Source organism: Mobula birostris, chromosome 31 (genome assembly GCF_030028105.1).
Source record: "Mobula birostris isolate sMobBir1 chromosome 31, sMobBir1.hap1, whole genome shotgun sequence".
NCBI classification, from domain to species: Eukaryota; Metazoa; Chordata; class Chondrichthyes; order Myliobatiformes; family Myliobatidae; genus Mobula; species Mobula birostris.
This window is the reverse complement of record NC_092400.1, coordinates 6,309,213-6,885,928: the sequence shown is the minus strand read 5'-3', so window position 1 is coordinate 6,885,928 and position 576,716 is coordinate 6,309,213. Positions and strand designations below refer to the sequence as shown.

The following is a 576,716-nucleotide window of genomic DNA, read 5'->3' as shown; positions in this document are numbered from 1 at the left end:
GTTTACTTGTCCATTTCCAGATTTGTCTTACAGGAACAAACAGAAAACAAGAGTACACCATCTTGTCCCTCAAGACCGCTCCACTAATTTCTCCTGCTGGTCTTTTTTTCTGCCCTTTTAACTATTTCCAATAAATTTTGGCTAACTTGGGCAGCTGCATGACTGGGCCAAAATATCCTGGTGCTGATGAGTCCCAATTAACCAGAATCCACTGTAGTTATAAAGGATTACTTCACTTCAAAGTAGAAAATTGGTTTCAGTAATTACATTCACAATGTCAGAAGGAGAAATAGAGTGCACGCGCAAGCGCGCATACACACACACACCCCTCCCTCAAGCTAAAAGGCATGTTTGACTGAGATCCAGACTCCTTTTTTTAGTGATATGGTTTGAGCAGCGAACAGAATCTCTCACGGGATGGTGCTTATTAAATATGCGGAGGCAGTTCTCCAGTGTCAGTCCTGAAGATTTGTAACAGCAGATGTGAAAAGAACCAGAGTCATCAATTCCAGTATCCACTTTTCTTCCCAAGGTCCTCACAACGTAAAACTACATCTTAAAGGCAGCATCTTTGGAAAGAGCACTGTTCTGAAGAATCATAATATTCTGCTAACAATCAGCAATTCATGCACAAAATGGAGTGATGCTAACAAGCAAAGGTGACATTCAGCCCCAAAGCTAAAACAGACAGCTCCCCAGATACCTCCTGTGTAAAATCTTCCTCCTTAAAATTAGATTAGCAGTATTTTTTTTAACTTTTGAAGTACAGTGCGGAACAGGCCCTTCTGTCCCAATGAGCCATGCTGATCCCCAATCCACTATGTAACCCAGCCAAATCACAGGACAATTTACATTGACCAATTGACCTACTAATCAGTACGGCTGTGGACTGCAGAAGGAAACCGGAGTACCTGGAGGATACTCCTGCTGTTTACGGGGAAACACGCAATCTCCTTATAGATGGTGCCAGAATTGAACTTTGAATCCAATTTAAAAGCACCGCACTAACCGCTAAGCTACCATGGCACCTGTTAGGGCACATTCCGGAGCTATACGCCAGAAAAGAAAACAATAATTTCAACAGCAGCCAGTCGTCAGACCTGAACATGGATTCTAGATTGAATTTAAAATGCAGCTCTGAACAATGATCTTCTATTTGACCACTGAAAACTGTGTATGCATGAATGCAGCCCGGAGTCAGTGGGAATTAGCATTCACTTAGTGTGTCTGGAATGTGGGTGTGAAAATTATATGCAATTCAAAAGAAGCATTGTAGATACATTGTAACTGTCGAATTGTCCTGCTGTTACCTTTGATCTTCAGCATAAAAAATGTCATGTAATATTGGGTTGAGCAAGCCTCTTTTTCCAAGTGTGTCTCGAATTATGATGCCTCCTGAACATTTTTGTTGAATAAACACTTTGATATCCACTTGCTTCAGTGTCTCTCCGGTGACCTTGTACATGTCACAGCAGCTCCCATGGATTTTTCAGAATAATTAGTGTTATTGCATTTTAGTCAATCCTATGATCATACAGTTGGAATAAGCTAGCAGTTAGTGGTGTGCAGAATGGGTGAGGCTGAGGGAAAATATTGGAATAAATTTTTCCCGTGCTCCTCAACCCGGATTCTGTCTCTTTGGCACTTGGAGTCTGTTCTTAGCTAATCCTTAATATTACACAAACTTTTCCTGCAGCATTTCTGAGTCATTGCTTCTGAATATTGGTATTACGCAGATTCAGTTCCTGTTGGCATTATTTCAATAGGTCAATTACATTTTGTGTATGTTTGAAACCAATTGTTTGAAGCTCAAGAAGATGAATGATGGAAACAATTTATTAAAGGAATATTAATGGGTGGATCTTAGAAAGTAAATAGTATTTGGCAATAGTGTCAGAAGCAGCTTACTTTTAATTTACTGCATGAAAGGAGGTAGTATACAAATTACAACTCAAATCTTGTCATTATGAAGGGTAATGTGAAGACGCTTTATCTTGGTGGTGAAACTATAATACCAGAGTGCAGGGCTCCTTATGAATTCTGCAGATTCCTGTGGAACAACTATCTTGCTAACTTAGTGGCTTCAGAACCTTAGTCAGCACTGTGTCCATATCTGAGTTCTGTATCACATTAGTTTCAGACTGAGACAAGAATATAGTGCAGACCAAAATGCTATCTGTAGCCAAATAGTGATACAAAAAGTTTTTATTCTTCATATAATATATGTTGAGAGTATTATCTGAACCTTCGTATTTGTGATGCTGATGGAGATAGATTTTTCATTGTATCTGTACCTCACTGTATTTGGGCACACAACAATAAACTTGACAAGACTTGACTTGACTGAAGGGGTATGGACAGTAAATCTTTTCATGAATGGAAAATATTGCCCTGACGTTCCATTTCAATGTTTTGGGTCAAGACTCTTCATCTTCCAGTCCAGGTGAAGAACCTCGACCCAAAAGGTCACCTGGTGATTTCCCTCCACGGATGCTGTCTGACCTGCTGAGTTCCTCCAGCTCTTCATGTGTGCGATTGAGGGATAGCACTTGAAACAGCTTCTTTCAAACATATACCAATATGTAACTCAGTTATTGAAATAATGCCGATGGGAAATGAATGTGCAGAAGACCAGCAGCCACACCTCACACAGGACTAGATGATGGGAGAATTGTTCACATAGAGGTAGCTGAATAGTGGGAAACTTCTCCAAAGGAACTTACTTAGCTGTACAACCAAGAGCATATTGTGATCCAATCCAATCATCACAACTGACAAGCTGATAATCAGGTTGGGGAGCCTACTGATGTATGAGATTCCCTTACAGCTTATTATGCAGGTCCAGCTCAACGAGCTCTGTTGCTTCCCTGGATTGCTACAACAGATCCGTACTTTCAGTTTAACACTTTGAGCCATACAGCTATAGAGTTATGCAGCATGGAGAAAACTCCTTTGGCCCATCCTATCCATACTGACCAAATTTCCTTCTCGTGTTCCTGCATTTGCCCATATCCCTTTAAACCTTTCCTATCCATGTACTTGTCTGAGAGCCTTTTAAACATTGCAAACGTCCCTGCCTCTACAACTTCCTTTGGTAGGTCATTCTACACACCCAACACCTTCTGTATGTTGAAGCTCATGATCAGGCCCTCTTTAAATCTTTCTCCTTTCATTTTACACCTATGAGGTGTAATTTTAGTCTCCCCTACCCTGTGACTATCCACCTTATCTATACCTATCATAACTATATAATCCTCCATAAGGTCACCTCCAGGCTCCTCTCTTTCAGAGGAAGCAGTTCCAACCTACCTCGTATCTCCTTATAAATCAACTCTTTCAGTTCTAGTAACATCCTTCTGAATCTTCTCTGCACCCGCTCTTGCTTAATCTCATCCTTTCTACAGTATGATGACCAGAATTGCACACAGTATTCCAGAGATGGTCTTACCAACGTCTTGTAGGGCTGTACAGAATGCCCATCCAATGAAGGTGAGCATGCCTTATGCATTCTTCATCACCTTGTCAACCTATGTCACCACTTTCAGGAAACTATGTACTTGCACCCCAAGCCCTCTTTGCTCCACAAAGTTCTCAAGTCCATGTAGAGTTTAGAAGGGCTTTTGACAAAGTCTCATAATACTGATTTAGAAAGTTAGGATACATGGAGTCCAAACTGAGGCAGCAAAGTGGAAGGAGGCAGAGGGTTGGTTTTCATATCGGAGGCTTGTGCTGCCCTCCATTTACAGTCAATCCTGCAGAGTTTTGCAAGGCAAGTATCTCTGCTTCCTCACAACTCCGGTGACCTGGGTTTGATCCTAATCTCTTCTGTATCCGTGTGGAGTTTGTGGGTTCTCCCTGTGAGTGTACAGATTCCTTTGTTTGCTCTGCTTTCCTCCCAGTTCCTAGCTGTGATAAACGGCTCTTTGTGTAGTTGGGTGACAGGGTGAGTGGGGTGGGGTAGTGTTGAGGGAGTGGAAATTGTTAGGAATGTGGGATGAGGTTACAGGGTAATAAAGGAGGAAGTGAGCAGATTAGATTGATCTAAGAGACTCAACAGGAGGAACAACTTCCTTCAATTGAAAAAAAATGAAAGAAAAAGATATAAAATTGTAAATAGCCTAGATTCTTATTAAAACAATGGGTTATTAAAATAGCCCACTTCTGATTCAAAAAATTATGTTGCTCTTGAAATGCTGTACTTTATGTACTTTATGTGACATATCAATGTGTATTCATTGATAAGTGATTGCAGAAGTATTAAGTAGCAGTTAGTGACTTTATCAAAACCTGCTAGCTTTATACCATTTTCTGATAACACTAACCATTTCATGTATTTATCTTCAGGGAGGAGAGGTTATTCAACTGACCCAGAAGAAAGTGGCTATTTGACTCAAGTAAGCTATTAATTGCATGGAGCCTAAAGCAAGCCACTGCAGTTGTAAGGTTCATTTAACAAGGCTGAGAGAGGCAAATTACCCCACTGAATGTCAGGGCAGGGGAAAAGGCACCTGTTTCCTGCAGGGAACTAAGGCCAGGTTTTAATAATCTTCCATGAGAATAGAGATTGTTTAAGTAGTCTGTAGTGCCTTCCCCTCCTCCTTTTCTGCACATTAGTTTGGCTGCAGTTACAAGGACACAAGTTGTTTGTGTACCTGAACACAGAGGAGGGCGTAGAAAAAGATGGATTAAAAATTAGCCACCCCTTCATTTGAATGGGTTAGCAGAATGGTCCTGGCATCTTGAAGCAATCAAAGATTAACCTTCTGGGGGCAGCAGTTTGAAATACTTGCAGAGCAGTGAAGAGACAGAAAAAAATAGTGGATTTGTCAATACATCTTTTTTTTAAACTGAATTTTGACTTGAAACTGGAGATGGTTTTTGATGGTTTAATTTCATGAGAGTGCACAAGGTTGCCAGGGCTTCCAGCCAATTAGTTCCCAAACTAATTTCACTGCTTAATCTTATCTCTACAACTAACAAAGTACCTTTGAAGAAACAGGAGACTACTGGTGCCAAATTCTGGAGCAATACACAAAGGCTGGAGGAGCCTTGCAAGCTGGGCAGCATCTATGGAGGGACATGGGCAGTTGATATCCAATTGACGAGTCTCATTCTGAATCATCAACTGCCCATTTCCCTCTGTTGATGCTGCCTGACCTCTGGAGTTCCTCCAGCTCTTTGGGTGTTGAAAGTACTTTCGGAATACAGTGTGGCTACTGTCAAAATGCAGGAATTGTACGCTTCACTAAATGAGCAGCAATGACTTGTGGTTCTCTTTCTGAATGTGAGTATATACATAATACAGCACAGTGATTGAGGTGGACGTGACTTTGGGTCAGGAGTGGAGGTGATGTAAGAGACTGCCAATGCTGGAATTTTGAGCAACAAGTGACATGGCAGGAGAATTTAATGGGTCAAGCAGCATTTGTGCAGGGAAAGGGACAGTCGATGTTTCACATGGGGGTGGGGTCTTGACCCAATATGTTGGGATGGAAGTTGGACAGTTTTCAATTTGTCCTGTGGATCATCTCCTTACTGGATGGAGTTTGTTGGCGAAGATGTGCAGTGACATAGCAAGAACAATTGAGAAAACCATTGGAGTACTTTGTCATGGAATGCATTGGGATTGGGGTCTGTGGTGGAGCCATTGGCTAGAATCATCACTTGCATGTTATCAGGCATAGACAGGAGATGAACTTCTGAGCCCAACCAAATTTGGGGAGGTTCCTTCACAATTGTTCTCAGGTGACCAAATCAAAGGCTGTTGTAAGGGTGAAAATGACCCTGTGTGTTGATTGGAAAGGTGCTTTGAATTTTCTGTGGATCATGTCCTGTATGCCTTTTGAAAGACAGAATCCATATTGTGATTCTGGTCGTCACTGGGAGGAGAAAATTGAGAAGAACCCAAGTGATGTATTTCCAAGGCAAGTTGCAGGGAGACCATTCAGTAGTTACAATGACCGCATCTGGCATGATTACTGTGCTTATGAAATGCTCTGATCTACCCTCCTCTTCCCATATATGAGAGAGAAGTTGATGAATTTGGTCTTCTGCCAAGGCCCAGATGTTCATGCATTTTTTTTTGCAAGGCAGCCAAAGGCAGATTCAGTGGAGTTCATTTCTAGATCCTACAGCATGATCTCCAGTGCACCTGCCTTTGGCTGTCTTACAAAAACATGCATGAACATCAGGGCCTCTATACCCAAAGATCCTGTTCTAAGAAGCAGAACTGATCCCTGCCCTCCTGTAGATTTCTGAAGTATGGGCTACCAATGGCAGAACAAACAAAACACCAGAGAGATGCCGCCAACATTAATGTTGCTGAATCCTCCGTCCATGAGCAAGATAACCTATAGTTTCTCATGTCAATATCCCCAGCAGTTTGCCCTCAGCCAGCACTGATTGGCAAGCCAAAAGCTAGACTCCTGAAACCAGTCCACTGCTCTAACATCATGCATGTCAAGAGTTGGTAATAGGACTGAGAAGACACTCCAAGATCGGTCACAAAGCCTCCTTGATAAAATGAAACACATCTAGTGATTTGTGTAACACACATCAAATTTGCTGGTGAATGCAGAAGACCAGGCAGCACAGCATCTCTAGGAAGAGGTACAGTCAATTGTACCTCTTCCTAGAGATGCTACCTGGCCTGCTGCGTTCACCAGCAATTTTAATGTGCGTTGCTTGAATTTCCAGCATCTGCAGAATTCTTTGTGTTTAGTGATTTGTGTAATACCTACTCAGCATTCTTAAAAAATAGAGAACATTTTTGTACTGAGAGCACTGAGTCTCTTTGTCAAGGCCTTGCAGAAACCCACACAAAATGTGAAAGGAGCCCATCACCTCACACACACTGCCCAGCATCTTCAGTATCACCCAAAGCAGTGACCATCTCTGAATCAACCAAATAAAAGTGGAGGCAGCTTCCTGATGAACTACAACAGGAAAAATACCAGAATGCTGTCATAATCTCTTATCATTTTATCATACAGCAAGCTACCCACTCACTAACCTCAACCCCGGACATCTTTCCAATACTCATCCTTCCCCAACGTACAGTTGTTTCCCCAAATGCTCCTCTCACTCCAACACCACTCACCAGATAATATACAGCAAGCCCCCGTCCAGACATTGGACTCCACCGGTCCCTTCTTTCCCCCAACACGAAAATGCAGCTGGTGAATCTAGGCCAGTCACTGACCCTTTCTCCTCTTCTTCCACCATCAACAGATCTCTCAGGTACTCAGCTTTCTGATACCATTGCTTGAGTGCTGTAGAGTCATGGGATTATGTCATATGGAAACAGGCCATTCAGCCCACTGAGTCAATACAGACCATCTAGCACCCAGAATTAGAATCGGGTTTAATATCTCCAGCATATATCCTGAAGTTTGTTAACTTAGCAGCAGCAGTACAAGGAAATACATATAGGAAAACAAATAAATAAATACAGTAAATCAGTTACAGTAAGTATAAATATGTATATAAAATAGCTAAATTAAAAAATAGTGCATAAAACAGAATTAATAAAATGAAGTGAGGTAGTGAAAAAGGATCTAGTGTTCATGAGTTCATTGTCCACTGAGGGGAAGAGGCTGTTCCTGGATCACAGAGTGCGTGCCTTCAGGCTTCTGCACCTCCTACCTGACAGTAACAATGAGAAGAGGGTATGTCCTCGGTGGTGGGGGTCCTTAATGATGGATGCCACCTTTCTGAGGCATGGCTCCTTGAAGATCTCTTGGATACTATGAAAGTTAGTACCCAAGATGGAAATGACTAATTTTATAACTTTCCATAGCTTCTTTTGAGCCTGTGCAGTAGCTGCCACCCCCATACCAGACAATGATGCAGCCTGTCAGAATTAGAATGGTGTCAGAAGCCATTTACATCTAATCCCATTTTACTTTCCCCTCATTTCCATCAACCCACCTTCCTCGATTCTACCACTCACCGACACACAAGAGGCAATTTACACCTCCAGTTAACCTACCAACCTGTATGTCCTGAAGAGGTGGGATGAATCCAGAGTATGTGGTCACAGAGAGAATGTACAAACTCTGCACAGAGACAGCACCGGAGATCAGGCTGAACTCAGCTCTCTGGTGCCGTGTGGCAGCGACTTTATTAGCTGCATCACTGTTCGCCTGAACCAATTGTCCACAAGTCCTGTAAAGCCCTTTACTGCAGCATGGAACTGCCATTTTAAATATACACAACATGCATGTTAAAACACTGCAGGGGCACAGGGCTGAGCGAGCTGCAGTAGTTAGGGAAGCCCTTCGCAAATAGTCCGAGAGAGGGCCTTGCATTAAGTGAGCTTTTGCAAAAGTTCTATTCAACTCATGGAAATCCATAGGTGCACTCCATGTCGTAGAGATGTGCAAAACAGGCCCTTCATCCCTCCATGTCCATGCTGGTTCTTTTGGCCATCTACACTAATCACACACCCTCATTAGGACATTCTTTTATATGTCTTGCCAACTTAAGTATCTGCTGAAATCAGCGGGAGGAGAAGATGGTGGCGCGACATAACGTGCGCAGCTCTCCGGTGAAATGATATCGTATTTGTAAGTAGGATGCCATGCTCAATTCTGATTTGATGGAGACAGACGTGAGAAGCACGGAGGAACATCTGGAGAAACTTCTGAAATGCCCGTTCGCTGCCGCTGCTACTGTGTGATCGAGAATCTCCGGAGCGAAGGACCCGAAATCCCCGGCTTTGCCTGCTGCTGGCAGCCGGGGCCGAGGTCGAAGCGTTTGGCAGAGGAGTTGCTCGTTACTCAGTGTCGGAGGGCTGGTCGGAGGCTCGAAGTTTTCGGACGACTCAGAGTCGGACTGTGGTCGGGCATGGCAGGGAGAGTTTTTTCCTTCTCCCGCCTACGTGAGATGTGGGACTTCCAAGAGACTTTGAACTTTTTTACTGTGCCCATGGCCTGTTCTTCATCAAGTTATGGTATTGTTGCACTGTTGTAACTATATGTTATAATTATGTGGTTTTTGTTAGTTTTTTCAGTCTTGGTCTGTCCTGTGTTTCTGTGCTATCACACCGGAGGAATATTGTATCATTTCTTAATGCATGCATTACTAAATGACAATAAAAGAGTCCTCATAATCTAATCTAAAAAAACTGCCTCTTAAATGCTGTAATTAATCTGATTCAACCACCTCCTCTGACAGCATGTTCCAGGTATCAATCGCATGTTGAGTTTCAAATACTTAGAGTCATAGAGCACTACACCATAAAAACTAGCCCTTTGGCCCATCTAGTCTGTCCTGGCCTGTTTTACAGCTTAGTTCCATCTACCCACACCCAACGAGTTGCTCCCCATACCATTCCCATTCAATTGCCTATCCAAACTTCTCTTAGATGTTGCAATCGAACCCACGCCCACTGTTTCCACCAGCAGTTCATTTCACACTTTCACTCTCAACCTATGACCTCTAGTTCTAGTCTCACCCAATACCCTTGTGAATGTATTGCAGTAAGAAGAAGACTGGAGTGAGTTATTTCAGAACGGAATTAATCGAATTCCTCTTCACTCCGGAGTATACTCATCATTCTATCTGTGATGTTGTAGAGTAACTTAGCGCACCAGGATGGGTCTATTTCTATACAATACTTCCTGATTTCAACATTAATAATCAGGAGACTGGTATAAGCGACCCAGAAGTGGTTGCACAGAAATCCCAATGAATTCTATGTTCAGGTGGGGGTCATACATTTTTGACTATCTTGAGGCTGGGTTTGGGGCGTTGCCCAGTTAAAGATAGAGGTCATAGAGCATAAGACCAGAAGACGTAGCAGCAGAATTAGGCCATTCAGCCCATCAAGACTGCTCAGCCATTCCATCATGGCTGATTAATTATCACTTGCAATCCCATTCTCCCCGTAACCTTTGATGCCCAGACTAATCAAGAACATAACAATCTCATCTTCAAATATATTAATTGACTTGGCCTCCACCGCCATCTGTGGCAATGAATTCCACAAATTCACTACTCTCTAGCTAAAGAAATTCCTCTTCATCTCTATTCTAAATGGACATTCCTTCATTCTGAGGCTGTGCCCTCTGGTCCTAGACTCACCCACTATAGGAAACATCCTCTCCACGTCCACTCTATCTGGGTCTTTCAATATTCGATACGTTTCAATGGGATACACCTCATTCTTTAAATTGTAGTGAGTAAAGGCCCAGAGCCATCAAACGCTCCTCATACATTAACACTTTCATTCCCGGAATCATTCATGTCAACATACGCTGTCCATTGCTAGCACATCTTTTCTTAGATAAGTAGCCCAAAACTACTCATAATACTCCAAGTGCAGTTTGACCAATGCCTGATAAGGCCTCAGCATGTCATTCTTGCTCACATTTTCTAGTCCTCTTGAAATGAATGGTGTCATTGCCTTTGCTTTCCTTACTGCTGACTCAACATGCAAGTTAACCATCAGGCAATCCTGCATGAAGACTCCCAAATTCCTTTGAATTTCTGATTTTTATATTATCTCCCCTTATAGTAAATAACCTATGCCTTTATTCCTTCTACCAAAGTGCTTGACCATACATTTCTCTGCACTCTATTCCATCTGCCACTTCTTTGCCCACTCTCCTAATCTGTCTAATTCCCTCTGCAAACTCTCTAATTCCTCAATATTACCTGCCCCTCCACCTACCTTTGTAAAGTTGCAAGCTTGGCCACAAAGCCATCAATTCCTTCATCCAAATGTTTGACATATAAAGTGAAAAGAAGTAGTCCCAACACTGACCCCTGTGGAACAGCACTAGTTACCTGCAGCCATCCAGAAAAGGCTCCCTTTATTCCCATACTTTGCTTCCTGCCAATCAGCCAATCTCCTATATCTGCTAGAATCTTTCCTGTAATACTATGGCTCTCATCTTATTAAGCAGCCTCATGTGCAACACGTTGTCAAAGGCCTTCTGAAAATCCAAGTGAACAACATCAACTGACTCTCCTTTGTCTATCATGCCTGTCATTTCCTTGAGGAATTCCAACAGATTTGTCAGGCAAGATTTCTCCTTAAGGAAACTATGCTGATTTTAGCCTATTTTATCATGTGCCTCTTGCCAACCACTGAAGCCAGGCTAATTGGCTTATAATATCCTTTCTGTTGTATCTCACCCTTTCTAAAGAGTGGAGTGGTATTTACAATTTTCCATTCCTCTGGAACCATTCAAGAATCTGGTCTTTCTTGAAAGATCATTACTACTGCCTCCACTATCTCTTCGGCTACCTCTTTTAGAACCCTGGTGTATAGTCCATCTGGTCCAGGTGACTTATCTACCTTCAGATCTTTCAGTTTCCTAAGCACTTTCTCCTTCAACTGCACCCTCTTCTTCCCCCTTCACACTCTTGCATTTCTGGCATTCTGTTTGCATCTTCCCTAGTGATGATTGACTCAAAATGCCTATTAAGTTTGACTGCCATGCCTTTGTCCCCCATTTCTACTTCTCCAGTGTCATTTTCTAGTGGTCCAGTATGCACTCTGGCCTCTCCTTTTCTCTTGATATATCTGATAAAACCTTTGGTATCCTCCTATATATTATTAGTTATCTTTCCATCATATTTAATCTTTTCTCTGCTTGTAGCTTTTGTAGTTGCCTTCTGTTGGTTTGTAAAGGTTTCCTTATCCTCGAACATCCCATTATTTTTTGCTATATTATATGCCCTCTCTTTTCCTTTTATGCTGTCTTTGACTTCTCTTGTCAGCCACATTTTTGTCTCATTCTCCCTTTAGAGTATTTCTATTGTTGGGATGTATCTATCACGTACCTTCTGAATTGCCCCACCGTAACTCCAATCTCTGCTGTCATCCCTTTTCGCGTCCTCTTCCAATCAGCTTTGACCAGCTCCTCTCTCATGCCTCTGTAATTCCCTTTACTCCACTCTTATACTGATACATCTGGCTTTGTCAAACTGCACGGTGAATTCTATCATGTTATGATCACTGCCTCCTAAGGAATCCTTTACCTTAAATTCCCTAATCAAATCTAGTTCATTACGCAACCCCCAATCCAGAGTTGTCTTCCTCTGAAATGAGTTCAACTATAAGCTGCTCTAAAAAGGCATCTTGCAGGCATTGTACAAATTCCCTCTCTTGGGATCCAGCACCAACCTGATTTTCTAAATCTACCCTTATATTGAAATCCCCTATACTATTGTGACCTTGTCCTTTTGACATGCCTTTTCTACCTCCCATTGTAATTTGTATCTCACATTCATCGAACTCAATACATAAGTTTGCTGATGACACAACAATTGTAGGCTGCATCTTGGGTAATGGTGAGTTTGAGTACAGAGAGGAAATTAAGAACCTGGTGGCCTGAAGACAATAACCTATCCCTTAATGTCAGCAAGACGAAGGAATTTGTTGTTGACTTCAGAAGGAGTAGCGGACCGCACGACCCCATTTACATCGGTGGTGAGCAAGTGGAACAGGTCAAAAGCTTTAAGTTCCTCGGGGTCAATATCACAAATGACCTGACTTGGTCCAACCAAGCAGAGTCCACTGACAAGAAGGCCCACCAGCGCCTTTACTTCCTGAGGAAGCTAAGGAAATTTGGCCTGTCCCTTAAAACCCTCACTAATTTTTATAGATGCACTGTAGAAAGCATTCTTCTGGGGTGCATCACAACCTGGTATGGAAGTTGTCCTGTCCAAGACCGGAAGAAGCTGCAGAAGATCGTGAGCACAGCCCAGCACATCACACAAACCAATCTTCCACCCTTGGACTCACTTTACACCGCACGCTGTCGGAGCAGTGCTGCCAGGATAATCAAGGACACCACCCACCCAGCCAACACACCGGGAGAAGGTTCAGGAGCTTGAAGACTCATACGGCCAGATTTGGGAACAGCTTCTTTCCAACTGTGATAAGACTGCTGAACGGATCCTGACCCAGATCTGGGCTGTACCCTCCAAATATCCGGACCTGTCTCTCGGTTTTTTTGCACTACCTTACTTTCCCTTTTCTATTTTTCTATTTATGATTTATAATTTAAATTTTTAATATTTACTATCGATTTGTACTCCAGGGAGCACGAAGAGCAGAATCAAATATCGCTGTGATGATTGTACGCTCTAGTATCAGTTGTTTGGTGACAATAAAGTATAAAATATAAAAGTACATCCTGGCATCACTGAGTCATACTAGGGAGCTTAACATTTGGAGGCCTGTATATAACTCCCATCAGGGTCTTTTCTCCTTACAGTTCTTAATTCTACCCACAAGGATCTTCTAATATCTGATCCTAAGTCTCCTCTTTCTAAGGATTTGATTTAATTTTTTACCAACAGAGCCACCCCATCTCCTCTGAATACCTGCCTGTCCTTTTGATACAGTGTGTCTCCTGGGATGGTAAGCCCCCAACTATGATCTTCTTTCAGTCATGATTCAGTGATGTCAATCTCTAACTGCACTACAAAAATCATTTATCTTATTCCATCAAATATAATATCTTTAATCCTGTATTCATCATCTTTTCTATTTTGGCCCCCACGTTACCCTTCAACTCTTACCAATGACTACAATTTTGCCCTATCATCTGCCTTTCCTTCTTAACAATCTCACTACACACAGCATCTGCTTGTATACCAACTGCCCCATCCTTAGCCAGATCCCTCCCCACTGCCAAATTAGTTTAAAGCCTCCCCAGCAGCTCTAGCAAACCTGCCTGCTAGGATATTGGCTCCCCCTTGGGTTCAGGCGTAATCCATCCTTTTTGTACAGGTCATTCCTTCCCCAGAGGAGATCCCAATAATCCAGAAATCTGAAACCCTGCCCTTTGCTCCAATTCCTCAGCCATGCACTCATCTGCCAAACATCCTATTCTTATCCTCGCTAGTATGTGGCACAGGCAGCATTCCAGAGATTACTACCCTGGCGGTCCTGCTTTTCAGCTTTCTACCTAATTCCCTATATTTTGTCTCCAGGACCTCTTCGCTTTTTCTACCTATGTCGTAGGTACCAATATGTACCAAGACTTCTGGCTGCTCATCCTCCCTTTTTAAGATGCCGTGGAACCGATCTGAGACATACCCCTTGATTAAATGGAATTAAATGGAACACGCCTAGCTGTTTGTGCAAGTGCCTAGTCCCCACTCTTAAAAAAAAGCAGCTGATGACCAGGTGAGCTCTATCCTTGTACTGTCTGTAGGGCTGATATGGTGAGAGTAGAAGTATGGGAAACAGAGGAAATAGTGGTCAGGACTCTGAGCAGTACATTCCTTTTGATTCATTCACCAGGCAAAAACACACGCAAACACAAGAGACTCTGCAGATGCTGGAAATCCAGAGTAACGCTCATGAAAAACTGGTGGAACCCAGCAGATTTGGCAGCGTCCCTGGAGACGAATAAACAGTCCATGCTTCCAGCTGAGACCCTGCATCAGGACCACAAACCCTCCATCACCGCCCATGGAAAACCATTCCCGCTAAGCAAAAAACATATTTTACCTACAGTAATGCGGCTTTAACAGGATCTCACTTAACATTTAGAAACTCAAGCACACAACCATTTCAGGGGCTCGCCCCCTGAGACTCAGATAACAGAATTCCAAAAATATTTTTATTCTAATCATGTTTTGGAAAATAGTCGTATACTCACGTGTATCCCAACGCGTTCCTAGGAGAGAGTGCTGCCCTTCTGAGTTAATACTCAGCACAGGCCCAGTGGAGATGCAGCTGTGGGCTTGAGCATTATCATCTCTGCTCTCGAGTGAATCAGATCCCAGCTGCCTCACCCCAGTTGTTTTCATCTTCTTCCCTTACAAGTGTACAAAAACAAAGTACCATGAGAGCTCAACTTAACCCAGTGTCTACTAAGAATAGAGAAGGTCCCAGTGGATCAGCGAACAGGGACTTACCCTACTCACTGTGCTCCCAGTGCCTGCAGGTCTGCTTGTAAACTAGACTTGCCAGTAGCATAAAGTCTCATCCGTCAATCCCTCTAGCCCAAGCTCTCAGAAAGATGGGGATCCTCTACACAGCTGACGTTTACCATTGCACAGCGCCATATTTTTGAGAGCAGCAACCTACGGGAGGAACTCAGTGGGCTGAGCAGCATCTGCGGGAGGAAAGGAATTAACAAGAGATTGCAGATACAGGATCCAAACCCAAACATCTACAGTTTGGTCGCCTGATTCCTTGCTACCTAAGGGTGAGCTTCTCATAGGAGTTCCCCCACCATGCCGACCTGCAAGACGGGACTCATTTCATGTGTTCTCTTTTATGTTAAAGATGACCTCTACTGGGGGCTTCCCTGAGAAGAATGACAAAGCGTCTCTTCACCAGAACTCTTCAATGAGCACCAAGACCTTGCTTGGCCAGTGGTATGAAGGGCTCTCCTTGTAGACTCCTTTCTACACAGCCAGAGTTTCAATTCTTCTTATATTTCAAAAATATGCTTTATTCATAAGAAAACATACACAACAATACAAAAATGGCTATCTTTATATTTATAGCGTCAATTATTTTATATATTCATAGTGTCATCGGGTCTAAACACCTGTAGTGTTAGGACCTTTTGTGTACCAAACTCCATTACCTTTCATGAGGCCCCCTTAGACATTTCAAACTTCAGGTTGGGGAGAGGGTTTAACAGTGTTCCGACCCTTCAGTTTCTCACTTTAGACTGTGGTCCTTCCCCACAGTGTTGACTGCCGGAATCTCAATCCTGTTATTTTAATTCAAAAATAAACGTTTTGTGCAAAAGGGGAAAACAGCAGAATGCATTTCTCTTTACCTTTGGAAAGTTGATCAGTCGGTATGTTCGCAGTGTTAATGGTTCAACACATGCCATAGCACCATTGTCACACGTGGCCCCCAAGAGTGATACGAGCTTCAATTGGCTGAAGGGTCCCTACAACAGATCCAATGCGCCCCTCTCCCCACCATTCAGTGGCAAAAGGATCCTAGACTGCAGTCCTTCCTCACAGAGCCTTTGTGTTGCCTGCGCCAAGCTTTAGTGTATTCCTGGAGCCTGGAATGTACCAGCCAGCAGCATTCCCATACAGACATTTCATTGTTGAAAGACCAACAAGTTTCTGGCAGACAAAGAGCATCGCTCATCACGTTCATAAAATTCCAGCAGAACCTGATGTCAATCTGTACATGTGTGTCACTGGGAGCAGTGCGTAGATCAGAATTCTTTACTGCATGGCTGCTCAGCATGAACCGTGACAAGGAACTTGCACCCTTCTCCACACCCTCTTAGCAAGCATCCAGTCCACAGAGAGGTAGGTGACCTCATGGATGCAATCCTGAAGACAGCACGTGGTGGAAGAGAGATTCCAACTGTACAGGAGGAATCTGAACTCAGCCAAATGATTGTTGGTGAGTTGGTATTCTGCCATATGATGTGGACATCCTGCTCAGGGCATCACCCCTTAGGATCCATAGTGTTTTTGTCCTACGTTGACATTCTATACATACCACTGCCTATTGGACTTGTACCTCAAATTCTTTTTCTGGAAGAACTTTCCATAGAACCATACAAGATTACAGCACAGAAACAGGCCTTTTGGCCCTTCTTGGTTGTGCCGAACCATTTTTTTCTGCCTGGTCCCACTGACCTGCACCCGGACCATATCCTTCCATACACCTCTCATCCATGTACCTGCCTGATTTTTTCTTAAATGTTAAAAGTGAGCCAGCATTTACCACTTCATCTGGCAGCTGATTCCACACTCCCACCACTCTCTGTGTGAAGAAGTCCCCCCCCCCCAATGTTCCCTTTAAACTTTTCCCCCTTCACCCTTTAACCCATGTCCTCTGGTTTTTTCTCCCCTATTCTCATGGGGAAAGGCCTGCTTGCATTCACTCTATCTATGCTCATCATAATTTTATATACCTCTATCAAATCTCCCCTCATTCTTCTACGCTCCAGGGAATAAAGTCCTAACCTATTCAACCTTTCTCTGTAACTGAGTTTCTCAAGTCCCGGCAACATCCCACTGAGAATAGGTAGGGCAGCAGTATCTAATTGACCGGGGCATTGCACAGCAACAGGGCCAGGCCTATCCTATGCAACAGCAGAACCTCAGCATGTAGCGGCCACCTCAAGAGCCACTGAGATGGGTCCTCAATGTCAGGCTCCATGGCCTGGGACCTGCTTTGGAGCCCACTTTGGGATAATGTTGAAGGAGATTTCGGTCACTCTTTGAGAATGTACATCGGCCAATGTCTGGAAAGGAATGTGTCGGTTTCTGTCGCGTTTCATCCTGGACAGCTGTGTATTGCAGGTGTCTGCCTCCCCGATCCCAGAGACACACAGAGACAAACAGCGACTGCTGCCGATGGGTGGTCAAGTCAGTAAGGGATATCCCTGTTCATCTCCCTGTGTGAGGAGCTGGCCACGACGAAATGCCATGTACTGCCACATTCCATGGTACAGCAGATGCCAGAGTTTGGTACAGTTGTCACAAGCTGCCCCATGGGGAAAATCTGAGTGTAAGGCCTTCGCACTACCACAAACTTGAGGTAAAAGAACTAATAGAAAAGTCCTTTAGACTAATTGCTCACAGAATATAGGGAAAAAATAAATTAATATCATGTAGGTGTTGTGTTAATCTTATATTTTCTTAGGGGTACAACAGAGCAACAGGCCCTTCTGGCCCTCTCAATTATACCCATATGACCAATTAACCTCCTAACCTGCAAGTTCAAAGTGCAAAGTTCAAAGTGAATTTATTATCAAAGTACATATATGTCACCATATACAACCCTGAGATTAATTTTCTTGCAGGCATACTTAATAAATCCATAATAGAATAATAACCGTTATAGAATCAATGAAAGACCGCACCACTGGGTGTTTCAGAGTACAAAAAACAACAAAATGAGCAGATACAAAAAGAAAGGCATAATAGTAATAAATAACTTCAGCAATAAATATCAAGAAAATGAGATGAAGTGCCCTTAAAAGTGAATTGATATGCTGTGAGAACATTTCAATGATGTGATGAGTGAGGTTGAGTGAAGTCTTTGGAATGTAGGAGGGAACCCCTTTGCACTCATAGGGAGAGCATGCAAACTCCTATCAGACGGTGGCCTGAATTGAACCAGGGCCACTACATAATCAAGCTGCCCCACTTAAGTGACATTATACCTCTTGTGCAGTGAATGGTGGCACACTGAGTTTTATATTTGCAAATTTAATGAATAGCGAGGCTTTTTTGATTAAAAAAAAACTTAACATTCCTAGTGGCTCTCCCTTGGAGTCCCCTCAAACCATAGATCTGGACCTCCTGACCCATCCCTCTGAAAGGCCACCAAATCCATTACACCCTACTGATCCTTAACCAAACTCCTCATGACTGATTCCCTCCCAAATCGTCCTCTTACATAATTCCTTACTTGACCCCCACAATCAATCCCAGCATTGCCATTTTCTCCACTAACAGGAGAGTCAATTGCAAACTACTCCAGGGATCCTGCCAGTTCAGAACCTTCCCTGACTGACACACCAAAGGTCTCTGCATCCTCTGGGCATCTCTCCTCCGAAGGTCCCCACCCATTGCCACCAGGACCCATGAATTGCCTGATTCCCTTGGCAGACTCTGGAACAGAAGAGTAATTTAGAGCCGGGGTGCACGACAAAGCTTGATAGTAGGTGGATCCTCCATTGAAACGGGTGGAGGCCCGCCATGAACCAGTTAACTATTCTGTACAGGCATCATTCAGAACCAGCAGCAGGGTCAGTGCAAACTTGACTGGCCAAAGGACTTGCTTCCTTGCTGCATTTCTCTAACCCACTTTGCCCAAATGATCCTCATAGGTATCTTCCAACTCTCTTCAATCCGATCTAACTCTCTCTACTTCAGGAATCCAGCTTTCCTTAAATGCTCTATGCTCATGGAGTCATGGAGTCATAGTGTTGCATAGCACAGAATCAGTCTCTTTGGCCCATTATATTGATGCTGACCCATTAAAAATCCATCTATACTAATTCTATTTACTAGACATGGCCCATATCCTTCTGTATCTTGGCTATTCAGGTGCTTACCAAATACAAAGGAACAATGCGTAAATGCCTGTCTCTACCACCCATGCTTGGTGAAAAATTTCTAAACCCTTTAACCTAACCTATGCTCTTTATGCAAACACGAGGAAATCTGCAGATGCTGGAATTTCAAGCAACACACATAAAAGTTGCTGGTGAACGCAGCAGGCCAGGCAGCATCTCTCGGAGGAGGTACAGTCAACATTTCGGGCCGAGACCCTTCGTCAGGACTAACTGAAAGAAGAGCTAGTAAGAGATTTTCATGATTCTCTCCTATCCCTTTTGCCAATCACCTGTCCAGCTCTTGGCTCCATCCCTCCCCCTCCTGTCTTTTCCTATCATTTTGGATCTCCCCCTCCCCCTCCCACTTTCAAATCTCTTACTAGCTCTTCCTTCAGTTAGTCCTGACGAAGGGTCTCGGCCTGAAACGTCAACTGTACCTCTTCCTAGGGATGCTGCCTGGCCTGCTGTGTTCACCAGCAACTTTGATGTGTGTTGCTTGAATTTCCAGCATCTGCAGAATTCCTCGTGTTTAAGTTATGTTGCAGCTTTGCAAAACTCTCATTAGGCCGCATCCGGAATTGTGCACACACCACTGCTTTATCACTCTAAGAGTTGAACTGCACGTGCATGTAATGAGAGCGTCTTGGACCTCCAGGTGGTCCACAGCAGCGGTGATTGATAAGTTCGAGGCCTTGGGTAGAGGGAGATGAGTTATACAGCTCTCGTTACATGCACGGCCAGTTCAACTCTTTGAGTGAAAATGCAGAAAGTTTGAAGTTAATAACTCATCTCCTTCTACCTTAGGCTACAAACTTATCAATCACCCCTGCTGTGGACCACTTCTGGAGGTCCAAGACGCCGACTTCTACAAAGAAGGGATCTGTATGCTCCACGACCGCTGGACTGAGTGTGTAAATGTAGGAAAAATAAATGTGCTAGGTTTTCTAAAATTGACTCCTTCTACCTTAGGCCATGAACTTATCAATCACCCCTCATATCATTGTTTCAGTTTCCTACCACATGGAGTATTTTTGCTTTTATTTTACAAGTAGATGCAGAGTGCTTTATGTATTTTATGAGAAGTTGTTTTCACATGTTATTAATAGATGGAGAAGATGCAAAAGGTTGCTCTGTGCAACGGACACAGCTGGTACTACCAGACCTATCAATACTTATGAGTTGCCTGTCCTTCTTTTGTGTGTTTGCATTCTTTTGTCTTATTTCCAAGCAAGATATTGAGCTCCCACGGAGCTGAAAAATGTGTGATCATTCACATCCATGTGTTTTCACATTCTCAGAGAGATTATTATTAAAGCACATTTTTCAACCCCATCTTCACTCACGACTATGTGGATAGGTGCAGCTCAAATGCCTTCTATAAATCTGGTGATGACACAACTGTTGTTGGGACAATCTCAGATGGTGATGAGGAGGCATACAGGGGTGAGATAGGTCAGCTGGTTGAGTTGTGTCCCAATAGTAACCTTGCACTCTGTGTCAGTAAAGATCAAGGAATTGATTGTGGATTTCAGGAAGAGATAGTCAAGGGAACACGCACCTGTCCTCATGCAGGGTCATCTTCAAATACCTGGTCATCATCATCTCTGAAGATCTATCCTAGGGTCAACATATTAATGCAATTATAAAGAAAGGCACACCGGTGACTATATTTCATTAGGAGCTTGAAATTTGGTATGTCACCAAAGACGCTAGCAAATTTCTACAGATGTATTGTGAAGAGACTTCTGACTGGTTACATCACCGTTTGGTATGGAAGCACCATCGCACGCTCTTCTCCGTGGGTTGTCACCTTGTCGTGGTGGAGAAGCTTGTGTGGTCCTGTGATCCCAAGAGCGATGCCGTCTGGAGCTATGCTCCTGGTAGGGTCACCCATGGCGGTAAGGTCGAGGGTGAGGTCCCTGACAAAGAACAATCTAACCAAGACCTCAACGGTTGAACAGGCGGAAAAAGTTACTTCGAACTCAACGGCTGTGAAGGCGGATGAAGGCTGCAACAAATCCATCAGCTCCAATCGTCATGGTTTCTGTGCCATTGGAATCAGTTGGTTGATTTGTGAGGTATCGTGTACTTCTTGGAGTGCAACACCAAGTACATGTTAAACAAATACAGGCAAAGGTGTCTTTGCTCTGTGGGCCACTTCTTCAGGACGAAGACCATCATCTTCGACCTCGAGGGATAGCCACGACGGCCATTGCACAGGATTGGAAGAGAGCTGTGGAGTGTCGTAAACGCAGCCAGCCACATCATGGCACTAGTCTTCCCGCCATCAAATATATTTCAAAAGGTGATGCCTCGGGAAGGTGGGATCCATTATTAGGCACCTCACCATCCAGGACACGCCCCCTTTTCATTGTTACCATCAGGGGGGAGGTACAGGAACCTGAAGGGACAACACACTCAGTGTTTCAGGAACACCCTCTTGCCCCCCACCATCAGGCTTCTGAACCAATGATCACTACTTCACTATCCTGCCCTTTTTTGTACCTTATTTATTTTGGATATTTCTTATTGTAGTAATTTTTAATCTATTGTACTGTGCTGCTGCCTCAGAATGGTAAATTTAACGATGTATGACAATGATAATGAACCTGATTCTGATTCTCCAAGCATTCTGGTCTGTTAGCTTTACTGAGCCTGTCTAGGTGCGAGGAACACAGTCCCTCAGCATTGAAACCACACCAAAGCAGCTCCAAGCCAGGTCTCACATGTCAGTTCACACTCCAGTTGTCACTGCTTCCCAAATGCCAGCATGTTGCCATGGCAATTTTCTTCCTCCTTCTTTGATGTAATTAATACACCGAGGCTTAGCAATCAACTCGTTATCACTGTGGCATCAGAGGCTGGGATTTTCAAAGTGGGGGCAGGCTGCCGCTACTCCAGGTTCAGGAGAGTGGAAAGCGCTAGGAACATGCTGAGCTGCACCATTTTACTTTGTAATGGGAAGATTAAAGCACTTTGCGTTGACCTGTGAATATATGCTGTTACGCCTGTGACAGCACTGTATTGTGCAAAAGCCTTAGGTACATACATATAGCTAGAGTGCCTAAAGCTTTTGCACAGTACTGTATTTGTCAGTGGAATGGAGAGAGATCTTGTAAATATGGCAGGAGCAGAGGATGTTGGGAATGGTGAGGGTGGAGTGTTAGAGTGAAATTTTTTGGGTAGATGATTTGTTTACACTTAAATGACTTTGGCCACCAGACTTCTATTTTAACTGCTTGACAAAGGACTATGGATTGAGTCCACCACAATGGGCTTCCTAAAAAGTGTGAATACCAGATGCTTCCGGTGCCTGATGCTGTAGTTTCGAAGACAGTATTATCTATACATTATAAATATTAATTGTCTTCTATGTTAGCACGGGAAATGTCAGATAAATGTATCGTAGACTTAACTTACACTCCTAAAGGCTGTGGATACCAACCCAGACATGTTGGCGTTGGAAGGAAAGGATGGTGTGATATTTTGTATGTAGCTTCAATGGGAAGCATTGTCTGTAACTTTTTAAGTAGCGATTGCCTTTGTGCTTAGCAGATAAATATCGAGCCCACATTGAGCTAGCAGACCTTTCTGTGGAAAGTGTCTCCGTCCATAAGATGCCTGCTGTACCTTGTTGTGTAGAATAAAGAAGCTGCTTTGTATCTACCAGTGACTCTGTCTCTCAGGAAATTTCATCCATGCTACGACATGAAGCACTACAGGAAGGGTCAGGTGGCAGAGAAGGATGCCTGGGGTGGGCTGGGGGTGGCACAAATGGAGACACAGCCCTGAGACACCAGGCAAGGTCATTTGATTCCAAACAATTGGTTTATTGATCATTACAAAATGTCTCCCTCATGCTCCCTTCTCCATCATCCCCTCTCCCTTCTCCCAACCATGATTTCCCTCTTCCTACCCACTTCCCACTCTCAGTTCACAATAGAGACCCAAATCAGAATCAGGTCTATCATCACTCACAGATGTCATGAATTTTGTTGCTTTTTTTGTGGCAGCAGTACATAAAATTACTGAAGTATTGTGCAAAACTCTTAGGCACCCTAGCTATATACAGTACATATGTGCTTACATATGTGTTGACGCGTGGCCAAGTGGTTAAGGCGTTCGTCTAGTGATTTGAAGGCAGCTAGTTCGAGCCTTGGCTGAACGTGTGTGTCCTTGAGCAAGGCACTTAACCACACATTGCTCTGTGATGACTCCAGTGCCAATCTGTATGGGTCCTAATGCCCTTCCCTTGGACAACATCAGTGGTGGAGAGGGGGGACTTGCAGCATGGGCAACTGCTGGTCTTCCATACAACCTTGCCCAGGCCTGTGCCCTGGAGACCTTCCAAGGCGCAAATCCATGGTCTCATGAGACTAACGGATGCCTATATAAATGTGCTTAAGACACAGTACTATACCTGTATGATTCTGGGACAAGAATATATAGATTCAGGTCTACTTCATGTTATTTATACTTACAAACAAGGCCCATGGGATGCTGGCTGAGTGCCAATGATCCCTCCCTCCCGCTCTGGGTACTTGCCGGAGCTTCACGTGTTGCCTGTGCAAAGAAATAGTTCTGAACGTCATAGCCAAACACGGCATTGTTCATTCTGCGCGTGGAATTTAATTCTCAATGCCTTGTATGCTTTGAATTTAGGTTTATATCGATCTGTTGTTACATGCAACACTCAACCTGCTGGAGGAATTCAGTGGATCGAGCAGCACCTCTGGGCGGAAAGGAATATTTGATGTTTCTGCAGTGGGGCAAGTTTTTGACCCAAAACATCTGCAGTTCCTTCCCTACCACCTTCAGATGGTGCTTGACCACCTGAGTTCCTCTGGCAGATTGTTTGTTGCTCCGGATTCCAAAGTCCACAGTCACTTCTGTCACAGCGTTGTTGGTACTGATGAGAATGTTAACAACATTTTAAATAACATACAAACGTTTGAACACATGAACTGAGAACAGGAGCGAGCCACTCAGTCCCATGAATGACTCTAGCATTTAGTAAGTTCATGGCCGATGTACTTGCAACCACAACGCAGCATTCGTATCAATCCAATAATAACCTTTCATCCACTTGCTTTTCAGGAATATACCATTTTCTGTGGTAAAAATATTCATGGTCTTTGTTTCCACTGCTTTGGATAAAGAGAGTTCCAAAGATTCATAGTCTTTTGACAGAAAAAGGTCTCCTTTAACCTGTGTTAAGTAGGCAAGGCTGACATTTTTAATCTGTTCTAGGTTCTCCCATGTGGGAAATCTGCCCTTTATCCATCTCAGATCATAAACTTGCTTTTATGCCACAATATGTAAGCTTACACTTTTGCAAGGAATAATCCACAATGGTCTGTTTTGCACATTGTACAAAATTCAAAGTACACTTAATATCAACGTACATGTACGTCATCACTTACAACCCTGAGATTCACTTTCTTGCAGTCATCCACAATAAATCCATAATAGAATAATAAGTATAACGGAATCATTGAAAGACTACATCAACTTGGACATTTGAAGTAGTGTGCAAAAGACAACATACTGTGCAAATACAAAAATAAATAAATAAATAAATAAATAAATAATAATAATAATAGACATCTGTTAGTCTCGTGAGACCATGGATTTGCACCTTGGAAGGTTTCCAGGGCGCAGGCCTGGGCAAGATTGTATGGAAGACCGGCAGTTGCCCATGCTGCAAGTCTCCGCTCTCCATGACACCGATGTTGTCCAAGGGAAGGGCACTAAGACCGATACAGCTTGGCACCGGTGTCGTCGCAGAGCAATGTATGGTTAAGTGCCTTGCTCAAGGACACAACACGCTGCCTCAGCTGAGGCTCGAACTAGCAACCTTCAGATCACTAGACTAATGCCTTAACCACTTGGCCACGCGCCAATACATAATAACAATAAATAAATAAGCGGTAGATATTGATAACATGAGATGAAGACTTGAAAGTGAGTCCATAGGTTCTGCAAACATTTCAATGATGGGGCAATTAAAGTTGAAGGAAGTTATCCATTTGTTCAAGAGTCTGATAGTTGAGGGGTAGTAACTTTTCCTGAATCTGGTGGTGTGACTCTTAAAGTTAATAATCAGCTTCTTGGTCTGGCTGATATTGAGTAAGAGGTTGCTCTGATTCCACCACTCAGCCAGTGGTGACATAACAACAACTTCTAAAACTAAGAAAAATACTAAGGCACTAATTTTGATTGCAGTCAGTAGGCACCTCAGAAGTTCAATTTGTGCCGTGCTGAATAAGTGTTTGTCCTGAAAGGTTTAAGTATTTTTGCCATTTTGTGTTTCATCAGCAGCACATTTTCACGTCTTCCCACTGCAGCTCACAGACCTTGCGCTGAAATTGATGCACTAAATCTGCATTATCCATTGGATCAAAACCCTGGCAAAAATTTACAAAACTAAAAAAAAGCATGAAATTGGGAAAAAAATGTTAAAGGTAGCAACATTTTGTTTTTCGGACAGAATCGTGCCTTAAAATAGGAACTTCATCCTTGCTCAGCCAACAACTGTCTCATCAATGCTGTCTGACCCTGTCAGATATGCTTAACTAATTGTCAGCCCATCTAATTCCCCATGGCAACCACAGCGTGAGGGCAGAGAAATAACTGCAGAGGAGAACCCCAAGGGGAGATGGAACACAGCACTCTCCATTGAACGTGGGCATGCTATTCAATTGTCAGATCCAGACAGCTCCCTTGGCTGAAGAGGCTACAGTCCACTGGGAGTTGTGGAACTGGTGAAGGGTGCAGTGATCAGAGAGTTGATTTACACAGCGAGGCTGTGATCAGTAAAGGGGGCCTTGGTGAAGTACACCTGGTGGCCCCTTTATTAGGGCATCTCCTGTACCTGATAAAGTGGCCACTGAGTGTGTGTCAATGGTTTTCCACTGCTGTAGCCCATCCACTTCATGGTTCAACGTGTTGTGCATTCAGAGATGCTATTCTGCACACCACTAAAAGGTGGTTATTTGATTTAGAAACATAGAAACGTAGAAACCCCACAGCACAATACAGGCCCTTCGGACCACAAAGTTGTGCCTACCTTAGGAATTACCAGACTTACCCATAGTCCTCTATCTTTCTAAGCTCCATGTACCTACCCAAAAGTCTCTTAAAAGACCCTATCGTGTCCGCCTCCTCCACCATTGCCGGCAGCCCATTCCATACATTCACCACTCTCTGAGTAAAAAACTTACCCCGACGTCTCCTCTGTACCTGCTCCCCAGCATCTTAAACCTATGTCCTCTTGTGGCAACTATTTCAGCCCTGGGAAAAAGCCTCTGACTATCCACACAATCGATACCTCTCATCATCTTATACACCTCTATCAGGTCACCTCTCATCCTCCATCGCTCCAAGGAGAAAAGGCCGAGTTCGCGCAACCTGTTTTCTTAAGGCATGCTCCCCAATCCAGGCAATATCCTTGTAAATCTCCTCTGCCCCCTTTCTATGGCTTCCACATCCTTCCTGCAGTGAGGCGACCAGAACTGAGCACAGTGGGGTCTGACCAGGTTCCCATATAGCTGCAACATTACCTCTCAGCTCCTAAATTCAATTCCACGATTGATGAAGGCCAATGCACCCTATGCCTTCTTAACCACAGGATGTAAGTTTACTGCCAAAACTCACATTTGAACATTTAGGTCACATTTCTTCCTTATTCTAATGTTTGGGCTGAACAACAACTGAACCTCTTGACCATGCCTGCATGCTTTTATGCATTGAGTTGCTGCCACATAATTGGCTGACTAGATATTCACATTAACAAGCAGGTGTGCACGTGTACCTGATAAAGTGCTTACGGAGTATATGTACTCTAATACTGACCTTTCAGTGCTGCGGCCGGCTGATACTGTCGACAAGATATTGCAGGCCAGAACAGATTCTCTAATTACCATTGCACTGCGAAGTCCTACAAAGTCAGCAAGGGGTGTGGGTGTCTGCTGGCAGTAGGGGGAACATGAGCTGGATGACATAGTCATCACTTGGTGCATGATTAATGACGGATAAATATCAGCCACAGCCAGCTGAATCATTCAAAGAAGTGTCAATCCACTTTCCCATATGGCCCAGTTTCACTCAGAAGTGACCACATGCATGATTTATATGAATTAGGGTAATCATTTCAGGAACAGCTTCTTCCCCTCCACCGTCAGATTTTTGAACTCACAGTATATTTTATAGTATTGCTGCAAAACAAGAAGTTTCACGACACATGTCGGTGATAACAAACCCTGATGAAGGCTGGATAAAGTATACATACTTTGAAGATAAATGTATGTGAACTTTGAACTTTGAACTTCGACTCTGATTCTAATTGCACATGCTAGTCTCCTGATTCACTCTCCCTGTTTCTCTCAGTCTGCAATTTCTCATAACATTGTGAAATTACAATTTCAAAATGTCAAATAATAGTTGAATAACCCCACAGAGCAAGAAGGACAGAAAAAATGTTACTGTGACATTAGTTTAAAAGTTCATGGAATTCTGAAACTACCACAACATAATGACATCAATATCTGAGATATCCGGCAGACTTGATAAGTGAGAACAGATTTGTCTCATTCAGTGATGATGCTGGCAACCACATGAAAGCATTTTTCTAGTTAATATTCTCTCTGGTTTGGCTATCTTGTTGTTTTATGCCATTAAGCCTTGTGACAGCATAGAAGTTGAGGTGTGACCTGAGTAAAGTTAAAATTAGCTTGTGTTATTAGACAGGAGCAAAGTTCAAATGTAATGCACACAAAATGCTGGAGGAATTCAGCAAGTCAGGTAGCATCTATGGAAATGAATAAACCGGCGGCGTTTTCAGCTGAGGCCCTTCCCCAGGACTGAAAAGGAAGGGGGAAGATGGCATAATAAGGAGGTGGTCGGAGGGGAAAGAAGAAAGCTAGAAATTGATAGGTGAAGCAAGGTGGGTGGGAGAGGGGGTGAGGAAATTGGGAGGTGATAGGTGGAAAAGGCAAAGGGATGGCGAAGACGGAATCCGATAAGAGAGGAGAGTGGACCACGGGAGAAAGGGAAGAACGGGGGGGAGGGGGACACCAGGAGGAGGTGATAGGCTGATGAGGAAAAGAGCTAAGAGGCCAGGAGAAGAAGGAAGAGTGGGGGGAAATTACAGTAAGTGGAAGAAATTGATGTTTATGCCAACAGGTTAAAGGATGTGAGCTGTTAATATGAGCTGCCAAACAGAATATGAACTGTTGCTCCTCCAGGTTGAGATAGGCCTCATCATGGCAGAAGAGGAGGCCATGGACTGACATGATGTTACGGAAATGGGAATAGGAATTAACATTTTTGACGGCCTAGAAATTCTATTTTTTGTGGACGGACAGCAGTCCTCCAATTTACATTGGGTCTCACCAATAGAGAAGGCCACCACGGGAGCTCTGGATACAATAGACAACCCCAACAGGCTTGCAGGTGAAATGTTGCCTCACCTGGAAGGACTGCTTGGGGCTCTGAATGGAGGTGAGGGAGGAGGTGAATGGGCAGGTTTAGCACTTCAGCTCCTTGCAGGGTTAAGTGCCAGGAGGGGAGATTTGCAGAGAGGGACAGATGGGCAAGGGATCACAGAGAGAGGGATCTCTGTAGAAAACAGAGAATTGAGGAGAAGTAAAGATGCGTTTGGTGGTAGGGTACTGGTGAAGATGGCAGCAGCTGCAGAGAATGATGTGTTTGATCCAGAGGCTCATGGGGTGGTAGGGGAGGACAAAAGGAACTCTATCCCTGCTGAGGCAAGGTGAAGATGGTGTGAGTGTAGATGTCCAGGAAATGGAGAGGTGTGGGTGGGGGCTGCATCAATGGTGCAGGAAAGGAAACCCCACTCCTTGAAGAAAGAGGACATCTCTGATGTCCTGGAAAGGAAAGCCCCATCCTGGGAACAGATGAGGTGAAGATGAAGGAACTGACTGAATGGAATGGCGTTTTTACAGAAGAGGTACCTGCATAGTCAAGATTGACATGGGAATCGGTAGGTTGATAAAAGATATCAGTAGACTATTTGTTTCCAGAGATGGAGACAGAAAGATTGAGAAAGGGAAGAGTGGTGTCAGAGATGCTCCAAGTGAATTTAAAGACAGGGTGGAAGTCAGAGGTAATGTTGATGAAGTTGACAAGCCCAGCATGGGTGTATGAAGCAGCACCAATGCAGTCGTCAATGAAGCGCAGAAAGAGCTGAGGTACACTACCAGGGAAGGCTGGGAACATAGACTGTTCCATGTAGCAGGCATAACGAGGGCTCGTGCAGGTGCCCTTGGCAACACACTGAGTTTGGAGAAAGTGGGAGGAGCCAAAAGAGAAATTGTTGAGAGTGAGGACCTGTTTGGCCAGATGGAGGAGGGAAATTGGTTGGGTTTGTTGTCTAGAAAGATGCAGAGAACAAGGGCCTTCTTGATGAGGGATGAAAGTGTATAGGGAATGGACATTCACAGAGAAACTGAGGTGATCAGAGCAGAGAATTGAAAGTTGTGAGGAGATTGGAGCATATCATGTGTTGCGGATGTAGGTGAGAAGGGACTGAACCAAGGGGCATCAAGTTCAAATACGCAGTGTGATGTAGTATTCCCCAATAATTTAACTTTAAAGATAGCAAGTTCCATTGCAGATGAGTAGCTAGAGATTTTTTGTGAACAGGACTAAGGCCCATCTGCACACCAAGTCTACATTGTGCTGACCAGCTAGTTTCAAAGGTTCATTTATTATCAAAGTATATATGCCGTATATATCTCCGAGATTTTTCTTCTCTAGATAGCCACAAAACCCAGAAAAACAATGAAAGCCAGTTCAGAGAGAAGCAGCAAACCTACCCCCCCATGAACAAAAAAGAACGACAACACAATCATCAATCCCACCCCCAACCCCCTCTCCCCTGCACGCAATACACAAAGTATATCGGCCCCCAAATCCCCCTTTCCTTGCACCAAGAAACTAGCAAAAAATGCAGCAAAAACAATGACCCCCCCCCCCAGTTGCCCCTCCTCCCACATGAATCGCAAACAAGAACATTGGGCCCCGGACACTCCTGTTTCCACACAAAACACCGCAGGAACATCGACACCCAAATCCCCTTCCCCCACACAAAAAATTGAGAAAGAACGGGTGAAAACACAAAATATAAAAAGTATAAGACTGAAAAAAGTCATAGTCCATAGTCCAAATCCATATCCATATGCACAAATGCAGAAAGCCTTGTGAATCTACTGATTTTTCAGAGAGCTTTACCAACTAGCACCACCCTAATAGGATTACTCAGCTCTGAATTGTATCTTAGGACAAGCATGACATCTTAGATAACATAAGATAAATGCTCTGTGTATTGAACTGAGGATGGGCTGTGTAACAGAGGAAGGGTGTTATAATGGCATCAACACATTATCACAAACTACTATGAAGATCCCCTTGCCTAATTATGACACTACAAAGTTAAATTATCTTGTCGTGTTAACTGCATTAAAAAGTGACACAGCGAATGGATTTATTTTCTGCAATATGGATTTTGGTTAATAAAATGGTCAAAGTTCTGTATTTTCCTTTGACAGTTACATCATGATTTTGGTGCATAACTTTTCAAAACTGTTTATTCCCTTCCATGGATGTCGCCTGACTTGCTGAGATTCTTCAGCATTCTGTGTGTGTTGCTCTGGATTTAGAGCCTCATCATAGTCTCTTGTACTTCAGGCCTCTGCTTCAGTATGACCCCTCTTACGGCTTCAAGCTGCACTGTTTCCGGTACAGTATTGCTCAGTGTATGGTCCATTGCCTTGAAGGTGCTATATAAAGGTAAGTTGCTATTATCCTTGTTGCCGTCACCATGTGTCTTGGTAGCAAAGGTACTGCTTGTATTATAATGGGTTTCACGGATGACTTGCTCTGTATTAAATAATTTGAAAGGCTCTGCTGATTTCAGGCACAGCTCATGATTTAGAATCTGATTGCTTTCATGGTGAGATTCTTTATACAGCTGTGAAAACTTAGAGCAGAGGTGATAACTGGCTTTTGCTGCATCCTTCAAACAGATGGGTACTTAGCTTTTCTCCTCCCACGGTGTCGAATCAGACGATTTTGTTAACACCAATGCTCTTGCCATAGGCTGTGGGAATTAGACCTGCTTCTGCACCACTTCGTTTCCCAGCACACTCTGACGTGGAGAGGTCATCGATCTAAAGGGCACTCTCGACTGAAAACTCCTGAATGAAAATGATGCTCAAACACGGCCAAGCTGATCACAGGGATCATTCACTGCATCCGGCATAACTGCTAAGCCAAGACTAGGCAAATTGGGGTTATTGTCATATGCACAGGCACAGTGAAGGCACAGTCCAGGGGGGACCAGGGGACAAGGAAAAGTCCAATGGTGAGCCATGGGACAAGGCAAGGTACAATGGGGACCATGGGACAAGGCAAGGTACAATGGGGACCATGGGACAAGGCAAGGTCCATTGGAGACCATGGGACAAGGCAAGGTACAATGGGGACCATGGGACAAGGCAAGGTCCATTGGAGACCATGGGACAAGGCAAGGTATAATGGTGGCCCATGGGAGAAGGTAAGGATCAATTTATTTATTTATTTTATTGATTGAGATGCATCATGAAATAGGCCCTTCCAGCCCTTTGAGCCGCGTTGCCCAGCAATCCCTCAATTTAATCTTAGCCTCGTCATGGGACAATTTACAATGACCAATTAACTTCTTAACCTGTACATCTTTGGACTGTGGGAGGAAACCAGAGCACCCGGAGGAAACCATGTGGACATGGGGAGAACTTACAAACTCCTTACAGGCAATAGCGGGAATTGAACCCAGGTCGCTGGTACTGTAAAGCATTGGGCTAAATTCTACGCTATCGTGATATGCCCATGGTGGGCCGTGGGACAAGGGATGGCCCAAAGTTGCGCCATGGGACATGGCAAGTCCCAAAGCTGAGCCATGGCACGAGGCAGGGCTCAAAGCTGGCCAAAGGGACAAGTACAGAGCACCAAGAACACTACCGTGACGCAGTGCGAGATGGAAGGATTGCGCAACAAGATCATAGTCTGGGTGACTGTAATCTAGTGCAAACAGGTGGTTACCTTTGGAAAAGGAGCTGGACTTTGCACAAAGCAGACTCTGTTGCACAACTTTGCTGTAAAAAAAAACCTGCTCAAATTAATCTCAAAGTGTTATTAAGTAACACAAGATCTATGTTACAGTGTTAAGGTTTTACGTTTCAGCGAGGACAGTGTAAGGGTACCGAAACTGGAACCTATTGTGCAGTGTTTACTGTATACTCTGTGGGAACACTGTTCTGTACATTTACTGGTCACCAGCAGCTTCATAACAGAAGGTTGCATTTTATGGAATCAGCGCTTTACTTTATTGTCGCCAAACAATTGATACTAGAGCGTACAATCATCACAGCGATATCTGATTCTGCACTTGGCGCTCCCTGGAGTACAAATCTATAGTAAATATTAAAAATTTAAATTACAAATCATAAATAGAAAATAGAAAAATGGGAAGTAAGGTAGTGCAAAAAAAACCAAGAGGCAGGTCCGGATATTTGGAGGGTATGGCCCAGATCCGGGTCAGGATCCGTTCAGCAGTCTTATTACAGTTGGAAAGAAGCTGTTCCCAAATCTGGCCGTACGAGTCTTCAAGCTCCTGAGCCTTCTCCCGGAGGGAAGAGGGACGAAAAGGGACGTGGTACTAACATCAGATACATCACTACATGTTACACCTACAAGGTACAGATGCACCAAGAAAACAAACTAATTGACCAATTGCCAACACTTAAGCCCCAACACGTTCCTGAGCTTTACCCAGCACAGGTCTATCAGTTACTAATAATATCACAGTGAAACCAAGGTTGCCAGTCCCTGCACCTCAGACTGATTCCCCTTGAGTAGGTCAACGTCAAGTGCAATGAGACCGTTCGCTCTCTCAAAGTAACTTCTGTTTCATTGTGTGAGACTCTGGCTGATATCTACCGAGATACACTGGTGTGGTCATTCAGTAACTTCATTGTGTTTTGAAATTTGCATTTGCCAAGAGACTGGCACTGCCAGGAAAGGTGAATTCAATGGGATTTTCTCATTGATGCCACCTAGTGTTACTGTACAGAAACAAACCAACCAGCCGATCAGTTCTGATGTGTTTTCAATAGAAGCAATCTGATACAGTGTTCTAATCACTTGACTTTAATAGCCCTTCAATTAAGGCTAAAGTTCCATTTATTTCTAATATTATTATCTTGTTCCTGAACCTACCTACATGACCCTAACCCTATCTCTGCAACGTTACATTACAGACCATCTCTGCACTAACATGCACTTGTCCTCAATTGTGTCTCTGTTTCTATTTTTGCACAAAGCTTTTGCTCTAGAGCAGTCTTTGTTTTTCACTGCATGGTATCATTTATGTAGTTTGTATTCCGCGCATTCCCCGCGCCTACGTGCCTGGTTTCCATTGTACCTGCATCTCATCGCACACGTGCATATGTCAATGAACATGACCTGATTTGAACAGAAGCTTGGGGCGATTCAGAATCAGGATCAGGTTTAATATCACTGACGTACGTCGTGAAATGTGTTGTTGTGAGGCAGCAGTAATGCGTAATAATAGAGACCAGAAAGAAAGAGACGGGGGTGGGGAGAGGGGGGTGACAGTGGGTAGGAAGCACAGGGTAAAAGGCACACACTGGCTGGGGGCAGCAACCTCAGAGTTGGGAGCGTCCAACCATTTTGAACATCCAGTGACGCTCGACGATGACAATGAAACCTCTGAGGTGGTAGGCAGGACAGAGGACCCCACAGGGCCCTCTCTAATCCTCAACCTGAATGGTGTAAAAAGGAAGTAGTGATAGCAGGGGACTCAATTATCAGGGGGGCTGAGAATCAGAACTGTACTGACAAGGAATCTCGTACGGCGCGTTACCTACTGTGAGTACAAGTAGGAGATCTCCCTGGACCAGTAGATAAGCTCCTGACTATAGCTGGGGTGGATCCGGTAGTCATTGTCCACATCGGAGCAAATGATGTAGGTAAGGGCAGGCTGTCAGCTCTGCAAGACAAAGTTAAAGAGTTAGGAGAGAAGCTGAGGAACAGAACTGACAAAGTGATCTTCTCAGAAGTCCTGTCCGTGCCATATGCCAGTCCAGGTAAGACGGAGGAGATAAAGAAGATTTAAGGCTCAAATCATCAGGGCCTGATGCCTTGCAAGGGTTCACCCTCAGGAAAGATGTTTTGGCCTTGGCCTTGGAGATGGAGATCAGAGTCGCCCGATCTCGCAGGGTTTTTTGCACAGGTAGAGTTTTGTTCTCCCTTTCAAAGCGTGCATAAAAGGTGTTGAACTCATCTGGATGTGAAGCATCACAGCCATTCATGATGTCAGTATTTGCCTGTAGAAAGTAATGGCCTGCAAAAAAAACTCTGCAGGAGCTGATGTGCATCCGATTCCATTTCTAACTTAACTGTTTCGGAATTGTTTTCTCGCTCTTAAAATAACCTTCTGTACATTGTACCTGGACTTCTTGTATAGTTCTGGATCACCTGTTTTGAATGCCACAGATCTAGCCCTCAGCAGACTACAAATCTCTGCTCTGTTTCAAATACCACAATTTGTTTCAATTGCACATGAACCAACATGAATAGCATCAATCCTCAATATTTTGCACTAATTCTACAATCTACAGACTCATTTTCAAGGATTCTTTACAACTCATGTTCTCAGTATTATTTTTTGTTTTCATAGATCGTCTTCTTTTGTACATTGGCTATTCGTCAGTCTTTGTCTGCTTATGCATAGTTTTTTGTAAATTCCATTGTATTTCTGTTTTCCCTGTAAATGCCTACGAGAAAACGAATCTCAAGATCATATATGGTAACACCTCTGTACTGCCCTTCCCAAAAGCTCCCTACTGGAATACACTATAGGGCTATTAAACAAAAGAACCACACCTTCTTAAAAGTTTCTTCTCCCAGGCAGTTAATCTGATCAACCAAACTAGTTCACCTCCCCTCTGTCGCTGCATTGCAAACACTTGAAGCCATTTTCTATAATAATGCTTGCATTGTAAATACATGCTGGATTTTAATGCATTTATGCACATTTTTACTTCACATCTGTACTTCTAAATTCATTTTTAATTACGAACACGAGACAACTACCTACCCGTTGAAGCGTAGCAAGACATTTAAGTTAAAAAAAGCTGTATGATTAAAAGAAAACAGCACAGCATACGCCTCTTTTGAAGGACAAACTCAGCTGAGTTTTAAAAAAAGGCAGAAAACGGGTAAGTTCAGAGGTTCATAAACAGTGAGTACCTGGTGATAATGATCATAATTTTTTTAAAAAGAAACAGAAATGGCTAGCTACATCAGAAAGGTTGATACATTCAATTGTACAAGAGATAACAAGGTATTGAATACTGACCAAATTGAGCAGTATTTCGAAGCAAATGAAATAGCCAATGAAAAGCGACTGCCAATTTTGCTAAGTGCATTGGATTCAAAGGCATTCAATTGCTTAGAAGTCTAACAGCTCCAACCAGACCAGCTAAAATGAGCTTTGTTGATATGAAAGAAATACAGGAACATTTAGAACCGAAACCTTTATTGACTGCAGAACACTTTAAGTTTCGTAAGTGGAATTAAAAGGAAGGGGGGTCCATTTCAGCTTTCGTGACTGAATTGAAGAAATTGTCCGAGCATTGCCAGTTCAGTGATGGGCTTAATGATGCACTGAGATCATTTAGTTTGTGGAATCTTACAAGAAAACATTCAAACACAGATCTTAACTGAAACACAACATACCTTTAAGAGAGCAGTTGAAATAGCTGTATCAGTGGAAACTGCAGACAGAGATGCAGTTGAGTTGCAGTGGAAATGAAAGAGAATGTGAACAAAATTGCAGCATCTAGATGGCGGTCTGCCTGACTGAACAAATTGTGTTACCATTGTAGCAGGGGCTCACATACATCTGCCCAGAGCAGGTTTAAATGCAAAACTTGCAGAAAGTATGACAAAGTCGGACACATTCAAAGAGCATGTTGGACAGACAAAAATAAATGCACTACACAGGGATGAGATAACGACAAAAAAAACCAATTTGGAGCTTCAAAAAGAGCACTAATCTTCATGCTGTTGATGAAAAATCTGATGACCATGAGAGGGACACAGGACTGAGTATCCTTGAGACGTATAATGTGAAAACCAACAATAGACAAGCAATACAGCTTCCACCAGAAGTGAACAGCAAATTAATTAAAATGGAATTGGACACTGGCTCGATATTTCAGTCATTCCACTAAATGAGTTTTGAGAGGAATTTTAAAGATATTGAATGGAAGCACTGAAGCCTGCAGAAGTCCAACTGTTTTTACCAGATACAAGTCTAATGCGGCTTGTTGGGTGTTATATCTATCTATCTATTTAACTTATAGTACCTTATATGTTGTGCACTGTACTGTTGCCACAAAACACCAAATTTCATACATATATCAGTGATAATAAATCTGATTCTGACTCTAAGGCTGGCTGGTTTGAGGAGTCCCAGGTGGAGAGGTCTCCGGCCATCACAAGAACACCTCGACATAAAGGACTGAAAAGGTGCTTGCACCTTGGTGTCTGATTCAGGGAGTCTAGTCCCACTCCTAGGATGTAACATGGGCTGTGGTAACCTCCAACTGGCAACAAAAAAACACTTTTATGCTGGGTTCTGCTAGAGTCTTGTGCTGGAGACTTTGGTCTGACTTTAACATAACTGCTGGATTTTCCGCCATCTGTTTTGAGGATGCAGAGAAGATTTACCAGACTGCTGACCGGATTTAAACATATTTCTTATTAGGATTGGTTGAGCGAGTTAGGGATTTTCTCTTTGAAGAGGAGGATGAAGAAGAGGTGACTTGATAGATGTGTGCAAGATGATAAGAAGCATCGAAGAAGTAGATAGCCAGAGATAATTTCCCACGACAGAAATGCTAATACAAGGGGGCATAACTTTAAGGTGTTGGGAGGAAAGTAGTTGTGGGGGGGGGGGCGGGATGTCAGAGGTAGGTATTTTGCACGAAGAGCGGTAGGTGTATGGAACAACCTGCCACGGTGGGGGTAGAGACAGATGCATTAGGGGCATTTAAGAAACATTTAGGTAGACCTATAGAGAGCTTCAGTATGTGGGAAGGAAGAGTTAGATTGATCCTGAGTAGGTTAAGGGGCTGGCACAACATCATGGGCTGGAGGACCTGTACTGATCTGTACTGTTCTATGTTCTGTGTTGCAACCAATATTTATTGCTCATTGAATATCAGTGAAAGAGGCAAATGTGCAATGTGTGAAAATGGAATTGATTCCAACATTTTGTTCTGCCAAGCCAACTGAACTAGACAGTAAAGGCATCCGTTAGTCTTGCGAGACCATGGATCTGCGCCTGGAAAGTCTTCACTCTCCAGGGCGCAGGCCTGGGCAAGGTTGTATGGAAGACCAGCAGTTGCCCATGCTGCAAGTCTCCCCTCTCCACGACACCAGTATTGTCGAAGGGAAGAGCATTAGGACCCATACAGCTTGGCACCGGTGTCGTCGCAGAGCAATGTATGATTAAGTGCCTTGCTCAAGGACACAACACGCTGCCTCGGCTGGGGCTCGAACTCACGGCCTTCAGGTCGCTAGTCCAATGCCTTAACCACTTGGCCACGTGCCCACACAGAATTAGACACCCCTGCAGTAATACACATAAACTACCGGGGGAACGCAGCAGGTCAGGTAGCACCTAGGAAGGGAAATACTGTAAACGGTTGACATTTCAGGCTAAGACTCTAACATCAGGACTGGAAAGGAAGAGGGCTTTCTTTCCTTTCCTGTCCTGATGAAGATTCTCAGTCCCAAACGTTCACTGAGCATTAACCACCCACTTCACACCAGGTCAACATGAATTCCATTTTTATTTCAGATGTAGGAGAGAACAGGATAACCATGGTCAGATGGAGAAGATGAGGTAAGGATTGAACCTCTGTCCCTGGTGCTGTGAGGTATTGATCATCCACTGTATTACCCTGAACTTCTTCTGTTTCTTTCCATGGACTGACCTGAGAAGAGGTGACTTGCTGGAAGGAGTTCACGGCTTTCCAGAATGATCTGGAGAACCAAAGTTGCTTGTTAACATCCTGAAATCTGCAGAACATGACCCTTGAACCTTCACCTGCTCCCAGGTCCTCAGGACTCTTCCATTGAAGCCCCGCCCAGTTGACCTAACAGCCTTTGGAACGTCATCCAACGCTGGGGCTGGGCCATGTTAATCCTTGAAGGTAACAGGTGAAAGGCTTGTGCTGGCCGATGAAAACGTTCTACCCTCAGCATGAAACTCCAACTTTTGTGGTTATGTTTCTCAGAAGCCTTCCACAGCTATTAAAATTAAATAGTATTAGTAGTTAAACAGTAAAATATAAAATCATTTGAAAAAAGATACTTCTGACTATTTAAAACAATACTGCAAGCTTACATAATGAAAAAAAGATTAACTGGCCTTTAATCAGGTAGCTCTGCTGCCTTGCAGCACCAAAGAACAGGGTTCGATCCCGACCTCCGGTGCTATTTATGAGGGATTTGCATGTTCTCCCTGTGACCACATGGGTTTATCCTGGGTGCTCTGCTTTCTAACCTCTTTTGAAAATGCGCAGACAAAAAGGTTAAGTGGTCACTGTGGTCACTTGGTAGTGTGGAGGAGCAGAGGGATCTCGGAGTACATGTTCACAGATCCCTGAAAGTTGCCTCACAGGTGGATAGGGTAGTTAAGAAAGTTTATGGGGTGTTAGCTTTCATAAGTCAAGGGATAGAGTTTAAGAGTCGCGATGTAATGATGCAGCTCTATAAAACTCTGGTTAGGCCACACTTGGAGTACTGTGTCCAGTTCTGGTCGCCTCACTATAGGAAGGATGTGGAAGCATTGGAAAGGGTACAGAGGAGATTTACCAGGATGCTGCCTGGTTTAGAAAGTATGCATTATGATCAGAGATTAAGGGAGCTAGGGCTTTACTCTTTGGAGAGAAGGAGGATGAGAGGAGACATGATAGAGGTGTACAAGATAATAAGAGGAATAGATAGAGTGGATAGCCAGCGCCTCTTCCCCAGGACACCACTGCTCAATACAAGAGGACATGGGTTTAAGGTAAGGGGTGGGAAGTTCAAGGGGGATATTAGAGGAAGGTTTTTTACTCAGAGAGTGGTTGGTGCGTGGAATGCACTGCCTGAGTCAGTGGTGGAGGCAGATACACTAGTGAAGTTTAAGAGACTACTAGACAGGTATATGGAGGAATTTAAGGTGGGGCTTATATGGGAGGCAGGGTTTGAGGGCCGGCACAACATTGTGGGCTGAAGGGCCTGTACTGTGCTGTACTATTCTATGTTCTATGTTCTAAATTCCCTCCAGTGTGGTGGTGGGTGGTAAAATCTGAGGGGGGCTGATGAGAAAGAGGGGATAATATCAAGAGGGTGGCTGATGGTCAGTGAGGACTTGCTGATCTGGTTCTGGGCTGCATTGTCTCCATGACACCACGACTCTTACCACACTGCTGTGGAGTCTCCATTGAAAAGCTTGAGCAGATAAAATCCCGAATGGGATTCTGATTAAAACTCATCTCGTTCTTCAATGCCCTTCAGAGAGGAGTCATGCCATCTTTATGTGCTCTGGTCTATAGATAACTCCAGAGCTATAGCAAAGTGACTGATCCTTAATTACTTTTGAAGCAATCCAGCAAGTCACTCTGAACAGGGACAATCATGGATGGGCATGTAGTAATGACTTTACCTGCAACACCCACATTCCAAAAGAAAGGAATTTTAAAACGTGATTTGAGGTTCACCTCTATGAAACCACTAATGCATCCCAGCCAGCATTTTCACATTCAGAGGCCTGGCACTGGTGAGAGTTAATGACAGATCAGCAACCACAAGCATTTTCTAGCAAGTTGAAGACTGAGCTACTACCATTCTTGGTGATGTACTGCCACCTGGTGGCAGACACTTGGGAAGTACACGTCTGTGTGGCTCACATGGTTTACATAACACAAAGTAGATGAGGGGAGTTATCTTCAAGAACCATTATCAATAATAATTACACAGTTTTATCATTTAATTGTATATTCATAAATTAATTAGAAATAGCCAATAAAGTAAAATCTTCATTTGAGTGGATACACATTATCACACTTCTGTGAGAACCTGCCATCTTTTGGATAGTGGAGAAAGTCTGGCATCATACTGGGTCTGTTTCTGCGCTATGCTTCTATAACTCTCCTTATCTGCCTCAGAGTAATTACATTTAAAAACAACTGTTGTGCTAATGAGTTATTTCCTATTTTTAATAGCAGTTTTAATGGACGGAATATCCACCACAGAAAAGAATGGACCATTCTGACCTGGTTCTTTCCATTACTCAGATACGTGGTCTCCAGGGAGCCGGCGATGTCGGTTTCATTGTAGAGTTAGCAATCATTGGTACCTCTTCATTATAACTTAAATTGCACTCAGCTGCTCTGCAGATTCTGTTTACAATGTAGCAGTCCCATATCAACACAGGAGGAATCCGTTCTCCTTCGGGGGCCCCAATTACCATAAACCCTCTCTCATTCTCTTTTTTCTCTCAAGTTGATGCCAATAACCAAACCCCCCATTTTTTTTTAACTCTCCCTCGTTCTCTCTTGTCTTTAGTTACCCTTTCTCTCCCCCTCTTTATCTCCCTATCTCTTTCTAACTCTCCCTACCCAGAAATGGAAAGGAAACATCAGCATCTTTGTAACATGTGTTTGAGATTGATGAGGGCCTGTGTTGTGGTGCACCCTGCAACTTAATGCACACAGCACAGCTTTTTTTAATGCCTTATCTACTTATTCAACAATTTGGTTTCGTTTAAAACAAGTATTAATTAAATCCTTTGTGATCTGGTTTGGGCACAAATGTAGAAAAGGAGGCCCAGGAGGGAAAGAATTCTCACAGCATCCATGGTAGTAATACTGAAGCAGCAGACACAGTTGTGTAGTGAGCTGTATAAAATCAGAGTTCTACTGTGTGCTGGCCTTGCTCCCTGGTGAACTCCACCAGCAGCCACCATCAATATTGTCCAGAGCAGCTCTCCAGGAGGGTTTAAGTCCAAGATCAGTCATGGGAAATGAATGGAGATGGCAGACAGAGAAGATGGTTCAAGACTATTTTGCATTCACTCCTTTTCGCGGGGTTGAGGAATTGGGAACTGGAGGGCGTAGGTTTGAGGTGAGAAGGGAAAGATTTAGCAGAAATCTGAATGGCAAAGAGGGCAGTCCATAATGGAATGAGCGGTCAGTGGAAGTAAATGAGCCATGTGCATTAACAAATTTTAAAAGGTACGTGGATTGGAAAGGTTTCGAAGGCAAATGATGGCAAATGGGACCAGCTTGGATCTTTCTCGCAACTTGCTAACCTAGGCAGCATGGACCAGGTGGGCAGAAGGGCCTATCCCATGCTGTGTGATTATATGCTCCGTGTGCTCAAAGCTTCTTTGAAGAAATGTGACATCCTACAAATTCCTGGGAATCTCCATCCCAGGGTTGCTCAAAGTAGGGAGAAGGAGCAGCCGGAGGGGTCCGGGAGCCATGACATGGAAGGCCAGTGTAAAGAGAAGACCTCCTCACCTCCAACCCATCTGCCCATCAGAGGGTGACGGTCAAGGGCACGCAACGTGCGGTGACACTTGCCCCCAGCACATCCACACATCTTGCCTGCACAAGGCCAACGTTCCTCACTTCTCTGAATGTTGAGAAATCTACCGGTTTAGATTATGAGAACACTCAGTCCTCTTTTTATTGTCATTTAGATTGTTTTCAGGGTTTGGAGTTAAGTAAAATGCGTCACAGGTTTCATTAAATATAAAACGCCTCACTTGGTCTTATTTGAGAAAGAACCTACGGAGGCAGTCACTCCCACAACCTTTAGGAATGATCTGGAAGAGCACTTGACATACTGTGTAGCAGGGCAGGAAGGTCTACAGGCTGAGTGCCGGAAGGTGGGACTGGAACAGATATGCACTTAATGGCTGGCATGGATACAGTGACCTCAGCACTGTGTCCACCACCAGCTATAAACAGGCACTTTTAACAATGGCCATAAGTACTAGGAGTGAAATTTAAACACAAGGAATTCTGCAGATGCTGGAAATTCAAGCCACACACATCAAAGTTGCTGGTGAACGCAGCAGGCCAGGCAGCATCTCTAGGAAGAGGTACAGTTGACGTTTCAGGCCGAGACCCTTCGTCAGGACTAACTGAAGGAAGAGTTAGTAAGAGATTTGAAAGTGGGAGGGGGAGGGGGAGATCCAAAATGATAGGAGAAGACAGGAAGAGGTGGGATGGAGCCAAGAGCTGGACAGGTGATTGGCAAAGGGGATATGAGAGGATCATGGGACAGGAGGTCCAGGGAGAAGGAAAAGGGGGAGGGGGGGGAAACCCAGAGGATGGGCAAGGGGTATAGTCAGAAGGACAGAGGAAGAAAAAGGAGAGAGAGAGAAAGAATGTGTGTATATAAATAAATAACGGATGGGGTACGAGGGGGAGGTGGGGCATTATGGGAAGTTAGAGAAGTCAATGTTCATGCCATCAGGTTGGAGGCTACCCAGACAGACTATAAAGTGAAATTATAGTGTTATCACAAGAGACAAACTGGGCTTTCGAAGGAATGAGCCCAACCCTAACCTCTCTCTACCTACATGGAGGGTTTATTTCGAGACACAGCATGGAGACAGGCTATTCCGGTCCAACAACTGCATGCCACCAATTACAGTCAAGTGACCAATTAACCTACTAATCGAGTCTGATGCTGGTGGAACCCAGAGCACTGGGAGGAACCCACGAGGTCACAGGGAGAGTGTACGAACCCCTTACAATCAGCAGCAGAAAATTAACCCAGGTCACTGGTGCTCTTACAGTGTTACGCTAACTGCTATGCTACCATCCCACCACTAGTGGGTGCACCTCTGGGCTGAATGTAGATTTGATTTTCTTTTCCAATAAATGGGAGTTTTATTTTATTCCTGACTGTTATGATGCTCATCCAGATGTGTGGTACTCTTTCTGTGGAGACACTGAGAAATGAGCACAAACTCTGCGCAAGCAGCATTTGCACTCTGTGCAAATAGCCATACAGTTTGCAACTGGAGGGGGAGTTTAGTGGCAAAGAATACTGTCAGGGGTTATTTATGTTGGGTTAGGGTTACTGGAAGATGATGAAAATACGAAATACAGCCAAGTACTTTAATCACTTTAAATTCCCCTGACCCTTCATGAAGTACAGTGCAATATCTGTTTACAATTACTGTATTAGTCAATCACAGAGAACTGGGCACAAGCTGTTAGCAACAGCTCAAGAATTGGCATCAAATTGCTTCTGGGGCATTTAGTTGAAGCTGGTCCAAAGGTGTAAGATTTATGGTTCAATTAGTTAATTTCCATATGATTAGATGTAAAAGCAGATACAGTTGTACCTCCACTCAATGGCCATTTTAGTCGTTACCTCCTGTGCCTAAAAAAGTGGCTACTGAGTGTCTGGTCATGGTCTTCTGCTGCCACAGCCCATCCACTTCAAGATTTGGCATGTTGTGCATTCAGAAATGCTCTTCAGCAGACCACTGTTGTAAAGGCATCCGATAGTCTTGCGAGGCCATGGATCTGCGCCTGGAAAGTCTTCACGCTCCAGGGCACAGGCTTGGGCAAGGTTGTATGGAAGACCAGCAGTTGCCCATGCTGCAAGTCTCCCCTCTCCACGACACCAATGTTGTCCAAGGGAAGGGCATTAGGACCCACACAGCTTGGCACCAGTGTTGTCGCAGAGCAATGTGTGATTAAGTGCCTTGCTCAAGGACAGAACACGTCCCCTCGGCTGGGGCTCGAACTCACGACCTTCAGATCGCTAGTCCAATGCCTTAACCACTTGGCCACGTGCCCACTGTTGTAATACATCGTAATTGTAATAATTCTTGGGAGGAGAAGGCAGCAGAGCACCACACGTGCGCAGCCCTCCGGTGAAAAATGATATCGTATCTGTTAAGTAGGGGCCGTGGACAATCCTGATTTGATGGAGAATGGACGTGAAAGCACAAAGGAACATCTGGAGAAATTTTTGAAACGTCCGTCCGCTGCTGTCGTTACTGCGCGGTCGGGAATCTTTCGGAGGGTAGGCCTCAAAATCCCCGGCCTTGCCTGCTTTTGGTGACCAAGAGAGAGGTCCAATCGCTCGGACAGAGATGGCTCTCAGTACTCGGTGTTGGAAAGCTGATCAGAGTTCGAAGTTTTCGGATGACTCAGAGTCGGATTGTGGTTGGCATGGCAGGGAGAGTTTTTCTTCCCTCTCCCTTTCCCATCTGCGTGAGATGTGGGACATTTGAGAAACTTTGAACTTTGCTGTGCTCACGGACTTTCTTCATCAAGTTATGGTATTGTGCACTGTTGTAACTATATGTATAATTATGTGGTTTTGTCAGTTTTTTCAGTCTTGGTTTGTCCTGTGTTTTTGTGATATCACACCAGAGGAAATAATGTATCATTTCTTAATGCATGCATTACTAAATGACAATAAAAGGGGACTACGCATCTTCATAATCTAAGTGAGTTATTGTCATCTTCCTGTCAGCACTGTCCTCTGACCTCTCTTAATAACAAGGAATTTTCACCCACAGAACTGCCACTCACAGTATTTTTTTTGTTTTTCATACCTTCTTCTATAACTCTAGACACCGTTGTGCATGAAAATCACAGGAGGTCAGCTGTTTCCGAGTTACTCAAACCACCCCATCTGGCACCGACAATCATTCCCCGGTCAAAGTCATTTAGATCACATTTCTTCCCCATTACAATGTTTGGCCTGAACAACAACTGAGCCTCTTGACCATGCCTGCATGCTTTTATGCATTGAATGGGTGTCACGTGTTTGGCTGATTAATTATTTTGCATCAACGAGTAGTTGTACAGGTGTACCTAATAAAGTGGCCACTGGGTGTATGCAACTCTTCAGGTTTTAACCCAGGATCTTTGCCCTCTCATCTGAACCTGGGTTGTGGGCAATGCAATAGTACTATTCATTTATTTATTGAGATACAGCACGGAGCTGCCCTTTGAACTGTACAAGCCAGCATCCCCCAGTTTAACCCTAGCCTAGTCATGGGGCAATTTACAATGACCGATTAACCTACCTACTGGTACATCTTTGGACTGTGGGAGGAAACTGGAGCACCTGGAGGAAACCCACACAGTCACGGAGAGAATGTACAAACTCCTCACAGACAGTGGTGGGAATTGAACCCAGGTCGCTGGTACTGTGAAACGTTGTGCTAACCACTACGCTGCCATGGTCCCAGTCATGGAAACCACTATGCTACCATGCTGCTCTAAAACTGAGCAGAAAAGTCAGTGATCTGGGTGGAGACCCTTTTCCTGGGATGATGAAGGGTCTCCACCCAAAACTTCGACTGTTCAGTTCCTGCCTTACTTGCCTCCTCAGTTGCTGACTTCCTCCAGCATTTAGTGTGTAGCTCCAAATCCCAGCATCGGTCGCCTCTTGTGTCTCCATTTTCCTTTTAATATAACTATAGGCCTTAGACCCAGTTGTTTATGTTTTTGCTAGTTATTTATTCTATTCTATCGTGCTTTTCTATATTAATATCTTCTTCATAGAGTCATACAGCACAGGAACAGGCCAATCAGCTCAACTGATCCATTCTGACCAAACTGTCCATCCAAGCAAGTCCCATTTTTAGATTATGAGGACACTCAGTCCTCTTTTATTGTCATTTAGAAATGCATACATGCATTAAGAAATGATGCAATGTTCCTCAGGAGTGATATCACAGAAAACAAGACAGACCAAAGACTAACACTGACAGAACCACATAATTATAACGTATAGTTACAGCAGTGCAAAGCAATACCATAATTTGATAAAGAACAGACCATAGGCACAGTAAATAAAACTCTCAAAGTCCGGAGTCGATCGACTCCCCAGTCCCCGATAGCAGGCGGCAAAGGGGAGAAACTCCCTGCCATAAACCTCCAGGTACCGTCAACTTGCCAATGCCTTGGAAGCAGCCGACCCTGAGTCCATCCGTCCGAAAACTCCGAGTTTCCGAGCAGCCTCTCCAATACAGCCTCCCGAGCACCTTCGACCTCTCCCCGGCCGCTGAAACACGCAAAGCCGAGGATTTTGGGGCCTTCAGCTCCGGAGATTCCGGTTACTACACAGTAGCAGCGGTAGCAAAGCAGCTAAGTTTGCCAGCTAAGTTCTAAAATGTCCTCAATCCTCAGACCTACTGATATTTCTGGCAACTTAGTAAGCCTCAGTAGAGTAGTGTGTACAGTTCTAGTCACTTGCCTCAGCGTCTAGTTGCACTTTTGACCTCAGTGCTCCAGTATATTACCATGACACAGGAAGGAAATGTGCTCCTATTCAGCAAGCAGTGGGAGATCCCATGCATCCACCTTGATCTGCAGTACTGTGCAAAATGCTTAGGCACGTGTAAAAACATTCTGTACAGCAAAGTTGCTGTCAAAAGTAATGAAATGAGAAGTTTCTAAATATCGAAAAAATTACTACGAAGGGCAGTAAACAGTAAAAATCTAAATCAATTCAATATTTAGTGTGACCACCCTTTGCATTTAAAGCTGCATCAATTCTCTCAGTTACATCACTGTGCATTTTAAAAGAAAATCAGCTGGTATGTTGTTCCGAGCATCCTGGGGAACTTGCCACAGTTCATCTGCAGACTTTGGCTGTCTCGCTTGCTCCTGTCTCTCCAGGTCATTCCACACAGCCTCGATGATGTTGAGTTCAGGGTACTGTGGAGGCCAGACCATCTCGAACCTTTGAAAAGGTCAAGGGGGCCCAAGGCATCTGCAGAGTTCTGTAGGCCGGTAGTGTTCAGGTCTGGCGACCCAGGAAAGTAGAAGAGGTCAAGGAATGATCTCCATAAAGCCATTTGACATGCAAAGAGGCCATTCTGGACACAGGAGGATGCTTGACAACGGTGGCAGGGCTTGAATGCTATCACCTCCTACAAAGCAAAGTCATGTGTGACGGCAAAGTTTCGCTCCCAGATGAGCTCAATGCCTTTTATGCTCACTTCGACCAACAAAACATGGAGGGACCTTCATGAACTCCCACGGCCCTTGACGGCCTTGTGGTTTCGGTCTCTGAGGCCAAAGTGAGAGCATCCTTCAGGAGGTTGAACCCATGGAAAGCATCCGGCCCAGACGCCGTACATGGCCAAGTGCTGAAGACCTATGCTAAACAACTGGTTGGAGTGTTTACTGACATCTTTAACCTCTTGTTTTGGCAGTCTGAGGCCTCAGTTTTAACGGTGTGCAAGTAGAACGTGGTAACCTGCCACAATGACTATCATCCAGTGGCACTTACATCCACTATGATGAAGCGCTTTGAGAGGTTGGCCATGAAGCATATCAACTCCAGCTCAGGAGTGACTTGGATCTGCTCCAGTTTGCCTACCATCACAACAGGTCCACAGCAGATGCCATTTCATTGGCCCTTCACTCAACCCTGGAACATCTGGACAGTGAAGGTGCACACATCAGGATACTCCTCATTGGCTACAGCTCGGCATTCAATACCATCACCCCCTCACAACTAATCAATAAGCTCCAAGACGTAGGCCATGGCACCTCCTTGAGTAACTGGACGCTCGATTTACTCACTTGCAGACCCCAGTCAGTTCAGATTGGCAACAACATCTCCTCCACAATCACCAACAGCACAGGTGCACCACAAGGCTGTGTGCTTAGTCCCTTGCTCTACTCACTTTATACTTATGACTGATGCTAAGTACAGCTCCAACGCCATATTTAAGTTTGCTGATAACACGGCTGTTGCTGGCCATTCAAACCTAGTGACCAATTGGCATATAGGAGGGAATTTGAAAACCTGGTTGACTGGTGCCACAACAACCACCTCTCACTCAATGTCAGCAAAACCAAAGAGCTGATTATTGACTTCAGGAGGGAAAAACTGAGGTGGGGGGATGGGGTGCATGAACCAGCATCTCTACTTCCTAAAGAAGTTTGTACAGATTCGGCATATCATCTAAACTTTGGCAGAGTTCTGTAGATGCGCAGTGGAGAGTACCCTGACTAGATTTCCTGGACTGGAAACAGCAGAGCTCAAGAACAGAAAGGAAACAAGAAGTGGTAGATACAGTCCGATCCATCAAAGGCAAAGCCTCCCCGCCATTAGGTACATCTACAAAGAGTGGTGTCACAAGAAAGCAACACCCCCACCAAGGACCCACACCATCCAGGAAGTTAGATTATGAGGACACGCAGTCCTCTTTTATTGTCATTCAGTAATGCATGCATTAAGAAATGATACAATATTCCTCCGGTGTGATATCACAAAACACAGGACAGACCAAGACTGAAAAACTAACAAAAACCACATAATTATAACACATAGTTACAACAGTGCAACAATACCATAACTTGATGAAGAACAGGCCATAGCACAGTAAAAAAGTTCAAAGTTTCTCCAAAGCCCCACATCTCACGCAGACGGGAGAAGGAAGGAAACTCTTCCTGCCGTACCCGACGGCAGTCCGACTCTGAGTCGTCCGAGAACTTCGAGCTCCAATCAGCCCTCCGACACCAAGTACGGAGCACCTTCTCTGCCGATCGATTCGTCCTCAATCTCAGTCGCCAGCAGCAGGCAAAGCCGGAGATTTTGGGGCCTTCCCTCCGGAAGATTCTCGATCGCCCAGTAACAGCGACAGCTGTTACCGGGCATTTCAGAAATTTCTCCAGATGTTCCTCTGTGCTTTCACGTCTGTCTCTGTCAAATCAGAATTGTCCACGGCCCCTACTTAACAGAGGCGATATCATTTTCACCAGAGAGCTGCGTGCGTGCGTCGCGCTGCTATCCTCTCCTCCTGAAATGCTCTCTTCTTGCTGCTATCACCTGGAAGGAGATCTAGGAGCCTTACGTCCCATACCACCAAGTTCAGAAGCAGCTATTACCCATTAACCAGCAAGCTCCTGACTCACCACAACACTGAACACAATCTACTGATCCACTGTCCAGGACTCTACAACTCATGTTCTCACTATTATTTGTTTGCTTGTTCGGCAGCTTATCTATTTATTATTACTATTATTTATCGATTTCTATTAATCTCATTTGTTTGGTTCTGTATTTGCAGAGTTTACCTTCTTTTGCACATTGGCTGCTTGTAGTCTTCGTGTCTAGTTTTCCATTGATTCCATTGTATTTGCTTGTCTACTGTGAATGCCTGCAAGAAAACAAATCTCAGGGTAGTCGTTGATGACAAATACAGTACATACTTTGATAATAAACTTACTTCAAACTTTGAACTTCGAACATCAGTAGTACAAAATCTTGCATGGATCCTAACTATGTAACCCATGTCTAAATCAATAAACATATGTTGTTGCATTTGTTGTGGTTGCCTCATGATGAAATCCTTCAATCAGCTTAAGGAATAAAGTGATGGACATACATAATGGATAATTGAGAATATGGAGACAGAAACTAACTGGCCCCCAGCAGCATCTCTCCTTCTTCCAGCCTGCTCCATCTTACCCATCTGCCCATTACTCACACACACTCCTCCCACTACTACCCTTTCCCCAGCTCCCTCCCTTTATACATGCTCTTCCTTTCACTCCTATCAGACTCCAGCATCTTCAGCCTTTTCTCACCTCCCATCCTCTGGCAATATTACCATTCGCTCCTCTCAATGGGCCAAATAGCCTAATCCTGCTCCCATGACTTATAGTCTTATCATCTACCTATCAGCCTCCCCACCACCCCCAAAACCCAAATCCACCTATCACCTGCCAGCTCTTGCTTCATCCCTTCCCTCAACCGTTTTGCTACTGGCTACCACCCCTCTATCCTTCAGTCCAGATGAAGGGCCTCAATCCGGAATATCAGCTGTCCATTTCCTTCCGCAAATGCTACCTGACCTGCTGAGTTCCTCCAGGGTTTTGTGTATAGCCAGTTAAGGAATAGTTCACTGGATTCCCATGTGAACAAATGCCCCTTGGGCAAAATATTTGTTGGTATCTTTCCCTTGCAACTGGATCTCCTCAGCAGCATGAGAACAATGGAGAGCACATAACTTTAAAATAGTGTATCAATGAATATAATGGTAGACAACATGCATGCCTTTCAATCCTCTTGAGGATACAGCAATGTCGAAAGCATTGGATTAGGTCTTGAATCGCCGGCCGACATTCTCATGCAGGTAATCTGCTCCTACTGCTTGAGATATAGACAACATCATCCACTGTTCCACCAGCAAAACGATCCTTATCTTCGGGTTGAGCCTTGTTTGATGGTGTTGTTTGATGGTGTCATCATTTCTCTGTTAGGTGTGCTGAACTCTGAATTCCGTCTCTCATTGCCTTAGGAACTTCGGAATAATAATGTACTGATTGTGTGGCCGCCTTTGTAACAAATAGACTGAAACTATTTTGAAACTTCAGAGCAGTATTACTCAAGATGCCTTTTATGCAACATTAAAATGAAGTCCCATCTGCCAAAATGGGTCAAAAATAAACTTGATTCATATGAATATAGACAAGGAACAAGAATCCATGCATGGCTTTATTACATTCAGTATCATTTAGTCTATACATTCACAGTGTTATTGGGTCTGATGGCATGAACATTGACTTCTCTAACTTCCGCTAATGCCCCACCTCCCCCTCGTACCTCATCCGTTATTTATTTATATACACACATTCTTTCTCTCTCTCTCTCCTTTTTCTCCCTCTGTCCCTCTGGCTATACCCCTTGCCCATCCTCTGGGTTTTTTCCCCCCCTCCCCCTTTTCCTTCTCCCTGGGCCTCCTGTCCCATGGTCCTCTCATATCCCTTTTGCCAATCGCCTGTCCAGCTCTTGGCTCCATCCCTCCCCCTCCTGTCTTCACCTATCATTTTGGATCTCCCCCTCCCCCTCCCACTTTCAAATCTCTTATTAGCTCTTCTTTCAGTTAGTCCTGACGAAGGGTCTCGGCCTGAAACGTCGACTGTACTTCTTCCTAGAGATGCTGCCTGGCCTGCTGCGTTTACCAGCAAATTTGATGTGCGTTGCTTGAATTTCCAGCATCTGCAGAATTCCTCGAGCTTTGGTTCTATACATTCTGTTTGGTTCCTTTAGATTAGGTTATGAGGACACGCAGTCCTCTTTTATTGTCATTTAGTAATGCATGCATTAAGAAATGATATAATATTCCTCCAGTGTGATATCACAGAAACACAGGACAGACCAAGACTGAAAAACTAACAAAAACCACATAATTATAACATATAGTTACAACAGTGCAGGCAATACTGTAACTTGATGAAGAACAGGCCGTGAGCACGGTAAAAAAAAATTCAAAGTTTCTCGAAAGTCCCACATCTCATGCAGACGGGAGAAGGAAGAAAACTCTCCCTGTCATGCCTGACCACAGTCCAACTCTGAGTCGTCTGAAAACTTCGAGCTCTAATCAGCCCTCTGACACCAAGCACCGAGCACCATCTCTATCTGAATGCTTCGACCCCAGCCTCGGTCGCCAGCAGCAGGCAAAGCCGGGGATTTTGGGACCTTCCCTCCGGAGATTTTCGATCGCACAGTAGCAGCGGCAGCAAAACAGGCATTCCAGAAATTTCTCCAGATGTTCCTCTGCTTCTCACGTCTGACTTCATCAAATCAGAATTGTGCACAGCATCCTACTTACAAATACGATATCATTTCACCAGAGAGGCTACGCGTGCTGCGTCGCGCTGCAATCTTCTCCTCAAGCCTGTTATAGTCGGGGATGGTAATGGGGACAAGCTCCCACTACCAATTAAATGCTCCCAATAGCGTAAGCCTCAAATAGCCTCTGACAACCAAGTCCAGACCCTGGCCCTCATGTGTGGCTTAGCTACTAAGCCCAGCGGAACCATTTCTACTGACAGGAGAAGGGGCAAAGGCAGGTTACTGGCGCCTTAAAACCGGTCGCTTTGGGCAGAAGGGGCTCATCAGCCGTGGTTGGCAGCTCACCTAGGAGAAGGAAAATTCTGATCTCCAACCTCCGCTGCCTTGCGGCTGTACCCACTCATGGGGAAAGCTTTGGGAGTGAACCCCGAGGGAAAAATCCAGAGCTCGAGTCCTACATCAAGTCCAACATTGACTGCGAAACTGCATTGGTCTCTGCCATTCCTTTGGGTTTGTCAGATGTGTGGACGGGCGAGCTGGATACATGGGCAACAGCTTGCTCTCTGTTTCGTACTGCCCTAGCTTGCGTACCTAGACATCTAGGATGTAACATCCATAGTGGACCTGGCCAACGGAAACCTCAGCAGTAGCAGCACATTCTGTACACCATACAACACAGCAACCCATGTGGCTCCTTCAGAGTGATACAAAAATTCTAGTGTTGGAGAGGGTTTTACCCAAGTCCAGTTTGCCAAAGTTTTAATATAGAGGATCTTAGTGTTTCCTCTCAATGAGACTGTAAGGCATAGGAGCAGAATTACACATTCAGTCCGTCAAGACTTCTTTGTCATTCTATCATGGCTGATTTATTGTCCCTTAATTAAGTTTGCTGATGATGCCTTTCTCATCAGCTGAATCAAAGGTAGCGATGGATCGGCATGGAGAAGGGAGCTTGAAAATCTGGTTATGTGGTGCCACAACAACTTCTCACTTAATGTCAGCAAAGAGCTGATTATTGACTACAGGAGGAAGGAATTTGGGGTCCAAGAGCCCGTGTGTAGGTGCCACTTCGAAGAAGTCAAGGCAGCACCTCTACTTTCAGAGAAGTTTGCACAGATTTGACATGCCACCTAAACTTTGACAAACTCCTATTAACGCGCAGTGGATGCATCATGGCCTGGTATGGAAACAGCAGTGCCCAAGAACGGAAAAGCCAACAAAAGGAAAAGTCTTCTTCACCATTGAGCACCTCTACAAAGAGCACTGCCACAAGAAAGCAGCATCCATCATCAAGAATTCCTACCATGCAGGGCAGGCTCTCGTCCCGGTGCTACCATTGAGAAACAGGGTCAGGAACCTTCAGCCCCATATCACCCAGTTCAGGAACAGCTATTACCCTGCAACCATCAGACTCCCGAACTAGCAAGGATAACTTCACTCACCTCAACACTGAACTAATCACCAAACACAATCTATGGGCTCACTTTCCCCAACCCCAAAGGCTCAAAGGTTCAATTTAATGTCGGAGAAATGTATACAATGTACATCCTGAAATGCTTTTTCTTCGCAAAACATCCACGAAAACAGAGAAGTGTCCCAAAGAATGAAGGTCTGTTCTAGTGGGATGCCCTTCTATTCTGAGGCTGTGCCTTCTGGTTCTCGATTGCCCCACTATGGGAAACATCAGGAATATGGGAGCCGTGAAGAGATGGAGTCCAAGTTTCAGTTTAGATATATTGGCTCTGGCACACTAAGTTCAGGCACCCTTTAGCACCATTACAACATATTCTATACCCCTTCCCTCTGGGATGTCACTGTGAACGTTGCAGCAAGACAAGGGTTAAGATAGTATCCAGGCAATTATAGTTTACAGATAGTGAGAGTGCAGTCAGCCCAGGTAAGAAAGGTCTTTGAGGAGCTTAGCTTCGTTTGTACAACAGGGGACCGGAGTCATTTGGTATACTGAGACAAAATAAGGACGTAATGGAAGGATGCAAGGCACACACACCTACTAAAGATCAATTACTTTACTACCTTCAAAGTTGCCAGTGTGAGATCATCAATATGATGGGCTTATGATAGATCCTCTGAGATATTGATGCCTGGGAGCTTGAAAATGTTCACCCTTTCCATTGTTGACCAGTCAACGAGGATTGATGAATCTTCATCTTCTTGAAGTCCACAATGAACTCCTTGATCCCGCTAGCTATGATTGCAATGTCTTTGCCACTCAACCACCTGATCTATTTTGCTCCTCTATGCCTCCTCGTTGCCATTTGAAATTCTGCCAACAACAGTGGTGTCATCAGTGAATTATAGATGGTATTTTAGCTCTGCCATGAGTGTAAACAGAGTAGAGCAGTGGGCTTAGCACACGTCCTTGAGGAACACCTGTGTTGACTGTCAGCAAGGAGGAGATATTTTCACCAGTCCATGCTGAATGTGGTCTCTTAGTGAGGAAGTCAAGAATCAAGATGCAAGGCGCACACCAACTAGGAGGCAATTACTTCACTAACTTTAAAGTATCATCAGTTGTCAGCTTATAGCTTCCACTGACTTTTAGCACCTGTAATGTGAATGGTGATTGATCATGCAAATAAGGAATTTAAGCATACACAGTTGACCAATAGTTGGTCAATACCTGTATCTGCTAGTCAATTCTTGAAGTATTTCTCTGTTCAAACTTCAGAAAAGTTTTGTGATATTCTCCTTGAGCACAAGTCATTAAAGTGTGATTGAGAAATGAGTGTGAACTTTTAGAATCCAGTTAATGTCGATGAGGCCAATAACATTGCAACGCTCTTCCTGTCTTCTGACTGTCCCAGAGATTTAGAGGCTTGATTGACATTATGGAACATTTGAACAATTGTAGTCTTCAGCCTCCAGGTCATTCTGTCAACTGTCTTTCTTGTACACAACTCAGTGGCCATAAAACTCAGCTGACTGGTTCCATTATCGGTGCCGTGGCTGCTGAGTTGGTCGCAGTGTGTTGCCTGGTACAGGTGCATCTACATTCTGAAGAAGTTCCGCTCTCAGTCATGTTGGGAGTCTGTGAGGATATGTGAAGATGTTGTCTGCTGGGAGAATGCAGCATAACAAGATGAAGATGTCAGTCAATGCACCATAAGACCATAAGACATAGGAGCAGAATTCAGCCATTCAGCCCATCAAGTCTGCTCCATCATTCTACCTTGGTTGATTTATTATCCCCCCAACCCCATTCTCCCACCTTTTTAATATATGACATCAAACAACTCCTAAACTCCTGTATTTACTCTGTTTTTTTTATTATCCTGTTCTTTATCTTATTGTGTTTTTAATCAGATCCACAGTAACAATTATTTCATTCTCCTTTGCACTGTGTACTGTAAATGACATTAAACAATCTTGAATCTTGAATCTTGAAATTAGACTGGAAGAAATTATAGCAGCAGCGTGGCAGCAGAGTGGTAGGTGAAATGCTATTACAGTATCACCGACTGAGTTCAATTCCGCCGCTGTTTGAAAGGAGTTTATACATTCTTCCCAAGACCATATGGCTTTCCTCCGGGTGCTCTGGTTTCCTCCTACATTCTAAAGACTTACTGGTTAATAGGCTATTTGGTCACATGATTTAAGATGAAATCTTCTTGTTTAAGATGAACCATGCGGCTACTTACTGGCAGCAAACAAAACAAGGGGAGGGAGGGAACGTCGACTCAGATTCATGAGAGGCCTGCGTTGGGCATTTTCATGCTTTACAAGGTGCAGATTGAAAGTCTGTGTGGGGCGCCACTCCTCGCACAGACTAGAGCAATGTGTGGTTAAGTGCCTTGCTCAAGGACACAAACATGTTGCCACAGCTGAGGCTCGAACTAGCGACCTTCAGATCACTAGATGAGCGCCTTAACCACTTGGCCACTTTATTAATTATCAAATCAAGTCAAGTCAAATCACTTTTTATTGTCATTTTAACCATAACTGCTGGTACAGAACATAGTAAAAATGAGACAACGTTTTCCAGGACCATGGTGCTACATGAAACAATACAAAAACTACACTGAACTACGTAAGAAAAAGCGCAAAAACTACACTAGACTACAGAACTATCCAGGACTGTATAAAGTGCACAGAACAGTGCAGGCACTACAATAAATAATAATAAATAATAAACAAGACAGTAGGCACAGTAGAGGGTATAGTAAGTTAGTGTCAAGCCAGGCTCTGGGTATTGAGGAGTCTGATGGCTTGGGGGAAGAAACTGTTACATAGTCTGGTCGTGAGATCAGATTATACTTTTTTCTTGTAAAATTTATGGTAAGTGATTACTGCAACCAAGGGAGAGGCGAGTCAAGGCGAGGCTGAGTCAAGGATCAATTGGATCACGTGGGTGCGAGGCGAAGTCGAGGCATGTTCAAGACAAAGTCAGGGTGAGGTTGAGGCATATTCGAGGAAAGTTAGGGCAAGCGGAACAGAGCAAAGTCAGAGCGGAGGCGAGGCAGATTCGAGGCCTCTAAAGCAAGAGTGAGTTTTGATCAATCTAAGCACCAGGCCGATTTGGAAAGGTCAGGTATGGGCTGGAACAAGGCGACGGGTTCCAGGCCCAGCGCTTGTCGACGTGTCAGGGTCTGGATCCTAATGTGAGAAATGACCTGATGTTTGGAAGATTTAAATGCTGGGCAAGATGGATCAAAAAGGCTGGGTGTCGAGACCGGAGGGTTGGGTCAGTTCTGCTCTCTGCTCCTTGATAGTTAATTGGCTCCGCACTGAACTGGGGCTGTGGCAGTGACCCCTGCTATGGGATTCGTGTCTACGGACTCACTTTTGTTCCGAATGCTATTTGCTTACTTCTGTTGTTTGTACAGTTAGCTTTTTCTTTCTCTCTGCACATTGAGTGCTTCACAGCCTTTTTTTTATGGGATCCTTTGTGTTTTTTGTTTTGTGACTGCCTGTAAAGAGACAAATCTCAAAGTCGCATAATGCATACATACTTCGATAATAAACGGATTTTGAACTAAGCGGCATGGGTTCGTTGAGCTCGAAGGCCTGTTACCATGTTGTATCCCTAAAATAAAAATATAGCTAATCCCAAGCACAAATCAGTAAAGGACCTCCACTACACTACTAGAAGGATCATTGTAGGTTTGCTTCTTGTGGGAAAGTATAAAACTTCATTTAGGGATGGTCAGCATGAATTTGTTATGGAAGGCCAATGTTTACACGAAATCCTGTTGCTCCAAATCACCGAATGTTATTGACCTGGATTGGGAGCAGAAGGAGAATGTGGATCAGGTCAATCCACAGGAGCCCATGGTCCACCATAATAGTAATTTTAAAAATGCTCCCTCCACCATTGGCATACCAAAGTGTCAATGTGTGCTAAGTGTATAAAACTCTCTGCAGTTCTTCAGCCAGGCTACCGTGACACCTCCTCGCTAACCTGAAACATCTGTCATTGTGTGTAGAGAGGTTGTGATCTGGTTGCCCACACTGATTGGCATCATCACCCATGCATTAGGGTTAGGTTGTGATTATGCAGGCAGTGGGAAAATCATCCCTTGTGCTTTTTGATCTCATCACTCAAGATTCAGTATCACACAGCCCTGCTCCTTTGCTCTGACCCACTTCTTCATGAACCAGGTCCAACACTTGCCTTTATTGGGATCTTTCTCTCCCTTCCCCAAATTTTAAGGTTTATTGTTATGAATATGCTAAGGTGATGGTATTACTACTCATGGTTGTGGGGGTGACATCGTATTGTAGGGAATGTGTGCTGAGATGTGGGTTACGGTTTCTGGGGATGCATAGGAGGAGTGTAGACGTTAGGCTTAGGGGTCGGGTTGGGAGATGGAGGTGCAGGCTTCCCCATGGGGAGAGAGAGGGGAGAACGGAGCCTGGTGTTAAGTAAGCTCGTTTGTGGGAGTGAGGCTAGGGCCAGGGTCCAGAGGAGGTTTACAAGGATGATTCCAGGAATGAAAGGGTTATCAGACGAGGAACGTTTGATGGATCTCGGCCTGTACTCGCTAGAATTCAGAAGAATAAGGGGGGTTCTCATTGAAATCTTTCGAATGTTGAAAGGCCTAGACAGAGTAGATGTGGAAAGGATGTTTCCCATGGTGGGAGAGTCTAGGACAAGAGGGTACAGCCTCAAGATAAAGGGGCACCCTTTCAAAACAGAGATGCGGAGAAATTTCTTTAGCCAAAGGGTGGTGAATTTGTGAAATTTGCAGCTGTAGAGGCCAGGTCGTTGTGTGTATTCGAGGCAGAGATTGATAGGTTCTTGATTGGACATGGCATCAATGGTTATGGGGAGAAGGCCGGGAACTGGGGTTGAGGAAGAGATATAAAAAAAAAGGATCAGCCATGATTGAATGGTGGAACAGATTCGTTGGGCCAAATGGCCTAATTCTGCTCCTATGTCTTATGGTCTTAGTCGGGGTGCAGTCCAGGTTAGCTGGGGTGTGTGGACCCTTGGAAATTAGGATTAGGATTAAGGGAAGGGTTGGGGATGTTTCTGTAGGGCTGGTGGAAATAGGTTTGTGGAATTTAGTGTCAGAAGATATGGGGCCTGTGGCAGATAGTGTTGTGGAGCCACTTAAATCTGGCTCACACCTTTCATTAACCTGGTTCAGCACCACTTGGCTTAATTAACCGGGGATACACTGGGACACATTATCAGTAGTGTACACGAGGAATTCTGCAGATGCTGGAAATTTGAGCAACACACATCAAAGTTGCTGGTGAACGCCGCAGGTCATGCAACATCTCTAGGAAGAGGTACAGTCGACGTTTTGGGCCCAGACCCTTCGTCAGGACTAACTGAAGGAAGAGCTAGTAAGAGATTTGAAAGATTTGAGTAGTGTACCATGGGGTCTTCGGGTGTTTCGGGTTAGGGTTAGTGTTAGGCTTGGAATGGAGGCATACAATGCACAGGGCTCATTTTCCTGTCAGTCTGGACTGCGTACAGTGCGCTGGTGCTGCAATGACAATGTGCGAACCCATTGAAATATAAATGGCTTTTAAACCTCTATGGTATCTGTCACATTAACAAATATACATCTGTACTCATGACTGTCTCACTTAAGTAATTGATTGCCAAGACATTCAAGTGCTGCTTTCTCCCCACCTCTCCTTCTCTCCAGTAGCATTTGTTATCTGGCTATTTGCCATTAAACACATGCATCATATTTGCCAGACGATATCAAAGACCATCTGATGTGCAAATATGACATTAGTACAGCTGCCAACATCACTGTTTCTGTTTACCCCAGAGGGGAGAAATGTGCTCTTCTCAGAATCTACCAGCAAGAAGCCTTGCAAACTGAGGCAGATCAGTGGAGTTCCTGGCATTTGGGCTGTTAGTTGATTTGTACTTGGTACTCGGCTACCCCGCAGAGTGTTTTACAGCCAGCTACATCATGGTCAACGCTCAGCTGGAGGGCCGAAGAAGACTGAAGAAGGATCAGAGGAAGAATGCTTTAAGGAAGTGCAAGATCAGACCCGAGGACCTGGAGGAGGTTGCTGCTGACCGTACCACTTGGCAACAGCTGTGTAGGGACAGGGTTTGTATTCTGGAGATGGAAAGAACAACCAGAAGACAGCAGAAGGGAGCCAGGAGAAATGCAGCCATGATTGCCACCACTACTACATATACATGTCCCACCTGCAATAGAGCTTGTGGGTCCAGGATAGGACTGTATAGTCATCAAAGATCTCACCGTTAAAGGAGTGGACGTTGTCATCGGATTTCGAAGGAAAACCGAAGAAGAAAGAAGAAGAAAACTTAGTACTGTGCCATTGTTTTGCTCAGAGTCCACTGTCACAGCATGGAATGCCAATGGGCAAATGTATAAAGAAGTAGCTAGTTTGTGTCGGTTCAGTAAAGTTTATCTGAAAGGAAGAATGGAGAAAAGTCAAGAGGGCGCTAAACGGCAACTCCTTTGCTTGCGTCTTCGTGAACGAGTAGTCTTTGGGATATTGCAAGTCTCTGTCTTTATCGATGCTTTGCTGCACACTTGAGTGCTCGGTGGAGGGCGCCGATGCTTTTGTTTTGCTGGTGGGGGAGGGGGGTCTTGCCTTGCTGCTGCTTACATGTGGGGAAGGGGAGCTGGGGGGGGTGGTCTTTGGGGATCTAACGTTTATCTGTCATTCGTTCTTTGGGGCACTCCTGTTTTCGTGCATGTTTGCGAAGAAGAAGAATTTCAGGATGTATATTGTATACATTTCTCTGACATTAAATGCACCTTTGAACCTATTGAACTAGTGAATGGAGAAAAATCTTAAGTGGAAAGGAATCGATTTTTTAAATATTTAGATACAACACAGTAACAGGCCCCCTGGTCCAATAGGCCAGTGCTGCCCAATTACACCTATGTGACCGATTAACCTACAAACCCGTATGTCTTTGGACTGTGGGAGGAAACTGGAGCACCTGAAGAAAACGCATGTTAACACAGGGAGAACTCACAAATTCCTTACAGTCAGTGTGGGGAATTGAACCCGGGTAAAGCATTATACTAACTGCAGCACAATGGGGTTACATGATTGGATTAACTATCCGCTGCCTTAGATCAATGATTGTATTTAAATCAGTTCATTTTAAAATTGAAAATTTAAAAATAAATGAATTTAAAAATCTATTTACTGAAGAATTGATTGCTAAGATGAGAAAGAAAATCTTAACCTTACCTGTTTGCTTTGATAATAAATTTACTTTGAACTTGAGTTTGGCTTGTAGGACTTCCTACTGCTCCTCTCTTGTATCACTGGTACCTACATGCACCACGACAACTGGCTGTTCATCCTCCCCTTCCAGGATGCCCTGCAGCCGCTCGGGGACATCCCTGACTCTTGCATCTGGGAGGCAACACACACCAGGGAGTCCCATTTAGATTTAGATTATGAGAACACTCAGTCCTCGTTTATTGTCATTTAGAAATGCATACATGCATTAAGAAATGATACAATGTTCCTCCAGAGTGATATCACAGAAAAACAGGACAAACCAAAGACTAACACTGACAGAACCACATAATTATAACATATAGTTACAGCAGTGCAAAACAATACCATGATTTGATAAAGAATAGACCATGGGCACGGTAAAAAAAAGTCTCAAAGTCCCAAGTCGATCAACTCCGTGTCGCCGATAGCAGGCGGCAAAGGGAGAAAATCCCTGCCATAAGCCTCCAGGCATCAACAACTGCCGATGCATTGGAAGCACCCGACCACAGCCAACACTGAGTCCGTCCGTCCGAAAACTTCGAGGCTCCGACCAGCCCCTCCGATACAGCCTCCTGAGCGCCATCCTCTGCTGAGCGCCCTCGACCTTGCCCGGTCGCCGAAATAAGCAAAGCCGAGGATTCAGGGCCTTCCCCTTCGGAGATTCTGGACCACACAGTAACAGCGGCAGCAAAGCGAGCATTTCAGAAGTTTCTCCAGATGTTCCTCCGTACCCTCACATCTGTCTCCATCAAATCAGAATTGTGCACGGTCCCCTACTTGACAGATAACAGACATCATCACCGAAGTGGCCGCAAACGCTGCCATCTTCTCCTCTTCCTCCTTTCTATTTGCAGCCACAGAAGCTCCTGTCTATTCCCTTTACCACTACCCTGACTGCTCTGTCATTCTTTTTCCTGCCCTCCTGTGCAGCAGAGCCACCTACAGTGTCATGATCCTGGCTGCTGCTGCTTACTCCTGATGCGCCATCTCCCCCACCAGTATCCAAAGTGGTATATCTGTTTGGGAGGGAGATGGCTGTCGGTGTCTCCTGCCCTACTTTACTGCCTCTTGGTCAGCCACTAGATTGTGATGTGAACAACTCACTAAATACGCTATCTGCAACATTCTCAGCATCAGGATGCTCCAAAGTGAAACCATGTGCAGCTTCAGGGCTGTCATACTGTTTGTTAGGAGCTGCAGCCGGACACAATTCCTGTGTGTATAGTCATCAGGTCCTCTGGCAGCCACCCTGGGTTCCCACGTTCTGCAGAAGGAACATCACATCGGGCTGAGCTTACCAACCGTGACTGAATCTTTGAGGGGGAGAAAAGAGAACCAACATTAGAGCCTCTCACCTTACCTTTGCATTGCACATCCTCACCAAAGCCCACACCTTAGACGACCACCTTTGACAATACAAAAAGAAATTGGTGAACAGGGAGAATGGATAGAAAAAAATGCAATTAATTATGTAGAGATTTGAAAAATTCACCTCAGTATGAAGTGTAAAAATAGTGCAGAAGAAATTTACATTTAGAAAACAATTTGAAGTAAATTATCTTCTGAGAGGTGGCGATTTGTTTTGGAAATTGAACCTGGTAGGTAATAACTTAGCAAATCAATACTCTGACTAACACCAGAAGGCTAAATGCTACATTAGTTAAAGATTAACTTTATTTGTCATTTATACATCAAAATATTGAAATGTACAGTGAAATGCTTCATTTGCAATAACTACCATCACATCAGATTAACAGCAGATTCAACTTCATTGGTTCTTCATTTTGCCCTGGAACATCTGGGCAATGAAGATGCAAACACATCAGGATGCTCTTCACTTACTACACCTCAATATTCAATACTATTATTCACTCAAATCTAATGAATAAGCTGCAAGCTTTAAAGCCTCCTTATGCAACTGGGTCCTTGGTTTGCTCACCTGCAGACCCCAATCAGTTCAGATTGGCAACAACACCTCTTTCACAATCTCCATCAGCCCAGGTGCACCACAAGGCTGTGTCCTTAGCCCCTAACTCACTTTATACTTCTGACTGTGAGGCTTAGTACAGCTCCAGTGCAATATTTAAGTTTGCTGATGACACCACTGTTGTTGGCCAAATCAAAGCTGGTGACATATCGGTGTATAGAAGGGAGATGGTTGACTGGTGCCTCAACAACAACCTCTCACTCAATGTCAGCAAAACCAGAGAGCCAATTATTGATACAGGAGGAAGAAAGTGGAGATGCATAAGCGTGTCCTCATAAGGGGATTATTATGTTTGTTCTAAGTAAAGACAAATTTGGCGTGGGTTTACTTTCGAACATTTTATTACTGAACTGCTGCTCAACCTCATCGGCATGCAACCTGCTCACAGTCATAGCTTCTGGTTCCGGTTGAACCCCTCACTTTGCCCACTGAGAGCTGATGTTCGTTATTATGCACACATCCTCCCCCTTGAAAGAAAAATGAACACAATAATATGTGCTCATAATCCAACAAAGAACAATTATCCTTTCCAACAAAGATATCTGCATTCTGTAGCCGCTTTCTTCTCCTTTTTTTTGAATTTTCAACTGTTGAACATTTCGACTTTATTTGTGATGAGCAACTACAGTCCCTTATGCAACTCAGCAACTTTCAATCAGTCTCTGAGGTGGTTGAATTGCCCCTTTTTGGTCTGCAATTTATTGTTCTGCTATGTATTGCTTGCATTTGCTGCCTTAATATTTATGTCTTTCTGAGAACTCTGGTCAACATGTTGATTTTTTTTACATCTGCTGGCCCCTTTGGTGTACTGACAGGTGACACACAACAGCTATAGATTGGAGCTTATAGACATAGATCCACATTTTTCCTTCTCGGAGGTGTCCCTTACTCCATCTGGATCTGGTAGGAACGTGGAGCTACTTTCTCTTGCACATACCCTTGCATGGACCATGTGCCAAAATTTTGACCTCAGATTCGCACTTGATCTCCCGGCTTCAGGATTGGTAGATTTTTCAGTCTTGTCGTGCTACCGTTTCTGTTTTTTTTTCCATTTCACTTTAGCCAATTTGACCTTGTGTGCTCATTTAATTGTCAACAGGTTCTCATGCAGTGGAAGGTTACTGCATTAATGGCGGGAGGAGAGAAAGCAGCGTGCCATGTGTGCGCAGCCCTTCAGTGAAAAATGATATCGTATCTGTTAAATAGAGGCCGTGGACAATTCTGATTTGATGGAGAGAGACGTGAAAGCACAGAGGAACATCTGGAAAAATTTCTGAAATGCTCGTTCGCTGCTGTCGTTACTGCGCGGTCGGGAATCTTTTGGCGGGAAGGCCTCAAAATCCCTTGCTTTGCCTGCTGTTGGCAACCGAGAAGGAGGTTGAGTCGTTCGGATAGAGATGGCGCTCAGTACTCGGTGTCGGAGAGCTGATCAGAGCTTGAAGTTTTCAGATGACTCAGAGTCAGACCGTGGTCGGGTATGGCAGGGAGAGTTTTTCTTCCTTCTCCCGTCCGTGTGAGATGTGGGACATTTGAGAGACTTTGAACTTTTACTGTGCTCATGGACTTCTTCATCAAGTTATGGTATTGTTGCACTGTTGTAACGATATGTTATAATTATGTGGTTTTGTTAGTTTTTTCAGTCTTGGTCTGTCCTGTGTTTTGTGATATCACACTGGAGGAAATATTGTATCATTTCTTAATGCATTCATTACTAAATGACAATAAAAGAGGAATGTGTGTCTTCATAATCTAAATATGTCTCGCCTCGTCAGCATTTGAGCTGGTGAAAGGCCATTCTGCAGTGGCGGACTTCTGTAAATCATCAGACTTTTCTGGAAATCCTCTCCTCCATCCTGCGCTTTCTTCATGAGATGTTCCACTACATTAACTCAACTATCTGCTTGGCCATGAGATTTTGGGTGATGTGGGCTTGAAGTTATACATTCAAAACCCCAAACATTGGCAAAGGACTCAAATTCGCAGCTCAAAAATTATGAACCATTGTCTGATGCTACTTTACACAGAACTCGATGCCTCACAAATGCAGGGAGGTAATGACTGCTTTGCTAGATGTTGATTGCAGTGTTGCAGCCTCTGCGTAATTAGAAAAGAAGTCTCTTACAACAATATGACTTTTCCGATTACAATCAATCAAATCCACTCCATCTTTGAAGTGTGGCCTGTTTGGTACAGGGTGTGGTGTAAGCGATTCTGCCTGTTGCTTTGGTCTGTAGGTAAGGTATTTTTCACATGAAACAATGGTCTGGCTGATGTCTTGGTTCATTCTTGACCAGTACATCACTTCACGAGCTCTATGTTTATATTTTACTTCATCACGATGCCCTTTGTGTACCTTCTGGAGCATGTCTTTGCCGAGCAATACTGGAATCACAAATCTGTTCCCAGTAAAGACCATAGCTTTCACTACCGACAGTTTAGCTCTGCATGCGCAATAATCCCGAATACACATTTGACAGTCACTCTTAGTTGTTGGCATCCTTTCCGTATTGCAGTTTTGAGTTCCTTCATTGTTTCATCTGACCCTGCTACTTTCCTAATCTGCTCTGATCTATCGGGAGATACTGGAAGGGAGGTGACAATCATGTCAACATAGGCCTATATATCTGCATTAACCTCTTGGTCACTCTTTTCTTCCTTGTCAACTGCTCAAGAGAGTGCACCAGTAGCAAACATATGTTTTCCCGGTGTGTAGATCATCTTCACGTCATATTTCTTCTGCCTTATCAACATGCGCTATATCCTCATGGGACAGTCATTAAGTGGTTTGGACATACGTAATCGAGACCAATAGTTTATAGTCTGACTCCACTTCAAAAGCTTGTCCATAGATGTACTGATGGAACATTTTGCATGCATATGTGCTGGCGAGAAGCTCTTTCTCTATCTGTGCATAGTTGACTTCCACACTTGTTAAAGCCCTTGATGTACAGGCCAGAGGTCGCCATGTGTCATCATGCTGCTGCAGTAGTACTGTTCCAAGGCCATGCTGGGATGCATCAGCTGAGATCCTAGTACATCTTTCTAGATCATAAAAATTCAGCCTGGGAACTTTAGTTATGATTCATTTCAGTTTCTGGAAACACTCTGTTTGCTTGTGAGACCAAATCCACTCATTTTGTTGCTCAAGGAGTGACTTAAGTGTGGCCAACACAGTTGACCATCAAGGGATGAACTTAACCAGGTAAGTCACCATCCACAAGAAACTTCTCACTTCCTCTTTGTCTTGGGGCCTCTCCATGTTTTCAATGACTGACATCTATCTTGGCTCCGGCTTCACTCCCTCTTCAGATATGATATCCCCAAAGAAGATCTGTGTCCTAGCACCAAACTCTCATTTCTCTTTATTTAGTATCAAATTGACATTCTGCGTCACATCAGGCAGTTGTCTCAGTCACGTATCATGTTCATCCTTGGTGGACCCTCAGACAATGATGTCATCCATTATCATCTGGACACCAGGTATGCTCTCAAAGATCATGTGGATGGTTTTATGGAGACTGCTGGTGCAGACAGAATCCCATATGGTAGCTAAAGAAAGTGTTATCTTCCCTGTAGTGTGTTAAAAATACACTATCTTGAACTTAACTCATCAAGCTTCATCTGCCAAAACCCAGATGACCTATCAAGCTAGCTAAATCACTTGACCACCTGCAAACTGGGACATGATCTCCTCCCATATTCGCAAGTTAAAATGCTTTCTCCTGATGGCTTTATTGAGATCCCTTGGTTCTAGACATATCTGCAATGCTCCACTTTTCTTTTGCACAATACCAGTGAGCTCATCCAGTCTATTGGTTCTTACAATGTTCTGTATGACATTCATCCAATCCCTGTGTTTTAGTTCTTGATTAAGTTTGTCTCTAAGTGGAAATGGAACTTTCCTGCATGCATGGACAACAGGAGTCACTCTCTCATCTATATGAATTTTGTTACACCAGGTAAAGATCCGAGCCCCTCTGTGTACTTTTTCATGAATGTTGTAGACAGATAAATAGATAGATAGACATACTTTATTGATCCCGAGGGAAATTGGGTTTCGATACAGTTGCACCAACCAAGAATAGAGTATAAATATAGCAATATAAAACCATAAATAATTAAATAATAATATGTAAATTATGCCAGATGGAAATAAGTCCAGGACCAGCCTATTGGCTCAGGGTATCTGACCCTCCAAGGGAGGAGTTGTAAAGTTTGACGGCCACAGGCAGGAATGACTTCCTATGACGCTCTGTGCTGCATCTCGGTGGAATGAGTCTCTGGCTGAATGTACTCCTGTGCCCACCCAGTACATTATGTAGTGGATGGGAGACATTGTCCAAGATGGCATGCAACTCGGACAGCATCCTCTTTTCAGACACCACCGTGAGAGAGTCCAGTTCCATCCCCACAACATCACTGGCCTTACGAATGAGTTTGTTGATTCTGTTGGTGTCTGCTACCTTGATGTGGACATCTTTGGTCTGTGAAGCCACTATGAGAACCGACTTCACCAGACTGAGTTTTTCATATGCACTCAGACCTAATATTGACTGTACTCCCTTTTCTACAACCTTTACCTGTGATTTATTTCCTGCCCTTGTGCCTGAAGGTCACCTTTTACTAGAATGTTCTCTCCAGTGTAACCTGTCACGTTTAATTTCACTGGGTAAATGTTGTTCTTTACTGTGAGAGTCTAGTAATTATCCATGGATAACAGATTCACCTGGGCTCTGATGTCAAAGTTGAATGGAATTACTGTCTCGTTCACAATCACTGGGACAAGCCATTCTGTTTTACCGGCCCCAATAATCTGTAAAGAATCCACAAAGAGTTCCTTCATTTCCTCATCAACCATGTGCACCTTTCTCTTGGTAGCTCCAGCTTTGCAGCACTTTGCAAAATGATTCTTCTTCCCACAATTATTGCAGGACTTTCTATAAGCAGGGCATGTCTTTGGAATGTGACAATCTCCATATTTGCTACATGTGCTGTTTGAGCCTCCGCTTTGCTTTGCAGTTGCTTTGGGAAATTCCTTGTGCATTGATCCTCTGCTTTCACAGCATGCGCTGTTGTGTCTGCCCTAAGCAGCGCCTTAGCTCATGCTTGTGTGGTCTCTACTGCCCTACCCATATTCATAGCCTTTTTCAGCATCAAATCCTTTTCATGCAGCAGTCTCGCTCTGTCGTGCACAGTATTCAATTACTCTCCATGTTTAGACCTCATGACGTCTTGTTATGTTTGTTCTTGATAAAGACAAACTTGGCATGGGCTTACTTGAGAACATTTATTACCGAACTGCTTCTCAACCCTATGTGCGCGCAACCAGGTCACCATCATAGCTTCCGGTTCCAGGTGAACCTCTTGCATTGCCCTCTGGGATCTGAAGTTCTTTATTATGCACACATAACCATACAGGGATCAGTGGTGGAGAGGATCAGTAACTTCAATTTCCTCAGTGTTATCATTTCGGAGGATCTGTACTAACACCAGCATCTAAGTACCATTACAGTGAGGGCATGGCAGTGCCTCTACTTTCTTAGAAATTTGTGCAGATTTGGCACGTCATTTAAAAACCTGTAGATGCACAGTGGAGAGCATCCTGACTGGTTGCATCATGGCCTGGTATGGAAACACCAAAGTCCAGGAACAGAAGAGCCTACAGAAGTAGTGAATACAGCCCAATGCATCTCAAGCAAATCCCTCCCCACCACAGAGCATATCTACAAGAAACTCTCCCACAACAAAGCAGCATCCATCATAAGGGACCCCCATCATCCTGGCCATGCTCTCTTCTCGTTGCTGCAATTGGGAAGGAGGTGCAGGACGCCTTAGGTACCAGACTACCAGGTTCAGGAGCAGCTATTACCTTCAACTATCAGTTCTGGAACCAGTGTTGATCACTTCACTCACCTCAACACTGAAATGATTCTGTAACATATGGACTCACTCACTGTTATGGACTCTACAACTCATGTTCTCAGTATTATTTATTTACTTATTTGTTAATTATTATTATTATTATTATTATTATTTGTATGTTTTGTATTTGCACAGTTCGTCTCCTTTTGCACATTGGTCATTTGTCAGTCTTTAATTATCTGTAGTTTTTGTTGGATCTATTGTCTTTCTTTGTTTCTGCGAGGAAATGAATGTCAGAGTAGTATATGGTGACATACAGTACGCATACTTTGATAATAAATTTACCTTGAACATTGAACTTTGCACAGTTTGAGCAAGTGCTGGGGGCAGCCTACAGTTGTTGCCATCTCACAACACGCTGGAGGAACTCAGCAGGTCGGGCAGCATCCGTGGAAATGATCAGTCAGCGTTTCCTTTCCTGCCTATCCCCTCCCCCACCCCTTTATCTTTCCCCTTACTGGTTTTTCACCTGGAACCTACCAGCCTTCTCCTTCCCACCCTCCCCCCACCTTCTTTATAGGGCCTCTGCCCCTTCACTCTTCAGTCCTGACGAAGGGTTCCGGCCCGAAACGTCGACTGATCATTTCCACGGATGCTGCCCGACCTGCTGAGTTCCTCCAGCATGTTGTGCGTGTTGCTTTGACCCCAGCATCTGCAGAATATTTTGTGTTAGTTGTGGCCATGCTTCCAGCACCAACATAGCATGCCCACAACGCACTAACCCTAACCACTACGACTTTGGAATTTTGGAGGAAACTTCAGAACCCGGAGGAAATCCATGCAGTTGAGAGGAAAACATGCAAACTCTTTACAGACGGGTGGGAATTGAACCCGGATGGTTGGTACTGTAGAGCATTACACTTGCCACTGTGTGACAATGCCAATATAAATATCAAAGTTCTTCTTAGAATTTTAATCATAATGATTAGCAAATACCTATTTTTGATTTTGTTACGTGTAGCACACAGAGTGAAATCAGTCCTGATTAATTAGGTCAGTAAAGAAGAAATGCAAGTAACAGGAAAGCCAGGTCAATGAAGTGACTTCTTGCACAGGGCAAAACGTCAGCATGGCCAGCAATTTTTAGCACTTGATCCTGTAAAAAGTAATCACTTGGTCCTTGCCAAAATTTGTATCTAATTTTATTGGCTGTGTCATGTTAATAACTTCTAACCAGTTGTTAGAAATCATATCTTGAAGGCACATTCCATGATTGAATTTAATAAATTGTAACATTTATGAATAATCAGATAGTAGAAAACTCAGGTTACATGGTACAATTAATGCTTGCGTCTCGGGGTAGATACTCATGTCATTTGGATACAAATCTGGCATTCTGCATATTAAAAACATTTAGGCTGGATTCTCACTGAAGTCTATGGAATTTAAAATTATTTCTCTTTTTCAATTCCCCTTTCTAGTCCCTGTCTTACCCCTTCCCTTCTCTTCACCAGCCCATTTTGCCTTTTCCCCATAATCCTTAATTCCTTGGCTACACAAAAGTCTGTGTACTGTAAATTTGTATTTAGTACATTTAATGAGGTGTCTCTCCTTCTTCTCTTTTTCCTGTGGTCCACTCTCCTCTCCTATCAGATTCCTTCTTCTTCATCTTCCACTTCTCACTTCCCAGTTTCGCACCATCACCCCTCCCACACCCCCCTACCTTCCTCCTCACGTGTCTTCACCCATTACCTACCAGCTTGTACTCCTTCTCCTCCCCCACTTACATATCCTGTCTTCCTCCCCATTCATTTCCAGCCCTGATTAATGATCTTGGCCTGAAACATTGACTGTTCATTTGCCTCCATAGATACTGACTGACCTCTAGCATTTGGTGTGTTGCTCTGAAGTTAAAATTGATTAGTTTATAGACAATAGACAATAGATGCAGGAGTAGGCCATTCAGCCCTTTGAGCCAGCACCACCATTCACTGTGATCATGGCTGATCATCCACACTTCGTACCCTTTTCCTGCCTTCTCCCCATATCCCTTGACTCCACTACCCTGAAGAGCTCTATCTAACTCTTTCTTGAAAGAATCCAGAGAACTGGCCTCCACTGCCTTCTGAGGCAAAGCATTCCACAGATCCACAACCCTCTGTGTGAAAAAGTTTTTCCTCAACTCCGTTCTAAATGGTCTACCCCTTATTCTTAAACTGTGGTCTCTGGTTCTGGAGTTTATCTTAAGAGTAATAGAGATGATTGGGCAAATGTCTGTTTCTGGAATGTAAAATGTTATCATTCCGTGATCTCCACAAGGCAAAAATTTGGTCTCTCAAAGAGATACAAACTCATCTGCTGGGAAATAGACCTATCAACCAAACAACACCCACTTACACTCATCCCATTTTATTCTTCCCACACAATGGGACTAGGCAGTTTAAAGAGTCGACACGGAATAGATGGGCTGAAGGGCCTGTTTCTGTTCTGTAGTTTTCTATGACTCTAGGGCTCTACTCCCATCAACTCACCCAGATTCTACCACACTGGTTACAGTGGACAATTAACCTACCGATACCTCTGTATCTTTGAGATGAGGAAGGAAATCGGAGCTGCCAGGAGGAGCCCTTGTGGTCCCAGCAAGAACACACAAACTACACCCGGCGCTGGAGATCAGGGTTGAACCTGGGTCACTGGAGCTGAGAAGCAACAGCTCTACTAACTGTGCTGTTGTGCTGCCCAAAATATTCCCTTGAAATTAAATAAAACATTAGTTATCTGACAAGTGCCAGATTGTCACATCTGCTTAATCAACGATGATGGCTAGCCCAATGACTTATACATTTCATTCCAAACAGTCAATTCCAGTGGTGCGCTGCTGGGAAAAATCCACAGCATCATGCCATTTAATTCCCAGGCACATGGGACAACACATACAAAACACTAGAGGAACTCACCAGGCCATGCAGCATCTATGGAAAAGAACAAATAGTCAACGTTTCAGGCCGAGACCATTCATCAGGACTTGAAAAAATGATGACAAGTCAGAGTGAGAAGGTGTGGGGAAGGGAGGAAGAAGTACAAAGTGTAGGTGACAGGTGAAACTGGGAGAGGGTGAAATAAAGAGCTGGGAGGTTGATTGGTGAAAGAAATAAAGGGCTGAAGGGGGGGGAATCTGATTGGAGAGGGTAGAAGGCCATGGAAGAAAGGGAAGGGGAGGAGCACCAGAGGGAAGTGATGGGCAGGTAAGGAGATAGGATGAGCGAGGGAAAGGGGAATGGGGAATGGTGAAGGAGAGACAGGGAGCAATTACTGGAAGTTCAAGAAATCGAAGCTCATGCCATCAAATTGGAGGCTGCCCAGACAGAATATAAGCAGTTGCTCCTCCAGCCTGAGTGTGGCCTCAATGTGGCAGTAGAGGAGGCCATGGACTGACATGTCGGAATAGGAACGGGAAGTAGAGTTGAAATGGATGGCTACCGGGAGATCTCACTTTCTCTGGTGACAGACTGCAGGTGCTTGGTGAAGCAGTCTCCCAGTCTACGTTGATATACTGGAGGCTACACCGGGAGCACCAGATACAGCAGATGACCGCAACAGACTCACAGGTGAAGTATCGCCTCACCTGGAAGGACAGTTTAGGGTCCTGAATGGTATTGGGGGGGGGGGGGGGGTGGTGAAGGGGCAGGTGTGGCACTGGTGGCACTGGTTCCGTTTACAATGATAGGTACCAGGAGGGATATCATTGGGGATGGACGAGTGGGCAAGGGAGTCGCGTAGGGAGTAATCCTTGCAGAAAGCAGGAGGTGGGGAAAAGGGAAAGATGAGCTTAGGGATGGGTTTCCATTGGAGATGTTGGAAGTTATGGAGGAGTAACTGCTCGACGTGGAGGCTAGTAGGGTGGTAGATGAGGACAAGAGGAACCCTATCCCTGGTGTGGTGGCAGGAGGATGGAGATACAGCACATGTGTGCGAAGTGGAGAGATGCAGATGAGGGCAACTATTTGTTTTCTCTCCTCTCCCATTCTGTTGATGGGCCTCAGATCTGTATCATAAACTGTTTCTCATACAAAGATGTGTTGTATTCCTTTATTTTCCACAAACGCCTGGAAGAAAATGAATCTCTGGGTACCTAATGAAGTGACTACTGAGTGTATGTTTGTAGTCTTCTGCTATTGTAGCCCATCCATTTCAAGTTTGATTGTGTCATGCTTTCAGAGATGCTCTTCTGCACACCCCTGTTGTAACATGTAGTTATTTGAGTTGCTGTCGCCTTCCTGTCAGCTTGAACTAGCCTGGCCATTCTCCTCTCACCTCTCTTATTAACAAGGCGTTTTCACCCATGTACTGCCACTCACTGGATGTTTTTTTTTGCACCATTCTCTGTAAACTCTAGAGACTTTTGTGCATGAAAATCCCGAGATCAGCAGTTTCTGAGATACTCAAATCACCCCATCTGTCACCAACAAACATTTCATGATATAAGTCACTGAGATCACATTTCTTCCACCATTCTGGTGTTTGGTCTGAATACCAACTGAACCTCTTGACCTTGTCGGCATGCTTTTTTTTTTGCATTGAGTTGTTGGCACATGATTAGCTGATTTGATGCTTGCCTTAACGAGCAGGTATACTGCTGTAATTCGATAATAAGTTTACATTGACTTTAACTTCTACATCTACTGCCTGATCTGCTGCATGTTTGCAGCATTTGTTTATTTATTGTTGTACCTCTAATGCGGCAAAATGTTGCAAAGAGTGACAGCAAGCACTCATTTGATGCTGTTCCCCTTGTAGATTCATCTGGTGACTACAAGCTTAGTGAATGACTTAAGCTTAAGGAAAGGTTTAAAGGGAAATATTCACAATGAGGGGTGAAAGATGGAGTTTGTAGAGCTTTGGCCTCAGGTAGACAAAGCCAAGGTTACCAATAATAAGATTACAGTAACAGGGAAAAAACAGAAGTGTGGAGATCTGAGAAACACTGTCAAAATAGAGGAGGATACAATGATACAAGGAAGTGAGCCCATGAAGGGATTTGAAGCAACACATATAAAAGTTGCTGGTGAACGCAGCAGGCCAGGCAGCATCTCTAGGAAGAGGTACAGTCGACGTTTCGGGCCGAGACCCTTCGTCAGGACTAACTGAAAGAAGAGCTAGTAAGAGAAGCTGCCTTTTGTTGATTGTCATTGTAATAAGATGCAGGAAGGATCTATATTTGTCTCAAAGCCTGTGAGTCATAAAGGGACTCCTACATGATAACTTGACCATCTGCTTAAATCTTCCCTGTGGTAGAGAACTGGGATAGACACAGCAGGTTAAGTGGCCGCCTTCTTGCCTGTAGCCATTCTCTGATTTTATAATCAGGGAGACTAAGGATCAAGAATGATACAGCTAGGAGAAAACAAAAAAGTTCAGTTGAAAATGAAGGCAATGGCGATGGAGGTAAATGTGTGATTGGGCAGATCGATTACAGCAGTTCACCATTGTATGGTGAGGGCTGTAGGGAGTTTTGGGATGCAGTAACAAGAAAGCTGGGAGGGAATCTTTCCTTCTAATATTCCCATCTAGTTTCATGCTCCAGCAGATGCGCAGCAAGTGGGGATTTGGGAAATCTGGCAGCATATTGTAGTGTTACAAAAAGCGGTTTCAACAGCTGTCAGAACAAGTCAGCATTTTGACACACAGGCGAGGGAGTTCAAATGACTTCTTTGTGCATTTGTGAGTGATCCTGGCAAATTCCACAGACTCACCACCCACTGTTTAAAGAAATACCTCCTCATTTCTGTTCTAAAGGGATGTCCCTCTATTCTGAGGCTGTGTCTACTGGTCCTAGACCCCCACTAGAGGAAGCATCCTCCCTACATCCACTCTGTCTAGGCCTTTCAATATCCAATAGGCTTCAATAAGATCCCCCCTCATTCTTCTAAAATCCAGCGAGTACAGGCCCAGAACCATCAATGCTCCTCACACAGTAACTCTTTCATTCTGGCATCATTACTTTAATAGCTCTGTTGCCACTCATGTAGCGTCCTGGGAGTGGTACAGTACTCCAATAATTCTGAGGAGCTTCCTCACCCAGCCTGGCCCCTCCTTTCCAGCAGTGGAAGAGCCCTGTATTGTGGTCCTTCCCACTTGTGGTGGCTGCACCAGGCTTCAGTTCTCCACCCAGCACGCACTTCTGCAGCCTGGAGTGTGCCAGCTGGTTACATTCCTCTTCTGAGGAGTTAGGAGATGAGCCACCTACTGCAAAATGCACATGTCTCTTGTTCTCATTTGCAGCAGTGATGCTGTCCTAGTCTACAGTAGTCCACAGCTTGTTGCTGGTGAGCATCTTTTAAGGATGTTTAGCCTGCGTGGCTGGAGACTCCGAAGTGAAGGGAGGGCAAGTCGGCCCATTGTATCAGACAGTGCCTGATTAACTGGAGCTGCTTTAGTTTGCTTCAAACCCAGGCTCGAGTTGACTGCCAGTGCCCAGTCCAAACATAGCTGGCAGCCGTCCAATAGGCAGCCTTAACAAATCTCCACACAGCGCAAAGCATGAGGCCCATATGTCAGGAGCTGGCGCCTCCACCACATATCCTGGCCCAGAATCAGAGTAGCTGAAAGTTAAGTACAAAGTGTGAAGGAACTGAATGTTAATACAACCGTCACGATGTTTCTTTGAACCACTGACACCTCAGGGATCAGCAACAACTGGGTGAGAACTGATATCAACACCATTGTTTGAACTCCACGTCTTTCAAAGACAGAACTCTAAATGTCATTTAAGTTCTTCCTTCCCCGTTTATAACTCTATCCTTTATGATTCTTACTTCAAAGGATTCCATTACAAGACTTTCTTTACAATTGCATCCTGAAGTGATTTATTCTGGCCTTTTTCCAAACTGTATTAAGTGGCAAGGTCTCCATTCAGTAACCCAGATGCTAATACAGAGACATTAAGATGCACCTTTGCCTGGAGTAAAATGTTACAAGGAAGCACGGAAGGCAGGTTTAAGTTTATTGATTTTATACATGTTTCTTACAGTAAGTTCTGGAATTGATAAGTGAGCAATTGGAATACATGTAGACTTTGTCTCGCACTTAACCTTATCCACACCCTTTCCTTCCTCTCCGTATTATTAGTCTAACAATGCAAGGTATTGTATTTCTCTTTGTGTGCTTTGTTGGGTAGATCAAAATGACTGATGGTTTAAGATGTTAAGGGATCTCTCTTGGACTTGCTGAAGTCTCGATGAATTACATAGTATTCTACTGAATTTTACAGTACAGAAACAGATCATTTTGCTCAATGCTTCTATGCCATTTTGCTTTGTTCCACCAAAGAGCCCTCCCATTTTCCAGTGCCTTAGTCTATCAGGATTAACTTCTGGTCCTCTTGCCCTCAAGTGCATACCCAGCTTTCCCCAATGTTGTCACGTGAATAATGACAGAAGTACTGGTAGATCTGCAGGAGCTTCTTTATTCAACAAAATGAGACACAGCACACTTCACAGTGAGACCCCTTTCGGAGGGAAAAACGCCTGCTTGACCCAACACTACATGACATTTTATATGCTAAAGATCAAAGAAAAATTCCGGACAATTCGATATTTGCAATGCTTTTTTTGAACTACACACCATCCTCACACATACTACAAACACACAAGTACACACAAATAACAAATTTAAATCAGCATTGTCTGGTCTTCTAATTAACTGCGGTACCTTCCTACTAAAACAACAGGAAATCTGGAGATGCTGGAAATTCAAGCAACACACATCAAAGTTGCTGGTGAACACAGCAGGCCAGGCAGCATCTCTAGGAAGAGGTACAGTCAACGTTTCAGGCAGAGACCCTTCGTCAGGACTAACTGAAGGAAGAGTGAGTAAGAAATTTGAAAGTTGGTTTACAGTCTTAGTAACCCATTGTTCAGAGATATATTTTGGATTTAATCTACAGTTCATATTTGAATCTGAAGAATGGTGGATGAAATTAGTTGCTGAAGTTATTTGTGAAATGTGCTAACCCGAAAAAACACTCTAATACCCAATATAACTCAGCACCTCGGCTGCATAATGTGATACAAAGAGCGCGAACATTACGCACCACAACAGCTTACAAATTCCTGGTAGGTTTTGGTTAATACTGAGTTATGTGAAGGGTTTATACTTTTGTCAGAAGAATGACAAGGTAAGGTAGAACTAGGGCTCATGGTCTTAGAAGGAGTAACAGAATGGGGAGACTTAGGGATACTTGAACACAGTTTAATGCAAGTTTGTAAATAGAGTACGAGAACAAGGAAGGCATAATGAACCTTTATAAAACAATGTTTCATCCACAACATGTGGCTGATATACATTCACTCGTATGCATTATAGGGGTCAAAACTGTTCTTCATTGATCCAGCTTCCTGAACACAAAATCTAGGCACACTAGACCAATTCCAGTTGACAATGTCCCATCAAATGGGCATCGATGGCTTTGTAGCTATTCTAGATGTCAATCTAAGTGGATGTTAGCCTGTGACCTATGGACATTAGCGACCTATTGGCTGTAAAATGAGTGAGCAGAGCGAAACAAAGATTCCATTCGGAATTCTGAAGCTGCCAACAACAGGGTCATGTTATAATTTTGAATTGAAATTCAGTGTAGTCTACCCCAATCACCTTCCTGGGAATTAGCAAAAAAACATCAAAGCATAGCAGGAGTAAGCACTATCAATCAATACCATCATGGCTAATCATCCAAATTCAGTTCCATGTTCCAGCTTTTTCCCCATATCCTATGATCCCCAAGAGTAATATCTAACTGTTTCAATTAATGATTTGGCTTCAATTACTTTCTGTGGTAGAAAATTCCACAGCTTCCCTGCTATGTTTTGTAATTCCAGAGTTAAAAAATACACGTGGACTAAGATGTTAACTGTCCTGTGCTATCACCAGTGGGATCATCAGTTGATCTGCCACCTGTCTTCAGGAGTTTCAGCCCGTTTATGATCAAGACTCCCTTAAGGTGGTGGGCCAGCAGTGCTAAGGCACCACCTCCCACTGGTGAGCTTAAAAACTCGGCATCTGCATCTATCAGAGTTGTTGGTCACTTCCATCCAACAGATAGTCTGCTCTTCAGGTGTCTATGCAACTACTGAAGGGTTTGCAAGATATGTATACACTGTCTGACTATTTGCCCCTCTGGACGTACTTGGTCCACACCCATGCTGATCCTTTCTCTGCTGCCTCAGCTACAGCCCTGCTGGTTGACTTGATCTCTCTTCTAGTGAAGCCAAGGTCACACAGCCACTTCTGGAAAGTGAACGCAATAAACCCACGGCAGCCTACTTCGAATGGATAGCATGAGACCTTCCACCCTCTGTCTCTGCACTCTGATCTTAATTCTGCATACTTGGTTAACTTGTGCTCATGGGCTTCATCACTGTTGTCTTCCCAAGGGACTGTGAGTTCACCAATAACCACTTCTCTACTGGCGTCAGACCATACGATTACATCTGGACTCAATGTGGTGAAGGCTATTTGCTCTGGGAAACTGCCTTTCCCATCCAGGTCAGCCTTGACACACCAATCATTGGCTGAAGAAAGTATGCTTGATCGTGAGCCTGCGCTGTACACCCTTGACTTGGAGCCTTCTTTCACAAATGATATGCGATGTTCTGTGCAGCATGGGGCATGAGATAAGTTGTGCTGCAGTACTCTGTGCTCAGCCGCTTCTGTTACAACTTTGAGAATGTTGTTATGTCTCCAAGTGTACATGCCACTAGGAAGATTGACGCTGTATGCACTCAAAATGTGTTGAAGTATTCCCTTCTCGCCACAAGCTGCACACCTGTCTCTCTTATCTTCATACCAGGTGCTGAGGTTGGCAGGTGTTGGGAGCAGGTCGTACGCTGCTCTGCATAGAAAAGAAATGCGGAGCTGTTCCATCTGCCACAGAACATTCCAAGATAGATGTCATTGATCAGCACTTTCCTACCAGGTCCAAGCCCCTTCTCCTCTTCTCTTCTTCTACCTCTCGTATTCCTTACAAGCTCAGGGCACTCCTTACCTGTAGAAGATGACCACCACTTGTGGGATGTCCATCCAAGTCCCTGGCGGCCTAGCTGGATAGCCCCAACCATCTCCTTGTGCTTCAACCTAGACTCTGCCTCATCAACTGCTACACGGGCTGACCACTCCCTGCCTGATCTCACATCCGGCTGGGTGTTCTTGACGACAGGGTCTTTTGAGTCTCGAAGCATCAAGAATGATCTTACCTTGGCTACCTTGACCTCCTCAACAACTGGGATGGTAAGCTTTGTCTGGCTACTGTGGATTGCAACATTGGTGAGGCTGCTCGGTACTCCAAGCCACTTCTTCACATACTTGTAGATCTTCCGTTCCATTGCCTCAACATGGGACATTGCCATTTCATAGACAGTTAGTGGCCACATTATCTGTGGCATCAGTCTGTACTGCAAGCACCACAACAACTTGCCAGCAAGCCACACTTGTCGACAGACATCAGACCTCTGCTGATCTGTTCTCCTGTCTCTTGAACCCTCTTGGTGTCTCTCAGCTCCTCTGTGTACCATCGCCCGAGGCTCTTAACTGGTTGGTCCTGAATGGATGGAATCTCCTCTCCACAAAGGGTGGAATGAAAGTAAACCAGCTTTCCTCTCCGAAGAACAAGGTTCCTTGACTTCTTGACCTTGAACTTCATTCTTCCCCAATCCATTAGCTCCTCGAGTCCAGATAGTACATTTTCCACTGCCTCCATGCTGGGACCCAAAACAGTGAGATTGTCCATGAACGCTCATATTGGTGGTAACTCCCCTCCACCATCATGTGCGACACCTGGTCCCACTGGTTATTCAGTCCTCACAATGACCTCCATGGCTAACACAAAAAGGATGGGTGAAATTGCACATCCCATTGGGATTCCAACATCCAAGCTCTGCCACCTAGTTGTAAACTGCTGAGTGGAAAACCTCATCCGGAAATCATTGTAGTACTGCATAACAAGGTTCCTCACCTTAGCAGGAATCTATAGGAATTCCATCGCAAACTCAGTCAGGACATGGGGAACAGAACCATACACATTTGCCAGATCAAGCCAAACTACAACCAGATTTTTTCTCAACTTTTTTAACTCCTGGATGGTATGCCATTTCATACTAGAATGTTCGAGGCATCCTGGGAAGCCTGATATTCCTGCCTTCTGCACAGTTGTATTTACTAGTCCATTCTCTATCACAAATGAAGATATTCTTTCTGCCAGAATGCCAAACATAATCTTCCCCTCTACATTCAGGAGCGAAATTGGTTGGAACGGATTCAATGTAGAAGAATTCTATTCCGTCGGGATGTATACTCCTTCAGCCTCACTCCATGACAAAGGAACAACACCTTGTCTCCACACCACCTTTAACAATCTCAAGTGTTTCCTCAGCTGTTCACACTTCTTGAACACCTTATACGGCACTCCATTAGGTCTTGGCACTGAGCCTGACCTTGCCTTTCTGATGAACCATTCAACTTCTGCCAGTTTGGGTTCTGACAGATCGAACTTCACTCCTGGCTTGGTAGACTTCACAAGCCCTGAAATGTCAAGCAAAGGAGCCTCCCACTGTTCGTTAGAGTAAGTGCTTGACAGGTGATCCTCAAGTTCTTGTTGGAAGATGTAAGCTGCCCACTCTTACTTTGTTCAAGTAGTTTCTTTGTGATCTCATGTGGGTTCTCAAAGAATGACTTTCTTGCCTTCTCTCTCTTCTTTCTCTTTTTACTTTGTGACTCTGCACGACGGAGTGATGCTAACTTTATTCAAAAATGCTCTCGGAGATCAGCAAGCCCTGACTTGTCACCCTCACTTGCTACCTTCCACCTCTGTCTCAACAATCTAAGCTTTCACCTCAACCTACTAACCTCCTTCTGACGCCTGCTTGGTTGCTGTGTAGGCTTTGCTTTCTTCAACTCAACCAAACCAAACCTGTATTTTCCAACATCGTAAATCATATCGCCCATCACTTCCAACTTTCTCTTTGATGTTCCCCTGAGAGTGTTCTCCAACATCATACTGATATCCTCATCAAACACACGTCAAGCCTTCTCATCTGCCATTGCTGGCCACTTGACCTTCCTCTTCTTCTCTACCTCCTCACCACCGCCATCATATGAAGGATCTACCTGGATTCTGTGGTCTGAAACCTGACCTGGGTTATCTCTCGTCTGACCTGGAGTATGATGACTCTCTCCAGAGCAAATCGCTGTGGCTTGTGAATCAGTGGTTGAAAAGACCACATCATCTGTGCTTGGTGAAGTAATTTCATCTTCATCCACTGGGATGGAATAGCACTTCAACTTTGCTTGGTGGACTCGTAAACATTTAATACTGGAAAACACTCTCCCACACCAACACACTGGACACTCAGAGCCTCTTATCCTAGCTCTTTGTCGTAGTCGTTCCCTGTAATTAACTGTATCCGTCCGATTGGGTCCATCATTCTCCCTCCCTCTCGGAGGACGCCAAGGTTATGTTTCTCCGTGTAAACTAGAAGCTTCAGGAGGTGGGTGCTCTTCTGAGCTGGTAGCCGGACTGCCAAACCCTGACAACCCCGGTGCCAGTCTTTCCTGGCTGTCGGCTGTCTCTCCACGCTGTCACCGGACTATTCCCGGTTACCAGCCAGACTATTCCTGGTAGTCACTGGTAGACAGAACATTATTGAAAGAAAAATGTGGAAGCTGGGAGATGTGTGTTTATTTACTTCTTTTTTTGTGAGGTTCTCTCATATGATATGGTGGCGTATTGACGTATGCCATTCACATACTTGTTAATATAAACAGTAATGAATTACATAAGAATAAAGAATGCCTAATCAAACAAAAGATTAGCAATATTACTGAAATATTAAATACGCAGCATTCACCACTTTCCGGGAGAAGAAATTTCTTCTTAACTCAGTCTTGAGTGACTTGCTACATCTCCTTGAACTGCACAACTAGTCCTGCATTCCCTTGCCAGTGAGGAGATCTTTCTTGCATCCAATCTGTTAGATATTGCGGATCTCTTTTTATTCTTTGAAACTCAAATGAATATAATTGTCTCAATTTCTCTTTGTACAGCAGTCCTGCCATCCAGGAACTTTTGCAGAACTTCCAAAGCAAGAACATTCTTCCTCAGTTGAGTAGCCGATTTTTTAAGGAGACCAACACTGCGTGTGATATTTCACGTGTGGCCTCACAAAGGCTCTGTACATTTGCAGCAAGACACCCCTGCCACTGTACTTAAATTGACTTCAAAAATATCAAGAACGTACAGACATTATAGTCAGCTTGTGTATTAGGTTTTAGACCATGAATCTCTCAATTAATGTCTGCCCATTACTAAATTCAGACCTGAAAATGAGTCCTGAATACTTTTTTTATATACGCAAAATTGTTTGAAGAACCAATGACAGCACTCACTGAAGGAACTGAGTCTGGTTGATAAACCTACAATCTGCCACGGTATTTAATGGGTTACATTTATGAAGCAATTGAGGAAAAGGATCTCAGACAGTAAATCGTTATATGCAGTTTTCATGACAAAAATGGTGGCCAATCAAGTTCAAAGATTAACTGGGGCTCAGAACAGTTCAGTTAAATAACTGGAGCGTTTGCAGCAAACTGCTTTTGGCACCAGGTTGTCTCTTGAAACGACCACACCCTCACAAACCCAACCCTTTCTCTTCATCCTTTTCCATGATGACAGACTTTGGAATTATTGGAATCAGACTTCTACTGAAGTTTAACTTCATGTTCTCTCTCCTGTACTTCTCAAATGGAAGAAAGCTGTTTTTATCATCTGCTGGGAGACTTGGTGATCTGACAGAAATTTTTACACAGGTCACTAGCCAAGGACTTGTCTTATTTACATGGCTACCTGTTAACAATGTGTACACTATACGTATGTAAAAATATACTTATGAGCAAATATGAGTTTAGGACTTATGTTGCTTTATGTAACCAGAACTAAAGGCTTTGCATTGTGCATTTTATCGCTTCATTTCAGTCCACTGCTTGGCAGTGGATAATTAGGTATTTCTCTATAGTTACAATATACAGTTCTGTTTATGCCAAGAGCTTTCCTAACATTATAGTAAAGGAAGAAATGGTTAATCTGAGTACAGTGCACAAGCAAAACTCTGCTGTGGATACTAAAAGAGAGCACTTTCACCCTTAGTTAGACAGCACTACAATGTTGTATAAAAAAGCCAGTTAAATGGAATTCATTGTACGGCTTGCTCAACTGCAACCTACAGGATTGCCAGGACAGACCACTCAGATATCGTGCAGACTATAACTCCAGATCATCCGGTCTTCTATAAATATCAAGTGACGAGTCATATAAATCAAGTAATGCAAAGCGTTATAGCTGGTGGCGTGTTCATCCTTCCAGAGATTCTCCTAGGATTTGTAATCAGTAATGCCTAGCAATTCAAATGTAGAAGTAGTGATTGAATTAGATAACTTTACTGTTCAAATAAAGGTCACATCCTAATTGATTAACAAGTGCTTGATTAGTCTTCCTAGACAAAATCTTTGGGGAAAATATATTTCTATACCATAGATTAAGGATATTATCAAATTAATCCTTTGAAAATGAAATTATCTTGCTTCCTTTTGACGTTTGCATTAAATATTGATTTTACATAAGGCAGTGCTTGTACTTACAATTGCCTTTTTGATCCATTAGGGAATGTGCTGATTTCTCTTCTGAAGAAGGACTCTATGCTGCTGTCTTTGGATGAATAGATGAGCTTTCCATTTCCTAGCTAACACTAGTTACACAATAAACATCACGAAAAATTGACCAACTGGCTACCTAATTCATTTTATGTTTATAGAATCTGCACAAATGCTTTTACATTTAAAAATAATTGGCTACAAACAAAATTACAACAGCCTGAGGTTGCGATCAACCTTATATAAATACAAGTCTGTCTTTTTATTAATACTAACATTGCTGGCGATGAATATATCCCTTGAGATAATTCTATAAACATTCTTTTATTTTTCTGCCCCATTGGTGAAGTCAATGTTTGGCTGTGACATTGAGCTGAGGACTGAAAAGTCACCTTTGATTCCAGTTGAAGGTCCTATACCTGCAGGAATAGCACGACCCTCCGATCGTTCTCCAGCTAACTATATTGAAATAAAATAATCAGTTTCCATTCATGCCACCGGCTCTTGCGGAACAGTGTGGACATAAAATGAGGGATTTAATCACCTGCAGAGCAATCATCACTACATGCAAACAAAGGTGTATTAGTAGGCATCCAAAACGTGATATGACTGCAGTGCAATGAATTTTATTTAAGTGGAAATTCCAACAGAAGGCCAATATACAGTGAGCTGAACTTCGGTCAGAAACTTTGGAAGAAAAAACAAAGCAATTGACAAAGAAGTTATAATTAATTCAGACCAGACATGGAATGTTGCAGGAGCTGTGAAATCAGAATGTGCCTATCCTGTAATGAGTGGACGATTATGTGGAGTAATACTGTAAATATTAACCCCATTGGCTGGACAGCACATTCTATCTTCAGCGTGATCTACTTCCTGCAAAATCATTTTGTCATATTTTTTATAACTGTCCTGCAAAATATATATTTTACTGCAGTGTACCACATAATACCATAAGACCATAAACAATAGGAGCAGAATTAGGCCATTCTGCCCATTGGGTCGGCTTCACCATTCCATCACGGATGATTTATTACCCCTCTCAACCCATTTTCCTGCCTTCTACCTGTAACCCTTGATGCCCTGACTAATCAAGAACCTGTCAACCTCCATTTTAAATATACTCAATGACTTGGTCTCAATGGTTGTCTGTGACAATCAGTTCCACAGATTCACACTGTCTGGTTTAAGAAATCTCTCCTCTCCCCTACTCCAATTCCCAAGCAGAGCTGATGGCATGCCTTATTTATGACTGCATCAATGTGTTGGGTCCAGGATAGAGCCCCCAAGATGTTGGCACCCAGGAATTTGAAGTGGCTGCTCCTATCCAGGACTGACCCCTCAGTGAGGAGATTTGATATGTCACAGAAGCCTTTTGCAGATTTCTACAGACGTACGTTGGAGAGCATTCTGACTGGTTGTTCACAGTATGATATGGAGTCTCCAATGCACAAGATTGAAAGAGGCTACATAGGGTTGTAGATACAGCCAGCTGCATCACGGCTATGACAGCCCCCATCATTGAAGACATCTTCAAGATGCGGTGTATTAAGAAGGAGGCATCCGTCACGAAGTATCCTCACCATCTAGAATATGGTCTCTTCTCGTTAATATCACCAGGAAGGAGCCTAAACAACCACTCTCAATAACTCAGAAAATTTCTTTCCCTCTGCCATCAGATTCCAGCACCCAGGAACATGAGCTCATTAGTTCCAATTTTTTTTTGCTTTTCTTTTTGTTTAAAATTCACAGTAATTTTGTCTTTGCACCGTACTGCTCCTGCATAAATAACAAATTTCAATTCATATACTGTAAGTCAGTAATAATAAACCTGAATCTGATTTTGTTTGGAACAGTGTCTCACTGTCGGAGGTTCTGTTCGGACATAAATTATCTTATGGCACTACTTTGAAGAAAGAAGAAGTTCTTTTCAGTGTCCAGATAGTGATTAGAGGACCTGTTTTCAACTGGGGCAATAATTGCTGGTCAGGAGATGAGAGGTAAGGCTTCCGCTGTTCATTCAGTATGTTCACCATGGAGATATGTCGCCTGACTGTACGTCACTCTTCAGCACCACATTAAGGTGTTTTGTCACATTACAATTTTACAGCTCTCCAGGGGAAGGCTGAAGCACACAGTTTTCTGATTTAGAAGTGACAGTGCTGTATATGGAAGAAGAATCTTTCTGTTCTGGCTGTCCTCCGCTCCACAGCCATCTACAGTCTTCTCTTTGGAAGTACTGAAGCCATTCCAGCACTGGACAGCCATCTTGTCAGACATTTTAGATCTTTGTGACAAATTCCTTGCAGAATTCCAAGGGCCATTATACTTTGTACTTCTAGTCTCCCCAGTGCACTTAACAGTTAGCCTTTCATTCTTTGTAAAGGAATACCGGTGACTCAGTATCCACTGGGATTTTCCTTCAACGCACACACTACAAAGCAAATCTAATCTGGTCGGATCAGATTATACATGTTTTCTGGGTACTCACTTTATGCTGATCACTATCACATCCTGTATATCTCTGAATTCTATACATTACATCATTGGCTTGGCACACACTGCCCCAGCCTCTCTGAATCACGTTGGAACAATTAGTAGCTGTGCCTGCAAAACAAAATGATAGTCCCCAGTTAACCACACACCCAAGTATTAAATGACACATGTCTTAGTCACACAGATCATTCACCTCCTTTTCCATTCACACATTGATAGATCACATTTAAGCCTGAGTATACGTCAGTGCACAGAGAAGATAATTACCTTGAGGTGAATCTGCTTCAAAATACTTCACAGAAACTCATTCATAAAACCAGGGTCATTTTGGAACACCTCTTCCAAATGAGCAGTTGAATAATGCCGACTTTGTCAAAGAGATTATACCTTCTCTGCACAGAGATCAGGAAGAGGAACTCAAGAAAGTAAGTTGACCAGGTTAGTAAACTCTGTCACCCAAGATGGAGAGAGCATTGACAAACAGGAGATGCAGACTTACTGTGGCCTATAATTACCATTGATATTACATAACCTAAATCCCTCCTTATCTCTGTAGCCCTTTGTAGTCCTCATCTCTGATACCTCACTCCTCCTTTTTTGAATTCTTGAGCACTTTGATTTCAACTGTCCCATCAGCAACCTTCCAACTCCTCCATCTTCAGCTGGAGGAACTTCGGTTCTCTTATTTTACCTCACATCTCCTTCCCTACTAAAGATTCCACATCCCCACCCCAGTACTCCAGCTTCCCTCCTTTGCCACTGCTCTGGTAGTGCCCACAATGGGTATTTCAACTTTGAAACTTAGTGATTCAGAAGAACCACACAAAATGCTGGAGGAATTCAACGAGTCAGGCAGCAACCATGGAGTAAAATGGCCAGCCGATTTTACTCCTTCAGACACTCATTTGGACTGGCAAGAAAGATGAGAGATAGCCAGCATAAAAGAATAGGGAGAGGAGCTGGGGATGAGCTGGTGGGTGATATTTGGATCCAGGTGAAGATGATAGGCAGATGGGGGAGGTCTTTGTGGGAATGATGTAAGAAGCTGGGAGGCAATTGGTGGAAGAGATAAAGTGCTCACAAAGATGATTTCTGATAGGAGAGGCGGGTGGACCATGGAATAAAGGGAATGAGACTGGGAGCAGAACCACAGGGAGTAGTGTGTAGTGGATGGAGAGTGTGGGGAAGGGGAAAGAGATAGAGTGATAAGCTGGTTGGAAAAGGGAAAATGAATGGGGGGGTGGGGGTTGGAAACAGAAAGGAGTAGTTACCAGAAATTGATGTTAGATCCATGTCAGGTCAGACTATCAAGGCAGAACATGAGGTGCTGCTCCTTCTAATCTTCATCTAGCTTCCATTAGGAGAAAGGAGAACCAGTTTCTGATTACACCTTCTCTTTTCCCTCTCCCACCACTCCATCTACCATCACGCACAGGTTTCGCCCTCCCCACCTCTAATCCTTTATTCCATGTCCATTCTTCTCTCCTTTCACATTTCATCTTACTCAGCTCGTTGTCACTTCCATCTATCACCTCTCAGCTTTTTACATCACTCTCACTCTCTCCCTTCCCCCTCACTTGGATCCAATCATCATCCACCAATTCATGTTCCACTCCCACCTTCTACCCACTCATACTGGCTTCTCCGCTCATTCTTTCCATTCCTGATGAAGGATCTTGACCCAGAATGTTCACTATCCATAGTGATGAAGAGCTTTGAGAACTTGGTGATGAAACCAAGCTAAGGAGTCACTTGGATACGCTCCAATTTGACTACAGTGCAACAGGCCCACAGCACAACAGGCCCACAGCCTTCCCCACCATTAAGCATATCTACACAAGACATTGTTGCAGGAAAGCATCATCCGGGTCACCCACCAGCCAGTACATGCACTCTCCGCACTGCTGCTATCAGAAAGAAAGTACGGGAGCCTCAGGACTCACACCACCAGATTCAGGATATTTATTACCACTTGATCATCAGGCTCTTGAACCAAAGAGGATAACTTCACTTGACTTCACTTGCCCCATCATAGAAATGTTCCCACAACCTAAGGACTCACTTTCAATGACCCTTCAACTCATTTTCTCAATATTTATTGCTTATGTATTTATTACTATTTATTTCTACTTGTATTTACACAGTTTATTGTCTTTTGCACACTGGTTGAGTACCCAAGTTAGTGTGGTCTTCCACTGATGCTATTTGGTTATTGTTCTATCATGGATTTATTCAGTATACCCCCCCAAGAAAATGAATCTCAGGGTTGTATATCGTGACATTTATGTACTTTGATAATAAATTTACTTTGATCTTTGAACTTTGAAGAATACAAACAGAAATCACCCCAGTTCTTTAAAAGTGAATCCATTGAAATATTGCAGAGGAACTTTTGGGGAATGTACAATGACATAAAGAATTCTGACAGCAGATTCCTATTAGGACATCCCATCATTTGCTGGCATCTTGTAAACCCAATAAAATTTAATGCTTCACTGTGTTTGGCATAATTATGTGTCAGATTAGATTTTTCATGAATTAACAAATTAGCCAGCTCTTCCCTCAGAGAGTCTAGATCTTCTACTCTTCAAGGAATTTAGCTCGTAAAAATGAACACACCAGTGCTTTGGTGTGTTGCTTTCAATAACCACACATATAATTCATGTGTCCAATGGGCTTACATCTTCTCTGGTTTAATTTCAAGAACACATTCGTTTGTAAACCTTTTCAGATTTTGAAGAGATTAATCTCATGTGTTCTGTTAGTTAATTGTGCAGAGGAGGTTTTGTTTTTTTGGAGTTGATGTTCTGTTGCATTCTGTTAGTTATTTGTGTGGGGGAAGGGTTGCCTGGGGGTCAATGTTCTGATGAATTCTGTTAGTTTTTTTGTGGAAGGGAGGGGTTGATGTTGGGGGGGGGGTCAATGTTTTTGTTCCTTTTTGTGTGGGGGAGGTGAGTTTTGGAGATTAATGATTGGGATGCCATTAATTTTTGTGAGGAGGGTGGGCTTAATGTTTCCCTCTCAGCATCTTTCACATTCTTTCTTCGCTTCGTGGCTATCTGGAGAAGACAAATTTCAGAGTTGTATATGGATGCATGCTTTGTTAATAAATGAACCTTTGAACCTTAACCTTCAATATTTAGAAACATACTTTATTACTTTAAATCTCTATAATCCACTTACTATTTTAAAAACAAGATGAGGATTCATATAAGAGAGAGGAAAGGTGTGAAGTCCTGGGAACAGGAGTAAAAGTAATTCACATTTCTTCCCATTGCAGTTGCATCAGTAACAATTCTGATTTAACCCATTTGTACTGACAGTTCCAGTTGCTTTCTTACCGGTACAAGACAGTGGTCCTTACCAGCTTACATTCAGCCTTATTTTGGAAGATTGATCATGAAACTAGATGTTAAAAATGGAAAGTGTGCAGGTGGAAAGTGAGACCATGACAGTCCTATACAATCACTGTTGCTAGTAGAGAAGATATCAGAGCTGAGGTAAAGCAAAGCCACAGAAAAATTGGAAGGTGAAGACTAGAGCTTTGAACTTAATACAATGAAGGCCAGGCAGCCTATGGAGATCAGTTGTCAGAAATCAGTTCAGGAGCCCAAAGAGGTGGCTTGCTCACCTTTCATCTCTATAATTGTAACTTAAATTCAGACCTCATTGTCAATCAATTTCCATTCAAACTGAATTCACTGCAGACTTGAGAGAGAAATGATTTATGTTTACGCTTTTGCAGCTAAGCAAAGATCAATTAGTATTTGCTATTTGACATGAGTTACAACCTTCAGTAGCTTCGCACCAAAACTTGATGAAATTCTAAATTAGGTCACACAGGATGCTCACTTTGTGGAATTTGGCCAACACTCCTCCCAACGAGGCTCCTGGAATAAATGAATCAGGAGGTCTTCTCAATGGTGTGACTTCTCCTTGTCCTACCTGCAGTAGAGGACAAAGTAGAACAGGCAGCATCTCCTTGCCCAGAGAGTACATCGCAGCCTTTAAACGTTTGTAATTATGTTTATACTTTAATTACACCTGGATACAATTTCTATTTGAAACAAAATTGAATGCCTGAAAAAAAGGTCAAAATTAGGGAGAGTTTTAATTTGACATGGAGCATTGGTCTTTCATTAGTGTTAATGTTATATTCCTATGGGCACTTCTCTGAATCTAATGCGTATTAGACATCAATACTATGCCAATTAACATTCATGACAGGTCAAGCAGGACAAGTGATTGGAGTAATGTATTGGGTGCCAAACTGCTCTCGACCATGGATTGAGCATCCTGATTGGTTGCATCAAAGCTTGGTTCAGAATTCCAATGCACAAGATTCCAGGGGGGTACAGAGAGTAGTGGACATAGTCTAGTCCATCTGGGCCAGCGCAGCCCTTCATTGAAAGCATGTACACGACATATATTATCAAGGACCCCACTATTTATGTAATGTCCTCTTCTCACTGTCAGGTAGGAGATACAAACCTGAAGTCCCAACCACCAGGTTCAGGATAAACTACTTTCTTACAACTGCTTGAACTGTCTGGCATAAATGTGGCAATGGGCACTATGGATCATATCTTGTACCATCATAGACTTGCTCCTAGTTGCATTGTGGCCGTAATATCTGGCTTTATACAGTCTTTTTCTTCAGTACCTTGTATAATTAATATTTAATTTATGTTTCAAAGGTTTCAAAGGTACATTTAAAGTCAGAGAAATGATACAATATACATCCTGAAATTCTTTTTCTTCGCAACTATCCATGAAAACAGAGGAGCGCCTCAAAGAATGAATGACAGTTAAATGTTAGAACCCCAAAGCCCCCACCAGCTCCCCCCCCACACATAAGCAGCAGCAAAGCAACGATTCCCCCCTCCGCACGAGCAAAAAAAGCATCAGCGCCCCCCACTGAACACTCAAGCATGCAGCAAAACATCGATAAAGACACAGACTTGCAGTACCCCAAAGACTACTCGTTCACCCAGTAATTCAACATGCCACAGGCTCTCCCTCTCCCTGATAATGGAAAAAGGTGTTTCCCCGTTTCACAGCGAGAGGGGAGACATAACAAGCAACTCACTGATTTTCATTGTTAAGAGTCCGTTGTGTCGCTTTTTCTAAGCTCTGTGCCCAAAGAACTCGGGTCTCTGGGCACACAGCCAGCAGCCAGCTTTCTGCTTTTGATCTTCCATGTCCTCCCACGACATACCAGACGGCAGCACCCACCTCGAGTCCACTCACCTCCAGAGCCACGAAATCCCAAAACTCCGAAGGCACACTAGTCTTCTAGGCCGTGTCCTTGGCATATCAAATAGCAGCCAGTCGTGAGACCCCAATAGTGGGTTCCACTCCCGCAAAGAACTGAAGTCAGCGTGTAACTTCAGGTCAGGGTCTTCAAAAGAACCCTGAAGGGGAAAAATAGAGATATTAAAGATAGAAATAGAGCTGGTTCCAAAGATGCAAGTAAAGGAGTCACTGTTAGGCGCCATTGTCTCCTAAGCTCCACCCCTTGTGTTCTATGTACTCTTGAATTGGTGTACCTGTGATGCTGCTGCAGGCAAGTTTTGCATTGTACCTGTACTTGTATGCACTTGACAACAAACCAGGCCTGGCTTAAATTGGTTGTGTATTGTGTGCATGGAACTTCTCTGTTAAATTAATGAGTTCCTGGAATCACTGTTTTCCATTTCCAGTGGCCGTTCCCAAAACCTCCTACAATCTCATGAACGAAAGGTGATGTTAACACTTTGAACCATCCGCACAACTGCACAGTAGGAAAAGATAACATGGAACAGACAACGTAAGATAAACATTCAAGCTTGTCAAAAATTGTTCCCTTCACCTGAACCGCAATGTAGCATAAAATCTGGCCCATTGTCTCTCTCCTTAGCCTTGCCTGTTCTGACAATATTAATGAGTTAGGCAGTTAGGATCCGTGACTCACTAGGCACTTCTATAACTTTGCAGCTTGCCTTGATGAATGGCAGCAATCTGGGGGAAATCACAAAATTTTGACTCAGGCATCCATATAAACAAGCCAAGGTACCCCAAGTATAGTTTGTACAGTACTTCAAAGTTCAAACTAAATTTATTATCAAAGTATATATATGTCACCATATACAACTCTGAGATTAATTTTCTGGTAGGCATAATCAATAAATCCATGATAGAATAATAGCCAGAATAGAATCAATGAAAGACCGCGCCCACTAGAGCATTCAAACAGTGTGCAAAAGAAAACAAATTGTGCAAATACAAACAGAAATACACACACACACACACACACACACACAAATAAATAAATAAATAGATAGATGGATAGTTAGATAGATAAGCAGACAATTTTGAGAACATGAGATGAAGAGTTTTTGAAAGTGAATCCATAGGAATATTTCAATCACAAGGCAAGTGACGTTGAGTGAAATTATCCACTCTGGTTCAAAAGCCTGATGGTTGAAGGGAAATAACTGTTCCTGAACATGGTGGTGTGAGTCCTGATGCTCCTGTATCTTCTTCCTCATGGCTGTAGCAAGAAGAAAGCGTGACCTAGATGGTAGAAGTCCCGAATGATGGATGCTACCTTCCTACGATAACACTCCATGTAGATGTGCTCTATAGTGGGGCTACACCATATCTATTACATTTTGTTGAATTTTCCTTTCAAGGGCATTGGTGTTTCCATACCAGGCTGTGATACAGCCAGTCAATAACCTCTGCACCATACATGTATTGAAGTTTGTCAAAGTTTTTAAATGTCACACAGACTCTTTGCAAACTCCTAAGGAAGTAAAGGAACTGTCAAGCCTTCTTCATAATTTACATTCTGAGCATAGGGCAGGTCATTCGAGTGGATAACACTGAGGAATTTAAAGCGGCTGATCCCCTCAACCTCTGATCCTCTGTTAAGAACTGTCTCATGGACCTCTGGTTTCCTTCTCCTGAATTTAATAATTATCTCCTTGGTCCTGCAGACATTGAGTAAGAGTTGGCTTCATGCAGATGGGGCACAGAAGAAAGTACCAAATGCTCATTGGGAATGAAAATGCAACTCTATTACATTTATTACATTCCAACCATCAAGCCCCTGAACCAGCGGAGATCACTGTTCTCACCTCAACACTGAACTGATCACTGAACACTATCTATGGACTCACTTTCAAGGGCTCTACAACTCATGCTGCAGCATTATTTATTTATCTATCTATCTATTTATTATTATTATTATTTACTTTACTGCATTTGCACAGTTTGTCTTCTTTTGCACATCAGTTGCTTGTACATAGTTTTTCATTGTATTCCTTTGCTCTATTGTGAAAGCTTGCAAGAAAATAAATTTCATTGTAGTATATGATGGCGTGTACATACTGTACTTTGATAATGAATTTACCTTCAACTTTGAACGTAACTGATAAAGATTCCCTTCAATTGTCTTCTTTCTGCCATTAACAGAACAGCAGACCCCAATACTGACCAAACCTAACCAAACCACTTTAATCCTTGCCACGTTGACTCTCAGCGAAACCTCAACAATAGGACCAACGCTCAGTGTGGTGCAGGAGAGAACGCTGCATTGTTGGGCTTGTTGTTCTTTTGATCAGCCACTAAAATGGAAATCTGGTTGGTGATTTAGATCACTTCTGGCTGCACTCTGAGGAAGAAGGACGCAGATTCAAGGACTAATCCAGGGAATCAGCACAAAATTCAGGCTTTAGGACTGCAGAAGTGACCTGCCTCCCCTCTTGAATAGGTGTGAATGATCCCACGGTGGTATGTCATTAAAAATTTAGGAAGTCCTTCATTAAAGATAAAAATTAATCTTCAGCCAACATCAATTCAAATGATAAATTTCACTGAGTTCCAGGATGTCCTAAGTCCATGAAGGCTGCAAAACAAATGCAAATCAGTTATTTTCTTCAATGCTAAGAATCCTATGACCCAATGCAGTGAATAGCCATATGCTTCTCTCAATAACACCACCAAAATCATTTCAGTCCTTCATTTTAACTCTGCTTAAAGGATGCATTGTCACCAAACCCAGGGTTAATGTAATCTGATTATTTTTAAAGTATGAAGTTAATCTTAAGAATATCTCCAAAAAGGTAGTTGATGCTTTAGGGCTTAGTTGAAATCACAGCCACAATTTTTTCTGGTTTTCTAATCTTCCAGTGGCAATAGTACCTAAACCCTCCATTCAGGCATCCGGTAATCAAAGTGAAATGATATTTAAAGGGCTGATAAAGTTTGGAACATTAAGCACCAAGAGAATCTCTGGATATGCTTCATGTAATTTATGAAAGTTACCAACACACCGTGACATCAAAAACCCTGACAAACTTCCATAGATGTGTAGTGGAAAGTGTACTGACTGGCTGTATTATGCCCTGGTATGGGAATGCTTATGCCTTTGAATGGAAAATCCTATGAAAGGTAATGGATTTGGCCCGGTACATCGTGAGTAAAGGCCTCCCAACCATTGGGTACACCTACATGAAACGCGGTTGTAGGAAAGCAGCATCCATCATGATCCTCACCCAGGCCATGTTCTTTTCTTGCTGCTGCCATCAGATAGAAGGTACAAGTGCCTCAGGTCTCATACCACCAGGTTCAAGAACAGTTACTACCACTCAGCCATCAGGTAAAAGAGGGTAACTATGCTCATCTATTGAGATGCTCCCACAACCAATGATCTCACTTTAAGGATTCTTCAGCCTGTTGTTTCATGCTCTCGTTTTTATTGTCTTTTTTATATTTGCATCCGTACAGTTTGCTATCTTCAATGCTCTTGCTCTTCCATTGATCCTGTTTACAGTCACTCTTCTATAGATTTGCTGAGTATACCTGCAGGAAAAAAGAATCTCAGGGTTATATGTAGTGACATGTATGTAATTTGATAACAAATTTTCCTTTGAACTTTGAACTCTTGAACCTTGATTTGGGTGTGAACTCAAGGGCATTTCAACATGTCATGTATTACCAAGGTGCTTCAGTTAGAGACAAAATTGGCTCAAATGAATATTGTGCTCAGTTCTGTGGGTGGCGGGGTGGAGATACATCTGTACTAATGGAGGTGTAAGGCACTCCTTCCCTCCACTAACCTGCAGATCACCCTTGGGCAAGGTGTAGCATTTGCTCTGCACCCCGATTAGGGTCATGTGAAGCCATGGGAGCAGGTGGTGGATGGTCATATCTCAAGAAACTGGTCATGCAATGACTGATGCCAGGCAGGCAATCTCTGAAGAGTATTGATAATGGCTACAATCACCCATCTTGTCAAGACACTGCCCAGAAGAAGGCAACGGCCAAATGCTTCTGCAGAGAAATTTGCCAAGAACAATGATGGTCATAATCGCCCACGTCAATACACCATGGCACATAATGATGATGATGTTCAGTTCCGGTCACCTCATTATAGGAAAGACATGGAAGATTTAGAGAAGGTACGGAAGAGGTTTACCAGAATGCTCTCTGAATTACGGAGCATATCTTATGAGGACAGATTGATCAAGCCAGGGCTTTGATCTTTGAAGCACATGAGGATGAAAGGTACTTGATAGAGATGAATAAGATGATGCCAGGCGAAGACAAAGTGGTCAGTCAGCACCATTCTCCCATGGTGACAATGACCAAAGACTGAGGACATCCACTTAAGATGAGACGAGGAATTTTGGGGAGATGTCACAGGTAGGTTTTTTCACACAGGGTAAGTATTTGGAATGCACTGTGGTAGGGGGAGGGATGGTAGAGACCGGAATGTTAGGGAATTTAAGAGACTTTTAGATAGGCACATGTATGAAAGAAAAATGGGGGGTTATGGACTATGTTAAGGGAAGGGTTAGGGTGATGATGGAGTAGGTTAAATGGTTAACACAACAAGGGGCTGTGCTGGACTGTACTTTTCTGTGTTCCATATCCTAAAAGTTGCAGCAGGTTGACTTTGCTGAGGGGACAAGGCTGAGTGCAAAATCACAAAGCCAGCAGTGATTGTCGAAGCAATACAGTGGGTTTGGCAGGAGTCTATGTTCATCATGTGGTTACCTGTGGAATGGAAAACAAAACCAAACTTAGTCTAAAGCAAAGTGCTGGCTTGTTATTCCTGCACTGCCACAACAGTTCCATTCCACAAGCATCCCGTACGTGAGTGTCATACTTTAGTAATGTCATGTTATATACAAGAGTTTGTACCTGTGGTTACGATCACATGTGTAATAATGTCTTAAGCACACTTTAGGTGTTGAGCCTTATTAAGTTCCATGATTCATGGCACTTGATTCAAATGGTGATTTTAATGATAAAACATTATGTTTGGCCAGAGTTAACTGCAACCAAGTTTCTAATGCAAAGACACTGGGGCTAATTCTCTTGGTTTATCTGTTTCAAGGCCTATACTTACCATACTTGTCCTTAAAGTGAGGCCTTGACTTTCAGCTGGTGACTGAATCAATAAACCTTTCTGTTTATCTAAAACTCTGCTGTAATATTATTTCAAGTAAAGCTCTGCCCATTCATAGACTGTGTACTTGGGACCTACATTGTTTTTGCTCTGAGCAAGTCTTAAGGAAGTTCTCACCGTACTTTCAAATCTCACTTTGTCCTTGGCTCATAATCTATTGAGTTCTAAGACTCTCAGAGCTCTGTACTCTTCTAATTCTATCCTCGTGTGCATACCCAAATTACATTCCTCTATTGTCGGCACAGGTTCAAGGCCATATTCAAGTTTGCTGATGATGCCACTGTCATTGGTCAAATCAAATGTGGTGTTGAATCAGCATAATTGATTGAGATTGAAAATCTGGCTGAGTGGTGCCACAACAACAACCTCTCCCTCAAAGGCAGCAAAACCAAAGGGCTGATTATTGACTTCGGGATGATGAAACCGGAAATCCATGAGCCAGTCCTCATCGGGGGATCAGAGGTGGAGAGGGTCAGCAACTTTAAATTCTTCAGTGTTATCATTCAGAGGATCTGTCCTGCGTCCAGCATGTAAGTGTCATTACAAAGAAAGCATGGCAGCACCTCCATTTTCTTAGAATTTTACGAAGATTCGGCATGACATCTAAAACTTTGACAAACCTCTATAGGCATGGGGTGAAGAATATATTGACTGGTTGTATCAAGGCCTGGTACGGAAACACCAATATCCTTGAACAGAAAATTCTACAAAAAGTAGTAGATACGGCCCAGTTCGTCACGGGTAAAACCTTCCCCACCATTGAGCACATCTACATGGAGCACTGTCACAGGAAAGCAGCATCCATTATCAACAGCCCTCACCACCCAGGCTATTCTCTCTTCTTGCTGCTGCCATCAGGAAGAAGGTATAGGAGCCTCAGGGCCCACACCAGCAGCTTCAGGAACAGTTATTATCCCTCAACCATCAGGCTTTTGAACCAGAGGGGATAACTTCACTCAACCCATCACTGAACTGTTCCCACAACCTATGGATTCACTTTCAGGGACTCTTCATCTCATATCCTCGACATTTATTGCTTGTTTTTTTTTCACATTTGTATTTGCACAGTTTGTCACGTTTTGAACATTGGTTGTTTCTCCGTCCTGTTGGGTGTGGTCTTCCCTTGATTCTATTGTGTTTCTTGGATTTACTGTGTATGCCTGCAAGAAAATTAATCTCAAGGTTGAATATGGTGACGTATATGTACATTGATAATAAATTTACATTGAACTTTGAAGTTAAATTCAGGTGCCTAAGCTTGGGAAATTGAAGTGTACAGAGAGAGAAATGGAAGAGTACAGAGCTCTGAGAATCTTGGAACTTGGGAAATTTCTTCCTAAGTATTGCAGTCATTAATTTCATAACAACTTTGAACAAGCAGTTGATTATTTCTCCTGGTGATTCTGGCATGGAGGCTCTAGTGCACAGGATCACAAGAGAGTGCAGGGGCTTGAAGGCTCAGCTAGCTTCAACATGGGCCATGTCATTCCTTACCATCAAAAAGGCAGGCACAGCTAGGGTCCATGTGCTTGTCCAAAGCTACAGCTTGAATTTGGATTAAGTCAGAAGAGCCGAAAGAGAAATTGTTGAGAGTGAGGACCAGTTTTGCTAAACAGAGGAGGCTGGTGGTGGACGGGATATGGTTGGCTCTGTTCTTTCTTGACAAACAGTTCCCCTCCACCGCCACCCTCCTCTATTTGGCAGAACTGGTCCTCGTCCTCAATGATTTCTCTTTTGACTCCTCACACTTTGTGCAAACTCAGTGTGTAGCCTTGGACACCTGGTTGAGCCCCAGCTATGCCTGCCTTTTCGTTGGCTATGTGGAGCAGTCCATGTTCCAAGCCTTCCATTCCAATGCTCCCCAACTTTTCCTGCACTACATTGACGACTGCATTGGTGCTGCTTCATGCACCCATGCTGAGCTCATCAAGTTCATCAACAACCCTGTCCTTAAGTTTACTTGGTCCATCTATGAAACCTATCTCCCCTTTGTCAATCTCTCTATCTCCATCTCCGGAGACAAGTTGTTTGCTAAAATCCTTTATAAACCTACCAATTCCCATGGCTTGACTGTACCTGTTCCCACCCTGTCTCCTGTAAAAATGCCATTCCTTTTTCTTAGTTCCTTTGTCTGGGCTGCATCTGTTCCCAGGATGAGGCTTTCCTTTACAGGACATCAGTGATGTCCTCCATCTTTAAAGAATGGGATTTCCCTTCTTCCACTATTGATGCTGACCTCCTGCATCATCTCCATTTCCCGGACATCTGCACTCATCTGATCTTCCTGCAGGCGTAACAGCTATAGAGCTTCATTTATCCTCAGCTATCAACTCTATCCAACACACCATTCTCTGCCAGTTTTACCACCTTATGACCCTACCACCAAACACATCTTTACCTCCCCTCCCAGTGTCTGCTTTCCACAAGGATCACTCTCCTCCATGATTCCCTTGTCCGTTCGTCCCTTTCGGCACTTAACCCTGCAAGGGGCCAAAGTATACACCTGCCCATTCACCTCCTCCCTCACTTCCATTCAATTCTTCCAGGTGAGGCAGCACTTTGCCGGTGAATCTTTTGGGGTCACCAACTGCATCCGGTGCACCCGATGCGGCCTCCCCTACGTTGGTGAGACCCAACGTAGCTTGGAGGACCTCTTCATCAAGCACCTCCGCTCCATCCACATAAAATGGAATTTCCTGGTAGCAACCCATTTTAATTCCTATCCCCATTTCCATTCTGACATGTCAGTCCATGGCCTCCTCTTCTGCCATGATGAGGCCTTTCTCAGGGTGGAGGAGCAACATCTCACAGTCCATGTAGGTAGCTTCCAACCTGAAGGCATGATCATCAATTTCTTTAACTAGTCATTAAAAAAAAAACTCCCCTTCCCCTTCCCTCTTCAATTCCTCTTACTCTTCTCCTTAATGGCCTATCGCCTTCCCCTGGTGCCCCTTCTCCTTCCCTTTCTACCATAGTCCATTCTCTTGTCCTATCAGATTCTTTCTTTTACAGCCCTATACCTTTTCCACCTATCACCTCCCAGCTTCTTACTTCATCTCCCCTCCCCCACCCACCTGCCTTCACCCATCTCCTTCTAGCTTGTCCTCCTTCCCCTCCCCCAACCTCCTTATTCTGGCATCTTCCTCTCTTCCTTCCCAGTCCTGATGAAGGGCCGTGGCCTGATACGTCGACTGTTTCGTTTTATTTCCACAGGTGCTCAACACAGGTTGAGTTCCTCTTGCATTTTGCGTGTGGTGCTCTGTATTTCCAGCACCTGCAGAATCACTTGTATTTGTAAGTTTATGACTAACTTACTCAAACTTGTTAAACTGTCTATATATCCCACAAGTACATATATTTTTACCGATTTGATTAGGGTTGACCATTTCTGTCTTTTAAAGGGGGGAGTAATGTCATACGTTTTGGGGTGGCCCAATAGCATAGCGGTAAGCATGTTTTGCAGGACTGGCAACCCAGGTTCAATTCCCACCGCTGACCGTAAAGAGTTTGTACCATGTCACAGTGACTGTGTGGGTTTCCTCCGGGTGCTCCAGTTCCCTCCCACATCCCAAAGACGTACATGTTAGTATGTTAATTGGGCACTTGGGTGTACTTAGGCAGAGTAGCCTTCATTTGTCCGGAGGGGCCCTGTTACTGCACTGTATCTCCAAACAAAATAAATTAATGATGTCCTTCGGCTGTTATTGAAAATGCCACTTTAAGGTTGATGGATTATCTCTTGTGCTTATCTCCTGTTATTTTGACAGATCCTGCTTGTGATTCAGTTGAGGACCAACTGCCGCAGTTGTGTTTTATTAGGGTTGTGTGTCAAAGTAGGTAAATGAGTAAAGTTGATACTCAAGCAACACACCTAAAAGTTGTTGGTGAACGCAGCAGGCCAGGCAGCATCTTTAGGAAGAGTTACAGTCTCCCTAGGCCTCCCGTCCCATGATCCTCTCATATCCCTTTTGCCAATCACCTGTCCAGCTCCTGGCTCCATCCCTCCCCCTCCTGTCTTCTCCTATCATTTTGGATCTCCCCCTCCCCCTCCCACTTTCAACTCTCCTACTAGCTCTTCTTTCAGTTAGTCCTGACGAAGGGTCTCGGCCCGAAACATCAACTGTACCTCTTCCTAGAGATGCTGCCTGGCCTGCTGCGTTCACCAGCAACTTTGATGTGTGTTGCTTGAAAATCCAGCATCTCCAGATTTCCTCATGTTAACGTTGATACTCAGCTCAATACCAGTCTAATAGAACCCACTATGCACTCACATCAGGTTAACCAGCCAAGGAGTTAGAGGTGATCTACCTTGTACATCGCACATACTGCAGCCTCGGTGTGATAGCTGTGGTGAGAGTGAATGCCTAGGGTTAAGGAAGTGATGTTAATCAAGCTGGCTGCTTTGTCTAAATGATGTTGATGTCAATCAAGGGTTCAAAGGTTCATTTATTATCAAAGTATACAATTTGAAATTCTTCTTCAGGTAGCCATGAAACTAAGAAAAGAAAGGTAGCATGGTCATCAACCCTAAAAATCCCCCCTCCCTGCACAAAAAAACAAAATCTGAACAGGCATATCGACCCCCAAATCCCTCCTCCCATACTAAAGAAATGAACAAAACAAAACAGGCATATCGATCACCGAATCCCCCTCTCCACACAAAAAAACAAGAAAGATCGGACAAAAACCATAAGACTGGAAAAAGTCTACAGTCCAAGACCATATCCAAACATAGAAAACCTGGGGAACACTCTCCAGGTCCAGTATCAGTCCTTTAAAGCCGCATTCATCCAGACCAGTGGAAAGTATGCTGACACCTTCCAGTCTGTGCCTTGTAGAAGGTGGAAAGGCTTTGACGGAAGATTTGTCACCTGTCTTTCAACACCTTATTCTCTTTTTATTCTCTTCTGTTTATATTCAATATTTAAAATTGTTTTGTTGCCATTCTTTACCACACAAATGCAAAGGAAACAAAATGATTATTACTCCAGATCCAATGCAACATAAAAAAAAAACACAATAAGCATAAAGAACATTTTTTTTTAAAAAACACAATAAGTATAAAATATAAGCTTTGGTTGACTAAAAACTTTGAAGCGCTGTCTAAGAATTTAAAACTAGCACCATTATTGGGAGATGGGAAAGCCATTGCTCTTCTCTGCATCGCCATTCATGAATTAGTTTGGTCTACTGTGAAGCTCAGGATGTCGCTGGTGACAAATTCATCGACAGCACCCCAGCACTCCCCTGGAACATCAAGGGAAATGGCTGACCTCTCTTACATTCAAGGTGGTTAATATTTTGTGGTTGTGTGGCACTTGTAGTGCTCGCCACTTACCGTCCAACCCTTGAATATTGTCCAGCTCTGGCTTCAATGACTGCGTCAGGGTCTGAAGAGCTACAAAGTGGAACATCAACCTTTCAATAGGCTGCTATATAAAATCTTTTAACACCTAATGAGCAGGAAGCAAATCAGTGAATTACATAATAAATTTAGGTAACTTATAGCCAATACATATTAATTTTGATTTCTAATGCATTTTTATTCAAAGTACATTTATTATCACATTGCATATTCATCCTCCTGCAGACAACCATGAAACAAAAAAAAACCATGGATTGAGCCTGATGAAGGGTCTCAGCCCGAAACATCAACTGTTCACTCTTTTCCAGAGATGTTGCCTAGCCTGCTGAGTTCCTCCAGCACTTTGTGCGTGTTGCTTGGATTTCCAGCGTCTGCAAATTTTCTCATCTTATTCCAAGTGCAGTCAAACCATCCACATACTCATTCTGTTTTATTTTAATCTTTAAGTACTTTGTTGATTCATATTGCTTATTTTTCTATATATATTTGCAGAGTTTGTTGCCTGTTGCACATTAGTGTTAGTCTGTCTTGTTGGGTGCAGTCTTTCATGGATCCTATTGTGTTTCTTGTATTTACAGTAAATGGTGAATGTCCACAGGAAAATGAATCTCAAGCTTAACGTATATGTATTTTGAACTTTTTGAACTTTGAACTTCTGCCATCTCATTTTATTTATTTTATTTAGAGATACAGTGCCGAACAGGCCCTTCCGTTCCAACGAGGCGCACTCCCCAGTAACCCACTGTCCTAATCACAGGGCAATTTGCAGTAAACAATTACCATACTAACTGATGCAGTCTTTGGACTGTGGGAGGAAACCGGATCCCCAGGAGGAAACCCACGCAGTCCACAGGGAGAATACTCAAACACCTGACAGGCAGTGATGGAATTGGACTCTGAACCCTGGAATGTCCTGAACTGTAATAGCATGCTAACCACCACACTTCTGTGACACACTTTTAGACAGTTTACTGTGGAATTTAGTTCGCCAACATCTCTCCTACCAATGCCCCTCATCATTTTGTTTATCCCAATTATGCTCCTCCACTCCAAAACAAAACAAAGGCTGCCTATCCAGTCTCTCCTCTTAACTAAAAGGTTCCATTCCAGGCGACATCCTGGTGAACACTGCATCCTCTCCAATCCGATTACATCCTTCCTATATTGCGGTGACCAGGCGGTAAACTCTTATCCTTGCCAATTTGGAACAGATTAACGGTGGAGCCCTTTTGTACCCTGCTGACTTGTTCCCCTATCAGTAACTGAAACTAGAGCAAGTATGCTTCATCCCTGCTTTAATCCATTGTGAGTTTGTAAAGTGTCACTCTACCCTTCATCGTAGAGGTAATTTCCGAGATCAAATTGCACGCAGGACGGCTGCGGTTTGCACATCGGTGATGTGGCCTTTTTGTTTTTGCCAAGCAGATTAACCAGTTTGATCATGTTGAACAAAGAAGTGTTGTAATAATACAGACAAACTGGCATTTGTCAGCCATCTTAAAGTATTAAAGCACAAGACAAAACCTGCCTAGGCTGCTAATTTATTCCAAGAATCTAAAATAGGGACAAGACCCATTTAACTACATACAAGTTACACAGCCATATGACTACTGAGCCCATCACACAGCGATTACTATTCTCAGTTTTATATTTACAAAGTGGAGTTGTTTCCACAACATTCAAAGTAAGCCCCAATACCATCTTAATTCAAATTGTGTCATTTTACCATGAGGGTCAGCTACTTGAACCTTTGTAGCAATTGGATTAAAACTGGAAATTAATGCTTCCAGAAATCCCATTGGCATGTTATCCATCTGCTGTCAAGCCTAGTTGTACCTTCTCCAAGGCCTGAAAGTCTAAAACATAGCAGAATGCCCCCACTGTAACCTTACCATCATATTGCTTTAGATCATTATTAGTTCTTGGCTTGTGACAAATAAAGCTATGTTTGCTGGAATCAGGAACAAAAACAGAATTGCCAGATGAACTCAGAATCAGACAGCATCTGTGGAGGGAGAAGCCAGTCAATATATCAGATCAGAGGCTCTTGCCCAGAAACAGAAGAGATTCTGCAGATGCAGGAAATCCAGAGCAAAACAGGTTAAATAGTGGAAGTAGTCAGCATCTGTGGAGGGGAATCAATGTAATGCTACTGTGACACTTAATCTCCTTTGGGATCAATAAAGTATCTATCTATGTTTCGGGCTGAGACTCTTCCTCTGAACTTGAGGGAGAGCAGAGACCTTACAGTTTTCAATCAGACCTTGGGGAAGGAGTAAAATGCTAGACCAATGAACACATGGAGAGTGATTAAGACTGATCTAGTTTTGAGAACCATGACTAATAACCATTAGGAAGTCATTTTATAGGAACAGTGTGAGAAAAGGACAGGATGATATGATAATGGATAATTATGAGAAAGCAGTTCATCCAAAGCTGGAAAACAGGCTCATTCCAAAAGGTTGCAAAGCACCCAGACAGAAGATGAGATATGATCTTCTAGCTTTCTAGTTTGGTAAGGGGAGGGAATCTCATTGAAACCTACCAGATACTGAAAGACCTGGAGAGGGTGGACGAGGAAAGGTTGTTTCCATGAGGAGGAGAGTCTCGGATGTGAGGGCACAGCCTCAGAATAAAGAGAAGTCCCTTTATAGCTGAAGACCCACATTCAGCATTTCAGGAACAGCTTCTTCCCTCTGCCTCAGATATCTGAGCTGTCCATGAACACTACCTCACTATTCCTCTATTTATTTTTCTAACTTATAGTAATTTGTTTAATGTCTTGCATGGCAAGACACTGCTGCCACAAAATAATGAATTTCATGACACATACCCATCTGTGATACTAAACCAGATTCTGATACTGATTGGCCTCCATGACCTTTTGTCATGAAAATTTCTACAAGTTCACCACTTAGAGTGAAGAAATTTCTCCTCACCTCAACTGTAACTGGTTTGTTGCATATCATTTGACTGGAAACTCCACCTAGCTTACGGAATTACCCTCCCTACATCAACCTTTCAAGTCTCATCAAATTTTTTATCATTGCCAATGAGATGCTCTCCCATCAAAATTCAAGCCTTGTTCCTTTGGCATATTTCTTCAAGAAACACTGCAGGAAATAACCAAGCAACACACACAAAATGCTAGAAGAACTCTGCAGGCCAGGCAGCATCTGTGGAAAAAAATACAGTTTTTGGCCTGTGAAACTAGAAACAGTGGTAGAAAAATTATTGGAAAAAATTCAGAGACACAATAATAATCGACATTTGGAAAGACAGGGAATAGAGATAATCAGCATACCCTTCTTGGTAGGAGATCTCAAAGAGATTATAAAACCGATTAATAAGGGCAGTTGATGTAGTCTACATGAACTTCAGTGAAGCCCTTGATAAGTTTCCACGTGGGAAACTGCTTCCAATGGTTAAAAATGATCGTACCCAAAGCAAATTGGCAAAGAGGATCCAAGATTCGTTAAGTGCATTGGGGCTGATGGTTGTTTTTAGGATTTTAAGCCCATCACGAGCAGTGTAGAGCAGGATTGGTGCTGGAACATTTACTGTTTGATTGTATGCATCAATGATTTGGATATGAATGTAGGAAATGTGATTAGTAAATTCAAAAGAGAAAAAATTTGATGGTGTTGTTGATAGATAGAGACTTAGACTACTGGAATACCAGCTATAACTGCAAATCTTGCAGTAATATCCCTAACAGTTTATTTTTATTTCAGATCTCCAAAATCTGCAGTTCATTTTTTGTTTTCGGATCTTGCATGTGTATTTTCCAGATGGTCCAGTTAGCTCCAACAGAAAGAATATCTTCATGGTGAATGATATGTTTCAAGAAAGTATACATAGCTCCTTCATTGAGAAAAACCATACTTTTCATCCAATCTAGTACCATAAGACCATAAGCCATTGGAACAGAATTATGCCACCTGGTCTGCTGTCATCTGAACAAAGTTAGTAGAGAGAAGTAGCTCTGAGAAATAGCAGATATCATATTGAGACTCTTTCGGAAGAAGCAGCCTGTTGGAGCCAATGCTACATGATATTTTATATGCTAAAGATCAAAGGATTGTTCGATCGTTACAATGTATCTACAATGCTTTTTTTGAACCACCCATAACTCATATACACCCCTCTTCATGCCCACCTAACGTTCTCTGGTCCTTCAATCAACTGCTGTTCTCACAGTTGAAGAATCCCATTGTCCAGAGCTGCACTTTAAAATTAATCTACAGTCCATATTTAGATCTGAAGATTGGAGGCTGAGGTTATTTGTTGTATGTCCTAACCCTAAAAACAACTAACATAGCCCATGGAGAACACTCCACCATGTGATTGTGGCTGATATTTTATCCCACTCAACCCCATTCTCCTGCCTTCTTCCCGTAATATTTGACAGCCTTACCAATCAAGAATGTATTGACCTTTGTTTTAGTCCAGTACCTATCAACATCCATCATATCGTCCTTATAGTGTGGTGACCAGAACTGCACACAGTAATTCATCTATGACCTGACCAATGGTCTATAATACTGTAACTTAACCTCCTGATTCATATATTCTATATCCCAGTTAATGAAGGTCAACATCCCATTTGCCATCCTCATCACCTTAACTACTTGTGCCACCACCTTCAGGAAACACCTAGGGCCCTACAATTCACTATGTAGTCCAACCCTTGTCAGTTATCCCAAACTTCATGGCCTTATACTGACCAGAATTAAATACCATATGCCATCAATCAGACCACTTTAACAACTGATTAATACCATCCTGAACTTAAGATTAAGAGTGGCCTAACCACTGTTGGGTATCTTCAACAGTAGGACTTCATAAACACAAGGGATTCTGCAGATGCTGGAAATCCAAAGCAACACACAAAAAATGGTGGAGAAACTCTGCAGGTCATGTGGAAAGGAGTAAACAGACAACATTTCCGGCTGAGACCCTTCACCAGGACTGGAAAGGAAGGTGGAAGAAACCAGAATAAGAAGGTGGGGAGAAGGGGTAGGAGAACAAGCTGGCAGGTAATAGGTGAAACCAGGTGAAGGGGAAGATAGGCTGGTGGGGGAGTGGAATTGAGTGAGAAGACGGGGGAGATTTATAGAAAAGGTAAAGGGTTGGAGAAGAAGGAATCTGATAGGAGAGGAGAGTGGACCATGGGAGAAAAGGAAGGAGGAGGGCCACCAAGATGAGCTGATGAGCAGGTGAGAGGAAGAGAAAGAGTAAGAGAGGAGCCAGAATTGGGGAATGGAAAAAGAGAGAAAGAGGAGGGCAGAGAAATTACCCTGCATTAGAGAAACCAATTTTCACACCATCAGGTTGGAGGATACCCAGGTGTAATATGAGATTTTGCTAAGAGTGGCCTTGGCAGTAAAGGAGGCTATAGACTGACATGTCTCTCAAAGTTTGTTTAATGTAACTAAAGCCCTTTACTTATCTACTCTATCCCTCATTCCTGATGTCTGTGAGGAGCAGTCTGTTGGTTCACATGCTGGTCCTATCATCGCTCTCTTGTGACACAAAGGTAAACCTGACAGATCAGATCTCAGAAATTTAGATCAATCATATGAACGTCAAAAGCTGACAATGTAAATTCATTACAAGCGTTGCAAATATATTCTCTCACGGAATCAGGCATGAAGATTGTGTTGGATTCTGATGTTTTCGTGATCCAAAGGTTCTCAAAGTTAAGAATGGGCATTAAACTTGTTGCTACCAATTTTATTCAGTGTTACAAGAGTGGAAAATGTACAAGAGGGGGCAAGAGAACAAAGGAAATACAAAGGATAAGAGTAGTCATGGTGTTCTCATACACAAACAGAGATGACACAAACATTCTAGTGATAACTATTAAAATATAAAATAGCCAGATGTTATTTTATGATGCAACTTGACTTTCTCTTCAGAATTACAGAAGAGTGAACACTGTGATCAGCATTAACTGGTAGGATTAAAGGGCCTATATCCATCGTATTGTTTGATGAGTCTATATCTACCGATTTCCATGGCAACTTGCCACCCAGTCTTTTCTAACTAACCCTCATGACCTTATTATGCACCATGCAAGTGCAATTGCTTAACTCCTTGAAATGTCTCCATGTGGTTCAAGTAACCATCTAGTTTTAAACGGCCGAATAGCAATGATTTCTTCTTGACTCGCAGTCTCAGACTTTTGTTCAAAAGCTGCCAAACCAGGCCAGACAATTTGTTTCACCTGAGCTAAAGACATTGGAGAAAAACAGTGTATTCTGAGGAGGGAACTGTGTCCCAGTAGTGTTGAGATGTTGAAATTAAACTCACTGGTCCACCTGACAAGTGTGGTACCTTTCCAAAAGAGAATCTGGAAAGTCAAACAACTTTTTGCATTTGAAAATATTCCCAGTTCTCAGGATCAGGTTCAATTACCTTCTACCTGAATTTTTTACCCTTTGACTAACTCCACCTTCAACCAAGCTGTAGCTACCCTCTATAAAACTTGTCATTAAACATAGCTAATTTAATCAATGGGCAACCTGGCTTCCAGTGCCGCTCCCTTTCAATAGTTAATTTCCTTTAATACTTGACTAAACATTTCCTAATGTGTGCCTAATTGTCAATGTGACTTCCACACTACACCTCCTCCACTTTTTGTAAAACATTAATCCAACAGCCCTGGCAAATATTTGATAAAATTAATATTTTTGGGAAGTTTATAATAATAAAAAATGTCCAGTTTCTTGTTTTCTGAAGATCTTTATAGCAATATTGCCCTGACATGGATGAACTGTGTCATCATACACACAGACAAGATTTCAAGGCAGATGCCTTTAATTTCTTTCTCTTGTTTTCTTTGCCTGGAGCAGCAAGTTTGCAATTGTTTATGATAAAGAACTGGAACCCAAACTTGAGCATACTCATTAGTTGCTATACATGAATAGACTCAAGGTGGATCTTGCCAATGAACCCTGGGAGGCTGCTCTATTTGAACAGCAATTGCTTTTTCTGTATAAATAAAACAGGGAATTATATCACTACAAAGTAAGAAGGGAGATTGGCAAATTTTGTATCTGGGTTAAAAAGCATAATGAAAATTGTGGTACATTCAGAAACCAGTGAATAATGTTTGTGGTCTCCTCTTGAATTCCCCTTTTATTTCAGATTCTGATTGATTTATCACATGAACATTGAAAGATACAGTGAAATGAATCTTTTGCATTAAACAACCAAAATAACCTAAGGATATACTGGGAGCAGTACATAACTGTCGCCACAGATTCTGGCGCCAACATAGCATTCCAATGATGCTCGGCAGAACAACACTGAACACATAAAACAGAATATGACAAACAACAAAACAACAACAGAAAAGTAATCAATCCCCATTCCTCCCTCCCACCTCAGAACTGGGCATCTCCAGCAGACTTGCAGAATTGCTTCATTCTCACATTAAATTGTACCACCAAGGCATATACATTTTTTTCTTTTAACCATGAAGTTATTTTCAAAACTTACAGAATAGAATTTGCAATCATTTGCAACTCCTTTTGCATTATTCAACAGTTGAGAGGCAGGAAAGTCACTAAGTGTGAACATGAGCCACCTAGGATCAAATAGATCATGCCCCCTTGTATTCAATGGCACCTGGAGAATATAATTTGATTAATTAATTAATTAATCCAGAATTAAGAAAACCCTGGGTATCTGTAATGGTAATTGTGAGCTGTTACCAAATTCTGCTTTGTTCACTATTAGCCTGGAGAATAAAATCCATTGTGCTTACCTGACCTAGTTTTTTGCACAACCCCCCAGGCACACAGCAGAACAGCTGACACTAAAGCAACCAAAAAGGGCTGTGCAGTTAGATCAAACCCCTAATCAATTTGTCATAATAGTTGAGATGGCCAATACATGCTGAAGTCTGGCAGCACAGTAACAGGAACTTCTGGCTCACTGAGCACCCACTGGTATTTATCTTCATTCTACACTACTCTCATGTTATTTTCCCCACATTGCTATCAACAACCATATCTGATGGATGGATTTTTAGAAAACACAATTTATCCATATCCTACCAAAATATTTCTGTTGGCTCAGTATCTGTGTGAATCCACGCTTTATGACAACAGAGTCATGTTATGTGAAAACCGAAGCATCAGCTCAGCTCCTGCTAAACAAATACACACGGAAACGTAAAGACTGTATTCACTGGGGGACGAAAGTCACCAGTGAAGGATGTGAATGTTGCCTATTGGCTCAGGTAATTAAAAATGAGGTGGGGATTAAAACCAAGCAGTGAAGAGATAGAGTATACCTCTAATTACATTGTGCAACCATTTTCTAGACTTTTTATGAAGAGCAAGAAAGTGTTGGAATCATTTTGTGTTTACATAGCTTGCCCAGATTTGCTTCAGGTTTGGACTGGAGCCAAGGTAACTCTCATTAAAAAAAAGGTCAGACTCTGTCCAGGCAAGATTTATCCTATGCAGGATAATATACCAAATTTCTAGATTTTGATAATTGTGCAAGAAATTAAATCAGAACAACCTTTTCATTGTCTCTCGTTTTATTTTAAATCTGGCTGGGATCAGAAGGATTAGGTTTCCCTCTCCTTGCCAGTTGAAATGATCCCAATCACAACGCGTATAAGAAAGGTCTTTTGTGGCTGGAGAATCACATTGTTGAGTTTCCCAGAAGGTGGCACTAGGTGGCACTAAGTTGTTAGTCTCACCCGATGTGACCAGAAGTATGGCTGGTGTGGCAAACTATAATGCCAACTGAAACACTGTTTGCATGCAATATGACATTAACAAGTCACAGGAACAGCAGATAAGTGGACAAGACAAACGTATGCCCTGTCCTGTTTACTCATCCAGCTCACGTTGATTCCTGATCTACCAACGATGCAGAGTTGAAATTCGATTTTTGTTGTCAGGTCACTCCAGTGCTTTCCCCACCATCTCCATCTGCAACTATTCAATATTTTTTTTAGTTTTCTGTAGGCTGTAACTTCCAAGAAACCAAATATATTTAAGAGGTATTTAGGTAGACACTAATCTAGACATGGCATTGAAGGATATAGAGTAACAAACACATAATGGTGGAGGTCTTGAGTCCCTCCAGCATTTTTTGCATGTTGCCTTGGATTTCCAGCTTCTGCAGAGTCTCTTGTGTTGACTATAGAAGGATATGTTCCTATTTTCAGGAAAATGGGATTAGAGTGGGTGGGAAAAAGGTCAGCATAGATATAGTCGGCTAAAGAACCTTTTTCAGTATTGTACAACCACATAACTCTACGACTTTAATATTCAAGATTCAAGATTGTCTAATGTCATTTCCAGTATAGAAGTGTAAAGGAGAATGAAATAATTGTTACTCCTGATCTGAAGAAGCGAGAAAAAACACAATCAGATAAAGACACAATAACAATAAAATACACAATGAATATAAATATATAAGGTAGCTTATATACAAATATTGATTTTATGTCTATAAAGTGATGCTAGGCACAGGAGTCTCTGTACATAAGCTGACTGACAGAAAATGATAAGGTAGTGGTGCTTGGGGGCGCGGGGAGGGCAGGTTAGCGGTGGAGTTGTTGATCAGCATTACTGCTCGGGAAAAGTAACTGGATTTAGAGCCTGGTGGTCCTGATGTGGATGCTACGTTGCCTCCTTCCTGAGGAGAATGTGACAAATAGTTGACATGATGTTACTGGCCCTTTTCCGGCACTTCTCTGTCTGTCCTTGATGGCGTGTAGGCTGTTGCTGGTGATGAGTTGGGCAGCTTTGACTACCCATCATAGAGTTTTCCTGGCTGCCACAGTACAGTTTCTATACTGTGCGGTGATGCACCTTCTGCGGGTGCTCTCTACTGCGCCTCTGTCGTATAGGTGAGCATGGCCCAGCTCTCTTCAGCCTCCTCAGAAAGTAGAGGTGTTGATCAGTTTCTTGATTGTGTAAAATGTGTTCTGGGAGGTTGTGTGAGACTTGCACTCCCAGGAGCTTGAAACCGCTTGCAGTTTCCACTGCTGTGCTGCCAATGTAGAGAGGCGTGTGAGTCATGCGAGTTCTCCTGAAGTCGATAACTTTTTACTTTGTCCTGTTGAGGAAGATGTTGTTTGCTTGAACTCGTCTATAACTCTTCAGAAATCTTTACTCCTGCACTTAAAAAAAATATGGCCTTTTCTGCATCCTTGCCTCTTTTTAGCTGGCCGTTGGCATCACTGCCTTCAGTCATTTATAAACTCAACTACGGAATTCTTCCCCTACAACACTCTGATAGTTTATCTCTCCCTCCTCTCATAAGGTCCAAGTTTTTTTTTGATCAAGCTTTTGTTTATTTTCCCTGATTTCTCCATTTTTAGCTAGGTGTCATTCCAGAGTAGCACAATGGAAACATTTAGAATCCCTTTGGAAATATTCTTATTATTGCTGCTGCTGGCACTGTTTGTTATTGAGAACATGTTGGCCACTTCGTGGCAGCAATGTCTCAGTGCTTTCTCAAGTGCAACCTGGACAACTTCAAAGCGCAGTAGTCTTTATTGCAGGATCTTCAACAATGCAGTGCTGAGATGTACAAAGTTCAAAGTAAATTTAATTATCAAAGTACACTTCCGTCATCATATACGACCCCGAGATTGATTTTCTTGTGGGCATGCTCAGCAAATCTACAGAAGAGTAGCTGTAACCAGATCAACCAGAGTGCAGAAGACAACAAACTGGGCAAATACAAATATAAGGGCCCTACATTTTAGTTGTGCCGGGAGATTTTTGTGATCATTTTGGTAGCAGTTTACATTCCACCTCAGGCCAATGTCAAACAGGCTCTAGATGATCTGAGCAATGGGATCAACATGCACGAAACAGCGCATCCTAACGCCTTCACCATCATTTTGGGGGATTTTAACCAGGCCAGTCTGAAAGAATCACTAAGCAATTACCATCAACAGATCACTTGTACTAACAGAGGAAGCAACACACTGAACCACTGTTACACCACCATCAAGAATGCCTGTGGTGCTATTCCACACCCTCACTTCAGAAAGTCTGATCACCTGGCTAGACTTCTACTCCCTGAGTATAGGCAGAGACTGAAGACTGCAGCACCAGCAGTGAGGACCAAGAAGGTATGGACAAGGGAAGCACAGGAGCACCTACAGGACTGCTTTGAATTGGTAGACTGGACTGTATTCAGGGATTCATTTTTGAACCTGATGGGTATGCTGCAATTGTTACCGACTTCATTAAAACCTATGTGGATGAGTGTGTGCCTACTTGCTGTACAAAAAGCCATGGATGAACCAGGAGGTATATCATCTGCTGGGGGCTAGATCTGTAGCACTCAAATCTGATTACTCAGGTCTGTACAAGAAAACCAGGTATGACTTGCAGAGGGCTATTTCAAGGGTGAAGACACAATTTCAAGTGAGGTTGAATGCAACATCGGATGCACATCAACTTTGGCAGGGTTTGCAAAACATTACTTCCTACAAAGCAAAACCCAAAGGCATGAAGGACAACGATGCTTCACTACCAGATGAGCTCGACACCTTCTATGCCTGCTTTGAAAGGGTGAATATAACTACAGCTGTGAAGATTCCTACTGCACCCAGTGACCCTGTAATCTCTGAATCGGAGACCAATGTTAGGCTGTCTTTAAGGAGAGTGAACTCTTACAAGGCAGAAGACCATGACTGAGTACCTGGTGAGGCTCTGAAAACTTGTGCCAACCAACCAGTGGGAGTATTCAAGGACATTTTCAACTTCTCACTGCTACAGTTGGAAGCATCAACTTGTTTCAAAAAGACAGCAGTTATACCAGTGCTAAAAAGAGTAGTGTGAGCTGTCTTAATGACTTTCACCCAACAGCACTCACATCTATGGTGAGGAAATGCTTTGAGAGGTTGGTCATGGCTGGAATGAACTCCTGCCTCAGCAAGAATCTGGACCCACTGCAATTTGCCTGTCGCTGCAATAGGTCTACGGCAGATGCAATCTCAATGGCTCTTCACACGGCCTTAGACCACCTGGACAATACAAACACCTATGTCAGGATGCCGGCTGGTGGCGTAGTGGCATCAGCGCCGGACTTCGGAGCGAAGGCTCCAGAGTTTGAATCCAGCTGGCTCCCTTGCACGCTTTCCATCCGTGCTGGGTTGAACGTCGAGCTAGCAACTCGTCCTCGTAAAAATAAGAAAGCCTGCTAAAAAACAACGTCACAATGGCATCCCGATGACTCCACTCGGAGTTAAGGGCTTTCTTCTTCTTCATGTCAGGATGCTGTTCGTAGACTATAGCTCAGCGTCAAACACTATCATTCCCACAGTCCTGATTGATATGTTACAGAACTTGGGCCTCTATACTTCTCTCTGCAATTGGATCCTCGACTTCCTAACCAGAAGACTACAATCTGTGTGGATTTGTGATAATATCTCCTCCTTGCTGACGATCAACACTGGTGCATCTCAGAGTGGTTTTTGGCCCACTACCTACTCCCTCTATACCCTTGATTCTGTGGCTAGGTATCGCTGAAATACCATCTATAAATTTGCCGATGATACAACCACTGTTGGTAGAATCTCAGATGGAGATGAGAGGGCATACAGGAGCGAGGTACACCAGCTAGTTATGTGGTGTTGCAGCAACAACATGGCACTCAATGTCAGTAAGACGAAAGAGCTGATTGTGGACTTCAGGAAAGGCAGGACAGAGGAACATATTCCAATCCTCGTGGAGGGATCAGAAATGGAGAGAGTGAGCAGCTTCAAGTTCCTGAGTGTCAAGATCTCTGAGGACCTAACCTGGTCCCAGCATATCGATGCAGCTATAAAGAAGGCAAGACAGTGGCTATATTTCATTTGGAGTTTGAAGAGATTTGGTTTATCACCTAAAACACTCAAAAACTTCTGTAGATGTACTGTGGAAAGCATTCTGACAGGCTCCATCACTGTTTGGTATGGGGTTGAGGGGGGTAGGGTTTGCTACTGCACAGGACTGAAGAAAGCTACAGAAGGTCATAAAATTAGTCATCTTCAACTTGGGTACTAGTCTCCATAGTACCAGAGACACTTTCAAGGAGCAGTACCTCAGAAAGGCAACATCCATTATTAAGGACCCCATCACCAAGGACATGCCCTCCCCTCATTGTTGTCTTCAGGAAGCCGGTACAGGAGCCTGAAGGCACACACTCAGTGATTCAGGAACAGCTTCCTCCCCTCTGCCATCCGATTCCTAAATGGACATTGAACCCTTGGCCACTACCACACTACCTCACTTTTTTAAAAATATTTATTATTTCTGTTTTTACACTATTTTTAATCTATTCAATATAAATATATATATACTTACTGTAATTGATTTACTTAATTATTTTTTTCTTTTTATATTGTCATGAATTGCATGGTACTACTGCTGATAAGTTAACAAATTTCACAACACATGCTAGGAATAATAAACCTGATTGTGATTCTGATATAAATAAATAGCAAGAACATGAGATAATGAGATAACGAGTCATTAAAGTGAGATCATTGGTTGTAGGAACATTTCAATGACAGGCAAGTGAATGTAGTTCTCCTCTTTTATTCAAGAGCCTGATGGTTGAGGGGTAGTAACTGTTTCTAAACCTGGAGGTGTGAGTCCTGGGGCTCTATATGTCAACACTGACATATCGGCTTGCATCAAATATTGAAGTTCAAAGTCAAAGTTCAAAGTAAGTTTATTTTCAAAGTACATTTATGTCACCATATGTTATCTTGAGATGCATTGCCTTGCAGACATTTATGGAAAGACAAAAAAATGCAATAGAGTTTATGAAAAAAGCTATGCATAAGCAAAGACTAACCAACACCCAAAGTGCAAAAGAAGACAAGATATGCAAATTAAAATAAAATAAAATAAACAAATCATACTGAGAACATGAATTTGTAGAGTCTTCAAAAGTCAGTGTGTAGGTAGTGGAATTTATTAAGAGTTCAGGTGAGTGAAGTTATCCACGCTGGTTCAGGAGCCTGATGGATGAAGGGTAATAACTGTTCTGAACCTAGTGATATGGGACGTAAGGCTCCTGTATTTTCTACCTGATGGTAGTAGTTGGGGTGTATGGGGTGTCAGGGAGGGGTAGCGCCTCTGGTGGGGGAACATGTCACGTCCTTTTCAAGGTGGTTAGTCCACCTTTGGTCCCCATCTGGTACTCAGCTCTCACCTGTGGCTCCCCTTAGCTGTTTGCATGCGACAGCGGCCACATCCCGGGCAACGGCTTTGACAAGCCGGCTAAACCAGGTGAGGGTAGCCGACGGGTCTCAAACCCTTGGTGAGGTAGGGAGTTGGTCTATCCCAGCATGTGAAGACAGACTCCGGTGGATTGAGTGGACGAGACCAATGGAAGGTCCAATGGTCAAGAAGGCGGTCTCTGCAAACGTCGTGGAACATGTAGAGCAGGACAAGACACAGAAGACGTCTTGGTCATCCACTGCGCCTAGTCCCATCTCCAGCCGTCTCGACTTTGTCTTGCCATTGGATCCGGATGGGAATTGGGAAGAGAGAGTGAGGCTGACGCTGCGCAACTCTCCCTCACTTAAATCCAAATCACGCGCTAGTCTCGACACCATCATAATGGTGTTGAGGTTCTCATTGACGTCGATGATGTATGAACGCACACAAGTAGTGAGAAGAGAGCATGGTCTGGATGGTGGGTGGTCCTTGATGATGGATGTTGCTTTTCTGTGGCAACACCCTTTGTAAATGTGTTCAATGGTGGGGAGAGTTTTTCTGTGATAGACTGGGCTGTATTCACCACCTTTCCATCCCTGGGCATTGATGTTTCCATACCAGGCTGTGATATCAGGATACGCTCCACTGTGCACCGACGGAAGTTAGTCAACATTTTAGATCATGTGCTGAATTAATTCAAACTTCTAAGGAAATAGTGACTCTGTAATGCCTCCCTTGTGATGGCTGTTACTTGCTGGTCCCAGGACAGATCCTTTGATATGATAACACTAAGGAATTTAAAGTTCCAAAGTGTGCCTTAAATCCACATTCAATTCACACAAAGAGAGCCTTAGTTTGGAACATAATTTCACCAATCAACATCAATAATTTTAACTTAATGTAATACAAACTGCATACATTGATCTTTTCTCAGCATTATGCAATCATACTACTATTATCACAAGAGATTCCAGAGTACCACAGACAAAATGCTGGAGGAACTCAGCAGGCCTGTCAGCAATTAATGTTTTTATGTTTATTTTTGTTGTTCTTTTTGCACACATGTAAGTTATGTAAAAATTGCAGTAATTTAAGTTTATGTTAACTTATGATTGTCCTTATCTTCTAATGCACCGTGGTGCTGCTACTGCATGAAGCTAATATTCCTGGCATTTTTGCCCTGTGTGCAGTGTTTATGCATATGACAACAATAAACTTGAACATTTTTTCCCAGAGGAACCATTTCTCAGACATTTTGAGTCACTCCAGTAATTTGACGGAGCACATTCAAGCCTGAGGTACCCTGACACAGCCGTGCGATTTCCACATCAGACATCGATGGAACGATGTCATTCATCATGTAGTGCTCAGAAACTTTGCCGGATAACTTGGATTATATTATCCTGGGAAAGCCAGCTACTGGATAGTCCCAGGGCAAGCCGGCCTTTCTAAAATAGTTTCAGACTGGGATTCCTGTCTGGGAAGCGAATTACAAGCATTGATCATGTTTCAGGCTTGCCCATCTCGGTACCGCACTGACGAACTCAACCAACCATCTCCCAACCTCACTGCCAGAGAGCCTCACCACTGATCCTCTGCCCATCCACAGTCGTCCAAGGCTCATGTAGAATCTGCTGCCCTCTCCAACTCCACCCATCTAACAGTCCCCCCAGTCCATCACCCCCACCTCCTCACCAACTCTCCAAACCTGATCTCTCTGTCACAAGCTCCAGCACTATAAGGATTCAACATCAACTTCCTCCTGCAGCACAGGCCCAAACGAGACTCCAAATCAGTACAGTGTGGCACAGGTTGGGCACTGAAAACGCCACTTTCTTGTCAGTTCAAGACTTTTGTTCTTGCTTCAGATTTGACTGTGGTTTTCAACAGAAGGTCACATTATAAAGAACTTATTGGTTCTCCATGGTTTGTTCACCTATCTACCCATTGCTAAATGCTACACCTTTACAGCATTAAATGGAGCAGCAGATTTTTTCAATCCCTACGTATCAGTTTGGTTTTCTCACCCAAGCAGTCACACTGCATGCCTTATTTAGATAGTGACGGCACTTGGGTTAGCTTAACCAATGGTGTGGTGGCATGAATGGTTAAGCTAACCCAAGCATGGAGTACTTAGAGAAAGTAGGTTCGAGATACAATGGGCATAACTTGCAATTATTGAGTGCGAAAGGGAACAGTGAGCCCCCTTCCACTTATTGTAATTCTGAGATAGCATTTTGGTCACTTTGATCTACAGAGCCAAGGCTTCTATTTGAAGCGGTCATACATTATCGATAAATTCCACCCTTGGTGAAATAGCTTAGCCTGTCTAAAGATCTTCCATCTTCCAATCTTCCATCCCTGGACTCACTTTACACCGCACGCTGTCAGAGCAGTGCTGTCAGGATAATCAAGGACACGACCCACCCAGCCAACACACTTTTCGTCCCTCTTCCCTCCGGGAGAAGGCTCAGGAGCTTGAAGACTCGTACGGCCAGATTTGGGAACAGCTTCCTTCCAACTGTGATAAGACTGCTGAACGGATCCTGACCCGGATCTGGGCTGTACCCTCCAAATATCCAGTCTTGCCTCTCGGTTTTTTTTGCACTACCTTACTTTCCCTTTTCTATTTTCTATTTATGATTTATAATTTAAATTTTTAATATTTACTATCGATTTGTACTCCAGGGAGCACGAAGAGCAGAATCAAATATCGCTGTGATGATTGTATGCTCTAGTATCAATTGTTTGGCGACAATAAAGTATAAAGAATAAAGACAAGAGCCCCTGAGTGGGACACAAATAAAAGTCCTCTAGACTTTCAAGATACAAGACTGTTTAATGTAATTTCCAACACACAAGTATAAAGGAGAACAAAATAATTGTTACTCTGGATCCAATGCAGCACATAAAAACACCAGGAGATAAAGAACACAATAATACAAAACAATAAGCACACTGTAAATAAATAAGATAGCTTATATACATAGATAGTATGCCCATAAAGTGACTCTAGGCACAGGTGCGTCTGTACTGTTCCTAAGATGACTGACAGAAACAGATAAGGCCGTGGGGGCTGGGGCTGTGGGTTAGTGGGTAGAGGTGTTGTTTAGCCTTACTGCTTGGGGAAAGTAGCTCTTTTTGAGTCTGATGTTCCTGATGAGACTGGGACAAACAGTCCATGATCAGGATGGGTGGCATCCTTCATGATATTACTGGAATTTTTCAGCCTCGTCAGAAAGTAGAGGTGTTGGTGAGCTTTCCTGATCCCATGGAATACGTTCTGCAGCTATTAGAGGATGTGTGAGATGTCTCCATTGGCAACTTGCATTGCATCTGACCAGGAATATTTGAGTGACAGGACAGTCTATAAAAAAGAAAGCAAATGTATAGGACTGTCGTGGTCGAGGCATTTACGTCCACATATTTAGACACCAGAAACTAAGGCAGATGCTTAGTCCTGCATTACATCAGCCTAGATAGTGTCATGTTTTCTGGAACATTAATCTTACCCTGAAACACCCTATACCTCACTTGCAGACCCCAGCCAGGTCTGATTGACAAGAATATCTCCTCCACAATCACCATCACCTTGAACCTCTGAACTTTAAAGCTGGGTTGTAATACTGATGGTTAATGACTAACATCCCCTGTATCAACTTAATTACACTCCCAATTTATTATTCTAGCTGCGTATCAACTGAAGTCAGCTTCAAAAGTTTCATTTGTGTCTTATTATTCATCACCACCCTGTCAGATCAGCATACTGATCTAACGCATTGAGTTAATTGAAAGTGACCATTTATATAATTACTGTGAACGTCGCTGGCTTTAGTAACATGCTTTATCTTTTAGAGGACTTTGCTTAGATCCATCACAATGCCACTCCAGCCTTGAAACATGGTCATTGCCAACACACATGCTAATATAGTGAACTTGCCCTGTAGTGACTGTCTCATTGTATAACATCAAAGTCAAATCTACTTACTTAGGAGCAGAGAAGCAGATATAGTTATATGTCATAAATCCTTAGCATAAGTATTTGACATAATTGTTTAATTTGATCGAGGCATTTCAATTTCAGATTTCCTCGTTCCTTTCTCTTAAAAGAACCTTACCACAGAGGATGGCAGACACTGCCTGAAACTGTCCTCTCCATACTCAAAGTTCAAATTCAAACTTCAAGGTAGAATTTATTATCAGAGTACATACACGTCATCACATATAACCCTGAGATTCTTTCAGCTGCGGGCATATGCGGCAAATCTACAGAACAGTAACTGTAAAAAGGATCAATGAAAGAGCGAGAGCTTAGAAGACAACAAACTGTGCAAATGCAAATATAAATAAATAACAAGAGCAAGAAATAACAAGATAAAGGGTCCTTACAGTGAGACCATTGGTTGTGGGAATATCTCAATAGATAGTGTAGTTATCCTCTTTGGTACAAGAGCCTGATGGTTGAGTGGTAGTAACTGTTCTTGAACCTGGTGGTGAGAGTCCTGAGGCTCCTGTACCTTCTTCCTGATGGCAGCAGTGAGAAAAGAGCATGGCCTGGGTGGTGAGGATCTTTGATGATGGATGCTGCTTTTCTACGACAGCATTTCATGTAGATGTGCTCAATGGTTAGGAAGGTTTTATCCATGATGTACCGGGCCAAATCCACTACCATCTGTAGGAGTTTCCACTCAAAGGCATTGGTGTTCCCATACCAGGCTGTAACTGCAGCCAGTGACACTCTCCGTTACACATCTATAGAAGTTTGTCAAGGTTTTTGGTGACATGCCAAATCTTCGCAGACGGCTGAGGAAGTGGAGGCACCATCATGCTTTCACTTTCAGTAGTCTAGTTGTTCTGATCTACCAGTAGCAGAGCCTTTCGTAGTCTCTTCCATCTCTCTCAAACAATTGCTTTAAACCCCTCTGCCTCTTATACTTTTAAAATCACTAACTCAGACGAGAAATTTCATATGTTTCAGAAGTGTGACTCCCACAGTCGGTGTAGAAACTGTTTCCTTCATCTTCTTTACTGGCTGCTCAGTTCTAGTCAGAGGGAAAGTGGTAAAGGCCTGGATGCCTGTTCCCATCCCCACGTTCAGAGAGCAGCCCCTTGGCATGGCTGGTGGATTCAGATTGATTGATTGATTAATTCATTCAAATACAGTGCGGAATAAGTCATTCCAGCCCTTCGAGCTACGCTGCACAGAAACCCACAATTTAACCCTAGCCTCATCTTCCAATGACCAAACGGTAGGTCTTTGGTATGTGGGAGGAAACTAAAGCCTTCTGTCAATACAGGACCAGGTGGCTAACACAAAAAATTATCACAAATAGATAATAAAAGATCAACAAATTCAAGATGATAAATACAGAAAATGCCAAGGGAAACTAGAAACACATTACAGGATCCTATAGCAGTTTAACTCAATCTGATTACTCGTACAGGCACAATCAAGTCACAAACATCATTCACCAAAATCTTGTTTCAAAATACCATCTCATAAAAGACACCATACCTGACTATAAATACAAACCTGATCCAGCTTTAGAGTCAGAGTCCCACAAATTATATTACAGCTGATCTGTTATTACAGATAGGACAATTCCTAATAACTGTCAGGATATAACAATACAGGATAAACAAACAAGAACAACTTACTTAATAGATATAAGCATTCCAAACACACATAACATACAGAAATCAATAAGTGGAAAACACCAGAAATATGCTGAATTGAAGAGGAAATTGAAAGACTGTGGAGCATGAACAGGGTATAAATTGTCCCAAAATAATATTTACATCTGGTATCAATCCAAAGTCACTACACAATAGCATTAAACAGTTAGGCCTACGCAGCAATATTTATGTGAATCTTCAGAAAGCCTGGAATGGGATCACTTGGTGAAGGAAGCCATTGAAACAAGATTAGAGAATAAGAATTTCAACAAAGATGAAGGTATTGCTCTAAGTAAGAACTGGAATATAATTTTAAACAAGGTGGGACAGAGGAAACCTGACTGGTTTAAGTCAAACCAATCAGGAGGGAGAGGATGGGAGACAGACCACACATGCCTAGGCATCGTCCCTAATGAAGATGGTAAAGTTTGACATCAAAGCATCGGTTAAGATCAACACTTGGACCCAGCTGAAAGCTGGAGAAGAGCTCATGCACCAGTAGAATAGTCCAAGAGTTCCTAGCAATTGAGAAATGAATGTGCTTGGCTATCCCTGTTCCTTAGGTTTTACCTGAGCTTGAGCTGAAAAAAATAACAATATTAATGATAATAGAACAGTAAATACTGAGAACATAAAATGAGGAGTCCTTGGAAGTGAGTCTATAGGTTGTGGGAACAGTTCAGTGAGGGACCATTGAAGTTTAGTGCAGTTATCCCCTCTGGCTCAAGAGCCTGATGGTTAAGGGTAATAACTATTCTTGAACCTGGTCATGTGGGTCCTGAGGCTCCTGTACCTCCTTCCTGATGGCAGCAGTGAGAAGAGAACATGGCCTGGATGGTGGGGGTCATTGATGACCAAAAACAAAAACAGACCTGTGGACAGGGGCAGTTTCTGAGAGGTGAGTGGTTTAGTCCATATGCATAAACATTAATGGACACAATGGAGGTAAAAGTGCTTCACTTGGGTATTTACTGAGCAAACTTCTACCACTATTCAGTAAGCAGGGAAATAGAGCACTCACAACAAGAGGCATTATACTAGCCTCAGCATTTTTTAACAGAACTTGAAAGGTTCTGGAAGATAATGTTAAGATTTGCAGCCTTATATCTTTATAGCAGGCAGAAGAATCTATTGAATTCTGAGGGGGAGGGGGAAGGGTTTGCACTATTCATTTGCTCCGCTTTCACTGGGGGAGAACCTCCCAAACCATTGAAAATAGTCCCATAAATCTTGGCAGGCAAGGAATGTGGTTGACAATAGCCATTGTGGCTGTGTCTGATATGTGAAGTGTTTTCATTTCAGTATTAAATCATTAACACATTTCCTTCTTTGAGCCTTCTCCTATATATAGCATCTTATAACAGACCCTATAAAACTGTCCCAATCAAATCTTTGGATTGGTAAATGTTTTCTGTCCTGCTTTAAGAAGCCCTTTCAGGGCTTTTGTGCATGATTTTGTGCTGAGAAGCTGTGGGTGCCCCTGCAGCATTGACGGCAGTCTGCTGAGATTTATTGCGAGAACCTTTCTCGTGTTGTGTTCCAAAAAGGTGATTGATCCATGACAGGATAGCCGGGTGGTGAATCTCTGCCTAATTTCTTCATGGTTTTCCTTGAGTTACACAAAATGGGCAAGTGGGGGCTTAGTATGTCTCCCACTTTGTTATTGGAAATAGTTTATCATTATCACATGGATTAAGGTACGGTGAAAAGCTCATATTGCACACTGTATGTACAGATCAAATCATTACAAAGTGTTTTGAGTAAGTTAATTGGTCCTTGTAAATTGTACTGTGATTAGGCTGGAGTTAAATCAGGGATTGCTGGGCAGCACAGCTCAAAAGCCTGGAAAGGCCTATTCCGTCCTGTATTTCAATAACTTCCATATTTTTGCCATTTCTTAGATCTTTGTGTTTTTCACATTTTTTTCCTGGAAGCTCATCCCTTGGACTGGATGCACAAGATACTGGTATTACAACAGGACATGCTGAAATTTGGCATTGTTTCTAAAGAGCTGTGGTATGGCCGTTTAGAGCAAAGCAATACCAGAGAATTCTTCCCTATTTGCCAAGTACTATATATGTTAATTATAACTTATTTACAGTGTCTGCCTCATGAATTTTGATACAGTTTTGGAGACTATTGTCCAGAATTTTCATTCAATAAGTGCATCCACATGCTGTGTGAAACTGGGATGTTCAAATAAGTCTTCATAAGTGCGTCAATTATATTCGGCAGCCTTGAGCAATAATAGTTTAGATTGTATGTTGAATCTGAGCACATTTAGTGACCTATTTGCTTTCATTAGTGGTACAACCAATTTTAAAATGGCTAGCAGTTGTATCCATTTCTATTAACCTAGATTACTGGGTTATAACCAACTGTCAAATTCCTCGTTATTGGTATTGGTTTATTAATCTCACATATACTGAGATGCAGTGAAAAGCTTGTTTATACAGATTAAATCATCACCCAGTGCATTGAAGAAGATAAAATAATAACAATGCAGAATAAAGTGAAAGAAGTGCATCACAGGTAGATAATGAAGTACAAGATCACAAGGTAGATTGTGAGGCCAAGGACTCATGTTTCCATACAAGAGATCCATTTATAGATCTGATAACAATGGAATAGAAGCTGTCCTTGTGTCTGGTGCTATGTGCTTTCAGGCTTTTGTATTTTCTGCCTGAAGAACAAAGGCATGCTTCCCTCCATCCTGGCCATTAAATCTCCCCAGCCAGCGTCACTCGGTATCAGATTGCTAGATTGTCTAGCTCCCTCCAACAGAGGCAGGAAAGCCCTTGTGGGGTGGTTTGAGGGTGTAATGCTGTCACTAACGGATAATCAAGACTTGCGAATGAGTATTATAAGGTGTTGTCCTTCATAATTGTCATGTGTGTTTTAAAGATCACATATCTAGACAAGTTCCAAAACTTAAACAATCGGTGTTCTACATTTTGGCACGTTTACATACCTTCCTTCTTTGAAGTTAAAGCCAGAAATATCCAAAATGAAAAGGTGCTGGCAAATTTAGTCTGGTTAGGAACACAGAACAACAGGGGTCCTTGTTTGATGGATGGTTTGTGTTGCATAGTTGTAAGGATGATACTCTGAAGTAAAAGGTTGATCAGAGGTAGAAGCTTTTTATGAAGTACAAACTATGTGATTATCTGCTTTGAAAATCTATTTCTACATCAGCATATCCCTTCCTTATTGCTGTAACAATAATCTCCATGGCTTGTTAACAACAATGGGAAAACCACATTGTGTAACCAACTTCACATTGTGACAGTCACTTTATATTGTGTTGAATTTTTTTTAGATAATGTAATTTTCTGTATTTACATCCCAGAGTTACTTCACATTATACAATGGTTTTCAGTAGACAAATGAGGAGGGAGGGGACTTTAATGTTGATCATATCTACTGGATAGAGAGATTTACTTCATTAAACTGTGCTTAACAGGGCTGCACTGGGTTACTGAGGTGACCCAACTTTATGTCGCAGCCCAGCAGGAGAAGCAATTGTGGAAACTTCATCTGAGTCGTCAGGACAGAGCACAATGTGCCTCATTAGCAGACAGTAGGAGGACAGAGTTTAGTTAGGGATATAAGAGACATATAAGAGATGGTGGATGTCTGGAGCAACATAGAAAGGAGATGAAGGAGCTTTCTGTCAGAAGGCATCTTTGGCGGGAAATGGGCAGTTGATGTTTCAGGTTGAAATGTCATCCGTCTGCTTCCCTTCATAGGTGCTGCCTGACCTGCTGAGCTCCAGAATTTAGTTGTGGCTTTCAAGAGCCGGCCGCTACATGGGCTTGCTGGAGGAAACGTAACGTCCAATTTGCTCATCAGTTTCGGCCATGAAAAGAGTTCAAGACTTCATTATCTGTATGAGCGGAGTTAAGGAGGTGGGAGTTGTTCCAGGTCTGTGAGATTCATTGGTTTCAAATGGATGGTGTCAGTGTCCATCATATTCAAACATGGGTTTGAAGTCCAATTCTCCCAAGCAAGCAAGAGACTGGGATCTGCACATTTCAAATCCAAAACAATAGGATAAAAAAAGCAACAAAATAGTTATTGTTTGGAATATTTAATCGCAAGCATTTCAGATTAAATACTTCTACGATTATTTTGCTTTGACTAGAGATAGGAGGAATGTTGTACAGTGATCATGACCTTTTGAATCCAGCAAAATAAACTGCAAGGCAACTGCTAGACAGACATGCCACCTTGTTAATAGATAACTGAGTGAAGTACTATTATCACTGTAAGTTGGTCAACTACAAATGAACTGATTTTCAACCTTATCACTGCGTACAAAATGTAATGACTTCCTTGTTAACATAAATCTAAGAACGTTATCAGCTGCCGAGGAAGACGTGATTTCGATCTTTCCCAGTATAATATATTTAATGGAGAAAAAATGAGAACTGGGCACGTATTTGCCAGTCCAAGTCAGTCTGAGCAAATGGAGTGAAAATGGTTAATGTCTGTAATGTGGGTGGATTTTCCCACTGGACACTTCACAGGCAACAAGAAAGGACTTATTAGATTCCAGCATTTACCCACATCACTTGATGTGCTGTAAAGACTTTGACCAAATAATTCTGGAATTACAATTTATGAGATAGAAACAAGTTCCAAAAGCTAGAAATAAAAACAGCAAAAGCTGGGAACACTTAGCAGGTCAAGGAAGTTCCGTGGAAAGCTAGCATTTTAGGTCAAAGATCCTTCTTCAGAACTAGAAAAGAAGGAAAATTGTTATTTTTATGTTGCAGAGAGAATGGGGGGTGGGGGAGAGAAAAGTGGCTAGATCAAGGGGAGGTACTGTGCTGATAAACTGTAAATGAGGATAGGTAGTGAGAAAACACATGAAAGCAGAGAAACACAGGACAGGTCACAGGAAATGCCCAGCAACTCAGGCAGTATCTGTGGAGAGAGATAAACTGTGACAACAGAACTGAGGAGACCTTATCTAAACAAAGTAAGTTAGCTATATGATGTAACACACATAAAAATTGCTGGTGAATGCAGCAGGCCAGGTAGCATCTCTAGGAAGAGGTACAGACGACGTTTCGGGCCAAGACTCTTCGTCAGGACTAACTGAAAGAAGAGATAGTAAGAGATTTGAAAGTGGGAGGGGGAGGGGGAGATCTGAAATGATAGGAGAAGACAGGAGGGGGAGGGATGGAGCCAAGAGCTGGACAGTTGATTATATGACGCTGTTGAATTTCTTACTGTGTACAAAAAGCTGTGACATATCCAGAGAGAATATAGGCCACATTATGTCAGCGCAGGGTGCCACAGATGACACGGCAGTAGGTCACAGGTAGCAGTGGATGAAGAATTGAAGTAGCAGGTAACTGAAACATTAGGATCATCACTTCAGACTGAACACAGAATCTCCACGAAGCAGTCACCCAATCTGCACTTGACTTCCCCATTACAGCGGAGAGCACTGAATGCAGCGCATTAGACTGGAAGAAGCACAAGGGAATCGCTGTCTGGCTTGGATGTTGGGAAGGGATGAAGTAACAGGACAAGTGTTACAACACTTACAGTTGAACGGGGAAGTGGCATGAGAAGTTTGGTGGAGGAAGACTGGACCAGCAAGATAAGAGGGGAATGTTTCCTTCAAAATGCTGAAAGAAGGATGAAAGGGAGATGTGTGTGGTGAGGGAATCTCTCCAAAAGTAGCAGAAACTGCAGAAGTTCACATTTATCAAATGTACATGATGGAAGATGGAAATTGAGGATTGAGTTCTATTCTTGTTCTGTTTGGGTGGAATGGTGAGGAGGGGACCTAAGAGAGATGTGAACATGGGCCCTGTTAAACTTGGGGGAGAGGAAGCACTGAGAGGAATCTTTGTGTAAAGTCACATCAATAGAGTGTGTATGAAAGAGACAGAAGACCTGGGAGAAAGAAATGGAGGCATTATAAGATTCTCCATGGAAGGAGGTTCTGTCAGGGTAGCTGTGGGCTTGAAATGGACACATGTAGTTAAGCTACCTTCTGAAATAGAGACAAGTCAAAGATAAGCAATGTGAAGATGAGAGTTTTGTGGTAATTGGCAGCAGAGCTGTAGAGTTATCAAGTTCTCAGCTAATGCAAAAGGGCATCATTTTATGGTGATTGGAGGAAAGTATGGAGGCGGGGGGAACACGGAGAGTAAAGGGTGTGTGGAACATGTTGCCGGGTGTGACAGTAGGGACGGATACATTCGAAGGTTTAAGAGACTCCTAGGTAGGCACAAGAATGAAAGAAAATAGAGTGCTAAGTGGGAGGGAATTGTTAGATTGATCTTGGAGTAGGTTAAAAGCCTACTGTGCTGGCCTGTTCTATGATCTTTGTTTAAGTGCAACTCTCCTACTTTCAATGTACTAAAGCAGAGTTGCAAGGCGGAACCTGAGTAAGAATGAAGTAAGGACGGTTCTCCATACTTCAGTGCTCTTACCACTGATGAGGAATTGGGCACTCTCCTCGAGCTTGCTGAGGAACAGGGCCTCCCTTTCCCCTCCATATGCATGTGTGTGTGTTGTTGTGTGTATGCTCAGGTGTATGTCTGTACGTGAGCAGGTGTCAGGTTTGAAAAGAAGCATTTATGTGCTGTGGGGTTACCTCTGACTTCTCCAATGACATGATGCCAGCAACGTTGTAATATCCATTGGCCCTCCTGCCATGTTCTTCAATGTGAAGAACCTTGGTTCACTTTTTATGTCCTCTCCAGCTTCTCTCTTCCACAGCAGTCATTATGCATGCTGCTGTCTGATTGCCATGGGGAGTGTGTCTTATAGGAGTAATACTGAGGAAATCCAATTAGAAATCCTTCTTGACTCAAACGGCGGGACCTGCCATAAAATTGGATAGGGCAGTTCCAATTAGGATCTATGCTACAGAGTTAAAAAATACACGTGGACTAAGATGTTAACTGTCCTGTGCTATCACCAGTGGGATCATCAGTTGATCCGCCACCTGTCTTCAGGAGTTTCGGCCCGCTTATGATCAAGACTCCCTCGAGGTGGTGGGCCAGCAGTGCTAAAGCACCACCTCCCACTGGTGAGCTTAAAAACTTGGCATCTGCCTCTATCAGAGTTGTTGGTCACTTCCATCCAACAGATAGTCTGCTCTTCAGGTGTCTATGCAACTACTGAAGGGTTTGCAAGATGTGTATTTGGCTTTGCTTTCTTCAACTCAACCAAACCAAACCTGTACTTTCCAACATCGTAAGTCATATCGCCCATCACTTCCAACTTTCTCTTTGATGTTCCCCTGAGAGTGTTCTCCAACATCATACTGATATCCTCATCAAACACACGCCAAGCCTTCTCATCTGCCATTGCTGGCCACTTGACCTTCCTCTTCTTCTCTACCTCCTCACCACCGCCATCATGCGAAGGATCTACCTGGGTACTGTGGTCTGAGACCTGACCTGGGTTATCTCTCGTCTGACCTGGAGTATGATGACTCTCTCCAGAGCGAATCGCTACTCAAGGGTTAAGTTAACTCACCATATACATTTATATATATTAGCAATTTGCTGTTGTGTGTTGGTGTGACGTGCAACCAAAAAACGACGTTCAACAATTATAAAAAACAATTATAAAAAGTATGGATATGGAATAAAATGTACATAAATGTCATTGTATACTTACGATGTAAACAACATTATAAAAAGTGGTTCAAAGTGTCTGAGTTCAGATTTAAGTTCAAATTTAATTTCAAGTTTATTGTTATTTCAACTGCATACATGTAGAGTGCCAAACGAAACAACGTTCCTCTGGACCAATGTGCATAACATGGTGTGTAAAACTCACACACACACACACACACGCACACACACACACACACACACACACACAAAGTAATACTAGTCTAAATAAATTAACAAATAATAAGGCGCATTTATATAATAAGCTAAAACAAAAACGGTCTAGCACTATTGGGATTTCATATTTAGTAAGACTAGGTGGTGGCAGGGAATTCAGAAGACCCATGGCCTTGGGGGAAGAAGCTGTTTCCCATCCTAACAATCCTTGTCCTAATACTACGGTGCCATCTGCCTGATGGTAGGGGATCAAAGAGTTTGTTGGACAGCAACACACACAAAAAATGCTGGTGGAACCCAGGGTCCCAGCCCGAAACATCAACTGTACTTCTTCCTATAGATGCTGCCTGGCCTGCTGCATTCCACAAGCATTTTTAGTGTGTGTTGCTTGAATTTCCAGCATCTGCAGATTTCCTTGTGTCTGAGATTGTTGGACAGATGGAAGAGATCATTGAAAACGATAAAGGTCCTGTGTATATAGTGCTCCTGGTAAATATCTCCAATGGGTGGAAGAGAGACCCTAATGATCTTTCAGCCACCCTCATAATCCTTTGTATGGTCTTGCAGTCAGATACCTTGCAATTCCCATACCAGACAGCGATATAGCTGGTCAGTACTCCCTCAATGGATCACCTGTAAAGTCGGTTAGAATGGGGATGGGTTGCATCACTCTCCTCAAACTCCTCATGAGAGTTGGGGAGCTAACTAGTAATCAGAATCAGAATACCACCAGCATGTGTTGTGAAATTTGTTAACTTTACGGCAGCAGTACAATGCAATACATGATAATATAGAAAAAATTGTCAATTACAGTAAATATATATTTATATTAAATAGTTAAATTAAATAGGTAGTGCAAAAAAAGAAATAAAAAGTAGTGAGGTAATGTTCATGGGTTCAATGTCCATTCAGAAATCGGATGGCAGAAGGGAAGAATCTGTTCAGAATCATTGAGTATGCACCTTCAGGCTTCCATCCCTCCTTCCTGATGGTAGCAATGAGAAGAAGCACGTCCTGGGTGGTGGAGGTCCCTATTTGATGGAGACTGCCTTTTTGAGGCACTGCTCCTTGAAGATATCTTCACCTATATTGAAGTGTTGATCAGATTATCTTCCTGAGGAAGAAGCTTTTAAGATGGTGCGTGAAGTTATTGTTTTAATAGCTCTACAGATCTCTCCGGAAAGGAGCTATTGGTAGAGGCAGTTTGCACGGTGGGTAGTGCCGTAACGATTTATTCTGCCTGCTTCTTTTTCTTGGACTCCTACAAGTTCTGCCATGACGTTTTCCCATCATCACAGCGGCACCTAAAGATGTTCATCCCTTGTAGCTTCCTCTCCAGCATTTAGTATTCACAAGAAAACAAGGAGCACAGCCTGTTGGTTCTACTATTTGATCCTTTTTAAATGATCCAGCTAGCTGCAAACAATTCACATAATGATGTTTCAACACACCAAGGAATTCAAGTACAAGACAAATATCTTGGCTTTGCTATCATTGGATCCCCTGCATTACAATAATGCCAGTGTTTCAAAATGTAATTCATTGACTTAAAACTCTCCGTAAAAGCAGCCTCCTTAATTTTTATTGTCAAGCTTATTAATAATTAGAATACTGTATTGGTTACAAATTAGCAGCTCTGAGAAGCATTGTGCAATCTTATCATTTAAACCATCAGAGACAGATGTTGTATTTAATAATAAATAGTTGTTCTTTTGCAGTTCTTAAACAAAAACTTAGCTAGCAGGGTTTATAAAGGATGCACTGCACAGTCACTGTGCTATTGGCTTTCATTGACCATCTGTGCACCTCTGCAATGTATTCATTTTGCAAGTGTACTTGCATTGTCAAATTGGCACAACTGTGTGTCTAATAACTATTATCTATCTAAATGTAACAAGGAAGCTTTCAGCGTTAATAACAAGATGCAAGGTAATGCTGGCGACACACAGGGACGTTTTGCGGTAGCATGCAAAACTTCCAGATATACGAACGGTGATTGATAAGTTTGTGGCCTAAGGTAGAAGGAGTCAATTTCAGAAAACCTAGCACATTTAGCTCCTTCTACATTTACACACTTAGTCCAGCGGTCGTGGAGTATACGGATCCCTTCTTTGTAGAAGTCGGTGTCTTGGACCTCCAGAAGTGGTCCACAGCAGGGGTGATTGATCAGATCGTGGCCTAAGGCAGAAGGAGATGAGTTATTAACTTCAAACTTTCTGCATAATCACTCGAAGAGCTGAACTGCACGTGCATGCAACGAGAGCTGTATAACTCATCTCCTTCTACCTTAGGCCACAAACTTATCATTCACTCCTGCTGTGGACCACCTGGAGGTCCAAGACGCTCTCATTACATGCATCTGCAGTTCAACTCTTTGAATGATTACGCAGAAAGTTTGAAGTTAATAACTCATCCCTGGCTACCTCAGGCCACAAACTTATCAATCACCCCTGCTATGGACCACTTCTACAAAGAAGGGATCCGTATGCTCCACGACCGTTGGACTAAGTGTGTACATGTAGGAGGGGAATATGTTGAAAAATAAATGTGCTAGGTTTTCTAAAGTTGACTCCTTCTACCTTCTCTGGCTATCCATCCCATAGGACGATGATGGTTCCTTTCAGTCAGTTAGTGGGGTTTAGGATACCCTACTCCTCAGAAAGGAACAGTGTGTGTATGAATGGATGTTAGGTGGGTAGGGGGTTGCACAGGCCCAGACCCACCCTCTCGACATCTTCTCCTGGATCCAGAGGCATGGTGGGGTCCAAGACGGCTGGGGGAAGTTCTGTTGCAGTGAATAGCCAGACCAAGCTTCGATGCAAAGGATGCCCTTTCTGCGCTTCAGGGCACGTGTTTGCTAGATGGCCATTGACCCTACGAGAGGGCTCATCCGCCCTTTGACAGGTCTTGTTTTTCATCCTGCAGGGTGTCTAGCCACCCTCCTCACCAGGCAAGCCTGGTGGGGAAGCCGGTTTAGTTGCCGACCACCCAACCATGCAACAGGTAGTACTGGGTTACATGGTACCAGCAGCACTCAGGCCACGAACCTATCAATCACCCCTTGTACAGTAGCTCTTCTGAACTACAATTGCTGCAATCTGCAGCCTGTACTTTCCCTTTATGTAATGTACTTCTTGTTACTTAAAGTTTTGTCACTTTTGCTAACCACCTTGATGAACTAGTGATCAGAATCAGGTTTAATATCACCAGTATATGTTGTGAAATTTGTTATCTTTGCAGCAGCATTACAATGCAATACATGATAATACAGAGGGAAAATAACAAAGAATTGCAGTAAGGAGGTAACACCCGGAAATATACGCGCTCCACTTTGCCACCCTCTGTAGTGCAGGTGTCCACGGTTTGGGTTCCAGTGTTGATGGTCCAGTAGGGGTCTTGGGCTTAATCCCTTATGCTCACGTTTCAACTGCCCACAAAAACCTCCAGATAAGAGTGACAAGAACAAGAGGAGTCAAGCTGGCTCGGACGCCGCCTGAATTAACAAGGTTCGTGCCAATGGTTGGGAACTGGGACCATCTGGCGATAAGTTGGCTGCCAGAACGAGCCATAAATGGACGAGATTGGACAACATGGAATTAATGGAATGCTACTTTAACAGTAACCCATATGGAAGAGGATATGTCAAGCTCATGTGATGACTCTGGCAACAATGAAGACCATTAACTTCATCCACGGAAAAACAACTGGTTACCCAGTCATCAACATTGTTAACAGAGGATTGCAATCATATCTTGAATTGGAAGACATACAATCACAATGCACCACAGCAACATCACCGCAGAACCAAGCCAATCAGGAAACCTAAGTTCACATCCCACCTCCGCAACTCACAGATGGTGCAAAGGTAATATCATTGCTTTGTACACAGGAAATGCAAGTTCGAACCTCACCACAGGGCATATTGACGCTGGCTGCTGCAATCAGAGAGAAGATCGCAGCTAAACTTGCGCTGACAGTCAACGAACTAGGCTCCCCAGACTCAGTGATAAAATTCCATCAGACAGCATGCTAGAAGCAGCCAATGAAGCACCACTCACAATTGCAACTTCCAAAATAACTGAGACCAATAACCTGATACATGCGTCGGCAGCGACAGACCTAGAAATGCTGGACTACAAAATGAGATACAGCGGAGAGTACTGTCATAACCCCTGGAGACGACGATTGGAAGCCAAGATGAAAACCTCAAGGGCGAAGTTCAGCAGACTCACTGAGCTGCAGAAAGGTGCGAAGATCAAAGACTCATCTCGGCTACTAAGGTATGTCCATGGCTGAAACCCTGGAAACTGACAAGCAATGGTTAATGGCTCTGGCTACCAGACTACAGAGGTACACTAAGGATGCAGAGGCCAAGCGAATAAATGCACTCTTCTCTGAAGAACTAGGAAAAATATTGGCACTGTTCCAGAGCAACAACACGCCAATACCTGAACCAAACAAAACAGCAACTGAGGAGTACTGGAGGAATATATGGGGGAAAGAATCATCACATAACACCAGACCCCATTGGCTGAAAGACTTGCAGGCAAGCCTCTGTAACCTACCTCCCAGAGGAGAAACTGGCTGCCATCACAGCAGTAGATGTCCAGCAATGGGTAGCAAGTATGAAGAACTGGACATCACCAGGGCTTGACATGATCCATGCCTACACGGCTGGCAGCTCAAATGAACCAGCTGCTTGAAGCAGGCTCCCACCCTGACTAGGTAACTCAAGGAAGGACAGTACTTATACTAAAGGATCCTCACAAAGGAGCAACGCCATCAAACTACCGGCCCATAACCTGCCTGTTAACAACATGGAAACTCCTATCAGGCATCATAGTCTCCAAGCTGAAGGAACATGTGTGCAAAGGGGTCCCTAATGATGGACACCACCTTTTTGAGACATCACTCCTTGAAGATTTTATGATCTTCAGAAGGACTCAATGGACTTAACTCTCAAGAATGCATGTCTGGCACTGTTAAGTGGACAACGGTACATCATTATGACCAGAAGACGGTAAGGAGGGGAGGACCTTAAGTCCGACTAAAATGTCGAGGTGAAAAGCTTCCTCTACCAAGTATCTTGTTAGCAAACGCACAATCTCTGGAGAACAAGATTGAGGATCTAAGGGGAAGATTGCTGTATCAGAGGGAGATGAGGGATTGCTGCGCTCTGCATTTCATAGAGACATGGCTCACTCCAGACAAGCTGGATATGTCAGTAAGACCACAAGGCTTTTCGATTCTCCAGATGGAATGGACTACTGATTAGAAGAAGGCAAAAGGTGGGGGTCTGTGTTTCATGATAAAGTGAAAATAGTAGAATAATTGAGAGAGGTAGAGAATGATGTCCACATGTGTGCAATGCACCCCAAGCTCAGCCCGTCCTCAACACGCAAAGAGTCGAAAGATTTGTTTTATCATGAAACAGGTCATCTTGGGCAGGACAGCAAAAACAAAGGGAGTTGTAAAGGAGGCTTCAGTGGAATACAGACAGGCTGAATGAGTGGACAAGAACACAGCAGATCCAATATATTGTGGAAAATTGTGAAGTTGTCCATGTTGGTACACAAAACCCAAAATGAGAATACTTGGTAAATGGTAAAAGATTGGACAATGTTCAAAAGCACCTGAATGTTCTTCTATGTAAGTAACTGAAATCTGACGTTTAAGTGTTGAAAATGGTTGCAGAAATGATACATTGGCATTTGTCCTGAGAGGATCTGAGTACGACTGTAAAGATACTGCAATTATACAGTGCCTTACTGAGACCTCACATTGTAGACAGATTTGGGCTCTTTATTGTAAAATGATGATTTACTTGCATTAGGGGGAGTGCAATGAAGATTCTCTAGAAAGGTTCCAAGATGGTGGGTTTGTCATATGAATTGACCAAGACTGTATTCTCTACAGGTGAGAAGGAAGAGAGGAGATCTCGCTGAAATTTACAAAATCCATCCAAGATCAACAGGCTGTATACAGGAAGGATTTGTCCCCTGGCTGAGGATCCCAGAATAACTGCTGGCTGTTTAGGACTAAGATGAGGGAAGAATTCCTCATTCAGACACCGGTGAATCTTTGGTATTGTCTTCACTGGAGGTCCCTAGAAGTCCAGTCATTCAATTCCCTCGAAACAGAGATAGGTTTCCAGATTTTAAGGAAATCAAAGGAAATAGGAACAGTGCAGGAAAATGGCACAGAACCAAGATCTTGATAAGTACTGGAGCAGGCTTGAGGAGCCAAATGGGCTACACTTGTTCATTTTACTGAAGTTCACATTTTTAGCTTATAGGACCAAGAAACACTGTCCTTATAAAGGGAGAGAAATGACACAATTTCCTATGTGCATAACAAGAACAAAATTTCCAAGAGCAAAGGGGAGGTAGTTCAAGTTCAATTTCAATTTTATTGGCAAAGGCATACATACGTCAACAAGGTACAAATACCATGAACATTTGCTTTTTGCAGCACCAGCTCAGCACATTACAAGAACAATAAACTTGAGTTAAGATAAACTTAAAATAACATAAATTATGCAAAATTTACACAACAAAACCAGTAACAATAGTGCAACTTGTAATTATGACACCTGTTGGCATTGCTCTTTCTTATGATACATCTTCCCTCTGACTCTACAAAGTCTATCAGGAAATTTCAACATTCTGTAATTGGTAATTCACTTTGACTCTGACCTCTCTAATAATGACCTGATAACAAATACCATGGGAGTTAACCCATTGGTTCCCAAATCCAGAGATCTACAGTACTAGGTAGAGTCAAGTGAAAATGTGAAGAGGGGTTGACTGAGCCTCCTTGTCACAAAGGGGCTGAAGGATCAGCTGTCATCCCAACATTCAGATCAAGAGTTTCCAGGCAGAATCTGATCGATGACAGTGTGAAGAGAAATCAAGATGGAGGATCTTTAAATTCCTTGGTGTTATCATTTCAGAAGATCTGTCCTGAGACCAGCATTATAAGGTGCCTTTACAAAGAAGGCACAGCAGCACATCGACTTTCTTAGAAGTTTATGCAGATTTGGCACATCACCTAAAACCTGCAAAACTTTTGTAGATGCAACACACACAAAATGCTTGATGAACTCAACAGGGCCAGACAGCATTTATGGAAAAGAGTAAACAGTCAACGTTTTGCGTCGAGGCCCTTTATCAGGACTGGGAGGAAAAGATGAGAAGTTAGAGTAAGAAGGAGGGAAGAAGAGAGGAAGAAGTACAAAGTGGTAGGTGACAGGTGAAACCAGGAGAAGGGAAGGGTTGAAGCGAAGGGCTGGGAGGCTGATAGGTGGAAGAGAGAAAGAGCTGGAGCAGGGGGAATCAGCGAGGAGAGGGTAGAAGACCGTGGAAGAAAGGGAAGGAGGAGGAGCACCAGAGGGAGATGATGGCCCGGTAAGGGGATGAGGTGAGAGAGGGACAGGAATAGGAATGGTGAAGGGAGGGGGCAATTACCAGAAGTTCGAGAATCGATGTTCATGCCGTCAACTTGGAGACTACCCAGACGGAATATAAGGTGTTATACCTCCAACCAGAGTGTAGCTTCATAGCAGCAGTAGAGGAGACCACGGACTGACATGCCGGAATAAGAATGGGAACTAGAACTGAAGTGGGTGGCCACCAGGAGGTCCTGCTTTTTCTGGCGGATGGAGCATAGGTGCTCGGCGAAGCGGTCTCCCGATTTACGTCAAGTATCACCGATCTACAGTAGGACATTCCAGGAACACCGGATACAGTAGATGACCCCAACAGACTCACAGGCAAAGTGTTGCCTCACCTGGTGGGCCATGAATGGTAGTGAGGGAGGAGGTGTAGGAGCAGGTATGGCACTTGTTCCACTCGCAAGGAGAAGTACCACGAGAGAGATCAGAGGGGAGGGATGAATAAACAAGGGAATTGTGTAGGGAGAAATCCCTGCAAAAATGGGGGGTGGGGGAGAGAAAGATTTGCTTGGTGTTGGGATCCCGCTGAAGGTGGCAAACAATTATGTGCTGGACACAGAGGCTACTGGGGTGGTAGGTGAGGACAAGAGGAACCCTATCCCTGGTGGGTGGTGGGTGGTGGGAGAATGGGTTGACAGCAGATATGTGTGAAATGAAAGAGATGCAGGTGAGGGCAGCATTGATGGTGGAGGAAATAACACCCCTTTCTCTGAAGAAGGAGGACATCTTATTAGTTCTGGAATCAAAAGCCTCATCCTGAGAGAAGATGCAGCAAAGATGAAGAACTGAGAGAAGGGGGATGGCATTTTTATAAGTGACAGGGTGCGGAGAGGTATAGGCTGGGTAGCAGTGAGAATCCATGGGTTTGTAAAAGATACCAGGAGATAAACTGTCTGCAGTGATGGAGGTAGAGAGATCGAGAAAGGGGAGGGAGGAATGGAAATGGACCAGATCAATTTGAGGGCAGGGTGGAAGTTGGAGGCAAAGTTGTTGAAGTCAACAAGCTCAGCATGGGTGCAGAAAGCAATCCCGATGCAATTGTCGATGTAGCGCAGGAAAAGTTAGGGAGTGATACCACTGTGGGCTTGGAACATAGACTGCTCCACGTAGCCATGTAACCAAACCTTTATAGATGCACAGTGGAGAGCATTGTAACTGGTTGTATCATGTCCTGGCATGGAAACATCAAATGCTGAAGAATGGAAAAGCCTACAAAAAGTGATGGATAGTGTTAAATCCATTACAGGAGAAACAACCTTCTCCACTATCTGCAAGGAGCGCTGCCACAAGAAGGTAGCACCCATCATCAATGGCCCTCAGCATCCAGACTATGCTCTCTTCCCACTGCTGCCATTGTCAAGGAAGTACACGATCCTTAAGCACAGGTTCAGGGAGAGTTATTATTTTTCCATCTTTAGGCTCCTGAACCACCGTGAGTAACTTCACACAACTCAACACTGAACTGATTCCACAACCTACAGACTCATTTTCATGGACTATACAACTCATGTTCTCAATATTATCTATTTTCTTACCTATTAATTATCATTATTAATAGTAGTGGTTTTTTTCTTATTTACACAGATTGTCTTCTTTTGCACATTGGTTGTTTTTCTGTACAGTATTTGCTTATGTGTAGTTTTTCATTGATTGCATTGTATTTTTTATTCTACTGTGAATGCCCACAAGATAATTAATCTCAGAGTAGTTTAAAGTGACATATACATACTTTGAACATAGAACTTTGAAATCTACTGAGGAACTATTGGTAGCATTCACTCCGAGGAACATGAAGCTCTCAACCTCAGCACTATTGATACAACAGGAGCATGTGCACAGAAACCCCCCTGCTCCCCCCCCCCCCCACACACACACACACACACACACACACACACTTTCTGAACTCAATCATGGGGAAATCAGCAGATGCTGGAATTTCAAGCAACAAACATAAAAGTTGCTGGTGAACGCAGCAGGCTAGGCAGCATCTCTAGGAAGAGGTACAGTCGACATTTCCGGCTGAGACCCTTCGTCAGGACTTCGGGCCAAGACCCTTCGTCAGGACGAAGAGTCTCGGCCCGAAGCATCGACTGTACCTCTTCCTAGAGATGCTGCCTGGCCTGCTGCGCTCACCAGCAACTTTCATGTGTGTTCTGAACTCAATGACCAGCTCTTCTGTTTTGCTGACATTTGAGAGTCAGGACATCACTTTCAACACAATTTTCCAACAAAGGTGTTAGAATGTATTCTGGAGTTAGGTTATACAGCAAAATATTAACTTCAGCAACCAAACTTTAGCCCTGAATGTGGATTGTAGGTTAAATTTTAAATGAAGCCTTGTACAATGGTTTCCTGGGCTGTGGACACCAGTTAATTGAAAATGAGGCAATGCTGATTAATGTCCATTTTGGGTGTCTGGAGCGTGGGTGCAAAAATTATATATAATTCAAAGGAAGCATTGTAGATATATTGTAAATATAGAATTGTCCTGCAGCTACTTTTGATCTTTAACATATAAAATGTCATGTAATATTCGGTCAGACAGGTCTCTTCCTCCAACAGCGTCTCATTTTGTTGAATAAAACACTTCTGTAACCATTAGTTTCAGTGTCTGTCCGGTGACTTTATTCACATTATAACAACAGGGACAAAATCTGCTTATGGACAAAAATGGAACCCAGTCATTACCCAAGGATAGCCAGTAGAGGTTTTTTTTATAGAAATAATGTTTTTAATTGTTCTTAAGTCCGTATACTCTAGTGTGCTAGATGTGCAGAAGTCTGAGATTATATTGAGAATATTTCTATTTTTATCAGGTTTTCACATGCTATGCTCAGTCAAATCAAACCACTGGGATATAAGCTCCAGTGGAGGGGTGTGGACAGAGACACACTGTAACAAAGAATTAAGTCCGGTAACATGCCTTTCACATTTGCCACTTCAGGGTCGAGGAAGTTTTGTGGGTCTATCATAGCAAGATATAGTTGTGACTCTGGGCCATTTGCTTGCTGTGCAGAAAGCATGAATGCACCATTTGATGTGGTGAACCACATAAATTAACAGCGTAACAAAGCCCAAATATTAATTATTAATCTTGCAACAAAACAAAACCAACACAAAGACTTACGCCCATCAGAACTTACATTTCTCTTGTGTTACAGCCTCAATGTGTGTTACAAAATTCTTGACATGTGTTCGATTTGGGTGTCAAATTGTTACTTTCCTTGTAGCTTAACTTTCTAATGCCCGTTTGTATTTTTATATAATCACCTATATATAAGTGATTGCTCAGTGAGTTTTGCAGCAGTTACAGTTGTTTCTCTGTTTTTCTGGAAACTGTGGTGGGTGTCATGTTCTTTGAATCTGGCTATCTCATCAGTTCATTGTTGTCAATAGAATTTCTGGTATCAGTAGTCAGGTGTGAGAAGACCACACTGTTACTTTTAGTCTTTCTCTTTTCTTTGTCCTTCACCATGCATCTTCTTTGCTCTTGTAACACCTGATAATATGACCGTCAGCAACAAGTTTGATGCATCATTCTTGACTTCCGAAGAACGTTTGGATCACAGAAACATCAGGATCTAACACATGTTTGTCTTCAGGGGATGCAGTGAAGGGTCACAAGAATAATTCCTGGAGTGGCAGTTCCATCACGTGAAGAGGGATTAACCAGAGCAGGCCTCTGGCGTTTTGAACAATGAGAGGTAACCTCATTGAAACATTCAGAATTCACCTGGCTAGGATGTCAAGAACAAAGGGTAACGGTCTCTAAGGTTATTGGACTGGCCATTCAGGGCATACCTTTAAGAAATTTCTTAGAGAATCTTTGGAGCTTTCTACCCAACTGTAGAGACTCAGGTGCTGTGTCTGTGCAAGAAGAGTATGATAAAGGTTTGGAGTCTAAGGAATGAAAGGATACAAGGCTTGTGCAGGAGAAATGTTCTGAATGAGAGTGTGCAAATGGGTCCAAAACTGATTGACCACTGATTCAACAATTAGTATTGGAAGTGGTTTCAAGTTTATTGTCATTCATATACATGTATACAGCTCTATGAAACATTGTTCCTCTGGGACCAAAGTGCAAAACACAGTGCACAAGATCACACACACCACATAATATAGCACACAGACTGTGGTTACGATGGAATCAATTTCTTATGTCATGTTCAGGAAGATCATGACATACATGGTGGTAATAAAAAGAAGACAGAATGTAGAATATAATCCAACAGCTACAGATAAATGCAGTGTAAAATAAAGAGCAAGGCCCACAATGTGGTTGATTGGTAGATTTTGTTCCTTATCATAAGCCAGAGAAGCATACTATATATTCTAACACAGGGAAACTAACCAGTCACTTGGATATAGTCATTAAATTATACAAGATTACGTAATGAAGTTTCTTAAGAAATAGAAAATGCTGGCAATACATAACAGGTCAGAGAGTATCTGTGGAGAAGGAAGCAGGGTTATCTCATCAGGTCAAAGGCAATTCATACTGAGAAAATGTAAAAGAGGGAATGCTGTACCACCCAACCCAGAAGCACAGGAGGTTCTGCAGATGCTGGAATTCTTGAGCAACACACACAAAATGCTGGAGGAATTCAGCAGGTTAGGCTGCCTGGCCAAGTGAGTTCCTCCAGCGTTTTGTGTGCATTGTACCACCCAGACAAGGGCCTCACTAAGATAACCTGATGGTTGAGTTTCCACAGCATCCTTTTGTTGAGTTAAGGTGTTACAGCAGTATTCAGAAAAACTCATTGATCAGGAAATACTAGGAAATCCGGACCCATGCTTTTAGTTGGAACTTGAAAGGTGTGAACAGGAATGGAAATGGTCAGACAGTTCATTTAGAATTGAATTGAATTGACTTTATTATGTACATCCTTCATATACATGAGGAGTAAAAATCTTTACGTTACGTCTCTGTCTAAATTGAAATGAGCAATTTATAGTGATTTATGATAAATAATATGTACAACAGGATGGTCAATACAACAGAGAAATACAGTTGTGTCAGCATTAGTTAATCAGTCTGATGGCCTGGGGGAAGAAGTTGTCCTGGAACCTGTTGGTCCTGGTTTTGATGCTGCAGTACCATTTCCCAGATGGTTGCAGCTGGAACAAACTTCTTCAACCTTCTTCAAACTTCTTCAAATGTAGAATGGATCTATTTTTATTACCATCTTTTGAGGACCACTGGTTAATTCACCCTCCTACAAGACTGCGTTGTCAGGCCGGATTACACATACAAATTTCTGAAGTTGGACTAGAACCTATAACCTTGAACTTTGAGGGGAGAATATTACCACTGACGGGTATCTGCATATAATGGTGGGAATCTGTCCAAGAGTCAATACAGCATTTCAAGTATTTAATTACATACTTATTCTGTAATTTGCTTCATCTGTCTTCTGTGTGATGCATTCCTGGAAACATATTTGTCCTTTGAGTAACTTCTCCTTTGAAAGATGCTCTGGTTGTTCAGAATAATGAACAAATAGTTGCCTTACATCAAAACTTGTAAAGCTGCTGGCAACATTAAGAAGATTCTTCTTCTCCACAAGTGCTATACTAATGAAATTGTTCAGAAAACAGCTAAGCTGATTTTGTGTGCAAGAAAGAAATAAACTAGCGGGCCCTTTCAAAGGGAGTTTTCCTATTGTTATCGAGTCATAGAGGAAAGGAAGGTCAAATATATGGTTGCTGCAAAACTTTCGTCCAATCAATCAAGTATGTCGAAGCTGCACCCTCTCTAACATGCTGGTAGAGGGAATTTTATTTGGGTTTTCTTTAGCGCTGAAAATGGTTACATCCCAACACGCGGGACAGAGGCAAGGTCGCGTTGTGTATTCCACGGACCAGCAAATGCCAGCCGGTTTATTGAGCAGAGCGGCAGACACCCCTGCTGAAATCAGGAGGAAACCACACGGAGGATGCAGAGGGGGATCACAAAGCTGAGGAAGGAGGACCGGGTCAAGACAACAGAGACTTTTGGAGAAGAGGAGTTTGGTGGGTAATACCGTTCCGGCTGACCGGAAGTGCACTGAAAGCGGTAAGCGTAAAGGAGTTGGGTGCTTACTGATCTGGCTAACAACGGATGGTGCAATCCGGGGCATATTACGATCGAGGAACGTGTTTGCAGACTGGATATTGAACTTTTTACTGCTGGACTTCGGCCACATTCCACCGTGATACAACACTTGGCGGCACGGGAGGTCGTTCCTGCCTGTGGCCATCGAACGTGCAGCTCCTCCCGTGGAGGGTCAGACACCCTGAGCCAATAGACTGGTCCTGGACTTATTTTCCATCTGGCATAGTTTGCATTTTGTTTGATTGTTTGTGGTTTTTTGTATTACTATATTTACGCTCTAATCTTGGTTGGTGCAGCTGTAACGAAACCAAATTTCCCTCGAGATTAATAAAGTATATCTATCTACCTATCTATCTATCTAAAGAAGGAAATAGAACAGTACAGCACTGGACAGGGCTTTTGGCCCACAATGTTGACCTAATCATGATGCCAAATTATATTTAATGTTCTCCAGCATTCCACATCCCAGTATCAATCCTATCAAGCCTCCTCAGGATCTTATACAAGGTCACTCCTCATTCTTCTAAACTGTAAGGAATACAGAACCAAGCTGTATAGTCTCCACTGTTTAGGCAACCCTCTCATGCCAGCTATTAGATCAGTAGATCTCCTCTGGAGGACCTGCAATGGCCTAGATCCTTTTTCTAGGAAGTGGACCAAAACCGTTCACAGTATTTCAGGTGAGGCTTCTCCCAACACTCTGTACAATTGTGACAAAACCTCTCTGTTCTTAAACCCCCAACCCCTTTGCAATAAAGGCGTAAGGCTGTTTGTCTTCTTAACTACTTGCTGGATCTGCCCGCTAGCCTTTTTGTGATACAGTCACTGGGACACTTAAATCCTTCTGCAGTCTCTCCCTATTTAGGAAATATTCCACCTTTTGATTCCATTTACTGAAGTGCATTGCCTCACAATAATTCTAAAAGATTTTCACCCTATCTCCCTTTGCAGAATCGTAATGCTTCGATTACAACATCCCCTCTGCCTATTTTTATATCATTAGCTGTCTTAAATTTTGTTTCCTTCTCCTGGTTATTAATATAAATAATAAACTATTGATGGCCAATAAACAACCTTTGGGGCCCTCCCTTAGCTCCATTCAACCAGTCCGAAAAAGGCCTATTTCTTCCAATGCTTGGTTTTCTATATGCCAGCTGGTTTTCAACCCATACTAATACACTTCTCGAAAACCTTGTACTCATAATTTATACAGTGTGCCAGTCTCTTGTCAAGTCCTTTTGGAAATCCAAATACACTACATCTACAGGTCCCCCTCTATCACCTCTCCCTGTCATATCCTCAAGGAGTTCTATCAAAGTTTTCGAACATGGCTAACCTTTCATAAAACATATTGACTAGGTTTGATTTGTTTTGCTAAATGATTAATTGCTTCCTCTTTGATTATTCGCTCTAGCATCTTGCCAAAAACAGATGTTGAACTAATTATACTTGCAGTTCTTCACCTTCTGTTTCCATTTAATTTAAACAAAGAAGTCACATAGTCTGTTTTCCAATCTTTTTTCACCCTCCAGGATATTAATGAGTTTTGAAAATGTTCAACCAATGTGTTAACTATCTGCATTCCTTTAAAACCCTTGGGTGCTGATAATTGAGCTCTGGCTATTTGCTGGTGTATAGTCCTGCAAATTTCTCTACTACTTCATCTCTTGTGATTGGATTTTTACAAGTTCCTGTCTGTTATTTGAATGTTAGCCAATCTTAGCGATATTTGCAGTATATTCCAAAAATCTGAGCATAAATATATGATTGAATATATTTTCCGTGTCTTTGATTCCTGTTATTATTTCACTAGCCTCTATCTCTAGAAATCTTAGAGATCTTCCTCCTATGTACAGATCGATGAAAAGTCTTGCTGTTTGTCTCGACATTACATGCAGTTTAATCTCAAAATTAGTTTCCTCTCTTCTTGTACGCTTTTTAGACTTTCAATGCTGGATTCTAAGAACTCGCCCTTGTCCCTTTGTGTGCCCAAATGTTCAATTTAACGTTATCCTTGACCTCCTTTGTTAAACACAAGTTATGGCTTTTTCTCCTGGAATACCTCTTTCAAAATGAGATAAATTCGTGCTGAGTGTTTTGGATCAGCTGTTTGAATATCTACCACTGTTCTTCTACTAACCTGTCTCTTGTGTCAAATGGCCTAATTCTGCTCCTACATCTTATGGTCCTATTTTCCCTGCTCACCTAAAACACGTGTTGGGCACGTGGCCAATTGGTTAAGGCGTTCCTCTAGTTACCTCAGGGTGGCTAGTTGGAGCCTCAGCTGTGGCAGCGTGTTTGTGTCCTTGAGCAAGGCACTTAATCACACATTGCTCTAGTCTGTGCGAGGAGTGGCGCCCCACACAGACTTCCAATCTGCGCCTTGTAAGGCAAGAAAATGCCTGACGCAGGCCTCTCATGGTCTGAGTCGACGTTCCCCTCCCCTCCCACCTTCATACCTCAGTAATTGACCTCAGTTCAGCTGAAGACTCTGGTTTTGTTCCAGTGCTATTCATCCTTAAACTGCATCTGGAATTCATGAGGCAGAATAAGTTGCAGTTGTTTGGACAAAGAAGGAGTATAGAAGAGAGGCCAATGGGATTGTTCCCCTGAGTGCTAAAAAAGAAACCTCATTAGTACTGCAGAACAAGGGACAAAGACATATCTACATCATTCACATCTGGGTGCTTGACATAGTCAATTTTCAATCTCTCATTGCTGCAGTCTGAGGTTCCATCTGCTTCAAAAGGGCAACAATTATTCCAATAATTGTCCAAGAAGAGCAGGGTGAGCTGGCTTAATGACTATAGTCCAGTAGCGCTCACATCTATGATGATGAAGTGCTTTAAGTGGCTGGTTATGGCTAGAATCAACTCCCACCTCAGCAAGCACCTGGACCCACTGCAATTTGCCTATCACCTCCATAGATCTATGGCGGACAAAATGTCACCAGCTTTTCATGTGGCGGATCACCTGGACAGTACAAATGCCTATGTCAAGATGTTGTTTCTTGACTACAGTTCAGAACTTAACACCTTCATTCCTACAGTTCTGATCAAAAAGCTCCTGAACCTGGGCCTCTGTACCTCCCTCTGCAACTGTAACCGGAAAATCACAATCTGTGCATATTAGAAGCAAGATCTGCACTTGCTGACAATCAACACTGGCACGCCTCAGGAATGCGTGCAAAGCTCACTACCCAACTCTTTACACCTGTGACTGTGTGGCTAGGCACAGCTCACATGCCATCTATAAATTTGCAGACAATATAATCATTGTTGGCAGAATCTCAGATGGTGACAACAGGGCGTACAGGAACAAGATATACCAGCTAGTTGAGTGGTATCACAACAATAACCTTGCGCTCAACTTCAGTAAGAACAAAGAGCCGATTGTGTGGACCTCAGAAAGGGTAAGACGAGGGAACATACACACACACATCAAAAGTGGAGAGAGTGAGCAATTTCATGTTCCTGGGTGTCAATATCTCTGAGGATCTAACCCGGACCCAATGTATCGATGCAGTTATAAAGAAGGCGTGACAGTGGCTACCTTTCATTAGGAGTTTGAGGAGATTTGGTCACCAAAGACACTCGCAAATTTCTACAGATATACCATGGAGGGCATCCTAACTACTGCATCATTGTCTGGTACGGTGGGGACTTCTGCACAGGATTGAAATATGCTGCAGAGAGTTGTACCCTCAGTCAGCTCCATCATGGGCACTAGCCTCTGCAGTATCCAGGACATCTTCAAGAGCGGTGCCTCAGAAGGGCTGTGTCCATCATTAAGGACCCCATCACCCAGGACATGTCGTCTTCTCATTGCTACCATCAGGAAGGAGGTACAGAAGCCTGAAGGCACACACTCACCAACTCAGGAACAGTTTCTTCCTCTCTGCTATCTGATTTCTGGGTGTTCATTGAACCCATGAACACTATGTCACCGCTTTTATTATTTTTGCATTGCTTATTTAATTTAACTATTTTATATATATACTTACTGTAACTCACAGCTTTTCTCTCTCTATTATCATGTATTGCATCGTATTGTTGCCGCAAAGTTAACAAATATCACAACCTGCTATATGCCAATGATATTAATCCTGATTCTGATAATACAGAAAATGCTTAGAGTAGAACAGAGAGAGGAACAGAAAAGCCAATTCCCTCCCTATGGAAACAGCTCAATATTTCTAGCTTTTCCTCTTTTCCATTTCAGATTCCCAGCTTCCACGATATGTTTTATCATGGTCATTGGAATTCGACGATGCAAGTTCATGGAGTACTAAGGGGGCAAATTCAGAATTTGCACAATGGGCAGAAAAATAATATTTTCAAGTGCTCTCCACCCACCCAACAGCCCAGGCCCTCCCTGTTGGTGATTTTCTTTGACTCCTATGAAGTCAAGTTGCAAAGTGCCTGTCAAGGAGTGGAACACATTAAGTTTCAAAATGTTGTTCACCACACCTTATATAAATTGTAATTGTCAGGATGAGAGAAGTCTGATGACTCCCTTGAAGTTATTCAAAGGTTCATTTTAGTGTCAGAGAAATGTATACAATATACATCCAGAAATGATTTTTCTTCGCAAAACATTCACGAAAACAGAGAAGTGCCCTAAAGAATGAACGACAGTTAAACATGAAAACCCCAAAGTACCCCCCCATGCTCCAACGTTTTGTCCGTTTCATCGCTATTTACGAGCTCTGTGCCCAAAGATCGCAAAGATCTCAGCAAAAGATTTTCCGGCCTCCCCGGCGGCACATGAGTCTCCTGCCGTGACACCGACGCTCGATCCGCCCGTCTCCAGGGCCCTGAGATCTTAGGCTTCTGAACACTAGGCCGCCTCTTAGGCCTACCCCTTGGCATGCCGAACATCAATCGCTCCTGAAACCCCGAGAGCTGGTCCCATTCCCACAAAGAACTGAAGTCAGCGTGTAACTCCAGGTCAGGGTCTTCAAAAGAACCCTGAAAGGGAAAAATAAAGATATTAAAGATGGAAATAGAGCTGTTTCTGAAGATGCAAGCAAAGGAGTCCCATTTAGCATCATCTGGACTAACCTCCACCCTCATTATTATTGTTATTATAAATAGAACAGTTCTATAAATCAAAGTTTCCAAAGATGCAAAGCAGTCGCCATTTAGCCCCATCTGGACTAAGCTCCGCCCTCATTATTTTGTGCTCTTTATCTTATTGTGTTTTTAATTGTGCTGCATCGGATCCAGAGTGACAATTATTTTGTTCTCCTTTACACTTTTATACTGGAAATGACATTCAACAATCTTGATGTCTTGAAATGTGGTTAGGGTCTGGAATTCACTGTCACTGAAAGCAAATGAGGCAGGTTCAATTGGCCCTTCAAAAAGAATCTGGATAAGAACTTGAAATTATCTGCTGGACTTTAGGGACATAACTATCAGGGGAGTGGGGCTAATAGGATCCCTCTTACATTGAGTTGGTATGCCCCTGATGGGCTGATTGGCCTTCTTTCATGCTGTAAGCTTTCTGTGCATCTGTATGTATTGGATAGGTAAGGTAGACAGTCCTCTGATTATGGGCTGTGATCCCACATGGCTCCAAAGTTTACCATTCCAATTAAAATAAACTTCTTGCCACCTTTTCAATCGTTGCCTTTTAAAAATGATGTACACAGGACTTTATTTTCCGCATCAGATTTTAAATAGTTTTGTTGCTGAAAATGTCAGGTTTCTGCTGACTTTGAATTCAACTGCTGAAGCAGTCGGAAGATGTGCACACTCTCTAATTCTTGTTCTAAGGGTGCTTTTTTTGCCATTTTAATGTAAAGCACAAATATCTCTGGAATTCCCCCTTATAACTAAAGCTAATAATTACTTGTTGTGTTTACACACCTGCACCACTTCAAAAGTGTCTATCACCTCCCGGATCTCTTCACTCACTCTTTTCCCCTTACAAAGTCAAGGAACAGTGTTATGCTAAACCTTCCGTGAGAACCTTTCTCTCCCCTTTCCACGGTGTCACATTGTTATTTTTCACATTCAGATTATTCTTTATGTTCTATGTAAATCATACCAGTAGTAATTTGACTCAGTAAACAAGAGCAGTAAACATTTGGCAAGCCTGACCAGAACTTTATAAAGAGTCCTTGCAAATGTGCTGATGGTAATCATATTAGCACAAGTGACTATACCTGAGCCTTTGAAGTTGCTTTTATAGAAAGTGTTGATTGCTGATTAAGAAAGTCAAGAGTAGAGATTTGCAACCGCAGAAGGCGGGTAATATATTAATAAAGTGACAGGATTTATCTCATTGGTAGTATTTACCCGAACAAAGTCTTTGAAACTTACTCATTAATTAGACCTTATGTAGTTCTCTCTCATGACCTCTTAGCAGGCTAGCTGGACTTTGACTGAATAAAAAGCTAACCATTCACATGCTGGTTTAGTTTTCTCAATGGGAAGGAGTTTGCCCATTGCTGCTATCTAACTGATTGAAGTTCAATTGTCTGTTTTCATTCTTAACACTATTGTCTACAAGTGATTTTATAGAGTCATGGAGTCACACAGCACAGGAGCAATCTCTTTGTCTATCATGGCCATGCCAACTGTGAGAACACCCACGGTACAGCACAGCAGTGTAGTGGTTAGCCCAATGATTTACAGCACAGGTGACCTGGGTTCAATTCCCACCACCGCCTGTAAGGAGTCTGTACTTCTCCCCAAGACAGCGTGGGTTTCCTCCCGGTGCTCCTGTTTTCTCCCACAGTCCAAAGATGTACTGGTTGGTAGGGTAATTGGTCATTGTAAGTTGTCCCGCTATAGGCTAGGATTAAGTTGGAAGATTACTCTGCAGCATGGCTCAAAGGGCTGGAATGGCCTATTCCATGCAGAATCCAAATAAATAAATAGAGATTTGTACAAATCCTATTTACCAACCCTTGGTCTAACATGCATTGGGGATTCAAGGGATCATTTAGCTCCTTTTAAATACTCCATCACAAATTCAGGCAGTATGTTTCAGATCCTAAACACTTTCTGGGTAAAAATGTTCTTCACCTTCACCCTCAAGATTTTTAATTTTTTTTACTCCTAAACATATGCACTCTAGATTTAGACACCTGGCCCATCCACCCTATCCACGTCCCTCATGACTCTATATACCCTTGTCAGGTCCGCACACGGCCTCCTCCATTCCAGATAAAAACAGCCCAGTCCATCCAATCTGTATTCGTAATTGAAATCTTTTATCCCAGGCATGCTGACGAATCTTCTCGGCACCCTCCCCAGAGCATCATATCCTTATTGTTTGCTGACGAAGTACTTCAATTCTGGCCTAAGTAATGTTTTGTACACATATTCAACAACCTCCCTGCTCTTATATTTCATACCCAGCTCAATTAGTACAAGTATTCTGTAAGTCTTCTACGTGTCCTGCCACCTTCAGGATCTCTGGATTTGTACACTGAGGTCCCTGTTCCCCAGCACTCCCCAGAGCCCTACAATTCAATCTGCAGGTCCATCATTTATTGGGCCTCCCAAAGACCATCACCTGACACTGGACAGAATTTTCAATTCCATCGATTATTGATCTTCCTATCTTGCTGAACCGTCTTCAGATCAATGAGCAACATCTGGGGATCAACTAAGTACAGCGTCCACACCAAGGTGATTACCCACGTACAGCCTGTCTTCTACACAAAAAGGGCTAATCATAATTACCAGTCACTCTCTCCTCTTTCTGCATCAACAATGTGATGGAAGTTGTTTCTGGCAGAGCTAATAAGCAGCATTTATGAATTATCGATATCCATTTTGGTTTGAGCAGGAACAGTTATCTCCAGACCTCATCACAGCATTGGTCTGAAATAAAAACCAAAGAGCTGTATTCCAGAAGTGGGAACAACTGCCTGCCCACTGCTCTGCTCTGTCTACACCCATGACTGTGTGGCTAGGCATAGCTCAAATGCCCTCGATAAACTTGCTGATGATACAACCATTGTTAGTAGAATCTCAGGTGGAAACGAGAGGGCGTACAGGAGCGTGTGGAGCTGCAGCAGCAACCTGGTACACAACGTCAGTAAGACGAAAGAGCTGATTGTGGACGTCAGGAAGGATAAGACGAAGGAACATACACCAATCCTCATAGAGGGATCAGATGTGGAGAGAGTGAGCAGCTTCAAGTTCCTGGGTGTCAAGACCTCTGAGAATCTAACCTGGTCCCAGCATATCGATGTAGTTATATAGAAGGCAAGACAGCGACTATATATCATTAGGAGTTTGAAGAGATTTGGTATGTCAACAAATACACTCAAAAACTTCTATAGATGTACTGTGGAGAGCATTCTGACAGGCTCCATCACTGTCTGGTATGGGGGTGGGGGGTGGCTACTGCACAGGACTGAAAGAAGCTTCAGTGGGTTATAAATTTAGTCAGCTCCATCTTGGGTACTAGCCTATAAAGTACCCAGGACATCTTCAGGGAGCGGTGTCTCAGAAAGGCAGCGTCCATTATTAAGGACCTCCAGCACCCAGGGCATGCCCCTTTCTCACTGTTACCATCAGGAAGGAGGTACAGAAGCCTGAAGGCACACACTCAGCGATTCAGGAACAGCTTCTTCCCCTCTGCAATCTGATTCCTAAATGGACATTGAACCCATGAACACTACCTCACTTTTACATTCTTTCTTCCTTTTTCAATCTTCTTATTAGTTTCATAATAATAAACATAGCACAGTATTGATACAAAGTTATTGGGAATACATTGTTATAATTGGCATAGTTAAATATAAACCCAGTTGACACTTAAATGTTCAAACTCCCAATCATACAGGATACAGACGAACAATATAAAACAAAGAAAAATATCTCTAAAAAATCATGGAAAAGGATTTAATAGTATTTTTAATATATATTATTTCTGTTTTTTGCATGATTTTTAATCTATTCAATGTACATATACTGCAATCGATTTATTTATTTATTTATTTCTCTTCTATATTATGTATTGCATTGAAGTGCTGCTGCTAAGTTAACAAATTTCACGACACATGCTGGTGATAATAAGCCTGATTCTGATTTTGTGATGTCAAGATAACATTAGACAAAGCATGAGGTCATTAAGCTCAAAGATATAATCTTCCAATGGTTATCATCATCCTCGAGACAAAGGAAGATGCTGTCTTTTTGGGGAGTCAGTCAACCATTCCAGTACATCATTACAGGGGCTGCTCAGTCTGTGTCCTGGACACTACCATCTTTGATTGCTTCAGCAGGGACCTTCCTTCTGTATTAAGATCAGAGAAAGATGTTTACTGATGGTTGTATAATGTTTAATTCTACTCACAATTTCTAAGAAGATGAAGATGTGTATGGTAGAGTCTTGCCCTCATAGCTTCAGTGACCCAGGATCAATGCTAACATCAGGTACCCTGCATGTGAAGTTTGCACATTCTCCTAGTGAGCATGTGCGTGTTCTGATTTTCTCCCACATGCCAAAGATGTATGTGATGGTTGGCGAGTTACTGGGCCACTGTAAAACAACTCTAGTGCAGATGACTGGTAAAATCTGCAAGTGGTGAGTCAATTAGAATTTGGGGAGAATAGTCTATGGGGAAAATTAATCAGAATGAGTTTGTGTTGTGAGTTAGCTAGACCCAAAGGGGCAAGCTAGCCTCCTATGATGGTCATAGTGTGAAAAGAAAGATAAAAATAAACTGAAATGAGTGCAAGTAAAATATTATTTAAACTGCCTGCAGAGCAATGTGCATAGCGTCATAAAACAGGCAGTTGGAGAGAGAATGCAATGAGAGGAACCAGATATAGTAGGAATTAGTGCAACAGCTTTAGAAAACCTGGTACTTTAAAGCAAACCATATAGGGTATAATGGAGACACAAGAAAAACAATGACACAAGAAAAATTTGGCATCAAGTTAGCTGAGATGATGGGTTGCTGACCACAAAGATCTAAACCCAAACCAAACTCTTAACCCCTATCTTACATAGATGGCTAAGGGTTCTGTCACTAAAGGGAGGTTATAATGTACCTAGATACTCTTCAAAATCTAGCTCCCTTCCCTGTTTCTCCTTTGTGGTTAATTTAGCTGCCAATACCCACTATTTGACTGGTGGGTCCCTTTTCCCTCCAAGGAGGAGATACTTCCAGCAACAAAGTAGCTTAAACACATTTCACATTTAGTGATACACGTTAAAATCCAAATAAAATTCTTAAAACACACTTAAAATTCAGAGGAATTCCAAAACACAGATGCAATTCCTGTAAGCTAAAAAGACATACCAACGAGCTGATGAAAGATTCATCCGTCACAGAAATTGAAGGCGGAGGAATGGATTCTAGTCACCGTACCTTTCTGTCATTTATCTTGCTGTTCCTTGATCATTCCTAACAAGCCTGACAGTTCTCTGCGTTTATTTTTCTTTTGCCACCTGTGTGACTTCACACACATGATATATCTTCAGATAACATTTTACACAAATGGTCTAAAAGCTTGTGGAGACAGAGTTTCCAGATTCCCACAGTTAATGAGAGCGATTCCATGAGTACCTAAAACTTCCAACTATTAACCGGTCAGCTATTTGATGGGCTAAGTGATAGTATCAATCTGGTCTGCAAGCTTCCGTGAAATAATTAACTTACCCAGTGTTGTCTTAACATAACTCAATTGTCTTACAAGCCATCTCCTGAGAAGTCAGCTCTGCACTGTGGGCCAGCAGTCTGGGTTCCATAGATACTGCTGTCGGTTTACAAAGCTGTCCTTTTAACTTCAGACTGATTATTGCCTGCAATTTGCATTAAGAACCAAGGACGGGATCCCAATTATGACAAGAAGCTGAACAAAGAATATTGGGTGGAAGATTATGTTACTCAAAACAACTTTTTGATCTCTAGAAGCTTAAGTTACTCAAAAGCAACTCTGATCTCTACAAGTGTCAACTGCTATGTTAAAAAGCTTAGTTTGGCAAAAAAGAGTTTGTGGCCCTGGACAGCGAATATCCATCTAGAGTACAAAGTTCAAAATTCAAATTAAATTTATGATCAAAGTGCATATACTCTTTGTCACCATATACAATCTTGAGATTCATTTTCTTGCAGGAATACTCAATAAATCCATAATCATAATAGAATCAATGAAAGACCACACCAAGTTGGGCTTTTAACCAGTGAGCAAAAGACAACAAAATGTGCAAATACAAAAAGAAGGAAATAGTAATAATAAATAAGTAAGCAATAAATATCATGAACTTAAGTGAATTCTGGGAACATTTCAAACATGGAGCAAGTGAAGTTGAGTGAAGTTGAACCTTTTTGGTTCAAGAGTCTGATGGTTGAGGGGTAATAACTGGTCCTGAACCTGGTGGTGTGAGTTTTGAGGCTCCTGTACCTTCTTCTTGACAGCAGCTGCATGAAGAAAGTGTGTCTTAGTGATGGGAGTCCTTGATGATAGATGATGCTTTCCTGCAACAACTTTTTGTGTAAATATGCTCAATGGTGGAGAGGGCTTTGCCTGGGATGGACTGGACCGTATCCATAACTTCTTGTAGAATTTTCCATTCAAGGGTGTAGGATTGGTGTTTCCATATCAAGCTGTGATGCAGCCTGTCACTATACACTCCACTACATATCCAGAGAAGTTCACCTGAGTTTTAGATGTCATACTGAATCTTCGCAAACTCCTAAGGAAGCAGAGGCACTGCCATGCTTTCTTCATAATTGCACTTATGTGCTGGACCCAGGACTGGTCGTCCAAAATGATAACACGGAGGAATTGAAAGTTGCTCACCCTCTGATCCTCTAATGAGGACTGCCTCATAGATCTCTGCTTTCCTCCTCCTGAAGTCAATAATCAGCTCCTTGGTCTTACTGTCAACACATGAACTTCAAGGTGGCATCTTCAAATAGCAACGTCTTCTTACTTTATATGTATAATGCACTTGGACAGGTCCATGGATAGGAAAGGTGTAGAGGGAAATGGACCAAATGTAGGCGAATGGGACCAGCTTAGATGGCTATACTGGTCAGCAGGCAAAGAACCTGCTTCTGTGCTGTATGACTAGCAAACTTATTATCAAAGTACATTTATATATTTTACCATATACAACCCTGAGATTCATTTCCCTGCGGGCACACGCAGTAAATCCAAGAAACATAATAGAGTCAATTTAAGACCGCACCCAACAGAATGGACAAAAAAAACAATGTGCAAAAGACAACAACCAAAATAAATAATAGTAAATAAATAATCGATACATATCGAGAACATGAGATTAAAGAGTTAGTCCATGCAACAAGTTATGGATACCCTTCAGTGATTTGACAAGTGAAGTTTTCCCCAGTCATTCAAGAGCCTGATGGTTGAGGGGTAATAACTATTTCTCATCCTGGTGGTGTGATCCCTGAGGCTCCTAGATAGATAGATAGACATACTTCCTGTACCTACTTCCTAATGGCAGCAGCCAGAAGAGAGCATGATCTGGGTGGTTGGTCTCCCTGAAGGTGGATGCTGATTTCCTGCAACGTTTCACGTAGATGTGCTCAATGGTGGGGAAGGCTTTACCCATGATGGGCTGGGCTGTATCCACTAATTCTGTAGGATTTTCCTTTCCATAGCATTGGTATTTCCATACCAGGCCATGATACAGCCAATCAATATACTTTCCACCACATATCTGCAGAAGTTTGCCAAAGTTTAAGACGTCATGCTGACCCACTCCACCTCTGATCCTCCATTGAGGACTGGCTCTTGGACCTCCAGTTTCCTCCTCCTGAAGTCACTAATCAGCTCATTGGTCTTGCTGACATTGAGTGAGAGAGTGTTGTTGTAGCATCACTCAGCCAGATTTTCAATCTCCCGTTTATATGCCGATTTCTCCTCCTCTCCTATATCAATCTTCCCCCTATAGGTTGTGAATGCAGATACTGGAACATGGAGCAGCAAACAAACTGCTGGAAGATCACTGCAGCTCGAGCAGCATCCGTTGGCATCCTGAAGCAGGGTTTTGAGTAAAAACATCAACAATTCCATTCCTCCTTAAATGCTGCTCCACTCAATGAGTTCTTCCAACAGACTGTTTGAATCAGAGTCAGAATCAGGTTTATTATCACCAGCATATGTCGTGAAAGTTGTTAATGCAGCAACAGCAGTTCAATACAGTACATGATAATATAGAAAGAAAAAATAAATAAGTAAATCAATTACAGTAAATATATATATGTATATTAAATAGTTAGATTAAAAATAGTGTAAAACAGAAATAATATATAAAAAAACAAGTGAGGTAGTGTTGATGGATTTAATGTCCATTTAGACATCAGATGGCAGAGGGGAAGAAGCTGTTCCTGAATTGTTGAGTGTGTGCCTTCAGGCTTCTGTACCTCCCTCCTGATGGTAACAACGTTCTGGGTCATGAGGGTCCTTAATAATGGATGCTTCCTTTCTGAGGCACCACTCCTTGAAGATCTCTTGGTACTGCAGAGGCTAGTACCCAAGATAGAGTTGACTAATTTTACAACTTTCTGTAGCTTCTTTTGGTTCTGTGTGGTAACACCCACCCCCATACCAGAGAGTGATACAGCCTGTCAGAATGCTCTCCATGGTACATCTATAAAAGTTTTTGAGTGCTTTAGGTGACAAACCAAACCTCTTCAAATTCTGAATGAAATATAACTGCTGTCTTGCATTATATTTTTTATGCATTTTATAAATATTTTTTATATTTTTATAGATGCCTCGATATGTTGGGATCAGGTTAGATTCTCAGAGATCTTGACACCCAGGAACTTGAATTGATTACAGGGTATAGCCTATTTGGCAAAGTTAGATACATGAAGTGGTTGTATGTCATGGGGAGAATAGCAAGCAGCTAGTAATTCTCAAATAGACTCACTATGGAGAGTGATTGTGGTCTACAGAACACTCACCTGTGGAAGGGGAGAGGAAAACAAATTTAAGGAAACATGGAATAACAATCAGTGAGCTTTCAAGTACCTTGAACTTAATTGGTTAGAAGAGGAAGCCAAGAGAGACAAGGAATGGAGCTCCTCAAATGAACTCCTTTCTATGAAGTGAAAGAGAAGATTGGTAGCTTGGGATGGCAGCTTGTTTGTAGGGTTGTTTGCCAAATCTGGGCTGAGAAGTGGCAGATGGGGTTCAACCCAGATAAGTGTGAAGTGGTTCATTTTGGTAGGTCAAATATGATGGCAGAATATAGTATTAATGGTAAGACTCTAGGCAGTGTGGAAGATCAGAGGGATCTTGGGGTCCGAGACCATAGGACGCTCAAAGCAGCTGCGCAGGTTGACTCTGTGGTTAAGAAGGCATACGGAGCATTGGCCTTCATCAACCATGGCATTGAATTTAGGAGCCGAGAGGTAATGTTGCAGCTATATAGGACCCTGGTCAGACCCCACTTAGAGTACTGTGCTCAGTTCTGGTTGCCTCATTACAGGAAGGATGCGGAATCCATAGAAGGGGTGCAGAGGAGATTTATAAAAATGTTGCCTAGAATGGGGAGCATGCCTTATGAGAATAGGTTGAGTGAACTCGACCTTTTCTCCTTGGAGCGACAGAGGATGAGTGGTGACCTGATAGAGGTGTATAAGATGATGAGAGGCATTGATCGTGTGGATAGTCAGAGGCTTTTTCCCAGGGCTGAAATGGTTGCCACAAGAGGACACAGGTTTAAGGTGCTGGGGAGTAAGTACAGAGGAGATGTCAGGGGTAAGTTTTTTACTCAGAGAATGGTGAGTGCGTGGAATGAGCTGCCGGCAACGGTGGTGGAGGCGTATATGATAGGATCTTTTAAGAGACTTTTGGATAAGTACATGGAGCTTAGAAAAATAGAGGGCTATAGGTAAGCCTAGTAATTTCTAAGGTAGGGACAAGTTTGGCACAACTTTGTGGACCGAAGGCCTGTATTGTGCTGTAGGTTTTCTATGTCCTATGTTCTAAATCTGGTGGATATGTTGCAAACATTTCATCACCTGTTGAGGTGACACCATCAGTGTGAAATTAAGTGCTGTTTCTACTGAGTGCTCGTGTTTATATTGGCCCAACGCATTGGTCTGATTGTTTGGCTGTCACGCCGGCTGCTAGTCTCCGCTGGGTCCTGACCAACTATCCAGTTGGCCAGTATTCTCCGCTGGCACGTAGCCCTGGTTATCGGTCCTTGTGACGGTTGGTTCCTTGTATGTCCCCTCAGCCCCGATCCCACATTCACAAACTGTCTCAAACACTATGTAGGACGGACAAGGAGAAAACTATCCACAAGACTACATGAACGTCAGCTAGCCGTAAGAAGACACAATCGTCTGTCGTGCATCTCAGTACATGAACCCAAAGAAGGACACAAGTTTGTCTGGGAAACTACAAAAATCCTGGCAGAAGCACAAAACATGAATTCTTTGAAGCTTGGTTCTCAATTGAAAACTCTATTAACAAGTATGTAGAACTGAACACAATTTATGAACCTAAGTGTTTGCGACCTAACCTCCAGGCTCAGCGAGCAAACCTACAAAGAAAGTTCTTTCTATTCCAGTAATTAAACTATGCAATGGAAATGATGTGTTGCCGGATTGAGCAACTGAGAATGAACCCGAGCAGATAAAAGAAGAAAAAGTAGAACGTAATTTAATACGCCTGGATAAATGAGTGGAATGTATGATGAAGATCATGGAGAAAATCTGATTTTAAAGGTCAAATGTTGGAGTTATGGAAGTGAAATAAACAACAAATTTAGCAACAATAATGCTCAATAGCAATGGGAAACATTTTGGTTACTTTCATCAGAGTCCAAGGAAAATGTATTCTGCTGCAAAACAAACAATTATGAGACACTGGATGGATAAAGACATGAAGGAAAAAGAGAGGGTTGGGTCAGATGCACACACTAAATATATGTACAGCATGGGAGAGCATCATAAGGGGGGATGTAGGGAGATTGGGACGGTACTAATCAAACCACTTGGCAAGCAAAGAGTAATTATGAATGCAATTATATAACTTGTGTGGGACAAAGGCCAATGATAAGGGAAAATATAATATAACAAGGAGATAAATGGCAAAATAATAAATAATCACTTCACTTCCGTATTTATTAAGGACTCACATCAAGAGGACAACACATCAGAAGATTGTAGAAAGAATGATAATATAATTAAAATACAAAGTGGAGAAATATTGACCTGATGTGCTAGAAGAATTTCTTCCATAACTGCAGATGCTCAGGACAACTGCATCAATGTACGTCAACATGGATGCTCTAAGCTGCCACATAGCTGTTTGCTATTCGGCAGTCCAGCTGTCTGGTCTTGTTGCTCCCGAGGTGAAGTCCCTGCGTTCAGATGGACTCTCTTTCCCACGATGCTGTCGGAGGATGATACCAAACTTCTGGATCTGCCTTTTATGAATTGGACTGTAGCTCATTTGGACTCTTTCAGTTTTGTGCCTGATATTCTGTGTTTCTGACCATTCTTTCTTGGTGCAACTTGTGTGGTTTGTTTGTTTTCTTCTTGCACAGTGGGGGAGATCTGGGGCTTGGGGGTTTGACGTTCCTGTTGCTGATTGTGCAACCTGTTTGTTTTTTCTTTTGTGCGAGGAGATTTTGGGGTTTGATTTGTTTTTTTTATGCATGTGGGGGTCGAGGTTCATGTTGCTGTTTGCATGATTTGTGTTTTTTTTGTGGGGGGGTGGGGTTGATGTTTTTCTTTGAAAAGGCTCCCTGGTTTTCTTTGTGGTTGTCTGGAGAAGACGAATCTTAGTGTTACACATTACATACCTACATTGACAACAAATATACCTTGAACCTTGAACCTTAGAGAATGAACTTCAGCAGTACTTCCCATGATTCCTGCCCATTGAATGTATGCCAGGTTAGATCTGGCAAAAAGTCAGTGTCTGCGTTCCTTTCAATGGAGAGGAAGAGCTACCAGGCAAAGGACAAGTTCAGGTAATTGCAATTTTTGTTTTAAAAGTTTAAATGCATTTATTTCCACATGTTGCTTTTGATCTTAATAATGCTAATATCATTCAATCATTCTTTCTGTTCTTAACACTATGAATGTTTTAAATGTCTGTAGATGGCAGAGATATTCACAACATTCAGCTTTCTTCGCTTTTGGCTCTGCGTGTCTTCACGGTTTGTCACTGATCAGAGAGGCTCACACTCTACTGGGTCTATGTTGTGGCACCATCTTGCTATAATAGCAGTGGTATCTAGGCTGCATTGTACTGGGGTTACTATGGCAAAGTTCCATACTCATGGACTACCAGGAGAGGCTTAGACCAGGGGGACCCAAGTGCAGAAGAGACCAGAGACAAGAAGAGCTTTGAATAAAGAATATTTACTTGAGAACTGGTCTATAGCAAACACTGGTTAGGACTCGTAAATCACTATACACACGATAGGTAAGCTCAAGGCTAAGCAAATACAAGCCACACAGATGGAATTTAAGTAGAGAAAAAAAAAGAGGCAAATTTGCACTGATAACTAGACCAAGACATGGACAAAAATAATCAACTAATAATCAGGGGGAAGAAGAGCATTGTAGCCTGGAGGACATTGGCACCCCCTGTTGCTCAGACCAAAGCATGACAACATGGGGAAAGAATCATTGGTGAACTGTGAACAGTCAGACAGATTTTGAGGACTTTTAGGCAAATATTGGCATTGTTATTTTTTAATTTGTCACATGTACGACAATGGAATGAGAAGCTTGTCTCGCAAACTAGTCATACAAACCAAATCATTATAAAGTGCATTTAGCTAGAATTAGGTAAAACCATAACAATGAGAATGAAGTATAAAAGCTATCGATAAAGTTCACTGGAGATACATATCATAACGAGGCAGATTGTGAGGTCAAAATTCCATCTTGACATCACAGGGATTGGGAAAGCAACTGGGGACAGTCAATGAGTGGGAAGATTTTCCCATTTCCCTCCCAGATGGCCAATGGCATCAAGTATATATCATTGAGAGAGACAAGGTTGCAGGGAGAGAAGTGAAGGGATGGAATGGGTGGGATTGCTCAAAGAGCTGACAATGACTCAATCACTTGAGTGACCTCGTTCTGTGGCTTCTGCAAAATTGAAGAAAGTGGCGGGGGAAGAATGGACAAAAGAACTCAAAGAAGGTACAGTACTTGCAGGAGAAAAATTCCAGCCTTTTTCCTTGCCAATGGGTGAGCAGAGTGACTCCCTTAAACCAAGGCTTATCAAGGCCACACCCATATGCTTATCTAACAGAGTCTTAAATGTTCCTGTTGTATCAGCCTGTACTGCCACTCTCATATGCATGACAGAATTCTGCAGATTATAAACACTCTGCAGATGCTGGGGTCAAAGCAACACTCACAAAACGCTGGAGGAACTCAGCAGGTCGGGCAGCATCTGTGGAAACGATCAGTCAACGTTTCGGGCTGGAACCCTTCGTCAAGACTGAAGAGGGAAGAGGCAGAGGCCCTACAAAGAAGGTGGGGGGAGGGTGGGAAGGAGAAGGCTGGTAGGTTCCAGGTGAAAAACCAGTAAGGGGAAAGATCAAGGGGTGGGGGACGGGGAAGCAGGGAGGTGATAGGCAGGAAAGGTGAAGAAGGGATAGGGGAAAACACAATGGATAGTAGAAGGAGGCGGAACCATGAGGGAGGAGATAGGCAGCTGGGGGAGGGGACAGAGTGAAACTGGGATAGGGGAAGGGAGGGGGAGGGAATTACCGGAAGTTGGAGAATTCAGTGTTCATACCAAAGGGCTGGAGACTGCCCAAACGGTATATGAGGTGTTGCTCCTTCAACCTGAGTTTAGCCTCATCATGGCAGTAGAGGAGGCCATGTATGGACATATCCAAATGGGAATGGGAAGCAGAGTTGAAGTGGGTGGCTACAGGGAGATCCTGTCTGTTGTGGCGGACAGAGTGGAGGTGCTTGACGAAGCAGTCCCCCAATCTGCGTCGGGTCTCACCGATGTAGAGGAGGCTGAAACGTTGCAGCCCAAAACGATGACTGATTGTTTCCATGGATGCTGCCCGACCTGCTGAGTTCCTCCAGCGTGTTGTGAGTGTTCTGCAGATTGTGCTGTTTGATGCTGCCCATTGTCAGCACATGGAGCTGGGGTCACAGTGCTTGCAGTAATTCCAGTCACCTGACCGGGCTAACGCTAGCCCTCCATGCCTCAGCGCTTGGCCTTTGTAACAAGACACACTGGAGAGGGGCTAATAAAGATCTATGTGGATAATGCCGGAAATTTTACTTCAGACCTCTCAGAAATGCATGAGTAGGCTTGATGAGAGTGGATTTTGCAGTGGCCCAAAAATTGTTTACATTGTGCAAGTTTTAACACATCAGCACAAAGGGAAGTTATTTTCAGTGGAAGAAATTAGAGATCATCACAGTAAATAGGCACAGTGACACAAGGTACACCAGGATGCTGTTGCCTCACAGCACCAGGGACCTGTGTCTGACCCTCACCCTGGGTCATCTCTGTTTACACATTCTTACTGACAGTGTGTTGGCTTCCTCTTCAAGATGTGCTGATAGGTTAATTGCCTACTATAAATTGCTACTCAGTGTAGGTAATGACAATGAGATCAAAGGTGAGCTAATGGGTAGGTGTGAATGTCGAAGTATTGTAGGAAATAGGGTGGCTGGAATGGAAATAATGGGATGGTGCACCTGAGAGCTAGCATGAAGAATATATCAGAGAAGATCTGCAGATGATGGAAATCTGAGCAACACACACAAGATGCTGGAGGAACTCAGCAGGCCAGGCAGAATATAGAAAAACATTAAGATAAGACCATAAGACCATAAGATATTGGAGCAGAAGTAGGCCATTCGGCCCATCGAGTCTGTTCCATCATTCAATCATGGGCTGATCCAATTCTTCCAGTCATCCCCGCTCCCCTGCCTTCATCCCAAACCCTTGATGCTCTGGCTAATCAAGAACCTATCTATCTCTGCCTTAAATACATCCAGTGACTTGGCCTCCACAGCCGCTCATGGCCATAAATTCCACAGATTTACCACCCTCTGACTAGAGTAATTTCTCCGCATCTCAGTTCTAAATGGACGTCCTTCAATCCTGAAGTCGTGCCCTCTTGTCCTAGAATCCCCTACCATGGGAAATAACTTTGCCATATCTAATCTGTTCAGGTCTTTTAACATTTGGAACGTTTCTATGAGATCCCCCCTTATTCTCCTGAACTCCAGGGAATACAACCCAAGAGCTGCCAGACGTTCTTCATACGGTAACCTTCTCATTCCTGGAATCATTCTCGTGAATCTTCTCTGAACCCTCTCCAATGTCAGTATATCCTTTCCAAAATAAGGAGCTCAAAACTACACACAACATTCCAAGTGTGGTCTCACAAGTGCCTTATAGAGCCTCAACATCACATCCCTGCTCTTATATTCTATACCTCTAGAAATGAACGCCAATATTGCATCTGCCTTCTTCACAACTGTCTCAACCTGGAGGTTAACCTTTAGGGTATCCTGCACAAGGGCTCCCAAGTCCCTTTGCATCTCTGCATTTTGAATTCTCTCCCCATCTAAATAATCGTCTGCCCATTTATTTCTTCCACCAAAGTGCATGACCATACACTTTCCAACATTGTATTTCATTTGCCACTTCTTTGCCCATTCTCCTAAACAATCTAAGTCTCTCAGCAGGCTCTCTGTTTCCTCAATGCTACCTGCTCCTCCACTTATGTTTGTATCATCAGCAAATTTAGCCACAAATCCTTTAATACCGTAGTCCAAATCATTGACATGCATTGTAAAAAGCAGCGGTCCCAACACTGACCTCTGTGGAACTCCACTGGTAACCGGCAGCCAGCCAGAATAGGATCCCTTTATTCCCACTCTCTGTTTTCTGCCAACCAGCCAATACTCCACCCATGCTAGTAACTTCCCTGTAATTCCATGGGCTCTTATCTTGCTATGCAGCCTCATGTGCGGCACCTTGTCAAAGGCCTTCTGAAAATCCAAGTACACCACGACTGCTGCATCTCCTTTGTCTACCCTGCTTGTAATTTCCTCAAAGAATTGCAGTAGATTTGTCAGGCAGGATTTTCCTTTCAGGAAACCGTGCTGGCTTTGGCCTATTTTGTCATGTGCCTCCAGGTACTCTGTAATTTCATCTCTAACAATCAATTCCAACAACTTCCAACTACTGATGTCAGGCTAACAGGTATATAGTTTCCTTTCTGCTGCTTCCCACCCGTCTTAAATAGAGGAGTAACAGTTGCAATTTTCCAGTCATTCGGTAGAATGCCAGGATCTATCGATTCTTGAAAGATCATCATTAATGCCTCTGCAATCTCTCCAGCTACTTCCTTCAGAACCCAAGTGTGCGTTCTATCAGGTCCAGGAGATTTATCCACCCTCAGACCATTAAGCTTCCTGAGCACCTTCTCAGTCGTAATCTTCATTGCACAAACTTCACTTCCCTGACACTATTAAATGTCCAATATACTGCAGACGTCTTCCACTGTGAAGACTGGTGCAAAATACACATTCACTTCCTCTGACATCTCTGCTTCTCTCATTACAATATCTCCAGCATCATTTTGTATTGGTCCTATATCTACCCTTAACTCTCTTTTACCCTTTATATACTTAAGAATGCTTTTAGTATCTTCTTTGATATTAGTCGCCAGCTTCCTTTCATAATTCATCTTTTCCTTCCTAATGACCTTCTTAGTTTCCTTCTGCAAGTTTTTAAAAGCTTCCCAATCCTCTATCTTCCCACTAGCTTTGGCTTCCTTGTATGTCCCCTCTTTTGCTTTTACTTTGGCTCTGACTTCACTTGTCAGCCGCGGTAGTGTCCTTCTTCCCTTTGAAAATTTCTTCTTATTTGGGATATATCTGTCTTGTACTTCCCTCATTTTTCGTAGAAACTCCAGTCGTTGCAGCTCTGCTGTCCTTCCTGCAAAAGTCCCTTTCCATTCAACTTCGGCCAGTTCCCCTCTCATGCCGTTGTAATTTCCTTTATTTTACTGAAATACCGACACATTGGGTTTTATTATTTCCCTCTCAAATTTCAAAGTGAACTCGATCATATAGTGATCACTGTTCAGCCAACACTTCTGGCTGAAACCCTTTGGCAGGACTGGACACAAAAAGGCTGAGGAGTAGATTTAAAAGGTGGGGGAGGGGAGAAAAAAACACAAGGTGACAGGTGAAACTTGACGGGGGAGGGATGAAGTAAAGAGCTGGGAAGTAAATTGGTAAAAGAGATGGAAGGCCAGGGAAGAAAGAAACGGGGGGAAAAGCACCAGTGGGAGGTGATGGGCGGGTAAGCAGATAAGGTGAGAGAGGGAAGGGGGGGGAAGTAAAGGTGGGGGGGGGGGGCTTTGCTAAAAGTTCGAGAAATTGATGCCATCAGGTTGGAGGTTACCCAAACAGAACATGAAGTGTTTTTCCTCCAACCTAAGCGTGGCCTCATCACAACAGCGGAGGAATTGAATTGAATTGGCTTTATTACTTGTAGCCTTCATATACATGAACAGTAAAAATCTTTACATTACATCTCCGTCTAAATGTGCAGTGTGCAATTCATAGTAATTTATTATAAGTAGTATGAAAAAATAATACAGTCAATTTAACATAGAAATACAGTTGTGTCAGCATGAATTAAGCAGTCTGATGGCCTGGTGGAAGCAGCTGTCCCGGAGCCTCTTGGTCCTGGCTTTTATGCTGGGGTACCATTTCCCAGATGGTAGCAGCTGGAACAGTTTGTGGTTGGGGTGACTCGGGTCCCCAGTGATCCTTCGGGCCCTTTTTACACACCTGTCTTTGTAAATGACCTGAATAGTGGGAAGTTCACATCTACAGATGCACTGGGCTGTCCGCACCACTCTCTGCGGGGTCCTGCAATTGAGGGAAGTACAGTTCCCGTACCAGGCAGTGATGCAGCCAGTCAGGATGCTCTCAACTGTGCCCCTGTAGAAAGGCCATGGATAAACATATTGGAATGGGAATGGGAAGTGGAATTAAAATGGGCGGCCACTGGGAGATCCTGCTTGCTCTGGCAGACGGGTCGTATGCAGGGTCTCACCAATATACAGGAGGCCACACTGGGAGCACCAGACACAGTATATGAATCAGAATCAGGTTTAATATCAACGGTATGTGACATGAAATTTGTTAATTTAGCAGCAGCAGTTCAATGCAATACATAATATAGAAAAGGGAAAAAATTTTTAAAAAAAATAATAAATAAGTAAATCAATTACAGTATATGTATATTGAATAGATTTAAAAATGTTCAAAAAACAGAAATACTGTATATTAAAAAAGTGAGGTAGTGTCCAAGAATTCAATGTCCATTTAGGAATCAGATGGCAGAGGGGAAGAAGCTGTTCCTGAATCACTGAGTGTGTGCCTTCAGGCTTCTGTACCTCCTGCCTGATGGTAACAGTGAGAAAAGGGCATGCCCTGGGTGCTGGAGGAGCTTAATAATAGATGCTGCCTTTCTGAGACACCGCTCCCTGAAGATGTCCTGGGTACTTTGTAGGCTAGTGCCCAAGATGGAGCCAACTAGATTTACAACCCTCTGCAGCTTCTTTCGGTCCTGTGCAGTAGCAACCCCCACCCCCACCCCCCACACCAGACAGTGACGCAGCCTCTCAGAATGCTCTGTATGGTACATTTATAGAAGTTTTTGAGTGTATTTGTTGACATACCAAATCTCTTTAAACTCCTAATGAAGTATAGCCACTGTCTTGCCTTCCTTTAACTACATCAATCTGTTGGGACCAGGTTAGATCCTCAGAGATCTTGACACCCAGGAACTTGAAACTGCTCGCTCTCTTCACTTCTGATCGCTCTATGAGGATTGGCAGGTGTTCCTTCGTCTTACCCTCCCTGAAGTCCACAATCAGCTCTTTCGTCTTGCTGACGTTGAGTGCCAGGTTGTTGCTGCGGCACCACTCCACTAGTTGGCATGTCTCACTCCTGTATGCCCTCTTGTCACCACCTGAGATTAAACCAATGGAAATCACTTGGTTTCCATTACATCAATGTGCGAAGTGGTCAGAAACGTACGCAATATGCACTTGATAGAAACCATCACGTATTGCTCAAACGCAGAGCTTTACAGATGTGGCCCAGTTCTCATTAGCTGCTTAAGAGCATTTCCCAGAGACATTATGTGAGTCTTATAGATTTCATAACTATCCTATATAGGGTTCACCATTCACCAGTTAATTGTAAATTTACTTTTATTGCCTGAAGCTTGGAAACAAGCCTACATGACCCACACTGATTTCCTTTCATTAATTAGTTCAGAATATGATGGAAATTCTCTCCTAGGTGAAATCGCGTTTGATTCTAAACTTATGCAGATGAGAGATATTTAAACAGTAAATTATTAATTTTTGCAGAGACTACCATCTTTCAAACCTGACCACAGTGAAGCACGGTAGATGTGACAAATGAAATCGCTATTTCTCTCCACATAAAATCAATAGCTTTTTTATGGTGTCATGTAGAATTAGCGTCTGAACCAACAGGTAATGAATCAAAGATCATACGACCAGTGAGAGTACCATGTGTCCCAGGAAGAGGCTGTGTATATTTACACATTATTTAATATCCTGAGGTAGGGTGCCAAACTAGTCAGGTAAGAATTAGCAAACAGAAAAAAAACTGTTCTTGTGGGAAACTTGAAATAAAAACAGAAAATGCTAGAAACACTCAGCAGGTCAGGCAGCATCTGTGGAGAGAGAATCAGAGTTAACGTTTCAGTTCTAAGTCCCTTTAGCATAGCTGACATGTCCACAGGTGCTGTTTAATATACTGAGTATTTCCAGCAATTTTTGTTTATATTTTATATAACCCTCAGGTTCGGCAGCTTGCGTTTGTCTAGGGAAGACAGACTCCAGCCCAGCCAAGCTTGAGAAATCTTGTTTGGGTGGATGCTGCATGATGTGTTGCCCAGTTACAGAGCTGTACCACAAAATATCAAACAGTACACCATGTGCAATTAAATGATTTAGCTTTATTACTCTCAATCTGACTATAGGGTTAGTAAAGTAAACAAAAAGAAAAAAGGGCCCATTTTAATGAAACAGTCTAAAGTGCATGTTGGAGCCTACGATTGGCTCTCCATTCGTTCCCCATTGACCTCCCCGGGCATCCTCAACTCCTGGACCCTCAGTCCAAGTCCACTCCATCCTGCAGTCTACCAACTCTCTCCACTCGCATCCTCTCTCTTCATCCCTCGCCGACAAAAGACCGCGAAACCCTTCTCTCAGACCCACAAGAAAGAAACAACATACCTCTCATTGGATGGCGCGCATTCCAAAACCCCTGTTATCTCTAGTCATAACCCAAGCACTGCTGCTACAGAGAAACCATTGCATTAGCAGTGAAACCTTACAGAGCATTACATTTAGAATCAGAAAATGATTAAGGACATTACCTTTCTTTAAAACCTTCGTTAATACAGTTTAATACATTAATGCCAAAGGCGAGCACTGATTTTAAGTAGATTTTTGATTATCAATCATTGGTCATAAATGCTTAGTGGTGTTTTTCTTAATTACCAGCCCTTCAATATAATCTCTTAATCTTGTAAGTTTATTTTGTTATTTATTATACACACACACACACACACAACACACACATATATATATACATTCTTTTTCTCTCTCCCCTTTTTCTCCCTCTGTCCCTCTCACTATATCCCTTGCCCATCCCCTGGGTTTTCTCCCCTCCTCCTTTCTTTCTCCCGAGGCCTCCTGTCCCATGATCCTCTCATATCCCTTTTGCCAATCAACTGTCCAGCTCTTGGCTCCATCCCTCTCCCTCCTGTCTTCTCCTATCATTTCGGATCTCCCCCTCCCCCTCCCACTTTCAAATCTCTTACTAGCTCTTCCTTCAGTTAGTCCTGATGAAGGGTCTCGGCCTGAAACACCAACTGTACCTCTTCCTAGAGATGCTGCCTGGCCTGCTGCGTTCACCAGCAACTTCGATGTGTGTTGCTTGAACTTCCAGCATCTGCAGAATTCCTGTTGTTTGCGTCCTCATGTTGAAGTTTATTTTGCCGGTTATTTCACTTCCTTTCTTTGTCAAAAATATTGGTTTCAGTCTGGCGTTTCAGTATCCCCATGTGACCATTATTTATTGAACACCAAAGGCTCCTCCTATCCCAAGGACCCTTCCAGTAAGGATTGGCTGACGAAACCAGGGAGCTGCAATGCAGGCTGACCCTAATACTTTTCTTCACAGTCCTGGGACTAACTATAGTGACCCTCACCAAAACTGGATAATGAGGGAGGAAGCAGGATAGAATCCAAAATCAATATACTGATAAACGTAGAACCATTCAAGAGAGCAACATTACTCCCATTCATTTCTCAGTTTACTATACTATACTCAGCCATGTATGAAATAGTAAGATGAATTCCCACCTATACTTTGGTTTTAGAGTGAGATCATTGGTTTATACTGACATCTGGCCTTTGCTGGGTTCCCAAGTCGCTTGCAGTATAATTGCTATTGAACTAGTCAAAGCCATTGAAGCAGTAGACAAAAGGGTCAAAGCAGGACAATCCTATTTGGTATCATGCTGCTCTTTGAACGATAGGGAACGAAGATCATTCATGTGAACAACTGTTCTGGGCAGAGAGCTAGAGCTGCCCATTGATTTTATAAATGCTTTCCTAATTCGTGTCTTCTGTGCTGCTGCCAAGGCAAACTGGCGGTGATCCCAGATGAAGGGCTTTTGGAATGAGCAGTAGAGCATTCTGTTCACTTTGTCAAGCAGTGAACCACATCTAAGGGCTTCCAAATGTCAGCCATAAAGTTATATCCTTTCATCAATACAGTTTGATCCAGGTGATCTTAACTTACAACCAAGATTCAGTGTTCTCATGATCCATGACTTTGGTCATCAGTCTTAGATTAATGCTGGAAAATGCAATCAGCTGGAAATGACTGCTTTACCAATGCAGTGGGTAAGTAAAATTATGTCACCTCCACGTAGTTCAGATGGAAATTTTTTTCCCAACCTTTGATCTATGTTTCTCCAAATTACGTTGCACTTTACATCAGGCCCACTTCCCTCATGCCGTTGTCCAAATTTTTTTTTAAACTCATGCAGAAGTGAATGGTGCATAGGGTGACTCATTAGCATAGCTGTTAGCATAATGCTATTACAGTGCCAGTTTGGGGTTCAATTCCCTCTGCTGTTTGGAAGAAAATTGCATGTTCTGCGTGTGTCTACAAGGGTTCCTCCCAGGTGCTCTGCTTTCCTCCCACGTTCCAAAGATACACAGTTATGGTTAGTCACATAGAACATAGAACAGTACAGGCCCTTCGGCCCACAATGTTGTGCCGACCCTCAAACCCTACCTCCCATATCACCCCCCACCTTAAATTCCTCCATATACCTGTCTAGTAGTCTCTTAAACTTCACTAGTGTATCTGCCTCCACCACTGACTCAGGCAGTGCATTCCACGCACCAACCACTCTCTGAGTGAAAAACCTTCCTCTAATATCTCCCTTGAACTTCCCACCCCTTACCTTAAAGCCATGTCCTCTTGTATTGAGCAGTGGTGCCCTGGGGAAGAGGTGCCGTCTGTCTACTCTATCTATTCCTCTTAATATCTTGTACACCTCTATCATTTCTCCTCTCATCCTCCTACTCTCCAAAGAGTAAAGCCCTAGCTCCCTTAATCTCTGATCATAATGCATACTCTCTAAACCAGGCAGCATCCTGGTAAATCTCCTCTGTACCCTTTCCAATGCTTCCACATCCTTCCTATAGTGAAGCAACCAGAACTGGACGCAGTACTCCAAGTGTGGCCTGAGTGGTAGGAATGCAACATTGGCACAGGAAGCATGGCGACACTTGCCCAGCACTATCCCCACTGACTTCATTCGACACCAATGATACACTTTTATATGTTTTGATAATATCATCATGTGCCATGTTGTATGACGTGGACAAGCATAATCTTGAACAATGATTTTTCTTGGCAAATGTTTCTACAGAAGTGCTTTCCCATGGCCTTCTTCTGGGCAGCGTCTTTACAAGATGGGTGATCTCAGCTATTACCAATACTCTTCAGAGACCGAAGACAAGAAAATCCACAGACACTGGAAATCCAAAGCAACACACTCAGAGTGCTGGAGGAACTCAGCAGGCCAGGTAGCTTCTATGGAAAAGAGTAAACAGTCGATGTTTCAGGCTGAGGTCCTTCGTCAGGACTGGAGGAAAAAGATGAGAAGGTGGAGCAAGAAGGTGGGGGAGAGGAGGAAGAAGTACAAGGTGGCAGGAGATAGGTGAAACTGGGAGGGGTAAAGTAAAGAGCTGGGAAGCTGACAGGTGAGAGAGATAAAGGGCTGGAGAAGGGGGAATCTGATAGGAGAGGGTAGAAAGGGAAGGGGGAGCAGCACCAGAGGAAGGTGATGGGCGGGGAAGGAGATAAGGTGAGAGAGGGAAATGGGAATGCTGAAGGGTGTGGCAATTACCAGAGGTTCAAGAAATCGATGCTCATGCCATCAGGGTGGAAGCTACCCATACAGAATGCAAGGTGTTGCTCCTCCAACCTGAGTGTGGCTTCATCGTGGCAGTAGAGGAGGCCATGGACTGACATGACGGAGTGGGAATGGGAAGTAGAATTAAAATGGGTGGCCACCAGGAGATTCCGCTTTTTCTGGTGGACAGGACGGGGGTGCCTTGCGAACCGATCTCCCAATCTACATCGGGTCTCACCGATATACAGGCTGCACCAGATACGATAGATGACCCCGACAGACTCACAGGTGAAGTGTCGCCACACCTGGAAGGACAGTTTGGGAGTCTGAATGGTAGTGAGGGAGGAGGTGTAGGGCCAAGTATTGCAAGGGTAAGTACCAGGAGGGAGAGCAGTGGGGAGGGATGAATGGACAAGGGAGTCGTGTAGGGAGGGATCCCTAAGGAAAGAGGAAAGTGGGGTGGGAGGAGGGAAAGATGTGCTTAGTCATGTGACCCCTTTGGAGAAATTGGAATTTACAGAGACTGTTTGCAAGAACCTGGACTTGTGATATGCACCAGCTGCTCATACGACTATCCACCATCTGCTCCCAATGCTTCAACGTGACCCTGCAGGTGCTACAACTTGCCAGCGGAGGGAAGGAGGATCTTAGACTCCACCACACAAATACATGTGACAAATAAAACTAATCTAATTTAGTGATAATCAGGTTACTCACAGCAAAATCAATTGATCGGCCAAAAAAAAAATATTGTTCAGGGAGAGTGTCAGAAATTAACCCTTGGTAAAAGCTATAACAATTTAACCTACATTCCCTCAAGTTTCCCTGTGTCAGTTATGATCACTGAATAAATGACTAGATACTCAAGACATTATAGAATGGACCTTCAACAAAGATGGTGTGCACCAATTTCAATCAGCCTGGGAAACTGGACCAAAATGTTTGTTCTCCCAACACTCAGACACAAGTAATAAAAACTGGCACATCGGAAGTACTTTCCAGAACAGGATCAAAGAACACTACCATTGCAGAATGTTCTGACCCATTTTGACTACACGTTACAGTGATATAAATGCAATTGCAAAAATATACCGAAGGCAAGGCAATGTTCTCTCTGAAATGTTTAGCGAGGTAACCTTTCAGATGTTCTGCTTATAATATTTCTACTTGGCAGTGCTACTAAAAGAAAGACTTTGGCATAGATATGCCTACAGATCTAGTCTCTGAAGTTGTTTTTACTTGTGTGTCTAAGTCAACTGAAAACTTCAAACATTAGCAGCAGATATGGGAAGATTGGCTCTTGTACAAATAAGAACTGACGTAGTGTCGATGAAGAGGGTGTCTGCAGAAGGACTTAGACAGATTGGGGGAATGGGCAAAGAAGTGGCAGATGGAATATAGTGTCGAGAAGTGTATGGTCATGCACTTGAGGAGAAGGATTAAAGCCATGGGCAATTTTCTAAATGGGAAGAAAATTCAAAGATCAGAGGTGTAAAGGGAATTGGGAGTCTTCATGCAGGATTTCCTGAAGGTCAAGTTGCAAGATGAGTCAGTGGTAATGAAGGCAAAGGCAATGTTAGCATTCATTTCGAGAGAACTAGAATATAAAAGCAATGACGTAATGCCAAGTCTTTATAAGGCATTGGTCAGACCACACTTGGAGTACTGTCAACAGTTTTGGACCCCTTATCTAAGAAATGATATGCTGGCACTAGAGAGAGTCCAGAGGAGGTTCACATTAATGATTTGCGTAACGAAAAGGTTGACATATGAGGCGTGTTTGATGGCTCTGGGTCTGTACTCACTGGAGCTTAGAAGAATGAGGGGGGAATCTCACGGAAACCTATCGAATATTGAAAGGCCCAGACAGAGTGGATGTGGGGAAGATGTTTCTTATTGTGGGAGAGTCCAGGACCAGAGGGCACAGCCTCAGAAAAGAGGGATATCCATTTAGAGCGGTGATGAGGAGGGATTTCTTTAGCCACAGGGTAGTGAATCTGTGGAATTCATTGCCATAGATGGTTGTAGAGGCCAAGTCATGTGTATATTTAAAGGTGAGGTTGATAGATTCCTGATTAGTCAGGGCGTCAGTTGATATGGGGAGGAGAATAGTGCTTAGAAGGATAATAAATCAGCCATAATGGAATAGCAGAGAAGACTCAATGGGACGAGTAGCCTAATTCTGCTCCTATGTCTTACAGCCTTATAGAAACATAGAAAACCTACAGCACAATACAGGCCCTTCGACCCACAAAGTTGTGCCAAACATGTCCTTACCTTAGAAATTACTAGATTTCCTCATAGCCCTCTATTTTTCTAAGCTCCATGTACCTATCTAAAAGTCTCTTAAAAGACCCTATCGTATCCACCTTCACCACCGTCACCGGCAGGCCATTCCACGCACTCACCACTCTCTGCATAAAAAACCTACCCCTGACATCACCTCTGTACCTACTCCCCAGCACCTTAAACCTGTGTCGTCTTGTGGCAACCATTTCAGCCCTGGGAAAAAGCCTCTGACTATCCACATGATCCATGCCTCTCATCTCTCTCCTATGTTCCACTTCCAAACCCTTCACTTTCGGGAAGTTTTAGAGTCACAGAGTGATTTCTTAAAATGAAATGAACTTTATATTCATAATAATGTATTTGCAAGAATAAACTGTGCAATGCATTTTCATTCTTACATTCATAGACAATGTGTTAAATAGTGTTATATTATAGTTGTTAAAAAAACAATAGCACTATTGCCACTCATATGTTCCCCTGAGGTGGTACACTGCCACAGTAATTGAGGGGCTCCTCTGTCAACCCGGCTGTTCGCTCTCCAGTAGCAGAAGAACCCTATTCTGTCGTCCTTCCACACTGAGTCCCTACAGTGGTGCACCAAGCCTCGGTTTACCCCTCAGCACATACACCTGCAGCCTGAAGTGTGCCAGTCAGCAGCATTCCTCTACCGACATCTTGGTCTGTTTCGAGCAGACCAAAGGGTGTTTTTCATCAAGCTGATGATCATCCAACAGTCCTCAGCCTGAGCACACACCCCTCAGTATCAGCGGCTCCACAGTGGAGAGAGTGGAAAACATCAAGTTCCTTGGGGTTCAGATCTCGGACAATCTCACCTGGTCCAGGAACACCACTGGGATTGTGAAACAGGCCCAGCAGAGATTGCACTTTCTGAGGAAGCTTAAACAAGCATCACTCCCCACTAACATCTTAACTACATTCTACAGAGGCGTAGTTGAGAGTGTGCTGACCTTTTGCATCACAACCTAGTGCTGCAGTGCTGTCGACAAAAAAGCCTTGCAGAGGGTGTTTAGGGGAGCAGAGAAGGTTATTGGGGTCTCCCTACCTTCTGTCCAAGACCTCTTTCAGAGTCGATGCCTCCAGAAGACACGATACATCATTAAAGACCCCTCACACCCTCTCCATGAACTGTTTGTTTTTCTGCCATCAGGCAAACGTTACAGGAGCATCAAAACTAAAACCACAAGGCTACTAAACAGCTTCCTCCCACAGGCAGTCAGACTGCTAAATAGCTGCTCCACCTGACTCTGCTTTGGACACTTTTAACTTGCACTGGACACTTATAACTGATTTTAACTGACATGTGGCTGTTGTGTTTTACTATTTATTGTTATGTTTATTATTTAGTGTTGCGTTTGTTATGTTATGATTTCACTGCTCCTGGGAAATGCTGTCTCATTCCGCCCTGCAGAGCTGATGTATGGTTAGAATGACAATAAAGTTTTTTGAATTTTGAATCTTGAATCTTGAATCTTGATGTTTGTCTGTGTGTGTGTGTGTGTGTGTGTGTGTGTGTGTGTGTGTGTCTCTCTCTCTCTCCCTGGGAGCAGTCCGTAGATCAGAGAGTCCTCTGTCACGCAGCAGCTTAGGATCAACCATTGGCAGAGACCCTTGAATCTTTCTTCACACCCTCGTCACAAACCCACAGCCCGCAAGGAGGTAACCAACTCTTATACATTACTAAGAAATCCCACGGGCAGTGCACAGTGGGAGTGATATTCCAGGCATGCTGGAAGGATCTGACTGGGAGGGGCTTCTCACTATCAACCAGGCACAGCGAGCATAAATATAGATTGTTCAGTCCTAATCCCATTTTACTCTCCCAACATTCTTTCCACCTCTTCACAGAATCTCCAACACATCACACCTCTGGGCAAGTTACACTACCCAAGTGATTTCCTGACCCTTGCACCTTTAGCTTATGGGAGGAAATCAAAGCAAAATTAGGAAACCCAGGTGGATTTAGCTGAACCTCCAGCCTATCGGAAAATCAGAGAACATGTAGAGTGGGCAGCAAATTAGAGCTAATGTTCTATATGTGGACAATTACGGCATAAACACATAAGCAGCAAAACAATGAAAGGAATAACTGTGATAAGAAAGTGGATGAATGTCTAAGAAAATGTGAAGTGGCAAAGAAAAAATAGTGAGAAGGACATTTGGTTGCTTGTTCTCCCAGGGAATTGGCTGAATTGGTTTCTGCTGTGCTGAAAGACTCTGTGAGTGCTAACACCTCCTCCTATCAGATGTCAACTGTCAAACAACAGAAGATAAGAAAGGTTTAGCCAGGATCTTATTGAGTGGCAGAACAGTGCATTGCTGCCTCTGTTTCTCATTTTCTATAAATAAACAACATGAAATGAATTACTCTGGATAATTTTCTTCAGGTGAGTACTATGGAACGTTGAATTTCTTTCACATTCCAGCTTTTATGAATAAATCTATTGAAAATTTGGTAGCTATTTTCTAACTATCAATGGCTTTCATTTATCCAATTATCTCTGTGTTCACTGACCTAGATTGGCTCCCATTCTAGCTCCAGCACAGTTTTAAAAGTTTAATTTTTGCTTTGAAATCTTTCCATGGTATCTTCTCAATACTTCTCTGACCTACACCTGACCTGCAACCCTTTGAGTTTCCTGCATTTTTCCAATTCCTGTGCTTCTCCAGTTTAATCACTCAAGTCAAATTCAAATAAATTTTATCATTAAAGTATGCATATGTCACCATGTTCTACCCTGAGATTCATTTTCTTTGCAGGCTTTCACAAAAAAAATGATTTGAATCAATGAAAAGTGCAGACAAGTAAGGTTGACAAGTGACCAATGTGCAAAGAAGCCAATCTGTTCAAGTACAGTACTTCGAGAAAGTGTTAGCTGCATCGGTCTAGCTAGGGTACCTACGACTTTTGCCCAGTACTGTATTTGTCAATGTGGAGCAGAGAGCAAATTTGTCAATCTGGTGGGAGCAAAGTATGTTGGGAATGGTGAGGGAGGGGTGTGGGACAGGTGGCAGAGGAGTGCCAGGGGCAGGGGGTGGAGCGGGTACAGATTCACCCAGCCCTGAGACACCAGGTAAGGGAATTTGATTCCAAGCAATTGGTTTATTGATCATTACAGAATGCCTCTGTGGTACTTCCCACTCCCTTTCCCAACATTGATTCACCTCTCCCTGCCCCATTCCCACTCTTGGTCCACAATAGGGACCAATATCAGAACCAGGTTTATCAGCACTCACATACGTCATGAAATTTGTCCTTTTTTTTCGCGACAGCAATACAACTCAACACAGAAGTATCTTTGGCTCCCGAGCTATATATCCGTGCCTAAGACTTTTGCAGAGTGCTATACATAAAGAAACAATAATAAATAAATATATAGACAAACAAATAAATAGATCGCTCTATCGACAAATCAACCAATTAATAAGTAAATAATACTGAGAACATGAGCTGTAGAGTCCATAGGCTGTGGAATCAGTTCAGTGTTGAGGTGAGTGAAGTTATCCATACTGGTTCAGGTGGTTGACGGCAATGTACAAAATGCTGTAGGAACTCAGCAGTTCAGGCACCATCCATTGGAAGGAATAAGCAGCAGATGTTTTGGACCGAGACCTTCCATTGGGATGAGAAAGGAAGGGGGAAGAAGCTAGAATAGGAAGCTTGTGGGAAGGGAAGGACTACAAGCTAGAATGTGATGGGTGAAGCCAGGTGAGTGGGAAGCTAGGTAGATGGGGGAGAGGGGGATGAAGTGAGAAAGTGGGAGGTGATAGGTGGAAAAGGTGAAGGGCTGAAGAGGGATTCTGATAGCAGAGGAGAGTGGACCCTGGGAGGAAAGGAAGATGGAGTGGGGCATCAGAAGGAGGTGCTAGTCCAGTGAGAAGAAACAAACAGCTAAGAGGGGAGCCAGACTGTGGAACGGAAAAAAGGAGAGGGGCAAGAGAACAATCACCGGAAGTTAAAGAACTCGATGAGCGTGATGTCAGATTGGAGGCTATCCAGACAGAATATGAGGAATACACCAAGTGAATAAGGAAAGTCAAATGGAAAACAAATCATTACTTACTCAACTTCTGATGAGACTGGACAAAATGAGAACTTACCTCAATTTTAAGAACCCACTATGAACGACAGAGTTAGAGAATCATAGAGTTGTACTGCACAAAAACAAATACATTCACAGTCAATTAATTACTTTTTAAGATGTTATTATCCCACCCTATCTATGCCAAACTTTTTACCTGTCTCCACTAATTTCTCTTGCCCATATTAGTAGTCTGTACTTCCAAGCCCTGGGGACAGCAAAGGTTGCAAATACTGGGATCTGGAGCCAAAATTCAAGGTGCTGGAGGAACTCAGCAGATCAAGACGCATCCTTGGAGGCAAATCTGTCGATGTAAATTGAGAGAGGTGAATAGGATGACAAGAAGCCAGCAACTTTTTTCCGGGGCAACAATGGCTAATACAAGGGGGCATAATTTTAAGGTGTATGGAGGAAAGTATAGGGAGGATGTCAGAGGCAGATGTTTTTTTAAAACAGAATGGTAGGTGCATGGAACAAGCTGCCAGGAGTGGAGGCAGGGGCATACACATTTGGGATATTTAAGAGACCCTTGGATAGCCACAATGGATGAAAGAAAAATGGAGGGCTATGTGGGAGGTAGGGTTAGATTGATCTTGGAGTGAGTTAAAAAGCTGGCTTAACATCATGGTCAAAGGGCCTGTATTGTGCTCTACTATAAGACCATAAAACATAGGAGCAAAAGTAGGCCATTCAGCTCATCGAGTCTGCTCTGCATTCCATCAGGGCTAATTTACTATCTTTCTCAAAACCACTCTTCCGACACATTCTCTAGCAAACCTGCTCCAAAGAATTTCATCCCCCGCAAGTTCAGGTATAAACCATCCATTTTATACAGACAAACTTTCCCCAGTGGTTTCAGAGTGGTAGTTGGTAGTGCTGATTGCTCTTACTTTCAGCTTCCACCGCAGGCTAGCAGTCTTGCGAAAAGGAGGGCTGAATGTGTGAATCTTTCCTTGCTAGTACATAGCCTCTCCAACAGCTAGCCTCATGTAGTGCCTCCTCGCTAGCGACACAGGGAAAATGAACTCCTTTCAGACTCAAGCTGAACTACAGAGAACAGGGAGGAAGTCCGGCCCCTGCACACATAGCACACAGGCCCACCAGTGTGAGAACACGTCCTGGCATTCGTGAGCCAGATCATCAGCTATGGGTAAATAACCCCACTGCCTTGTGGGCAGCCTCAGGAGGGACGAATGCTACAGGAGTAAACCCAGACAGCGTACCCAGAGTTGCTGGATGTCATTGAACATCCTTCCGGCAGCTCCTGCAGCTCCTGCAGCCAAGCTGGTGTCAAGTGTATTGCTTCATAAGGTTTCTTTCGGACTACACTGATGAGGCCGAGAGGGGGATCTTGACGACTGGGCATCTCAGGATCTCCGTACCTTCCGCCCAGGCTTGTGTTAATGATGATCACCATCACCCATTGTCCTTCGAGACAGACGGATGCCAACCACCACCAACCACTTTCTCCAGAAGAGTTCCCAATCATCCAGAAATCTGAAACCCTGCACCCTGCACCAATTCCTCAGCCATGCATTCATTTGCCAAAACATCTTATTCTTACCCTCACTAGGATGCGGCACAGACAGCATTCCAGAGATTACTACACTTTAAAATTAGAACATAGGTCTGCCTTATGTTCTATATACTAAATGGCTAGTCCTCATTTCAGTTTGTTTTTGATGCAGAGCTTTGTCCTAAAATGTCAACTATCACTTTACCTCTGTAGATGCTGTCTGACCCACCAACCTCATCCAGCAGCTAGTTTTGCTCTTTCTATGCCTTGTGTCTGTCTAAGCTTCTAAAGTGTTGTAATGGTATCTGATTCCACCACCACCTCCAGCAGGTACAAATATGGGGATTATTATCAACAGCAACATACATCAAGATTGCACCTTTAGAACTGTAAACACATCCTAAAGGTACTTCACAGACAAAATCTGGCACCATGCCATATCAGGGGGTATTACAACAGGACAACAATAGAGAGCTTTAGGGACAGACATACAGGAGAAATTAAAGATGAGAAGTTTGGAGTTCTAGACAGCTGAAGTTGCAGTCACCAATAACGACTTGACTGATGACTAAACATTCAAGAGTCAAGAAATGGAAGAGTGTGGAGTTGTCAAAGGTCTATGGGGTTAGTGGGTAATGCAGAGAAAGCGAGCAGGGAGACCACGGAAGGGTTTTAATGTAACAACAAGAAATCTGAAAAATGAGACATTGCTGGAGCTGGAGCCAAGCTAGATCACTCAGCATAGGGGTAAGGTTTTATTTCTAGGACAAATCCATGTACAAGTTCTCAGGACCTCACTCATTTAGAGATTTTACAAGGCTCTTAGAGGAACATTGGATTACTAGTGGCTTTAATTCATGCACAGCATTCAGCAAAAGGGTACCAATTTACATATTGCCAATGTGTTTCGGATCAGAATGGTTGCAAGACAACAAACTCTACAACATATGTTTCTGATGGTAAACCAGATTCTGATTCTGAAAAGATTGAATTTCTTATTTTTTCTCAAAAATTTCCTCAGTATTGCTAATTGTTAAGATGACATGGAAAGTCCCAACTCTTTGTGCACAGTTCTGGTTCTGAATAGTTATACTTTATACTTTATTGTCGCCAAACAATTGGTACTAGAACGTACAATCATCACAGCAATATTTGATTCTGTGCTTCACACTCCCTGGATTACAAATATTAAATATTAAAAATATTAAACATAGTTAAAATCAGTAAATATTAAAAATTTAAATGATAAATCATAAATAGAAAATAGAAAAATGGGAAGTAAGGTAGTGCAAAAAAAACCGAGAGGCAGGTCCAGATATTTGGAGGGTACGGCCCAGATCCGGTTCAGGATCCATTCAGCAGTCTTATCACAGTTGGAAAGAAGCTGTTCCCAAATCTGGCCATATGAATCTTCAAGCTCCTGAACCTTCTCCCAGAGGGAAGAGGGATGAAAAGTGTGTTGGCTGGGTGGGTTTTGTCCTTGATTATCCTGGCAGCACTGCTCCGACAGCGTGCAGTGTAAAGTGAGTCCACGGACGGAAGATTGGTTTGTGTGATGTGCAGGGCTGTGTTCACAATCTTCTGCAGCTTCCTCCGGTCTTGGACAGGACAACTTCCATACCAGGTTGTGATGCACCCTAGAAGAATGCTTTCTATGGTGCATCTATAAAAATTAGTGAGGGTTTTAGGAGACAGGCCAAATTTCTTTAGTTTTCTCAGGAAGTAAAGGCACTGGTGGGCCTTCTTGGCAGTGAACTCTGCTTGGTTAGACCAAGTCAGGTCAGTTGTGATATTGACCCCAAGGAACTTAAAGCTTTCGACCTGTTCCACTTGCCCACCACCGATGTAAATTGGGTCGTGCGGTCCGCTACTCTTTCTGAAGTCAACAACCAATTCCTTCGTCTTGCTGACGTTGAGGGATAGGTTATTGTCTTCCCACCATGCCACCAGTTTCTTAATTTCCTCTCTGTACTCAAACTCATCATTACCCGAGACACAGCCTACAATTGTTGCGTCATCAGCAAACTTATATATTGAGTTTGATGGAAACTTCGCTTGGTTGGTATGTGGTAGATAGCTTGGCGGATCATGATGGAAACACAAGAGATTGAGAAATCCAGAATCTGGAGCTGCATTGAGACACCATTCCAGATCACAATCAAACCTGGGACTCAGGAACTGTGAGGGAGAAACATTAACTGCCGTATCACTTTGTCACCTATACCTTCTTGTGTAGTACTTACATTTTGGGGAGACAGTCTTTTAATAACTTATAGCAACTCGCTCATTTACTTGGTTACAATGGTTTTTATTGCAGGTCATTGTACTCAACAGTAGCTGGTAACTTCAGAATTTAAAACAAAGTTCAAAGTAAATTTATTATCAGACTACATATATATCTCCATTAACCACTCTGAGATCCATTTTCTTGCAGATACACTCAACAAATCCATAGAATAATGACTATAGCAGGATCAGTGGAAGACCACACCAACTTGGGCATTCAACCAGTGTGCAACCGACAACAAACTGTGCAAATACAAAAAGAAGGAAATAATAATAATAAATAAATAAGAATAAATATCGAAAACATGAGATGAAGAGTTGTTGAAAGTGAGTCCTTTGATTGTGGGAACATTTCAATAATGGGGTGAATGAAGTTGAGGGAAGTTATTACCTTTGGTTCAAGAACCTGATGGCAATAGCTGTCATTGAATAAAATGAGCTATCTGAATATAATATAGTAATTTAGATTAGATTAGATTAGATTAGATTAGATTAGATTAGATTCAACTTTATTGTCATTGTGCCGAGTACAGATACGAAGCCAATGAAATGCAGTTAGCATTTAACCAGAAGTGCAAAAGAATACAACCAACACACATCAAAGTTGCTGCCTGGCCTGCTGCGTTCACCAACAACTTTGGTGTGTGTTGCTTGAATTTCCAGCATCTGCAGAATTCCTCTTGTGTGCAAAAGAATACTATTATTTACAAAATAACTGCGAGTAAAAAGTAAGTGCTACAGCATACAAATATAGAAGTACTGAGACAGTACAATATGGGTGCAATACTGCTTAGCGCTGTGATGAGAGGTTCAGCAGGGTCACAGCCTCAGGGAAGAAGCTCTTCCTGTGCCTGCTGGTACAGGAGCGGAGGCTCCTGTAGCGCCTACCGGATGGGAGGAGAGTAAAAAGTCCATGGTTAGGGTGAGATGCATCCCTGATGATGCTTTTCGCCCTGCCTGCAAAATCTGATGGAAACAAATAAAAAATTCTTTTAATCTTGATTTTGATAGGGTGCACTCTTAAAAACATACAAAACTGAAAAGCTTAAGTTGTGCCAGTGGATTTTGGAGGAAAGAAGTGAGCAGATCTCAATCATGAAGCACAGCTGTTAAAGCCACTGCCTCACAACTCCAGCTACCTGGATTCAATCACGAACTAGGTGCTGACCGTGTGGAATTTGTATCTCCTCCCTGTGACCTCATTGGATTCCTCAAGCTTGTCTAGTTTCCTCCCCTTGTCATGGTGAGCTCTCGGAGAACTAGACCCAGGTGCAGAGGTGCCATGGAGGTTGCTGGCACTGTCTCAACACAGGAGAGGACTGCAGCCTCACAACTCAACCAAGAAGTGGGGGAATTGCAGGATTCCCAGAAGGAGACAGAAACAAGAGGTTAGATATAGGATTATTAAGAATCAGAATCAGGTTTATTATCACCAGCATGTGTCATGAATTTTATTAAGACAAACTGATCAGCACTGTAAGACAATTCAGTCTCTCCAACATGATGACTCCACTAAGACACTGAATGAGAGTCCTCTTTAAATAATCTTAGAAAGCGGGAAACATGCACCAGTCACAATTAACTTGACAAGATTAAACTGAAAGCACAAGTGCTTAACGGCTCTAAATAAGATAACAATTTGTAAATACAGGAACTCGTGTACCCTCTACAGCAAGCCTCAGAGGCCATGGGGCTCATGACGCCATATCCCAAAAACATGTAGAATTGGTAGAATTGGACAAAGTTGATTGGGATATGGCGAGAATAAAATAGGATTAATATTGGATTCATGTAAGTAGGTGGTTGATGGTCAACAGATTAATGAACTGCCTAGCACAATCCTCGCTGATTTGATTTGACTTGATGTATTTCAATGTACGTTTCAATGTACACGTGAGAAATAAATACAGACAATATTCAGCATGGTCTCTGTTGTTGTGCGAATGAAATCACCAGAGAGAGAGTTACTGGTAGATACAAAGCAGCTTCTTTATTCAACAAAACAAGGTACAGCAGGCATCATACCGAGACGCTTTTGGTGGAAAGGTCTGTTGGCGCAACGTGGGGCTCAATATTTATTTGCTAAACACAAAAGACAATTCCATATTTACAAAGTATAGACAATGCTTTCTTTTGAAGCTACATGCAAACTTCACACCTTCTGGTTCACATCCATCCCACAGATGCCAGCATGGTCTGTGGACTGGTATTCACAGCTTTTAGGAAATGCATTGTTCCAAATTAAATCCACAATACATTGTCAAGGAACAGAAGACTGGCAGCAAAAGCCAAGTGACCTAAACCTAAAAATCCCTCTGACAGATTCTGTGGGTTGAATGGCCTGTTTCCATGATGTATTTCTTTATCACTCTGATCATGCCTTTCAAGTTTTTTGTTTTAGAGGCATGTTCTTTGGGGAAAACTTTGCAAATTATTCAAAATAGGTTGAAATAAGTGATCGGGATTGAGAATTATAAAGAAGAATATACGCAGCTGAGCATGTTGGGTCCTTGGAGATGATGAGGCAGATTTTGCCTTTGTGCAGTAACACACCATAAATGACATGAATTGACAGTCTCTTTTACACCTCTTCAGACATTTAACTGCATAATCAAATCAAATTCAAGTTTAATTATCATTCAGCCATACAGCTGAACCAATCAGCTTTCTTCTGGGGCCAAGGTACAAAACATACACACCACATTTAAAATTGCAAGCAAAAAAAACATAGTCATGCAAAAAAGAAGACACATATACATATAGTCCAAAACCCTGAGCAACATGTTCCTCAAATTGATTGCAATTCACTGCAATCAAATTGACTGCAATCCAGCCTGTTATTCCACTGATGAAACACTGGAGAGCAGCACTGATGGGAGAGGCAAGCCCATGCTTGAGGTTTAGTCCTTGCTACAACCAAGGCCACATAGCTGCCATGCCACCTGTCACACCACTAGACCAGGGAAAAAGGCCTGCAGCATCTTACATTTTCAATGTCCAACAGGGTCTTGCAATCGCAGGAGGAACGTCCAAGGCAATCACCAACTCTGATGCCTTTGAGTAGTAGGCAGCAACATTACCTAGCTCCTCTGATCAATAAGCAGCTCACTGATGGGGTAGATTTCTTGCTCAGACTGTGAGGATGTCTTCCATGGAGAGTCATGCCCTTCCATTGATTAACTTTTCCTTCTGCGGTGATAATTTCTTCATTTTTCTGGGTTGTGCTTTATTTTAAGATTAGTGGTGTGTACTTCTTATCAGAATTGCACATGCTTGTGTGGAGTGTTGAATCCTGTTTTCATCTTTCCTTAGAAGTTTTATCTGATGATTGTGTAAATGTTTTATGTCTGATATTCCACTTCCTCCATCTGTTGTAAGTAGTGTTAATCTGTGTTATAGTGTACATAGTGTTTTCTAAAATTTGTTCTTACTCTGTAAATTTTCCAGATTGGTTTTGGACCAAGTTATCATGACAAAAAAATACATTAATATAGGTGTTTACTGCCTTTGTTATATTTTTACTATTGAGCTCTGTTTGGATGATTTTCTTAAGCCTTGAAGTAAATTCTGTCAAAAGTTTTCCCTTTATGGCAGTATGATCTATTTTCTTTGCTTGCTGATATCCCAGATACTTACGTTTTTCATTTTCATCCACTGGTTATATTGGAATCCAGCTGCTCTGTTTTGTATTCTATTAGCTCCATTGCTCTTTTCTTACTGTTTAATGTCCTGCACTTATCTAGTCTAAAGATCATGTTTTAATCTTTAGGAAATAGTTTACTATTTGAATGAATTGATTTAGCTTTACTGATGAAGGAGCATATAATTTCAAATTGGCCATGTGTCACAGGTGTGTCAAGATATAATTTGGGGGTCTCTGATTAGATACCCTATTTAACACGGTTTTGTCTAGCTTTAGACCTGCTCTCTAATTTACTGAATTTTTGTCTGATTCAGTAAATTAGAGAGCAGGTCTAAAGCGAGACAAAACCATAGTGCTCTTAAAGAGACACCCTGGAAAATTAATATTTACTATTATTTGATTTTTTTTGTATTGCACGGTTTGGTTTCTTTTACACATTGGTTGTTTGACCATCTTTGTGTGTAGTTTTTCATCATATGCATTGTATCTACTGTGAATGCTTATAAGAAAATGAGCTCAGGGTATATGGTGATGTATAAACTCCTTGATAATAAATTTATTTTCAGCTTTGAGTTCTATCTATGCCCTTCAATATATTGTAGGTTTCTCTGAGATACCCCACCATTCTTCTAAGCTCCAGTGAGTACAGACCCAGAGCCATCAAGCACTTTTCATATGTTAACCCCATCATTTGCAGTATTCTTCTCATGAACCTCCTTTAGACCCTCTCCAATGCCTGAACATCCCTTCTTAGATATGGGGCTCAGAACTGCTAATAATACTCCGAATGTGGCTTGACAAATGCCTGAGACATCTATGACATATTTTCCAGTCAAGATGGTGCCAGCAAACAACGCCACCTTAGATGACACCTTCCAGACACATCAGGATAGTAGTAACAGCATTGGTCCAAGTCAGCATGGATTTACAAAGGGAGAGTCATGCTTGACTAATCTTCTGGGATTTTTTGAGGCTGTAACTATGAAAATGGACAAGGGAGAGCCAGTGGTTGTAGTGTACCTGGACTTTCAGAAAGCCTTTGATAAAGTCCCACATAGAAGATTAGTGGGCAAAATTAGGGCACATGGTATTGGGGGCAGAGTACTGACATGGATTGAAAATTGGCTGGCTGACAGAAAACAAAGAGTAGCGATTAACGGGTCCCTTTCGGAATGGTAGGCGGTGACCAGTGGGGTACCGCAGGGTTCAGTGCTGGGACCGCAGCTGTTTACAATATATATTAATGATTTAGATGAGGGAATTAAAAGTAACATTAGCAAATTTGCCGATGACACAAAGCTGGGTGGCAGTGTGAAATGTGAGGAGGATGTTATGAGATTGCAGGGTGACTTGGACAGGCTGGGTGAGTGGGGCAGCTGCATGGCAGATGCAGTTTAATGTGGATAAACGTGAGGTTATCCACTTTGGTGATAAGAATGGGAAGGCAGGTTATTATCTAAATGGAGTCAAGTTAGGAAAAGGGGAAGCACAACGAGATCTAGGTGAGATCTAGGTGTTCTTGCACATCAGTTACTGAAAGCAAGCATGCAAGTACAGCAGGCAGTGAAGAAAGCTAATGGCATGCTGGCCTTCATAACAAGGGGAATTGAGTATAAGAGCAAAGAGATCCTTCTGCAGCTGTACAGGGCCCTGGTGAGACAACACCTGGAGTACTGTGTGTAGTTTTGGTCTCCAAATTTGAGGAAGGACATACTTGCTATTGAAGGAGTGCAGCGTAGGTTCACAAGGTTAATTCCTGGGATGGTGGGACTGTCATATGTTGAAAGATTGGAGTGACTGGGCTTGTATACTCTGGAATTTAGAAGGCTGAGAGGGGATCTTATCGAAACATATAAGATTATTAAGGGATTGGACATGCTGCAGGCAGGAAGCATGTTCCCGCTGATGGGTGAGTCCAGAACCAAAGGCCACAGTTTAAGAATTGGGGGTAGGCCATTTAGAACGGAGTTCAGGAAAAACTTTTTCACCCAGAGAGTGGTGGATATATGGAATGCTCTGCCCCAGAAGGCTGTGGAGGCCAAGTCTCTGGATGCTTTCAAAAAAGAGATGGATAGAGCTCTTAAAGATAGTGGAATCAAAGGTTATGGGGATAAGGCAGGAACTGGATACTGATTGTGGATGATCAGCCATGATCATAGTGAATGGTGGTGCTGGCTCGAAGGGCCAAATGGCCTACTCCTGCACCTATTGTCCATTGTCTATGGTCAGACAGTCCACAAACCTGTTTCTTTCACTGTTTATTTTAAATGTGCCTCTGGTACTGTCAGAAGATCTGCAGTTTGAAGATTGATTGTGCCATCTGGCACTTTGCTGTGTCCAAGAAGGAGGCGAGTAGCCTCGAGCCCAAGAAGCTTAGAGATGGGGCTGAGCCAATGATTGACTCTGGATCTGCAGTTTGTGGATTGGACAGTAGTTCACTTGGACTCTTTCACTTTTATGTTTTCATAGTCTGTGTTTTTGCCTGTTCTTTCTTGCTGCCATTTGCGTGATTTGTTTGTTCTTTTGTGCGAGGGGGGCTTGGAGTTTGGTGTTTGATGTTGATGTTGCCGGTCATGCGATTAGTTTTCTGTGCACGGGGTGGTTTGATGTTCTACTTACCATTTGCATGATTTGCTTTCTGTGCATGGAGCTGTTGGTGTTCTTGTTGCCCTTTGAACAATTTGTTTTTCTGTGTGGGGGGGGTGGGTTGAGTTGTATATTGCATACGTTCTTTGATAATTTAATGTACCTTGAACCTTGACAACCATAACTTTGACTACCTTCTATAGATGTGTGGTGGAGATTATATTGATTGGCTGCATCACAGCCTGGTATGTCCTGTAACAGAAAGTCCCACAAAAATTGGCCCAGTCCATCACGGGTAAAACCCTCCCCAGCATTGAGCACACCTACATGAAGTATCGTCGCAACAAAGCAGCATCCATCATCAGGACCCCTACCATCCAGGTCATGCTCTCTTCTCACTGCTGCCATCAGTAGGAAGGCAGAGGAGCCCTCAGGACTCACACCACCAGGTCCAGGAACAGTTATCACCCCTCAACCAACAGACTCTCGAACCAGAGGGGATAATATCACTTGCCCCATCACTGAACTGTTCCCACAATATATGGACTCTCTTTCAAAGACTCTTCGTCTCACATTTTTAATATTTATTGCTTATTTATTTTATTTATTTTTAAACTTATGCACTTACTCTGTTAGTGGTATTTTACACACTGGTTGTCTGCCCTGCCAGTGCAGTCTTTCATTGATTCTATTACAGTTATTGGATTTATTGAATATGCCCACACGAAAATGAATCTCAGAGTCATATATGGTGATATATATGTACCTAAACAATAAATTTACTGTGAACTTTGAATTTCGAGCATACATCCTTTCCTTTATGTTTCAATCCTCTTGAAATGAATGCTAATATTGCATTCACCTCCCTTACTAATGACTCAACCTGCAAGTTAAGCTTTAGTGAATTCAGCACCAGAACTCACAAGTGCCTTTTATGCCTTGATTTCTGAATTTTCCATCCAATTAGAAAATAGCTTACACTTTTATTCCTTCGATAACTTCATTGCCCATTCTTCTAATCTATTCAAGTCCTTCTGCAGGTTCCCATCCACCTATCTTTGTATCATCCATATACTTGGACACAAGGCACACAATTCTGACATCAGGATCATTAACATATAACTGAAAAGTAGCGGACCCAATATCAATCCCTGTGGAACACCACTAGTCACCAGCAGCCTACCAGAAAAGGCACTCTTCATTTCCCATTCTTTGCCTTCTGACAGTCAGCCAATATTCTGTTCATGCTATTATCTTGTCTGTGACACCATAGCTCTTGTCTTGTTTAGCAGTCTCATGTGTGGGACGTTGGCAATGACCTTCTGAAAATCCAAGTACACAACATCCACTGAATCTCTTTTGCCTATCCTGCTTATGATTTTGAACAGGTTTATCAGGCAAGATTTCTGGTATTGCTCTGAAGCTAGTCTTAGCATTCGAATTGAACCTGAGACTTGCCTGTCTCCTTAAGCCAGTGGATGGTGCATTTACCAATTAATCCTTAGACAAAATTAGTTGGCTAGCATAAGGAAAAGCTAAAACTAAAACAGATTTTAATTTCCTCTTTTTAAACAATGTTTTTCCTTATCCTGCATTTCTCATCCTTTGTTCTGCATTATAGTATTATGTTTCTTTAGTGTTTTTAATTTGCCAGCAGGCTTTTGTTGTAAAGTAACTTTTACAATGCAAATCAAGCTGTACATAGTTCATAACAAGCTGTACTTGAAAGTCCTTTTAATGTTACATTATTGCAATGAGTCACAATTCTGTCATTTTCTTTAAGCGTATTGAACTAGTGAATAACAATTATATCATTAGGGTAATTTCAAAAGATCAATTAACAATTTAAATAGCAACATTATCCTGAGGTCTATCATGGATTGACTTTGATTATGTATCTCAGTTCCACAGAGTGCACTAACACAACACAGACAGGTCCACCCGTGTTGTAATCAGTGCTTGAGGCCAAATCTAAAATTGCAGAAGAACAGAAATGGTTTTAATTCCAAAGATGGCTTGTTAATTATGCAGCTGTAAATGTATGTTAATTGTAATGCTCACTGTAATGATTTGAAATTATGCTGGGCAAAATTTATAAATTTTCATTTAATGCACTTATGAGCAGGCACAGTTTTCATCAAAGATGCTAACAAGTGACTCTAATGATTTGAAAGGATGATGGATGCTGCTTTTCTTGTTTGTGGTGGAACTCCATGTGAAAGTACTCAATTCAATAGTGGGGTTGGCTTTGTCTGTGATGGAGATCTGGGCTGTATCCAGTAATCTCTGTTGTCTTTTTTTGGTCCTTGGTGTAGCTGCTTCCATACTGGGGTGTGAGGTAACCAGTCAGGATACTCTCCACTCTGCAACAATGGAAGTTTGTCAAAGTTTTTGGCGCCACATTGAATCTATGCAAACAACAGATAAAGTACAGATGTTGTCGTGCATTCTTTGGTGCTAACTTGTGGGTCGCAGGACAGATCTTCTAATATGATAATGCCAAGCAATTTAAAGCTACTGATCCAATTCACTAGTGCGAAAGGAGACTGAAGTTGGCCTTAAATACCAGCAATTGTTGGTAGGGAGAGAGGAATATGCAGTTGCATTCACTACGGTTTTATTCAATACAGAGAGCACCGTCGGGGGCTGTATGGCGTGGCATCCAAACTGGAATTGGCATTGCTCCCCCAGTGTTCGCTTGCAGAAGACAAGCCTTATTGCTGCTGACTGCTAAAACATTCATGGAGTCAGGGTCCTGGACTACATATTTTTTGTGTGACTGGATTTTACTGATGTCTTATACTGTATATATGTATGATCTTATATGTGCTATAAGTGCCCTGTGCTGTGTATGACTGTGTTTTACACCACAATTAAACCTGAACTTGAACATTCATGAATAGCAGTCACTTGTTTAGGGTTCCAGAGGTTGCTCAGTTAGGGAAGGACCTAAAGGGAGAATCTGCTGCTGGAAGTGAATAAGAAAGATAGACTGGTGATGTTAACAGCTAAATCCCACAGTGAATGCAAAGACCAGTTTGTATCAGACATTTTAATGGGGGCATATATTGCTTGTGTGTCTCTGAGTCTGTCAAAGGGTGGACTCAGCAAGTTTAAATTACCTGCGATAAATTAGCAATCTCATTTATGGCTGGGTTTGGAAATCACAGTAAACCAAGGTTCTCATTCTTCCTGGAAACTGCATGCAATTCTCACTGTGGTAAGTACATGGATACATGGAAACAAAGGAATCAGGTTAAAGGCCACCAGCATATGTCATGAAATTTAACTTTGTGGCAGCAGCAAAATGCAATGCATGATAAATATAGGGGGAAAAAACAGAATTACGGTAACTATATATTTATATTAAATAGTTAAATTAAGATAAGTAGTGCAAAAATTAAATAAAGAAGTGAGGCAGTGCTCATGGGTTCAATATCCATTTGGAAATTGGATGGCAGAGGGGAAGAAGCTGTTCCTGAACACTGAGTGTGTGCCTTCAGGCTTCTGTATCTCGTTCCTAATGGTCACAATGAGAAGAGGGCACGTGCTGAGTGCTGGGGGTCCTTGACAATGGAAGCTGCTTTTCTGAAGCACCGTTCCTTGAAGATGTCTTGGTTACTACGGAGGCTAGTACCCATGATGGAGTTGACTAATTTTATAACTCTAATTTTATACTATGGGAACAGTAGCAAGCTATTTAGAACCTTAATTCTCTTCTACGATTTCAAAATAACATGGTTGACCTGTGACCAGACTCTATAATCCTTCAATACCCTTTGTTATCAAAAACATAGGAATCTTTAATTAAAAATTAACAAACTTAACTAACATCATTCTTTAGAGTCCAGATATCCTTCTTGTAAATTATATTTACCAATACTTCCTCCTTAAGACATTGCAGCTGGCTCTGAATTAAAAACAGAAGAAAGCTGGAAAACTATACATTAAGGGCAGCTTCTTTGGAAAGAGAGGGAGAGTTAACTTTTCAGATTAAAGAGAGAAAACCAGGCTTTCAGTATATTTTCTGCATTCTGTCATGACAAGAGATTGTGAAGCTGACAAAGGAAAAGATTCAGGGATGTGCTTGAAGTCTTTGTGAAGAAATGAAGCATCTCCACTGGTGGCCATGACTGATCAAAGTGGAGAAGAAGCAATTGAGATTGTTTTGGGAATCTTAATAGTTTTGGGATTGGAGGGTGTACATTGTGAAAATAGGTTGAGTGTACTTGGCCTTTTCTCCTTGGAGTGATGGAGGATGAGAGGTGACCTGATAGAGGTGTATAGGATGATGAGGGGCATTGACCGTGTGGATAGCCAGAGGCTTTCTTCCCGGGGCTGAAATGGCTAACACGAGAAGGCATAGTTTTAAGGTGCTTGGAAGTAGGTACTGGGGATGTCAGCGGTAAGTTTTTCATACAGAGAGTGGAAGGTTCATAGAATGCACTGCCAGTGGCAGTGGTGGAAGCGGATACAATAGGGTCTTTTAAGAGCTTCTTAGATAAATACATGAGCTTGGAAAAATAGAGGGCTATGTGCTAGGGAAATTCTAGGCATGGTCACACAACATCATGGACCGAAGCGCCTGTAGATTTCTATGTTAATAAGAGGCTCTGGGAACCATCTCACAAATAAATCATCTCCACCTTCCTACTGCCTTGTTAGACACCAACTGAAAAAGAGTCTGCAACTACAATATTGCCTCATCAGTCACCTCAGAACCCAGAGATGAAATAAGTTCATCCTTGATCATGGGTGACTACCATCGATGAACTGCTACATCTTTAGAATTGGATCTGATTTACTTTGTTTGCCACACAGGTATACACTTCACTATACTTGGGTTCAGAGTATGTATTAAACGAGCTCTGAGTTTCTCTTCCGCAAGAATAGTCATTATAGTTAAAAGTAATAAAATAATTTCATTTCATCTTGAGACATTTGTTGGAAATGTGACTGGGAACTATGTAACTGTAAGTTTCCCAGTCTTCTTTCTCAATTCAATAAAAAAACGGAAAATGTTGGAAACTGTTATCAGGTCAAGAGGTATCCACGGAAAGAGAAACAGAATGAATGTTTCCAATGAAGGACAATGTAGCTTCAACATTATCTCTGTTTCTTTCCTCCACAGATGCTGCCTGACCTGCTGTGTACTTCCACCATTTTCTGCTTTTACTTCAGATTTCCAGCATCTGCGGTTTCTTGGTCTTCAGGACTAATTTTATACTGGCTGCATCACTGGCATCCTGACACCCACAACACCTCTGTACCTCCTTCCTGGTGGTAACAATGAGAAGAGGGCATGTGCTGAGTGCTGGGGGATTCTTGACGAAGGAAGCCGCTTTTCTGAAGCACCGCTCCTTGAAGATGTCTTGGTTACTACGTAGACTAGTACCCATGACTGAGATGACTAATTTTCCTTGAGTCGGTGGAGCTAAACATAAAATGTAATAATTTTACAAAGCATGCGATAAGTACCCACTTTTACTACCTGATCATACAATTCAGACATTCAGCTCACATAAACATACAACACAATAGAATTCTGGGCCTTATCTCTTATAAATCTATTCGTTTCCTAACCATGTTCTGTTGTTTAGCGTCAGGGAACAGTATCAGGACACAACAGAATAAAGCAATCCCATTTTTATTACCTTTCCAACCATGATTCAAGGCCAGATTGCAATGTTTTAGTATTGATAAAGTTAAGTACAAAGCCCAGAGCTATCAATTTTATCGTTGGTTTACATTCATAACCTGAGTTAAGTTGTTTTATATATTTTTCTACATTTATGTGTTATCAATGTAACAGTCTCATTAATCTTTGAGGATATGTACTTTATATAGAGTTTTGAACATCTTAATTAAACTATATTAAAGTTTTAGTTGATAAATAATGAGTTTATGCTAATTGAAGAGCCAGATTCTGTGAGAGGTTGGGGACAGGGAACATGTAGGAGATACAGAAGCCTGAAGGCACACACTCAGCGATTCAGGAACAGCTTCTTCCCCTCTGCCATCTGATTCCTAAATGGACATTGAATCTTTGGACACTACCTCACTTTTTTTTAATATACACTAATTCTGCTTTTGCACATTTTTAAAAATCTATTCAACATATGTAATTGATTTACTTTTTTATTTATTATTATTTTTTCTCTCTCTGCTAGATTATGTATTGTATTGAACTGCTGCTAAGTTAACAAATTTCACGTCACATGCCAGTGATAGTAAACCTGATTCTGACTCTGATTCTGTACAGAAAGAGAAGATAGGAAAAACAGAGCTTGAGTTACTTACATAAATCAGATACTGGTTTGTTGTATTAGCTTTTCCCGAGTAGCCTTGGACCAGCAGTGTTACCTACTTACTAGGCCTCACCTGCTGATGGGCTGACACAGTAAGAAACCAGTGGTCATAACACAATCTCAACCAAAGGGGAAGATGGGAAAATGTTACACGTACACCGAGTCTTTCATTCACTCTAGACTACTAAAAGAGCATTACAATCAATTAAATTGCTACGGGAATGAAGGGGAACAGAAGTCAATTTAGTCACAGCAAGCTCTCGTGTACAGCAGTTAGCTGAATGACACAATAATCAGTTTTATTGATGTTGGCTGAGGGCTCTTGAGGGAAATCCCTTCCTCTTCTTTGAAACAATGCCCAGCGATCTGTTACGTCTATGGAAGAAGGAAGACATGGCCTGGGTCAGATGTCTCATTGAAAAGGTGGTCCTTTAACAATGAGATTGACCATATTTATTTGAACAGCCAGGCTCACATCCTGCCAGCAGGGGTCACCACACAATGATCTGGAATTTTGAAATCTCGTCATTCCCCAGACCTGCATTGAACTCGTAGGCAGTGCACCCATCTCCACATCTTACTTCTCAAACTCAACAATGTTAGCAGGGTACAGAATCAAACCACAGGAAATAACACAGTGTTTTAAACAGAGGCTTCAATTTCTTCTTTAAACAGCTAGTTCTTTCAAAGAAGCTTAGAAAGATGAACACGTGTACAGAAAGGTGCCGGAAAAAGGCCAGCAATATCATGAAGGATCCCACCCCTCCTGGTCATAGACTGTTTGTCCCACCCTCATCAGGGAAGAGGCTACACAACCAGCAGACTCAAAAAAGAGTTACTTCACCCAAGCCATCAGATTGATCAATACCTTCACCCATTTACCCACCCCTCCATCACTAAAATATCATTTCCCGTCAACCTTAATTAAGATACTCCTTACCTATGATCACTTTATGTACATCCAGTCAGGCTATGTATAAAAGCAAATCTTATGTATTTATATTTATTGTATATTTATTGGGTTCTTCTGTGTTTTTTATGCTGCAACAGATCCGGAGTAACAATTATTTCATTCTCCTTTGCACTTGTGTACTGACAAATGACAATAACCAATTTTGAACCTTGAATCTTGAATTTCTTTTTTAAGTTGCTAATTCTTTCAAAGAGGCAAATTACCACATTTTCAGAACAGATTGGAAATGCCAAATTTGAGAAACAGATAAAACAGATCAATTACAATGGCTTCAACATCAAGACATAAAGTGACACAGGACAAAATGAGTCCACACTGGGGCAGCAGCCCTGTGGCCTCACATCACCAGCCAGCCTGGGTTCAATGCTGACCTGTGGTACTGTGTGGAGTTTGTACATTGCTCGAGAAAAAGATGGTGCCAGTGAACAATGACCTGGTTGGTCAAATATGATGGCAGAATATAGCATTAATGGTTAGACTCTTGGCAGTGTGGACATCAGAGGGATCTTGGGGACTGAGTCCATAGGACACCCAGAGCCGCTACGCGGGTTGACTCTGTGGTTAAGAAGGCATATGGAGCATTGTCCGTCATCAATCGTGGGATTGAGTTTAAGAACCGAGAGGTACTGTTGCAGCTATATAGGACACTGGTCAGACCCCACTTGGAGTACTGTGCTCAGTTCTGGTCAACTCACTACAGGAAAGACGTGGAAACCATAGAAAGGGTGCAGAGGAGATTTACAAGGATGTTGCCTGGATTGGGGAGCATGCTTTATGGAAACAGGTTGAGTGAATTTGGCCTTTTCTCCTTGGAGCGACAGAGGATGAGAGGTGACCTGATAGAGGTATACAAGATAATGAGAGGCATTGATTGTGTGGATAGTCAGAGGCTTTTTCCCAGGGCTGAAATGGCTGGCATGAGAGGGCATAGCTTTAAGGTGCTTGGAAGTAGGTACAGAGGAGATGTCAGGGGTAAGTTTTTTACGCAGAGAGTGGTGAGTGTGTGGAATGGGCTGCCGGCGGCAGTGGTGGAGGTGGAAATGATAGGGTCCTTTAAGAGACTCCAGAATGGACACATGGAGCTTAGAAAAATAGAGGGCTATGGGTAAGCCTAGGTAGTTCTAAGGTAAGGACATGTTCGGCACAGCTTTGTGGGCCGAAGGGCCTGTGTTGTGCTGTATGTTTTCTATGTTTCTGTGTTATGTTTCTAATCGAGGGCGACATCCTCCAAACAGTTCACGAAACTACTTTCACAGACCAGAGAAAATCTGCAGAAGCTGGAAATCCAAGCAACACACACAAACTGCTGGAGGAACTCAGCAGGTTAGGCAGCATCTGTGGAAAAGAGTAAACAGCCGATATTTTGGGCCGAGACCCTTCATCAGGTCTCTTTTACTTCTTTTACGTCTTTTTCTTTCAAACTTGGATCTGCTACTGTTGGAACCTGTGATCTACATTTTGGTTGTGTATTTTCGGGCTGATTGAGCAATCTGGCAATCTGCTGGCTCCGAGGGGGGTCAGTGAGGTTTCGAGCGAAGCGTGCTGCCTCAAGGCCAAGAAACCTGGAGATGGGACGCGAGCCTGTGGTCGACTCCATTTCTCATTAACGTCGCCGATAAGTGTCAAGGAAGATTGAAATCTTCGAGAAAAGAGCAGAAGGCGAGCAGGATGAACTTCGGGGTTGTATACTGCATAGGTACTTAGATAATTAATGTACTTCGAATCTTTAAATCTTTCTTCACCTGTGTAGGTCTCCCCTGGGTGCTCTGGTTTCTTCCTATATCCCAAACATATGTGAGGTAAGCAGGTTAATTTTCCACTGTAAACTTATCTCAAATACGTGGGTGAGTGGTAGAATTTGGTGGTGCAGAGGAGAATGAAGATTAGTGTACAAATGTGTAAATGGACGCTTTAAGTTCAATGTGGAGTGATGGGGTGAAGAATCTGTTTCTCTTTGGATGAATCTTTGACAATTAGTGCACTGTCCCTACTATCATCAACCTGTAACCAGTGGGGCACTCCAGGGATATCTTCTCGGGCCTCAACATATAATTTGATAATAATGTGAATGAGGTCTACATGGTCAAATTTATTGAAAATATAAAGATAATTATTATTATTGCCTGTTATGCGGCTGGCACTTACGGCTGCAAAGAAGGTCCTCCATCTCCATGTGTCCTTGGCTACATGGAAGGAATCTTCATTGCTGTTTCCATAACAATTTTGTTTAACCAGTCAGGGTTGTTAACCCTGAGCTGAACCCCCCCAAACCTGGAGAACCGGTGGACCACTCTTAGTCTGGCCTCTACCCTTTGACCTGTTTGGCATGGGTGATGCTATCAACAGCCAAGGCATAAAGCTCTGGCTCCAGCCAGCATAGCTCTCTCTGTCATTGCAGCATGCAAGCCTCCAAACCCTACAACAAAGTGGAGGTCCTCTTTGGAAGACTATAAAGATAAGTGCATGAGCAAACAGTGAGGAGAACATAATGTAAATGAAAATAGATAGGGTAAGAAGCTGCCAGTGGTATAAAATGGAGGCAATTTGGGATTACTCTGGAAGAAAGAAGCAACTTATTAAGTGAAATGAAATGACAAAATGTAACAGTACAAGAATATCAGAGGAAGGGTTGGTGGGAGAACCCAGTGCATGAAAGACACAGTAATAGCATGCACGTCATTAGGAATGACTATGAAATGTTAGCCTTTATTGCAAGGGACATAGAATTTTAAAAATGGGAATATTTTGATGTAGCTTTACAGGACACAGTCTAGGCCACACCTGGAGCATAGCATAGTCTTCTAGTCTCGATAATTAAAAAAAATCCTTTCCCATCAGAGGCCACACAGAGAATGCTAATTAAGTTAATTCTGGATGTTGGAGTTGGCACATAAAGGAAGATGAGGAATTTGGGCCTATACTCATGGAAGTATGGAAGATTGAGCTTAAAAGAGTGAGGTGATTTGTAAGGGTGGTTATTGAGAGAATGTTTTCTGGAGTGGGATTATTTAGAAACAGCAGGTGTAGTTTCAGGGTAAAGAGTCAACACTTAAGACGGAAATGAGGAAGAATTTCTTTTCTAGGGGATGGGGAGGGTAGAGGCGTGAGTGTTTGGAATACTCAACAGCAGAGAGCGTAGTAGTGGAGTGAATGGTGAATGGCAAATCACGGGGTATGGGGAGTAGGCAGGAAAGTGACTTTGAAGATAAGACTCAATGATGGTCTTATTAAATGGCTCTCAGCTCTGATTGGTTCTCTTGTATTGATTCTTATAATCTTATTTTACATAAAAAACGTGTCAGAGGCCACTTGATTTACATCTTCAGAATAGTGCCATTTTGTCCCCGGCTATTGCAGTTGGCCTGACAAAACAATGACGTGTACTTAGGGGCAAATGGTGGGTCCAATTTCACAGAAACAGAGGGCAGATCAAAGGGAGTCACAGCATCAATTACAAGCCCCCTCTGTAATCAGCAGAGGATACCAAATTGCCTGTTTACAACCTCAATAAAGTTAGCAGGGTGGGAATGCAGGTCTGCTTTGAAGATCACAGGTTTACATGTCACTTTACTAAGCCCATAAAATGCATTTTTTAAAAAAGTTTTAACAAGTGGATTTGTAGATGATTTGTGTGTGTGTGTGTGTGTGTGTGTGTGTGTTTATTCTGTAACATTATATTTCATGTTTTATGTATGGCCTGAGATGGAAAATAGAAAGTTAAGTTAAGGAAATACAAGAACAATATTTAAAGCATTAATTCATAATTAATAGTAGGAGCAAAGAGTAAGACAAAGGAACACAAAACAATCCTCGTAGAGGAATCAGAAGTGGATAGAGCGAGCAAATTCAAGTTCTTGGGTGTTAATATCTCTGGGGAACTAACCTGGTCACTACATATTGATGCAGCTATAAAGAAGGCATGACAGTGGCTACACTTCATTAAGAGTTTGAGAAGATTTGGTTTGTCACCTAAAACACTGAAAAACTTCTACAGATGTGCGGTGTAGAGCATTCTGTCTGATATGAGGGGAGGCGGAGGCAGAGTGCTACTGCACAGGATTGACGTAAATTGCAGAAAATTGTAAAATTAGGCAGCTCCATCATGGCTACTAGCTTCCGTAGTAACCAAGACATCTTCGAGCAGCGACACCGCAGGAACGCGGCGTCCATCATTAAGGACCTCCACCACCCAGGACATGCCCTTTTCTCGTTGTTACCATCAGGAAGGAGGCACAGGAGCCTGAAGGCACACGCTCAGCGATTCAAGAACAGCTTCTTCCCCTCTGCGGTCCGATTTCCAAATAGAAATTAAACCCATCAACACTACCTCAATACTTTATTTCTGTTTTTGCACTATATATTTTAACTTAACTATTTAATATACATACATATGTATATATAATTACTATAAGTCAGTTCTTTCTATATTATGTATTGCATTGTACTGCTACCACAAAGTTAACAAATTTCACAACATATTCCGGCGATGTTATTCCTGGTTCTGAAACATGGTTCAGTCTCAGTTTGCTTGATCCTGGTTGCCAGCGGTAATATTCACTCCTTGCTTAATATTTTACTGGTGACCTTGGTGGCTTTTGTAGAAACTTCTTTCTTAGTCACTGACTTGATCACACCGATGAAAACGTATGATCAAAATGACTTCTGAAGTTGAGTTACTTCAATGGGGTTTTGTGGCAGAGAGATGAATCACCGATTCCCACCCTGAGGAACCTTATACACATGGCTTATTCTTTTTATTCTGTATTCCTTAGAACAAAGAACATTATATTATTATTTTGAGCCCACAATGTTGACCCAACCCTTTAACCTTCTACAAGACTAACCCTTCCCTTCAACATAGACCTCCATTTTTCTTTCATTCCCATGCCTCTCTTAAATATCTAATATATCAGCCTCTAACATCACACCTGATGACATATTCCATGCACCTACCACGCTGTGAAGAAAACCTGCCCCCTAACATCCTCTTCCAAAACACATTAAAATTATGCCCTGGGCATATTAGCCATCTTCACCTTGGGATAAAATTTTCAGGCAGTCCACTCAAACAATGTCTTTTATTTTGTACACCGGTACCAAGTCACCTCTTATCCTCCTTCACTCCAAAGAAAAAAGCCCTAACTCACTCAACCTATCCTCATAAGGCATGCTCTCTAAACAGGCAGCATCCTGATAGATCTCCTCTGCACCCTTCCAAAGCTTTCACATCCTTCCTTTAATGAGGTGAACAGTACTGAACACAATATTCATCTGTGGTCTCACCAGAGTTTTATGCAGCGGAAATATTACCTCACAGCTCCTGTGTGACTAGGCACAGCTTAAATACCATATATAAATTTGCCGATGACACAACTATTGTTGGCAGAATTTTGAACGGTGGTGAGGAGGTGTGCCAGAGCGAGATACCTGTAGATCAGCTGGTCGAGTTGTGTCTCAACAATATCCTTGCACTCAGCATCAGTAAGACCAAGAAATTGATTGTGGATTTCAGGAAGGGGACGTTGAGGGAACTCACACCAGTCCTTGTCAGGGGACCAACAGTGGAAAAGGTGAACAGTTACAAGTTCCCTGGTGTCAACGTCTCTGAAAACCTATCCTGGGCAAAACATATTGATGCAATTACAAAGAAGATATGACAGCAGTTGTATTTCATTCAGAGTTTGAGGAGATTTGGTATGTCACCAAAGGCTCTCGCAAATTTCCACAGATGTACCCTGGAGAGCATTCTAACCAGTTACGTCTCCATCTGATATGGAGAGGCCAATGCACAGGATCAGAAAAGCTGCAGAAAGTTGTAAACTCAGCCAGCTCCATCACTAGCCTTGCCAGCATCGTGGACATCTTCAAAGGTGATGCCTCGAGAAGTCAGCATCCATCATTAAGGACCTTCTCTTTTCATTGCTACCATCAAGATGGAGGTATGGGAGCCTGAAGACACACATTCAATGTTTCAGGAACAGTTTTTTCCCCTCTGCCATCAGAATTCTGAATGATAATACTAATTTAATTCATAAGGATGTATAACTTAAAAACTATAAACTACAAGAAGTATTATTATAATTGTAATTTATAGTTCTTGTTTTAATTCATATTTTTATTATTATATACTGTTGCCACAAAGCAACAAATTTCATGACACATGCCAATGATATCAAACCTGACTCTGGTTCCGATTCTGAGCTCAGTTCCCTGATTAATGAAGGCCAACACAACATATGCCTTCTTAACCACCCTATTAATCTGCACTGCAACTTTACAAAATCTATAGATGTGAACTGCCAAGATCCCGCTGTTCCTCCACAATTATTTTTAAATCATATTCTTTTCCCAATAAATGTTCAACCAAATCAAAGGAAGCTTGGAGGATGGAAAGAAACCATCAAATATGTTCCAATCCAACCATCCCCCCCCCCCAATTCTCTGCATACAAACCCGGTTATCTTTTAATTGTCATGACTTAACCTTCCTCCTTTACCCAGGCACCCCTGGTTACACCACTCCATGGTGTTTTGGTGATATCGACCATTGGCAGTGTAAGAAAAATGTCCTCACATTGGAAATGATTACTTTGCCAGTCCACTCCTCTTCATTCAGTATTATCATTCCACTAATGGAAATAATTTCTCTTCATCTGCTCTGACCATAATCTGTCTCAACCACCTCTGTTCTGAGGGCAAACAAACCCCAAGCCAAATCTCTCATCTCTGCAACCAATCTAATAAATTCTAATCTCCACTCTCACCAAAGTCTCCACAACTTTGTAGGACCAAGGAATGGACATGATTATCCATCCATATTTAAGAAAATTCATTGCAGCTTCCTTGCTCTTACTGTCTTATATCTCTATTTATGAAACCACTTCCTATCCCCTCTGTCAATTTACTCTGCCACACACATCTTGCATTCATAACTCCGTTTCAAATTGTGCACCCACCGGTCTCACCTTGTCCTCGCTTCCGATAACCAAAACCTTGCATTCTTCTGTGATAAACTTGCTGCCACAAAGCATCACCCTGCCGATATCCTCACACTGTCCTCCTTGCTGTTCAGTCCCTTTCTAAATTTGGTGTTATCTGCAGAGTTGACAATTAGGCGTACAACATGACAAGGGGCATGGATTGGCTCGATCGTAGGAAACCTTTCCCCATAGTTGAGACATCTACAAAGAGGGCTGGTGGAAGCTGGTGGATGGGTGTCAGCGAATCTGAGAGATCTGAGAAGGATGCCACGATATGGAAATACAGAAGCCCCATGTCCCACTCCACCAGGTTCAGGAACAGCTGCTTTCCTACAACCATTAGGTTCTTAAACAGACCTGCACAACCTAATCTTTTCTAGGTGATGGAACCCATAGGCACAACCTGCACTACTATGGGCTTCTCTCATGGTGTCTTCGTTGCACTAATGTTTCATTTTGCATGGTCCTTTTTTATTCCTTCCTTCACTATCTTGTATAATGTATATATAATTAATATATCATTTATAGTCAAACGAGAGAAAATCTGCAGATGCTGAAATCCAGGCCAACACACACAAAATGCTGCAGGGGCTCAGCAGGCCAGGCAGCATCTGTGGAAAAAAAAGTGCAGTCGACATTTCGGGCCGAGACCCTTCGGCAGGAGACTAAGACTTGCATACATTGTGTTGGCCGAACCTTTTTCATGCTGCTGCAACGAGATCTTCGTTGTAGCCAATGTCTCACTGCACTTGGGCACATGACAATAAACTCGATTTGACTTGAACATGCTACCTGAGAAAGTGGTGGAGACAGGTACGTTTAAGTTATCTCGGCTAACGCTGGAGTCGCCAGGGCATACAGATCTACGGACCAAATTGCTGGCAAATGCGTACTTGATGGTCAGCATGGACACGATGGCCCGAAGGGCTTGTTTCTGTGATGATATGATTAGGTACAAGTAGTTAGAATATGAGAGAGAAAAAAAGGTTTCATTACACTTCCATTATACGCCAATTGATGCTAAGACTGCCACACGTTTACCACTTTGGAATTAAATCAGAGGATGTCTTCAGTCCCCTGTATCAATGCCAACTCAGTGAGAGATTGCCCTTCACGCTACTCTTTACTCACGGTTGTGCGGCGGGATGGGGAGGAGTGTTCCCTTTCACCGGTGGCAGACCCTTTGAGAGTTACTGCCGAATTTGATTTACCGCTTTTCAAAACTGATTTTTATTAAGAAATCGTAAAAACCTGCGATCGGGAGGTCTGTTTTACAGGTGTGCTAACTTTCAACACATTCGCAAAGCTCAGGAGAGCGTGCAGCGGAATTTCTATCCTTGTATGTAAAAATCTACCCTCGCATTTCAGCAGCGGCGGTTCTTGGAAAGCCGGATGGAGGGTTGCAAATAGGGGTCGGCCATCCTGGTGGAGTGGATGTGAAGAGCGCCTGGATTCGGGAAAAACGAAACTCCGCTTTTTATAATTTTAAACAAAAAAAAACGCCCAGGTCGTTGTTTTTTTTTCGCCGTGTAGAAAAGTAAAGAGGTCAGAGAGATTGGTGGGTGGGGATAACCCTACATGGATCACGTGCTGGATCAAAGCCGGGTGCCGCCTTGTGGAGCCCTGGAAGGAGAGAAGCGAGCGAGCGAGCGAGCGGAGCAGAGGCGAGCAGAATCATGTAATTGACAAGGCTGCGCCAGTGAAATCGACACAGTGTCCAGACAAGGATCGCGCCAGTCACCAAGTGGTCTTTGCTTTATTTTTGGGGGGTTTACTTCCACTTCAGAAGAAACAGATCAAAGTTTGCTTCTTCTAGACATTTGTCAACGAAAGAGAGAAACATCAAGCCTCGCGCAAGCCAGGATTAATCAGAAATTATGTCCCGATCAGCGCCAGTACAACCGGCAAGATGATGTTAAGGGAAGCTAAATTGGTGTTTGTGCTCTTGGTAGTGGCGGTAGCAAGTTTGGTGTCCGTTTGTGCCAAGGAGACTGCCTTTGTGGAAGTAGTGCTTTTCGAGTCCAGTCCCAATGGTGAATATACAACTTTTACAACGGACTTGCAAGGCCGATTCTCTCGGGCAGGAGCCACGATCAGCGCGGAGGGAGAGATTGTGCAGGTAAAATATAAAGCATCGACATCCTGGCTCGGTAGCGCTGCGGGCACACTATAAAAATGTTTTAGAAGTTTTGCAGAGTGGTTATTCACTCAACAAGATGGCTCCGGTTTTGGCCTCTGGTGGAGCAGCGTGAACGTGGGTTCAAATGCATAACCACATCGCTTATCGCTGGTGGTGTACGGCCAGCTATTGATCCCGCTGTCAATAGTCCTTGTCCATGTCTTGTCTAAACTGACTTGATGTTTAAACTTCTGTGGGTTCGAGCTGCAAAGTTTGTTCGGAAATTTTCTTTAAGCATCTGGGCAAAAAAAAATGCTTTGGAGTTGTTTCGTCCCGGACTGTGTTGTGAGTGCAGATGAAATGCCTTGTGATTTACTGATATTTAATTGCTGCCGATTACATTTGCAACTGTGTGCGTGCGTGTCGTTATATGCAATGCCGTGTGCGGAGGCCCTTTACTGAACGGGTCCGTGGCTTCAAATACACGTGGGGAGAGAGCGCGCGTTGAGTGATACCAATATATGCTCCCGAGACCCCTGTGAGTAATCTATTCCCATTTTCTGTTTTCCGGTGTTTAGATTTTAATTTTTTTTTAAAAGCTGATCGTTCGACGGAAATAAACGCCCAGTCACACACCAGCATTCGCCACCCTGTAGGGTGTCAGTGCATCTGGGTCTTGTGAAAAAAAAATCCTCTTAAAAGAGTTGCACTGATTGGGAACGTGACCTTGTTTTTATTAATTCACCGCACCAGATTACCATGGCAACTACTAACAGAGCCACTTAACCATTATACTGGGTTTATTTGTTATAGAAAAAAAAAGCATTAGTTCGGTCTTTAATAGTATTCTGTTTCGCTCCGTGCCTCTTTCTGAGCCGGGGTTTAGTTTTAATTCAGCGATGGATAATAACTCCCTGTGCAATCCAGGGTATGAGAGCGGTCCGAGGGGTTGTTATAAGTTGCCTCTCACGCAGCGGTCTAGGAAATGTTTTGATAGCCCGATGTCTCCAGAACAGCTAGGTGTTGTGCTTCGAGGTTCCTCGCTTGATCAAAGCAACCTGTGTGTGTGTGTGTGACAATGCACTCCCCTAGTGGAGGTGCCTCCTGTTAGTTTCTTTGTAACTCAATCCTCTCTGAGATTGGGGGGAAAGACAACTATTGTTTATGTATTGTTACAGCTGCAGAGAGTGGGAGAGAAAGAGTGAGAGAGAGAGAGAGAGAGAGACCCTCCAACTGATCAGACAGAAACTTGCCCCGATTTAGTGTTACTTCAAATTGCATCAAATTCCGTCAATATCGCTTTTCATTAAATGGCGAGAAATACTGGGGAACTGAAGAGTTTGGGACTGAAGTTACCCTCAAACCATTCCAATGTTGTGGAGGTTAGAATATTTTCAAGCAGTCTCTAATGTATCATAGTTATATTAATGTCGCTTCCCATTACCTCGTCTTTTAAAAGTTAGTCAAATCTCCGTGCAGCAAGCGATCTGTTTATTTCCGGACAATATATAAAGTGGAGGAGAGGGGCGCTGAAGGTTGGTGAGTTCAGAGGGCGAGATGACAGATTTGGGGGAGACTGATCCCACCAAATCAGGGAAATTGGCCTGAAATCCAGAAGTACTCCGCAGCTGAAGACCAGGGTTCGATTTTGTTTAGAACGTGTGACACGAGTTGGGACGTTTCCCCCCTTCTGGCTACGATTTAATAACTGTCTTAGCGACGTTCAAACTGCCTTTCCCTTCAAAGCCAGCAGTTAAATCCGGTTTGTCTAGTCTAGACGAACATCAAAGCAATCCTAATTCAAACATCAAAGGAAGATTTACACACACACACACACACACACACACACACACACACACAAAGCCTGCGCTGAGTCGCTCTCCGCTTCGGTAGCTGGTGATTGTACAGGAGGATTAATAAACAACAATCTTTGATTCTTAGCAATCGACGAAGGGTTGTAATAGAAAATTGTAAAGAAATGTAGCTTCCCGGAAGTTCGGCTGGGTGAAATGGCAGTGTCGGGAGAGAGTGGGCGTCTATTTCAAAAGCCTGTTAGATAAAACTTGAATTGTTAACTGCAAATCGTGCGCTACGTGAAGTACAGGGACTAAGAGGCTAAGGTATTTTCAAGATCAGTGTGCTGTCTGTGTCCTAAACATTATGGATTTCATCTAGGCGAATAATACTCCTGCCAAGCTTGTTCTGCTCATAAGGTGAATTTGTCGTTTATATCTGAATTTGGCGACCCTGAATTTCCTTGGGTTGACCTGTTGTGATTTCCATCTAGGTTCCCGATGGTCGAATTCACTGTGATTTCTCTCTTCCTCCCAAAACTGAGCACAGGGAGTTCTGTCAGCCTAAGTTGCTTATTCGTTGTTCCATGTGGACCCTCTTGTCTATATTTTTGATTACTTAAAGAATGTTATTGTCATCAATGCGCAGTCCAATGAAATATTTTAACGAGAACCGCATCAATTGCTTTCATAGAGAGAGGGAACAAACACTCAGCCCGATGAGGCACAGAGAGTTGGTATGTATGGGGAGAGCGGAATTGAGAAGTGGAGAATTAATTCATTTGTTCCTACGGATGCTGATCCATCAGCTGAGAACATCAGGCACACTGTTGCTTCGGAGTCCACGTTCTGCAGTTACTCTTGCCTCTATCTATGACTTTAGATTCATAGCTGACCCAAAGTGCATCAAATAGGATTGCATCACAGGTGAAGAATAAATCCCGCTTACTTTCGAAAACCGGTATCTTTCTGCCAAACCAACCTGCCTCCTAAATCAAAACGCGCCAGGCACGCAGTTGTTTCGGTTCAAGGTCTCAGCTGGAAAAGTCGACTATTCTTTCACATTCCTAAATGCCGCCGGACCCGTTGAGTTCCTGCGGGTCTTTGAGCGTCTGTTCTGCCTCCAAAGCCGGCCCTCACCCATAAAATCCTCAAGTCTCCAAGTCCTACAGTGGCACGTTCAATTTGTTTGAAAGTTAAAATAGAACTAGCAACACTGGAGAGCTCAAGTAGAATAAATCAGACTGTTGAAATACCCAGCAGGCCGGGCAGCATCTGTGGAGAGAGGAACGGAGACAGGTTTCAGGTTGGAGACTCTAATTTAAACACAGCTTGACCTTAAGAGGGTTTCAGACTTCAGTTTTGAATCGATAGATCTGTGTATTTAAGTAAAGGGACATTTTTCAATGTCAAGAACCATCCAATATGGTGGTGTCTCAGCATAATATGTACCGTCCTAATTTATTCAATCACGCAGGGGGTTTAGGGTCTAACTTGTGAAAGCTGATCCTTCAGAATAACTTCTGATGGGGAAAGATGGGGTGACTCTGCAACACTGTGCCGCGGGCTTCCCCCTGTGAGGGAATTCAATGGGATCGACGCAACCTGTTGTGCGGAGACATGCGGGAAATGTGATCTTGTAAACGGCGGCGCAGTGCTGATGAAGCTGGGTGCTCACCGATTATACTCTTACAATGGCTACGTTTATGCGCAGACCAAACTCTTTCGACTTGCTCGTTATTTTTCTTTGAAACTCCGAAAAAAACTCTTTTGGTTATCTCAACCTTCAGCTGCCTTTATTGGTTAGTGAATTGCATCTCTGTCCAAAACATTTGCTTCCTTTAGACAACAAAAGACGCAGTAATTTGTGTGTGTGTGGGAGGGGGGTGAAAGCGCGTGTGGTTTTATTACTAGTAATCGGGAAATTGCGATAAGGTGGTATTGGGAAGGTGGGTTGGGATGGTGGAGGGGCAGCGGGAGTTGGGACAGGGCTGCTGTTGTGGCGCGCAATCTCCTACTTTTCATTGCGCACCTTTCAAAGTTTTTTTTTCTCTCTCAATCTACTGTTATGCTTTCAGTAGAAGCCTCCCCGCAGCCAAAGATATTGCATTCATGGTTGCCCAGAGAGAAGTGTCAGGTTACAACGAGCTCATGAATTTCAGGAGGGTTTTGTTAATATTATGTTGGAAATTGTTGCAGAATTAAAGGTGCCATCCGGTAGAAATCCCATTGAACTCCAAGTGGATTAAAGCTGCAGATAATTCCCCTTATATTAATTGCAGTCAACTTTTTTTTTGATATTATTGCTATGCTCTGGTTGTTTTATTTTTGCCTCTGAAGGAGGTATTCTTTAGTTTCAATTGACAAGAAGTGTAAAAAAAAGTCTGTCATTATAACTGGCTGTCTCTGTCTCTTCAAATTTCAGCTCAATCTCCCCCATGATTTGTCATTCCTTACCTCTGTACACTTCTCCAACCCAAACCTCATTGAGTTCCTTTCATTCTTGCCAACAGTCTTGTAACCTCTTCTTCACCCCACCATTGGGACAGTGTCTACATCCGTATAAACCTATCATTCTCCTTTAAGGCAAGTCTCAAAATATACTAACTAAATTTGTAGTACTACATCTTTTTGTTTTATGCCAAGAGCTTTGGGGCTTTTTAACTATGATAACATTGTAATAAAACAAGTTGTATTTTGAAATTCAATAGCTTTGGTTATTTCAGTGTAACATATGTTTACATAAGGGGAGTTATATGTTACAAGTCCATTGGGACTCTTTGCATTCAATATCATCCCCCTTCTGAAGACACTACCTTGTGATATAATGCAGATCCCCTGAAGCTCTTGGTTCCTCAACCAGGTGGTCCTTTCAAATGCCCCAGTCATGAGCAACAACCTAGCAAACTGTTTCACCCCTCCCATTCCCATTCAGATGATATAGTGAAGTGTATAGTTCAATGTTTCACTTATGGTGAGTTGATCACCTGAGCTAGCAGAGAGACTGGTCTCAGGAACAATAAGTAAATGGTCAAACTTACCCCTATAAATTCCCATTTGGTGTTAGTTGTATAGCCTTTGTATATGTGCTTGGGTAAGAATTTGAAGTTCCTAAGATACCTTTCAACTCCGTTCCAGCAAAATGGGGTAGTGAAAATGATGAATTAAAAAGCTTATGGTCACTTTAGGAGTTTGAACTGAACATAAAGAGTAGTGGTACCACTTAGTGAGTAATGGTCATTAAATGAGGAGATGGATGATATTCTACCTCAACCCTGTCTTTTTGCATGAAGCACATTTTCTTTGGTTCTTTTGCTAAAGGCGAGGAGAATATTCTCCACATCTGCCTGTTTCAGTGCTGTACATTTCTATGACTCCAATTTCCCCTGTGAAACTTCTCTGTCATTGTTTTCAATGAATTAACCTCCTCTTTGTTTAAGCAGTTGGTTGAGTCTACGAGCTCTTCACCACAATGCAATCAGTAGGGAAATACAGTCTTGCTATGATCCACAGACATTCCAGTTGGCAGGTTAATTGGTCATGTAAATTGTCCTGTGATTAGGCTAGGCTTTAATAGTTGGGTTGCTGGGCAGTACAGGCCAGAAGGGCCTGTTCTGTGCTGTATCTCTAAACAAAATAAGAAACCGTCCTTGTATGATAAGGACCTGTGCTTATTTGGATTATCTGCATTACTTTATTGCTGCATCTTTGCAATAAGAATTGCACACGGTTCAGAACAAGTTCATCGAAGTGTGAGCCATGCAGTGAAAACCTATTAACTAAAGGAACTATTCAATGACTACTGCAACATATGTATTTCTGGACTTTTGACAAGAAAGGGTCTTCAGGTTGGACGTGATACTCTTTGTATGTGGATATTGTTGGGCAACACATCTGTATCCCCAAATCTTGCCTTAACTGCATGTTATATCATTATACCGTCCTGCTGACAGTGCAAAATCAATAAAGACTCTACATAAATGCAAGTAGGAAAGGAAATGTGCTGTCCAGTTTCCATGCGTATGCTAAGGTAATTACTTGGGCATGAGGGATGGGACCGTACAGGGTAGCTGTTCATATGTTGGGAATTGCAGCTCCTTTGTTTGTTAATACTGTATACTGCCTTACCTTCACATGCGGTCTGCTTCAAGTAGCGGTTTTAATCAGTAGTCCATATTACCACTGTTGACTTTGCCATGGTGTGACACTGTCTGCACAGATAAGTTTGTTCCCTTGTTATGTGCTTACACGATCACTACCAGCGCATACTGGGCATTGAACCACACAATCTTCAACACTTACCTTTGCTGGAGAAAAGTCTGCTGCTTTTTTTAAGTGACACTTCCAATAAATAGGGTGCAGTTTGACGTTTTACTGTTTTGATTGTAATTCATGCTGCTAAGGTTTGCGTGTGGGAACTCGTACTGCTGGAGGCGAGCTGTGCCAGTGTGACAACATTTTAACTTAACCGGGGCCGCTTTGATGCACTTCTAAATATTTATAGACAGCTCCAAATCATTCTTTTTTGTCTGTGTTTCTTTACCAGAAGTGCTGAAGTGAAAAGAACTATGGTTGTATGTCTCTAATTCTTATGAACTTATTCTGTTAACATCCTGGTGGCTTCTCATCCCGACAAAAGAAGTCAGTTTGTATGATCTTTCTCACATTTCAGTGGCTGGAGCATGTAGAAAAAACAGTGAGGGAATATCCTGGAAGCCCCAAGAGAGATTTGCATTTGAGCTAGTTGGCCAGGATCTGGAGATTACAGTGCTGTCCATTAAGGAGGGATGTATTCCAGAAGGTTTTGAGGAATATGCCATGTCATTTTTGCCAACTGCTCAGTCGTTCCTAACTTTTCCATTACTAATAAAAGTTTTCAATGATAATTAAAAGCTTTTTTATGTATCACTGAAGTTTAAATGTATGATATTTTTTGGAGATTGGAAAAAAATTGTAAGAAGGGGGTTGTAGCCGGACGATTGGTCGTGTGTAATGATGAGGAGTGAATAGTGAATTTCTGTAGAGTGTGTGTGTGAAAGAGAGAGAGAGAAGTGCGCAGTCATGCACATTTGAGCATTCAGCAAATGCACCCTAGTATAATTTCTGTTGGTTGGCACCATTGCACTAACAAGGGGACTTTTAATTTCAGAAGGAGGAGAGGCAAAAGCAGAAGGTTGCTTCTGATTGAGATAAGGTCCTTCTCCAGATCTCTGGCTACAGCGCGATCGACTCCGCGCGCTGCTCTCTGCACCTATTGGTTAAGCATTTTGTCACTTTAAAGAAAGACTATTTATATTGCCTCTGTGGAGGCGCCCCTTTCATTTCACCATACTAGGAGTCTCCAGTGTGATAAGGTTTTCTTTTAAATTACTCCCTTTCTTGATAGCACAGCTGTTAATGTGCTGTCCCATTGGGGTATGGATGGTAAATGTATTGGCTATGTGTTTCTTTCTATTGTTCTAAGTACTGGTGATGATGCAGAAAGTACAAAGAGAAGATACTTGAAGCCAGTAACTTGCCTTAATGGCAGAGTCTGTCTGGCACAGCTACCTACGTGTCAGATCATATACTGTATTGTGCAATCTGTCCGAGAAATACCTTTACACTTACCAATTCTACTTCCCTTTTAGAAAGACAGTAACCCCATGCAAACCATTTGCAGTGTACATATATAAAGTTAATGCATTTGCCCAAGTATTTACATATGCAATTATAAATTCAACTAAACTATTTCAATCCTTTCACTGATCTTGGGTGATACTGATTGATCCACGTGAACCTTTTGACTTCCAACTCCTCTCTTCACAGCTTCATTTCTGACTCCCAGTTTTTCCAACATCTCCCTCGGCTGAACTTTCACAATCTGCCATGACTGGGCAGTGGAAGCATTTCCACTCTGTTACCCACTTGTAAACATTTCTGCTGAACGCATGATTCACACCATTCCTTAAGAGACTGCTTCTTCCACTGTTCTTCCAAACTCGCGTGCCTGCAATGTTCCAAGGGTAGGTAATGCCCAGAGGTGGAGTGAGGACGTACCCTCGTACTTCCCAGGAACCAATGCAAGATGGTGAGTCATGGACAACCATCCTGGACTGGCGAGTGTTGCTTCATTGTTCCCTTCACCATGCGGATGGATCACTCATCTTCCTCATTATTGGATCTGAAGATGATACTGTCCAGAGGATTCTTTGGAAGTCAAGAATGAGGTTTAAATCTAGTGGTCATAGCAATTTTATTGGATATTCTTAAAGTTTTATCAGTAATTATCTCACTCTACCGTAAGAATAAAGAAAGAAACGAAGAGAGAAGACAATGAATGACAAAACTCGTGGTCGTGCTTTTACAGGTTGAGCCCCCCCATCCAAAATCTGAAAACCTCCGAAATCTGAAATTTTTTTTGAGTGCTGAAATGACGTCACAAATGGAAAGTTCCACAAGATGCTGGGATCGTTCTCAGGCGATGCGCAGGTTTCTGCGCATCACAGACAGTTCTGAGAGGTGACCTCACATACCGTGAATGGGGCCCTGTTGGCTCCAGTTTGTTTCGCCCAGTTATCATAGCCAGACCTTCGTGCATCATTCACAGTGATTACTCTGTTTTGCTCTGTTCAGTGTAAATGTCAAAAAGGGCTGCAGTTACCCCTGTGGGTAATAGTGAAAAGAAAAAAAGGAGGCACTTATGTTTATCTATAACACAGAAAGTTAAGTTATTGGAAAAACTTGACAGCTGTGTAACTGTGAAGCATCTGACACAGGAGTATGACGATGGAGTGACCATCATTTATGACCTGAAGAAACAGAGGGGAAACTGTTAAAAGTTCTATGCTGAATGTAATGAACAGAACTAAATAAAAAAAAATTGGAAAACATTGCATCGAGCAAAAAATGAAGATCTGGATTGTGTATTGAAAGAGTGGATTCGCCAGTGTCGGATTGAAAATATGCTACTAAATGGTCTGCTGATCATGAAATAAGCAAAGAGCTATCACGATGAACTGAAAATTGAAGGTAATTGTGAATATTCAGCAGGCTGGTTGCAGAAGTTTAAGCAAAGGCACAGCATTAAATTTGTGGTGTTAAAGCACCTGCTGGTTACGAAACAGCAGAGAAATTCATTGATGGGTTGACAAGATCATTGCTGATGAAAAACTAATACCAGAACATGTCTACAATGCTGACGAGACATCAATGTTTTGCTGTTATTGCCCCAGGAAGACATTGACTACAGCTGATGAGAAAGCTTTTACAGGAATTAAGGATGCCAAGGACAGAATAAATCTGCATCCTCACTGTTTTAAAGGAGTGAATACCTTACCAGTCCAGTATTATGTTAAAAAAAGGGCATAGATTACCGGGGATATCTTTTCTGATAGGTTTCACAAACATTTTGTACCAGCGGATTGTGCTCACTGCGGAGAAGCTGGACAGGATGACAGCTGTGGCTGAGGTAGTGATAGCTTACCCTTCTGATAGTTTAAGTACACATTATTGTTTCATGCTGAAAATCATTAAAATATTATATAAAACTACCATCAGGGTATATGTATAAGCTGTATAGATTTTGTGTTTAGACTTGAGTCCCATCCCCAAGCTATCTCACTATATAGGCGGCAAATATTCCAAAATCCGAAAAAAATCGTAATCCAAAACACTTCTGGCCCCAAGCATTTTGGATACGGGATGCACAGCCTCTGTTGAAAACCACCCCAAATTAAACATATAAGAAAATTTGGTAAGACTTTATGACATAGGAGCAGAATTAGGCCATTTAGCCCACTGAGTTTGCTCTGCCATTTGATCGTGGATGATTTATTATCCCTTTCAACCACATTCTCATGCTTTCTCCCCATAATTTTTGACACCCTTACTAATCAAGAACTTATTGAATCAAAGTTCTTTTGTTGAGAACAGCTTATAAAGCAGTTCAATTTGTGGTGTGAGACAGGCTGGAGAAAGACAAGCCACAAAAATACAGAACCTGCTATACCACAAATTACTGAAAATCCACCGAACATTTACAGACAAGCAGATGATAAAACATGTAAACAAGCATTGAAAAAGTTAAACTGCAGGAATGACAATTTAGATTCAAATCCAACAACATTAAGTACCGGACAGTGTGGGACATCAAGTGATGCATGACGTATTGAGCAGGGGAGTGTAACGGATTCTTTTTATGGAGTACTGGAGGAAACGTTCTCCTCACAGACCATAGATTGCAAATCAGTCCTCTGGAGATGACCATTTGTTGTGACCACAACCACAGTGCTGTTGGATTTGTGTCCATGGTAGTGAATGGACCACTAATTGCTGGCATTGCTCAGTTCACTTGCAGGACTTCGATCTGGGTTGTGCTTCACTGGAGGTCCTGAAAGGGACCTCACCAGAGCTTTGAAGGTCTTCCTCATCTTTCAGGCCCTTGGGACTTAAGAATTTCTGGCAAAGCTGCTGTCTCTGACAATGTCAGATGGAAAAAAGGAGCCATCTCATATACATCTTTGGGTGTTTAAAGTGTGCACTTTGGAATTGTACCCTAAGTAAAACAGTTTCATATCTTCTTACCTTATTTTCGTAGTGATGGCCATCCCTCATGCTCCTTCTGACATTAGATACTACCAAATAATATTGCCTGTATTCTCACATAATGAGTCTTCAGTCAATGCAATTCTGCAGAGCCTCATTCAATAAAGGCCTTGAACCTGCACTTCCTTGGCAATGACTTCAGCCCGAACAATACCATAAACAATGCCGGCAATGACTTCCGGAGTAAGGAAGGTAGGAGATCCAGCTGCTTGAATGGCTGAACTGTCAAGAGGTTGGGAAGTGCCTGTGAGAAATCTCTTGCCTCTCACAGGAGGGATAAAGTGCTTGATATAAATTCACAACTTACAGGGATAGTTCAGGCAATGAGGTAGACGGTGTGGAGATGTCTGCTCTGCTGTAATTGTTTTTCCACCGTCACCTCTGGTCCTGATAAACCACTGGGGTAAAGTATTGGCCAATATACTGAGCTCATTTCACTGTGAAAGCCTTCATTACTGGGTTTCATATCAACTGCAGATGAAGTCCATATACACACCCTTGTGGCAGGGTTTGTGATGTGATGTGAGTGGTCTGAGGTCAGGGAGAGAATCGTTTATTTAATTTCTTTATTTATTTAGAGAGCTAGCACAGAGTAGGCCCTTCGAGCCATACCACCCCAGCAGCACCCAATTAACCCCAACCTAGTCACGGGATGATTTACAATGACCACATAGCCTACCTGATACATCTTTGGACTGTGGGAGGAAACTGGAGCACCCAAAGAAAACCCACACATTCCCTGGGGGGGGGGGTGGAAGACACAGGCTCCTTACCGACGGTGCCAAAATTGAACTGCAATGTCCGAAACGCCCTGGGCTGCTATAGCAACACGCTAACCTCTACGCTACTGTGACGCCCACGCCCACTGTCTCATCAAGTAGCTGCAGGACCTGGTGAGTAAGAGCAGAAATTAAGGTCTAGGCAGTGAATCTCAGGGGATCCTCATAGCTTTGGTAGCTTATAGTCACTGGAGAGACTTCTTAAAAGCACATCAGAGAAGCTTTACAGTAATTACAAGTGTTAATCTAATTTATCTACAGTGAAGTTGGTTTATACATTTGCCAGTGGAGGGGAATTTATGTTCAGCTGCTTGTAATTAAAATATTTCACTAAGCAAAAGTTAGTAAGTTTATATCTTTGCAGTTCTGACTTAATGCAAAATGCTTTTTAAAACTGATGTTGTTTTGAGTTTTAAAGCTCAGATCATGGGTTTGCTCTCTGAGCTAATTCATGCTATGCCACAGAATCCCATTTTTCTCTGACCTCCTCATAGATCCGGTCTGTCAGATTCAACAGCTCCACTGGTGGGAACCTGTTTCTGGCCAATGTCTCACAGCACCTACGTCAAATAAACTATCCAGTTAAAAAATTCCTTAAAAACTATGAAGCTGCTGAGGAGGGTGGCATGGTGGAGGGGCTGCACTGTCTGTGTGGAGTTGGCAAGTTCTCTGTATAGTTTTCCCTGGGACCGCCGGTTTCCTCCCACACCCCAAAGACGTTCAGGTTAATAGGTTAATTAGCCATCATGTTAGTTCGTGATCGGAGAATTGGGGTGGGTGTTAATGTGTGAGGAAGGGAGTTCCTGCTCAAGGTGGAGATGGCAGATGTAGGATGGTGTTGAGAACGTCCAGTTCCTTCTTCGGAAGCACCCAGGCCCTTGCAAAAGCGGTGGAAGAGGTAGAGCACTTCACAGATTTTCCACCACCCATAGTGTCCTGGACTACCGAGAGAAGTGTCTGCGATTATAGTTAAGGCAGGCTAATAGTTTGGCATGGACTAGATGGGCCGAAGAGCCTGTTCCTGTTCTGGGGAGCTCTACAACTGTGATTTCCATGTTGGCCTCATCATCTACCTAGGAACCAAATGGAAGTGAGTTATCCTCAATCCCAAGGCACAAAGGATTGCTAAAGCAAGACAGTAGTCCCAGCCACCCAACCCAAGAGTAAGTCATCTATACCCAGTCCCTTTCTCTCTCTGCATCCCTGTTACCTATCCTTCACCCCGTTTTCTCACTAGAACACTCTACTTGAAGCTAAGGTTAGCAGCTCAGTTTTAGGTGCATGAGTTGAATACTTTTTAACCTGAGGCAACAAAATATTGCTGAAGTTTATGGTTCGAGGTAGCAGGTTACAGCTGGAGGCATGGTCATGCATTTTTAAGTGTCTGTCAAGGGAAGCACTTACGGAAAGTGGGCACAGGTCCCAATTAAACTTGTGTACAGAAACTACATGTTTGCTGTAACTTGTCCAGTAATTGATCTCACTGACCACAGTTTGTTCAATAGAACTTTCTTTTCGAAGAAAAAGTAATGCCACACACCAAATGATTCATTTCCCTGCCACCTACTATGTATTTTGCACCTGTGTGTTTATTAAATGCCCAACTTACTTATGGACTTCCAGAGGTACATTATCTGGTATTGATATTCTGCTTCAGGTGTGTTCACTGTCATCGTGCTCTCCAGGGTAACTGATGTAGGAAACCACAGTTCCCATAGGAACGCTGCCAGAGTATGCTCGGCTGTTCAGTGCTGGCAGGGTACTGACTTCCACCCGCCACCAGCATTACTGTGGAAATGTTAGCAATCTGTCAGTAGAATAGCCCTAGTAACACACAGAAGGTACTGGAGGAACTCAGCAGGTTAGGCAGCATGTGTGCAGTGGTCTGGGTCGAGACCCTTGATCGGGGCTGGAAAGGAAGGGTGAAGAAGCTAGGATAAGAAGGTTGATGGGAAGGGAAGGGGTACCAGCTGGCGGGTGGTAAGCCATGGGAGGAGGAAGGTGGGTGGGTGGGGGAGGGGACGAAGTGAGAAGCTGGGAGGTAGGTGATCGGTGGAAAAGGGCTGACGAAGGAGGAATCTGATAGGAGAGGAGAGTGGACTATGGGAGAAAGGGAAGGAGGAGGGGCACCAGAGGGAGCTAGAATGGGGGAGGGAAAAGGGCGGAGCGGGGAGAAATTAATGGAAGTTAAAGGAATTCCGATGCTCAGGTCATGATGGAATATTAGGTGTTGCCTCTCCAACCTCAGACTGCTCCCGGTGCATATTTCAGGAGAATAGGGATGTAGATCTTTTTAGTCCTGACGCAAGGCCTCGGCCTGAAACGTCGACTATACCTCTTCCTAGAGATGCTGCCTGGCCTGCTGCGTTCACCAGAAACTTTGATGTATGTTGCATGTAGATCTTTTACCCACCACATCCCTCTCTGCAACAATCCCCTGACCTACTTCGTCTTCAAGGAGAGGGAAGGGGTGCAAAGGAAGCAAAATCTCTGTTCCTTCTGCAAAAGTACTCCCCTGTTTTTACTGAAATCGAGTGCTCTTTCTGGAGACCCCCCCCCCCCGCCCCCCCAGCAGTAGGTTCTAGGATTTCCTTCTCAACCATTTTAAGACTATTCTGAAATCTTCCTCCTTAGAGGAAGTTTCTGATCACCTGTCCTGCTGTCTATTGTCAGTGTTTGTTTGGTGGCTGCTCCTGCAAAGGGGGGCCTGGGGCTATTTTATTACATTAGGGCAGCTTTTGTTGTCTGCCTGTTGCTCCAGTTGGCCATGCTTGCATGCAGCCTGTTCAGCAGTTAGCGTTATCTCCTGCTGTTGGACTGTGTTTGTAGTGTAAATGGAATGGCTTTGATCCTTATCTTGGCCGTACCTGGAGAGTAAATGATACCAGCTTTACCTTGGTGCAAAGTCTTAAGTGTGCAGTGACTACGTGTTCTGCACCAGACGAAGCTGGTGCCTCTGTAAGGTGATCACTTTGGAAAGTGAAGTGAAGGTGGACTCTCTCTAGCAGGTTATTTCTTTTTGCTGAGAAGCTTTCAGCTGAGTTAAGATTTCTGTTTCGGCGAGCAAAATGCAACCCATCCCTTTGCTGAAGAACTCTTCGCTGCAAAGAGTTAAGAGGGCCAGGAGCTTCCTTTCGAAGTGAATGGTGTTTCTGGTAGGACATCTCCAGTAACAGGGGAAAGACTGTCTCTTGCAGACCAGAATTTTTTTTGTTTGTTGGCGGAGAGAAGGAAAGAAAGTTGTAAACCTCATGCAGCGCTTCTCCTCTTATAGTTTTCAGTCTGACTGTGCACAGTTGGACTGAGTAGAACTGAAAGTTTGAGAAATTCCTTGATCCTGACTTTTTTGCTTCTGGGCATAATCCAAGTGAGTGATGGAGAGGATTTGGCAGGCTCCTTTCCTTTATGACACGGCCCTGTCTCTTCACTCCAAGTGCCCAGTCAGACTGAAGACATTTTGTAATCTCCCGAATCCCCAGAAATGTAGAAATACTCAGGAACCCACTCTACACCCGATTCCACCACTGGCCAAGAAGCTTGTCACTCTGCTTTTGTTACTTCATTGTGACTTTATCAGAAATACATTTGTATGTGTGGGACTGACCATAAAATCAGAAGACATAGAAGCAGAATTAGGCCATTCAGCCCATCAAGTCTGCCCTGCCATTCCACCATGGCTGACTTATTATCTCTCTCAACCTAGTCCTCCTGCCTTCTCCCAGAAACTTTTGACATTCTTGCTAATCAGGAGCTGATCAACCTCTGCTTGAAATATGCCTGATGACTTGACTTCCACAACCATCTGCGGCAAGGAATTCCACAGATTCACCACCTAAAGGAATTTCTCTTCATCTCTGTTCTGAAGGAACGTCCTTCTGTTCTGAGACTGTGCTCTCTGGTCCTAGACTTCCCCATTGTTGGAAACGTCCTCTCCATGTCCACTCTGCCTAGGCCAGTGATGACGGTGAAAGTAGGTGCTGCTTGGTGATGCATCGGAGATGTGGATTTTCCATCCAGATTCTGTGCATGGGCTTTGTTTTAAAAGCTGGATGAAGCCGGCTGCCCTGTGGTGTGATCGGAGACTCTGCATTGGTACAATCTCAGTCTTGTTCTCAGTTGGCCAGCTTTAAGACAGTGAGCACCGAATTTCGCTCGTCGCAGTGTGTAAATGGCGGGGTGGGGGGTGGGGGTCAGTGTATTTGGTTCACCAAGCATTATGGAGGCAGCTTGCTTTTGAAAAAACCCTGCCCAGCAAGTGACCGATTTGTCCGGAAGCTAATGTCCCTCAAACATGATGAGAAGTCGCCATTCTACTTGATTCTTATTTATACCTTCTGCAAAAATTGTTGGATATATTTTTGTTTAAGAAAGCATATTTTTAGAAGCAGCTAAGCTTGTGACTTAGCATCGTTTGTTTATGGAGTCCACCTGGACTGGATGTTATCATTGCGTCCCTCCTTTCTGCAGATTAAGGTCGTGGAAACTGCATTAATAGAAAACATTGTGGTTATCACGTCAGGATGAACGTCTGGTTTCAGCGACCTTGCATTTCAGGGGTCAAGACTTGATTTAAACCCTGAACATTATAATGCCAGGGAGAACAGGGTTTTGACTGGGACCATAGCTTTGGTGTCACACTGCACTGTATCGAGGTTAATACCAGTCCGGGGCAGATAACCAGTTTAAACAAGACATATGGCATTAGAAGTAGAAACAGCATTAGCGCATTCAGTCCCTCTTGCCTGAACCACTTTCCTGCTTTAATCCTACCGTGTATATTCTCAGTGACTGAGCCTCTACAGTCCACTGCAGTGGAGTTTCCCAAAGACTTAACATCCAGCCAGAGAATAATTTTTTCTCATCTCTTTTTTTTGTTTAAGTTTATATTACTTTATTTTCTTAAAAATTTCCCCTACCCACCCACCTTCCCACTCACCTGGACTCTCCAGTCACCTGCCAACTTGTACTCCTTCCCCTCGTTCCACCATCTTATTCTGCATTCTTCACCCTTCCCTTGCTGTCCTGATGAAGAGTCTCGGCCTGAAACATCGACTGTTCATTCCTTTCCATAGATGCTGCCAGACCAGATTGAGTTCCTCCAGCATTTTGTGTGTTGCTCCTGTTGATCTCTGCCTTGATTATACTGAAACACTCGAGCCTCCGGGTCCCTCACATTGTTCTGTCTCTCAAATTCTTCCATAGACATTAATTTCTGAGTCTGCCAATTATGCACTCCAGTGAAATGAGGTGCTGGGGTAGTAATGCATTTGGTGTTTTCTGCATGTTCAGTGTAACGATAATGCTAAATGGCTCATTTTAGTGGGGAGAGTGCGAATTTTAATTTGCTGTCACCTCTGGTTCTTCTCAGATGACAGCAGATGCTATTTGCACATTGTAGCTGCTAGTTTTAGATTAGGTTAGATTCAACTTTATTGTCATTCTTCAACAAAGCCAATGAAATGCAATTAGCATCTAACCAGATACAAAGCCAATGAAATGCAATTAGCATCTAACCAGAAGTGCAAAAGAATAGTATTATTTACAAAATAACTGCGAATAAAAAGTAAGCGCTACAGCACACAAATATAAAAGTACTGAGACAGTACAATACGGATGCAAGGCACTGTGGTGAGAAGTTCAGCAGTGTCACAGCCTCAGGGAAGAAGCTCTTCCTGTGCCTGCTGGTGCGGGAGCGGAGGCTCCTGTAGCGCCTACCGGATGGGAGGAGAGTAAAAAGTCCATGGTTAGGGTGAGATGCATCCCTGATAATGCTTTTCGCCCTGCCCAGGCAGCACTTATGGTAGATGTTCTCAATTGTGGGCATTGAGATAGGTGTAGTAACTTCCGCTTGGGTTAGATACATGACATGGTCTATCAGATTGAATAAAGGGACTTTTCCATTAAGAAATTATGAGACAATTATGAGAAACACTCAAGAAGTCAGGCAGCATCAGTGGACACAGAAACAGGGTTAATGTAACCCTCGTCAGAGCTGGAAGATGTTAGGTATTGAATAGCTGAGGACTGCATGACTGTCAAAAGCTGATGCTGACTTACAGTATGTAATGACAGCTTTACCTTATAATGAAAATAATTGCAAGGTTATAGATGAGTGTTAAATCATTTTTTTGTATAATTTAATAAATGGTTTCCAAAAGGCCCATTCAAAAAGTGCATCACCAGTTTAATTGCACCCTGTTGAAGCTTACTCAGAAAATGCTTCAGTTCAAAGGTCAAAGTAAATTTATAGTCAATGTATGCACACGTCACTTTATACTAGTGATTAATTTTCTTGCGGGTATTCACAGTGAAACAAAGAAATACAATAGAATTAATGACACACGACCAATGTGCAGATAAAAATGTAGTAAATAGATAATACTGAGAACATGAGTTGTAGGGTTCTTCAAAGTGGGTATAGATTGTGGAGCCATTTCAGTGTTGTGCTCAGTGAAGTTATCACGATGGTTCAGGAGCCTGTTCCTCCACCTGGTGGTGTGGGAGTTCGTCTCCTTTCCAATGGCAGACAGAATGGCCTGGATGCTGCTTTCTTGTGGCAGTGCTCCCTGTAGGTGTGCTCAATGGTGGGGAAGGCTTTGCCTGTGATGGACTGGGCTGTGTCCACCTCTTTTTTGCAGGCTTTTCCATTCATGGGCATTGGGGTTTCCATACCAGTCAGAATACTGTCCACAGTGCATCCGTAGAAATTTGTCAAACACATAGATGACATGCCAAACTTGTATAAACTTCTAAGATGCTTTGTTGTGCCTTTTTTGCGATGGCACTTACGTGGTGACCCAAGGCAGAGACCCTCTGATATGTTAATGCAAAGGAATTTAAAGGACTGTTGTCAGTAACAGCAATTTGAATGCATTTTAATGGCTAACTAATTCACAGTTCTGAAATGTCATTGGTATTGCAATCATGCAGTGTTCGTGAGAGTGTGTGCGTGAGACTTACTTTAAACCTTACTTTAAGCACAGCTGCCTCGACTTTTGCATTCTTATACCTATGAGAATGGTTTCACAAAATGTATGGCATCTTTGAAGTGAGTGCTCGGACATTTTAGGCAGAAGTTGTTATGGTGCCCACGTCACCTAATCACAAACCTGCTGTCTGTCAGGCAGCGATGCCAGTTTAATATTTGCAACACACATCAAAGTTGCTGGTGAACGCAGCAGGCCAGGCAGCATCTATAGGAGGAGGTACAGTTGACATTTCGGGCCGAGACCCTTCGTGCTGCCTGGCCTGCTGCGTTCACCAGCAACTTTGATGTGTGTTGCTTGAATTTCCAGCATCTGCAGAATTCCTTGTGTTTCCAGTTTAATGTTTGTATGTTTTCTCGGCAATAGGCTTGGCTGCAGTTAGAAATGTTACATTGGTGGTAAGCATTTTGGAGGGTGTGATTTGAGTCTTTAATTTCTGTTTCCCATCAGTGGCGCAGATGATACTTGCTCTGCCATTTGCCTAGCAGAGACACGGGAGGTTCTGCATTTGCTGGGGATCTCGAGCAGCACAGGATTCTGAAGAAAGGCCACAGGCCAAATCTTCGACTGTTCATTTCCCTGTCTGACCTGCTGAGCTCCTCCAGCATTTTGTGTGTGTTGGCACCTTGCGTGACACCACTGGAACTGATCAGTAGCTCTGTGAATCCTTGACAAGCGTCCTTTAGCTCTCAGAGGGTTAAAGCTGCAGTTTGCTCAGTGAGATGGGCCAACAATTAATTTCTAAATTGAGAAACATTGCTGAAGGAAACCGAAAGGCTGACAGTCTGGGCATGTAATAGGCAGCATCTGTATGATCAACCTGATTAATCATTTATCTTTCCCTTGGCTATGTGAGTGAGATGGCAATTAAAATAATTGTGGACCTGCCTAACCATGATGGCTTTGGTTGATTCACTGTATGTTGTTCACAGATGGTTTTAAATGGTGGAAACATAGAAACATAGAAAATAGGTGCAGGAGTAGGCCATTTGGCCCTTCGAGCCTGCACCGCCATTCAGTATGATAATGGCTGATCATCCAACTCAGAACCCTGTACCTGCCTTCTCTCCACACTCCCTGATCCCTTTAGGCACAAGGGCCACATCTAACTTCCTCTTAAATATAGCCAATGAACTGGCCTCAACTGTTTCCTGTGGCAGAGAATTCCACAGATTCACCACTCTCTGTGTGTAGCTGTTACAATAAGTCATTTTGGTGATAATCTCCTGTAATGCTTGATCTGGGATTTGCTATGTAATAAACCTTTGCAAAGACATTTAACTATGCCCAATGCTGGACCTCAAGATGGACTTTGTATGTATCCTGGTAATCCTCTATGGGTTGTCCCTGTCACATTTCACTTTCTGACCACACCCATGTTCATGATGTCTTAGTTGGCGTTTCCTGGGCTTGGATGTCCTTGTGAGCAGGAGGCATGAGGGTCAATCAGTTAGCATGCCTGGAGTTTGATCCAGGAGTTTGGGATCCCATCATCAGCTAGTCTTGGGGGGGTGGGGGGGTCAGTACCAAAGATGGGTGACCAAAAGCCAACAGAAGCTTGTCCTGGAGCTGGAGATCTGTCCGTGTGTGTGGGAAGGAGGGAGGGCAGAAAAGGGCTTGCTTTGCCGATGTTGCTCATCGTCTTCTGCTTTGTTGTGTTCGGTGTTCTTCTGAAGATGGTGGGCAGGCTGTGATGGCGCTGGAATGCGAGGCGACACTCGCGGGCTGTCCCTGGAATAATTGTCAGCTTGTGTTGGTTGCTTACACCAGTGCGGCGCACGTCCCTGTCCCTTTTGGTGTTTCAGTGTACCGCTGACAAATAAAGCTGATTGTTATTTGCACACTCCACAATTTGGCTTTAATAGGCTTTTAATGTAATCTTCACAAAATAGATAAATAGGAAATTGAGCAGTTGCAGCTGAGTAACGCGGAGCAGTCGAAGTCCTGGGTTATTACTCCAAGCGCTGGGAGAGGTGTATCAACTCATTGAGGACTTCTTGCACTAGATTGTGATGTCTACAGTGAGATTTATCAAATGGGCTCTCCTCTTATGCCATTATCATGACCTGCTGCTTGCTTTAAGGATTGACAGAAAAGATAAAGGCAGGAAACTTCTACAGCAAGTAGTAACCCAGAGTTTAGGATTTGGCCAGTTGAGGTTCCAGAAACCAGGAAATCAGATGAAAGTAAACAGGGATCTAGGAGGTTACAGAACTGTAGACCATTACAGAGTCAGTTTGTGAAAACCATGTGCGCCTGCATCTGCAAATTTAGATAGCACTGTGCCATATTGAAATTTCTTAGCCTCACTCAGGTTACAGTAAGTTCCTCTTCACGCAGAAGGTTTCCTTTTGTCCGGGGAGTGTTGTACCAGAATGAATGGCTGCTGCAGAGAAGAGAGGAGGGTGAGAGCAGTGGGAGTGTCCTGTGTTCAGGGAGACCTGCACAGTCCGGTGAACAGTGTTTACAGTAGACATGTTCACTGAGAAAAGAGACCATGGAGGTACTGTGGTGCTACATCCATGAGCTTCTCACAAGAGATTGTCCGGGATGTTTACATAAGGGCAGTTGATGCAATTTTGTCAAAGTTCATATATATTATCACGAGATTCATTTTCTCGTAAGCATTTACAGGAAAACAAAGAAGTACAAAAAACTTATTAAAACATAAAGACTGACAAACAATGTGCAAAAGAAGACAAATAATGCAAATGAAAAATAAATAATACTGAGAAATTGAGTTGTAGACGCATGGAGTTGCAGGGTCTTTAAAAATTAGTCTTAGGTTGTGGGATCAGTTCAGAGAGAAGTTATTCACGCAGCTTCGAGAGCCTGATGGTTGTAGGGAAATAGTTCTTCCTGAATTTGGTGGTGTGGAACCTGAGGCTCCTGTACCTCCTGCCTGATAGTGGCAGTGAGAAGAAAGCATGGCCTGGATGATTGGGGTCCTTGATCATGGATGCTGTTGTGTACTTGGATTTTCAGAAGGTCTTTGACAAGGTGCCTCACAAGAGGTTGCTTAACAAGCTACAAGTCCATGGTATCACAGGAAGGATTCTAGCGTGGATAAGGCTATGGCTGATTGGCAGGGGGCAAAGAGTGGGAATAAAGGGAGCCTTTTGTGGTTGGCTGCTGGTGACTGGTGGTGTTCTGCAGTGGTCTGTGTTGGGACCGATTCTTTTTATGTTATGTGTCAATGATTTGGGTGCTGGCATTGATGACTTTGTTGCAAAGTTTGCAGACGATACAAAGTTAGGTGGAGAGTCTGGTAGTTTTGAGGAAGTAGAGAGGCTGCAGAAGGGCTTAGATTAGGAGAATAGATAATACAGTGTCAGGAAGTGCATGGACATGAACTTTGGTAGAAGAAATGAAAAGGTTGACTACTTTCTAAGTGGAGAGAAAATACAAAAAACTGAGATGCAGAGGGACTCAGGAGTCTTTGTGCAAGATTCCCTCAAGGTTCATTTGCAGGTTGAGTCGGTGGAAGGCAAGTGCAATGTTGGCATTCGTTTCACGAGGACTAGGATATCAAAGCAAGGATGTAAAGTTGAGACTTTATAAAGCACTGCTGAGGCCTCGCTTGGAGTATTGTGAGCAGTTTTGGCCCCTTATCTTAGAAAAGATGTGCTGAAATTGGAGAGGGTTCAAAGGAACTTCACGAAAATGATTCCAGATTGAATGGCTTGTCATTTTGATGGCTCTGGGGCTGTATTAACTAGAATTCAGAAGAATGAGAACTGACCTCTTTGACCTCTTTGAAACCTATCAAATGGTGAAAGGCCTTGACAGAGTGGATGTACAGAGGATGTTTCCTATGGTGGGAGAGTCTAAGACCAGAGGACACATCCTCAGAAAAGAGGGGTGTCCTTTTAGAATGGAGGTGGTGAGGAATTTCTTTAGCTAGAGAGTGGTGAATCTGTGGCATTCCTTGCCACAGGCAGCTGTGGAGCCCAAGTCTTTATGTATACTTAAAGCAGAGGTTGATAGATCCTTTGTGGTCAGGGCATGAAGGGACATGGGGGAAAGGCAGGAGATTGGGGCTGAGAGGAAAATTGGATCAGCCATGATGAAATGGCAGAGGAGACCTGATGCGCCACATGGCCTAATTTTGCTCCTACAGTATATCTTATGGTCTTATGTTGCTTTCTTGTGACAAGCACTCCATGTAAATATCCTCAGTGGTGATGGACTGGGCTGTATCTGCCATTTTTCAGAGTATTTTCCACTCCTGGGCATTGCTTTTTCCATACCAGGCCATGATGCAGCCAGTCAGGATACTCTCCACAGTGCATCTATAGAAGCTTGTCAAAGATTCAGGTTACATAGCACAAACCATTGCCCTCAGTGTTCCTACTTGTGTGGCCTGAAGGAAAAAAAAAGTAGAAAATGTCTTCGTTTGGATGGATTTTTTGGTCAGCTTTTGAGAGCCGCATCTGGCAGCAAAGTGGCGCAGGGATCAGAAACGGCCTGGACTGATCGTGAGGCTGGGAAGCTGAGACTGGGGGTGAACTTGACAGCAGTCCAGCCACTTGAGGTTGTGTTTGAGATCACACGCAGGATAAATAAAAACACTGAAGTATATGTAATTAGTGAGGTTTCAAAGGGAATTGCGTTAGTAGAAGTTGGTTTTTCTGTGAATTAATAAAAGCTGCTATTGCTTAGGCCACTGGGGTTCAATGACTTGCGTGTTGCACAGCTGCTCACAATGTCTGAAGGAGTTTTACACTGGGGAATAGTGAAGAAGGAAAACAAAAATGTTGCTATGAAATGAGGAAGTGCCTATATGGTACCTGGAAATGTGTGCAAATGATCCTTTTTCCTGGGTTAAACCAATTTTCTACAGAATAATGCTGCTTTTCCAGGGCTTGTTCAAATGAAATTCTGCACTGAGGTCCCTAAAAAGTTCAAAGTAAATTCATTTTCAAAGTACCTCACTATTTTTGTTCTACTTATTTAATTTTACATGTTTTTCTTTATTGTAACTTAAGAGTGTTTTCTCCAATTTGCACAACTGCTGCCGCAAAACAGCAATTTTTACAACATATGTCAGTGACATTAAACCTGGTTCTGATCGTGGCCTGATGTGCCAATGAGTTGGGTTGATGGTGCATAGGCTGCGTGTAAAAGCACCAGGCAGAGTGGCTGACAAAATTTGAACCCGTTCCTTCACAGAGGGAGAGACTTTTGAAAAGCAGCATAAGGCAATAGCAGTATGAAGCTTCAGAGAAAAAAAACATGCAACATCTGCTCATCTTTTTTCATTATATGAAAGAGTGTATTTTCCATCTCAACGGGAGATCTCCACATCAATGCAAAGTTTTTCTGTATTCACGGCACAGAAGACCTTCATGTGAACTGCACTACTGACCTTCAAGGGAGCGAAATCCTTTTTAACATGAATGCTTATCATTCTCCAACATCTTTCCCTCTTTATCAGATGTTGTACAGATTTAAAATGTTCCAGTTGCCAAGAACACCATTTATTTGGTAATATGGTCCATCTCTCGTAAAGATTCCTTTTTTTTCTTTCCTCATTCCCATTAAGCCCTTGTCGTGTAACTGCCTAAAATGCCAGCTTTGATGACAGTGTTTGGCCTCTAAATCTGCCCAAAATGCCACCTGAGGCATGGGGCTCTAAACTTTGTTGCTCTCAGATTGGTTTTTATTATGGGGACAAATATTTCTGGAAGGACAAAAAGAGCATATCCATCATTTCCCAAGCTTCCCGCTAATTGGTGTACCATACCAACAAGGATATGCACTATCATTCCGTTTCTTGGCCTTTGCAGGGCCAAAATTTGAGAATTTGTTACCTGGTAGACTTTGTTAATGCCTGCACCGAACCACCACCACCTTATAATTTTCAACTAGAGATTGGCAACAAATACTAGCATGTGAAAGGTGACCACATCTCCAGAATGAATTTATAAGAAAGTGTAACTGATAGAATAACCAACTTTTACCTTCTGGGTGTTAACGTGTTGAGTGGCCTGTCCTAGGCCCAATCACTCATGAGAAAAGCATGCCACCATTTTTGCTTTCTTTGGAGGTTAAGGAGACGGAGCTTGTCACCAAACACTTGAATATTTTTTCTGCAGATATCTTGTTGAAAGTATCCTGACTGCATCAGGGTAAGCTAAAGCAATTTGAACATAAGCTGCAGAGATTGGTGAACTCAGCCCAATACATCATGGACACATCCCTTCCTGCTGTCAGTGTTAGTAGAGGAGCTCAGAAAGGCAACTCTGTCATTAAGGATTCCTATCATGCAGGCCGTGCCATCTTCTCATAGCTACCATCGGATGGGAGCCTTGACACCACCAGGTTTAAGATCAGAATTGGATTTAATATCACTGGCATATGTCATGAAATTTGTTTTGCGGCAGCAGTACAGTGAAATACATAGTAATAAAAATAAACTATGAATTACAATATGTAGAACATTTTAAATTAAAAAGAGAGGAGAAAACATAGTGAGTTAGTGCTCATGGATTCAAAGTTCATTCAGAAATCTAAGAGTGGAAGGGAAGAAGCTGTTGAATGTGCGTCTTCAGGCTCCTGTACCAGCTCCTTGATCGTAGCGATGAGAAGAGGGCATGGCCTGAGTACTGGGGGTCATTAAGGATGGATGCTGCCTTTCTGAGGCATTGCTTCTTGAAGGTGCCCATGATGGAGGGGTGTGCTCATAACTTTCTGCAAATTTTTCTGACCTTGTGCAATGACCCCTCCGCACCGAATGGTGGAGCAACCAGTTCGAAGCTCCCCACATTACACCAGTAGACCTTTGCAAGTGTCTCCCCATGTTACACCGGTAGAACTTTGCAAGTGCCTTTGGCGACATACCAAGTCTCCTCAAACTCCTAATGAAATATAGCTGCTGTCGTGCCTTCTTTGTAACTGCATCAATATGCTGGGCCCAGGATAGATCCTCAGAGATCTTGACACCAAGAAACTGGAAACTGCTCACCCTTTCCACTGCTGGTCCCTTACTGAGGACTGGTGTGTGTTCCCCAACTTCCCCTTCCAGAAGTTTACAATCAATTCCTTGGTCTTACCGAGTGAAGGTTGTTGTTGCAACTCCACTCAACCAGCTGATCTTTCTCGCTCCTGTGCACCTCCTTGTTGGTGTCTGAAGTTTTGCCAACAGTAGCTGTGTCATCGGCAAATTTATAGTCGGTGTTTGAGTTGTGCCTAGGCACGCAGTGACGAGTGTGGAGAGAGAAGAGCGGTAGGATAAGCACACATCCTTCAGGTGCGTCAGTGTTCATTGTCAGCCAGGAGGAGATGTTATTTCAGATCTGCACCTGACTGTAGTCTCCTGGTGAAGAAGTCAAGGGTCCTGTTGCAGAGGTCCAGGTTTTGGAGCTTGTTGATTAAAACTGAGGGGGTGATTGATGTTGAACACCCAGCTATAATCAATAACCAGCAGCCTGACGTAGGTATTGCTGTTTTCCAGGTGATCCTAGGGTGAATGGAGAGCCAGTGAGTTTTCATCCACTGTAGACTTATTGTGGCGATCTGCAAATTGCAGCGGGTGCAAGTCCTTGCTTAGGCAGGGTTGATTCAAGCCATGAACCTCCTCTCAAAGCACTTCATCACAGTAGATGTGAGTGCCATTGGACGAATGTCATTGAGGCAGCTTAACCTGCTCTTCTTGGGTGCTGGTATAATCGTCGCCCTTTTGGAGAAGTTGGGAACCTCCGACTGCAGCAGTGAGCGATTGAAGATGTCATTGAACACTCCCACCTGCTGGGTCACACCGGTTTTCAGAGCCATCAGGGCCTGCCGTCTCTTCCTCTCAACCATTTGATTCTTGAACAAACCTGCACAACCCGAATCAACATAGTTTAGCAACCCCATGAGTACTTTAGAAACTTCAAGCTAAAGTGGGCTTTGTTCTTTTTTTGTTCCTTCTTGTAAAAAATGTTTAATTTATGTTTTTCTTGTGAATGTTACTTTATATGATGCTGTGTGCCTATGATACTCTGTAAGCAAATTTTCAATTGCACCTATGCATACGTGTATGTGTGCTTATGACAGTAAACTTGACTTTGACTTTGACATTGACTTTGATTCTGAAACACAGGCTGTGCCAGCTGCCCAGATGATGTAGTTAATGAAAGTAACCAGGCTTGTTTCCCTTATACAATTGTAGATCCTTGTTGTGAGACCTGGAGTCTCTAACCTCTCTAAAGACAGTATTAGAACTATGAATGTTGCTGTATTATCTCACAGGCAGTGCAGATGCATCACTAACTCCTTAACAATGATGAATGCAGTCATTTCAGGGACCATAAAACCACTTATTCATTGAAAGACTCAATATCTATGGACTCACTTTCAAAGGCTCATGTGCTCATTATTATTTATTTTGTATTTGCATTTTGTCTTCTTTTGCACATTGGTTGTTTGTCATTGATTCTATTGTATTACTTTCCTCTGCTGTGAACGCCTGCAAGAAAATGAATCACAAGGTAGTACATGGTGACACATACATACATTGATAATAAAATTACTTCAAACTTTTGAGCTTTGAAAAGATATTTTACAGGATAACCTGTTAGTTTAGAGAGCTCCTCGATAGGTTCCCCTCTTGGACAAATGATTAAAAATGCATATGTATGCAGAGGCGGGATCCTGCTTAAAACACTAATTATAAGACTTAATCAAGAATTATATTTTCTTGGTGAGTTTTGGACATTCCAAATGTTTTAATCATCTGATTCATTTTCTATTGGTTTTCTCTCTGACAAATTGATGTTTAAGTGAGTTATTTTCCTGGGGACAGGATGTGCCACATTCACTCGCTGTCCAGCTCCTGCACCCCGTTTGAAATGGAGGTCACTAAACCTGCACCTCGTGCACTAAACCCTAATCGTGGCGGGTGCTTGTTGACGTTCAGTTGTTCTCAGTGCAGTAACAACTTGTCTGCACTATTAAGAGAGAGCACCAAGAGGAACACCGAGCACATTGGTTGGTCGGTTGGGGTAAGAATTCTGTGTTATGTCGAAAAAGAAGCAAGGTTCCAACTACCTTTCCTCTCTCCTGCACAATGGCCAAAAACAATGTTACAGAGTCTTAGAGCCATTCAACATAGAACCAGGCCCTTCAGCCCACTGAGTCTGTACTAGCCATCCACCACTCCATTATACATAACCTACTTGAATCCTATTATTGTCCCCATATTCGGGAGCATGGCAGCGCAACGCTTTACGGTAGCCAGCTGGTTCAATTCCTGACACTGTCTGTAAGGAGTTTGCACGTGATTGTGTGGATTTCCTCCAGGTGCTTCTGTTTCCTCCCACATTCCAACGATGTACGGTTAGGATGAGCGAGCTGTGGCTATGCTGTGTTGGCGCTGGTTCCATGATGGTACTTGCAGGCTGCCCAGCACACGCCTCGCTGACTTGATTTGATGCAAATGACGCTTTGCATTGGACATTTCAGGTGGCAACCGCCTTCACACTGGGGGCAATTTACTGTGACTACTTAATGTACAGACCCACATGCTGGGGATGCAGGCGGACACCCGAGCCCACAGTCATGGTGAACATGCAAACTCCAAGTAGACAGTACCCAATTGAACCTGGGTCTCTGGCTTTGAGTCATCAGATCCAAAACCTGCACCACCATGCCATTAAAATGATATCTGTGGGTTTTTCTCTAAAACTCTACTTGTGCCTATGAATTAATAACTGCTTGTGAAGCGATTCTTTATAAACTGGAGACTTCTCTATAATGAAGATAAGGTGGAAATTGTCCTTACTCTGAAATATTGAAGTTACATGTAAATATTAACACTTTCTATAAATATGCCTTTAGCCATATATATATATATAAAAAAATATATGCCTATCATCTAATCTCTGTTCAGATTAAACATGCTGAGTTTTACACTCTGTCTATGACATCAGCACAACCCCTTGATTAGATTACTGCCTTGTAATCTGTTATTCTCTATTTAGAAAGCACATGCAGTTAACATCACAATAACTCTACTGAACAATTCTGTGACCTCGCTTGACCCTTCAGATGGCTTATGCAAACCGTTTGCCTACTGCAGAATTCCTCGGGGAGGATGTGGTTGGGGATCTGAATACTGAGCTCCTTTCAACCTTGGAAAGAATGGCACTGAATTAGTGTGTACTGGCTGCTGAGAAGCAAGCTCTATTTTAAACGAATTGTACTGAATACAGAATGGCACAGAGACTTTCCCGCCCCCTCCCCTCGCTCCTTTGGTGGCCGTGCCATCAGCCACCTATCTCCCACTCTGTGGTGACCCGTCCCCAAATCCCTCTGCCTCTCTACCGTCCTTTTCTTCTTTAAGCCCCCTCCCATTTAAAAGCCTATTTTATTTTAACCAATTATTCAGCATCCCTTGTGGTAGATCTTTTTTTCTACCTTGGTGTCCATTATATATTCTGCACAGCTCCTTAAATCTTTATCTGAAACACCGTGGAATCGCTGCTTAAAAATAAATATAATTTAACATTGAACCTCCTAGACCATCAATTCTATTTCTCAGACCCCAATGGGTTAGTAGCTGGTTTGGCTACAGTGCAGGTGTGTTGGGTAAGCAAAGGGCCTTGGGTAAAAGGGTACCAGACACATGATACCCTGAGGTAATCCGTGGAACTTCATCAATTTGTGCTGTTCCTAGGGTGGAGCTCGAAGCTCTGAAAGTCTCCCGCTTGTTACTGAGATCTGTGCCTCTTCACAGACTTACATTTGACTTGGCAGAGTGAAGTTTGTAAGTGAGAATGGGACAGCATGGCCTGAGCAGTTCAGAATGAGCTACCTGGTGTTTGGTAGAAGAGTAAAGCATTACAAAATCAAAAGAATGCTACCAGACTGAATACAAAGAGAAGTACAAAAAGCGATCTGACATTAAAGCGTTGTGACTTAACTGTTTGAATTTGGCAGTTTTCATGCCGCCTGCCTTACAATCCGTGCCAGTGGAATGTATAGTATACTGAAAGCGTGCAGTGCCTCAGAGTGAATCCAAGGGGCTGGCTGCAGCGTTATTGAGGGGAATCACAATCAGGTGGGTTATCAGGTGTTTGTGAGAGTTGTTTTCCGGCAGCAGTACTGTGCAAAACAGAGAACGTTATGAAACGTTAACCATAAGAAATACATTAAAAATAAATAAGTAACGCAGGAAGAGAGCAGAATAGTGAGGCCGTATTCGTGGGTCATCGAACGGAGAGAAATCTGATGGTGGAGGGAAGAAACTGTTCCTAAATCTTCGAGTGTGTGTCTTCAGGCCCCTGTCTGCTCGCAGGAGATGAGAGCATGTCTTGTGTGACAGGGGGTCCTTAATGATGGATGGCACATATTTGAGGCATTGGCTTCTGTTGGTGTCCTCCATGGTGGGGAGGAGGATAAACTGGCTGTGTTAACAACCCTCTGTAGACATTTCCAATCCTGTCCATATCTGATGCGGATGGTGACCAGTTGGAATGTTCTCCATGGTGGATAGGGTAGTTAAGAAAGCTTATGGGGTGTTAGCTAACCCTCTGTAGACATTTCCAATCCTGTCTATATCTGATGCGGATGGTGACCAGTTAGAATGTTCTCCATGGTGGATAGGGTAGTTAAGAAAGCTTATGGGGTGTTAGCTTTCATAAGTCGAGGGATAGAGTTTAAGAGTCGCGATGTAATGATGCAGCTCTATAAAACTCTGGTTAGGCCACACTTGGAGTATTGTGTCCAGTTCTGGTCACCTCACTATAGGAAGGCTGTGGAAGCATTGGAAGGGGTACAGAGGAGATTTACCAGGATGCTGTCTGATTTAAAGAGTATGGATTATGATCAAAGATTAAGGGAGCTAGGGCTTTACTCTTTGGAGAGAAGGAGGATGAGAGGAGACATGATAGAGGTGTACAAGATAATAAGAGGAATAGATAGAGTGGATAGCCAGCGCCTCTTCCCCAGGGCACCACTGCTCAATACAAGAGGACATGGGTTTAAGGTAAGGGGTGGGAAGTTCAAGGAGGATATTAGAGGAAGGTTTTTCACTCAGAGAGTGGTTGGTGCGTGGAATGCACTGCCTGAGTCAGTGGTGGAGGCTGATACACTAGTGAAGTTTAAGAGACTACTAGACAGGTATATGGAGGAATTTAAGGTGGGGGCTTATATGGGAGGCAGGGTTTGAGGGTCGGCACAACATTGTGGGCCGAAGGACCTGTACTGTGCTGTACTATTCTATGTTCTATGTTCATCTGTAGAAGTTGCTAGGATATGGAAGTAGATCCAATGCTCGACCAGGGACTGCTGTCGGCAGGAAAGCAGCATCTGTCATCAAGGACTCCCACCATCCAGGCCGTGCTCTCTTCTCGCTGCTGCCATCAAGGAGGAGGTACAACAGCCTCAGGACCCACACCACCAGTTTCAGGAACAGTTATTACCCCTCAACCATCAGGCTTTTGAACCAGAGGGGAAAACTTCACTTAGCTTCACCCATCCAAACTCTGAACTGTTCCCACAACCTATAGACTCACTTTCGAGGATGTTCTTGATATTATTGACTGGCTTATTTTTGTTTTTGCACATTAGTTGTTTATCCATTGTGTTGTATGTGGTCTTTCATTACGTTTCTTTGTATTTACAGTGAATGCCCACAAGAAAATGAATCTCAGGGTTGCGTGTGGTGAAATATGTAGACTTTGATAATAAATTTATTTGGAATTTTGAATGCAGAGCTCCCAGAGCGTCAAGGATGAGAGTGCAGTAGCTCTGTAAAACACACAGATGCTCTATCTCTTTAGGTGTTGAGAGTGTCAAAGCACTGCTAGGATGAATTAATATGAAGGCCTTGTAGGCATTTTTGGGTTTTCGTTTTCCCCAAAATGCATGTTTTACAGACGTCGACATGCCATAGATTGCAATCTAGGCCAGTGGGAATGCACGCCCTTTGCAATCGTGCGCGAATCTGGAATTGGAAATGTTTGCATGTAACCGTGGACAGGCTTTGTACTTCTGGTCAGTTGCCTCATTAGCAGTTCCGGTTGTCTCATTATAGGAAGGATGTGGAAGCTTTAGAGAGGGTGCAAAGGAGATTTACCAGGATGGAATAGAGAGCAAGCCTTATGAGGATTGGTAGGGTGAGATGGGGCTTTTGCCTTTGGAGCAAAGGAGGATGAGAGGTGACTTGATCAGAATCAGGTTTAATATCTCTGACATGTGTTGTGAAATTTGTCATTTTACGGTAGCACTACTGTGCAATACATAATAAACGTTCTGTAAGTCAAGTAAGAAATAAGCAGTATAAAAAGAGCAAAAATAATGTGTTAGTGTTGTAGGGTTCAATGTCAGTTGAGAAATCTGATGGTGCAGAGGGATCCTAAAATAATGATAGACGTGTACAAGATAATAAGAGGCTGAGATCATGTGGATAACCAGAGACTTTTTGCCAGGGTAGAAATGGCTAATACGACAGGACATAATTTTATGATGTAGGGAGGATATCAGACACAAGTTATTTAGACAGAGAATGGAGGGGGTGTGTGTTGACTGGGTGGTGGTGCAGGCAGGTACATTAGGAGCATTTAGAAACTTACATAGGAACATGGATGATAGAAGAATGGAGGGCTGTGTACGAGGAGAGGGTTGGACCAATCTTCGAGCTGGTTAAAAAGTCAGCACAGCATCATGGGCTGAAGGGCCTCTATGTTAAAAGTATCCTTTGAAACACTAAAACAAAAACTTCTGCCAGCTGAGAACAGGGATTACTAAAGTTAGGAGTCAGCCAGTTAATCACAGGCTTTTTATGGAAGCTAATTTGTCTCATACAACAGAATTTTATTCAAAACAATTCGTCACATTCAGTGTTCTTGAACAATGGTCTTATTAATTTTGTCTGGGTTATACGCATATAATCCTGTTGCAAATATTTCAAGGACTGTGTTCTATACAAGGTGTTGGAAATACGAAATTTATACAGGCTTTGCCATGTATCAAATGTAGAATTCATCCCTTGTGAATGAGAGTGGTGCAGTTGTACAGCATCCTTCCTGAACTCTGGATGTGTTAAGACTCTTCGCAGTCAATGAAATAGTTGTAGAGTGCAGTCACTGCTGCATTGTAGGAAATGCGCGCAGGAGGCTAAACACCGAGTGCTCTGCGTAGATTCGGTCCCATGTGACGGAATGAAAGGCTCCACTGTCTCTTGGCTGTCGGGTTTCAACACGAAATGAGTCTGGAATTCCCGACGTAGATCCTCGTGGCGCAGCCCTGCGGAGCAGCGTTGCATACTTGGCAACTCCATGCTGACTCTGGTCCCCGGATGGGGGCTGCCACATCGCTGAGATGGAGTGATTTACAATGGCAGCTGGTCACTGAACGGCTGCAGCACCAGGGCCAATTGGAAACTGCGTTTGTGCCGGCCTTTCTGGGCATTCCGAGAGAACAATACGTGGGAGCCAGTGACCTGTTCTTGTTTTCCGTGCCTTCATCTTCCCATGGGAGTAAGGGAGTTGGACTTATCCCATCGCCGAGGTCAGGTGGACACTCTCTCCCCTCCAAGTGTTGTCATGAGTCTAATTTTTTTTTTGTAAGAGTTGTGTGACTAACATGCTGTGGCTGTGATCTCAGTTAAAGTAACGTAACGTGTTACCAATATGTTTCTTGTGTGCCTTGTGTAATGCACCACATCAAATCACTCCCAGTTCCTCCAACCATGAGTAATTGGAGGCAGTTGCGGCTTGGTAGTTAGCGGTCTTGCCTCTGAGTCAGCAGCAAGTTGAATATCACTGGTGTGTTGTGAAATTTGTTGTTTTGCAGCATTCGTACAGTGCAATACATAAAATATGCCGTAAATTACAATAAGAAGTATTTGCAGAACTGTGCCTAATACTTTTGCACAGCACTGTATGTATTTCTTATTTTAACTAAGTAGTGCAGAAAGAGAGTAAGAATAGTGAAGTAGCATTCGTGGGTTCAGTGTCTGTTCAGAAATCTGATGATGGAGGGGAAAGAGCTATCCCTAAAAACGAATTAGGAGCAGGAGTCAATCTGTTAGTTCCTGAGCCGACTCGACCATTTTGTAAGATTATGGCTGCTCCGCTGTAACATCAATTCTCCATTCCTGTCTACGCTTCATCCCTATGCATATTTCAAAATCGAGTTACTTCCATTTTAAAATATGCAAAATCTGTGCAGAGCTAACGCACAGGAAATGCTGGAGGAACTCAGCAGGTCAGGCAGCATCTGTGGAACAGTCATTGTTTCAGGCTGAGGGCCTCCTGTTTCCACCTTTGTGAAAGAGCTCCAAAGACTCTCAAAACTTGAGAGGGGAAAAAATTCAGCTAATCTCTGCCGTGATGGATCAACTAATTACTTTTGATAAATGGCGCCCTAGTCTTAGACTCTCCCATGAAATAAAACCTCTCATCTTTGATGGAAATCTTGGCGGACGGGAGCCATTTGAAAACTGCAAGTCTAGTCGCAGTTTTCAAGTGGCTGTTTGAGCCAATAAAAAGAAAGGAGGTGTAAGCGGAGCAGCCCTTGTTGGAGTGGCGCAGTGCTAGAGTGGTCTGGCTTTGGCTCAGCAGGCTTGGTCAAGAACAGGCGGAGGTTCTAAGCTTCTAGTATTTTTTTCCTGTTAATACATAGTTAGTGTGCTGAGAATGGGTCCAGGGTTAGTGGTACGTGTTTTGTGTGAGATGTGGGGACTCTGTCTCCCTGATAACTACATATGTCTGTGGTGCACTGAGCTGCATCTCCTTGGAGAATGGGAGTTGCAGCGAGATGAACTTTGGCTGAGATGAGAGAATGAAGAGGTAATAGATAGGAGCTACAAGGAGGTAGTCTAAGTTGCAGGAGGCAGGTATCTGGGTGAGAGGTGAGTGGTATCCCTGTGGTCAATAGTAAGTATACTGCTTTGGATGCTGTTGTAATGGACAACCTACTAGGAGGAAGCCGCAGAGACTGGATCTCTGGCACTGAGTCTGGCTCCGTGGCTCAGAAGTGAAGGGGGAAGAAGATGTGAGCTGTAGTGATAGGGGATTCGATGGTTAGGGGAACAGAAAGGAAGTTCTGTGGACAAGAACGTGATTTCCAGATGGTTTTTTGCCTCCCAGGTGCTGAGGTCAGGGACATCTCAGATCGAGTCCACAGCACTCTTAAGTGGGAGGGTGAACAGTCAGAGGTGATGGTCCATGACATGTGTAGGATGGGGGACACTGTCATACAAAGTGAGTTCAGGGAGTTGGGTGCTTAGTTAAAGGACAGGACCTCCAGGGTTGTGATCTTGGGATTTCTACCCATGCCGCGTGATAGTGAGGCAAGAAATAGGAAGATCATACAGTTTAACATGTGGCTAAGGAGTTGGTGCAGGAGGGAGCACTTCAGATTTTTGGATCCTTGGGCTCTCTTGCAGGGAAGGTGGGATCTGTACAGAATTGACGGTTGGCAGCTGAACTGGAGGGAGACTAATATCCTTGCAGGAAGGTTTGCTGGTGCTGTACTAGAGTTGCAGGGCAATGGGAACTAGAGCACTAGAACAGATAGTGGAGTGGTTGTGGAGAAAGATATTGTTATGCCTACATACAGGGACAGGAATCAACAGGTTGAGCATGGCAGGACTAGTGTTCTGAATTTATGCAAGGAGTATTGTAGGATAGGCAGATGAGCTTAAGGCATGGATTAGTACATGGAGTTATGATATTGCAGCCATTATTAAGACTTGGTTGCAGGAGGGGCAGGACTGGCAGCTGAATGTCCTGAGATTCCATTGATGTAGGTGTGATAGAGTGGGAGGGATTAAAGTGGGAGGAGTGGCGTTACTAGTCATGGAAAGAATCATCGCAGTGCTCAATCTGGATAGACTGGGGAGCTCATCTACTGTGGCTGTATGGTGGAACTGGAGAATAAGAAAGGGGTGACTGTGTTAATGGGATTGTATTATTGACCACACAATAGTTAGCAGGATTTAGAGGAACAAACTTGTAAGGTGATCACAGACTGTTGCAAGAAACCTAAGGTTGTGATAGTAGGCGATTTTAACTTTCCACATATTGACGAGGATTCCCATACTGGAAAGCGGCTTGATGGGAAACTGAGTGAAATATGTTCAGAAAAATTTCCTTAATCAGTGCATAGAAGTCCCAACTAGGGAGATGTCTAATTAGGGAATAAGACAGGGTAGGTGTCAGAAGTTTGTGAAGGGGATCACTTTGCATTTAGTGATCATAATGTCGTAACTTTCACGGTAATTATGCGGGAAGATAATTCTGGCCCTCGGGTTGAGATTCTTAATTGGAGAAAGGCCAAATTTTGATGGTATCAGAAAGGATCTGGCAAGTGTGGATTGGGACAGGCTGCTTTCTGGCAAGGGTGAAGTGGGAGGCCGTCAGAAGTGAAATTTTGAGAGTATAGTGTTTGTATGTTACTGTCAGAATAAAAGACAATTATAACAGGTTTATGGAACCTTGGTTTTTGAGAGATAGTGAGGCCCTGATTAAGAAAAAGAAGGTGGTACATAGCAGGTACAGGCAGGAACAAATAAGGTACTTGAGTATAAGAAATGCAAGAGAACACAAGGAAAGCAGGGGGGTGAAAAGAAGGCATGAAGTTGCTCTAGTATACAAGGTGAAGAAGAATCCTAAAGGATAGCAAAGACAAATTTGGTCCACTGGAAGCTAAGAATGGTAAATTATGCGTGGAGCTAAAAGAGATGGGTGAGGTCTTAAATGGATTTTTTGCATCTCGGGAGACAGGGACACAGTCTATAGATGTGAGAAGATGCAGCAGCATTAAATTGAAGGACCCTGTACAGATTACAGAGGAGGGAGAGTTTGCTGTCTTGAGTCAAGTTAGGGTGGATAAATCCCCAGGGCCTGACAAGGTGTTCTCTCAGACCCTATGGGAGGCTAATGAAGAAATTGCAGCAGCGCTAGCAAAGATATTTAAAACATTACTAGCCGTGAGTGAGGTCCAGAGGGTTGGAGGACATCTAACGTTGTTCCATGTTTTAAGAAAGGCTGTACGATTAAGCCAGGAAATTATAGGCCTGTGAGCCTGACAACAGTTCTGGAGAAGTTATTGGAATGTATTCTAAGGGACTGGATATGTAAGTATTTGAATAGACAGGGAACTGATTAGGGATAGTCAATGTGGCTTTGTGTGTTGTAAGATGTGTTTAATCAGAGTTTAAAAGTCTTACAGAGTTTTTCGAGGAAGTTACCAGGAAAGATGATGAAGGTAAGGCAGTAGATGTTATCTACATGGACTCTAGCAAAACCGTTGACAAGATTCCACATGGGAGGTTGAACAAGAAGATTCAGTTGCTTGGAATTCAAGATGAGGTAGTATGTCGGATTAGATACTGGCTTTGCAGAAGAAGTTGGAGAATAGTTTTGGATGGTTGTCTCTCTGACTGGAGGTCTATGACGAGTGGAGTGCTGCAGGGATCAGTGCTGGTTCCATTGTTGCTTGTCATCTATATTAATGATCTGGATGATAATGTGGTAAGATAGATCAGCAAATTAGTAGATGACACCAAGATTAGGGGTGTAATGGATAGCAGGGAAGACTAATAGTGCTTTTGGCACATTGGCCTTCATAAATCAATGTATTGAGTACAGGAGATGGGGTGTTATATTGAAATTGCATAAGACATTGCTGAGGCCTTATTTGTGTGCAGTTTTGGTCACCTAACTATGGGAAAAATGAAAATAAGATTGAAAGAGTGCAGGGAAAATTTACAAGGATGTTGTCGGGACTTGGAGGACCTGAGAATAGGGGAAAGGTTGAATAGGTTACTATATTCCCTAGAACACAGAAAACTGAAGGGAGATTTGATAGAGGTGTACGAAATTATGAGGGGTATAGATAGGTAAATGCAAGCAGGCTTTTTCCACTGAGGTTGGCTGAGACTACAACTAGAGGTCATGGGCTAAGGGTGAAAGGGGAAAGGGGAAACGAGCAGGAGCATCTTCACTTGAGGGTGATGAGAGTGTGGAACAAGCTGCCAGTGCAAATGGTGGGCGCAGCGTCAATTTCAATATTTAAGAGAAATTTGGATAGATACATGGATGGGAAGAGTGCAGAGGGCAATGATCTGGGTGCAGGTTGATGGGACTACGCAGACTAATGGTTTGGCACAGCCTAGGGCCTGTTCCTGACTATAATTCCTGTTCACATTCTACCTCAAGGCTTTGCAGAATTTGGATGTTTCCATCTTACCCTCATAAATTCCATGGATACAAGCCTGTGATAAACTGTCGACGAGTTCTGTGTTCAAGACACCCAAGTTCTGAAGAACCGCTTGTACAATTTTAAACGTGCTGCTCGCCAAGTTTCACACCGTGAGCTGGGCCTAAAGTGAAATTTAATCTTCTTTACAGTTGCATTGCACTGAAATCTTACTGTGGTGGAAAGATTTCTATTTGTGTAGTAGGCATGGTCTTCTGATGTCCCACGATGCTGCCCCGGTAATTGACGCATGAAATATCGCAGCGAATTTGCAGCCAGCAAGGTTCCATAAATAGAAAGGATAAACAGTTTTTCTTTGGCAATGAGGGCTGAAGGATGATCATAGGTTAAAGTAAATGGTCTTGCTCTTTGAGCTGTTGACACAGGGTCTGTTGTCTTTTCTTGGGCAGAAAAGGTCATAGTTTAATAATTTGACAAAATGGCAGTGTTCGGACCAGTGTAGCGTCTCCTCAGGTGGAGTGTGGTCTGAGTCTACCGACTTCCAGTCTTTCAGAGTCCCAGCTGTTATCCGATCCACGGTGCTAATGGCTGGAGCTTGCGCACGTAATTGGTAGCAGCTCTGTGTGATGTGACAGGTGATTGCTGTATTGTCATTCTCTTCCTGAGTGGGTGTGTGACGGGGAGAGCACTGAACCTATTCTGTGTGCTAACTGCCACTCCGTCTAAAATATTCCCCTTCAGGTAGAGCTGTTCATTGTAACCAGAGATACACACACCAGCCCCTGTGTAATCTCAATTTACTGCTATAGTTTAGACACAAAGGAGTAACCCTGGGTGTGTTGCTCTTCTGCAAAATCCAAACGCCACATCTGAAGGTGTTTGGGGATTAGATCATTGTTTGTCAGGAAGTCTGCTAACAGAAGTGTTTTTCTTTTAAGTGGATGCATTAATTGTCCCATTACTGTAATCTGCTGAAAGGAACCTCATACCAAATCTCTTCAAAAGCCTCTTGCATAACTTGAGCTATCTGATTTATAATGAGCTGCATGAATTAGAGGAAGGGTTGACCCAGTCCATCTTTGAACAGAAATAATGAGAGCATGGATGTGATTTATGTTGATTCTCAGTGCGATTATATTTATATTCCTTCAGCAAGCACCTTCCCTGATTGTATTATGCGCAAGTATATATTACACCCTTCTTTAAAGGTGTGGAGTACCTGAAGAAGGAGTTGCTTCTTTGTTCCCTCCTTCCATTCAGTCATGGCACGTAGGAATGTCAAAAACAGAACGGTATATATTCACGCCACAGCTGTGGATCTGCCCAGTCAATTTAGCAAGGTGGCTTCCTGCATCTGCTGTGTATTGACTGTACACCAATGCATGTGCTGTATTGCTGCTGGAGTTGGACTCAGTATTTGACGTAAATTGATTGTTAATGACTGCATGTATTATGCACTAGGCCCCTGTTAATTTATCAAGGAAAGGGGTGTCAAATGATAATAGAACACAAAATTGAGGTTGCTGGTGATGACATTAAGCCTGCAGTGACTGTCAGGTCAGCAGAAAATGTCATTGTCTACAATCTACAATCACTGCAGGGCTTGTATGTGTCCAGGGCAAAGAAGTGGGGCAGGAAAAATCATTGCGTACACTGACCATCCTGCAAATTGCCCAAAGGCATACACTCAGCGATTCAGGAACAACTTCTTTCCCTCTGCCATCCAATGATCTGAATGGACGTTGAACCGACGAATACTTTGGATCTCCCCCATCCCCCTCCCACTTTCAAATCTCTTACTAGCTCTTCTTTCAGTTAGTCCTGCCGAAGGGTCTCGGCCCGAAACGTCGAATGTACCTCTTCCTAGAGATGCTGCCTGGCCTGCTGCGTTCACCAGCAACTTTTGTGTGTGTTGCTTGAAATTCCAGCATCTGCAGATTTCCTCGTGTTACCATACTTCATTATTTCTGTTTTTTTGCACTACTTATTTAATTAAACTGTTTTATATACATATATACTGTAATTCAGTTTTTTTCCTATATTGTCATGTATTGCATTGTACTGCTGCCGCAGAGTTAACAAATGTCATGACGTATGCTGGTGATAATAAACCTGATTCTGATTCCATCTAGTGGAAGTTTTTTTTTTGGTGTTAAATCTGCCATTTCAACCCAAGCTATTGTTTCTTGTCAAACCTAGCAACCACCACCAACAGCCAATTGGGTTTTTATGCAGCAAACTGCCCTGAGACGCTCTTCAAAATGAGCAGCAGACATTCGGGGAGGTCAACAGGAGAAGATGAGATGGAATCACAAGCAAACTTGTTGGTACATCTTTTGTAGAGAAGCGAGGGCAAAAGATCTGGGAGATGGAGCTGGAAGAACACGCCTGGAGCATACTGGACTCGTGTTTGAAGGAACAGGGGCTATGAGGAGCCATTTTGGAAAAAAAATGAAGGTTGTTCCATTGTCTTTGCTGCCCTCCAGATTGTAAGTCAGTATTACACTCTTTGGTCTTCAGGGGATACTAAGCACAGATCAATCAAAGTACATTTATTATCAAAGTATGTATACAGTATACAACCCTGAGATTTGTCTTCCCGCAAACAGCCACAAAACTAAGAATACCATGGAACCTAAAGAAAAACATCAAAACCCCCAACACACAAAAAAGAGAACAAATCATGCAAGCAGTAAAAAAAAATAAGGGAGAAACATAGAATATAAAACACCCAACCACAAAGTCTTCGAAAGAGTCCAGGCATATTCAGTTTAGCTCAGTTCAGTTCAATTGAATGCTGCAGGCTTGCAATTGTTCATTATCTTCAGGCTGCAGAGCAAGTCTGTCCCAATCAAGCCTAGTTGGTACTATGGATATTGTCCAGCCAACCCTTGGCAGCTTGTGTTGCTAATAAGAGCATGTGCTCTCTTTTATGAATCAGAGCTGTGCTGGTGATTGCAGGTACTCAAAGCTTAATACTATATGTAATGATTCAAAGGGAAGGTTAGCATTGTTTGACCTAAAGACATCCTTGCCATAGAGGGAGTACAAAGAAGGTTCACCAGATTGATTCCTGGGATGGCAGGACTTTCATATGATGAAAGACTGGATCGACTAGGCTTATATTCGTTGGAATTTAGAAGATTGAGGGGGGGATCTTATTGAAATGTATAAAATCCTAAAGGGATTGGACAGACTAGATGCAGGAAGATTGTTCCCGATGTTGAGGAAGTCCAGAACAAGAGGTCACAGTTTGAGGATAAAGGGGAAGCCTTTTAGGACCGAGATGAGGAAAAACTTCTTCACACGGAGAGTGGTGAATCTGTGGAACTCTCTGCCACAGGAAACAGTTGAGGCCAGTTCATTGGCTATATTTAAGAGGGAGTTAGATATGGCCCTTGTGGCTAAAGGGATCGGGGGTATGGAGGGAAGGCTGTTACAGGGTTCTGAGTTGGATGATCAGCCATGATCATACTGAATGGCGGTGCAGGCTCGAAAGGCCGTATGGCCTACTCCTGCACCTATTTTCCATGTTTCTATGTTTAAGCTGGCTATTCAGAAATCCTGACTCCCCATTAAGTGACAGTTGCCAGTTTGCACTTAGAGTGTGCATTTGTGCCTTTACTGGAAAATGGAAGCTCTGGTCTAAAAATGCTGAGACTGAACAACCTATGTTCCTCTTAATTTTACAAACTTAATTCAAAGGAATTTAAAGTAACACATATAAAAAGATGGAGGAACTCAGCAAATCAGGCAGCATCTACGGAGAGAAATAAAGAACTGACCATTTGAGCCAAGACCTATCGTCAGGGCTCTTGTGTTTAAATTAGCTCACATATCTTTCCTGGCCCCAGATAGAGCAAGAAATCATTAAGAGCCAGGAGAACTGCCATGGGAATCCCATTGATTCTGTTACAGTTATTATTGTATAAATTTGTTGAGTATGCCCACAAGAAAATGAGTCTGAGGGTTGTATATGGTGACATATGTACTTTGATAATAAAATTTACTTTGAGCTTTATTCATTGGAAGCCAATTCTCAACTACCTGTGGCAGTGAACAATCAACTTCCCCTTCAGGCTTACGGGGAGTGATATGAAGGCCAATATTAAAATACAGGGATTAATGGCCATTAAGTAATTATTGAGGATACGTGTACAGAAAACATTCAGATTCAGATTTAAATTGAGTTATTGCCGTACACCAAGGTGCAATGAAATTCCTTGCTTGTGCAAAGCTCTCAGAGTAAACGATAATAAATACAGCAATAAATAGAGCAACGAGCACAAAAACAACAGACTGGGCCAAAGTACAATGGAGTGATGCAAAGATACAGTGCAATTGGAAAAAGTGCTCAATAAATTGACAGCAGCAGAATAACTGAGAGAGTTAGAATTGAGAGAATCAGAATCAGGTTGAATATCATCAGCATAGGTTGTGAAATTTATTAACTTAGCAGCAGCACATAATAATAAACTTGTGTATTACAGTAAGAAATATATATATGTTAAAATATGTAAATAGTGCAGGAAAAAGTATTGAGGTAGTGTTCATGGATTCAATATCTATTCAGAACTCTGGCAGAGGGGTAGAAGGTGTTCCTGAATATGTGTGTGTGTGCGCGCGCGCTCACCTTCAAGCTCCTTTACCTCCTCCCCAAATACAGCGATGGGAAGAGAACATGCCCTGGGTGGTGGGGGTCCTTAATGATGGATGCTGCCATTTTGAGGCATCACTCCTTGAGGATGTCCTGGATGTTACAGAGCTAGTGCACATGATGGAGCTGACAGAGTTTACAACTCTCTGCAGCTTGTATCAATCCAGTGCAGTGCCCCCATACCAGACGGTTAGAGTGCTCTCTATGGTACCATGGTACATCTCTGGAAATTTGTGTGTCTTTGGTGAAATACCAAATCTCCTCAAACTCCTAATGAAGTATACCCGCCGTCATGCCTTTGTTGTGATTGCATCGATATGTTAGACCCAGGATAGATCCTCAGAGATGTTGACACCCAGGAACCTGAAGCTGGTCAGTCCAAGAATGTGGCACCGTCGCTGGGAAAGGGATGTGAAAGAGGTGATGGGTTCAGAGGTCTGGCACTGGGGAAGAAGTTGTTCTGATTTCGGCTCTCCTGGCTTTCAGGCTCCTATTTCCAAGCGAGGTTCTTGTAAACATCTCTTCCTATTAAAAGGTCATGTCAAAATGGCTGACAAGTCATTATTTACCAAAATGAAGAGTTCAATTAAAGAGTTAAGTATGTGAATTTTTGGCAGGTTGTATGAAAGTAAGGTGAGACTGGGATTGTTCTCTGAGGGTCATTCTGAACTGAATGGGCTGAATGGCCTTCCTCCACATCATAAAGAGACAGATATTAAATTGTATTGCTCCCAAAAAGATGCTCCAGGCAGATTCCCCTTCCTGTTGAAGAGTCTCGGCCTGAAATGTCAACTGTTTATTCCTCTTTATAGATACTGCCTGACCTCCTGAGTTCCTCCAGCATGGTGTATGTGTTCTTCGGGCAAACTGTGTTTCCCTTCATCTGTCCTGCTGAGTGGCTAGTGCTCCTTCTCCAAAGCCGTTGTGCTCTGGGGAGAAGATCAAAGCATTCTGCTTGCACAGGTGACAGCTGCAGCCGGGAGAGTTCACCTGTGATAAAGACTGTTTTCCAACAGATCTCTGGTGCACAGCACACACCTGTTATCACATTTTAAAAGGCCCTATTGTGCCCAGATTGTACAAGGTACTTATCAGCATTTGGGCAGGAGCAGAGGCACCCAAATATTCAGCATTTTTCACTTCAGCTTGCTTTTAAAATGCTGCAGTAGCTGCTTCCCCTAGATTATCACACACAGATTTAACTCACTTAGTTTTTTTAATATATTGGGCAATTGCTACCGTGAACAAGAGTTGATCCTCCCATGAAGCACAGTTCAGCTCCCTTCCCCCAAAGCAAAGTGTCTTGCAAACACTCTTTCATGAATAGAGGATGTCTTTAAATTAAACCTTCCATTAAACCCTCCATGACCCCAGAGGAACAAAACTCCAGTGTCCGTATACACACACACACACACACACACACACACACACACACACACACACACACACACCCCCACCCCAGGGTGGGAAAGTTAGTAAATACAACTTGTGCTTGATCAAATGTATGGTTGCAGGACTGATCGTCACAAGTCAATGGAAATCATTTGAAATTTACAAAAATGATGGCCTCCTAAGAATGACTATTCAATAATTTCTCCTGCCTGTACCTTTTCTTTGCAAAGTATTACATTGTGGGAAAGACAACCTGAACTGTAATCACACTTATGTGGGTAAGTGGGCAAGGGTCAGTTAAAGGTCAGTACTAATGATTAAAAAGTTCAACCACTACAAAAATCAGTCTGCATTCCGGCATGGATTTGCGTTGGAAAGGCAATACAATGTGGGGAATTGCTCTTTGAAGACTGTCGCCCAGGTTAGTGTTAAGCACATGTTGCACTGATATTTCGAACCGCTACGTGAACAGAAAGTTGGTTGACTGTGTGAATCCTTCCTAAAACGCTGCCAAGAGCAGGGCTGCATGAAGCCGGAGAAGTGGCCATACTGAGTGCTTCCCTGGTTGCCAGTGCAGTCACAGAGTCAGTCAGTGCCAAAGCAGGCCTTTCGGCCCATCAGCTGCATGCTGACCATCAACTACTAAGTTATACTAATTCCACCTACAGGGAGCGTGCAGTGATCTATTGACACGTGGTGGCCTATTTCTGTGAGTTTCAACTCTGGGCCATACTGAGCTCTTTTGTGTTATGAAAAATTTCAGACTAACCTTATTCAAGAACAGTAAGGAGAGGGAAGCTTGCCCAGTTCAGTCAGATAATCTACCCGTGTCTGGCATGAAATCACCCAGTAACACAGGGCTAGGGGGTCGGGAATTTGGAGTGCTTCACGTGGCTGTGAAGGGTTTGGGGGAATCCTGGGCTGTGTGTCACCCACCTTTTGTTGAGTGATGTACATTCAAGTCCAACTTGAACTCAGTATTATTTATTTACTTTTTTAAATTTGCACATTGGTTGCTTGTTAATATTTGTTTTTCATCAATTCTACTGTATTTTTCTATTCTACTGTGAATGCCTGCAAGAAAACAAATCATAAGGTAGCATATGGTGACGTACACTGTGCGTACATAGTTAGTAAATTTACTTTGCACTTTGAACTTCTGAGACTTGATTTCAAAGATTCAGGCTGACAGATCACTGCAGGACAGAAGGAACTCCATACTGACGGGGAAGTTCTTTGAACGGAGCATGAAACTGAAGCTCCTTTATGTCAAATGGGTATAAGAGATCTGAGATCCCAATTCACAGTTTTGAAGAAGATTAGATACACCCAATACTCTGCTCAATATTTATCCTCCAATCAAAATCACAAAGCAAAATATTTGGTCATTATTGAAAATGACACAGGTGTTTGTAGGAACCTGCACTGCCAGCATTTCTGGCATTACACCAGTACTTGCACCAGTGTAAGTGCCTGCTGACGCTTCATTATCTCTTGGGTTACTTGGGTAGCTACAGAGCAACTAAATTAACCAATGACTGAAGGTATCCACCATCACATTTCACATAATCTAATTATATATCTTTTACAGATGTAATATGTAATTTCACAGATGTGCTATGTAATTTGTCTTTATTTCAAGCACAACCTTATCAAAAGATAACGGACCGTTTTTGAACTATTTTCAAAACCTTTGATTTACTGTTAAAGTACAGATGTTGGCTAATAACATGTTTCACTATATGATAAAGTTTTTTCCCCCCTTTTTTCTTTCTTTACCACAAACAGCTTCAATCTTGGTAGTGGGCTTAGATTTTTTTTTGTATAATAAGTGATCATATTTCAATATTACGATTTAATTTAATTTATATGAATATAGGGTAATGAGATCGCAAGTGTGATTCAAATATAATGTATTTGGTATTTTTTTTTGACATAATATATATCTTGTACTCTGTATTCTATGTAGAAATTAATAAAAATACTGGAAAAGAAAAGAAAAAGAAAAGATAACAACTTAATTGATGTTAAAACCCCAATGTTTGTTATCCATCATGGTTGCTTTAATGAGAACTTGGTATAGCCGCACCTCAAAATTCCATAATAAATTAACATGGAAGGTTCAGTGTTCAGTTATTTTAGCTTGAAATGGAACCCTCAGTGCCAATGTACATTCCTGATTCCTGACAAAACTGTTTCTGAAGCAGTGTTTTCATCCAGAGCAGAATGAATGTTTGGCTGTAAGCTTGACATCTCTTTAACTGCAACCTCAAACTCATTTCAGTGGGCAGGAGTTGCCACAATTAGTTTGCATGCTTTCAGGAAACAATGTAGGGCAGTATGTTGCGGAGAAAAATGGCAGTATGGAAGAATGCCCTCTATAATGCAACAAGAATTCACAAGTGACCGTCGTTAAGAAAAAGAGGAAAGACTAGCCCTGGTGGAAGCATCATTTATAGATTGAAAATGGTGAATCACTGGCTATCTAGGGACCAGTGTTAGATTTTAATACCTAATGGATATTGGGTCACTCATTCTAGTGCCTCCTACTCATCCAGCCCGAAGTGTGGAAGCTCTTTTTTTGAGAATGGAAATTGGACATTGTCCTAATTTTAGATGTGGGTCTAAAAGTTCAATATCTCAACGCACAAGAGTGAAAACAAAAATAAACTGAATTGAAGCTTTCTTCAGTAGAGGTTGACGTTAATGTGGCACAAGCAAACATCTTCATCCTTGAAAAATTCTGGCACAAAATTTGGAAAGTGTGTGAAGAGGGTTTGCACTTGGCAAGGAAATGATGAAGTCATGGATGGAGTGTGTTTTTCTTCCCACCCCTCTGCCGTAGTTAACTACATCATGCTGAACAACCCTTCAAAAGCCATCCTCATCAATCTACTTCATGACCATTCTGCTCCTGATGGGTGTGAAGCTGAAGCAACCCTGGATGATTCAACTTCCTGTTGTTTGTCCTTCAGAGTTTCTGGTTTAATTATTTGTTCTTCCTGAGCTCTGTTGCTGTGTGCTCCAGGCTGTAGAGTTACGGCTCATATCCTTTGTAGTTCTCTCAAGGTTCTCAGATCAAGTACGAAACTGAGCTGGATTTTAAGGACCAGAAGATAGCCACGGCCAGGCACACCATGGTTACTGTCAAGGACATTTCACCCACTCAGTGCTGTGTCTCTGAGAAGATTGTTAGAGGAATTACATAAAGGCTCTTAGAACAAAATATTTCAGATGTTGGAAATATAGGATAGATGAAACAAAAAAAATCTCAAAATGCTCAGCAGGTAAGACAGTGTCTGAGAAGAGTGAAACAGAGTTAATTCTTCTTTAATCGGAGCATCAGGTTTGCTTTCATTGTACACAGGCATAATTTTTCAGCTGAAATCCAAGACGCAGTTGAAAATCAAGAAGGACAATGTTTTGCAAGGTTTTTTATTGCAAGGAGTAATTTCTCTCTCCCTGCTCCTGCTTCCTTGCCCAATCTGTCCTAAACAAAAATAGTGTTTAGACATTCAGTCAAACATGTTTGATTTCAGCTGTAAGCACACGCAGAGTGGCTGGCTTTCTTTTACATTGTACTCCACGTCCTTTCTGAAGATGTGTAATGACCCTTGACAAGAATGCACGAGTCTTCACAGGTCTCTTACACCAAACACACATGAATGGAAACCCACACAAGAGGCAGCTTCCTCCTATCAGATTGCACACATTCAGGCAGCAATATGGCAACTGTGTTCCAAACACCAAGCACGCAGATTTGATCTGACAAACTCAGCAATAACATAGCCTTCATACCGAAAGCATCCTGTGAATGCCTGCATCAGGGAATCTGCACAAAGATCTACATTGTATCATGAAAGACTGACTACTGTATGAATGCCAATGGACTTTGTTCGAGGTGTAGTTCCAATGGGGTCTGATTCAATCTCCTTAGCATAAAAGCTTCACCCACTATTGAAAGGTTATTTCTGAACTTTTGGCCTCCCGCGTGCTTTTTGATCTAAAATTTCCTCAACGGAGGGCAGAAAATGATCAACTGATACAGAGGGCCAAAAGCTACTTATTAGAAAGCCAGTACAATAGAAAATAATCGCTTGTACCATTAATTCCCTGCCCCGTCTTTAATATTGCCATCTACTCAATTCTACAAGGCACAAACTTGCGTCGGGTGCCAGAAGTCAACCTGATACCTCAAATTAAATAAGCAGAAGACATGGCACAGGGAATGTGGACAGACTGTTTGACCACAGGTTAAAAAGATCCTTTCTGAGCCCTTACCACAATCCACCTGTCTGCTTGCATCCAGAGGGTAAATAGACAGTCATTATGAAAGTAAGGACCCTCATTACTTTCCACAAACATCTCGCAACTTCTGGGTGAGGATGTTTCCTTTACCTCATCTAATTGGGCATGTCACTTCAAGAGAAATCTAGCAGTGCTAACAATACCTGTACTTCATGTCAATTGAAATTATTCCCATTGATTCCATTGGCAAAGACTACAAACTGCATAGGCTTTCAAGTGTGTTCAAGCAATCAAAACCATTTTGTGATTTCTGTGTTAAACTGTGCATAAATCCCAGAGCTGTTGTCAATTTCACAGTGCAAGGCTGTAAAATGCCTTGAGTGTTTACCAAAATGGTTTAAGAGTGCGTGTACCAAATCAGGCTATGCCTTTGGTATTGGGGTCATTTGCAACATTTACTTTAACCAAAACTGGCAGTGAAGAAAATGATTGGACTGAGTTGTGGACACAAGATATATTCTGCAGATGCTGGAGATCCAGAGCAACCCGTGCGAAATGTTGGAGGAACTCAGCAGGTTAGGCTGTATCTCAGGAGAGCAATAAAGAGTCACCATTTAATTCCAAGACCCTTCATCAGGACTGAGTTATGGACCAGTCACTAACTGATTATCAGCAGTGTTTGCTCACACGCAGTGGAAGATATTCTTCTTCTAAGTTATCAAGAAGAAAATTCAATCAATGGTCGTGCAGGAAACTCCTTTACCCTCCCCATTATCCACCCTCAGATTCCTCCAATCACCATTTGGCACCATTTATAGTGGCCAAATAACCTACCAACCTGCAAGTTGTTGGGATGTGAGAAAGAAACAGAAATACTGGAGGAAAACTGTGCAGTCACAGGAAGAACTCCCCGCTCATTAAAAATTGCTTTTGAACCAAATGCCCTTTTCTCCTTCACAAATCTATTAAATGAATAAATTGAGCTGGAATGGAAAGGGTGAATAACTGAAGCAATGTTGGTAACTCGGCCAGCATTATATACACCCATAAATCAACTGCTTTGTATATCATAATCCTTAATTCCTCACAGACACTTTCTTAACAGTAACTGAATGTTTCCTGTTCGCCTGTCAATTCAGCACCACTGCTCCAACCCTTTTCCTATAACTCCCTCTGGGAGTGATAAGGACAATACATCCCAGACCTTGCTTGATGTCTCTACTACTTTGGAGGAGTTTTGCTAATTTGCCTTTAGTTAGGTGGAACTTCTCATCTACTGCTTCATATTTTGACTGTTGCAAAAAGTTTTTCAGGTGCACTTTGATAGTATTTTTGAAGATTTCAGAAATAACCTAAAGCAATTTACAACAAATCGTGTGGTTAGTTTTATAATAAGGGAAAGCTGATTTGTATGCTGCGTACTCTCGTAAAAATCAATGCGGTAATGGCTGGATAATCTGATTTATCTATATATATATATATGTGTGTGTATGTGTGTGTGTGTGTGTGTGTATATGTGTGTGTGTGTATATATATGTGTGTGTGTATGTATTAAGTGTTGGCCAGGGCACTGCAATAAACCTCTTCTCCCTTTCCTTCATAGCATTGCAAAAGTGTCTCTTTTTCTGTGTAGGAAAGTGCATCATATCTTTAGTATTTCATGCAGAAGACAGTATCTGCAAGCGTGCAGCATTCCCTCTACACTGCACAGCCGTACGTTTTTGTCCTCAACTCTCGGAAATGGAGTTGTGAGTAGCACAGCAGTGCAGCTAATAGAACTGCCTCAGAGCACCAGAAAATTGAACCCTGACCTTTAGCTGCTCTTTCTGGAGTTGTCTCATTCTCCCTTTAACCATGTCTGTTTCCACTGGGTGTTCAGGTTTCTTCCACATCCCTGGCAAGTGTTAGATTGTCAGTTGAACAACAACGCACTCCCTGCTCACTGCTTTTGCCTGTGTTGAGGCCCAGTCAGTACCCCCCCATTGCTGCTCCATATTCCCAAATGCCAGAAGTAGCCAGTAGTATCTTATTGGCTATAAAACACTGTCCGTTGAGAGGTCACGCTATGAAAATGCAAGGCTGTTCTTTCTCTATTCTCTAAAGAAGCAGCAGTATCATGAAATCTTCAGTAACAAGGCCTTTTTCAGATAAATAGCACTTCACTTGTTTTTAATCTCTCAGCATAATTTATGTTAGTCCAAATTGTTGAGCAGCTACTTAAAAATTTTCCTTCAAGCTGACTCTGAATTATTAGTGGATAATGGATAGAAGATTTGTTACTTCCAGTGTCCTTCACTGCAGTGGTTTAAATTTCATTTATTCGTTGCAAACTTGTTTCTGATAAATTGGTCCTGGCAAATTGCAGAAAGATGAACTGCCAAGTAAAATGCTACAGAAACTGCAGGAAGTTGTAAGATTAGTCGGCTCCATCTTGGGTACGAGCCTCTGTAGTATCCAAGACATCTTCAAGGAGCGGTATCTCGGAAAGGCGGTGTCGATCGCTAAGGACCTGCACCACCCAGGGCATCCGCACTTCTCATTGTTACATCAGGGAGGAGGCCAGGAGCCTGCAGGGACACACTCAGTGATTCAGGAGCAGCTTCTCCCTCTCAGCCATCCGATTCCTAAATGGACATTGAACCCATTAACACCATCTCACTTCTATTATTTCTGTTTTTGCACTATTTTTAATTTAATTATTTAATATACATATATTTACTTACTGAGTGTGAGCTCATGGCCAAGTGGTTAAGGCATTGGAGTAGCTACCTGAAGATCATGAGTTCGAGCCCCAGCTGAGGCAACATGTTGTTCCTTGAGCAAAGCACTTAATCACACAGTGCTCTGCGACGACACTGGTGCCAAGCTGTATGGGTCCTAATGCCCTTCCCTTGGACAACATTGGTGTCGTGGAGAGGGGAGACTTGCAGCATGGTCAACTGCTGGTCTTCCATACAACCTTGCCCAGGCCTGCGCCCTGGAGAGTGAAGACTTTCCAGGTGCAGATCCATGGTCTCGCAAGACTAACTGATGCCTTTAATTTATTTACTGTTTGCTTGTTTCTTTTTTCCTATATTATCATGTATTGCATTGCTGCTGCTAAGTTAACAAATTTCACAACATATGCCTGTGATATTAAACCTGATTCTGATTTTGGAAGGTGCTTTGCTGTGAACTGCCTTTGGATGAGGCCTTCTGAATGAGGCTTCAGTTTGTAAGCAGCTAGCACTACAGCTGAGAACATAATTCACACATTTCTATGAACTATATTTTTGTCACATCCCCTTCAACCACCCCCAAACTCTGCCACAGTCCTAGAGCAAGTAAGCTACTGTGAGGATGTAGGAGGAATCCAGATCTCCTGGAGGTCATGTTGAGAATATGCAGACTCCGTACAGACAACACTAAGGTTAAGATGGAACCTGTATTGCTGGAGCTGAGCGGAAGCTGTATTGACTGCCATGTCACTCTTCCGTCGCAGGTTGGGCGGGGGGCGGGTGTTGGGCGTAGGCAAACTGATTTACCTGACTTCATCAGGGCAACATTTTATGAGACAGTGACATTTTAGGATTTGTTATGGCAGTAACCCTGATACAGCAGGAGAGGCAGAGTGATGGGTGATCTTGTCAGTTATTTCATTGCTGTTTGTGTATGCCTGCTGGGAGCTCAGTGTACTGAAGTTCCCCGTGTGCTTCTCTGACGCTGGAGTGCTGTGGGTCATAAGCAGCATGAAAAGGCAAGATCATTTTGGAAACACAATGTTAGTTGTTCCTAGTGTGACAATGAGATCAAATGAAATGCTGCTCCTCTTGGTAATTTTCTTAGTGAGAGGCAATGGTCACCCCTTTATGAATATTGTATAGCTTTTCAAAATAATACACACATACTTATAAAAGATCATAAGAACAGAACTAGGCTATCCAGCCCATTGTGTCTGCTCCACCATTCAATCATATTGATTTATTTTCCCTTTAAACCCTATTATCCTGTTTTCTCCATGTATGCATAAAATATGGCATGCACAGGTGACTATTATATATGTGTACATATAATGTGGACACTTATGTGGTTGGATGTTGAGTGGAAGCTGTTAGTGGTTGAATTTGGGACCAAGGAAGGTGGTAAGGACAGAGTTTCTAAGCTTACCCCTTTGGAATTAAGCATGGAAATGACCTTGGTGGCTACACTGGGTGTGTAGATGACAAAACCTGGTTGAATAATGCACTGTCTGTCACTCACAGTGCCCTGGTTGAGGGAGGGAGACCCCTCCCACTCCCCTCTCACTGACCCAAGTAATTGTCAACAACTACAGCCAGTGCCCAGGTCACGTACCTGAGAACTGTCTACAAGCTGAGTTCTCTGTAAACCAGGAAGGTGTGTTTTCTACAGCTGCCTGTATTATATTGCACTTCATATATTTAATCTAATTCTTTTCATTTCATCAAACAGTGCCCATGAATAAGTTAGAGGACTATGTACTGTATTGACTTTAAAGAATACTGTAACCATATTATTATTTCTAGCTTGAAAAATATGAGGAAATATGCATAGCTGGATTTGCGTCAGTCAATTCTTCCAGGGAGCCTCTGTACTTGCTTTTAACCTCAGTGAAAAACCTACATTTTGTTCACATCTGTGGTTTCAACTGGTTAAAAGCAACCCAAATTGAGAATCTAATGAGAGCACTTTGTTCTACAGACTGTTCATACTTCAAACTGTTAAAAACGAACCGTGTGCAATGAGGAGAGTTGTTTGCCAACACGTTACTATAGTGACTGGTAGATAAATGCATTCCTCTGACATTCTTCTGTTCTCTGTTTTAGATGAGGCATTACCCTATTGTTAGATGGGTTAAATCGTCCATTAAAATAGAAGACAGGTGAACTACATATACACATTCAGCTGTGACAACGGGTTGTCGCTTCCTTTGATGGTGAATGGGAGGAGTGGCTTTGTATACCTCTTCCAGATGCATGTGTGGAAAGACTTCAGAGATGGTGTGTGGTAGAGAAAATCAGTGGGATTCATTCAGTAATTATTATACAAGAATTGAATTACAAATTATTTATTGAAGCCACATTGGCTTGTTTGGTAATCTTGTGTTGACTTTGGAACAGTGGGAAGTGACAAAAAAGATTAAAATAGGCAAACCTTACACATATCAATTTTTGGCAATTTCTAAACTAAACTGGTGACTTTATAAGGAAAGGCCACAAACTTTTTAATAAGTTTTTACCCAGATTTTGTGATTCCGATTTTGTACCTATATTCTGTGCCCTTGTATACATGGAGTTGACGCGTGGCCAAGTGGTTAAGGCATTCGTCTAGTGATTTGAAGGTCGCTAGTTCGAGCCTTGGCTGAGGTAGCACGTGTGTCCTTGAGCAAGGCACTTAACCACAAATTGCTCCGCGATGAAACTGGTGCCAAGCTGTATGGGTCCTAATGCCCTTCCCTTGGACAACATCGGTGGCGTGGAGAGGGGAGACTTGCAGCATAGGCAACTGCTGGTCTTCCATACAACCTTGCCCAGGCCTGCGCCCTGGAAACCTTCCAAGGCGCAAACCCATGGTCTCATGAGACTAACGGATGCCTATATATAATGTATACATGGATTTGCTTTGAGCTGATTTCCTTTATTTCAGTTTATTATAGAGAAGTCCTGTAAAGATGTCTCCTGTTATTGTGCATTTCAAAATCACGGTTCTTGCAATGTTGTCAACAGGGCAGCAATTAGAGGGAAAAGTTGCAAAGCATTGTTCATCAAGATGTAATCTTCCCTCTCAAGTAGTAATACTGAGTGTACACATACAATGCAAACTTCAGGATAATTGAAGGCAAACTAACAGGTATAATCACTTCACCTTCATCTGAGAGAACACAAAGAAGTTTCATATTCTTCAACATGAATCTGTGATTTAATCTTCCATGCTCTGCTTTTAATATTTGAATTTTAAGTCCATATATGGGTTGTTTGTATTAGTGACACTTTCCCTCCATACTGTATTTCTGAGACCAGTGAAATATAACCTGTACTTTTTTAAAATGTGTTCCTCTCTAGTTGAACTCCCTTATAGTCCAAACATCATGGGAGACCTGACTGGTTTTATAAAATGACCCAGCCTAAACTTTCATCAGATGCAGTTGTAATCTTGCACTGCACTATCACGTTGCTGTACACGTGAGACTGATACTATCGGAAGAGGAGAACTTGCTGATGAGCACGCAGTATTCTAGAAGATCAAAGTGCCTCCTGAGCACTGCTGGTCTACCATGAAACCCCCACCCCACCCCATCCCCCCAAGTGTAGGGGCACAGAAAGTAGCCAAGCCCTGTGCTGTCTGTTATGCCTGATTAGAGCCTCAGGGACAGATACTACCTAGGATAGAAAACAAAAGGGGTTTTGAGTCAAAGAATACAGTTTTCAAAATGTAGGGGATTGATAATACAAGATAAACCAAATGAATGAATGCAGGGTCACAAGAAACAGAGGGTCATATCTGCTGAGGAAATCAGCTTGGTTAAATGCCTTGGATACCCTGGATAATTCTATCCTCCCCCACCCCTTTGAAAATATCACAGCTAATTAATATAAGAGAAGCAGAAGAAAATGAGGGGATTTCACATACGGAAAGTCTGTTTGCACTTGACTTTCAAAATGATTTTATATATTGCTCCTTGAAGTAACAGTCAGCTGCATTTCTGATATTTAGCACTACAAGGAAAAGCAGGAATTCTCTGACTCGCTCGCCTGCCATTCACTGTTAAGCAGATCAGTGCCACAAAAGCACTGGCTGCCCTGTCTTGGTGTAAAGTAGATGTGCCCTGCTTCAATACAAGAAAGGTCCCGGTGTAGCCTTGTTGAACTGTCCAAGTCCCGCTCTGTCCCAACACTGAGCAGTGAGTCCACTTTTAGTGAAACTGCATACGTATGTGTGCCAGTTTGATCTGATCTGATTTTATATACAGTTTGTCTGGAATGCCCCACCTGGAAGTGTGGTGAAAGCACACTTAACCAAAGGTCTAAATAGAAGAAAATTTGGTCATTGAAAGGATATGGTTTTGGTGAAAGGGCAGGAGAGCTGCCTAATTTAATGTTCTTCCATGAAATAGTAAAGACAAGTTGACTTATTTACTGTGCAGTTCTGTATAAGTCTGTGATTGGAGAAAGGATGAAAATAGCCATGAGTTACCCATCAGCTGACTGTTTCTGGGCTTCATGTTGCATTGATTTCACCAAAGCGGACACCCCACCAACCCTTCAGAACTCTCTAGGATGGGCTCTGAATTGAGAAACATTACCGAGAAGGAGGGTCTCGGCCTGAAGTGTTGACTCGTTGTTCATTTCCATCAATCCTGCCTGACCTGCTGAGTTCCTCCAGCATTTTGTGTCTGTTGCTCAGTAATCTAAAATACCTTTTATTCCATGGACAAGCCAATTTGTAAGAACTGAATTTGCTGTCAGTCAAGTCAATATCTGGGCACGTGTGGTGATGATTAGAATATAATGGGAAGTTTTACAAAACTTATTCGAAAAGCATAAGAAGACTACATTTGTCTTTCCTTAGCCTGGGAGAGTGATGTTACTTTTCTGAGAACCTCTGCGGATTTTGTTGCAACGTTCCAGCTGGAAGTTCTTGCAGTTTGACCCACTGCTAATAAAGGAATGGAGGTACGTTTCAGGGTCAGGGTGGTGTGTGATATGGAGGAGAATTTTATCGGGTGCTCTGAATTAACTTCTGTTTTTATTCTTTGTGATCTTGGGGAATATGGGGCATTGGAGATGCTAACACATTTTGTACACGATGAATGGTTGCAGTGCAGAACACAGCTAATTCTTGCTATTTATCCTCATTCTGCGCAATGAAGTTCTAAGAATCCACATTCTAGTTGCATCTGGACGCCTATTACAGTCACTTCTGCAAAGAGTGTAAAGTAGTGACATTTGTGTCTCCCTGACCAGCAGGAGACAGTCATCCAGAGGGATCTACAGAATGAAGTCCAAAAGGACGAAAAATGCCCTAAGGTAAAGTCTGATCATAGGTCTAAAACAAAACCATGTTGAAAAACACAAGGAAGCCAAAAATGCAGAGAATATCCAGTGGAGTTCAAAAGATAAAAGTATCCAGGTATACAGTGAGTCCTTTTTAGTTACTTTTTTCAAGATGTAGGCATTGGTGGTAGCGCCAACATCTACTGCCCAGCCCCTGTGCCTTTGAACGTAGCGTCTTTCATTGGTCAGTCTGGTCAGATATACACCAGACCAGCTAAGGGCAGGGAATCGATTCTACTGAGGGGCATTAGTGAATCAAGTGTGTCTCTACAACAATCTGGCTGTTCTGAGGCCATCACTGCTAACGACTAGATTGTGAATCTGAATTTAAAATGCTTGCTGACATAGTGTGACTTGAATTTAAAGTTCAGTAAATTTATTATCAAAGTACATGCAAGTTACATATACCACCCTGAAATTCATTTTCTCGCAGGCACTCGCCACGCATACAAACGCAATAGAATCAATGAAAAAAACTGCACACATCAAAGACAGACAAACAGCCAAGGTGCAAAAGACAAGAAACTTTGCTTCAGTAACTAAATCTCGACACTAGCAACATACCAGAGATCTGGTAGTCAGAACATTGGTTTTGTCCAATTCTGATTGCTAATACAGTATACAAGGGAGGTAGATGAATACTGGAAGTAGTTCATGGTAAATGATTTCTGTATTGAAGAAAGCATAGGGGGTGGAGGGGAAACTTAGGGGGAATGAAGTAATTTTGCTGAAATTTATGACAGGTAAGAGAACAAAATGAAATATTTCTGTAAACGGGAGTAGATCTTATAGGCAAGGGCTAAATAATGAGAATGGTAGAAGCATTCAGTGGATTTTAAAAGACAAATTTGTTATCTGTTAGTACAATATTGTCTTCCAGTGGGACAGTGCTGGCAAGATGAGTAATGGAGTCATTCTGGCTGCTGCGATTTTAGCAACTTCTTCAGTTGAGGAACCAAGTGTTTGCGAACTCGAGGTCAAGATGCAACCTGTTGGAATTAGGCCGATTGATTGATACAAAACATTGATCTTAGCAAACACAGTTGGAATTCAGCAAATCAAAGCTATTTGCAGAGAATCAGCAATCACCCCCGTAAGGCATTGTTTCCTTTAAAATATTTCTTGCAAAAGATCAAGGTAAATTAAACAAAGACAAGTCAAACAACGTAGTGGAAAGACTACAAATACGTAACATCACCTTCTTGGGTTTTTACAACTGGTTTGATTTATAATCTAGTGAGACCCCAAAGCAGATGTCATCTCTTTAAACAATAAAACAAAGTACTGAAATATACTTAAGTGCTCTGCTAACCAACTCCTCTCCACAAATTATTTGCACGACTATCATTGGGTGAGACTGCTGGCCTGCTGAAACGGAATAAAATTATATGGTGTGATTTGACCTGAGCTACCTTTTCACTTAATTGCTGGTCTTTACGTATGCATTTCTTGTGGGAAAACTCTTAAGGATTCAGAACTTTTAAAAAGGCAGCACCTTTGACTGTGTGGCTAGGCATGGCTCAAATGTCATCTATAAATTTGCTGACGGTACCACCATTGTTGGTAGAATCTCAGGTGGTGACGAGAGGGTGCACAGGAGTGAGACATGCCAACTAGTGGAAAGGTGCCACAGCAACAACCTGGCACTCAACGTCAGTAAGACGAAAGAGCTGATTGTGGACTTCAGGAAGGGTAAGACGAAGAAACACATACCAATCCTCATAGAGGGATCAGAAGTGGAGAGAGTGAGCAGCTTCAAGTTCCTGGGTGTCAAGATCTCTGAGGATCTAACCTGGTCCCAACATATCAATGTAGTTATAAAGAAAGCAAGGCAGCAGCTATACTTCATGAGGAGTTTGAAGAGATTTGGCATGTCAACAAATGCACTCGAAAACTTCTGTAGATGTACTGTGGAGAGCATTCTGAGAGGCTGCAGCACTGTCTGGTATGGGTGGGGGGGGGGTGTTGCTACTGCACAGGACCGAAAGAAGCTGCAGAGGGTTGTAAATCTAGTCAGCTCCATCTTGGGTACTACTGGCCTACAGAGAACTCAGGACATCTTCAGGGAGCAATGTCTCAGAAGGGCAGCGTCCATTATTAAGGACCTCCAGCATCCAGGGCATGCCCTTTTCTCACCGTTACCATCAGGTAGGAGGTACAGAAGCCTGAGGGCACACACACAGCTTCTTCCCCTCTGCCATCTGTTTCCTAAATGGACATTGAACCCTTGGACACTGCCTCACTTTTTTTTCATATACAGTATTTCTGGTTTTTGCACGTTTTTTAAATTATTCAATATACATTATATTGTAATCAATTTTATTATTTTATTATATCTTTTCCTCTTCTGTTTTATGTATTGCATTGAGCTGCTGCTGCTAAGTTAACAAATTTCACGTCACATGCTGGTGATAATAAACCAGATTCTGATTCAGATTCCTTTGGAATTTCACTGATCTTACATCAAGGCACCTCACAGTATGATTTACCCACAAGTTGATTAACAACAGTCTTAGAAATCAAACGTGAAGAGTTCTAATTCAGGGTCTCAAACTGAAACGCCAGCCATCCCTCTACCTCCAGAGATGCTGCCTGGCTCACCGAGTTCCTCTAGCATTTCGGTTTTTGCTCCAGATTACGAGTCTTTGAAATACAAAGGGCTAGGATTGAAAGAGGAAGGATTCAGCAATGTGATGACACTGAGATGTGCAAGGTTTCACCTCGATCAGTATGAACCGTTTGCAAGATAAGCATGTGATATAATAAACCAATACCACTGAATTTGTAACTCTGAAGCAGGCCATTCAGCCCATTTGGCATCTACTGTCCAGCTGTTCTGCATGGGTTGTCTCCCACTCAACCTCATCTTGATGGATCAACACGTTCTGTTGTGCCACCCCAAGCTTCAGCTTTATTCACCAAATACATTTATGTGTATTGGGAATTTGCTGTGGTGTGTTAGTGTGTGATATCCAACAATAAAGAAATTTCAAAAATTAGATCATATAAAAGAATAAAGTTAGAGTATGAATATGGAATAAAATGTGCATACATAAATGCAGGCATGTACTTACAATGTAAACAGCATTATAAAAAGTGTTTTAAGATAGTTTCAGGGAGGGAGGGGCTAATTGGAATGATTGATCAGATTTACTGCCTGGAGGAAGAAACTTGTAAGAGAGCGTGAAGTTTTTATTTTAATACCCATATAATGCTTGTTCCCTCTGAACTTTGTTCATTCCTTACATTTCTAGCAACATCCTCAGCACTCGTGTTATCGTTTCTCTGGTCCTGCACTGCGATGACACAGTCTTTGCACAGTGACAGGCCTTGCACATTGCCCACATACACACCCCTGGCAGAATGATTACTCCTTTACTTGAGATTGGAACAGCAACACCATCTTTGCTCCCTGTCACCTGGTCCCAGTCCTCAGATTCTGAGTAACATTATCACGTGGCGCTGGCATTTTCTGACGTACAGGATTGAGAAATATATTCTTTTCTTTCTTTTTAAATCTTTTTATTGAATAAGTATACAAAAAGGTAAGCCATATAGGCACTAATACACTGTTAGAATATAATAAAATTACAGAAGATATTAATACAGATAAAAAAATGATACAAACAATGTAATTTAAACATAACATAATAAGGTAACATAATAGTATACTAATTTTTATATATTTATATCAATAGAGAAAAGGAAAAAAAAAACTCCCCCCAAACCCCCCCCCCCAAAAACCCACCGTGCAACTAAACTAAAAGCAAAGCAAAGCAATGGGCTAACTTGGAACCAAGTAGAGTTAAAGAACTTAAAAACACGTCCTCAAACCCGACCTCCATTAAAAACAGTAAAAAAAAACAAGAAGGGAATATAAACATGGAGCAAAAAAGAGAAATATATTCTTAAGCTACCTGATTTCCTCCCGTTGAAACCTGTGCATTGTGTATTCCATGAGTAGGGCAATGTTCTACAATTGGCATTAGGGCTATCCCGGATAGAGATCATTGGGGAAAATATTTGTCCTTCGTCAATATTTGGAACCATTTTCAGTCCATTAAATAGACAAGACACCTGTCTGTCTGTGTTTTTGTGACAGTGATCAACTGAGTGTGAAACCCCTTTGGTATGGAATCTCTTTTGTATTGCTACCAGAACCGGTAAGAGAACAGCCATAGAACCATAAAACACCACTGCACAGAAACGTCCTTTCAGCCCATCTAGTCCATGCCAGACTATTATTCTGTCTAGTCCTTTCGAGCTGCACCTGAACCATAGCTCTTCCATCTATCTATCCATCCAAATTTTTCTTAAATGCTGAAATCAAACCCACATGCACCACTCATGTATTTCATGATGAATTAAAGCTGTATGTTAAAATTGAATAGGCAGCTGATGGCATCCAAGCTGAATGACTGGGTTGCTTCTAGCAGGTCTGTGGTGGAAGCTTCCAACGCGATCACTGTCTACACCTCATTGCAAACAGTAAGTGGAGACGAGACTGCAGATGCTGGAATCTGGAGCAACAAGCCATCAGCTGGGAGACCTCAGTGGATCAAGTACCATCTATGGGAGGAAAGGAGTTGTCGATGTGTCCGGTCAAAAACCCGCATTAGTCGTGCTTCTACAGTTTATACAATCCGTGGTGCTCAGCTTCTATATCTTGTGAATGGTTTCATTGTACCAACTAGTACATGTAGCACACTGTCCAGAATATGGTGGAACAGTTTGGGAGAGGATGGTGAATCTAGGGTTTTGAATTGTCCTATGGAATGGCAATTGTTGAAAGCAAAGTACAAAGAGAACATTGTGGACTCCTAAAAGAATTAAGAAAATAGAGACTTACGTCCATGCATATCAACTCAATATAAGTGTTCGATGTAGGTAATGTTGGCCTATAGCTGGATCTGGAGCACAGACGCTGTTGGTAAGTGGAGTGCTGATTAACTTGGTGAACCGTCTTCATAAACCAGCATTCTTCTCCAGGGCATTTTGGTGGAGGGGAATGAAAGAATGTAATTCCTCGCACAGTGGCAGGATCACACCTCCGTTCTGCCGAAGCATTTGTTTTGTGGTTGCTTACAGACAACCTCCTCGGTTCTGGGGCCTGCGTTCCCAGGAAATTGTCCAGATTAGGATTTTCTGTAATGCGAAGCTGCATTATCTGCACATGCGTCACAAAACCCGAGCTGAGCAAGAAATGAATTTCTTTACTATTTCTTCCATATAAATTCTGTAAGAGCAAATTTTATTCGGTACCTCAGACTTTTAGTAACCTGGTGGCATTGCTCTGAAAACTTTTCATTGTGTGATTTTTCTGAGACTTAAAAACAGTTCTGGCCGCAGGCAGGATTTTCAGTGTACATATACTTGCACACGACAATAAGCTCTACTTTCTTGGGTAACACAGAGATATTTTAGCACCATTAAAGAGCCAGAAAGGGATATATTGAAGTGGTATTACTGCCATTTGAGGGACATGTCGTTTTCTCCCCACCCACAGAGCTTATAAGAAATGGGTTCTAGGACTTGGCCTTTGCCAGAACTCCATGCAGTATGCACCTCATTGGCTCATCTGGACATTGACCGGCAAAGCTGAATCCCATCGTAAAAGCTGGCTGAGTTTTGGTGCTCCAAGGTGTAGGAATTTGAAGATTCTGTTTGTTCCCAGTGAATGGATGTTTTAGATAATTTGGTGTAGAACATCCTCTCCTACGATAAAGATCATATTGACCTATGCATTCCAGATGTGAAATCTTCTGTTGGGGGAGGGAAGGCATGGTAGGGTATGTGTGTGGTAGAAAGTGCAGTGAGTAAAGGCCATGATCACACGTCAGAGCAGATTTGTTATGTGCATGGAATTAATAGAAGTTTTCCTTCAGTTTCTTAGTGACTGTGCTATAGTCATTGAATCATGCAGGTTGGTGAGGGAGGGGGATGTGGAATGAGGCCTGGGTCAAGGTTAATCCTACATGAAGTCGCCTTACTTGCTGGGGATGCAAAGAGTTCTACTCCCTCATGTTGTGGGATGGATGTAAGATTTAAGTAAATAAATCCAAATTCAAAAACTTGTTGAATATTCTAACAAGGCTGGTAGCTCACTGCTGAACTTGCCAGAGAAGTTCTTCACATGGAAAGAAGGCTTATGGACATCAATGCTCAAGGGAATCCTTTTCGAATCACTAAGAAATAGAATCCCAGTGTTTCAAGAAAGTGCAATGGATTGTAGCAGTCAAGCAAGCTTCATGTTATTAAGAAGAATTTTTACAGCACTAAAGCCCCGGTGATTTAAAGCAGTAGGGGACCTTGTATTAATACCTTTTGATATATTTTTACTTCATTGGCAATAAAATTTGAACTTCTTTTATTGCTGTCTTTAAGAACATGACGGCTGAATGAGACCCTAGAGGTGGAGATTTAATATACTAGTTTGTTCCAAGTTCACTCTGGTCACTAAATAAACCTGTCATTCTGACAAATATATGTGGGGAGGGAAAAATATTATGCACATCTGAAGTTTAACTACTAGATTAAAGATTAACTACTCCAGTGGCAGGGGGTGGTGGTGGTTGTGGGGGGAGTTAAGTGTTGGCTGGGGAAAGATTGGTGCTGTAACTCCCTCTCTCTGTGAGTCATTGTGCTCACTCTAAACTAAAGGGCTGATTTGCAGAATTATAGTGCCCATTATCTTCATATATCCTTACCATTACTGTTTTATAACAACTCTTGTAAAAGCTAGGAGTGGAAGCAAGCTGCGGACAGGAGTGGATGTGTTTGATACTCATTTACATGATCAGACACAACAGGATAATGATGGTGTTTTCTCTTCGAAAGATGTGGCTTTTGTTTGCCCAACAAACACCGTGTGTATTTATATAGCCCCTTTAAACTTATAAATGAGCCAAGGCTAGTCCATTATTGAACGATTGTCGCTGTACCTCGGAAAAGATATATTGGCTTTGGAGGTGGAGCAGACGACGTTCATCAAGTTGATTCCGGAGATGGGATGGGATTTAGCCTATGCGAAGAGATTGAGTTGTCTGGGACTAAGAAAGGTTGAGCGAGCTAGGGCTTTTCACTTTGAGGAAAAGGAGGATGAGTGGAGTCTTGATAGAGGCGCATAAGATGATAAGAGTCACTGATAGAGTGGGCAGCTATCATAATTTTTCCCCAGGGCAGAATGGCCAATATAAGCGGGTGATTGGAGGAAAGTATCGTTTTTTTGCCCCCACAGAGAGTGGTGGGTGTGTGGAGTCTGCTGCCATGAGTGATGCTAGAGGTAGGCACATTAGAGACATTCAAAAGATGCTTAGGATGAAAGGAAGATGGGAGGTTATATAGGAGGGAAGTGTCAGATTGTTCTTGAAGTAGGTTAAAAGGTCAACACAACACTGTGGGCCAAAGGGCCTGTATCCTTCTAGGTTCTTAAACTTAAGCACAGAACCATATGTGTGAACCAAAGCATAATCAAAATAGCTGGTTTTAAGCAGCAGCATAAAAGGGGAGAGGGAGAGAGACATGTGGTGCTTCCAATGCTTCAGGTGAGGCTCCTGTGCTTAGAGGGTTATCACATTGCATTGACTAAACCACAGGTACCATCTGCCTCCAGCACCGGCCCCCCCACCAACCCACAGATATCATTGTGGTTCTGAGCTCAGTTCAGTTCCACAAAACCGATCAAACTCAGAGACGAACCTGGAAACCAGCCAGTTGCATGGCATCTGTGAAACAAAAGGCCGGATACTTGATAACTGAATCTCCACTGTGTCGAAGGAATTTTCATTGACAGATAATGTTGAAAGTTTGTTCTTAAAAACACTTTCAGATAAATCCAAGGATAAATTTAGAAGGCAGACCAATGCATCAATTAATATGCTTTCAGGCCTGTGTTTGGCCTTCTGTAGGTAACTGGCGTTAGGTGTAACCCTTGGAGATCATCACCTTGCTCGCATTTATCTGGGGCTGACAGGGTACAATGGCGCATGCTTTGTGACATTCTGCCGTGTGATATGCGAGGGAACAAAAGCAGAGCACGGCTGGTCTCCAGGCCGGAGGTCCTTGCCTAGGCCACTGCCTCAGTTGCAGTTAGCTCACTCTCTGGAGCCCAGCTGCTCGCTGGTGCTTTTTGTCCACATCTTTGACCCCACTGTGACGATCAACACCTCGGCAGTGTGCTGTCAGCTGCCTGGTTTGATGTTCGAATGCTTAACGCCCATGTTCTCTCACTGTGGTAACAAGGAGCTTTGATGGTGACCCCTTGCTGTTCCTCCCGTTGTCTCCTCTTTTAATATTATGGATGAGCTCCAGTGTTTGTTTGTTGGCTTCTGCCTGGCTCCACTTTCCCAGCTTTCCACTGTGCTTTGGGCTCAGCCTGCCCTTCTTTGATCATGCTGAGGCAATCTTTCAGGTCTGAGCTGGCAGTGAGAAGCCATGGGTTTGGATCTGAGCTGGGGTTTGATTATGGGGTAGTGGGGGTAGTGAGTGCAGAATCTGTGAATTTGTAATGGAGCTGCTGCTCAGAGGCAAGGGAAATGTGCAGTAAGTACTGGCAAATGCTCTGAATGTTATTGGTCTTGCTCATCAATAGAGCCATTGGTTGTCACTGAAACATTCATAACTTTCAGGGTGGTAGTCTTTTAAATACCAATGACCTGAATGAAAACTTGGTCTCCATTTTGTACTGGTGCAACTGATTAGACATAGTAATAACTTTCATACTACCATGAATTGAGTTAAGCCATCTTGGGTAATTACAGTGTAACTTCATTGTAAAAACAAATTATTTCTGAATGTTCTTGTTTTAAATGGTAAAATTACACTCAGTTTTCTTGTACCTTTATACTTCATTTCAAGTTGTATTTTTATAAAACACCGTTATTAAGATACCCAAATATAATAAATTCCAAATGTTCTCTGAAGTTTAAAACTAAACTTTTCCGAGTTTACAGCAAACTGTTACAACTCCAATGGCAATGTGGAGTGTTTGTATTATCAGTGGAGGCTGTGGTATGTCATTAATGCCAGATGGGTAAAGAGGGCCTGGAAGAGCATCGGGGACACCAGTCACCCCAACCGTAAACTCTTTCGGCTGCTTGCGTCTGGCAAACGCTACTGCGATGTGAAAGCCAGGACCAGCAGGCTACGGACAAGCCATTAGACTTCTAAATTCACATATCTGTACATTGCGATGGTGTCATAATGCAAAGATTTTACTCACTCACATTGTGGGGTGGGTGTAAGATTTAAATAAATTCCAATTCATGTATTAATAGGCTGTATTATAGACTAAGGAGAAAGATGCTCTGCTTCATTGATTGCGAACTAACTGGGTTCCTGATCTCAGTCAGTTTGTGTAAGGGACAGGGGGTGGTGTGATCAATAAAAGGGGAATTAAGGGTTATTGAGAGAAGCCAGGTAGGTGGAGATGAGTCCATGGCCAGATCAGCCATGATCTTATTGAATGGCAGAGCAGGCTCAACAGAACGGATGGCCGACTCCTGCTCCTATTTCTTATGTTAAACAGCAATTTAACATCAGCTTTAGAAATTTAATCAAACGGGTTGGATTTGAAGGCAGATTCTAAAACTTTAAAAGCATTATATAGACCCCCCCCCAATATATTTTCATTATGTTAATTATTCCTGCCATTCCAAACAGCTAAATTGTTGATACATCATCAAGAATCTGGGAAAACATATGTAAGTATTAATTCTAATACAGATAGCAGATGTGCTGGCAAGGGGGGGGGTGGGTGTGTGTGTGTGTTCATGTCTGCGCGTGGGTGTGTGTGCATGTATGTGCATGCTTGTGACTGCATGCGTGTGTGTTTCACTCATTGTGGACTAATAGTTAATTGGACTAAATTGAAATCCTAACAGAGAGAATCACAGCGCTATTGCATTCTGCCAAATGCAAAGTTGTTCCTTTGTAGTGTCTGCTTTATCAGTAAAGCACAGTATGTATAGAGTTTGAAGAACAACATGTTAAAATAAAATTAGTTTTGATTATTGGTGAAGATATTTCTTAGTTGTACGTACTTTAGACCATAAGATATAGGAGCAGAATTAGGCCATTTGGCCCATCGAGTCTGCTGCGCCGTTTCATTATGGCTGATCCAATTTTCCTCTCAGTTCCAATCTCCTGCCTTCTCCCCTTTATGTCCTGTCCAAGCAAAAATCTATCAACTTCTGCCTTAAATATATATACATAAAGACTTGGCCTCCACAGCTGTCTGTAGCAAAGAATTCACAGGCAGCTGTGTACTTTCTTAAATGTACACCCTTTGGAGAAAATTCTCTCCAATAAATCAGGCTCTCCTTCCATTTATGCTCCTTAATGCTGCCAGGCATGAGATGAAATGTGTTTGCTTCCCTTATTCGTACTTGGATTGAGGTAGTTTCAGACTTTGTATATAATTTAGCCCCAGGTGTCTCAAAATGTCACATCACACTGTGCAACGTGAGAGTTTTCCCTTGGTGGATGGATGTAAAGGTATTTCTTGCAGAAGCAGCTGTTGACCAAAAACGACGATAACAATTTTGCCTTTCACCAAGGTCATTTAATGAAAAGCAGAGAGGAGCAGGAAGTGTGCAAATCACTTTACTCCCTCATTAACAACAGTCCATCTCCATCATTAGCAATGACTTACAGTTGTACATTAAGCAACTTTACTGCAAATAAAACATCCGGGAGTTCTTCACAGAAAACTCAGCAAGCCACATGAGATGATCGGGTTTGCATTTTAAAGTGATTCTTAAAGAGGAAGGAGAGCGAACATGGAGTTTAGGATCAGGTTTTGGAGCTTACTGCACAGATATCTTAAATCACAGCCACTTGTAGTCAAGGGATTTAAAGTCCAGGATGTGCAAGAGACCAGAATTTGGTAGGTTATAGAAATGTCAGAGGGTTATAAATCAGAAGTCAATTGCAGCAATAGAGAGAACTGAGGTCATTGGCTCAGGGAGAGATTTGAAAACTGGTGTAAATTTTAAAATCTGAGAATTCCTTATGCACACAACTTGTGGTATCCAAATGAATTATACAAGTAACTTTGCAAAGAATTCAATTCTGTGTTGTTGGCTGATCTATGAAAGCAGAGGAAGTGTTAGTTGAGTTAAGGTTTGATGTGGGAGCTGAAAAATGTTCAGTGATAGGAAAAGAGAATGAAATCTTCCATTGGCAGCCTTTTCTGGATTATTGGCCTGAATGATATCATTCAGCAAATTGATGCAATTTAAACAAACAAAGGTCATTTTAACTAGCTCCTAATAATAGCTCCAGAAGACTCTAGTGACATTGACCTTCTAGCAATTGACTTGGAATCCATTGAGAGATGACTTGTGCTGCAGGAGTAAGCCTGTGTGTTTTTTGTCATCTGGTCATTAGTCCTTTGTTTTGTGTTTACATGGAATTTCAACCCACCCTACAACAACTTCCTCCCTGTGTCCAGTCTTCTAACCTTACCGCTCAAACCACCACCCCCCACCTACTGCTGCGCTATACTTTCACAAAAGCCTTGAAGCTCAGAAAACATATTGATTTTTTAAAAGTATCTCTGCCTCTTTCACTGGATCATCAATCGAAGAGACTTCTCCATTTAAAGACGCAAACACGAGGAAATCTGCAGATGCTGGAATTTCAAGCAGCACACATACAAGTTGCTGGTGAACGCAGCAGGCCAGGCAGCATCTCTGGGAAAAGGTACAGTCGATATTTCGGGCCGAGACCCTTCATCAGGACTAACTGAAAGAAGAGCTAGTAAGAGATTTGAAAGTGGGAGGGGGAGGGGGAGATCCGAAATGATAGAAGACAAGAGGGGGAGGGATGGAGCCAAGATCTGGACAGTTGATTGGCAAAAGGGATATGAGAGGATCATGGGATAGGAGGCCTAGGGAGAAAGAAAAGGGCGAGGGAGGGGGAAAACTGGAGGATGGGCAAGGGGTATAATCAGAGGGACAGAGGGAGAAAAAGGAGAGAGAGAGAAAAAGAATGTGTGTATATAAATAATGAATGGGGTACGAGGGGGAGGTGGGGCATTAGCAGAAGTTGGAGAAGTCAATGTTCATGCCATCAGGTTGGAGGCTACCCAGACGGAATATAAGGTGTTGTTCCTCCAACCTGAGTATGGCTTCATCTTGACAGTAGAGGAGGCCATGGATAGACATATCAGAATGGGAATGGGATGTGGAATTAAAATGTGTAGCCACTGGGAGATCCTGCTTTCTCTGGTGGACAGAGCGTAGGTGTTCAAAGGCATGTTTACAAGAAGGAATCCTGCATTTACTTAATCCAGATACAACCCGTCCATTCTGGTACAATTGCTCCATTCCAAAACGCAGAGACACTTTGCAGCAACTTTGATCAAAATGACCTGCCTGTAACAGGTGTTGTCTCCATCTGGACCGTGAACATTTTGGCAGGTGTGAGCCCTGTTCCAGAACCAACTCCATTATGGCTGTGGTGGTCTCAAAGGACCAAGAAGAACTGATTTTAGTTGTGTGTGTTGCTGAGCTAAAAAAACAGGATTTAATAGTGCAGGTTAGGATAGGAAGATTATCACCAGTGACATCTCTTCAGGGCAGGAAGCAATGTGGTGTGGTGTGAATGGAGAAGAAGCCTTGGTCGCAGAGAACATTGAGAACTCCTGAAATGAACAGTGAGTGCATTCTCCAGTAGACCGCCGCCAACGTGTCCGTTTTACTAACTCGGCACTGAAGGTGACTTGCTTCCACTGTGGTTTTGTGGGCCTGAGGTAGCCGATGAAGCAAATGTGTGAACCACAGATTTTTGGCACAGGTGGGGCAGAAGAGGAGGTAGCCGATGGATAGAGAGTGGGCATATGGTCTGCTCTTTCTACTTCTGCTTGCTCCAGAATCATGAACTTGAGGTTCTCGCACCGTCACAAATGCTCATCTCCACTTTGAGATACGGATCAGATTCTCACAGTACTGAGTTTCTTCAAGGAAGTCTTGAGTACAGCCTTGAATCACGTCCTATGTCTACCTACTAAACTCTTCACTTGACAGAACTTAGAATACTGTGTCTGTTTTGGGATTCCAGTGTCAAGCATGAGAGTAAAGCCCTGCTCAATCTACCTCCTGCTTGTATGTAACAAGGGCTTCGATGCTTAAGATACTGACCTGTGAGGAAAGTTGCAGATGCATTCTTTCAATGGCAAAACCACCAGTAATTCTCCATTATCAAACCTTTGAGGGGAGACATTACAAGGTTGGCAACAATGCTAGCAGCTGCCACACCAGTGTCAATTCTCTCTACAAATTTAAAGATATGATTTCTCCTAAATTAGGACAAAGTTCAAAGTACATTTATTATCGAAGTATGTGGACATTATACAACCTTGATATTCATCCCCTTAGAGGCAGCCACAAAACAAGAAACCCAAAAGAAGCCATTGAAAGAATTCTAACAAATGCCCAATGTGCAGAGAGAGAGAAACAAATGGTGCAAAAAATAAATGTAAACAAATAGCATTTAGATCAAAAGTGAGTCCTCAGACATGAAGCCTGGAACAGCCCGAGCAGGCCACAGGCTCAGCCCCAGCCTCAGTTCAGCACCTCGCAGAGTAAACACCGTGGGGCCCGCGGACACTGAGCCTGGAACGGCACGAGCAGGCCACAGGCTCGGTCCCAGCCTCAGTTCAGCACCTCGCAGAGTAAACACGGTGGAGCCTGCGGACACGGAGCCTGGAGCAGCCCCAGAAGGCCACAGGCGCAGCCTCAGCAAAGCAAACGTCACAGAGCAGCGAGCGAAACCCTGCCTGCCCCTCACCTCTTCTCCTGACACCCTGCCTGTTTAATCCATCTGGCCTGGCGTGTGTGCATGTTTGTGTGTTTGTGAAAGTTTGCGCAGCCATCGGCAGGAATTACCTTTTTGCATTACTCCGGATCTCATTGTGTCAAATCAGATTAGCTCATGAAACTTCCTGTGACGTTACTCCATCTTCTCGCCATACTTGAACCATCTCTTGCCTGACCTTTGTGATGTCAATCAATCCTTCCCATTTTCCTAGGTCCCGCTACAGTCTCAGCACGCAAGTCACCCTTTCAGGTACCTCTGTCACGTTGTGTTAATCTGGGAACTCGCTCCCTTCTCCATGACAGCCCAAATACTGGGATATTTTTACATCTGTAGTTTATTCGTAAAAGATACTATTATGCTTTCTGGGACACTGTATTGTCTACTTTCCTTTGTACTGGGCATTTCATTACTTTTGCTTGCGGTTTTTACCATAAGTCATCTTGTCTCCTAATTTTCAGACAAGAGCTTCCTGTTAGCAACGAGTCTGCAGTAAATTGTCATCAGCTGCAGTCAATTGTGTGTGGCCCCATCGGGATCTGTGCTGGTCCCATTTTGCTGTTTGTCTCTGGTGTAAACCACTCTCACAGTAATTCAGTTGCCTTTGAGCGCAATTTAATATCTGTTTTAAAATCAGTTGGAGTACTCCAGGACAAATTGACCCCAAGTTTTCTTGCAACGATGCAAAAGGATGTCACTCTGCACGGCTGTGGCATGGAGGTCATGCTGGGATGGCGGGGGTGGGGGTTGGAGGGGGAGTGATCAGACGCCATGGAGACCAACACCTTGGAAGTAGGCCCTTCTACCCATCCTGTCTGTCATGACCACCAAGTACATCCCTATACTAAATGAAAAATCGCAAATATCGGAAATCTGAAATATACAAGTGTTGGAAAACATTGCCAAGTCCGGCAACATCAGTGGAAAGAGAAACACCGCCATTATTTCAGGTCCAGCACCTTCAAATAATACCTCAAGAGTCAAGAGCAGAGAGACAAGCATCTTGGCCCACTTGTCCATACCTGACAAGGCACGCATAGAACCTAATCCCATTTCTCTGCATTTGACCGTATCCCTCTAAACTAGGGCTTGCCAGCCTGGAACCCATCGGGCCCTCGGTTAATGGCAGGGGTCTATGGCATAAAAAATGCCCTCAACGTGACCTATTCGTACACTTATCCAAATGTCTTCTGAATGTTGTTATTGTACCCGTCTCAACTACTTCAACTGGCAGCTTGTTCCAAACATGCACCACCCTCTTCAGGAATAATTAGGATCCCTGGTCCCTTTAAAAATTTTTCCTCTCTCACTTTACAACCTTGCCCTCTAGATTTTTGGTTCTTTTTCCCTCCCTCTTGGTTGATTACAAGCATGATTTCACCTGGAACCTGCCGGCATTCTCCTTCCCACCCTCCCCCCACCTTCTTTATGGGGCCTCTGCCCTTCCCTCTTCAGTCCTGACAAAGGGTTCCGGCCCGAAACGTTGACCGATCTTTTCCACGGACGCTGCCCGACCTGCTGATTTCCTCCGGCGTGTTGTGAGTGTTGCTTTGACCCCTGCATCTGCAGAGTATTTTGTGTTTATGATTTAACTGAAATGTTTGGCACTTTTTATGGAAGTTATATATTTAGGACTATTAAAACTTATTGATGTGCAACCTGAACTTCCATTGCATTTTTCCCTCCTCCCGTCTTTGAGCTAGGTAATTATCCATTTCTGAAAATGTCTACGCATTCCCTGGATGTATAGATTGAAGAATTTGGGACAGTGATTGTAATCCTTAAGTTTCAAAACAGTTGTGGAAAAGGAAAAAGTCAAAGTTCAGCTTATTGTCACATACACAAGTGCGCCTATGTACAGGTGCAATGAAAAACTTATTTGCAGCCACATCAAAGGTGTATGGCAGCATTCTCATGAAGTACATAAATTAAATACAATTTTTGCAAGAAAACACGAGAAGAAAAAAATCTCTTACTGCAAAGTAAATACAAATTAACAAAAAGTAACAAGCAACATAATAAAATAATATCTATTGATCAGATATAAATATAGATCAGATGGGAATTTGGACGGAGTGTTGGTAGATGGAATTTAATCCCAACAAGTGTGAGATAATGCATTTTGGGATGTCAATGTATTATTTAAATAGAATGGCACTGAGGCATGTAGCTGAGCAGAGAGACCCAGGAATCGAAGTCCACAGAGTTGGAATGCTATGTTGAAACTTACAAAACCCCGGTTAGACCGCACTTCAGAATTAAAATCAATATCAGATTTATTATTTCTTAAGTGTTGTGCAATTTGCTGTTTTGTGGCAGCAATACAGTGCGATGAGATAAGGTGGTGTTCATAGGTTCATAGGATATTGTTTGCAGCTCTGGTTGCCGCACTGTAGGAAGGATATGATTGCACTGGAAAAAGGGTGCAGAGGAAGTTCACCAATATGTTGCACCAAGATTGGAGGACTGTAGTTACGGGGAGAGGGGATAGGTTGCCCTTGTTTCCCCTGGAACGATGGAGACTGAGAGGTGCCCTTACAGTGGCATTGAAAGGGCAGACAGTTAAAAATACAACCATATAACAATTACAGCATGGAAACAGGCCATCTCGGCCCTTCTAGTCTGTGCCGAATGCTTACTCTCACCTAGTCCCATCTACCTGCACTCAACCCATAACCCTCCATTCTTTTCCTGTCCATATACCAATCCAATTTTTCTTCAAATGACAAAATCGAACTTGCCTGTACCACTTCTACTGGAAGCTCTTCATGCTGTTCTGTCAAAAACAAGAGGGCGTGGGTTTAAGGTGAGAAGGAATTTTAAAGGGGATTTGAGGCTGGCACTTAAATTTAGTAAGCGCAGACCTCGTGGGCAAATGGCATTTTGAAGATGGGCAAGAGTGTTGGCATAGATGTGATGGGCAGAAAGGCCCATTCCTGTGCTATATTGCTCTTTGATCCTGAATTACAGATAATTACTGAAATCTCTGTGACAGGGGAAATCCCACAATGAGATAGAAGAATAAATTAATCCTGACAACAATGGCACATCTCCATTGGAAAAATATCAAATGATCTCATGTACTTTAAAATGTTTTTAACAATCCATATTGTTGCCTGGATTTTCCCGTGTTTGTGGACACTTAAGCATTTAATTGAATTCACTGCCTTTCTCTGACACAGCAGATCTGTTAAAAGGGAAGTTTTCCCATAACTCACCTCTCTCCAGGAGTTAGAACCGTCAAACAGCATTATTAAACAATAAGAATAGTACCCTTGGGGCTTTCTTGTTACCATATCAAAGGACTGGCGTCAATATAAATACTTCTTTGATGATATAATGTATCTGAGCATCCATGCAGGAGACCTGGGGGACAGCAGGATGAATAGGGGTAGCTGTACATCAGACAATTGAAGCTAAGTTTACAGTAGATAAGATGGTTGACTTCCGAAGCAGCCTTGTTGTAGTAGCTGCTTCCCCTGTTTCTGTGGGAATCTCGCCTTGTTTGCATTGTGCTTTGAAGCAAACTGGAGCACACAAGTTTGTGCGACCTGCAGCCTTAAAGTTACAGTGCATCACTGGCGACTGCTTGGGCTCGTGCGCCTTAAGGGGTGGTGGAGGGGGGAGGACGCGCGATGGCGGTGAGCTGGGTCAGCATGCTTCCATTTACAGAAGGAGCCATCTTCCGCTTGGAGGAAGGAGCCCAAACATTGTCTGTTTTCTCACTTCCATAGATGCTGCCTGACCTCCTGAGTTCCTCCAGCATTTTCTGTGTGTGTGTGTGTTGCTCTGGATTTCCAGCATCTGCAGAATTTCTCATGTTTATAATCTGATGATGTTCATTGTCTTCATTTAGTGGCCCTTCCCTCCTCACTTGCCATGTTAGTTTGTTAAGTCCGGTCAAGCTTATTGTCACGTGCACAGACGCATGTATGTCCAGGTTCAATGAAAATCTTACTGTAGCAGCATCAAAAGCTCATAGTATTAGAAACATCAACATTCCAAAGTAAAACAAAAATTGTACATGAAAGGTGAAAGATTGGCTTTATTTGTCAGGTGTACATTGAAACATAAAATAAAATCAAGGACACGGCCCACCCAGCCAACACACTTTTCGTCCCTCTTCCCTCCGGGAGAAGGCTCAGGAGCTTGAAGACTCGTACGGCCAGATTTGGGAACAGCTTCTTTCCAACTGTGATAAGACTGCTGAAGGGATCCTGACCCGGACCTGGGCCGTACCCTCCAAATATCCGGACCTGCCTCTCGGTTTTTTTGCACTACCTTACCTTCCATTTTTCTATTTTCTATTTATGATTTATAATTTAAATTTTTAATATTTACTATTGATTTGTAATCCAGGGAGCGGGAAGCGCAGAATCAAATATCGCTATGGTCATTGTACGTTCTAGTATCAATTGTTTGGCGACAATAAAGTATAAAGTAAAATGTGTCATTTGCATCAAATTAAATCAGTGAGGATTGTGGTTTTATTACTATTTATTAATGGTGCGACTGTAACGAAAACCAATTTCCGTCGGGATCAATAAAGTATGACTATGACTGTGACTATTGTACTGGTGTAGCCCCAAAGTATCGCCGTGCTTCCAATGCCAACATAACATGCCCACAACTTACTAACCATAGTTTGGAATGTGGGAAGAAACTGGAACGCCTGGAGGAAACCCACACTGTCACAGGGAGAACATGCAGATTCCTTACAGACAGAGGCAAGAATCGAACCCTGACCGTTGAAAACTGGCACTGTAAGGTGATTGTGCTAACCACTACGCTACAGTTATACAATAACTATAGAAAGAGAACCCAATTAGAACAAAGAATAAACAATGTTCACAATAGAGTGCTAAGTGGTCAAAATGGTCGTAGTGTTGCTATACTGACCCAGTGATTAGGATTGTGCTCTTTGTTTCAATGACTGAATGGTTGAAGTTGTTCCTGAACCTGGTGGGGTGGGCTGGGGTTCGCACCAACCCCAACAGTGTTATTCAGTGGTAATTGAATGCATTGTTACGACAGAATACTGCTCCACAACATCTCACTCAGATACTCAGATTTGTTTTGAGCGTAGGTAAGTTGCACAGAAGAACATACTAGATAACCTGTTTAATAATCTGGTTGCTGTTTATTGGACCCTACTATGCAAAATATTTAACTATTATGAAATTCCGACTAGAGTACACTTAACAAGCACTTTGTTCTCTTCAAAGCTCCAGGATATCCATGGAATGATATGGGGGGAAAAAATGTGTTCCTCCCCATCACATTTTATTCGGCATCTCTGCACTGCCAGCTCCACAAATAATCCTGCCTTTCTTGATATAAATCACTAGTTACTCTGTAATGGCTGAGAAATCCTTCAGCAGGTTACATTGAAAACCACAGAAAGTGGATTTGCCAGTCCTCCATAACAACCTCTGGCAAAATGCGCACAGTTCTCCAAAAGCAAATGAATGTGCCTGTCTACGCGGGCGCTGCAGGACAGCTGGAGTTTTGGGGGCATAGTTGTACCTCATCAATCTCACAACCCTGACATGCTAAAGACTGGCCCAGAGCAAGACACACGGCCTGCACTAACTAATAATCTGACACCGTTGTTAACTCGATCATTCATATTGATTAAACTGCCTGGGTTCCTGAGGAATGTATCGTTTTATACTTGTCACAGTTCAACTTCTGGAGAAGTGGGTATTGAAATAAATCCGGCTGCTTGTGGAATGCTATGCCACATGCTGGGGTTTGCATGTGATGACAGCAGACACGGCGTTTATAAGTAGATAATTGCCTTCATAAATAGATGAGTTGGTGAAAATATTCTTATTTGCAAATAAAGAGTGGTCTTGGGTTGCAAGTGAACTATTCCTGAATGGTATTTGGCCTCTTTGGAGGAGGCTCACCAGTTGCAGTGACCCAGCTTTGATCCTGACGTCTAACTTGTACACTCAGTTTTCCTCCAGTTTGGTGGTTTAATTATCTACCAATTTGCTCTTGTGCAGGTGGGTGCCAGATGGAGTTTGATCTCTGCAAGTGTGAGGTAATGCATTTAGGGAGATCAAAGGTAAAGGGAATATGTACAGTTAATGACAGGACCCTTGATGGCAGGGATGTGCAAAGGGATCTGGGTCCAAGTCCATCAGTTCCTGAAAATGCAGGTGGATAAAGTGGTCAGGAAGCTGTACAGCAGGCTCAAACCTTTATTCGTTGAGGCATTGAGATCAAGAGCCAGGAAGCAATGTTCCAACTTTATAAAACAATGGTTAGGCTGCATCTAGATATTGTATGCAGCTCTACCCAGGATGTGGTGACTTTGAAGAGGGACGCTACCTTCGTTAGCGGGCAGATGCTAAAAGAAGAGGTTGGACAAACTAGGTGGTGGAGGCTGAGGGGAGATCTTTTAGATGTTTATGAAATTAAGAGAGGCGCAGATAGACAGTCAGCATGTCCCCCCCATTGTCCATATATCTAATCTAGAGGGCATGCATTAAAGGGGAAAATTCCCATAGAGAGGTGTGAGGCAAGTTATTTTATACACAGAGTATTGAGTGCCTGGAATATGCTGCCAGGTGGGATGGTGGAGGAAAGGTGATAGAGGTGTTAAGCTTGATTTATACTTCTGCGTCAACCCGACGCCGTAAGTACTGCGTCACTGCAAACCCTACGCAGAGCCGACACAGATCCCTACGCCAGAGCCTGATGCGCACCTCTCCCAAAATGTAACCACACGTCGCGGCAACGCAGAACGCAGCAGCTGTGATTGGTCTGCTTGGTAGCATTGCATTTCCTCCTACGCTGCAATAGCTTCCCATTGAGCGACTGAAGGACAGGGAAGGAACTCTGGCTGCAATGCTTTCCATAAAGCTTTACAGACCTCCGAAATTATGGAAGGGACATTTCTCTTTTACGAAAAAAGACGCTCGCTTTAAACTTGCTTACCCTGAGAAAGACTACCATGACCATGAAGCCTTGCGTGGGCACGTGTGTGCGCATGCATGACGTGCCCGAATTGCAGAGCGATGCAAACACACCAACGCACAAATATAAATGCTCACAACGCACGTAGGCCACTTGCGTAGGTTATGGTGTTGAGTTGACCCACTTGCATAGGTTACGGCGTTGAGTTGCCGCAGAAGTATAAATCAGCCTTTAGTGCAGGCACATACAAGTGCAGAGAATAGAGGGATATGGATATCATGTAGGCAGAAGGGATTAGTATAATTAAGCATCATTAATTTAATTAGTTGGCTGGAGTACCTGTCCTGTGCTGTACTGTTCTGTATTCGAAGAATCAGGGTGGGGATAGTGGGCATGTGACAGGATAGGTTACAGGAGTGGAGACTGATGGGATTGCTCGGACAATAGGTGTAAACTTAATGGACTAAATGGCCTGCTCTGTCCTAAGAGGAAAAAATATCAAAAAAATGTGTCAGGTAGGCAAGTTTTTAAAAAATATAGCTAATATAACAGTTGTCGACCTCACTGTAAATAGGACCAGTTTATGAGATTCCTATTAGAACTGATAAAAGTTGAATTCAGGACTAAAACAGTAAAGTTCTTCCTCTTACAAAGAGAAGCCGAGGAAGTGCTGTGAAAGGGCATTGTGTTTTTCAGGCCTTGTTTCCCCTCTCTGCAATCCATCACCACTAATGAAAGGTATATAGAGGTCCTGCTCTACCCTCTCCCAAATGAAATCCAAATTTCTAAGAACATAATTGACAGCTGTGTCAATGGAACAATAGACATACTGTATCTGTGAAATTTTAATTCTGTTTTGTTCTTGACCATAAGATGCATTCTCTACAGGTGTGAAATGAAACAGCATTTTCTCTGACCCTAATCAAACAGTACCTTTAGAACTGTCTTGTATTTCAGTACACTTCAGTAAAACCGTTGTAATAGGAAATAAGGAGAAGAGACACACCTGAAATACACAAAGGGAAAGCTTATTTACAGGTGTAGTGTCCTGACTTAAAACTGCTGGCGTGTAATGTCCAGCCTCACTCAGGTACAATGTGGACCAGAGTGAAGAGCCATATGCTACTTGTAGCTGTGAAACCTGTGATTTTTGGGATGCATGCAGAAAGGGGAAATGATTAGAGGATTGAATGAAGAGGTCCCTCTGAAAGAAAATAGACACACATTTATTTCAATGGAAACCTGAAACTTCATAGATATGAGTTCAAATCCTTACCGGTCACCATCTATATCACATGGGGGAGGGATCTTGCCTTCCGTGATACCTGTTCTTGATTGTTGACCTTTTGACGCACTGCGCCTGTTTCTTACCGGGATTGAGAATGATCTGATTCCACATTGGTTTTGTGGGTTTTGAGATGGCTGGGCTGATGAGTCTGATGTGGGAAAGCAGGATCTTTCACTGTTTTGGGGAGCTGGTGGTTAAAGCAGTGAGCAAGTAGCTAATAGGTAGGAAGTGGGGGTTGGGGAGGTGTTCTGCCACATACACGCAGTCTTTGTGAGCTTCTAATGAACGGATCTTCCTGAATGCCCCTTCTCTACCTGGTCATGGGCCAGAGATTCACGGGAGTCAGTGGGGGATCTTGCGATTCTTCGAGGAATCACCGGCAAATCCTTGAAATCTTTTCCCCTGTTCGCCTGGTAGTCTTCTCCCGTGACTGAGCTCACAATTGAAGCATCCAGTGTTCTTGAGCACAGACAGAAAATGCTGGAGGAGATCAGCAAGTCTGGCAGCATCTAAGGAGGGGATATTTTGGCCCGAGACCTCCAGCATTTTGTGACTGTTGCTCAAGACTTCCTGCATCTGTAGTGTCTCTTGTCCAGCATTCTTGTGTTGTGCATATTGACAATATGACCTCGCCGATAGAGTTGATTGGGCGTGACAATCAAACTATTACGAGGGATAATGATCAGGAAGAGGACACTGAGGCTGTTTTGCTTGTCCTTTCAATTAAATTGGAGGATTTTGCAAATTTGACCTAGAAGATATTTTTTCATTGCAGTGCGCAAAGCTTTGTCCAAGTGCACTGGGAAGTTTGGATGTAGCAGCGTTACTCTACACAGCCTCACGTTCAATTGCTCTAAAATCTTTCCTCTGTACTGATATAACGTCCTTCGCATCCTGTGATGAAGTTTTTTTTTAATGCCAATGTAATACTTCTGACTTTGGACTCAATGTTCAGGTGATTGGCCACCAATTTGTACACACCAGGGCTCACCAATCTGCAGTGTGGTAATGGTCTAATAACAATTATTTCAGTAATGTCTGCTGAGGGATAATTAGTGGGTGGTGACCTGGGAATGAACTCCCCTTATTCTTCATTGCGGATTTGACACAAGATCTTTCAGGGCCATTTGAGAGGGTAGACATGACCTCAGTTTGATATCTCATCTGATAAAACGCTGTTCTGGGGAATGAGCCTTTCCCTCCGTGTGGAGGTGAGCCAGACTTCTGAAACATAAACCCTGTATCGAGACTCAGGAAGTGATACTGCCAGCCATATCCAGCATCACAGATTCAAGCAGTCAAGCATTAAGAAAACAAGTAAGTCAAGCATGTTAGGAAATGCATTGTATTTTAGAAACAGTGTGAGTTGTGAGTTTTAAAAAAGAGGTGGTTATCAGTGCCCTCTAATTTCTAGCCCTGGTGGTTTCATGGTTAGCTGTCTAAGCCATTCCTGGTTGAATGTGTTTGCCTGGAATTCCTTTTAACTTTGAGTGGCCAGCGAAGTTGCCACCCAGATGCCTGGTTCTCCATATGGCAGCAGAAGTAAACATCATTTCTGGGTCACTTTTGAAGTGGCGTGGTTAGTTTAACAAGGGTGGAAGGGCGGGGTGTGGAGGTTTAAAAAGCAAAAAAGTTGATGCATTAGCACGATTCGTCCTAACAAGACTACTTTTGTTGCACCTTCTTTATTTAATTCACAGATGCTTTTGCCAGACAAATGCTTTCATCTCGATTCAGAATAAAATCTGCTGTTGGCAAAATTACAGAAAGTGGACAATCAATCTTTTTTTTTTGTGTGTGCTTGCTGCGACTGCCGGCGTGGGGGACTTCAGCGGAAAGGACAGGAGTCGCTCTCATTGTCGCGGCTCCTTTCAAAATAATCTCCACTTTGGCACGCGTGCTGAGTGTTAAAACATGTATACAGGGCTCTTTACTGTGGGTACAGAAGAAACATTTAATGCCTACGGCCTCTTTTCCAGTCAAGTATCAAAGGCACGCTTTGCAGGAGACGGCTGGATAAGATAGGGGCCAGTGGGCTGCAGTCCGGGGGCAAAACTTGACTTGTGCTCTAAGTTCTGCAGCTGCCGTTAACTCTGACCAGCCACACTAGATAGAAGTGCTAACTCGCAAGATGGCAGCCATTTTGGAATCTGCCTGCGACACGTGGCTCCCAAATCTCTATTCCCTCTGGGGGTATGTAGGATATCTGAAATGTGAGAAAGGGAGGGAAGAGCAATTTTCAGAGTCCAGTGTTTCTGTTGTTCATGGATATAGTAAATTTAAATGCAATGGAGTGCAAGCATTCACTAAGAAGCAACCTGATATTTGGGCCAGAGTGCCTGGGATGCGTCATTTTTATTCCCACTATTCTCATTGTTTATACTGCAGGCTCTTGGCTCAATGAACCATGGGGGCCTCATATTCATATCATGCCAGCAATGGAGACAGATACATGCAGGCCTAATCTGACTTCGGGTTGGGTCTTTGATCTTCCCACATGTTTCCTGGTTGTGAAAGAGTGGTGAACGTGCAAATCCTCAGGGAGCATCAGCATTTCTGTCCTCCTGCACCCAAAGCACCAAATGGCCTGAGGTCTGTGTATGGAGGAATTGCTCTTCAGGGAGAACGGCGTGTTGTTAAATATAATCCAAATCCGACAGAGTAACATGGGGACACAGATCCTTCATTCAAACAAGGTCAACAAGAGCCCCCCCACCCCTTATTTTTCCCATTGCATGTAAGCCATCAAGTTCCTTAGGAAGAGTAGATGCAAAATTTGTCCTGCATTTGTAATGGAGAGCAGCTCTTCATTCACAGGTGCCCATCTCTTTCTGTGGCAGTGGCCTTGTCTGTACCGCGGGACAGTCTACTTTAAAGCCTCACTGAAGTTTGTAACAAACTTTACAAATCTGTGTGGGTAACTTCACTTGCCTCAACGCTGAACTGATTCCTCAGCCTGTGGACTCACTTTGAAGGATAATGTAACTCATGTTCTCAGTATTATTAATTAATAATGATTAATTTTGCACAGATTATCTTCATTTGCGCATTGGTTGTGTTATTTGCCAGTCTTTATTTGCATGTGGTTTTTCATTCATTCCATTGTATCCCTTTGTTCTACTGTGAATGCCTGCAAGAAAATGAATCTCACTAGTATATGGTGATATATATTTACTTTGATCATAAATTACTTTGAACTTCAAATGTTTGAACTTTGTTTTGCCTTTCCCAATGGATAGAGCAAAGCAACAGCCAAGTTGTGCCTTTCAGGCATGCATTGTCGATTCAAGATTCAAATTCTGGTTTATTTATCGACATTGAAGCATACCGTGAAATAGTCTCCAACATAGACAGAAGCCTCTGTAAGATCACTGTTCTTATTGAGATGTTTTCTTTAAAGTAGAAGTGAGCATTAAATAGGCATTCACTTCCATGGCATTACTATGAGTGCCATGTTATGCATCATTATAGGCATCAGTTAGTCTCGTGAGACCATGGATTTGCACCTTGGAAGGTTTCCAGGGAGCAGGCCTGGGCAAGGTTGTATGGAAGACCGGCAGTTGCCCATGCCGCAAGTCTCCCCTCTCCACGCCACCGATGTTGTCCAAGGGAAGGGTACTAGGGCCGATACAGCTTGGCACCGGTGTCGTCGCAGAGCACTGTGTGGTTAAGTGCCTTGCTCAAGGACACAACACGCTGCCTCAGCCAAGGCTCGAACTAGCGACCTTCAGATCACCAGACCGACGCCTTAACCACTTGGCCACGCGCCAACTATTTAGATAACTCATTGAAATGCTATTTATTGTACGGGTTTTACAAGATGCACAATTTTTTGTTGACCTCTCTTTGATGGGCCCCATCAAATTTTGAAAGCATAATTTGAAGCTTTTTAAAATGTGCTACTCATATGGAACGGGAACGTGGATTAAACTCGGTTAACAACTGCCGAATTTGATTAACATCTTTTACCCTGAAAGATGTCTGAGTTCATGGCCACTGTCCCTTCAGCTGCAATGGCTCTGAGCTGTAGAATTCCCTCCCTACTTCTGCTCAATACTCAAAGGCACATCTGACAACTCACATTGTCGAGCAGACTTGAGTCAGTTGCCCTTATGCCACTTCGTGTGGCTGTATCAGATTTTTGCTTGATTATGCCCACATAAATCACATGGAGATGACTAATGACAGAAAAGGTATTCTCATGAATAGATCTTGTTGAAACATTGTTTCATAAATATGCGATTTGGCTCCATTTATTTTGGAGCAACTCATTGAAGACAGTTAACCAGATTGATTTCCCACTGTCTGCACTGCTGTTGCAGAGAAATTCCTTTCCATGTCCGTGTTTGAAATAAGTTATAGGATGTGGGTGTCACCGAGCAAGACCAGCATTAATTGAACATCACTCTTTGCCGTTCGGAAAGTGTTAGTCCAAATGAGACACCTTTTTTTGCCGAACTTGGCTGCCAAGGAGTAAAGGTTAGGAGTCAAATCCGAGAGCTTCTAAATCTGTGTGTGGTACTGTTGCCAGACTTTGTATGTAGATCTACAAGGCTGAGGTGGACAAGTTTGTACGGAAGACATTTGAAAGGAGAGTCACCAGTTTGCATTCTGAATTAAATCACTGAATCGTTAATGTTTTTAACTGATAATTGTTATTCTGGGGGCACAAGGTGGTTCAGGCAGTGTCTGTAACATCTGCTCAGCCAGCAAAGCTACACAAAGCTAAGCGCATTATCTGTTGGCGGCTGTATCATACTAATGTCCTGAGCTCGTGGCACAGTGGTTCATATTTCCATTGTTTGTACATCATAGGCAGCCATTTAGCTCACTAAGTCACCCCTTAAAGCCTTCTCACCAATCCCAATTTTCCCAGTTAGTTTCTTGCAACTTTCTTCTTTTACATACCCCTCAACACCACCCTAATTCTTTAGAAACAGCAAGTTATCTTGCCCAGTTAACTACCATCCCATGCATCTTTTGGATGTGGGAAGAAACTGGAGCATCCAGGTGACTGGGTCACCAGGAGAACTTGCAAACTGCACACCGACAGGACCTGGGCTCAGGATCCAACCTTGGCCACTGGTGCTTTTGGGTAACTATTCTACTGTGCTGAATATGTTGGACCGCCAGGAAAGGCCCCTGTTAGTTCTCCTTCAATCACAGCCGAAATAGCGATGGGGGTGTTTAAATTAGCCTTGGGTATTACCAGACCTACAGTTTCATAGAAACAGGCCCTTCGACTCCATTCTTCTTTGCTGAGAGATGTGGTGAAATTAATTATTATGTGACCTGTAGCAGAACCAGATGTGCCAGTTAAGGACAGGGTAGAAATCGCAATTGGTAGAACATTCAGTGCTGCCAATTCGAAAGATAGTGACAAAGGAGAATAATGTCTTTGTAAAAGGGGACCATGGAATGGGAATAAAGAGGTAACTATAATTGGTGCACTAAAACCCATCATATATGTGACTTACATTGGTAAAATCCTGTGAGCAGGAAACATCCCACATTGTTCATAGCTACTGTTATAACTGCCCAAAGTTACATTCGGGTTTGAAAATCTGGAGAGGCTACGGCATGCTGAAAGTCCTGAGGAAGTTCAGGTCCAACTTTTCCCTGGGATTGGAATTGGTTCCCGACTGTGACAAGCTCAGTTTTGCAAGCCATCCATACGGATCATTTTGAAACATTAGCACATTGAGGCAGTACAAGAGAAGGTCAATAACAGGATGGGGAAGATTGTGTTACAGTTTCAGAGGAAGTGTAGTGCAGGCAGATAATAAGGTGTGAGGGCCTCAGTGAGGGAGATTGTCCGGTCAAGAGTTCATTAGAGGTCTGTTCAAAGATCTTATAACAGCAGTAAAAAAGCTGCCCTTGAGCCTGGTCCTGTTCTCAAGCTTAATATCTTCTGCTTAATGGAAGGGGGGGAGGTGGCAAGAGAATGTCTGGGGTGGGAGGGGTTGTTGATTATGTTAGCTGCTTTTGTGAGACAGCGAGGAGTGTGTGGACAGAGTCCATTGGAAGGAGGTTGGCTATCATTGTGTCTAAGCTTTGTCCACAGCTCAGTTTTGGGCTCTTTGTTTTTTTAAACCAAAGTGTTACTGATTGTTGTCTGTGGATTTAACATTCCTGGGAAAAATATGTCCTAACCTAAAAGAAAAGCAGGTGTACAAAATTATAAGGGGTATAGATGGATAGATATAGATAAGCAAGCATTTTCCATTGAGGTTGGGTGAGACGACAACTAGAGGCCGGAGGTTAAGTGTGAAAGGTGATGCGTTTAAGGGGAATTTCTTCACTCAATGTATGGTGCGAGTGTGGAATGAGCTGCCAGCGGTTGTGAATGCGGGTTCAATTTCAACATTTAAGAGAAGTTTTGAAAAGGAAGTGGAAGGGAGGGATACGGAGGGCTATGAACCAGGTGCAGGTTGGGGAACGAGGCAGAATAACAGATTAAATGGGCCAAAGGGCCTGTTTCTGTAGTGCACTGGTTCTGTGACTTGGTATCTATAGTTATCAGAATCTTGCTCATGCCACTAATCTGTGGCTGCAGATCCGGTGGGACAGAGGCTGATGAAGGGCTTTTTGATCAGCTTGCCAAAGACTGCTCTACTTTCCAAAACCCCCTTCCCAATGGTGGCCGGCCTTCTGTCTTTGAAGAATATCATTGTCAGCTGCAGTTGATATCCCGTTTTCAATATTTAATACCTGGAAACATCTAATCCCAGTTTATGTGACTTTATATTGCAATCAAATATCATTAATGAAATTAAGTGTTTTGGTGACTGCTCTTTGAATAGATAACTCTTACTTGCTTACAGTGTTCACTACACTTGAGAAAATACTGAAACATTGTGTAGAGATTTCTGAGTCCTCAGTGCAAAAGTAAATTCAAGTACAGGTAGTAAATTGTGTTTTATTGTATTAGGCATATCAGCTGTAAACAGTTAAACTGATAGTACATATCATTGAAATGAAATAGCATAGATCAATCTTTTTAATTGCTGATTTATTGTTTTTGAGCTAGTAATAATTTGTGAATTTCCTGGCCATAAGGTGAATCGGTCCTACAGATTGAAATGGAGATTTCTGTTAAGTATTAGCAGTCGGGACTCCTTGACATGTGGGGTTAATTAAACTAATCAAGATATATGCATATGTGATGTGAACTGATTCAAATGCGGCACATCACTGGCAGTCTAGTTAAGCCTACCTAGTTAGCATTGATTCGTTCAGTTCTTGCCTATATGAATGATATAATTAGTGAAAATATTAATAAGTTTGTGTTCGTAATTATATTATGTCTAATGGTATCTGGTTTAGTGGTTAGGATGTATTGCCAGGAACTGGATCACTAATGGAATCAGCTTTAAAGCGGAAAGTTACTGCATTATGTAGCATTGTGTCATATGCAGCACAGCTGTACTTCATGATCCCAAGTAACTGACCGAGAAGGCCATTAACTCAAGCATTTACCTGCACAAAAAAAATAGTGACTGCACTTGAAAAGTCATGCCTCACTGACAAATAAATCTTCAGTGCTTACAGTGGCCAAAAATATTATCTTTTGATATCTGCAGTACATGCTTATCAGACATGGTTAGTTTTACCAGCTCAACTATCTATGATAAAGTCACCTGTACTCTGCCCTTTCCGAGACCAGCTCGCTGGGCATAGATTTTAAATGACTATGGTCCAGTGAAGCTCAATATGGACTCAGAGTGGGATCTTATCCTGTGTAATGGTCTGGCATCTTCTTGTCACCCATTTTCCTTTGATGTGGGCAACAAACATCCCTGTTGCTGCTGAGTAGCCCTTGGCCAGATGGATGCACTTGGCTGCCCGCCCCCCCCCCCCCTTCATTCTTTGCGTCTTGCTGAAGGCAAAATGAAGAATCGATGATCATTGTCCACATGGGCACACTTCCTTACTGGGTTCCTAAACACCTCAAAACACTCTGCAACAAATGTGCTTTTGAGTATTTTTTAAATTAAAAACTGGATTTGCCTTGCTTATATATCAAATCAAGTATCTCCAAAAATAATTGTGACATCGAGGACAAACCAGCTGTATAATGGTAGCCTCCTTTCAGCAAGAGGTAGCCAATAGTCAGCAAGGTTAAGGAGGTAGCTGCCGTGTTACTCAGGGGATGGTAGTCATGGAGATAACAGAAGGATTGGTGGGGGTGAAGTGCAGGTAGAGTAACGGCTGTGGGTCTTCGGGTGACGATTTGCCCCAAAGCAGAGAGCCACCAAACTGGTCCTCACACTAGGTAGTCAACTAAAGGCCTCAATGCTGTCAGACTTCAATTTGTACACAGGGATGTGATATTTATTATACTGAAATGAATGGAGTTTTTTTAATGAAATATTACTATGATTTCCAAGCGGGAACACTTTAAGTCAGGCGTGACTCATTACTTCGAGAGTCTTTAGCTCCTGGTTTTATCGGAGGTTATAAACCGAGTCATGACAGGTCGTGACTTCTGATCAGTTTTCTGTCTGGTAAAAATAAGTGAGCATTGATGCGTGTGGGAAGTGTGGTGGGTAACTGACCTCTGCCTTCGTGAATAGCAAGTGACCAGTCTCATTTCCCCATGAACGGATTTCGGTGGGGAGTAGGCACACCTCAAAATGTCCCTGCACTTTACACACAAATGGCCCATATTTTTTTTGGTATACACATCTGCATGGGAGTACCTCAGCGGTGTTCTTTCCCAAAAGCCAGCTCTGCTAAAGATGACGTGTTCTTGCCATTTGGATGTGTACCTTCAGCGTAGATCGTATGTTGTGGAGTGAGACCTGAAAACTGAGGTGCTTAGGCTGTGGCCAAGGATGTGACTGGCCAGTGTCATTTTCCATTGATTCTTTTGTATTTCATTGTTCACCTGCGAATGCCTGCAAGAAAGTGAATCCCAAGGCGGTATATGATGACATATATGTACTTTGAACATTGAATGAGATTCGAGTGGACAAGTTGGAATAAGGAACGGGCCTCCCACAAGGCACGAAAGCAAAACCCAAACGTCTACAGGCGTGAATGAAGAATTGTGCTGAAGTCTTAACACACCAAAAGGTGGGAATTTCATACCTAGAAGTCAAAGTTTCCACTCGTGTGCAAGGGATGTTCTCAACATGATGTTACTCAGGATCTGGCACCTCTGTCAGTCACCTGATGGGTACAAAGAGTCAATATAAACTGCTCTCCGGTGCTGAGTGTTTCTGGCGTGCATTCACATGACATAAAAATATGATTTGATATGACATAAATTGGCTTGGTATCATATGTTTCCATTCCTCTACATTTTCCACTTCAACAGCTTTTTATTTTAGGACTGCAGCACTTTCTGTATAGTGTGGCAGTTGTTCAAGAATAAAATTAAAACCCCTAGTTATCAAAACCTTGCGAGAGTGGTGGTAAGATTGTCTCTTCAGCTCTTGCAGAGAGGCAGCTTTTTGAGCCTAGCAACAAGTACCTTATTGTGTCCTTCAGAAGTGCCCCAAGTGACACCTCACACAATGAATTCCATTGAAGGACAGCCGAGGTTGCCAACTGGGCAGAAGTCCAAAGGATCTGAAGTCCTGGGTATCATCCCACCAGCAGCAGAAAGGGGAGCAAATCGAGATGGAGAAGTAAATGAGCACAGCAAGCTCCCGCAGGAATTTTTAGCGAGGCTGATTGTGAACATAGCTTCGGAGCTTTGTCGTTGCAATAAAAAATTTGGGGCTGATTCTGTCGCGTAGTGGTTAGCGTAATGCTGATATGGCAGCCAGTGCTGCCTGTAAGGAGTTGTACATTCTTCCATAACTGCTTGGGTTTCCTTCACGTGCTCCAGTTTCTTCACACATTCCAAAAACATTCGGGTTACCAGGTTAGTTAATCCCAATAGTATAATTGGCAATAAGGGCTCATTGGGTTGGAAGGGCCTGTTACTATGCTGTTCAATGAATCAATCAATACATAAATAAACAAACAAACAAACGAACTGAAAAGCCATCAGTGTTTGGCATCTTCGGCCCGTGCGGCAGTGTGGGATTTCAATCCAATGGAGCTCACGCTGTCCATAATGCTCTTGCAGTGTGTGTTGACTCACAGTCTTCTCCACACAGTCGAGGGGAACTAGTGATTCCACGAAAGTGTGACGTGTTCTAAAACTAAGTTTGCTATAAGCTGTCCTGAAGGTTGGTCGGTGTGGTAGCGTAGCAGTTAACGCAAGGGTTTACTCGAAGAGCAGGGTTCAGTTACCGCCCCTGGATGTAAGGAGTTCACGCATTATCCCCATGACTGTGTGAGTTTCCTCTGGGTGCTCCAATTTCTTTCCACGTTCCAGAGGCGTACAGGTTAGGTCTAGTGAGTTGCAGGCATGCTATGTTGGCCCCAGAAGTCTGACGACAATTGTGGGCTGCCCAGCACAACCCTCACGGATTTGATTTAGTGTAAATGACGCATACCACTATTTTTATTACACGCGTGACAAATAATGCAAATCTTACTTTTAAAAAAAATCAAGCCTTGTCACATGAGATTTAGAATAATTTTTGCTGATGTAGCAACCCATAGCTGCTGCCAAATAAGCTACATTTGTACGTGATTTTATTTTTCTCAAGAAACACTACAAAACAATGTAAGTTGTGAAATAATTATTTCAAATTTAAATTAAATAATTACTTTGCATGTTTCATTATTTTTATTAGGTTTGTAAGCAACATTTATTCCCACATTTACTGTCAGGTCTGTGTTCCAGAGTTTATTTGGCATTCTGTAAAACATTTAAAATATTGGCTAAATATTGTTCTCTTCCTCCTCGTCTGCAATGATTCTTTAATGTGGTTGGCGGCTCAGCAAGTTTTAATGACGTCACAGCTCCTTTTGAGTCAGTGACTGTTGAATACAAAATCCAGTGACCTCAGATCTCTGTTTTGCCTCCAATGAAATGTATGCAAGCAACCAGGTACAATGAGTGAAGGAGTCAGTATTCTACGTTGTGCGCAGCTCGAAAGAATGTACTGTGGATGGCAGGGTTATGCAGCACCCTCTTGATTGGAATTCCAGTGGCCATGAGCAAGAATGAATGAGCTTTGTTCTTATTGAGCTGGTATAGCCCAGCAGGGCATGTCTCCCACACTGAGGTTAGGGTAGTTCTTGAGAAACAAATGGGGAAAGATTACTTCCCTCAGTCCCGATGAAGGGTCTCAGCCCAAAATATCAACTCTATTCCATAGATGCTGCCTGACCTGCTGATTTCCTCCAGCACTTTGTATGTGTTACTTGGGATTTCCAGTTTTGGCAGAATCTCTTGTGTTTATGACTTCCCTCTAGACCAGGGGTTCCAAACCTTTTTTTATAGTATGGACCAGTACCATTTAGCAAGGGTCCCATGAACCCCAGGTTGGGATCTCCTGCTCCAGACTGAAGTTGGCTATCTGAGCCAAGCCTGACGGCACCTGATTCTAGGTGTTGGGTTTGGGTTGGGTCAGCGCGAATTACCAATGAAACATTCAGGGACAGCTTAGACCATTCTCTGCCGTTCCAACTCAGTATTTTATCCTGGTCAGGATAGCTTGCTGAGGATTGTTGCACAGGTCCTCTATTCTTAATCTGTGTTTATTGTTTCATCTGCAGAGAGATTGGCAAGTCAGGTCAAGTATGGGAAAAATGTGGAAGTGGTCAAGTTGGTTGTGTTCTCGTCGGGCTTGGGTCAGGTTCAGACTGGCTGTGCTGTGTGCTGCCTGGGTACTAATCAGGTTTCAGTTTGCAATGCTCTGATCATATTCGGGATTGAGTTGGACGCAGCCTGGCCAAGTTTAGATTGGAGATGGGGACAGTTTGGGCTGGTTGTTCCTGGACCGAGCACCTCTCTCCTTGTTAAAGGTGCATTTCTTCACAACAGTATAGCTGGAGTGTCTAATGCACAGTCTTTGATAAAAGCAGTACTTGCTTTCAATCTGAAGTCTTCCCTCGTTATATTGTTGAGGACAATTTCATGGAAGCTGCTGCTCAGACTGAACACCGTCACAGTCTGTGCCATCCTGCTTGGCCCGTCCATTCTTCTACCGTTGCCGTTAAGCAATTAACTTAAAGCGAGGAGCTCAGAACGACACACAGGAAAAACACTTGGCAAACCCAAAAATGGCTGTCAGTCAGATGAAGCAATAGCACGGGGTTGCTGCGCAATTGAGGCAGCAAGTTAGAGACAGGAGCTAAACAAATTCACAACGAACCGAGTAATCAAAGCAGGAAGATCAAAGGGCAATCCGAGAACATCCCCAATGGCAATGTTGCTGAGCATCAAACACCTGGAACTCTCCCTGGACGCACTCTCATAATCCAGGCTTTCAAGAATGTAACTCGCCACCATAAACTGCCTGTCTGTATAATCTCCTGTGACACTGCAGCCCCCTGACATATCGGAACTCTTGTAATGCCTGTTTTACTCCCCGTCCACAGATTTACTTGCTTCCCCACTGCCCACCATGCTTTTAGCTACTAAGATCTAGCAATATATTCCCCACACATCTCTTCATCCCTTCATCTCTTTCTCCTTTAACGTTGGGACTACTTACACAATCTACTTTGAAGCTTACGGCTGCAGAACCTCAGCTTTCCCAGCTCTGCATCTTCTGTTTGGTCGCCAGCCCCACTGAGATGTTGCAGCGGCGTTAAAACTGGGAGTTAGGGCTCTCGTTCGGACCGCAATTAGAGCTGTTTGCTAAATACTTGCCTTTCCGATGATACATATTAAGGATCAACTTTATTTGCTACATGTATTTACATGTATTAGGAGTTTGGTGTGACGTGCAACAAAAACCAACAACATTCAACAATTAATAAAGGATTATATATTAAAACAAGTTAGGGCAGTGGTTTCCAACCTGAGGTTCACAGACCTCTTGCTTAATGGTATTGGTACATAGCATAAAAAATGTTGGGAATCCCCGAGTTAGAGGTTAAAGTATGGGTATGGAATAAAATATGCATAAAGACATAAATAGCAGCAAATCAGCCATGAATGGATATGTTTTCGAAGCAAGAGGAGGGGAAAAGGAGGGAGGAACACAGGAGGACAAGTTGAAAAGGGGACAGGATATGCCATTGGAGTTAGCTATCACTGACGTGTTGTGAAATTTGTTTTGCTGCAGCAGTAGAAAGCAAGACATAAAAATTACTGTAAATTACAGAAATAGTCCAGAGCATGTATAACGAGGCAGTGTTCATTGGTTCAAACACAGTTGCAACATACTTGCTTCAAGATGAAAGCATGGCAATTGAAATTAATTTTTAAAAAACAGATATTTGATAATAGACTGAAACATTTAGAAAAATATCACTTTGGAAAGGTTAAAGAAGATGGTGTTTAACAATGCAATCATTTAGTTTACTTAATGAGAACTAAATGAATAAATCTGATTTGAAAAGGTACGTTTAAGATCTTTGTGTATCCTATACTCCATAAGTAACTAAAGCTTTCTTCTCCCGACCCCTCCCTTGCGATGGCTGTGTGTGTGCTGTGTGTTTTTATTGTGGGGGTTGCTGGCTGGCAGGTTATGACCCTGAGTGCAGAGCTCGAAGTCAACGGCAGGTGGATGTTTCTTTCCGAAACGACACCAGTGCCAGTTAATGTTTCCTAAAGAAAACAAACTTGGGATTGCTGAAACCTGAGCAGCACAATAATTAAACCAGCAGCTTGCTCCAGACTAAATGCGCAGCCTGCCAGGGATGTACAGTTTCCTTTTTAAAATTCCCCAGAGAAAATATCCATGCCAGAATTTTTTATTCATATTGGATCATGACACATCCCTTTAAAGTTGGTCTTTAGAATCCTCTTTGCCTTGTCTTCCCAAGAATTACAAACAGTAGTGTTTTAAAATTCCTCAGGGGTAAGAAGGTTAAATTAACTTTGGACAAGAAGGTGGAACGTAGAGGAAGTCACCAATCTAAATTTTGCACCCTATTCTTGCTGAGGTATTCATTTAAGTCCTGTGAAGTTTAAGGATTTGTTTTGGTTTTCCAGACTTCAAGTTCATCCAACACAGTTTAGTGGTCAGTGGGAAGAATCCTGGCTTTTGGGCAAAGGTCAAACACCATTCTTGTTACTTTTTGCCATCCATTGTTTCCGAGTATTCAGGAATATTGACGCCTACCTACCTGTTTAACCCTCTCTATCTCTGTCCTCATCACTAGTCCAGTCTGACTGGGTTCTGGCATTTTCACCCTGCTGGTGATGGGTGGGAGGGCTGGTATCCTGCCATGTTCTCGTGGATGCTGAATGCCCCCTTTCCAGACGTGATGTCTGACCCTGTTGCCCTGGATCACTTTTCATGGTCAGGACTGGAAGCCCGGGACCATCCCTTCCCAAAATCCTTCCCGTAACCGGTACTTCCCGTAACTGGGGAGTGATGAGGCATTCTTACGTACCTGGAAGAAGCTCCCAGGAATGGTGGAGAACTGGCCAGTTAACTCTGCACTGTTTAAAAAGGGTTCCAGAATGTTTGACTCCCACCCAACTAAAAGGAATCTCAAAGCTTTAATCTGAATGATACCCATCAGCCTCTGTGTACAGTCAAAAGCGGGATGGCGGGTGGCAATGTGACAATGCACAGTGCTCATAATGAAAACAAGCTGGAGAAAGGTGATTGTGTTTACCACCTCCACGCCTCTCCTGCTCCCTCCCTCCCTCCATTCTCATAAATTCTCCCCCCATCCCACCCCACCCAGCTTTCCTCCCTTCAGTGGCGGTGAGTTGCAGTGTGCATGGCTCATACCTGTGGATCGCATTGTCCGAAGCTCACCCCCACCAAGCACAGAGCCTGACTGCGGCACTGTGGGTAGTGTCGGCATCCTCAACGGTGCCTTCCCTGAAGCCTGCCTCCCTGATTTCCCAGAGGAGGGCATCGCTGCCAAACCTTGCACCTCGTTGATCCTCAAAACAATTGCATCCATCATCATACAGCATAGAAACATGCCTTTCCTCCAGCTGGTCAATGCTGACCAAGATTCCCATCTAAGCTAGTCCCATTACTCTGTGTCAACCACATCTCTCTAACCCTTCCCTATCCATATACGTCCATATGTCTTTCAAATGCTCATATGCTGCCACCTCTACCTTTTCTTATAGCAGCGCGTTCACCCTCTGCGTGAGTAAGTTGTTCCATCTCCCCCCGGTTCCTGGGAAGTCTTTTCCTTTTTACTTTAAAACTATAGTATGTCTTGTTGTTCTTGATTTCCCACCTCTGGGACAACCACTTGTGTGCGTCATGATTTCATAATCCTCTTAATAGGTCACCCCTCAGTCTCTTGCTCCCCAAGGAGTAAAGACCTGACCTGCCATATCTCGCCCTATAACCCAGTCCCTTAAGCCCTGGCAACAACCTCAAAAATCTTTCCTGTGATCTATGCGGTTTAATGACATCTTTCCTGTAGCAGTGTGATTTAACTCCCATCCGTATCTTTGAGACACACTCTCTTGTGGCCATGGTCATGCTTTGCCGGAGGGTGACTGAAGCCATTGTCCATTAAGTGAGACCATTTTCTGATAGGAATTGTACGCGGCAGCAGAGAAGGGACAGAGAGTGCTGTTTCTTTGAACTCAGTTACTCCATACTGACCCTCAGTTGCATTGTTCACCTTGATCATCATTTCACTCTTTAAACTGAGGCAATGTCTTATTTTACCTTCAAGGCCATACACGTTGTGCTACTTCAACCAAATGTAATATTTTGAAGTAAAAATCTAATTTAATTCACAGCTTTGTGTAGTGAGTCCATTGTTAATCAGGAAGGAATGTTCTGAACCTGACTTTTGTTCCTCTTTGATGTCAACAAGTATACTATTATTTTTGTAAATGAATAATGTTTGTCATGTGCAGTACCTGTAACTTAGTTCTCTTTCAAGCTTATCAGTGTTAAATTGGCTTGATGGCAGACTACAGGCAAGACTGCCTGGTGTCTCTTCAGCAGACAGTTTCTAGTGTGCTGGGATAATCACATTCCTCAGATGAAACCGAGGCTTATGCCACATTCCTTCACTTTTGGAAACTTTCCAAATGTCCTTGTAGCAGAGCTTGCTTGATCTTGGATTGAGTTTGTGTTTGGGAGTGGGGGGGGGAAGGGGGGGCGTGGGTGGTTCGAGTAGAGGGAAGGAAATGTATGTGTAAGGGAGATGGAGAGAGAGTGGAAAATGTACTTCAAAGCGAGAGTGAGAGAGGGAAAGGCCCTTCAAAGACTTTTTTGATGAGTTATTTGTGCTGCTCGCTCTTGGAGGCACTGTATAAGTTATTCTGAACTCAGTGACCAGATGTTAACCTAACGACATCACTGGAGATCTGAACAAATGCTTCTAACTAACTCTTTCCTGTCTGGAATGAATTATTGGTGAAAACATGATTCCAAGTCAGAAACAAGTTTTCTTGCTGTCAACCCCTTTATGAGAGTGGGGTAGGCTTTATAACCAAGTTGTCTGTTAGAGAAGGGGTGCAGCTATTCATAGAGTGGTTCTTTATTAATATAGTTGGGTCTTCAGACTTTATTTCATTTTGATTTGGAAAGGACATCAGGTATGATTGTGTGGCTAGGCACAGCTCAAATGCCATCTTTAAATTTGCTGACAACACAACTATTGTTGGCAGAATTTAAGGTGGTGACGGGTGGGCATACCGGAGCGAAATGGATCAGCTGGTTGAGTGATGTTGCAGCAACAACCTCGTACTCAGTGTCAGTAAGACCAAAGAACTGATTGTGGACTTCTGAAAGGGTAAGGTGATGGAACACAGACCAGTCCGCACAGAGAAATCAGAAGTGGAAAGAGTAAGCAATTTCAATTTCCTTGGTATCAACATCCCTGAAGATCTGTCCTGGGCCTAACTTATCGATGCAGTTGCGAATAACGCAGGACAGTGGCTACATTTCTTTAGGACTCGAGGTGTGGCCATGGGCCCCAGCCATGCCTGCCTTTTTGTTGGCTATTTGGAATAGTCCATGTTCCAAGCCTTCCCTGGTAATGCTACAAACTCAATCCGCGCAACATTGACGACTGCATTGGTGCTGCTTCATGCTCATCAATTTCATCAACTTTCCCTCCCAATTCCTCGCCCTTAAATTCACTTGGTCCATTTCTGACACCCTTCTCCCCTTTCTTGATCTTTCTGTTTCCATCTCTGGAGACAAACCATCTACCAATATCTGTTATGGCCTACCAACTCCCACAGCTACCTTGACAGTGCCTCTTCCCACCCGTCTCCTGTAAAAATGCCATTTCCTTCTCTCAGTTCCTTCATCTCTGTCGCATCTGTTCCTGGGATGACGCTATCGTTTACAGAGCAACAAAGATGTACTCCTTCTTCTTCCATTATTGGTGCTGCCTCACTCACTTCTCCTCCATTTTTTGGACATCTGCCCTCAGCCCATCTTCACACCTCCTTAACAGGGATAATGTTCCTTTTGTACTCACCCCCCCCCCACCCCAGTACATCATTCCCTGCAACTTCCCCCATCTTCAATGGGATCACACCCCCAAATGTATCTCCCCACCCCCTCCCCTACTCTCTACCTCCCACAGGGATGGCTCCCCTTCCTTTTCGGTCCTGATGCAGGGCCTCGGCCTGAAAAACCGGCTGTTTGTTCCCATCCGTAGGTGCTGCCTGACTGACTGAACTCTTCCAGCACATTGTGTGCATTGCAGTGGAATTTGTTTTGTGGCAGCTGCACAGTGCAAGACATAAAAGTTGCTATAAGTTAGAAAGGGGAATAAAGTGCTATACTGCAGGGGTCCCCAACCTTTTTTGCACCGCGGACCGGCCGACCGGAGGTGGGGGGGGGGGGTGGCGCGGGTGTTCAAGTAGGGTTAAACTCACCTCAACATGTCTTTTACAGTTAGGGTTGCCAATTTTCTCACTCCCAAATAAGGGACAAAAGTAGCAGTCAAATCCCGGGACACTTTACCCCAGGAAAGACTACCATGACCATGAAGCCTTGCGCGGGCATCTACAATGCTATGAGACAGTGAGCAGTCAGTCAGAATGCTCTTCACCGTCCATCTGTAGAGGTTTGCTGGAGTCTTTGGTGACATACCAAATCTCCTCAAACACATGATGAAGTAAAGCAGCTGGCAAGCCTTCTTTATGACAGCAGCAATGTGTTCATGTGTAGATTACAGGATAGACCCTCCGAGATGCTGACACCCAGGAACTTGAAAGCTGCTCACCCCCTTTCCACTGCTGATTGCTCAGTGAATACGTGTGTGTGTGTGTGTGTGTGTGTGTGTGTGTGTGTGTGTGTGTGTGTGTGTGTGTGTGTGTGTGTGTGTGTGTGTCTGTCTGTCCCAACTTCTCCTTCCCAAAGTCCACACCCATTTCCTTAGTCTTGCTGACATTGAATGCAACGTTCTTGTTGCGACATTGGTCAACCTGCCGATCTGTCTCACTCTGTTACATCTCCTCTTCATCGTGTGAGATTCTGTCGACAACACTGCAGTCGTCGGTGAATTTATAGAATCCGTTTGTGCTGTACGTAGTTCATGAGTACAGAGAGAGCAGAGCAGTGAGCTCAGCTCACACCCCTGAGGTTCACCTGTGTTGACTGTCATTGAGGAAGGGATGTTATGATCAATCTGCTGCTGAGGATAAGTCAAAAGAAAATGTCAGTACCTGAGATTTGTTGAGGTTTACTGGTTGATGCTATCAAAAGTCAGAATGAAGCAGGAGGGCGGATAGGATTAAGATACAGATTAACCATAGTTTAAGTGAATGGCAGAAGGACTTCTCTGTGTAACAAATATTTTCTACAAAAGCATTCCGTCTTCAGAAATACTGTGGAATTTTCACTTCATTACAGGTGCAAAATATTGTTTGGAATAGACAGAGAGAGAAGCCAGTCACTTAGAGTGGAAAATTTGCAGCTTGCAGACAAAGTGGCCCCAACACTTTTACCAGTTTGGATGGGTTCCCTGTGGCAAATCCATGCACACTGGCTCTGAAGGAGGGTTGCCAGTGAACAGCTGAACAGCAACAAGATTGTTGTGGTTACATTACTGCCTTTACTGCTTAGCTTTTTATTATTGTGGAACACACGGATTCAAAAATCTTATAGAAAGGCATCGATTTCTTCACTATTACTCGATGTTACCAAGGCAACAACATCCAAGCTGACCTGTGCCACTAGCAAACCAATTGAAGCGAGGTGTGAAAAGAAGACGTATTTGCTGCTTTTGAACCTCAGGATGTTCACAGAATCTGCACTGGCAGAGAGGTGCTTTCTGAAGTGTCGATATATTTTGTTGTAATAAATTGGTGACAGCTAGTTTGTGCAATATGATAACAACAAGTCCGTCTGTGTTCAGTGCTAGCCGTTGAGAGATAAGTATCACCAAGGCTCTAGCTGGAAGACACCTGCTCTGCTTTGAAATAATATAGTGGGATATTTTCAATCTGCCTGCGTCTTCGTCAAGAGGCATTGCCTCTCAGAGCCCTGAACTCTTGTCAGAATTATCCTGACTATCTGTGTGGATTATCCCTTGAATTTCCAGCAGGGCAATCACAGTGCTTTTAACCCTCTGAGCAGCTTTCTACAATAATTTTTTTTGTTGTTTTTATCTCTCCGCACACCTGCCAACGCAGATGTACATGATAGAACGGTGCTGGTCAGCAAGTTGCTTAACCCTACCAGGACGACCCGATCCTTTCAATGACAAAGACCTCGAACAAATGTGAATCTGGCTGTTTCCTTCTGTCTTTTCTCGCCAGGAGTACGAGGCAATTTGTAATATCCATTATTCCCAGATAAGCTGGGGTGCATTGCCTGAGATTTTTTAATTGAATTATACAACGTGGAAACAGGCCACCAAGTCAATCTTACTAGTCCTGCACTGGTCCCATTTTGTTCCCCAAGCATTCCAGATGTTCCCTTGGGTTCTACCCCACATCTGCATATTAGCGGTATTCTGAAGGGACCGTTTGACCCTACCAGCTCTTGGGGGTGTGAGAGGAAACCGGAGTACCCAGAGAAAACCTACATTGTTACAGAGCACATACACAGCCAGCATGGACAACAGCAAGGTCAACATTGCAATCTGCTGCATAAGCATAAGTCAGCAGCTCCTCATCCTGTTAAGGGGAATTGAGTATAAGAGCAAAGAGGTCCTCCTGCAGCTGTACAGGGCCCTGGTGAGACCACACCTGGAGTACTGTGTGCAGTTTTGATCTCCAAATTTGAGGAAGGACATTCTTGCTATTGAGGGAGTGCAGTGTAGGTTCACAAGGTTATTTCCCGGGATGGCAGGACTGTCATATGTTGAAAGATCGGAGCGACTGGGCTTGTATACTCTGGAATTTAGAAGGCTGAGAGGGGATCTTATTGAAACATATAAGATTATTAAGGGATTGGGCACGCTGCAGGCAGGAAGCATGTTCCCGCTGATGGGTGAGTCCAGAACCAAAGGCCACAGTTTAACAATTAGGGGTAGGCCATTTAGAATGGAGTTGAGGAAAAACTTTTTCACCCAGAGAGTGGTGGATATATGGAATGCTCTGCCCCAGAAGGCTGTGGAGGCCAAGTCTCTGGATGCTTTCAAAAAAGAGATGGATAGAGCTCTTAAAGATAGCGGAATCAAAGGTTATGGGGATAAGGCAGAAACCGGATACTGATGGTGGATGATCAGCCATGATCACAGTGAATGGCAGTGCTGGCTTGAAGGGCCGAATGGCCTACTCCTGCACCTATTGTCTGTTGTCTATTGTTTTATGTTAACCTAACTACACATTAATCAGAGATGTACATAAATCTCCTTAGTACAACCTTTGGCAATTAATTCATCATTAGGTCTGTACAAATAGCTATTCATCAGGGCTGGAACACTATCTTGAACATGTTTTTGATCAGCTTCTTCCACACACACCGTCCTGTTATTTTTTTTAGTGTGCCATACTCCGCCAGAGCCTCGGCAACTACTTTCCAAGTGGTTGTCTTGGAGAAAAGATTCTGTGAGTGGTCCCCCACGTCCTTCTCACAGCGCAGACTTTTTTTTTACGAGGCCGAGTTGCGAGCTCGACACTCAACCCGGCGCGGATGGAAAGCGTGCCCGGGAGCGGTCCGACTGGGTTTGAACTCGGGAACCTTCGCTCTGGAGTCCGGCGCTGATGTCACTGCGTCACCAGCCGGCCTGTTATTTGCCTTCCAAATGGGGGTGGGATATCTCAGAAAGCTTGGGAGTTTGTGGCAGCATGGAACCAGTTGGATGGGCCATCTGCTAGCCATTGTATGTTTGAACTGAAGACGAGCTCCCTTATTATAACTGGAAACAGGGATGTTACAAACATTAGAGGAACCATCAACTGTAATTACAAGAAATACTGCAGATGCTGGAAACACAATGCACAGAAAATGCTGGAGGAACTCAGCAGGTCAGACGTCAATGGAGGCAATTAAACAGTCAACAGAACATCCCAACAAAAGGTTTCAGCCTGAAACATGGACACATTTTTGTCATTCATCAACTCTTGTGTGTGTGAAAATGTGCCAACTCTAGCTTTTGTATTCTTAGTGACATTGATAACTTTCCTAAGCTCAGCATCCTTCTTTTTAAATGGAAAATAAAATTGCCCTTGATGATTGCTTTCCATGTTGTTAGCAATAGTTAAACTCTTAGTAACCCTGGGTCTCATTTGCTCCATTTGAAGCCTGTCTTGGACGTGGATGTAATGAAAAACTTCACGCTCCAGTTCTGCAGAATGTATTTAATCCTGCTGTCTCTTATAACACTTTTCAACGTGTCTGTTCATGACTTTGGAATGGCTTGAAGTGTACAATAATTTTATATTAAAACAAATTGCTTGAGTTTTGGAAGATTATGTACTTAGCTCTATACAATACAACAAGGGCAATTTTCTTTTCATTGGAGGCTTAATTAATTCACTGAAAGGAGCAAGAATTACCCTTTGAATTAATAAAGTAGACAAATTAGGATATTGATGGGCATTCAGGTTTTTCTCAGTCAAAGAAGCAAGCATGGTGGCCTTCACTGTATACGGGGTTGGTGGATCATATTGTCTTGCAGTTTGCTCAGTTTGGAAAGTGGAGGGAGGCATCCCATTACAATATTATCAAGCCACGTCTCCCTAATGCTGGCCCAGCCTGACCCGACATGAGGCTACTGTGCCGTGACTACGATTAACGTTCGTAACAAGGACGGTGTTCTAACATGATCCAGTCTAGTGGTGCACCTATTCACTTGCACTAGAACTTCTGTATAAATGTTTCAATTACACATTTGAGTTTAAAAACAGAAGCTCCAGTCTTGAATGATAAAATGATCGGAAGGTCAGAGGAAGTGAATAAATCATCTGTTTAATGGCCACGTGGTAGGTGTTGTGCAGGGAATCATTCTTCCCACCCTTCTGCTGTACAGCTCCTGGAACCTTTCCTGAGCACGTTCTGTTCTGCTTTGAAGCACACTCCCAGTCCTTCTGTCCTCCCTGCTGTGAATGCGGTGGAGCCGAGCTATCAGGTGTGGGATAATTCAGCCTCCATTTATTATGGTGCTGCTTGTTTAAACAAGGGAGATAAAGCATCGATGTCCAAGACTTGTCCAGTTTCACTGCCCCGTCATCTGATTGCACAGCGGCCTCACAGACCGGGGCCTCAACGCAGTGTACAGCTAAATATTGAGAGTGTTTCCATCATATCTTCTGCTGCCTGATCTGCCCTTTCTTCAAAGACATCGAGTCCCCCAGTGGGTCTGGTGTTGGTGAATTGACGGAAAGAAAAAGGTACCGGCCTTTAGCTGTGGATGCTCCTGACAGCAGGGTGGTCACAATGGCTCGGTGTCTGAGACCAGCTGAAGCAGAGATAGAAGGCTAGGATTCTGTCATTTCTGCTCTCAAGGGTCCTGTGATTATATCCTTCCCTTTCTTTCTTATTGGCTGCCAAGGATTTGTACTGTTTATTTGCCTCACTCTTTTGAACTGTGATTTTAAACTGAGTTCAGTCATTTGTTGGCTGTGGGTTCAGGTCAGCATTTGCAGTTTCAACTGCTTTCAGCCCTGAACTTGAAGGAATTTTATTTTTGCAATGTAACTATTTGATGTTGACTTGTGTTGTATCGAGAACTAGACTAGATGGCCCTTTGAGTCTGCTCCACCATTTCATCATGGCTGATCCTATTTTCCTCTCAGCTCCAATCTCCTACCTTCTCCCTGTATCCCTTCATGCCCTGATGAATCAAGAATCTATCAACCTCTGCCATAAATATACATAAAGACTAGATATCCACAGCTGCCTATGACAAAGAATTCCACCGATTCACTACTTTCTGGCTAAAGAAATTCCTCCTCATCTCTGTTCTAAAAGGATGCCTGTCTATTCTGAGACTGTGTCCTCTGGTCTTAGACTCTCCCACCATAGGAAATATCCTCTCCACATCCACTCTACCAAGGCATTTCACCAGTCGATTGGTTTCACTGAGGTCACCTCTCATTCTTCTGAATTCCAGTGATTACAGGCCCAGAGCCATCAAACGCTCTTCATAAGACAAGCCATTCAATCCTGGAATCATTTTTGTGAACCTCCTTTGAACCCTCTTCAGTTTCAGCGCATCCTTTCTAAAATAAGGGGCCTAAACCTGCTCACAATACTCCAAGTGAGGCCTCACCAGTGTGTTATAAAGTCTCAATGCTATATCCTTGCATTCTAGTCCTCTTGAAATAAATGCTAATATTGCATTTGCCTTCTTTACCACAGACTCCACCCGCAAATTAACCCTTAGGAATCCTGCACAAGCACTCCCAAGTCCACTTGTGCCGCAGTTTCCTGTATTTTCTCTTTAGTCCAATGGTGGAGTTGATTGCCGCAGACGGCTGTGGAGGCTAAGCCATTCAGTATACTTAAAGTAGAAGTCGATAGGTTCTTCATTAGTAAGGTCATCAAAGATTACATGGAGAAGGCGGGAGAATGGAGTTGGAAAGGGAAATAAACCAGCCATGATCAAAGGGCAAAGTAGAAATGATGTCCAAATAGCTGGATCTTCTCAGCATCTGAACCATTGGATTATTGTATCGGGCATGAGTTGTTAAAGAAACTGTTCAGAACGCAGTGAGCTATTGTTTTTCTCTCCACCTTTCCTGCAAGGACTGATCCCTTTTTGACTCTGGCTGAGTACCTGCACCTTACCCATATGATTGTTATTTATCCTTCTTTATGAGTGCTGACAAGTTACTCTTGCAATTGACCAACCTCGGCTGAAACCCGGTGATGCACAATTGCCTGCATCCTGGCTGAGACCTATTAACAGAGCACAGATAACAATCATATCTAAGTGCTCCTGTATCTGTACAGCCTAGCCAATCACTACTCGTTCACTGAGCTATTAAACTAATGAGTCATTTGGAGGGCAGCAGTTAATTTTTGTAATAAATGGAAGCTCAATCATGAGAAACAAATAGCAGGGATATAATAATTGTGGCTAATATTAATATAATATAATATTTATATAATTGGTCACCAGGGTTATTTCAAGTACTCAATTATTATCAATAGTGTTTTTATGGTGCTAGGAATTAATAATGTAATGTAGGCCAGAGAATGGATCTCTGGAGCTCCTGTACACCAATATGGTATCAAAGAAAATTGTGTCAGTTGCTGTGAAATGCTCTCGCTATGAGACCTAATTCATGTTATACCCAGCTAATTCTCGACTGTTCGATTTGGGTTTAGGTTAAATGTAGACCAAGTTAAAGGTTAAAGATGAGCTTTATTTTTCATGTGTGCATTGGAACATGTAGTGAGCCGAATTGTTTGTGTCAGATCAAATCAGCGAGGACTGTGCCGGCCAGCACCAACGTCGTATGCCCGTAACTCACTAAGCTAAACGTATGGCTTTGGAATGCAGGAGGGAAACCGAAGCGCCTGGAGGAAAGTGGGGAGAAGTTAGAAACTCCGGACAGGCAGCAAGTGGGAATTGAACCCCGATCGTTCATTGCTGGCTGTTGCTATAAAGCAATACACTAACCTCTATGCTACCATGCTGCCACTTTCTTAAATAGAGAAAAAAAGCATCTTTTCTCCATCAGCTGTAAGAATCCTATACAAAATGACCAGTGCAGTACATCTCAGTGAAAACATAATAAATAATGGCTCCGTCTGTCTAAGTAGACAATGGATGCGCCTGATTTTCCGGGGTGCAGACCTGGGCGATGGATATGGAGATCCTGGGCTGCCCAGACATCAAGATCCCCCTCTCGGCCTCGCGGATGTGGTCCAAAGGAATGCGAAGTTAGTACATTTGGCATCAGCTTGGCTGCAGCAGCTGCCAGGAGGTGACGCGATACGTACGTCATCCAATCGCCTTAGGGGCCCCACTCCAGATTTGTGTGGGGTTTACTCCTTAGCCTTCTCTTCTCTCGAAGATACCCACAAGGCAGTGGGATCCGTAACCCTGGATAGGGGCCCAGACTGGGTACTGTCAGCCGGAGCCAGCTGAGCGCGGGACTCGTGTAAGGCAGGGTCGTCACGCCCTGTAGTAGTGACATATGGAGCCACTACCCACTACCCACAGTGTATTAAAGAGTTTAGGTTAATGTTTACTTCCAATTAAAACTCCCCAAAACATTTCACAATCACCAATTTTGTGCTTGAGATATAGTTGCTCTTCCTTAGCCGTTGATTGTCAATGAGTAAGTGAAATAAAGTAGTCAAAGGAAAGCGTACAGATTAATTTTGATCAAAATGCAAAAAGTAACTGCAGATACTGGAAGTCTGAGATAAAAAATTAAGAAAATGTTTGAAAGACTGTCTGGCAGCACATGTAGAGAGAGAAACACAAAATATTAGCAGTCAATTTATCCTTCTGATTTGATTACATATGAAAGTCAGGCAAGGCACAAAAAGAAGTTCCAGCTCTACAGATGTTGCCATTTTTTTTGTAACTTATTTATTGGCAGGTCGTGGAGAACCACGTTTGTGTATCTTTGATACACATTGGTTTGGCAGCGTTAGGATGCAGATTTCTTTCCTTTAAGGGAATTATTTTAATGACACTGTCTCCATTCCTCAGACTTCCTTTTTAGTCCAGAGCTGCGATCTTAAATGCATCAGCTGGCCTGCTGAGAATCAAGCTCACGAGTCCAGTTCTGTGGCCCAGAGTTCAGGCTACACGAGGCACTCGACTATTGTACATTGTTCTGAAGAATCAGTGGTGAATCAGCTCATCATCTCATCTGAAAATACGACACAGAATCAAAATCAGATTTAATATCACTGACATATATCGTGGAATTTGTTGTTTCACAGCAGTACAGTGCACTACATAAATTGCTATAAATTACAATAACATATAATTGAATGTTTAAATAAGCAAAACGAGGCCAAAAATCGTGAGGTAGTGTTCATGGATTGGCTCATTGTCTGCTCAGAAATCTGATCACTGCAGAGTCCTGTTAACCTTTCGACCCAAGAAGTTGACCGTTTATTCCTCTCCATAGATGCTGGCTGGCCTGCTGAGTTCCTCCAGCATTTAGAGTGTTTTACTCTGGATTTCCAACATCTGCAGAATCTCTTGTGCTAATTTTTGAAATGCGTTCATTACTACACTTTGATGCCGTGTAAAGCTAACAGAATGGCGGCCTAAGATTGGGAAGCTCTCATCTCTTGGAAGCATTGGCTCACAGACAGGATCTTCCCGTTGCATCTAAAGCTTTGGGAACAAAAAAAATCTCATAATGTAAATATAGTACACTAGGATACCCATCACCTGGAATAAGCTGAAAGAAGTCACCTCATGTTCCACCCAAATAAAACAACAAAGTCTCATGTCTGTGTGCAGAACAAGTCACATTCCACGCTATGAATGGAAAGATTAGTGAGGAGCATCACATACAGTCAACACAGCACTTCAGAAGACTGATTCCTTCTCCCCAGTACTCCACCACTGCCCCCAGGCAGTACATCCCATAGCTACACACAATCAAAGTTGTCATAAAGAATTTAAGGAGCAGCTCCTGGATATGTCGAGCCTTGTTTTATAATTCTGCACTAAGTGTTTAATATATTATTGGTAATTATTTCTGTTTAAGCCCAGGCATGACTTGAATGAGATGATGCATAAAGTACCCAGCTGGAGGCAGCTCTTTGCGTCCCCTCAACAAACTTCCTTGCCTGCATGATTAAGGTTCTGGCACCCTTTACTGCTTCTATTGAACAAGTTCTTGACTTTGTGAGTCGACTTTTGGGGCTCTTTGTGAGGCTGTGTGTACTAATTCAACAGCCATCCACTCTGACTGAACCCAGGGTGATTCTGGTCACATCCCTTTACCAATAGGGATTAAAAAAAAGAGAAACAATTGCATTTTCTTTGCACCCTTGGCCAAGCCAAGATGTCCCGAAGTACTTTATAACCAATGAAGGGAAATATAGAAAATGCTGTTGTTCAAGAAGATATGAAGATTAGGTGGCTGGGCTGGGCTGGGCTGTACATGAATATTTGGTCTAGTTTATATCTTCTTGTTCCCACGTGGATGGGATCCAGGGGTGCATCCATTTGCAAAGGTTAGTAAAAATGAAGTTGTGGGTGGCTAGTGAGGGGGTTGATTTAAACATGCATATTAGCACCTGACAATGGGATTGACGCCTGGCAGTACCAATATTGATTGATCTGGTAATCAGCTGTTATCAATATCAATGGAGCTTTGACCAGAGGGCAATCCGGACATTGGCAGTTTTGAGAGGAGAGCATTTCATTCAGGTCTGCTGCCCAGGACAAGAGCCAGCAGCGGGTCGCTACAGCGATAAGGACCTTTGACCGGCAACCAATCGGCATTTGGGATTGATTAGCAAGAGCAATTTAAAAGGAGCCGGGGGCAAGCGCAGCGGTTGTCCTCTGAGTGGACACAGTCAGAGTGGTGATCCTGAGGCTTCAGGGAGACCTCTGGTGTCCCTGACACCTACAGCCGCGAGAAGTGCATCCAGCTGCAGCTTCTAACAAACTGTGTTAAGGAGCTGGATCTGGAACTGGATGAACACTGGATCATTCAGATGGCTGAAGGGGTAATAAGACGGGACAGATAGAGAGGTAGTTACTGCCAAAGTGCAGGGCACAGGAGACTGGGTGACAGTCAGGGAAGGGAAAGGGGTTAAGGAGCCAGTGCAGAGTAGACCTGTGGCCACCCCCCTTCAACAACAGGTATATCACTTTGGATACTGTTGGGGGGGAGGGGTGTGACCTCACAGAGGAATGTCGCAGTGTTCGGGTCTCTGGCACTGAGTCTGCCTCTGTGACTCAGAGCAGTAGTGGGGAGAAGAGGCACACTGTGGTGAAAGGGGATTTGTAAGTTAGGGGAATGGAAAGAGGTTCTGTGTGCAAGAACGAGATTCCTGGATGGTATGTTGCCTCCTGGCTACCAGGGTCCACGATATTTCGGATCAAGTCCTCTGCATTTTTAAGTGGGAGGGTGAACAGCCAGAAGTCATGGTCCATGCAGGTGCCAATGACATGGGTAGGATGAGTGACAAGGTTCTGCATAGGGAGTTCAGGGAGTTAGGTGCTAAGTTAAAGGGCAGGACCTCCAGGGTTGTGATCTCAGGATTGCTACCCGTGCCATTGTGCTAGTGAGGCCAGAACTAGGAAGATTATACAGTTTAATAAGTGGCTAAGGAATTGGTGTAGGAGAGAGGGCATTAGGGGTTTGTATCACTGGGCTCTCTTCCAGGGAAGGTCAGACCTTTGCGGAAGGGACAGTTTGCACCTAAACTGGAGATGGACTAATACCCTAGCTGGGAGTTTGTTAATGCTGCACAGTGGGGCATAAACTAGAATTTCAGGGGGATGGGAACCAGAGTGCCAGAACAGTTAGTGGAGAGGTTGTGGAGGCAGATGTTGTTGAGACCTCAGACACAGTCAGGAATCAAAAGGTTGAGGGTGGTGCAACTAACGGCCTGAGCTGCATATATTTCAATTCCAGAAGTATTGTAGGAAAGGAGGATAAAGGAAGATGAAATAGCTGGTTTACAAACAGAGGCAGTATGTAGTGAGGAGGGGCTGTCAACAGGGTGAGTTGCAACATTAACGGCGGTCAAAATCAAGAAGGGTGTATCCAGGACTGAAGGTGTTGTATTTGAAGGCGCACGGTATTCAAATAAGGTAGATGAACTTGGAGATTGGCAGGTATGATGCTGTTGGCATCACTGAACCGTGGCTGAAAGAGGATTATAGCTGGGAGTTTAATGTCCCAAGGATACATGCTGTATCAAAAGGACAGGTAGGAAGGCAGAGGGGACAGCCCTGCTGCATTCGTAAAAAAATGAAATCAAATCGTTAGAGGGAGGTGACATAGGGTTGGAAGGTGTTGAATGATTGTGGATAAAGCTATGGCAGATGGAATACAGTGTAGAGAACGTATATTTAAGGCAGAGGTTGATAGATTCTTGATTTTGTCAGGGCAGGAAGGGATAGGGGAGAAGGCAGGAGATTAGGGCTGAGTGGAAAAATGGATCAGCCATGACGAAATGGTGGAACAGTCTCGATGGGCCAAATGGCCCAATTCAGTTCCTATATCTTTATGGCCTTAATAACCTGTTCCCATTAACCTACTCCCCCACCTCCACCTTGGGTCTGATTCACCGTGGTCATGTCAAAGCTAGTTTCAGTTCTGCCTCTACTTCCATGCAATATTTCTGTACTCTGTGCTTCATTTTAAAGAGCAGATCACAACCTTGTACAAATCAGCTTGTGATATTTTTGGAGTGTGAACTGAATACCAGTTTCTACACCGCTGGCAGGTAAAATAGTGCAATTGTGCGGATGATTTATGCAGTAGCATTAAAAGTTTAAACGAACAAAATCTTGTGCACACTTGTTTTCTTCGCTGACTGCTTTTGATTTTGTGTATTCTGTTGACAAGGACTAAAAATATCCAATTTAAACGCAAGGTGTATTATACTTCCATTTCACCAGGTGAATAATCTTACAAAGCTGTTGTACGTAACAGGGAGAATTGGTTGCTGGGGAACGGGATTGATGGGATTGTTCTGAAAGCTAGGGTGGCCTTGATGGACCAAATGGCTTTTTTGGCGTGAGAAATTTTGAGAAATAAGCAACTGGAAAGGAAGTTTTTTTGGGACAAGAAAGCCTTTGTAAGTTCATAAACACTGAGTACCAGTAAACAAAACCCTATTCAAAGCTTCAGGTTAAACTAGGTCATTAGGAAAATGTAGGGCTGATGAAAGAAAACGTACAAGACATGTGCATTGTTAAAACCTTTTTTAGCTAACAGAATGACACACTAGTTCATGTTTAGTGTATCCTTGCTGTTATTTCATTTTTTTAAAAATCACCTGCAGTATTTGTCATCCCTGCACACGGAGCTCCCTGGGTTGTCAGGGGACGTTGTGCATTCACCTGGGGGACCGGATGAGAATGTGATTTAGTATCCAACCTGAATGGAGACGCCTCTGACAAGGAGCACTCAGCTGAACAGTGCAGGAGATTGCCCACCTCAATCTTGTTCTGCCTTCTTTGCTGTGGTAACTGAGCCCAGCAAACCTCTGACTGAGGTCAACTGGTTCGGAAGTGAAAGTTGTGGCATCAATGTGGTGAGACTTAATTTGTCAGGGTATTGTGCCTAAAAGCCTGTGACCTGGTGATACCCAGAGACGTTGGATGAGTGGAGATGAAATGAATTAAATTCCATTAAGACCGTTCAGCCCATCAGGCCTGCTCTGCCATTCCATCATGGCTGATGTACTATCCCTCTCAACACCGTGCTCCCACCTTCTCCCTAAAACCCTTGACACCCCAACTAAACAAGAATCTATCAACCTCCGCTTTATAAATATACCCAAACGACCTGACCTCCACACAATGATCTGTGGCAATGAATTCCACAGATTCACGAACCTCTGGCAAACAAACATCCTCCTCATTTCTGTTCAGAAGGGGTGTCTTTCTATTCTGAGGCTGTACCCTCTGGTCCCAGAGATCCCCGCTATAGGAAACATCTGCTCTACATTTATTCTGTGTAGGCTTTTTCAATATTCGATAGGTTTCAATGAGATTCCCCCGCCCCACTTCTTTCTAAACTCCAGCAAATACAGAGCTAGCTTGTGAGGTAAATCTGCCAGCACAGCCACAGAACACTTATTTATGTGGACCCCTACGTACAGTATGCTTTACCATTCCTGCATGTCTATTTTAAGGGAAGTATTCTGGCATGAGCTCAGTAAGCCAAATAATCGATGAGACCACTGTAATGTCCGTGAAATGGTGATTGTTGGAGGGGTGGAGAGGAGTTTGAGGGGATTATTTGCAAATGGCACACATACCCAGATGTAATGATGTTGCTGCCTGTCACCCCGACAAGTTTTGCATGGATGCTGCCTTTCATGCCCTTGAATTCAGCATCAAGATGTCATGTAGTGGGAAGAATGAACTGATCTTATTATAGTCACTCTTAGGCCCCTGGTTATGTATTTTTGATATGCAATTTGGCTCAAATTAAACTTTAATTGAACTTCAGGAAATAACATAAGAGTTGCTAAATTTGGACAAACTACAAATTAAAAGCTTCCACAATAACTGTAATTCCACTCCAAATTGGAGATATGTAATCCACCATTCCATAAAAGGAAGCAGTTAAGCCCTAGCAGATAAATTCCCAGCGTAATCGGTACTTGCAAGTGGTTCGAGCAAAATGTGAAAATGTTTTTTTTAAAGGCTATAAGTAAATAATCAAGTTTTGTGGGGCCACAAACCACCAAGGTTGGTAGGAATACAATGTGAGGGAAGCGAAAAGATAGATTGTAGGAATCTATGTTTCCACTTGGCAACAGTTAACTCAACAAAAGGGCCCAAGCTTTCAGATTGCCTCTCTGGCCCCATATCTCTTGTTCCTCCGTTAAGAAGCTCCTTAGAACCTACCCCTGTGGCCAAGTTTTTGATCATCTCCTCTGATATCCTCACTGTCAAGAATTGTTTTGGTCGATAAATAGATAAACCCCATACTCTTAAATGTGTGTGCTTTGTACACTGTGATAATGGTCTGGCTGAGTTTGCTGCTTTGGAGCTTTCAGTCTAATCAGTATTTCAGTATCAGCTGTGGAATGAAGTCAACAGAATAAAATAAATTGAGGAAATGCAGTTATGTTTGAGGCTATTTACACTTCCTCCTTGCAGCTCCCTTTATTCCTGGACAGGATGTGGCATCCGTGTCAGAAGCACCATTTATTGACTACCCTGATTACATGAAGTACATAGTCCATTGTTCAGCTGTAGGGTCTTTGGCCCTCAATGTCTGCAGGAAACACAGTACCAAATTAAACTGAACCTAGTTTGCCTCTCTGTGATCCATAGCTTTCCATTCCCTGCAAAATTATGTGTCTAAACAGCCTGTTAACCATCACTCTCGCGTCTGCTTCCACCAATCGTCAAACAGCAGAGCAGTTTCGATGGGTAATTCTGCTGCTTGTGTCTGGTCCACACTCCTAGCAGCATATTCTGGGCATCTACCATTCCTTGTGTGCTTAAAAAAAACTGTCCCCTGGACTTCTCCTTTATACTCTCCCTCCCACCACCCACCACCTCCCCACCAGCCTTACCTTAAATGCATGCCCTCTAGTACTAGACCTCTCTACACTGAGATAAAGGTTCAAACTGTCTGCCCTATCTATGCCTCTCATAATTTTACAGGTCCATACATGGCCTCCTGTACTGCCATGATGAGGCTAAACTCAGGTTGGAGGAGCAACACCTCCTATACCGTCTAGGTAGTCTCCAGCCCCTTGGTATGAACATAGAATTCTCCAATTTATGGTAATTCCTTCCCCCTCCCTTCCCCTAACCCAGTTTCACTCTGCCCCCTCCCCCAGCTGCCTATCACCTCCCTCATGGTTCTGCCTCCTTCTACTACCCATTGTGTTTTCCCCTATTCCTTCTTCACCTTTCCTGCCTATCACCTCCCTGCTTCCCCTCCCCCACCCCTTTATCTTTCCCCTTACTGGTTTTTCACCTGGAACCTACCAGCCTTTTCCTTCCCACCCTCCCCCCACCTTCTTTATAGGGCCTCTGCCCCTTCCCCCTACAGTCCTGACGAAGGGTTCCAGCCCAAAACGTTGACTGATCGTTTCCAAGGATGCTGCCCGACCTGCTGAGTTCCCCCAGCGTGTTGTGTGTGGAGCATCAACTTACTCTGGAGTACAGGAGCTTACGCCAGTCTCACTCTAGATATTCTACGAATAGTGTAATTTTTCAATCAGTGTACTGATGTTAGGAACAGATGTAATGTTGGGTACAGTATTGAAACTAAGGTGTGATGTTGGAAGACTGTTTAACGACTTATGAGTTCATTGCAAATTAAATGTGAATTTCTCGTAAATGCTGCCTCCAAGATCCAATGCCTAGTTAGTGCTTACTAGATAGCAGCAACAACCTCTTAACCACAGGTAGTCAGTAAGTTCCTCTAAACAATTGCTTTCACAGATGAGTGAACACACTGACCTAGATGCAAAAAAAATTAACCCTGCTCTGTTTTTATTTTTCCAGATGAAAGAGAGCAATAAAAAAAAGCCCAGGAAACAAGATATCACATTAGATGAATTAAGGTCACGTAGGGGGTGTATTAAGCACCTTTTTGAATTGAACATTTTAAAATAATCTGTACAGTTGGGTAATGGGGTGGGGGTGGTGGTGGAGAGAACTGGTTTTTTTTTTGTAGAGCTTCTCATATAATCACCTCGTGGCTCTAAGCCAGCAGCCATTCTTCTCTGACGTGGGAAGGGATAAGAGCCAGACTTTGTCTAGTGTAACACCAGATCTGATATCAATATCACAGGCCCCTGTATCAAACCTTTTCAGTCCTGCCCATTGTCTGAGTCTTCATATCATCCAGCTGGAACCCTGCGAACAATGGACAGAAACAACCGGCGCTGCAGAGCCTGTCGCCGAATTATGTATCCGAGCTGGAGCTGGGAGAGCCTCAGCCCTTCCGATCGGTATTGTACCCTTACAGGCCATCAACGCCCATTATCGTTTTACTACATCTTTTCACTCATCCTCTGTGGAGTATTTTCCGTTTAAAGCGACACTGCCCCTTTTCTCCCCCGTGTTTTCCCTCTGCAGGTGACAGCTGGGTGTCCTTTACAATAATGCCATGTGCACTTTCCCCTCCATTCCTGGTCGTGCTGCTGTGATCCAGTGGACAAGTGGAAAATAATCTTCTCCCCATCCCCTCCACCATGTACCCATTTCCAGTCCTTGTGGTAATAAGCCACATGGGCTGTTGGAAGACCAGATCTGGATTTAACTCAGAGTTACATGAACTTTGACACCACCAAGTTTCCACCAACTATGAAGCACCTATTTACACTAATCCCATTTTAATCTCCACACATTCCCATCAACTCCCCATAGATTTTCCTATTCACCCACAGGCTGTAGTATCCACTGATTGATTAACCTACCAAGCCTACACACCTTTAGAATGTGAGAGGAAACCAGAAGACCCAGAGGAAACAAGGAGAACGTGCAAACTCCACACGGTCGAGGTTGAACCATGAACCGTGAGACACAGCGCTCCCCATTGGTTTTGAGCTTAAGCTGAGTCAGTAAAAGCATGGACACTGACTTCAGAAAGGAAGAAAAAGCGGCTTGCATTTAAATAGTGCCCATTATGACCTCAAATCCAAAAACACTTGACAATGGATGTAGCAACAGAAGGAATCAGCACCCAGAATCCCTGCTCCCAGTGGCTAACCTGGAATTCATAACGAGGCCCACCTGGATCTTAAGTAAAAGTAGGATTGTGAGGTGGCTATCACGTTTGATTATCTCTTCAAATGGATTTATCCAAATGGAGCTACATTGACTGTGTTACGCAGCTCTCTGGCTGTTTTTAAATGTTACCAGTCCTGATAGCTAATCTTTACAGCCCCATCAAAGGTGACAGGTTATGCTAAGCCACCATGGAGCCAAACTCCAATGTTATTCATACAACACACAAAATGCTGGAGGAGCTCAGCAGGTCAGGCAGCATCTATGGACGGGAATAAACAGTCAACATTTTGGGCCAAGACCCAGATGAAGGGCCCCAATTAACTGCCACAATTAGCTGAAATTTCATGGAAATAGTTAAAAGGTGTAAAAAAAAGATGAACTTCTGTTTAACTTGAGTAAGAATTTAAGTATCTAAATGAAATACAGAATTGAAATGCTACCAACACCTCTACAGTATTATAAAGCTGTGTAATACTGATTAGTTACTGATGGAGGAATTCACCTGCTGTGATCTTTGGATTGACTGTAAATGAACAAAGTCAGAACAGGCGCATGGTGCAGATAATGCTGCCTTCAAACAGTGCTTTAGAGGACTGCACTCTCCAAATCTTCACTTTTGCTGTAACTTGTTGAAGTAGTGAAATTATTTCATTTCCCCAGCCGCTTCTGGCACCTTCAAGCCTGAATGCTTAAAACCGCGGTGAGCAAAATGGTTTCCACGTGGTCTTTCTGCTTGTTTCTCACCAACTGTCAGTGACAAGAATCACTGATTTTTGAACACAAACATGCCCATCTAACGCTATTTAAAAACGGATTGCTGCAAGCACGATGTCGTGCCTAATGGGTAAGTGGTCACGGCTGACACTGGTTAGAAACTGTTCAGCAACAGTCTCCTGTCCCAATTAAGTGTCATAGTGTCCCAAATAAACAAAGGGAATCCTGGCTATTTTCTCAATTTAATTTTTGTTCTTTAACAGTTGTCCCAAATAAACGGCTGCCTTAATTAACCCATAGCCCAATTAACTGGACTCCATTGTAATTGCATGTTGTGGGCAGAGAGCCGCCAGTCACTTCTACCTCACTCAGTAAGTGAGTTTGTCATGTGGTCGAGTGTCTTTTTTCTGCATTGTGCAGGCAGGGTAGGGAAAAATTGGTTTGTGAAACACTTTTTGATGAAAGGATCTGTGACAATGTTAATCAAAACTCTGTTGCTGCTCTTTTTAAAGTGGATTAGTACCACAAGTTGTGAGGCCATCCTAGAGAGGAAAACATCCATTTTGAAGCAAATTAAAAGCTTACATTGTTACTTGGTAACTGGGTGTCTACACACTTTGTTCCAGCTAATATTTTGTATTAGCTGTTCTACTTTCTAAATGTCCCATTGCTGTAATGTTGCGGCAATGTTTTATTTTGATTATTTATGCCATGCTTGGGCAGAATTCCATCCCCCCCCCCCCCCCGAATTTGGAATATGTTTCTCTCTCCTAACGGAAGAATTCTTTGCCTTGAGGTAAAAAAAAGCATCTGTTCAGAACCCATGTGGATTAACTCCTGAAATGGTCTGGCCTGGTTTCTAAAGAGAGGATTCTGCATTTCTTTGTAAGGTTTTAATGCTGAAACCCTTTCACAAAAGGAGGGGGATAAGCACCTATTAGAAACCATTGCATCAGTTTTCCTTTAAGGACCCTTTGGGTCCAGTTAAAGCTGACCCCTTTTTGTTCTAAACTGCGAGCCTTCATTGAAAGCAGAGGTGGGGTTTAGGGCTGCTATGGGTCACCAGAGGGACCTTTTAAGGGTCAGCCTCTGCCCCAAGGGTATATGGCTGTGTTGGCGCCAAACACAGCAAAACTGGTTTATACGCATTGTTTGGTCATTGGGTTAATAGGATAAAGGAGGCTGGACAACCTCCTGACCTATGCTCAAATGCGGTAACTTTTGTGTCCTTAAACCAGATCGGGAGACTGAGGACAGGGGGGCTGCTTATCTATTAATCTGCCTTTTTAAATAACTGAGCATTTAATCCGATTTGTTCCATGGGATGACAGAGTTTCCTTACTTTGTCCAAGTTTTTTACCTCATGGATTCAGGTTCCGTGGGCGGGGGGTGGGGGGGGGTGCGCGCAATAAGCTGGGATCCAACGCGTTTTTAACAAAAGTGCTGCACAGGCTCTGAATTTTTCTGCTGGGTCCCTTCACACACAAATAAAAACGCGAATGTTGAGTGCTGATGTGTTGTTAATTTTAAATTTGTGTGTGCAGCTGTGTGCCGCTCTGGGATAAGCCACAGTTGCCCTTAGGCTCTGCTAAGGTGTTGTAGAGTTTGAGACAGCTTTGCATTTGTTGCAAAGGATGATAAGACCATTAAATTTAGGAACTGAATTAGGCCATTCGGCCCATCAAGTGTAATCTGCCATTTGATCATGGCTAATTTATTATCACTCACAACCCCATTCTCCTGCCTTCATCCTGTAAGCTTTGGTGCTGTTTCTAATCTAGAACAGATCAACCTCCGCTTTAAATATGCCCGGTGTCTTTCCTCCTCAGCAGTCTCTGGGAATGAATTCCACAGTTTCATTACACTGGCTAAAGAAATCCCTCCTCATCTCTGTTCTAAAAGGATGTCCCTCTATTCTGAGGCTGGTCCTAGACTCCCCACTATAGGAAACGTCCTTTCCTCATACACTCTATCTAGGCCTTTCGTATTTGATAGTTTCTTTGATATCCCCCCTCCCCTCCTCTAGAGCCATCAAACACTACAGGACTGTGATCAAGTTGTTCTGGAGGCCGGGCTAAGTGGACCCTGCTTGCTTTTAGCTGTGTAGTAATGCGAGAACTTGAAGGATTTGTCTTGGTTCCCTCCACCAGTATCCCCCAGGTGTGTGTTTTTGTGGCTGAAGCAATTGCAACAACAAAACCAAAGTAGGGCTTTTCCGGGCCCAAGGTGGCCATGGTGGTTGCAGGATATTCCTTCCGAGATGAAGAAATGTAAATGTGCACAGAATCCAGTGTTATAGAGGGGCTGCATTGATGCAGTTTATGTGGAAGTTTGAGGAAAGTGAGTTAATTCCCCATAACAAAACAAGATTGTGCAATACTCTGCGGATAAAATCTATCAAAAATGTATTATAATTCCTGTCATTCATTCAAAGTTCAAAGTAAATTTAATATCAAAGTACATATATGTCACCATATTATTTTTTTTGCACGCATTCACAATAGAACAGAGAAATACAATTGAATCAATAAAACACTGTACACAACCCATGTGCAAATAATAAAAAATTATGTAAATAAATAATACTATGAGATGTAGAGTCTGTAAAAGTGAGCTCATAGGTGGTAGAATCAATTCAGGGCTGAGGTGAGTGAAGTTGCCCACATTGGTTCAGGAGCCTGATGGTTGACAGGTGATAACTGTCCCTGAACCTGGAGGTGTGGAACCTGTACCACCTTCCTGATGGAAGCAATGAGAAGGGAGTGTAGCCTGGATGGTGAAGTTCTCGGGTGAGGCTTTTCTGTTCATGGGCTTTGGCGTATCCATACCAGGCCGCACTGCAATCGGTCAGGGCATTCTCCACTGTGCATCTGTGGAAGCTTATCGGTGTTTTACATGGCGTGCTGAATCTGCACAAACCTCTGAGATTGTAGACGCATTGTGATGGCACCTAAGTGCTGGTCCCAGTTAATAGTTCAAAGTTCAAGGTAAATCTATTATCGAAGTACTTATACCAGATACAACCTTGAGATTCATCTTCTTGCAGGCAACCACAAACCAAAGAAATACAGTGGAATCCTTGAAAATCCCCGCACAGCGAACACCGACAAACATTCAACGTGTGGGGAAAAAGAAGAACAAATCATGTAACCAGTAAAAAAGTAAATGATAAACCGCAGAGTTCCCCTCCCCAAAAGTCAGCCCGCGGCCATGAAGCCAAGTCAGCGTTGAGGCCAGTGAAGGGGCAGGCCACAGCTGCCGAGTCCTTTCAGGGCTGAGGTGAGTAAAGCCGGTCGAGGTGCCCACTGGTTGTCCTCCACCCTTGGCTTTGGCACCTTAATCTTTTAATCTAGCCCGGCATTTAAAATTGGCTAAACATCAGTTCATTTCTCACTCTTAGGCTAGGCCCCGACACTTCAGTCTGGCTGAAATCACCGCCAGCAATGGTAGCTGCATTCTTGAAAGTCCAGTTTGCTGGATCCTTCAGGTGACCGCAAAAACACCAGGTCAATCAGAGGGTTCAGAAACACACCTCCCAAAGGAAAATTAGAGGCTACAGATTGTAGTCATCGCAGTCTCGAAGAAGTATGTTTAGCAGAATAGCTAGTAGTTCTGTGAGCTGCACACCGAATGGCGCCATGTATCGCCAGTGCCATATTGTAGCCTCTTGCAACTGAGTTGCTAACTGCACCACCAATCTCCTAAAGAGATAACCCCGATCCCTTCAACCAGAACATAGTAATTGCGAGATTCTGCACCACTCAATGGATGTTACACACTCATAGGTCTAGATGGTGAATTCCTGCAGGCTATTCAATCTTTAGATGCATTGTGTCCAGCCCCAAAACTGCTCTGGAAATGGAATGGCCTGGTAGAATCAAAGCCTGAATTCTGTTCCCTATTGCTGTCCGTAGGTCATGATACTGGAAACCTTTGTCCTTTGGTTCTGAAGCATGGCTGTGATATTTTAGTCGTAAGGCTGGAATTGTATTTAACCTGCCATGACCTTGGTCAAGAATGATCTGTGGTTAAGTAATCCAAATGGACAAATTCAGATACGTGCCTTCTAAACTCCAATGGCCAGCTCTAATTATGCACTTTATATTGAAGATGTTTAGCATCTCAAATCTTCCTGACATTATCTCAATCAGCCTTGAATGGCTTATTTCAGTAACAGAGTAATTTATTGAGTGATCTCTGAAATGTACACATTGTATATTAGATAAAAGGCAGAAACATTGTCTCAAATTGATTTTTTTCCTTTTAAGCACACTTAATCACTTTTATCACGGTGAATTAATTTGCTTTAATTATGATAAATTGGAACCAGCGAAAGTACTCAATAAAAATGAAGAAACTGAAAAACTATAGTTAGAAAAGGTACATTGAAATAACAAATTCAAAGTAACAATGCAGTGTTTTAAAATGAAATAATGAAAATATTTGAATAAATTGTCACAAGCTATTCTTTCTCAATATTTCAATGCTGTTAAAAATAAAATCTGCTGCCAGGATTAGAGGGCATGTCCCACAAGGAGAAGGTGGGCAAACTTGTGTTCTTTTCTGTGGAGTGGCAGAGGCCGAGGAGAGATCAAATGGAAGTTTATAAAACGATGAAAGGCAAAGACAGAGTAGACAGCGGGTATCTTTTTCCCAGGATTGAAATATTTAACAATAGGTGGTATCGTTAGGAGCCACAGTGGACTGTCCAGCTCTCTGAGTCTGTTCTGCTTTTCATCATTGTAATGGGAAGTCTTCAACCTGAGTTCCATTTTCCTGACCCAGGCTCATCAACCTCGATTCCCATATTCTCACATTTCTCACAACAGAGATGGAGGCATTTGGTCCTTTGAGTTTCTGCTAGCTGTCAGAACTATGCCATCAGCCTTGATTCCACACTTATTACCCTATTCCCTGTCACATGCCTACCCTGACTCTCCCACCACCAGACCACACTAGCGGTGAGTAACAGTGGAGAATTAACCTACCAACACTACATCTTTGGACCATGGGAGGAAAGTGGAGTCACCTGGGGAAAACACATGTAGTCACAGGGACAACTCCACGTAGACAGCAGCAGAAGGTAGAATCAGACCTGGATCACTACATCTGTGAGGCCATGGTGCTATCAGCCACCTGTTTTGATCACAGAACATAGAACAGTATAGCACAGTACAGGCCTTTCGGCCCACAATGTTGTGCCGACCCTTAAATCCTGCCTCCCATATCATCCCCCACCTTAAATTCCTCCATTTACCTGTCTAGTAGTCTCTTAAACTTCACTAGTGTATCTGCCTCCACCACTGACTAAGGCAGTGCATTCCACGCACCAACCACTCCCTGAGTAAAAAATCTTCCTCTAATATTCCCCCTTGAACTTCCCACCCTTTACCTTAAAGCCATGTCCTCTTGTATTGAGCAGTGGTGCCCTGGGGAGGAGGCGCTGGCTATCCACTCTATCTGTTTTGAATATACTCAATCAGTGAATTTCCAGAGTTCTCCAGGTCTGTGAATTCTTAAGCTTCACCACTTTCTCAGTGAAGAAATTTCTTCTCTATTCATTTCTGAAAGGCCCCAAGATATTATAGCTGACTTTATCCATGGAAATGCCATAAATATTCATTTAATATCATTGTTAGCTCTGTTGTTGATATCTGTAGTAGAGTAGATGGCTGTGGATACTTGGTGGAAAAATAGTACAAGAGATACTCTACCTTTATTACTGGATTACTGTGCTTCCACAGAAGTTAGAGAAATTTGCCTCCAACTTTCTAGCTCAGAACTGTACTTCTTTAGTGTGGGCAAATCAGGATGTCCAAGATTCCGCAGTGATAGGAACATTGAATTTCCCAGTTTCAGGTAACCCTCACCTTTTGCATTCCCTCATACTCCAACTACTCACCCACCCACTCTCCTCTTGACCCACCTCTGGTCCTCTCATTTTGTCCCATTTTGCACCCGACCCCCCCCCTCGCCCTTTAGCCGTTCATTTTTACCCTCTCCGCCACTCCTTCATGCCACTCCCCTCTATCTGTCAATCATCTGCAGACTTCTTTCGTACCACTCCTCCTCTCCTCTCAGTATTGGCCACCTTCCCTCTCCACCTTCTGTCCTGATGCAGGGCTTCAGCCCAAAATGCTAACGGTTCCCTGCCTTTGCCCAGATCAGAATCGGGTTTGCTTCCATCAATGATCGAAAGGCGGAACAGACTCGATTCTGCCCCTATTACTCGTGGCCTTATTATCACTGACGTATATTGTGAGAGTGCAGGACGTTAAAATTGCAATGTTACAAAATGAATTAATAGATGCTACTTGATGCACTAAGTTCTCACAGCAGATTGTTTGTATCTTTCACACCATGTTGAGTGCTCACACAGTCTCCGTCTAGGGCTGACTACTTCATCCAATTGCTGCAAATTCCTACATAGTCTCCATGTCAGCAAAATTACTAATGCTTTTATCTGCCTCATTTCCGTCAAACCCATTTCCTCCTTTAATCCTGTTTTACAAACTACACCTGGAACGTGATGTTCATGCACACAAGATACTTTTAATATAGCATTAAAAATGCCCGCATATTTATAGCTAACTTTAGAGAATCTGCCGATGCTGGAAATGCAGAGTAACACGCACTAAATGCTGGAGGAACTCAGCAGGTCAGGTAGAACCTATGGAGAGGAATAAACAGGTGATATTTTAGATCAAAGTCCTTCATCAAGATTGATGAAGCCATTAGATAGACTATATTTACAGTTGTTTGCATAAATCCAATCACAAACAAGAGAAAATCTCAGATGCTGGAAATCCAAACAACACACACACACACACACACACACACACACACACACACACACACACACACACACACACACACAATGCTAGAGGAGCTCAGCAGGCCAGGCAGCATCTATGGAAAAGTCGACATTTCGGGCTGAGACCCTTTTCCAGCATTTTGTGTGTCTGTTTCCTTATAATGTAACCATTTTAATTGCCAACTCTAGGACAGGGTCTTGCCTGCTGTAATTGTAACACTGGAATGTATTTCCACACTTTTGCATGGGTTTGAATTTCTGTGCTTTTGTTTCTTCAATTGAGAGCTGAAGACCGAGTGGACAGTTTTGTTATGCTGTATACCGATTTATTGTGAAGAAGTGGGACAGATAAATATTACTAGGCATTATTTTGTCCCAGCTGCGTACTTGGGACATAGGACTGGGGATTGTAAGTTGTTTCCAGTGGGGAGTAATGGCATGATTAGTGTCGCTGCCCCTTTAAGTGCTGATAATTCTCTCTGTACCTAAAAATTATAACCACCAGAGAGCTGAATAATTGCAGCTTTTAAAGGGACATATCATTTTTTTGTAGACAATTATACTGCAGGATCAAAGCTTGGTGTACGATGTTCCTAAATCTACTTTGTTAGTTTTGGAGTGAAGCGACAACACACTGGCATGTAGATTCTTGTGACAAACTAGCATGTCAGCAAGAAGTTCATCTGATTCAGACTGTACCAATTACATAAAAGGTTTTTCAACTGCAAATAAACCAACAAGGGCCATAAAAGCACATTTTAAAAAGCTTTTACCATTACTTAGAAAGGAAGAAATTAAGAGAAATAAGCATATCCTGTCTCTGCCTCGCAGTTAGCTAAATTATAATGGACAATAAGGAATTGGCAGTAACATTAAACATGTCTTTTATGTCTTTATGGTAGAACATGCAAAAATACATTCCAGGAATAGTGCAGAAGCTGAGTTGCAGTGTAACTGAAGATATTAACAGGAGAGATGTTGGAAAATGGCCTATCGCTGGGGCATTTAAAGCTAGCAATTCCCAGCATCCAATGGCATTCTTCCCAGGATTTCAAGAAAAGATAATGGATTAGGTTCGATTGTCTAGTATTTAGTACATGTTGTAATTTTCAAGAGACAGACAGAAATGATAGGTAAGTTAGAAATGATAGCATGATATGATTAATAGAGAAAATATTAGAAAATATTATTAAGGGTGCGGTTACAGAACATTTAATAAATTATAATGTGAATGTAAGTATATGAAGGTGAATTTTGTTTGATGAATCTGCGTTTTTGTAAAGATTGTAATTCATGTTAGTTGAGAGGTAACTAATGATAGAAAGTATTTGGAATTATGAAATATAGTTGGGAGACGCCAAGATAGAATTGGGATCATGTGATTTGGGAGCGTGATTAATAGACAGAAGACATAGAGTAAATAGGTCATTTTAGTTTAGAAATCTACCTAGTGGCGTGCTAGAGAGTCATTGCTTGGATCGCCTACGCCTTGATTGTGACAAGAGCTCCCTGCGCGATGTATCCAGACTAAACTAAAAATTAACTAAAAAGGAACAAAACAATATAGACAGGGGAAAGTGGCAGATGTAATATGACATGGAGAACTGAGAAGTTAACCACTTTAGTAAGAAAAAATTTAAAAACACATCCTAGATTAGAAAAGGGAAGCAATCAGCCAATTAGTAGGGAGGAAGAGCAGAGCATCCATGGGGATGTTAATTAAGATTTACCTTTCAACTCAAGCAAGCAAGTTGGAAAGCAGAGGGTTAATGGTTACAGTGAATGGGCAGGCAGATGGAACTGAGACCAGGATCAAAACAGCTCCGATCGTACTGATGAGTGGAGCAGGCTAAAAGGGCCATATTGCAGGGTAGGGTAGGAGGAGAGAGGATTAGATTTGACATGAGGACACCACACCTGGGATGATGTGTACAATTTTAGTCACTCTACCAACAGAAATGTGACATTGCCAGAGGGCATGCATTAAAAGTTTACTGGTGTAATTTTTGATATGAGAGTATCATACTGTAAAGATGGTGAATAAAAAGATTTAAAAAGAAAGAAAGAAAGATGGTGAAAGTAGAGTAGGTCCACTGTAACCAGAGTTTAGAAGAATGAGGAGGGATCTACCAGAAACTTAAAACACATTTATGGGAAAAATCTAAAAAATGTTGCAAATACCTGACAGATCAGACAGTATATGAGGAGCGAGAAGCAGATTTGAACATTTTAGGTCAGTCATGTCTGTGATGAAACATCCTTGACTTGTCGGCAGTGTTTCTCCCTCTACTTTGCTGCCTGATCTGCTGAGTAATTCAAACATTTCCTCTTCTAGTTAGGCTTGCAGCCTCTTCAGTATTTTGCTTTTGAAATTTTTTTAGGGGGCTCAATAGGTGAGGTTTCCTTGGCTGGGAATTGTGGAAGAAGTGATCAGTAATTTGGGAATGAGATGTGAAGAATGTTCTTTAGTTGGCTTGCGTTTTCTTTCGGACTCACTGCTTCTGAGGACTATGGATGCTACATCATTGAATGCACTCAAGCAAGAGCCTTGGAGGTATAGAGCGAAGCAGCACAAAATCAGCTCGTTCAATCCACCGAGTCCAGTCCACACTGACTACTAGCCACCCAGTTACACCAATCCCACACTAATCCCTTTTCCTTTTCACATTTCAAACAACCCGACCCCTCCTCCGAGATTCCACCACACACTTTTCACAGTAGGGGCAACTCACACTGGAAAACTACCCTACCAGCTGGCATGGCCTTTAGACGGGGGAGGAAACCCACACTGCCGCAGAGAGAATACGCAAACTCCCTGTTGGCGGTACCCAAGGATGGAACGTGGGTCTGCGGAGCTGCAAGGCATTGACTCGTCCAGCTGCCCAACTTTGCTGCTTATAAAAGGGTTTTTTTTATATATTTAATATTTTTATTAGTTTCTAATTTCTACAATGAAGGAAAAAACCCAGTAAAGAAGAGATTTGTACAGTGCAGAACAAAGGTATCGATGTACAGTTCATAACAGTTTAAAAAAAAGCACCCATGGTAGAATCATATATAGTTAGTTACCACCCCACCCTCCCATTACCCGACTCCAAGCCAACCTTACAATATATAGAAAAGTTAATCAGAACTTTTATCTCCACAGAGCTGTATTTAATAAAAGGTTTATGGACTTGATCAATGCTATGTGATAGATTTGTGCTTGCTAAGGCATCCAGAGATTCTGGAGGAGGTATACAATTAGCCTTCAATGGCAAAGCAGATTTGAAGGACCAGATAACCAACACCTGCATATGCTTCTTAGGCTCTGTGATAACATGAGCTTACTGTGGCATCATTTAGATCCCCATCCATTTTACAGGTGAAATAGTTTGGATATTAAATTGCAAAGCGTGGGGAGCCTATTTTCTGGTTATCATTTCCGCTAGCTTTCTGCTCTTCTCCTAGGAGTCCTGCTGATGAGGATGCCCTGGTGTTGGCTGACAGCATCTTTGGCACTGCTGGGCAGCATACTGACTCTGCTGGCATTCTGTATTTACCAGCCAACCTCTCGTCATTGCATGAGAAAGAACCATCACCGTCACTTTAAATTCCGGTTTGAGATTCGTTTCTGTCATTAATGATTGTAAATGCCTCCAACTGAATAATTGACGGGTTTACCACAGTATTCTCGTGTTCAGAGTTAACTTTAAATCCAACACTATCAGTTTACCTTTTCATAAACAGGGTGAAATCTGTCCCATATGCTGTGCTGTGGAGCAGGTGCAGCCTCCAGTTAAATTATATTCTATTACCCTGGTAACCTCTCCTTGTTTCTAGATGACCTGTTTTATCTCCTCCCTTGAGTCTTCCTAAGCTAATACTATAATAGCACTGAGAACCACAGGAGGTCTCATTCAACATTAGTCTATTATTAGGTTAAATCAGTGCATAGTATCCAGTAATGGTTCTTGCTGGGATAGTTGCTAAATTGTGGAATTGAATATTCAAGCAACAGACCTACATTGTTCTAGAATCTACACTCCCCCCCCCCCACCCACTATAGAGGACTTCAAAGCCTCAGCTCCTGAATTAAAGCATATCTTTTAATTTCATACTAAATCACCAACCCTTAATTCTTACATTCTGGTCCCTTGTTTTAGATGTTCCAACGTCTTTCTTACGAAGGGCTTTATCTTGAAGGGAATCTAGACATTGTCTCCTCACCTCTCTCCAGCCCTTCTCCCCCCCCCCCCGCAACCTGTCTGTCTAATGGACCCATTGGTAGCATAGTGGTTAGCGCAATCGTTTTACAGTGCCTGTGGTCACCAGTCGGCAGTTCGATTCCCACCACAGCCTATAAGAAATGTGTACATTCTTCCTGTGACCATGCAGATTTCCTGCAGGTGCTCTGGTTTCCTCGCACATTCCAAAGGCGCACTGTTAGGGTTAGAGTTAGTAAGTTGTGGGCATGCTATGTTGATGCCAAAACCATGGCAAAACTTGCAGACTGCCCCCAGTGCAACCTTGGCACATTTCACTGAATGCTGTGATGTTTTAATGTAAATGTGACAAATAAAACAAATCTTTCTTCTTTAACATTTATCCCAGAGCAGTTTTGATGGGCCAAATGGCCTACTTCTCCTATATTTTATGATCTAAATTAATCCAGTATCACAGCTAATTAAGTGCTTTTGAACTGTAAGCATTGTTATATCATCGGGAATCCATCAACCAGTTTGCACCCAACAATAACAATATCTCATTAGCTTCAATTTAATCCTGGCTGGACCCTCATCCAGTATCTGTCTGACCACGAAGCAGAGCTTATCCAAGGCGGTTGCATCAACCCCAAGATGGTCAGTTCAGATCCTTCGTGGCTGTTGGCCAATTTTAATTCAGTTGAATTGAATTAGCTTGGAATATAAAGCTCAAATCACCAGTAGTAACCGCAAAGTTATAGGATTGCTCTGTGAAAAACAGTTTGGTTCAGTGATGTCCTGTAAGAAGGGAAACCTACAATTTGCAATACCATATGTAACTCCAGACACTCAGTGATGTGGTTGGGATCTAAATTGGCCATGGTCAGGTTAGTAACTGCTGGCTTTGACAGTGGTGCTAACTGCTGTGGATAAATAAAAATGCTGGGTTCAGACCTCCAGTATATGTTAATTCTGCTGATTTTAGTCTGAAACAGATATTTTATGTCAAAAACTATTCATCAGAATCAGGAAATGGTAGAAATTAAAGTAAGGTTTCAGTTGCAGACTGAAGGGGAAGGGTAAAAAAGAGCAAAAGAAAAGGTCAGTGATAATGGGAAGGGTCAGAAAAGTGGTGAGACGCAGGCTTAAGGAGTGTGGCGAATATTTAATGTTTGGGAAGAGATGAACGGGGCAGAGGAACAAAATATAAACTTACAGGAAAAAGAAAGAGAAAGTAAACTGCATGCGAGATGCAAAGGCAGAATGATTATCTGAATTTCTTACATTGTGTATTGAATAGGGAAAACTGTAAATCTATTCAGAAAGTGAGGTATTGTTCCCCACACTTCACTGGACATTGTAGGAGTTTAAAATCAGAGTGGACATTGGGCGGTCAAATCAAATTATCAAAGTATGTATGTGTCACCATATGCTATCTTGAGATTCATTTTCTTGCAGGTATTTGCAGGGAAGTAAAAAAACTCAATAGAATTTATTAAAACCTATACACAAATAAAGACTGACAAACAGCCAATGTGTAAAAGAAGATAAATTGTGCAAATAAAATAATAAATAATACTGAGAACCCAAGTTGTAGAGTCCTTGAAAGTGCGAGGTGAGTGAAGTTATCAACAGTGTTTTAGGAGCCTGATTGTTAAAGGGTAATAACTTTCTGAAACTGGTGGTGTGGGACCTAAGGCTGCTGTCCCTTCTGAGAATGGGTCACCACTCTTGCGGACTGAATGTAAGTGCAAAGTGCTTACTCATTCTCTATTTCCCACTGCTAAGGCGGCAGCATTTCCCAAATGGAAGAGCTACAGGTGAATTGCCGTTTCACTTTGCAGGGGTGTTTGGAGTCCTGGATGGCTGGATGGGAAGGACAAAGCAGATCCACCCTATCCCTCCTCTTTCAATATTCTGATGGAGTATATTCATTCCAGATAGTTTGGTTTGCACTTCCATCGCCACCAACTCCTGCTCAGCAGCCTTTTCATGCAATCACAGAAGAGAGCAACATCTGGCTTTTTACCTTCTCACTTCCAGTGTTCGGTTAATTCCTGATCCTCAGTCCATCTACTTAGTCCAGGTATATGTTGTCCATTTAAGGCACTCCTTGAAGGGTAATAGCTGTTTGTTTTATATACATACAGCTCTACATCGAAGAATCTTTCAGGGTTCCACCACAGAATGGCTCATTTGTGTAAAGTGGAGAGCAGAAGTTGATGGCAGTTATGCGACTAATAACTGGGTTTGCCTAGAGATTTATCTCTGATGGGTAGCATGATGGGATGCTAAATGGTAAAACCAGTGAGTGCATCTGTCTCCCAGATTTCCATTAACAGTGGAGCTGTGTTTCCAAGGCAGCGTAGTCCTACTGACAGAAGTTGTACGTACAACCACCTAAGCATTAACATCCGACTGTGGACCGCTGCATTATCTGAGGCTCTGGGGCAGGACTGACATGCTTTTTCGACATGAGACTGAACTAAGTTCGACTTAGGTTTCAACTAGATGCGATCATGGTGTTGTGCCTGCAGTCAACACCGTTGAAAACATTCTCTCTTGCTGTTTGTGCAAGGCGGCTGTGATTCCCCAAAAGAGCAATTAACTATAATTAAAAGAAAACCATTGCATTGAAAGTGGTTTGGAACTGCTTGAAGTTGGGAGAATATATTATAAAAGTATAACCTTCTCAAAAGTAGTTGCTACATGCACATGATCCTGGGTGTGTTTTGAGGACTTTAGTCCGCATGATAAATGCATGTCCTCATGAGATCTGAAGTTAAGTTGGCCTGGTTAGTCTGTTTTCCAGTTGAGGATGACTCAGTTTATGCTATGAGTTGTAAAATAGTTTAATTGGCTTTGATCAAAGGAAATCTATATTTAATCACAGGCATTTGAATACCAATGCAAGTTGAGAATTCTCCCAATCTCTAATTAAAGGGGTTTTCCCTTTGAGCTGAGGTGTTTCTGTATCTAGTAAGAACCTGATCCATACATTAGGAGCTTGGGATGTTGAATAAAGTGCCCAGTTCACCATGAGATATATTACCAATCTGACCTCCTGATGTAGACTTTTTCAGCAGCAGATACTATGAATTTTCCCAGCTGCGGAAATAATGGAACCATTATTATGGGGGAGAAAAATCATAATAGCTGTAAAGTCCATATTAGGAGGTCAGATTGGTAACAAGTACTGAGCACCGTACGCCGACACTCACTTCAGATAAATGGACTTGTCAAAGCCAATATGACTTTACTGGACAGAAGTAGGCATTTCGCTTGGTTTTGTAAGTAAAACTTTGAAAAAAACACCAACAAGAGAAAATCTGCAGGTGCTGGAAATCAGAGCACCACACATAAAATGCTGGAGGAACTCAGCAGGCCAGGCAGCATCAATGGAATCTTTGCTATATCCCCCCTCCTCCAAGTTTCACCTATCACGTGATATTTCTCTCCCCCCCCACCTTTCAAATCTACTCAGCTTTTTTTCTCCAGTCCTACTGAAGGATTTCAGCCCGAAACACCGACTGTACTTTTTTTTTCCATAGATGCTGCCTAGCCTGATGAATTCCTCCAGCACTTTGTGTATGTTGCTTTGAAAAACACACTTTGTCAAAAGTTTGTATTGTTGCTTCTTCAAGGTATAAAATTTTTAAAATTCACCGATGTACAGAGGCCACACCGAACACTGTATATGACCCCAAAAGACTCACCTGGAAGGACTGCTTGGAGCCTTGAGTGGTAGTGAGGAAGGAGGTGTAGGGGCAGGTGTAGCACTTGTTCCATTTTAAAATTTAAAACATTCAGAGATATACAAGAGGCCGCACTTTTAAAATTAAAATTAAAAAAATAAGAACTGTTGCTTCTTGTGTTAATTGATTGTTTCCAAATATGTTTTGGCAGACTTAATTTTTTAATTAAACCTGAAAAGCATTAACAGAAATGGTGTTGACATAATGAGGTTAATGACAACCTTAGGTACTCCTAGTTTATAAATGTAACAGGAGAAATGCTCCCATTAACAAAAGCTGAGCAAAGTATTGATTGATCTCTGTATTTAATCGGAAGCCACATTTTTATTGCAGGCTACATGGAATTGGTAATGTTCTTGTTAAGGTCATTGTGCTGTTTTCTTTGCATTTGGTTTTTATATCAGATCTTCTTACTGAGGGAATTCTCCAGATACATAATGCAGCATCTCATTTCTCCAGTACGTTTATCATGAGCATGTACTTCATATGGTGAGCACTTACTTAAGAAAGACATTATTTTTTCAGTGGAGGTAAAGAGACTAACAAATAAACATTATAAGACCATAAGACGTTAGAGTAGAATTAGGCCATTTGGTCCATCAAGCCTTCTCTGCCATTTCAGCATGACTGATCCATTTTCCCTCTCAACCCCATTCTCCTACCTTCTCCCCTTATCCCCTCATGCCCTAACCAATCAAGAATCTATCAACTTCTGCCTTCAATACACCCAATGACTTGGCTTCCACAGCCACCTGTGGCAACAAATCCCACAGATTCACCGTTCTCTGGCTGAAGAAATTTCTTCTCATCTCCGTTCTAAGAGGACATCCCTCAGTTCTGAGGCTGTGTCCTCTGGTCTTAGACTCCCACACCATACGAAACATCCTCTCCACATCCACTCGAATAATACAGTGCAACAAATACAGATGTCAGACACACATAGACTTTGAGCTTCAGTTGCAATTACCATGCAATTAGTAGTGTGATCACCTGAGCTGAGTACGATATTCTCCTAAAGGGTTGTCGATTGGTGAGTCCTCAGATGGATGTAGACGCCACGTAACCAGGATGTTAGTGTAGATTCCCTTATTGGAGAACACCTGTTGCATGGCTTTGTCTAACATGGGGAGGCAGACGGATTGGAATTTGGGTTTAGTGACATGGAGTGCAAGGTGGGTGAAGACCCTTCACTGCTACGGCCTTTCTTTTCATCGACTGCCATTGTGATGTGTCATCTTCCTTTGAGGTCTTGGTTGGGTCGCTCTTTATCTGGAACCTTACCACCATGGGTGATCCTACCAGGCACTAAGTCCAAGATGGAGAAACTCTGCACACCATTGCTCTTGAGATCTCAGGAACTCACAGGCCTCTCCAGCACCATAAGGTGACGATCCTCGGAGAAGATGCAGATATAAGTAAAGAGGACACATGCCCAAAGACAGCCACTGCAAAACAGGGCAGACACTGAAGCTTAGAATTTAAAAACGAAGTGTGCAGGGAAGTACTCAGCAGATCACTCTTCCAACAGGGTTGCATTTCTATAGAGCTCCTTGTTACTGCCACATCAGGTGAAGCTTGATGTTACAATGTAGTAGAGTCATCACTTTATGTGTGTATTGGTAACTCGAACCAAACACATTCTATTTTACGAGTGTTAATGGAAATATTGCCCAGAGCATTCGTATCCAAAATAATGGCATGGATATTTTACCACAGGGCATTCTTGAGAAATCCAGCATTGCAGCAGCCCGTGAAAAATATCCAGTCCCTTGGCGCAACCAGAGCAAATCTGAATCATTGCCTAAACATTCCTGAGGAAAGCCATTTTGGTCAAGTTTAATAAGTGAGGTCGATCACCGTTGCTGTAATCTTAACCAGCTCGTGCAAGCCCCTGCTTTGTAACCAAGGCCAAGCATTATTAGAGGTGGCATAAGTATTGTATATTCTGCTGTCAAATAGATAGTTTCCCCCTTGTTTGGCTTTCTAAACCAAATTTAATAACCATCAGAAAGCCATTCATCCTTTCTTGCACTGTAATGCAGGTCTGTTAGCAACAAGTTGACCAGAATAATAGGCAATCAATAAAAGATGCAGCATTTTGTTCATAAATTGAGTCCTTATCTGCTTCCATGTGTTTTTTTTTGACAATTTACCACGTCACCACCAGGGCTGCAAATATAGGGGCACAGTGGCGTGGCTGTAGAGCTGTTGCTGCACAGCGCCAGTGGTGTTGGGTGCTGTCTGTGTGGCACTTGCATGTTCTCCCTGTGAACTGCCTGGGTTCGTTCCTCCGTGCACTCTCGTATAATCGCATAGCCCAAAGACATGATAGTTGCTAGGCTATTTCCCACTGTAAATTGCCCCCATTGTCATGGTGGGCAAAAGAATCCAGTGGAAGTTAAGAAAGTGACGAGAACTAACAACAAATAGGTAGTTGATGGTTAGTGTGGTGCTGATTACGTGCTGTATGTCTCTGTGATTCTAAGTGTAGTAATGAACATTGGTGGAAGGGGTCTTCCCCACTCTTCTTGCGAAACACAGTGAAAAAAGAAGGAGGTAAAGGGCTTGCTCATTCTGAACATGAGATTTTGGGTATGGAGTGACATGTTTAATGTGAAGTTTACCCTTGATGTATATCAGTGCTGATGTGGTTGATGAAGTCATCAAGATCTATTCATTGAGTTCCAATGGGAATTTACTTCTCCCAGTAGTAGATATTGTTAAACTTACAGTATCCAATGTCAACATAGTATTGTGCAAAAGTGTTAGGTACATATATATCGCTGGGTATTTGCACAGTACTGTATTTGTTAACATGGAACAGAGAGCAAGTTTGTAAATCTGGCAGGAGCAAAGGGTGTTGGGAATGACAAGGGTGGATTTCCACTTGAGGGGTGTGGGAGAGGTGGCAGAGAGGGAGTGCCAGGGTCAGGGAATGGTGCGGGTTCAGACACACCAAGCCCTGAGAAGCCAGGCAAGGTCATTTTGATCCCAAACGATTGTTTTATTGATCATTACGGAATGTCTCTCTGGTGCTTCCCTCCCTCTCCACTCCCTTTCCCTTTACCCAACCATGATTCCTCTCTCCCTGCTCTCTTCCCGCTCTTAGTCCACAATACTGACCCCTGTCAGAATCAGGTTTATCATCACTCATATATGTCCCATGAAATTTGATTTTTTTTTGCGGCAACAGTACAGTACGATACATAAAATTACGGTACTGTGTAAGTCTTGGGCACGTTAGCTAAATGTATGAGCCAAAGATATTTGCACAGGACTGCATGAAAGAAAGAGAAAAGTGCATTTATATAGCAACATTCACAACGTGCTTTACTGCCAGAGGGGTTTGTTTTTGGAAGTGTGGTCATTGCTGTAAGGTAGGAAATGAGGCAGTCAAAATTTCCCCAGCAATATCTGCAAACAGGAATGTGACTTGTAATCTGTAATCGATAATTTGCTGGGCTGCTGCTAACTAGCCGGGACACTGAAGTGAATTCCTATGTTCTTAGTGTTAACAATGCAGGAATTTTTATATCCACTGATCTGAGGAGCCCTTGCAACAAGAACGTAACCACAGGCAACCTTGGGAGAGAGGAGTGAATGGGGAGGTGGGGTTAAGAGGAATGGTATATACTCTGATATGTGTTTCTGAATAAGTACATTCTTTTGAGATGGGGAGGCGGAATTAGATATCGTGAACATGAATAATAATTACATAACCACCCACTGACCAATCCATCGTATGTTTGAAATTTGATCTCGACAGTTCAGGGAGCTACACTGATGGAGATGGTTGCTTCAAACCCAGTCCAAGCTAAAATTTCATACTGTCTGAACTGAATAATTCATCAAAGGAAGCATCTAACACAATAGGCATTTGTAGTTGTTTTATTTATCTCCCTATTCTATTCTCCCTTCTGAAAGTTCCCCTCCCCCCATGCATCAACATAGAAGCTTATATTTTTACAGTGTATGACTGATCTGTCTATGACCTTTGAGAGAAATACAGGACAGCTGTAGCTCCAGGATGAAGAGACAGTCCTTACGGGTATTGTCCTCTCTGCTTTGGATAGCCTGCCTTTACTGGACTGTTTTCATATAATAGGATAGGGCAGCAGTCACTACCCAGGACAAAGATGTGTCTACCGTTCTCCCTGTGCTGAGCTGTGGTACAGTACACTGACTAACAGTGTATTCAATCGCATCAGTGTAATAAATCCTAGGAATAATAACAACGTGCTTCCCTTGCTCTTTGGTGTTAAGTGAAATAGATGTCCATGTACAAAATGGATAAGAGATCTGCTCTGAGAAGGAATTGAGGAAACATGTTGAATCAGCTGAGAGTGACCATATCATATAGCCTTGAACCTATTAACTTGCTATTGTTGTTCCTCCCCAGATGCACCCATTGGGACTATGCAACAACAATGATGAGGAGGACCTGTACGAGTATGGATGGGTGGGAGTGGTGAAGCTGGAACAACCGGAACTGGATCCCAAACCCTGCCTCACTGTGCTGGGCAAGGTAAGACAGAGACCTCATCTACACAAGCTCACAGGGCTGGGTGTCAGCGTTTATCTCTTTACCTTAACACTAAACCTGATGATTTAGCATGTTGGTTATAGTTAGAGATTGCCAAACATTCACTTTCTTTGGCATTGTGAGCAAACCAAGGAAAAGAAAATACTATGACAATTACAGAAAAGCATCAGGTTTTAGCACCTCCCATCTACTGTATATGAAATAGTGGAGGTGCAGAAAATTGGATATCAAGTGATGAATATTAATATTCAGTTTTTGTAGCTAAGAGATGCTTCTGGACATGTATATCTGTTGTAAAATTAGCATGATATTTGTGCTCTTTTTGTAGTAGTTTATGAATACCAAAAGATGATGATAATAGTGTGTCAAAGGATGCACGAAGTCCATGGATTACTTATGAATTCTCTGCTCCATCACCTGTTTGATCTTCCCGTTTGTTGTCGCTTCCTTCTGTTTTTGGTATCTCATCTTCTCTGCATTATGACAGAACCTCAGTTAGTACATTTCACTAGTGTCTGCTATCTCGTATCAAGTTTCCTTGAGCATGCTGTTCACTTCTAGAGAGTTAGTCTCTGGTGTTACTAGGTAACATTTTTCTCTATTTCAATCTCTACTGCATTAATATTACCCTCAGGCTCTGGTGAGGTATCAATTTTGTTATCACTTTCGGTAAATATTAATACAAAATCATTAAGTAATATGATAGATATTCACTGTCAAGGGGCAGGCTATTTCTTCTTTGCCAAGCTCGTCTTTCTAACACAGCAGCTGAAACTTTTAGAGATCAAAGGGTTGATTTTGAATAAGTTAAGCTAACAGCTAATATTATTTGTTCAGCTTCCTGGCATAAACAGGAACCAGTCTACAGTTCTTAATGTAAATGGCAAACAATAATCAGCCTGAAATTGAAACAACAGCTTTGCAAACAAACAGCATTCTTTATGGAATACAAGATGCAGGCCTACAGCACCCTAGGCTGACTGCTCAGGAGTTGCTGTGCAAGACAGTGGAGTTATGCTAATTATCTGTTACAAACCAGACAACACTGGCTAAGTTATTTAGTTCAAGGAAGCTTTCAGACCAGATAGATACTATCTTTTAGCACATCAAATAGCTAATCTGTTAATAGTTGGAAGGTTTGTGTGTTCAAGGAGTCAACTTCACAGTGTTAATTGTGAGAATCTAGGAATTATATCTCCAGAAGCTTTTATACCATTTGTGTAAAAAGATAGCTTGAAAAAACATCAAGTGTGTGAAGTCAACCAAGTGGTAAAAAATGGTAAATATAGAGAGCTGTCAGACTTGTTAGGAATGGTAAAGAACAGCAAGAAGATTCACAGAAAGATGGGGTAACTAGCATCCATTCCTCTGCCTTCAATTTCCACAATGGATGATATATTCATTTGGAACTCATTGCTATGTCTTTTAGCTTATAGGAATTGTACCTATTTTTTGGAAATCCTTTGTTTTAGAAATCATTTGTAATTTGGAAATCTCATACAATAGACACCTATGAATTTTAGGTATGTTTTAAGAATTTTCTCTGGATTTAAACATGTATCACGAACGATAAACGAACTGTGTTTTTGAACTACAGTGTTAGGTGGAAGTATCTCAACTTTGGCAGGGAGGGGGGATGCCATCGCTCAAATCATGGGTATTAGCAGCTAAACTCTCTATGGAGGATAAACAGGGGAAGGAACTAGTTTTTGAAGTGCAGTGTAACCTTTAGTAAGATCTTCGCTTGAGGTCAGAACTTTGCAGTCAGCAAGCCCAATACCATCACGATAGTTATGCAATTTCTCTGTCATTACTTAAGAATATAGCTTTCTCACCCTTTATCGGCTTGATTTCTCAATCATCTTGTTTCCACTTCTGGGAGTCATATGGGAACACAACAGCGGTAATTCTACAAGTCCCTCACTCTCTGCCTTGCCCATATCCCATGAATAAATAGCGAAGTAAAAAAATCCAATTCCTCAACTATATTTTTTCTATAATAATGTGCAACTCCTAATCTCTACCATAGTCTCTCACTGCCTCTTGTAGTTTGCTTGACTCTTTCCTCCCTTCCATACCTACCTCACCCTGGAATTCTGAACATCAGTTATCTCCCAGAACTTTCTTTGACTGTGGACTCATACCACCAGCAGTGCGATCTGAAGACTAGACTGAATATGTCTGTTGATGTATGGATGAACTGATTCTAAGGCTGGGGCAGATGACAAGGACGGTCCCCCCTGATCTGTGAGGCCCTCTTAACAACAGGGCTGACTGGCATTCATGGCTTGTCAACTTCTTAAGGTGGCCACTATTTTTTATTATTATTTCCAGGACTGTCGATTTAAATACTTAAAAGGTTACCTAAAGCCCATCTTGTACACATTTAATCCAATGAATTTGCAATCTTCTGAATATGAAATGGCTTTTAATAAAATTGATTTTTTTTCTTTTAAGGTCTATTGATCATGGTGAAAGTAGAGAGAAGCTAATTTTTCATATAACGACAAAGTAAAGTTTCCTAAATATCTTTTTACAGTTTTAACAATGTGAAAATGATGTGCGTGTTTGCAGTGTTACTAACTGCTGATTGATGCCTGAAAGGCCAGTCAGAAGGAATTTGTATGCAGATCATGTACAGAGGGGAGAATGGGGCTGAATTAAAACCATGTTGATTGTCTATTACCCAGAGCTTGGCAACATTCAGATTCAATTAAAGTGCTGCCCCAATTCAATTCCACTCTGTAAACTGACGGACTTCAAAGAGCCTTAATCCCTCCATTCCAGTTTGTTTGAACTTGAGGAAAATAAATTCAAGGAGTCAGTATTCTTTTCCGCCTTCTGTTCAGAGTTTCTCCTTCCACAAAATGTGCTCAGGCTCCCTCGAAACGCTCCCAGTGTTAACCTTCAAGGTACGAAGATACAGGCTAATCCGTATAAATCTGCAGTGCTGCCGTGCAAATTTCTGAAGCGCTCCACCCTCATTGAAGTCTTGTCAGCCAAGTATGTGGGTGTTACGACAAGGGTGTGCCCCTGTAATGCCTTGTGGAAAAACGCTAAAACACCTGAAGTGGGAGCTGGTGACCCCGGATGCAGACATTTATTTGTTGGCGCATCTGATGAAAACTTGCTGTGTTACCATTTACAGTGACCATGGTTGGTGGTAGCACTCTCTCCTGTGACTAGTAACTTGGGAAAGATGTCAGAGGGTGGTTTTTCACCAATGGAACTGCGATGCAAAAAGAGCCTGTGCCTTCAGGAAAGGAGGAAAGAATATAGAACAATGGAAATCACTTTTACTTTTTTTTAATTTCACTGCACCACAAAGCTCACTACTTTGCTGCAGAAGCCTTACCCAACATCTGATTGAGCACAAGTCTCACCATGTTCCCCAAAGCACATGCACATCCTGACCGTTTTGTTTCCCTGCCTTTCAGTAATGTAGGACCACCAAAGCCTGATGCAGAACTTGAATTGAGATTAACCCAGTCACAGCAAAGGTCAAACGTGGGCATGTTGTAGACTTCTGTGTTTCTGTTCTACATAAGTTTCCGGTATCATGTCTTAGTGACGTTGCGATTGTTGTTTAGTGGGAAGTAACTTTGGTGACAGATATTAGATCAATGAGAATGGGAGTGTTTTTCAACACCAGAGAAAGAGCTGGTATGCACCACAAGCAAATACTGTGGTGTAAATCAAAAGACGTGCACTTGCAAATACTGCTTGGATACCTCACCGAGATTAATGCAAAGAATGTCAGACGTATAGTGTGCGGTGTTTATACCACCAACTGTTTCTGCTCACATTAGGGCTATGATTTGTCAGTCATCGAACATAGTAATGAAGAGGTGATGAGTAGACATTTATTACATTGCTGTAATTCAGGCACATCAAACACCTGCCTCCTTTGTATATTTGTCATTCATAGGGTTTAAATTATTACTGCGTCTTTCAATGGGAAACAATGAATGGCTGGGAACCTCTGACTCCCTGGCTATTTTAACTTGTTGCAGGCTGGACCATAACCTACCCAAGGGCCAGATAATCAGACTGGCACTGTGCCTGCAGATGCCACTTAAACACTATTGTGTTCAGCATTCAGGCTCTCCGGGACTCCGGGAGAGAAAATCTGTCAAGTCTCATCAAGCCATCACAAATAGCTGCTAAACACTATTGACACATCACTGGCGAGATTAGGGAATGGGGAAGGAAAATTCTGGAGGTTTTACTTCCTGGGGTAGGCACTCCTACAACAGTAACGAGACATGTACTCGAATCATCGAGGCATAAAAGGTCCACAGGCTTAATTTTTCCAATAAGACAGGTAAGTACAATAGTTGGCATAGACATGGTGGGTTAGAGGGCATGTTTCTGTGCTGTAACACCAACAGACTCTTCAAATCCCCCTTGCCTGTTGGCTTCACTTGAGCTACCATGGCCACTGCTGACTCTGGTCACTAGCTGGGGTGGTCCTCACTTTTAGCTGATGATGCAGACCATACCTCATTAACTAGAGCTGTCCAATATGCATCTTTCCCAACTGACTTCAATTAAAATAAAAGTTGGGAACAATAAATCAGGAGTGTCTTATTAGAGAGTTACAATATTGATATTGGTCATGTTGCAATATTGCCTCAGAATAAAACCACCCCTCATTATGTCATATTAAGTAGGGAAAAAAAGTGTCTTTATAATTGGATCAGGTTTACTATCTCTGAGACATGTGAAATTTGTTATTTGTGACAGCAGTGCAGTGCATTACACAGAAAAATTACTATATGTTACAAAGAAAAAAATAATAGATGGCGGGACTGTCAAATGTCGAAAGATTGGAGCGACTGGGCTTGTATACTCTGGAATTTAGAAGGCTGAGAGGGGATCTTATCGAAACATATAAGATTATTAAGGGATTGGACACGCTGGAGGCAGGAAGCATGTTCCCGCTGATGGGTGAGTCCAGAACCAGAGGCCACAGTTTAAGAATAAGGGGTAGGCCATTTAGAACGGAGTTGAGGAAAAACATTTTCATCCTGGTGGATATATGGAATGCTCTGCCCCAGGAGGCTGTGGAGGCCAAGTCTCAGGATGCTTTCAAGAAAGAGATGGATAGAGCTCTTAAAGATAGCAGAATCAAAGGTCATGGGGATAAGGCAGGAACTGGATACTAATTGTGGATGATCAGCCATGATCACAGTGAATGGCGGTGCTAGCTCAAAGGGCCAAATTGCCTGCTCTTGCACCTGTTGTCTATAATGCAAAAGAGGAATGGTGTGGTGGTCTTCATGGACCATTCAGAAATCTGATACCTGAGGGGTAGAAACTGTTTCTGATACATTGAGTGTAGGTCTTCCTGTTCCTGTACCTGCTTCTGGATGTTAACAACAAGAAGAGGCCATGTTCTGATGCTGAGGTTACTTAATGATGGATGCCACTTTCTTGAGCCACTGCCTTTTGAAGATATCTTCAATGGTGGGGGGACCTTGCACTGGTGATGGAGCTGGTTGAGTCTACACCCTCTGCAGCTTCTTGTGATCCAATGCATTGGAGCAAACAGTGATGCAACCAGTCAGAACGCTGTCCACTGAGACAAAATGGTGGCAGAGAAAGTTAGAAACTGTTCGCAGATTATAGCGCACACCACAATCCCGCAGTTAAAGGCCAGTTGCTTTGTTTTAAGAGCTTTGTAGGCGGAAGAGGAGGAATGGCTATTGGTTCCTGGAAAGCTCCCTGTGTCTTTCTAGTGGTACCCTGAGATCTTTAGCCTGATTATCAGAACAGGGCAAGAGAGCACGATGCAGGTGATTTTCTGAGCTATTATATGCAAAAGAGAATGCGTTCTTACAGACCACAGCACAGAACTGTGAAACCCTACAACACAGGCATGACATTGTGCATTTTAACCAGCTGGGTATTCAAGAATCCGTGAACCTGAATTGATTTTGATGAGGACATGGATGCAAAGACAAATTTGCATATTATCAGAATATTGTGTACAAAGTAAGGGGAAAAATGGAACTGAAGAGCCAATCAGCCATAGAGAAGACACAAGGGGCTTTTGGTCCTACATTCTAGGCTGCTGAGCTTTACCCAGTCACTTGATCCAGTAGAACCCTACTTTGTTGGCACATGCCCATGATCCTTCTCAGTGCAGTGTTAGAAAGGAAGCTAATCACGGGATTTCATGAATTTCAGCAAAGCCACACCTTTTTTCAAGTTAGAGGCAACCTTGAATGAAACCAGACATCTCAAAGTGTCATCCTTGTTAGTTGGAATGCTGAGGCAAATTTATACTTCTGCTATCTTATTTCAGGAAGGTGTGGTTAGCTTTCTATAAACAACACACAAAGCTCTAGGTGTTTGGTGTTTAAGAGTAATGCATTCTGCTGAACAGCTCTTCCCAGGACCAAGGCTTAGTCAGGCAGGAGAACAATTGAATATATTGACTTACATCATCACGACCTGCAATAAAAGGCACCAGTTTTCAGTTTCAAGCATCCTATTGGGCCAGCATTTTATTCAACACATTGTACATTTAGTGGCCACTTTATTAGGTATACTTAATGCAAATATCTAATTAGTGAATTATTTGGTAGCAACTCACTATGTAAAAACATGTAGTTGTTGTTCAGACCAAATATCAGATTGAGGAAGAAATGGGACTTTGACCATGGTGTAAGACGTGGTAGTTTGAGTATTCCAAAAAACTGCAAATCTCTTGGGATTTTCATGCACAACAGTGTCTACACTGTAGATGTGAGAGACAAATAATACCCAGTGTGTCGCAGTTGTGTGGGCAAAAACTTCATGCTAATGAGAGGTCAGAGAGAATGGCCAGACTTTCAAGCTGACAAGAAGGCAACGATAACTCAGATAACCACGCATTACAACGGTGGTGTGCAGAAGAGCATCAGGTTGAACTTTGATGTGGATGGGCTACAGCAGCAGAAGACCACGAACATACATTCAGAAGGTCCCTAAAAAAAGTGGCCATTGAGTGTATTGTGCATGTAGGGGTAGAGTTTCCACAAAATAATCTCCACCTCCACAGTAAAACCCGTGGAGAAATTGCCAGAATGACTGAGCTCATTTTTGCTATGTGACCTGCAGATCCTGTTTCAAAATTATGATATCAGAATGGGAAAACCCTTGGGATAGTTTCTGACAGATTAATTTTATGTGGGCATGCGTTTTGTCCTGTTCACTCATTTTTTTCCCCTCTATATATTTCTCGGGATATTGGATGAGATTGTCGGTGGTGAGGGTGTGGGGGGTCTCCACTGCTTTTCCCACATCAATTTATATTGTCCAGGATTACATTAGGGTTGGTCATTTGAAGCTCTGGAGGATTTATAAGTTTCAGTGAGCAGGCTGAGCATCAGAGAACCACATCAATCACTGATAATTGCTAGATCACGTCTTACACCGTGGACAAAAAATTCTGGCTGGTGAATTCTTACTTGGAGCTTTGTGTGTTTAGGCTGATTAAGGGGATATCTGTGTGCTTAACTCTCCCTCGACCCCTCTTGCATCCTGAACCCTGAACGTACTTGCATTAGTAGCAGTTACAGCTCACAATGCAATATGACTGAGTGACCGTGATCGATTGACTACAGTGTTGGTTCAGAACCTGTTTAGTGCAAGTTTCCAAATTATAGACCAAAAGGTACATACTTTCACAATTGACCATAACAATAAGGAAACAGCAATGTGCATTAATATAGCACTGTCCCCATGGGAAAGTGCGATATAGACACCAATCGAGGAGACACTAATGTTAGGTGTAAGAGCTTTGCTCAAGCAAGAAGGCTTTAAAGAGGGAAGGGTGGAGTGATAGAAACATTTGGGAATTCATTGCAGAGTTTAGGGTCCAGGCTGACATGAAGAATAGGTTCAAAGGTACAATTTAATGTCAGAGAAATGTATACAGTATACATCCTGAAATGCTTTTTCTTCACAACCATCCACGAAAACAGAGGAGTGTGCCCCAAGAATGAATGACAGTTAAATGTTAGAACCCCAAAGTCCTCCCCCCCAGCTCCCCTTCCTCCTGTGTGTAAGCAGCAGCAAGCAACAATCTCCCTCCCCCCACCGGCAAAAATAAAGTGCACCCACTACCAGCACTCAAGCGTGAGCAAAGCAATAGCAAAGACACAGATTTGCAGTTACCCCAAAGACTACATTGCTCACCGGATAATTCGACATGCTGCAGGCTCTCCTATTAGAGAAAGGAGTGACTCCATTTTCCAGCGAGCGGGAAGACATAACGAACAACTTGCTGGTTTACGACGTCAAAATCTAATCACACCATTTGCAGGTTTCGTTTGATCAGAGGTCTCTAGCTGTTCTCGAGCCAAATGCAGACTATGTTTTATTAATAACTTGTTACTCTTCAAGCATTGAGATGTAATAAGAGGTGATGCTTTAAGTTGTGTGGCACCTTAAAAACCTTTATGAAGGAGAGAAACAGTCCCTTTGAGCATAAAGGGAAAGGACTGGAGGATTGGCTCAGTACTCTACCCTGGGTAGCACAGTGCTGTCCTACCCCATCTGCAGTGCCCCTGTCCTTAAGTGTTGGCAAGCATAACAGCGCCAGGGTTACCCATAATTTTCCCAGGAACACCATTTGCTAATGCCTGTGGGAGTGTTGTCATGAAGTGGTGGGAGGAGAGGGTAAGAATAGCAGGGCACTGAGGACTATGAAAGAACAGAGGGGTCTGGGAATACAGATGTATAAATCCTGAAAGTGGTGTCACAGGTAGATAGGGTTGTAAAGAGAGTTTTTAGCACACTGGCCTTCATAAATCAATGTATTGAGTACAGGAGTTGGGATGTGTTGTTTAAATTGAATAAGACAGTGGTGAGGCCTAATTTTGGAGTAATGTGTGCAGTTTTGGTCACTGACTATAGGAAAGATATTAAGATTGAAGGAGTGCAGAGAAAGTTTACAAGGATTTGGCAAGACTTCAGGACTTGAGTTATAGGGAAGTGTTGAATAGGATAGGATTTTATTTCCTGGAGCATAGGAGAATGAGAGGAGACTTGATAGGAGTATACAATATTATGAGGGGTATAGATTGGGTAACTGCAAGGAGGCTTTTTTCCACTGAGGTTGGATGAGACTGAAATTAGAGTTTATAGGTTAAGTGTGAATGGTGAAATATTTGAGGGGAACATGAGGGGGACCCTCTTCATTCGGAGGGTGGAATGAGTCGCTAGTGACAGTGGTGGATGTGGATTCGATGTCAGAGGTTTGGGTAAGTACATGGATAGGAGGGTGATGGAGAGCTAGGCTCAAGGTGCAGGTTGATGGGACTAGGCAAACTATTATTTTGGCATGGACTCGATGGACCGAAGAGGGTGTTCCATGACTCTAGGAGAGAAGTTGGATGGCCCATGTGGTGCCCCTTGAATGGGAAGGTTGAATGGTTTTCTGCATCACTGTGTGGTGAGGTTACATGATCTTATTTGCAATTCAGTGAACCTGTATCATCAAGGGATGTATTGAACACCTTTACCAACTAGAGAATCGAATTGTTGGCTTCGGGAAGGGGACAGAGGGTAAACATACACCAGTCTACATTCGGGGGGAGGGGGCGGAATTGGCGGTGGAGAGGGTCAGCAGCTTTAAATTCCTGGGCATTAACACATCTGATGTCCTGTTCTGGCGCAATACATTGGTGTAATTACAAGGAAGGCACTACCATCTTCCCTTTCTTAGAAGATTAAGGAGATAAAACATGTCACTGAAAACTCAAACAATCTTTTACTGATACACTGTTCAAAGTATCCTGTCTGGTTTCAGCGTGGTCTGGTACAGCAATCCAAATCCACAGCAATGGAAGAAGCTGCGGAGAGTAGCGTACTCAACCCAGTAGATCACCGGCACAGGCCTCCCCAGCATCAGTAGTATCTACGTGGTGCACTGCCTCAAAAAGGCAACATCTACCATCAAAGATTCCCGGCATTCCGGCCACACCATCTTCTTGCAGCCACCACCGGGCAGGTTGAACAGAAAATTTGGAAGTTGCACACCAGCAGGTTCAAGAACGTTCAACCATTGGATTATTGAACCAACCTGCACAACCCCAATCCCTGTTTCTGTATAGCAACACCATGACCACTTTACGCTACTGTGGACTTTTTTTTGTTCTAATTGTGTTCGTTCTTGCGTAATTTATAGTTAATTTATGTTTCCTTGTGAATGCTGTGTGCCTGTGGTGGTGCTGTTAGTAAGCTTTTCATTGTACCTGTGTACACATGTCCTCGAGCAGGTGATGGCCAAATCAGCTTTGATTTGACACCTTTTTGGGTTCATTGTTCCTTTGGATGATGACGGGGATACACTATGCACAACAAGGCAACTCTGCGACTCTGCGTGTACGTTTTATTGTCCTATGCGGATAGCCTGTGGAATTGCTGTCTGGATTTTCCTAGCAGGACACCTTCGACTTTTGCTGACTGGGTGCAGCTTTTCCCGGCTGTTCCTCCTTCTGTGTGCCAGTGTCCCCGAACCGACCAGCTCCCAGGATGGGAACCCACTGAGCCGGTCGCCATGGTCACTGGGAAGCTCTTAATGCCATGTGGTTCCATGTGAGCTGTTCCCTCGCAGAATGACTTGGCTTTGAGACTGGAGTACAATGAGTATTATTAAACCTCGCTTCTTGTGCATCAAAGCAGGGCCTTTTTCTAAGCTTTACCACTAAGGAGCAGACCATTTTAAGAGGCCAAAAATAAAAAAAAACGCCTCCCAACCTGCCAGTGAGGGAGCTTTGAGCACACTGATCCTTTTGATAAAAAATCATCAACAGTTAACATAAGATGAGCAGTTAACACCTACACAAAGGACGGGTTCTTGAGGGGCAGCAGGGGTGGTGGGGGGGGGGATGAAATTCCCCTTTTTCAGCTTGATTGTCTCTGAAATGAAAACCTGAAGTCCAAGATGCACTCTGTGGGGATGAAGCATAAGATATTTAAAATCCTCCAGTGCTCAAAGTCTGTGTGTGAACCAGCAGCCAGAAGAGAAGGGATCCATTCCGTGGCCTCTAGCTGGGAGCTGGACAGCAGTAAATGATATCAGAGAGTTGGTGCCACTTTGATGTGGAAACCAGGAGGTTTTCCTCATTCTTCCACTGTGCCCCAAGCTTTGTCCTGCTCTAGGCTCTCTTGCTGTGACATCCTGTGGTGATTGGGCTTGCTTATTCATCCCGAGCCTTGGTGGTTACAGGCCTTTTTCTTTTTGTCCCAGGAACGGATTCCCTTAAAGGGGAGAGGGGAGGGGATGGGGATACTTTTATTGGGGGGGGGAGGGGGATGGAGGAGGATAGCTGCGTTTGTTTGGTGTGTCATTGTGATGCAGAGAGCGGCGTGCTGCTCAGCTGTGACCTGTGAGGCCTGAGTTAATGTGTGAAGAGACCATTTTGAAGTTGGTTCCACACACCTGGCTCAGTGGGAAATTGGGGGGTGGGGGGACTACTTGCCATGACTCCAACTGGATTTTTAAAATTCTGCAGGGCCTCTTTGATAACAGACTGTGTCTGCATTAAAAATAAGAGCGACATCTTAAAATGTTTTGATTCTACTCTGTGTGCATTTGCTCAGAGCTGTTGCCAGTTGTTTAAGTGTTCTTAATAATTAACATGCATTTGGCTTGACCACGTAGAAGACATCGATCCTTTTAACTGTCTCCACCGCATTTCCTGCCAAAGCATCTGAGAAAACAACCACTTAACCATATAGTTACTGCACCAAGATGGCCTTTCAGCCGAGGAAGCCTATGCTGACCATCAGTTCATATCGGCTGTTTAATGCAGTGATCAGATTCCAGCTCCTTCTCAAACCTCATCCACCTCATTTTCCCTTTAGACACTCCAGAGGTGAAAACTGTGACGTTTCTGGAATCTTTACCTGCCAGTCTGTCAGGGTCATCTGCTGTATCCGATGCTCCTGGTGTGGTCTCCTCTACATTGGTGAGGCCCAGTGTAGACCAGGGGACCACTTTGTCGAACACCTTCACTCCGTCTGTCAGCAAGCAGGATTTTTCGGTGGCCATCCATTTTTAATTTCATTGCCCATTCCCATCCGGGTATGTTGGTCCACATCCTCCTCTGCTGGCATGATGAGGTCACTCACAGCTTGGAGGAGCAGCAGCTCATATTCTGTCTGGGTAGTCTCCAACCTGATGGCATGAACATCCAATAATCACCTGCCTATCACCTCCATCTGGTGCCTCTCCTCCTTTTTCTTCTCCCTTGGTCCACTCTCCTCTCCTATCAGATTCCTTCTTCTTCAGCCTTTTCCACCTGTCACCTCCCAGCTCCTCACTTCATACCCCCCTCTCCCACCCACCTGGCTTCACCTATCACCTTCTATTCCTTTCCCTCCCCCCCCCCCCCCCCCATCTTTGCATTCTAGCTTCTTTCCCTTGTCCTGACAAAGGGCTCGGCTCAAACTGTCAGCTCGTCATTCCCCTCCATAGATGCTGCCTGACCTGCTGAGTTCCTCCAGCACTTTGTGTGCGCTACGCTGAGTTTCGAGCATTTGCAGAATCTCTTGTGTTTATCATTTCTGGGCCATGCTAACACAGCAGTGTTGCTGATTTGACCCTCATTCATTCAGTGGAAACACATTTCAACAGCAGTGTCTTTTTTTTCAGTTGAATGTGTACTTGCTGAGTCTGATGTCTACTCACACTTCCTGTTTGCACAACCTGACATCCTGGTGTCAGACATTTTGCTTGTGTGCCATTAGCGTCTTGTAAAAATTTTTTTGCAACTGCTTCTTTTCGCGATCTTACCTTTTGAAATGCTTCAGACGCTGGAAGTGTTGCCTCAGCACAAACTTCAAGATTGATGTGCAGCTGTTGATGGAAGGCACCTGACCTGGAACTGATAACGTTGCCAGATATTCTGTCTCTCCACAGGATGAGACTTTAACACATATCAATCCACCCACTCAAACCTATTGTGAAGCAGTCATTGGCCGTATGTGGTCCTTGAACAGCCTGTGGACCAGAGGGAAAATTCCCTCAATGTGCTGGGAGGGATTGGAACTATTTGTGGAGCTGTTAGTCCAGAGCTCCAGTGATCCAGGTTCAGTATTAACTTCCAGTGCTGCAGATCATAAATTTGAGAGAGTCTGCAGATGCTCTAAATCCAGAGTAATATATACAAAATGGTAGAGGAACTCAGCAGGTCAGACAGCATCTATGGAGAGGAATGAACAGTCAATGTTTCAGGCAGAGACCCTGTATCGGGAATCTTCACCAGGACCTTCATCCTAATGAAGTGTCACAGCCTGAAATAACAATTGTTTATTCCTCTTCATAGGCACTGTCTGACCTGTTGAGTTCCTCCACCATTTTGTACATGTTACTCCCATGATGTGAGTTTTTATTGTAAGCCGCATGGTTTCCTCTTGAAGCTGCGTTTCCTTCCACGTCCCCAAAACACGCAGATTAGTCTGTTTGTTGCCCACCATTGGGAAAATGGGAAGAGGAAAGTAGGTCTGGTTGAATTTGTACTGATTGTTCACACAGACATGCCACGCTGGAAGGCCGTCTTGGTGTTGCAACTATATGAATAAGCAGTTGTTTGGTCAGGAGCTTTGGCAGGCACTAGAGAATAAGATGGAGGACCAGGAATTGCTCATTTGATACTCTGAGCCTTCTCCGTTATATACTGTCTGATCTCTACTCCAGCTCAGCAGTCACTCCTGATCCATAAATACCAGAGTTACCCTGCTATCCAAAACTCTGTTACTATCTGTCTTGAATGTATTAATGACATCCTCTAGACACCAAGGGTTCCCGGTTAGGAACCCCTTCTCGAGAGGAGTGCCTCAAAAATTCCCAACTATGCAGAGTGCTGAAATTTCTCCCTACATCATCCTCAAATCATTGGGCACTTTCTCCTTGTCCCTGGTGCCTGGTGCTGGTCTTTCCAGCCAATAGGAACATATTGCCAGTACTTATTTTTATCAGGGATATTGAGATTGTTTTTTTTAATACAGTCTTCCAAAATGCCTGGGAATATGGACCTTGATTACTGATCTTCCCTCACTGGACAATCCTGTAATCTGAAATCTATTCTGATGATATTCCTTGAAAAAGGTCTCCACCCTATAAATCTGTATACACAACACTCTTTTCTCATGTGCCCAACAGACACTGGCTAGTGGTTTGAAGTTTTGTGGGTTTCTGGGTTGCACAGGAAATTTGTTACAGCATTTGTTTATTTAGAGATGCAGCGTGATAACAAGTTCATCTGGCTCAACAAAGCCGCACCACCCAATTACACCCATGTGCCAGGTAACCCATTAACTGGTACGCCTTTGGAATCTGTTGAGTCAGTCCGCACGGTCATGGGGACTGCAGACAAACCCAGGTTGCTGATCCAGTTTCAGCATTAGCCTAACCAACACAATACCCTTTCCAGGCAGTGGATTGGATTTGCAATTTCTGCAGCAGTATTCCCTGTGTAGGGCTTCTGTAGAGCACTTTCCAGGAAAGTGAGTAACTTGGAAACGTAGAAAGTTAGGAACAGGTTTAGGCCATCTGATTCTTTCACATGATCACAACTGATCCTTTATCTCAGTACCATGTGTCTGCACTCTTCCCGTACCTAATACCCTTTAAAGCCTTTTTGTAGTCAGAAATGGCATCTTCCTCCTTCATAGATGTTGTGTCATTCAGTCTTGCTGTCTCCTATGGTCATCAAATGATCTGAGGGATGTCTATCATTGGGCACTCTCAGAACAGTCATCTTTTCATAGTGTTACTTCAGGAGCTAGTCATAGCCCTCTGTCTTGCCAATCTCTGCTTTTAGTTTACCCAATAGAATTTTTTACAATTTACTTTTATTTTTCTCACCGTATACCTCTCCTGTTTCTGTTCATGTTGATCTATTCTTGGTCACCCATTGCCGAACTCAAAGATCCACTCTTCATCAACGTTATTGGGGACATCATGCATTCTTTAATCTAATATTACCTGTAATTTTTCTAATTAGCCATGGCTTAATGATTTTCCCAGGCCGGGTTGGTTCCATAGGTAATATACTGCATATTCTTTGCAAGTTATGAATTATTTAACCAGTATCAAGAGTTCTGTAATTTAAACTAGTTTTCTAATCTACATTAATGATGCACTTTTCTTCCAGCTGGTTTGGACTTATACTAAATCACTAATAATATCAATCTATAGTTCTATCGTATGCTTCCTCTGAGCAACTTTCCTGGTTAATCCTCTTCCATAAGCACAGTGATGCAGAAAGCTATTCTGAGCAATTGCTGACTTTGCTGAGTGGATATCTATAACCCATTGAGCTTTGCAGCAAAAATTTCCTACGTTGTGTTTTACCCGAACCATTGATATTTCTTTTCACCTGTATTTTATATACTAAACGAATTGAACACCTCTGGTTCTGAATTCTAGAGCAGTTTCACAATTATATGTTACTGGATTACAAGTACAGTGACTTTAATGAAGGACAAGTTATTTCAGTTAGGGTACTCCCCAAAACTTTCTGTCCTTTGTTGTTGCTTAAGCCTGATTTATACTTGTGCATACAGGCTACGCCGTAGGCCTGTTATATACTTCTGCTTAGCCCTACGCCGTAGGGAGCATGCGTTGTAGTGTCTGCGTCGCTGTGCAGTTCACCGCCAAAACGCTAGTTGGCGGTGGGGTTTCTATGCCATTGTGTTGAGTTTCTTCGTGAGAGACATGGACGAGGAAATGCATTTCAAATATTTTCGGATGTCGGCAGGTAGAGTTGATGACTTGGCTTATCATCTCCAACCATTTATTTCGCATCAGTGTACAGACATGGTGGAGTGAAGCAACCGGAAATGCATAGGAGGAAATGCGATGCTACCAAGCAGACCAATCACAGTTGTTGCGGTCTGTGTTGCTGCGATGCATGAGTTACTTTTTTGGGGAGGTGCATGTCACCATACGGTGTAGGGTACGCGGTACCTACGGTGTACACTTGATGCACAAGTATAAATCAGGCTTTAGCCTACACCTTATCTTTACATTATCCTTTACTACCCCAGCCATCTATTATTTTTCTCATCTACAAATCATTTATTCCAGAAAACATTGTTCCAAATTAGTCACTACGACACATCTCTTTAGATATTATTAAGAGAAAGATGTTTTTTTTCCTCTCTGTAGTGTTTATTCAACTGGAATGACCATTGTCAATACCTGAGTGGTTCTCTTACAGTGGAGATGAGAGTCAGAAACTTAAGGCTGGGAAGGCCCAGGTTTTCCATGACTGGTTACCAGAACACTGTGGGCAGCTTCTTGCCAATAAGAAAACAAAAACACTTTTAAAATGAATTCACCTTCTTTGGCCTCTATTACAACAGCATTCTTTGCCAGCAGTTTGGGTCTGTTGATGAAACTGCACCACAGCTTCCCAGCACGGCCTTGGGCTAAAATTGCAGGCAAACTCCAATGATGTTATCATTATCCGTTCACTATGTTTAAGGAAAGACCCTGCTGTCCTTCTGCTGAATCTCTCCTCTCTCTCCCCCCCTCTTTGCCCCCTCTCTCCCCTCTCTCCTCCTCCCCCTCCCCTCTTCCCTCCCCTCTTCCCTCCCCTCTTCCCTCCCCTCTTCCCTCCCCCTCTTCCCTCCCCCTCTTCCCTCCCCCTCTTCCCTCCCCCTCTTCCCTCCCCCTCTTCCCTCCCCCTCTTCCCTCCCCCTCTTCCCTCCCCTCTTCCCTCCCCTCTTCCCTCCCCCTCTTCCCTCCCCCTCTTCCCTCCCCCTCTTCCCTCCCCCTCTTCCCTCCCCCTCTTCCCTCCCCCTCTTCCCTCCCCCTCTTCCTCTTCCCTCCCCCTCTCTCCTCCCTCTCTCTCTCCCCCTCTCCCTCTCTCTCTCCCCCTCTCCCTCTCTCTCTCCCCCTCTCCCTCTCTCTCTCCCCCTCTCCCCCTCACCTCTCCCCCTCTCCCCCCTCTCCCCCTCTCCCCCTCTCCCCCTCTCCCCACTCTCCCCCTCCCCTACCCCTCTCCCCCCTCCCTCCCCCCCTCACTCCCTCTATACCATTCTCTCCTCTTTCCCTCCCTCTTTCCCTTTCACAAGCCCAGACTGATGTCACAGCTCACAGGAAAGGTGTGGTAATTTGGTAACAGCTGAGTCAATTTCTTGCTTTATGCTTGGCTTTTTCCAGCAAGAAGAGCCTATTACCCAACCCATTTTTCCCTCCAGGAGTTAACTGTGGCGACCCTGGTATTGTCCCCACTGATCGATGCGTACTGACATATTTTGGCCATTGCCAAGGCAGTAGATTTTAGCTGGGACTATCCTTGGTCATCTCATTTCCTCTTTTAAAGGACTTGAAGACTGTTCTGCTGATAATCATGTTGCATTGATGCCCAAAGGCAGCTATTAGTCAAACCTCCCCTCGGACCGGTCCACTGTGGCAAACTGTTAAACAGTTACTAACATCTATTAGCAGCCCTCTGTGATGTTCCATGTGCGAAGCTATCACATGATCCATCAAAGAGCAGAGAAGCACTGCAGACCATCCAGAAGTGATCGAAAAATCCAGGCTAATCGTGCGATGTTTGGGCTGGAATGGAGCCAGCTTTCTGCTGGCTGTGTCGTTTGATGTGCACAGTACAAGGCTCTATTTCTGTTGTTTGGGAAGGACCTTTAGGATTCCAGCCAACTGTTCACTTTGGCATTAATAATGAAATGGTTCTCCAGAGCAGCCTGCATCTTGCAAAAGAAAACCCGCAAGTCTGGGTTCGATTCCTGCTCATGCTCAGCAACAGAGCAAAGGGAACAGAGGTACAATTTGCACTGTTGACTAATAAAGTTCCCTTCCTTCCCTGCTTTCCCTCATACAAATTGAATCAAATAGTATGTTTTGAAAATTTCTATCCTGAACGGTTAATGTGGGCTGAACAGCATCAGGTGCACTGTAAGGCTGCTGGTGGAATTCATTGATGGCCAGGGCTATAAAATTGATCAACCTGAAACCAATAAAAGCTCAGAAATTCCCAAAATATTCCTGTGTGACTCCACAGAGGTAAGTTTTTTTTGTCACCTCCACTTGTACACTGGCCCCCACAACCCCATTTGGTCCCAATTCTCTATTCTGCTTGTAAACACAATGAATAAAAACTATTTTTAGACATTCTTTTCAATGTCCTCATTCATCCCCCAGCCCCCTTCACTTCCAACCTTATAAACCCAAGCCCCAGTTTGGGTGTAAGCTATTTTTTATCTTTTTTTTTCTGATTTTGTCTGTTTGATTCACAATCACAAACTACTCAATGATTTCTTCTCTGAAATAGAAGTGCCCAACTATAAGATCGGGATGGGTTCAGTTTTGGGAGCCAGGTTGTCAAATAGCCTCCAAGCTATAAAATGCTGCAGGTGCAGAAAATCAGAAATAAAGGCAGACAATGCTGGAAACACTCCAAAGCATTCTCCGTCTCTCCCCCCCCCCCTCTCCCCCCCATCTGTCTCTCTCTCTCTCTCTCTCTCTCTCCCTCCCTCCCCCCCTCTCTCTCTCACACCCTCTCTCAATCTCTCTCTCTCTCTCACCAGACATTGAGTAATTTCTAACATTTTGACTTTGCTCAGGTAATCTCTTGTATTAGCTCCTATTTCCAGGATTGGCCTGGAAACTCCAGGAATTAAAGCTCACAAACTGGAGAAAAAGTTTGGGAGGAATGTATTTTTGTTACATTTTCTGGTTTAATCCTGACCTCCAGTGCTCTGGGTGTGGAGTTTGAATGTTTTTGTTATGACTGCTTGGGTTTCTTCTGGATGCTGGTGTTTCCTCCCACTTTCTCAAGACACGTGGGTTGCTAGGTGAATTGGCCATAGTAAATTCCTCCAGTGTGTTGGCAGGTGGTTGAATCCGGGGAAATTTTTTGGGAATGTGGGGAAAACAAAATGGGAATAGTGCAGGATTAGTGTCAATGGTAGTTAGATGGTTGGTGCAGAGGGCCCAAATCCATGCTGCAGGTAAGAGACGAACAACTCAAGAATGCTAGAAAGGACAACCTAACCCAACAGAAATTCACATACAAAGGCTATTTTATGCACATTTTAATGCCATAGTGATCGTTTCATGCTGTTGAGACTATGGTTTGAATTGCTTCTTTCAGTGAGAGTGGGGGTAAGAAACGACGCAAAAAAAAAAACAGTTCAGAGGTCCTGAAAATTTATTTTGGTCCTATAGAGAAGGATTACAAGCATAAGATATACAGTAGGAGCAGAATTAGGCCATTTGGCCCATCAAGTCTGCTCCACCATTTCATCATGGCTGATCCATTTTTCCTCTCAGTCCCAATCTCCTGCCTTCCCCCCCATATCCCTCCATGCCCTGACCGATCAAGAACCTGTCAGCCTCCGCCTTAAATGTACATAAAGACTTCGCCTCCACAGCTGCCTGTAGCAAAAAATTAGAGATTCACCACTCTCTGGCTATAGAAATCCTCCTCATCTCCGTTCTAAAAGGACACCACTTTATTCTGAGACTGTGTTCTCTGGTCTTAGGCTGTCCCACCATAGGAAACATCCTGTCCACATCCACTCTATCAAGGCCTTTCACCATTTGATAGGTTTCAATGAGGTCAAACCTCATTCTTCTGAATTCTACTGAATACAGCTCTTCATATGATTAGCCATTCAATACTGTGAACCTCCTTTGAACGCTGTCCAGTTTCAGCACATTCTTCCTAAGATAAGGGGCCTAAAATTGCTCACAACATTCCAAGTGAGGCCTCATCAGTGCTTTATAAAATCACATTACATCCTGCTTTTATATTCTAGTCCTCTTGAAATGAATGTTAACATTGCATTTGCCTTCCTCACCACTGACTCAACCTGCAAGTTAACCTTTAGGGAATCCTGCACAAGGGCTCCCAAGTCCCTTTGCATCTCAGTTTTTTGTATTTTCCTCTCCATTTAAAAATAGTCAACCCATTCATTTCTTCTACAAAAGTGCATGACCATTCACTTCCCGACACTGTATACCATCTGTCACTTCTTTGCCCATTCTCCTAATCTGTCTAAGTCCTTCTGTACCATCTCTACTTCCTCAAAACTACCTACCTATCTTTATATCGTCTGCAATATTTGAACAAAGCAATCAATTCCATTGTCCAAATCATTGACGTATAATGCAAAAAGAATCGGTCCCAACACAGACCCTTGTGGAACACCACTTGTCATCGGCAGTCATCCAGACCAGCCCGAAAAGGCTTCCTTTATTCCCAGTATTTGCCTCCAGCCAATCAGCCACTGCTTTACCCATGCTAGAATCTTTCCTGTAATATCATAGGCTTGTAGTTTGTTAAGCCACCTTATGTGTGGCACCTTGTCAAAGGCCTTCTGAAAATCCAAGTATTCAATATCAAGTGATTCTCCTTTGTCTATCCTGCTGGTTATTTTTTCCAAGGAACTCCATCAGATGTGTCAGGCAAGATTTTCCCCTGAGCAACTCCTTAACACAGTTTGTTAGAAGCTCCAGCTGGATATGCACTTCTCGAAGTTGTATTTGTCGGGTTCAGTGGCGGTCTCCCTGCCTTCCCACATCCCACAAGAGGAGCATTGCACTATCATGCCTGGCAGCTCTGCTCTTCTAGCTGAGCAGATATAAAGAAGAGAAGGAGGGGGGAAAAAAGCTTGAGCCTTTCTTTCCTTTGTTTTGTCTGACTGAAGCCTCGAAGAGCTAAAGCCTTAAGCTCACCACTCTGACTCTGGCCAAGCAGAAGACTGCTGCAATGATGGCTGCTTTGCTTGCCCCTGCCTTCCTTTAATTTTCTCCTACTTATCAATCCCAAACACTGATTGGTCACTGGTCAAAGCTGTTTTTCACTACTGCTGCCTTTTATCATTGGGCAGGGACCCTGACCAAAGTCCCCTCCTCTCCAAACTTCCAATGTCCGGATTGGCCGCTGGATAAAGCTCTTTTTCAGATTAAGTAGCAAGAACGTTTGCGTTGAACTACGAACTACTTCCAGCACCAAATCTTTTGCAGTTGAGATAGCCACAAGTCAGAAGTGAAGGAGGGAGGAGGAAGTGGGGAAGGCAGGACTATTCCACTATTCCCAGCAACAGTGTGTGCAATATTCCATGAGTCTGCGACTGTAGTTTTCATCCCCATGACCAAGGCAAATGTATTTAGTCTCTTTGTTCTTCAGCTGACCACGTTCTGGTGGTCTGTGTATATTAATGTGGTACCTTACATGTCTCAGGAACTGACAGGGATATTTTTCTGTGAATCAGAGAACTCATTTCATTATTCCATGTATCAAAGCAGCGCAAGATTGAGTGGAATGCTTTGCACATAAATAAAACAGTGGACTCAGCCACTCGGATGTAAATTATTCAAGAAAGTGTTTATTTCAGGAACCAAGTCATGCATAAGGAATAGGGCTGAACTTTTAACATTGTGTTAAGTGGAAGATGCACATTGGGTATTTCAAAAGCTGGAAAACTCAAATCATTAACTCTTTACTAACCTGATACAGTATTATGTAAATATGCACCAGTTTACTGGCACCTCTTGCGTATGCTGAAGGAGCAATGAATTGGTCAAAGTTGACTTTTGTGTAAAAGTTTTTAGAGTAATTCCTATAAATATATGACTAGAGAATAATATTTTTTTTAGTGCCAACCACCAGATATGTAGGGTAGAGGTGACACATCTGTCAAAGTGCAGTAGTGTTTGTAAGCCAGCCTCTGCCCACTCAAAGACAGGGTGAATAATGTTCTCAGTTAAAGGCTTCCTGGGATAGTTCAAATTTTGGAATTTGACCATAAACAACATGAATTCTGCCGGAGACAATGACCAGAACTGGGACTGATTTTCCATGCTCTTTCCTAAGTTCCCCCATCACTGATGCACAATTCCCAGGGAGAAGCAGCTCCATATTTTCTGTTCTCTCTTGCTCCACTGTATCCCCCCCCCCCACCCCACCCCAGCCCAGTGATCTTCTCTGGTGAGCAATTTTGCTTAAAACACCAGGTTCATTCCAATTTTGAGCGACTGTCTGTAATGTGAGAGAAGTATTATAACTGACTGAACTAACACCCTTCCAACTTGGACAAATAACAGAGTGCATAGTTTAAAACAGTAGATGGCATTGTATAAAAGTACTGCGCCTATAAAAAGTATTCCCCCGCCCCCCCCCCCCCCCCCCCCCCTGGAAGTCTTCATGTTTTATTGTTTTACAACATTGAATCACAGTGGATTTTATTGACACTGATCAACAGCAAAAGACTCTTTGGTGTCAAAGTGAAAGCACACCTCTACAAAATGATCTAAATTAATTACAAATATAAAACACAAAATAATTGATTGTGTAAGTATTCATGCCCTTCAAGTCAGTATTTAGTAGATGTACCTTTGGCAGCAATCATAGCCTGAGTCTGTGTGGATAGGTCTCTATCAGCTTTCAACATCTGGACACTGCAATTTTCCCCTATTCTTCTTTACAAAACTGCTCAAGCTCTATCAGATTGAATGGGGATCGTGAGTGAACAGCCCTTTTCAAGTCCAGCCACAAATTCTCGATTGGATTGAGGTCTGGATGCTGACTTGGCCTTGCCAGGGCATTAACTTTGGTGTTTTAAAGCCATTCCTGTGTAGCTTTGGCTTTATGTTTGGGGGCATTGTCTTGCTGGAAAACAAATCTTCTCCCAAGTTGCAGTTCTCTTTCAGACTGCATCAGGTTTTCCTCCAGGATTTCCCTGTATTTTGCTGCATTCATTTTATCCTCTATCTTCATAAGCCTTTCAGGGCCTGCTGTGGTGAAACATCTCTACAGCATGATGCAGCCACCACCATGCTTCATGGTAGGGATGGGGTGTTGTTGAGTTTGGGTTATCCCAAGCAAAACATTTGTCCTGATGACCAAAAAGCTCAATTTTGGTTTCATCCGACCATAGAACCTTCTTCCAGCTGACTTCAGAGTCTCCCACATGTTGTAAGACCATCTGGCGAACTCTACCCGAGATTTCATGTAAGTTTTTTTCAACAGTGGCTTTCACTTTGCTACTCTCCTATAAAGCTGTGACTGGTGAAGCACCGGGGCAACAGATATTGTCTGCACAGTTCTCTCCCATTTCAGCCACTGAAGCTTGTAATTCCTCCAGAGTTGTCATAGGTGATAGGTGTTTTGGTGTCCTCCCTCACTAGTTCTCTTCTTGCGCGGTCACTCATGTTTTGAGGATGGCCTGATCTAGGCCGATTTACAGCTGTACCATATTCTTTCCATTTTTTGATGATTGGATACTCAGTGACTTGGAAGTTTTCTTGTATCCATCTCCTGACTTGTGATTTTCAATAACCTTTTCACAGAGTTGCATGCAATGTTCTTTTGTCCTCATGGTGTAGTTTTTGCCGGGATACTGACCCAGCAGGTGTATTTTTACTACAATCAATTGAATCACCTTGACTACACACAGGTCTCCAAGAACAGATCTCCATTTAACTAACTCCTAAAACTATTTGGCTGCACCAGTGATGATTTGGTGTGTCATATTAAAGGGGGGGGGGGTGAATACCTATGCAATAAATTTTTTGTGTTTTATATTTGTAATTGATTTAGATTGCTTTGTAGAGATCTGATTTCACTTTGACACGTAAGAGTCTTTTTCTGTTGATCAGTGTCAAACAAAGCCAAATTAAATCCACTGTGATTCAATGTTGTAAAACAATAAAACATGAAAACTTCCAAGGGGGTTCATATTTTTTATAGGCACTGTACATTTTGAAGACACATTTTTAAACTTTTTATTTCTCTTTGATCAACCCATGATATCCTTCAATATCTAGGGTTCATTCTACTTGTTGCCCAACTTTTACAGGAACACCTTGGTTTTGAACTCTTGCAATTTCTCCTTTTCAGTATTTCTCACTGTCCTGAGGTAGACTTACCTGCACATAATACTCCCATGGGTATTACCAGCACCCATGCTTGGCCTGACCTTATTTATAATTAAATTGGCCTCACCTAAGTCTAAGCCCTTTATTGCAAGCTCATCCCTTCCATAACCACTTTAAAATATGCATGGTTATGGCCACACTCTCCCTCACTGAGACTTTCTTCACTTGAACAGTTACATTCTCCAAGATGAGGGGTCTTCTCTCATTAATCCGTCTGCACACTGCATCAAGAAGCTCTCTTGGATGTACCTCAAAACCTCTGCCCCTCTGAAACTGTAGTGTTGACTGTGGCATCTCTAGGTTCTATTACATCTCTCTGACATCTGCCTCGAACTCCAACCTGGTTGTCTGAGTGCTGCCCTCCAGTGTTTGCTCAGTGAAAGGCAAACTGGATTGCATACATTTGGGCTTTCGTCTGCAGACTGCTATGGGCTTGTTCTTACCAATGGAACCCACGCACCATCAATTTACAGGACATGTCACTCAGGGACTTGGGCTATATTATATTTTTTAATGTGACTGCATCTTTACTGCTGTCACATGTGCTATATGTGCCTTGTGCTTGCATGACTTGGTGTTATGTTTTGCCTCTTTGCCCTGGATTAATGCTGTCTGTTTGGCTGTATTCATGGGCAGCCGTGAATCGGTGAATGATAATTAAACTTGAGCTTGCACTTGCATACTCTACTTCATGGGTGTGAAATCTGAGTTGTGGACTGCAAATAGGAGTGGAATGAAGACCTGCCATCGTCACCATCTCAACAAAATGCTTGGAATCACTGGGACCAGTAATGGAAGAATCGACGTGCATTAAGTTTATGGGCTGGCACAAATGAATAAAAACTAGAAGGTTGATAATGAAAACTGGCCTCTGTGGCCCATGAAAGAGCAACAAATCCAAGCAAGGTCTCAAGAAATTCCTTTGATGTCTGGGAGAACCTTAACTGTAACAGGAGTAGTCTGGCCAAGGCTGACATCAGGGGGAGCATAGCTCACGGCCCACAGGCAAGGCAAGGGACAGAGAATGCTCTAACTTCTGTCTGCCCAGTGACCTTCAGCCTCCATAGGAAAATCGCCAAACACAACTGAAAAATCAGCAGAGCTTTAGAAGATTAGTGCGCTATCTCAATTTCGTTGTTTGCAAAATGAAGGAAGCTTGTTTAAGTGGGTACATGTTTGGAGATAGGAGGCCAGTTGATAATGGTGCTTCAAGGAATTTGTTCGACAGCAACTGTTAACCCTAGCTGAGTTATTTTAAAGATGATTAGGTCCGTGTACTTCTCTTGCCATCTATCAAGACGGCTCACTTCAGAGAACCAGTGGGGCAATATTACTGTGTAGGAAATGTAGCTGAAAAAGTGCAACAAATCTAATTTTAATGGTATTGGTTGAAGTTAAGTACAGTGGATTCCATTTAATTGGGCCATCGGTTAATCAGGGCAGCCCCATATTTGGGACAACTCTTAAAGAAATCACAAAAATAGCATGTATTCCCTTCATATATTTGGAACACTGTGCGGCTTAATTGAGGCAGGAGACTGTTGCTGAATATTTTCGAACTCGTGTCAGTCGTGCACATCGCATGGCTTTTAGATAACACATTGTGCTTACAGCAAACAGTTCTTAATTAGCGCCAGTTGTGTGTCTGTGTTAAAAAACAGTGATTTTTGTCACTGATAGTTGGCAAGTAATTAACAATAAGACAATTCAGAACTGTTTTGTTCACTGCGGTTTTAAGCCTTCAGGCTTGGAGATGCCAGAAATGGTCAGGAGTGAAAATGAAATGATTTCACCACTTCAACAAGTTAGGGACTGCAAAGAATTTGGAAGTATCAACAATTAACTTGAATGTTACAATGAAAATGAAGATTTGGAGGCTGAAATAATCAAAAGCTCTATTTGAAGGCAGTCCACTATCTACACTAGGTGTCTATGCGTATTTTGTTTCACAGTCAATCAAAAGAACATGTCAGTGTATACTGGAAGAATTTCTCCATTGATAACTATGAGGAACTAATACACAGTTTTATAGTACTGTAGTAGTATTGGTAGTGTTCTAATTTGTTCTGTGTTTCATTTAAATACATAATTTGTTACCGTTTAATGGTAGTCCTTTTTATATCTTTTATCTATTTCCATGGAACCAACTAAATGGGGCAGCTGCTTTAATTGGGCCAAAATGTACTGTTACAATTGACTGTGGAATCTACTGTATATGCAATGACTTGGTCTCCTTAGCTCTCAGATGGCCTGAGGCATCAGCTCAGTTCTGCATTGTTAGAGGTAGTGCCCTCGTTTGGAATGACAACTTAAACGAAACCCACCTTACTCTCAAAAGACCCCGTGGAACTTGGAAGAGGAGCAGAGCTGTCCCCTGTGCTGTAACAATAGAGAAGTGCCTGATGAACTGACAGCCCAGTTAACCAGAATCAAGTGTATTTAAAGTGAAGGTGGATATGGTCTTGATTAGGAAGGGCATCGAAGTTTACAGGGAGAAGGCAGGAGAATGGGATTAAGAGGGCTAATAAATCAATCTTGATAGGCTGAATAGCCTAATTCTGCTCTTAGGTCTTCTGGTCTTCCGGACTTACTAGGGTTAGGTCTCTGGAACGCGTTGAGAACACAGAGGTGTAGATGTTATCACTGAACAAAGGCCAATGCCTGTGAAGGTACAGGACATGATTGCCTTGTGGAAATCCATAAATCCATAAAACAAATCCTCGGCTCTCCTGATAATGTTAATGCTCGCAGACTTGGCCACTGTACAGCTGCTAGTAAAGTTTTAACAGGATGTTCCTGAGAACCAAGTCAAACATTGAGGTAGCATAACCTCATTCATATTTTTGCCAGTTTATTTGTACTTTAGCTAGGGGCCAAGGGCACTCAGAGTCCAAATCTTTCAGTCCTTCCATTATACTTTAATCAGTATTGCATCACTTTTATGAATACCATTAAAAAAGGAAGGCTATTCTGTTTGGATATTCCTTAAGGTGTGAACACAATTAGAAGATTAATGTGTTTTCTACAACTAAGAGTGCTCCTTTAATCCTTGAATAAATTTTTTAAAATTTATTGAAGGTTATTAAGTCATGGGATGTCCCCAAGGATTAAAGACTGATCCCTTCAGTGTTACTGTATGGAACACAAGTGAAAAATCATTTGGGGTTTAAAACAATTGTGCATCATTTCATTTTCAATGAACACTTCTTATGGATCAATTATAAAAAAATATTGTAAATGATAAAGAAAGCTTGTTGGATTGGTTAGATGGCCAGAGACAGGAGATCAAGTTATTTTACCTTGAGGTGTATGTCTAACCGGAGCATGGTAACTCTAGTTGAGTAATTGAAAATACAATTAGCTCTATGCATTTTATTGCACTGCCTCATTAGGCCTAGAGTTTCTGATTACAAATGGTTGATGTCTGGGTTTCAAGGACACTGCTACCACTCTGCAGTCTCACTTGTTTTGGTAGATTCTAACTATAAACAGACTGAATATAAAAGCTGTTTTAGTTTTATACAATGCGGCCCACTGAATGCAGAGTGAAAAATAACAAAGCCAAGGTTCACATGGGAGCCATAACTGATGGAATGGCATAAATTGGATATTGGGATTTCTCATATTGCAGCATTGACCTGACTTCTAAGGTTTTCATTGGCTGAGACCTTGGGAAATTTCTTCAGGTCAGCAAAACCGCTACCTTGGTGGAGCTTTTGTCTACCTTGTTAGATAGCACAATTGAAGTTTTTAAATGCGCAATGCTTTTTTTCTTTCATTGGGTCAATTAAATAATTTAATTAGAATATAGAACACTACAGCACAGTAGGGGCTCTTTAGCCCACCATTTTTTACATAGAATAGTACAGCACAGTACAGGCCTTTCGGCCCACAATGTTGTGCTGACCCTCAAACCTTGCCTCCTATATAAGCCCCCACCTTAAATTCCTCCATATACCTATCTAGTAGTTTCTTAAACTTCACTAGTGTATCTGCCTCCACCACTGACTCAGGCAGTGCATTCCACGCACCAACCACTCTCTGAGTAAAAAAACCTTCCTCTAATATCCCCCTTGAACTTCCCACCCCTTACCTTAAAGTCATGTCCTCTTGTATTGAGCAGTGGTGCCCTGGGGAAGAGGTGCTGGCTATCTACTCTATCTATTCCTCTTATTATCTTGTACGCCTCTATCATGTCTCCTGTCATTCTCCTTCTCTCCAAAGAGTAAAGCCCTAGCTCCCTTAATCTCTGATCATAATGCATACTCTGTAAACCAGGCAGCATTCTGGTAAATCTCCTCTGTACCCTTTCCAATGCTTCCACATCCTTCCTATAGTGAGGCGACCAGAACTGAGCACAGTTTTTTGCTGCCCCTATCACCTACTCTGTGATCAATTTATCCTTCTATCTATGTAGGAGGACCTTTCCCACTTATCTCTGGGTCCTTTAACATATGAGGAACATTTGTCCGCTCTTGGACTGTAATCCTTGGAGTTTAGAAGAATGAGGGGGGACCTCATAGAAACATTTCGAATGTTGAAAGGCATGGACAGAGTGGATGTGGCAAAGTTGTTTCCCATGATAGGGGAGTCTAGTACAAGAGGGCATGACTTAAGGATTGAAGGGCGCCCATTCAAAACAGAGATGAGAAGAAATTTTTTTAGCCAGAGGGTGGTGAATCTATGGAATTTGTTGCCACGGTCGGCAGTGGAGGCCAAGTCATTGGGTGTATTTAAGGCAGAGATTGATAGGTACCTGAGTAGCCAGGGCATCAAAGGTTATGGTGAGAAGGCGGGGGAGTGGGACTAAATGGGAGAATGTATCTGCTCATGATAAAATGGCGGAGCAGACTCAGTGGGCCGAATGGCCGACTTCTGGCTCCTTTGTCTTATGGTCTTATGATCTTTAAAGAGGAGATGACTTTGCGGTTTAGATCCATGGACATCTTCAGCTATGCTGCAAATCAGACAAGCATCCGTGCTTTGCGTCAGTAGTGCGAAACGGCGTAGCCTAGTTAGTTGTTGAGGATTTCATGCGCAAAAGGATTTTTCTGTCCAGATTCCCTGTTCGGTTGATTTCAGAGGGACATGAATACTTTCCCAGTCGCTGACCCTTACTGGCAACTCATGGCATTTGGATTATCAACAAGAGTTTGGCATCATGACTGGTGGGGTGGGGTGATTCTGATGCTAAAAAGCAAGAAGGGCTTCAGATGGAATGTGTTTCAGGGTGGATGTGGTATGACAATTTTCTGAAACATGCTTCCAATTCTTAACTCCACCCAGCCGTGCTCCTAACAGCCCCACATTGAAAGGATCATCCTCACTGAGGGACATAGCATTGTGTAGAATGGAAAAAGGCCGTTTGGCCCATGTGGACCACTATGCCCAAAATGCCCATGGCAGCGGGCACCAGTTGCCAGCGTCTGGCCAATAAGTTGTGATGAGGATCAATGTGCCTCCCTCCACCGTGAATGTTGCACACATCAGCCCAGCCTTAAGTAAAGCTGGTTTCTTTCTTTAAAAACAAACCAGCCAACAGAGGAAATCCACCAGCTTCTTCTAGGATCTTGCAAGGGGCAGGACCAACCTGAATCGGCGAATGGAAGTCAGCAATTGACCTCAGTCCCCAGAATAAAAAATGCTCCGAGCATTCCTGACGGGCACCCTACCCGGGTGATGACTTTCACCCCCAGTTCCTGCCAGTTTGCTGGCCGTTCTTTCTCAGTGTGGCTCAGGTAGACTCTCAGAAAGAGGAGATGCACGTGCGCCGACCAGAAGGCGGCACAAGGCTGTGTCAGCAGAGGTGAAAATGATCGCCTCAGTTAATCACACTGTCCTGGAACAGTAGCCTCCCTGTCCACTTTGTGGTATCATCTTGGGAGCTAGAAAATCTGCCCCTCAAGTGACACTTACCTCAAACACCCCCTCCCCAAGTCATTTGCTACTGTACACAAATAGCAGGCCAGGTCGCAGAGGTTAACCTAGCTGCACATCAGTTGTTGATTCAGATTTCCTGAGGGTAAATAATACTCTTGTTCCCATCTGCAATATTGAGTTAAGTCGGACTGACAGATAAGAGCTGGTTTAGGAAAGGTGGGTATGTGCTTACCTTTTTTTCTAATAAACAGATGGCAGTGAAGGGCATAAATTTACAGTATAATGGCAGATGGGGCCATTACTGAAGGCATAATTGCTTTAATTATACCAATACGAGTTTACCCAGTGCAATGCTGAGTGACTCTTCTGAAAAGTATCCCATTATTGTGGTGTTGAAAGAATGCAGTGCCTCTCCCCTCCATCAGCACCCCACCCCAGCCAGCGGAGAAGAACTGCACGGCACAGGTGTGTTTATGGTCACAGGCCCCTGATCAGAAGGTGCGGCACGAAGGGGAAAGACTCCCAGCGAGATAAAAGGGCAGAGCCTGGGTTCCAGGCTGCCACTGCGCTCTTCGGAAAAGGGGGCGGCGCTGCGGAATCAGCACTGGGGGTGGGGGGAGCACAGCCATTGAATTTTGCTGCATGCTGCTTTGATCTCCAGCCAAGGAAACCTGGAAGTTCAGGCAGTGCCCCTGCAAAACCGTGGAACTGGAGCACGCCGATAAGTGGATTCTAGACAGGAACTGGTTCATTAAATGAATTAGTTTATTGTCACAGAGGTTCAGAGAAAAGCGTATCTGGCATGCCTGCTCAAAAAGATCAAAGCTATATAGAACAAAGTAAAAGAATAACAGAATGCAAAATAAATAAAGTGCCCAAACTAGTTCTTATCAGTTCAACTTAACTCAATATTGCAGTTTCAGGGAAAGTACAGTGCAGGTACATAGTAACAAATACTAAACGCTGGAGGAACTCAGTAGGTCAGGCAGCTTTTATGGAGAGGGAAAAGCAGTCTTGATGAAGGGTCTCAGCCGGAAAAGTTGACTATTATTCTTCTCTATAGACGCTGCCTGATCTACTGAGATGTTACAGCATTTTGTGTGTATTACACTGGATTTCCAGTACCCTCAGAATCTCTTGTGTTAAGGTAGACAATAAGGTGAAATAACATAACAAGGCAGACTGTATGGTCAAGACTCCACCATATAGTACTACAGAATCTTTCCATAGTCTTAAAACAGCAGGATAGAAGCTTTGCTTGAGCCTGGTGTTTCAAACTTTCAGACTGTTGTGGCTTCTGCCCAGTGGGAGGATGGAGAAGAGAGAACCTACAGAGTGGGTGAGGTCTTTGATTATGCTGGATGCATTACCGAGGCATTGAAAAGTGAAGGCAGAGTCAAAGGAGGGAAAACAGGTTTCCAGCAACTCTCTGCAGTTTCTTCCTCTCACAGGCAGAGTGGTTGTCATACCAAGCCGAGATGCATCTGGATAGAATGCTTTCGATGACGCTGCATCAGTAAAAATTGGTGAGGCCAAATAACCAAATTTCTGCAGCTTTCTGAGGAAGTAGAGGTGTTGGTGAGCTTTCTTGGTGGTGGTGTTAAGCAAGGGAAGGACCACCCCACTTCTCAGGCTACCCACATGGAAGAGTCTGCAGTGCTCACGTTGGTCTTGGTACCCATCTCAGAACCCAAGACCAAGTGGTCATTAAGGACACGCGAGCTGTTTAAAACAAAAAGGTTAAGCTGGGGGTTTGGGAGAGCACCTCCACACTTAACCTGTAAGCCATTTTGGCTCAACTCTTGTTTACTGACAACTGGTCCTATAGAATCACTGAAAGAAACACGGTTTTTGAACATGTTTTGTGAATAATTATTCATTATTCTAATTATTCTATCTACAGTTTCTTTGAAGATGCCCTAATTCCAATGCTAAACAGAGATGCCTATGTTAGTGTCTAATTTAGAAGCTGGGGGCAACAAATGAGTCCTGGTCTTGACAACCTTGAGTCACTGCTCAAAGCTTTTAGGTGCTAATTATATGCTTAATGGTTTGCCCAATTTAAATATTGTAACATTGGAGGTATGGTGTTGTATTTTTTTATTAAGAGACCATTGTAGGGATATCAAAAATAAAAAAAAGGCAAAATTGAAGGTGAGAGAAAGGGGTTTCAGAGGGTATATGACAGGAAATATTTTTCCACAGTGATCGATATGTGGAACTCATTGCCCTTGGGGTTCGTGGAAACAGATATAATCTCCACATTTAAATGGTATTTGTACAAACACTTAATGGAGGGATTATCATCCTCATCAGATTGTGCTGTGTCATATGATGTGGGTGATCATGGTTGTTCTTACGGAATTCTACAGAAGCGGTTTGTGTTATGTACCCAAGGCAGGCAAATAGAATCAGAACAGCTGTGCAAAATGGCCAACATGGAGGTAAGACCAAAAGACAGAGGAGCAGAATTACAAACACGAGAAAGTCTGCAGATGCTGGAAATCCAAGCAACACACACAAAATGCTGGAGGAACCCAGCAGGCCAGGCAGCATCTGAGGAAAAGAGTACAGGTGACTTCTTGGGCCGAGACCCTTCAGCAGGCTTGGAGAAAAAAAGATGAGTAGATTTAAAATCTACTGGACTGTACTCTTTTCCATAGATGCTACCTGGCCTATTGAGTTCCTCCAGCAATTTTTGCATGTTTCAGAGGAGCAGAATTAGGCCATTTGGTCCATTGAATCTACTCTGCCATCCCATCATGGCTGATTTATTATCCCTCTCAGCCCCATTCTTCTGCCTTCTCCCCGTATTCTTTGATGTCCTGACTAATCAAGGTCCTATCAACGTCCATTTTAAACATACTGAATGACTTGGCCTTCACAGCCATCAGTAGCAATGCTTCCACAGATTCACCACACTCTGACTAAATTAAATCCTCCTCAACTCCATTCTAAATTGATATCTCTCTCTCTGACACTGGGTCCTTTGATCCTAAACTCACCCACTATAGGAAGCATCCTCTCCACATTCACTCTATCAAGGCCTTTCAAAATATTTGACAGTTATCAGAATTACTTTATTGCCAGTATGTGAAACATACAAGAATTAATTGTGCCTCAGTGCCAAGCATAAAACACCAGAACAAACAACACGATAGCAACCAAAACTGAACAGGACAATAGTGCAAACAGCCACAAGCAATCAACAATTAGCAGAACCATCACATGCGCAAACATCAATAATCAAACTTCAATAAATGTGAACGTATGAACCGCCTAAATAATCATCAACAGAACAAGGAGAGCAGCAAAGACATTTAATGGATGTTGTGCAGGAACAGTAGGGTATTATGCTTGAGTGAGTTTTGTTCAGAACAATGAGATCTCCCCTCATTTTACTAAACTTTAGGAAGTACAGGCCCAGGGCCATCGAACACTAAACATGTGTTAACCCTTTCATACCCAAAATCATTTTGGTTAACCTTCTCTGGACCCTCTCCGACACCAGCAATGGCAGATAAGGGGCCTAAAATTGCTCACTATGCTCCCAAGTATGGTGAAGCCAATGCTTTATAAAGCCTCAGCATTACATCCTTCCTTTTATATTCTAGCCCTCTTGAAATGAATGCTAACATTGCATTTGTCTTCCTTACCACCAACTCTACTTGCAAGTTAACCTTTAGGGAATCCTGCATCCTTTGTACCTCTGATTTTTGAATTTTGTCCTCATTTAGAATATAGTCTATGCCTTTTTCTTTCTACCAAAGTGCGTAACCATGCACTTCACTACAATATCTTCCATCTGCCGCTTCTTTACCCATTCTCTCAATCTGCCGAAGTCCTCTTCAGACTTCCTGATTCCCCAACACTAACTACCCCTCCACCTCTCTTTGTATTGTCTGCAAACTTGGCCACAAAGCCATCAATTCCATCATCCAAATCACTGGCATATAATATGAAAAGAAGCAGTCCTAACACTGACCCCTGAGGAACACCACTAGTCACTGGCTTCCAACCAAGAATAGGCCTCCTCTACTCCCACTCTTTGCCTCCTGCCAGTCAGCCAATGTTCTATCCATGCACGTTTCTTTCCTGTAATACCATGGGTTCTTACATTGTTAAGCAGCTTCTTGTGGCAATTTATCAAAGGTGTTCTGAAAGTCCAAATAAACAGCATTCTTTCTCTATCCTGCCTGTTATTTCCTCAAAGAATTCTAACAGATTTGTCAGGGAAGATTTTCCCTTACAGAAACCATGCCAGCTTTGACCTACTTTATCATGTGCCTCGTAGTATCCCAAAAACTCATTCTTAGTAATGAACTCCAACATCTTCCCAACCACTGAATTCAAGCTAACTGGTCTATAATTTCAAAGTTGCTGGTGAACGCAGCAGGCCAGGCAGCATCTCTAGGAAGAGGTACAGTTGACGTTTCAGGCCGAGACCCTCCGTCAGGACAAGTGAATTTCCAGCATCTGCAGAATTCCTGTTGTTTGGTCTATAATTTCCTTCCTTCATCCTCCCTCTTTTCTTAAAGACTACCACTTTCAGAGCCCCTGGTGTGTAGTCCGACTGGTCCAGTACCTTCGGAACGTGACCTTCCCAAGCTCCTTCTCTTCAGTAATAGAAACAACACTCACTTCTGCCTCTTAATGCTGTCAAATTTCTGGCACGTTACTTGTGTCTTCCACAGTGAAGACTGACACGTAATACTTATTCAGGACATCTGCTGTTTCTTTGTCCCCCGCTACTACCTCTCCTGTGTCATTTTCCAAGGTGGGCTGATAGGCCTGTTTATGTGCTGCACAAATCTCATCAGAACTTTAGTGTCAGGAACTAAGGATATGTGTGAATTAATGAAAACATGGAATGGATTTATAATAGTGTCCACAGAACTTGATGGTGTGAAGCTACATAGCCTGTGAAGACAGACCACTAGTGTGCACCTCTGTCCTAGAATCCAGTTTAAATCCAAGTGTTAGAAATCCAGGCCTGAAGTTCCATGTGGGATCACCCAGTTGTCTGCAGTAACCTTAACGGCAGTTCACTGGAACCACTGCAAGCAACTAAACAGCTAATTGCACGTTTCTCTGTGGCATGTGGGAGGTTTCACTAACTTCCAACTTTAGTTGGAGGGAGAAGTTGTGGATCTCCAGCTGTCCAGAAGCCAAAATCAGTTAATTAGATTTGACTTTTTTTTTTTGCATTGTTTAACTCTTATTAAAAATGGTACTTTTTTGCTTTTTTTTTCTGTTTCAGGTCAAACTGTAATTTTCTCCTGCATCAGATAATCATGTGTGTTGTAGGGACTACACACTTTGGGGGTTTCATCACCATTTCAGTTAACCTAAATGTCCTTGATGTTGCAGTCATGGATCCATACTTGCACTCCAAGCTTTCTTGAGAGGTGCTGTCCCAAGGTGCCACCTCCCCAGACTGTTCTCTTTAACTGACATGTTTGCCAAATCTTTATCTCGTTTCAATCCATTTTGATATCAAAATAAGCATTATTATTAATAAACAATATTTACAAGTGTAAACCACATAATCCCATTTCATTCTTACCTGCACAGTCAATGTATTAAGTTCTGCTTTATTACATTACTTCAAACCTATATTACTATTATGACTGTGATCATTCCCATTCTGACATGTCTTTAACTCCACATCCCATTCCCATTCTGACACGTCTATCCACGGCCTCCTCTACTGTCAAGATGAAGCCACACTCAGGTTGGAGGAACAACTCCTTATATTCCGTCTGGGTAGCCTCCAACCTGATGGCATGAACATTGACTTCTCTAACTTCCGCTAATGCCCCACCTCCCCCTCGTACCCCATCCGTTATTTATATACACACATTCTTTCTCTCATTCTCCTTTTTCTCCCTCTGTCCCTCTGACTATACCCCTTGCTCATCCTTTGGGTCCCCCCCCCCTTTCCTTCTCCCTGGGCCTCCTGTCCCATGATCCTCTCATATCCCCTTGGCCAATCACCTGTCCAGCTCTTGGCTCCATACCTTCCCCTCCTGTCATCTCCTATCATTTTGGATCTCCCCCTCCCCCTCCCACTTTCAAATCTCTTTACTAACTCTTCTTTCAGTTAGTCCTGATGAAGAGTCGCAGCCTGAAACGTCGACTGTACCTCTTCCTAGAGATGATGCCTGGCCTGCTGCGTTCACCAGCAAATTTGATGTGTGTTACTATTACGACTCCTGTGGACCCCTTTCCAAATTGGTTATTTCTTTAAGAGAGAAAGGCCAATGAGCCTGGATGTCCTTTGAGTTGTGGCTGCTCAGCCTGTCGTACCTATCACCTTTAAAGCAAGATAGCTACAAAAAATGAAAGGAGTGGAATTATGAGCTATTGGAAAATAATCCTAATCCATTCAATCCTCCGCAATGTCCGGTGATAAAACATATTTTAACACTAAAGCTAATCCATGTCCTTGAATCTTGCACCTGTGATTTGGTCTAGAGCTGAAGCCCTATAATGGCAAGAGCCAAAAGTGCAAAAATCTACCATCTCCCCATCCCTCTCATTCACCATCAACTCAATTGCCTATCTAAGCTTCTTGCCATTTCTTTATCCCAGTGCATATCGTTGGCAATGCTCTTTCTGAATTCCATCCTCCTCCTCCTTCAGCATCTTGCATTCTTGGTCTCTGTCCCGTGGGCGGCATCCTTGGAAAGCATGGGCTCAGTTTCTATGTGGATGCTAACCACAGCTGGTTGCCCATCACTGCATCCTGTGTTGTTAGCACGTTCAGTCGGAGCTCAGTTCAGTCACTGTTTCCTCCAACTAAATGTCTGCCACATTTATGAAGCCTTCCTTGGCTTGTGCTAGCACCTCTGTACCTCCAGCTTCCAACAGCCACCTCTGATCACCTACATGTGCCTGATTACTGCCTCTGAGATGTAGCTCGCTTCAGTGCTTTTTCCAGCCAAAGCCATGATTACTGCAGGTCACTGGTTCTCTTTGAAGCTCTGTGTTGGTATTAGCTAACTTAGGACAAAGACTTTGCACGTCATGTCCACCCACCATTACCTGGCAATTTCTGTGGTCTTCCTTGGCACCATAGTAACAGGTGAGCCTGAGCTGATCCCCAGTGCTAGTTTAATCCATCTCATCAGAAAACATAGGAGATTGGGTGCACCATTGTTTTTTCATATTCAGTTGATGTCACTCAGCATTGATACCAATAGAGTATGAAATCGGCATTGCAGATAATCATCTCAAAGAAGGAAATTCAAACCCCTGATTTTTTTTTTCTCTGCTCAACATTCCCCAACGTTACCTGTTATGAAAATGTTCCGTTTTGGTTTGAGTAGCAGAAGATGAGGGAAAATAACATCCTTTCTTTCTCTTTTGTGGAATGTAGAAAACATAATAAAACTGCTTTCTTTTTCCACAGATGCTGCTTGACTATCTGAGTTCTTCCTTTGTTTCTGATTCAGATCCGAGTGACTGCAACTTTATTTGTTTTCCACAATAATATCGTTGATCAGGCCAACGTTAAATTAGTACTTCAGTATCTAATGGAGCTCTTCGGTTTTAGTGGCTTTAAAGTTTCAGGTGCACTTTGCCTGGACCTAGTGCTTGTACAGTGATCCAGAAGCCCCCTTCTGCAAAGTGCTATATAGGGCCAGTGAACAAAAAACCTCACACCATCCTGAAAGTTTCTTCCTCCAATCAGTCAACCATTCTAGTTAAATCCACCCCCCCCAACCCCATCACCACCATCCTCTATCTATTACCCCCCCACCATCACTGCAGTGCACTGTAGACACTGTAAATCACTTTTTATAGCGCTGATAACATTGTAAATACATGCTGCTAATTATGCATTCATTTATGCACATTTTATTCCATAGCCGCCCTTTACCCTCTTTAACTTTATTATATATATTTAATTATTTATTTTTATCATTGTTGACTGTTGTTTTCTGTTGCATGTTGTGGGCCGACCAGCACACCACAGCAAATTACTAATACCTTTAAGTGATGAAAGAAGTTGCTCCTTGATCCTTGAAAGTCATTATTTACTTCTGAAGGTGCATTATTTTTTCTTAAAGATGACACCAGAAGGCACCATAGAAACCATAGAAACTACAGCACAGAAACAGGCCTTTTGGCCCTCCTTGGCTGTGCCGAACCATTTTCTGCCTAGTCCCACTGACCTGCACACGGATCATATCCCTCCATACACCTCCCATCCATGTACCCGCATTTACCACCTCGTCTGGCAGCTCATTCCATACTCCCACCACTCTCTGTGTGAAGAGGCCCCCCCCCCATGTTTCCTTTAAACTTTTCCCCCCTCACCCTAAACCCATGTCCTCTGGTTTTTTTCCCCCTTGCCTCAGTGGAAAAAGCCTGCTTGCATTCACTCTATCTATACCCATCATAATTTTATATACCTCTATCAAATCTCCCCTCATTCTTCTACGCTCCAGGGAATAAAGTCCTAACCTATTCAACCTTTCTCTGTAACTGAGTTTGTCAAGTCCCAGCAACAACCTTGTAAACCTTCTCTGCACTCTTTCAACCTTATTTATATCCTTCCTGTAATTCGGTGACCAAAACTGAACACAATACTCCAGATTCGGCCTCACCAATGCCTTATACAACCTCATCATAACATTCCAGCTCTTATACTCAATACTTTGATTAATAAAGGCCAATGTACCAAAAGCTCTCTTTACGACTCTTTACGCACCTTTAAGATCTATTTAGTGAAGTAATTGCTGAAGGATTAATAAAAGCAAGTGATGTTATTTTTTAGATTTCTCTCCCACCCAACTGCTCTGGAGGCCCCTAAAGAAAGGAAGGTAGTCAGTTTTTCTTTTGAAGGAAACCCAGCCTTCCAGGTCCTCCCTGTTGAGGCTGCTGGCTGCCTAGCCCCTTTCTCCTTCTTCCTCCAACCTCCAATGTATCAGCACTGTCACGTTTCAGCAAGCATTGCTCCCAGCTCAGCTTGCTGCGTAAACGGTTTCTGTCGGCTGCCTTTCATCTCGGATATGGCAGGAGATGCCCTGAAGTGTTTCTCGGAGCAGCCCTTTGAAGTGCCGGCCACATCTCTGTGTCACAGAGAGAAGGCAGGGAAGAGCAGCCCAAAATAAAAGATTCTGTCGCCACGATGAATCACTTGGAGGCGAGGAAGAAAATATTTGCATCTCATTGTTCTCGTGACTCAACTCTCAAAGGAGTTTAGTTAGTCCATCTTGAATGCAAAGCTGACAGTATCACATGACTTAGGAGCCGAATATTGAAAATGAAAGGAGATAAGTAATGTAGTCTGCTTTGCTGATGGTTTTTGTTTGTTCGACAGGCCGCGCCACAGTTTGTTTTGAAGCTGGGGGTCCAGATAGTGAGAGTGAGCTGCCCGTTTGGCAGGAAGGTGAGGGAACGGTAGCTGAAGCCACCGCTCGTACTTTCAACAGGATCACCGACTTTGTGGTCAGTTGTAGCATGCTGTCGAATCGGGGACCTACTCCAGTTACTACGGATATTACAGTGCGTGGGGAAGCCAGGGCCAACAGCACAGTTAGTAGAGCTCCTGCTTCATCACACTGGAGACGCAGGTTCAATCCTGAGCTCAGGTGCTGTCTATGTGGAGTTTGCACATTCTCTCCTGTGAGTACCTGGGTCTGCTCCAGATTCTCTGGTTTCCGCACGCACTGTTTGATGGGTTAATTGTCCACTGTGTATTGTGTAGGTGAGTGGTAGACACAGCAGGGAGCTGGCCCCCACAAACAAGAAAACCTGCAGATCCTGGAAATCCAAGCAACGCACACAAAATGCTGGAGGAACTCAGCAGGCCAGGCAGCATCTATGGAAAAAAAATTAAGTTGCCGTTTCGGGCCGAAAACCTTCATACAGTGGGTTTCAGCCCGAAGTGTCGACTGTACTTTTTTTCCATAGATGCTGCGTGGCCCGCCGAGTTCCTCCAGCATTTTGTGTGCGTTCCAGGGAATAGGCCCTTATGGTCTTTTGAGCTGTGCAGCAATCCCTCGATTTAATCCCAGCCTAATCACGGGACGGTTTACAATGTCCAATTAACCTATCATCTGGTACATCTTTGGACTGTGGAAAGAAGCCAGAGCACCCATGGAAACCCACCTGGCTGTGGGGAAAATGCAGAAACTTCTTACAGGCAGCTGAGGGAATTGAACCCACATCACCGGTACCGTAAAGCGTTGTGCTAACCACTACACTACTGTGCCGCACGTATCTGGGGGAGTTGACGGCAATGTGGAGAGAACAAAAAATGGGATTGGTGTAAATGGGCATATTGTGGTTAGAACAGATATTGTGGGCTGAAGGGCCTGTTCCTTCTTCTGCTGGACAAGGTCCCATGACTGGTAAATTTCACAATCTTTCCCAGTTGGAAATACTGTATGTCCATTGGGAAAATGCTCTGATAAACACAGATGGGAACGGAATACAACATTCCGTAGGTGACAGTATCATCACCATTCACCAGTATAACTGCTTCAAACTTTCGATTTTTGAGTAGTAATGCTCTGTACACAAAGGTACGATGTTTAATCTGCTGTAGTGTAATTGCTGGGTTGTCACAATGGAGTGAAACATGGCCCTTCGGTGTTTTAACTTTGAAATCAGGGGCCTGTTTATACACGTCTGGCCCTCTCAGTAATGAGCCTTATTTCAGAACCTGGCTCACACTCTGCACTGCAGAACGTGCCCTGCTGAGGGGAAGAAAATCAGGGGTCGATGCTGAAACTTCATTGCAGAAGCAGGGCCAAGAGCTGAGCCGATGTTGGCACCATGTTGGGTTAAAGTCTGCGTGCAGGGGCTCAGAAAGGGTGAATGCATCGATGAGAAGGAGGGGTGCGCCTGGCTGATCCACACTGACAATGGCAGGAATCCGGACCTAAAGACAATTGACAGTAAACAAGTAAAACAAACCGTATGGATTTGGCCTTTGGCAAGCACTTTGGTAAAGGTTTTCATGTCAACTTGACAGAAGTGCTTCCAACAAGTTGACACTTTGTTTTTTTTTCTGAAACTCCAATGAATTTTTCCCTTGGCATCCACGTGATAAAGATGCGAATTCAGAATCAGAATCACGTTTATTATCACTGGCATGTGACGTGAAATTTGTTAACTTAGCAGCAGCAGTTCAATGCAATACATAATCTAAAAGAGAGAGAAAAAATAATAAAATTAAACAATAATAAATAAACAATAAAATCAATTACATATATTGAATAGATTTAAAAAATGTGCAAGAACAGAAATACTGTATATTTAAATAAAAATGAGGTAGTATCCAAAGATTCAATGTCCATTTAGGGATTGGACGGCAGAGGGGAAGAAGCTGTTCCTGAATCGCTGAGTGTGTGCCTTCAGGCTTCTGTACCTCCTACCTGATGGTAACAGTGAGAAAAGGGCATGCCCTGGGTGCTGGAGGTCCTTAATAATAGACGCTGCCTTTCTGAGACACCGCTCCCTAAAGGTGGCCTGCATACTTTGTAGGCCAGAACCCAAGATGGAGCTGACTAGATTTACAACATTCTGCAGCTTCTTTGGGTCCTGTGCAGTAGCCCCTCCATACCAGACAGTGATGCAGCCTGTCAGAATGCTCTGCACAGTACAACTATAGAAGCTTTTGAGTGTATTTGTTGACATACCAAATCTCTTCAAACTAATGAGGTATAGCCTCTGTCTTCCCTTCTTTATAACTGCATCAATATGTTGGGATCAGGTTAGACCCTCAGAGATCTTGACACCCAGGAACTTGAAGTTGCTCACTCTCTCCACTTCTGATTCCTCTATGAAGATTTGTACATGTTCCTTCGTGTTACCCTTCCTGAAATCCACCATCAGCTCTTTCGCCCTATTGACGTTGAGTGCCAGGTTGTTGCTGTGGCACCACTCGACTAGTTGACATATCTCACTCCTGTATACATTATACAACCTTGAGGTTCATCTCCTTACAGGCAGCCACAAAACAGAGAGGCCATGCTTGCCTCAGTGGTCGGGGCACTGAGTATAAAAGTTAGAAAGTCATGTCATAGCTGTGTAAATCTATTTTATAGTTAAGTCACAAGAAAGGACAGGCAGAGGATGTTTTCAATAGTGGGGCAGTCCAGCACACAGCCTCAGAATACAAGAATGCCCTTTGAGAAGAAAGATGAGGAGGAATTTATTTAGCCAGAGGGTGGTGAATCTGAGGAATTCATTGCCACAGGCAGCTGTGGAGACCAAGTCACTGGATATACTTAAAGCGGAGGTGAATCTACTCTTGATTAGTAAAGGTATCAAAGGTTACTAGGAGAAGGCAGGAGAATGGGGTTGAGAGGCAGAGCAGAATCGAATGATCGAAATGCGGAGCAGATGTGATGGGCTGATTGGCCCAATTCTGTTCCTAGGTCTTATTGTGTGCAGGTTCTTTTGACACCTTATAGGAAGGATATGCATGGTTTGAAGAGGGTGCAGAGGATGTTCTCCAGGTTGTTGTTTGGTTTGGAGAGTATTAGCTTGAAGGACAGGTTGAATCGACTTTCTTTGGTTTTGCTGGAGCGTCAGAGGGTGAGGGGCAACCTGCCAGAAATAAAAACATAGAAAATAGGTGCAGGAGTAGGCCATTCGGCCCTTCGAGCCTGCACCGCCATTCAGTATTATCATGGCTGATCATCCAACTCAGAACCCTGTACCTGCCTTCTCTCCATACCCCCTGATCCCTTTAGCCACAAGGGCCATATCTAACTCCCTCTTAAATATAGCCAATGAACTGGCCTCAACTGTTTCCTGTGGCAGAGAATTCCACAGATTCACCACTCTCTGTGTGAAGAAGTTTTTCCTAATCTCGGTCCTAAAAGGCTTCCGCTTTATCCTCAGACTGTGCCCCCTCGTTCTGGACTTCCCCAAATAGGAAAAGTTATGAGACGTGGATGGCCAGAGTCTTTTCCCCAGAGTGCAGATACCAATAGACCAGGGAGTATAGGTTTAAGGTGAGTGAGGAACAGTTTATAGGAGACTTGTAAGTTAAGTTTTTCTTTAACATGGAGATGGATAGGTGCTTGGTATGCATTGCCAAGGGTGCTAATGGAGGCAGATACAATAGGAATGTTTGAGAGATACTTGGAAGCAGGACCTGGCAGGGAGTGGAGAGATACAGACCATGTGCAGCTAGACAGGATTAGTTAGATTGGCATTATGATTGATATAAGCATGATGAGCTAAAGGGTCTCTTCCTGTGCTGTGCTGTACTGTACTGTTCTATTTTGTGTGTTAGGACTTGGCAGCAAGTTCCAGCAAACAGACATTAGATGATTGACCAGTTGAACTTGTGTTGGCAACGTTGGTGAAGAGACACTAGGAGAACTCCCTGGCTTTCGGTTACGAGATCCTTCTGCCACCACCTGAGCAGGCAGATGAATCCTTGACCCATGCTTTAGCCACAGGCAACGTGGCACTCTCTGTGAGCTGTGCTTGAGGGTCGAACAGGATCATGTGCTGAAATGCTTTGTTGGGGCTCGGACTGATGGTAACGTTGAACCCAGTGATCGATCTCTTCTTACCCAAAGCAGTCATAAAGCAGAACGATTAGGAAATTGATACTTTGACACAACTATTCAGTGATTAGACTTCTCTCTCCCTTAATGTATCCCGGGGTAACATGGTATAGGGGTTGCTACACTTTTGGAATGAAAGCCCTATTTATTGACAATGAATAACTCTTGATATCATTGTCCATTCCCTAAGGAATTGCTAACAGCCACTTGAATGGACAGCTAGGTCATTGAGTACATTTTTCAATTTTGCAAATTTTATGACTAATTTTCTTCTTCTTTAGAAGAGGAAGTCATCACCCAAGTCTGGGGTCTACTGATCAAGTGCAACACATTTCAGACAGTAAAGAAAAGGGTTATAAAGATCAGGTTTATTTGTCAAGCATCACATTTGTCCTACCAAAGGGCCTCGGCCGGAAGCGTCAACTGTACTCCTTTCCATAGATGCTGCCTGGCCTGCTGAGTTCCTCCAGCATTTTGTTTGTGTTCCTTGGATTTCCAACATCTGCAGATTTTCTCTTGTTTGTGATAGGTTTATTTGTCATAGGTACTTATAAGCATACAGTGAAATGCCTAATTTGCAACAAACCAAATCAGCGAGGATTGTGTGGAGCAGCCTGCAAGTGCTGCCCCACTTCCAGTGCCAATATCGAGTGATGAATATTCAATGACTTTGGGCCAGAGGCCTTGCCTTTTCACCAAGCTCAGCTTTCTAAACACAGCAGCCAATACTTCTAAAGATCAAAGTGTTGTTGTTGAATAAGTTAAACTTCCAACTAATATTCTTTGTTTTGCTTCTGGTCGTAAATGGGAGTCAGTTTTCAGTTCTTACTGTAGCTGTCGAGCAGTAAATCAGTTTGAAAGGACAGCTTTGCAAACAAGCACTGTTTCATATAGCAAACTCACTGTCTATAGAAAGTCGGTCTATAGACTGACTTCTCAAGAATGCAATATAAGACAATGGGATATTTAATTTGGCTTTTTTTTCAAATAGACAGCGCTTAGCTTAAAGGAAGTTTGGAGACCAGATGGATACTATCTCTTAGCATACCGGCAACTGATCTATTAATAATTTGGAAGGTTTGTGTACCGAGAGAGTCAGCTTCACGGAATTATTGTGGGTACCTGTGAACTCTGTCCCCAGGAGCTTTTAGACTGCTCGACTAAAAAGGTATCTGAAAATGTATTGTTTGTGAAGTCACCCAAGTGGTAAAAAGACAGTATAAATTTAGACAGCAGTCATGCTTTTAGGAATGGTCCGAAAACATGAAGGAGAATGACAGAAACATGGGATAAATTAGAATCCATTACATTGCTTTCAGTTTCTGCAATGGACAACTAGTTCAATTGTGGCTTGTGGTTGTGTGTTTTTAGTTTATTCCTCCTGTCCCTGTGTTTTGGAGATACTTTGTATTTTAGAAATGGTTTGTAATTTGGAAATATTTGATAAGATAGAAATCCTCTGTTAGTTTCAGATATGTTTTAAAAATGTTGTTTAAATTTAAGTGCATCTCACTGAAAATTAATGAACCGTGTTTCAAACTACTTTGTTAGCTGGAAGTACCTCCTCCTTGGTAGGGAGGTGAGACCCACTGCTCGAATAGTACGTATTCACTGTGGAGAATAAACAGTAATGTGAACTAGTCTTTGAAGCTTTGGTAGTTACAGTTTGACCCCTCTTTAGCGAGGGTACCCGTAGGTACCTTTATTGGATAGGGCTTACGGTCTTAGTTTGAGTTTACAATTTTGCGGTCAACAAATGCATTACCATTACAATAGCATGCCCACGACTCACTAACCCTAACCATATGTCTTTGGAATGTGGGGTCAGTGAGTTGTGGGCGTGCTGTGTTGGCAACTCGGTTCCATCCAGTGTGGATACAGTGCCTGAACACATGATGTTGGTCAGCCAGTTCCTCTTCCGCAGTCAGGCTCAGTCTCCTTACCTCTCAATACGGTGAATTGTGTCTTGGCCTGAGTGACAACTTCAGCTGAACAGGCAAGAGCTGGGAGGAATATGGGAGTGTTTGTCAACGAGGAGTGTGTAGAGTCAGTGATGGCAAAGGACGGATGTTGCACACTTCTGAGAGGGGCAATCAAGCACTCCACCATCTGCAATCAAGAACTTTATGTTTATTTTTAATACAACATAACTTAGTTGAGATGCAATTGTATCAGCCTCATTAACCAACTGCACAAAGCCCTTTATCGCAGTGCTATCCCTCTATATACTATTTGTGTGTAGTCATACTTTACTGATCCCGGGGGAAATTGGTTTTTGTTACAGTTGCACCATAAATAATTAAATAGTAATAAAACCATAAATAGTTAAATAGTAATTTGTAAATTATGACAGGAAATAAGTCCAGGACCAGCCTATTGGCTCAGGGTGTCTGACCCTCCAAGGGAGGAGTTGTAAAGTTTGATGGCCACAGGCAGGAATGACTTCCTATGACGTTCTGTATTGTATCTTGGTGGAATGAGTCTCTGACTGAATGTACTCCTGTGCCCACACAGTACATTATGTAGTGGATGGGAGACATTGTCCAAGATGGCATGCAACTTAGACAGCATCCTCTTTTCAGACACCACCGTGAGAGAGTCCAGTTCCATCCCCACAACATCACTGGCCTTACGAATGAGTTTGTTGATTCTGTTGGTGTCTGCTACCCTCAGCCTGCTGCCCCAGCACACAATAGCAAACATGATCGCACTGGCCACCACAGACTCGTAGAACATCCTCAGTATCGTCCGGCAGATGTTAAAGGACCTCAGTCTCCTCAGGAAATAGAGACGGCTCTGACCCTTCTTGTAGACAGCCTCAGTGTTCTTTGACCAGTCCTGTTTATTATCAGTTCGTATCCCCAGGTATTTGTAATCCTCCACCATGTCCACACTGACCCGTTGGATGGAAACAGGGGTTGCCGGTACCTTAGCTCTCCTCAGGTCTACCACCAGCTCCTTAGTCTTTTTCACATTAAGCTGCAGATAATTCTGCTCACACCATGTGACAAAGTTTCCTACCGTAGCCCTGTACTCAGCCTCATCTCCCTTGCTGATGCATCCAACTATGGCAGAGTCATCCGAAAACTTCTGAAGATGGCAAGACTCTGTGCTGCCATTAGTAAGATTTAAAACACTTTTTACAGAAGTTCATAGGCATTTTCATTCATTGAAGTTCTTTCTTTGCAATCCTATACATGTGACAGAGAGCAGTGAGCAGAGAGAATGATTCCTGGCCAAGGGTCTCAGCCCAAAACATCGACTGTTTATTCCTCTCCACAGATGCTGCCTGTCCTGCTGCGTTCCTTCAGCATTTTGTTTGTGGTACAGAGAACATAAATTTCTGGCTGGGCTACAAGTTGTGGATGTATCTGTCCATGAGTGAGTGGCAGTTAAAGCTATGAATGAACCTCCCAGGAAAGCAAGGGTCCGTCCCCACTTTTGCAATATGACATATTCTTCATTGATCAAGGCCAGCTATTCCTAATTGCCCTTGAAAAAGTGGTGGGAGCTGCCTCCTTTAACATGCATAATCCTTTTGATGAAGGTGCACCCACAGTTCTGTGGGGTGGCAATTTTCTGAATTTAGGGACAACAATGATGAAAGACTTGATGAATTAATTTCAAACTAACAAAGTAGTCTTAAACACAGTTCAGTGAGACACATTTAAATTTAAACAGGATTCACATCAAAAACTAACAGAGGATTTCTATCTAATGTTGCCCTTCTCTTTGATGGTAGAGGCCATGGGTTTCACAGGAACTGTCAGAGTAGCTTGGGAAAGAAACCATAGAACATTTTGTAGATGGTGCACACTGCAATCATTCTGCAGCAGAGTGAAAGTGCTTTCAAGAAGGAATGGACAATCTGAGAAGAATTCTGGGGTTAGTTTTTCTCACCACCTCAGTTCCCTGGAAGATCCTGATTGCAGGGAGACTATACCTTTGGTTACTTATTAGTGAACGAAGAAATCGAGCAGGCTTATTTTAACAGAAGTATTTTAAGCCCAGCATCTTCATAACTCATATCTCTAGCTGCCACATAACTCTCCCTCCCCCTCTCCCCCTTCCCCTCACCCCACTCCCTCTCTCACTCAACCCCCCTTGCCCTCAGCTCCATCCTCCCCCTCATCCTCATCCTCCCCCTTCCCCTCTCCCCTTTCAATCATTCCAAAATTATGGAAGATTTTTCTTTCACAATCTTCATCGAAAGGCAGACACAAGGAAATCTGCAGATGCTGGAAATTCAAGCAACACACATCAAGGTTGCTGGTGAACGCAGCAGGCCAGGCAGCGTCTCTAGGAAGAGGTACAGTTGACGTTTCAGGCTGAGACCCTTCATCAGGACTAACTGAAAGAAGAGCTAAGAGGTCTTACTAGCTCTTCCTTCAGTTAGTCCTGACGAAGGGTCTCGGCCCGAAACGTCGACTGTACCTCTTCCTAGAGATACTGCCTGGCCTGGCAACTTTGATGTGTGTTGCTTCATCGAATGGCATGTGTTGAACAATCACCTAGTGGTCAGTCACATTGAGTTTGTTGGGAAAAACAGCAACAAAACAGGCAGACATTAACTTTGGAAACTTCCATCCTGAGGGGGCGAGAATGAGTGGACTCACCGCAATCTGAGAGGCAATACTGGGCTTGGTCTACCTCAGTAGCCTCACCAGCTCAGTTCCCAGGAAGATCCCACCTCAATAACTGTACAGAGACGTGGGCGATGGAGCTGATGTGAAGATTTTTAGAAGACGTTATGAATTTATGAGGTTGAGGCCTTCACGAAGCAGAGGGAGAGGAATTAAACATGGATCCTGAATGATTACTTTGTTTAAATATGCTCACTGTGACAGGTGATAGCACTATTTTTTCTGGAGTGAAAATGTTAACCCTTTTCCCCTCCCCCCCCCCCCAGCTCTCCATGTTGATAGTCAGCAAAAAGGGCTGAGTAGGAGGAAATTACAATGACACCATCCACTAAGGTTACACTCCTCAGTAGACAGCGTTTTATATTGTGAACCATATCAGCTGTGAATATGTTACTTACAGATTTTGTAAAAATAACATAAATTGTGTGTATGTTGCTCTGGATTTCCAGCATCTGCAGAATCACTCATGTTTATTATCTATCAGAAATAAGTTTTAAGTAGGAGAACACAAACTGTCTCAGCAAATTTACAGAGAAGAGGAAATGTGTTGGATTTCCACTCAGTGGCAATTTTATTAGGTATACCTTTACACCTGCTCGTTAATGCAAATATCTAATCGGCCAGTCATTTGGCAGCAACTTAATGCATAAAGCATGCAGACACGGTCAAGAGGTTCACTTGTTGTTCAGACTAAATATTAGAATGGGGAGGGAATGTGCACTACGTGACTTTGAACGTGGAATAACAGTTGGTGCCAGACGGAAGTTACTAATAAAGTGGTCACTGAATGTATATACAATAGACACTCATGGAATAGCTACTTGAAGATAGTGTAAAACTGTTTACCTTCTTGCCGATGTACCAGAAAGCAAAGAACTGAAGGAAATTGGCAAGGAATGGCAAGGGACAATTCTCAATCCCCATTCCAGATACTTAAAGGAGCCACCGTGCAAAGTTTAATGATAGCTTATGAACCATTTGCAACCAGATCCCAGAGATGTAGGTGGATTGGGGGATAAAATTTCACTGCATTGAAGCCACAGCAGTGAATGTAGGTGGTTTAATGTTGCAAACACCATCGATGCAGTCTAACCAAAGTTCCTATTTTTCCCGTGCCTCTCCTCTATAGTTGAGTGATGGCAAGAGGGCTGCAGGTGGTAGCAATTTACTCTGTACAGTAAAAAAAATACTAACTTGCACTGTAATTTACTTCCAACATAATGCTGCAATTAAATCGTTTGAAGTTGTGCAAATTATGAAACCGGAGAAAGGAACAAAAGCAACAGAGGAAATAAGAAACCATTCTGTGTTCAGGTTTTTGCCACTGTGTACTGGCTCTTTAAGGTCGGGATATTTCCCTCAGCTCTCAGGTTGTTTGGAATCGGGATTCTCCAGGAAATGACTGCTCATTTTTAAAGGGCCACTTCATGGAAAAAAAATCTAGTCAACTGGTTCAATCCAGCAGCCCAGAAGGAAGGATCCTGGGCTTAGAAATAGTGATGTAAATCAGAGTATTGTTAACGTGTGGCACATTAGGATTTTATCAATGATCCGATTGCTGAATTAGCTGAGGGCCCATCGTGTAACGGACATGCATATAACGGCACTAGGTAGCTTATGTTGCACAGACGGTCTCGTGTATAGGAGGTCTGCACACCCAACACTAATATTTGGTTTGGCAAGAGTTAAAAGATGTGACCTACCTGCCAACTGTGAGGCATCTATCCTCTATCAATTGGTCCTTCTTTAAATGGCTCTCTCAATATACATTTAAGCTTCAACACCATCCCATCTTATCTCCCCAGTGCCACACACATACTCACAGACGATATCCCCACAATCCCAGGTCATCTCACAGACCGACCCACTTTTGTCGTTCTCTTCCCTGCCCCCTGCCACTCCGTTCTCTTTCATAGTAGTCATAGTCATACTTTATTGATCCCAAGGGAAATTGGTTTTCGTTACAGTTGCACCATAAATAATTAAATAGTAATAAAACCATAAATAGTTAAATAGTAACATGTAAATTATGCCATGAAGTACGTCCAGGACCAGCCTATTGGCTCAGGGTGTCTGACCCTCCATGGGACGAGTTGTAAAGTTTGATGGCCACAGGCAGGAATGACTTCCTATGACGCTCTGTGTTGCATCTCGCTGGAATGAGTCTCTGGCTGAATGTACTCCTGTGCCCAACCAGTACATTATGTAGTGGATGGGAGACATTGTCCAAGATGGCATGCAACTTAGATAGCATCCTCTTTTCAGACACCACCGTGAGAGAGTCCAGTTCCATCCCCACAACATCACTGGCCTTACTGATGAGTTTGTTGATTCTGTTGGTGTCTGCTATCCTCAGCCTGCTGCCCCAGCACACAACAGCAAACAGGATCGCACTGGCCACCACAGACTCGTAGAACATCCTCAGCATCGTCCAGCAGATGTTAAAGGACCTCAGTCTCCTCAGGAAATAGAGACGGCTCTGACCCTTCTTGTAGACAGCCTCAGTGTTCTTTGACCAGTCCAGTTTATTGTCAATTTGTATCCCCAGGTATTTGTAATCCTCCACCATGTCCACACTGACCCCCTGGATGGAAACAGGGGTCACCGGTACCTCAGATCTCCTCAGGTCTACCACCAGCTCCTTAGTCTTTTTCACATAAAGCTGCAAGTTTCCTTCCCTGCTCCAGCAATTAGTTCCCTCCAATCTCTGCCCAGTCAGATTCAGAATCAGATTTACTATCACTGACGTATGTCCTGAAGTTTGTTATCTTGTGGCAGCAATACAGTACAATGCATAAAATATTACTGTAAGAAATGTTAAAAAAATAAAGTAGTGCAAAAGGTAATGTGGTGTCCATGGTCAGTTCAAAAATCTGATGGTGGAGTGGAGGATGATGTTCATAAAACTTAGTGTGTTTGTGTTTTCAAGCTCTCCTACCTCCTCCTTGATGGTAATAGTGAGAAGAGGGAATGTCCTCGGTGAAGGGGGTCCCACCTTCTTGCGGCATCGCCTGTTGAAGATGTTCTCGATGGTGGGCAGGCTAGTGCCCGTGGCAGAGCTGGCTGTTTACAACCCTGTGCTTTGGCGCCTCCATACCTGCTCCATTTTCTCTCAGACCGCCCCCCCCCCCCAACCCCTCCGCACCTACCGTTTATCCTCACCCAGGCACTGTGCCTTTCTCCAGGAATTCTACAGTGGCGGAATCAAGCAGATGAGTGACCACTGTGCACATCAAGTGTGCTGGAGAGGACATGGGCCTCGTGTGATGGCATTTTCACTCTCTAGATGTTAGACCTTGCGCAAGGCCAGCGCTGTCCCTCACGCATTGCCCTCATCATGGAATTGGAATTGTTTTTTTTTAATTGTCACATGTTCTACAGCTGTGGAATGGATTGCAGCACACAGACTTTTTCTTATTGACTTTAAGTGGGAGAAAGTTGACATTGTACCTCTCATGGACAAAAGACAGCTACTGCCCTTCAAAACAATGCGGTATTATTAATGTCAACACGTGAAGTCAATCACATTTTACACAACATGAAATTTGTTGTCTTGTGGCAGAAGAACAGTGAAAAGATACAAAATTAATTTGGATTTATAAAATAAATAGTGTAAAAAAGAAAGGAATAATGAGGTAGTGTTCATGGGCAGTTAAGAGTCTCATGATGGAGGGGGGAGAAATTGTTCCTGAACTGTTCAGTTTCTTTTAGTTTAATTACTGTTGTGATGTTGGGAAATTGGCACTGAGTTGGTGACATCAAAGTTCTACAAATTGTAATGTGATAGTGACCAGGCTTCTTGCTTCAGTGATATTTCATGGATTAAGTTTTGGCCAGAGCTCGCCTTCTTTGTTAACCAAAATATGCCCATAGGAATGCTTCAGTTCAACTGAAAGGGCAGGCAAGGCTGTGGATTGGTATCCTACCCAGCATCTGAGGAAGGGCAACACTCCCTCAGTTCTACACCAGAATGCCTGCCAGGACCTTGTGTACCCATCTTTGATGTAGACCTGAAGTCATGAGGTTAACTCATAGGCAAGTCTTCTGCTGTGGTTATTTGTGGAGGTTGGCACAGGATGTTTAATCATAAACATCAAAGGGCTTGCCAAAGCTCTCCATGCTGGCTTTTGAGGATCTGGGTGAGAGGGCAATGGTTCAACTCAAATGCTGATGCTGGAGTGGGCACTGGAGTTCAGACATTCCTCTTCTTGGAAATTCTCATGACCTGTTGGCTGGCCATCTCCTCAAACCCTGGAATATTCCCTCTGCTCAGATGAGAATGGCTGAGCCCTGTCTCTCTGTGCTGTTGGGACAGAGAGTGGAGCTTCACCTTCATTAACACTGGTGAATCCAAGTGTCATCATCATCAGGTGCCGTGCCCAGTTTGAGCTTTGACTGCCATGGCCCACACACTCCAGTTTCGGGTCAAGTGGATCGATTCATTCGTATTCATTTCCAGTTCTCTAGCTGCTGTCTCCATCATCATTTGTCTTTGTCTTCCTCTTGCTTTCTTCCCTTCAATCTTTCCCATAATTACTGTGCATTCTAACTCCTCTTTTCTAATCATGTGTCCAATGAAGTTAAGTTGCCTTTTCATGATCTCACACATTATTTCTCTTTTTGTGCTTGCTCTATTCATGACATTCTCGTTAGATATTTGTTTCGTCCATGATATTCTTTGCATCCTCCTCAAAAACCACATCTCTGTTGCTTCAATTCGTTTCCTCATGTTACTAGATATTGTCCAACATTCTGAGCCATATAACGTAACTGGATAAACATAACATTTCAGTGCTCTGAGGCAGGTTGTCATGCCTAGTTTAGTGTTTGTCAGTATACTCTTCATTCTCATAAAGGTGTCTTTTGCCATCCCTATTCTTCTTTTGATGTCCATGTCGCACCTGCCATCTGATGTCACTCAGCTTCCTACGTAGCAAAAGTTCTGTACGTGTTTTATGTCTTCCTCATTTTTTTTCAGCCTGCAAATAGGATTCTCCTTCTTTTTGGATATCACCATACATTCTGTCTTTTTGCAGTTGATAGATAGACCCATTTTTGCACTTTCTTCAACAACTGTATCAATTAAGTTTTGTAGTTCTTCCTCTGTACTTGCAATTAGCACAGTGTCATCTGCATATCTATAATTATTGATGTTTTCACCGCCAACTTTGATTCCCAAGATGTCTCTTATTTTTTGTAATATTGTTTCACTGTACACATTAAACAAATCAGGGGAGAAAACACTGTCTAATGCCTCTCTTGATTTTCGTAAACTAGTCATAGTCATACTTTATTGATCCTGGGGGAAACTGACTCACTTCTCCATCTATCCTTACAGCGGCAGTTTGTTCCCAGTACAGATTTCTGATTAGGCGGAGGTCTTTTGAATCTAGATCTAGTTTCCTGTAATATTTCAAATAACTTATGTGCCTCACTTTATCAAATGCTTTTGTGCAGTCGATAAAGCAAACAAACAAATCTCTTTGCACTTGAATAGGTCGTTCTGATAGCATCCTTAACATCAATACCGCATTTCTTCTACCTTTGTCTTTCGCAAAACCACATTGTTCTTTACCTATTTCAGCTTGTTAGTTCTTATCATCAAAATTCTGAGAAGTATCTTAGTGATTTGACTCATTAAACTTATGGTCCTATGTAATTCACATTCTATTGCTCCAGGTTTCTTAGGAAGAGTGATAAATACTGATTTTTTTCATCTCTTCTGGTATTATTCCAGTCTCATAAATGTCATTGATTAAATCAATAAGTTTTTCAATTCCATTATCTTCAAGGGCGATAATTTGTTCTATTACTAATTCATCAGGACCTTCTGCCTTTCCTTTCTTCATCTTATTTATAGCATTACGAACTTCAGATTTTAAAATACTTGGACCTTCAATGTTGTTCTTAATTTCTGGGATTTCGCCGCGATCGTCTTCAAACAATTCCTGAATATACTCAGTCCATCTGTTCATAATCTCATCTTTTTCCATGAAAATGGTACCATCCTTTGCTTTCAAACATTCACCTGAAGAACAGAGGAGCTTTTTACAGGTATATGCACCAACAACAGATGGAACAAATGAGGATATAGATAAATTGTATGAAGAGCTTGAACAAGAAAAGAACGGATACAAATCTCAAGATATTGTTATTGTCATGGGAGATCTAAATGCTAAAGTAGGACAAGGTGCTGATGGAAATACCATAGGAAAATTTGGACTGGGGGAAAGAAATAAAGAAGTGAGAAATGGGTAGAATGGTGCAAGATGAATAATCAGGTCATTATGAATACCTATTTTAAAAACCGTCCAAGATGCTTGTGGACCTGGAAAAGTCCAGGTGATAACACCAGAAATCAAATTGACCTTATTACCATAAACCAAAGACTTAGAAACTCACTGACTCAATGCAAAACATATCCAGGTGCAGACTGTAGTAGTGACCATAATCCAGTAGTATGTCATGTAAAAGTAAAACTTAAAAAAACTAATGAAGCAAAAACCTGAACAATCCCTTGACTACTCGCAATTAATTAAAGAAGAAAACTTAAGACAAAAATTTACAATTGAAGTAAGGAATAGATTTCAAAGTCCAGAAATAAAATCTGTTGAAGATGATAGCAATCATGTAGAAAAGAAGTTTACCTCTCTGAAAGATGCCTTGGTAGAATCAGCAAAGTCAGAAATTCCTATAAAAGAAAAAAAGCACAAAGAATAAATGGATGACAGATGAAATCTAAAATCTAATGGAAGAAAGGAGACTGAAGAAAGCAAATCCTATAGAAGTCCTTAGATAAAAAAGTTAAAAGCTTATGTCAAAAAGCCAAAGAAGAATGGTTAAAGCAGGAATGTGAGCAACTAGAAAGAATCCCTATTACTGATCCAAAAAGGTTACATCAAATCCAAGTGTAAGAGATCTAAAACCCCAAAGGTTTGTTACCTGATAGATATTGGAAAAAAATTGCTTTTGAAAGTTGGCCTTATCCCATCTTGATGAAAGTAGTTTTGACTTGTAGTCAACTTCGCCGGGCTTGGATTCCAGGTGTCATGCATCATCTAAGTAATTTAAACTAGACAACACCAAACACCCCCATGGCTTTGCAGTCACTCTCGGCTTCAAATTGATGCTACGCCTGATAGCAGTCAACGCTTATTCATCCATGAATCTCTGTGGGACATTCTTCTTCTGAGTCTCCCTTTCAATCTCCCATCTTAGTTGTCCTGATTGATATATTTCCCAAGCAATGGTCTCACGTTGCGGTAGCATCTGAGTAACATGGAAAATAGATAGTTGTAATGTGCCGACAATGTTCAGAATCAGAATCAGGCTTATTATCATTGACATATGTGGTGAAGTTTGTTGTTTTGCGGCAGCGGTACCTTATGAGATGTAAAAATGATGTTTAAGTTACAGATAAGTAATAGATATATAGATACAGAATCAGATTTAATATCACTGCATTACATTGCAATATACAATAAGAAAAAACTATAAATTACAACAAGAAGTCTATGTAAAAAGTTAAATTAGTGCAAAAAGACAGCAAAAATAAAGAGAGGTAGTGTACATGGGTTCATTGTCCATTCAGAAATCTGAGAGCGGAGGAGAAGAAGCTCCTATGCCAGCCCCTTGATGGAAGCAATGAGAAGAAGACATGTACTGGGTGGTGAGGATCCTCAATGACGGATACCAACTTTCGAGGCACCTCGTTTTGAAAGTGTTCTCAGTGCCGGGGAGGGTAGCACCCATGGTGGACCTGGCTGAGTTTACAACTTTCTGCAACTTTTCCAATCCTGTCCAGTGGCCCCTCCGTACCAGATGGTGATGCAGCCAGATAGGATGTTCTCCACAGTACATCTGGAAAATTTACTAGAGTCTTTAGTAATATACTAAGTCTCCTCCAAACTCCTAGTGAAGTACAACCACTGTTGTGCCTTTTTTATAATTGCATCAATATGTAGGGCCCTGGATAGAACCTAAGATTTTGACAACCAAGAACTTGAGACTTCACCTTTTCCACTGCTGGTCCATCAATGAAGACTGTGTGTTCCCTCGACCTACTTCTCCTGAAGTCCACAATCAAGTCCTTGATCGTACTGACATTGAGGGTAAGAGTGCAAGGTCCATATGAAAAGGAGGTATAAGTTGGTACAAGGGCCGATCATTTGGCCTGCCTTCTGTTCGGAGTTTGGGGTACCGCCATCAGCTGGTTTGGAAGTTAACAACGGAGATTGGAGACATTTGGACGTTCAGGCAGCAACAAAGCCGCAGAATGTCCTGTGTTGCTGGGTCATGGCCACAACTTGATTCTGCCAAAGACTGAGCAACCAGCTAATTGAAAGGCTGAGGAAACGCTATTCAGTTAGAGGGCTTGGTGTGATCTGAAAATCATGGTAATTAGGACTGCTTATTTGTTTAAAGATCAGACACCAGCATTGACTTGGTTGTGTCAAAATGCCCGATTCTATGTTGCAACTTCCACATATCTGCTGTTTCTTAATTTGCACAAACGAATCATCAAATTTATTTGCACTGGGTGCAAGAATCATGATGTGACAATATGCAAAGAGACACCCCCTCAAACCTGAGGCACTGTCTGGGCTGTGGCACATAAAGGGTTAACGGTGCCGGGCTTTCTTTCTCCATATTTAATGCACCTGCAAGAAACCATCCTGTAATTAGAGGTGGGTCGTGCATAGTGTGACAGCTTGAACATTAAAGACTTTAGACCTGCCTTTCGGAGGTAGGGGGAGGGAAAACACAATTATTGGGTGGGCTGGGATGTGCCTAAAGGGAAATAGTTGCCCCATCCCTCCCACCACCCCCTCTACACTTCCAGACCTGAAGTGATAGCCTTAATGAAGATTCTTTTAGCCCCTCACTTAGAGCCGTTAATTATTAACTGAGTTAGCAGACATCAAAAAGGGAAAAAATGTGAGCTGCGATCTGCCTTGTAGGTTCTGTGACCACAAAGCCCAATTTCTTGCTTCCCCCCCACCCTCTTTCATGATTGGGTCCTTGATTACCAACTTTAGGGAAGTCAAAGAGGGAGGAAACCAGCAGAAAACTCAGCAGTCTTTACTTGGAGGGTTGGGGAAGTGAGTTTGCATACTAACCCTCTCAACCCTCGACAATAGTACCCGAGACTCCAGAAAATGAGGATAGGTCTCCCATACGGGGGGATCAGGATGGCATGAAAACATTTTGTTTATCTTGTACGCTTAAATTGATTTGTGTGTAAAATAATAGACAAAGTAATTATTGACTGGCTTGGGAAATGTGGCATAAGTATTACAACATTCATGAATACATCCAGCATAGACAAACAGTCCCAAAGCTGTAGGGCATATGCAAATTCATCTAAACAGACTCACCCACACACATACGCACACATACACTCAGATACTTCACAGACTCGCAAACACTCTCCCATGCTCGGCAGAGAGAATGAGCGAGAGTGTTTGAGATAAAGTCAGGCCTTCGTCTGTATTCGAGGCAGAAGTTAATAAAGCATTGGGGCATAGCCTATAGTTTTCGAAACTAGGCTGTACATTTCAAAAATTATCCAAGTACATGTGTATATATTCTGGTTGCTACTGTGAGATTCACCTACATACAGGTGTTTACAGGAGAAGAACTACAGATAATGATAATTTCAGTGCTGCTGTGCAAGCCTATTCATATATTCTTGTGTAAAGAGTCAGAATATTGTAGGACAGCCATTGAGACTTTGGTGAAGTCTGATGGATTTGAACTGTATGCTTTCTGGTCAGGAGTATTGACAATAGAACTAACAGTGAGACCCAGTAATAAATGATTCTACTTTGCAATGAGCTGGTGTAGATTTGGTCATAATGTTGAAATTGAGGTAATATTGTCAAATTTGGTAGTTATGTCTATCAATCTAGTGATCTATTTATTTATTTGTGCAATTGGGTGTCAGTCTTTGTTAATGTATGGTTTTTCATAAATTCTATTATATTTCTATATTTCCCTGTAAACACCTGCAAGAAAATGAATCTCAAGGAAGTATGTGGTGACATATCTGTACTTTGATGATAAATTTACTTTGACTTTGAAAACTGAAGAGTTAAAATTTGCCAGGCCTTATGGATAATGGAAGGCAATAGAACTATTAGGATTGTGCTTTCTTAAAGCAAGCAGTGGCTAATAGACCAAACCAATATCTGTTGTACCTTTCTGATTTTCATTTCCTGTTCTTTTCTGGTGGGCAGGGCAACAAATGAGATATAATCTCTTTCAGTTTATGGGTACACACTCCTCAACATTGAGGTGCAAGCACTGTTGACGTTAAAGGCCTTGCCTGGTTTACCTCTTACCTCCGACTAGTCTGGAGTTTTCTTTCTGGAGCTTGCAGTGATGGAGCAGGCAGAGCTTACACACTGCTCCGGTAACCCAAGGTCAGTCTGAATCATTGGTACCCTGTGTGTAGAAATTGCCCACTCTCTCAGAGACTGAATACATTTCCTCCAGGAGCTCTTGTTTCCTCTGACATCCCAAAGAAACGGCGGTGGATGCAATAGCCTCTGTGAATTTCCCCCTTATGTGTCAGTGAGTGGTCGCATCTGGCCGGAGTTGATGGAATGTGGAGGGAACGAAGACAGATTAGTTCAGGATTGGAGACTAGATTTACAAAGAGTAAATATTAGCTTATTTTTCGCATGTCCATCAAAACATAGAGTGAGGTGATTTACATCAAATCAGTGCAGATCGTGCTGGGCAGCCCACAAGTATCATCACACTGTCAGCGCCAACATATCATGACCAAAACTCACTAAACCTAACTTGTACATCTTTGGAATGTGGGTCATCTACCCAATAAATGAGTGCTGGATGGATGGCGGGGCAAGCTGGGACAAGGATCTATATCTGTGCTGTATGACTCTGATTCACATCACTTACAGTACAAAATCTGTGCTGGTTCCCACTTCATTTTAGACCCTAAGCTCTGAGCTGCCAGCCTTAACTCTGTCCCTTCTGTGTTATAGGTGGATCAATTTCACATATAAACTGGTATCAATCCTTTGAAGCATTTACCCTATTACAGGCACTATATAAGTGCAAGCAATTGTCGGCACTGAACAGCCACACTTTTAAGGCATTTGAAATCATTTCAAGGTTCAGTCGACTGCGCAGAGAGCCACAAAACCCTGAACGTCACCATGATATAAATTACTTTTAGTCGTGCAAATTTACTTACGGGCGAAAGTTTTATACAATAATTTACCTGCATTTGTTGTGTAGGCAAGTTCTGGCATCCTGTGTAGATGTGCCAGTTTTATGAGTGAATGCTTGCAGTCATTTATGAACCCTGGGCAAGGGTCTTAAATAGTTACAAAAAGGCCATTTCCGGTAATTATTGTGCTGCAATTTGGAATCTGTACCTGTAACCCAAAAGGGACTTCAGGTGTAGAGGTGTTGCAGGAAGTCTCAGCCCTTAATACCTGCAAGGTAGCCCGGGTGGAGAAGGCACAATCCCACATCTTCTGTCAAAAGTGAGGATTGACTGCCCCCTACTGCCAAAGTAATGCATTGCACCACTGATTTCCTTTCCCCCAAGGAGGAGAATGCTGCATAAAGGATGCTGTCTCACCACAGCTGCCTGTTGCAAAGGCCAATCCTGTCCAGTTGGAATCACAAACAGCAGAGCTGAACACAACAGATTTCTTGATCATGTAAAATTTCAATAACCTGAAAAATTCCACTTTCTTGAAGTCAAGTTCGTTTCCATTCACACCTCATTCCTCTCCCAAAAAAAAAGCATGTTGGGAAATATTGAGGTAGTTTTGGTCACCAAATTACAGGAAGGATATAAATAAGGTTGAAAGAGTGCAGAGAAGGTTTACAAGGATGTTGCCGGGACTTGAGAAACTCAGTTACAGAGAAAGGTTGAATAGGTTGGGACTTTATTCCCTGGAGCGTAGAAGAATGAGGGGAGATTTGATTGAGGTATATAAAATTATGATGGGTATAGATAGAGTGAATGCAAGCAGGCTTTTTCCACTGAGGCTAGGGGAGAAAAAAAACCAGAGGGCATGGGTTAAGGGTGAAGGGGGAAAAGTTTAAAGGGAACATTGTGGGGGGGGGGTGAGGGGGCTTCTTCACACAGAGAGTGGTGGCAGTGCGGAATGAGCTGCCAGATGAAGTGGTAAATGCAGGCTCACTTTTAACATTTAAGAAAAACTTGGATGGGTACATGGATGAGAGGTGTATGGAGGGATATGGTCCAGGTGCAGGTCAGTGGGACTAGGCAGAAAATGGTTTGGCACAGCCAAGAAGGGCCAAAAGGCCTGTTTCTGTGCTGTAATGTTTCTATGGTTCTATGGTTTTTTACACTGTGAGTACCATGATGGTTTGGAGACCACCATGTTGCTTTTGTTCATGAGCAAAGTGTTCCATGTAGTTCCCTTTCCCTCTTCTCTGTGACTTCTGGCCAAGATTCCTCGAAGACCGATGTGAGCTTGGTATTGTATCTGATCAGCTGTGTCAGAAGTGAGCAACACTGTGTTAATACACTGCTTGTTCTTCTCAATAGGGAAGTCGGAGTGAACACATACGGAAGTTCCGCAATTGACCCTATCTCTTGTGGCTCGAATTTGCATTGTCCCTCCATCACTTTCTAACGAGAAGGCTTTGAAATATGCTATGGATGTGTACACAATTTAGTTGTACTGGTAGGGAATGCCCTGCATCTGTCAAGGGCGAAGACAGACTAAGATGTCTAAACTTTGCTCTTTTGTGATCTCGTGGTCTTCCCATTGATGCAATGATCTCCAAGCAGGAGAAAATCTGCAGATGTCAGAAAACAAAGCACACACACACACACACACACACACACACACACAGAATGCTGGAGGAACTCAGCAGGCCAGGCAGCATCTGTGGAAAAGAGTGAACAGTCAACGTTTTGGGCTGAGAAACTGTTGACTCTTTGCTATAGATGCTGCCTTGCCTGCCGAGATCCCCCAGCATTTTGTGTGTGTTGCACTGATCTACCTGCCGCCATCCCCACACCTCTCTCTATTTCTCCCGGAGGCACCTATTGACTGAGATGAGGACTCTGTCATGCGATGTGGACCTATCAAACAAGCCCAGGTTCAGACTTAGCATTAGAGGGAAGAGAACTCAACATTTCAACAAAGAGACCTGCAGGCAGACAGCGTTCATTTAACCCCTGATTGTGAGCAAAAATGTAAAGGAGTATTGGAGGGAGCCAGCCAACAGCAAAGGGACAAACCAATCAGTCAGTTCTCTGTACAACTGTCTTCACTGGCGAAGGAATTTGCACGCACTCTGTTAATCTACCTACCCCATGCATCCTTTCTCTGTGCAAGGGCCATCCCCAAGTTACCTACAAACACATTGACATACCAATGCCAGACATCCCACCTCTTCCGGAAGTTCCAGGAGTCTCCTGCATATTAATAGTGGCTCCCTGATGCCCGCAAATTATATACAATATCACGCAAATCAATTTTTTTGAGAGCAAGCAAGTGAGAGAAAGCAAGAGAGAGCGCGAGAGCGACTGCGAGAGAAAGCAAGCGGGAGCACGAGAGAGAAAGCAAGCCAGAGAGAGAGTGCACGAGCGACCACAAGAGAGAGAGAGAGAGCGAACGAGAGCGCGCCATGGCAGAGTGTTCCAAAAAAAAATATGAAACGTACGTCACCCCAGACTACACTAAAATGTATCCCTGCCCAATAGGGGTCAAAATAATGGCAGTGTTGCTCGCTGCACTGTTTGCAACAGTGACTTTTCTATTGCCCATGGGGGGGTTAAGACTGTAAAAGACAGGTTGAGGTGAGTTTAACAGGTGTCATTCATTCATTAGCATAGCTAACGTTATTTAAACTAGCTGGCCAGCTGCTAAGGAGCTACTCTGTTGCAGACATCCTACCTCTCCCGGAAGTCTTCCGCAAATTGATGGTGCTGCCTCCCTGAAATGAGTTTTTGCAGGGTGGGATGTCTGCAATGCGTTCTCAAAATATTATTAAATTCAAAAGTCCAACATGGGTCCATTTATATGAGTGGCTGAACTAATTCCCTCCCTTTTCTTTTAGTAGTTGCTCTTTCTTATGTGTTTTTGATGTCATTCATTACAATACTGAAGGATTTAGTTACCACATCGAGTAATTTTATTTTGTGTGTATTTTCTGGCTGCTTGTAAAAATGGAACCCGTTTGTTATCCAGGGATGACTTGTGTTTCTTTTCTCCTTGAAATGCAATTTAAATAAAAGCTTAAAGGTTTGAGGTAAGAGTGTACTTATCACCATAATGTCTGAAATTAATGGAAGAGGCTGACAACAGTAACAGTTACTGCTGCATGATTAAACCTAGAGTTAGCTACAGTCTCTACTGTTCATAGAGGGCAGATCCATGTGAGTGAGACTTGCCTCCAGTATCCAATGATTGGTAAACAGGACAGTGTTGTTACATTAGTAATCTACAGCCATATTGAGACACTATCTGCTATTGATGTTTTAATTAATCTCTCTGAAGCTATTCATGTAGCTAGATAGTAAGTTAAAATGCATTGTTTTAAATTGCAATAAATACGGTGGTTTTACCCAACGTAAGCTGATTAGCTTTCTAATCTAAAATTATTAGAATAATTCGGTTATTAGGCACTAATTCAACAGGAAGAATCATAGTATTTTTAAACAACCTGGTGTTTTCACTTTCTGAGGAGACTGAGGCGTGCAAGGCCCCCGCCCCTATTCTAACAGCCTTCTAGAGGCGTAACATTGAAAGTGCCTTGTCTAGCTGCATCATTGTGTGGTATGGAAGCATCAAGGCATCAGTAAGACCCTACAAAAGGGTAGTTAGAAAGCACTGAGAGAATCACACCTCCTCTCCCATTTGTGATATTTACCAGGAGCATTGTAGACAAAGGGCATGAAGGATTGTTGAGATTCCCTACCAGCCATCTCCTTGACCCACTACCATCAGGAAGGAAGTACAGAAGCATCAGGACTAGGACTGCAAGGCTGGGTGACAGCTCCTTCCCTGAGGCAGTGAGACTAATCGACACCCTGCCACCACCGAGGTCTCGTCAGGTTTACTTGTGCAGCCCACCCGGATGACAATAAATTTGAATGTGAACTTAGTTGCCTGGCATGGATAGCCTCACTCACCTCATCGCTGAACTGACTCCACATCCTGCAGTCTCACTTTCCGGCCCGACGCGTTGACTGATCGTTCCCACGGATGCTGCCCGACCTGCTGAGTTCCTCCAGCGTGTTGTGAGTGTTGCTTTGACCCCAGCGTCTGCAGGGTATTTTGTATTCACTTTCAAGGATTCTACAACTGATGTTCTCAGTATTATTTAATTTTTATTTGTATAATTTGTCTTTGCATTTTGTTTTTTGTCAGTTTTTACTTATATATAGTTTTTCATAAATTCTGCTTTATTTCTATATTTTCATGTAATTGCATGAAAGTGAATGTCAAGGTGGCATATGGTATTACATGTGTACTTTTATAATACATTTATTTTCATTTTGACTTTAACAGTCACCTTGCAAAAGCCTAAATACCTGCATTTATTTTATGTTGCCCTTTTAATATGACTAGACTGTGGGGTGCCTTGGTTGTTAGAATCTATGAGTGGACTTGATTTGTTGCTGACACACTCATTTGCGATAAGCAGCCTAGTGAACATCTTAACCCAAAGAAGGGAGAGCATTCCATTGTTGCTGTAGTTGAGGTTACGGACCTCGGACTGAAATTGCTTCCAGTCCCCAGGGTAACGAGGAGCAAATAAACAAGTATCAATGATTGACGAGTTAAACACATCAGAAGCAGATGGTCTATCCTGTGTCTGTACACAAATACTAATCAAAACATTTTATCTTTCAGCTCACCCTTTTCTCCCTTGATAAAAGCACTGCACTGCATGGAATTTAGTCGCAAACAATAGATTCCATTTTTTGGACCATGTAAAGTCAATTGCCCAGCCAATGAAGTTAATCAGAGCTTCTCATTGACAGTGGATGAGAGGTTGGGTGAGTGGGGAATGCAGCATCAAGGGCAACCCAATACTCTTGTTCATTAGCTGGTCACCATTGCTGTAAAGAAAATAAGTACTTGCTTTCTCACATTCACACTGAAACACTTCATGCAAAATGAGTTATTCTGGAGTATTATTGCAAAGACACGTGTGAATTTGTGAGGACACAATGTGGCTGTGTCTGGCTGTCAATGCATACAAGTTTAAGGATGGGAAGGGGCGGAGGATTATCTGACGTGGGACTAGATGGAGTCTACGGGAGAAAGTTGGGTTGGGTTCTGGATGAAGGTTTACAGCTTTGGAGTGACGATCAGCACCACTATTACTGCCAGCCCTGGTGTGATGTGTAGTACCCAGTATCAAAGTACTATTACTGGCAGTTTGTTCACTTAGCTTCCCCAGTGCATTCTGGAATAGCATTTGATCGTTACAAATCCTAGCCTTGTGAAATATTGGTGTCAATTCTTCTGTGTTTGCCACAGCAGCCTTTATATAGCCATGAAGACAGAAGCAAGGATTTGTTCTGAAAGGACAGGACAGGTGGAAAAGATAGAAGTTCTTGTCTGCTTTGTATTTCTGTAACAGCACTGGTTCTGTTGCCTGAGGCAGCAATATTACTTACATCCTATATCATACTGGAGAAAACAGAATCACTAACAGGCTAACTATTGCAGTAGAACTGTCTTTCTGTTGTCTGAAATGCAATTTGTACTCAGGGATATTGTGCTTTGCTTTGCAGGCAAAGCGGGCAGTCCAGAGAGGAGCAACTGCGGTCATCTTTGATGTGTCCGAAAACCCAGATGCCATTGACCAGGTATGAGATACGTTCTCCCCATTGTCCTATACGTTGTAGCCCAACCAAGTTAGATAGATTAAAAAAACAAATGTGCTCATTACAGAGTGCATGATCTGATCACAATGACCACTCTACAAACACAAGAAAACCCAAGGATGCTGCAAATCCAAGCAACGCGCACAAAGTGCTGGAGGAACTCAGCAGGCCAGGCAGCAGTCGATGTTTCGGGCTGAGACCCTTCACCAGGATTGGAGAAAGAGATCTGATAGGAGAGGACAGAAGGCCATGGAAGGTGTTGCTCGTCCAACCGGAGTGTGGCCTCGTCGTGGCAGTAGAGGAGGCCATGGACTGATGTGTTGGTCAGGCCACGACCACCTTCCACTTTATACTCCGTCTGAATAGGCTTCACCCTGATGGCATGAACATCGATTTCTCAGACTTCTGGTCATTGCCCCCACCGCCTCACTATTCCCTATTCCCATTTCCCTCTCTCACCTATCTCCTTATCTGTCCATCAGCTTCCTCTGGTGCCCCACCTTCCCTTTCTTCCATGGCCTTCTGTTCTCTCCTACCAGATATCCTCCTTCTCCAGCCCTTTGTCTCTTTCACTAATCGACTTCCCAGCTCTTTATTTCACCCCTCCCCCTCCCAGTTTTACTTATCAACTTCTAACTTGTATTTCCTCCTCCCTTCCCGTTTCACCTTCTTCCTCTGACTTCTCATCTTTTTCCTCCAGTCCTGATGAAGGGGCTGGGCCGTAAAAGACAACTGTTGACTCTTCTCCACAGAGGCTGCCTGCTGAGTTCCTCCAGCGTTTTGTCTGTGTGTCGCTTTATTACGATCACTGCCATTTTGCAGAGTATGTTGTAAAATGGGCAAAAGAGGACGAGCGGCCCCTTTTCCCTTTCTGTGGATTTTCAATCCTGTTAGAAGTCAAAATCTACCCAGATGTGTGATGTCAGCACTCATGGATTTGTGGTTTTACGGGAGGTAGCAGGGAGCGAATACCTTTTTATAGAGCTGTTCCTCAATATCTGCTGACAGCACATCGTGAATTTACCAAATTCAAATATAAGACGCAGAAGCGACGGAGCAAATAGATACCCAGAGTCATACAGCATGGCAACAGGCTACTTGGCCTACTGGATACGCGTCCATATTGATTCCATCTTTCAGCATATGGCCCACGGCTGAGTAGCGGAACTGCCTTGTGTGATGGAGCAATATGATCAGCTTTATTTGTTACAGGTACACTGAAACATCAAAGCATACAGTGAAAGGTTGTTTGTGGCAAACCAAGTCACCAAGGACTGTGCTGGGTAGCCACACTAACAGCACCAACAGAGCGTGCCCACTATACGTCTTTCTGGACTGTGGGAGGAAACCAGAGCAACCGGAGGAAACCTAGGCGGCCACGGGGAGAGTGTACGAACTCCTTACATACAGTGGCAGGACTCGATCCTGAGTCGCTGGCACCATGAAATAATGTGCCAACTGCTACGCCAGCGTGTTGCCACGACTGTCACATGGACAGCGTCACCCTCAGCGTGGCTGAGGGCCGTGTGGTGGAGTCTGGTCAGGTGGCCGGGCCGGAGCAGAGCCTTCCCAAGAGATAGATCTCTGACAGACAGCTAGGCAGGGAAACTGCGGCATTTTCCCGTAGAAATAAATGTAAAGAGTTCATTTAAAAATCTGCTCCCTGATGTGAGCAGTGAGGACCTGTCACACTACTTCCGGGAAGAACGGGAGAGTTATCCTCTATTTCCTTATCCCCCTGCAGTTGTTATTTCTAAATATGGTTACCTGCTCTTTATCATGTTACTGCTTACGCTGCACAAACTGACTGCCTTGTGGTTTTGAATTTCTGAAGTAGATTGACTGTAATGCAATGATGAACCATGCAGTTCAGATTTTGTCTCAGGATGTGGACTAATATTTCTGCGCTACTGGGAGTCTGCATGGTTGATCCCAACTCCCAGTATTCATGGGGTCAGAGAGTGAGACAGGAGAGAAATAGGCCCTGCAGCCCAACTCATCCATTATAACCAATAGTCCCATTTTGCAGAATTTGGCCCATATCCCCTAAACCTTTCCTCCTCCACCTACCTGTCAAAATATCTTTTAAACGTTGTTATTGTAATTGCTTCAACCATTTTCTCAGACAGATCATTCCATGTGGAAACACCATCTGTGTAAAGAAGATGCCACTCTGGTCCTTCATAAACCTTTCTCCTCCTACACAGACCTCTGACCTTTAGCTTTTGACTTACTCTCCCTGGGAAAAGGACTGTGTGCATTCAACTTAACTATGTTTATATATCTCTATAAGAACTCCCGTCAGGTCTCCTAACTCCAAGGAATGAGGTCTTATCCTGCCCAACCTCTTACTGTAACTCAAGCCCTTCAAGTCATGGTAACATTCTCATAGCTCTTCTTAGTACTCATTCCAGCTTAGTGACCTCTTTCCTATAGCAGGGTGACCATCACTTTACACAATATCTGTACAAGTGCAACATGACATCCCATATTCTTTAGTCAGTGCTCTGACTGGTGAAGGCCTTCTTCACCGCCCTGCCTACCTGTGACAACACTCTGTGCTGGTAATCTTAGGTTCCTCTGTTCTCCAGCACTCCCCACTGTTCACAGTGAAAATCCTAACCTCAGTCACATACAGTAGTCCAGTGGACAGTTGTACTCATGCCTAAACCCATGAACATGGCACAGATAAGAAGAGCGATGAACATTTACACTTGGCTGGACGATTCAAGCTCCAGCAAGTCTGATAAATGAACTTAGTGTAATTGTTACGCAAAGGCATGATGGGCCAAAGGCACAACTCTAAATTTCAAACGTTGACGCCATCCAGGTTTAAATGGTCCCCTTTCACCAGGATAACCATTTGCACCCTCTCTCCCTCTTTCAAACCAGGTCCAAACTTTGCCAACTTGTCAAGGCTTCCTCAGTGTCGTCTTCCAAAGCTTCGACATCTCAGATAATCAAGGGGCAGCATATATGTGGGATCACCATGCACACTGGTATACCATGCTCTTAAATAGCAACTTCTATCCATGCTCTACACACGTTCACATTTGGAAATATATTTGCATTCCTACATCAGTCAGCCGTGCACGTACGTATATTTAAGACGAACACTCAGCACCACCTCTGGGGTAATTGGAGATGAATTATAAATACCAACCCAGTGAGCACGCCTGTGACAGAGTCAAACAAAAACCAGGGTTCTTCCCTTGTTCAACATTAGCACCTAGAAGACAGTAAGAAAGTGATGAAGTTGGTAACTCTGGCCGAGGCTTCTCTGCTGTTCCGTTGGCAGTAGATGTAGTTGCCATGACACCCAAACTTCCCAGGGACGAGAGATCGAGCCCAAGGACTTTTTTTTTCCAAATCTTTTTTTTAACTTTCTCGGTGGCATTGTCAATGTTAGCCTGATATATAAACCAACACCCCATAGAGCAAACATACATTACATTTGCAAATGGTTCCCTTTCTTTAAGCCATTAAATGTGCTGTAATGAGCAGAAGCTGAGGCAGTACATCTCGTCAATCAGAAAGGGAATCTGTGAAACACCAGGCACTGCTCTTGTCTCCCAGGCCCCTTCCATCCCTGTCATTGGAATGTGCTGGGCAGCCAGAAACCATGGAGTCGGCAAATTCCTTTATGCTTTTTTTTTTGGCTGCTTTGTAATAACCAACATTGAAAAGATCTCCACCCCTCCAGGTAAACACTGGTATTGCTGTCTGGACAGGAATGGCAAATGCTAGAGAACAGTTTGAACTAGTCAAACACCCTGGGCTAAATTAAAATGAGGAATAGAGACTTAATCCAAGATTTGTAACTAGGCCTAAGAACTGTCATTAACTGTAGTATGTTTGATGTCCCAGATGGAAAGGGTGGTTTGTTTTTGGGTAACAAATTAATAGATAGGGATTACTGGTTTTTATCGTTGAATTAAGATGGATCTCATCACCAAGTAATGATGATTGCTGAAATCTAACTTAGTTTTTGAAGACGCAAACACGAGGAATTCTGCAGATGCTGGAAATTCAAGCGACACACATCAAAGGTGCTGGTGAACGCAGCAGGCCAGGCAGCATCTCTAGGAAGAGGTGCAGTTGACGTCTCAGCCTGAAACGTCGACTGTACCTCTTCCTAGAGATGCTGCCTCGCCTGCTGCGTCCACCAGCAACTTTGATGTGTGTTGCTTAGTTTTTGAAGAGTTAGTGTTTCTTTGTGAAACCGGTTTCTGCATTGGAATTATTTAGAAGTTGCAAGACGATCATCTCCATCTATTAATTACTTCTCATTCCTCGATTTAGTCAGAGTTAGAGGCATCAATATTATACATGAATGTTAATGAGTTGCTGCTACTGTTTTTGATTGTGTGTGTGTGTGTGAGATTTGAAACGTAACAGTAAGTAAGGCATGCCTGAGAGGACCAGGTGGATTTTCTCACTAAGGTTATTCACGTTTCTTCTTGACTGATGATTGTCAGCTATGTTTATTTAACTGCCCCATCATTTCAATACTGAGACAGTGGGAGTTAGATGGGCTCGCCAGATCTTTTCACATCCAATCGCTCCAGGCATTCTAAATGGCAAATGGCCTGTGGATGTTCAGCTACTGTTCTCCAGTGTTACTGCATCCTTAGCACGCATTCGAGAAGATGGCTGAACTATTACCCCAGTGCCACTCCACTGCACCAATTAATTCACTCCATATCCAAAGATCTGTCAATCCCTGCCTTGCATATACCAAGCAAGTGAACCTCCAGAGTATTCTTGAGTAGAGAATTCCAAAGATCCATTGCCCCAAAGTTGTGAAAATTTCTTCTCGTTTCTGTCCTGAATGGCCAACCCTTTACTTTGAGAACAATACCCTGGTTCAAAATAACCCAGCAAAACCCTGCATGCAACCTGACAAAATTGATTAACGTACTTAAATGAAAAATATAGTTTTCTTAAGGAAGCTGCATTTTTGAATTACAATACTGATTCTAATAAAGAAGGTCAATTGCATAAGTAACTCTTTTAAATCACGGCAAGCCTGGATCAACAGCAGGAAAAGGAACAGGCTTGTAAAACTTAATGTACTGTTTTATTCCATATTGCTCAATTGTCCGACTCCAAACGACACCAAGTATGAAAACATTTACAGGGTAGAAGAAGCTTTCAATCTTGGTACAAGTGCTACACGGAGGCATAGTAGTTGAGTTACTGAACTAGTATTCAGAGATTGCTACCACAGTACCAAGGAAATTTATATTTAAGTTGCAAAATAAATAAGGAATAAAAAAATATTAAGTAATAGATCACTGAAAATCCCCATCTGGATCACTAATGTTCTTTGGCGAAGGAAGTTTTCAATGCCTGCTTGGTGTGTGACTCCAAGACAGTTTGCTCTTAATTACCCTCTGAAATGCTGCTCAGTTCTAGTGCATTTAGTGGTGGCAATAAATTGCTACCCTCTCCAGCAAGACCCACATCTATCAACAAATGAACATTTCATAAGAGAATCTTAAAGGTACAATCCTAATGTGCACTTGGGAATAGTTTCAAGGATTGAGCAGCTCTAGCCAGCTTCTAAACAGTTAAGATGAGAAATTACTTAGTGAAGCTACTTTTCAGGCACAGGGACAAACATATCAACCCTTTAACATTCTGAATCTGTTGTGTGCTTGTTGGTGTTTGACTCTCACTGTCACTGCAGGCTATTGTCCTATTGAGTATTGTGGGCATGCTATGTTGGCACTGGATTGTGTGATGATGCTTGGTGGGCAGCCCCCAGGCCACCCTCGGGTGTATTGGGTTGCATTTCACACATGTATGAACTTGAATTCTGAATCATCTCAACAATATTCTTAACCCACGGTCTGCTGCTGTTTGAAGCCATCCCTGTCGCTTTGTGATAACGGGGAGAATTCTCAGGAGAGCAAACTTACAGCGTACCTTAGATAAAGTCTAAATATTGGTAGGAACAGCAACTTGATCCAGGAGAAAGAGGAACACAGTCAGGTTGGTGTTACTGTAATGGGTCAATGGCAAGTGGTTCAAAGTTCAAAGTAATCAGAGTACATCTATGTCACCGTATACAAACCTGAGATTCATGTGGGCATACTCAATAAATCCATTGAGCAATAGACATATAAGAATCAATGAAAGACCGCACCAAGTTGGGTGTTCAACCAGTGGACGAAGGACAACAAACTCTGCAAAATACAAAAAGAAATAAATAATAATAAAAAATAAATAAGCAATAAATATAGAGAACATGAGCTGAGGAGCCCTTGAAATTGAGTCCATAGGTTTTGGGAACATTTCAATGATGGGACCAGTGGAGTTGAGTTAACCCTTTAGTTCAAGAGCCTGATAGCTGAGGGGTATTAAATGTTCCTGAACCTGTGGTCTGAGTCCTGAGGCTCCACTACTTGTTATATACACCTGTTAGGGTGCATTCTCCAGTTACCTTATAAGGTAACCGTAGCCTTCAGCCAGGAGCAGATGTCATCAGTTGGTTCCTAACCTTCACCGAGTGTCTCGACCCTTAACTACGACACTCTCCAGTTGGTGGGCTGGCAGTGGTGGCCAAATCACTGCCCGTCTGCTCCTGGCTTCCAGCTCCCCTCCTCTCGCCTACTCCAAATCCAACAAGAAGCTCGTTCTGCCTCTTCCCCCATCCTATGAGCTGTTTGTTTTTTGCTCCTTTCGCCCAGGCCCAGATCTGACAACAACCACCATGCTGATCTCCACAAGGAACAACCATGCCTGCCATCCCTTGTCTTTACACTCCTGCACTAAGGGCTGGTACTTCAAGGCCTTTCTCTCGTGGGCCTCTTCCCATCCCTCCTCCCACGGCACAGTCAACTCAACCAGAATTATTTTCTTGTCTTCCATTGACCACAGTACAATGTCCGGGCGTAGGGCTGTGTGCACCACATCCGGGAAATTAGATATTAGCAAATATTAGCTTAGGTATTTGAATATTTGAGGGAAGAGTAGTAACTGATGTAGAGCTGGTGGCGCTCAGTCTGTAAACGACAGCTAATTGTACATTGTGTCTTATAGGATTGCTTTTATATGTATTGTGTTTTTGTTATTTTTTATTTTGTTCTTTATGCTTATTGTGTTTTTTTAAAAATGCTGCATCGGATCTGGTGTAACAATCACTTTGTTCTCATTAACACTCGTTTACTGAAGAAAGACAATAAACCATCACGGATATTGGGGATGAGGAGCAGTGAAGAGAAACAGTGGATTCAGTTGCAAAGGGAAGTGGCTGAACTGTGCCACAACCCATCTGCGGCTGCTGGTGGTGGGGGAGAGATGAGATGTGAGGAAGGGCAGCTGGTAGGTGGATAGAATTGGCAGATGCTGACTGTCAAATTAAAGCAATCAGAATGCGCAACTGATTGCCAGTAAATGGTTACGGCAAAAAGCATGGATTATACAGGGATGCTAGGTAAGGAGGCAGAAAGAAGAGATATCTGCTGATAGAGCCAGATGAAATGGAGTGGGATGTGGGCCATGTGGAGTTTAAGGGCTAGTACAGTTCTGATGGGCAGCGAAAGTGATTTAAATTGCTGACCTACGTGGTTGCATTGATAGCTAACATTTCTCATTTGACCAATGCACTCTGATTGTATTGACCGATTTCTCACATGGCATCACTGGCTGACTTGCACCTCTGATCCATTGACCTGTACTGTGCTACAAATGCTGTCTGTCCAGGCTGACGTTGCTTTCTCTTTGCAGTTAAATCAAGGCTCGGAGGACCCGTTAAAGCGGCCTGTGGTTTATGTCAAGGGTGTTGATGCAGCGAGATTAATGAACATTGTTAACAAGCAGAAAGTGGCCCGGGCACGAATCCAACATCGGCCACCACGGGTAAGGTTGAGGGAAACAACTTTGGTTCCATTATTGACACTATTTATTGTGTGTTGCCAGTTTTGAAGGTAAAATGATCAAAGAGCTTTCTGCTCACATGATGTCCAGGAAAATACTTGTCGTCTCCAGTGCAGGCCCACTACATATCCAAGATCAATTTTAATTCATATTGGTCTACTGAGGGACAAGAAAGGCAAAACCTTTTGAATTAGGTGCTGAACTGTCTATTCATCTCAGGCTTTGTTCCACATGTTTAATCTCCTGATGTAAAGCTTAATGATTTCTATACCCAAGGAATTACCATCAGTCCACACAGCTCCAGCTCAGACCCACGACTTTGCTTAGATTAGCTTTTCTGTGTCACTACAATCCTCTCTACCGTCACTTCTTGGTGCCAGTTTGATGGTTCAACCATCTCACCCTGTAGAAGGTGTCTCACACGTAGGTTGGCTCTTGGGTGATTACTGATGAGATCTTTGGGAGATGTTGACATGGTATTTTGTGCAGATTTAAGACCCAGAGATGTCCATTTACTCTGTTTGATACTGTAGCAATTTTGTGATTTAATTTTTTTCCCTGGAGAAGGAGACGAGGGTCACCAGAGACTGGTGTGCCATTATAAAAAGATTAGTAGATTCAGACCCTCAAGTGATTGAGTTGGTGACTCTAGATTTTGTGAAGCAAACTCAACAGGAATAACAGAAAGATGAATAATAAAGTATATCAGAGTTTTTGTTTTTGATTTTTAATTTTGCATAGAGATGTCTTTTTTGGGGGATGTTTTTCTCTTTTTAAAGACGGACTTTGAGATTATTAAAGTTGAACGTTGTAAAGCCAAAGTTTGAAATAGCTGGTCAAAGCATAGCAGAAGATGCACAGCAATATATGGAGGAGAGAAGAATGACTTGGAGGGCAGAAACATGAATCATAATGGTCAAGAAGATGCTATTGTGAATTAGATTACTGCTTGTTGGAGTTTTAGAATTCAGGATCGTGATGAAGTAAGAGAACAAGGTCTTTTGATATTTAGCCAACACCCTCAATGTAAGAAAAACATCACTTCATTAACCTTGCACAATTTTATTGTGAGTTACGTATAGCTCAATGTATTTATAAGAACATTTTTACACATATTTAATTCCATGTCTTTAACTTTTTGACGATAGCCATGTCGAAATTGAGTGAATAGTTAATTTTGCTGCACTCTTTCTCTTTCAATCAAAAATGTATTTCTTTTTGTTTGAATTACTGTATTCTTTCATTTCATCCAGGAATTATCTTTCACTCTCTCCATAAAGAAATCATTTAAATAGGTGAAAAGTGGAGCTCAAAACTATTTTGCCTTCTGTGAGCTGGTTTTACTTCTGCGGTTGCCTCTGTTGAGGCCTTAGCCTTGCCTGTGTACTGTCTTGCCACAGGCTCCACAGATTGGCTTGACTGATGTTGAAAGAAGATCAAAAGAATATATTTGCTGGATAGTGACAATGAATTGCCAAATGGCTGCAGGCTGCAGTTAAGGTTTTTCTAGTCATAATTGTAAATGAATAAAAGAAGCAGAAAAGTCTGTATTTTCATCAAGATGTACATTTATGTAGATAAAGAACTTTAAGAAACTTAGCCCAGGTCTTTAAATCCAGAGCCCTCAAATGGTGGTAGTGTATTTGGAAGACCCAATTTAGACTGACAATCTCATAGGGGTCGGCAGCTATTCCAAAACTAGTTACAACATTGCGAAAACATTCCTGGCATCCTTCAACAGTTGTGTAAGGCCTTAGAGTGTGAACCGCAAGAAATACCAACAAAATGGAGTTATAAGCCTATCAGAATATATTTTACAAAAAGCAAAGATCACACATTTGTAGTGATAAGCAACTGATCTGGGGCGATAAGAAAAACTTTTTATAAAATGCTGTTAGCAGTTGTGGTCAGGGGCAGACTGCCTGAAAGGTGTGGTTTAAATCTACTCCGGCCCTTGAGTCTAAAATGGTGAGGAATTCTTTCACTGACACCCCGACCCATTCACCTCTGTTTGGTGCAGTCTGTCAAGTGGGATCTTAGCTGAGTTCCCACTTTCAGGAGCTTGTAAAAGATCACGTGACACTTTTCTAAGTGGAGCAAGGGTTTGACCCTGCCAATATTTATCTCCCAATTATTGCAATAAATTATTTTTAATTTTGAAATGAATTTTATTCATAAATATATATACAAGAAGTGTAATAGAACCAGAATATGTTGGCTGAAGTCCAGACGAAGGGTCTCAACTCAAAGTGTCGACCATTCATTTCCCTCCACAGATGTTACCTGATCTACTGTTTGTTTTGTTCTTCAGATTCCAGTCTCTACAGTTTCTTGAATCTCCAATACATGCCTTTCTTTACATTCATTGTGTAATTATATGAAAGTATTCATTGTGTTATCAAACTAATACAATAAAAGTACTGGAGGAACTCAGGCAGCATCTATGGGCAGTCGATGTTTCGGGGTCTTGATGGTTGACATCATGACCCAAAACATTGACTATCCATTTCCTTCCGTAGATACTGTCTGGCCCACTGGGTTTCTCCAGTGCTTTGTGATGCTCCAGATTCCTGCCTCTTTAGCATCTTTTGTCTTAATCCTACGTACAAAGTACCAATACTACTCATGTCCTCCCTAAGTATTTCTGGTGCTGTTCCACAGGGCCCAACCTGTTAGTGTCTAATGACACACAATCTTATATAGCAGTCCTTCCCCACAAAGCTTTTGAATTGGCTACACTGGATATCAGTTTTTTTCTTGTTATGTACTTCTGTGGCTTGGAATGTGCGAGTCAGCAGCATTCACTTGCAGACATCTTGTACCGGCAACCCAGCAAGACATTATAAAAGAGATTACCTGATCATTATTTCAGTGTCCGTATCTGGAAATCCCAGATGGCCAGGTAGAGATACATCTCTACCAAAGGAAGTGTAAGATACTTCTTCCCTTGGCTTCCCTGCAGGTCACCCTTGGGCGAGGTGTAGCACCTGCTTAGCTCCCCCGATCAGGGTCACGTGAAGCCACGGCAGGATGGTCGCATGAGCAGCTGGTGCACGTCACAAGTCCTGGCTATGCGACCACTGACCGAGGGCGGACAATCTCGGATTAATAATGCTGGGGTCACCCACTTTGTAAACAGACTGCCCAGAAGAAAGCTGTGGCAAACCACTTCTGACGAAAAAAATTGCCAAAAACAGTCACGATCAAAGACCATGATCACCCACGCCATACGACACTGCACAAAACCCACTGTAAGTAATTTGGTTGTTGTATTCCCAACCTAGCAAGAATGACTAGACTTTAAAATAATATACTTGTTGGTTGTAAAAGCTGATAATTTTACTTAAAGCTCACAAAGAAAGAACAGCAAAAGAAATTAGAGGCCTTTGAAATACAGGATGTAATTTTCACATACATATAAGTAAATTTTCCCAAACTTTAACTTATAATTGCATGAGAAGCTTATAAAGGCCTTGTTATCATGGTGAGAATCATTTGACATAACATCAAAGGATTAAGGTAGAAATCCAAAGCAAAGCTGATTTAGAACCTGCTGTTTTGCAGCATTTGGGGCTGAGAGGAAAATTGGATCAGCCATGATGAAATGGTGGAGGAAACTCAGTGGGCCAAATGGCTTTAATTCTGCTCCTATATCTTGTGGCCTTAATCATAGTGATAGTCATAACTCTATATTTAAAAAAAAAAGTGAGGTAGTGTCCAAAGCTTCAAAGTCCATTTAGGAATCAGATGGCAGAGGGGAAGAAGCTGTTCCTGAATCACTGAGTGTGTGCCTTCAGGCTTCTGTACCCCCTCCCTGATGGTAACAGTGAGAAAAGGGCATGCCCTGGGTGCTGGAGGTCCTTAATAATGGACGCTGCCTTTCTGAGACATTGCTCCCTGAAGATGTCCTGGGTACTTCGTAGGCTAGTACCCAAGATGGAGCTGACTAGATTTACAACCCTCTGCAGCTTCTTTCGGTCCTGTGCAGTAGCCCCTCCATACCAGACAGTGATGCAGCCTGTCAGAATGCTCTCCAAGTTTTTGAGTGTATTGTTGACAGGTCAAATCTCTTCAAACTCCTAATAAATTATAGCCGCTGTCTTGCCTTCTTTATGACTACATTGATATGTTGGGACCAGGTTAGATCCTCAGAGATTAAACCTGATTCTGAATTACCAATGCTGCGATAACCTCTGGACTTTCTACGTGCACCATTGCTGAGATCCCATTTTCCACCTCGCCCCTCCCTCAGATCTTTATGTTGCTAAGCCCCACCCAGGACTTTGGACAATGTGCTTCTTCCGGCCAGTTTCCTTGTACTGCTAGAGGACACCCAAATGCTGCAAGCCACGTCATAACATACACCACACTGTCATTAGCATCTTTGTTGACATCCATTGACTTCCATGAGCCAAAGGTCTGGGTTTAAAAGTACTCAGCTTTATTTTTGTGAAGATGTTTTGTGAAGCATCTTGGGACAATTTTCAGCCATCTTGGTTTTAATTAGCCAATGCATAATAATGGATTTGGGATGGATTTTATTTGTTCTTCGTACCTTATTTCCATATTTGTGCCCAGCAATCCATTCATGAGGGAAACCAAGGATATTTTAAAGTAAAACCAATTCTTTGGGAAATTAGGTTACACTATGGAGCATTGTATGCTTTCAGTACTATGCCCATCAAAATTCTCCCATCTTTAACCATGTTGAGAATTGGTTTGTGTAATTTCAAAGTCATTTTAAATATTTTCCATTTAATATTGATGTAGAATTTGTAAACGTGTCAAAAGTAAAGCAACTGTAAGTTGAAGACGTGTATTAATTATCCTATTGAAGGCTGGATCAGGTGCAAAAGGTCAACTGCTTTTCTGGTCTTTAATTTATATTCTTGTTTTTAATTGTAGAACAGTTCTTCATTGCTCTGTTCTCATCCAGACCTTTGTCACTCCATGCTCAATCCACATACTGACCAACTTGTCCTTGAAATGTAAGCCTTTCGAGCGAACAAGGGGAGGAGCTAATGGGCGTATGAGAGAGAACAAGTTGCAGGGAGAATTAAACTGGCAGGGTTGTTCTGAGGGCTGACACAGATTTGATGGGCCAAAGTAGCTTATTACTGTCGTAAGAAATGTGAGCCATATGGGAGAGAGAAAATCTGATGATGCTGTATCGTCCCATAGTGCAAAACCCCTTTTTATTGGGAGCACGTCCAGCCTTACACGATATTTTGTTAGTTAGACCACATTTTTTTTTCATCTTGACATGGTTTCTAGTCAAAGAAGTTATTCACAGTGCAAATTGGACAAAGTGCTTGAACATCCCTCAAAGCAACATGTAGCATAAACCTGAAACAAGTTCATATCCTGTGATTCTACAAAGGCCACAGAATGAATGAAAGAGCACAGGATTTTTTTTAAAATGGGCTTCTGATCTCATTGTCTGTTCAAGAATCTTCATTCCAATGCTGGGGGCAAGGCTTGGGTGGAGGGCTTGTGGTTGATGTAGTAATCTGTTTTCCAATTTCCTTTTAATTCAAGACATTGTAAAACTCTTAACTTGCAAGGTAGGCCATTCAATCCATTGTTGCTGCATTGGCTCTTTGAAGATTGTTGTCTAAAGAATCTCTTTCCATCCCTTTTACCATTGGGAATGTGTTTTTTTCCCTTTTCAACCACTTATTCAGTTATCTATTGAAAACCACCATCACATCTGCTTCCACCATCCTTACAGGAAATGCATAGCCAGATCAAAGCAAGTCACTCCATGAAAACTTTTCTCCTTATCTCTCTTGTGGACCATTAAACGATTGCCTTGAATTTGTGTGCTTTTATTACCACTCTCCTTCCATATGAAACAATTCCTTGTTAGCTACTCCAATTGAAATCCGTCATTGTTCTGCACACAATTAAATCTCACCTTAAACTTTCCTGCCAAAATAAGATTAATTCAAACCTCTCCTTCATAAAAACATATTGCTATTGAGTACCATTGAATTGCCAGATAATTATCGCTGTCTGCAGCAAACCAGAACAATATAAAGCCCTATTGCATCACTTGTAACAACTGCTCTATGCCCAATTATTTTATTTTGCTTGTTTCTTTTGCCAGGAGGGTTAGATGTTAATTACAGTGATCTGCCTAACAGGGCACCTCTTTGAGACCATCTACACTGAATTCCACCCCAGAAATTAAAAAAAAACATGGAAGCATTTGGAGTGGGATGGCACATCCTAAATGCATTTAGAAGAAGGAATTAGATATGAGGGAATTTGGGAAAGGGGTTCACAGTCTTCATTTTGCCAGCCCATTCTATTACATTGCATGTTCTTCATGTCACTGACCACTCCAGTTTTGCTGTGTTTCTAAAAGTAAAGGTGACTGGGAATTCATTGAAACTGGGATATAAGGAACTGCTGCTTTGGTTCCTCAGAGAGGTGCGTTTATTATTTACCCTTTTTGGTGATCTAGTTATCAATGCCACAGCTAATATTTACTCTTCATCCCTAATTACGCCCAAGAAGATGTTGGCCATTCGGTATTCTGAACTGCTACAGTCCTTCTGATGAACGCATTCCAACAATATAGTTGGGAGGGCATTCCAGGATTTGAGTCTCATTGACAATGAAGAACTAACCATTTTACTAATGCAAGAATCACTGATCGGTAATTCAAACAAATCAAAAGATTTTTTTTACAGTAATTAATCAGGTAAACCATACATAATTTGTAGACAGTACACACTGTTGTCACTGTTGGTCGATGGATTCTTGTGGAAGGGGTACCAATCAAGTGGGCTGCCTGGTACTGGATGGTGTCAAGCTTCTTGGGTGTTGATGGAGCTGCACTCATCCAGGCAATTGGCAAGTATTCCATCACACTCCTGACCTGGGCCTTGTAGATGGCGGACAGGCTTTGGGGAGTCAGGATGTGAGGTACATGCCACAGGGTTCCTAGCCTTTGTCCTGCTCTGGTAGCCACTAATAACCTTTACTTATTCCTCAGAAATAACAATGCAAAGCTAGTATGGTTATGAAAGAATCTGCCCAAATAATTGGACAGTCTCTTCATCACTTAAATGGTCATGGGCTCAAAATGGTTGTTTTAAGACAGGATTGTATCCTCAGCATGGTACTGGCATCACACTTGGAGGCCCCTAACTTAAAAATGTTTAAATTCAATGATGATATTAATATCTGGATTTATGGTAAACCCTAAGTGATTTGTTAATGTTCTTCAGAGCCTGGGATTTTGCTACCCTTACTTCATAAAACTCTAGTCCTACACTGTATCTCCCTTGAAGCATCTAGTTTTAAGCAAACGTTACAAAATTCAAGAAGAGGGAAATTGACCAGGCAAGCTATCAGGATAAACGAGCCCGGGAAGAAACCCCACGAAAGGAAACGTACCCTTCATTGAGCTAGCTGTCAGCTATGTCTGTGGTAGCTTTGGCATACCTGGCCATGGTACATTTCTTAGTGAGCACGAGTTTAGGTCTCCACTGTGTGGTGTGGGGCCACCACACTATCAGCTGAAAAGGACTTACCATCACATTTATTAAGTGTGAAGGAAGATGGTCAGGGTGATGGGTGCCTTGGCAAAATATTCAAGAAACTCAATGTTATTTGCTTGTGACACCTGTTCACAGGCATACTATTTGCTCTGTCCCAGAGTCATTGCAATAACCTGGATTGATACAGTACCTTGCCATCACAAATTGTGAGGCTTCAAGGACAATTGCTGGCTCCCAGTGGATCGGTTACCATTGGTAGTCCCTTACCTTCTTGAGTTGGGCAACTGTGTAGATCCTTGAAATGCCCATGTGCACACAGTGGCTTTCCCTTGTGCCATGTTTGGCCCATGGAGTTGTCGTATCTGTTTCACCACTGTTCAAAATAACTTCGCAAAGTTTAGTAGATTAACTGCACAATCTCAACTGCCCCTCCGTCCCCCCCACCACCAACACCTCCCCCATCATCTCCCCAGTACATAATTAAGAAGCTCCCAGTGAAATTTATTCCTGTTGGCCTTTAGCCTTGGAAGGGACATTAAACAGATTTCCAGCAAGCATGCGTTGGTTAAATTCCTTCATAGAGAGTTGGATTAGCAACTAGTTAAACAATGGCATGTACGTATGATCAAAGTCACTATTGACGGGCCCATGCTGTTGTCACCATGGGAATTGTATTTGTGAAATGCATATAGCTATGGTTGAATAATGCAGGTTGTAGTCTCGGATTGATATGCTGGTGTCAGTGGGATTAGTTTTGATACACTGGGAAAATTTGTATCCTTTGTTTTATAGGGATATAATGCCTATTTTTCTATTTATTTAAAATCTGAAGCGTTAATTGTATGGGTATGTATAGTTAGGCCCAGTGATGAGCTTATTGTAGCTCAATCTTTTTTTCCCTTTAAACAAGAATGCGTTTGCAGTCGTTATTCTTGAAGGAAGCGGCCTTTAATTGAATGCAGTCAGTATGATAAGTGAGGCACATGCTGAATGTACATTGCTATTAATTCCAGCGACATCTGTCATCCACGTCAGCCTCCCACAGTTGTGAGACACGGCACTGTGGCGCGGAATTCCAGCGAGGTTGACATCAATAAATGCTGTCCTGGCATTGCTGGAGTATCCCGAGCCTTTGACCTAAATTCTTGCTGCTTTCACTCAGGAGCAAGAAAAAAAAAGAGCCGGCAATGATCTCCCCAGTCTTTCAGCAACCAACCACACAGAAGTGCAACTGAAAAATTAATTTGACGCTTTCCCAGCCAAGCTTTCCTGCTAAATTAAAATCCACGGGGGCCGACTTGAAAGATGAGTTCATGACAGGGGAATGCCTTTGAAATGTGCTTCTCAATATAATGAATAACTCTGGCTGAGGCTTCTACTGTACAGTTCGGTCCCCACCTGCTGGCCAGTCTAATTCCAAGCTTAACTTTCTAAATGCTAAACTGTGTGGTATTTCCAAACATTTGAGTCATCTGGTTTTATACTTGTGGACTTTATTTAAAAATGTATATTTTTTATTATTTAATGATGGAATTTTCAGGTAATAATATAAGAGACAGGACCTCAAGCTACTCTGCTGTTGAGTAACATCTTGGTTGATCTTACCACAACCCTTGATATTCCCTATTTTCTAAATATCTGTCTTTCTCAGCCCCGAACATAATCAATGGACCAGAATTCACAGACCTTTGGGGTAGGGTTCCTGCTTTGTGACCCTGTGAGAGAACATGATGACTGAGACTGCTCCTGGATTTGAACTGGCAACAGTACACAGACAAGGGAGGGATCCCAGGGACTAATAGCTTGGGCTTGGTTTAATGCGGATCACTGCTCCAACTACCGTAATAACACAGAGCAACAATAGAACGGGTAGCGTTCCTGTCTGGACTGGAAAGAGAGCCTCCGTCTTTTAAACAACTATCTTTTAACTGCTTACTTCATATAGATGGGGAGTCTGATTGACCTGCAGGTAATATTCAAACTTACAGGATCTAGCTTTATAAACAATCCTAACAATCACCTAGAGAGTACCTATAAATTTGAAAGTGCCTTCTCTAGTTGAATTGTAATGCATTTTTTTCAGCATGCCATGTTCTGTATTACAATCTCTACATTAATCTTTCTGTACTTTAGACGTTACTGAGATTTACATGAGATACAGTATAACAGCAGGGATTGCTCTATCTAAAATGTTAATGGTTTCTGGTCAGTCACGGGTTCTGACAGAGTGGGGATCACAGCCAAACTATATTAGCATTGCATTAAAGGTCGATGAGATGACAGGGGTGAAAACATTCTTACTTTAGTTTCTTGTCACTAATTTATGACAATTTTTTTTTGTGGCTGGATCTACTTACCTTAATTAATGACAAATCTCCTTCTTTCTGCTTTGCCAGCAGCCCACAGAATACTTTGATATGGGAATCTTCCTGGCATTTTTTGTGGTGGTTTCCCTTGTCTGTCTGGTTTTACTCATTAAAATCAAGCTCAAGCAACGCAGGAGTCAGGTAAGAGACTGAACAGAAGTCTTTTAAACTGATCTGAAAAGATTATCACAGATTTAAAGGCTTTGGAAAATCCCAAACATAGGGTACAGTAAAACTGATAATCCACCATACTCAAGACACTTACAGTGGCAGGCTGACAGATTTCCTTGACTATTAATACCCCAACATACTTTTAGGGCATTTTTTGTTCCGCTCCTCGACTATAATAAATTTTCCAGTGAACCTTGTTAAGCTTTAATGGGTCCCTGATGAGATTAAAGGGAGCATGGAAACTGGGGCCTGCACAGCCTGATACTGAACCATTGGGATTTCCAAATATTTGAAAAGTAGATTATTGAAGATGTATGTAGTACCTTTTGTATATTCACAATTTGCAGACACAAATTCAGATTGAGCTCCTTTATCAAGATTTTAAATGCCCTCCTAAAGGCAACAAAACCACAGAGCTTCAGTGGAAGTAGACTGATATTTATTGGGTTGTGGGAAATATAATCTAAAGGAGAAAATGCAGAGAAAATTACTTTGAGCTTCACGTGGCCAAAAATTTGCAGCTGAAGTTGGAAGAAAATTAAACATGTAAACGTGAAGAGATCGTCAACGTGGATCTGATCCTGTATCACCTGCCTAGAACCATCCACACAAATCAAAACTGCCTACGTGGGGTCCTTTGTTGAACCTTGGCAGTACTGTTAGCGAAGTGTTATTGCAGAAGCAGAAGAAAAATCGTCTAAAATGATTATGGTTCAAACACATGCCATTACTGTTGCTGATTATAAACATAGGTAGCATCGTTCCCCTCAAGTGCTTTAAGTGAGTGAACTTGAACTTCTGTGGATACGAAGGTGAAGTAATTGGTATAAGATGCAATGAGAATGGTACTGTTATACCAATCAGAATGACAAACCTCCTTGTAGAGTTTAGGGTTCCTGAACCTGGTGGTGTGGGACCTAAGGCTCCAGTATCTTAAAAGATCCATATGTACATGTGGATAGAAAACGGTGCTTTTTTTTTCCAATTCTGTAGAAACTAAAATCAATGTAATTGGAATTAGGATTCTGTTTTGAGTGAAATCATACCAGTCATGTAAATGGTTTTGGCACTCTGATTGGGGTAATGGTGGAACGCACCCACCCCTTCAGAAGCAGCCAGATTTATATCCCTGCTCTGTCCCTGTCGACTGAGTCTCCCTGTTCCTCCTTCAGAGTTCAATGAACAGGATGGCTCTCCAGGCACTCGAAAAGATGGAGACGAGAAAATTCAAATCAAAGAGCAAAGTTTCTCGAGAAGGCAACTGTGGTGCCTCGGATACCCTGAGCAGTAGCTCCACCTCGGACTGTGCCATCTGCTTGGAGAAATATGTTGACGGAGAGGTGAGGAAAGCACTCCTGAAAGTTACAACTTAATTGTGAGTGTTTCAAATGGCTGGCAAAAGACATGCCATGAGATGCCCAGTTTGATTCGCATGCGTACCTTACAAAGAGCAAACTGTCAAGATGTTCCCTTTTAATCAAATAATAGAATAAATGTTCACCAGATTCTGATTGGAAATTCCAGAATAAGAAAAAAGGATCCAAGTCTTTAAGAAGAGAGTATTCATGTAGAGTTGGCCCCATTGTGTTAATGTTTCATATTTGGCCCATTGAATCTATGTCAGTAACAGAACAACGTCATCAATCCCACTCCCTAATATGTCCCTCTAAAGACCTAAAGTCTTCCACCACTCACCTACACACCAGAATACGTTACAGTGACTAACTAAGCCCTACCAGTGCTCATCTCTTCCACCAGACCCTCCTCAGTCCACCAGTCACCTCAGTGTCCTTTCCTGCTGGTCATCTCGCTTCTCCGCTCTCAGTCCTGATTCGGGTTTTCAGCTCGAATCTTTGACAATTCCTTTCCTCCTACTCAAATTGCTGAGTTCTTCCAGCACATGCTGTGTTGCTGTGGATTCCCGTACTTGTGGTCCCTTGTGCATTCTGTCTTCTTAAATAACCACTCAATCTGCCAGTTCTATTCCCTTGATGCAGAATGTGTTTGGATGTAATCTTTCAGATTACTTTCATGTTATTTATTGGACTCCACCCCTCTGCCATATTAACCCCCTTTCTGTCTTGTACTCAAGATGTGCAGGAATGTGCAAGTTCTTATTTCATTCCGATTTTACCACACGCAGTGACAAAGCACTTCTCTATCTGTTTATATTTTAATTTTAAGATTGAATCGTTTTGGTTAGGACAAGACTGGGGCTCAAAACAACTGGTCTTTTCAATGTCGTTTAGTGACAGAATTTTCCAGTGTGTTCAATTTTACATTTTAAAGAATCCAACCTCTCTTCCTGTTGGCAGGAGCTGCGCGTGATCCCCTGCACTCACCGCTTTCACAAGAAGTGTGTGGACCCCTGGCTGCTGCAACATCATACATGTCCACACTGCAGGCACAACATTATCGGTACGTTCAGCCTCTCTGCTCCTCCGAGGGCTCCTGGTGGGTTTCCCCGGCTCCTGGGCATGATGGATCCTCTCCCCACTTCGGCCACTGAGTTCCTAATGTTTAAGCAAGGGAGGCACTGGATTGGCCAAAAACCTGACTTGGCGTGTGTGCGTGTGCCAGGAACGCCTTGCGTTGAATGCTGGCAAGCATAGGAAGCTATTTGAGCTGCTGCCCTACGACACCGGTGGTCTGGTTATATTCTGCTTTGTAGAGCTTTCATGGTCTTTCTGTGACTGTTTTTTAAGTTATATAGAGATATAGCACAGTAACAAGCCCTTCTGGCCCAATGAGGCTCCACCCAGTTATACCCACATGACCAATTAACCCACTAACTGTACGTTATTGGAAAGTGGGAGGGAACTGGAGCACCCAGTGAAAGCCCACACAGTGATGCTTAGAACAGACAAACTCCTCATAGACAGCAGCGGAATTGAACTCAGGTCACTGGAACCGTGATAGCGTTACGCCAACCGTAATGGCTGCGCTACCGTGCCATTCTATACTGCCTTTCTTCCCAGTGCTTTGTTTTTCTCCTCCCACACCCCAGAGACACGTGGGTTGGGAGGTTAGTTGGCCATCGAAGCCAACACCCCCCCCCCCCCCAGTTGTAGAACCTACAGTGAGTTGATAGGAGTGTGGGGGAACGAAACGGGATGAGCGTGAAGGGATATTGGAAGGTCAACACTCACTGGGTAGGGTCGAGGTTTGGGTTACCATGTTGTATGACTGTGACTCATTGGAGGGTCAAGAGGTATGGTTGGGTATAAATTCAATAATTTGACCACTTAATCCAAACTCGCAGGCTGGAAACGTCTTTGATGCTGGACCTGAGCCGAATCTGAAATATTTAGTTGCACTCTTTCCTATTGGCAGGTGGTTTGTCCTGTTGTACTCCACATTATCGAATCTTAGCACATGTATTTGTAAATATTCAGTCTTGCCTCATCACTTTCTTCCAGAATCCAAGGAAATTATGTTTTTTTGGTATACAATCTCAGCCCAAAGGCTCATGCTTGGGTTGGGTAGACAGGCCGATGGGAGATTTATTCCAATAATGGGTTTATTTTGGGAGCTTACCGAGGTCCTGTTTATAGGATGTGTCTGTTTGCTGGGGTATTTGGAGGGGAGTGGGTGTGATTTGTTACATTTTCCCCATCCCACTTATGAAGATTCACTTACAGGGACCCCAGACTGCCAGCGGTCGTTCATTTCTCTGATACATCCAGTCTGACAAATCCCATCTGCTTCAAAGCACCTGGCAGGTGTTTGCTGGGCTAATGACAGCCCCAGAGAAGATGTCTGACCCTCAGGCTTTGACTAGGGCGGTGGCATTGGTCTAGGTGGGGTGCAGGGGGAGAGATACTCGACTTTTATCAGTAGCTGCCAGTCAAAGGTTGGCCAAGTCAGTAGAATCTTCATGAAAAAAGATTCTTCAAACATCCATGGCAGATCTAAACCTTTAGTATTTCTTTTCAGTTCAGCTAAACTTCAGGGAATGGGTTTAAACTACACTGCTTCGCAGAGTAGATGTTCTGTATGCAACTCACAATGTTTTGCAAACCATGCCATTCTCCTGTTTCAATGGAATGGTCAAATATGTATGACCAGATCCAAATGACAAAAGAGACATGCATACCTATTGGCTTGTCCTGCTTGTGTATCTCTAGGTACCTCATCAAAATTTAGCAGCAATGTACAGAGGTGGTAGCAGCGAATAAGACTGGAAGGAGTTGTCAGATGGATGGAAATGGTTGCTCCTTGTAAGGAGTTCGCAAGGGCAAGTCAAAGACCCTCTAGTGAAATGCCCAGAAGTAGATAAAGTGTAGGGTGGTGCCAAATAAGGAGGAAGGTAAGGGATACCCAAAGGTCAGGAAAGGGATAGAGATTTGAAGAGCAGCATATTCAAGGGGCGAGAAATGAGAGGTGACACAAAGCCAAATGGGCTTTTTATGGAAGGGAATGTGCCAAGCACGGGTGAGGAAGATGGTTCCGAAGAGATGAGCTGAAATCCAGGAAAATGCTAGCAAATGCACACTGGGCAAACTCGAATCACAGCTGAACAATCAATTCTCTGCCCTTCCCCAGTAATATTCAAACACCTCATTATTACTGCATTGAAAGATTTCTGGTTATTTTACATCCTTAAAAGTGGGTAATAAAAAAACTCTTATGCCAAAGGCAGTTCCAGAAAAAATATAATGCCAGGTTTTAGAGCAGCAAGCTACCCAGGCAGTCGCTGACCAGCTTCAGAGGGAGGTAAGCTGTAAGTTCCCTTGATTAATTTAAATAAGATGACCCATTAATCTGGGGTATTAATTATTTATTATTATATCACCAAGGCAAGTTGTGTTGTTGAACTCTTTGTGATTGTGACAGTTGCTCTGTGTAAGCTCTCAATATTACGTAAAACAGGCCAAAATTGTGTTCCTTGACAAGTGCTCACTCGCTCCTGGTTTGAAGAGGCTGATCATCCATTTTTGACAAAGCTACGCACAAAATGTTCAGAGTTCAAAGGTTTGCTGGGTTTCAAAGTCTTGTACATCAAATATAGGGACTCTAGTACGAATCTGCCTTGATGTTGCACATTAATAGCAAGTTGCCAAAACATTTTACATCTTGCGAAGTTATCTTTTCCATTGTTGCAACATAGGGATTGGAAGAATTAATTCTCATACTGCAGGTTCTTGTGAGACAGCAGTAGGATAAAATGGTGCAGGTAATTTATTTTGGTGATTTTGACTGGGACACCAGGGGGAATTACTCTTTGAATAATCCCATGGGATCTTTTAAAACCCACTGCAAATGTGGTTGTGGGTCTCCAAAGGAGATGGAGTATGATAGCTTTGCAACACTTTTTCTTAATCCCAATATGACCACGAGGAAACAGGAAGAGCCCAAAGGCATTTCTCCCTCATCCATGCTCTTTAAAAAAACATAATCCTTCATGGTCCTCTGCAAGCTTCTCAGCATCCTAACATGACTGTTCCTTTGTCATTGCTTTGTAGAAATCACAGTGCTGTGGCCAACAGCACTGTGGGAGCATCTTCACCAGAACACAAGGATTGCTGTAATTATGGCCAGTGTAGATGGTTGCCAAAGGATACAACGGGATAGAGATCAGTTGCTGATATGAGTGGAGATGTGGCAAATGGGAGTTTATTCTGGCATGAGGTTTTGCACTTTGGGCGATAAAATTTAAAGGGACATTACATTACATTGGTAATGGCAGGATTCTTAACAGTATTGATGTGCAGAGAAATCTTGGAGTGCAAGTCCAAAGTTCCCTAAAAATATCTGCATGAGTTGATCGGCTGGCAAAGAAGGCATATGGGGTATTGCCTTTATTTGTTCAGACACTGAGTTCAAAAGTTGGGAAGTTATGTTGCAGCTTTATAAACCTCTGTTTAGTCAAAAAAAACTGATTTAATTAAAATCTGGTTGACCCCTCGCTGAAAGAATATAGAAGTTTTGGAAGGGTGCAGTAGGGGTTTACCAGGACGCTGCCTGGATTAGAGGCCTTGAGGTGTAAAGAGAGATTGGACAAACTTGGATTATTTTCTCAGGAACAGCAGGTGCTGAGGGGAAACCTGATAAGGAGTTTATACGTTGATGAGAGACACAGACAGAGCAGATGGGTGGGACAGATGTTTTTTTTAAAAACATGGGTAGTAGTGCGTCCCTGCCAGAGATGGTAGTGAAGGAAAACGTAAAGGCATTTAAGAGGCTCTTAGATAGGCACATTATTGTGCGGAGAACAGAAGGATATGGATAGTGTGTACACAAAATGGATTTGTTTAGATAGGGGTTTATTTATTGCACTCATTAATTCAGCACAGCCTCATGGGCTGAAGAAACTGTTCCTGTGCAGTTGCTGTTCTGGAAGTCGACGATACTGAATCAGAATCAGAATTAGCTTTATTATCACTGACGCATGTCGTGAAATGTGTTGCTTTATGGCCCCAGTACAATGCAGTAATAAAATAGACTAAAAATTGCAATATGAAATATGTAGACATAGTGAGGTAGTGTTCATGGACTCTTCAGAAATTTGATGGCAGAGCAGAAAAATCTGTTGCTAAAACATTGAGTGTGCCTTCAGTCTCCTGAACCTCTACTCTGGTGGTAGTAGTAAGAAGAGGGCAGGTCCTGGGTGATGGGGGTCCTTAATGATGGATGCCACCTTTTTGAGTTACTGCCTTTTGAAGATGTCCTCAGTGCTGGGGAGGCTAGAGCCCACGGTGGAGCTGGTTGAGCTTGCAACCCTCCCTGCAGCTTTTTCCGATACTGTGCAGTGGCCCCTCGAAACCAGATGGCGAGTCTCCACTGCCTTGTACAGGCCGTTTACGGACGGGCAATAGATGCTGGTCTGGTCTGCAGCACAGAGGTTCCAAAAGGTGAATGGACACAAACTCCGAGTAGCAGGAGGCAAAGGTATCTGTGGCCTTTGAACAAATGGACGGTGCAGCTATGCAGAGGGAGTTGTTAACTTGCTGAAGATTACAGTGATTGCACATCGTAAAGGTTTCACCCAGGCTGAGGTCTGCCAAATAAAACCCCACCTAACGTTTCTTTCTCTTTACAGAAAGGAAAAAAGAAAGCAGTGGCTCTGTGTGTGTCGAGGCCGAGGGTCAAGGGCGCAGCAGGCAGCGAGTGGTGCTCCCTGTCCATTACCCTGGGCGTGTGCACAGGACAAGCCAGCTGACCACCTATCCCACCAGGACTAGCATGGACACACGTGGAAATCCCGTCACGGTGCTCACGGTGGAGCAGCACGGTGACCAGGGGCTGTACCCAGCGCAGTCAGGGGCGTACGTACGGAGCTACCCGCCCGTCCGCCTGGACCACGGCTTGGGCGCCCACCATTGCAACATGGAGCATCGCGCGTTCCCTCAGGCCCACACCTTCCGGAGGGCCAGAATGAACGGGCGGAATTACTCGAGGGCCCCTTGTTTTTCCCAGTACGAGACCATGTATCAGCACTACTTCATCCAAGGACTGAGCTACCCGCAGGCCGAACCCCAGCCAGGCCTCCTCAGCCAGAAGGGGCCCTCCCGCGCCTTTCAGGCTGGCGGCAGCATGCTGTACCCCACCGTGGTCCACATCCCTCCGTCGTCCCACCTAGACGGGGGCAGCAGCTCCAGCTTCAGCTGTTACCACGGCCACCGGTCGGCCTGCAGCGGCTACCTGGCTGACTGCCCGGGCAGCGACAGCTCCTGCAGCAGCAGCGCCAGTTCGGGCCCCTGCCACTGCTCCTCCAGCGACTCCATGCTGGACTGCACGGAGGTCAGCAACCGGGGAGTCTACGGTAGCTGTTCTACCTTCCGCAGCTCCCTGAGCAGTGACTATGACCCGTACGTCTACCGGAGCCGCAGCCCGTGCCGCGCCGGCGAGAGCCTGCTGACGGGAGGGCCACAGGAGGAGGAGGAGGAGGAGGAGGAGGAGGAAATGGACAGCGGTGGCGGCCTGCCAAAATACGGCTGCCACTCCCCTGATACGGGACCCCGGGCCTCTCCCGGGGATCAGCTCTCAGACTGCAGCCTGGACATGAACTATAGCAGCAGCTCCTCGCTGGAGGACAGGGGCCCGGCTGCCCCGGAGGACAGGAGCAGCGCGGCTGAGCAGGCCTGTGCCCGTTGCCTAGAAATGCCAGCTGCTGGCTGCAAGGGGGCAGAAGGCGGCCTCTTCCCCCCGCTCTGCGGGCCTTGCCAGAGGACTGCGTCGCCGATGTTGTACAGCGTCAACGCCGGCCGCTGTTTTCACGAGGAGAAATGGGCGCGAGGCCCGGCCCAGGACTGCACCGTCAGCGTGAGGAACGCCCAGGCTGACGAGAGCCCGCACAGCCCCAGGGCCACCCCCTCCTCGCCTTCCTTGCCCCCCAGCAGCTGTGAACTGGCCCAGCGCATCATCAGCATCCCTGAGGACACGGGCGGCGCCTTCCACAACATTTGCTCTCGGCTCCGCGAGTCCACCATGAGGGACAGCTCAGAGGGTAAGATGGGGCGCGGGTGCACGACGAGTCGGGGGCGAGGGCAAGAGGGGTCTGGTTCGGGGAACACGAAGGCCGAATGGAGACTCGAGATTCTGCGGGGGCTGGAAATCCTGCGTGACACACACAAGGCGTTGGAGGAAGTCAGAGGGTTAGGGAGCATCCGTGCAGGGAATTGAACAATCAGTGTTTCGGGCCACCACACTTCATTAGGACTGGGTGGGCCACTAATCTGTTCTAGAAACCCTGAGAGTTCCCCTCACTGGGGTAATTGGTTTATTATTGTCACACATGCCAGGACGCAGTGAAAAGCCTTGTTTTATAAACCACCCAGACAGATCATTCAATACATAAACACAAGAGATTCTGCAGATACTGAAAATCCAAAACAACACACACAAAATGTTGAAGGAACTCAGCAGGTCAGGCAGTGTCTACGGAAATGATAAGCACTGAATGTTTCGGGCTGAGACCATTCTTCAGGACGTCGTACATAGTCCAGATGCAGGGTTTTGACCCAGAATGTCGACACACGGAATATGCTCGAGCCTCTATGTCCCTCCAGTAGATTGTTTGTTACTCAGTCCATGTATATTTACATGGAGGTCACACACAAGTAAAAGCAGTCACAGAATAACGTTACACGTACAGAGAGGGTGCAAAGCAGGCAGACAATGCCAGGGCCATGATAAGATAGTTTGAGGGGTTAGGAGTTCATCTTTATTGTACAGGATGTCATTCAAGTATAACTGCAAGGTAGAAACTGCCTTTGAGCCTGGTTGTATGTATTGTTTCATTCTTTCCAGCGTTCGACCTGTTTGGAGGGTTGAACATAAAACATAGAAATCTACGGCACATTATAGGCCCTTCGGCCCACAATGTCGTGCCGACCATGTAACTTACTCTAGAAGCTGCCTAGAATTAACCTACTGCAAAGCCCTCTATTTTTCTAAGCTCCATGTACCTATTTAAGAGTCTCTTTAAAGACCCTAGTGTATCCACTTCCACCACCGTCGCTGGCAGTGCATTCCGTGTACCCATTACTCCTTGAGAAAGGAGAATGAATGGGTTTGAGGGTGTATCCAATTTACGAGGCTGCTTTCCTCAGACATTGGGAAGTGTGGATGCTCAATGGAGGGGAGGCTGGTTTACATAGTAGACCGGACTGCGTTCATAGTTCTCTGCAATTTCTTGCAGTCTTGGGCAGAGCTATTCTCATACCAAGCAGTGGTGGACCCTGTTAGGATGCTTTCTATGGTGTATTTGTAAAAATTGGCAAGGATCATCAGGAGCATAACAAATTTGGGGCTCCTCATTGCCCACAAACTTACCAGGGCAGAGGGTTTCTCCATCACACCATGGAGGCTGGAGTTGCTTTCAATGCCCTGTCCTCGACAGAATCCCTCTGTTGCCCCAACACTCAGTGAAACCCAGAGGTTCTTTGCTCCTTTTAAATGTATGGAATTCATTGGGGAAAATATTATTAAAAATGTGAATTAAGGTTGTGTTGTGTCATGAATAACATCCTGTAAACATGAAACTCTTGACAAATATGGGTTCACTGAGTGCCTGAGAATGTTGCATTATGGCATTTTCACGGTAGAACTAAGGGGAAGGAGAATCAGACAGCTGACCAGTTCATACCCCACATTCTTGAGTAATGTTCGCTGAGCTGGGGCAGGAGCAGGGGGTAGGCCAGAAAGCATAATGTCACAGATTCTGCATATCAAAAACAAAAATAGAAACCCCTCTACGGGTCTGCTAGGTTTTGTGCATGTGAGGCCTCCATAACTGAGATTTGACTCATTCTACAGACACACGCCTATTCAATTCATAGAACCATACAGAATGTAACGTGCAGACGTTCCAATAGGTTATCTAATTCCCATCCATCCCACCTGGGTGCACTTACTTCCCAGCGACCCATTCTCTCTCACCTGCCCATCAACTCCACCTGGAGTGTCATGCCATCCACCTTTGCTGGGACAATTTACTGCAGTGAGTTATTCCACCAGCGTGACTTTGAGACAAGGGAGGAAACTGGAGCGAACTCCTAATTGTACTCGTACATTGTGACTGCAGGAAACAGGAGACCAAACTATGGAGAGGGTTTTTTTTGGGTGAAGCCAGGAAGTGATTTTTAAAATAAAAAGTGATGAGAACATTATTGGACTATTGGACAGGGCAGTAGAGGCAGTAGCTGTGTAGGAAATGCTAAACACTGTAGGGCTGGAGGTAGCGGCTGCGGGAAGGGCTGCAAGCTTTTGCCCAGATAGTAATCTACAGGAGAACAAGCTTACTCATTTTATCACAGCTATCTTGCAATGATCTGCACAGCTGGCAGCAGTAGTCTAAGCTAAGTCACACTGATGTATAAAAATCTCTTCACAGTGGCCTCTTTTGCAGGGAAACTAACTTGCATTGGACACGTTGGTCAATACGTATATGTTAATTGCCACAAACTCACCAGCTTCACTGACGGACTGATGTGTGCGAGAGCTAGGAAGTGTGGCCATCAGCAAAGTATCTTTCTAAAGCTTAGGTGGTGATGAGTTAGAACGTCGGAGTCTTGTATCACACTTCAAATGCTACTCACAATGTTGCATTTATTTCCCTGTCACTAACCTCTCATCCTCCAATTCAGTTCGAAACTATAGTAATTATTTTGTTAAGCGTGTTGACATGACATTTTCTAGTAAAATTATAAAATACTGTGGGGGAGGAAGATTGTTTGTTTTTTCCCAACGGCCAGGTATCAGTCATTGTCAGTTTGATCTACTTTGAACTGGGAAGCAACTTTGCTGAGTACTTTTTAACTCTTTACTGTATTCAAAGTCCTGATGTAGCCTGGGTGAAGGATACTGCGGGGTTATTGTAGTGTTCTCGTGCAGTGTGTTGAAACTCTGACTAAACACCAAGTTAAACCGGAGCCAATGAAGACAGAGTCGTAGTAAGGTTAACCATTTACTGTGCACTCTTCCACATTAGCATCGTGTGGTGAAAACTGTTGATAAAAAAAATACAAACATATACAGCGTCTGTTTCATTCTGGAGACCACACGTTCTCTTCCTTTAGCGAGTGTCTCCAGCTGCCCCGAGTAGCGGGCAAGGGGGTCCTGTCAAACTGCCGCCCGGCCAAAGCCCACCCCGCGTTTGAAATTGAAAAGAAACGGCGTTAATATTTTTACTTCAAATACTTTCTTACGAACTTACGGCATTGCTTCTATAATGTTTCTTTGTGGGTAGAAACGGAGCTCTTCACAATCATGCTGCATGCATGGCACCCACCTTCACACCTTCCCGAACCGGAGGTTACACGTAAGACACGGCGAAACCGAAAGTGACGTCATCACATGCCGCGATATACCATAGACAATGAATTTACCTTTGTTGTACTGTAATGTAATTATCAACCTTTAACTTTAACTAGAAGATAGTTACAAACAAATCATTTAAAGCATAGACCCAACAAAGTCAAATAAATGCCTTAAGGGCGACACAGTTATCATATACTCTTTGATTTTAAAGGCAGAGTATTTTAAAGAGAGTAACAGGTAAACTATAGACTGTTAAGTCCAGGACCGAGAGGCTCAACCAACCTAAGCAAAGCAACTGGGACTGTTGTCCACGTGCTTTCCTCGTCTCCCACTCAAGTTAGATCCAAAGGAAGGTCCATGTGAAAGCTAGAGAAAATGATTTGCTGAAAGTAGATATGAATGCTATCTATTTAAATGGCATTTCTGGTACTGGAACATAGAACAGTACAGCACAGTACAAGCCCTTCGGCCCAATATGTTTGTGCTGACCTTTCAGAACAGAAATGCGAAGAAATTTTTTTAGTCGGAGGGTGGTGAATCTATAGAATTTGTTGCCACGGGCAGCAGTGGAGGCCAAGTCATTGGGTGTATTTAAGGCAGAGGTTGATAGGTATCTGAGTAGCCAGGGCATCAAAGGTTATGATGAGAAGGCGGGGGAATGGGAGAATGGATCAGTTCATGATAAAATGGTGGAGCAGACTTGATGGGCCAAATGGCCCACTTCTGCTCCTTTGTCTTATGGTCTTTTAATCTACTCCAAGGTCAGTGTAATCTTTCCTTCCATATATTCCTCTATTTTTTGCTTTCATTCATGTGCTTGTGTAAAAGTGCCTTAAATAGTGTCCCTCCATCCCTCTGCTCCCAGCCCTGGTATTGCGTTCCATGCACCCGTTGCTCTCTGTGCGAAAAACCTACCCCTGACCTTCCCGCAACACTTTCCTCCAGTTACTTCAAAATTATGTCCACTCATATTAGCTATTGCCACACTGGGGGAAAGGTGCTGGCTACCCATTCTATCTATGCCTCCTATCATCTTGCGCAACTCTTTGTGAGGTTGCTTCTCATCGTCCTTCGCTCCAAAGGGAGAAGCCATAGCTTGCTCAGTCCGTCCCCGTAAGACATGCTCTCCACTCCAGATCTCCACACCCTCCCTATTGCTTCAACACTTCGTATACTGAGCTGACCAGAAATGAACACAATACTCCCAAGCGTGGTCTAACCAGAATTTTACAAAGAGCTGCAAAATTACTTAGCAGTTCTTGAACAGTTGACTAATGAAGGCCAGCACACTATATGCCTTTTTAACTGCCTATTACATTTCCCTGTGTATTTCATCTGTTCAGAGCAAGCACAGTTAACGTTTTAGAAGTCTGGTATTCGGGCAATGCATACAACAGCGGTCTGAGTCCTGAATGGACGGGGTGGCAACCTTGTCCCACTCTGCCACCAGTAAGTGAAGCAGCGTTGATCGAAGCCTGTTCAGTAGGCAGATGATTTTTCTAGATCCTTTTTCAGATGATTTTGTGTTCCACATGGAGACACATGAGAATGCAGACGCTGGAATCTGTCTCCAAAGAAAATGAACTTCCAATATTCACAGCATATCACTAGACACTCCATTTCACCCCACCAATGTTGCTTGACCTGCTGGGTTCCTCCGGCAGTTTGATATTTGATTATAGACAATAGGTGCAGGAGTAGACCATTCAGACCTTCGAGCCACCACCACCGTTCACTGTGATCATGGCTGATCATCCACAATCAGTACCCTTTTCCTGCCTTCTCCCCATATCCCTTCACTCCTCTTTAAGAGCTCTATCTAACTCTTTCTTGAAAGAATCCAGAGAATTGGCCTCCACTGCCTTCTGAGGCAGAGCTTTCCACAGAACCCTGTGTTCTGTGTGGAACAAGTTTTCCCTCAACTCCGTTCTAAATTGTCTACCCCTTATTCTTGAACCTGAGGTCATCCGTAATATTTGTAATGGTCTTTTGACCCATTTGCTCAAGAAAGTAGAAAAGACTGATTTTAGTGAATGATATTTTATTGATAATATAGTTGCTATGGTGATACCAAGAAGCATAATTTCTTGATTGTATAATAGCAATTAAACTTAAAAAAATAATCACTGCCGGTAGGGCATTTTGGAAGAATTCCTTCAACATAAAAGTCAAAGTAAAGTTAATATCAAAGTACATATATGACGCTGTATTCTACCCTGAGATTTATTTTCTTGCAGGCATTTATAGGGGAAAACAAAGAAATACAATAGCGTTTATAAAAACTATAAACAACGCTGTCAAATAACCATTGTGCAAAAGGCACAGTGCAAAATTACAGTAAATAAAAAATAATACTGAGAACATGAGTTGTAGAGTCCTTGACAATGAGTCTGTGGATTGTGGAATCAGTTCAGAGTTGAGGTGGGTGAAGCTGTCCACGCTGGTTTTCAGAGCCGGATGATACAGGTGAGAAGAGAGAATGATTTGGATGATGGGGAGCCATTGGTGACAGTGCTCTTTGCAAATGTGCTCCATGGGGGAGGGGGTGGGCTTTGCCTGTGATCGACTGGACTGTATTACAGCAGCGGCTGAAGAAGTTAACAGAAGCTCGAACGAGGATTTAACTGAGAATATGTGATAATCTCTAAAGGCACCAGCACCTGTTCATTTTTCAAAGTCTTTACATACTGGTGCGCTGAAAGCCTACAGTGAACTGTATCTTCAAATTTACTGCTGTTTAGATACAGTATTTGCAGATCTTTGGTATAAGGCAGGTCTAAGTACACTTTCAAAGCAACCAGTGGTACAGTTAAAGCTCGATGAAATTGGCAGCTTAGGAGAGCCGCATGACATTGACTGAAACACACTCATCGATAAAAGCTACTGGATTTTGTTGTTTGCACCAGTGCCACAACTCAAAACAAAACAATAAAAATTCTTAATGTAGCATCTCATTATGCATCTCCAATGATTTGTTCAGTTCATTGATACATTTATGTCTTTTCTTTGACATTTGGATAATATTTATCATCCAATTGACATTTTCCTGGGAGTGTTAATTAGAATTGTCAGAGATACAGCTTCTTGCATACTGTTTGCACAGAACAAGTCATTGCAAAGTGCAGATCAGGTTTCACCTTCTTCGGCTTTTACGTTCCTCCCACTTTAACCCTCCCTGCATCGACCTGATTTCTCCCTCTCAGCGGGATTCACCTATCACATACCAGCTCTTGCTGCACCACCTCCCTCTACCCTCTTGTCCCCGCTTTCTTTCAGTCCTGGTGAGGGGTTCCGACTTCCATTCCGTTCCGTAGACGCTGCCTGATCTGCAGAGTTCCTCCAGCAGAGAGAGAACCTTCCGGGGAGACAGGCTGACAGTTCTGCCTGACGGAGTCAGCTCTTTCCCCACCCTTCTCTTGTCCACCTTTCTGCTGCTTTCCTGCACTTCTGCATTGCCTCCAGTTTTGTTCACTTTGACTCTTGCGGTGCCCCTTTCTGGCCTCCACCCTCTGTTTTAGCAACCCGTTGAAGAAGCTTAATGATTCTGAAACAATGCGTGCACACGGTGTGCACCAAGGATCAGCTTTATTCACCCTGTACATTGGCATTATTAGGAATTTGCTGTGGTGTGTTGCCATGCAACAAAAACAACATTCAACAATTGTAAAAAGATTAAGTATTATTAAAAAGAAAACTTAGTGTTAAAATGCAGATATGGAATAAAATGTGCATAAATACATCAATACCAGCATGTATTTACAATGTGGTTTAAAGTGCTTACAGTGCTTTGCAGTGACGGAGTTATTAGATAGAGGGGGTGGGGTAACTGGAATGGTCGATCAGATTAACTGCCTTGGGAAGAAACTTTTAAGATGGCATTAAACAGTTTGTTTTAATAGCCCTACAGCGCTTTCCAGAATGGAGCTCTTGGAAAAGGCTGTTTGCAGGGTGGGTAGTGTTCACAGTGATTCGAAGAAGGGCCTGCTTCTCTCTCCTGGAAATATGAGGCTGCCACACTAGATAAGAGCCCATAGTGTTACAGGAAGGATACTAGCATGGATAGAAGATTGGCTGACTGGCAGGAGGCGAAGAGTAGCAATAAATGGAGCCTTTTCTGTTTAACTGCTGATTACTAGTGGTGTTCTGCAGGGTTCACTGTTGGGATGCTTTTTACATTATATGTCAATGATTTGGATGGCGGAATTGATGGCTTTGTGGACAAGTTTGCGGATGATACAAAGGTAGGTGAGGGACAGGTAGTGCTGAGGAAGCAGTAAGTTTGCAGAAGGATTTGGACAGATTAGGAGGAGGGCAAAGAAGTGGCAGATGGAATACAGTGGAGGGAGAAGTATGGTCTTGCAATTTGGTAGAAAGAATAAAGGCAAAGATTATTTTCTAAATGGGGAAAAAAAATTCAGAAGTGGATTTGGGAGTCCTAGTGCAGAATTACCTAAAGGTTAACTTTCAGGTTGAGTCAGTGGTAAGGAAGGCAAATGCAATGAGGACTCATTCATTTCAAGAGGACTTGAATGTAAAAGGAAGGAGGTAATGCTGAGGCTCTATACAGTGATCCCCAACCACCGGGCCGCAAAGATGTGCTACCGGTCTGCGAGGAAACGATATGATTTGGAAATATGAAACGATACGAGTCAGCTGCACCTTTCCTCATTCCCTGTCACGCACTGTTGAACTTGAACACACCCCCCCCCCGCCCCCGTCAGCCGGTCCGCAAGAATATTGTCAATATTAAACCGGTCCGCGGTGCAAAAAAGGTTGAAGGCATTGGTCAGAGTACACTGGAAATATTGTGATCAGCTCTGCGTCTCTTATCTAAGAAAGGATGAGCTGGCCAGACAGGGTCCAGAGGAAGTTTATGAGAACAAATCGTTTCTGCTGACCTGACTGTTCACTGTATTTTTTGTGCAGACAGCACATGCCCAAAGACAAGTCTCCAAACGTGCCTCTGGGCATGGGATGTTCCATCCAACCTCTTCACACCACTCCAGACACTTGTGTAGGCATCCCCTATTCACCTGCCTCTGTGTGTGTACCTGCACACCCCACTTGCTGGCACCTGTGCCACATGTTTACGTGATTTGAATAGTGGACTGTTACAGGTACTACAGCATTCCAACCATTCCTGAGAGAGGTCTAGCATCTTCCTTTCAGCAATGTGCCTATATGGTTCAAAAAGTTGTTTATTATAACTGTAGCAGATAAAGTTATAATAAAGTTTATCATAAATTGCTGCCAGATCATCCTACAACCATTCAAGCTTTCGGATGTTATCTCTGTAACTTGCTCATCTCAAGATTTTGTTATATAACATTGGAGCATCACATATGTGTCCTGGCCAACATTTGTCAGATTAACTTCAGGAAATCAGATTACAGTAAATGATGATTTATCTTGCTGCAGAAAAGGAGGCCACCTGGCCAATTTAGAAATGTCAGCTCTCTGTTGAACAGTATAATCAATCAATCTCTATATTGCTGCAAGTCTCTTTCACTCAGATGCCTATCAAATTTTTGTTTGAAATTATTAATCATTTCTGCCTCCACCATCCTCATGGGTGGTGGATTCAAGATCATTAACACTTGTTGCATGGATAAGATCTTCCTCATATCCCCCACTATTAATCACCCCAAGTCCCCTACTATCAGGTAATAATAATTTTCCTTTGTCTACCTTGCTTGACAATATGATGGAGAAGAGTCAACCTGGGTAATCTGTTTAGAATTCTGGGAGGATGTATCTGACAGAGTTGATGAAGGAGAACTAGTTCCTGCTTGTTTTGGATTTTCAGGGGCTTTCAGTAATGGCCTGCACAAGAGGCTGGTTGAACAATGTTACAATTCATGGAACTGAGGTAATGCACTACCATGGAATGAAAGCCGGTTAACAGAGGGGAAATAAATCGATAAAAAGCAGGTCTTTCCCTGGTTGCTGGACTGGGATTAGATGGGAGCTGCAGAGATCTACCTTCCAACTCCAACTATTTACAATCTATAGCAACAATATCCCTGAGCAGAGTAAATGCAACATTGCTAAGTATGCTGGTGAGACAACCGAGAATGTGAGTGATGATGAGAATATAAAGAGGCTTCAAATAGATATAGGCAAAGTAAACAAGCAAACAAAAGCACGACTGGCAGAGAATAATGTGGAAAATGTGAGGTTATATACTGTGATGGAACAAATAAATGGTGGTTTTAAATAGTAAGATACTAGGAGATATGGATACTCAAAGGGATTTTAATGCCCTTTTAAAGAAGTTAAAGAAAGCTAACTTACAGGTGCAGCAGGCAGTTGTGAAGCCAAATGATATGCTGGGCTTTACTGCAAGAGTATTTGAGTGTTAGAAGAAGGGTAACTACTATTAAGTCTAGGTAGAGTTTTGGTCTCTTTCCCTAAGAACGAATATGCAGTTACTGAGTTCATTCAAACGGATACTGTAGGATCAAGGGATATGGGGAAAAGCAGGAGAGCAATGTTGACCATGGTTTTCTGAAAGCACAGAACAGTCTTGAGAAGTGGAATGGCCCACTTCTGTTCCTATAATATAAATAAAGGCATCCGTTAGTCTTGCGAGACCATGGATCTGCGCCTGGAAAGTCTTCACTCTCCAGGGCGCAGGCCTGAGCAAGGTTGTATGGAAGACTGGCAGTTGCCCTTGCTGCAAGTCTTCCTTCTCCACGACACCGATGTTGTCCAAGGGAAGGGCATTAGGACCCATACAGCTTGGCGCCAGTGTCGTCGCAGAGCACTGTGTGGTTAAGTGCCTTGCTCAAGGACACAACACGCTGCCTTGGCTGGGGCTCAAACTCACGACCTTCAGATCGCTAGTCGAACGCCTTAACCACTTGGCCATGTGCCCACACTTCTGTTCCTAGATCTATGTTAAACTTATTGTAAGCATTTATACCTCTATAAAATCTTCCTAAACCTCTCTTGCTCCAAGAAAAGCAACCCAAACTCCTCAATCTCCATCTTGAAGATAAAATCCCTAATCCCTCGGATCATTTGCATCCTTCCTAAAGTGTGGTGGCCAGAGCAGTACAGAGCCCCCACCCCACCTTCTTACTCTGACTTATCATCGTTTTTTCCATTCCTGATGAAGGGACTTGGCCCAAAACGTTGACTGTTTATTCCTTTCCATAGTTGCTGCCCGGCCTGTTGAGTTTTTCCAGCATCTTGTGTGTGTTGCAGGACATAATTCTCTAGTTGAACCTTATCGAACTTATCCTTCTTTTATACTGAGTACTAACATTTATGAAATATAAGGTGCATTTCTAGGTCCTCTTCCAGTGTGTCCTACCACCTTCACAAATGCACACCAGCTTCTGAGCAACCGTGCCACCTCCTTCACCAGCATTCTCTGTGACTCCATCAAAATGTTCAATTAGTTAAAAGTAACCCTTGCTTTACAAATCTATGCTGGTTATCCTTAATTAGTTAAAACCTCTGCAAATGACTGTTCAGTTTTTGCGCAAATAAAGGTTCTAAAATCTTACCCACCACTGACGTTAGTCCAACAGTTACTTGGAACGTCCTTGCATCCTTTCTTCTTGACACTACCACAAAAGTACATTACCTTGAACTTCTTGGCCTCCTGCAGTTGATTGGCAACATTCTTGCTTTTTGCCCTCACAAAAAAGAGAGGAGGAGAAATTTCTTTAGCAAGCAGGTGGGGAGTCTCTGGAATTCATTACCACAGACAGAAGTGGAGGCCAAGTCATTGGGGATATTTAAAGCAGAGGTTGATAGGTTCTTGATTTGTAAGGGCAGCAAAGGTGATGGGAAAAGGCAGGAGAGTGGAGTTGAGAGGGATAATAAATCAGCCAAGATGGAATGGCAAAGCAGACTTGATGGGTTAAATGGCCAACTTCTGCTCCTATATCTTATGATCTCACCCTAAGTTTGATTTTCCTGGTAAATTTTGAAGTTTTAATTTCGTACAATTTACCATGACCTGTTTTATATCTGTGTTTTAACTTATAGCCTTAATCTCATTTGATAATCAACCTTCTATACAGCAGCTTGTCAAACACTTCATAAACTCCACCCGGATTGTATCCCATTCATTAATTTTTCTCTTGTTGCTCTACCAGACAGTTCAGTTAGGTTAGTTATAATCTACGCATGCTCTCATTAACTGGGTCTTGCTAAACCTAGCAACAAGGAATGTCTTTGTATTTCTTCTTGAACATGTAAATTGAGTTTTCCACTTTCCCATCTGGGAAATATCGGAAGGTTATGGCAAACCCTTCGGTTCTTTTCACAGCAACCTTAACTGAAAGCTTTCTGGATTCTGGATCAGCGACTTATCCACGATAAACATAGCAAAACCATCCAGTCTGTCAGTTTCCATTGTCCATCCCCTGTTCCCTCTCTGCTTCTGGTGATATTTTGCTGGCATGCTCCCCTCCCCCCACTGTAAGGAGTTTGTACATTCTCCCTGTTACCATGTAGGTTTCTGCTGGGTGCTCAGATTTCCTATGACTAGGGTTAGGGTTATTGACTTGTGGGCAAGCGATGTTGGCGCGGGACGTGTGGCAAATCTTGCAGGTTGCCCCCAGTACAATCCTTGGATTGTGATGCAGAACAGCACATTTTACTGTATGTTTCGATGTACATGTGACAAATAAAGCTAACCTTTAAATCTGTAATATACTCTTGGCTTTCCAAGTTCAAGTCATCTGGCTACATATATACAACCAAATGAAACAACATTCCTCTGGACCACGGTACGCCCACAGTACATATACCACATGCAGCACCTAAAACAAAATATTACCACAATGAGTTAATAAAATATAATTCAAAATCCACGTGAAGTCACAACATAGGTAAACAGTAATCGGTCAATTTTTGGTTGTCCTAGTGACGAGACCTTGGTGCTGGCAGAGTATTCATTATTAGTCTCACAGTATGAGGGAAGAAGCTATTACCCAGTCTGGCAGACTTGGTCCTGATTCTCCTGTGCCTCCTTCCTGATGGTAGTGGATCAAAGAGATCCTGGGATGTGTCATAGAGATCGACAAAAATGCTTTGGGCCCTTTGTGTACAACTCTGTTGGTAGATGTCACAAATGGGGATAAGGGAGACCCCAATGATCCTCCCGGCGGTTTTCACTGTCTTCTGTAGGGTCTTGCGGTCCAATGCCTTGCAGCTTCCATACCACACAGTGATGCAGCCAGACTGGTCACTCAATGTTGCTCCTGTAGAATGGGGGCGGGGAGCCTTGCACACCTCAGAAAGTGTAGACACTGCTGGGCCTTCTTGATTAATGAGGAGGCATTGTAGGTCCCAGTTAGGTCATCTATTCTGTGCTCACCAAGGAACCTGGTGTTTCCCTGCACTGTATCATTGGATTTTGACAATGTGACTGGTCCACATTGCAAGAAGTTACAATTCCGTCACAACTGTGAAGCATTTTGAGATGTGATGGATTGTTGAAGAGGGTCTTAAGATTTTTTTTAACTGTAAATACTCTGTCCTGTGATTACAAACCAGCCAGGACAGTTAAAGTTTCCTTGATGTTACTGCAGTCATTTTAAAGATCATGTTATATTAACTACAGTATTCCACGTTTAGTTCTTTATCATCTTCGTGACTGATTATTGCCCGCAGCTCAACCATTCCAGTTGAATGAAGTATTGCACTGCATATCAGCTGGAAGTCTGTGACCTTCTGAAGGCATTCAAATGCAAGTGGCATGAGCACCCCCACCCTAAGATCAAATTGCCACTTTACTGTTGGAATTACTTGCGGTTTGGCCCCCAGCACATTGTTAGGTTGTGTTGGTTGTTAATGCAAGTGATGCGTTTCATTATGTATTTCAGTGAGCAGTCAGTGGGCACTTTATCGGGTCCATCTCTATTAGAACTAGGGGACAGGGCCTCGATTCGGGGGAGTAACTGCTTTTCCCAAAGAGTGATGAATCTGTGGAAGTCTCTGCCCAATGAAGCAGTGGAGGCTACCTCAGTAAATATATTTAAGACAAGGCTGGATAGATTTTTGGATAGTCGGGGAATTAAGGGTTATGGGGGAAAGACAGGTAGATGGAGATGAGTCCATGGTCAGATCAGCCACCATCTTATTGGATGGTAGAGCAGGCTCGACGGGCCAGATGGCCTACTGCTGGTCCTATTTCTTATGTTGCTATCTGCTGTACAAGCTGACAGGAAGGTGACAGTAACTCAAGGAACCAAGCTTTACAGCAATGGTGTGCAGAAGAGCATCTCTTAATGAACAACATGTCACAAACACAAGGAAGTCTGTGGATACTGGAAATCCAGAGCAACGCATACAAAATGCCGGAGGAACCCAGCAGGCCAGGCAGCATCTATGGAAATGAATAGACGGTCAGCGTTTCGGGCTGAGACCCATCTTCAGGACTGAGAAGGAAGGGGGGAGATGCCAGAATAAAAAGGTGGGGGGGAGGGTGGAGGGGAAGGAGGCTAGCTGGAAGGTGACAGAGGAAGCCAGATGGGTGAGGAAGGTCAAGGGCTGGAGAAGAAGGAATCTGATAGGAGAGGAGAAAGGGAAGGAGGAGGGGATCCAGGAGGAATTGATAGATGAGAAGAGGTAAAATGTCAGAGTGGGGTAGGGGTGGATTTGTTTACCGGAAGGAGAAATCTTGAACATTAAAGCGGATGGGCTACAACAGCAGAAGACCAAGAGCCTACTCGGAGCTACCTAATAAAGTGGCCACTGAGGGTATGTTTTGATGTGCACGTGATAAGTGAATCTGAAACATCGTGAACTTTTGCAATACTAGCTTTGTGTGGCACAAATGCACATTTGTGAAGCATTAGTTTTTAGAGTACAGTGCACTTTTGAAGATTGGAGTCTAATTGGGAACAGAGCTACAACTGCCCTTGAGCGGTCTGAAAAGATAAAAACGGTCAAACTTAAGTATGCATTTTTAAAATTTAAATCCAGAAAAAATGTGAAGATGAAGGAAGCTGACAGAGCAGCAGTTCAGTAATGTGATGTAGTTTACTTTAAATAAGCAACATGAGAATCGTGCTGATCCACATCAATCTTATTGTGTGGAACCAGTCAGTCTTTTTCAATTAAATTTGTTGATTCTCCAATTATATTTCTCCTTTCCTCCCTGAACGTGCTGACTACGCTGGCATATTGTGAATGACTAATTGATGCAAATGGAAAATAAGAAGATGTATTGAAGATGAGAGGGGATAGGTTCAAGGGAGATGTGAGGGGTCAGTTTTTTACTCGGAGGGTTGGATGTCTGGAATGTGCTGCCTAGTATGGTGAAGATGCAAATATATTAGAGGCTTTCAAGAGAAGTTTAGATAGGTACATTAATATGAGAAAGATGGAGGGTATGGGCATTGTGTAGATAGGAGGGATTAGTTTTGGTGGGTATTGGATTTATTTTTTAGCTGGTTTGGCACAAACATGCTGTACTGTTCCATGCTCTGTGTTCATAATATGCTGAAAATACTCAGCAGGCCCTGCAGCATCTACGGAGAGAGAAATTGGGCTGGTGTTTAGATTGCAGACCCTTCATCAAATCTGGAACGAAAGGTGAGGAAGCATGTGTGTTATAAGTTGCAGGGATGGAGTGACTGACTGTCCATGACGGGTTGGGGACCAAGTGACACAATGCTTTGGAGCTCTCTGGTTATTTGAACAAGGAAGGATATTAAAGAGCTGGGAGAGAAAGACTGGAACCCCAAATAAAATACCCTGGATTGCAAGTGATTTATGGAGGGTTATTTGTGTTACGGGGTGGGGTGGTGGAAAGTGATAAGGTAAAAGGACATGCTTTGCACCTCCTGCAGTTTCCTTCAGAAAAGATTGGACCACACTAACATTATTTGTGACGTGTACATTGAAACATACAGTGAAATGCATCATTTTGCGCAAACAAGCAATGCAGTTCGAGGGTTGCGCTGGGGCAGACCACAAGTGCTGTCGCACTTCCAGCACCCTCAATTCTTCAACCGTAACTGTACATCTTTGGAATCTGGGCGGAAGCCGGGGAGAAGAGACAGCGGTAGGAATCAATCCCTAATCCGCGATCGCTGATGCTGTAAAAGAGATTGCTAACCTCTACGCTACCGTGGTAGAAAGGGAAGAGTGAACCAGTGAGTCACAAGGGGGACAGTCCCTTTGGAAGGATGAAAGAAGAGCTGAAAATTTCTGCATCTTTAAAGAGAGGCAATAAAAATGTAGTCAATAGTGGAATCTCATTGAAGGTAGTGAAAAGTACAGAGGATGAGCCATCGACTGATAGGATATTGTGAGTGTGGAAACTCTGTAACAAAGGGTGAGTCTAGCAGGTCATTACTACTGGGTTTGAGGACTACTTGGAGGGAGGAGTCACAGCTAGGTTGAATCTACTATATGTCACCGTCCATTTCTCAGCTAGAGATATTGAACAGCAACCAGAAGTGAAAGTTGTGGAGGTCCTAATTCCCCACTTTCACTCAGGGAGTTGAGTAGGACAGAATTTTTTTTCTTTTATTTTTTTTGGTCGTTTGCGTATACATTCATTTTGAGATGATGTTGTCGCTCAAGTGCTCCGTACTTGAGAGATATGGATTCCCTGGACCATTCCAAGGAGTGATTCTGAAAAAAGGTGGGAAGGAATTAACTCATTGGGAAGGTACCCAGTGGTATTCTCTCCCCAGCGGGGCTACAAAGACTCAACCATTGAGTATGTTCAAGAGAAAGACAGATAGATGTTTTGTGGTTATTGAATTGAGGGGGTGTGAAGGGTTGAATGAGCTACACTTGCATCTACTTTTCATGGATTTTATTGAACAGTTCAGCCATCAAGTGAGATGGATCGTATACACAGGAGTGAAACGATATGGATAAAATGATTGTCAAAATAATATAAGTCAAAGCTTTCACACACAGTGATTGTCCTGACCTAGAATTCACCTCATGGAAGAACATTGTAATCAAATTAAATCATCTCCTTCACATGGAACATAGATACTTGAGACAGAAAGGGATTGCTGTGTTGTGGGGAAAGAGCCAAGGTATATATTGGACAGGATTTGTCTCGTAAAGAGCTAGCACAGACTTGCTGGGCCAAATGGCCTCCTTTTGTATTTCACATTGAAATGCAGATCAAACCCAGGTCTGCCAGCTGGCTACATTTCTCACCTCGCTCATTTGACACAAATAGGATGTTCTGCATTCTGGAAAGATGAGAGGACTGAGGGGTCAGTCCCTGGAGGGCAGGAATTTATAATCAACTCATTAAGCAGAAAATGCAAATAAACAAAGTTTCCATCTGACAAAAGGCCTGCCCTTGGCAAGTCTGAGAAGCCATTCCTAGATGTGGGTTCATTGTATTCCCAATTGTAACCGTGGTGATGCTACTGATAAGCCCATAGTTTAAATTTGATGGTTGGGAATTGCTGCATTGGCAGATTATTTGTTGTGCAGAGAATCTGACCACTTCTTCCTCAGCCCTTGTTAAAAGTATACCAAATAATAAGTCACAGTTCACTTTACTGTTAGCAGGATGGTTGTTTGATAAAGAAAAACACCTATAGGTTGGAACTTTAAAAACTTACTTTTTTAGTGAGAGTTCATTCCTCTTTGGTAACCATGTTCTATTTCTTCTTTCTGTAGGGTCCGGACCATCCCTGCTAGAGAAAGAGTTTGTCACTGAACAGAACATCTGATATTTTTTAATATATATATAAAAAAAGTATATATATATATATGTGTGTGTGTAAATAAGTACGGAGATACGGGAAGCAATCAATAAAACTCCAAACCCAGTCCTTAACCGACTGTTTTAGCTTTGACAAAACACACAGAAGTGATAATATGGAGAAAGACACCAAATCCGATGCATCTTCCCACGACTGAGTTCGTGCTGCTTGTCTTGTGAGATCAAGATCTGCTGTTATTTAAAACCCTGCTGCCCTTCGTGGCAAGGCAACAAAACTACTGTTGTCGAGGAACATCAGGAATAAACTTTGATCCGTTGTCCAAGGGACTTTTGAGCCTTCTACATGCTCAGGGTTACGGTTGCCTTAGTAAGTCAGCAATATGAAATGTAAGAAGAGCAAAGAGAGAAAGAGTGGGGGAGAAATGAGGCTGCCGAAGGGAAAATTGGAGGGAGGGAAAACAAGTTGGGATGGGGAGGGAAGCGACAGCCATTTTCATGGCTGTTACTGAATGTTTTTCACTGTGCTGTATCAAGAGAACCCAGATTAGCTATAACAAGCACTCATGGAAGCCAAGGAGCAAGCTGAGTGGCACAGCAATGGTTGAGTTAATGTTTAGTGCACCCATATTGAAAGGCACCACAGTAGAGTTTTATGTACACAATAATGCCTTTACTGCCTGACCAATCCATGCAAAGTAACAATTTTGTTGGGTACTTAAGGCACTATTTTATATTTGTAGCACTTAAAAAGATTTGTCTGAAATTTCTTGTAAAGAATTATAAAATGGTCAAGAGTTCCCTCCGTCATTACCGGTTTTTTTTTCTAACGTGTTAAAAAGGCTAGAAATTGTCTGTGTATATTCTGTATATGTATAGCGGCACATTTCATTTATGGAAATATGTTCTCAGAATATTTATTTACTAATATATTTATCTTAAGCCATGTCTTATGTGGAGAGTGTATGACATAATGAAATAATCATTGGAAAATCACTAACATGGGACCTTGTAAATACATGATAATTGCACACAAAGATTAAATATTCTCTGACCAAAAAACTGATTTTAAATTTTAGTACTATACAGTTTTGTAACAAAAAAAATGTACAAATGTCTGTGAAAAATACAGTTTTATCAAGTAAATCTTTACTGACGCTTTCTTGTGGCTCGACATCAAATCTTAATGTGTTTTTGATACTTGTTGCTAATTTCTGTATGCTTGAGTCAAAATGATAGTCAAAATCTTCTGTGCATTTTTGTTGCTAAATGTTCCGTGTGGTTAGTTATCAGCCATTGCTACAGCTGGTAGCACTCGTTTTGAGTCCTAGATAATGACAGTGTTGATCAGCTCTGAGGTGTGCGTAAAATCCAGGCAGAATCTCAGGTTGTAAAAGATGCCCCGTAAAAACAAGTCTTTTCCTGGAAATTTATTGCTACAAATCTTTAAAAAAGTGGGTTTGTGCTCCTGAAGACTAGCTTCACATGTAGCAGGGTGATTGTGTGCACATTACATATCTAGTCACCTTACAAGAAATGAATCTTCTTATTTTCAGGCAAGATCTCCATTCTCCAAAGCAGTTTTTACCGAGGTAAAATTCCCCCAAGAGGTATCAAGAGTGATGTCTGTAAGTGAAAAATTTGTTTGCATTGAGAGTTTCAACTTTGCTGAACTAAAAAAACAGATTGATACTTGATCTTACAGCAACCAGCTATTACAGATGCTATTTTTCCTGAAGATGTAATATTTAAAGGACCAGCGCTCAAAAACTGTACACTTTGTTTCCACTGAGATCTTTGACCTCCTGTGGCCTCAAATACAACATTAGTCTGGGTTGCTTTTTCCATAGAAGGCAACTCAAATCAAGCCACCATCACTATGTTATTTGAAGTATGTGATTGTACTGGAGAAGCTATGGAGATTCATGAGGATATTGTCAGAACTGTATGATTTTAGAGTGAAGAAAGATTGATAGGTTGAGATTATTTTTATTGGATAGTTCAGGAGCATTTCGGGCTGTTCCTACTGATCTCCTCCACATCTCACAGTTTGTTGCTGATTCCCATATTGGGTCATTAGCTGAATTCAATCCAACAAGCACGAGCAATTGCCGATATTTTGAATATTGCAGGCACGCCCAGTGCTGCAAAATTACCTTCTTGACCTTGCTGAAACCTCCTTGGTTCATGCCAAGGGATCATGGCTGTAGATCTGAAGACTTTCTATGATCCTTCTCTACTTGTAGGTACCATTCATCAATAACCCGTATGACTCTTTGATCTCTATGCTTAGAAGCATTCTCCCACCTCCCTCTCATCATTAATTTTTCCTTTCATCCTGTAGGAAAACCTCCCTGTAACTTGAAATGTGTTGCCTGAACCATGAGATGTCGCTTTAAGAGCTGGCTGTATTGATAAGACCTGGTGAACCATATGCCCAAAAGTGAAGTTGTGCAACATTTCAATAGGGGATGTTATAATGAAACTGACAAAGCTTCAGATGACCTGCAATCTAGCTATTTATGCCTGTACCAAGTAGTTTCATAATTCCCACAGAAAGTAAGTCAGACAGAATATTCCCTGCCGCCTCATAGTAAATGTCTTATCTCCGTAGTCGCAATCTTCTCTCTGACAGTTCTGTGTAATACTGAGCAAGTGCTGCATTGGAGAGAGATGGAGCCATCTTTCAGAGGTGGTGTTAAACTGACGACCAAGTTGTTCTCTCATACAAGTGACAAAGTCCCTTTGGAATTATATTAGAAAGAATAAAGGAGCTATCTTGGTAAATTAAGGCAGTGAGATTGATTCTGATGAAAGATCTTTGATCTGAAATGTTAAGAAGTTTCCCTCTCTCTAAAGTTGTTTCCTGACCTTAACGTTTCTAGCATTTTCTGTTTTTGTTTCAGTTAGTGAGCCTGGCTTCTATTTAAAGTTTGATTTGCATGTAGTGTGAGTTAATACATTGAAATGGACAACTAGACTAAGAAGTCATATTAAATGGGAGGATATTGAGAGTGTGGAGGAGCCAAGGGATTTTGGACAATCTGCCAATGGTGAAAGGACAGGTATTTATTAAACAAAGGGCATCATGATTTCCTTTGTTAGTTTCATTAGGAATAAGCAAGATATGTTGGAACAATAGACAGCACCACTTAATGAGCAGTTAGGGTTCTGTGTATCATTCTAGTTTAAGATTATAAACCATCAAACACATCAAATCAGTCCATCAGATCTGCTCTGCCATTTGTTCATGGCTGAGTTATTTTCCCTCTCAACCCCATTCTCCTGCCTTCTCCTCATAACCCTTACCAATCAAAAACCCATCAAACTCTGCTTTAAACATGTCCACTGACTTGGCCTCCACAGCTGTCTGTGGCAACGAATTCCACAAGATTCACCACGATCTGGTTATATATATTTTAGGAAAGTGTTATTGCATTGCACTGGAGAGAAAATGGGATAGTCCAGCACAGGAATTGGCTCTCCAGCCCATGGCGTTGTGCCAGAGAGGATGCAGAGGTTATTCATAAGGATGTTACCAGAACTAGAAAGATTGAATGGGCTGAGGTTATTTTCTTTGTTTTCTTTGGATAAGAGGAGACAGCAAGGAGACTGAACTAGGATGTTACAAAGGACATAAATGGAATTGTACCTTTTTCCCCCTAATCATGGCTTTAAGACAATTGGAAGAATAAGAAGGCAGATAAGGAAACTTATCTTCATACAGAGGCTGCTGAGGGTTTCTGATATGTGGTAAATGCAGAAATCCTCATCACATTTATAAAGGGCCTAGGTGTGTAGTTAAAGACTTATAACCTGTTGTACTAAACCCCCCTTTCCCCCCACCACCACTCAAGACTGACTAAATAGCCTCCTGCATGGTTTTTTTTTCTGTGTTACTCTTATGAAGAGAGGCTGAGTGGCCGCAGAACAGAGCGAGTCCCCCTTACCAAGCTCCCTCTCCTTTCCATGGTGTGTTGCACAGATAGATGACCATGGGAAAGAAATTTTAAAAACCATATAAGACCATAAGACATCGGAGCAGAATCGGGGCCATTCGGCCCATCGAGTCTGTTCTGCCATTCCATCATGGCTGATCCCGGATAGATATATACACACACACACACACACACGCCAGTGCAAAAGGAAACACAGCAAAAAGGGAGATGTGAGATTTCGCTAACACCTTCAGGAGTCCGTGACCACTATTAGACAGCTCTCCAGTGAGAAATTTGGATGAGTTACAAGCCACATTGGTTATGCAACTTGTTAAAAGATGATAAAGAAATTCCATTGATGTGGTTTATTTCACAATCCCAGTATGTTCCAAAACAGTTTTCAGTTAAGTACCCTTGAAGTGTAAATTTCATTGTAACATAGAAAAACACAGCAAGCAAGTGTGGGAAATGCACAGCAGAATTTCGCAGGCAGCAATATGGTAATGACCCAAAAATCCATTGTGATGCTGCTAACTGGGGGATATAGATGAAATAGAATCTTTTTCCCTGTAGTACTAGTTTGGATCTACCACTCTCCTTCAATATATTTCTGCTTATGTCTACTTCTTCCTTAGTCCTCTTAGAACCAGACACATTTGATTTAATGTCTCCATAGCAGGAAGAAGATAGCTTGCTATCCACGGAAGAAAAGACATTTGGAATAAAGCAGGTTCTGAACCATTCTCCTTCCCACTTCTAGAAGAAAAATGTATGGATTTAAGGGACAACTAATATCTGTAGGTGTCAAAGATGGGGATCCTGTCTGGTGCTTAATCACTAATTTACCTTTAGGATTAAACTCTTCCAAGGTAAGATCCATGTCACTAGAAGACCAACTTGCCAAGAGCCTCATTGGTTTGTGGCATCTTTCTGTGCTCAGAGGACCTGCTGTGTAAGTGTATACAACAGTAATTTCACATCTGAATAAATCATTTGATATGTGGCACTGTTCTGGGTGATACGATGAAGTACTTAAATGAGTCAAAGTCAGCCTGTCAACTTAGTGGAGAACGTCTGGTATTGTTTGCACCAGAGCTGGAACATATTTGGAAAGTGTTTTCCACATAAAGCACCCTATTAATTAGCAGCAGATGACTTCTTTGATCTCCAAGTTTTGTTTTCCCTCTGTAACGTCTACGGCTCGGGGAGGTTTATCAGCGCATAAGGACAACAGCTTTCTTGGCGCTACTCCTGCTTTGCTGCCTCACTTCCTGTAAAGTCTCTGTGACGAGAGTGTGGCACATGTGCCTGTTCGATTTCTGGGTTCTCTACAGCTTTTACATTATTTCAGCTCTTATTTTAAATGATACTGAGTGGTGGATTCTGTCTCTGCTGTTACTTCAGCAATACCTCTCCGTGCATTAAGATCAAGGTAAACTTGGGACTAAATTTTCTGCTGATTTCCCCTTGCTTTCCTGTCCTAATGAATAGTCTTGGCCCAAAATGTCATCTCTTTATGCCTTTCCACGGGTCCTACCTGACCTGCTGAGTTCCTCTAGCATTTTGTTTATGTTGCTCTGGGAAATGAACAAAATGCTCTATCAATTATTTTCAACTAGTGAGTTATTTGTGCTGGCATTAGATTAATTTAAGAACAATACTACTGAAGACATAGGAGCAGAATTATGCCATTCAGTCCATGAAGACTGTTCTGTCATTCAATCATGGCAGATATCTTTTCAACCTTGTTCTTCTGCCTTCTCCCCATACCCGTTGATCCCCTTACCAATCAAGAACAGATCAATCTCTGCCTTAAATACACCCAGTGGCATGGTCTTCATCGCTGTCTGTGGCATCAAATTGGATAGATTCACCATAGTCTGGCTGAAGGGATTCCTCCTCAAATCATTTTTAAAGGGACAACCTTTTATTCTGAAGCTGTGCCTTCAGAACATACACACTCCTACTAATGAAAGTATCCTTTCTGTCCACCACTTTCAGCTTCTGGTAGGTTTCAATGAGATCACCTTAGGTTTAAATAGCAAGCAGTTGTATTTTGCAAAGAAGGGACATGCACATAGAAAGCATTTAAGTCATGGTTACATTAACAAAACAAACATCAAACCCCACAGATGCTGGACATCAAACCAGAGAATGATGGAAATATTGGGAAGTTCATGCAGTTTATGTAAAGGGGAAAAGACAAGAGTACATGTTTCTGATTAACAAGCTTCCATTATTGAGTTTGGTTGAAAGGCCACCAACTGAAATATTTAACTTTTCCTGAGCATCTCCAGCTTTCTCTATTTTTATTTCAGGGTTTCAGCATCTGCAGTTTGTTGCCCCTTACAGGATATGAGTCTTGGCTTATTGATTGAAGCAATATGAATAAAGGAATAAGTGGTAACATTACAAATTAGATGCAAAATAACATGTTCATGTGTGTTCTCTATGAAGAGTAAAATTTGAATGATAGATAAAAACCTAGAGTGGGTTGTGAAATCCCTAATTTTCATTACAGTTCAAAGCCACTGGGTCAGGAGGCCCTTCAGCCTATTAAATCCATACCAACCTTCAAGCATTCATTGTATTGTCCCCATATTCCCATCAATACTGTGGAGTTACCAACCGTGGTTTGAATCCTCCTAGAGCCTATACGTTCTCCTGGTGACTTCTTGGATTCCCTAAGGGTGCTTCAGTTTCCTCCCACGTTGCAAAGATGTAGCCAAAGACGTAGGGTTAGTAAGCCATAGGCATGCTATGTTGGTCCCAGAAGCGTGGTGACATTGTGGGCTGCACCTAACACAGTCCTTATTGATCTGATTTGATACAAACAACACATTTCATTCAATATATTGGTATTTCAATCAAAGTACAATCAATAAAGCAAATCTTGTGCCTTTTTTTTCCCTTTTCTGACCCTAGTTTCAACCACTATATACAAATTAAGGGCAAATTGTAGGTTTCTACCTACAATTTCACCATAGGGAATGATACCATTAAGAAAGTCTTTGACTACAAGTACCTCGGGTCAAGAATGATGAGTTTGGAGAAGGACATAAAGATATGGAAGGTGCTGGCGTGGAGGGCTATGAACAACATGAAGGAAATCTGGAAGTCGAACCTGACCAGAGGGCTTAAAAAGAGGATTTTCATAGCAGTCATAGAGTCCATTCTCACATACGGATGCGAGATGTGGACACACACCAAGATGATGCGAAAGTCTGTAGATGGTTGATATACACGAATGCTCCGGATGGCTCTTGACGTGAGTTGGCAACAGCACATGACGAACGTCGAGCTCTATGACGACCTACTGATGCTCACCACTAAAATCGAGGTGAGAAAACTGCAACTAGCGGGGCACTGTCTACGCCACCCCGAGCTACCTGCCAGCCTAGTTGTTATATGGGAGCCCAGGCACGGGAGGATGAACCCTGGGCGCCCTCCCAAGTCTATGGTCAACACGCTCCTAGAAGACAGCGGCGCGGCTAATGTAGATGAACTGAACACACTGATGAGGGAGAGGGAGAAGTGGAGAGTCCATCATCGTGCCTGACGCCGGCCCCCTAGGCCTGAGTTGACGTAGTGGTAGTAGTAGTAGTGCAGGCTTCTTGGTTTAGAAACCTACAAGTGTAAGTTCATAGGTTTGAAGGCCAACAAACCTACAAATTCTGCATGTCTTTGTTATGTGAAAATAATGAAGCACTTGAGGGAAACCCACGGGGTCACGGGGAGAACATGACAGTGAGGCAGTGGCCCTGCCAGATGTGCCACTGTGCCTCCTGGTTCCTCTGCCCTTCTTGCTGCGTTCCTCCAGCATTGTGACCACCACCTCCAGATGTTTCATTGTCATTGGAGCGACCCAGATCATCCCTGTGCCACTCCTGCAAGTTAAGGCTTATACAGGACCTCCTTCAAGCACCATTACCTTTTTGAGTGTCGGTCTATCAAAGTCATGATTTCTAAATGTGCACATTACAAACCTGCAGTATTGTTCATAAATCTTTATGCTGAGATTTTTCAGTACAACTGGATTACCAGCTAAATTAAAACCACCAGACTAATCAAGGTCTCGCAATCTGCTGGAACAGAGTGTGTGTGACTACAGTTCCACAAAGGACAATTAGCTGACTACTGAACTATCCATTGACCAAGTCCTGGTAAAATCAAAGCATGGTGAGTAAAGAGGAATCAACACATTCATTCAGGGCTTGTATTTATTGTTGATTTCCAGCTTTCCTTTAAATGTGGCAAGTTGGAATAGACTTCCTTCTATCATTAAACACAAGAGGTCACCTCCCACTGGTGCTCATCCTTCTTCCCTTTCCCTTATGGTACACTCTATTCTCCAATTAGATTCCTCCTTCTTCAGCCCTTTACCTTTTCCACCCATCACTTCTCAGCTTCTTACTTCATCCCCTTCTCCCCAGCCCACTGAGCTTTCCTCTCACCTGGTTCACCTATCACTTGTTAGCTTGGACTCCTTCCCCTCCCCCAACCTTCTTCAGCCTTCCTTTCCAGTCCTGATGAAGGGTCTCAGCCCGAAACAGCGACTGTTTATTCTGCTGCCTTTCCTGCCAAGTTCCTCCAGCATTTAGTGTGTGCTTCTCCTTCCATCAGTAACTCATTTTTCATTCTCTTTAGTGTGTGCATGGCAACACAACTCCATCTCCACAATTCTGCCAACTCCACCCCTACCACAACATGGCTGAAATGCCTCTATTACCTCAAGGCTTTCTTGGGAATTATGGTGAATTATGGTTAAATTACTGGACTGGACAAATCATCCAAGGATATGAGTTCTAATCCCATTAACTGAAGAATTTGATTTCACATAATTAAATAAATGTGGAAACAATGCATAGTAACAGCAAGTATAAAACTGCTGAATAGTTGTAAAATAATCATCTGGTTAACTTTTTTTTCACAGAAGGATGATGCCTCTGTTATTTAGTTAGCATGACACCAGTTGACTCTTAAAACCTCATGTATGGGTCAACAAGAGCTGTCATTACCAATAATGTCTCTGCCCTATGGTCAAATGAACTATTCTATTCCTTTTCTAGCTGATTTCCCTCCATCTGCCTCACATAAACTTGCATTTACCTAGAGTTCTACTGTCATATCATTGCTCTGATTTTAAAAATCCAGAGCCTTTTTTTCAACTCCCAGTTGTGGCTCAGTTCATCCTCACCAACACCACCTCCCCCACTGCACCCCAAGACCCCATCCACAACACTTCAAACAATTATTTCCTCTAATTTATTTCCTCCTGTCTAGCTGTAAACTCAGTCATGTTCGTCCAAAGCAATGGAATTTTCTTGCTAAAATCTCCACCTCTCTATCTATCTCTCTTCGTTAGGTGCTTCTTAAAGCCCTTCTCTTCAACTAACTCTTTGATCTCTGTTTGGACATCTCTGTGGTACAGTGTGAATTTGTGTTGGCTAATGCTCCTATTAATTGCTGTGAAACTTCACTCTATATTGCATCAGAAACAATGTATAAGTTAATGTTGTTGCTACTGTGATTGGGTTGGAATGTGTTGCTGGTGGATATTTCTGGAACTATCAATTACATAGCTTGTAACACTGTTCAATTTTCTACCTTGGCACTGAGTCCAAGAGTATTCTGTAATGAGGATAGGGGACTGTTTGCAGCCAGTGTCTCAGGTCAATGCTAATCTTAGCTGACATGCTGTAGGTTCTACTCACAGGATCAGAAACAATTTATGATCTTCAGGGAACCTTTCAGCCAATTTTGTCAATAAAATTCCAGCCAAATTTATTGTACCATCAAGCATTTGATCTGTGGCCCTGAAGTTTATGAATCTTCAAGAAACGGTCCAGGTACTAGTTAAATAAAGTTATGGTCACTGTCTCTATCACTCTGTCAGATAGTAAGTTCAAGACATCTACACATTTCTGCAAGTAAGCATTTATCATCATGTCCTCTCTAATGGTTCCACTGTTTATTTGCTACCCCCAGTTTCTTGCCCTTTGCTAAAGGAAATGGGTTCTTCCTATTTCATTAACTGAGCTCCTTTCAGTTTTACACATCTCAGTTCACTTTCCCCTTAAACTCCTCTACACCAAAGAGGTTAATCACAACCCATTCCATCTTTAGTCTTGGTTAAGATTTTCTAGCCTTGGCAAAATCCTTCTAATTCTAAACACAAAATAATCTGCAGATGCTGTAAGAGATCAAGGCAACACTTTCAGTGCGCTGGATGAACTCAGCAGATCGGGCAACATCAGTCAGAAATGAGGAGTCGATGCTTCGGGCCGGAACCCTTCGTCAGGACTGAAGAATGAAAGATGGGGAAGGATTTGAAGAATGCTTGTAGCGTCAGTTGGTAGACGAGTAATTTGAAAGACAAACGGGTGGGGGAGGGGAAGCATTAACATCATAGCCCTGAAAACAATGATTAGTAGAAGACAGAGGCGGAACCATGAGGGAGCTGGGGGAGGTAGTCTAGGTAGTCTCCAGCTCCTTGATATGAACATAGAATTCTCCAACTTCCGGTAATTCCCTCCCCCTCCCTTCCTCTATCCCTATGTCACTCTACCCCCTCCCCCAGCTCCCTCATGGTTCCGCCTCCTTCTTCTACCACCCATTGTCTTCAGGGCTATGACGTCAATGCTTCCCCTCCCCCACTCCTTTGTCTTTCAAATTACTGGTCTTTCAACTGACGCTACAAGCATTCTTCAAATCCTTCCCCATCTTTCATTCTTCAGTCCTGACGAAGGGTTCCGGCCTGAAACGTAAACTCATCATTTCTGACTGATGCTGCCTGACCTGCTGAGTTCTTCCTTCTAATTCTGCAACCTTTCCAAAACAATCACATCTTTCCTGTAATCTGCTCAAGTTGTAGTGAGGTAAACATTCCTCCCTGCCCATATGCTCTCTACCTCAACTAATAATAGAAAGTGTTCCATATCCTTCTGAGCCACCTTAGTTACCTGTCCTGCAACTTCTAATGATCTGAGGGTATTTTCTCCATGGTCTTTCCAGTCTTGCCTAGCACTCAATATCTCCCCCCCCTTCCTAACCTTATTGCAGCTCACATCATTAAATGGGTTTGCTGACTTATCCTTGAACAGATAGTTTAGGTATGCTTTTGTTCATTTTTATATGCCAATCTTATTTGTTTTAAAGTAGTTAACAGCAGCCCTGTATGTTTTAAAAATGCATTTGTTACTTAAGCTCTTTTTCAGCTTTTAATGTTTTTAGTGGCTTCCAAATATCCATTCTCACAGATTGGATATCTGATTCTGGGCCTTCAAAACAAAAGAGAGGATCTCAAAAACAATGTTGACCCTGTCAGAGCTATGAGCTGAAATGTCCGTTCTACAGGAAGTGACCGGAACAGTGACGTTTCAATCACCGGCAGGGAGTAGAATGGGAAAGATCACTGAGGATATCCATTTTTCTCTTGTTTACCGCTGTCCCTGCCAAGACTGATAACATGTCGATGTGACTTCTGCACCAAAGGGTGGCTGTCATCATGTTATCAGTGAGAATTGACAGAATCAATAGCCTTGTTTTTCTCATCGTAAAATAACGTGGATATGCTGCAGCAAAACGGGCATTCATTCTGATCTGTCCACAACAGCACTGTGCTTCCTCGACTGACTTCAGCAGGATACCCTCCATTCTCTTCTGTTTCAAGATGCTCTTAAGCACCCTTGAAGGTTCAAATGGTTCCATTTGATATCACAGAATATATGTGGTATACAACCTGAGATTCTTGCTCTTCCCAGACACCCACAAAACAAGAAACTGCATAGAATGGATGATAGAAGCATCAGAACCCCAAAGCCCCCCTCCACTCGCATAAGCAGCAGCAGAATCTTTGACCCTTCCCTTCCTCCCACACTTGCGCCAGCAGAAGCACTTACTGCCCCTCTCCAACCCCTCATGATACCAAAAGCCCCACACAGAGACCTCCATCTGAAAATCCATCAAGACTACTGTCCATAACCCAACACTTCAGTATCTCAGACAGGCTCTCTCTCACCAGCCAGTGTTCGTCATAAGCCATTCACTTTTACCTCTCCTATTAGATCATAAGATCATATGACATAGGAGCAGAATTAGGCCATTTGGCCCATAGATTTTCAGTGGGTTCCTCGTTCACAGAGTAAGCAAGGTCTCCTTGAATTTCCTCTTTGATTCCTTAGTGAATATATGATAATGGTAGCCCTTGCTTTCCCTCTCTCCATAATTGGAAAGACCCTGTGCTATGTCTATCAAAGTTTCTCATAATGTCAAATGTGAGGCTATACTTCAGCCTGTTCATGTCATGGGAAGACGAATCCAGTCTTCTTGTCCTGTCAGGCACAGTCTTGCTTTTTTGATGCCATCTTGTAGTCCCTTTTCGCATCTTCTGCAAAACGTAGAAAGAACATAGAACGTTACAGCACACTACAGATCCTTCTGTCCACAACATCGTGCTGGCCTTTTAACTTGCTCGAGGATCATTATAGTCCTTCACTCCTACATAACCCTCCATTCTTCTAACATTACTATTCCTATCCAGTTCATCTGCCAAACAGCTTATTCTTCTTTGCTCATGCCTTTTCTTTTCAAGGAGTCTGTGATCTACAGCTACAGCTCAAACTACAGTTCTTCGCAAGGAGTAGGTTCTTGGACTGGCCATGTAGCCTGGTGTTTTGAGATCTCCCGGAGCGGCCTGGTGTTTTGAGATCTCCCGGAGCGGCCTGGTGTTTTGAGATCTCCCGGAGCGGCCTGGTGTTTTGAGATCTTCCAGAGCAGCCTGGTGTTTTGAGATCTTCCAGAGCGGCCTGGTGTTTTGAGATCTCCCAGAGCGGCCTGGTGTTTTGAGATCTTCCAGAGCGGCCTGGTGTTTTGAGATCTTCTGGAGCAGCCTGGTGTTTTGAGATCTTCCAGAGCGGCCTGGTGTTTTGAGATCTCCCGGAGAGGCCTGGAAGATGTGAACCTTCAGGTTGCAGGCCGGTTACTCGCCAATGTTGCTGTCTGAAGCTTCGAGTGAGATTAAGTCATCGGGACAACAGGCAGTGTGCATTGCTGTCAGAAGAACCATTTGTACTTGAGCGATATCTTTCTCTCTCTCTCTCCCTCTCTTCTGATGATGACTGAGAGCCTGTCAGTCCTCGAGTAGGGGGCTTGGAGAAGCAATACGGAAGACTGTAACATCGGAACAGTAAGTTGCTGGTCTCGTGCTCTCTTTGCTACGGGAGTGATCTCTCACCCTTGCTAGTGAGAGAGAGCCTGTCTGTGATAGCGAAATGCTGGGTTATGGACAGTAGTTTTTGATGGACTCTAGGTCAAAGTCTCTTTGGGGGCTTTTGCTGTTGCTTACATGGTGGGGGGAGGGGGGTCAGTGCTTTTGCTGGTGTAACTGGGGGGACTAGGGTGGTCAATGCTTCGGCTGCTGCACGTGCACGGTAGGGGGTCATTGGGGTTCTGATGTTCGTCATTCATTCTTTGGGTTTTTTTTGTTTTGCTGATGTCTGTGAAGAGTAAGCATTTCAGATTGTATACTGTTGTCATGTGTGAAGCCAAGCAGAACTGCAGAATGGATGATGCTATTGAGAGAGATAACGAGAGACAATGGAGAACCATTCAAAATGCTAATAAGGGAGAAGAGAGAGATTAACGAGAAAGAGACACATAATCCAAATGTTGGCGTCTGCCACAGACAGTTTGCTTTGAACCTGAACTGTTTGAAGTCTGATGGACATGTGATACCCCATCAGGGGGATAAAAATAGGTTTGCTAAGGCACAACACACACACCACGAGACCCTGGAAAGAGCATTGTGCCCCACAAGTTGGTGGGAGTTTGGAAGACCGATTCGCGGGAATCAGTCAGAGGCTCACTGGGCATAAAGGTACGATCGGTGGTAACCTGGTGTGTGTCCGCCCTTGCCCGGGTGCCGGATTCACCACGGAAGAACGATCGCATCTGGAACGGAGGGGTCACAGTCAGTGACCACAGCGGGATCAGAAGGCATCGAGAAATTTGCCTGAAACCAACTGCATCTCTCACGCTCTCTCTCTCTCTCTCTCTCTCTCTTTCTCCCCCCCCAACGGTACAACAACAACAACGATTACTTCGAACTGCACTAGACTGAATTGAACTCTGCTTCACCTTAAGACTGATCATTTTATCCCTAGACTGCGACAGAGCTTGGTTGATTCCTATTACCCTTTTTCTGTGTATATGTGTGTATTATCATTGCTAACCTGTTACATTTATACCCTTTAGAGTACTGTATTACTTATTTCTTTAATAAAACTTTATTAGTTCCTAGTAATCACAGACTCCAACGAGTGTTCCATTTCTGCTGGTTTGACAACCCAGTTATGGGGTACGTAACACTATACATTCGCTGATATCAAATTGAAGTTGGAGCCACTTAAATTGTTCAATTCTATCTTCCCAAAAACAATCATGGGGTGAGATTTGTTATTTTATGACAGCTATTATTAACCTACTTTTCTTCACTTCACAACTTGTCTGATCTTTTTGCTTCTATCCTGAACTGATATGCTTCTGTTGAAATGCTATCGTCTTAATGTGTTCAGTCTTTCTGTCTCTACAGATGTTATCTGACTTGCTAAGAATTCCAGTAATTTCTGTTTTTGTTTTACATTTGTAACGATGATCTTGAGATGTAGGAACATCTCTGCTGATAATCTGAGCCCATCATTCGGATATTTGGAACGAAGTAGAGCCTGAGGCAAAAGAATTCAATTTACTTTGCACTGTTCTGACCCCAAAGTCTTTAAAGAAGTCCTTCTGGGAACAATGATCTTAACCCCAAGCCAAACAAATCCCAAGGTGCAAATATGGAAGAGCTAAAGAACAGACATGCTCAGTTCATTTTCATTACTCTGCAATATGTAACAAATTTCTTTGGAATAAGAAATCATGTGCTTCCTTCAAGTATTATATGGAGAGCTCAAACCCAATTTAAATCTGGCAACACTGAGATCTTTGCCTCAGGGGCTGACGTCAGGTCATCCTTCAAGAGGGTGAACTATCACAAAGCGCCAGGCCCCGACGGTGTACTTGACAGGGTATTGAAAACCTGTGCTGACCAACTGTACAAACACACACAAAGTGCTGGAGGAAGTCAGTAGGTCAGACAGCATCGACGGAGAAAATAAACAGTCGATACTTCAGGTTGACTCCTTTCATCAGGACTCGACCTGATCTTTACCTTCAACCTCCTGCTGCTGCAGTCTACTTCAAAAAGGCAAAAATCAGACTGATTGGGTAGCAGTCAGATTAAGAAGCGAAGGGCGAGCTACCTCAGCAATTATCGGCCAGTAGCTCTAACATCTGCTGTGTTGAAATGCTTTGAGAAGTTGGTATGGCTAGAGTTAACTCCTGCCTGAGCAAGTAATTGACCTAGGTCTACAGCAGACACAATCACACTGGCTTTGGAGCACCTTAACCTGCAGGCTGCTGTTTATCATTTACAGCTTGCTATTCAATACCATCGCCCCCTCAGTACTCATCAACAAGGTTATAAACCTGGGCGTTTGAACTTCCCACTGCAACTATGTGAATCGTTAGTAACATTTCCTCCTTGCTGATAATCTATACAGGCTCACTTCAAGAATGTCTGCTCTACTCTTTCTACACTCATCACTGTGCAGCCAAATGCTATATATAAATTTGCAGATGACACGACTGTCGTTGACAGAATCTCAAAAGGCTTCGAGGATGCGTACAGGAGCGAGATAGGTCGGCTAGTTGAATGCTGTCACAACAAAAACTTTGCATCCAACATCAGTAAGACCAAGGAGTTGATTGTGGATGTCAAGAAGAGGAAGTTGGGAGAACACATACCAGGCCTCACTGAGGGGTCTGTGGTGGAAAGGGTATTTGTATTTGTATTTGATCCTCCACAATATTCCGCGTGGGAATTTAACCTGGATATGGCAGTGTGTTTTTTTTTTTACGAGGTCGAGTTGCGAGCTCCACATCAACCCGACACGGATGGAGAGCGCACTCGGGAGCGGTCTGTCACTGGATCAAACTGGGGAACGTCCATTCTCGAGCCCGGCGCTGATCTCACTGCGCCACCAGCCGACCTCATGTCAACATGCCTGTGGGTCAACATGTTGGAAGATCTCAGAGGATTGATGTCATCATAAAGAAGGCATATCAGTGGCTCCATTCATTAGGAGTTTGTGAGATTTGATACTGCATGTCACCAAACACTCTTAAATGTCTATAGATGTACAATGGACAGGATTCTGACTGATTTGTATGATCCTTCCAATATGTAGGATTGCCAGAGGCTGATAGATTGTCTCCATTCAGACAAATCCCTCCCCACCACTAAGGACATTTTTGAAATGCAGTGCCTTGAGATAGCTACACCCATCATTAAATGCCCTCAACATCTGGGGTATGCCCTCTTCTCGTTACGACCCTTGGGAAGAGCTACAGGAGGCTGAAGACCCACACTCAACAATTTAGAAACAGCTTCTTACCCTCCATCATCAGATTTCTAGAAGGTCCATGAACCCATGAACATTACCTCGTTTGCCTGATTTATTTATTTTGTAATTTATAGTAATTTTATGTCTTTGCTGTGTTGCCACAGCTAAACAATAAATTTCATGTCAAATTAGTCAGTATTAATAAACCTGATTCTGATTCTGCTGATGAAGTACAGCTCAAGAGGGCATTCAGTCCATCAAATCTGAGCCAGTTCCCAGCAGCCTTGGGGCTTACCCTCTCTTCTTCCCTCTCTTCAACTGGGCTTTGATTATTTTGCCACTGACCTACATGAGGGATAATTTGCACAGGGGAGCCAGTTAACCTATAAGCTCTTTTTGTGATGAGGGAAGAAATGAGAAGAACTGGCTGAGAAAACTCATTGAATCACAGAACATGTAAAGGCAGCACTGATGTCAAGATTGAACCCTTGCCACTGGAGATGTGAGGCAGCAGCACCACTTGGTGCAATACCCTGTCACCTACAAGCTTTGGTACTTGAATTAATGATAATTGCTATTCTGAAGGTTTATGATTTTCAGATCCAAATGTCAAAACTACATCCCTTAGGAAAACCTAGTAGTATCATTTTTTAAATTTCTTCTGTAATGTACTGGCCAAAAGGGAAGGCACACACACTGAACTATCACCATGGAGATACAAGAGACTCAAGATGCAGGAAAAACAGTCCTGATGAAGTGTTTCAACCTGAAATGCAGACTGTCCACGTCCTTCCATAGATGCTGCCTGACCTGCTATGTTTGTCCAGCATCTGCAGTCTCTCTTGTGACAGACATAAAGGAACTGGAGGAACTCAGCAGGTTAGGCAGCATCTCAGGTGGGAAATGGACATTCCTCATTTCAAGTCACTAGGGCTCAGCACCTTTGACAGAATCACAAGTTAATTTCTATTCTTTTTATCAATAAAAGAAGTAAGAATGTTAATTAAAGTACCAGAGTCCTGAATGAGAAGAGCACCAAAGTTGAAAAACTCCCACCATAGAAACTAGATTCCGCCATATCTGGTTGAATAAATGTGTGCTATAGTAGCCTGACAAAATCCAAAAAAATTTTGAAACCAGGTCATTCTTGCACTAAGGCATTATGATTGTGATTTGGCCCAGAACGGTAGCATAGTGGTTAGCGTATTGTTATCGCAGCATCAGTGAGCTGGGTTCAATTCTGCCGCTGCCTGTGTCCATGTGGGATTCCTTCTGGTGCTCCATTTTTTAAACCATTCCAAAGACGTATGGGTTGGTAGGTTTTCTGGGCTCATAGGTGTAATCAGGAGGCGCAGGCCTCATTGGGCTGACAGGGCCTGTTACCAAGCTGTACCTCTCAATAAAAATGAAATATATTCTCTTTGAGGAACATTAAACATTGTCGCTTGCTACAGGTGTTGACTTACGCAAAGGCGTCAGCACAGTAGAATTGCTCTCTTCATCACAGACTCAGGACGGCATGGAGGTAGGGTCAGACGGCGGGGTAGTAAAATAAGGCCAAGAGGAGGAAAGTTATTTGGTAAATGGTTGCCCCCTCTCTGAAGCCGGAACAGACTATTTGCATCCTATGACCCCTGCTAATTTCAAGCCGCAGTTATTAGTTCACAGAAACCTCAACCTGTTCCAAGAGCTGCCGTCAGCCAGATTGCATAAAGACAATCACTTTAGGGAGTGATATTCAATAATCACCTGGGGGATACTTTAAGTCATGCAGATTTTATTACAGCACTTTCAGCACGAGGTACTGCTTGTCAAACTGTGCGCTGATTAGACAGGTCGTAAATCACAGCCTTTTGATCTATTTTCTGCCACTAGGTAAATAAAATATGCTGAGCACGTTGATAAGGCCTTTAGTTGTGCAAAATATGACATGACATTGCCATTAAGGCAAATCGCGACAGCTTGCTTTCCTGATATGTGGTGTCTTTGCCAGGAAGTGTGAGCAAACTTTGTGAAACAACTCAGTATACAGTAATATGTTATCTGTTATTTGATCATGAATCTCAAGGCAGTATATGGTGACATAAAAATTTACCTTGATTTTTATTTACCCGTTGGAAACAGTTGCTATTGAATTTTCCTTAGTCCAATATTTAGGCTTAGTGTATTGGAAAACAGCCACGGGGCAGCAACAATCTAACTTTGAAGAGTGTACAGACTGTAAAAACAAAGGCAGACTGAATGAGGTTAAGGACCACAGAATCATGGAGTCTTGTGGCATGGAAACAGGTCCTTTGGCCATTGAGTTGGAGGCAACCAACAAGCACACATTTATACTAGACCCTACTTCTGTTATTCTCTCCACGTTCCTATCTGCTCTCTCTGGACTCTACACCACTTATCTACATAAGTGAAAATGAGCCACAATCAGACCGTGCAGACTCCATGCCAACAGTACTGGAGGTCAACACTGACTCTAGGTGTCTAGAGCTGTACAGTAGATCTACTCACTTGACTACCTTTGATGCCCAGGTAGGCTTTGATGCATAGACACACTTTGGATCATTGGATATTTGGACACACATTGGATAATCCTCCGAGTCTTGTCTGTAACAAACAGAATTAAGGTCCCATACATGGTCCCGCACTGGAAGTCTGTCACCCATGTACAAAGTACACAACAATTCCAAGTGATGAAGTTCACTCATTTGCACACAAAACCACACAAAGTCGGGAGGAGGAGAAGATGGTGGTGCAACGTAGTGCGCGCGGCCTGTCCGGTGAATGATACCTGTAATCTGTCAAGTAGGGGACTGTGCACAATTCTGATCTGATGGAGACAGACGTGAGAGTACGGAGGAACATCTGGAGAAACCTCTGAAATGCCCGCTTCGCTGCCGCTGCTACTGTGTGGTCTGGAATCTCCGGAGGAGAAGGCCTCGAATCCTTGGCTTTGCTTGTTTTGGCGGCCGGGGCAAGGTCGAAGGCTCTCGGCAGAGGATGGCGCTCGGGAGGCTGTATTGGAGAGGCTGCTCAGAAGCTCAGAGTTTTCGGACAGATGGACTCAGTGTCGGCTGTTGTCGGGTGCTTCCAATGCATCAGCAGTTGTCAGCGCCTGGAGGTTTATAGCAGGGAGTTTCTCCCTTTTGCCGCCTTGGGACTTGGGAGTCGATCGGGACTTTGAGACTTTTTTTTTAAACCATGCCCATGGTCTGCTCTTCATCAAATTATGGTATTGCTTTGCACTGCTGTAACTATATGTTATAATTATGTGGTTCTGTCAGTGTTAGTCTTTGGTTTGTCCTGTTTTTCTGTGCTATCACTCTGGAGGAACATTGTATCATTTTTTAATGCATGCATGCATTTCTAAATGACAATAAACGAGGACTGAGTGTTCTCATAATCTAAAAAACATCTCACCATAGAAGAGAGTTTTTAGGCCAAAGAGATTTCCAAATGGAGCTCCCGGTAAAAGGAGCTCAATATTAGTTTTAGCCAAATTTCTGTCAACTTACACTGATATGAAAAGCTTTATTTTCTTTAAGAAAATTATTTTGTCAATGGTTAATGACAATTGTGGAACTTATTACCAGTTAACACAGTTAACTCTTGATGCTATCCAATCTGGATTTCTGGTAAGAGGTCTTTTCTTTCCAGAGATGCCTAGCCTTGGGAATTGTGTCTTTTTATGGATCTATACTCTGTGTCCGCTTGAACTATGGTGGAATACTGCTCTAACAAACAGATACGGCTGCATTGTCGTCCTGTTCCTATAGTGTTGCCAGTAGCCAGATTTGTGAGGTCATTAACCTTCTCAGCGCTTGATTATCTTCCCGAAGTGAAGATCTGAAGCATGCAAGGTTCTGACCCCAAAAATTCTTTCTCCCCCGAACAGATGCTGCTCAGCTTGCTAAGTACTCCAGCAGATTATTTGCTGCTCCAGATTCCAGAGTGTGTTGTCTCGCATCTGAACCGTTGTCTCTACCCTCCGCTGCTGCGAGCGCTACTTAACCTAAAGGAGATTAAGATGAAGAGGGAGCACACCTCAGCAATAGTGGTGATAGAAAATCTGCCTAATGTCAACCCCAAGGCCACAGTAAGCAGAAGAATAGGAATCTTCTGGGGAATCTCAGTAATTATCCAACATCCTATCTGCCAGGATTTCTCCCTTGCCCCCAAAGGAACTTTACAGTAAAGTAAATCAGTTCTAATCTGAAAATTTGCTGAATCAGCTTATCAGCAGCAGCGCGCGGACTTCAGTGGAGCAGCAATTAGCCATGGCTTCAATATCCTTTCTGGAGTCTCTGTTTTGTACTTTGCCTCCATCCATCACACTCCAAAGCCCCAAAGTGAAAGTAAATACCAAAGAAAGGATCGACATTCCACACAGCCTTCCTCTGATATGGAACCGGGTAGTCATCACACCTGCTTTCTCGCTGACAACAGTGGACCGCAGCAAGTGTAAAACGTCTGCCTGTGGAATGCCGGGCATCCAGAGGCTCTCTAGTTTAATTCCCCATTGCCCTAAGCCTAATATTGCTCCAGGGACTCTGAATGAATGTTACCTCAGCCCTGTCCGAACAACTCTCTGAGCAAATGCAAAGATGATCTGTGAACGTCTCCGGTTGTCCTGTTGCTGGTGGGTGTCAGAACGGTCCTCGGTGCACGTACGGCTGAGGTCGCAATGGTCCTGCAGCCAATGTCACTGGCACTTCACACTAGCCTCTCCCTTCGTGCAGCCCCATCACTACCCTGAGGATTCCACTGACTGCCGCCAGTCTTTCTGAGGAGCTGTCTTGTCCTTTAAATATGGTGCAAAACCGGCCTCTGGTTGCTATGCAATCCACTCAAATCCATGAGAGCAGGGGTCAGGCTGAAATAAATAATGACTGCGTTTGTGAACCAATTCATTCTGGGTTTTATGAGACTTTTGGAGGGTTGAAACTACCTAAGGATGGAAACAAAACTGCTTGTAGCTCAGTGCGGAGTGTGCATAGCTACCTCACCGGCATACATCACTGCCGTACATGTGAGCGTAACATTATAGCATGTTTGATCCACTGCGTGTTGTGCACGTTCTTCTACTAAACATGGCAAGGTATCATAGCAGTAACCACATCGCTTTGCAATGCCAGCGATTACTGATTGGGGATCAGTTCCCGCTGCTGCATATAAGGAGTTCGTACGTCTTCCTCGTGACTACTAGTGTTTCCTCTGGGTGCTCCAGTTTCCTCCCACATTCCAAAGATGTATGGTTAGGGTTAGTAGGCTGTGGGCACGCTATGCTGGTTCCAGAAGCATGTCGATACTTGTGCTCTCTCCTGTGCAATCCTCACTGATTTGATTTAACACAAGTGACAAATTTCACTGTATGTTTTGATGTTTCGATGTACTTATGACAAATCAAGCTAATCTTTCTCTTTATTTTCCAAAGAACTAGGAATTCAAAGGGGCATCTACACTGCATTGGTGATGAGAATGAGATGGAACTGAAGCTGGCCAATGCAAGACATCTGACAATTACGCTGAACTATGCTATGATCAGGGTGGTAAGATGACTGGAGGCTTATGGTTAGTCACAGTTGTATTCATGCTCAAAGCACAGGAAATATGATTAACATATGTTTTTTCCCTTGAGAATGGACACTAACTGTTAAAGTGGGAAGAATCCAATATGGCTGCTGATCCATCTCAAGAGCTTCGGTGTCAATAATAAAATGCATGAGCCTCTCAGATCTTAGGTGGATAGAGTGGAGATGTTCTTCAGACCCATGTTGGAGTTAAGCGCAGAAATGCATCTTCTCAGATGAAGTCATGAGAAGACACCCTTATGGACAGAGCCAGGCTCAGACATGTAGACACACCAGCAGGCATTCTGGAGCCACTCTGTTCAAGATGCTCATTGAGGTAAGTGCCAAAAGGATTGCAGCATCACATTAATCCAACATCTTTGAAGACAGCAAGAGCTACAAATTCATACTGTCCAACTGCTGCTGGACAGGTTTGTATGTATTATTCTACATAAACTGAAACAATCTAAGTAATTACTGTACAAGATAAAAATGTTTCAGTTAGCATACAAAATCACTGCACAAATTGAGGTGGCTTCCAAAGATGCTAAGGAATTTTAGTTATCTGTGTCAATGCTGTATCATTTTGGGCAAATGATAGTCATAGTCATAGTCGTAGTCATACTTTATTGATCACGGGGGAAATTGGTTTTCGTTACAGTTGCACCATAAATAATAAATAGTAATAGAACCATAAATAGTTAAATAGTAATATGTAAATTATGCCAGTAAATTATGAAATAAGTCCAGGACCAGCCTATTGGCTCAGGGTGTCCGACCCTCCAAGGGAGGAGTTGTAAACTTTGATGGCCACAGGCAGGAATGACTTCCTATGACGCTCTGTGTTGCACCTTGCTGGAATGAGTCTCTGGCTGAATGTACTCCTGTGCCCACCCAGCACATTATGTAGTGGATGGGAAACATTGACCAAGATGGCATGCAACTTAGACAGCATCCTCTTTTCAGACACCACCGTGAGAGAGTCCAGTTCCATCCCCACAACATCACTGGCCTTACGAATGAATTTGTTGATTCTGTTGATGTCTGCTACCCTCAGCCTGCTGCCCCAGCACACAACAGCAAACATGATCGCACTGGCCACCACAGACTTGTAGAACATCCTCAGCATCATCCGGCAGATGTTAAAGGACCTCAGTCTCCTCAGGAAATAGAGACGGCCCTGACCCTTCTTGTAGACAGCCTCAGTGCTCTTTGACCAGTCCAGTTTATTGTCAATTCGTATCCCCAGGTATTTGTAATCCTCCACCATAGTAAATAAGGCAGCAGCTCCAATGTCAGGCCCAAGACACAAAAGAGTTGTGCAAAAGCAAGATTATGTTGGTGAGAAGGGTAAAATAGAGGTTATAAGATCACCACAGCATGGTGGGCTGAAAGGCTGTACTGTGCTGTATGTGCTCTATGTTCTATGTTTCAGAAAAGTGAAGTTGAGTGAACTTATCCCCTTTTTTTGCAAGAGACTGATAGTTGAGAGGCAATAACTGTTCCTGAACCTGGTGGTATGAGTCTTGACGCATCTGTGCCTTCTTCCTGATGGCAGTGAGAAAGAGAGCATGTCCTAGATAGTGGGGGCAGAGGGTCTTGATGATGGATACTGCCTTCTTGTGACGTCTCATGTAGCTGTGGTCAGTGGTGGGGAGAGCTTTACCTGTGAACGACTGGGCCATATCCACAGTGTATTTATAGATACACTATGTTTTACTGTATCTATAAATTCTACAATGTTATTGTTAGGTTGATTGTATCTAATGAGGACCTTATATTTCACCAGTATTTCTTTAGCTTTTCTCTTAATTTTCTTGCCTGGGTGGACTATTTCTGTTCTTAAGGTTTCAATTTTGTTTCTTAATCTTTTCTGCCATTTCACTGTTCTCATTTCATTACTTGGTTTGGGATTTCTTTTAACGAATGTCTCTATTGCTCTGCATTGCTGTTAATACTGCACAGCATGTTATTGTGTGTCGTTCTTAAAATGTTTCAAGAATATTATTATTTGCTTTTTTGTATTTGCTCTGTTTGTCTTCTTTTTCACATTGGTTGCTTGACAGTCTTTCTGTGCAGTTTTTAGAAACAAAGAAACATAGAAAACCTACAGCGCATTACAGGCCCTTTGGCCCACAAAGCTGTGACAAACATGTCCTTACCTTAGTAATTACTTAGATTTATCCATAGCCCTCTATTTTTCTGAGCTCCATGTACCTGTCCAGGAGTCTCTTAAAAGACCCTATCATATCTGCTTCCACCACAGTCGCTGGCAGCCCATTCCACGCACTCACCACTCTCTGCATAAAAAACTTACCCCTGACATCTCCTCTGTACCTTCTTCCAAGCACCTTAAAACAGTGCCCTCTCGTGTTATCCATTTCAGCCCTGGGGAAAAAGCCCCTGACTATCCAATGCCTCTCATCATCTTGTACACCTCTATCAGGTCACCTCTTATCCTCCGTCACTCCAAGGAAAAAAGGCCGAGTTCACTCGACCTATTCTCATAAGGCATGCTCCCCAATCCAGGCAAAATCCTTGTAAATCTTCTCTGCACCCTTTCTATGATTTCCACATCCTTCCTATAGTGAGGCAACCTGAACTGAGCACAGTACTCCAAGTGGGGTCTGACCAGGGTCCTATATAGCTGCAACATTACCTCTCGGCTCCTAAACTCAATCCCACGATTGATGAAGGCCAATGCACCGTATGCCTTCTTAACCAGAGTCAACCAGCGTAGCAGCTTTGAGTGTCCTTCACACTGCCAAGAGTCTTACCATTAATACTATATTCTGCCATTATATTTGACCTACCAAAATGAACCACCTCACACTTATTTGGGTTGAACTCCATCTGCCACTTCTCAGCCCAGTTTTGCATCCTATCAATTTCCTGTTGTAACCTCTGACAGCCCTTCACACTATCCATAACACCTCCAAACTTTGTGTCATCAGCAAATTTTATTAACTGATCCCTCCACTTCTTCATCCAGGTCATTTATAAAAGTCACGAAGAGTAGAGGTCCCAGAACAGATCCCTGAGGCACACCACTGGTGACTGACCTCCATGCACAATATAACCCGTCTACAGCCACTCTTTGCCTTCTGTGGGCAAGCCAGTTCTGGATCCACAAAGCAATGTCCCCTTGGATTCCATTCCTCCTTACTTGCTCAATAAGCCTTGCACGGGGTACCTTGTCAAATGCCTTGCTGAAATCCATATACTCTACATTACTGCTCTACCTTCATCAATGTGTTTAGTCATGTCCTCAAAAAATTCAATCGGGCTCGTAAGGCACGATCTGCCTTTCACAAAGCCATGCTGACTATTCCTAATCATATTATGACTCTCTAAATGTTCATAAATCCTGCCTCTCAGGATCTTCTCCATCAACTTACCAACCACTGAAGTAAGACTCACTGGTCTATAATTTCCTGGGCTATCTCTACTCCCTTTCTTGAATAATGGAACAACATCCACAACCCTCCAATCCTCCGGACCGCTCCCGTTTTTCAATTATTCTATTGTATTTTTTTGTTCTACTGTGAATGCCTGCAAAAAATTAACCTTAGAGTAGTATATGGTGACCTATCATATACAGTACGTACTTTGATAATAAATCTACTTTGAACTTTGTTCAGAATAATTCAAATGAACTGCTTCATCTGTGGGTGGGATATAGAACAGAATATTGAGAAAGATTTTGTGACTAAATATATTCCTGGAAAGTGTACATAAAATAGTTGACATAAAGTGTGTTTGAAGGGAGTCAAGAAGTGATAACCAGTGAGAGCAGAGATAAATGCTACATCAACAAAGATCAAACATCTGCTGAGTCTCCTGTATCAACAAAACAGATAGAGTTATGAAGAGGTTTTGACAGTACTAAATGTCAAAACAATTGTAAATATTATTAACCAGTTTCAGGATTCCTTGTCATTCAAAAGGGAAAAACTACAGTAAATGTAATGGAACTTGTATATGTTGTTGTCCGAGTATGAACAGACCTGAGAAGATCCTTGTGTATTACTTTGGACACAATTTTTCTTCACTGTACATTTGGAACCCAGAGGTTCCATGGTGCACAGCTCAAGAACAAGGGCAAGGAACTAACGGAGCATTGGGAACACACAAAGCACCTTTCATTCACAAAAGTTGCTGCTACTTTCATCTTGCCAGCCCTGGTGAGAACACGTAGTTTTGTTGTTCTGCTTTCTTTATGTGAGAACAAATTATATTTCTCATAATGACCCCATTCATAGTTTAACTTGGTGGTCACTAGCGGGTTCTGATGTCTCTAAAGGACCTCAAAGGACAATTCTTTTGTGACATGCCCTTTTATAGTTGACACTAGTTTAGTAAACTTCATTTACTGTTAAAATGTTATTTGTCCCTGGATAACAAACAGGTCCCATTTTCACAATTCTATTTATAAATCCAAAAATACACAAAAATCGGTCATTATGTTAATTATACCTCCATAGTATTGTAATGAATGGCATCAAAATCACCTAAGATTGATAAGAAAGAACAATCATTAAATGTGAGTGAGGAAGAAAACTAGTTCTGCTACTCATAAGAATGATGCGCGTCTGTATGAACTCAAGATGGCGCTGGAGAGTGGCGACTCTATGTGCAGCCCCCAAGGGAATTATCAGATATTCCTGTTTAGGATACTACAGCTGAAATCTACAGTCACAGTTATTGGTGTTTCAGTAAGTAACATTGTTTCATGATGTTTAAAAAATCTATTGATTTTCAAAATCAGCAGGCTCTGGACTGCAGACCACCCGGGTAGCAAAGGCAGTATTCCTTTAAGAAAGTGAAGTCACCAGGCTCAGATACAGGTCAAACTGAAACACAGGGGGTCCTGAGGCCCCAGTGCCCCACCATCCTCCAGGTTAATGTACAGTTTCTGGAAGTTTGCTGTACCAGAGGGACATCAGGGACTGCTGTGTACTTTGCTTCATGGAGAGATGGCTTCCCCTCAGCACTTCAGCGTTTCAGCCCAAGGGCCTCACCTTCCATTGCATGGACCGGACAGCAGTGCCAAGTAAAGGCAGAGATGGTGGTGTTTACTTTATGATTAACAGCATGGTCAATAGACATGGTGGTTCTGTCTCAGAGTCAGGTTTAATGTCATTGGCATATGTTGTGAGATTTGTTCTTTTGCGGCTGCAGTACATTGCAGTACGTAGTAATAAAAACTATAAATTATAATAATAAGAACATATATAAAAACATTAAATAAGTAACATAAAAAGAAAGGAGAAAATACTGAGGAAGGGTTCATAGATTCTTTGTTCATTCAGAAATCTGATGGTGGAGAGGAAAATACTGTTCCATAAACATTGAGCAACACACACAAGATGCTGGAGGACCTCAGCAGGCCAGACAGCATCTATGGAAAAGAGTACAATTGACGTTTCAGGCCGAGACCCTTCAGCAGGACCCTTTGCGCACCCTGAAACATTGAGTGTGTGTCTTCAGGCTTCTGTAGCTCCTCCTTGATGAGAAGATGACAGGTACTGGGTAATGGGTGTCATTAACAATAGATGCCGCCTTTTTGAAGGCACCCTGGATGCTGTGGAGGCTAGTGTGGTAGTGTAGTGGGTGGTGCTTGTTGCTCTCACTTACAGCTTCCACCACTGACTTATGAAAAGGAGGGCTGAATGTGTCAGTCTCCCCCTGCCAGTACACTGCCTGTCCAACAGCAAGCCTCATGTAGTGCCTCCTCGCTGGCGACACACGGGAACTGAACTCCTCTCGGACTCAGGCTGAACTACAGAGGGCGAGGAGGGGGTCCGGACCCTGCACACATAGCACGCAGGCCCACCAATATGTGGACACGCCCTGATACTCGTGAACCAGACCCCCTGCTATGGGTAGATAGCCTCATTACCTTGTGTGTAGCCTCCGGAGAGGCGAAGGCTGCAGGAGTATACCAAAACAGAAAATCTGGCGTGGAGCCTCTGAGGTAGCTGGACGATTTTGAATATCCTTCTGGCGGTTTCTGCAGCCAAGCTGGTGACAAGTGTATTGCTTCATAAGGTTTCCTTTGGACTACACTGGTGAGGCCAAGAGTGGGGTCTTGATGACTGGGCATCTCAGGATCTCCATACCTTCTGACCAGGCTTGTGCTGATGATGATTATTGAGACAGACAGATGCCAACAAAAATATTTTTCTAAAATATGCTTTTATAAAGAGCGGTGCAGAGGAGACTTACTAAGGAGAGGACACTGCCTGGACTGGAGGGTATGTCTTACGAGATTGAGCGAGCTAGGGCTTTCCTCTCTGGAGTGAAGGAACGATGAGAATTAATTTGATCGAGGTGCACAAGATGATAAGAGGCAGAGACAGAATGGAGAGCCAGTGACTTTCCCAGGCTAATACAAGGAGGCATAATGTCATGGTGATTGGAGCAAAGTATAGACGGGATGTCAGAAATACGTTTTTTTCATTATCAGAATCAGGTTTATTATCACCAGCATGTGACGTGAAATTTGCTAACTTAGCAGCAGCAGTTCAATGCAATACATAATCTAGCAGAGAGAGAAAAATACTACTAATAATAAATAAAATAAAACATAATAATAAATAAACAAGTAAATCAATTACGTATATTGAATAAATTATTAAAAAATGTGCAAAAGCAGAAATACTGTATATTTAAATAGTGTCCAAAGCTTCAAAGTCCATTCAGGAATCGGATGGCAGAGGGGAAGAAGCTGTTCCTGAATCGCTGAGTGTGTGCCTTCAGGCTTCTGCACCTCCTACCTAATGGTAACAGTGAGAAAAGGGCATGCCCTGGGTGCTGGAAGTCTTAAATAATGGACATTGCCTTTCTGAGACACCGCTCCCTAAAGATGTCCTGGGTACTTTGTAGGCTAGTGCCCAAGATGGAGCTGACTAGATTTACAACCTTCTGCAGCTTCTTTCAGTCCTGTGCAGTAGCCTCCCCCACTCCCCATATCAGACTGTGATGCAGCCCGTCAGAATGCTCTCCATGGTACAACTATAGAAGTTTTTCAGCGTATTTATTGACATGCCCAATCGCTTCAAATTCCTAATAGCATATAGCCGCCATTTTGCCTTCTTTATGACTACATCAATGTGTTGGGACCAGGTTAGACTCTCAGAGATCTTGACACCCAGGAACTTGAAGCTGCTCACTCTCTCCACTTCTGATCCTTCTATGAGGATTGGTATGTGTTCCTTCGTCTTACCCTTCCTGAAGTCCACAATCGGCTCTTTTGTCTTACTGACGTCGAGTGCCAGGTTGTTGCTGTGGCACCACTCCACTAGTTGGCATATCTCACTTCTGTACGCCTTCTCATCACCACCTGAGATTCTACCAACAATGGTTATATCGTCAGCAAATTTGTAGATGGTATTTTTCACAGAGAATGATAGGTGCATGAAACACCCTGCCAGGGGTGGTAGTAGAGGCCGATACAATGTGGGCATTTAAGAAACTCTTAGACAGATGGATGAAGAAAAATAGAGGACTATATATATCACAGTGAACACTGGCAACAACTGAACCTAGGAGCGGAGGAACGACAAATTCCCAGGTAGAGATGGAAACAAGAGTTTATACACAGGAATACCAACAGAACATAGGTGACCGAGCAACACTGCAAAAACAATCATTCTCAACACTGCAAAAACAATCATTCTGGAACGGGTGCTAATCAGAAGACCACTATAAATAATCACAAAACGCAGAAAATGCGAGCCAATCACAATAAATGACAAGGTTAAACAAAAACCACAAGGGCTTAACAAATCTTGTTAAGACAACAATTAACAAATGTAGATGCTGGAGAAACCTAGAAGCCTAATGCTCTATGGGTTTATGCAGAGGCCCGCAAGACTCATGACAATGTAGGAGAGAATAATTAGGTTGATCGCAGAGTAGGTTAAAATGCTACATTTCTTGGGCCAAAGAGCCTGTACTGTGCTGTAGTGTTCTATGTTCTATAGCCAAATTTAGCAGATGCAGCAGAAAATTCAGACCAGATAACCTGTAGAAAGAGCAAAGCTTTTCTGATTGAAATTAGTATGAGGGTGTGGGAGCTAAAACTTGAATTCCTGAATCCAAAAAGGGCAATGCTACTCCAGAGCTTCCTGCCCAATCTTCCAATCTACCTTTTGACTTTGATTGCCCGAAAACGTTACAATTTTATCCAGATTATATCCAGAACATTTCTGCCAAGTATTTGTATCATATATCCTTGAGCGCAAATAGCAACACATAAAATTGGATATTGTAAAGGCATAAGTGTTGAAAATCCCACGAGTGCAGAGCTAGAAATAGGTTACATTTTGCTATTTATTCCATGCAGGTTATACCAGTTAACTTTGGCTTTGTCTTGTTTTTATTTTGTCTAATTCTTTATTCTCAACAGTAAGGACACAAGCATATTCCTGTGGTCCCATGAGGTTTTCTTGGAGTGGAACATCTCAACCACAATCCTACTGCCGTCCACTAGGTGTCAGCACCTTCCTATTAATCTGTTAAAACTTTGCATGCAAGAGATGCATTCTCCACATGATAACAAGCAGGTGTGTTGTATTTATGTGTTTCTCTGTATAATATATAGTGTTAAATTACTCTGAACCAGAATATAGCAATACAGCTCCACATGATCACCGAAGAAATAATTTCCTTCCTACTATCATCTCCCTTGAGTCCTGCTGGCAGCCATCTTGATCAGCATCTTGTTTACTTTCCCTGCAGTTCAACAGCTGAAAGAAAAGCCCTTTGAATTCATTCGCTGTGCCTCTTTATGCCCACCTGTTCACTAGTCCCCATTCTCCTTCATGACTACTGTCTCAAGCTGAACTTACCTTGTCATATTCTTTGATTCTGAGCAGGGTCTCTCATCCTATCCTTCCCCTGAAAAATGATTAACGGGTCACCCACTGCAAATGTCTACCTTCGTTCTTCTGCATGGCTTCCAGACCCAACTGCTCCATTGCTCTCTAGTTGTTAGGATCCTCGGCTTAGAATAGCGTCAATGTTCCTGCAGTTTTGCCCCAGTGGTAAATCAGCCAACCATGAGCAGCTATGGGACATTTTCCTCCATTAAATGCGAGCTGCTGTGGCCCGCTGCTAGTGACACCTCCCTCTCCATCTCTGTGTCAAGGCTGACAAGCCTCAATAGCTGAATAACCTCAATGATCTAAGTTGAAATTAAAGCAATTTGTTCAGCAGTACTAATTCATAGTTTCTGGTTTACTAATCATAGTCTGGCACTACCTTGAAAGCTGGTTCATACCAGGTCATGTTTGCGGGAGTGCAGGAAACAGAAGTAGGGGAAGTTATATGGGAGTGCTGCAAACAGAATCTTGCAAGTTTCAAGGGAGAACAGAATCTGGGGCCCCAGCGAGTGCACAGCAAATCTGGGAAATGAGGCTCAGGAACGTTGCCAGTGAGCACAGTGAGTGGTTGTGGAGTGCAATTAGTTGCTTCTCCGTGAAGTGCGATTGCAAAATTGGCTGGCGAGCCAAATGTAGAACCACTGGGATTTCCAAATGGCCATGATGGTTCTAGACTCCTCAACCAGGAGATAAACTGTCTCAAAATAAGGGATAGGCTGCTTAGCACTGAAATGAAAAGAAACCTCCTCTTCGGTTTGAATCCAATTTTGGAATTCTGTACCCTGGAGGCCAATGGAAGCTCAATTTATTCAGAGTGAGATTGAAAAACATCTGGTTTTTATGGGGATCACAGGATAAATTAGTCCAAGAAAGTGCATCAAACAATAACCTGGACAAATGATGGATACGGCTTGTGAGGCCAAGTGACATCATCCTGCTTTCTCCTTTTTATTCTCTCTTGAAAGAACACAGAGAAAATTTAATCAGATATTCATTCCCATTGATGTCCTAACATTACTTTGGCTAAGATGATGATTCGGCTTAAACAGCCTTTGAAACATTTGATTTCAGGTGACACAGACTCGGTTTACCAGTGAAAACTAAACACTGGTAAACAGTGGGTTGCAGGAACTTGGGTGAGGAATGAGAATGACTTGGATGCTCCGAGTGCTGGCACTGACGTGATGCGCTGAATGGGAAATATGAAGAGGAGCCATTGTTAGCTCTGCAGAAACATCAAAGTGACAGGGTGTGGCTGGGAAAGGAAGGAATTGCTGCTAATTCGCTGACTATGATTGGATGGATAAAAAGGGAACTACGCCACAGTGGTCCAATGCAGTTTGATGTTTCGAGGCTCTGGGGGAGGGTGAAGTAGTTAACTATCTCAAAGGTCGGTGGTAGGGCATGAAAATCAAAATGGCCTGAATAGTTGCAGTCATGTTGGACAGTGATAGTCTTCTTTAAAATGACATTCACCAGATTTTGAGGGGTGTGGAAACCCCCCTAATGATATCACAAGGTGTTCCATCAGAATGAATGGAAAACCTACAGAGGGGACAAGTTTACACAGTTGATAGTTTTGTTTGGTTATAAGACCATAAGAGGGAGGAGCAGAATTGGGTCATTCAGCCCATCAAATCTGCTCTGCCATTTCATCATGGCTGATCCATTTTCCCTCTCAATCAAATTCTCCTGCCATCTCCCCATAATCTTTTACACTCTGACTAATCAAGAACCTATCAAACGCCACCTTAAGTACACCTAAAGAATTGGCCTCCACTGCTGTCTGTGACAACAAATTCCACAGATTCACCAGTCTCTGGCTAAAGGAATTCCGCCTCGTCTCCTTTCTAAATGGATGCCCCTCAATTCTGAGGCTGTGCCCTCTGGTCCTAGACTCCAACATCCTCTCCACATCCAATCTACCTTGGCCTTTTACCATTTGATAAATTTCCGTGAGATACCCCCTCATTCTTCTAAGTTCCGGTGTACAGGTCCAGAGCCATCAAGTGCTCCTCATATGATAACACTTTCATTCCAAAAATCATCCTTGTGAACCTCCTCTGATTCCTCTCCAATGTCAGCACAGCCTTTCCAGCATTCTGTTGGATCACGCTTCACTAGGATGTGTGTGAAGATGTGGTTGAGGGAGAATGTAATAGACGGCGGATGAGTCTGAGGAGAGGCATGGCTGACTGGGGCATTCGGCTACCAGTAGCAGAGGGACACTTGACCCAGGTGTTCAGTAGACAGCACCAGACATCACAGAGACCAGCTCAGCTTCATCACTGACCTGTCTACCTCCCCGAGGAGACTTCGCATATCCATTCTGGTCCTTTGACTCTCTCTGCACTGACAAGCAATGGAAGTCTTTATTTGTTCTTTCCTTTCGACCTGCAATAAAGCAGCCCCAGGCCTGACTGAAGGGATGGGACACCATGGAGATATGAGGTTCGGCACACTCACCAACACTTTAAGCTGGAGAGTGAATTCCTGTTTCAACATTCAAGATTCAATGTTATTTACCATATGTACATCAAAAGATGCAGAAAACAACACACATCAAAGTTGCTGATGAACGCAGCAGGCCAGGCAGCATCTCTAGGAAGAGGTGCAGTCGAAAGATACAGAAAAATGCATTACCACCAACACTCCTGAGAGTGTGCTGGCGGCAGCCGCAAGTGTCACCACACACTGTGGCGCCAACATAGCATGTCCACAATGCTTCACAGGACAACAGAACACAACAAAGCACAACGCAACAAGCAACAAAACAACAACAGCAAAACCATCCCTTTTCCGCCCTCCCAGCAACATAAGTGTGCAATCCTCTAACTCCAAGACAGTTCATATTCTTCGGCCTCTAGCCTGTAGCAGACCCAGATTGGGACTGGGGTTCAAACATGGACGTGTAGATATTGGGCCTTCAACTACCCCAGAGGACTTGTGGAGACTCGCAGACCTGCAGCACCAGCCGACGGGCTTCGACATCTGGACTTCCAATTTGTCTCTTGGGCCTCAGTCTTCAGAACCAATGATAGGGCATAGTGATCACTGGACACCAGGCCTCGAACTTTGGACTCGCTGACGCCGGCACACCAAAAGCTCGGACTCAAACTCTGGTCTCTCTGATTTCAAAAGCCAAAGGTTCACTGAACCTCATTCCTCCTGCCTGTACAGAACTCTGACTCCAAAACACTGACCTTTCAACCATCTACACTGGTCTGTTGGCTGGATATCCCGGACGGTTCCATGATGTCTCACGTTTGCATCATTGTCATTCAAACGCAGGACCGACGGTTAAGAATTAAGACTCCGGCCTGTCCTCTAATTCCCTCACATCCCTGTCCCTAAAACCCTAACCTGATCCTAAACTCCCTTTCTGTCCCCAAAACCATTCCCACAAACCCAAAATAAGCACTAAAAAAAACAACTGAAACTGAGCCACAACCTCAATGGAGGTTGCAATTTGCTGCCATCTTGAGCTTGTTTCAGCATGGATTCCAGCCGCATTGCTTAGCTGAGGAAATGTTTGAATTCTCTCCAAGAGTACTTTATATACTGAACAATAAAAACAATAAAGGCTGTTATCCATTCTGTTGATTTTAGAGTCTTTTGGCAACAGGAAACAAACTTCCACCTGGACTATTTCTCACTGACATGTTGAAAGCCATATCCTGGAACCCTGCCTTTTATTCCTAAGTACATAATTCCTCATGAATGTTCAGGTAAAGCCAATCATCTGGTTCTAACCAGACTCCTAGAACCTCCTGTGCTTTGTAAAGTTACTCCTAGACAAAGCACATGGCTGAAATCTTACCTAAAAATGAGCTTTATTCTAATAAGTTATGATGTTTTAAGTTACAAGCTGTGATGACAGAAGTTGCCACCAAAGCCCCTTCAATGTAGATAAGAGTGGATGCTACACCCTTTGGTCTAGGATGACCTTAAGGGAATGTAACATTGTACATAATAACCAGCATAACACTGGAAAGCATTTTAAGCATTGGCCTTAAACCTGAAACTTTGCAGATTGATGGAAATGTGCTGGTCTGGCCTCAAAGAGCCAGATGACATCATTCAATGTTGTAAGGAGATATGACAAATATGAATTATGAGTAGAACAATGGAAACTTGGAGATCTTGGGAATAGAGAACAGATTCCTAAAGTTTCCTAGTAGATGTATTGGGAAATCTGCCTACTGAACCTGAGTGTGGTAAAACTGTGAGGGAGAGAGCTAGAATGCTTCTTCCTCCCTTCCTTCCTTGTCCTGATGAAAAGAATTGGCTCAAAATCTCGACTGTTTATTCCTCTTCATAGATGTTGCCTGACCCACTGAGTTCCTCCAGTATTTTGTGTGTGTTACTCCAGATTTCCAGCATGAGTAGAATCTCTTGCGTTTAGAAAGAGAGAGCTGAACTGTTTGGGATAATTTGTATTCTTGATGTAATAAACTGTTTTAGCTGCATTTTTGTTAATGTGTTTAATTAAATATTATGTATAATAATTAAAAACAACCAGTTCATATTTAGTTGTTTTTATATGTCTTTATCCCAGACCTTCACAAACATTTCAACATCTTGTAATGGTGATTTAGTCAGGGGTCATGAATTCATTTAACTTCAAAGCATTCTTGCAATGTCTGTAATTGGAAGGTCTTGTTTTGCCGATTGGGGCTATAGAATCATAGAGTCATAGTCATGCAGCAAGGAAACAGGCCTTTCAGCCCATCTGGGCCCTGCCAACCAAGATTCCTATCTAAGTTAGTCCAATTTTCATTCATTTTAAATTGAATTAGATTATGAGGACACACAGTCCTCTTCTTATTGTCATTTAGTAATGCATGCATTAAGAAATGCTACGTTATTCTTCCGGTGTGATATCACAAAACATAGGACAGACCAAGACTGAAAAAATGAACAAAACCACATAATTATAACATATAGTTACAACAGTGCAACAATACCATAACTTGATGAAGAACAGACCATGACACAGTAAAAAGTTCAAAGTCTCTCAAATGTCCCACATCTCACGCAGACGGGAGAAGGAAGAAAACTCTCTCTGCCATGCCCGACCACAGTCTGACTCTGAGTCATCCGAAAACTTTGAGCCTCCGAGTACGGAGCACCATCTCTACCTGAACGATTCGACCTCTATCTCGGTCGCCAGCAGCAGGCGAAGCCAGGGATTTTGTGGCCTACCCTCCAGAGATTCTCGATCGCACAGTAACAACAGCAGCGAAGGGGCGTTTCAGAAATTTCTCCAGATGTTCCTCTGTGCTGTCACGTCTGTCTCCCATCAAATCAGAATTGTCCACGGCCCCTATTTAACAGAGACGATATCATTTTCACCGGAGAGCTGCGTGCGCGTGGCGCGCTGCTATCCTCTCCTCCCGCCTTTAATGTGGTTAATGTACCTGCCTCAACCACTTCCTCTGGCAGCTCATTCCATATACTGGGTGAAAAAGTTGCCTCTCCGATTTCAATTAAGTCTTTCCCCTTTATACCCTGCAATTTTGGACTCCCTACCATGGAGAACAGTGTGTACACATTAACCCTATCTACGGCCCTGGTGATTTTATATGTTACGACATGCACCCAACTGCGCCAGCTTCCAGGCTTTACACACTCTAACTCTCCGGAATATGGATAGCTGGTGCGGCCCTTTAAAAGTTCACGACTGTCCTGCTAATTGGCAATCATGTCTTGCTCGCCAAGAATTGAGTATTTTTAAGAATACCTGGATGGAAACATAAGCCCTGCTAGTGATATTGTCTAGCCTTTGTTTTGTGCTCAGTTCTCGATCCAGTTTGATACCGCGTCTCGATCCTTGCTCCGGATACTCCAGCATCTGGGTCCAAACCATCCTTGTCAAGGACTTGCATCACATTATAAACCTCTAATCAACCCTAGAACTCATACGCTCCAATGAATAAAATCCCAATATCCCCATCCTATCTTCATCATTCACTCCCTCGATCCAAGCAGCGTCCTTGTAAATCTCATTTGCACTCTTTCCAACTTAGCGGCATCTTTACTATTACAGGGCGACCAAAACGCCACACAATATTCCAAATGCAGTCTCAGGAACACCTTGTACAATTGCAACATAACACCCTTCTTCTACAGTCAAACGCCCTGACTGATGGAGGCCAGCATGCCTGACACATTATTCACCCCTCTTTCTGTGATACCACGTTCAGGAAGCCATGTACTTCTTCTTCTGGGTCCATCTGACTAACAGCACTCCCCAGGGTCCCACCATGGCAAAACTCCTACCATCATCCTCCTAAAATGCAACACCTCACACATATCTGAACTCCACTTGCCATTCCTCGGCCCAGTTGTCCTGCCGATCTCTATAAATCCTGGTGACCCTCTTCATTGTCTGCAACGTCGTCAATTTTAGTGACGTCTGCAAATTTGGGTTAGAACTGGTTACACAGGGGAGGTTCTTAACAATGTACACACTCAGGTATGAGTGGAGTTAGCGAGGGAATAAGCAGTAAAAGGGAATATTTATCATTATTATTCCAGCCCATGATAGAATCAGTGAGTCACATTTTGAAAAGAGGCCATAAGCCCACTGAGTCTGTGCTCGTCATCAAACAGCCATTTTTATACTAATTCTGCCTAATGCATTTTATTCTACCCAGATTCTGCAATTTACCTGAGCATTAGGGACAATTTAGTGTCCAATTTACCTTACAACCTGCATAGATTTGGTATGTTGAGCAGATTAAACTTCCCGGGCAAATCGTGTGCACTCACACGAAGAACATGCAAACTCCACCCAGACAGCACCTACGATAGAGATCTCTGGAGCAGTAAGGCAGCACCTCCACTAGGTGATCCACTAGGTCTACCTCCCGATATTCAAGTTTTAAAGTTTCAAAGTATATTATCAAATAAGATATAAATTATACAACCTTGCAATTTGTTTGCCTACAGGCAGCCACAAAGCAAGAATCCTGAAATAGCCCTATTAAAAAAAATAAAGACCAACACCCAATGTGCAAGAGAAAGAGGAGAAAATCAACAAATCATGCAAATAAGAGAAGCAAGCAACGACATTCCAAACCAAATTGAGTCCTTAGATCTAAACCCCAGATCAGCCAGGAGTAGGCCCAAAGCCTCGGTATTAGTTCATCATAGTAGCAGGCATGGAGCACAGCAGCCAGGGCAGTTTTCATAGCTTCAGCGCCATGGAGAGAGGAGTGAACATTGCGGAGAGTGAGTGAAATCAGCTCTTGCTTCCAATCCTGACACCTTATCTTTCTGGTCTATCTGGGCCAGCATTCAAATTGTCCAAACAGCGTATCATGCCTTGCATTAGGACTGCTGCAGTGAAAGGCTCCGGGCCTAGTCCACACTTGCCCAGCAACTCACTCTAGGCCCAGATTTCACTGCCCAGCCTAAAGCCACTCTCAAGCTATGTAATAAGTATGATAGTCACTCTCTCAGACCAAGGGCTCAGGCCTCACTGAGTTGCTAGCTGTTTTTGGCTTTAGTGACCGGAGGTAGGACTGGCACAAGGAATTAATCCCAGATTTCCTCTCAGAATCTCCACTCTGGATTCCTGTTCCAGATTATTCATCACGGACTCTGCTGAAAGCATGCATGCATTGACATCAATGTCACTGTGATGACCCGAAACCAGCCTTTGGCCTCCCAAACCCACTGGTGAAGTATGTCTGCGGAGACCAAATAGCAGAGGTTAATGAGTCCTAGTGTCCACAATCAGAATCGAGTTTTTTTGTCATTGACATACTGTATGTCATAAAATTTGTGCTTTTGTGGGAGCAGTACGGTGGAGAGAAAGAAGCTGATCCTGGAACATGAAGTGCGCATCTTAAGGCTCCTCTGCCTCTTCCATGAAAACAATTATGAGAAGGGGGCATGTCCTGGGTGGTGGGGGTGTTACTTTTTTAAGGCATCACCATTTGAAGATATCCTTGATGGTGGTGATAGTCCATACAGGGAGGAAAATGAAAGTCTACCCAAAGATTTGCCAGATTTAAGAACTCTTCACCAGAGTGCCTTAAATTAAAGTCCATCAAATGTTTCCAAAGAGAATTTGATGCTTATAACAGCAACTGCTGAGAAGCAAACAGGAGGTCGCTAAGAAAAGCTTGGGATTTAATAGGTCACTTTTCCTGCTTTCTGGGAACAAACAAAAATTTGGAAGAAATTATAACAAGATCAAAAATCTGTAGAGTGGCTCATATTTTATCACTGAGTAAATAGACAATAGACAATAGAAGATAGGTGCAGGAGTAGGCCATTCAGCCCTTCGAGCCAGCACCACCATTCACCGTGATCATGGCTGATCATCCACAATCAGTACCCTGTTCCTGCCTTAAATGGGGAAGATCTTGACTGACGCAGAGAGTGGATTAAAGTTGAAAAAGTCTGACTTGTAGTTTAGTTCGCCAGTGTTGTTTATCACTGTTGTAGATACCTTGACGGAGGATTTCATCCTTCCAATGCACTACTTGTAATGCCATGCAGGAAAGCACACTGCCTCACATCAATGCTAATTCAACTTCACCCTGATTTATCTTCAAAAGGTATGTATCATGTCCCCTTTGGGAACGAAAGCTGCCTGAACTTAGAAAATGAAATAAAATCCATTACAGTGCATGTCAGTGCATGAATCAGATTATAATTAATAGCATAGTACAAACTCTCCTGAGGGTGTTATGAGAAGTGGTCCTCAGATTGGAATATCTGCCGTGTACTATGGAGAACAGAGGGGTAAGCTTCACACCATCTTTGACATCTCTGCACGTAGTCAGCAAAGGTAACTTTCCACCTGTACGTGAGTTGTAGAACTGGTTTGCTGAAGATTTGAGCTGAAGATAATTAATGCTTTCATCTGTTAAAAGGTCACTGACTGCTCTGCTTTTAGTTTCACAGTGTAGGAAATGATTAAGTGGTGGATGGTTAAATTAGCTAGTCACATAAATATCATGGCTTTAGAAATGTTTGGAGCTGAGTATCCTGTGCCACCTACTGACCCCGTCAAGCAGCCGTTATTTCTAAGGAACTGCTTTGGATGGTGAAGGAATACTTGCACTTGCCTGGGTAACTGCAGCTTCAATAACCCTCAGCAACATTGTCCAGGATAGTTCAAGATGAATTCATAGTTCAAAGTAAATTTATTATCAAAGTACCTATGCTGTGTGTCACCATAAACTACCTTGAGATTTAGTTTCTAGCAGTAGAGCAAAGAAATACGATAACATCAATGGAAAACTGCACGTAAACAATGACTGACAAGCAGCTACTGTGCAAGGGAAGACAAACTGGGGAAAGATAAATAGATACTTGCATAATACTGCAAACGTGAGTTGCAGAGTCCTTAAAAATAGGTTGTGGAATCAGTTCAGAGTTGAGGTGAGTGAGGTTATCCACACTAGTTCAGCAGCCTGTTGGTTGTAAGGTGAGGAACCAGTTTAAGATGGTAAAGTTCAGTGAGTACTTGCTGGTGGAAAATAGAACAAAGAAAACAACGAAATACTTTTTAAATCACACTTTCTGTGGTAAATGATCACTGCACATAGCCTATAACTTCCCTGTCAGAGTTCAGCTATGGAACAACCTGGCATTCTTGCAGTGTGAACTGAGTGCCAGAGGGCTTAAAAAGAGGATTTTCATAGCAGTCATAGAGTCCATTCTCACGTACGGATGCGAGACGTGGACACTCACCAAGGCTATGCGAAAGTCTCTAGATGGTTGCTATACACGAATGCTCCGGATGGCTCTTGATGTGGGCTGGCAACAGCCCATGACGAACGTCGAGCTCTATAACAACCTACCGATGCTCTCCACTAAAACTGAGGTGAGAAGACTGCAACTAGCGGGGCCTGTCTACGCCACCCCGAGCTACCTGCCAGCCTAGTCATCATATGCGAGCCCAAGCACGGGAGGATGAACCCTGGGCGCCCTCCCAAGGCTATGGTCAACATGCTCCTAGAAGACAGCGGCGCGGCTAATGTAGATGAACTGAACAGACTGATGAGGAAGAGGGAGAAGTGGAGGGTCCGTCATCGTGCCCGACGCCGGCCCCCTAGACATGAGTCGACGTGTTAGTAGTAGTAGAACTGAAGTCCCTAAGCCAGCGAGGTCTGTGCCTGAGAATGTAGAATAAACCAATGTATGGCCATTGCTGGAGCGGTCTTGCAGGCAATTCCATACGGCAGAACTGAGGCGAGGCGGGTGGCGGTGAGGCAGAGTTGACATGGAGCCTGGGTCCAAGGTTTGATAGATTTAAGTGGCCGAGCTGAATTGGAGAGGTCACATACAGGCTGAAATGAAGCAGCAGGGCTCAGGCACGAGAGCATATCAAAGTGGCGGTGTCCCAGTCTGAGAACAAGGTACAGCCTGAAGTCTGAACAGTTTAAGTGCCAGGCTAAATTGAAAAGGTCAGGGTGTCAGGGCTTAGGCGAGGGATGGGCCAGTTTTGCCTGCCACCCTGCAAAGCCTGTTCATCCCTGCACTGAACTCCAGCTCACTGCTCTGTAAGATTTACTCATCTCCCACTGTGCTGAGGCTGCGGCCTGCAGCTGTTGGGCTTCTGAATTGGCTGCAGTGATTTCTGACTCACTTTGGTGAACTTCTGTTCTGAATGCTATTTGCTTATATTTATTGTTTGCACGATTTTTTCCTTCTGCACACTGGGCTTTTGACGGCCATTTTTTAATGGGTTCTATTGGGTTTCTTTATTTTGTGACTGCCATGGTTGTATAAAGTTTCCATACTTTCATAAACAATGTACTTTTAACTTTAGTAACTTTTGCTGAACCTGCTGGAGTGGAACCTAAGGCTAAGGGAGCTTGGCCTGGATGGTGGGGGTCCTTGAAGATGGATGCTGCTTTCTTGTGGTGGCGCTCCTTGCAGGTGTGCTCAATAGAGGGCTTTGCTGAAATAGATTGGGCTGATCCATCACCACCCAGTCCGTCATAGTGGGATAGAGTAGCCCCCTTGTCCAACATCCAACCTACCAAGTGTGCAAAGCTTTATACATAACACATCCCTTCATATGTGAAACTTTAGGAGAAGACCCAGAGTTGCAAGAGTAACAGTATTGAGATCCACTGTCAATTAGTGTGGGAATCCTCTTTGATCATCTTTGCCAGTCGTATACATCCCCTTCCATTCATGACTCAGTCAAGAAGGAATGCAGAGTTTGGTCCAATCTTTTGCGATTAGTTCTGCTTCTGCAATCAGCGTGCGCTGCGGCATTTTTCAATTTCGCTTGGTGCTACTCTTGACAACCTTGTTGATCCATGGTTAATCCCCTGGCTTCATCGCGACAGCAGAGAATGTGTGATGTGCTGGGCACGATGCGGTAACACAGAGTGACCCTGCTGTGACTGCCTACCTTCTCCACACTGTTATCCGGTTGCAGAGATCAGGAGGTGTGACAGGAAAAAAAATTCATTTGCGCTAATGTTGGCTCTGAGATGGCTCAGCAAAGAAAGATGAACTCGGTTCAGATAGCCTAACGCTCGGACTCAAGCCTGCAATCTGGGCAGGGATGATTATAGACCGAGGCATTGGACTGAAGCAGTGGAAGGGCTGTGTAACAGAAAAGGAGATGATGAAAATTGGCAAGGGTAACGAGAGAAGAGCCTGACAAGATCTGAAAAAGGGAAACAGCAGCATGAAGCTCATTTCACCAGTCCAAGCACAAACAGGGATATCAAAATGCTGATTATTTGTAATTACCACTCCAACCAGAAGAATCATTGAAGAACACAAATTGCAAATAACCGTGCCCATTTCTTCAAATAATCACACTAGCATCCTCTGCTAGGATAATGCAGGGATACATCAAATTAATTAGCATGGCCTGGAAAAAGTGATCAAAAAAAGTAATGATGGGTCCCAGACAGCAAGTATCGAATGTGAAGCAATCAAGCAACATAAACCAGAACGGAATTTAAACCAGGTAACCCAAAGATCAGGATTGAATTAATCTGACTGTATTTATCTTGTTTAAAAAATGTTGTTGTAGGCACAGTAATATTGATTCCATATACACAACATTTATAAATGCCAGATGGGTTAGGAAAACATCTGCAGTGTACAACTCTGTAGGCATTTATCTGCTCAACAGCTACAATCTTCAATAGCCACAAAGACCTGCTTTTATTTACCAGATTCATAGGAAAGTAGTTATTTTCCCCCTACAGATGTTCTTTGTGGGGGATTATTAGTATTGTGAATCCACAGTAAAAACAAGCCTGTTTATGATGTGATTATGTGACTTGTCCTCAGAATATCAAATGACAATAATCACTTCAAGAAGCCACTTCTCTCATGTTGAAAATGCTCCTTTTGTACTCTGGCAATGCTCGTCAATATGGGTTAACTTTTATGTCACTCATCCCATATGGTCGAGAACAGGGGTTCCCAAACCCTTCTATGGCATGGTCCAACACTGTTAAGCAAGGGGTCCGTGGAACCCAGGATGGGAACCCCTGGTCTAGAGGAAGGAACACATCTACTCAGTTTTACAAAATTAGCTTGTGGGATTGTTCACTTATAACCCAACTACTGATTCATCTTGAGAAGGTAAGATGATTATCTGGGAAGTTCCTACACTAACAACTTAAGATAAATTTCTATAAATGCAGAGTGGAGAGTATCCTAACATGTTGCATCATAGCCTGATATGGAAATACCAATGCCTAGGGATGAAAAAGGCTACAGATAGTGGTGGATACAGTTATTAAATCACAGACAAAGCTCTCCCCACCTATGTTTACAGGAAGCACTGTCATAGGAAAGCAGCAGCCATCATTAAAGGTCCCACCATCCAGGTCATGCCATCTTCTGTGGACTACCATTGACAGGTTCAGGGATTACCTTACAACCATCAGGTCCCTGAACTTACATAGATAACTTCAATTGCCACTACCCTGAACTGGTCCTAAGACCTACAGACTCAAGTTCAGAGGAACTTCTGGTTGGCCCCGTGGTTCAGCTCAGAAGAATGTGATTACAATGTTTCAATGGGTTAAAAACTTGAGTCTGCATCAGGCTGAGACTGAACCAGTTGCTGATGAGCTGCCCTCGATTCCTACTGGTCTTACAAAGCCAATCTTGCTGGCTCGCTTGCGTTTTTGAGTAAGGTCTGAATGGCGGTTATGGCCTGAGGCAGAGAAGTGCAGAAGCTCTGCCCCTGTAGAGGCAAAATGGTGTGGGTAGGCTTTGGCTTGGGTCAAAGCTGCGAGGCATCTTAACGGCTTCCAAACATCACTAATGTTCACAGCGTACATAACCTTTAAAACTTGAACTAAAAATTTACAAATTAAAAACTATATATTTTTCAAAAAGAGGCAACTTAATCATTTAGAAATAATTAAAAACATTAAACTGGGAAAAAAATAATTTAGTAATAATTTACCCTCTTTAGCTTTGAACTCAAAAGCCTGAAATTCCCAATGAAGACAATGAGGCAGGTCTGTCTGCTGTTAGACAATTCTCCACAGTAAAGTTGGAGAACCTCAACAAGACTGAGCTCCACTCTTCTAATCGTACACAGAGAATAATGTTTGGTGCATGAGGTTCATGCTGGTTTCCAGAACAGCAGTCGCTTTTGATCTCATCCTTTTCATATTATTCCCCATAACTTGTTCTCTTTATCAACATCCCTTTGAATCTCTCTGCCATTAAACTTCACTTTCTCATTACAGAACCAATTAATCTACCATTGGGACTTCACATGGAGTTTCACACAAGTATAATGCCAGATGTATCTTTCACTCTCCCATGCACAACATCACAATCACAGAAGCCTTAAGACTTAATAAACTTTGAACAATTGAATGTCAGTGATTTGGGAATCACTAACTCCAGTTGGCAAGATCTGATCTATAGGGCCAAGAGTAGGCAATTTAGCCCTCAAAGTAATTCCTGCATCAACGAGATTGTGGGCAATCTGCGCCCTTACTCTATGTATCTGGCTTTGGGACTATTTTCTTCGTACCTACATTTGGTATCTATCAATCTCATGTTTACACGTAATTGTTGTTTATAAAAGAGAACTCCAAATGTCTTATGTGCCGGAGTAGTTTGTACTGTTGCACTGAAAGCCTGACCCTAATTTTTAGTAATCCTATGCTACTCAACCAGTGGAAACAATTTGTCCTGTCTGTCAAGGCAGAAAGAAAGAATGGCTTTTACATATGCAATACTGATTTCTTAAAGTTGTCATAGTTGGGGGGAAGGGGTTATGTAAGGAAAATAAACACCCATTAAATGCTCTCAAATGCTCCTAAACACCCATTAAATGCTCTCAAATGCTCCTAAACACCCATTAAATGCTCTCAAATAGACTCTGAGGATCAAGTCCAGCTCCTGGCCTTCAGGTGTAGGTCAGCTACTAAGCCCAATGGAACAGTTTCTACTGTTCTTCTGACAGGAGTGGAGGCAAAGATGGGTTACCGGTGCCTTAAAACCAGTCGCTTTGGTCAGATGGGACTCATCAGCCATGGTTGGCAGCTCATCTAGGAGAAGCGACATTCTGATCTCAAACCTCCGCTGCCTTGCGGCTATACCCACTCATGGGGAAGGCTTCGGGAGTAAACTCTGAAGAAAAATTCATTGCTTGGGTCCCTAAGGCAGTCCTATGTTGAGTTCAACACTGAATGGCAACTCCTATAACTCCAATGGTGCCGAGGAGGGCCTCGCAATCCCATTCCATATGCCTATGAGATCCTAAAATACTTGTCCGATGAGCTACTTTAGCATTGTAACCACAGTTACAATATAATCTTTGTATGTATTGTAGAGTTACAAAGACAGCAATGAACAGGGTGTTTGGTCAAGTCATGCAGTTGTGTTGCGATTGATCAGGGTTTGAATGTTGGCTTGGACAATAAGGAAAAAGGCTTGTCTTTAGAACTGGCTAAGGACCCCAACATGCACTGGCTAATTTTAACATCTCACCCTGAAGACAGAACTCACTCATCGCCAGAAAGTCAACTTAGTCAACTTAAAGTCATTGAGATGTTGCTGTGAGAGAAGCTAGAGGTTTTGACAAATAATCTTCATTCTGATGAGAATCCAACATTCAGCTTAACATGGATGGATTATGGCTGAACTTACTTCTGTCTCACCACTTTAACAGCATCTTCAACAGACATTTTTCACTTCAGTGTCAACAAACACCTCACCCCATAGAAGGTATCCTATGCTATAACTAAAAATGGGAAGTGCTGGAAATAATTTAAAGGTCAAGCATCATCTAGAGACAGAAAGGAATTTGATGTCCCAGATCAAAGACTATTCAGCAGATATGGTGGTAGTATCCAAGTTGAGCTGGCTGAATCAGAGTTCAGGGCCCTGAGTTCAAATTCATTTAGTGGTAACTTTTAGTTTGGCCTTAAACACCCACCTGATTCACTAATGTTCTTTTGGGCAGGAAAACTGCCTTCCTGACTGTATCTGGTCTACTAGTGTTTTTGGATTCATCTATGAGCTCCACACTAAAGAGGCCCAGCAAGTCCTCCTCACAGGGAATGAATACTGGCCTTGCCCAGATCCTCATGATTAAAAACAATTATAGTTTTTTAAAAATGGTTTACAACATCTGTAGTTTATTGTTATGCTATCGATATTTACAATGAACCAATATTAAACAACAAAGGAAAAAGATCTATATTCTCAATGGTTGAAAACAATTTCACCCAAACAACATTTAATGACTCACTGCTAGCTTGTGAATCAAACTTGACATGACTCACACCATATCAACTTACACTCCTGATTAAGTCACTAGGTGGTGTTCAGTAGTGGGAACACTGACTGATTTCCCAATGACTTGGGAAAGATTTGTACTAGCTGTGATCTCTCAATTCAACATTGACGATGTCAAACTTCAGACTCCCTGTTCTCATTGTTAAGCTTTGGAAGGGCTCTGTCGGCAAAGTTAAACCCTCTCCATACACGTCATTCACAAATAGAACTGCTGTTATATTGGCATGCTAGAGTGGTCGGCATCTACCTTCACAAAGCCAAAGGAAAAATAGCACAGCAGAACACCACCAGTAGGTTATTCTGAATGACCCTCAGACCACAGGAATAGGAGAGGCCATTCATTCCCTCAAATAACTTTTGGTGTTCAATGAATTCTTGGATGGTCTTTACCTCAACTATTTGCCCATGATTTAATTCCATTCCCTTGACACTTCACCCAACCAGTATTAACCAACAAACCAACAAACCTTTGACTGGAGCTTACCCTTCCATCGCCTGGTCATCCCAGAGTCTATCATACCTGAGACTGCCGAAAGATTAATAATTAAACAAAGAAAAATAAGCAAATGCAAATAATCAAGGAAAGGCCATTTGTCCAGAGCATGAAATACATACTTGCAGGTGGAGAAAGTAAAACTATAAGAGGGAGGAGCAGAAATAGGCCATTCGGCCCATTGAGTCTGCTCTGCCATTTCATCATGGCTGATTCATTTGCCTCTCAACCCCATCCTCCTGCCTTCTTCTGTAACTTTTCATGTCCTGACTAATCAAGAACATATGAAGCTCTTCCTTAAATATACTCAATGACCTGGCCTCCACAGCCGCCTGTGGCAACAAATTCCACAGATTTACCACCCTGGCTAAAGAAGTTCCTCCTCATCTCCACTCTAAATGGATGTAACTCTATTCCAAGGCTGTGCCCTCTGGTCCTAGACTCTCCCATTATAGGAAACATCCTTTCCACATCCATTCTATTTAGGCCTTTCAACATTCAATAAGGCTACGTCCACACTACACCAGATAATTTTGAAAACGAAGCTTTTTCTCTTCGTTTTGACCCTCTGTCCACACTGAAATGACGCTTTCATCCCCCGAAAACGGAGATTTTTGAAAACACTCTTCAGAGTGTGTAAATTTGAAAACGATTGTTTCACGTTGTAGTGTGGATGGGGTAAACGGAGATATCTGAAAACGCTGTCATGACAACACCACAAAAACAATGCTTTTTCTGCTTCTGCTTGGCACTGCGAGACAGCCGTTATAACGCGCAGTTGGTGTGAATGGCGTGAGAGTTAAATTGTAAGTGAGCTTTTTTGACTAGATCCCCTAAATTGATTTGATTGAGTCTATCTATAAAAATATTAATGTCAGAAATACTGCGCAGTTCTGGCTGCAGAAGATTCCACTCTCTTGTTGATCTTGGGTAGAGGACGGCTTCATGCGTGTGTTGTTTACTTTATTGTCTACGTTAATAGTTTGTTTGGAATTAAACATCTCCACTGCTTTGCTGACTTTGTAGTCATTTGTAACTCGCAGAAACAGCTTGACCTCATGCCTATCTAAACGAAGAAGTCCGGTCTGATTTTTCTAGTGGAGGTTTTCTTTGTATTCCCCGAAGACATTGTTGAAAACTTCCTTTCGTTGTTGTTGTTGGTACTCTAGTTTTATTCTATGGAAATAGTACAACGCCGTCGCGGAAACGTAAATATTACAGTTTGCCGTTTCCGCTTCGCTTGTTTTCTGTAGATGTGTCCGCGCATGCCCAGTAGGAGTAGCTTCGCCCAAATATCCGTTTTGGTGTGGACAGAGATATTTTGAAAAACGCCTAGTGTGGACGCCTGTCGTTTTTACTCGAAACCAACGTTTTCAAAATTACCCGGTCTAATGTGGACGTAGCCTAAGTTTCAGAGCCATCAAACGCTCCTCGTATCTTCTCCCCGTCAACACATGGGTTTCCTCCAGGTGCCCTGATTTCCTCCCACTTTCTGATGTCATATGGTTAGGATTAGTGCATTGTAGTAATGCTATATTGGCACTGAAAGCATGGCGATGCTTCGAGGCTGCCTCGCTGATTTGATACCACACAAAACACTTCACTACATATTCCAATGCACACGTGACAAATAAAGCAAATCTTTGAAGATCCTATTGTGGAAGATAGCAGTGGAGTAAGTAAATGCCATTCAGAGAGCAAAGGCAAAGGGTGAGAAATCTGTGTACATTAACAAAATTCCGAATGCACAGTGGAGATAATGCCTGTAACCGTGCAGACTGGCACATGAGTATGGAGCTGCTTACCCTGATGCAAAGATGACCCTTACTCTAATTCTCAAGGAGTTATTTCACCGAAATAGATTTGACTTGGAGGAGGAGGGACGGTAGTTGGCTTGCAGGGGAGAAGAGTGAACAGAGCTCAACAACGACAGCACACTGTAAGGTTGCAGTGTCTCGAGAGTAACAACACAGTCAAGATACTCGAGTGGGTACAATGAATGGAGAGAGCTTATCGAGGGAAGAGGAGGAAATGCAGAGAGGAGTGCGCATTTACAGAAGCAGAAATGAGGTGTTTCCAATGAGTTAATTAAAATGGGTCTTTGCAAGTTTATGATTCCAACAGTGGATTGTCACCTGAGCAAATACAAACACAGAAGGGCAATGGGAGAAGGAAAAGAAAGGAAGGCGATTTCGAATCTACATACAGCTACACAGAGTTGATGCCCTTCACTGTCCAAGGTTGTCCCAGAGCATGTTGCAGCCAAAGAAGTATGATTGTATAGCTGTTGCTGAGATCAAATAGGATCTACGTCAATAATTGTTTCAGAGAGCCAACATTGGTATAAAGGGCTGAATAGAAACCTTCATCTGTAACAATACATAGCTTCTACCACTAGACTGACACTGGTGACTCAAGATTTAATATTCAAGGTACAAACTTATTTATCACATGCACATGGAAATATACTGTGAAATGCGTCACTTGCCTTAGCTACTGACACACCTGAGGGTGCGCTAAGCACAGCTTGCAAAGGTTCTGGTGCCAACTATGCTCAACAGAACACAAAGCACAACAAAAATAGGACACAACAAGCAGCGAATCGACAATAGCAAAACAAGCCCCTTTTCTCCATCCCACCCACCCACCCACAGGACCGTCCCACAACCCCAGGACAGGCCACTGGACCTCCAACTTCCATGCTTTAGTCATTGGGCTTCGAATTCCAGACTTCCGACCGACCTCATGATTTTACCACTCAGAGAGTCGTAACCATGGACTTACGGAGTTCTGAACTTCTGCTTTGAAGCCCAAACCTCAGTGCTCAGCGCTGAACTCAGGTCGTGGAATCATTAAGGAGGTATGATCCAAACAGGCTGAGCACAGTCAGAGACTGAGCTGGTGGTGTGGAGGACTGGTCAGCGCATAGTCTATACGTGAGAGGAATCAGGCACTAACTCACTTAAAGTAAAAAGGCTATTGTGGCTGATGAGCAAAAGCTTGGCCAAAGAGATAGATTTGAAGAAATGTTTAAAATAATTTAAAAATTAATAATTAAATAATGAAGTAATATGAGGAGGGAGGAGAAGATGGCGGTGCGACGGCAGCACGCGTGGCCACTTTGGTGATGATGTCTGTTATCTATCAAGTAGGGGACCGTGCAAAATTCTGATTTGATGGAGACAGACGTGAGAACAAGGAGGGACATCTGGATAACTTCTGAAATGCCCGCTTCGCTACCGCTGCTACTGTGTGGTAACCGGAATCTCCAGAGCAGAAGGCCCCGAAATCCTGGGCCTTGCGTGTTTCAGTGGCCGAGGCGAGGTTGAGGGCGCTCAGGAGGCTGTATCGGAGGGGCTGGTCGGAGGCTCGAAATTTTCGGACAGATGGACTCAGTGTCAGCTGTGGTCGGCTGCTTCCAAGGCATCGGCAAGTTGACGGTACCTGGAGGTTTATGGCAGGGAGTTTCTCCCTTTTGCCGCCTGCTATCGGGGACTCGGGAGTCGATCGACTCGGGGACTTTGAGACTTTATTTACCGTGCCCTTGGTTTGTTCTTCATCAAATTATGGTATTGCTTTGCACTGCTGTAACTATATGTTATAATTATGTGGTTCTGTCAGTGTTAGTCTTTGGTTTGTCCTGTTTTTCTGTGATATCACTCCGGAGAAACATTGTAACATTTCTTAATGCATGTATGCATTTCTAAATGACAATAAAAAGAGGACTGAGTGTTCTCATAATACAAAAGGTTGGGAAGAGGAATGAATGACAAACTCCGGAGCGGAGAGCATCGATGACTATGTGTGCAGCTGGCAATCTTTCTCTTTTGCCCGTTATGCTGCTGCAATTTAGGGCTGTAATGAAGGTCCTCCGCCTCTGGTGGCGCTCACGAATTCCATGACCATGTCAGTAGCTTCCTCCCCGTTAACTATCAGTCATGTAAGTCCCGGGTGGAAACTCAGGAATACCGCCACGCACAGATATTCTTCATTGCTGTTTCCATAACGGTCTTGTTTGTCCAGTCCGGGTTGTTAGCCCTGAGCTGAACCCCTAATCCTGGAGGATCTGTGGACACTCCTAGTCTGGCCTTTATCCTTTGACCTGTTTGGCATGGGTGACCCTACCAAGAGCCAAAGCATAAAGCCCCGACTCCAGCCAGCCTAGCTGTCCGGGTCGTTGAAGCATGCAAGCCTCCAAACCACAACAAAGTTGTGATCTTCTTGGAGGGCAGCTGGCAAGAGTGGGCAAGAACCGGAGGAAATCACAGAGATAGCCAAGGTTTTGTCTTCCTATTGTTCTACTGAAGGAAAAAGTCCAGGAACTTTGAAGTAATCATGAAAGACTAAAATACACATTGCAATGAGAGATAAAAGAGGCAGCTAAAATGATTTATTTTCCCAGTGAACTATTTAATATGTGAAGGCACAAGTTGAAATTTCATTTTTAACTCGAGTAGCTCAATTATACAGTTTATTACATTAAGCACACTTTCAAAAACAGATCAAGGCAAGTTTAATTTGCTGTAGAGTTGGAGTGAATTAATGTGCATCATTTAGAAAATGCAGTGCGATTTCATGCAAACGTGTAGAACAAGCACAAAGAATGTGCGAAAGGTGGATTAGAGGTCAAACAGATTGGAAAACAGCTGAAATGAGATTTATACTCTCTTTGAGCTTCACAGAAGCAGTCATTAGATTGAGTACCTGCAGATTAAAAGAAAATCAAATCACTCTAGCATTTAACGTAATAAAGCTGAGACTTCTTGTGACGATGGGAAATTTCCTAGTTCAAAATTACAGAGGTTTTGACTATGCAGATAGGGGAGGATGTTTCTATAAGTAGAAAGGTCTAATACCTCATATTTCATCTGGATAAGCTCCAACCTGATAGTGAACATTCATTCTTCTAACTTCCAGTAATCTATCCTCCTCCCCCTTCTTCCATTCCCCACTCTTATCTCTTCTGTACTCCTCACCTGGCTAGCACCTGCCCCGGGACCCCTCCTCCTTCCCTTTCTCCCAAGGTCCACTCTCCTCTCATATTAGATTCCTTCTTCTCCAGCCCTTTTCCATCTGTCACCTCACACCTTCTCACTTCATCCCCTGCTCCCCAGCCACCTATCACCTTCTAGTTTATAATCCTTTCCCTCCCTTCACCTTTTTATTCTGGCACTTTCTCCCTTGCTTTGAAGTCCTGACGAAGGGTCTTGGCCAAACACGTTGACTGTTTACTCCTTTTCATAGATGCTGCCTGACCTGCAGAGTGTCTCCAGCATTTTTAATGAGTTGTTCTGGATGTCGAGCATCTGCAGAATCTCTTGTGTTGATGAGTAGAGCTTATAGATTTAAGATAATGGCGTAAAAACAGGAAGATGGGAAGAAAGGGAGACAGTATGACTCTGTTTTGTTGGAACATCCCTGAGTAAACAGTGTCTCCAAAAGAACTTCATGCTCTATGAAATACATTACCATTCACTGAGCAGAACCACAGGCACGATTGGGAATGATTACTGACGGAAAGAAGCGTGCTTGTGTGATTGTGTGCATGTTTGTGAACATGCATTGATTGGGACCTCGAACCTCTGACCAAACGTGATGACCTGAAGTCTACCTGCATTCTTGGATGCTGGAACCCTTCAACTACAAGGAGAAGGGGCCGAGAGAGGACAGAAATTAGAATCAGAATCAAGTTTATTATCACAGACATTTGGCATGAAATTTGTTTTTTGGCAGAAGTAGAGAGCAAGACATAAAATTTATTAGAAATTGCGATAAGTAAAATACATAAATAATGCAAATGAGGAATGGTGAGGAAGTGTTCATGGATTTACGGACCATTCAGAAATCTGACGGCGGAGGGGAAGAAGCTGTTCATAAAATGTTGAGTGTGGTCTTCAGGTTCTTCTACCTGCTCCCTGATGGTAATAATGAGAAGAGGGCATGCCTTGGATAGTGAGGGTCCTTAATAATGGATGTTGCCTTCTTGAGGCAGTGTCATTTGAAGATATCCTCAATGGCAGGGAGGGTCGTGCCTATGATGGAGCTGGTTGAGTCTACAACCCTCTACAGCCTCATTCAATCTTGCACATTGGAGCCCTTGTACCAGCTCAAGATGCAACATGTCAGAATGCTCTCCATGCTACACCTGTCGAAATTTGCTCCAATATTTGGTAACATACGGAATCTCCTCAAACCCTGAATGAAGTACACCCAGTCGTGTGCCTTCTTCATGACTGCATCAATGTGTTGGACCCAGGATAGATCCTCTGAGAGATTCATGCCCAGGAACTTGAAGCTTGGAGCAGATGATGGGGGAAAGCAGTATGTCCCGACGTGTGGTGGCAATATCAGAACGCAAGTGCAGAGGAAAGACAGGCTCCGATGTCGAGATGGCAACGAGAGTTTATTCATAATAATTCCAAAGGAATGTTGACGGCTTGGCTGAGCAACACCATGAGAATTAACATTCTCAAAACTAGGACCCTGCGACTAGCACTAATCAGGCATCTGTTTAAGCAATACAGGTAGCACAGAATCCCTGAGCTTATCGAAATAAACGTTGCGCGCTTAAACAGAAGGCACCAGGAGACCACATTACAAAGAACAACTCGCTCAAGGAAAACACAAGGAATTCCAAACAATTATCAACCGTTGTGAAACAACAATGAACCCATTCAGGTGCTCTAAAACCCTTGGAGCACAACGCTCTCTGGCACCCCGCAAAGGCCCAAACTACTCATTACAGCAGTTGCTTTGATCTGGAATACATTGTCAGAAAGTGTGGTGATCCAATAACATTCAAAATGTCATTAGTTATATACTTGAAAAGGAAAAAAAAACCTAGTACCATAGAAATACAACGCATTACAGGGAATAATTGGACAGGGTGATCAAGTTGGACCAGCACAATGCGCAAAGGAATGTTTTTTATGACACAATGGATTCTGGTTAAGTTAGCCACAGCTGGTTATTCAATTGAGAAAATAGCAAGATTACCTTTGGTTATTTGGGACACCTGTTCCGTTTAATTAGTGCAGGAGACTGTTGCCGAACAGTTTCTAACTAGCGTCAGTTGTGTGTACTTGCATGGCCATTAGGCACAACACCGTACTTCGAGCAAACATTTTTTAACTAGTATCAGTTGTGTGTGTTTGTGTTCAAAAAGCAGCGATTTTGTCACTGATAGTTGGCAAGAAATAAGCAGTGAGACAATTCAGAATCATTTTGCTCACCGCGTTTCAAGCCTTCAGGTTTGGAGATGCCAGAAATGGCCAAGAGTGAAAATGAAACAATTTCACTATTTCAACAAGTTAACAATTTGAAGGTATCAAAAATCAACTTGAATATTACAATGAAAATGAAGATTTGGCAGATGCAATCGTTGACAGCATTGTATGAAGGCAGTCCATGATCTGCACTCAATGTATGCGATGATTTTGTTTGTTTACAGTCAAAAGGACGCAATGCCGATGAATTCCTGAATTGATTAGTACATTATTATTGCAGATTATAGTACTGCAGTAGTATTGGTAGTGTTCTAATTTGTTCTGTATTTCATTTAAATATATAATGTGTTACTCAGTTTATACCTTTTTAACAATTTGCACACCTTGCATGAAACTTTGGCTAATTAGAGCAGCTGTTTATTTGAGCCAATATTTTCTGGACCCAATGTGTCTCAATTATCTGGAATCCACTGTACTGTGATAAACAGCCTTCCACTTACTTGGCTTCACTGGATTTGCTCATTAGATTTTAGCTTTGAAGTTTTATATTCTCTTCACACAGACTTCTTTCCTTCATGGTCACTATGTTCCTGTCATTACGACTGGCAATTTTTGACAGATGCAATATTTAGCACTTTAATAGCTGCCAGAAATTACTGCACCCACATGTAGCATTTTACAATGCCCATAATTTAAATAGATAGAGAGGTAAAAATGTCCCCTTCATCTAATTGCAGCAAAGATACAAAGGCCTTGCTGAAGTTCTATTCTGCCTTTTATCACTGGGGAAAAGAAGATTTCTCCAGTTACTGTTTCAAAGCAGTCAGTTTCTGAGAACTCCTTTGATTGAAACCAAACAAAAGAATAAAATGTTTCAGTGCAAAAGGAAATTAAAGCCTAATGTACCAAACTGGGTTTCTCATCAGTAAATGATTAAAAGAGATTTTCTTTGGAGTTCCAAGCCTTGTTAGCACAGCAGCAGGCTAATTTAGAGAAATTATTATTCATTCTTGAGATTTGGCATTGATTGGAAAGTATGAGATTTATTTTCCATCTGCAACCAACGTCAAGATAGTTGTGGTGAGCCATCTCCTTCCTGAACTGCTGTAGTTCACATGGTGATAGATACTTTCACAAGCTGGAAGATGTTGTGCAGTCAGCATTGGTGGTACCTCTGCAGCGTTTTGGGGTGCCAGCTGTAAAAGGCGCGGGTTTCAGAAGCATTGAGGAAGACAGAGATTTCTGCCACCCGGTAATGTGCCAAGCTTTTATAGATTCACCAAGTATCCTGACAGATTGCATCAGAGCCTGGGGTGCCCAGGAACTGAGAAGTCTACAAAAAGTGATGGGTACAGCCCAGACCCATCGCATGCAAGGCCCACCCCATCACTGAGCTCATCTACAATGACAGCATCCATCATCAAGGACCCCAATCACCCAGGCCATGCTCTACCACCTGACAGATGGTACAATCACCCAGGCCATGCTCTACCACCTGACAGATGGTACAATCACCCAGGCCATGCTCTACCACCTGACAGATGGTACAATCACCCAGGCCATGCTCTACCACCTGACAGATGGTACAATCACCCAGGCCATGCTCTACCACCTGACAGATGGTACAATCACCCAGGCCATGCTCTACCACCTGACAGATGGTACAATCACCCAGGCCATGCTCTACCACCTGACAGATGGTACAATAGCCTTAGGTCCCATACCACCAGGTTCATGAACAGTGATGACCCCACAACCATCAGGCTCCTGAACCCGTGTGGATAACTTCAGTCTCCTCAACGCTGGGCTGAATGTACAACCTAGAGACCCATTTTCAAAAACACTACAACTCGTTTTCTCAAAATTAATTATTTACATTATAGACAATTTGCCCAAGTTGCCTTCTGCACATTGGAATTGAACCCAGATCACCAGCGCTGTAAAGCATTATGCTAACAGCTACTGTGCTGCTCTGCAAATGCACAACACAATTCAACGGTCTTTATATTTTGGTGAAACTGATGGAGAAACCAAGAAACTGGTTGCTGACTAAATTGGTGGCCAACTCCGCCAGTAGAAGAACATCTCATTGTTTCATTAAGTCTTCATGAAGAACACTCTTAGAAGAAGATTACTTTTTAAGAATAGTCTTGCCTTCCTGTTGCATTCTCCACAGAACCTTTTACAGAATATTGCCAACTATAATCAGATGCAGTCAAATATAGAGCAATGAATTACCTGCGGGTAGAACCCAGTGAGGTGATCAGCACCTACAAGGGTAACAAAATGTCGACAATTCTTCTTGCTGTTTCACCCACCGAGTTCTCACTGCAGATTATTTGTTGCTCCAGACTGTAGCCGTTGTGGCCTTTTCCCTGTCTGCATTCAAATACGGAAACTGAAGCCAAATTTATCCCTACATTTAGGTAGCTTCTGAGTCTAATGGTGGAATCAGACATGCAAACTGGATACATTCAGGAGGCAAAATCATCTTATCAGCTCCAGAATAAAAACCATATTTTTCCCTGATCTCACACCTAAGTTTGCTTTTATTTGTATATACTGTACAGTTAAATTCACCAAACCCATCCTTACATTTAAGGGCAATGTGTATTGACAATTGTAAGAACATTGGAATATTAACTACAGTACTGAGTACCCTAGGTGACAAACACTCTGAGAGGTTTATGGTGCGGGTAGGAATGGGGTGATGGCAAGGATGAGTGAGTGGCTGCAGAGATGGTGCCGGGGGCACGGTTCCTGGATCATTGAAACCTTTTCTGGGAAAGAGATGGTCTGTACAAGAGGAATGGGTTGCACCTGAACTGGAGGGGGACCAATATCCTGACTGCAAGGTGTGCTGATGCTACTCAGGAGAGTTTAAACTAGTTTCGCAGGGGGCTGTGAACCGGAGCCCCAGGTCAGTAAGGGAAGGATCGGACCAGAAGGTAGATTTCAGGGAAAGTATTGAAAGGCGAAGTTGAAAAATTAGGAATGATGGGTCAGATAGTTTGAAGTGTGTATATTTTAATGCTAGAGAACTTAGAACGTGAATCAGTACATGGAACTACAATGCTGTAGCCATTACTGAAACTTGGTGAAAGAGGGGCAGGAATATGTGATTAACGTACCAGGTTTTCAAAGTTTTAGAAAAGACTTCCCTGCCAACACCAGGGAATTGAAAGAGGGGTTGGAGTTGGACTGCTAATCAGGGACAATATCACATCTGCACTCAGGGGAGACATAATGTAGGGGTCAGACATTGAATCCATTTGGGCGGAATTCAGGAACAGGAAGGGTGCAATCACACTGGTGGGACTGTATACAAATGCCTTCCCAATAGCCACCAGGACATTGAGGAACAGATACTGTACGTAATCAAATTAAAGAAATGTGTAAAAATAATAGGATTGTTGTCATAGGGGATTTTAACTTCCCTAATATGAACTGGGACCTTCTTAGGGCAAGGGGTTTTGATGGGGCAGAAGTTGTTAACTGTATCCAGGAAGGTTTCTTAAATCAACATGTGGACAATCCAACGAAACGAGGGGCTATCATGACCTAGCGTTAAGTCATGAGGTGCAGGCCAGGTGACGGACATTTCAATAGGTGAGCAGTAGGGAACAATGACCACACCTCCTTAATTTTCAAGGTAACTATAGATAGGGATAAGTATGGTCCTTTCAGGAGAGTTTTAAATTGGAGTAAGGTAAATTACGAGGGCATTAGGCAGTAACTAAGGAGCATTAATTGGGAACACCTTTTCTCTGGCAAGACCAAACGAGGAAGGTGCTTAAAGATCGATTGTGTAGAGTTCAGGAAAGGTATGTTCCTGTTAGAAGGAAGGACAGGAAGAAAAGATGGGAATATCTGTGGAGATGATGAAGAAGAAAAAGGAGAAGTGTGTAAAGCTTCAGAAGTCGGGATCAAATGAGGAGTATAAAGAATCCAGAAAAGAACTAAAGAAGGGAATTAGGAAAGCCAGGAGGGGCCTTGAAAAGTTCTTGGCAAGTAGAATTATAGTGAATCCTATACATCAAGAGCAAGAGGATAACTAGGGAGAGGGTGGGACCGCTCAAGGATAAAGCAGGGGAACATTTCCTTGGATGCGGAGAATGTGAGTGAGATACTTAATGAGTACCTTGCTTCAATATTCACCAAGGAAAAGGATATGGAGGACCAGGAGATCAGTGCTGTGTGTATAGATACATTAGGGTTGTTTAGAGGTCAGGGAGGAGGAAGTGTTTGGCCTTCTAATAAGGAGGTTAAGTCCCCAGAGCCTAATGGAATTTACACCAGATTATTGAAGGAAGCAAGAGATGAGAAGGGACCCTACCAAGTATCTCTGTGTCCCCTCCAGCCACAGGTGAGGTCCCAGAGGACTGGTGAGTGGCTAATGTTGAACCTCTATTTAGGAAGGGAACAAGGGAAAATCCTGGGAACTATTGACTGGTGAGTCTCATGTCAGTTGTAGGGAAATTGCTAGAGAAAATTCCCAAGGACAGGATGTACGAACATTTAGAAACCCATGGCCTAAGTAGGGAGAGTCAGCATGGCTTTGTGCATGGTAGGTTTGCCTTACCAACTTAATTTTTGACAAGATGACGAGAGAGGTTGATGAGGGTAGGACAGTGGGTGTTACCTACATGGATTTTAGTAAGACTAATCCAGAAGATTAAGATGCATGGGACCCACTGCAAATTGGCTGTTGGGATTCGGAACTGGTTTGCACATACAAGGCAGAGGGTAGTGGTTGAAGGGACTTATTTGAGTTGAAGATCTGTAATTAGTGGTGTTCGGCAGGGATCTGTGCTGGGTCCCCTATTGTTAGTAATCTATATAAATGACCTGGATGAAAATGTGGATGGGTCATTCAGTAAATTCGCCGATGATACCAAAATTGGTGGAGTTGTGGATAGTGTACAAGACTGACAAAGAACACAGCATGATATAGGTTAGATGCAGGTATGGGCTGAGAAATGCCAGATGGATAACTGGGATAAATGTGAGATGCTGCACTTCAGTCGGGCAAATGCAAGGAGACAGTTCACTGTTAAGGACAAAATCCGTATCAGTATTGCTGAGCAGAGAGATCCAAGTCCATAGCTCCTTGAAAGTGGTGACACAGGTCGATAAGGTGGCTAAGAAGGCTTATGGAATGCTTGCTTTTATTATTCGAGGCACTGAGCTCAAAGGTCATGAGGTTATGTTGCAACTTTATAAAACTCTGTTTAGGCCGCATCTGGAGTATTGTGTACGGTTCTGGTCACTCTCTATGGGAAGGGCGTGGAAGCTTTGGAGAGGGTGCAGAAGAGGTTTATCAGGATGCTGCCTGGTTTAGAGGGCATGTGCTATCACGAGAGGCTGGATAAACTTGGGTTTTCTCTGAAGTGTCGGATGCTGAGGGGAGATCTGATTGAGGTTTACAAGCTTATCAGTGGCACAGATTCATAGATAGAGAGTATCTGTTTCCCAGGGTTGAAATGTCTAATACCAGAGGGCATGCATTGAAGGCAAGAGGGGCTAGGTTCAAGGGGAATGTGAGGGGTAAGTTTTTTACTCAGAGAGTCATGAATGCCTGGAATACATTGCCTGGTATGTTGGTGGAGGCAAATACATTAGAGGCTTTTAAAAGATGCTTGGATAGGCACATGGATTTAAAGAAGATGGAAGGATATGGATATGTTGTAGATATGAGGGATTAGTGTTTGGGTGTTTTTGATATGCTTTTTAGCCGGTTCAGCACAACATAGTGGGCCGAATGGCCTGTTACTGTGCTGTACTCTTCTATGTTCCGTGTTTTACTGATTTAGTAATTACTGATCAAAGTAATATTCATATTGTCAGTATTGCTCCTCCCTCCGCATCATCCTCAACAAGGGGGCCCCCCTCCACCCCGAGGCCGTGTGCTGAGCCCAGTGCTGTACACGCCGCTCATACGTGACTGCATGGCCGAACACCCGAGTTATCACATTGTCAATTCACCAATGACACGACAGTGTTGGGGCTCATCACCGGCAATGATGAGGTGGCCCACCAGGGGAGGTGGAGGTCTGGTGCCAGGCAAATAACTTCTTCCTTAATGTCCACGGGACAAAGGAGACAGTTATCGTCTTCAGGAGAACTCACATCCCCGTTTACATTGGAGACACAGGAACGGAAACTGCGAGTACTTTCAAACTCCTGGGAGTGCTCATCTCGCACAAACTCCCATGGTCCCAGAACACGTCCTACACAATCAGGAACGCTCAACAATGCCCCTGCTTTCTGAGGAATCTGATGAGAGGCGAACGATGCACATCTATACTCATGTTATTCTACAGATGTGCAGTAGAAAGCATCCTAAGAAGCTGTATCTCTTCATGCTACAGAAACTGCACTGCAGCGGGCAACAACAGGTAGTGAAAACTGACCAACACATTACCAGTCTACCTGCCATCAAGACGTATATATAGAAAGGTTCCAGAAAAGGGCTAGTAACACCCACCCACCCTGCTCATGGACTGCTTCTCCCACTCCCATCAGGGAAGAGGCTATGTAGCATCCATATTAGGACCACCAGACTCCAAAGCAGTTACTTTCCCCAAGCAGTAAGTCTGATCAACACCTCCTCCCACTGACCCACTCCTCCACACCCCCAATCACCACTACATTATCATTTTTAGTCAGTTATGTACAGACACTCCTGTGCCTAGTGTCACTCTATGGACATATAACAATTCATGTATATAAGCTGTCTTACTTCTTTCTATTTATTGTGCTTTTTTATTATAACTGTGTTCTTTATCTTACTGTGTTTTTCTTTGGTGCTGTATCGGATCCAGAGTAAAATTATTTCATTCTCCTTTACACATCTGTATTGGAAATGACTTTAAGCAATCTTGAATCTTGATATAATATATTTTACTCCATTAAGAAGGAGCCAATTCCTCTATAAAGCAATCCTGGTTGCTTATTGCTGAGGATCAATATTACCTCATTCGTCAACATTTCGAACTTTACTTTTCCCTGCAAGGATTTCAGCTTGTCCTGACTTTTGTTACCTCAAGAAGGTTTGTTTAGATGTGTGTGTGTTTCAACTCCCTTAACTAATACGATACCTTGGTTGAGGATTCACACTATAACCACTCACCAATACTTTATTGGCAGGTCTGTGTGGGGCGCCACTCTTCGCAAAGACACTAGAGCAATGTGTGGTTAAGTGCCTTGCTCAAGGACACAAACACGCTGCCACAGCTGAGGCTCGAACTAGCGACCTTCAGATCACTAGACGAATGCCTTAACCACTTGGCCACGTGCCCAACCTTCAGGGCATCAGGTGTGCAGGAATATGCTGGACTTCATGCCAAAGAGCATCTCAGCCTGAAGATTTATCGCAGCTTCCCTGCCAACACCAAATCCAAACCCTGGAATCTCACCACCTCCACCCCAGGATCAACCAGAGATGCCTGGGGATGCCCACGTTGTGAGAATTAATTCCAAAACCTATTCACATCCGGGGACTTCCCTCCCTGACCCAAAGGTCATCAGGTGTGAGGAAGAACGTGGTCATTTCTCTGCCCCCCCCTATCCTGCATTAGTTCAGAAATTAAAACAGTTGGACCACCTATACGCATAAGTTTCTTCCAGATAGATTGCATTAAACAAATTGTTGCATTGAGGTGTTCCACTCAATCTCAGTGCTGACCCCACAGTTTCCACGTGTAACAGTGGTTGGGAAAGGTGTGGGGAAGTTCACAATAATTTAGTAGGAGGGAGGGGATTGGAAAGTCAACTCATTAGCTATATCCTTCAGTTCTGCTCACAGATTTGGAGATGCCGGGCAATTTTGGAAAGAATTGTAGTTTTACAGTGAGCGCATTCCAGCTCATTATATGGAATAGCGAGCAGATGTAAAACCACAAGCAGCCAATTCCCAGCAGCTGTTGCAAAGCCCACAGCTGGCCCAAAAAGAAACCCCTTCAGCGAATTAATTTCTGGAAGCTAAATTAACCTCTAATCACACACAGCAAACAACTGGCTAGTTTCACTGACGAGAAAATAGTCAAATTCAGTACTAGAGGTACTTCCTTAAGTAAGTTAACTGTGGCCAGCAATACTTCTTATTAATAAAACTAGTACCATTTATGAATCTCAAGAAATTATTTTCCATAAAGTGGGAGAATAGAATGTAAAGGAGAACATAAATAGGGACAAAACAATAAAATACGTCAAACTGCCAAGTAAAGACCTGTCAAATCTTAGTAATATGTACTTAGTAAAGGTAGTATTCTGCATTATTTCCAAGTGTTCAGTTATTCCTAAAGCAATCTTTGCTCATATAGGTGAAGAACTACATCAATGGCTTAAAAATATAGAAGGATTGCACACTAGAATTAGAATCAGCTTTATCATCACTCACATTGGTTGTTTTTTGACAGCAGACATAAAAAATTTACCGTAAGTTACAAGAAGAGATAAACTATAGTGAAAAAGAGGAATAGTGAGGTTGTGTTCATGGCTTCCAGGAACATTCAGGAATCTGATGGCGGACGGAAGAGTGTGTTCCTAAAATGTTGAGTGTGTGTCTCCAGGCTCCTGTACCTCCTCCCGGATGGTAGTAATGGAAAGAGTGCATGTCTCAGAAGGTGAGTGTCCTCAATGAAGGAAGCTGCCTCCTTGAGGCACTGCTTGTTGAAGATATCCTTGATGGTGGGGAGCATTATGCACGTGGTGGAGTGGCTGAATCGGCAACCCTTTCCATCTTTCCATCTTTCCATCCTGTGCTTTGGGGCCTCCACTGCAGGCAGTGATGCAACCAGTCAGAATACTCTCCACCATACATCTGAAGAAACTTGCAAGTCTTTGGTAACGTGCCAAATCTCCTTAAGCTCCTAATGAAGTATAGCCGCTGGCATTCCTCCTTCGTGATCGCATCGATATGCTCCCCATGAAGAAAGCGATTGGTGAGTCAGGGGTTTTGGAATGACAGACCGAAGTAAGGGTGCAATAAGGTTCACAATGTTATCGGAACAAAGGAGATTGGATCACTTGGGACTGTTTTCCCTGGAATGTAGCAGGATGAGGGGTGGACTTATAGAGGGATATAAAATCATGAGTGGCATACACAAGGTGGATGGTCACTGTATTTTCCCCAGGGTGGAGTAATCAAAGACTGAGGTGATAGGGTTAAGGTGAGAGGGGTAAAGATTTAAAGGAGACCAGAAGGGCAAGTTTGTCACGTCGAGAGTGGTGGGGATGTGCAACAAACTACCAGAGAAAAAGTCGAGGTAAGTAAAATCTTCTGGTTAAGAAGGCACTACCGAACGTGTGTGGCAGCTTCTGGTAGTCAATAAGCTAAGAAATCTGACTAAAAATGTCACTAAAAATATCTTTTCTGAGGTAAATTGTGTTAAATTATCAACACAAACAAGGAAGGGGTGAGTGATGGCGTGGCGAGTTTGGGAATGAGCCATGATGATGTGTTGCAGAGGGAGGTACGATGCCCATACAACTGGCCCGGGAGCATGGCTGGATCACTCTGCTGCCAAAAGGAGAAGTCGAGGCCCAGACAGAGAACATTCGGTGCTCGTTCAACTGGCCTGGGAGCGAGATTGGATCGCTCTGGGCACCAAGTGATTTAAAGAGCTTGAGAGTGGATTCAGGCTGGCGACGGAATCTGGGCCTGAAATGAGTCACTAGGTGGCGTAGTCAAGGCCCGTGGCCTTTCATAGCAGTGGTGCCTGGGTCCTAGGGCAAGATACAGTGCACTGTTTAGACAATTTAAAGACCGGCTCTGATCGGAGGAAGGTGCTGATTTAGCTCGCTCTCCATGACCTTCACTCCTCTCTCCAGGGCACTAGAACCTTTCGCTTTCCCACTGTTGCATCAATTAAAACGCCGACCCAGATAGACTGGAAAGGGTCTCAGTCAGGACGAGATCCGATTTCGCTCGTTCTCCGCGGTGGTCATTTCCACGGTACTGAGGCTATGAAGACTGCCCCAGCTGCTGTGCTCCATGCCTACTAATATGATGAACTGATAAGCGAGGCTTTGGGCCTACTCTGGGGTTTGGATAAGAGGACTCAATTTTGGTTCAAAATGCTGATATTTTTCACTTCAATTGTTTGCATTATTTTTAATTTTGTTTTTCTTTCTCTTGCACTTTGAGTGTTGGACTTTTACTTTTATTTTTATTCTTTTTGTTTCTTTAATTACGTTCTTTCGAGGTTTCTCGATTTGTGGCTACCTGTGATCAAGCAAACCTCAAGGTTGTATCATTTATACATTCCTTGACAATAAATTAATCTTGAATCTTGCATTACAACATTTGAAAGCTATTTAGACACAGCCTCAAAATAGAGGAGCGTCCTTTTAGAACGGAGATGAGGGGGATTTTCTTTAGCCAGAGAGTGGTGAACCTGTGGAATTCATTGCCACAGGCGGCCGTGAAGGCCAAGTCTTTATGTATATTTAAGGTAGAGTTTGATAGATCCTTGATTGGTCGGGGCATAAAGGGATCCAGAGAGAAGGCAGGAGGGTGGGGCTGAGAGGAAAATTGGATCTGCCACGATGAAATGCTGGAGTAGACTCGATGGACCAAATGGTATAATTCTGCTCCTTTGGTCTGCAGGGATGAGTTGGGCCAAAGGACCTGTCTCTAGCTGTATATAATGTGGGAATGTATGTGAGGAGCTGATTAGTCACTTATATGATAATTGCCTTAGCCCACTGTGGAACGTTTATTCCTTCCATCCTATGAAAAGTTCTCAAAGGTTACGCACATACATGCACACACATTCAGTAAATATTGTAGATCCCAGCACTGTTCATATAACACCTCCGATGGAAGAATTTCCATACTGTCTCACAAGCAATATCAGACACCAAACACAGAGGAGGATATTCAGGCTGACATCCAACATTAGAATCAGAAATGTACACTCGGGCCACTTTATTAGGTACACCTGTACAATGTTCCCTCTAATTTGAAAGGACCAGAAAAATCTTGTGTTGTGCAATTGATTGCTCAGTGGCAGCAACATGTGCACACTGAGTTTTTAAGTGCAAGTAAATATGAAGCTATTCTAAGGATTCTCGGAATAATTCTAAGGATTTTCTTGCAGTTGCACTGCCCTGACCTCATGAACTTCCAGTGTAGCAGTTTCTACTGTTTCACTAAGCCATTCTGCTTTAAATGAACCAGCAGTTCTTTTGCACTTCATGGCCGTTGGTTCTTTGGAATTCAGTGTAGTGAATCAATAATTTCTTCAATAAAAGCAGTATAAATAAGACAGTTCTAACATCTGTAGACAAATCATCACAAACTCCACATTATCACATCGCCCACATCAGAAACCGGAAAAGGAAATGTGGTTGTGTACAGTCATGAAATATTCTTAACTCATCAATGAGGTAGAGGGTGACTACCTTTCATGCACAGTTTAAATTCCTTTGTGTGCTAGAAGCAAAAGATGTGTGCACGCGCACATGTGCGCGCCTTAGAGGGAATACTGCACCTATACATCTGCTTGTTAACGCAAATATCTAATCAGCTAATCATGTGGCAGCAACTCAGTGCATTAAAGCATGCAGACGTGGTCAAGAGGTTCAGTTGTCATTCAGACCAAACAATCACAATGTGAAAGAAATGTGATCTAAGTAACTATTATCTGTGGAATGATTGTTGGTGCCAGACAGGGTGGTTTGTGTATCTCAGAAACTGCTGAGTTCCTGGGATTTTCATGCACAACAGTCTCTAGGGTTTACAGATAATGGTGTGAAAAACAAATAAACATCCAGTGAGTTGAGTTTCTGTGGGTGAAAATACCTTGTTAATGAGAGGGGTTAGAGGAGAATGGCCAGACTGGTTCAAGCTGACAGGTAGATGACAGTAACTCAAATAGCCATGCAATACAACAGGTGTGTGCAGAAGAGCACCTCTGAATGTACAGCACATCAAACCTTCAAGTGGATGGGCTACAACAGCAAAAGACCACAAACATACTGTACATTTGGTGGCCACTTTATTGGGCAGCACCTGTACCTAATAAAGTGGTCACTGAGGGTAGATTTTGCGAGCATCTTAAAAGAAAAAAGGAACTTCGGGTTTCTTCAGACCAACAATTAAATGTCCACTTCACCCAAACACTAAAAACCCACGTCTGCATGACTTCCATCTGCAGTTCCTTCTTGTGGCATTTGTCAATAGGTAGGATTCGTTATGGGAAGGTTCGATTATTAGTCGGAGAATCTGGCTCTCGCATTCATTTCGTTGCAACAGGAGAACCCATCAGTTGCAGATAGGTTGGGTTATTTCTACTGAGTCAATGGAAAAGAAAGAATTTCATCCATCTGCTGCAGTTTAACATGAGAAGACCCACAGGATCACTTAAAAACATTTTCTGATAGATATGTCAAGTGTGGTGGAAGTGGTCACAGCCAACTCATGTCATTTTTGATCCATAGCAGTCGGAGAGTCATCCCCTGTTGGACAAACTTGTCGTGCACAATGTACCTTCTGTAATGGTGGACCGTGCACGAGTTCCCAGGAGAGCAAAGCAGCCCGCATTCTTCCCCAAGAAACAGGCGCAGCAGTTTCTCCCCATATCTTTCAGCTGTTCTTTCTGGTGTTTTGATATCTGGTGCTGTGGTCTCCGCAATCAGTTTCAGAATGTACAGATCCCCACATGGGATACATTGAGTGGAGGCGCAGTGAACAGGTGGGGTCGACCACAAAAAAACACATCCCACTTGTTCACTTCAGAATCCTAATATGGTGAGAAATGAGTGCCAGTGTCTGTGCAAGATACAGGGAGACAGAGACAGAGAGCGAGACAGAGAGAGAGAGACAGACCGACAGACAGAGACAGGGACAGAGAGATCGGCCAGAACAGGGAACCACCATAATTCATAGTGCAAGAGAAAGAATTGTATCAGCTATTGCAAGAGAAATGAGAAATGAAGGCTAATTTAGTTCCTCTCATGGTATATTTAAGACCTTTCAGCCAATATATAATTATTGAACTGGTGCGGTATATTTCATGCAGTTTATCAGCTCCATACTTGGTTAAAGTCCTCCCAGCAATTTGCTGCAACATCTTAATATCCACTATTCCTGTTTTACTTGTATTAGCAAATTTAGCAATGTTAGTTACAATATTCAGTCAAAATGAGGTCCATACATAAATCCCTGTGGAACTGCACCCACCATCTCTGTCTTTCTCAATCCACATTTTATCTTGCACTTTTTACAATAATTCATGCTTTCTTATTGTTGGGCACACCTTCTTGCTTCTTGACCAGTTTTACATCCCGCCCTGGAATCTGGCTTTGTCACACTGCTTGGGAGTATTGATTCATGTCAGTGCTGAGGTGGATAGTGGTAACATTCATGTAGAGTTCCACTAAAGGTTCAAACAAACATCTTTCCTCTGAGTTCTGTATCTGCTGGATCACAGCTAAGGCAGGGACCATGTGTACTGTAGTCTTGTTTTCTCTCAATCCATGACGATTGCTTCTTAGTAAGTTACTCTTACTTTTCTACCACTCAACCACATCACCTTCAAGATACCTTGACACAAAGACCTCCTCTTTCTTCTGCCACATACTTCTCTTAAATTGTGAGTGTCTGCTAAAAGTAAACAGGAATATATTTTCTCTAACATGAGCAAACCTTGACCCATTATCATACTTTTATATGTTGAATGGTAGAGTAATAAAATCACAGATTGATTTAGCATGGAAATGGGGCCTTTGGCCCGCCAAGTCTGCACTAATTATCAAACACTGATTTAAACGAATCCAGTATTATCAACTTTTACTATTCTTTCCCCACACCTACAAAGAATTCGAAAATCATTCACAATGTAAATTTGAGACCTTACAATGTTCTATTTTACTGATTCACCTCAAGTTCCAATCCATTTGACCAACATGAACTCAAGGCTAATTATCACCTCAATTTTAATATCTGAAACATTTATCAAAAATGGAGCAGGTTTAAAAAATATATTACAGGTAAAACAGTGGAGGGCATGACTGAAAGACTGAGCAATTTAAACATGAGCTGCTGCAGGGTACGATGTCAATATAGGTCCCTCAACAGCATCCTGGTGTATGGAGCATCATTTTCTGGGTGGGACAGGATAGAGTGGAGGCTGGTGGGTAAAATAGCCTTGTTGGGACTTAACGCCCTCTCTCTCTGTAGCTGGATCTTGGGCTTCTTGACAGAAGACAGTCCGAGTTGGCAGCTACATCTCAAGCTCCATCACGCTGAGCACAGGGCTGTGTGCTCAACTCACTGTTGTTCACACTGCTGACTCACGTCTGCACTGCCAGACCCATCTCAAGCCACATTGTTAAGTTGGCTGATGATACAACAGTGGTCGGGCTCATCAGCGACAATGATAAGTCAGCACACAGAGAGGAGATAGAGAAGCCTGTCAAAATGTGCGAGACCAACAACCTGAGTCTCAACGTGGACAAGACGGAAGTGATGATTGTGGACTTAGGAAGGCCCAGGTTGACCACTCTCCGATGCACATCAAAGGCTCCATCATGGATTGACTGAAGAGCACAATGTTCCTTGGTGTGCACATAATGGATGATCTAATCTGGACTTACAACACCTCCTCATTAGTCAGGAAGGCACAGCTACACCTACACTTTCTGAGGAGATTGAGGTGTACAAGGCTCATTGTAACAACTTTCTACAGGAGCACCATCAAACGTGTCCTGCCTGGGTGCATCATTGTGTGGTACGGAAGCTGCAATGCATCGGACCACAAGAAATGCTGAAGGACCTCAACGGGTCAGGTATCGTCTGTGGAAATGAATAAACAGTCAATGTTTTGGGACATGAAGCACTGAGTTCAATGAGAGTGCATTAAGCTAGAATAAAGTAAAACAGAATAAAGTGTAAGAGCTACTGGAAAAGTGTTGTGCAGGTAAACAAAAAAGTGCAAGATGATAACAAGGTAGATTGTGAGGCCAAGACTCTATCGTATCGTACATGGTCTGATAACAGTGGGATAGAAGCTGTCAATGAACATGAAAGTACGTGCCTTTAGCTTTTGTATCTTCTGCCTGGTGGGAAAGGAAGGGTGAATGGAGTCTTTGATTACGCTGACTGCTTTACTGATGCAGCGAGAAGTATAGACAGTGTATACAGAAGGGAGGCTGGTTCCTGTGATATGCCGAGCTGTGCCCACAACGCTCTGCACTTTCTTGCAGTCACATGCAGAGCAGATGCCATAACGAGCCGTTATGCGTCCTGACGGAATGCTTTCTTTCAAGTAGCGGTAGAAGTTTGTGAGTCGTTGAGGAGATGTCAAATTCTGTTAACCTCCTGAGGAAGCAAAGGTATTGGTGATCTTTCTAGGCCATGACATCAGCATATTTGAACCAGAACGGGCCACCTCAGCCACCATTGATGTTTGTGCACTGTAGCCCTTTCTGAAGTCAATGACCAGCTCCTTTGATTTGTTGGCATTGAGAGAAAGGTTGTTACTATGGCACCATGTCACTAGGTTCTCGACCTCCTCTCTCTATCCATCTCGTCATTGTTTGGGATGCGGCCCACTACAGTGGTATCATCTGCAAACTTGTACATAGAGTTAGAGCAGATGCTGGCCGCACGGTCAAGAGTGAAGGGTGTACAGGGAGTAGAGTAGGGGGCTGAGGTTACAACCTTGTGGAGTGTTAGCGTTTAGATTAATTGTGGTGGAGATGTTGCTGCTGATCCTTAATAATTACGATTTGTTGGTCAGAAAGTCAAGGATCCAGTTGCAGAGGGAGGCACTAGCTCCCTGAGTCCAGAATTTGGTGATGACTTTGCTTAGCAGCCAAAGAAACTACTGTTGTTAGAGTTTAGTGATCTAGGGTGGAAGAAGCTTCTGTGAAGCATAAACACTTGCATTAAGCTTTAGTGCAAAGTGGCCTTTTTCTCTGCTTTTCATTCAATGTCATTATAAGCAGCCATAGGCGACAAGAAGTATCTTTGATCCATTGCGTGCCAGTAGAGTGTGCTGGTTAATTGAATATCAGATAGTTCTGAGCTGCTAGTTTCTTGAGACATAATTCACTAGATTCCAAACAAATGGTTTAACAGGATTCTCCGGAGGGAGAAAGAGAATTAGAGGTCCAGAATTTCCATGTGTCCCACAGAGAGGTGCCAGGAGAATATCTTTGGCTAAGGTTTGGATCCTTAGCTAGGCCTGTATGTTGGGAGTTCACCCTACAAGGATTCACAATAAACATTCATGATGTTAAAGGCATTTCTAATATTAGAATTAAAGAACAAATTAGATGAAGAAAGGATCCTGGCGTATATGATGAATAATCTCTTCTCAGGTTTCCGGCTGCGTACAGGTATCGATTATAACTGACGTTTTGATGACAAGCCCTGCCACCTTCATCAGGGATGATGGCTGATGAAAATGGCAGAGTTTGTCATCGAAATGTCAGTTATAATTGATACTTGCACCTGTCTGGAAGCCCTAGAACAGTTTATTCATCAAATTAGATATTCTAATCCCAATCCACCTGCTCTTTCCCAATTACTAATACTTCCCTTTCCAGTACTTTTCCAATTTAAATGCTGGGACTATTTTGTCCAAGTTAAAACAACCAACACACCAAAATTTTAAACAAAATTTAAAATATCATGTAAAATTAAATTACTTCTGAAGTAGTAAAACTCAACTACTTACAAAACAGGGTAGTTCTGCAGTAGTCCAGAATCAAAATTAAATATAAGACACTAGATCTTTAAAATAAGTACAGCCAGAATACTGTGCAGTTCTTCCGACACCATATCTGAACTACTGAGCAGAAAGATCATGGTCCTCCGCTTACTGCGCAGTGGAATCCTGGCCTCTTCCCTCTCTGACTGATGGAATGCCACCCTTGGTGACCTGCCACGATATCCAAAGAACAGAACGTGGTCTTGAACATTGACAGCCTGTGAGCTGATGTGTAGCATATTATATACCTTCAGCTTTCACGGAATGGTTTGGCATTTAAGCTATGACCCATTGTTTCAGAGCAGAGGTTTTGATCATCATTGAGGACCTTACGTAAAAAAGAGAAATAACGCCATGTAGGCAATTAGGTGCATATTAATTTTATAAGAAACCTGACCAAGTAGCAAATTTTTGTCCCTATTCTTGAATTATCATAGGGGTCTCAATTGCAAGGGACATAAAGTAAAACTTGCATTTATGGAGCACATTTCTGGAAAAAGCTCATTACTGCCAATTAAATTCAAAGTTTTAAGCATGGCAAATACTGGAAACTTTGAGCAACAAGTGCTGGAGAATCTCTGCCAGTCAGGCAACGCCTGTGGAGAGGAATAAACAGTCAATGTTTCGGGGGTCTTGACACAAATCTGTCCTCTCCATAAATGCTACCTGGCCTTTCTGAGTTCCTCTAGCATTTTTGAAATGCAGTGTTTTACTAGTGTTACTCAGAAAACCAGAAATCGCACGAATAATGACTAAAACCTGATTTACCCACGGTAGTTGGATGATAAATATTAGCCTGTGCAGCTGCTGCCCAGTTCTTGTAACTGAGTGTGAGAGGACAGATGGGATTCCTCCAAATGGTGGTTCCTTTGAGCATGTTGTACTTCATCAGAATGGCCCCAAATTATTTTTTAGGTCCCTGGAGAGGGACCTGAACTCACGGCCCCCAAACTCAGGAAGAAGACTGGATCTTGACAACTACAACACACTGTTATTTTTCTTACAGTGCCAGACTGCTGCATGCAAACTCTCTTCTCGTCATTGCTTACAAAGAAACAACGGGCCTCAGTGTAAACAGCAAAGTCTGCAACATTGCTGCAAGTTATCAAATCCTGCAAGTTATCATTCACTATTCTTGGAGTGAAGTCTCTGGGTTCTTTGTTCAATGGATACATTTCATTCTCTCTAATCAGACGATGTGTGTCCCAGTGGTGTAATGGCATCCACACTGGACCTTGGGTGAAAAGTCCCAGGTTCATTACAGCTGGCTCCTTGCATGAGTTCCACCTTCCTGTGTTGAGTGCCGATCTTGCAACTTGGCTTTATAAAACAGACAAATGCTAAAGAAGCAGCAAAATTGCTGCCAAATGAGATGTGGGAGGAACTTTACTTTTTCTTTATCAGAAGGCATAGGGAGAACATGCCTGCTGTGCAAAGTGCTATCAGCATGTAAACATCACCTGTCAATTACCCCAAGAGGAAGGCATTTCACTCTCTCTGCTCTCAGAGTTACACAAAGTGCTGGAGGCACTCAGCAGGTCAGGCAGCATATACGGAGAGGAATAAAGGGCCAATGTTTCAGGTCGAGACCCCTCATCAGGACTGGAAAGGAAGAGGGAAGAAGCTATTTTGTGATCATTGTTGTAGCGTGGATGAAATCACTGGAGAGACAGAGTCACTGGTAGATACAAAGCAGCTTCTTTATTCGACACAACAAGGTACAGCAGGCATCATACGGACGGAGACGCTTTCGGTGGAAAGGTCTGCTAGCCCAGTGTGGGCTCGATATTTATTTGCTAAACACAGAAGGCAATCGCTACTTACAAAGTTATAGACAGTGCATAGACAATGCTTCCTTTTGAAGCTACATACAAAACATCACACCTTCTGACTTCATCCTTTCCTCCTGATGCCAACATGTCTGGGTTGGCGCTCGCGGCCTTTAGGAATGCAAGTTAAATCCACAATACATTTATTTTGGTACTTTACATGCTAGCATAGAGTACAATTCATATTTATAAATTATAGATAAAACTGTCTTCGAGACTACAGCATCTGGTCAAACTATTGCGTCAGCAGCGTCTGGTATTCACAGCTTTTAGGAAATGCATTGTTATGAACTCAATCCACAGTATTTTGTCAAACAGAAGACTGGTGGCAAGCTATCTAAGTGTAAATAAATCATCTACCCAAAAACTCTCTTTAACAATCATAACTAGCAAGTAATGGAAGTCACTGCCCCGTACTCATCCAGCGGTTCCAATGCTTTCTTGCCACAGCATTTCTGTGTGCAGTTGCATTGCAGACAAAACAAATACCACTGGAGGACGAGCTCTATCCACTGAGAACATGATTGGTGGCTCCAGTGGCCAGCCTATACCCTCATGGTGTGAATGCAAAATGGAAATGATGCTCTCACACAAACTGAGACCAATATTTCGTTGGCACGTTTCGCTGAAGGAACCCTGCAGTATTCAGCAGGTTTGCTAAGATTCAGGTTAGTCTGCTGCATTCCGAAGGCAACACAATTGACAGCGAATGACCAACTGCAACATGGTATTCAAAGGCAATCCTGGGGCTGAGTCCCACAGCATCTACATTGTGGGGATATGATATTGACTCAACCAACCACATGACTATAAAAGAGATCAGAAGCTATGGCAAGTGGCCCACCTCTTTACACCCCAGAGCCTTTTCCACAGTCTACACACTTCTGCTGGCTACTGCAGGAGTCCTACAATGAAATATTCCCAGCACCTGCAGAATCTCTTGTGCCAATCAATTACTTGTCTCATTTTGTGCCATCTCTATTTTGCATGCAGCTGAACAGAGTACAGATTGGCTATTGGAGTCACCAAGAAGGTTATCAGCTGATAGAACTTGTTCCTTAATGGCTTCGGGTTTGTTGTGGTGGCTCAAATTCAGCTGCACACAGGACTGCTCTGGCAAGAAGGCATTATAAAAGCCCGCTGGGTATCGGACATAGACTTGCAGAGGTGTGTTGGAATATGCAACATTTGGCAGGACATCCTTAAGTGTTACATCCACTGTCAGCGTAGCATAGAAGCAAAGCGTACTAATCACAAATATTTTCACCAAACTAGTCACCAAGGCTACTTCAACAACCCCTCCCAAACCCATAGCTTCTGCCACTAAAAAGGTTGAGGTGATGGTCATAGGAAAATCACCAAATGCAGGTTCTCCACTATGCCACACATCATTCTGACGTGGAACTTGATTCCTCTTGCATGCTGGGTATAAATCCAGCAAGGTCAGGGCCTGTGGTTCATCCCTAATAATGTGAAAAAATTGGTAACCACTGCAGCCATTCTGGTGAAGGTACTCTCGGAAGACCGGGCAAGGAGTTCCATGACTGAGAGCCAGCAAAGATAAATTAATAGGTATGATCATTGTATGGTCCTCGAGGAGACAAAGTCCTGTCACAATAAGGTCACACTCTATCATGTGAGTCTACTGCCATGCTAAGTGGAATAGAAAAGACCTGGCAGCTTGAAACTTGGCATCCAGCAGACACTATGATCCAACAGCAGTAGCAAGTATGTATGTACACCACCTCAAACTAATGGATCCACACACCCTTCACTCTACCATTCCCCTCAGGCCCAGTGACCTGACTGGTTCACTTAAGGACACAGAGAGTATGCTGAAAGTAGCACCAGGCATAGATAAAATGGTAGCTGGGAAACATGGATTACATCTGGGCTGAACAGAAAGCCAATGGCCACAGACAGCATTGAGTTAAACTTCAAGTTCAAGTGTAATTGTCATTCAATAACACACATGTAAACAGTTAAACCAAACATTGTTCCTCCGAGGCCAAAGTGCAAAACACAGTTTATACAGTCACACACAGCTCATATAGATACAGTAGCACATACAGTCACAGAAATAATACTTTTACTCGTCCCTGAGTGACATGCCCCGAAGATCAATGGTGCATGGGATGTTGAGCCAGAGCCATGTTTCTGCAAGAACAAGCGTGCAGCAGTTTCTCATCTCGTGCTGGGTCAGCTGAGGGTAATCCGGATTGTCTTCCAGGGAGTGAACACTGGAGAGCAGTACCAACGGAAGAGACAGACTGCAGGGGCCAGCCCCCGACCCTGAATAGGTTCCAACGTGCCCGCACACCTCTTTTCTCTCCCACACGGGCTCCTCCCCTGAGCGGCTGTAACAAGCAACACCATGACATGAGGGGCTCATCTGTGCGACAACTAAGACCACACAGTTCCCCTGCTGTCAGCCTCATCAATGAGCCAGTGAAACAGATTTGCAATAGTTTGTATTTCCAATGTACAACAGAATCTTGCGGTCACAAGAAAATCTTTTAGGACACATATTTGCACCATTTGTTGGACTTGGAGAGGCTGCTGCAACCAAGTGCACAGTCATGTTGCTGGAAGAATCACCTCTGACTACAGGAATCTGAAGACACACATTCAATGTTTTAGGAACAGTTTCTTCCCCTCCACCAGCAGATTTCTCAATGGACCGTGAACCCATGAACACTCTCTTTTTGCACGACTTATTTTTGAAATATATTTCTTTTTTTTTGGATGCTTTAATCAGTGAAATGGATTCGAACATTGGCTCGCATCGTCTCTAAGTTTCTTTGCCTCGAGGTTTGCGCTTGCTGCTTCTTGGAATCTACTTGGAGACAGTAAAGTGCTGGATCACTCAATTGATCTCCAAACTGGAAATCGCAGGCTGTAGCAGTTCCAGAAATACATTCAAGATGAAAAGCAGCTGTAAAAGAAGTGAAATAACTGGTTTTATGGTCTATCCAGAAGATGTAGACCAAAGGAGCGTTGTACGCAGGCACCATCTTGACCACAAAGGAAGATGGTTGTAGTTGTCAGAGGTCAGTAATTCCAATGACAGGACATCTCTGCAGGGCAGTGTCCTGGCCCAATGCTCTTCAGCTGCCTCATTAATGGCATTCCTTCCACAAAGGGGATGTTTGCTGATGGTGTCACCTTGTTTATTTCCTCTTGCAATTCCAATGCAGGTGAAGCAGTTCATGCCACTACACAACACAAACTACAATAGACATCATAGTCTGATAAACAGCAAGTGCACTTGTTCCAACAAAGTGCCAACCAATGACCATGTGTAACAGAGAGTTTGAGCCACCTACTCCTGATATGGCACGACCATTATTGACAGCAACAACATCCTTGCACTCATCATTGAATAGAAACACAAATAGACTTGCCACGTAGTGCCATGGCTACAAAAGTAAGTCAGTGAGTGGATATCCTATTGTCAATGCCTCCAAACTCCTATCATCTGGTATCTAATTGTTCAGAAGCTCTGAAGTTTTGGCATCTAGCTTATTCATTGGTCAGAGAGCAAACTGGGTCTGCACTACAAGCAGTGGAGTAAGGATAGACAACACTAGAACATAGGAAGGTGTCAACAGACAAGTCACTGACCATAGGATATCCATCCTCTGACATACTTTTGTAGCCATAGTACTAATAGTATGTGTAAAAATAGTGAGATAAAATATGCTGTGCCTTTAATAGGAGTAACATCCAATGGCTTGGAAAATCTGTCGAAATCCTGAATATGCCAGATGATTAGAGCTTTACTGTATCCATAAAGCACAAGTGGGAAGCAGGAAGAAATACACTTGGATTATTACTTGTAATTATTATTTGTTCCTATGAACAAAGGACAACTCTTGCTTCCTTCTAGGCAAGACTAACCAAAAGCCTTGGAGTTCAATGCTTCTCATGGTCTTATTAATGTTCATTATAATTGTTTGGATCACTGCAGGTCTAGCATTCAATATCATCCAGAACAAAATACTCTGCTTCTTTGACATGCATCCACCTAGTCGTTGACTCCCTCCATCGTCACAGCACAATGCAGCTACCCATCCAAACACTGGATGAATGGCTGCAGGCAGACAGAAGGAGGGTATAGTTGGCCTTCAAACTCTTGACTGTAGTCTGCACCATGACAGCAGAAACCTCAGCTGACTTATTGTAAAAGTACAGCAACAAATCCAGCATAATGCCAGAGAATAATGCAGCCATTATGAAGGAAGACATTCTTCACAGAGTCATTATCACTCCCCAGAAGGGTGCCTCTGCAGACCTAATGATCTACTGGAGGGCCAGCTGCTGGGTGGTATTAGCACGCTCCGAAACTTTCTGAAGACCGTTCAATGGCGGTCTGCATTTGTGTGGCAGCATGCAGAACTTACATTGCACCTTTCACTTTGGCTGGCTGCTGCTTCTGCTGTGATGGACCATCTAAACGCCCGTTCGCTGCTGTCGTTACTGCGTGGTCGGGAATCGTTTGGAGGGTAGGCCTCAAAATCCCCGGTCTTGCCTGCTTTTGGCGATCGAGAAGGAGGTCGAATCGTTCGGACAGAGATGGCGCTCAGTACTCGGTGTCGGAGAGCTGATCAGAGCTCGAAGTTTTCGGATGACTTAGAGTTGGATTGTGGTCGGCATGGCAGGGAGAGTTTTTCTTCCTTCTCCCGTCTGCTTGAGATGCGGGACATTTGAGAGACTTTGAACTTTACTGTGCTCATGGACTTCTTCATCAAGTTATGGTATTGTTGCACTGTTGTAACTATATGTTATAATTATGTGGTTTTGTCAGTTTTTTCAGTCTTGATCTGTCCTGTGTTTTGTGATATGACAACGGAGGAAATATTGTATCATTTCTTAATGCATGCATTACTAAATGACAGTAAAAGAGGACTACGTGTCTTCACAATCTAATCTAATCACAAGAAGGGCCCCAAGTGCGCAGTTGGAGTTGGCCACCATTTAAACCCTGGAGGGGATCAAATCTGAGCTCCTGTTGATAGTGGTCTTCACCATGCCCTTTCACAGTGAACGGAGGATACCTGGAAGGTTTTGCAATAAGCCATTCATTTGATTGTCCACTTTCATCAGACTTCACCTGTAGTTGTGCCATCAACGCTCTTTGGTAGAGGTATTCAAGATCAGTGGTCCCCAACCACCGGGCCGCGGACCAGTACCGGGCCACAAACATGTGCTAACGGACCGCGAGGAAATGATATGAAATGATATGAGTCAGCTGCATCTTTCCTCATTCCCTGTCATGCACTGCTGAACTTGAAATAACCTACCAAATCATACCAAATAACACATAAAACCCAAAATAACAATCATGTACAGTAAAAGCAGGAATGATATGATAAATACACAGCCTATATAAAGTAGAAATAATGTATGTACAGTGTAGTGTCACTTAACAGAATCAGGAAGATTAAGCCAAAACCAATTTGTAGAAAAAAAATCGACCCACACGCGCACGTCATGTATTCGCACGTCACGCATGTGCACACAGGTGCCTGCGCAGGGCTTCATGGTTATGTCATGGTTATGGTAGTCTTTCTCGGGGCAAACACAAGTGTCCCGTATTTGACTGTTACTTTTGTCCCTTATTTGGGAGTGGGAAAGTTGGCAACCCTACTTGAACACTGCCCCCCCCCCCCCCCCCCGTTGGCCGGTCTGCAAGAATATTGTCAATATTAGACCAGTCCGTAGTGCAAAAAAGGTTGGGGACCCCTGTTCAAGATGATGAGAGGCATAAATTGAGTAGATACCAAGAAACTTTTTCCCAGACCTGAAATGGCTTATACAAGTGGCTTACACATTTTAAAGTGATTGGAGGAACTTATAGGGGAGATGTCAGAGCTAAGATTTATACACAGAGAGTGGTGAGTGCATGAAGCTCCTTGCCAGGGGAGGTAGTAGATAGATTAGGGGCATTTAATAAACTGTTAGGTAGGCACATGAATGATAGAAAAATAGCAGGCTATATAGGAGGGAAGGGTTAGATTGAGTTTAGAGCAGATTAAAAGTTAGGCACAACATTGAGGCTGTGCTGCGGTATTCTACATTTTATGTTTAATTCCAGTTCTCAAGTAGGACCTTACCTAAGGAGATGACAGCTGCAGTTCTTCATTCTCTCCCCTGAATTCACCTGTGCAATCTCATTACCTGATGCAGTGACTGTAAAATGCCTTCAGCACTGTCTCCTTGCACTCCCTACACTGCCTGACCAGGAGAAAGTTATATTTAAGGAACTGCTTTGGTGGCAAACGTTGCTGAACAGGAGGTGTCTATTTAACAGTCTCTAGCAAGCATATCAAAAGAGGTGAGAAGAGGGGTTTGGTTCGACTGCATCGTCACCTTCAGTGCTTTCAGCTGTACCGCCGGGGACAGCTTTAGCAATGAGCTTTCCAAAAATTGCCGGCACCTGATCAGGTGATTCTGTTCCCTTCTGTTTTTCTCCTGCTATTTTAGTCGCGCGCCTTCTGTCCCTGCAGGAGTGAATGATGCATGTACGGGTGATGTGTCTGATATAACAGAATATTTCATTGTGAGATAGCTGGGAGTATGCATAAGGAAAGTTGAAATATGCGTAAGAACAGAAGAAAATAGGAGCAAGATAGGCCTTCAAGCCAGCCCCACCATTCAATATGATCCAGGCTGATCTACCCCAGGCTTCAGCTCCTCCTCTGTGCCATTTCCTCGTAGCCCTCAATTCACTCATCTTTCAAGTTCTTATTGTTGTGTCTGTGCACAGCTACATACCAATTAAATAAAAGCAAGCACACAGGAGATGGCAATAGCTGGTGTATTCACATTAAAGTGAGAGAGAGAGAACAATGCGTAAGAAGAGACACAGATTAATATGCATGCATAAAAACAATCCATACATAGTGTTAAGGGGGGCGGGGGGTCATTGCTTTAAAAGAAATAGATCCATACATTACAATTCCTCCCCCTTTAGATTAATACAACATGAAACTGTATATGTACAAACATTCAATTTCTCTTTCATAAACCCATATTCCAAATAAACATGTTTTCACAATAGCAGTCCATAATTAACCTCACAGTTCTAAAGGTTCAGTCTTTTGGGTGGCACTCTTTTTTTTTCAAGAAAGTGCCTCTGGACCTGTGGAGAGGCATCAGGTTCGGTAGATGTCTTGTCTAGGACAACGTTCTAGGTTTCTGGTATCATGTTGCTATCAGTGGCCTGATCATCACTGAGAGGTAAGTCCGGTGACTACAATGTGTCCATCTTATTGGATGCAGTTGACTCAGGCGTGTTCTTCGGGTGAGCATCCAGTATCATATGGTGTCTCCATGTCTGATCTCCAACGTCCACTGTGCACATCAGTGGTCCAGTTCTTGTAGCTATCTTACCGGGTTTACATTTGTCTTCTCGGTAATCATGCGCTAGGACATCCTGTCCAATCTTGAAGCTCCTTTCTCCTTGGCAACTGGCGGAACTGTTTATTCTGCACTTCCCTCCGTAGATTCGGTTTCAGGAGGTCGACATGAGATCTCAGATTCCTGTTTATGAACAGCATTGCAGATGTTTGATTTGTCATTGCATGAACAGAGTTCTGGTACACAAAAAGGAAGATGTCCACCTTGTGCTGTAGAGAAAGGCCCTCCTTGTCCATTGCTTTAATGGACTTCTTGAAGGTCTGGATAAACGTTTCAGCTAACCCATTCATTGCTAGTTGGTGAGGAGTTGACTTAAAATGTCTGATGCCATTTTTCTTCATGAACAGTCTGAATTCTTCTCATGTGTATTGTGGTCCATTGTCACTCACAATTTGTTCTAGTAAGCCATTTCTGGCAAAGATAATCTCAGAGTGGAGACAGTCTTTTCTGAGTTGGTTGACTTCATTGGTCTCCAGCCACTTTGAATGAGCATCCAGAGCAATCAAAAACTTGGAGTCCATGAATGGCCCAGCAAAGTCAATACGCACTCTTTGCCATCGTAAGAACAGCTACTCCCAGGGGTGTAGTGGGGCTTGTGGGGTTTCATTTTGAACCTTTTGGCATCCTGAACAGCTTTTGGTCAAGTCTTCAATCTGTTTATCTATTCTCGGCCACCATACATAGCTCGGATGAGGCTCTTCATCGTACTGTACCTGGGTGTCCTTCATGCAGATTTTCTAACACTCTGGTGCTCTTCATCATTTTTCCCAGTCATGATGATGCCATTAAAGTAACGTATTCCTGGGGTATCTTGGAGCACTTGGTCCATTGCTCTTGGCCAAGTTGCTGGAGCTGATGTGACTCCAAAGATGAGATGATTATACTGGAACAGTCCCTTGTGAGTGTTGATTGTGACTCCTCAGTCTCCATTTGCAGATAGGCATGTGACAAGCCAATCCTTCAAAATCTCTCCCTGCCAGCCAAAGATGCAAAAATGTCTTCTATTCGTGGTGAGGGATGCTGCACAGAATGCAGCACTGGGTTGATGCTCGCCTTGAAATCCCCATATATGCGTACAGTTCTGGACTTCCCTTGCTTGGACACCTGGACAATGGCGTAGCCTAATCACTCCACTCAACCATAGGGAGAATTGTAGATGTCTCCAAGCTCTGCAGTTCAGCATCTGTTTTAAGACATAGTGTGTAATGCTCTGGACACGCTTCATGGTATCTTGGTGTTGCTGTTTCGAACAGTTCAATTCTGGCCTTTATGCCTTTGAATTTACCATTCCTCTTCTCACTCATCTTCTCACCAGCATTAAGCAGCCGTGACAGTCTCAGATTAGTGCAACCATTTGGGCTGCTGTTGCCTGTTGATGTCACACTGAGAGCTTTGATTGATTGTCAGTCTAGCTGGATTTTTCTCAACCAATTATGTCCGAAATTACTGGCCCTCCACTTTTCCATACATAAAGCTATAGCTGTTGTGTACGTATAGCCTCCATACGTCACATTTACTTTCAGTTTGCCTTTTGGAGACACTTTTTCACCTGTGTAAGTCTTTATCATCACTGAGGTCTTCTCTAATAGTATCTTCAAAACTAGTCTGTTATAATCAGCCTCTGGAATTATGGACAAAGCTGATCCTGTATCCAGCTGCATTTCCAGTTTTACACCAGACACATTTCTGGTGATCCAGATAATTTTGTGCAGTTCTAGGCATGACAGTTCAACCTTTGTCAGATTCTACGTTGTCTGATTCTGTTTTGCATTTGGTAACTTTATGCATTTGCTTAGTTTTGTGCTTGAAACTCCTCACTCAGTTGTGCTTTTCGTCTGTCTTGCACATTCTCATAATGTAACCTTATATGTGACCCTTTCTGCAGACTGCTTCTTTGAACCAACAATTATTTGCATCATGGGAGGATTTGTTGTATAGATAACATTTTTGGCTTTTTGCACCATTCGGGGGCATTTTGTGCATTTCACAGTCAATCCCCTTATCTGTAGTCCTGCTGCATCCTTTCCTGCAGCCTCTAATGATATTGCAATGGTCAGTGCCTGTTCTAAGGTTAGGTCTCTTTCGGACAGTAGCCTCTTTTGAGTGCTTTGACTAGGCACGCTACATACAAGCCTATCCAATGCATCAGAAAGTCGATCTCTAAAATCACAGTACTGGGAAAGTTTGCGCAGTTCTGCAATGTAATAAGAAAGGCTTTCATCTTTTGACTGGTTCTTTTTGTAAAAACTAAATATCTTAGCTATTACCAGCAGTTTAGGGCTCAAGTGATTTTGTAAAATTGTAACAATTTCATTGAAGTTCTTGCTTGCTGGCTTTGCAGGGGTTACCAATTTGTGTAAGAGACTGTACGTTCTTGCACCCATTAATCTAAGAATTACAGGGGCTTTCTTTTGCTCCTCCACATTGTTTACTTTACAACACAGTTCAACCCCCTCGATATACAACTCCCAGCCTTCATTAGGGCTTATCAAATTTGTCAACTTCCCCGAATGAAGCCATTGCCACATTATTTTCACTTTAAATGCAGCGCGCGTCATTCCATTCACTGTTACACATGCGTTTCACAAATGACGTGACTTGGTCCAACCAAGCAGAATTCACTGCCAAGGCGGCCCACCAGCACCTTTACTTCCTGAGAAAACTAAAGAAATTTGGCCTGTCCCCTAAAACCCTCACTAATTTTTATAGATGCACTGTAGAAAGCAATCTTCTAGGGTGCATCACAACCTGGTATGGAAGTTGTCTTGTCCAAGACCGAAAGAAGCTACAGAAGATCGTGAACACGGCGCAGCACATCATACAAACCAATCTTCCATCCCTGGACTCACTTTACACCGCACACTGTTGGAGAAGTGCTAGTACCCTCCAAATATCCGGGCCTGCCTCTCGGTTTTTTTGCACTACCTTACTTCCCATTTTTCTATTTCTATTTATGATTTGTAATTTAAATTTTTAATATTTACTATTTTTAACTATTTTTAATATTTAATATTTGTAATCCAGGGAGTGTGAAACGCAGATTCAAATATTGCTGTGATGATTGTACTTTCTAGTACTAATTGTTTGGCAACAATAAAGTATAAAGTTTGTTAGTGTCCGAGATGGCCTTCGCTGTACTGTTTAACTCTCAGTGTCACAAAAAGCTGTGGGTCAATTGTTTAAGAAAAATAACCAGATGGCTTGAGTCGCAAAAATAAATTGAGGTACTTTTATTTACCTCAAAACAAGACAAAAACTGGGAAAAAAAACGATATATATACGTCACCCTCAGACTAAACACCAAAGAAAACTAACCCCAAAGCCTGTCTGTCTGTCTGTATCTTGTTTTACAGCAGTTGGCATCCAGCTTAATGGTGCATTACCGCTACCCTCTGCTCCAGAATGTGCACTGGACATGCATTCTAAATCCCTTCACCAAATCGCGCGCACGCGCGCGCACACACACACACAAACCTACACTTCACCCTCCCACCTTTGACCATCCTAGTATCCTATTCCTGTTTATTCGTCATATTCTATAAAAAACCCCTGTAACCCTTAAAAACGCTAAAAATACCCGGACTTGTGCTCTCTCACCCATGCCCAGCAACCCTTTTAATGTGAATTCCTGCATCCCCAACTCCCTTAATTTATTTCTCATCATCTCTCTCTGTATCCCATACTTCCTGCAACACAAAACTATATGTTCTACTGACTCCTTTTCCTGACATTCCTCACACCTACCCTATCATTTTCAATGTTTTGTTTAATGCACAATGCCCCAGCCTTAACCTAGTCCACACAATTTCCTCTCTTCTGTTTCCATTACCTACCCTAGTAACTGCAACACTCTTTTGTATTTGATATAAATGCCTCCCTTTCCCCTCCCTGTCCCATCTTTCTTGCCACATTCGGTTGACTTTTTCCCAGATTACACACTTAACCTTTGCTTTACTGATACTAATGTGCATTTCCATATTTTCTTTCATTAACGCCCTCTTTGCCAACTCATCCACCCTCTCATTCCCCTTCACCCCTACATGTGCTGGAACCCATAGAAATTTTACCTGACCTCCCTGATTTGCAATTCTTGTAACTAACTGAAGGACTTCATAAAGTACATCTTGCCGACTGTTCATGTGAAAAGACCTTAAACTTGCTAGAACTGAGGATGAATCTGAACATATCAATGCTTTGGCTTGTCTGGCTTTCTGCACCCATTGCAATGCAACCAACACTGCCAGCATCTCCACTGTAAACACCCCTAACTTATTAGATGTTCTTCTGCTGATTCCAATTTCTTTTGCTGGTATTACCACCCCAAACCCTGTCACTCCTGTTTCGGGTTCCTTCGCACCATCCGTATAAATGTGAGTATAATCACTATACCTTTCCATCACATGACAGTTAAATGCAACCCCAAAGCCTTGGTAACCTGAGGCTTATAACTGCTAAGCCCCTCCCCCTAGAACAACCAAAAGCTAATTAACTCAATTATCCAATTAAAGATGGTATCCTCCACCATCAGCACACTTGTGCAGGTTGCTGCTGCCTCGATATGAGACAGCTCCATGAAGCAGCTCTGTTTCAGACCCGGTCACTATTACTGCTGGAGATGAGTGTTTTACCGAGTGCGCCGTGTGCCGTCTGTAGGTAGTGACGGGCCTTCGTCACACGCTGTTTTGTCCCGCAACTGTAAGTGTAGTTGGTGATATTCCCTGACATTTAGGTTCAGACTCATCAGCAATTTATTGTGTCTGTGCACAACTGTCGTCTCTTCTTTGTGTGCCTTGCGCGTTACACGCTTGGGCGATCATGGCTTTCCACGTCGAACGATCCCTCGCAGAGTCAATGATATCTCGCGCACTTAGATCTGTTAGTTCTTTCACAGTGTCCATATATTTTCTTCTTTGCCTTCCTCTACTGCGTTTCCCAGGCATACGGCCTTGTAATGTAAGGCATTCTATTTCTCCCTTTCTGATGACATGGCCCAGGAATTTAAGTTTCCTCTCATTTAATGTTCTCATTAAAGATCTTTCTATATGGGCATGTTGGAGTACTGTCTCATTAGTTACGCTATCTCTCTATGATATTTTCAGCATTCTTCTAAGAAACCACATTTCTGTTGCTTGTAGATTTCTTTGGAGTTCTGGTGTTATAGTCCAGGTTTCGGAAGCATACAGCAAGATTGACCAGATGTAGCATTTTAGTAGCCTCAGCCTTGTTGTCATAGAAATGTGTCTGTTGGTAAAAATGGGTTTCATTTTTTGGAAGTTGGTTTTGGCAACGACAATTCTTTTTATTTCTACTTCTAGCATCTTGTGATATAAAGCTACCAAGGTAATTAAAGCTAGTCTTTAGTTCAATCTCTTGGTTACCGATGTACAGTTGGCAGTTGGGAGTATCCTGCTGTTTTGATATTACCATACATTTGGTTTTTTTACAGTTGATAGTTAGACCAAAATCTGCACTTGTTTGTACTATGTCCAGGAGGATTTGTAGGTCGTCTGCAGCACTTGCTATTAGGGTGGTATCATCTGCATATCTTCTATTGTTGATGTTAACATCTCCAATTTTTATCCCACCTAGGTCTTCTATTTCTCTGAGACTTATTTCACTATAGATATTAAATAATTCAGGTGAGGCAACGCATCCCTATCTAACTCCTCTTTGAATTTTAGTCCAACTGCTTATATTATCACCAATTTTTACTGCCGCCACTTGATTCCAATATAAATTTTGAAGCAGTTGTTGGTCCCTTCCGTCAATGTTTAGTTTAGCGAGAATTTGAAATAATTTTTCATGTTGCACTTTGTTGAATGCTTTAGTGAAATCAATAAAACATAAAAAGACATCATTTTGATATTCCATTGCCCTTTCTGAAAGCATTCGTAGTATGAAAATTGCATTCGTAGTTCCTCTATCCTCAATAAACCCATATTGAAGTTTAGGTGTTTCTGGACTTGTTTTTAATTCGACTCAGAACAATTCTCAACAAAATCTTTATTATGTGACTCATAAGACTGATTGTAATATAATTTTTGCAGTCAATAGTTCCAGGAATTTTTGGCAGAGTTATAAATACTGATTTCAAGAGAACATTAGGCAATACACCAGACTCATATATGCCATTAAACAGTTCAAAAAGAATATCTATGCTCAGATCTTCTAGGGCTTGTATCATTTCCACTGAAATTCCATCAGGTCCAGTGGTTTTACCATGTTTCATGCTTTTCATTTCTTTAGTTATTTCTTCTCTGGTAATAGGTGGGCCAGAATTAGGGTGTTTAGGGTTTCTCCTCTATTATCCTCAAACAGCTGTTCTATATACTGAATCTACCTCTCACATACTTTATCTGGGTCTGTTAGTATGAATCTGTCTGCTGATCTTATGCATCCTGTAGAGGAGGTTTTCTTAATTCCAGTAATTTCCCTAATTTTCTTGTGCATTTCTTTGCTGTTGTTAATATGGCCTTCTACTTCATTGCATTTTTGATTCAGCAATTCTTCCTTTGCAATATTGCACAATTTTCTGGTCTTTCTGTCCAGTTCTCTGTATTGCACTTCATTATTCTTCACTGACCTTCTTTGTTCCATCAGATCCAGAATTCCTTGGGTTATCCACCCCTTGTTGGTGTGGTGGATTTCTTGTACTGGGATTATCTCCTCTGCTGATTGCTGTATAGCATATTTAAATCTTTCTGGTAAAGTGGCACAACTATGTATATATTAAACAAAAGCATGCACGCAGGAGATGGCTTTAGCAAGAGAAAGTTTAAAAATGATATGGGGGGGGCAAGTTGTTTTACACAAAGGATGATAGGTACCTAGAATGGGCTACCAGTGGCAATAGTGGAAGAAGGCAGTTTGATGGAGTTTCAGGGGCCTTTATATAGACACAGGCATCTGATAGGGATGGAGGGGTATGGACAATGTACGATGTATAAATTGGCATCAAGGTCAGCCAGGTATCAAGGGATGAATGTTCTGTCTAGTGATAACATGTAGAGTGTGGACCAAATGTAGGATTTGTGTAAATGTAAGCTGGATATAGAAAGATAGGTAAGAGAACTAATAATATCTGTGGTGAGAGAGGAGAAACAGTCAGTATAATTACACTTCTTTGGCAACTTCAGGGTCCGATTTGATTTGTTTACTGTGGAGTGGATATAGTTGAGGAGGGAACAGATAGAAGTATATAAAATTAGGAGAAGCATGGATAGGATAAATAGTAAAAAAAAATTCTTTTAATGGAGGCATGTACCTAAAACTTGAAGGGTAGGGTTAGAGTAAGGGTATAGGATCTGAGGTGGAACTCCTTTGCACCAGAGGGTGGCTCATGGAAATCTGGACTCATATGAGTGGATGGCGGGAGGCAGAGCTGAGCACTTGAATCAACAGTGCATGGAATGCTATGGACCAACTGTGGTAAAGGGGATAGGTCTAGGTAGGTGCTGGTTGGTCAACATGAACATAGTGAACTGAAGAGCCTGGTTTTGGCTGCATAACAGCTCTGTGACTCCAGGATTACTTATGCTGATAAATCCTTCAATACAGCAAATGTACCTAATCCTACAAGGTGCTCTTAAAAATAGGAATCCAGCAAGCTAATCATAGCACTGCAATTTGTAACTCCTTTGCTTCCCAATTTCTGCCCTAAAATGGCCATGTCGGTGCAGAATGTCGGATGAAATCTTGGTTAAATGTGGGTAGGCTTTCTGTAAAGCTCTCTGGCACTCAGAACAGAACGGTGTAATGTTATTTTAATGCCAGATTCACCGAAGCCATTTTATCAGATCAACATCTTCCTGCTCTTCACTGGAACGTGTTTACCAGAAGTTAACTGCTGTATTCCCCATACTTTAGCTGTGACATCAATATATACATCAATGGCTCAAAAGTGCTTTGAGATGTGCTCAGTCCAGAAAAGGCACCAGTTAAAATGCAACTCTTCTTTCATACTACACAACTGAAAATTGGGGGGTTTTCTTAGAACGAAATGGAGTATTGCCTTCAGTTTTTGTTGCCTCAGTCTAGAAAGGATGTGGAAGGTTTAGGGAGGGTGCAGAGGAGATTCACCAGGATGCTGCCTGGATTAGAGTGCATGTCTTATAAGGGTAGGTTGAACAAGCCAGGGCTTTTCACTTAGGAGAAAAGGACCATGAGAGGCAACATGATAGAGGGGTGCAAAATGATAAGAGGTATTGCATGAACACAAGAGATTCTGCATGTGCTGGAAACCCAGACAAACACAGCTATGGACTGGGATAAACAGTCAACGTTTCAGGATGAGACCTTTCATCAGGGCTCAAGACGAAGGGTCTCAGCTTGAAACCTCAATGGTTTATTCCTCCCCGTAGATGCAGCCTAACCTGCTGAGTTTCTCCACCATTTTGTGTGTGTTGATAAGAGGTATCAAACAAGTTGACAGTCGGAGGCTTTTTCTCAGAGCAAAAATAGTTAATATGAAAGGGCATATCTTTGAGGTGTTGGGAGGAAAGTGTAGGTGGGGTTTCAGAGATAAGTAGTACACAGAGAGTGATAGGTTATCCCTAGATCATTTCATGGGCAGTTCATCCGAGCCTGCACTTGTTAGATTTGCAAACCTGCTACTGTACACTGGGATGATGCCTCTCCTCTTGGAGAATTATAAGTAAACTTCGCCTGCATTGTCCTGGAGTCATCGATTGCTCCTGGTTTCTCAACACGAACGTGGCTAGTGTTCAGTCCACAAGAGAGACCTTGAGGTCTGGTTCTCAGCTCTGTCCCCATCACCTTTCTGTCTGTGGTCTACTGCACTGTTATACTGAAGTTAAATGCAAGTTCATCTTGTGTCTGAGCATGTTGCAGTTTTCTGGGCTCGGTGCCAAGTTCTCCAACTTCCATGTACATTTTGACTCTTACAGATCGCTGTCAAACTTCCCTGTGTGTCATGTTCTGAATGTAATGTGAGAGGGCATTGTAGTAGATGACTTACAAGCAAAATAAGCAGCAGCACATTTGTTCCTCACCTTTCCGTCTCTCGTGTGTGTCGTTCTCGGCCATGCGGCTGCCCAGTACCACAACTGACGACGAGGTGGCAAGTCCTCAAGGAATATTTATTGTTTTGTTCCCTTCAGCAAGAAAGGCCCAAGTAAAAGGAAAGTGGGCGAGCGAAAGGAAGACGCAGCACGTCATGGGAACTGTGGTGAGTGATTGGCTGCAAGAAGCATGACGAGAAAAGAATCCCGGGGACGGAATGAGAACGGGACAGTTGAACAAAACAAATACGAGGGATGGAGGATAGAACTCATTAACTTTTCTGGAATGTGATTGTATTTGAGAATGGTGACAATGTTTGGAAGTATGGGGCTGTACCATGAAACGACTGAGCAATGGAGTTCATATACTGAAAAATATGAATATTTTGCACTGGCGTCAAATTCCAGCGGATATTCATGTTCCAACTTCTCTGACTGTCATGGGTGCAAAAGTGTTTAATTTATTACGCAGTATAGTACAAAGTGCTAAGCCCGATGCTAATCTTTATGATGTCATAGTTAAAGTTGTAAAGAATCACTTTTCACCTAAACCTTTGGTTATTGCCGAGAGGTTTAGATTTCATAAAAGGAATCAAGAGCAAGGCGAGCCTATTTCACAGTTTGTGGTGGTGCTGAAGCAATTGTCTGAATACTGTGATTTTGGGCAGTCGCCGAATAAGGTTACGCGACAGTCTCATATGTGGTCTGAGTAGTGAGGCAACTGAGAAACATTTGCTTACAGAAGACAAATTAACATTACAGAAGATTAGCACATCTATGGAGATGGCAGCTAACAAAGCTCAGCTATTAAGCAGATCTTCCCAAGTTCATAAAGTTTTTACTGACTTAAGAATAAGCACCTATTGTCAATCACTGTTACCGTTGTAGCAAAACTGGGCATTCACTTAAAGAATGATGGTATAAGGATATAGATCGCCGAAGCTGTGGCAAAAAAGGGATATATTGAGCATGCCTGTAAAAGTGAAAAGACTCTGTCTACCAAAAACTTTGTGATTTAAAAAAAAAAGTTTTGGGAAAACAAAAAGAAGCATGTGACCAAGATGGAGCATACTGAGGACAGACTGAGTGACTCTCACTCTGTGGTTAAACAAACTTTACATGTTTTTTATCTGTTTCAGGACACAAAGATGGCTATTGGGTGCCTCTGCAGTTGGCTGGGACCACAGTGTGGGTGCAGGTGGACACGGCTGCTGCAATGGTGTCCGAGACCGTTTACAAGGAGAAATTGCAGCATCTCACCCTGGAAGGGGTAAGTTTTACTTCAAAGACTTCGTGAGGCCATTCCAGTGAGAGGAGGAGTACATATTTCAGTGGAGCAGAGAAATAAACTTCTATTGTACATTGTTAAAGGCAGTTATCCAGCATTTCTGGGCCACCCGTAGTTGGAGTATCTCAAACTCAACTGGCTCAAAGTGCACTTCATTGGTGGGAGTGTTGGTCTTCACGAGGTATTGAAGAAACACACAGAAATATTCAATGGAGAACTGGGCATTCTGAAAGGAATCATCATTAAGCTGGAGGTAAGACCAGCTCAATATGCCTTCAAGCCAAATGTAGAGGCTGAATTTGGAAGACTGGTCCAGAGTAAGGTATTGGAACCAGTGCGTGTACGTAAATGGACAACTCCAGTGGTTCCTCTCCTAAAAACAGATGGATCATTAAGGCTTTGTGAAGACTTCAAGGCAGCTTTGTCACAATCTGGAGCACTCACGCACTTCAACCCATCATTGCCCGTACAGCTGGCCTGCGACACATCACCCTACAGTGTGGGGGCAGTTATCTCACACATCATGCCACCGGGTGAGGAGCCTCCAGTTGCTTTTGCATCAAGGACATTAAGCAAGGCAGGAAGCAACTATGTCTAGATTGAGCGGGAAGCACTTGCAATTGTCTTTAGAGTTAGGAACTTCCATCAGTTCCTCATTGGTCAACAATGTACACTACTGACAGATCATCGCCCCGTGGTGTTCAATTTTTGGTCCGCATGCAGACATTCCTTCTCTAGCTGCTAGTCAAAAGCAACTTTGGGCTCTGTTACTATCTGCACATCAGTTTGATATAAAATACAAGAGGTCTGACCGTGCACCATTCAAATGCTGATGGACCATCCAGACTTCTCTTAGCTATTCCCAGAGCCATCCCCAAAAGTGATCTTTTACAGCTCTGATAACTGTGGCACAAGTCTGGAAGCACCCAGGTCCTGACCCTGATCTATCTAAAGTGGTGGACATAGTAACTCATGAATGGAAATGAGAGCCAACCATAGAATTGCAACCTTCCCACTCTCGATGGAAAGAGCTTACAGTCCAAGCAGGCTGTTTGCTATGGAGATCCCGTGCTGTGATTCCTGCACCATTAAGGAAGTAAGAGCCTGACAAGCTACATGCAGGACACTGTGGCATCGTTCACATGAAAGAAATTGCACACAGCTGCTGCCGGTGGCCATTGAAGAGAAGACCAAACCATTCCCACGTTGTCAGCAAGTGAGAAATGTTCCTCAACGTGCTCCTTTGCAACCATTGGGAATGGCCTGAAGAACTATGACAGAAGATTCACATAGATTTTGCAGGACCTGTAGAAGGTCACAGGTTCTTGATCATAGTGGGCACACACAGTAAGTGGCCATCATGAAGACTGCTACATCTGAAAAATACATCGAGGAGCTATGTTCCATCTTTAGCCGTTTTGGGCTTCCTCAACAGCTCAAGGCGTTTATGGAAGCAAACAGTATTCAGCACATCAAGTCAGCACCATACCATCCAGCCATCCTCGGTGAATGATTTGTACAAACAATGAAACAAGCCCTCAGGACCTTAGTGGGGAGTGGATCCCTCAACGAGCTTCTTAGAACTTTCTTGCTGACATACTGCAACCCACCTCACACCACCACCAAAATGTCTCCAGCCACTGAACTGACAAAAAGATAGCTTTACACCTGGCTTAACCTGTTAGACCCCCCAAACCCAAAACAGATTTTGCTCAATGAACAGAAAACCCAAGCAGATAGACGTGCTGAAGCAAAGCACAGAACATCACAGCAGGAGAGAGAATACCTGCCCGGAACTACATCTCTGGAGCGAAGTGGATAGCTGTGATGGTGTTGGCACAAACTGGTCCTGTGCTGTACACAGTGGAAACAAGTAACCACGACACCTGGAGGAGGAACGTTGATTAGCTGTTGCTCACATCTGAGGCGACGGAATACCAACACAATCTGTCCAATCTGCAACCAGTTGTAGAAATGGGAAAGGATTCTGAGACAACAACTGTAGAACCTCCACTGAGATCAAATGACACAGACACTGCTCCCCCACCACTTGTGCTTCCTGAGGTGGTCCCCTACTGACAATGCAGTGCCCAATACAAGATTTACAGCACCAAGAGATAAAATGACTTTGGCATCGTCCTCAGAGGAATAGGTGGCCTCCAGACAGATTGAGTCTCTAGTTTAGTGACTAGCCCTCGGCACACAGGGGCAGAATAATCCCCAGGGTTATGTCTGGGCATAGAGGCAGTCTACCCTCTTTCTCTAGTTTAGCGAAAAAAAATGTTTTTTGTATTGTTGGTTGAATTTGATGAATGCACTATTGAATGTTAGTAGCTCAACAGGTGGTCTGTGTTTGGTAAGGGGGAGAACTGTTAAAATAAGGGGAAGGGATATGTGATGTAGCTATGTAGGTTTTGACCCTTATGAGTTTCTGTCAAGACTAGACTCTTATCAAGTCTTGCGTTGTGTGCTGAATGTAATGTGGGAAGGCATCCTGGGTAGATGACTTACAAGTACAATAAAGAGTGTGGCACATTTGTTCCTTGCCTCTCCATCTCCTGTGTGTGTTAATCACGGTCCCCCAGCTTCCCAGTACCAGAAAAATAACACAATCACCTTCTCCTTCTTTCTGTCTGTATCAGAACTGGCATTTGCTGTCTCTCAGCACTTTGGCTCATTTTTTCTTATATCCATTAACTCTGATCTGCTATCCATGTTCTACAGCTTTGCTGTTTAATTTGAAACTTAATGAGCCATTAACTGGTCCCGGAAATCTAATCAGTCTCACTCTAACGGAGATATTCCATTTGTTCTTCACAGTTCTCCCTAGCCTTCTCGGTTAGCTGTTCTTTTTCCCTTGGCATTGGTATTAGGTTAATATTGTCACATGTACTGTTCTGTACGTCTGCCCTTCCCAGTTCTGATAAAGGGTCCTGGACCCAAAACATTTCACCTTCCACAGATGCTGCCTGACATGTTGAGTCTTTCCAGTGTTTCCTGGTTTGAACTCACTCATTATGTTGTGAATAAGTTAGAGATTATGGTTGGATTCATGATCCAAGATAAGTTAACTACACTCACCCAGGAAAGCAAGCAGGAGACGTTCTGCCCCTGCAGCCCGTGGTTCGTGAAGTGGAAGGAACAGATTAATGTGCACCTCATCTGAACACTGGTTAAATACATCATCAAACGCAAGTGTCATGCATCCACGTTCAGATAGCCTACATTCATACCTAGGCTATTAGAGGTCATCCCTGGATTAAAAGTACCTGATTTATGGAAACCACTGCACATGATTAAACTTGCATTATATTATTGAATTCAAACACCTGACGTATGCATGTTTGTTCCAGTACACAGCAGAACAAGTTTCTTGTCTCTCGCCTTTTTCCGATTGTTCTTTCTTATTGGCCTTGAGTGTTTTCAAAGTCATTCATTACTCTACTGTGGAGATATGGTTATCATAGTAAGTGTTTTTTTATGAACTTGCTAATTTTCGGACAAAATCCTGTATAAATGGGACCTGTTGTTATCCAGGTGTAGTCAGTTTCTGGGATTACGCTTCACTTACAGCCATTTGAGGAAAGTAACTATTTTCAGCTCAGATTTGTGTGACTGAAAATTAGTAACTTAACCATGAACCCTTTGGTATGACAGCCCCTCTTCACTGTTATGATGATGGTACTAGGACCTTAAGGAGCATAAGACGTAGGAGCAGAATTAGTCCATTTGGCTCATTGAACCTGCTCTGCTATTCCATTATGCTGATTTACTATCCCTCTCACCCCCATTCTCTGCCTTTTGTCCACAACCTTTGATGCCTGTCAACTAAACAAGAACCCATCAACCTCTGCTTTGAGAACACCTAGTAACCTGGCCTCCACAACCAACTGTGGCAATGAATTCCACAGACTCACCACCCTCCGGATAAATTAATTTGATCTGGGCCAGTATTCTGCCTGCTGCATTTGTTAATTTTTACTTGGTTTATGCCCATTTCAGAAGTCCGCTTTGCAAGCTCAATGCTGTCCTGAGTAATTGCTATGGGGAGTATGCAATGCTGAAGGTGCAAGCTCTCGTATACACCTGCAGAGTGAGACAAAAGGAATCCAGTGATACTGTTCAAAAAAGAGAAAGGAATTCTTCCAGATCTATGCCTCAATGAATACCAGCAAATATAGATTGGCTGGATATTTATCTTAATTTCTTGCAAGACAGCAAGGCACACACTTCAAAAATAATCCAGAACATAAAGGAATTTCTAGCAGCTGAGTATGCAAGATCTTTAAAGATCAGACAAGTAAATATCACTGGAATCCTTTAGATATTAAAATTCCATAATAAAATTTCATTTCATTTGTTTTGATACAATATTTTGACTCATCCATGTTCAAAAAAAGTTGTAAAACATATTAACTTTCTTATTCAATGCCAGTTAAGCCCAAAGGTACAGAAATTCACCAATAACACCGTAAAGTGCGTTAATACTGCAAAATGGGGATTCAGTACTTTGGGTATACTGCTTTGAAATGCTGCCCAAAAATGCTGTTTATTTCTTATTAAAGCTATTGGTAAAACTAAACCAGTTTAAGAAATGTTTCTCAACTATGTTTGGCATTCAGGGAAAACAGCCTTAAGCTTTCAATTGTTTCCTAATTTTTTTTCTTGATAATTATCTGGGAGCAGTGGGGTTACTTTGCAGTGTCTTCAGGCAAGTTCCATAGATATCATTAGGCTGCTTGTGAACATAGAGGAATGCTTAGTTTAACTTCTTTCATCCTGAAACACAGTTATTTTCTGGGAAAATTGCCAGAAACCTTCTCTATTGCCCCAACTTCACTCCCAACTTTTCAGCTCCTCAGATCCTGGTCCAATTTTCCTTCCTCTACCCTGTTCAGACTCAGCTTTCTAGCAAGAGTCCTTATGCATTCCCTTTCCACGAATATTTCAAATCCGAAAACATTGAGAATCATTACCTACACCTGTCTTCCCTTCTTGAAGTCAACTGGCTTTTTAAATTCAATTCATCACTTTTCTCCCTAATTTAATTTATTCTTGTTGTCCTGCATTGTGAACTGCCTACTTCTTTGTTTCTCAATTGGAAAGCAGTGAAAACTTTATACAAGTTCCTCCAAATCAATCTACAGGAAATTATGAAGTACTATTGAAGCTAAAGTTACAAATGTCAATTACTATTAGATTTATTCTATTTTTCCTTTAATCTTTTAATTCCTTTTGAGTTCTTTTTACAATGGACCTTGCATTATCATTTCACACAGTGTCCTAGTTGAATCAATCTGAGTAGTGTCAAAGGTTGCCGTAAGTTGCAAGGGAATATAGATAGGTGTAGAGCTAGGTAGAGAAGAGCAGCAGGAATTCAATCCAGAAAAAATATGAAATGATCACCTTAGAAGACTAAACTTGAAGATGAAATGCAAGGTTAATGCCAAGGATTCTTATAGTGTGGAAAAATAGAAGCATCTTGGGATTTAAGTTGCCAGACAAGTTGTTAGGGTGGTTAAGAAGGCATATGGAGTACTGGCCTTCATTAGTTTGGGAACTGAGTTCAAGAATTGCAAGGCAATGTGGCAGCTCTGAAAAACATTGGTTAAACACTGAGAGGATTGTGTTCAGTACTGGTTGCCTCTTTATAGGATGTGTGTGGAAACTTTAGAGAGGGTGCAGGTGAGATTTACAAGGATTAGAGAACATGTTTTTTGAGGAAAGGTTGACTGAACTTGAGCTTTTCTCTTTGGAGTGAAGAGGAGATTTGATAGAGATTATTAGAGGCCATACGAAGTGGACAACCAGCATCTTTTTCCCTGGATGGCCAATACCAGAGGACATCCTTTCAAAGTGAGTGGAGGAAATTTTAGGGGAGATGTCAGAAGTAGGTTTTCTACATAGAGAGCAGTGGTGCCTGGAATATACTGGTGGGGATGGTGGTAGAAGCTCATATGATGGGTGCATTTAGAAGACTCTTAGGTAGGTATATGAATGTACGATAAATAGAGGGTTATTGGCTGTGTAGTAGGAAAGGATTGGATTGATTATGGAATAGGTTTATATAGGTTGACAAAACATTGTGCATATTCAATCTGATTTTTTCTGATTGTGAAGTTCAGCAAAAAATAATATGGCTGAAGATCTCAGCTGGTCAAGGTGAACGTGGATCAATGTGACATTGTACCAATGGTTTATGACACCAAGAAGCAGGATGAGGGTTTGCACTGGTGATTCCATATCCAGACTTCTCCTGGTTCTGCCCATTACTGGCAAATCTCGACAACATAACAACCAGTTTTAGGAGGTTACAGATACCAAAATTATTTGGAAAGGGAAAGCTTCCAAAAGAAGATCATTAATAGGTTTGAAGGGCCAAAAGGAAAGTGAGATTCGTTTTAGTGGATCACAAAGGTAATCATAGGATCGAACTTGTTAGGACAAGTAAGTGCTTTCTCTACAATAGCCATTTTTGAATTGACTCTATGTTGTGTACTCATGGGTGGGTATCTAATGGCATGGACCTAGGAGTAGGTTATCTGTACACTATTTCTTCTAGGGTGTAGAGCTAGCTGCAAAGCAAGAAGAGTTAGAAGTGCATATAGATCAAGCTTTTAAAACAAAGCTCAGATTATCTTAACCAAAGTGTTAATAAAAAGGCTGACGACATTTTTGGGCTGATCTATGGATAAACCTCACCGGAGATTAGTAAGTTAAGGCTGCAATAATCCATAGAACCAAGTAGTAAAACTGGGGCCTATAACATCAGGCCTCACCATTGCATAGTTGTATTTTCCTGAAAGCATAATATTCTTCCAAGAGCATCTGCCTCAGATCTAACTGAAGGGTGTCATCTTGAGAAATGATTGGTAGCTTGGCAGATACGGAAGGAACTATTTCCTAATCAGAAGTCAAAATCTTTGAAACATGAGTGAATGCCTGAAAAGAACAGGGAGGAGACCAGGAGACTATCTCTACTTGAGAGAATTCACATACACACAGTGGCCACTTGATTAGGTGCATCTGTACACCTGCTCGTTAATGCAAATATCTAATCAGCCAATCGTGTGGCAGCAGCTCAATGCATAAAAGCATGCAAACATGGTCTAGAAGTTCAGTTGTTGCTCAGTGCAAACATAATAGCGGGAAGGTAATGTGACCTAAATGACTTTGACAGTGGAATAACTGTTGGTGCCAGACAGGGTGGTTTGAGTGTCTCAGAAACTGCCGAGCTCCTGGCATTTTCATGCACAACAGTCTCTAGAGTTACAGAAAATGGAGAAATATCAAACAAAAAATCCAATGAGCAGCAGTTCTTTAGGCAAAAAATGCCTTGTTAATGAGAGGGGTCAGAGGAGAATGATCAGACTGGTTCAAGCTGACAGGATGTCAACAGTAACTCAAATAACCATGTGTTACAACAGTGGTGTGCAGAAGAGCATCTCTGAACACAGAACACATTGAACCTTGAAGTGGTTGGGCTACAGCAGCAGCAGAATACCACGAACAAATAGTCAGTGGCCATTTCATTAGGTACATGATGTGCATAATAAACTGGCCACTAGGTGTACGCCACCAAGTGGCAGAATCAGGGCTTGCATTGGGGATTCCACACCCAGCATTTACCTGGGTCTGCCCATTACTGGCAAATCTTGACAACATATGCAATCAGCTTTAGGAGATTGCAGGCACCAAAATTATTTGGAAAGGAGAAGCTTCCAAAAGAGGATTATTATTAGGTTTAGAAGATCAGTAGGTTTCAATGGAACACACATATGATCACTGCATTGGATGTAATAGGCCAAGTGGGCTATTTCTCTACAATAACCATTTTCAAGCTGGCTCTATGTTCGATATCCTTGGGTGGGCATCCAATGGCATGGACCAGGGAGAAGGTTATCTATTCACTTTCTCTGCCAAGCTGGGCACAAAGCAGGAAGAGTTAAGAAGTGAATATAAATGGAGCTTGTATATAAAAAAAACAAAGATCAATTGAATTTAACCAATGAAGGTGTGCTAAATTTTAACAAATTTAATGAAAATATAACCACATTTTTGGGCTAATGTATGGATAACCCTCACTAGGGATTAGTGAGTTAATGCAGCAATGATCTATAGCACTAAATAGCAAAACCTGGTCTGTGACATCTGGCCTTTGCCAGTTCATAGTTGTATCTTCCTGAAACCATAATATTCTTCCAAGAGCATCTGCCTTAGAAAAATACCTTCTTGAGAAAAGAGTTTTAGCTTGGCATGTACCACAGATACTCTTTCCAGGCCAGAAGTCAAAACCTTCGGAACATGAGTGGATGCCTGAAAAGAGCAGGAAGGAGACTGAAACAACAGGAATTCTGCAGATGCTGGAAATTCAAGCAACACACATCAAAGTTGCTGGTGAACGCAGCAGGCCAAGCAGCATCTGTAGGAAGAGGTGCAGTCGACCTTTCAGGCCGAGACCCTTCGTCAGGAAGGAGACTGACTCTATTTGAGGGAGTTCACCTAGATGACAGTCCTGTAAAATTCATGTTGCACTTTTCGATACAAACTGATAGACATACAGGGAGATCCATAGCAACAGCAAGAGTTAATGACCAAGATGCCTTTTATTGGCAAAACGATTATTTACTGGATGAAAGTTCAGGTATTGAAAAGTCCCAAAAAGTGGTGTCTAAGTTAAGTGGACAATGGGAAGTTAAGGTTGGAAAGTCATTGACTAGCACCCTTTCTATACAGTATCTAATGGTTGGAAATAGCTAATTAAAATATGATTTATTCATGAGAAAATCCTAGTTGTTCAATGTCTCAGTTTATGCAAGAAGAACTGTGATCATTACTTCTTATAGGAAGCAACTTTAAGAATCTACAGAACTCAGGTTATGACACCTGAACATAAACTAAAATGATTAGCATACTTGCTTCACACCGTCATAGGTCTGAATTCCACTCCCCCAATACACAGCTCAATCCTTTCTCTCCCCAGATAAATGTTTTTACACAGGGTAGCCTTCACACTGATGGCACGAACATTGATTTCTCATTTTCTGGTAACTGCCTTTCCTCCTTCACCATTCACCATTCCCCCTTCTCCATTTATGTTTCCCTCTCACACCTTCTCTTCCTACTTGCCCATCACCTCCCTCTGGTGCTCCTCCCCCTTCCCTTTCTTCCATGTTCCTCTGTCTTCTCCTATCAGATACCCTCTTCTCCTATCAGATACCCCCTTCTCCAGCTCTTTGTCTTTGTCTCAAGAGAATCAACTTCCCAGCTCTTTACTTCACATCCTCCCCTTCTCTCAGTTTAACCTATCACTTGCCACCTTGCCCTTCTTCCTCCTCTCCCCCACTATCTTATTCTGACTTCTTCACACACACCCCCTCTTCCTTTCCAGTCCTGATGAAGGGTTTTGGCCCAAAACGTCAACAACTTATTCCGATCCATTGATACTGCCTAACATTCTGATCTCCTCCAGCACAATGCGTGTATGGCTCTAGACTTCCAGCATTTGCAGAACCTCTTGTGTTAATGCTTTTACAGTGATGGGTCTTGCAAACATTTGGACCAGACCAAAGATTTGCGAGGCCCATCAGTGTAAATGCTTTGCAATCCCATGCAAGAAGTTTAAAGCCGAGCTAGTCTCAAGAGAACCTTAAATTGTTTTTAATAAAATAGCAGGGTTTGAGAGCATGAGTCTTCACAATGTGGCCTCCTGAACCCATTCAGATAATCGGCTTCAATGACCTTCACTGTAATTTATTCCACATGTCTTTACCCTTTGTATAAATTCCGTGACTGTCCAGAAATCTTATCTAGAGACAAACTGCGTAATGCGATGGCAATCTTTCCCTCTTAATTCTCATGCTCATTTACTTGAAAATACAACACACCACGCTTTGCTTTTCTGCTTCAGGTACAAAGCTTTAGTAGCATAACCTAAACATTAAACTTACTTCATTCTTTGTCTTGAAGTCCAACACTCTGAACAATGTAAGGCACCATTCAGAATTTTAGCAGTTTATTATAATTTTGTTGTTTTCCAATTGATCTGCAACAAATGCTGTTAGTAACAACTTGGAGATATATAAGAATGCTGAACTTCAAAGTCTAAAGATTAATTTCTCACTCATTTAACTTGTGCACTTCCTTAATAAAGTACAATGTTATAACTTAATTTTCCATATGGTATTTCATTACTTTTCAAATCATAGAAATATTTTTAGAAATACCTTCCTGACTGGGGTCTTTCCTTGGCTGGTCATCCAGACTGGGTTTAGTGTAAATTGAACACACATGCATTCTATGTGGCTCAAAGTATAAAAACCCGGATCATTGTTTATTAACAGAAGTTTTTTTTCAATCACCTGGCAATTTAAGAGACCTAACTTACTTCTTAAGTTTGGATTGGAACAAAATTCAAGCTGTCTATTTGCTTAATAGAGATTCACACAAACTATCAGACAGTTTATAAAAATGGGGTTGCTCTTTAGCCCCCGCATTTGTACCTTTTTAAGTTTCCTTGTATCCCTACCTCATAGAGCTCTCACTCTGTCTGCCTGTCATTGACCTATCTTGCAGATGACTTCTACAACTTATCCCCATGATAATTATGGCCTCACCCACTCAGAGATATTCCCTTTGTCCTATCTATTCCACCTCCAACCTTTTCTGGGACTTAAAACTAATTTGTTTTCCTTTTTTTCATCCAGTTCTGATGAAGACTCTTCAATTTGACATGTTAACTCAAATTTTTCCTTCCACAGATGCCTGAACTACAGAAAATGTTCATCCTTTGCTGTTTTCAGCTTGAACAGTTAACTGTGTTATCTATCATTCAGACTTTAAGCATGTCATCAATCATTTCTACATTGCCACTGGGTCAAAAATTCCAATCATTCTCTACCCTAAAGAGTGATTGAAAGCTAGCTGCTAACTAAATCCTGGACAGAAATTGCTAGATTTTTAAATGTCAAATTAATTGAAGAATATGAAAGTTGTTGGAGCAAAGTTCAAAGTAAATTTACTATCAAAGTACGTACATGTCACCATATACTACCCTGAGGTTAATTTTGTTGTGGGCATTCACAGCAGATACAAAGAAACACAATAAAACCGATGAAAAACTAGACTCAAACAAAAATGGACAACAACCAACATGCAGAAGAAGACAATTTGCACAATTACAAGAAAAAAACAAATAATAATAATAGTAAAATAATAAGAGAAATACTATTGAGAACATGAATTGTAGAATTCTTGAAAGTGAGTCCACAGAATGTGGAATCAGTTTAGTGTTGAGGTGAGTGAAGCTATCACACTGGTTCAGGACTCTGATGATTGAGGGGCAATAACTGTTCCTGAACCAGGTGGTGTGAGTCTTGACTCTCAAACCATCAGAACCTCCTTCCTGTTGGCAACAGTGGGAGGAGAGCGTGGCCTCGATGGTGGGGTTCCTTGATGATGGATGCTGCTTTCTCGTGGCAGCATAGTTGTGCTCAATGGTGGGGAGGGCTTTTCCTGTGGAGGACTAGGCTGTATCCAGTACTTTTTGCAGACCTTTCCATTCATGGGCATTGCTGTTTCCATCCCAGGCCATGGTGCAACCAGTCAAGATACTCTCTACTGTGCATCTATAGAAGTTGGTCAAAGTTTTAGATGACATGCTCATTTTACGCAAACCTCTAAGAAAGTAGAGGTGCTTCCATGTTCTCTTTGTAATGACACGTACGTGCTGTTTTCAGGAAAGATTTTGTGATTATAATCCAAGGAATTTAAATTTACTGATCCTCTCCACCTCCGATCTCTTAATGAGGACTGGCACCCGTTTCCATAAGACCATAAGACAAAGGAGCAGAAGTAGGCCATTCGGCCCATCGAGTCTGCTCCGCCATTTTATCATGAGCTGATCCACTTTATCCTATTTAGTCCCACTGCCCCGCCTTCTCACCATAACCTTTGATACCCTGGCTATTCAGATACCTATCAATCTCTGCCTTAAAGACACCCAATGACTTGGCCTCCACTGCTGCCCGTGGCAACAAATTCCATAGATTCACCACCCTCTGACTAAAAAAATTTTTTCGCATTTCTGTTCTGAATGGGCGCCCTTCAATCCTGAAGTCATGCCCTCTCGTACTAGACTCCCCCATCATGGGAAACAACTTTGCCACATCCACTCTGTCCATGCCTTTTAACATTCGAAATGTTTCTATGAGGTCTCCCCTCATTCTTCTAAACTCCAAGGAATACAGTCCAAGAGCGGACAAACGTTCCTCATATGTTAACCCTCTCATTCCCGGAATCATTCTAGTGAATCTTCTCTGTACCCTCTCCAACGTCAGCACATCCTTTCTTAAATAAGGAGACCAAAACTGCCCACAGTACTCCAAGTGAGGTCTCACCAGCGCCTTATAGAGCCTCAACATCACATCCCTGCTCCTATACTCTATTCCTCTAGAAATGAATGCCAACATTGCATTCGCCTTCTTCACTACTGACTCAACCTGGAGGTTAACTTTAAGGGAATCCTGTACGAGGACTCCCAAGTCCCGTTGCATCTCAGAACCTTGAATTCTTTCCCCATTTAAATAATAGTCTGCCCATTTATTTTTTCTGCCAAAGTGCATAACCATACACTTTCCAACATTGTACTTCATTTGCCACTTCTCTGCCCATTCTTCCAATCTATCCAAGTCCCTCTGCAGACTCTCCGTTTCCTCAGCACTACCAGCCCCTCCACCTATCTTCGTATCGTCAGCAAACTTAGCCACAAAGCCCTCTATTCCATAATCCAAATCATTGATGTACAATGTAAAAAGACGCGGCCCCAGCACTGATCCCTGTGGAACACCACTGGTAACCGGCAGCCAACCAGAATAGGATCCCTTTATTCCCACTCTCTGTTTCCTGCCAATCAGCCAACGCTCTATCCACGTATGTAACTTTCCTGTAATTCCATGGGCTCTTATCTCGTTAAGCAGCCTCATGTGTGGCACCTTGTCAAAGGCCTTCTGAGAATCCAAATATACAACATCCACTGCATCTCCCTTGTCTAGCCTACTGGTAATTTCCTCAAAAAATTGTAATAGGTTTGTCAGGCAGGATTTTCCTTTAAGGAATCCATGCTGAGTTCTGCCTATCTTGTCATATGCCTCCAGGTACTCTGTAACCTCATCCTTGACAATCGACTCCAACAACTTCCCAACCACCGACATCAAGCTAACAGGTCTATAATTTCCTTTTTGCTTCCTTGCCCCCTTCTTAAATAGCGGAGTGACATTTGCAATCTTCCAGTCCTCCGGAACCATGCTAGAATCTATCCTCCTCCTGTAGTCAATGATCAGCTCTTTGGTTTTGCTGTCACTGAGTGACAGGTTGTTGTGGCACCACTCAGCCAGATTTCCTTGTATGCCGAAGTGTTACTACAGTAAAAGGTCATGGCCTTATTGAATGATAGAGATGACACAGGAGGCTAAGTGACCTACCCATGTTTCTATTTCTTCCTTAACAACAATCAATTAAGGGTTTCAGCCCGAAATGTCAATTGTTTATTCACCTCCATAGATGTTGCTTGACTTGCTAAGTCCCTTCAACATTTTGTGTGCATTGCTCAAGATTTCCAGCATCTGCAGAACCTCTTGTGTTTACCCGTTTCCCTGTGTGGCTGCGATGCTGCTGCAAGTAGCTTTTTCCTTATACCTGTGCCTGACCGTGCTTTTGCACATGGCAATAGACTCAACTTGAATTTGCACCATTTAAACAAATATTGCTGTGTTCCTACTTCTCCTGACACCGTACTTGTCCATGTTTTGCTCTATGTGCCATCTTCTAACCCACTCACTTAACTTGTTTATGGTCCCTTGTCATCTCCGTGTCCTCGTCACAGCCTTCTTTCCCTTCTGGCTTTGTGCTGTCAACACACTTGGATACATTTCAGCTGGTTCCTCCAGCTAAATTATTAGAGTAATTGTAAATAGCTGAGGTCATAGCACTGACCTCTGCGGCATTTCAGAAACTATTGCTCACCAACATGAAAGTAACTTATTTATTCACACCCTGTTTTCTGTCAGCTAACCCACTATGCTTATTCATTACAGACAAGAGAAAAGCTGCAGATGCTGGAAATCCAAGCAAGACATACAAAATGCTGGAGGAACTCAGCAGGCCGGGCAGCATCTACGGAAAAAAGTAAACTCGACGTTTTGGGCCAAGACCCTGTGGCAGGACTGGAGAAAAAAAGATGAGGAGAAGATTTAAAAGGTGGGGTAAGGAAGATAAAAAAAAAATCACAAGGTAATGGGTGAAACCGGGAGGGGGGAGGGATGAAGTGAAGAGCTGGGAAGTCGATTGGTGAAAGAGATACAGGGCTGAAGAAGTGGGGAGTCTGATAGGAGAGGTCAGAAGGCCATGGAATAAAGAAAAGGGGGGAGTAAAGGACAGAAAAGATAATGCTTATTCATTACCCAACCAAATGATAACCTTTTTGACTCTTTGAAGAAACATGCTCAAAGTACACATGAAATAATGAAAGGCCACTTGGTCCCTTCAATATTTTTGACCATTTCATAGTTGATTTGACTGTAAACTCAATATAACACTTATAACAATATAACACTTCCATCTGCCACCAGTAACCTTCCACCCATGTTCTTAACAAGAATTTAGCTACTTCTACGTTAAAAATTTTCAAGGACTGTTTCTATTGCTCTTTCAGGAAGAGAGAGACTTCAGGACTCTCTAGGAGGGGAATAAAAAGGCCCACATCTCTATAATAAATGGTTAAGATTCTTTTTAAACAGTGACTCTTACTTCTAGGCCTTTCAGTAAGAGGAAACACCATCTCCACCTGCACCCTGTCAGGATCCCTTAGGAGCTTATATGTTTCACTGTAGTTTCCCTTCAATCTTCTCAAGCCCAGCAAACCCAAGCCCAGACTATACAATTGCATAATGTTTTTTAATAAAGTGCTGCTCAACATTTCCTTATTAATAGACCTTGGCAGTTTTGCAACAACTGATAGTGGACCAATTGGTCTACATTTCCTTTTTTTTGGAACGTAGATCAGTACAGCACAGTACAGACCCTTTGGTCCATGATGTGCCAAACTTTTAACCTACACCAAGGTCAATCTGCCCTTCCTTCAGAATCAGATTCAGGCTTAATATCAGCAGCATATGTCGTAAAATTTGTTGTTTTTGTGGCAGCAGTACAATGCAGTACGTAATAATAAAATTGTAAATTATAATGAATAGTATATAGAACGATAAATTAAATTAAGTAGTGCAGAAAGACAGCAAACAAGTACTGAGGAAGTGTTCATGGGTTCATTGTCCATTCTGAAAACTGATGGTGGAAGGAAAGGAGGTGTTCTTGAAACATTGAGTGTGTGTCTTCAGGCTCCACTTCCTCCCTCCCACAGAGCCCACCATTTTTCTTTCATCTGTCTGCCTATCTAAGGGTCTCTTCAAAGAGACCCAATGTATCTGCCTCTACCACCACCCCTGGCAGTGTGTTCCACACATCTGCCTCTCTCTGTGTAAAAACCATCCACCTCCCCCCATACTTCCCTCCAATCACCATAAAGTTATGCCCAGTCCTTGTACTCTGCTTTCAGGTTTGATGCTCCAAAGTGTATCTCTTCACACTCTTCCGGATTGAACTCCATCTACCACTTCTTAGCCCAGGTCTGCATCCCATCAATGTCCCATTGTACATACGACAACCTTCTACACTATCCACACCAGCAACCTTCATGACATCTGAAAATTTACTAACACACCCTTTGACTTCCTCATGTCAGTCATTTATAAAAATCACAAAGAGTGGAGTACCCAGAACAGATCCCTGTGGAACACCGCTAGTCAACAATCTCCAGACAGAATATTTTCCATCTACTACCACCCTCTGCCTTCTGCAGGCAAGCCAATCTTGTATCCATATCACCAGGTTTTCCCTGGATCCTGTGCCTCCTGACTTTCTAAATGAGCCTACTATGGGGAACCTTGTCAAATACCTTTCTAAAATCCATATGCACCACATCCACTGCTTTGCCTTCATCAAAGCAGTGGATGTGGTGCATATGTTTTGTCATTTCCTCAAAGAATTCAGTCAGGCTCATGAGGCATGACCAGCACTTCACAAAGCCATGCTGACTACCCCCAATCAGAATATGCTTCTCCAAGTGCTCATATAATTAATCTCTAAGAATCCTCTCCAATGGTTTGCCCACCGCTGACAGAGGACTCACTTGTCTATAATTCCTTCATCATCATTATTATGTGCCGTGTTGTATGACGTGGGCAATCATAATCCTTGACCATGATTGTTCTTGCCAATTTTTTTCTACTGATGTGGTTTGCCATTGCCTTCTTCCAAGCAGTATCCTTACAGCCATCATCGATACTTTTCTGAGATTGTCTGCCTGGAGTTAGGGATTGCATAACCAGGACCTGTGATACACACCATATGACCATCAGCCACCTGCTTCCATGAATTCATGTGACCCTGACTGGGGGAACTAAGCAGGTGCTACACCTTGCTAAAGGGTGGCCTGCAGGCTAGCAAAGGGAAGGAGCACCTTATACCTTCTTTGTAAGAGACGTGCCTCCACACCACTACCCATATCATTCCTTGGGTTTCTCTATTTTTGAACTAAGGAATAACTTTCATCAATCTCCAATTCTCTGACACTACTGCTGTGGCCAGTGAGAATGTAAAGACCAACACTAAAGATGCAGCGGTCTCTTCCCTCAATTCCCATAGTCACCTGTGGTATATCCCCTCCAGTCACAGGGACCTATCTATCCTAATGCTTTTCAAAAGTTCAAGCACACCCACCTTCTTAACCTCAACGTGTTCCAGCATATCGGCCTGTTTTACACTGACCTCATTATTTGTCAAGGTCCTCTCACTGGTGAATACTAAAGCAGGTTATTCATTAAGGACTCCCCTACCTTCTCCCACTCCAGATATGCTTCCCCTTTAATCCTTGATCGGTCCTACCCTGACTCTAGTCATCCTCCTGTTCTTCACATAGAGCTTGGGGTTTTCTTTAATCCTACACACCAAGGCCTTCTCATGTCACCTTATAGCTCCCCCAAGTACACTCTTAAGCTCCTTCCTGGCTACCATGTGTCTCTCAAGAGCCCTGTCTGATCCTCATTTTGTAAACCTTAAGTACACTTTTCTTATCCCCTTGAACAGATGATCCACATTTTTTGTCAACCAATGTTCCTTCACCCTACAACCCTTTCCCTGCTTTAAAAGGACAAAGTGATTCAGAATCCCATGCAAATGCTCACTGAACAACCTACACATTTCCATTTTACATTTTCCTGAGCACATCCATTCCCAATTTTTCTGTCTCCTTTTCCTGAACAGCAATGCAACATTTGCTGTTTTATTACCTACTGGGACTATTCTAAACTCTGGAGAATTTAGGAAATTCACAACCAGTGTATCCACTATCTTTCAGTGGCCTCTTCTAGGACCCTTACAATAAAGGCTGATGAGTCCCAAGGATGTCCCAATGAGTCCCAAGCCTTTCAAAACAGTAGTTTCATTAATACTTTTTTCAATACTAATTTACACTCAGGGGCCACTTTATTAGTTACACCTGTAGGCCAGTTGATTAATGCAAATATCTAACACCCAATAAAAGCATCCAGATATGATCAAGGGGTTCAGTTCAAACATCGGAATAGGGGACAAAATGTGATCTAAGTGACTTTGACTGTGAAATAATTGTTGGTGCCAGACTGGTTTGTTTGAGCATCTTAGAAACTGCTAACCTCCTGGGATTGTCACACTCAACTGTCTCTGGAGTTTACAGAGAATGGTGTGAAAAACAAAAAATATATACAGTGAGCGGCAGTTCTGTGGGTGAAAACGCCTTGTTAATGAGTGAAGCTCAGAGCAGAATAGCCAGATTGGGTCAAACTGAAAGGAAGGTGACAGTAACTCAAATAACCATACGTTAGAACAAACCATCTCTGAACTCACAGTTCGTTGAACCTTGATGTGGATGGGCTACAGCAGCAGAAGACCAGGCCAAGTTCCACTCCAGTGGCCACTTTATCAAGTATGCTCCTGTAGTTAATGGAGGGGCCACAATGTATGTCCCACATTCACACCTTTGTTCTTTGTTCCATCTGAAATGTCTTTCATGTCCTTGACTGACCCTAGCATGTTAAAAATATGTATTAAGATAGAAAGCTACAGCTATTCTGGGGGGTGTCATTTGTGACACAATTGTCAGCACTCCTGTGAAGTGTGTGTGTGTGTGTTTGTTCCACTTCATGGATTTGAGCACAGAGCTTGAAGGTGGCATCGTATATCAGCACACCTAAACTGAAGGTCCTATTTTAACCAGCACTATGCTAAAGAATATCAGGGATGCAACCCCAGAGTCCTGATTATCTGATGTTGTTAAACCAGTTTACTTACTCATTATAACATTGCTGATGTGGAAGCTTAATTTGTGTAGATTGACTGCTGCGCCTTCTACATTCTAACAGTGACTACACTCTCTCCATCTGCCACAAAAATTGTTTTTTTCTGGTGGCCTGCTTCTTAGAGCACCTTTACTCTGTCTGCCATAAAAGGTGGGTTTTCCCATGGCCACCCATTTTAATTCTACTTCCCATTCCCATTCCAACATGTCAGTCCTCTTCTACTGCCAAGATGAGACCACTCTCAGGTTGGAGAAACAATACCTCACATTCCATCCGGATACCCTCCAACCTGACAGCACAAACATCGATTTCTCCATCTTCCAGTAATTTCTCCCCTTTCCCTTTCCCTTTCTCCATTTCCCTGTTCTGGCTCCCCTCTTACCCCTTCCCTTCCCCTCACCTGCCCATCACCTCCCACTGGTACTCCTCCTATCCTTCCCTTTCTCCCATGGTCCACTCTCCTCTCCTGTAAAGGTTCCTCTTTCAGTCCTTTACCTCTTCCGCCTATTAACCTCCAGCTTCTCAGTTCATCCCCTCCCCCCCACCCACCCACCTCACCTGTTCTCACCTATCTTCAGCCAGCTTGTACTCCTTCCTCTTCCCCCACCCTCTTATTCTGGCTTCTTTCCTCTTCGTTTTCAATCCTGATGAAAGGTCTCGGCCCAAAATGTCAACTGTTTATTCCTCTCCGTTGATGCTGTCTGATCTTCTGAGTTCCTCCAGCATTTTGTGCATGTTGCTCAGGATTTCCAAGGTCTGCAGAATCTCTTGTCTTTATGATTTACTGCACTCCAAAGGTTTTTTGTTAGCTGCTAAATCCTATAGGATCTTCTAGAAGAGATGCAAAAGGCATTGCACAAATGTGTGTCAACCCTTTTAAAGAATTTCTTTTGTTCTTATCTAATGGAATATCTTACTGTGCCATGGAACTTTTATCGTGCCATGGTCTGTTCTTATCAAATTACTGTATTGCTTTGCACTGTTGTAACTATATGTTATAATTATGTGGTTTTTGTTAGTTTTTAAGTCGGTTTGTCATGTGTTTTCGTGATATCATTCTGGAAAAACATTTTATCATTTCTTAATGCATGCATTACTAAATGACAATAAAAGGGGACTGTGTGTCCTCATAATTATCATAATCATATCTATCCAATACCGTTAACATCTAAATATTATTTACACAGGCAGTGTAATATAACAATTGATTACTAAAGAAGTACTTTTATTGGCAAATCTGAGACGTTGGTTTGAACAATTTCTTCATTCATCAGTGAGTATGTTTCAATGAAAATAATGCATTGCCTGTGATGTAATTTGGAACGTCCTGGGGTTTTGATGGATATCAGTTCTTCCTTTCTGCAAAAGTTTGTAGATGAAACTAAGAAGTGTTGCATTTCCAAAAGTTGTCCATCCAGGGTCACAGGCTGGCAAGCAGTGATTGCATACTAATGAGAGTGGCCTGTGATGCAAAAAACTTTGAGAGGAGATCTTCACTACTTCATGATGTCAGTACTAAAGATAGGATAAAGAGAGGAAAAAGAAGGCAAAAGAGGTATTATCATTCTATTTTTAATACAGGATATAGGCTTGCATGAAGAGTAATTCTACATGGCGAGCAGAAGCAAGAAGAAGGGAAATATCTCTGCATTCGCTACAAACTACCAAACAGTGTGAATAACATGCAGCAGGAGATTATCAAACAGTCCAGGTTGATCACACCAATTATCCTGAGGCATTGAAATTATTGCACAGAATTCATCTTTCCCTACTTGCTTATGGCTAAAACAGCACTTATAGATTGAATTTGAGGTCTGTAATGGCCTTTTCAGAGAGAATTTGTTTCAAAGGTAATTCATTGTAACTTATAACAAGGGCAGTATGTGATGATATGGTCCATTGTTTGATCTAGATAACCACAGTAAAAATGACCATATCAATGTGTGGGAATGGTCCCTACAGCACATCTGCAACCACCAGACTATTAAGAAGGTGTCTTGATATCCTCCCCTGATAGATCTTTTGGTGAACAGTGCAATTGACTGGAATGCAGAAGCAACAATTATTGTCTTGGGGAGAATTTCTTTCAGGGCTCACTAAAGCCACGAATTCCTGCAAGTCAGCTGCTGATTCTAAGCTCTTCCTTCAAAGGCTGGCGAGAAGGTATGTATGCATTTGCCGACACGGAACGGCTGAGTGCTGCAGATAGTGAGGGCTGAGACGCGTCAAGAGCAACTGCAATCTTATCCAGAATTGTCTGTTCCTTCCAAGTCATGTGTTTATCTTCTCTGTTTCCCTCCAGAGTGTTTGAAACACTTTGTTTAAATGCACTGCGTGCAGGGCAGTGCAAATAAGGTATCAACAGGAATAAAAATCAGAATTATACTTAAATGCAATTGACAGCAGCATACTTTGTTTCAAAAAATATTTAAGTTAGCTTTATAATGCAGTATCATGCAAACCGCATGATGTACTTAGCACTTTAAACTTACGCAGGACAAAGGATGAGTCCCTTTGTAGCTCGGTGTGACTGTTGTTCACCCGTTTTCCTGGAGCTTTCATTTTATTGGTCGCCGCGATCACGCCACTGACTCCCAAGAGTATTTCATCCTTTGACAGGTTTCACCTGCAGACACGCACTGTTTATGAAAGCACCGGTGCCATGCTCTCAGGGTGTTCTTTTAAGAACAGAGGATGATTTATCAAGGACGTTCCCTTGGGTAAGCTTAAGTACCAGCTGTGCGATAGCCAGAGACAAAAGCTGCCTTAGCTGTTGAAATTACAGGTATCGCTGATTACAGAGTCCGTCTTCGGGTTACACCTGGGTAATAACTGCATGTAGGTTTGTGGTTCACACGCAGGCAGACAGGGTGGAGTTTGTTCTCTGGTACTTCAAGGAGATTCTTAATTTATGCTGAAAGAAAGTATAATCCAGGTATAAATATCCGGTCGCGATTGATGGCGGTGTTGAGAGCACCCCTCCTCATGCAGCGAGGAGAAGCGCTAGGCAGTCGCTGCCCCAGCCGCGTTCTTCACCAGGACTGACTGACGGATAATTGCTGGCGGTACGGGTCTGTTCACTTAGTAGTTGACCGGACTGACAACAAAGTTTCATTAACAAACTTACTGGCACTTTCGTGCTGTTGGAAAGCAGTTCATTCTGCGCTGTTTGCAAAGCAACGCACGTATAAGGAGTATCTAAGACTAGTAGTTGATAGTAGACGGCACAGAGGAAGCTGGAGGGTGTCAGCGAGTCAGGCAGATGAGGGGTCTGAACCCAAAACAACTTCCCATTTCCCTCCTGGTCCACAGTGGGATGCTTGCCTCCAGCTTTTTGTATATTACTCCAGATTACAGCATCTGCTCTCTCTTGTGTCTCCGTTTGATAGCAGGGGAATGGGGAGAGTGCTGGAAAATGGTTTAGAGTCAGCATGGACGTTGCTGGGCTGAAAGGCCAGCTTATGTGCTGTCTGACTATAGCTGCAAACAGCCCTCATCAGACCTGCAAAGTAAAACAGAGAAGCTTCAATGTTCAAGATAGATTTCAAAGTAAATTCAATATCAAAGTAGGTGCATGTCACATTGTACTGTCCAATGATCCATTTTCTTGCAGGCATTCACTGGAAATAAATAAATACAATAGAATTTATGAAAAACTGTAAATAACAGAGAATGCCAAATAACCAATGTGCAAAAGAAGATAAATCATGCAAATAATAAATAAAAGTAAGTAAATAATATTGAGAATATGAGTTCTAGAATCATTAAAAGTGAGTGTATACATTGTGGAGTCAGTTTAGTGTTGAGGTGAGTGAAGTTTATCCCTGTTGGTTCAAGAGCCTGATAGTTCAACCAATCACCTGGTATGATGGAGGCGTGTTCAATCATAGTGGCGGATCCCCTAGTAGGCTCAATGACAAACTACTCTAAATAGCTATCTCTTAGACATTTAACAAATTCACTCTCTTGAAATCCATTTCCAACCTGATTTTCCCAATTGACCGGCATGTTAAAATCTCCCATAACATTGCCCTTTTGACTCGCCTTTTCTACTTCTTGTTGTAACCTGTGGTCCACCTCCCTGCCACTGTTGGGAGGCCTGTATATAACTGCCATCAATGCCCTTTTACCCTTGCAGTTTCTTAACTCAACCCACAAGGATTCAACATCTTCCGATCTTATGTCGCATCTTTCTACTGATTTGATGCCATTCCTTACCAGTAGAGCCACACTACCCCCTTTGCCTATCTTCCTATCCCTCCGATATAATGTGTAACCTTGGACATTTAGCTCCCAACTACAATTATCCTTCAGCCACAACTTGCCCCAGCATTTACTGTGTAGTCCTACCCCTATCTGACTTCTCAATGTGAATCACTTCACATACATCTGGAATCTCCGGAGCTGAAGGCCCCAAAATCCTTGGCTTTGCGTGTTTCAGTGGCCGGGGAGAGGTCGAAGGCATTCGGCAGAGGATGGCGCTCGGGAGGCTATATTGGAGAGGCTGCTCAGAAGCTTGGAGTTTTCGGACAGATGGACTCAGGGTCGGCTGTGGTCGGCTGCTTCCAAGGTATTGGCAAGTTGACGGTGCCTGGAGGTTTATGGCAGGGAGTTTCTCCCTTTTGCCGCCTGCTATCGGGGACTCGGGAGTCAATCGACTCAGGACTTTGAGACTTTTTTTTTACTGTGCCCATGGTCTGTTCTTTACCAAATTATGGTATTGTTTTGCACTGCTGTAACTATATATTATAATTATGTGGTTCTGTCAGTGTTAGTCTTTGGTCTGTCCTGTTTTGTGTGATATCACTCCGGAGAAACATTGTATCATTTCTTAATGCATGTATGCATTTCTAAATGACAATAAAAGAGGACTGAGTGTTCTCATAATCTAATATCCAGAACATGCCTGAAGTGAGTCTACCAGAGCATTACTGACTACGCAAGAAAAAACAGCATTGACTATACCAGTAATGGCAGTAACCCTTCCCTCACTGATGCTCTGTACAATTTTAATGCACACTTTGAAGCCAGCAACACAATACCGGCCACGAAAACTACCCCTTTCCCTGGTGAGCAGCCACTATCTGTAGCAGATGTGAGAAGGACTCTGCAGAGAGTCAACCACCACCCCCCCCCCCCCCGCCCCGTAGGGTGGCCAGGCCAGGAAATCTCCCAGGCTGAGTACTGAAGGAATTTTCACCCAGCTCACTGATGTCTTCATGGACATCTTCAGTGCATCGTCCACCCAGACTGTTGTCCCCACATGCTTCAAATCAACCACATTCATCCCTATACAGGTACCAAAATATTCTACACCTTCAGATCTAAATGACTACCATCCGGTGGCACTGATGCCAATCATTGTCAAGTGTTTTGTATGGCTGGTCATGGCACATATCAAAACCTGCATACCTGCCACAATGGGCACTCACCAATATGTTTACCGACAGAACCACTCCATGACAGATAGCATAGCATCTGTTAATCGCCTGGCTGTGATACACCTAGAATACAAGGGCATTATGTCAGAATGCTCGATTCCAGTTCAGCATTCAACACTATTGTCCCACAGATCTTGGTGAGCAAACTCCTACTCCTCAGTCTAAATATACTGTGCAACTGGATGCTGGACTTCCTACTGGACAGACCTCAGCTAATCAGGATACATAACCACCCCTCTCTCCCCGGTATCTTCAACAAGGGTGCCCCTCCCAGGGCTGTGTGTTGACCCCATTTCTTGTACACTGTGTTCACACATGGCTTCCATGGACAAACACCCGAGCAATCACATCGTTAAGTGCGCTGATGACATGACAGTGGTGGGGCATATCACCAATAACGATGAAGTGGTCTACAGGGAGGAGCTGGAAGAACTCAACCTCTTCCTCAATGTCAACAAGACAAACGAGGTGGTTATAACTTCAGGAGGACTCACACCACTCTTTACATCTGTGGCACAGCAGTGGAAACTGCAAGCTGTTTCAAACTCCTGGGAGCGCACATCTCTCACAACTTCTCATGGTCCCAGAAAGCATTCTACACAATCGCCGACGCCTCTGCGTTCTGAGGAGGCTGAAGAGAGCTAGACTATGCACACCCATACTCATTCTACGTCATTCTACACATGCGCAGAACAGAGCATCTTAACAAGCTGCATCACCGCATGGTATAGAAACCGCACCACAGCAGACGGGAAGGCTTTACAATGGGTAGTCAAAACTGCTCAGGAGAGAGGTTATATCGCATCCATACCAGGGCCACCAGTCATAAAAACAGCTACTTTCCACAAGCAGTAAAATTGATCAACACCACCGCCCACACCCCCAACCATGGCTACTTTATAATTTCCCATCAGTAACCTTATGTACAGACACTCCTGTGCCTAGCATCACTTTATGGACAACCAATCCATCAACGTTTATAAGCCATCTTACGTATTTATGTGTATGGTATTTTTAAAATTATTATTGTGTTCTTTATCTTATTGCGTATTTTTGTGCTGCATCGGTCCAGAATAACATTTATTTTGTTCCCTTTTACACTCATGTACTAGAAAAGACAATAAAAAATCTTGAATCTTGAATAAGTTCCATCTACTAACAATCCACCCGACTTTCCGTCTGAACTACTATACATTCTGCTGCAGTCTTAGACCCTTTTCCTCACTATCCAGAATGTCACCACATTCTGCCAGTCCTGTCACCCCACCCCTGACTCTCTCTCCTGTTATCACAGTATGCTTGGGATGGATGGTGGGGGCAGTTAATATTTATCATAATTTCTGGTCCAGTCTCTAAGAATAGAAGTGAATTTCAGAACTGGAACACCACAGCACAGTACAGGTTCTTCAGCACATGAGGATATATCTATCTTATAGCCTATTCTAAGATCACTCTAACCCATCCCTCTTACGTATCCCTCCATTTTTCTATCATCCATGTACCTATCTAAGAGTTTCTAAAATGTTCCTAATGTATCTGCCTCTAGCATCATCCATGGCAGGGCGTTCCTTGCACCCATCACCCTCCTTGAAAAATCCTACCTCTGACATCACCAATATACTTTCCTCCAAACCCCTTAAAATTATGCCCCCTCATATGCGCCCCGGGAAAAAGTCTCTGGCTATCCACTCGATCCATGCCTCTTATCATCTTGTACACTTCTATCGAGTTACCTCTCATTCTCTTTAGCTCCAGACAGAAAAGAAATCCTCTTTTATGATCTTCATAAGACATGCTTTCTAATCCAGGCAGGAGGAGAAGATGGTGGCACGACGCAGTGCACGCAGCTCTCCGGTGAAATGATATCGTATTTGTAAGTAGGATGCCGTGCACAATTCTGATTTGATGGAGACAGACGTCAGAAGCAGAGAAATTTCTGAAATGCCCGGTTCGCTGCCGCTGCTACTGTGCGATCGAGAATCTCCGGAGGGAAGGCCCCAAAATCCCCGGCTTTGCCTGCTGCTGGTGACCAAGGCTGAGGTTGCAGCGTTCGGCAGAGATGGTGCTCGGTACTCGGTGTCGGAGGGCTGATCGGAGCTCGAAGTTTTCGGACGACTCAGAGTCGGACTGTGGTCAGGCATGGCAGGGAGAGTTTTCTTCCTTCTCCTGTCTGCATGAGATGTGGGACTTTTGAGAGACTTTGAATTTTTTTACTGTGCTCACGGCCTCTTCATCAAGTTATGGTATTGTTGCACTGTTGTAACTATATGTTATAATTATGTGGTTTTTGTTAGTTTTTCAGTCTTGGTCTGTCCTGTGTTTCTGTGCTATCACACCAGAGGAACATTGTATCATTTTGTATCATTTCTTAATGCATGCATTACTAAATGACAATAAAAGAGGACTGCGTGTCCTCATAATCTAATCTATTCTAATCTAATCCTGACGAAGGGTTTTGGCCTGAAACGTCGACTGTACCTCTTCCTAGAGATGCTGCCTGGCCTGCTGCGTTCACCAGCAACTTTGATGTGTGTTGCTTGAATTTCCAGCATCTGCAGAATTCCTGTTGTTTTTAATCTAATCTAAACCTCTTTGTACCTTCTCTAAAGCTTCTACATCCTTCCTATAATGAGAGGACCAGAACTAAACACAATGTTGAAACTATGGCCTAACCTGGGCCGGCTGGTGGCTCAACGACATCGACGCCGGACCCGAGAGCAGAGGTTCCCGGGTTCGAAACTAGTCGGGTCCGCTCCTGGGTACGCTTTCCATCCGTGCCGGGTTGAGTGTGGAGATCGCAGTTTGACCTCGTGAAAATAAAGGGAAAATACTGCAAGAAAATGTCTGTGTGAGCAGCGGCGCGCCACACAATCTCTCTTTCTTGCTCCGCGCCTTGTAAAAGTCATGAAAAAGACATCATCACGGACGCACGCATGGATGAATGCACGGACACGCAGACGCACACACACAGATGCGCACTCATGCAGGCACACGCCAAAAAAAAAGAATTTATGGCCTAACCAAGGTTTTATAGAGCTGGAATGTGACTTCATGGTTCTTAAACTCAGTCACCCATCTAAGGAAGGCAAACACACCATGGGCTTTCTTAACAGCCATATCAACTAAAACACTTGAAAACTTCTACAAATGTACTGAGGAGAACACTCTGGCTGGCTGCATCACCATTTGGTATGGGGGGGGGAACTACTGCATAAGATCAAAGTAAGTTGCAGAAATTTTAAAATTAGTCAGCTCCATCATGGGTGCTAGCCTGTGTTGTATCCAAGACATCTTCAAGGAGTGGTGCCTTCGGAAGGCAGCATCCATCATTAAGAGCCCTCACCACCCAGGACATGCTCTCTTCTCATTGTTACTGTCGGGAAGGAGGTACAGAAGCCTGAAGGCACACACTCAGCAATTCAGTAACAGCTTCTTCTCTTCTCCCATCCGATTTCTAAATGGACATTGAACCCATACCCCCTAATGAACACTACCTCACTACAAGGAAACCTCAGATGGCTAGAATGTGCAGCAGATATTCCAGTCCCCCATTTTCACCAGTGCTGGGATGAGCTTGCCCTTGCTGGATGTTGAGAGCTGTTGTACCATCCAAGCTGAGAGCTAAAGCATTGGAGGAGCTACTTGCTGGTTGTCTTGTCATAGTCAAGACAAAATGAAAGGGTTGGCTTGAAGCTTTGATGGCCTGGGATAAATCAGCAGATCAAGCAGTTTGTTCGGGATACCAACACATCCAAAAGAACTTTAAACTTAAATTGGGCAATTTAGAATTTACTATGCTGTGGATGTGTGTGTATATATATTCTAAATTCAGCATGTGATGGCTAGTTACATACTGCATTTGAGTTTGAGTTGAGATGCATTCTTTATTGAGTGGGGTGTGTATTTAATACTTCAGTAATATTGTAAATATATTGTTTGATTAAGCACTCTTTGTTGTTTACATTAAGTAAAAAAAAACTAAATTTACGCGAGTTAGTCCCGGCTCCTTGTTTTTCTTTCAATTAGTTTTTTGTTTTGAAGTTACAAATCAGAACACAAACCCCAGCATGTGGAATGAGAAGGTTGCTGAAGGATACACCTTGGCACTGGAAGTCTATCTACAAATCCCAGCCCACCGGCAGTAGAAATACAAGCAGTATTCAGGCAAACCTGATTGATGACCTTTTGCTCTTGTTGACAGTTCAATCGAAGAGTCAGCACGCTGTATGCCTCAGGCAGCAGGGGAGATACATCAGAAACTCAATTTACAAAATAATTTAGATCTTTAGACAGATGGACCACATTTAATAAATTCAAATCAATTATAATGCTACTGAAGTGAGCAAGAAATGTATCTCCCAGTCATTTACAACAGGAACATTTACAATATAAGAATGAAATAGTTTTTCATCTATCAAATTCCTTGACTGATGCATCTTGATATTTGTTGCTTAGATCAAGGTCGATTTTCATTCTAGCTACAAGTTGGTTGATTTATATCATAATCTTGTTTAAAGATTAAGCTGAAGAATTCAATGATTCAAAGTGAAACAGCCACATAAAATAGACATGATAACATGTTCACACATAGCCAACATTAAACGTTAGCATTCTGCTTCACTGCAAAATGACATTGGCACTGGAACAATCAAAGTAATCAGAGGGAACCTGTTCCGACTGGGGCTGTGGATAGGCATAGGAAGGAAATGTGTCCTACTTCATTGACAGAGCTCTGCCGACATCTGTAAACACAGCAGGCTACAGGGGGACTGCTTCACCCAAGTACAATGTAGTATCTGAACTGTATTAGATATCATGCAAGAATGTGGCAAGTGTCCATGTGGCCAATTGATCTTGCAGTGAATTGACTGGGCCTCCTACACGTGAAAGCCCCTCTCCTTTTTTGCGGGCTTTTGAGGGTGCACATCTACACCACAATACACCTACCACCACAATAGGTCTCACTGGCTCTCCTTTTAGCCTTGAACCACCTGGATGACAGTAACACCTACACCAGGCTGCTGTTCATTCATTACAACATTCAACACGATCATTCCCCAGGTACCCAGAGCCCAGTTCATTGCTCCTACCTTGTAGGTTGCCCAGCGTGTACTGTGCCTTAAGTGACTCAGTAGAGCTCCCTAATCCTACTACTCCCTTATCTTTCTTGCTCCGTGCGTAGGTTACAGTATTGGCACAGCAAGCAAACCTGGTCGGCCTCACTGGCAGCTTTGAGATGGGAGACAAGGGGCCTCGCCAGCAGCAAATGCAAATGGCACAGTCAACACTATACATCAAATTCCCATTCCTAATGTGTGACTGAGGCTTCACATTTCACAGAACTGCCTCCTAAATGGAGTTAGCTATCATTGTGATGTGTAACTGTAACACTTTATAGTGTTTGTAGTGATGCACTAAATCCTTACCTCACCTCCTTCCACATGTTCCTTTCCAGCTCTCAGCATCATACAGCACAAGAATCAGGCCATTCAGCCCACTCTATCCATACTGATCAGCAAGTATTAATCCTATATCCTAGTACTTGTTGAGTAAACCTTTTATATCTTGACAATTCAGGTGCTCCTCCACATACTGCTTAAATGTGACAAGATATACTTTATACTTTTTATACTTTATACTTTATTATTGCCAAACAATTGATACTAAAACATACAATCATCACAGTGATATTTGATTCTGCGCTTCCCACTCCCTGAATTACAAATATTAAATATTAAAAATATTAAAAATTAGTAAATATTAAAAATTTAAATTATAAATCATAAATAGAAAATAGAAAAATGGAAAGTAAGGTAGTGCAAAAAAACCGAGATGCAGGTCCGGATATTTGGAGGGTACAGCCCAGATCCGGGTCAGGATCCGTTCAGCAGTCTTATCACAGTTGGAAAGAAGCTGTTCCCAGATCTGGCCGTATGAGTCTTCAAGCTCCTGAGCCTTCTCCCGGAGGGAAAAGGGACAAAAAGTGTGTTGGCTGGGTCGGTCGTGTCCTTGATTATCCTGGCAGCACTGCTCCGACAGCGTGCAGTGTAAAGTGAGTCCACGGACGGAAGGTTGGTTTGTATGACGTGCTGTGCCGTGTTCACGATCTTCTGCTGCTTCTTTCGGTCTAGGAACCTGCTTTCCTCATCCCCTCACATATCACGTTCAAGATTCCAACCACCCTTTGGGAGAATTTTTTTTTCTCCTCAGATCTTCATCTCTTCCCTTACTCTAAGCCTTTCACCCTGTTTATGAGGAATAAATTTTTCTGTCAACCTCACTTAATCCCCGCATGATTTTGTTTACCTCTTTCAGGTGTCCCTCAGCCTCTTCTGCTCCAAGGGGAATAAGCCCAGCCTCTCCAGTTTCCCCTCCAACAGAGCTATTTCATCCCGGGCAACTTCCTGGTACCAGGTGTTGGACAGTAACCCAATCACAGGCAAGGACATCAAACCCAGTAAATATGAATGCTCTCTGACAATATTGTACTCCTCAATACAAGAATATATCAGCTGAAGATGAAAACTAAGTCCAAAGAATACACATCCGGTCCTGATATGATCTTCTTCTTGGGCCCTTACCTCACAGTTGAGCATAGGCTATTGATGACCTCCCGTCACCATCGCCCAAAGTCAATGGTGTGGTTGGAGTTCATCAGTGTTTCTGTGATGCACTGTGCCCACTGTACAGGGTATTGGCCTGTACAGCATCACCAGAGCCCTCTTGGCTGCCCTTACCCGTTGTCACCTCTCACAACAGGGACATAGGGTTGGTCTTTGAGAGGCTTACTGATATGATGCCAAACTCTTTCTCGTTGATCAAGAAAATCAGTGGAAAAACTGGAGATAGGATCACATGTTTTTTTGTCATTTGGCGCCTGATGGTGAACATATATTGGGCAGGCTATATTTTCCGAGTGTTCTGACTGAGGGTTTCCTTGTACCTCTTAAGTCTGCCAAAAAAAGATCTGAAATAGGAATATGTTGCACATGTTTACCTCATTATCACAAGAGTCAGGAGCACTCCAGTGCTTATCTATGCTTTCTCAAATAAATACATCTTAATTTTCTAAATGATCATTCCTCCTATTTCCATTGCTATTCCCTTGACACACATCTAGGAGCAGCTGTGTTGTGACTGAAACAGTCAAGATTATTTCGAATGCTGATGTTGCTTTGCCAACGTCTGTGCTTAAATAAACACAAGGTAAATTATCTTCAGAAGTGCAGTAAGAACCAAGATGGAGAGAATGGACATCATCAAGTAGGTTATCCACAGTGGGTGATAAGAAAATGTATAAGTGACCACATTGCACTTCTCATAGTCCTAAGATGTGCGAAGGTTCTATACAAGTGATTAATAGCAATAACAAAGACATGCAGAGTAGAACCCCCCCCCCCAAAGAGAGTTTGCAGAGGTGTGTGAGAAATGAATGTTGAGCCATGGAGAAAGGAGTTTAAGAAGTCCATCCAGTTTCTTAGTTGAGACACACACAAAATGCTGGTGGAACGCAGCAGTCCAGACAGCATCCATAGGAAGAAGCACAGTGGACGTTTCGGGCCGAGACCCTTGTCAGGACTAACTGAAAGAAGAGACAGTAAGAGATTTGAAAGTGGGAGGGGGAGGGGGAGATCCGAAATGAAAGGAGAAGACAGGAGGGGGAGGGATAGCGCGAAGAGCTGGAAAGTTGATTGGCAAAAGGGATACAAGGCTGGAGAAGGGAGAGGATCATGGGACGGGAGGCCTGGGGAGCTGTAGTAGCGGATCTAGGTCAAAATGTGGTGGAAAAGTCGAAGGGCCAAAACGTCGACTGTGCTTCTTCCTATGGATGCTGCCTGGCCTGCTGCGTTCCACCAGCATTTTGTGTGTGTTGCTTGAATTTCCAGCATCTGCAGATTTCCTTGTGTTTGCGTTTTTAAATTAACTACTGCGAAGCCTCTTCCAGTGATGCCTACACTGAAGAAATTTAAATCTTCTCTTCGGCGGGAGTTTAGTGAAATCCTCTCTCACTGCTCCCCATCTATAATTTCTTTGGCCCTTCAACCTTCCGACCACATTTTGACCCCGACCCGCTACTACAGCTCCCCAGGCCTCCCGTCCCATGATCCTCTCCCTTCTCCAGCCTTGTATCCCTTTTGCCAATCAACTTTCCAGCTCCTCGCGCTATCCCTCCCCCTCCTGTCTTCTCCTATCATTTCAGATCTCCCCCTCCCCCTCCCATTTTCAAATCTCTTACTATCTCTTCTTTCAGTTAGTCCTGACGAAGGGTCTCGGCCCGAAACGTCGACTGTGCTTCTTCCTATGGATGCTGTCTGGCCTGCTGCGTTCCACCAGCATTTTGTGTGTGTTGCTTGAATTTCCAGCATCTGCAGATTTCCTCGTGTTTGCGTTCTTAGTTGAGATGTGGATTTTAGGAAAGTGAACACCAGCAAGGAGAATTCATAGAGTAGTTCCCAGTTGTCTAACTACATTTCACTTGCCTGGAGCTAGAACTGGAACAACACACAATGCCATTCAGAGTAGTGGAAATCGGAAGAAGTTGAAGCAGTAAAGTGGAATGGTGAAGTAACATAACCTGTACGCATTTTAAACCTGAAGCCTATGTAAATAAGTTAGGAGTGGTGTGATGGTTGAACATAAGGCATGGTTAACAACAGATTAGAATTCAAATAAACTTTCAGATAGTCGTCAGAAACATTGCCTTTCAGTATGTTTTGATTCATGTTAATAACCTGGCCAGGTTTATAGAGTAAATTGTTGGGAATAAAGGGGACAAACAGTTAAATATACAGAACGAAATAGGGAGGTGAGAGGCAATTGAAATTTAACAGAGGTATATGTTTTGGTAGAAAGAATAGGAAGATATAAATGTTATGTTTTAAATGGAATTAAGGGCAAGGAGATATCTAATACACCCACAGAAATCCCATCTCCCTTGACTGCTCAGCCTTGATGCATAATCTCATTCATTTCAAACGTAAACTACAGTGGGCAGAGCGTCTTTGGCCGAGACGATAACATTTCACAGTATATTTCTGGAGACGAATGGGAACAGCTGAATTTAGGTGTGTGGACCTGAATCAATATTAATAACCGGACTGATACACATTTACCCTAAGTGAAATGTTTTAAATAATTTCAACAAATGCTGCACTTTGAAAGAATTATGAATAGTTGTCATTTTGAAGTTAGTGCTTTCGAGATGAACAAGTTACAATGGAGATATCTGTTCCAAACATGACAGTACAGGATGGCTGGGCTAGTAATTTATTTTACACCTCTGTCCAAGCTCCACGAGCTCCAGCTTTTAGATGCTTTGGTCTTAGGGGAGTTAACATCACAACTAATTACATTAAATTTACAGCATATATAGCCCCCCCCCCCCCCCCCCCCCCCCCCCCCCCCCCCCCCCCCCCTTTGCTGAAGTGCCAAAGAGTGATCATCTCTCGTGAGACACAGTGTAATCCCCTCCCTACCCTTGATATTCCCACTGATGAGTCTCAATAACCCTGTGCTCACCAATGACCAGACACCCGACTGGAATAGACGCATGAGTACATGTCTACACAATTAGATCAGAGGCTGATTCACCTTCTGACACTACAAAACTATCTTCCAAGGGACAAGACAGGGGTGTTAGGGAATATTCTCTATTTGCTTCAAATGAGTATGGCTCTCCTACACTGTGCTATCCAGGACAAAATACCTCACTTCGTTAACCTTTCTAGACATTCATTCCTTCCACTGCTGGCAAGGTGCTGCAATATGTACCATCTATAGTTTTTGTAAGGGTCCTTCAGATTCCATTACTCTACCTACAAAACTGAAGTTATATATACTCAATTTGGGACCTTCATGGTTAAAAGTTTAAGAACCACGTTAGAGGTCCGTGCAAAGAAAAGCTGATCTATGCCCATCGATTCTCAGGGAGCAGCTCACTTACTTCTTACTTCTTAGACTTAAATTTTAGGTTTGTTTTTTTTTGGAAAAAAAATCAAATGTGAGAATGTAAACATTTTATGTCACTTCAGGCGTTGAGAATTGTCATCAGGATTCAGAAAGATGAAAAGTCAGGCCTGAACTACTTCCCGTCAATGTGTGACTCAGATTGCCCTGGATGTACACGTTTCTCTGGGTCGAGAGGCTGCAGGTTCAAATCCCAAGCCAGGAAAGTACTGGCAGCATCTTTTGTTTTACTTTTCTACTGAATTCTAGAAAGCTAGCGTTGAGAGTATATTTGAATACAACTCAGATTCTACTAATCTGAGTTGTATTGAAGTGTGCTTTCAATGCTAGCTTTCTCTGCGAGTGCAAAAATAGGTTGCTGTTTCATACTCGAGTGCTTTGATGATGGTATGTTGAACAAAGAATCTTTCTTTGCAGCCCCATGGAGATGGCATTGGAAAGTGGAGGAGGGGAAGCACATCAGAATAATTCTTTTGATAAGAAAATCACATTTTTATTTTCTTTTATAGGTTGTTGCTGTCCCAAGTAACACCAGCATTTATTGCCCATATCTCATTGTACCATGGAGAGCATTCGACCTGCTTGCATGACCATCTGGCATGGAGGGGCCAATGCACAGGATCGTTAAAAATTGCAGGGGACGGTAAACCCAGTCAGCTCCATCTTGGGCACTAGCGTTCTCAGCAGTGAGGAAATATTCGAAAGGCAGTGCCTCGAAAAGGTGGCATCATTGCTACCATCGGGGAGGAGGTACAGGAGCCTGAAGACGCACACTCGATGTTTTAGGAACAGCTTCTTCCCCTTCACCATCAAATTTCTGAACAGACAAGGGACCCATGAAAGCTACCTCACTATTTTTGCACTGCTTATTTAATTTTGTTCTGTGTATTTCTTACTTTAATTTATAGTGTATTTTGTACATTATACTCTACCGCTGCTGAAAAGAAATACACTTTATGACACCAGTCGGTGATAATGACCTGATTCTGATTCTGCACTGAAGATGTTAGCGGTGCACTGTATTCTTGAACTGCTGTAATCTGACCAGTGAAGGTACTCCCGCGGTGCTCTTGGGAAGGTTGTTCCAGGATTTACACCGGCGACAATGAAGAGGCAGTGCTATATTTCCAAAGCAGGATAGTGCGTGACCGGAGCCTGGAAATGGCTGCATTCCCAAGCACTTTCTGCCTTTGGAAAAGTAACATAGGAACTAGTCCTTGGTGGATAGCAACACACATCAAAGTTGCTGGTGAACAAGCAGGCCAGACAGTATCCCTAGGAAGAGGTACAGTCGACGTTTCGGGCCCAGACCCTTCGTCAGGACTAACTGAAAGAAGAGCTAGTAAGAGATTTGAAAGTGGGAGGGGGGAGGGGGAGATCCGAAATGATAGGAGAAGACAGGAGGGGGAGGGATGGAGCCAAGAGCTGGACAGGCGATTGGCAAAAGGGATCTGAGAGGATCATGGGACAGGAGGCCCAAGGAGAAAGAAAAGGGGGAGGGGGAAAAAACCTGGAGGAAGGGCAAGGGGTATAGTGAGAGGGGCAGAGGGAGAAAAAGGAGAGAGAGAAAAAGAATTTGTGTATACTAATAAATAACAGATGGGGTACAAGGGGGAGGTGACCTCCTGTCCCATGATCCGATCATATCTGTTTTCCCAATCAACTGTCCAGCTCTTGGCTCCATCCCTCCCCCTCCTGTCTTCTCCTATCATTTCAGATCTCCCCCTCCCCCTCTCACTTTCAAATTTCTTACTAGCTCTTCCTTCAGTTTGTCCTGACGGAGGGTCCCGGCCCGAAACGTCAACTGTACCTCTTCCTAGAGATACTGCCTGGCCTGCTGCATTCACCAGCAACTTTTATGTGCATTGCTTGAACTTCCAGCATCTGCAGATTTCCTTGTGTTTGCCTTGGTGGATAGAATGGGAGTCGAAGTCAAAGTAATTTTATTATCAAAGTACATAAATGTTACCATATACAAAACGGAGATTCATTTTCTTGCAGGCATTGACAGGAAACTAAAGAAATACAATAGAATTTATTTTTAAAAAACTATACGCAAACGAAGACTGGCAAACAACGAATATGCACAAGAGGTCAAATTGTGCAAAAAAAAAACCTGCTGAGTCTGCTGCCAAACGTTGGGATTTCCAAATACTCGGATGGCAGATTATTGGAGTTTTCCTGCAGTCATACTTGGGACTCATTCATTTTTACCAATCAACTGCTCTGCTTGCAGTGGAATGCAGGGCCAACTGCACATTCATAATTAGTTCAACAGGTTCTGCTTGATTATAAAGCTTGAGTGCAAAATTTCATCCCGCCCTTAAAAAAAAGTCAGCCTGTACAGATTAGTTGACAGACGCAGATTTGGATAGCTCATTAGTACAAGGTGTGAAGAATCTGTATCAAAGACCAAGTATTAAAAATAACCAGGGCCTTCCTTACCCCTTTCCGTGTACTGAATGAGTAAGTTTTTCCCAGATGAGGCAAAGTAAATAGGCGGAATTCCTGGAAGATGAACGAACTATTTTATTCAGCACGAGCAGTAATGTGAAACAGTTCGTGCAGGGAGCTCTGGGAATACTTCTGAGGAATCTCAGTTCTTGAACAGATGCAATGTGTTAATTGATTAGCAAGTGGGAGCTCGGCTAAGTTGGATCAGCAAAGGAATGAAGTCAAGGATCGTGTGTGTACAAGTAAGAGAAACATAAACTGCTGCTACTCCTGTTCTCTCGATTTGCATGCTCTGAGCTGCGCCATATGACAAGGGACAGCGAACACTTCCCTGCATCAGAAATTTCACTCTGGAGGAAGGCTGGCGTTGCAAGATCTTATTTACTCCTGTCAAAAACTGGCTCTGGTCTCACAATCCCGCAGAAATAAGCCACTATGTACCAAAGGGTCATTGTGGAGCTCGACATGCTGCCTGCTCAATGGGACCTTTATCTTCGCCGCCCAGTAACTCTTGTCCTTGGGCTTCACCATTCTCCGTTGTATGACTTGGCCCTATTTTCATTAGAAAGGTCAATTTGAATAGTTCCTTCACAATCCTGCACCACCTCCTATCACAAAACACCCTGAACTTCTTGGTGTGACCCTCAACATCATTCATACAAAGGTAGCCAAGTCAAAGCATCATGTCAGTAGTTATCTCTGTGCGATTTCTTCATTTGACTAGAGTAGCAATTTGTTTAAAGTCAATTTATTATTAAAATACCTATATATCACCAAGATGTTCATTTTCTTGCATGCATTTACAGGAAAATAAAGGAATACAATGGAGTTTATGAAAAACTATAAATACCAAAGCCTGTCAAACAACCATTATGTAAAAAAAGACAAATCATGCAAATAATAAAGAAAATTATGTTATTTTTTAGGTTGAGTGAGAGGTAATTTAGATGGTACCTAATACATAATGGCCTCAAGAGTTTTGCTGCTCTGTGTTCGTTCATATTACAGATATTGAACCACTTTTTAAAAACGTATTCATTATTCAAAAGCTGGGTGTCACTTGCGAAGCCAGCATATATTACACATCACTACTCCCGATCCATAAAACAAATTAGAACACTCAGGGAAAAGTATGCAGGTTTTGTTTGAAAAGCATGGGGTAAATGCAAAATCAATCTGCACAATGTGGATCATTTGAGACAGTCCCACCCATTGTTCCAGTGAATGAGTGAAATCTATAGAGGAGGCTCTCTCACCGGATACAGGAAGCACTTGCAATTGGTTATGTACAAATGCAAATTAATAGAGTTATTTCAGTAGATAACATTCTGAAGTGCAGTAGGAGTAATCAGACATGTCAGTTCTGGGTCATTCGTAGGTAATGATAGGCGTAATTCATCAACAACGTGTACCTGTTGAATCTTGTGATCATCAGGTGAACGATGTAGACTCTAGACTTCACTCATACACCTATGTCTCTGTTAAAGTTGAGCCTCTGCCATTGTAATAGTCGACAGCAGTTCATAGTTTTCTCAACACAATGGATTTGCATAATATCGTTAGTGAGCATAGTTCTGTTGAGATGCCACCTCCGGATCTTGCAACAACTGTCTTCCTCCAGGTTGGAAATTCTGCTGCCGAAAACTGTTTCTGGTTTTTGTCATGTTGTGCGTGCAGGAAAAATCATTTTATTTGTTTCTTATTTAGTGATACAACACTGAAACAGGCTTGTCTGACCCAACGAACATGGGCCGTCTAACTGCACCCATTCGACTAGTTAACCTATGAACTCGTATGTCTTTTGAATGTGGGAAGAAATCGGAGCACCTGGAGGAAACCTACATGGTCACGGGAAGAACATACAAACTCCTTTCGGGAATTGAACCTGGGCCCTGAAGCTGTAAGACATTGTGCTACCCTACCGTGCCACCCCAGATGTGGACACTACTTATCCTGCAAGCTGCCTTTTCCAAAAGCTCCCATCTGGAAAGTGTGAGAGGGCTATTAAAACAAAAAATTCACTCCATCTTAAAAGTTTCTTCCCCCATGCAGTTAGTCTGATCTAGTTAGCCCCCCCACCCCTCTCTATCTATTACCTCAGTCACTGCAATGCACTGTAAATCTTTAAACCACTTTTTATAATGCTGCTTACATAGTAAATGCATGTTGACATTTATATATTTGTATATATTTTATTCCAGATCTGTACTTCAATCTCAAACGTATTTTTAGATAAATCTTTATTCTTTATAATTGTTTAACATTGTTAATTTTGTTGCATGTCATGCCAACACACCGCAGCAAATTTTAATGCATACAAATGTATATAGCAAATAAAGTTGGTTCAGTGCATGCAGCTGAGGAGAACAGATGTAGAAGTAGTTTATATTTTTTTTCCTGTTTGAGTTTCTCAATTGTTGGTTCAAATTAGTCAAGCTTGCACTTGTCAACCCATTAACACATAGCAGTTGCTCAATCACACCCTCCTTTAGCCATGCACTGTCTCGGCCTCTCCCCACTCTTGTTTCTGAGGTAGATGCTTTAAGGCTGCTATGGAAACTCCCAAGCAGACATTCCAATGCAGCACAGTGAGAACGTCACACTGCTGGAGGTACCTTCACGTGGGTCTCAGCAGGTCAGGCAGTATCTCGGGATGAGAATAAGCAGTTGAGGTTTATTCGCCTCCATAGATGCTGCTTAACCTGCTGAGTTTCTCCCGCATTTTGTGTGTGTTGCTCTGGAATTCCAGCATCTGCAGAATCTTTTGTCCCAGGAAGACTTCCAGTGGCAAGGCCACATATCTGGTAACTGAACAACAGGGGAACGCAAAAGCAGTAACTGTTGCAACCACTCAGCAGATCTGCTGACATCCGTAGTAGAGAGAAAGCTTGTTGCTTTAAACAGAGAAGAGTGTTTGCATCCAAGTCTGTCTAAACGGACGAGCCATTTCGCCACGTGCAAGAACTGTGAACTGATCGTTGAACACAGAACATAGAATAGTACGGCAAATTACAGGCCCTTCAGCCCACCATGTTGTGCCAACCCTATAAATGACTCCCACGTCAGTCTAACATTTCCCTCCAACATAGGCCTCCATTTTTCTTTCAGCTCAGTATTTACCTGCATGGTAACCAAGACTTTCAGAAGTAACCAGCAGATGTGTGATATTCATCCATTCTTCCATGCTCTTTCTACTGAAAATTTGGCATTCTTCACTTTGTTACCTTTGGGCAACTGTCACCCTTTGGAAATCCCCTCTAGTGTGTGAGCCTGAACAGTAGATACAAGAGTCCACACCCCACAGTGGCGAGCCCATCCTGCAGTTACATGGAGACACAGCAGCCAGCTGACATTTCCCTTCCAGAATGGAAAGATGCTGCTGCAGGTAGTATTGCTCTGAATGCTTCATCTGGTCAGGCTCACCAGGGACAGCATTCAGAACAACCCAAAGGTACTTAGTTATCATCCAGATCCTTTGAAACATCAAGATCCACTGGCCTGAAGATGAAAAGGTGACCTGACCTGCTTATTACAATCCTGAAGGCCACTTACCCTCTCGGTTCATGCTAGCAGCCAGGAGAGCAATCCAATTAGACCCCTCCCCTTCCTTATTTCCCTGCACCCCTGCGACTTATTTTCTCCTTCCCATGCATATAATCTCCACTATCATTCTTCTGCCGCTTGCCTATAGTAAAGGGGAAATGGTTACAAGTCAAATTAAGCTGTGAAGTAGGTCTTTGGGATTTGGCAGGTAAGCTACATGGTCACGCGGAGAACAGGCAAGCTCATACGTACTTCATGCAACTTCTAGCCGTAGAAAACTGCGGACCAAATGTGAGTAGGTTAGAATGGGCTGATGGGCTGAAGGGCCTGTCTCTGTGCGATATGACTCCATGGCTCAATGACAACACTTGAAGTCAAGATCGAATCTGGTCCCTTAAACTACCATGCCACCTGCTCTTAGGTAATTGGCAATTCCCCTACCGCCCGCTCCCACAGGGTAGATGAGCCATCCCAGGCATGGACTGCCATCCCTGACTCTCACTCCCTTTCACCTGGAGGCCGCTAGCTCTGAGTGAGAAGATGCTGGAGCCCCAGGTTATCAGATTATATGCCATTTCAACCACTCAACACACAGCAGAGAAGTGTTACACTTCCATTTATCTGCCCAGCTCTTGGAATGAACCTTAAACCTACTGACTTCCAATCCAAAAAAAGCCAGAGCTATCATATAAACAAAACATGATCCACATGAGCCATATTCAAATTTTACATATTTTTAATTCTTCCTATTGCAAATGGTTTTCTTGTGATTTTGAAATAAAACAATGAATATGAGCACACACTCAATGACCACTTCAAAAGGTACACCTGTGTATTGGTCCACTAATGCAGGTATCTCATCAGCCAATCACGTGGCAGCAACTCAGTGCATAAAAGCATGCCGTAATAGTCAAGAGATTTAGCTGCTGTTCAGACCAAACACCGGAACGGGGAAGAAATTGTATCTAAGTAACTTTGACCATGGAATGATTGTTAGTGCCAGACAGAATGGTTTGAGTATCTCAGAAACTGCTGATCTCCTGGGACTTTCACACACAACAATCTCTAGAGTTTACAGAGAATGGTGTGAAAAAACTAAAACATACGCAACAGTTCTGTGGGTGGAAGTATCTCGTTAATGAGAGAGGTCAAAGGAAGAATGGCCAGACTTCAAGCGGATAGGAAGGCGACAGTAACTCAAATAGCCACACATTACAACAGTGGTGTGCAGAAGAGTATTTCTGAATGCACAACACATCAAACATTGAAGTGGACGGGCTACAGCAGCAGAAGACTATAACCATGCACTCCTGTACCCAACAAAGTGGCCACTGAGTGGATTTGTGGGTGATAAGATGATCTGATGGGAATACAAATCATGATGCATTTTTTAAGTTACATACATCTCAGTTATTTCACCAGATAATCACTTCACAAAACATTAATCTGTCTTTAAAATGTAAAACATTGCCCACAAGAGCTGCCAATGGTAAACTAATAAAGTTGCTATCAACTTCAGTGCATTTAAAGAGATGGCATATCCACAATGCAGGCCAGGAAGAGGCAGGTGTGAATGGATTGACTACTCGCGGTGCTGCTTCACATCATTTTAGTCAGTCTGAACTAGGCTGGGAAATGAGAAAATGCAAATTTTCCATTGACCTCGTAAATGAAACACTTGTATTCCTTTGCTTATCAAATCCATAACACTTGGAAATTCAAAAGCAGCACAGCTGCGGGGAGGAAACT

The 576,716-nt window shown here is 42.9% G+C and overlaps 1 protein-coding gene and 1 long non-coding RNA gene across 3 annotated transcripts; both read left to right on the top strand.

Annotated features, from left to right (window-relative positions):
- Positions 1-75,014: 75,014 nt before the first annotated feature.
- Positions 75,015-83,113, top strand: LOC140190939 (uncharacterized). Its single transcript, XR_011883722.1, has 3 exons — positions 75,015-75,294; positions 76,034-76,171; positions 83,012-83,113. It is a non-coding gene; the product is annotated as an uncharacterized lncRNA (long non-coding RNA).
- Positions 83,114-203,276: 120,163 nt separating this feature from the next.
- Positions 203,277-445,613, top strand: znrf3 (zinc and ring finger 3). 2 transcript variants are annotated; one of them, XM_072247501.1, is made up of 9 exons: positions 203,277-203,851; positions 336,144-336,269; positions 401,040-401,114; positions 408,867-408,998; positions 418,927-419,034; positions 420,237-420,404; positions 421,380-421,482; positions 426,107-427,513; positions 444,454-445,613. In XM_072247501.1, exons 1-9 carry the CDS (start codon positions 203,642-203,644, stop codon positions 444,504-444,506), a joined length of 2,382 nt encoding a protein of 793 aa, XP_072103602.1. In that variant the 5' UTR covers positions 203,277-203,641; the 3' UTR covers positions 444,507-445,613. The 2 variants fall into 2 exon arrangements, with proteins under 2 accessions (XP_072103602.1, XP_072103601.1); XM_072247500.1 differs by having other exon boundaries at positions 418,924-419,034.
- Positions 445,614-576,716: the final 131,103 nt, after the last annotated feature.

Coding starts and splice junctions, on each gene's coding strand:
- znrf3 (XM_072247500.1), top strand. CDS start 203,642: ATGATGTTAAGGGAAGCTAAATTGGTGTTTGTGCTCTTGGTAGTGGCG. Junction 421,483..426,106: donor CTGCAGGCACAACATTATCG/GTACGTTCAGCC, acceptor TTCTCTTTACAG/AAAGGAAAAAAGAAAGCAGT. Junction 427,514..444,453: donor CATGAGGGACAGCTCAGAGG/GTAAGATGGGGC, acceptor TTCTTTCTGTAG/GGTCCGGACCATCCCTGCTA.